The 574,866-nt window shown below is 35.9% G+C and overlaps 2 protein-coding genes across 3 annotated transcripts; both read left to right on the plus strand.

Moving 5' to 3' along the window:
• The first annotated feature begins 86,566 nt into the window (after nt 1–86,566).
• Nucleotides 86,567–487,376, plus strand: LOC141401520 (G-protein coupled receptor dmsr-1-like). The gene is made up of 8 exons (XM_073981806.1): nt 86,567–87,252; nt 141,160–141,361; nt 184,496–184,606; nt 322,070–322,221; nt 333,145–333,245; nt 444,170–444,300; nt 461,401–462,629; nt 486,981–487,376. Exons 6-8 carry the CDS (start codon nt 444,239–444,241, stop codon nt 487,280–487,282), a joined length of 1,593 nt encoding a protein of 530 aa, XP_073837907.1. The 5' UTR covers nt 86,567–87,252; nt 141,160–141,361; nt 184,496–184,606; nt 322,070–322,221; nt 333,145–333,245; nt 444,170–444,238; the 3' UTR covers nt 487,283–487,376.
• A 34,854-nt stretch (nt 487,377–522,230) lies between these two features.
• Nucleotides 522,231–540,406, plus strand: LOC141402254 (uncharacterized). Of its 2 annotated transcripts, none has more exons than XM_073983147.1 (2): nt 522,231–525,485; nt 539,946–540,406. In XM_073983147.1, exon 1 carries the CDS (start codon nt 522,484–522,486, stop codon nt 525,463–525,465), a length of 2,982 nt encoding a protein of 993 aa, XP_073839248.1. In that variant the 5' UTR covers nt 522,231–522,483; the 3' UTR covers nt 525,466–525,485; nt 539,946–540,406. The 2 variants fall into 2 exon arrangements, with proteins under 2 accessions (XP_073839248.1, XP_073839249.1); XM_073983148.1 differs by having other exon boundaries at nt 522,231–525,481.
• Nucleotides 540,407–574,866: the final 34,460 nt, after the last annotated feature.

Consider the following 574,866-nt stretch of genomic DNA (forward strand, 5'->3'; position numbering starts at 1 on the left):
CCGACTACAAATCCAAGGGTTGTGTGTTCAATGCTCACCGTCGCACACTGGTCGAAACCACGGATCTTGCGGCGCGAAAGTCCAAAAATCAAACTATAAAATTGCGAAATATTTTCCATTGTATCGATTACAGACACTTTGCTGACAAAAATGTTGTTTTTTCGTTTTCGTTGTTGTAAATATTCACTCAGTTATTCACTATCAAATACAATAAATGTTGTTGCATCAGATTTAATAAAAAAGTTGATAAAATTAACTTCATATTTGTTTAAATGATAAATGAATTCGTAATAAAACTGAACAACATTTATTTTTAATTGATAGCGGAGGGTGTGACTTAAAGTATAAAAATAGTTTTGTGTCAGGGGGTACATAGATACGAGTATATAGCAATAAATTTTCGAAAAATTTATTTTTTATACGGTTTTTACTTTTTCCATAGAGTGCATCTTGTAAACTTGGCCGAACTTGGGTTCGACTATATTTTTGGGAATTAAATTGGTTTCTTTGGATACGGAATGAACACATTAGGGCTGCAAATATTTGCAAATTGAAAATGTTTTGTGGAAGATTTTACACTCAGTGACAACACGGGTGACGTAGGGGATGGAAGATACCAAGGAACGGTCCTGACCGGTTTTAACATGGCAAAGCCCAGGATTTATCTTGGTCCCTCTTTCATCTCAAGTGGACACTGACCTCCCCGTGGTGTCACCTGGGGAACGTTAAAAACTTGGGTTTGGGCGTCGGGTTAGTAACGCTCCCTTAGAAAAAACAGCCTACTATGAAAAAACGAAAGAAAAGAAAAACAAACCCCTCTAAAGTTGACGAACCCCGCAAACGTTTTAAGGACCATGATCTGCGAATCTGCACCTGGAATGTTCGCACTTTCTATAGAGAAGGTGCAGTCTTCGCATTGGCAGACGTACTTGAAAAGTACAAGGCCGATATTACTGCCATACAGGAAATACGATGGAACGGAAAAGGCGTCACGACAACACCTAAAGGTGACTCACTGTATTATAGCTGTCATGACGTAAAGCATGAGTTTGGTTGCGGATTTTTAGTTAGTCGGAGACTAAAACATCTGCCATCCAGCTTCACCCCAGTGAATGAAAGACTTGCTGCAATTCGAATAAAAGCTAAATTCTTCAACATCAGCTTTATTTGCGCTCATGCTCCCATTGAAGACAAGGACGAACAGACCAAAGATATATTTTACGAGCGCTTAGAAGAAACTTATGACCGTTGCCCTGCCCATGACATTAAAATTATACTAGGCGATTTTAATGCCAAAATTGGAAAGGAGAATATCTTTGGCCCAACAGTCGGGAAATTCAGTCTCCACAGTGAAACATCTGACAATGGTATGAGGCTGATAGACTTTGCAGCTGCAAAAAACATGGTAGTTAGCAGTACCAGATTTAATCATCTCGATATTCATAAGGGCACCTGGCTGTCTCCAGATCAAAGAGCAAGTAATCAAATTGATCATGTTGTGATAGATGGAAGACATGCATCTAGCGTGTTGGATGTACGATCGTTCCGAGGCGCAAACATTGATTCGGACCACTATCTTGTTGCAGCAAAGGTACGTACCCGTCTAAACGTTGCAAATAAAGAACGAACAGACACAACGCGGAAGTTGGACATCGATAGGCTGCAAACATAACAGATAGCCACAGCATATTCCACTTCACTAGCCCAATTGCTTAACGCGAGCACTCCTTGTCCCGATAACATAACAACACAATGGCAAAATATTGCCCACTCCATGCAAACAGCCGCAAAATCCATACTTGGATTCCAGAGACCTCCAAAAGGAATTCATGGTATGACCAGGAGTGTCGTGCTGCTACCGAAGAGAAAAATGCGGCATATAGAGCTACTTTACAATCAGTAGCAACGCGTAGCGCGCGAGAGAGATATCGGGAGAAAAGAAGAGAAGAGAAACGTCTTTTCCGCAAGAAAAAGAGAGAAATGGAAAAGCGGGAGTGTGAAAAAATCGAGATGTACAGGAGCCAGAATGAAGTCCGAAAATTCTACCAAAGAGTAAAACATCAAACAGAGGGCTTTGTACAGGCACATCCTCCTGTAGAGACCAGCAAGGTAATCTGGTAAGAGATACAGATAGCGTGCTCAGGATATGGAAGGAACATTTCTCCAATCTGCTGGTACCCAATAGTAGCGAAGCCGATGATACCACATATCCAATCCCAGAAGATGGTATAGAATGTATACCGCCCGGCCAAGATGAGGTAAAAACAGCAATCAACCGGCTGAAGAATAATAAGGCAGCAGGAGCCGATGGCTTACCAGCCGAGCTGTTTAAAACCGGATGCGACGCGCTGATAAGGTGTATTCATCAGCTAGTTATCACCATCTGGCAGGAAGAACGCGTACCCGACGATTAGAACCTGAGCATCCTTTGTCCCGTCCACAAGAAAGGAGATAAGACTGTATGCTCCAACTATAGGGGCATAAGTCTTCTCCCTATTGCCTATAAGATAGTGTCAGGGATATTGTGCGAACGACTAAAGCCAATGGTCAACGAAATAATTGGACCATACCAATGTGGCTTTAGACCTGGCAAGTCCACCATTGACCAGATATTTACCCTGCGGCAAATCCTAGAGAAGACCCAGGAGATGCATATCGACACTTTTCACCTTTTTGTCGATTATAAAGCAGCATTCGACAGTCCCCTCCGATCAAAGGTATTCCATGCAATGTCTGAATTTGGTATCCCCGCAAAGCTCATCCGGCTTTGTAAGATGACTTTAACTTATACTACTCCGAAGAGTTTTGTACCAAAAGAGGTTTCAGACAAGGAGACAGGCTTTCGTGTGACCTATTCAACATTTTGCTGGAAAAGGTAATACGAGATGCAAATGTCAAAAGAAATGGCACAATTTACACCAATAGCCACATGTTACTTGCCTATGCTGATGACATAGACATCATGGGACGATCAGAAGAGGAAGTAACTGATACCTTTAGGAAGGTCGAAGCAGAATCTGCGAAAGTGGGTCTGGCGGTAAATGGCGAAAAGACCAAATTGATGGTGTCGACGCGCAAAGCGTCCATAGAGCTCGGACCAACTGTGGAAGTTGGTACCTACAATTTTGAGGTAGTTAAAGACTTCGTCTACCTCGGCACTGCCATAAACACAACAAACAACATCAGTAGTGAAATAAGAAGAAGAATTGTATTTGCCAACAGATGCTACTATGGTTTAAGTAAGCAAACAAAAATAACACTATAGAAAACACTGATACTACCCGTGCTAATGTATGGCTCCGAAGCATGGGTACTTGCGCAAGCAGATAAAGCTGTGCTTGGTGTGTTTGAGAGGAAAATTCTTCGAAAGATCTACGGGCCGATTTGAGTTGACGGTGAATATCGACGTCGTATGAACCACGAGCTATATCAACTATACAAAGACATGAATATAGTTAAACGTATCGAGATGCAACGATTGCGTTGGCTAGGCCATATCATGAGAATGAGCGATGATGAACCCGCTAAAAAGGCGTATGAATACATGCCACATGGCGGCGCAGAATCGGCAGGCCTAAGCTTCGATGGAGCATACAAGTGGATGAAGAAATGAAAAGGCGCGGTATTCCAAAAAGTCAAGCGAAAAACAGAGAGGAATGGAAATCTTTTCTTAGTTCGGTCTATGGAACAAATGTTCTGTAATGGGCCAACAAAGTAAGTAAGTAAGACAACACGGAATGCAAAATAACAGCCAAGTCAGTTGAAAAATGTGGTCATGATATTCAAATTACCTTAAATCGGGAGGTACGGATACATGGGGACTATATCAAAACGTGCACCTATGTCCATAATTTTTGGTGGAAATGTTTTGTGACCACTAAGAATTAACCGTCCTTTGTTTCTCCAGCCGTATAGTCGCCACACGGTCAGTTTTCCTGAAGAAACAGGCAACCTTTTGCTTGCAAGTGCTTTTTCATGAAAAAATTTCGTTTGATTTGGCTCTCTTTTGAAGACCCAAAAGACCGTTTCCTGCTTTGTTTCAGGCTCCTAAGCATAGATCCTAGATGCGTCATTTGTGACGATCTTATGAACGTCGTTGGAAGCACCGCGCTCGATTTTGTGCACAATTTCTTTGAACCATTCCACAGGAGCCTTTTTTTGAGCGATTGTCCAATTTTGCTGGATCTAACGAGAAAAATCCATATTTGCGGTCAGGTGCTTATGCAATATCAAGTGTTAGTTGGTGGAAGAAATGTCCAAGGATGACTGCAACTCACGGTATTTAACCTGGCGATCACGCGTTATACGTTGATGCACGGCATATATTGTTTTTTCTGGCACAACCACCTATATTTGGCAACCCTCACGACATTCGTGTGCCGACCACGGTTGAATTCATTAAACCAGTTTTTCATAGTCTTATAGGATGCTCCATAATCGACATACAAATATTTAACTTGATCGATACACTCTTGTGGTGATTATCGACGTCGAAATTTGTAAAAAAAATCTTGGACGAAAATGTTCACAAGTAAATTCCATTTTTGTTTTGCAATGTGATTTTTTCAAGCCACTGTAAACAACACATAACAAGGTCGTACTACAAACTGTCCTGAGTAAGAATAGGCTAAAAACAGTCAAACTTCAAAAAAATGTCAAATGGCGCCTGGCAATACGCGGTGTAGCATAGGGCAGGTAGTTTTCGTGCATCCCTCGTATGATATCTTTTATTGTCATATTTCAAAATTCTACCTTCAGCGGTTTCGAAACAAGTTGATGTTTACTTTGTGGTGTTTAGTCCCAATTTTGCATTACTGAGAATGAGTTAATAGCTTCCAGTTCAGCGTTCTTTACATTAAACGTCTCGTCAATTTAATAAACAAATCAAACAAAATGAAATTAAAAGTCAATAAAGTCTTACGAAGAATTATAATATTAATTGAAAATATCAATAAAACACGGCAAACAAGAGAAATTATCCAAAGTCAGCGTGACAACCATTGGACGCAGACAAAACACGTACTTGTAAGCGTTATGTGACCAAGCCATACATGTACGTCTTTATTAAGCAAATAGATTGATGTCACTAAGCTTATCATTAACATTTTTATTGCTATTTATTCCGTATAACTGGAAGATGCAGCAATAATGGTGTGGGCCTTTATTTGACTCAAATTAAGTGATTTTCTAAAGCAATAGCTTAAATTTTTTGACAAAATTAAATCTTTACCATAATAAAACACATTTAACATAAATTTTCATGAGATTTAAAAACCACAAACTGAATGATAATTGATTACATACAAAATTATGACAATATCCGGCAACAATTTAAACTTTTATTTTATTTTTAAACGACAATCCTATTTACAATCTGGTCAAATCATCCTTTTGTTAAAATTTACTTACGACCATGGCATTAATTTAATAGCAGATTACCATCAATCTGGTAAGACCCTGAAATGATTTGTATTCAACAACATACAAAAGAAAACAGAAACAGCAAATTTATATTTTCACCAAAGCCTGGATAAAAAGATGTTGAAATATTTAGATTTAGTAGCAGAAAACGGGAAGGAAGATAGACAAATAAACAAAAATAGTCCTTGAATCATCTTGATGTAAGTCATCCTATACAAATATGCAGTGAAATTATAAAACAGAAGGAAACGCTACTCAGCTCAACGGTCCTTAATAGAAGATGTTGTCTTAAAGAAAAAAGAGTTTTATGTAAAACATTATCAAAATCCTTGGCACTGTCTTTGGAGGAAAAACTAAAAAGTGCTCCAGGTCATTTGTGTACATTTTTAACCTAAATAACCTGCAGCACTACTCACTGTCATAATAACAAAATGTCTTTTAGAAAGAACATAGCAAAGTCACTTCGTGAGTTACATGGAAACCAGACTGTATAGAGGAAGCAAAATAATGGGTTACACACCATTTGTCACTTCCGAAAAAAAGAATAGTTTATTTTAATAGTTTAAAATTTAATAGTTTATTTTATTTAATAGTTTATTAAGTAGTACAGAATACGTGGTAAAAAATTCAAACCGGTCCACAGGGAATCCACTTGTATGGAGAAATTGGCCAAAAATATTTCCAGTGTAAATATCAAACTAATGCGCAGGTAAGAGTTTTGTGCTGCTGTGAAGATTGTTTTAAGGGACCATGAGCATTCTCCTCTCTTTCCCTCTGGTGGGAGTATACGGTGTGAATTGTTTTATGCTGTTACTAGCAAAGTGCCCGCTACTTCGTATGCGGAAAGGATATAAAAACATATAAACGATATATAATATGGAAAGGACGAATTTTAATCAATATTTTTTTTTATTTTAGTACTATTTGTCCCCCGTTATATCCGATTTTCAAAAAGATCAGCCGTAACTCGCCCTTAAACATTACCAGCGAGACCAACATTGCACACCAATACTCACCCTAACTCCAAAACATACAGATTCCAGCACATTCCCTACACACAATAACAAATTGAGTGTCATTAAGTACTTTTCATATACTTATGGAACGTTTTTCGACGACATATCTCAACCCTAGACTGACTTTAATACAAAAAAAAACACTAATCGTAATTCCAAACCCCAAGATTCCAGGTGTATCCGTTCATACAATTCCAAACTTTACCAAACTTAGTACCATTTGGTACTCTTCGTACCAATAAGTACGATTTTCGAAAACTACCTCAATCCTTCACTTTAACAGTGATCTTAATTCCACATTTCAGGATTCCAGCTCTATCCGTTCATCCAAAACCAAATTGTACCAAATTTTGTACTTTTCGTAACCATAAGTACGAATTTCCACAAGTTCCTCACTCTTACACTCGAACGGTAACCTTAATTCAAAATTTCAGAATTCCAGCTCTATCCGTTCACTCAAATCTAAATTTTCCCAAATTTAGTGCTTCCCGTACCCAAAAATACGAGTTTCCAAAACTACCTCAATTAAACAATCCGAAAGTAATCCAAATTGTACCAAATTTAGTACTTTTAGTTCCCATAAATACGAATCTTCAAAACTACCTCAATCCTACACCCCTACAGTAATCTTAATTCAAAACATCGGGAATCCGGCTTTATTCGCTCACCCAAATCCAAGTTGTACCAAATTTAGTACCATTTAGTGCTTTCCGTACCTATAAGTACGAATTACCAACACTACCACAATTCAAAGGAATCCTAATTCCGAATTTCAGGATTTCAGCTCTATCCGTTCCCCCAAATCATTTATTGTATCAAATTTAGTACCATTTAGTACTTTTCGTGCACATAAGTACGAATTTCCAAAACTACCACAATCCTACACTCCAAAAGCAAAATCAATTCCAAATTTAGGTATTCCAACTGTATCCGTTCATCTAAATCCCCATTGTACCAAATTTAGTACTTTTCGTACACATAAGTACAAATTTCCAAAACTACCTCCATATCTCAATCTTATACTACAACAGTAATCTTAAATCGAACTTTTACGATTTCATTGTTATCCTTTTACCCAAATCCAAGTTGTGCAAAATTTAGTACCATTTAGAACATTTCGTACACATAAGTACGAATTTCCAAAACTACATCCATATCCCAATTCTACACTTCAATAGGAATCTTAGTTTCAAATTGCAGGTTTCCAGCTCTATCCGTTTACCAAAATCACAAAATCACATTGTACCAAATTTAGTACTACTTAGTACTCTTCGTACACATATGTACGAATTTTCAAAACTGCTTTCGTATCTCAATCTTACACTCCAACAGCAATATTAAATTCACGTTTCAGGTTTGTAGCTCTATCCGTTCATCCGAATGAAAATTGTACCAAATTTAGTACCATTTAGTACGTTTAGTACACATAAGTAAGCATTTAAAAACCAGTTCCTTATATCAGCACCACTTTTCGACCTTGATTCACATACCAAATTGCAAGATCCTTGCTATAGCCGTTCAAAATATAGAATTGGTACTAAATTTAGTAACTTGTGTACTTTTCGTACACTTATAGGTCGAATTTTCAAAAACCTTTTGGTATACCTTTCTAACTCTCCATCAGTGACCGTCATTCCGAATTTCACAATTCTAGCTCTACCGGTTCGCCAAATACAAATGGTACCATATTTAGTACCTTTTAGTACTTTTCGTACCCTTCCAGTTCGAATTTCCAAAAACCCAGCCTTATCTGACCTATTCGGACCAAGAGTGACCCTCACCCAAATTTTCAAGATTCTAACTACAGCCGTTTAGCCTGGGCGTTGATTATCAGCCAGTCAGTGAATCAGTGAGTCATCATTACTCAACTCTTTTATAAGTAAATATGCAAGTAAATATGCATGGGGAAACAATCCAAAACAATATAAAAACCAATGAATTTAGCTGGTTAAAAAAGCCAACTTTTGTCTGAAAATTGGTAATGTTTTTAATATAGACCGTTATTACTTGTAGACGCGTACCGCCCTCGTAAGTCAAATTTGGAAGAAGAATTCTTGGTCAGGTAACAGATCTATACACTAATATATCCATAGAAACCATATTCTAGGGCAGCTTTAGTGTGCGACGAGGATAAAACGGGAAATGTTTTTCGTGCTCATAGGATATTAGCTTATGTTACACATTTTTTAATTTTCGAGTAAAATTTTAAACTGATTTAAATTTTTCAAGAAATTTTTAAAGTATTTGGAGGAAGTATTACAGAGAATCTTCTTCTTCTAATATATAAAAGGCAATGTGTGTATGTTAGTATGTTTGTATGTTCCGAATAGACTCAAAAACGGCTGAATAGATTTTCTTGAAAATTTCAGATAATGTACTGGGAACACCGGTGGTGAAAAAAGGCCATATATTTTTTTGAATGGTCGTTGCGGAAGTGAAATATCGCAGTCATCCCAATTTATTCAAAAATGTATTATTTCAGATAATATACCTAATTTTAGTAAGCGTGACTACAAAACCGCTATAACACTGGCTTCAATATGTGGGATAACGCGGTCAACGCCATAGTTTGGAATACAGTAAAATCCCGATAACATGAGATGTCACTATATAGAAATTCCGAAAAATCGATTGGGAAATCTTATGAAATTTTGTATGTGGAGTTTTTAGGTCTGAGAATAGGTCGTAATCTATTTTTTTCTCCCGCTAAGTGTAGTGACCGATGGTCCTCCCCACAAATTGTTTAAGAAAACCGCGAAATTCAAGATACTTTTTAATATACTGTTTACAAATTGTTTGCCTTGCTATGGTAATACTGTCTTGACCCTGAATGGTCGTTGCGGAAGTGAAATATCGCGTTCATCCCAAAATGTTGAAAAATGTATTATTTCAATTAATTAGAACGGTCGTAAGCTGTTTTTTACTGCTAAGAATAGTGACCGGTGGTCCTCCCCACAATGTTTTTAAGAAAATCAGAAATCTTTGATATTTTTGAACGTATTGTTTACAGATTGTTTTCCCTGAATGATCGCGGTCATCACAAAGTTTTCAAAAATGTATTATTTCAATTAATATACATAATTTTAGTAAGCGTGACACAAAAATGATATGAACACTAGCTTGAACAAGTGGGATAGCGCAGTCGTGAGCTATTTTAATATGGCTAAGTGTAGTGACCGGAGGTTCTTCTTCAATTTTTTTAAAGTCCATGATATTTTTGAAGGTATTGTTTACAGATTGTTTGCAATACTACTGTAATTACCCTGAATGGTCTTCGCGGAAGTGAAATATCGCGGTCATCAAAAAATGTTCAAACATTTATTATTTCAGATAGTATACATAATTTTGCGTGCCTGAAAAATGCGATGAACGCTGAACACTAAACAATAAGTGGGATAGCGCGATCAACTCCACATTTTGGAATACAGTAAAATCCCGATAACTTGAGATGTCACTAGCCAGAGGTTAAATCCACCAAAAATAGCGAAAATCAGGCGCCACCCTTCTATGTGGAGCTATATCAAAACGAGTACTGAAAATTCTCTGCAAGACTGTTTACGACCCCCAAAAGTGACTATATCTGCAAACTATCGAAAATCGGAAGGTACTGCTTTATGGGAGCTATATCAAAACGTCAACCTATAGCTGTGGCATACCGAGCGCAAATAAAAAGGCGTGTCTTTCGGTCGATACGAATATGTAAGCCATTTCGGTGTGATAATGATGTTAAATCTTCAAAAATAGCGAAAATCAGCCGGTACCGTTCTATGGGAGCTATATCAAAACGTGGAACTATACTGACAATTCTCTGCAGTAATAATTACGACCCCAACCGAGACCAACAATCCAATATATAGCAATGTTAATTGACGTGCACCGATCATTATATGTGGGTCACAAAGTGCTTTAAACTGTCAATTTATGGTGAAGGGCATAATAAAAGAGATTTTATATTTTAAATTTGGGGGATACCATTACATGGAATTTATGTCAAAACATTGATTTATATTATGAAGTTTCTAGAGGGATGCCTAATTATGGCTGTATCAATGCTGGATAGATAACTAAAGTTTGCACGGAGAACCCAAACAACGGGCCAGCAACGCGGACCGGGTCAGCTAGTTATTTTATAAAATTGGTATACTTATTGTCCAACATATTTGAAAATATAAAAATAATGAACAAGTTAGACTTTTTGAGCCATTTTCTGCATAGTTGTTGCTAGGATTGAAGGCGTTTTTAAGCGTTTGATCGTAATTTAGGCTGACGGTAAGTGTTACTGAGTTCAGTAGCATAATATAATAATAATATAATTGTTCCACAACATCCCATAGGGACAAGGGAGACTTCTCTCATATCAATGAGTGCCGAGTCCGAACGGCGTGTCTAAGACACCGACGTAGACAGGGGGGGGGGGGGCGGGGGGCCCGGCCCCCCCCCCCCCCCCCCGATATGATTTTAGTTCCCATAGAATATTAGCTTATGTTACACATTTTTTAATTTTTGAGTAAAATTTTAAACAGTTTTAAATTGTTCAAGAAATATGTTAGTTCTTGTTAAGTTTTAAGGTGTTGTTTAAGCGTTTAATCGGAATTTTAGGCTGACGGTGTTACTGAGTTCAGAACAATACGTTTATTTGTATTTATTGAACGTTTGCTTGTAGGTTCAATACCTTGGCTTGGCAACATCCAGAAAAGAATTTTTTGCGACATTTTCTTTTTGAAGTTTTTTATAAGAGCAATTCAACAATAAAATGTAAAACTGTTGCTTAATATTTGTGGTTTTAATTGTTTGTATATTTTCTCTAACACGTTTTTATAATGAACTATTTTGAAATTCATAACAATTACAAGTTCTTTACTATGTTTGAAATTTGCAATATGATATAATTTCTGTTCCACCGCAGTGTCGTAAGTGTCTATTGGACAAAAGGATTTTTCTGTCGAATTTTTATGTTTTGTTCGACCTTTCGAATAATAATAAAATCAAGATTATTAAGCTTGAGCTCAATGTTTATATTTTATTAGCTGACCCTGGTAAAATATATTTTGACAAATTTATTTGTAGGCCAATTTTCGTCACTCTTTGCAACTTTCATTAAAATCGGGTATATAAAGCGTGTTTGGTGCATCAAATACACGAAATCGGAGGAAAATATATATGGGAGCTATATCCAAATCTGAACCGATTTCAATATAATTTGAAAAATTTATTTCTAGACCCAAGTCAGACCCGTCACACATTCCAAATTTCATTGAAATTGGACATACATAGCGTGTTTAATGCATAAAATACATGAAATCGACCGAAAATATATATAGGCACTATATCCAAATCTGAACCGATTTCAATTCTAGACCATTTTAGACCGATTTACTCTTTGAATAAAACCAGAAGAAATCGTCATAGAAACCTGAAAGCCTGTGTGAATTGAAACTTTCATCTATAGACAGATCGAATAGCCGCTACACAGCCGAAATCCTTAAACCCAAAAACTATGCATTAGGAGCTTTTCAGAAATTTGTAGCCATTTCGGGCGTATGAACTTGCAAACAAAATAGGGATTTGTATTATTGATCACAAGTGTTGCGGAGGAGGTATGGAGAAATGGACCGGATCGACATAGTTCATTTTAGGAGTAGATCTTATTTTGGGAGTCATTCCTTTTAAAAGATATAGCGCCCACCAGTCATGTCAGTTCGCCACAGTATAATTTTCCACTTTTGACTCTTAGTCAGGAAATATGGACTTGCCCACGAAAAACTTAATACCGCTCTAAACTGCACTTAAACAACTATTTTGAAGGTTTGTGAGGGAGGTACCCCAGTATGGTCCATTTTCGAGCAAAAACTAAGTTTGGAAAAAATATTACTAAATCCAAAGTTTGGACCAAATCTGTTGCTCCGTTCAAGAAAACTCGCGCATACCACTTTAGCTAAAATTCTTGAAATTTGGGGGGAAAATACCAGAAGAAGTAGACCGAAAAGCACCATCTTCGAATTTTGTATATATAAGGCTCGCTGAAATATTGCGATAAACAAAGTTTGGACCAACGCAGTATCCGGTTCGAAAGTTGTCGTGTACACTAGCCACTACACATGATTGCCTTAGGTGTTCTTTACAGCTTTTGGGTCATTTTCCCTGGAAGTATAGACTTGCCTCTGAAAAACTTGTACGGTAGTAATAGGAGCCCCGAGAACACTTGTTGCAAAAAAGCAAAGCGTTTCCAGAGAGTTTTTTATTTATTAATTTATTTTATATTTACTTATAACTAATTATTAGCATAAGGGTAGTGAAGCCATGACCATTGAGGTCTTAAGCTTACACAGCTTATCCATAGAGGTCTTAAACTGCACTTCACTGAAAATTTTTGAAATACTCTGCGGAAGTTTGACGAAAGAGTAGATAGATCAAAATATCACAAAGGCCAAATTATTGACCGAATCGGGCGATCTGTTTGAGAATTATCGTGATCTCCAGGCAGCTATGCAGACGAACAGACATAGCTAAGTCGACTCCAAGTTTTCTAAAACAGATTTCTTCCAAACACACTTTGGCCCTAAAGCCATTATTTCGATGAGGCACATTATGGCTAAAGGCTGAGAGTTTAAAAAAATTTATATTGGGAAAAATTGTGTTTATGGATATTGGCTAAAAGAATGTATACATGTATAGACCTTGGATTGAGCGACATAATTTCATTTTAAGAGAATTTAAGACTGGATACCAGAGTTTCCCTTGTTCCTGATCAATTTATGAGAATATCCAGGATAGGAAACCAGAATTTCTATAAGTGAAGTCCGATGATTGGACGTCAAAATAAGTCTATTGACAGATGCTCGATTTGGCGAGAGGATTTGTCATTTATATAACCGCGATTAGGTGCTAGAATTTCTTGATGGATAGACTAACTATTGCTCAGCATTAGTTGTCGGCCTTCAGAAATTCTTTGCGATATGTACATAGGAATTTTGCATATTTTTGAAAATTGTAATGTTAAGATATTTGAAAATTAAATGTTATGATATTTCTAAAGTTTTCCATTGTATTCGCTTTCTTTTGGCCTTACCGAAGTGATATCACTGAATTTCATAACATTCACTGTAGTTGTGAATTATTTGATAAATGATCCACCGAAAAATATATGGCATTATTAATATATTCATTGTTTTGACCATATATTAACTGTGACATATTGTCAAAAAAATTCTAAAAGATAAAATTGGGCAAGAAGTCTTGCGCCATATGAACTAAAAAATAGTATTGAAAATTATTTCATCAGTAGAATAAGTCTAAAATAAGGTTTGCATCTTTGCTAAATATGACATTTTCGCTAACATGAACATTCAAAATTTTGGTCAGGTGGGCCCCCCCCCGAAATGAAATCCTGGCTACGTCCCTGGTCTAAGACACCACTTTTGCAGAGAAGTTTTGCATGGCTGAAATACTCAGGAAATGTCGCCAACATTACTGAGGTGTTGCCTGTCCGGGGAATCGAACCCACGACCTTATGTGTGCAAGGCGGGTGTGCATACCATTGCACCACGGTGGCACCCAGTAGCATATTACGTCCAATACTTTGGCTTATAAACGACATCTAGAAAAAGCATTAAACATTTAAAAGCTATTCAACAATAAAAGTTAAAATCGTTGTTTAATCTTTGTGGTTTTAAATTTTTGTATATTTTGTATAACACGTTTTTGTAATGAACTATTTTGAACATCATAACAATTATGTACAAATTTATTATGCTTGCAATTTGAAACACCAAAAAAAAAACTATATCAACCATTTTTTATGATATAATTTGTGTTCCACCGCAGTGTCGTCCGTTGAGATTATTTGAAACTGATCTCTTGATACAAATTAGTAAATATCTATTGGACAAAAAAAATTCTGTCTTATTTTATATTCGAACGTTAATAAAATCAAGATTATTGAGCTTGCATATTATTTCCAACATTTCGAAAGTACATTAAACTTCATCTTAAGGCATTTCTCTGTCGATTACTCTTTGAATAAAACCAGAAGAAAACGTCATAGAAACCCACAACAAATGTATTTTGGGAAGTGCTTTTAATGGATGCACATTTCTAGGAATATTCCGTTTTTCTTCTTTAGCAAAGGACTTTGTGACGGCAAACGAAATCAGAACACTGGTCGGAAACAGATTCTTCTTCGTCAAAATCCCAACAATTTTAATCCTTTAACCCAAAAACTAGGTTTATGAGTTTTTTAGAATTTTGTAGCCATTTTCGGACGTATGAACTTGCCAACCAAATATGGATTTGTATCATTGATATGGCCCAAAATTTGGACAAAATACCACCAAAGCCAAATTTTAGACCGAATCGGTTGATCTGTCCGAGAGCTACGGTGCTTCCAGGCAGCCAACCGGACGAACGGACATAGCTTAGTCGACCCCGAGTTTTCTGAAAGAGATTTCTTCCATGAGGCACATTTTGGCTAAAAGCTGAGAGTATACTAAATGTAGATTGGGAAAAATTGTGTCTATGGATTTTTGCTAAAAAAATGCGTACATGTATAGACCTTGTATTGGACGCCAGACTTTCATTTTAAAAGAATTCAATAATGGTTGTCAGTTTTTTCCTTGTTCCTGAAACCAGATTTTCTATAAGAAAAGTCCGGCGATTGGAAGCCAAAATTAGTCTATTGACAGATGCACTATTGGGCGACAGAATTTGTCATTTACATACCCGCCATGATCAGCATTATTTCTCTATGAAGAAAACCACTATCGGCCTTCAGAAATTCTTTGTGATAAGATCTATGATTGGGCACCAAAATATATTCAGGGAAATAACTACAATTGGTTTCTTTATGACAATAACAGCGATTGGCCACCTGAATTTCCGGAAATTAAATATTGACCATTTTCTGACAGCGCAGCGTGATAAAAGACAAAGAAAACACGTGTCTCGCCATTTCTTTATTTATAAAACTCCTAAATTCTACCAGTAAATATAAAAAATACTAGTGGATAACGCCACGATATCCTAACGTTCATTCTGCATAAATCAATTTTCTTTCCATAAATTACTCAATAAAATCAGAGTGATTTTAAAGCCGTGATTTTAAAATTTTGTGAAGTAGGAAACAAAGGAAAGGATCTCAACATTGCACGTAAACAATAAATGTTAAGATATTTCTAAGTTTTTCCGGTTGTATTCTCTTTCTTTTGATCTTACCCAAGTGATATCACTGAATTACATAACATTCACTGTAGTTGTGAGTTATCTAATAAATGTTACGTCCAAAAATATATGCGATTATTAATATATCCATTGTTTTGCACTATATTAAATCTAATATTAAAATTTTGGTAAGATGGGCCCCCCGAAATGAAATCCTGGCTACGTCCCTGTATTGAAGTAAAATGAACAATTAGTTTCCTTTCGTTTATGACGAAGACTAAATACCTAATTTCAGCAAGTTCGGTAAAACAATGTGGTTACCGGCCAAAATACAGAAATTCGGGAAGTACCGTTCCATGGGGGCTGTATCTAATAGGCGATATATACCTACAAGTTTCTGGCGGAAAGTTTTTAGACTCAAAGAAGGCTAAACACCAAATTTCCGACATTTGGGTAAAACCTTCAAAATACCGGGATATAGGAACCCGCGGACCTATACTGGTAATTCTCTTCAGGAATATTTTATAACCACATGGAAAACTATCAGCACGGGTAGTATCAGTGTTTTGTGAAGCGTTATTTTTGTTTGACGAGTTGTGGCTTTTTTTGTAAAGTGCTTACTTAAGCCAAATTAGCATCTGTTGGCCAATACTTCTTTTTATTTCACAACTGATGTCGTTTGTTGTGTTTACGGCTGTGCCGAGGTATATGAAGTCTTTTACTACCTCAAAATTAAAGGAACCAACTTCAATGGATGCAATGCGCGTCTACACCATCAACTTGGTCTTCTCGCCGTTTACCGCCAGACCCACTGTAGCAGATTCTCATTCGACCTTCATAAAGGTATCGGTTACTTCTTTTACTGATCGTCCCATGATGTCTATATCATCAGCATAAGCAAGTAACATGTGGCTATTGGTGTAGATTGTGCCACTTCTTTTGACGTTTGCCTCTCGTATAACCTTTTCTAGCAGGATGTTGAAAAGATCACACGGGAGGCTGTCTCCTTGCCTGTAACCTCTTTTGGTACAAAAACTCTTCGGAGGGGTTCTTTTCTATTTTAACTGAAGATCTTGTGTCAGTTAGAGTCATTTTACAAAGCCGAATGAGGTTTGCGTGGATACCAATTCAGACATGGCTTGGAATACCTTTGAACGCAGCGGGCTGTCGAAGGCTGCTTTATAATCGACAAAAAGGTGGTAGGTGTCGATCTGCATTTCTTGGGTCTTCTCCAGGATTTGCCAAAGGGTAAATATCTGGTCGATGGTGGACTTGCCAGGTCTAAAGCCGCATTGGTACGCGTTCTTCGTGCCAGATGGAGCTAACTAGCTGATGCATACACCTTATCAGTGTGTCGCCTCCGGTTTTAAACAGCTCGGCTGGTAGGCCATCAGCTCCAGCTGTCTTATTATTCTTCAGCCGGTTTATTGCTGTCTTTACCTCACCTTGGCCGGGTGGTATACATTTAATACCATCTTCTGGGATTGGATCTGTGGTACCTTCGTCGACTTCACTACTATTGGATACCAACAGTTTGGAAAAATGCTCTTTCCATATCCTTAGCACACTATCTGTATCAGTTACCAGATTACCTTGCTGGTCTCTACAGGAGGATGTGCCAGTTCCAAAGCCATCAGTTTGATGTTTCATTCTTTGGTAGAATTTTCAGACTTCATTCTGTCTCCTGTACATCTCGTTTTTTACACACTCCCGCTTTTCCATCTCTATCTTTTTCCTGCGTAAAAGCCTTTCTCCTCTCTCCTTTTCTCCCGATACCTCTCTTGTGCGCTCTCTGTTGCTACTGGTTGCCGCATTTTTCTCTTCGGTAGCAGCACGACACTCCTGGTCATAACATAGATTCCTTGTTGGAGGTCTCTGGTATCCAAGTACTGATTTTGCGGCTGTTTGCATGGAGTGGGCAATGTTTTGCCATTGTCCTGATAAGTTATCGGGACGAGGAATGCTTTGATTAAGCAATTGGCCCAGTTGAGTGGAATAAGCTGTGGCTATCTGTTGTGATTGCAGCTTACCGATGTCCAACTTCCGTGTTGTGTCTGTTCGCACTTTGTTTGCAACGTTTAATCTGGTACGTACCTTCTCTGCAACAAGGTAATGGTCCGAGTCTATGTTTGCACTTCGAAACGATCGTACATCCAACACGCTCGATGCATGTCTTCCATCTATCACAACGTGATCAATTTGATTACTTGTTCTTTGATCTGGCGACAGCCAGGTTCCTTAAGAATATCGAGATGCTAAAATCTGGTACAGCTAACTACCATGTTTCTTGCAGCTGCAAAGTCTATCAGCCTCATACCATTGTCAGATGTTTCACTGTGGAGACTGAATTTCCCGACTGTTGGGCCAAAGATATTCTCCTTTCCAATTTTGGCATTAAAATCGCCTAGTATAATTTTAATGTCATGGGCAGGGCAACGGTCATAAGTTTATTCTAAGCGCTCGTAAAATATATCTTTGGTCTGTTAGTCCTTGTCTTCAGTGGGAGCATGAGCGCAAATAAAGCTGATGTTGAAGAATTTTGCTTTTAATCGAATTACAGCGAGTCTTTCATTCACTGGGGTGAAGCTGGAGACCAGATGTTTTAACCTCCGATCAACAACAAATCCACAACCAAACTCATGCTTTGTGTCATGGCAGCTATAATACAGTGCGTCACCTTTTGCTGTTGTTGTGACGCCTTTCCCTTTCCATCATATTTCCTGTATGGCAGTAATGTCGGCCTTGTACTTGTAAAGTACATCAGACGAATATTTCGCGGTGTTACATGCATGTTTACCAAAACAAACTTATAATACCCTTTTCCACATTGTGGTATAGGGTATAACAAGTAAGCAAAGGTTATAGTCGGACGGGGCCGACCATGTGATACCCTACACCACGGCCCCTGGGAATTAGCTTTCAGCAAATAAAAATTCCTTTATGGAACAAATAAGCTTATTGTAAGAAATAACTTTGTCGATTCTGCCACCTTATCACTAGACAGCTAAATTTTATGCAACCCCTATTTTTGATACGATTAATGCCAATTTTTGGGGCTGAGCATTTTTTTGGCTTCTGATTAAATTACAATCCAAACATATCACATATGAAAATATTATTTTTTGCATATGCAAAATTTATGAATTTTACATATTTTCGTATGCAACAAATATTTCAATAATATCTTCAAAAATGTTTAAGTGTAAATTTTTTGTGTTTAAAATTCTCCTTAGGCAAGTTAATAAAATAGAGAAATGCATAACTACATCTACGACCTTCAAAATACCGAAAATTGGGAGGTATCGTTCTATGGGAGCTATATGAAGACTTGGACCTCTTCCGACAAATTTCAGGTTTATGGTGTTATACCCCCCAAAGAAGACTAAATACCAAATTTCAGTAATTTCGGTGGGATAATGAGACTATATGAAGACGTGGAGCTATACCGACAAATTTCAGGTTGAAAGTTTTATACCCTCAGCGAAGATTGAATACCAAATTTCAGTAATTTCAAAACAAAATAAATAAGACACCACTTTTAGAGAAGTTTTATATGACTGAAATACTCAGAAAATTTCGCCAACATTACTGAGGTGTTAATTATACCCTCAGCCTTTAGGCTAAAGAGGGTATATACACTTTGAAACGATGAAAATGTGCCTCATGGAAATAATAGTTTTAGACCCTAAGTATGTTTGGACGAAATGTGTTTCAGACAATTTAGAGTCGATCTAGCCATGTCCGTCCATCTGTCTGTCTGTCCTGCTGGCTGGAGCGCACCATAACTCTCGAACGGATGAACCGATTCGGTTCAAATTTTGGCTTTCGTAATATTTTGCCCAAACTTAGTTTAAGTTCGAAGATGAGCTACATCGGTCCACTCCTTCCGGTACCTCCCCCACAAAAGTTCGAAAATGTTCGGAAAATTTGTGCTCACGATAACTCTTGAAGGAAATCACCCATTTGGTCCATACTTAGCACATCGTGAAATTTCTATCAGACTTAGATTAGGTTCCAATATGGACTCAATCGGTCCACTGCTTCGGGTACCTCCCACACCAATGCTTGGTTTACATTTACGAAATCCACTCGATTTCAACTGTCAATTCCATAGGTTAAACGTCAAATGAAATCCAGATGAGATTTCATTTGACGTTTGAGCTATGGAATTGACAGTTGAAATCGGGTGGATTTCGTAAATGTAAACTTAGCACAAATTTCGGAAAAGTTCAGTTTAGGACCTGTTCACGAATCGCTTTGATGTTTTTTGTAGTAACATCTATTCACTGTCCTCTATACGACAGTAAAACTTTCATCAGGGGCAAGTCCATACTTCCTGAGAAAATAGCCTGAAAGTTACGAAGAACCCCTATGACACCGTGACAGATCTGCCGATTTGGTCCAAAATTTGGTCTTCGTAAAATTTTGTCCAAACTTAGTTTAAGTTCGAAGATAAGCCATATCAGTCTACTCCTTCAGGTACCTCCCCCCCCAAGAGTTCAAAAATGTTCGGAAAAATTCTGCGCATGATAACTCTTGATGGTAGTGACCGATTTGGTCCATGCTTTACCCATCCCAGTATATCTACCAAATATATATCAGGTTCGAATATGGACTACATTTGTCCACTCCTTCGGGTACCTCGCACACAAAATTTTGGATAAGTTCACTTTAAGAACTGCTCTGGAATCAATTTGATTTTTGTTGTAGCAACTTTCATTCACTGCCTCAGTTACGACGGTAAAAGTCTTTTCAGGGGCAAGTCCATACTTCTTGAGAAAACAACCATAAAAATGTAAAAACCCTCTATGGCACCATGTAGTGGCTGGAGAGCACGACAATTCGAAGGTGGTGCTTGTAGGTCCCCCACTAAAGTTCGATAATATTAGCTAAAATAGTACACGAGATACTAGTATTTGTCGGTTCATACGCTTAAAATTTTCAAAACCCCTTATATATACGTTTTTGGAAAAAAAGTGTTTCACTTCACACAGGCTGAGGGTATATCTCTGTCGGCAAAGCCGACTGATAACTTTTTACTTGTTTTCTCGTTAAGAGTTAAGCTTGATGTTCGAAAATTCGTTGTAAGTGAAAAAGGAAAGGCAAGGACTCGAACCCACACAGTCACCAAATTACGTGACCTGGTTTCGCTATTAGTTGAGTAGCTCTTCAGACGTATCGACTGTGGGATGGCTTCTCTGTCCTAGAACTTTTGGTTTTTCAAATTTTTCAAATGCAAACTGTGTTTTTTTATACATTCACGGATATTTGGCCGTAGAATTGTATTTCTTCATAACAAACGCTTTTTTGCGATGCCTTTGAAGTTATGAGTTTGGCTTTGAACGCTAACACGCCGTGACAACATTTTTTCATATGTTTTCAAGGACGCGGGTTCAAATCCCAGCCGGGCTCAGCCTGTTTTTTATTTTTTGAAATTTTGCCTGTTCGGGAGAAGATCATTTTTACAGTGTTTTATTTAATGATTTTTATTAATTTTCTCGTTTAGAGTTAAGCTTGATGATCGAAAATTCGAGGTGTATTTGGCAACCGTTGAAAGTTTGATGTTACCTCGCCGAGGAATCGAACCCACGACATTCTTCGTACAAGGGATATGTGAAATTGAAATATAGCTCCACTCTATGGAAAAATATAAAAGATACGTAATGATAATGTAAAATTTTCTGGTTTTGACATATCTAATAGGGTGACACCGTAATACAATGGTATGCACATCCGCCTTTCACGCTGAATTCCAGGGTTCGGTTGCAAGGACAGGCCACATGAAATTTTTAACGGTGGCAAAATACCCCTCAGTAACGTTGGTGACATTTTCTGGTGATATTTCAGCCATGAAAAAAATTCTACATGCGGTGTCTTACGACGCGTCGTTCGTAGGTCCTTTAGCTCAATGGCTAGTATGAATCGGGGTGCACTCATTCATATGAGAGAAGCCACCCTTGTCCCTACTGGGATGTTTGTGGAACAATTATATATGTCATTATACATTTCTAATAAAAGTTCCAAAATTGGAAAATTGACATTGGTAGCCCCTTCTGATACATCTATAAATTTTCTTTGAATCCAATTTTATTGAACACTACAAATGCTATGTACAAATTTTCAAAGGGAACATTGTGAGTTTATTGAAGATCTATCGTCCAAAAAAAGTTCACTTCTACCATACATATGCTTGGAAATGCATCCGATTTTGTGCTTTTTAGGGTATTTCGAAAATTGTTCATTGTGGATATATTTTGTGATATTAAAAATATATTTTAAACGGTAAAAAACCACCAAATACATATGGTAATATTCAAAAATGTTTTACAATCGTTGAAGTTGAGGTTCACCATTTAATAAGTCGCGAACTGTCAATATATTTTATACAATATGAATATATTTATATTAATTGAAGTGTTTTAGCCGGGGTCGCATAAAATGAACTTTAACAAATAATTTATGTGGAAGCTGTGTTGGTGGTAATATTAAAAAATGGGTAAAAATGTGTTGAAGTTTACAAGTTTTTTTGTGTTCTTTCCTGATTTCTGGTCAAACCACGGAAAATTCAGACCTGAGCTCAAAGAAATAATTGAAGAGTACCCCTTGGGCAACATGGTTCTAATGTATGACTTTTCGATATATACACTGCATCCCCCTAAAATCGAAGCTGACATTTTGAAGTTTTGAAATCTGGGTTTTTTGAATTTTTCTTATAATTGGAGGGCGCAACCAGATTATTACCCAAACTATTTATTGGATTGTAGAACTCGTGATTCCACGTCGTTTGATGTATATCTCATGAGTGTGCTTCATACAGCTTCCTAGAAATAGCAGTCCAAAGTCGAATTTTTGGTGCGTAAATTTTCATTAAAAACCTATTTTTTGGCTTCAAAATTTACAACTGTGACTCAGGTACCCTTGAACCCCTCGTGATTTTAGTTTTTTTACGCGCCGGATCTAATGAACCCTTCCGCTTTCAAATCCATCCACAAAAACGGCGGTTATATATACGTTGAAAGTAGGAAATTCTGCAAAATTATATTTTGATGATTCCGCGCATTGAACCGCGATTTTCTTTGGTTATTTTTACATAAATTGAGTCATTTATACGCGATTATATTATTTTCCAAAACCGTGTGGCATAAATTACCGAGATTCTGGAGTAATATTTGTATTTCGTATAAAATAGAATTTGGTAGCACATCCGCGGTTCTTGACGAATTTGTTTAAAATTTGTTATAATGACGTATTTTTTATAGGCGGTCACTGAAATCGGATGCGCCTTATAATTTTATGTACATCGCGTCATTTTTACCCACATAAAGGTTTTCTGAACAGTAAGATGCAGCTGACGGCACACTTTGGCCGCTGAATGAAAAGTGGAAAAATCGCTACATATTGATAGAGATGCACTCGCTGTACCTGAAAAGCGCATGCGCCTTAACTGATTTTAACGAATTCGCGAATTATACGTTTTTTAACTTTTATGTTTTTTCTTTGGTTATAATTTCAATTATACTTTCTATTTCATAGACCTATTGTTTATCAAAGTAAGCAAATACACTTTCGGGTTTGTCATCGCATTTTCCCTGAAGAAGTTTCAGCGAAGTCCGTCAGTCCTTTCATAGAAATTTAGCGAAATAGTAGAATAACTCCCAAAAATGTTTTTTATATTTTTCGTATTAAACAAAAAAATATATTTTTGAAATAATATTCCAACAATAAGTTTTCGTCTTTTGTTGTTGCTGTAACATGGCAGTTATAAATCCTATCGTTAAAAGTTTGGTCTCATATTTTTCTACGCGTTGTCTAGAATCTGTACGTATTTTTAGTTTATTTTTTTCGAGTTTTATTTGGACTCTAAATTAGAATAAATGAAATTCACTCCAAGATTTTTTCAGTATTTCTTGATTTTCCGCGAAAATAAAAATACATTTAGTAAATATTTAGGCGTCTACGGATAGATATTAAATGCTGTTAACGCTTTATATATACATTTTCTTATTACAGCAAAAATTGAATTTTTAAATATTTTTTCTTTATAAGGGAATAAAACCCCCCATAACTTTGGAGCGCAGCATCCAATTTTGTGAACGCGAACAGATTTGAAACCACGATTTTTTTCTTAATCTATGTTCCAAAAATTGCGGATGTGCTCGCAAAAATTTTTTTAACATTGCTTCCAATGTAATTGCAAAAGAAATTTGAAATTTACCATATGTATAAAAAATTGTATAATTAATTTGCTAGGGCTCCACGTAATTTGCAATAAGGCTGGGAATTTCTCTATCATGATAGAGACAAATTGTAGCATGGGAGGAAAATGTTGTATTCTACACACCCGTTAGTTACCCAGGAGACACATTATTGCAATATGCATCAGGGGAAAGGTCAGTAGTTCTTTTTCCATATGTAGGCTACTTTGCTGGTATGTATATGCCCTCCAGGAAGTAAAATATGGACCAAATTTTAAATTTTTATATTTTTCATGCAAAAGTAATGGTCCATTTAACCCACTAGATAATATGAGACCATCATCCACAATTTTAGGCATGTTCTTCGACCTAAACTCTTACATCGTGCAAAATCTCGTGATTATTGATCTATAATTGCAACCTCTAGCGTGCTTCTGATTACACTACAAACAAATAACTGGATATATTAGGCTGTAACTTTGTTATTTGAGCACGTAAATCAATATAATTGGCATCAATGGAAAGGTCAAGAAATGGCCTTCCAAAATGGAATGTATCCTTCAGGAATGCATATATAAGCCGTATATTAAAAATTTTCACAATTTTCACACAAAATTTGTGGTCCATTTAACCGTCTAAATATTATCTGACCACTATCTGAAATTACAAGCTTTTTCTTTGTCATATACTCTTACTTTAGTTAAAATTTCGAGGCGATCGGACTATTATTGCGACTTACAGAGCAGCTACAAAATCGGATAAGAATTATGTTATTGGTCCATTTCACCCGCTAAATATTTCACGATCATCACCAATAACAATAGGTGTCTATTCTGTTCTAAGCCCGACCTCCATGCACATTCGTGACGATCGGTCCATAATTGCGGCCTGTAGTTTGATTACAATTTATAATGGATAGACGGACGGACGGACACACATCTCAAAATCGCTTTATCTCGTCGAGATATGAAGATTGATATACCACATTGGGTCTACGACCGATATTTTGCGGTGTTACATGAATTTTTCCCAAACAAAACTTATAATTTTTGTTAATTTTCTCGTTTAGAGTTAAGCTTGATGATCTGAAATTATTTGCAAGTGAAAAAGGAAAGCCAAGGACTCGAACCCACATAGTCACCAAATTACGTTACCTGGTTTCATTGGTGGTAAAGCAAATCTTCGGACGTATCGACTATGTAATGGCTTCTCTGTCCTAGAACTTATCGTTTTTCAAATGCAAATGTGTTTTTGTACGTTAACGCGGATACTTGGCCACAGAAATGTATTTTCTTCATATCAAACGCTTTTTGCGCTGACTTTGAAGTTATGAATTTTGGCTCATAAATAAATATTTGGGTGTTTTGTAGGCAAATTTGATGTATATATTTGCTTGATATACTCTTATATTGCAAATACATATTTCATTTATTCGGCGACTTATATTGACATTTGATGGAGATTATTTTTGTCTTTGACGTCTTCTATCTAGAATGAAGTTTTGTGGGACAAAACTTAATAAACTCAGATAAAGTACAACATTAACCCTAAAACGTGATTTTACTTTTGGCAGATTCCTGGCGTTTAGGTACGATTTAGAGTTTTGGTGTTTTCGGGGACCTATAGTAACATTTTATGACAAATAATTTTGTAGAATATTTTGATCTGAAACCATCAAATTTTATAGGAGTTTTTAAACGTTTTTGAAAAAGGGGACCAAAAAGACCCCTTTAGTAACTCGCATGAGGGTTAATTTTTTTCATATAAAGATACCCCGCATTGTTGTCAGTAATATTGGCAAGACACTTTATACCTAAAATGCAAGGATTCCAAGGAATCTGATGTCGAATATTTCAAAACCAAATGGGTGGAACTTGCCACGCCTATTTAGGTTACTTCCCGACGTAAACTTTCAAAAAGGCCGATACACTTGTCTTCTTTTTTCGGTCCTCTTTCATAATCTGGTCGAATTATCTTTTAATTATTTTTTGTGTTGTACAGCTGTTTTTGTCATTGTTTACATTTATTGCTGAGTTACAAATTTGCGCAAATTTTTAATTTTGGTTGAAGGAAAATGAATATCTAGCATGTTTGATGTGGTAGAATAGGTTTTTGGGGTTATAGAGGCATTCATGTTTTGCCACAAAGCAATAATTTCCAACACTGCTCCTTTCGACCAATCGATCTAAAAATAACATTACACGCAAAAAAAAATCGGCCTCTCTAACATATGTCCCAAACATATTTTGCAGCAAACATATATATGTTTGCAACAGTCCCAAACATAATATATGTTTGGCTCTGCAAACAAATATATGTTTGGGTGGAAACAAATATATGTTTGGGTGCAAACATATATATGTTTGGGTGCAAACATATATATGTTTGGGTGCAAAGATATTTATGTTTGGGTGCAAAGATATTTATGTTTGGGTGCAAACAATTTTATGTTTGGGTGGAAACAATTTTATGTTTGGGTGCAAACATTTTATATGTTTGGGTGCAAAAAATACAAACCCAAAAGGCACAAAAAAAAAACAAACACATGCACCAGTGAGCGCTTACTAAGAGCAAGGGAGCGTAAAATTCAATGTAAAACACTTTAAAATGTGTGCTCACTTGCTCTCAGTAAGAACTCACTGGCTATCTCCATAGTATACACACAAATGTTGAGGTTGTTTATTGGAAGGCAAAAGAACAACAAACACATAGGTACATACAAAATTCCAAAGAAATACATAACACAATTTAATAAAAGAAAAACTGATTGAAATAATTTGTAAATAGTCACACTTTTAAAAAGAAAAAATATATAGAAACGTAGTTGAACGCTTCTCCTTTGTTGTGAAATAAAACAAATTGTCCTCATAGTTGAAATCATCAGCGGGGAATCGGCATCTAGAATCAAATGATTATGTAATGTTATAAATAAATATGGATATGCCATATTTCAAATATACATACATAAGTATGTATGTAATTACCAATATTAAATGCGATTTCTTCCTTGTCCAATAAAATAATTCCATTCATATTTCCGATTCAATTATAAAATGTATTGGGCATTTAATTTACTAAAAAGCACAATTTCTTTATGAAAACACAAAACACTGATTTATTCACTCACTTTACCGTCTTGACTCTACAAAGGCATCTAAAACACTGAAGAAAGAAAAAAATATAATTCATATCATTTCTTCTTTTCTTCTTCTCCTCCTAAGTTGGTTAACAACAACAAAACAAGAAACACACGAGTTTGTCGCATACACGCCACCAAAGCCCCCTTCTTCGCTTCTACGTCTTCTTTTATACAATACACACAACTCTTCATTATAAAACAGCAATCCACAGCCGCGAGAGCACTGTAATTACTCTCGTTGACAAACATCCTCTCTCCACCAATGAAAAAAATGTTCTAACTTAAAAAATATGTTGGTACCCAAACATATCAAATTGAGATATGTTACAAAATGTTGCAAACATATATTTGTTTGGGCCCAAACATATTATGTTTGGATCCAAACATTAATTTGTTTGCAATCGGTCCCAAACATATATTTGTTTGGATCCAAACATATTTCTAACATAAATTTTTCTGCGTGTATAAACACCCTTTATTTACTTTTCTAAATACTTAAATATACATAACTTTCCATTTTCTTTTTTAAAAGATTTTGTTTTTCAATTTTTTTTGAGAATGCCAGAAAACAGCTGATAAATTTATGTTTACATACGAGAATGCCGTATCAAATAGAGCGCTCCCTAAATGAAAAATTTACATATGAATTGCCAAATCATTTTGATAGATGAAAATTTTCATAGTGGTCACACTATGTGTACAACATTCGCAGGTAGAAAATTTGACATCTTAAACGACATTGATAGATGGTGTAAACAACCCTTAAGTAAAGATAATGTGAAAATTGTATCTTAAAGTCCTCCAAATAAGTTTATTTTCCAATTTCAAATCCGTCCAATTACAAAAGAGCATATGTATAATAATGGACCATTTTACAATTAACTTTTCTCTTTGCTTTCTTCTCGGCCTTTAATCGATATATTATACACGATGTAGAAAAACTACTCTGGTAAAGAAGACAAAAAAACGAAAAGAAAACAACTACCACCATTGATGAATGTTTCATGTTACAATATTAGCTGTATTTCTTTTTGTCTGTCACATCATCAAGTTAATGGTAATATGTATAATCGGGACTTCGTGAACAACATTTCCTAGAACATTCTACTTATGAATTTTTTGTTTTTTATTGTTTTTATTTTACACAGTCACGTTGATTTTCTACTTTCCTATCAAGCAGACAATCAATATCCGTTTTAGGTTTAGACCCCCCCCAACACCTAGGTCTTAGCATAGTTTGTCCTCTATTTTTTCGTATTTTTGTTTACATAGTCTAGCTTCTACTTTCATGCTTCTGTTTATACTCATAATGTTGTTTTTCTTCCCTTTGAAGTTATTTTTCTCGTTTCCTTTATTATTCAACTCCATAATGAAACGTTCAGTGCTGTTGCTTTTTTTGTTTTATTTATTTTTGTGTCACAAGTCGACAAAACATAATAAAATACAATAGTTTATGTTTTCAATGTTGTTTTTGCTGTTTTTGTATTTGGTTCTGTCTCCTTTGTGGTGGCAGTTTTTATACAAGCTTCCATGACAGAGGACAATGTTGGTGATATGACGACAAAGGGCCAAAAACAACAAAAGCTGGAATGAAAAATAAATAAAATGCGTTCCCGGCAAACATTTACTTTGGATAAACCGTTCTCAAAGGAAACCGAGCAACAGAGTAAATATGTACAAGAGATGTCCAACACAAAGCATAGCTAACTTGATGGATAATAAACTCCTGTTTGTGTTTGTTAACAAAAACATACAAGCACACCAAATACTAGAGTCCTTCTGAAAATTAATGTTTCCGGTTTAAAAAATGTGAATTTCACTTTAATATGAAGAAAATCGGTTTTAAAAATGTCGATGTTAGCTACTATTAAGAGCAAAACACAGTTAGATCCTTGCTTAGTTCGTTGCTTTACGTAGCTGATTATTAGAAGTACCACATTCAAAAGCATCATAGCCACAACTAATCAAGTGAATGCATTTAAATTAAATCATTAAAGTTCACTAACATTGTGATTAATTTTTTGAGTAATGGAAAATTAACAGTATTTTGACACCGCAGCTGAATAGAAGATAGAACAAAGGAAGATACATGTCTCAGTGTTTTTCCCATCAAAATGAATAAAATATGAACAACTTTTAAATATGTTTGCTATAAGTAGGTTTTTTGATAAGATGTTCCTTGAAAAGGACATGTGTTGAGAGGTAATACCAAATTACAAATGAATCGAAACATTCATCTACAGAATTTTGTGGCTCTTTTTGGACATTTGAAGTTGCCGACAAAAATTTGGATTAGGATTAAAGTTCAAAATGTTGCGGAGGATGTACTTGAAGAAATGGAAGTTGATCTTATTTTGGGGATCATATCTTTTCGATTGATATAGCGCCCACTAGTCGCTTTAGTGAGTCGTAGTATAACTTTTGGATCAGTATGCCAGGAAGCATGGACTTGTCCACGGAAAACATAATGCCGCTGTAAACGGGAACACAACGAATAGCATCGGTATACATTTCCCAAGGATCTTCGAACAGACCCTAAACTGCACTTAGACATAAATGTTGAACTTTTGTGAGGGAGGTACCCTAAGAGAGGACCGATATGGACCATTTTAGAAGTTAAATTAAGTTTGGACAAAATATTAGGAGATTAAAAGTTTGGACCAAATTGGTTGCCCCGTTCAAGATATGTATATCGAGCATACTATGTATTTTAGTAACAATTTTCTAAATATTGGGCGAAGTACCGATGTTGCCCATCTTCGAACTGAAGCTAAGTTTGAACAAAATATGACGAAGACCAAATTTCTGCAACTTTCAGGCTATTTTCTCAGGAAGTGTGGACTTGCCCCAGATGAAACTTGTTCCGTCGTATTTGGAGTGGTGAATACACGTTGTTGCAACCAAAATCAAAGCGATTCGAGAGCAGGTCCTAAAATGAACATTTCCGAAATTTTGTTTAGGAGGTATCCAAAGTAGTGGACCAATTGAGTCCATATCATCTAAGTCTGGTAGACATTTCACAAAATTTCAAGAGTTATCGTGCTCACATATTTTTCGAACATTTTCGAATTTTTGTGGGGGATGTACCGGAAGGAGTGGACTGGTGTAACACATCTTCGAACTTAAACTATATGTGGACAGACTATGGCAGACAGATAGAGTAACGGACATGGCTAACACAACTCCAAATAGTCTAAAACGGATTTCGTCCAAACACACTTGGGGTCTAAAACCATGAAAGTGTACGAGTATATACCCTCATTAGCATAAATGCTGAGGGGATAAAAAAATATATTTCGCATTGTTTCTGCTGTACTCATACACTGTGCAACACTGAAAATGCAAACAACTTCTAGTATGGATTTTTTGAAAGTACATATTTAGACTACCAAAACCCTAGTTGGGTTTTGTCCTGTCAGATCCAGTTCGGATTTTATGGCCTCATCTAAACCGGGCTAAATCTACAATTCTTTGCATTTATCAGGCATTTATCTCAGAAACGAATAGGAATTTGGCCTTGCTGTCTTTAGCAACATTGTAGCCCTAAACTAGTAGAAATTATCTTTTGAAGAAACCACATAAAAAAACTCCATCTAGGGCTTGAAAATCTATAAAATATAGAAAATTTTACATAACTGCTGAAATTCTGGTCAGTATCGGCTAAACTATTGGGAGTTGAACCAAGTAACCTTTTGCAAAAATCTTCCAAATAAAGTTCTCAACAATTCTTTAGAACATTCTGAAACTCTAAAATGCTTACTTCATGTTGTTTCAGCGGTATTTTGCATCATATCTTTTACAACACTTTCAAACACAGTTCACACCAACAGTTTATTCTCGCATTTCGGATTTCACTACATTATTGACATGTTTATTAAATCGTCGTTTAAAAATGTACTGAAAACAACGGGATAGAGACATTTTACAACAATGACATATTCTGAAGAGTTGTGTATTACATTCCAGGGAATATTTTTCCTAAAGAAAATCTTCAGAAAAAATTAACGGTTTTGGAGATACGATGCGAAATGTATAAAAATTGTGGTATTTTTGCATATATTTTTAAATTGGAGGCAATAAATGTAGTTTTTCGAGTTCAATATTTCTCCAAATATTTTATTCTTGTCCTTATCTATAAATTTGCTTCAGAGGTCAGAAGAAGATTCGCATTGGTTTCAGAGATATAACCCCGAATTTCTTTAAAAACTCAATATTTAACCATGTTTAGATGGGGCCATAAAATCCGAGCTGGATCTGACACAACAAAACCCAACTAGGGTTTCTTGTCATTTGGGTCTGTACTTTCAAAAAATCCTCAGTTCGAATTGTTTGCACAAGAGCACCTTAAAAATGTTGCACAGTGATATCTCACAGCCAAAAGTAGTTTTCTTTTGGATAATCTGTAGAGTATCTGTTAGAGGTGCAAAAGATCTTGCAAAGGAGTGCAATTGGTCCTTTTATATAAAACAAGAACGACTTCTTATTTGAAGAAATGAATTAATTTTCACAATTTGCTGTAGAACATTTTTGCGCTCTGGGAATACAAAATACCTAATTTTAGCTAATTCGGCCATCGTAAAACAGACGCTATGCCACGATAAGGGCCTATATCCACAATTTATTATAGATAAGTTTTTGACCACTGAGAACAATAAATGCCAAAGGACATCCAATCTTGGCCGAAAATATAGATAACAAGTAAGAAGGGTGTTAAGTTCGGCCGGGCGGAAATTTTTATACACCCAACCACGAAGTGTATTGAAGTAAATAGCAACAATTAGTTTCCTTTCTTTTATGAATATCATAAAATCTTTACTGATAATAAATACTAGTCTAAAAAATTCACCATGGGGCGCCATCGTTGTTCTTTCCTAAACATGGACCAATATTTACAATTTTCCAAATTGAGCTCTTGCATACTCTAGCAACACACAATATTAGTAGAAAATTTGACAAAAACCCCTCAAAATACATAATATTGGACAATACCGGCTAGACTTTAACTTGAATACATATGGAATTTTTTTTGCGATTAAGTTTTCTATCTTCTTTTGATTGTTTTTAAGTCTGGAGTATTACCCCCAATGGCTTAACCTTCATCATTACTCTCTATTACAGAGAGTTATGTTTTTCAAAACGAACTGACAACGTTGCAAAATTTTACTGATCGCTACCAATACCATGATTTCATCACGGCGAAGGGAATTATCAATTGGCTTCTCAGTTCTTGAAATGATGCCTTTTTAACGAAAAACCGAACTCTTTAAGTGTCTAGTATTCTCATACGAATGAGAATCACACTTCTATCTTCTGTGAACACAAAATGCCAATCAACAACCAATTCGATAGAAAAATGTGACCAAAATCTTCAAAAAATCTTAAATGGGGACATAACAAAATGTGGACTTGTCTATACATTCTAATATCACCGTGAACACAAATTTTGGGACAGAGATAATTCCTTTTGGAGATGAAAGCCCTTGGTGAGTATATTAAGAATCCTAAAGGACAGATCCGCCGTGAGTCGAACTCCCGCGTGATGGAGTGATGAAGTTTTTGCTCGAGACCCTGTAAGGCATCAGGAATTAGCGTTGTATCTTTGTTCACTGTTGTTTTAGCTTATTTTTGAGATGACATGTCTTCAGTCAAATCGAATGAGAATTATTTTCGTAGAGCACTCCTTTATTTTAAGAGCCGCTATAAATGTACCACAAGATGACGTTTTTCAGCTTCGAAATGTTCTGCAAAAATGTCGCTCAGAAAACGAATACTAAGTGCCATATTCTAGCCATTTCGGTGGGATATTGAGGTCACAGCCTTCAAAATACCGAAACTAAGGAGGGACCGTTCTATGGGTGCTACGAGTATTGCAGACACGGACCTATACCGAAAAATTTTAGGTGAATAGTTTTATACCCCCAAAGAAGACGAAATACAAAATGTCAGCAATTTCGGAGGGATATTGAGGCCACAACCTTCAAAATACGAAAAATCGGGAGGTACCATTCTAAGGAGGCTATATGAAGACTTGGACCGATACCGACAAATTCCAGGTGGAAAGTTTCATACCACCAACGAAGACGAAATTTCAGCCATTTCTGCGTGATAAACACGCTAAAACTTTCGAAATACCCAAAATCGGGAGGTATCGTTCTGTGGATTAATGTTATGACCATTTGGAGTTAGAAATCTAAGAAAACCTCTTTTTTCTCCACATTGAGGGGGTGACCCACAATTGTAAAGGCCCAAAACGTAATTTTTCATGATTTTTTTTTTTTGCAAGAAAACTGCCAAATTTTGTTGTTGTTTTTTTTTCATTTGAAACAGAATATCTTAATCTAGTGTATACTTTTTTGTGCTGTTGGCCGTCCACGAAACAATTTTTTTATAAAAGCGTTTTGCTGTGCCAGCTCTAGCTCGAAAACTATTCAATCGCTTGTTTCCCTTCCAAATTTCATGTATCGTGCAATTTTATTCCGATCGACGTGAACACTTTACCACATATCTTATGCAACTTCTACATTAAAATGTTTTAATAAAATATTAAAACAAATATTTTGAAAAGCAAAATAGAAGTCGTCATCCCAAATAAAAAACGCCAACCCTCCTAATTGTGAGACCGGGCACCGTCAAATGTGTGGTTTATTGCTGTTAATAAGCGACACTTGGGTATAAAAAGTTTCTTGTTGAAAAACAAGAAACAAGGGAACTGATGTAGATCTGTGGCGAGATCTGAAACTATAGTCTTCCCTGCCTTACCCCTTAGTAAACATCGCCATTTTTTTCCCACTAATAAATTAATGTTGTTTTAATAAAATATTAAAACAACGACTATGGGATTAAGCCTCACTATTTTGAAAAGCCAATAAAAAAAATTCGATTTTCTGAAATTTACAAGTGGGGTTGGTCACCCCTTAATTGAATTGATGCATTAGCACCCCTTCATAATTTTGGTGTAGAACAGTGGTATGAACGGCATGCTCCCATCATCGTTGTGTTGTCTTTCCTGTCGTATGAAAATATAATTTTGTATGTTTTGAACCTGATATCTATATCAGATTGATCTCCTCATCTACAGCTATGGAGGTGATTTCCTCCACGTTATTCCGCAGACTTTTAGGTCTAAATGATTTAGGAGTGGATGAGGTTGATGTAGATGTTGAGAGAAGATTTTCTGGTCTAGTGTGGCTATCGAGGGGTCTGCGAGAATGTTGAAGCGGAGAACCCTAAGCAAGATGTTGAGAGAGATGGATGTCCTGTAGACATGCACATAGTGTGCTGTGATTAAAAACATTTTGCAGGCTTTGTGTATACAGTACACGCCATGATGAATATGTCATAAAATAAATCCCTTCAGCGAGAAAGAGGAAAAGAAGTGGAATGTGGTGTCCGAGTATTACAATGGAAAAAGGAAAAGAAGATAGAATATAGCAGCTACATCCATCCTCAGCGTATTGGATAGCATAAAGCATAAAGCGTATCCCCTCAAACTCGTAAGGCTCTGTATGTGCATAAAACTTTGATTAAGGGTCTAAGTTCTCAATTGTAAATATCGTGAGGACGATATACCAAATATTTTTAAGTCTGCCAACAACAATTTTTTGTGAATTAAATTTTGGCAAAGGTTGGGTTTGTTACCTTTGCTTTTTCATTTTTACTTTGAAACAACAATAAGAAAAAAAACGAATCGATTAATTAAATCTCACAAATAATGGCCTTCGCCCCTAAAAAGGCAAAAACTTAAAAATAGAATGAAAAAGTAATTTGTACAATTAATTTTTATTTTACAGCACAGGTATTTGTTTTTTTTTTTTTTTATTTTTTTTTTGAGAAGGTGTCCTGCGTGGCATGAAACAAACCACACAAATGTCACATAACGGTATACGATTTCAAAGCTTTTCAATATGCCGCAAAAGTAAGAAGTTGCCAAAACAATAACCACATAAGTAACACTTCAATAGCAAATTAAAGAAATGCATCAACATGATCTTTCATGGGTTCAGAATGCCAAGTGTCATACGTGTTATATACGTTATTTGATGTTTCAGACATTTATATCTTTTTCGACACCTACGAACATTAAAGTTGTAAATGTCAACTGTCTCCGTACAAGGATTATGAAGTATGCAATGTTAAGGTTTCACAAATGTACTGCAGAAGGTGTGCTTTTATATTACCCATACTTAGTAGGTTAAAAAAAAAAGATTTTAGAACATTTTTTAATTCTTAACAAGACCAAGGCCGGCCGAGCTTTTTGTGAATGACATTTTTTTTTATTAATGAGATATTCTGAAATAACATGGTATAATTAGTTTTCTTTCTATTACGAAAGTACCAATGCTTACAACTTTAGGTGGAGAAGTTTCTTAACAACTGGGAACTAAAAATGCCTAATTATACCCTACACCACTATGTGGAAAGGGTATTATAAGTTGGTTTTGGAAAAAATTCATGTAACACCGCGTAATATTCGTCGTACCAATCTTCATATCTCGACGAGATAAAACGATTTTGAGATGTGTGTCCGTCCGTCCCTCCGTCCATTATAAATTTTAATAAAACTCCAGGCCGCAATTATGGACTGATCGTCACGAAATTTTGCATGGAGGTCGGGTTCAGACCCGAATAGGCACCTTATGTTATTGGCGAAGATCGTGAAATATTTAGTGGGTGAAATGGACAAAAATTCAATTTTTAAACGATTTTTCCTTTCGTATTTTCCATAGGGACAATACAAATCGAATCATAACCCACGTTAACCGAACTCTTAATCCAGTGGAAAACTAGTGTCCAGAAGAAGTGGTTTAGGGTATGACATGGTCCGCTTCGTCCTACTATAGCCCTCTCTTACTTGTTTTAGCTAATTCGTTCAGCTTAAAAACTTATCAAGTAAGAGAGTGCTATATTCGGACCTGGCCGACCATGTGATATCCTGCCCCAGAATTGGTTTTCAAGTTTCGTTTTCGTAATTTGTTGTAACAAGTCCCACAGAATGGACCAAAAAATAAAACAGTTTTTTTTCTCCCAAAAGATATGGTCAATTTCACCTGCTAATTATTATCCGATCATTATCCAAAATTAATGACATCTTCCTTGACCAACAATTCTTACATCATGCAACAATTTTGCAATATTGCATTATAACTGCGATCTCTATCGTGATTATGGTTACACTACACACAACAGTGTGGGATTCCTGTATATAGTAGGGTATAACTCTGTTATCTGACTACGTACATCAACATAATTGACTTCAATGGAAAAGTCAAGAGATCGTCTTCGAACTATATCTCACGTAAGCGAAATGTGAATTTCAGGAACAAACATATAGTCATTACACAACAAATTTTACCAATTTTCACACAAACGTTTTGGTCCATTCCACCCGCTAAATACTATGTTAAATTGCATGCTTATTTTTTGTCGTACACTCAAACTTCACTTAAAATTTCAAGCCGACCTACAGAGCAGCTACAATATCGGATAAAATGTTTATTTTTGGTCCATTTCACCCCCTACCGTTTTATGGAGCTATACAACAACGTTGGCATGCAAATATCTTAAATCGGGCCTGAACCTTTGTCCACTACGAGGGCTGCACAAAAACTATTTGGACTAGGCAACACCGTGTGTTGCCAGACGCCATTTGAAAATTTGTGTGGACAGTTTTTAGCCAATACGTACTCAGGACTGTTTGTCATACGACCTTGTGTTACGTTGTTTACAGAGACTTGAAAAAATCACGTCCCAAAAAAAAATGGAATTTACTTGTGAACATTTTCGTCCGATCATTTTCCACAAATTTCGACGTGGATAATCACGGCAAGAGAGCATCGATCAAATTAAATCTAAAGGGCTATCCTATAGCACTATGAAAAACTGGTTTAATGACTTCAATCGTTGCTAACATTAGCCAAAGACGAAGGTCGTGATATATATTTCCTTTATTTATAAAAAGTTACAGAGTTTAAAATAAACTTGTAAATTATATAAAAGTCTACAAATTCCTTTCCATCTTTGTCGATCCTTAGCTAGAAGTTTTGCTTGGTTCAGGGAAGATTGCAAGAGAGACATTCCTTCTTTACAACACGGGTCCATGTATTTCGAGGCCTGCCACGATTTCGAAGGCCTTGTGGGTTCCAATCTAGAGATTGTCTTGAGATTTCACTAGGAGGTTTCCTCAAAATGTGCCCAATCCATGTCCATTTGCGTCTGCGGATTTCATGTTCTATTGGATTGCAGTTCGCCATCACGTAAAGCTGCTCATTAGTTACCCAGTTAGGCCAAAAATTCGCAGGATTTGTTTCAGGCATCTATTGTAAAAGGCTTGAATCTTCCTAAGAGAGACCTGTGTTGTACTCCAGGTACTGCAACTATACAAAAGAACAGACCTTACACAGCTATTGAAAATGTTGAGCTTTGTTTTTGTTGATATGTTGTTTGCTCTCCAGATTTTGTGTAGAGAGTGGAAAGCTGCCCGGACTTTGCAGATTGTGCTTCCTAGGTAAGAGAAGCGGTCGACATCTTCGATGAGCTGAGCTGTGTTATTAGACCGATTCGCATTAGTTTGGTTTCTTCGCATTTATCTTCAGGCCAACATAATTCGCAATAGCTGAAAGTCGCTCTAACTTTTGTTCGATATCGGAGAAGCGATGTGCAAGAAGGCAGATGTCGTCAGCGTAGTCGAGCCAGTGGAGCCTCGATGTTGGTTTGTTGGAGTACACAATCCAGTAGTAGGAGAAACAGTGTGGGCGAAAGGGCGCATCCTTTGCTTCACCCCTGAGTGTAGTTCGATGGTACACTGGATTTCGCATCTGTATATAATTCGCGAATAAGGCTTATAATTTTATCTGGGATTCCCTTGGAGCTCAGTGCATTCCATAGTGCTGGTCTGAATACAGTGTCGAAGGCTCGCTCAAAGTCCACAAAAGAAGGTATAAACTGCTGTTAAATTCGATAGACTGCTCGATGATTATGCGTACTGTGTTGATGTGGTCAGTACAAGATCTCCCTGATCTGAAGCCTGCTTGCTTTTTCCTTTGGTATCTTATCCAAGGCAGGGAAATGCGTTGTAGAATTATCGACGCAAGAATTTTATTGACCGCATTTAATAAGGTGATGCCTCTCCAATTACTGCATAGTCTCAGATCTCCCTTTTTTGGCATTGTTACGACTACTCCCTCCTTCCAGCAACTTGGAATAGTCGCATGCTCCCAGATACTTTTAATTATCGGCGTGAGAGCTTCTGCGATGGATTCCCCACCGTATTTCAGTAATTCTGCAGGTATGCCATCTGGGCCCGGCGCTTAAGAGTGCTGCAGTTTGGATAATGTTTGAAGTACTTCTGCAAAATTAGGTGTGGCAGTGGAGATTTCTCTTCTAGGCATGCGTCTATTTTCATTCCAGGCGTAACCCTGCGCATCGGTGGAGACTACGAGAGAGCTCGGTGCGGAGAAAAGTCACGCCAGCGTAGCAGTTGCTCCTTGTGTTGGTGAGATCATTGCCATTTCCATTTTTGAGTATGTCTGTGGTACGTGATTGTTTGGCCACTCAGCTGTTGAATAGCAGCATGTACATCTCTTATATTGCCCATTGATGATGCGATTTCTGCTGATTCTGCGATGCTACTATAATAAGCTTCTCCATCTCTCCTTGCCACATATGTAACTTTGGCAGCCCGACTGGCGGTATAAGGTTCGGCCATTTATTTTATCAGTAGCAGATTTACTTCAGTTGATCTTGTTTTTAAAGCCTTCTGCAGTTCGCGATTTCTCGGAGGGTTTCATCAGATAACCATGGCTGTGGCTGCGCTTATGGGTGTCAAGTATTTGGTTCGCACTATGGCAGCACGCATCTTGTATATTTGACCAAGTGTGCTCTCTGCGAGGGGAATTTAAGTATTGTGCTACTGCATTTTTGTATTGCCCAGCTGTTTGTGGATTTTGCAGTTTCTTTATGTTGTATATGGGTTTTTTCTTGGTGGTGTGGATGGCGGCGGGACGTAGTTTGAAACTGCCTACAAGAAGATGGTGATCGCTATCAATATCAGCACCACGGCGTGTTTTTACGTCCAGCAAACAACGAAGGCTCACAATTATGTGGTCGATCTGGTTGCGTGTGCGGTTGTCAGGGGACTCCCAGTGAATTTGTGTATATTTTATATGGAAACTTAGTTCCGCCGATGAATAGGTGGTGTCTGGCACATAGGTCTATTTGCCTGTCTCCATTGTCGTTTCTGGTTGGTCCAAGACCGTGGTTGTCCATTACATTTTTGAGGTTGCAGTTGTTATTACCCACTTTCGCGTTGAAGTCGCCAATAAGAATTTTTATGTCACCTCCAGGGATTGATGATAAATTGTTCTCAAGTTGGTCGTAGAACATTCTTTTGTTTTCCTCATCATCAGGGTCGGTGGGAGCATAGACCTGTAGGACAGTGATGTTCGGAATTTTGTACGAAACCGGGCAGAAATTAGGCGGTCAGAAATCGCGATACGTTTAATGAGAGCTTTTCTGGCATTTGGAGATAGTAGTAGTCCCACGCCGTTAATTCGAAGATTATTATGACCCGAGTGCAGGAATTGGTGACCCGAGGCCGTATTTGTTACGTCGCTCTCCTCGCTCAGGGATGCTGGATGTTGGAATTTGTCATCTCATTTCGTACTTGATTTAGTCTGGATGTTTCGGAAAGAGTACGAACGTTCCATGTTTCAATCATTATCCGTTGTTTAAAGCCGTAAGTCGTCGTCGTATGGGGGGATATTCTAATTTCATTTGTTGACGTTTCATTGATAGAGTATTTTTTACGAGACTGGGTTATTAACTCAAAGCCAACCTACATGGGGTGATGGCGAGGGACCATGTATGAGGTCGATCTTTCAGAGGACATATGTACGTAATCCTCCTACTTGCCAAGACGCTCAGTTTTCTGAAGCCAGTTGGGATTGATCGACTTTTCCTACTCTGTTATCCGGGCGTGGGACCGGCTAGAATACGTGAAGCACCTAGGCGGACGATGGTCGTGAGGGTCGGCCAAAATCGGTCGTTGTGCCAGAAAAGAATTAAGCCTTGCGTGAACTGATGTGCAAGATCACCATGTTATATACCCTAAGATAAAAGCGTACTTGGGCATTTCTTCCACCAACTAACATTTAATATTGCATGGACCCCTGGCCGCAAAAATGGATTTTTCTCGTCAGATCCAGCGAAATTGGCCAATCACTCAAAAAGAGGATCTTGTGGATTGGTGCAAAGAAATTGTGAACAAATACGAGCCCGATGCTTCAAACAACGTATATAAGATCGTCACAGACCAATCTTCTATCTATGCTTAGGAGCCCGAAACAAAACAGGAATCGACCGTTTAGGTCTTCGAAAGCGATCCAAACCCAACGAAAGTTGTTCATGTAAGAAGCACTTCGAAGCAAATGGTCACCTGTTTTGTGGGAAATCTGACCGTGTGGCGACTATACAGCTTCAGAAATATAGGAGGTTTATTCTGAGTGGTACACTACAATTTGTTTGCCAGAAGTATCCTGAGAAATTCGAAAAAACGAATAAAAGATGACGAATCATTCTGCATCATGACAATGCGAGTTCTCGTACATTTAAACCAGCGCCTGTGTGACTGGACAAAACTTGGGTCATCCACCGTACAGCCCTGACGGGGAATCCAGTGACTTTATTTGATTTCAGTATATCAAGAAAAAAAAGCGTGGTCAACGATTTTCGTAGCCAGAAAATGCTGTAAAAGCGTTCAAAACCATGTTTTGGAGGTGTCTAAATCGGAGTTGAAAAAGGGATTCAACAATTGGTTTGAGCGCATGAAAAATCGTATAAATCATGCTGGAGCCTACTTAAGAAAACAATAAAACTATTTTTGATGGTAAATATTCGCGTTATCATTGTTAGGCCAGATAGTTATCGTTCAGCCCTCGTACTTTTGGCGGAGACGTTTCTCGATCACTACCAACCCTTAATTTAAAATTCAACCCAATTTAAAACGAAAATGTAGATAAACACTTAAAAATACTCGGGCTGTACCGGTCTAGGTGGGGCTATACCAAAACGTAGAACTATTTCCACAATTATAAAGTAGTAGTAGTAGTTTTTTGACCTCTGAGAACTGGGAGACCACAAAAAATACGGTACGGAAAAACTACTAAAGACGTCTGAAATCAGGTGGAACTGTTATATGGGGGCTATTCCAAACCGTGGACCTATGTCCACTATTTTTGATGGAGAAGTTTATGGACCTCTTCGGACCTTAAATGTGTAATTATGATAATTCGGTCTGATGATTTAGTTAAAAACATTAAAATGCCAGAAATCAGGTGACATTATTATATGGGGGCTATATCAAAACATGGACCAATGTCCATAGTTGTTTGTAAAGAAGTTTCTTAGTCGCTGGGAACCTTAAATGCCATGTTATAGCTAATTCGGAAGGACAGTGTTGCTAAAAACATCAAAATACCTTAAATCGGGCTGTCCCGTTATATGGAGGCTATATCAAAACAATGATCTATTTCCATAAATTTTCCTGTAGCCCATCTGCTGTGCAAAATGTTTGCGCCTACCTCAATTCCTTACGATGCTAAAGTGATTATCCACGGTGGTCGGTTCTATGCACCTGACTGACTCGGAGGAATCTTCGACCAGGGTCCGTCACTGCAACGATTATGTGTTTGTGTTCGTATATTTTTTCACAATGGGAGCGGTAATATATCCCGGAATGTCTGCTCCCAGCTCATTTGGTCCAGGCCGGGATTGAGGCTGCTCAGATCTTAGTTATCCCTGGACTACCGCGGTAAGAGTTATGTTCCTGCTTGCTGTACCAGAGCATCTTCCAGCGTATCACCAACTTCATCCTCTTCGGAATACGAGACTGCTCTGCAGTCTTTCCAATAACAACAAAAAAATCATCTAACACCACATGTTGTTGTTCATAATGCACCATTCCTGCACTTCAATTGCAATTATCTCCGTAACAAAGTCAGCAAAATCGTAGGCTTTATGAGTCGATGGAAAATCATGATCGCTGCGTTCCAGAGAACAAAACTACCGTCACCTGTAGCTTGCAACGTCCCGATGTTTACAATGTTCTGCGAATGCATCGTACAAGAAGCGGAGGAGGAGGACTTGCCATCATAATACACAAGTCTTTCCAGTACATACCAATCTCGTCTGAGGTTGGCCCTAGTGACCCATACATGGAATGTATGGTGGTAGCAGTAAAGTGTGTTACTGCCGAGGTATAGCTATTTAATGTGTACATAAGGGTTATGACTTTTTTACAATCTCGTATCCCTGTATCATATCTTCATGAGCTTTTACCTAAGATTAGATAACAATTTAATTATAAGGCGATTCGCAAAGATCACGCGCAAAGAGCTTTTAAAATTTGTATATATGAGTTTTTTTGAAAATTTTTTGGAGTCATTTCAAGCACATTTATAACTCAAAACAAGCTTTAAAGCCACGCGACATAACCAAAATTACATAAACTTTTTTTCTCGCCAATTTCGTCGCCATATCATTACATATATCAAGCTTTTTGTAGAAAATAACTTATGTTGAAACTGAGGTATGAGGTATTGTAACTCGCGATCAGTTTTACTATACCATAACTTTTGACCGCATTTCGTTAAAATAAACTGTTTTAGCCCGATTCACCGAGGGGTTTCTTAAAATAATATTTTGAGCGGAAGCTGTGGTCGTACTAATGTAAAAAAATCGGAAAAATCGTTGAAAAAAACGGGTTTCATTATGTTATTTTCCAATTAGTGGTTTTACAACACAATGTAGAGCTTAACTCTGAAAGGAGAAGTTAAAGAGCACACTTCAGAGTTGAAGTTTCTAAAGTATGATTTTTTAATATATCCACTGTATCTACCTCAAACGGATGCTGACATTTTGAAACCAGAAAAATGGGGTTTTTTGAATTTTTGTTCTAATCGGGACGCGCAGCTGGATTTCACTAAAAGCTTATTATTTGATTATAGTACTCACGATTTCGCATTTTTTAATGTATAACATGAGGGTGTAGCACAGGATCACAGTAATCTGCGCCCAAACACGAAATTTTTGTGCGTAAATTTTTCTCAAAAACCTATTTTTTTTGTTTAAAATTTACAAACGTCAATCGATTTCCGTGGAAACCCGCGTAAATTTAGTTTTTTGCGTTCTGAATCTAACAAGCCACGACGCGTTAAGATCCACCCACTAGATCGGCGGATATGATACCCCTCAAATTTTGAAAATTTGCAAAAAATTATTTTGAAAATATCGCATATTAAAACGCGTTTTGGATGTGTCATTTCTACTCAAATAAATGGATCGATACGCGTGTTTAAACTGCGCGAAAACAGATATTTAAAAACTCTCGTAAAATCCAGAGATATAATAGATTTTATCTAAAAATTGAGTGCGATGCTACATCCACGGTTCTTGATGGATCACATTGAAACGGCATAGAATGATGTATTTTTTAATGGTGATTATTGAAATCGGATGCGCATAAAATGTAAATGAACTTCGCGGAAATTATGACCATTTTACTATGTTTTGCACCCTAATATGCAGCAGATGCTACATCGTGGTCGCTGTGTTGGAAAATCGGATGCGCATCATGTCATTTTCACAATTGCGCGGTTTATATGCATCTCAAATGTTGTAATATTGAATATAACATTATTTTAACGTTATGCCACCATTGGAATTCCTTGTGATTTGATATAAGGTTCTAATAATATTATCCAATAGGAAAACTATAAGCGAAAAATTTGTTACAACGAAATATCATCATTATTGCGTGAAATTTTGACGAAAATGCCGAAGAACTCAAACATTTTTTCTCCGACTTTTCATAGAAAACCATAAAAAAATAAAATTAGAATAATATGATTTTAATTTTTTCGTAATATTTTCTTCGTATTTTTGCAAATAACTTGAATACTATAGCTCCAACCTTCACAACTTAGGTTTCATTTTACTCCTCAAAATGTCTGGATGCTGTTATAATTTTTTGTATATATTTTTCGTAAGTATGAGCGCTATTGTTTCAAAAATATGTTTGTAAATTCGTGAAATTATTTAACAAATTTGATTTTTCGCGAATCCATTGAGACTTTGCGATTATTTTTTTGCATCATCGCAAAGGTTACGAATTCAGTTCAGGATAATAGGATATAACAGCTAAAAATATTAAGCCGCGATTTTTTTAGAATTTTTTCTAATTATCATAATTAAAACAGTCATATCTTTTGCGCGCAACGATCAAAGTTAGTAACGAAAACAGATTTGGAATGCTGATTTTTTTCTTAATCTATGTGCCAAAAATCATTGATGTAGTATCAAAATTTTTTTTTGATTTTTTTGAAATGAAAAAGACAATTTTAGACATTTTTCCTGATATATCATTTTATATCATATATAATATTATTTTATATCGTGCAATAGGAAATATAGCTGAGAAAATTTTCCGGGACATCATCAGTACCAGTCTGTCAACTACAGACCTCTCTCGTTTGATCTTGACTCTTCTGACTAATACATGAAATGTATGGAACTTCCGAGGTAGAGTTGCTTAACGTGTACGCACCGCCGATGAATAGCTGCGCCTTGATATATATTCGCGACATTAGTTCTCTTTTGAAGGACAATAACCGTCTGGTGCTATTGGACTTGGATGATTGTGATGAGCTTTGGAGTTCCGACTTAGGCAATGACAACTGGGATAGAGCGCTGACCGATTAAATTGACCATTATTTAGTACAGTCGAAGACAGAGCAGGCCGCGCGGCCGAACAGTTGTGGTAGCTCGACCTATCGAAGGCTTTCGATACCGCCAACCATGTTTGAAAAGAGAGAGAAGACTTATCTCCAGTCGTGTTTGAAACGTTGCATAATCAACTATAAGTGTGGACGCCAGTCTTTGTATAATTATATAAGAAAATAACTATCAGTCAGTTGGCTTTGCTGACAGAGATATACATAGCCTCAGCCTGTGTAAATTGAAACTTTAATCTATTGAACTTGCCGACAAAAATATATTTGGTTGGAAGCTCAAAAGTGTTGCGGAGGACGTACTTGAAGTAATGGACCGGCATAGTCCACTTAGAAGTGGATCTTATTTTGGAAGCAATTAATTTTTATAGATTTTGTGCCCACCAGTCATTTCAGTTGGTCAAGGTATAACTTACAGCTTTTGGACCACTATGTCGGGAAGCATGGACTTGCCCACGAAAAACATAACATCGCTTAAACAGATCAACAAAGAGTAGCATCGCACAGTGGTGGCACTTACATGGGAAGATGTGACAAAAATACTTCAAGATGATATATCGAACTGAAATTTTTATCAACTGGTCCTCGGGGGCTAAAAACACTCTAACAAAACTATTGGAGACCTAGGTCCAAAATTTCGCGTGGTTCCTATGTAACGAATTATTCTGAACTGAAATATTTTTCTGTTGCCAACATATTGTTTACCGAATTCGCTGTAATCCCGTACTAGGAGTTGTTAGAGCACAGTAATCCTCCCCGCGAGAAACTGTCAATATTGGTCCATGATTTGCATACATGCATCATTTCTATCTCTATTTAATGTATTTTACGGATATTTAACAAATTCTAAACGGATTAGACTTTAATAGAGTTTAGAACAGGATTTTATAAATAAATGTGACATTGGTCAACTTTTGGTCACAGTCTCCATAGGGTTACCGTATATTTTTCTGTACTTTATAAGATTTAATCACCTTTTTTCTGCAGAATTGCCTGTAATAACGTATTTTTGGTTCTCAGTGCGGGGAAAATATCCACGTTTTGACGTGTTGCAACATTAGGGTGTTCCAAACAAGGAAAAATATTTATTAAAGTGTATACCCCCAAAACCTTTTATTTTTCAATCGCGAGTTTTCCATCGGCTCCAAGTTACCATGATAATGAAATCCTAATAGCACAAAAAAATTATATTGAACATAAATGTAAGAAAGGATAATAAAAATAATTTTAAAAATTCAAAAAATATTATTTCAGCAACTAAAAAAGGGAGTTAAACTTTTGGTCATAACTGCCAAAACCGTAAATTTCCACAAAAAGTCTATACAGTTTTTAAATCTACAGGCACTAGGCTTCAATCTGGTACTAGTGGTTATTCTTTGCGAATTTTTTGAAAGTGACTAAAACTTCAAGGAAATTCATACATCTTTATTAAATAATTTCATTTTTACCAATATTATAACTAAAATATTTCGAAACCCTTGCATTTTAGAGAAATTTTCATAACTAGAAAAATGAAGCTTATGTAATTTACTAAATGATTCAATTTAAGTTAAGGCGTTAAAATAGTCCTTTGTTTCATAAATTCGCTTAGAATATAACTATTTTTTCTCATTTTTAAAAACATTTTTTTCTTCAAAATTAGTCATGTTTGTGAGGCTTTTTCTCCTTAAGAACCGCGATAAATAGAAAAAATAAGTTAAGTTTCGAAAAATGTAGAAAGTTTTGAAGCAATTTGCATCTTTAAATTTTTAAAATGACTACATTATTTTTTTATTTTTGTCGTTGGGCGCATCCACTGTGCATCGGTATTATTTTCCAAAGGATCTTCGGACAGATCCTAAACTGCAATTAAACAAAAACGCTGAACTTTTGTGGGGGATGTACCATAATGAGAGCCACTACACATGGTGTCATAGGGGTTTTTACAGCTACTCGAACCTGTAACGACCAAATAGGTAAGTGCATTGGAAAGTTATCGTCCGCACCATTTAAGTGAAAACTTTTGTGGGCGATGTACCTAAAGGAGTGCACCAATATGGCTTATCTTCGAACTTAAACTAAGTTCGGAAAAAATATTACGTTGTGCCATATTGTTATTTTACACCTTTCGGGATATTTTCTCATTATGTATTTACTTGCCTCTGATAAAATTTGTGCCATCGTAATGGGGGCAGCAAACACAATTATTTACCACTAAAATCAACGCGATTCGAGAGCAGGCCCTGTTTAACCTTTAGCTTCGGTTCCTATCGTCGATGATACTCGTGATAGGTTCAATGTCTACTTATTGAATTATTGCAGTTCTTCCATCGAAGGAATATGAAAATATCCGACGCTGAATCCACCTCCACACTGTTCACCACTTGAAAGGCGGACGGCTTCTCCTGAACATATTGTTCGATGGTGACCTGAATTCGGCCGCTAACTATCCAGCAAAAAAATTCTTACTAAATTGTGTGTTTATACCCTCAGCCTTTAGGCTAAAGAGGGTATTTACACTTTGTTACGACCAAAAATGTGCCTCATCAAAATAATGGTTTTATACCCGAAGTATGTTTGTACGATATCCGTTTCAGGTAATTTTGAGTAGATCTAGCAATGCCCGTCCGTCTGTCTGTCTGGCAGGCTGGTGTACACGATAACTCTCGAACGGATCAATCGATTCGGTTCAAATTTTGGGTATCGAAATATTTTGTCCAGATTCGATTTAAGTTCGAAGATGGGGCATATATGTCCACTCCTTCAGGTACCTCCCCCACAAATGTTCAAAAATTGTCCCAAAACTTGTGCGCACGATAACTCTTGTAGGGAATAACTGATTTGGTCCATACTTTGCACATCGTGTAATTTCTACCAAGCTTAGATGAGGTTCCAATATGGACACAATCGGTCCACTCCTTCGGGTACCTCCCACACAAAATCTCGGAAAAGTTCAGTTTAGGACCTGATCTCGAATCGCTTTGATTTTTGTTTACGCAAGTTGTATTCGCTGTCCTCTATACGACGCTGTAAGTTTCATTAGTGGCAAGTCCATACCTCCTGGGAAAATAGCCTGAAAGTTACAAAAAACCCTATGACACCGTGTGTAGTGGTTGGAGCGCAAGATAACTCTCGAACGGATCTGCCGATTCGGTCCAAAATTTGGCTTTCGTAATATTCTGTCCAAACTTAGTTCAAGTTCAAAGATGGATTATATCGGTCCACTCCTTCCGGTACCTCCCCCACAAAAGGGAGTAACCGATTTGGTCCATACTTTGCACATTATGAAATTTCTACCAGACTTAGATGAGGTTCCAATATGAACCAAATCGGTAAACTCCTTCGAGTACCTCCCACACAAAATTTCGGAAAAGTTCACTTTAGGACCTGCTCTCTAATCGCCTTGGTTTTTGTTGTAACATCTTGTATTCACTGTCCCCTATACGAAGGTACAAGTTTCCTCAGGGGCAAGTCAATACTTCCTGAAAAAATAGCCTGAAAGTTGAAAAACAAACCCTATGACACGGAAATGCCGATTCAGGCCAAAATTTGGCCTTCGTAATATTGTTTCCAATCTTACTTTAAGTTCGTAGATAAGCCATATCGGTCCACTCCTTCAGGTACCTACCCCACAAAAGTTCAAAAATATTCGGAAAAATTGTGCGCACGATAACTATTGATGGGAGTGACCGATTTGGTCCATACTTTACACATTCTTATAGTATCTACCAGATATAGATCAGGTTCGAATATGGACCACTCCATCCCGTACCTCCCACACAAAATTTTGGGTAAGTTCACTTTAAGACCTGCTATTGAATCACTTTGATTTTTGTTGAAGCAACTTACATTTCCTGCCTCAATTACGATGGTAAAAGTTGTTTCAGGGGCAAGTCCATACTTCTTGAGAAAACAGCCCGAAGGGCGTAAAAACCCCCTATGGCACCCCCATGGTCTATGTCGGTCCATTCCTTTAAGTACCTTTTCAGCAAAATTTTTGAAGTTTAATCCTAATCAACATTTTTGTCGGTTCATACGACCAAAATTTTGAAACCCCCTAATTACATAAGTTTGTTGTGAAAAAAGTGATTCAATTTGCACAGGCTGAGGGTATATCTCTGTCGGCAAAGCCGACTGATACTTTTTTACTTGTTTTATAATACATTTTGGTTGTAGTAACTACTTACTCAACTCCTTACTAGCCTATTATTTTAACAAGGGCATGTCGCACTGATAACTTAGTAAGGAGTAATATAAATAGCTATAGTTTACATTAATGTATTAGCGACAGAAGTAATAACAAGGTTCTCAAGTAATTTGGGAGCTGACAACGAAACCTTGTTTTGGCCTCTTACAACTACTTATGTTTTACATTTTTAAATTTTTAAACTTCCAAAATCAATGTAAACAATTAAAAAACGCATTAAGTTCAACCGGGCCTCAGTAAACAACTGTCACAATTTTTCTCTCATTTTACTCTCTTTTACTGAATTTTTGTGGAAAAAGACTGCATTTAGTAACATTTCGTAATAACTATTACAAATTATCGCATAAAAAACACAGCTATTGCCAATTTGTAGTTTATTCCCTTTCCGCACATGAAGTACTGGGCACTTTGTAAGTCATTTGTTTGTTTGTAAGTCTTGTTTAAAAACATGTTAACTTTAAAAATCTTTAATTTTGAAATCAATCATATTTTTACCATCAAAATTATTATGAACATTTGAGAAGAATAACAAATAACATAAATCAAATCAATATCTAATACCAATTCAATTCAAATGAAAAATATTATTCTTTTACAATTCACAGACATCATCATCATCAACACCATCAAAATAATATGTTTGCGACCCATTTTTTCTTCCGACAGATGCGTTCACAATTCATTGCCAATGGCTTTTGTTATATTCTGTGTATTTGGTGTGCCAAATTCAATAAATTGTTATGGCCGACATAAATAAATGGGTATGCGGGACATTTCATACAAAACTATCTCATAGTTTTTTATACCCTCCACCATAGTATGGAGGGTATATTAAGTTTGTTTTTCCGTTTGTAACGCATTGAAATACTCATTTGCGACCCTATAAAGTATATATATTCTTGATCAGGGTAAAATTCTGAGTCGATCTGTGCTCGTCCGTCCGTCCGTCCGTCTGTGGTTATCACTCTAGCATCCACCAAAATGGAGATAGGACGCTGAAATTTTGGGAAAATGCGTCTTTTGTTTGCAGGCAGGCCCCCATATAACGGTACCCCCCGATTTACGGTATTTTGATGTTTTTAGCTAAATTTTCAGACCGATTTAGCTAAAATTTGACATTAAGGGTTCTTAGGTGTCAATAAACTTATATAACAAAACTTGTGGACATAGGTCCCATATAACGGTACCCCCCGATTTACGGTATTTTGACGTTTTTAGCTACATTTTCAGACCGATTTAGCAATAATTTGACATTTAGGGTTCTTAGGTGCCAGAAAACTTATATAAGAAAACTTGTGGACATAGGACCACGGTTTGGAATAGCCCCCATATAACGGTGCACCCCCGATTTAGGTTACTTTGACGTTTTTAGCTACATTTTCAGACCGATTTAGCTATAATTTGGCATTTAGAGTTCTTAAGTGTCAATTAACTTATATAACAAAAGTTGTGGACATAGGTCCACGTTTTGGTATAGCTCCCATATAACGGTACCCCCGATTTACGGTATTTTGACGTTTTTAGCTAAATTTTCAGACCGATTTAGCAATTAATTGACATTTAGGGTTCTTAAGTGTCAATAAACTTATACAACAAAACTAGTGGATATAGGTCCATGTTTTGGAATAGCCCCCATATAACGTTACCGACCGATTTCAAGTATTTTGACGTTTTAAGTCACATTTCTAGACCGAATTAGCTATAATTTGATATTTAGAGTTCTTAGTGACCCAAAAACTTATATTCGAAAAAAAATATGAACATAGGTCCACGTTTTGGTATAGCCCCATATAACGGTACCGACCGATTTTCGGTATTTTGAGAATTTTACCTACAAGTTTAAACCGAATTATCTGTAATTTGAACATTTGACATTTGAAATTCCTAGTGGTCACCACACCTCTCCACCAAAAATTGTCGAGAAAGGTCGATGTATTGATAAAGCCCCCATATAACGGTACCTCCCTATTTTCAGTAATTTGATGATTTTAGCTACAATATTAAACCGAACTAGCAGTAACTTGGCATTTGAAGTTCTTAGTGGTCACAACACGTCTCCATCAAAAATTGTCAACATAGGTCCATGTTCGGATATAGCTCCCATATAACGGTACCTCCCAATTTTCAGTAATTTTGCAATTTTAGCTACAATTTTTAACCGAACTAACTGTAATTTGACATTTGAAGGTTGTAGTGGTCACCACACATCTGCATCAACAATTATCACCATAGCCCCAATATAACGATACTTTCCGATTTTCGGTACTTTGAGGATTTTACTTAAAATGTTTAACCAACGTAGGTCCATGTTTTGGTATAGCCCCAAAACAAACCTCCCGATTTTCCATACCTTAGCTTTATTTTTTGGATGAACTTTCTGTAATTTGCAATTTAAAAGCCAACAAAAATTTTTCATTTAATTTCATATTTTCGTATAGCCCACATACCTCCGAATTAGCTGTTAATGACATTTGAAGTTCCCACGATATGTACCGATTTTCGGTATTTTGAGGATTCTAGTTGCAATTTTTAACCGAATTAGGAGTTATTTGACATTAAAGGCTCCCATCAAAAACTGTCAACATAGGTCCATGTTTTATTATAACCCCTATATAACGGTACCTCCCAATTTCTAGCCCACCAAAAATTGTCAACATACCTAGTTAAATATAGACACCATAAAAAAGGGCCTCCCGAATGAAGCATTTCACGTACATTATCTGAAATTTTAACGTACCCACTTAAAATTGGGGACAGGAATGAAAACTAATTATTCCATTTTAGTTCAGAATATTTTATGGTGGAGGGTATGAAAAGTTCGGCCCGGCCGAACTTAACGCTTTTTTACTTGTTTTTTTTTTTTTTTTTTTTTTTTTTTGAAAAAAATACAACTTTTTATACACTCAGCATTTATAGCCCAGTCACAATAGACATCCGTAAAAGGGGGAAATAGCAAAAATTCCCACAGAGCTGAATTTTGGTGGAGAGCTACGGTTTACCATTATAAGCAACGCCCTAAAAGTCCCCATCGATCCCATGTGTGCAAAACAAGTCATTCGGGTTCAAAGGTCATTTTTGGAGGCATTATTCAGTTTTTTTTTTTTTTAATTTTTGTCAAAAACGGTAAGACATAGCAAAAGCCGGCTAAAGTAAAAGTTGAAGATTTAATAATTGTCTACAAAAGAGGTCTTTAAGACTTTTAAAAAAGAATTACCATTTTCGAGATATCGCGATCTAAAGGTCCAATAAAAAATTAGCCGCGTAAGTACATTATGAGGCGAACCGGTTAAAGTAACGATACTAAAGTCAATCGGTTCAGTAGAACAGAGTCTAACCCGGTTTAAAAATTTGGCCTTTCGGGTCGAATAACCGGTGAACCAGATCCGCAACCCTTGAAAATTATAAATTTCCGTAATCAGCGCAAAAAAACCTACTTTCGGACAAAACTTGAAAAAACAAATCGGAGAGTTATCGTTGGGGCCGTCCCGTTGGGCTTTCGATTTCACATCTGGGTTAAATGGGCTATTCACGCATAAAATGACTCTACCACTAAATAACTCTACTAAAAACGCTCCGATTTTGTTGGATTTTTTTTTTTTTTTTCAAGATGGGTATAATTTCGCTCTTCAAGAAAATATATACATTTTTTGGGGGACAGACCCAGTTACTTCGCTTATTTTAGCCGGTTCGTCTGAATATGTGCATATTTGCCTTATAAATGCATAAAAATCATGTGTTTTTTAGAACAGCTATAATCTCAACTTGTAGATAATTTTTCTGTCTACAATATTTACTTTAATCACTTTTTGATTAGATCAACCCTTTTTCAAAAAATAAATCCGAAAGCCTGAAAACCCTTAAAATTTGACCTTTGACCACGAATAACTTTTTTTGCAAGCATGGGATCGATGGGGACTTTTAGGGCGTTGCTTCTAATGGCAAACCCTAGCTCTCCACCAAATTCAGCTCTCGCTCAGAACTCGCGAACTATATAGTATGACTGAAATTTTTTAAAATGAAGTGTTTTAAGAAGGTTCCCATAATGTCGGCCAATAAAATTAATTTTCGTGGAAGCTGTGTTGGCATCAATGTCGAAAAATGGGTCGAAATGGGTTGAAGCCAACAAGTTTTTTATGTTCCCTTCCGATTTCTGGCTTAACCTTACATTTTATAGACCTATGCCAAAAGAAGAATCACAGAATACTCCATGGGCTACATGAGTGTATGATTTTTCGATATATCACCTGCATCCACCTAAAATTGATGCTGACATTTTGAAGTCGGAATTTCGGGGTTTTTTGAATTTTCTTAAAAATCCGGACGCGCAACACGATAATATTCCATACACATAATAGGATTGTAGAACTCGTTGTTTAATGCATATCTCATGAGTGTGCTCCTTACAGTATCCTAGTAATTGGAGTATAAAGGTAAAAATTTTATGGGTGAATTTTCTTAAAAAACCTATTTTTGCGAGTAAAATTTACAAGTATCACTAAATTTTCTTCGAACCCCGCATGAATTTAGTTTTTTTACGCTACGGATCTAATGAGCCCTTCCGCGAATGAATCCATCCACTAAAACCGCGGATATAGATACCTTGAAAATAGCAAAATCAGCAAAAATATGTTTTGACAAATCCGCCTACTAAACCGCGGTTTTCTTTAACAATTTTTACATAAATTAAATCTTTTATATGCGATTATAATATTTGCGAAAACACATGTTATAAACAAGTAAGAAAAGGCTATAGTCTGACGGGGCCGACCATGTGATACCCTACACCACAACCTCTAGGAATTTGTATGTGCAACCGCCTTGCACGCTGAATGTCCGGATTTGAATCCCAGGCCTGGCCACATCAAATTTTCAACGGTGGCAAAATACCCGTTAGTAATCTTGGCGATATTTCCAAATTTATAAATTATGCATTTCTACAAAATATTGGAAAATTGGAAAATTCACATTAATTAGCCCCTCCTGCTACATCTTCAAATTGTTTTCGAATATCAGATTCCTTTTTGGAATACAGCTAAAATAAATATATATACAATGCAATTCGCTATATCTCTGATATTTGCTATTTGGGAAAATTGTGAGTTTATTGAAGATCTATCGTCCTAAAGTTGTGCACTTGTACCTCAAATATGCTTGATAATGCAGTTTTGTGCTTTTCAGGGTATTTCGAAAATAGTTAATTTTATACTTATAGAAATAACTAATAATGAATAGAAATTCAAATAATTTGCATGCAAACAAATTTATAAATCCCAAAATTATTCATATTCAATTACACACCAAAGAATCTATATATATAAAAGAGCTTAGTGAGTGAGTGACTGAGTTACTGAGTGACTGACATATCATCGCCCAGACGAAACCGCTGAAGCTAGAAAGCTGAAATTTTGACTGTGGGTTGCTGTCGGTGTGTAGGGGTGAGATAAGGCTGGGTTTTTGGAAATTCGACCTAGAAGGGTACGAAAAGTACTAAAAGGTACTAAATATGGTACCCTTTGTATTAGGCAAACGGGAAGAGCTAGAATTCTGAAATTTGGAATGAGGGTAACTGATGGAGAGTAAGAAAGATGTACCAAAGGGTTTTTGGAAATTCGACCTATAAGTGTACGAAAAGTTACTAAATTTGGTACCAATTGTATATTTTGAGCGGATATAGCTACAATCTTCTTATTTGGTATGGGAATCAAGGTTGGGAAGTGGTGTTTATATAAGGAAATGATTTTGGAAGTTCGTACTTATGTGTACGAGTAGTACTAAATTTGGTACAATTTGGATTTGGGTGAACGGATAGAGCTGAAAACCTGAAATTTGGAATTTAGATTACCATTGAAGCGTACGATTGAGATATGGGTGTACTTTTGGAAATTCATACTTATGTGTACGAAAAGTACTAAATGGTACCAAATTTGGTACAATTTGGATTTAGATAGACATGGAAACCTGAAATTTGGAATTAAGATTACTGATGGAGTGAGGTAGTTTTGGAAATTCGTACTTATGGGTACGGAAAGTACTAAATGGTACTAAATTTGGTACAATTTAAATATAGTTGAACGGATAGAGTTGGATCCCTGAAATTTCGAATTAAGGTTACTGATGGAGTTTAGGATTGGGGTAGTTTTGGAAATTCATACTTATGTGTAAGGAACGTACAAAATGTACTAAATTTGGTACAATTTATATTTGGGTGAACGGATAGAGTTGGAATCCTGAAATTTCGAATTAAGGTTACTGTTGGAGTGTAGGATTGAGGAAGTTTTGGAAATTCGTACTTATGGGTACGGAAAGTACTAAATGTACTAAATTTGGTACAATTTGGATTTGGGTGAACGGATAGAGCTGGAATCCTGAAATTTGGAATTTAATTACTTTTGGAGTGTAGGATTGAGTTAGACTTGGAAATTCGTACTTATGGGTACGGAAAGTACTAAATTTGGTACAATTTAAATTAAGTTGAACGGATAGAGTTGGAATCCTGAAATTTAGAATTTAATTACTTTTGGAGTGTAGGATTGAGTTAGTCTTGGAAATTCGTACTTATGGGTACGGAAAGTACTAAATTTGGTACAATTTAAATTTAGTTGAACGGATAGAGTTAGAATCCTGAAATTTGGAATTTAATTACTTTTGGAGTGTAGGATTGAGGAAGTTTTGGAAATTCGTACTTATATGTACGGAAAGTACTAAATGTACTAAATTTGGTACAATTTATATTTGGGTGAACGGATAGAGTTGGGATCCTGAAATTTGGAATTAAGATTACTGATGGAGTTTAGGATTGGGGTAGTTTTGGAAATTCATACTTATGTGTAAGGAACGTACAAAATGTACTAAATTTGGTACAATTTGGATTTGGGTGAACGGATAGAGCTGGAATCCTGAAATTTGGAATTTAATTACTTTTGGAGTGTAGGATTGAGGAAGTTTTGGAAATTCGTACTTATATGTACGGAAAGTACTAAATGTACTAAATTTGGTACAATTTATATTTGGGTGAACGGATAGAGTTGGATCCCTGAAATTTCGAATTAAGGTTACTGATGGAGTTTAGGATTGGGGTAGTTTTGGAAATTCATACTTATGTGTAAGGAACGTACAAAATGTACTAAATTTGGTACAATTTGGATTTGGGTGAACGGATAGAGCTGGAATCCTGAAATTTGGAATTTAATTACTTTTGGAGTGTAGGATTGAGGAAGTTTTGGAAATTCGTACTTATATGTACGGAAAGTACTAAATGTACTAAATTTGGTACAATTTATATTTGGGTGAACGGATAGAGTTGGGATCCTGAAATTTGGAATTAAGATTACTGTTGGAGTGTAGGATTGAGGAAGTTTTTTGAAATTCGTACTTATGGGTACGAAAAGTACTAAATTTTGTACAATTTGGATTTGGGGGAACGAATAGAGCTGGGATCCTGAAATTTGGAATTAAGATTACTGTTGGACTGTAGGATTGACGTAGACTTGGAAATTCGTACTTATGGGTACGCAAAGTACTAAATGGTACTAAATATGGTACAATTTAAATTTAGGTGGACGGATAGAGCTGGAATCCTGAAATTTGGAATTATGATTACTTATGGAGTGTAGGATTGAGGTAGTTACGGAAATTCGTAGTTTTGGGTACGGAAAGTACTAAATGGTACTAAGTTTGGTACATTTTGGATTTGGGTGTACAGATAGAGCTGGAATCCTGAAATTTATAATTAAGATTGCTTATGGAGTGTAGCATTGACGTAGCTTTGGAAATTCGTACTTATGGGTACGAAAATTAATAAATGGTACTAAATTTGTAAAAGTTAGATTTGGGTGGACGGATAGAGGTGGTATCCTGAAATTCGCAAATACTGTTGTAGATAGTTATTGAAATTCGTACTTTCATACGAAAAGTATTAATGGTATTATGAATAGAAGTGGAATTCGGAAATTTGGTATTATAGCCGCTGTTGGTGTGTATGGAGATATGGATGTTGCTGTGGATATATGTACGTACAATAAGTGTACGAAAATTACTAAATGGTCAAACGTACCTTTTCAACAAAATTGTTTTTATCTTTGTTGTCTATTCTAAACGTTATTGCAAGTTCATTTAAAAAGGCAGATCTATGCGGCTAATGTTTTACAAGAAGGTTTTTACATCCTGAGAAAAAAAGCCTAAAATAAAATGTCTCAAAAACTAACTGTTATATAGGGTAACATCTTCTGAATAATGGTTTTCTACATTTTGATATCACAAATTCCAAAATTCGGTTGGAAAATGTGGGTAAAATTTTCAAAATACCCATACCGTTCTAATAAAACATGGACTAGAATTTAAAATGTAGGCCGCTGTTGAAGTGTATAGGTTTTTTTTGAAATTCGAACAAAACGTATACGAGCAGTACTTGAAAGAAATTAAACATGAAATCAAATAGGTATTAGTACATCAAAATTGTCAGTGTTCTCCATATTAAATATTGTTTATTTGTATATTATTCCTTTTCCGTTACGAAGTAGCGGGCATTTTGCTAGTATAGTATAATATAAGTCAGCTGCGCTAACGGTGATATACTCTCAGCCTCTGACAAAAAAAAATAAACAAACACAATAATTATGCCGTTTAAAAATATATTGATTTTCTATCACGAGTTTTCTTCAAAATACGCAGAATTTTTAGATATCGTAATGTGGGGCTATACCAAATCAATGTTAGTGAACTATATTCTGATTTTTTAAAAAAAATTGAAACATATTTTGTGTGAGAATACTCGAAGTAGGGGTCCACATTCCAACCTGATAAATGACTGGATCAAATAACAGGATGTGCAAAGTTTGGACCAATCAGAAAATCACCTTGAGAGCTATCTTGCGGATTTGCCATTTTCGGTCATAATCCCAGGAAGTATGGACTTGCCATTGCAATTGTACCATCGTAGAGGTGGCCGCAAGGACAGTCTGTTGAAAAGAAATGCAAAACTGTTCTTAAATTTCACAATTTCTGTGTGGGAGGTACCCGAATGTGTGGACAGATATAGTCTTACCCGATCTATATCTGGAAGGAATAATAATATGTATATGGAAAGTATGTACCAAATCGATTGCTCACTTCGCCATTTATCGTTCGCACAATTTTTCGAAAAATATTTGAACTTTTGTGGGGGAGGTGTGGACCGTTATATATAGCCTATATTCGAACTAAAACTAAGTTTGGGTAAAATATTACGAAGTATAAAATTTGGTTCGAATGCGTAGATCAGTTCGAGAGTTATTGTGCGCACTAGCCAGCTAGACAGTAAGAGAGACGGGTGAACCGACAGGGCTAAATCGACTACAAATTGTCTTAAACGAATTTCGTCCAAACATACTTGGGGTCTAAAACCATTATTTCGATGAGACACATCTTTGGTCGTATTTAGTATGTATCCAATTTACCCAAAATCCTGAGGTATAAAATAGGAGAAGCCCATGCTGCAATATTTGTATAAAAAATCCAATTGGACAATTGAACTGAAAATTTCTCTGTCATGATAGAGACAATTTGTATCATGTGAGGAAATTGTGGTTATCTACACAAAACCCATTATATATTAGGCAGTAGGCCCATTATATAGCAGACACATTATTGCAATTTGCATCAGGGGGAAAGTCAGTAGTTATTTTTCCATATGTGGGCTACTTTGACCAAAAATAAAATTTCTTACAAAAGTAATGGTTTATTTCGCCCGTTAAATAATATCAGATCATCATTCAAAATTATAGGCATTTTCTTCAACCTAAACTCTTACCTCGTGCAAAATTTCGTGACTATTGAGCTATAATTGCGACCAATTGAGCTATAATAGCGTGTTTATGATTACACTACAAACAAAAAACTGGATATATTAGGCTCTAACTCTGTTATCTGATCACGTACTTCAACATTATTGACATCAATGGAAAAGTGAAGAGATCGTCTTCCAAATATAACCCACGAGGAACGAATGTTCCTTTCAGTTACAAAGATATAAACTGTATATTAAAAATTTTCACAATTTTTACACAAAAGTTGTGGTCCATTTAACCCTCTAAATATAATCTGATCGCGATCAAATTGCAAGCTTCTTCTTTGTCATATACTCTTACCTTATTTAAAATTTCGCTTTAATCGGGCTATTATTGCGACATACAGAGCCGCTACAAAATCGGATAAAAATTATGTTTTTGGTCCATTCACCCGCTAATTATTTCACGATCATCAACAATTAAAATAGTTATCTATTCTGATGTGAAACCGACCTCCATACCAAATTTCGTGACGATCGGTCCATAATTGCGTCCTGGAGTTTCATTACAATTTATAATGGACAGACGGACGGACACACACCTCAAAATCGCTTTATCTCGCCGAGATATGAAGATTGGTATGCCACATTGGGGGTCTCCGACGAATATTTCGCGGTGTTACATGAATTTTTACCAAAACAAACTTATAATACCCTTTCCACATAGTGGTGTAGGGTATTATAACACATTAATTATTGTATGGGATTTTAGCGAAATAGCTGGAGAACTCCCAAATATTTTTTTCTAATTTTTCGAATCAAACCAAAAAATATATTTGCAACAATATTTTCCAACAAAAAGTTGTTCTCTTTGTTGTTGCTATAATATGCAATTTATGTACCCAATCTCAATAAATTTGGTATCATATTTTTCTACGCATTGTCTAGATTCCGCATATACTTTTTAATTTATTTTTGAGGGTTTGTACGGACTCTGGGACAGTATAATTCGGATTTATTTCAAAATTTTTTATTATTTGTTGATTTTCCGCGAAAATAATAATAAATTTAATAAATATTTAAACATCTATGAATAGATATGGAATGCTGTTAACGATTTATGCATACATTTTCTCTCAACAACAAATAAGATATTTTTAAATATTTTTTTTTATATGAGAATAAAAACCGCTATAACTTTTGCGCGCATCGTCCAATTTTGTGAACGCGAACAGATTTGAAACCAGATTTTTTTTTCTTAACCTCTATGACAAAAATTGTAGATGTGGTCACAAAATTTTTTTTTAATTTTTTTCAAATGGAATTGCAAAGGATTTTTTTTGCCATATACCCTCGTTAGCATAAATGTTGAGGGTATAAAAAATAATAACCGCAGTGCTTTAAAAGACGTTTATAATATGGTCCCAGGTGACGAATCATAGAGCTATGCGTATCAGCACGAACAATAGGTCACGTTTTGGTATGGCTGTCATATGACATTTATGGCTCCCAGTGGTTAAAAACTTCTACATCAAAAAATGTGGAAATAGATTGAGCGAATTACCTAAATTTAAGTATTTGGTTTCCCAGTGATCAGTGAATTTTATACCTTAACATATAAACAGTTGTACTTTCATAATTCTCCACAGCTGTGCGTTTAATTTCTGCCCTAAATTTTAAATTTTTTTATTTTTCCTTAAAAGTTTTGACTTTGACTTCGAATTATACAGAGAATTTTGAACATTTTTGAAAACAAATTGCATATCCCTATACTTTGACATGTTCTTTCTTCAAATGAAATTATAAAACTCGCGTTATTAAAAGTGCAAAAAACGACTTTTTGCCTAAAAACCTGTCCAAATTACCTATTGTGCACAGATTTGGTCTTAGCTCTGTTTCCTAGAATGAAGCATTCTTGTTCCAAAAGATACATCATTTATATGCACATATTAGGAGAGTATACACCTATTTAATCGAACCGGCTAAAGTAACGGAGGTAGCAGGCCCTGTACCCCCTCATCCCCAAAACAAAAAATGTTTTCCCGTAAAGAGCACAATTATACCTGAGTTAAAAAAATCCAACAAAATCGTCGAGTAGAATTATTTAATGTAAGAATCATTTTATACCAGATAGTCCAATTTAAGTCACTTGTGTAAACGAAAGCCCAACTGGAACGAGTTCAACGAAACTCTTTGATTTTTTAATTAGTTGTCCAAAGCCAGGGTTAATTGTTTGACTCGAAAGTTCAGATGAAATGGGGGGATTAAATGGGGGCTACCCTTATATTGGGCTATACCGAAACTTGGTGGTGGTGTGGCTAAAAATATCAACATTAGGAAAACCGGGAGTACCGATCTATGCAGGCTGTATCAAAAATGGACTTTTACCGAGCAATTTTTGGAGAAAAGTTTTGTATACAAATTTCTGGTGGAAAGTTTTATAACCCCAACCAATAATAAAAATCAGATTTCAGCCTTTCAAATGGGGATATACATATATACTATGCTGATAATTCTCTTCTGCAATATTTTATATCCCCAATACCAAATTTCAGCCATTTCCGTGCGATATTGTGGCCACAGAATCCAAAATACAAAAATCGGGAGGTACCGTTCTATGGGGGCTATATGAAAACGACGACATATACCAACAAATTTCAGGAGGAAAATTTAAAACCACCACCAAAGACTAAATACCAAATTTATATACCGAAATTTGGACTGTTCCTAAAAATGCCAACAAAAGGAAAATTGGGAATACCGATCTGTGCAGGATGTATTAAAAATTGACTTGTACCGTAGAATTTTTGTAGAAGAGTTTTACATACAGAAATTTGTATGGGAAGTATTATACCCCCAACCAAAACTGAAAATTAAATTTCAGCCGTTTCGGTGGAATATTGAGGACACAACTTTTAAAATCGAGATGTACCCTTCTATGGGGGCTATAAGAAGACGTAATTCTATACTGATAAGTCTCTTCTGCAATATTTTATATCCTCATGGACCTATACCAAAAAATTTCAGGCGGAAAATTTAACACCCCCAACGAAGATTAAATAACAAATTTCAGAAATGTCAGTTGGATATTGTAACTACCACCTTCAAAATACCGAAAATCGAGGGGTAGCTTTATTTTGACGGACATATATCGACTTAGAATTTTGTGCTGATCAAGAATATACTTATATACTTTATAGGATCTCCGAGGAATATTGGATGTGTTGCTAACGGAATGACAAATGTAATTATACCCTCTGTATTATCGTGGAGGGTATAATGATTAAAGAAAAAATTCTAGTTTAAAATCTGTTCGCGTTCACACAATTGGTCAATGCCCGCAAAAGTTATGGCGGTTTTTATACTCAAAAAAGAAAAATATTTAAAAATGTCTTATTTGTTGTTATGAGAAAATCTCATTATATAAAAGAGCTTAGTGATAAGTGAGTGAGTGACTGACAGATCATCGCCCAGACGGCGGAAGCTAGAAGGTTGAAATTTTGAGTATGGGTTGATGTTGGTGTGTAGGGGTGAGATAAGGCTGGGTTTTTCGAAATTCGAAACGGAAGGGTACGAAATGTACTAAAAGGTACTAAATATGGTACCCTTTGTAAACGGGAAGAGGTAGAGTTCTGAAATTTGGAACGAGAGTCACCAATGGAGAGTTAAAAAGATGAACCAAAGGGTTTTTTGGAAATTCGAACTACAAGTGTACGAAAAGTACTAACAGTTACTAAATTTTCTATCAATTGTGTATTTTTAAGGGATATAGCTAGAATCTTGATATTTGGTGTGGAAATCAACGTTGGGAAGTGGGTATGATATGCGGGGAAATGGCTTTGGAAATTCGTACTTATATGTAGGAAAAGTACTAAATGGTACTTAATTTAGTACAACTTTGATTTGGGTGAACGGATAGAGCTGGAACCCTGAAATTTGGAATTAAGATTGCTGTTGAAGTGTAGGATTCAGATATGGAGGTAGTTTGGAAATTCGTACTCATGTGTAGGAAAAGTACTAAATGGTACATAATTTAATTTTGGGTACTAAATACTACTAAATTTAGTACAATTTGGATTTGTTTGAACGGATAGAGCTCGAATCCTAAAATTTGGTATTAAGATTGCTGTTGGACTGTAGGATTGAAGAAGTTTTGAAAATTCGTACTTATGGGTACGGAAAGCACTAAATGGTACTAAATTTGGAACAATTCGGATTTGGGTGAACAGATAGAGCTGGAACCATGAAATTTGAAACTAAGATTGCTATTAGGGTGTAGGACTGAGGTAGTTTTGGAAATTCGTAATTATGTGTACGAAAAGTACTAAATGGTACTAAATTTACACCAACTTGGATTTGGGTAAACTGAACTAAGATTAATGTTGGAGCATAGGATTGAAGTAGTTTTAGAAATTAGCATTTATGAGTATTAAATGGTACTAAATTTGGTACAATTTGAATTTGGGTGAACGGATAGAGCTGGAATCCTGAAATCTGGAATTGTGTAATTCGTATTTATGGGTACAAAACGTACAAAATGGTACTGAATTTGGTACAATTTGGATTTGAGCGAAGGGATAGAGTTGGTATCCTGAAATTTGAAATTGTAGGATTGAGATAGTTTGTGAAATTAAGATCACTGTGGGAGTGTAGGATTGAGGATGTTTTGGAAATTCGTAATAATGGGTACAAAGCCTACTAACGGGTACAATTTGGATTTCAGTGAACGGTTAGAGCAGAAATTCTGAAATCTGAAATTAATATTACTGTTGGACCATAGGATTTAGGAAGTTTTGAAAACACATACTTGTTGCCAGGAAACGTACTGAATGGTACTAAATTCAGTACAATTTCGATTTGGTTGAACTGGTAAAGCTGGAACCCTGAAATTTGGAACTAAGGTTACTGTTGGAGTGTACGATTGACGAAGTTTTGGAAATTGGTACTTATGGTACGCAAAGTACTAAATTTGGTACAATTTGGATTTGTGTGAACGGATAGAGCTGCAATCCTAGAATAAGGGAGTTAAGATTAGTGTTGGAGTGTAAGATCGAGGAAGGTTTTGGAAATTCGAACTTATGGGTACGAAAAGTACAAAAAGGTACTTAATTTGTTACAATTTGAATTAGGTTGCTAAATTCTTCTAAGTTTCGTACAATTTGGTATTGGATGAACGCATATAGCTGAAATCCTGAGATTTGGAATTAAGATTACTGTTATTTTGTATTAATGGCAGTGTAAGGTTGAGATATGCGGTTGTCGAAATACGTACCATAATTATTCGAAAATTACTAAATGGTACTCAATTTGCTACATGCCAAATTGTAGCTAGTTCTGTCAAAAAATTACCACGCATTTTATTTACATTTATATGTAAACATTGTTGGTCATTAGTAAAAACATATTTACTACACATTTAAAATCAATCCTTTTTTAAGTGCAATTGCCCATATATGTATGTGTACATCGGTTTCAACGCATAAACCACCACTTGAATTACGTATCAACAGCTGTGACAATTTTCTACAGATTACTTTGATTTTGTTCCCTAGGTTTTAGATTCCTTCATTGTTTGATGTGACACAATTTCAAAGCGGATGGTCAACAACATTTGCAACCATTCGAGCAAAATGATAAAATCATACAAAAAGTCCAACAACCAAGGAACGGTTAAATTAGCTGTCAACAGATGCTTTTTAACCAATGTGAGCAGTTTTTCATAGCAATCTTTTGTTAATTTTTCATATTCAGGGCTAGTGTGGAAGATTTATGTTTCAATCTATTAAAATTATATGTATATAGATAGGTTAAATATTGAATGGTTGTTTGTTTAGGGATATACTATTTAATAGAATGAGATGTTCGGAATGTTACCTTGTTATTGGGGGGGATTCATTGTAATTCATGCTAAGATATGTCTGGTGGAATGTCTGTTGTTATGTATTGCCGCAATGTCTGTGGAAAATGTTTGGGAATTTACGAAAGTTGTTCAATGTAGCCGTTATGCATTCCATACATTTCTATTTGGCAAGAACCATCGTTTGTTCGTAAGAAATCGAGAAATGTAATACATTTTTATATAACGGTAGGAATTTCTGTCCGAGGCGTTTAATTAGAAACATTTAAAAATTGTCTGAAAATAAATAATTGGAATTAGCGTGGAAACATTTACATTACAAATGATAAGTAATTTCCGAAAAGGTAACACACAGATTTAACAAACATACATACATAAATGTGTAAGAGCATATTACATGAAGTCAATTTATCCTAAATGTAATAGAATTAACCTCGGAATAGAATAGGAAGAGCGTTAAATTCGGCCGGGCCGAAATTTTCATGCCCTTCACCATGAAATATTCTCAACAAAACAAGTAAAAAAGTTACAATTGGCTTTGCCGACAGAGATATACCCTTAGCCAATGTGAATTGAAACTTTCATCTGTGGACAGATCGAATGCATTTAGGGTATTTTCAGAATTTTGTGGCACTTTTCGGAAATTTGAACGTGCCAACAAAAATGTGGACCAGCATTAAAGTTCAGATGTGTTGCTGAGGAGGAACTTGAAGGAATGGACCGATATAGTCCATTACGGAAGTGGATCTTATTTAGGGAGTCTAGTCTTTTCGATAGATATCGCGCCCACTAGTCATTTCAATGGGTTATCGTATAACTTTTGGACCTGTATGCCAGGAAGCTTGGACTTGTCCACGGAAGACACAATATTGCTGTAAACAGGACACACCGAACAGCATCGGTATATATTTCTACAGGATTTTCGATCAGATCCTACCCTGCACTTGAAATAGTGAACTTTTGTAGAGCAGGGTCGTTAAGGAGTGGACCGTAATGGGCCATTTTAGAAGTTAAAATAAATTTGGAAATCCAAAGTTTGGACCAACTTGGTTGCCCCGTTCAAGGCATATTGTGCATACTTTTTTTAAATATTGGTGGGAAGTACCGGAAGTTGCGGACCGGTATTGCCAATTTGTATACCCTCAGCGTTTAGACTAGAAAGGGTATATACACTTTGATGCGTCCAAATATGTTCCTCATCGAAATAACTGTTTTATAGCCTAGACAGACGGCAGTCTTAATTTGCATTAACAGCCTTAATTCAAATTAATTTGAACATTATCCCCTTTCTTAATGCACAAAATCAAAGGAAATTTAAACTGAATTAAGCAATTTCAATATGGCAATGCTGTTGAAAATCAATTGTCTTTTGTCAAATTTCCATGTTTAATAAAATAAAAAGGGAAAGCAAATCAGCAATTTTCGCGTTTCTTCAAAATAAGTAGTGGTCTTTCGCGAGTAGAATAGCAGCTAATCGTTTTTCACGCCTTTTAACAAATCTCTTTTTCAAATTTTTATTTTCACAAAAAATACCATTACCCACCATACCAATTCTATCGAAAATTATATCTTCCTCAAATGTTTTTTAAAGTTTTGCAATATTTTTATAATATTAAAAAGACTCAAAAATATCGCGAATAAATTAAATTCATTTTAGCTTCATCGTGGTGAAAAGATCAAAGGTAGAAAGTGTATTTGTTTCGCATATTTTGGCGAACTTTAGTAAAGCTTTATGAAATGGTCTGCTGGGTACAAAGAAACAACACAAACAGCTGTTTCATAAATGCAGATACTATCGTCTGTCAGGGTGAAAAATTTATTCAAATTAGGACATTTTTAATGCAAATTAACTCTGCCGTCTGTCTAGGGTATTAGACTAAATTTGGACAAAATATAAGAAGATCCAAAGTTTGGACCAAATTGGTTGCCCCGTTCAAGGCATATTGTGCATACCATTTTAGTAACATTTTTTAAATATTGGGGGGAAGTACCGGAAGTTGCGGACCGGTATTGCCCATTTTTATACCCTCAGCTTTTAGGCTAGAAAGGGTATACATATACACTTTGATACGACCAAAAATGTGCCTCATCAAAATAACGGTTTTTGACCTCAAGTATATTTGGGCGAACGATAACTCTCGAACGGATCAACCGATTCAAACCAAATTTTGGGTATCGTAATATTTTCGAGTACCTCACACACAAAATTCGAATAATTAAGCACCTCGCGGATAGTTTTGATATTTTTTTTCAGCAGGCAAATCCGCAAGATAATTCTCTCAGGGAGTTTTTGATTGGTGCCGACTTTGCACATCTTTACTTCTACCAGTCATGTATCAGGTTGGAATATGGACTATATCGGTCCACTCCTTCGGGTACCTTCCGCACAAAATTCGGGAAAAGTGAAGTTAAAGGTCCTCTTGGATCGTTTTGATTCCTTTTTCAGTAGGTTGTCCTAGTGACCCCATTTACAACGGTACAATATTTTCTGGAATAAGTCCATACTTACTGAGATACTGGCCCAAAAGCTTCAAAAACCCTGGCAGCACGTAAAAAATTGTTTACTGAGCAAGATAACTCTAAAACTTTTTCAAAAATTTCTTCCAGACTCTTTTACAACGTCGTATCCCGTAGTCTTCTATATATATAAAAGAGCTTAGTGATGAGTGAGTGAGTGAGTGAGTGACTGACATATCATCGCCCAGACGAAACGGCTGAAGCTAGAAAGCTAAAATTTTTACTGAAGGTTGCTGTTGGTGCGTAGGGGTGAGATAAGGCTGGGTTTTTGGAAATTCGACCTAGAAGGGTACGAAAAGTACTAAAAGGTACTAAATACGGTACCCTTTGTATTAGGAAAACGGGAAGAGCTTAAATTCTGAAATTTGGAATGAGGGTAACTAATGGAGGGTTAGAAAGATGTACTAAAGGGTTTTTGGAAATTCAAGCTCTAAGTATATGAAAAGTACTAAAATTTTCAAAATTTAGTACCTAATTATCTATTTTGAACGGAATAGTTAGAATCATGGAATTTGTTATGGAAATCAAGGTTGGGAAGTGGTGCTTCTAAAAGGAAATGGTTTGGAAAATTCGTAATCATGTGTAAGAAAAGTACTAAATGTTACTAAATTTAGTACAATTTGGATTTGGGTGAACGTATAGAGCTGGAATCTCGAAATTTAGAATTGAGATTACTGGTGGAGTGTAGGATTGAGGTAGTTTTGAAAGTTTATACTTATGGGTACGAAAAGTACTAATGGTACTAAATTTAGTACAGTTTGGATTTGGGTTAACGTACTGAGCTGGAATCCTGAAATTTGGAATTGAGATTACTCTTGGAGTGTAGGATTGAGATATGGGGAAGTTTTGGAAATTCGTACTTTTTTGTACGAAAAGTACTAAATGGTACTAAATTTGGTACAATAGGGATTTGGGTGAACGGACAGAGCTGGAATCCTGAAATTTGGAATTGAGATTACTGTTGGAGTGTAGGATTGGGGAAGTTTTGGAATGTCGTACTTATGTGTATGAAAAGTACTACATTTTGTAAAATGGGGATTTGGGTGAACGGATAGAGCTGGAATCTCGAAATGTGGAATTGAAATTACTGGTGGAGTTTAGGATTGTGAATGTTTTGGAAATTCATACTTATGGGTACCAAAAGTACTAAATAGTACTAAATTTAGTACAGTTAGTATTTGGGTGAACGGACAGAGCTTGATTCCTCAAATTTGGACTGAGGGTCACTGATGAAGAGTAAGAAAACTGTAACAAAGGAGTTTTGGAAACTCATAGTACGAAAGTACTAAATTGTACTAAATTTAGTACAATTTGGATTTGGGTGGACGGATAGAGCTGGAATCCTGAAATTAGGAATTGATATTACTATTGGAGTGTAAGACTAAGATAGTTTTGGAAATTCATACTTATGGATATGAAAAGTACTAAATGTGATACAATTTGGATTTGGGCGACGGATAGCGCTTGAGTCCTGAAATTTGAAATTAGGATTACTGTTGGAGTGTAGGACTGAGGTAGTTTTGGAAATTCGTAGTTATGTGTACGAAAAGTACTAAGTGGTACTACCTTTGGCACAATTTGAAGGTGAGGTAGTTTTTGAAATTCGTACTTATGGGTACGATATGTACCAAATTGTACTAAATGGTACAATTTAGATTTGAGTGCACGGATAGCGCTGGATTCCTGTTATTTGGAATTACGGTTACTGTTGAAGTGAAGGGTACGAAGATTACTTAATTGTACTAAGTTTGGTAAATTTTTTATTGGACGAACGGAAATTAATATTACTGTTATTATTTGGTATTAATGTCAGTTTAGGTTTGATGTATGTGGTTGTCGAAATACGTACCATATGTATACGAAAATTACGAAATGACACTCAATTTGTTATTGGAGTCAGGGAGAGTGTTGGTGTGTAGCGTTGGTATATGGAGGTGGTTTAAGAAATACGTGTATACCATAAATATACGAAAAGTACTAAATCGTTATAATTTTGAGCTGGAATTCTACAATTTGTTCTTAGAGCCACTGTTTGTGTGTGGGGTTAATATATGCAGATAGATGACTTTGGAAATACGTACTATGAAAAGTACTAAATGGTACAGAATTTGATACAATTTGTTTTTGTGTAAAGGGGTTTTTGCAAATTCGTTCTAGAAAGGTACGAAAAGTACTAAAGGATGCTAAATTCTGAAATTTTGAACGAGGGGTCACTGATGGAGAGTTATAGAGATGTACCAAAGGGTTTTTTGAACTTCGACCGATAAATGTACGAAAAGTACTAAAAGTTTCTAAATTTGGTACTAATTGTACGTTTTAAACGGATATGGCTACAATCTTTTGAGGTAGATTTGGGTACGGAAAGCACTAAATTTGGTACAATTTGGATTTTAGTAAACGGATAGAGTTGGAATTAGGAATTAAGATTACAGTTGTAGTGAAGGATTGAGGAAAAGTCGTACGTATGGATACGAGAAGTTCTAAGTGTTACTAAATATGGTACAATATGGATTTGGGTGAACGGATAGGGCTGGAATCCTGAAATATGGAATTAATATTACTATATAAGTGTAGGATTCAGGTAGTATCGGAAATTATGGGTACGAAAAGTACTGAATGGTACTAAATTTTGTGCAATTTGGATTTGGATGAATTACTGGAGCTGGAATCCTGTCGAAGAGTAGGATTCCGGTAGTTTTGAAAAATCATACTTATAGGTACGAAAAGTACTAAATGATACTAAATTTAGTACAATTTGGATCTAGGTGAACGGATAGCGGTGGAATCCTGCAATATGAAAATATGATTATTGTAGCTCTGTTGCATTAAGGAAGTTTTGAAAATTCGTATTTACGGGTACGAAAGTTCTAAATTGTTCTAAATTTGCTACAATTTGGATTTGGTTCTGTCCGTTAGATAGAGCTGGAATCCTGAAATTTCGAATTAAAATTGCTGTTAAAGTGAAGGATTGAGGTAGTTTTGGAAAATATTACTTATGGGTACGAAGAGTACGAAATGATACAGCTGGAATCTTGAGATTTGAAATTACGATTACTGTAATTATTTTGTATTAATGTCAGTGTATGGTTGAGATATGTCGTCGAATATGTAAGTATACGAAAAGTACTTAATGGTACTCACTTTGTTTTTGGGTATAGGGACAGTGTTGGAATCTGTATTTTTTGGAGTTAGGATGAGTATTGGTGTGCAACGTTGATCTCGCTGCTAATGTGTAAGAGTGAGATAAATATTGATTAAAATTGGTATTAGTGCAATAAAATGTTCAGTGATTGTCATTTCTATATTATATATTGATTATTGTTTTTTTAAAGTAGCGGGCATTTTGCTAGTGATTTTATATAGAAAAAAAAAACACAAGCGCTAAATGATTTTTAAATATTTACGTAAACCCTTCGCCAGATATGTCCTGCCAGAAAGTGTGGCGTATATGACATACGTTTCGAAATACGTCGAAAACGTCTTATACCTATCCAAAACCGTTAAGTTTCTGACAAAATGAAATGAGAGAGGATTAGGTGGTTTTAGACGAAGCGACAATATTTTATTACTATATGGCCAGTGGTGTTTATCCATTAGAGTAATCCAGCAAAGATTCCAAAATCCCCACACCTCCACCTCTGACCGACAAAAATAAACAAGTAAAAAAATATCAGACGGTTTTGCATACAGATATATGTATACCCTTAGTCTGTGACATAATCAAACGAAGCTAACCCAGTTTGATTTTTTTCGTTCGGTCCTACGCCACTCACATCCGCCTCACCCGACGGAGGGGGTCACCTCCCCATAACGTAGGGAACGCGTACACCCCACAGACCGGACTATGGAGGGTTAGTAGCATGATGGGATGACCGGCTACCTATTATATCAGTCGGCAAGCTAAATTGGTACACAAATAAATAAATAAAATATGGATACATGAGGGAGTAAGAAAATACGAAACATGCAATAATGTCTGGCACTCACTACACACGCATAATGACATTTTTTAACAAATGTAGAAGATCAGTTAACGATATACTACCATATATACCCAGCAAAAAGTTTGCCTCCAAAGAGGCAGTTAAATGATATGTACAAGTGATCTGGAAGTGCATCAAATTATGCATTTTCACTCATGATTTTTACAAGAGCGTGACTACTGAAAGAGGCACTCCATTGCACTGCATTTTAACTGACCCTCTGGCACTGAATTTTAACTGAGCCTTTGGCACTGCATTTTAACTAGCCCTTTGGCACTGCATTTTAACTAACCCTTTGGGGTAGAATAGGAGGCAGTCCAAAGCACGTGATTTGATACAGGCATTCTGCGGAAATTGTGCAAGCCATTACAAAATATGCCAGAACAAATAAAATGCATTTATTATTTGTGTAAAACAAAAATATTAAGAACTTTATTACATTAACACAAATTATGAAAATTCTCCATTGAATTCAATCGCAAACATGCGTGTTTCCTCCGCTCTCCATTTGTTCCAAGCTGAACTGTTTTTACTTCATTTGCTAAATGGGTTGTCTTCTCATCACCAGTTAAGATTTCGACATGTACTCCAACAGCACTCCATTCGGAAATTTTCTTCTCGTGAGTTACCGGAAAAATATTCACAAATTAAATATTATTTAGTTTGTATTAACAAATGTTTGGAAATGTTAACACGCTTATCTCTTTTTGGAAAATTTATGCCGCTGCCTGTAGAGATGTACAAACTGATTTATGTACATGTAGGGATCTCTAACAACTGCTAATAAAATGTAGCGAACGGAGTGCCTTTTTCACGACTCCGTTTGGACTGCATCCGGATGCTGTTAAATTGTGAGGAATTGGAGTGCCTTTTTCACGACTCCGCTGAACTGCATCCGGATATTGTTAAAATGTGACAAGTGGATGTGATTCTTTGGATTGCATCCAAATGCGGTTAAAATGTGAGGACTGGAGTGCCTTTTTCACGACTCCGGTTGAACTGCATCAAAACATGCCGTGACAGAACTAGTCCACATTGCACTACTTCCAATTTATTTTGCTGGGTATTATTGAAAACTACACACAAACCATGCATGGGATTACTAGGTTCAACCTAGAAATCACCTATATCCCAAAAAGTCAAAAATGGTGTATGGAAGCATGACCAGCGTTGCCGACAATTTTTGATGGGAAATCGTCAATAAAATTTGGAAAATCGTCAAAAATCGTCGACATAGTCCAAAATTAGGTTTGGTTACCGCTAAATGTGAACTTTTCGCTTATAGTTATGACAATGAGACTAGCTACATAAGATATACAACCCATAGCAGTAAAGCTAACTTAATCTCAATTAAATACCCCCTTGATAAAGCTTTCACCAGCTGATAGTTTCCCACTATGGCTATCGAGTTTGCAACTATGCAGCAAGGCAAATACACTGCCAATTTTGAATGACAGCTTTGCTTATATATCACCTGATTGACTGTATGACCGGCAACTGACCTCTTAAAGAGCGCAGAAAACTGGACTCCTACATTTTTCACAACGAGATAGACGATTTTCATCCATTAACAATCCTAAACGAAAATTTTCAACTGATGTAATTTGAATGTGAGGCAGAAAAGCTCAAACCACCTGTATTCCAGATATGTACCTAAATTGCTAAGAACGGTAAAAAAGATCATAAAATCGAGATTGCAACATTGTTTTCTTTAAATTCTATACTGTTTTATTTCATGCAATTTTGGCTAACGTGAAAAATCGTAATTTCCGGGCATAAAATTGTCAAATCGTCCAATTTTGGGTCAAAAAGTCGTCAAGATGACGATAAATCGTCAAATTCGGCAACACTGAGCATGACACCTACATGTCCCTAAACTGTTTCGAAAATGCACACTTCATTTATGTGCTAGAAACTCATGAGCAAAGTGGGTCCAATGTCTATCGGACCGATTCTCTGGGTATCGTGTCCATCAGGCACTTTATTTGGTCACCGTAAATTTTTTTGAGAGTTTGCAACATTATGTCAGGAAGCATGGACTAGGGATAGGTAATAAAAAGTTATACTTGATTTTTGTCTAAAACTAAAAATCAAATTTTTTGTTCTGGCGATTATTTCAGTTGTTCTAAAAGTCGACTTTCGACTTTTTCATAAACGCAGAAAATCGATTATAATTGATTATTCGTTGATTTTCTAGTTTTCTTTTCATCCTTTGCACAGATGATTTTGTAGCTATCAAAAAACTGCCAAAATAAAAATTGATCACAAGTTAATCGATTATGCGATTTCCCTTCCAGTCAAAACTCGACTTTGACTGCAAAAATTCAATTAATTGAAAGTCGACTTACCTATCCACATCATTGACTTGCCCACGAAAAATATTATATCGCTGTAAACAGGACCTCAAGAAGTACTTTCGTTAAAAACGGTCCTTGAACAGCAAAAATGTTGAGCTTATGTGAGTGAGGTACTCGAAGACGTTTTCCAATATAAACCTTCGTGAAACTTGGAAGAAATTTTACGATATGCGTAGTTTTGGTCAAATCGGCCATTTGATTTGGAGCCGACATGGTTATTAAGAGCTATTAGGACATTATCTCAGGAAGTATGGACATGTCCCAGAAAAAATTGTATTGTTGCGAAAGGGGCCGCAAATACAACCTGATGCATAAAAATTCATTCCGATCTGACAAGAGTGTCTAAACTGAACTTGTGCCAAAAATTTTGAAAATTTGTGTGGGAGATATTCGAAGCAATGGACCGATAAAGTTAATATTTAAATGTGATCTATGTCTGTATATTTTGGACCCGTTCTGTTACTTCCTTCAAGAGTAAACTTGCGCACCATTTTAGCGAACATTTAAAAACTTTTGTGGGGAAGGAGTGGACCGATATGGCCCATCTTCAAACTTGAACTAAATTTGGACAACATATTACGAAGGTTAAATTGTGGACCGACAGACGTACAAATTCTCTGAAACGGATTTCGATGAGGCATATTTTTTATCGCATCAGATACTATATATCTCCTTTAGCCTGAAGGCTATATTTGAGTTTCCCCCAGTGTTCAGAAATTTTCTCCACCCAAAATTTTAAAAATAGGGCCACGTTTAGGTTCTGGCCTCATACAAGGTTACTTCCTGATTTTACGCATTTTGATTTTAGCTACATTTGATATTTGTGTTTCCCAGTTGTCAAAACATAAAATCGTACTACCGATTTCTGGGTTTTTAGTTTAATCGGGAAAGATTAAATTTCCTTTGGTATTTAAAACCTTCTCCATTAAACACTGTGGACAAAGGCCCCCATATGGTGCCGTGACATAACTCCCAAAACGATTTTGAGTGTTATGTCCGACCCTCCTAGCGTTGTCCGGTTTTAACATTTAACTGTTTTTTAATATAATTTTTATTTCAAATGTATAAGAATTTCAATTATTGTTTGCCTGCCAGAAGGGTATATGGTAAAAACCAAAAAAGTTTTACAATCGATGAATCCGAGTTTCGCTCTTTCAGAATTCGCGAACCGTTAACATATTCTATATAATATGACTAAAATTCTTTAAAATGGAGTGGTTTATAAACGGATAAACCGATTTGGCCAAACTTAGTTTAAGTTCGAAGATGGGTTATATCGGTCCACTCCCTCCGGTACCTCCCGCACAAAAGTTCGAAAATGTTCGGAAAAGTTGTATGCACGATTACTCTTAAAGGGAGTAACTGAAATTTCTACCAGATTTAGATGAGGTTCCTATATGGACTCAATCGGTTCACTTCTTCGGGTACCTCCCACACAAAAGTTAGGAAAAGTTCAGTTTAGGACCTGCTCTTGAATCGTTTTGATTTCTGTTGAAACAACTTGTATTCACCGCACCCATACGACGGGGCAAGTTTCATCTGGGGCAAGTCTATGCTTCCTGAGCAAATAGCCTGAAAAGTACAAAAAACCCTATGACACCGTGTTTAGTGGTTGGAGCGCTAGACAACTCATGATCGGATCTGCAGTTCGGTTCAAAATTTGGCCTTCGTAATATTTTGTCCAAACTTAGTATAAGTTCGAAGAAAAGCCATATCGGTACACACCTTCAGGTACCTCCCGCAAAAAAGTTGAAAAATGTTCGGAAAAATTGTGGGCAAGTCCATACATCTTGAGAAAACAGCCCAAAAGGTCTCAAAACTTAGTTTCAGTTCGAAGATTGGCAACAACTTCCTGTACTTCCCTTTAATATCCCTTGAACGGGGCAACCAAATTTATCCAAATGTTGGATCTCCTAATATTTTGTCCAAATTTACTTTAACTTCTTAAATTGCCGATATCGATTTTCTCTTTATATTACCACAAAAGTTCAACAATTGTGTCGATCTGTCCTTAGATGAAAGTTTTAATTCACATAGGCTGAGTTTATATCTCTGTCGGCAAAGCCGACTGATACTTTTTTACTTGTTTTATGTTCCTTTCCGATTTCTGGCTTAACCCTAAATTTCATACATCTATGTTCATAGAAAAAATTAAAGAATATTCCATGGGCCACATGAAACTAATGTATGATTTTTCAATATATCCACTGCATCCACATAAAATTGATGATGATGTTTTGAAGCCTGAACTTCGTGGTTCTTTGATTTTTTAATAATCCGGACTTGCAAAAACATAATATTCAAGACTGATAATAGGATAACAGATCTCGTGATTTGTATTTATATAAACTTGACGATTAAACTTAAAAATAACAGAAATGTTGTTTATTTAACAGCAGGAGAAATTGTTGTGAATGAAAATTTTCCCCTATTTTAATAGCTACAACTATGTTAACTGTACGATAATAGCTGTGTCTTTTTAGGATAACCTGCCGTATTTCAGACAATTTATATGAAACTACGATTTGTATAAAGTTGGCGATTAAACTTAAAAATCTACATATAAAGCATTGAAATTGGTGAACAATCAAATATCAATCAGAAATTTTATTTATTTAACAGCAGGAGAAATTTTTATGAATGAAAATATTCCCTAATTTTAATAGCTAAAACTATGTTAACTGTACGATAATAGATGTGTCCTTTTACGTGATAATTTGTAATAATTGTTACGAAATGTTACTGAATTTTGTCTTTTTAGACATTTTTGACAGATGTATCATTGACAACTTGCTAAAAGTTACGAGAGTAATTTGATCAGTAAAAATTAGTAAGCAAAAAGACACCCCTATTGCATGTATGTACATAACATACAAATTAACATTTAAAAATCTGTCTGATAAGTATGAATCTTTACATTGTTCATCAATATATGTACATATAAACAAACTTTCTATTACGCTATTATGTTATTTTCAAATGTTTACAAATGGCAAACAAACAAAACAGTATTCGTACATACGTACATGTAATGAAATGCGGTCGTGCCTATAAGGAGGAAATAAGAAACAAAAAATCTTATATTGTTACCAAATTTGACATTCAATGTGAAATCGGCTACATTCATTCTCGTATTTTATGTGTGGAAAATTTTATTTTGTTTTTATGGACACCAATGTGGGGATGAAAAGCACTTGAATTTCGTCACCAATAAACATGCATGTCATGCAAACATTATTCGTATTCCCACATCCATTTAAGACGCCATAGAGAATATTGCATGCAATTTATTTAACTAAGTGCTAAGACGAATTTAATAAAACAAAACAATAAGATTTCTTGTTGTTTGGATGCACACTTGGGAGGTAAATATGATGATGAAAATATTTGTTTAATGGCAATGCAATCCAGAAAACGTTAAATTGGCTCCGTTACTATGGCGAAGACCAAAACAAAATTGTCTTAATAAAAACGGTTGATGATTATAACTCAAGTGAAAGTAATTACTTTTTAAGTGTTTTCCAAGAGATTCTACAGAAATTGGTAGAATATTATGTTTTTGTGTTAGTCATAAATTATTATCTTGCTTATGTTGTTTTTATTTTAGTTATAGCAACGGAAATATGTTCGTTCGTGTATGTGTCTGCTTAGTATCCTGCCTATTATTGCTTTTGTTGGAATTGGAATAAACACATTTAGTAATGTGGTGGATTGAAGGATTAAACATTATAATAGCTGAAGACCTCATCCGGAGTTAATAAATCCAGCATTAATCTAGCATCATTTACATATACGATTGAGAAAATTAAAGTAACAGTCCGTTATAATAATATTTATTAATTTACCGACAGAAGTTTATGAAAAATGCCAATTCTTTACACATTTATATACCCTCAGTCTTTAACTTTGGCCTTGAATTCCTCTGCAAGTACTAGAAAGTGTTATTTGTTGAACATAAAGAATTATGAAAACATCTCTATCCGTTCAAAAAATACAGAGTTTTGACCAGGAAAAAACCATTCTGCACCATTGTGCAGCCTATCTTATAAAACCACTTGTAGTGAAGTTTTTCTTGACTGTAATACTCAGGAAATGTTAGCCAACATTGCTCGGGGCACCTGCACTATGGTCCCATAACCAAATTTTCTGGCCAAAATTATTTCAACGTCCATTTTGTATTGAATGAATTGATCAGTATTTATAATATATGTGTAAAAACAGTATTTATAAGGAGTTTTTGGCCAAAATGACGAAAAAACTCCGAAATTTATTGAACAGGGTGGCCCGGGTGTATGGGGTCTAAATCAAAACATTGTCATATGTGAAAAATTTGTTGTACGAAGGATTCTTATCTTCCTAGAAGTCGAAGTATCACGGAAAATCGGTTGAAAAATTTAGTTATGACCGATCAATTTCAATTGGATACTACATACAGTCATAAAAGGTATTTATACAAAAATTCTCCCATTTTAATATACTAAAACGCCATTTTTAAACAAGTAAGAACGGCTTTAAGTTCGGCCGGGCCGAAATTATTATACCCTCCACCAATACCGGTTATATCGACTTAAAATTTTACCCTAATCAAGAATATATATACTTTATAGGGTCTCCGATGAATATTTAGATGCGTTACAAACGGAATGACAAATTTAGTTTGCCCTCCATATTATGGTGGACGTTATAAAAAGAGCCAAAAAGTGGCAAGAAATGCCTACTAAATTTTTTAGTACAGACCCCTTGCTAGCTTCCAAAGTCGATTTGGCGGAAGTCATATTTGATCATTATACCCTCAGCATTTATGCTAACGAGGGTATATACACTATCATACGGGCAAAATTTGCCTCATCGAAATAATGGTTTTAGACCCCAAGTATGTTTGAACAAATGCTTTTCAGACAATTTGGAATTGATTTAGCCATGTCTGTCTGTCTGGCTGGCTGGAGCGCTCGATAACCTTCAAACGAATCAATCGATTAGGTCCTAAATTTGGCTTTTCTAATATTTTGTCCAAACATAGTTTAAGTTCGAAGATGGGTTATATCGGTCCACTCCGCATGATAACTCTTGAAGGAATTAACCGATTTGGTCCATACTTTGCACATAGTAAAATTTTAACCATACTTAGATGAGTTTCTAATGCTTGCTCAATCGGTCCACTCCTTCAGGTACCTCCCACACAAAATTTCGGAAAAGTTCAGTTTAGGACCTGTTCACGAATCGCTTTAATTTTAGTTGTAGCAACTTGTATTCACTGCCTGCCATATAACGGTATAAGTTTCATCAGGGGCAAGTCCATACATCCTGAGAAAATAACCTGAATGTTACAAAAAAAACCCTATGGCACCACGTGTAGTGGTTGGAGCGCAAGATAACTCTCGCAATATTTTGTGCAAACGTAGTTTAAGTATATCGGTCCACTCCTTCAGGTACCTCCCCAACAAAAGTTCAAAAATGTTCGGAAAAATTGTGCGACCATACTTTACACATCCTAATATATCTACCAGATATAGATGAAGTTCGAATATGGACTATATTTGCCCACTCCTTCGGGTACTTCCCACACAAGATTTTGGATAAGTTCTTTTTAAGCCCTGCTCTCGAATCTCTTTAATTTTTGTTGAAGTAACTTGCATTCGCTACCTCAATTACAACGGGTAAAGTTTTCTCAGGGGCAAGTTCATACTTCTTGAGAATACAGCCCGGAAGTTGCAAAAAACCCTGGCTGGAGAGCACGATAAAACTCGAAGTGATCAAATGATTTGGTCCAAACTTCGGCTTTCGAGTTAATAATTTGTCCAAACTTACTTTCAGTTCGAAGATGGGCAATACCGGTCCACAACTTCTGGTACTTACCACAATATTTAAAAAATGTCACTAAAATAATATATAATTGTTTCACAAACAACGCAGGCTGGACAAGGGAGACTTCTCTCATATCAATGAGTGCACCCCGATTCATATTAGCTCTGTGATACGGGTCCTACTGTGTATCGCCGAGTGTTTGTCTTAAAACACCACTTGTAGAGAAGTTTTACATGTTTTACTCAGTTTTACTCAGTAAATGTCGCCAGCATTACTGAGGGGTATTTTGCCACCGTTGAAAAGTGTTTTGATGTTGCCTGACCGGGGAATCGAACCCACGATCCACAGAGAGGGTTTGCATACCACTGCACCGCGGTCACGAAAATGGTTTGCACAATATCTCTTGAACTGAGCAACCAAGTTGGTCCAAACTTTTGATCTCCTAATATTTTGTCCAAATTTAGTTTAGGTTCTAAAATGGCCCCTATCGGTCCTCTCTTTAGGCTACCTCCCTCACAAAAGTTTAACATTTCTGTCTAAGTGCAGTTTAGGGTCTGTTCGAAGATCCTATTCTCAGCGATATTGTGTTTTCCGTGGACATGTTCATGCTTCCTGGCATGCTTATCGGCAACTTCAAATGACCCTAAATACATTCGATCTATCTGGAGTTAAATGTTTCAATTCAGTTTTTTACTTGTTTTTTGAAATTCGAACCAAATGTAGCTGATTGCAACGATATAATTTTTTGGCATACAAGTCCATACTTCCAAGGGTTTAAAAAAAATCATTGAGTGACCAATTTAAATGGCTGGTTGTCACTGTAACTATAGAAAGGAATGACTATAAAAATGTATTTAGCCAATTCATTACTTCAGCTACCTATTAAATCAACATGTTTGGGCTCCGAATTATTCGAAGCGTCCACAATAGGAAATAATTTTTGTGAAAAAAGTTAAAAAAAAATCATAACCATAGTCCACACTTGTTATGATAAATACTTTATAATTTATTTTCGACAAGTTCATATACATACATACAGCTGTGTTCAAAATAATAGGAGTGCTCATGCACAAAATGGAATGGTCCAAAAAACATGTTTAAACTTCGCCATTTTCGTCAATTCTGCATTTGTTTAACATTGTTGACATCCCAACTGTTAATTCGTTAACAGAAATGTGGCAATATGTTTTAAATTATTTACTGTTTACACCAACATTATAAATCGTCTTACAAATTTTTGTTCAAATAAATAGGAGTGTGGGAGAGAAAGGAGAATAAAACAATTTTTATTTGAGTTTGGGACCAGAATTGACAATATTTTAGTTATTAGTAATGAATTTAATAGATTTGAAGGCTGTTTGAAAACAAAAATGGCTTTTGGATGTGGCCGCAATCAGGATATTGTCCTTGCAGCTATTTTCCTATAAATTGAGCATTTATTGGCAAATCGATGGATTTTATAAACAAAACCTTTGTTGATTAGAGTTGTTTAACACTCTAGCTGTTACCTCGAACAATACATAATGATTGGTTCCCTATAAATTTGTGTATTTTGATCCTTGAGCCAAGCTTTAGCCAGTTTCCATTAGACTATATGTAAGTACTGACCAAAAAAGCGTATCTATAAGGCATTAATTCCTCGACCAAATAATGTTTTAAGGCCCTTAGAATGTTAACTATACACAGAACAATTATTTTGTTTATATTTCAAAAATTGGATGATTAGCAGATATGAGCCATTTTTCTACACACTTTGTTAAAAAAGCTAATTTTAAGGAAACACTTCTGAAGTTGCCCTGCGAATATGTTTATTAGGTTTTCCATCGAATAAAACCCAATTTTTTATGAGAACTGATCTAAATGAAGTACTTTTGAATGAAAAACGTGAATTTATGTAGAAAAATATACTCGTAGTACGGTGTATACCAACCATAGAGTAGTCAAAGCCGGATTATCACAAAATGGTGTAAAACTAAATTCAACCGTTCTCGCTTTAAAATATTTTTGGAATATAAGTGAAATTGATTGTGTACATAATGCTAACGTCCTGAGGACCTCATAATTTTATTTGGTCGAGCAATAAATGACTTATAAATGCGCTGTTTTGGCCAATCCTTTCATAAAGGATTAATGGAAACTGGCTGAAATTTGGTTCATGGTTCAAAATACACCAATTTATGGGATACCAATCATTATTTTTTATTTAAGGTAACAGTCAGAGTGTTGGGTGCCACCGTGGTGCAATGGTATGCACGCCCGCCTTGCACGGAGAAGGTCGGGGGTTCGATTCCTCGGCCAGGCAACATCAAACATTTTTCAACGGTGGCAAAATACCCCTCAGTAATGTTGGCGACATTTCCTGAGTATTTCAGCCTTGAAAAACTTCTCCATAAGTGGTGTCTTAAGACACGCCGTTCGGACTCGGCGATAAACAGTAGGTCCCATATCATTGAGCTAAATATGAATCGGGGTGCACTCATTGATATGAGAGAAGTCTCCCTTGTCCCGTATGGGATGTTGTGGAACAATGTTTTTTTTTTTTTGTTTAACAGTCAGAGTGTTAAACAAGTCTAATCAATAAAGATTTTGTGTATAAAATCCACTGAATTCCCCAATAAGAGCTTAATTTATTGGAAAAGTCGCCACAGGGACAATAGCCTGTTTTTAGATACTACCAAAGGACTTTTGTTTTCAAAAAAAAAAAAATCAAATATATTGTATTTAGTACTATCAACTTAAATATTTACAGTTTTGGTCGTAAATTCAACTAAAAATATTTTTTAATTAATTTCTCGTTAGAGACGAGCTTACTGACCAAGATGCTTTTGAAAAAGGAAAGCCGACGATACGAACCCACACAATCACCACGTGTGAAATGCATGTTTCGCCTTTGGTTTAGGACGGCTCCTCAGACACATCGACTGTGGGGCGGCTTCGCTATCCTCTAACTTATTTCCTCTTTCAAATGCAAGTTGTTTTTTTACAAAGTTGAATTTTTTGTTCAAATCTTTGTATGGCTTTCATGACAAACGCTTAGCGTAGCCTTTGAAAGTTATGAGTTTGGTTCTGAACACTAACACGCCGTGACAACACTTTTTTCCATGTGTTTTTCAAGGACGTGGGTTCGACCTTTTTTAAATATTTAAGAATTTTCGTTTAAACGCATTGAAATAATCAATCGCGACTCTGCGAAGTATATATATTATTGTTCAGCGTAACCAGGTCCGTCTTCTGCTCCAAGGAAGTTTGGTATGGAATATGGACAATATCGTTCCACGTCTTCATCTACCGATCATAAACTCCCGATTTTCGTTATTTTAAAGAATGTGGCCTCAATATTCCACCGAAACGTATGAAATTTAGCGTTTGGTCTACCTCAACATATCGCACCCATAAAAGGGTACCTCCCGATTTGACACTAAGTCTTAGTTGGGGGTATAAAAATGTTCACCTGAAATTTGTTGGTATAGTTCCCCTTCTTTATATAGCTATCAAAGGAGGGTTCTACCCGATTTTCGGTATTTTGAAAGTTTGAGCGTCAATACCAAACCAAAATGACTGAAATTTACTGTTAAGACTTAAGACTTACTGTTCGACATTTGTACCTATAGGTCTACGTTTCGATATAGACCCTAAAGAACTGTTCCGCCCAATTTTCGGCGTTTTCACGGTTTTAGCCTCATTATGCTGTAGGTCCACGTTTTGATATATCCCCCATAGTGCGATATATCCCGATCTTCGGCATTTTCAAAGTTTAAGACTAATTATCTCGCCGAAATGGCTGAAATTTTCATTTATAATTCGCTGGGAGTTCAGAAAGAACATTTCCCTCGAAATTTGTCTTTATATGTCCAAGTTTTGATGTGGCCCCCATAGAACGATAAATCCCGACATTTGATATTTTAAAGGTTTAAGCCATATTATCATACCTAAACGGCTGAAATTTGGCAATTTTCCTTCGCGGGGAGTATGAGACATTCCTACTGAGAATTGTTGGAATAGATCCATGATTTGATATAGCCCCCATGTAACTAGCTGTGCCGTTCGATTGGCGGTATTTCGGTTCGGCCGAACTTATCGCGTTTTGTTACTTATTTTATTTTATTGTTTTTCTTTGCTGCAAAATAATTATTTTCTGTATGGTGCCAATTCAAATTTGAAAATGTAACGATATAATAATATTCCGATATTAAATTCGATTTTTCAAACGGATTTTATTATACATACTTTCCACCATAACATGGAGGGTATAACTAAATTTGTCATTCAGTTTCTAACACATCGTAATAGTCATGGGAGACACTGTAAATATCAATATCCCACCAAATGGCTGAAAATTGGAAGCATGTTCATATAGCCCCCCACAGAACTTTACTTCCCGATTTTCAGTATTTAGAAATGCTTACGCCTCTACAACGTTTACAAATCGTTCAACTTTATTAAGAAAATTCGCGTTATGTGGAGAGTGTGTTTTGAGCCTAATTTTGTTCAGTAATGAGGCACATTTCTGGCTTTATAGGTATGTAAAGAAGCACAAGAAAGAAGAAGGAACAACTTAAAGAGATTCAAGAGCTGCCACTTCATCCAGAAAAAATAACGGTTTGTGAGTCGGTGGAATCGTCTGACCCTATTTCTTCAAAATGATGCCGATTACGACTTAATCGTCAATGGCGACCGTTATTGCGCCTTGATAACGGACTATTTGATGTCTGAATTTGAAGCTTGTAATCTCGGCGACATTTGGTTTCAACAAAACGGCGCCGCTTCCCACACATCACATCAATCAATGGATTTATTAAAAGAACACTTCGGTGAGCACGTTTTGGACCAGTCAATTGGCCACAAAGATCGTCTCATATCACTCCGTTAGACTTTTTCCTGTGGGAATATGTAAAGTCAAAATTGTTGCGGATAAAGCCGCTTCGATTCCGGTGTTGGGGGAAAAAATGAGGCGTGTCATTCGCCAGTTACCAGTCAAACGTGCTATTGAAAATTGGACTCAACGGATGGGCCTTCTGAGACGTATCCTCGGCCAATATTTGATTTTTCTGTGTGTGTGTGTTTTTTAAGAATGTAGGAACCTCTAAATGGATCACCCTTTATTTCCCCCATAGAACGATTCCTCCAGATTTTCGGTATTTTGAAAGTTTTAGCCATATTATCTTACCGAAATGACTGAAATTTGGCATTTATTCTGCCTTGGTGCTACCAAACTTTCCCCTAGAAATTTGTCAGTATATTCGATTTTCGGTATTTTGAAGTTTTTAGCCACATTATCTTTCAGGAGTGGCAGAAATTTAGCATTTAATTCTCATTGGCGGATTCCAAACTTTTCCCCAGAAATTTGTCAGTATAGGTTCACGTTTTGATATAGCCCCCATGTTGAGATGTTCAGTATTTTGGGGCTACAAAACTTCCCCCAAAAGTTTGTCAGTATGAGTCAACATTTTGATATAGCACACATAGAACGGTACCTCCAGATGTTTGGTATTGAAATTAAATTCGCTGATTAAAACGCCATTCGCCCTGTATGCTCGGGTTCGATTCCCAGTCCAGGCAACATCAAAATCAAGGGTGGCAAAATACCCCTCAGTAATGTTTGCGAGTATTTCAGCCATGTAAAACTTATTTCCAAGTGGTTTTAAGGCACAGCGATCGGCCTCGGCGATAAACAGGAGGTCCCATATCATTAGCTAATATGTATGATTCGGGGAGCACTCATTGATATGAGAGAAGTCTCTTTTGATCTTACTGGGGTGTTTGTGGAACAATTATTACTATTAAAATCTTGCCAGTTCCCTTAATAGACAAACAGTGCGGTTTTTGCCAAATTATCACTGTCGGAAAATATGAAGATGAATATTTGGGAATTTATTTTGGGCAATTTATTCGTCCCGATTGCTACTAAAGAGCATAGCAGAGAGCACACATAGTCGTATTTCTTTATTGTTGTCCTACATCTTGTTTGACTTACCAATCCACTACTTCATTTTACAATCATACATTTAATGCAATATATTCACATTTTTATCGGTTCTCTACTTGGTTGATTAAGCTCCAGAGGATTATTACTAGCAATACTATTTTTCTTAAACTGGAAAAATTTCTCCAAATGTGTTTTGCCGGTTCACTATATTTGTACCAGTTAATGAGAACAGTTTTTATTCTTAACAGTATTTCCCCTGCTGGTCGAACATGGGTCAGCTATGGAACCGTAACTGCTGATTTTCGATATTTTGAAGTTTGTAGCCACATTATCTTTCAGAAGTGGCTGAAATTTAGCATTTAATATTCATTGGGAGATTCCAAACTTTTCTCCAGAAATGTGTCAGTATAGGTTCACGTTTTGATATAGCCCCCATATAACACTACCTCCTGATGTTCAGTATTTTGGGGCTACAAAATTTCCCCCAAAAGTTTGTCAGTATGTGTCCACATTTTGATATAGCACCCACAGAACGGCATCTCCCAATGTTTGGTATTTTGAGGATTTTAGGCATTTGATATTTTGTCCTTTTTGCGGCTACACAACTTTTGGCCTGAAATTTGACGTTTTGATGTAGAGAACGGTATCGGCGATTCTCGATATATTCAAGGTTTATTCTAGAGGAATAGGTAAAATTCGTTATATAATCTTCGTTGGGGATACGAGATATTCCTGCTGAGAATTGTCGGTATAGGTCTAAGTTTTGATCTTACCCCCCATTTAACCTTATACAAAATTAAATTCGCTGATTAAAACTTTGCCACCGTGGTGCAATGGTATGCACACCCGTCTTTGACCCTGAATGCTCGGGTTCGATTCCCTAGCCAGGCAAAATCAAATTTTCAACGGTGGCAAAATAGTAATGTTGGCGACATTTCCTGAGTAAAACTTCTCTTCAATTAAAGTCTTAGGACACGCCATTCGGCCTCGTCGATAAACAGTAGGTCCCATATCATTAGCTAATATGAATCGGGGTGCACTCATTGATGTGAGAAAAGTCTCCCTTGTCCCTCCTGGGATGTTTGTGGAACAATTATTACTTTCAAAATTTTACTAGCAATATTATTTTACATAAACTGCAAAAATTTCGCCAAATGTGTTTTGCCGGTTCGACTAAATATGTTGGAGTTAATGTGAACAGTTTTTGTTCTTAACAGTATTTCCCCTGCTGGTCGAACATGAGGGTAGGTCTCTTGTACATCCATTATGTCCTTTAGCATATTTCCAATAACAGCAAGTAAATGTAACATGTTGCTTGGTTTTTTGTGTAACGATTAACAGAATGTTAAAGAAAACAATAACAACAAAATCTGCTGCTGTAAGACAACAAGACAAAACAGAACAGAACATTCATTCAAAAATATGGTTGGCGCACATTTTTGTGGGGGCATCAAATGTTGGCGTTTCTGTTAACGACTTGGCCGATGAGGTTCCTTTTAGCAATGTAGTAGATTCATATTGGCCTGCTGTCGCATGGCCAAAAGCAGTTTACCATAGGTCTTGGCGCTGTGTACACGTTTCAAGCGGAAGAGAATTCGAATCGCAAATTTTTAATATAACACAAAATAATTTTAATTTTCGAGTATTTTCGCCTTTCAACTTGGATAAAAAGAAAACGAAATACATGTGAATTGCATTTTATTTATTTGGAAACTTCGGTTGTGACTGTTTGTGGGTGAGTTGTGGTTCTGTTGCCTTTTGTTGTGGGAAATGCAGAAAAGAAAAAAGAAATAACAACAATACGAAAAGTGTTAAAACCGACAAAGAAGAAATGTAACAGAAAGTTAAATTTATGAGAAATTAAATTGAAAAGTTAAAAATAAAATAATGCAAATTAGCAAAAATAAGCTTGATTTAAGTTTTCAAAATTTTAAAATTCAATTAAGAAATTTAAATCGACGTCTTAAATGTAAATATTGATTTCATATAAAAGTTGTCATTAAGTTTAAAACCCTAAATTGTAAAGTGAATAAAAAGTAAAATAAAAACCGTTAAAAGTAATCAAAGATTTTCCTGTCGAAACCACTAAATATTTTATGGTTTCCATCCGAGTTCATTGTTATTGTGGTTCTTCCTTGCATTGCGTGGGTAAGTGCGGCAATGCCAAAATAAGTCATTAATTATTTTCATAGCTTGTGGTCTTCACAAAACGTTCAGTGTGGTTTAATAATTTGCCACTGGCAATTGTGATAAATTATTGAGATTATCAGCGTTGAGTTTGAGTGTTACATATTTTTAATTAAATTAAATTGAAAGTTGTGGTTGTCCTTAATAAATTGATAAGTTTTGTTAATTCCAATCAACATTAATCATTAAAATGTGTTTAATACTCTTTTTGGAAATGGTTTTAAATTCAAAAGACATAGCATTGTGCAAGAGGAAAAAATAAGTAAACAAAAGAAGTAAGAACGGCGTTAATTTTTGTTAACCCCCACGAGTTCTATTGAAGTAAAGTGGAAAGTAAGTAAAAAGAGAGAGAAGTTGAATATGCTACATAAAAAATATATCTTTTATAAAAGGTTTAGTTCGAATGAGACATGGAAGTTTTATACCCATTCAAAATTCGAAATATTGGCCAAGATACAGTCATTCCAATTGGACGATCCGTGCACAACCTTTAAAAAACGTAAAACCGGGATGCGTCCTTCTATGGGCTATATAATAAAATATGAAGCTATCCTGATCCGCTACAGTCACTTCACATTGCACAGTTATTTTTACCTTCCAATTTGAGAACCCTCTAAACGAAATTACGGTAACATCGATCGGGAAGAACCATTATATGTGGACCTATGTATGTCTAAAATTTGTGTAGATGCCTTTTTTAATCACATGCAATCTTAAATTGCAAATTAGTGCTATTTTGGTTTGGTAACGTAGCTAAAGGTGCTAAAGTCGTGAGATCCCGTGTTTTGGACCTATTGTACCAATTTTTCTTAGAGAAATTTTCTGACCTCTTGGAACCTTAAATGATGAATTACTGATATTTTGTACGCAAAATAATAGTAAAAATCCACTTTAGTGTGATGGCTGTAGCTTTGGGAAACCTTGAAAATACCGAGAAAATTGAAAATTGAAAATTCGAGAGGCACCATTCTATGGCAGAAATTTAAAAATGTGGATCTGTACCGACAATTTTCTGGTGAAAAGTTTTATGGCGCCCAAGAAATCTAAATACCAATTTTCACTCATTTCGGTGTGATAATGTGGATAAAAACCTTTAAGATACCTAAAATCGGGAGGTACCGTTCTGTGGGGGCTATACCTATACTCTGAGGTACCGTATTTTGGACTTATTACACCAATTTTTGGTAGAGACATTTTCTGGAGCCCTTAAAAAACTTTCAATGAAGAATTATTGGAAATTTTGTATGAAAAATAATATGAACAAGTAAAAAAGTATCAGTCGACATTGCCGACAGAGATATACCCTCGGCCTGCGTGGATTGAAATACGTTTTTTTCCAAAAAAAATTGCGGGGATGTCGACAGATAGGGCTTTTTTAAACTGAGTTTCGACAATATTTAGAGTACCATTTTAGCGAATATTTTCGAACTTTTGTGGGGGAGGTATCGGAAGGTCCACTCCTTCTACCTTCGAATGTCATCTAATATTCGAAGAAATATTACGATATCCAAAGTGTGGACGAACGCAGTATTCGGTTCGAGCTCTCCAATCACTACATATGGTGTCATAAAACATACATATGACACACTTTCGGGCTTTTTTCTCGAGAAGTATGGATTTGCCCTTAAAAAAACGTTTACTCTCGTTATTGAGGCAACGAATGAGAGTTGCTTCAACAAAAACAAAGTGATCCGAGAGCAGGTCTTGAAGTGAATTTATCCAAAAATCTGTGTGGGAGGTATCCGACGGAGTGGACAAATATAGTCCATATTCGAACCTGACCTATACCTGGTAGATATATTAGGATGTGTAAAGTATGGACCAAGTCTATCACCCCCATCAAGAGTTATCGTATACACAATTTTTCCGATCATTTTGTGTCATAGGGGCTTTTTGCAACTTTCAGGCTATTTTCTCAGGAAGTATGGACTTGCCCCCTGATGAAACTTGTACCGTCGTATGGGGGACAGTGAATATAAGTTGCTACAACAAAAATCAAAGCGATTCGAGAGCAGGGCCTAAACTGAACTTTTCCGAAATTTTGTGTGGGAACTTTTTCGAACATTTTCGAACTTTTGTGGGGGAGTAGACCGATATGGCCCATCTTCGAACTTAAACTAAGATTGGACAAAATATTGCGATAGCCAATTTTTTTTAGTGCGCACCAGCCGGCCAGACAGACAGACAGACGGACGGACGGACATTGCTAAATCGACTCCAAATTGTCTGAAACACATTTCGTCCAAACATACTTGGGGTCTAAAACCAATATTTCGATGAGGCACATTTTGCCTGTATCAAAGTGTATATGGCGAAAAACAACAATTTTTTACAATCGATGAATCCTAGTTTCACCCTTTCAGAATTCGCGAACTGTTAACATATTCTATATAGTATGATATACATTCTTTAAACTGAAGTGTTTTAGGAGGAATCCCATAAGGTCGACCATTAAAATTAATTTACGTGGAAGCTGTGTTGGCATCAATGTAGAAAAATAGGTAAAAATGGGTTGAAGCCAACAAGTTTTTTTATGCTCCCTTCCGATTTTAGGCTTTACCTTACATTTTATAGACATATGCCCAAAGAAAGACTCAAAGAATACTTCATGGGCAATATCATAGTAGTGTACCATTTTTCGATACATCCACTGCATCCACCTAAAATTGATGCTGACATTTTGAAGCCGAAATTTCGGGGTTTTTTGAATTGTTTTAATAATTCGGATGCGCAACAAGATAATATTCAAAACTCACATTAGGATTATAAAACTCGTGATTCTACGTCGTTTAATGCATATCTCATGAGTGTGCTCCTTACAGCATCCTAGTAATTGGAGTCTAAAGGCCAATATTTGATGCGTGATTTTTTTTTAAAAAACCTATTTTTTGCGTTTAAAATTTACAAGTGCCATTCAATTTCCTTTGTACCCCGCGTGAATTTAGTTTTTTTACGCGACGGATCTAATGAGACCTTCCGCGATCGAATCCATCCACTAAAACCGCGGATATAGATACCCTGAAAATAGGAAAAGCAGCAAAAAATTATTTCGACAAATCCGCGTACTAAACCGCGATTTTCTTGAAATTTTTTTACGTAAATGGAATCCTTTATACGCGATTATAATATTTGCGAAAACGCGTGTCATAAATTACAGAGATTCGCGTGTAATATGGGGTTTTCACCAAAAATAGAATGTGGAGGCACATCCGCGGTTCTTGAAGAATCTAATTAAAATTGGTATATTTGGACGTATTTTTGATAGGCGCTGACGAAACCGGATGCGCATCAAAATCGTATGCACATTGCGCGACTTTTACCAACATTAAGGTTTTTTGCAGTGTATGATGCAACTGGTGGCACACAATGGCCCCTGAGTGAAACATCGAAATATGCATAACTTTTGACAGAGATTGATTCGCTGTATCCAAAAACGGATGCGCATCAACCGACTTTAACTAATTCGCGAATCACAGGTTTTTTAATTATAATATTAATTTAATGATTGTAATTTCAATATTACTCTTAATTTCCCACCCTTATAAGTTATCACAGTAATCAGTTAAACTCTCGCGATGGTAAACCATATGTTTTGATGAAGTTTTAACTGTATACATTCATTATTCTATGGGATTTTAGCAAAATAGTTGGAGAACTCCCAAATATTTTTTTCTAATTTTTAGAATCAAACCAAAAAAATATTTGCAACAATATTTTCCAACAATAAGTTTTTCTCTTTTGTTGTTGCTATAATATGCAATTTATGTACCCAATCTCTATAAATTTGGTATCATATTTTTCTACGCAATGTCTAGATTCCGCATATATTCTTTAATTTATTTTTTGAGGGTTTGTACGGATTCTGGGACAGGATAATTTGGATTTACTTCAAAAATGTTTTATTATTTGTTGTCTTTCCGCGAAAATAATAATAAATTTAATAACTATTTAAACATCTACGAATAGATATGGACCGCTGTTAACGATTTATGCATATATTTTCTCATAACAACAAAAAAGATATTTTTAAATATTTTTTCTTTATATGAGAATAAAAACCGCTATAACTTTTGCGCGCATTGGCCAATTTCGTGAACGCGAGCAGATTTGAAACCGGATTTTTTTCCTTTACCTCTGTACCAAAAATCGTAGATGTGCTCGTAAAAAAAATTTTTAATTTTTTTCAAATGGAATTGTAAAGGAATTTTGTTATTTCTAGCCTAAAGGCTGAGGGTATAAAAATCCTAGAAAAAAATACAGAAAATCGTGTCTTACATTGGGCTATATTAAAAATTGCATCTTTACCCGAAATTCTGTATGGGAATTTTCTATTCTTATATTAAAGACTAAGGAACTACTAAATTTCAGTTATTTCAGTGAGATGGCTGTAACATTGGGAAACCATGAAAATACCGAAAATCGTTCTAAGGCAGGAATTTTAAAACGTGGATCTGTACTGACCAATTTCTGGAAAAAAGAAAAGTTCTATGGCGCCAAAGAACAATTTTCAGTCCTTTCGTTATGATAATGTATAAAAACCCCTTAAAATACCGGAATTCGGGAGGTACCGTTCTGTGGGGGATATTTCAAATTTTGAACCTGATTTGACATATTTCTGGGGGAAAACTGATACTAAATACGTTCTAATACCCTAGGATAATGCCTTTTGAACCTTTGAAAATACCGAAAATCGGCAGGTAGCATTCAAGTGGACTTGTGCTGGCAAATTTCTGAGGGAATGGACCGACATAGTGCATTACGGAAGTGAATCTTATTTTGAGAGTCATATCTTTTCGATATATATAGCGCCCATTAGTCATTTCAGTGGGTTATCGTACACCTGTTGGAGCAGTATGTCAGGAAGCATGTACTTGTCCTCGGAAAACATAATATTGCTGTACATCATCGGTATAAATTTCCAAAGGATCTCCGAACAGACCTTAAACTGCACTTGGAGACAAATTTTGAACTTTTGTGGGGAAGGTATGCTAAGGAGAGGACCGATATGGGCCACTTTAGAAGTTAAACTAAGTTTGGACAAAATATGACGAAGGCCAAATTTTGGACCAAATCGGTCTTTCAGTTCGAGAGTTATTGTGCTCTCCAACTACTATACATGGTGCCATAGGGAATTTTTACAACTTTCGGGCTGTTTTCCCAAGAAGTATGGACATGCCACTGAAAAAACTTTTACCGTTGTAATTGAGACAGCGATTACAAGTTCCTTCAACAGAAATCAAAGTTAGTCAAGAGCAGGTTTAAAGTGAACTTATCCAAAATTTTGTGTGGGAGGTACCCGAAGGAATGGGCAAATAAAGTCCATATTTAAACCTTATCTATAACAGGTAGATATATTTGGATGCGTAAAGTATGGACCAAATCGGTCCGACCCTTGAAGAATTTTCGTGCGCACAATTTTTCCGAACATTTTTGAACTTTTGTGGGGGAGGTACCTGAAGGAGTGAACCGATATGGCTTATCTTTGAACTTAAATTAAGTTTGGACAAAATATTAGGAAGGCAAAATTTTGGATCGAATCGGCAGATCCGTTCGAGAGTTATTGTGCGCTCCAAACACCACATAGGGGGTTTTTAACCTTTCAGGCTTCTTACTCAGGAAGTAGGGTTTTGCCCCTGATGAAACTTATACAGCCGTATGGGAGGTCGTGAATACAAGATGCTGCAATAAAATATAAAACGATTCAAGAGCTGGTCCTACACTGAATCTTTCCGAAATTTTGTGTGGGCAGTAGGCGTAGACCTATTGATTCCATTTTGAAACCTCATCTAAGTTTGGTAGAAATTTCGCGATGTGCAAACTTTGGACCAAATCGGTTACACCCTGCAAGAGTTTTCGTGTGCACAAATTTTCCGAACATTTACGAACATATGTGGGGAAGGTACCCGAAGGAGTGGGCCGATATAACCCATCTTCGAACATAAACTAAGTTTGGACAAAATATTACGAAAGCCAAATTTTGGACCAAATAGGTTCATCGGTTTGTTAGCATTTATGCTAACGAGGGTATATACACTTTCATACGGGCAAAATGTGCCTCATCGAAATAATGGTTTTAGACCCCAAGTACGTTTGGACGAAATACGTTTTAGACAATTTGAAGTTGATTTAGCACTGTCCGTCCGTCTGTCTGTCTGGCTGGCTAGAGCGCACGATAACTCTCGAACGGATATACCGATTCAGTTAAAAAAGTATTTTTTCCAAGTTCGAAGATGGGTCCACTCCTTCCAGTACCTCCCCCACAAAAGTTCGAAAATATTCAGAAAATTTGTGTGCACGATAACTCTTGAAGGGAGTTCCCGATGTGGCCCATACTTCGCACATCGTAAAATTTCTACCAGACTTAGATGAGGTTCAAATATGGACTCAATCGGTTCACTCCTTCGGGTAACTCCCACACAAAAGTTGGAAAAAGTTCAGTTTACGAATCGCTTTGATTTTTGTTATAACAGCTTGTATTCACCGCCCCCATACGACTGTACAAGTTTCATCTGGGGCAAATCCATACTTCCTGAGCAAATAGCCTGAAAAATGTTTGCATTTGCAAACCCCTATGACACCGTGTTTAGTGTTTGGAGCGCAAGATAACTCTTGAACGGATCAGCAGACTCAGTTCAAAATTTGGCCTTCGTAATATTTTGTCCAAACTTAGTACAAATTCTAAGATAAGCCATATCGGTACACACCTTCACGGACCTCCCCCACAAAAGTTCAAAAATTTTCGGAAAAATTGTGCGCACGATAACTCTTGAAGGGAGTGACCGATTTGATCCATACTTTACAAATCCTAATACATCTGCCAGGTTTGAATATGTACTATATTTGTCCACTTTTTCATGGGTAAATCCATACTTCTTGAGAAAACAGTCCAAAAGGTGTCCAAACTTAGTTTCAGTTCGAAGATTGGCAACAACTTCCTGTACTTCCCTCCAATATTTAAAAAATGTCACTTAAATGGTATGCACGATATCCCTTGAACGGGGCAACCAAATTTATCCAAACGTTGGATCTCCTAATATTTTGTCCAAATTTAGTTTAACTTCAAAAATGACGATATCGATCATCTCTTTATGTTACCTCCCCCACAAAAGTTCAACAATTGTGTCGATCTGTCCGTAGATGAAAGTATAGTTTACATACTATTCAGGAATAACTGACAGAGAATTAATAAAATATTTCGCACAAATTTATTGGTCCATTTAACATACTAAATGTTTTCTGATTGACATCTAAAATTGCAAGCTACTTCTTTGTGATGAACTCAAATCTTCTTTTAAATCAATGGTGGGCAAATTGCGAGAGACTCATGTATTTTTAAAAACTTTTGTGTATGAGGCCGAGTATTTCTGCCCAACAGTGTTTTAAATTATAGCAGTCTACGATGCAGCTGCGAAATTGGAAACAGAGATTGATGGAAGGAAGGACACACATAGCTTGAACGTTTTATCTTGTAGGGACATGGTCGAATACCTCGAAAAATCATTTAAACAAGAACACAATACATTTGTTTGTCTGTAATATAATGTATGTATGTTCAATTGACTATGTTGTAGATCCTTTTACTTATACGTATCGGTGTTGTTATATCTGTTTATATCTCCTAATCTAAGTCAAACAAATGTTTAAAAAAACTTTTCGTGGCACGATTATGTTTTTAATTCGACTATATGCATATCTGCCTCATAACCTATAATTATGACTAAAAGTGTTTGCGTGTATTAATTGGAGTTATTCAACATTCCTACATAAATGTTTTATGCATACATGCCAGAATTGAACAAAACTCCAATTTATAATTGACATGAAAAACACTTATGACAATTGGTTTAAATCACATGTAGATGTATGTTTGTATATCTGTGGGTCACCTAAATGTTGTAATCTAACATCAGTTAAGTTTTTATGTGGTTTATTATTTTTATACCCGAAAGGGAGTATGTATATGCATTTTTTAAATTAAAATTTAAATAATTGGGTTTTAAATCGCACATACCGAATTGCTACATGAGAATCCATGCATTTTTGTGTAGCACAGTGTTATTTTACTGTGCGAACTTTTTTTTGATATATAAAAACCACTCCGAATAACTAAGACTAATTGATTCCAAACATACACTCCACGTCAGTAGAATAGAACACCTAAGTTTTTGTTGATGATAGCTTCTTTATCTCAAAATGATTGAATCTACATTTTTAGTCTTGTAGGGATTTAAAGTCTATGATGTTCCGTATCAAACACAGAAAAAAATATGTTTCTAGTCCTTCGCGAAATGTTTTTATGATCAATTTTCTGAGATTACGATGAAAAATAGGCATTTATTTTTGGTCATCAGGATAGAACATTCATTTCATTTTCGCGAATTTTTGGCATATTAATGCCGAATTTTCTTTCAGTCTATAAATCAAGGCTTTCTGATCATTTTTCACCAAAGAAAACCTATAAATTATTCCGCGGGCACCGAAATAAGAGAGTAAAAGAGTATAAATTGACAGATAATTGAAACATCTCGGAATATCAATATGAGCCGCGAAGCTATATCCTATTTCTTCACAATAAGATAGAATATGACAAAGACAATCTCGACGGATACAATCGTGTGCTTCGGCTGCTGATATCATGGAACATTTTCAAAATAATTATGAAAAACGTCAAAATTTTTTAGAAAACCTAGATGTTTTGTTCAACAAACTGATTTTTCCGCGAACAAGTCTGCCGTTTAAAGATTTGGAAATACGCTGCATATTTAGAGGAAGATAATCTGATATGAAAACAACCGCTATTTTAATACACCGAGGGAAATTTTAGTAATTTTTAAAAGCAACATACGAAACTTAAAACCTCAATTTCAATGACTGTGTTTTCCCGCGATAACGGGGCTTTTACATATGCGAGTTCAGTTAAAAGAATAGTAAATCGTAAAATCCGGTATGTAGGGCATAACCTGCTCGATTTATATTGGAACATAACACTATTGAGAACAGTCGCGAACACCGAAATAAGAAAGCATATAAAATTCAAAATCCAAAGGGTGTGTTCAATTTGAAAAATGTGCTAAAATTTCCTTCAGTGTATTAAATAGCGTATGTTTTAAAATCAGATTATCTTCCTCTAAATGTGGAGCATATTTCCAAACCTTTAAACGTCTGACTTGTTCGCGGAAAAATCATTTTATTGAACAAAACATCTAGGTTTTTATAAGAAATTTTGAAGGTTTTCATAATTATTTTGAAAATGTTCCATGTTATCAGCATCCGAAGCACTCGATTGTATCCGTCCAGGTTGTCTGTGTCATATTCTATCTTATTGTGAAGAAATAGGATATAGCTTCGCGACTCATATTGATATTCCGAGATTTTTCAATTATCTGTCACTTTAAACCCTTTTACGCTATTATTTCGGTGTTCGCGGAATTATTTATAGGTTTTCTTTGGTGAAAAATGATAAGAAATCCTTGTTTATCGACTCAAAGAAAATTCGGCGTTAATATCTCAAAAATTCGCGAAAATAAAATGACTGTTCTATCCTGATGACCAAAAATAAATACCTATTTTTCATAACACTCTCAGAAAATTGATCATAAAAACATTTCGCGAAGGGCTAGAAACATATTTTTTTCTGTGTTTGATACGGAACATCATAGACTTTAAATCCCTACAAGACTAAAAACGTAGATTCATTCGTTTTGGGATAAATAAGCTATCATTAACAAAAATTTAGGTGTTCTATTCTACTGACGTGGAGTGTATGTTTGGAATCAATTAGTCTTAGTTATTTGGAGTGGTTTTTATATATCAAAAAAAAGTTCGCACAGTAAAATAACACTGTGCTACACAAAAATGCATGGATTCTCATGTAGCAATTCGGTTTTGTTGAAGTCTATAGAAGACGAAAATAACTTTTGGTTTGTTTAAAGTTGAAAATCAAAGAAAGTAGTTTTTCTCTATTTTTATCGTTGTACAATCACTTTACGAAGTGTTCTGCAAAAAATCAAAGGTATTTTTGTCTTCCTTCCATGGACTCCAACAAAAGCGTATTGGCACATGAGAAGTCCTGCATTTTTCCCAAGTTTTGTATTACAGTGTAATGATACAAAATAGTGGACATGGTCGCTCCCCAAAACATAGACCCCATAAAACGCATTTTTCTATGACAACGAATATTTGCGTGTTCATAAAATTTCTCGGCCGAATGCCCATTTTGTGTTCTCAAGAGACAATTAATCATTCTACAAAAAAAGCTATGAAAAAGGAATTATATTGAAGAAACATTTTATGACCGTATTTTAATAGATTTTGCTGTAATTTAAGGTTTCTGTTTATTGCGGTAAAAAACAAGCTTGCAAAAAAATGTAGTCATAGGACAACTTCTTTCTAAAACCCAATAGAAATTTACTGTCCAGATTAACGTTTATAGTCTACACTACAACAAAAACATAAACTTGTAAAGACTATATAAACTGCATTTAAAAAGTAGTTTAGTAGTAGTTTAAAAGTATTGCGTTTGTTATATAAAATTTGTTCAAAAATTAAAAAGAGTAGTTCTTGGGTTTTCATAACAGCTAATATATTTAAATAATGTCCTTTTGTGTATAAACCTGTAATCAATACGGGAAACGGTATGAAAAAAACACACACATTTTACACAAAAAAAAAAAAAATAAATAAAAAAAAAAAGCAAAAAAATTCAATATAGCTCTAATTTTAGATATAGCCCCCATTGAACGGTACCCCTGAGATCTGGCATTTTGGGGGTCTTGACCACATCTTTCAATTATATTGGCAGAAATTTGGCTATCGGTATTCCCTAGTGTTAGAAAACCTTCTTGCAAATTTTTTTTGAATTGTGCCCACGCTTCGATGGTGTCCCCACATAATGGTACCGTTCGATTTTTGGAATTTTGAAGGTTTTATATAAATTACACTGTACAACTCTAAAAATAAATGCAAGATAATTCGGCCAGATTATGAACGAGGACGAAAAAAGAAGATAAGTGTATCGGCGTTTTGAAAGTTTACGTCGGGAAGTAACCTAAATAGGCGTGGCAAATTCCACCCATTTCTACAGGTTTCGAAATATTCGCCATCAGATTCCTTGGAAACCTTGCATTTTAGGTATAACGTGTCTTTGGCAATATTACTGACAACAATGCGGGGTATCTTTTTATGGAAAAAATAATTGACCGTCATGCGAGTCACTAAACGGTTCTTTTTGATCCTTTTTTTTTCAAAAACGTTTAAAAACTCTTTTAAAATGTGATCGTATCAGATCAAAATATTCCACAAAATTATTTGCCATAAAATTTTACTATAGGTTCCCGAATACACCAAAACTCTAAATCGTACCTAAACGCCAGGAATCTGCCAAAAGTAAAAACATGTTTTAGGGTTAATGTTGTTCTTTATCTGAGTTTATTAAGTTTTGTCCCACAAAACTTCATTCTAGATAGAAGACGTCAAAGACAAAAATTTTCTTCATCAAAATTCAATATAAATCGCCGAAGAAATGAAATATGTATTTACAATATATATCAAGAAAATATATGGTAATATTCAAAAATGTTTTACTATCGTTGAAGTTGAGGTTCAGCAATTAATAAGTAGCGAACTGTCAATATATTTTATATAATATGAATATATTTATATTAATTGAAGTGTTTTAGCCGGGGTCTCATAATATGGACCATAATAAATAAATTACGTGGAAGCTGTGTTGGTGGTAATATTAAAAAATGGGTAAAAATGTGTTGAAGTTAGCAAGTTTTTTTTGCGTTTTTCTTGATTTCTGGTCAAACCAGGGAAAATTCGGACCTGAGCTCAAAGAAAGAATTGAAGGATACCCCTTGGGCAGCATGTATGACTTCTCGATATATACAGTGCATCCCCCTTAAATCGATGCTGACATATTAAAATTTTGAAATCGGGTTTTTTGAATTTTTCTTATAATTGGAGGGCGCAACCAGATAATGACCTAAACTATTTATTTGATTGTAGAACTCGTGATTCCACGTCGTTTGATGTATATCTTATGAGTGTGCTCCGTACAGCTCCCTAGTAATAGAAGTCCAAATTCGAATTTTTGGTGCGTAAATTTTCTTTAAAACCCTATTTTGCGGCATCACAATTTACAACTGTGACTCGGGTACCCTTGAACCCCGCGTGATTTTAGTTTTTTTTCCGCGCCGGATTTAATGAGCCCTACCGCGATCGAATCCCTCCACTAAAACCGATGATATAGATACCCTGAAAATAGGAAAATAAGCAAAATTTTATTTTGACTAATCCGCATACTAAACCGCGATTTCCCTTAAATTTTTTACATAAATGGAATCCTTTATACGCGATTATAATATTTGTCAAAAAGGTGTATCATAAATTACAGAGATTCGGGAGTAGTATTCGTATTTAACCAAAAATAGAATCATGTAGCACATCCGCGGTTCTTGACGAATCTGTATAAAATTTGTCTTATTGACGTATTTTTAACAGGGGGTCACTGAAATCGGATGCGCCTTATAATCATATGAACATCGCGTTATTTTTACCCACATGAAGCATTTTGGTGTAGTAAGATGCAACTGATGGCATACTTTGGTCGATGAATGGAACATGGAAAAATGCAAACATATTGACAGAGATGCACTCGCTCTAAGCGAAAAGCACATGCGCCTCACCTGATTTTAACTATTTCGCGCGTTATACGGTTTTTAACTTCTATTTTTTTCTTTGATTGTAATATCAATATCACTCTTTATTTCCTAATTCTATTGCTTATCACACTAAGCAAATATACTTTCACGATTATAAACTATTTTCCTTGAAGAGCTTTTAGCAAAATAATTCAGGTTTTGTTTGGAAATTTAGCGAAATAGTAGAATAACTCCCAAAAAATTTTCTCAAATTTTTCGTATTAAACCAAAAAATATATTCTTGAAATAATGTTCCAACAATAAACTTTTGTCTTTTGTTGTAGCTGCAATATACAATTTATAATCCTAATCTATAAAATTTTGGCCCTACATTTTTCTGGACATTGCACATAGGTTTCAATCAGGAAATTTTTGGCCAAAACCCTATTTTTGAAGTTTCGAAATTTTATTTTTTTGCACAGAATAATAAAAAACACATCAAGTCATCTGAAAATATTAAGTTTTTGTAAATAACGTTAGTATTCGTTGATTGGCGCAGTACCAAAGTTGACACTTTTTTATGTAAAAATAAAACAGACTTTGTGCTGTAAAATATACAATTTTTGTTGTATTGCGTCGCTGCATAAATATACAGAAGTGAGACCAAAGTTATTCAGCCCAATCATGAACATCATCTCACCGTGAGTTTTCTCACTCTCGCCTCCTCCCTTATTATAAACAGCATAAGGGAGAACAAAACTCACGTTCGTGAGAAAAGTAGCTATAATAAATGTCAAAAAAGTGAGAATGTGAGGCAATTTTCTCTCACCACAGAAATCAAGGTGAGTTGAACAAAAAAATGTAACTATGGACATTTTTTATAGAAAAAATCGACAAGAAACGAATCTTTTGCAATGATTATCAATTGTATTTATTTGTGTTTTACGTTAAAGGTAACAAATAAAAAACAATTAGAAATTCTTTTGGCAACTATACATGTTTATCCGTGTATCAATGAAGCAAGGAAGACCTCAATCGAGTTTGGCGTAATTTGGAGGTGGAGTTGAAGTTGGCCAAAATTTTTCAGATATGGGAAGCGGTTCAGAATCATATGATGAAAACAGGAATGGAAGAGGATCCTATCAGGAGCAACACCTTTCTAAAAATTTTTTTGTAGGTACTTCGCTAAGGTTCCCAGCAAAATATTCGATGCCAAAGATTCTATTCAAGCATGAGTGCAAGTTATATGTCACCTTTTTACCACCTTCGCCCATTCTTTTTACAAGACTGTGACCCCTAAAAGATCCAAATCATTTTGGATGGCATCTTCAATAACCCAGTGGAATGGTATCTTAACAACCACCTTGGCATGGCATATTCCACGAACAAGCCACAATAGGAAGGATTAAATTAATAAAAAAGAGCATGTTTATATTATATAGCCTTTTGCAGGGATAACCTTCTTGAAAATTGAGAAATTGTATTTAAAATCCATGAAATTGGTTCAAATGTTGAATAGGATCCGAATTTCACGAATTGTACTTAGCATTCATATGATTGGTCCTATTGCTGGAGAAGAGATCGGATGTTTCACGTATTGTATTTATTTACAATTCTTGAAATTCCTTCCAAATGCTGAAAATGGGATCTTTCACAACTTAATTTGAACTAATACAAAAGATCCAGTGAGATATTGGCATCGCATGGAACGACTTCCACAAAATTTTGCTTGGTTTTCTTTGTATTCCTCAGCGTTTGTCGTTTCGCACATCATTCAAAATACAATAGTAAACATTTTCATTTCTTTTTGCCATTTAATGACCTTTAAACGGTTTTTGTTCACTTTTTTGCAAATTGCGGAAATTCTTCGGGCGTAAATAAACAATTTTTACATATGTATGTATGTATCTGTCAAAACAAAACAAAAACAGCTGTTACAGATGTTGCCACATATCAAACATTTAATATTTTTATCAATTACCAAGTATTTTTAAAGTGGATTGTTGATAAAAATTATTTTTCGTTTTAGAAATATTAATTTAATTTAAAATAAATTAATGTTTTATAAAAAAATTACGAATTTAGTTATTGCAAAATTATTTGTAAATAAAATAACGATATGGCAACGCAAATTATATTTTCAAGGGTTCACAAAATGCGGCACTATTTTCAATTTTCAAACTTGTGAAACCCTCTTCACTTTTTTCGCTCCTCCCTTGTCATTTGTGATAGGTCGAGACGTGAGAAGTGAGCTGCAACTCACTCGTGAGAAGCTCCCTACGTGAGTATTCATGATCGCTATGATTATGAATCGGGAAGCTGTTAATGAGTACTTTCATAGCATTTTCAAAAGGAACGATGAAATTTGTAAAATTAGCGTAATAAAATCAATTGTTTTATATATATTAAAAATAATTTTTTACAAATACTTTTTAAATATTCTTAAACTTTTAAAAAAATGTCCAAGTTTGTCCACCTCCAAATTGATTTCGGAAGATAGCTGGGAGACTTAACTAATAAATTGAGAAATAAATTCTTGCTCAAATTTGCCACAGTTAAAATAAAGTGGATTTTTCTATTTCAAGATGGGAGAATTTTTTGTAAATACCTGTTGTGATTGTACGTAGTATCCAATTGAAATAGAACGGTAATACCCGCATCTATCAACCGATTTTCCTTAAAATTCATATTTAAGGGTTTCAGAGTGTAGAAAACAAGTATGTATAATTTTTTTGAAAATACGCTATATACGTCCAATTTTGATGAAATTTTTAATGTGTGACTGAATTCGGTCTACAAATAAATGTGCCAAATTTTATAGAAATCGGGTCAGATTTGGATATAGCTCCCATATATATGTTCGCCCGATTTCACGTATGTGCTGCACCAATCACGCTATATACGTCCGATTTTAATGAAATTTGGAATGTTTGACTAAATTTGGTCTAGAAATAAGTGTGCCAAATTATCGGTTCAGATTTGGATATAGCTCCCATATATATTTTCGGCCGATTTCACGTATTTTGTGTACCAAACACGCTATATATTTCCGATTTCGATGACATTTGGAATGTGTGACTGAATTTGGTCTAGAAATAAGTGTGCCAAATTATATAGAAATCGGTTCAGATTTGGATATAGCTCCCATATATATTTTCGGCCGATTTCACGTATTTTTTGTACCAAACACGCTATATATTTCCGATTTCGATGAAATTTGGAATGTGTGACTGAATTCAGTCTAGAAATAAATGTGCCAAATTATATCGAAATCGGTTCAGATTTGGATATAGCACCCATATATATTTTCGGCCGATTTCGCGTATTTGCTGCTCCAAACACGATATATAAGTCCGATTTCAATGATATTTGTAATGTGTGACTGAATTCGGCCTGGAAATAAATGTGCCAAATTATATCAAAATCGGTATAGATCTGGATATAGCTCCGATTTATATTTTACATATTCACAGTGGTGTAGGGTATCATATAGTCGGCACCGCCCGACTTTGATCCTTTTCTTACTGGTTTTTCGATGGAATTGTAAAGGAAATTTGAAATTTACCATATACATCAACTTTGCCAAGAAAACACCCAAATATTTTTTGAATAAATTTGTTTTGTCCTTTTTTCGAGTTGATGCATGAAAGTAACATGAAATTTAGATTTAGACGAAAGGTGTTAAAAGAGGAAATATTCTACACAAAATTTCATTGTAAGTCCCAGAACAAACTAGATATCAAAGTAAAATACTTTGTTAGGAAAATGACGTTACAAAATATTATAGGTAGAAATTATTTGTAAAACTTTTAGACTCTTAGTTAAAATTTATTCCATACTGAGTTAAAATCTCCTAAAATACTTCACTTTTTGGTGATTGTGTGAAAAGAAGAAATGTTCGATATCAAATTTCATTATGAATCTCTGAACAAAAGAAATTTGTAGTTATAATATTTAACATCTCCAGAAGCTTTCGCTTTTTATATGTGATTTAGGTCTATATTCTACCTTTTTTTTACATTTTCGTTATCTGCGGTCACAAAATATATTTTATTGATGTTTTTTCATAATAAATTCTTTCAGAAGATTATGTGTGCCCGATCTAAACTGTTTTTGGAATATAGGGAAAATATATATAGGGAAAATAATGATAACCCAAATCTTTTAAAGTTACGTATTTTAGTGCTATAACTAAAATAACGTCATCAGGATAGGTCATAGGTTCCTCATATTGTATGTGAAAATGTGGGGAGAGTCTACGCCTATTGTCCACTGAATATATATCTGACATACGAGTCCTAACATCCATGATTTTGTCATGGTCTTAAATACTATAATGATGGCAGCTACTCCTGCTCTGATAAAATTGATGCAGTTGATATTTTGGAAATTGAATCTAATTTTTTAACAAAGAGAAAAAGGCTTAAAAAACACTTCTTATCTGCAAATTTGCAATAATAGGGTAAATAGAAGTTATCAAACTCAGCCTTTGTCTTGTAGACATTCACAGCCGATATACCTGATGAACTGAATTAAACCACCAGCGAAACAATCGTAGCATATTGGTTGGGTGTGTGGGACTTCGCCACAATTCGCTTTTTCAACACAAACTCCCTACATCATGTTAGCTCGATTAATTCAATTGATTAAAAATATGCCTCGCATTCTAGTCGGTAAAATTTACAAAAAATACCGTGTACCTAAACTGCAAAGATTCCAAGGAATCTTAAAACAAAAATTTCCAAAATGGTGGATATCTGCCACCAAATTTTAGTCTCGCTGTTTTTGGCAAAATTGATATTGATATTTCTTTGGTAGGACTTTCTTTGTGCAGAAAGAAAAAATTATACTCAGCTGGTAGCTCTGTCATACCTTCTTGTTATACCATGGTTGTAACCTTTTCATCACTGTGACATTTAGTTGACAATTTTTAACCCATCAATAATAAACCAACATTTCGTCATAGCCCAAATCTTGGTATTACCCGTTTTTAGATATTTCAAGTGACAACATAAATTTTATTTACATTGTAAATGTAAGTTATTCATCAAGTAACTAAATTTTCATTTTTGTAACAGTGTTGTTGGTTTTACTATGATGGACTTCTCTTATTATACCCTCAGCATTTATGCTAACGAGGGTATATACACTTTCATACGGGCAAATCATCGAAATAATGGTTTTAGACCCCAAGTATGTTTGGACGAAATGTGTTTCAGACAATTTGGAGTCGATTGAGCAATTTCCGTCCGTCTGTCTGTTTGTCTGTCTGGCTGGAGCGCACGATAACTCTAGAAGGGATGAACTGATTCGGTTCAAATTTTGGCTTTCGTAATATTTTGCCCAAACTTAGTTTAAGTTCGAAGATGGGCAATGTCGGCCCACTCCTTCCGGTACCTCCCACACAAAAGTTCGAAAATGTTCGGAAAATTTGTGCGCAAGATAACTCTTGAAGGGAGTTACCGATTTGGTCCATACTTTGCACATCGTGAAATATGTACCAGACTTAGATAAGGTTTCAATGTGGCCTCAATCGGTGCACTCCTTCGGGTACCAAACACACAAAATTTCGGAAAAGTTCAGTTAAGGGCCATCTCTCGAATCGCTTTGATTTCTATTTTAGCAACTTGTATTCACTGCCCCTCATACGACGGTACAAGTTTCATAAGGGGCAAGTCCACGCTTCCTGAGAAAATAGCCTGAAAGTTGCAAAAAACCCCTATGACACCGTGTGTAGTGGTTTGCGCTCCGGATCTGCCGATTCGGTCTTAAATTTGGCCTTAGTAATATTTTGTCCAAACATAGTTTAAGTTCGAAGATAAGCCATATCGGTCCACTCCTTTAGGCATCTCCCCCACAAAAGCTCAAAAATGTTCGGAAAAATTGTTCGTACGGTAACTCTTGAAGGGAGTGGCCGAATTGGTCCATACTTTATACATCCTAAGATATCTACCAGATTTAGATCAGATTCAAATATGGACTATATTTGTCCACTCCATCCGGCACCTCCCACACAAAATTTTGGATAAGTTCACTTTAATACCTGATATCGAATCGCTTTGATTTTTGTTGGCACCATATAGTGGCTGGAGATCCACTTCCATAATGGTCAATGTCGATCCATTCCTTTTAGTATCTCCTCCGCAAAACTTTTGATCTTTTATCCTAATCAACATTTTTGTCGGTTCAAACGCCCAACATTTTTAAAACCCCGTAAATACATACGTTTTTTGGGAAAAAATTGTTTCAATATACGCAGGCTGAGGGTATATCTCTGTCGGCAAAGCCGACTGATACTTTTTTACTTGTTATAAGAACATTTTCATAATGTAGACATTTGGTAAAATATCTAAGAATTTCTAACTAACGGCCTTTTATACGTTTTGCGTTAATGTAGGCAGGATATGAGGAACAAATTACTTTGTCATTTTCATTTGTATTTGGATATTAATTGAAAAAAACCACACACACACAATAAAAAACACAAACATGCTCCCATCATCAAACTTCTTTCATTGTTCCCCATGCTATTGAAATGTTACGAACATACATATAACAACAGAGTGTTTATTTGTTATGCTTCGTTCTTGCCAAAATTTGCTATTGTGCTTTCTTACTATTTTTTCATTAGTTGAAAGCATATTCTGAGCTTTATACATAATCTATAAGAAACATGCATGTAATATATCCTTATAATACAATTGATTTGCCTTGAGCAGAATCATTTAAATACAACAAATCATATGGTATGATATAAATATATACACACATAAGCACATACATACTTACATACATATATTATTTTAATTTACGGTATTCATTTCAAGAAATGAAGAGGGATAACACTGCACCAAACACATGACCACATCAACAAATACATACATATGTACATACATACATTTGTTGATATTTACTTTTACTTTGTTTGACGTATCAATCAGGAAGTATTGTTTTCTATTATCGAATTTAAGGATGTTAACAACATTGTATGGTCAGTAGTTTTTAGACGACATGCCAAATTGGTCATTTAACCATAACCTTGTACTGACCCAAATGTTATGGTTTGAATATCAATTTAAGACAACGTCATTGTGGTCAATTTAAGACAACGTCATTGTGGTATGTTATCAGAATGGTAATGAATGACATGTGTAGAACTTTTTTTGTCATTTCCCAAAAGTTGTGAGATATTGGTGTCATTGACACATTATTAAGCTGTGGGACTGCTGGAACTGAGAGTAGTTGGAAGTTTCAACAGTGGCATTGTTTTCCATAGGTTCTATTATAATTATTTCAGATTGGGAGTATTAGACATGTGCGTTATGGCTAATAACCGCAACCTGCAATAATAATAATAATAACAATATGATCTATGCAAAATAATACCGTTTGTTCGATTTTCTTTGGAGAAAAATCACGTTCAAACAGTTGATGCAAAGAGTGTACAGAGACGGGATTCTTTATTTGTTGGCGGCCAAATTTGATTGCATTCATAAACAGGCATTGGCAAAGTACCAGTGGTTCCCTAACAAAACCAACCGACCAACCGTACTCTTAAAGATTACCATACTCTCTACAGTGACACTAGTTCCGTTATATACGATATATTATTGTTATTTACATCACAAGGAATATTAATAGTTATTTTTTCATACACAACCTACATTGCCAAGTAAGTTAAAATATGTACCCATAGTTTAATTTTTTTATTTTTCACACAAAAGATATGGCCAATTTCACCTACCGTTGGAGTTTTTCTTGACATAAACTATGACTGCGACAATTAACGTCTTCATGATTATTACACTACAAACAATTAAATCTCAAATCTTCATAACTGGTGACGAATCATGGGTGTATGGCTATGTTATTGAAATCAAAGCCCAGTCATCCCAATGGAAACGTCCAAGACCGAAAAAAACACGTCAAGTTCGGTCAAATGTGAAGGTTTTGCTCACTTTTTTTTCGATTGCAATGGTGTGGTGCATCATGAATTCTTACCACAAGGTCGTTCGGCCAATAAGGAATACTACTACCTCAGACACGCACACAATTGTGGAGAAACCAATTATGGATTTTGCACCATGATAACGCACCAGCTCTCTGACATCGGTGCTTGTGCGTGAGCTTTTTGGGAAAAACAAAACCATTATTATGCCTCTACCACCGTACAAGGCCCCCGCTGCGTTTTCCCTCTTCCCAAAACTGAAGACACCAATGAAGTAACGCGTTTTGCAACGATTGAGAATATAAAAGAAAAATCGAAACATAAGCTGTTGGCTATACCAAAAACCGCATTTCAGAAGTGTTTCGAGGATTGAAGAAAAAGCTGGCATAAGTGTAATATATCTGAGTGGGATAACTTTGAAAGGATCAGGATAGTTATTGATGAATAAATAAATACTTAACAAGTAAAAAGTCGTTAAATTCGGCCGGGTCGAACTTTTTATACCCTCCACCATAAAATATTCTTCTATATATTTCCTTTCCAGTCCACAAATTTAGGTGCAAACCTTTTTTGACCACGAATACCCCAAACGCCTAAATTATCTAATCTAAAAATGCGTTCAACCAGGTGAAAGGTACTGCTTATGGGGATGTACCATAATGTGGACATATCATTAAAATTTTGGGTGGAAAAATTTAGTAACTACAGGGAACCTCAAACGTCAAATTACTGGAAGTTCCGTCAAAAAATGTTGCTAAGACCCAAAAAATACCAAAAATCGGGAGGTAACGTTATAAGGGGCTAAAACAAAACATGGACTTATGTTGACGATTTTTAGTGAAGAAGTTGCTTGACCACTGAGAACGCAAAATGAAAAATTACAGCTAGTTCGATTTAAAATTTTAGCTAAAATTCTCAAAATACCGAAAATAGGGAGATACCGTTATATGGGGAACATACCAACACATGGAGAACTTTCGTGACCACTGAGAACCTCAAATGTCAAATTACAGCAAAAATCCAGCCCCTACATTCTACAATGCTAAATTGACGTTATTCACACAGGACTTCATTTCTCTTCTTATCTTTAGTAAGCACACAAATACGGGGTAGTAGGAGTGGTTACAATGAATGACGTCACAATGAAACAAGTAAAAAAGTATCAGTCAGCTTTGCCAGCAGAGATACCCTCAGTCCATGTGACTATAAACTTTCATCTATGGGCAGATCGAATATTTTCAGAATTTTGTGCCCGATTTTGGACATTTGAACTTGCCGACAAAAATGTGGATTAGGATTAAAGATCAAAAGTGTTGCGGAGGAGGTACTTAAAAGAATGGACTGACATATTCCATTATGGGAGTGGATCTTATTTTGGGAGTCATATGTTTGCGATAGATATCGCGCCCAATAGTCTTTTCAGTGGGCCATCGTATAACTTTTAAACAGTAAACAGGACCACAACGAGCAGCATCGGTATACATTTCCAAAGGATCTTCGAACAGACCCTAAACTTCACTAAGACACAAATGTTGAACTTTTGTGGGGGAGGTACCTAAGGAGAGGACCGATATGGGCCATTTTAGAAGTTAATCTAAAGTTGTACAAAATATTAGGAGATCCAAAGTTTGCACCAAATTTGTTGCCCCGTTCAAGAGATATCGTGCATACAATTTTAGTGACATTTTTTTAAATATTGGGGGGGGGGGGAAGTACCAGTATTGCCATCTTCGAACTGAAACTAAGTTTGGACAAAATATGACGAAGGACACATTTTGGAACAAATCGGTTGCTCTCCAGCCACTACTTATGGGGTTTTTACACATTTCAGGCTGTTTTCTCAAGGAGAATGGACTTTCCCCCGAAAAAAAACTTTTAACTTCGTAATTGAGACAGAGAATGCAAGTTGCTTCAACAAAAATCAAAGTGACTCGGTAGATATATTAGGATGTGTAAAGTATGGACAAAATCGGTCACTAGCCAAATTTTGGACGGAATAGGCAGATCCCCTCGAGATTTATCTTGAGCTCCAACCACTACACACGGTGTCATAAAGGTTTTTTTTTTGCACATTTCAGGCAATTTTCTCAGGAAGTATGGACTTGTCCAAGATGATGGGGGCAGTGTATACCAGTTGCTACAACAAAAATCAAAGCGATTCGAGAACAGGTCTTAAACTGAACTTTCTCGAAATTTTGTATGAGAGGTACCCGAAGAAGTGGAGCGAATATTGGAACATAATCTATGTCAGGTAGAAATTTCGCGATGTGCGAAGTATGGAACAATTCGGTTACTCTCTTCAAGAGTTATCTTGCGCAACAATTTTTCGAACAATTTCGAACTTTCGTGGGGGAGGTACCGGAAGGAGTGGAGTGATTTATACTATCAGCGAACTTAAACTAAGTTTGGACGAAGCCAGCACTCGACTTGTGATATTTTTGGATAAAATGAAATGTTTTTGGACGTCTCAAAAAATATTGACCTTAAAAGATAATTTGCATGGAAGCTGTGGCTATATTTACGTTAAAAAAATTTTAAAAGTGGGTTGAAGCCAACATGTCTTGTTTTGTCTTCACTCGATTTGTGAGTAAACCACACTTCTCTCGATTTTCCTGCAAAAGTAAAAGTAAAAGCAAACTAAATAAGGATAATCTCACTAATGTATTACTTTTCAAAATTTGAACTGCTTCTACCATTAAATGATGCTGACATTTTGAAGCAAACAGGTTTTTCAAAAAATCATATATAGGATTGCAGTACTTGTGATTCTGAGTTATTTGATACGTATATTGTGAATCGGCAGGAGCGAACGTATCGCAAGGTCGATGGCTGATGTAGTCTTCGGTTCAATCTAATAGGACTGCGGACAATGCCACACGTCTTCTCTTTCACGTCGGTTAACGCCAGCATTCGACCCATTCAGCGACGAAAACTAAACATCTTATCCATCTGGGTTTACGGAGTGAATGAGAATTATTTGTAAGGCGAGACAACCAGGAAATACACTGAAGTTTAAATAATGTATGAATGTAGTTGTAATTATGTGGTTGCTGGACAGTTTGACATTCATCTATATTCCGAAAAATCGACAGTCAAAACTGATCGTGTGTACCCCGCTTAAAGCATCCCCCAATTCGAGGTACAACAAAAACTATTGAAACCAATATTTTCTTGCGTATCCTTTATTCTGGATGACACAAGTACATCTTCTAGGCTTAGAGGATATTAAGTTATTAATTATTATAGACGATATTGTTTCCAAGGCTAATTTTGCGGCTTCAAATAAATTTCGTTTGGTTTTGCAATTTATTTTAGATTGATTTTTGAGTTAACGTTCTCCCACAAGCCTTAGTCCAAATCAATTCAGTCATTCAGAGTTATACCCCCAGTGTTATTTCACAGACAAACGACTAATCTACCGGTCGTTTCACTATTTTCAGTTAAGCTTTCCCAAACGTGGAAATTAACTGTTGTACACCATGAAAAATATGCGAACAGACTAATCAATTTTGAAGCAGCACACATGGCATCTTAACAATTCGTTGATACTCTACATTAAAACGCGGAAAATTTTGTCGCGGAAAATTTTGTTTAAAAAATTAGAAAACAGCACAATTAAGTTTTTGCAATACACACATATTTTGCATGCACACGCATTCAATTCGATACAAGACTAACGACGATAGTCTCGACATGATAGTCTCCGGAGACAATTTATGCTTTTCATATGAAAGTTAGGTATTTTCTTGCAAATTTCATTTTCGTTCCATGTTTTTGCTTAATTTCCCAATAGAAATTATATTGTTCGCACTCACATTATTTTCTTTTTGAACAAAAAAAAAACTTTTTAAGTTGAAAATAAACTTGTAGAACCAAGAATAAACATAATAAAATTAAATGGATTTTAAACTGCTTTCAAACTTTTTTATTCAAGTGAATTTTACATACACATGTATGTACGAAAATTTTGACTAAATACTCCCATGTGAAAACACAGAAATCACTTTGGTTAAATTTTTTTCTTCATTATAAATCACATGACGACAAACAAACGAAAAATAATTTCGATGATTGTTGAGAAAGGGGGGTTCTTTCATTTTTCTGCACACCTTAAGCAATAAATATTTTATGCTTTCAAAATGTTAAGCGGAAAATAATTTTAGAGACATGCTATTAGTAAACGGAAGACACATTAAAAAAAACACATTGACTAATGAATTTGATTTGTTTTAAGCAGTTCTGCAGATGGGTTTGGTGAGTTTAATTTACTTTATTTAGACGACAGAATAACAAGAAGAACAAGGCACAAATGTTAACAGTTTCTCATGAATTTTACAAAATCGTCTAAATGAACATTTGGTGCTCTATATTAAATTTTTCTGGTAAAATGCCTATTGGAAAAATTAATTTTTATACCATCCACCATTGTATGGATCAATGATGTGTAGTCGGAGTCTAGCATATTTTGGTGGAGTCGGAGTCGTGAAAAAGAAGAATTTTTATTTTATAAAAATTAGTACAAAACATTCCTACAAAGAATTGTCGGTATAGATCCACGATTTGTCATATTTTCGTACAGAAATGTGGATACAAAAGCTTTATTTGGTAAATTGAGCTTAATACTTTTATGAACAAATAAAAATTAATTATTTCAATTTGTCTCAATGCAACTCATGGTGAAGGGAAAAAAGTTAGGGACAGCCGAATTTAACGCTTTTTATACCCCCCACCATAAAATGAATACCCTCCATTTAAATTTGTCATTCCGTTTGTAACACATCGAAATATTCATCGGGGACCCTGTGAAGAATATATATACTCTTGATCAGGGTAAAATTCTAAATCGATATAACCATGTCCGTCTGTCCGTCATTCCCTCCGTCCATCCATCTGTTGAAATCAAAATACATCTAGCAATTTTTAAGATAGAGGTTTGCACTTTGGTAATTAAGCCTCTATTACTCCCAGAATTGTTGGTACTGTAAATGGGCTATACCGGTCCACGTTTTGATATAGCCTCCATAGAACGACAGCACCTTTTAGGTATTTTGAATGCTTTAATCTCATTATCACACCAAATGGCTGAAATTTGGTACTTAGTCTTGGGGGTATACAACTTTCCCCCAGAAATTTGTCGCTTTAGGTCCACACCTTAATATAACTCCCATAGAACGGTATCTCCCGATTTTCGGTATTTTGAAGGTTGTGGGCACAATAATCCCACGAAATGACTGAATGTTTGTATTTGGTCTTCATTTGGGGTAATAAACGTTCCATATAACATTTGTATGTACTAGTCCACGTTTTCGTACAGCCCACATAGAACATACCTCAGATTTTCGGTGTTATGAAGGTTGTGGCCTGTGAAGGCTTTAGCTTCATTATCACCGAAATGGCTGAAATTTTTTACTTAGTATTCTCTCAGAAATTTGTCTTTATATAACCCCCACAGAAATTTGTCGGTATAGGTCGAAGCCTTTATATAACCCCCACAGAAATTTGTCGGTATAGGTCCACGCCTTTATATTACCCCCACAGAAATTTTTCGGTATAGGTCCACGCCTTTATATTACCCCTCAGAAATTTGTCGGTATAGGTTCACGCCTTTATATAACTCCCACAGAAATTTGTCGGTATAGGTCCACGCCTTTATATAACCCCCACAGAAATTTGTCGGTATAGGTCCAAGCCTTTATATAACCCCCACAGAAATTTGTCGGTATACGTCCACGCCTTTATATAACCCCCACAGAAATTTGTCTGTATAGGTCCAAGCCTTTATATAACCCCCACACAAATTTGTCGGTATAGGTCCAAGCCTTTATATAACCCCCATAGAAATTTGTCGGTATAGGTCCACGCCTTTATAGAACTCCCACAGAAATTTGTCGGTATAGGTCCACGCCTTTATATAACCCCCACAGAATGGTACCTCCCAATTTTCGGTACTTTGAAGGTTGTGGTCACAGCAACCGAGCGAAATTGCTGAAATTTGGTATTTAGTCTTTGTTGGAGGAAAAGCCTTTCTGACTGAAGTTCGTTGGTATAGGTCCACGTTTCGATATAGCCCCCCATAGAGCGGTACCTCCCAATTTTCGTAATTCTGAAGATTGCGACGTCAATATCCCACTGAAAGACTGAACTTTGTTATTTAGCCTTTAATGGGGTTATAAAATATTCCAGAAGGGAATTATCAGCATAGGTCCGCTGGTTCATATATCCCCATAGAAGCGTAACTCTTGATTTTCGATATTTTGAAGATTTAACCGAAATATCGGAAATTTGGTATTTAGTCTTCTTTGAGTCTAAAAACTTACCGCCAGAAATATGTAGGTATAGATCGACGTTTTGATATAGCCCCCGTGAAACGGTAACTCCCGAATTTCGTTATGTTGAAGGTTAGCCACATTGTTTTACTGAACTTGCTGAAATTTGGTATTTAGTCTTCTTCATAAACGAAAGAAAACTAATTGTTCCATTTTTTCAATTTAACTCGTGGTGAAGGGTATATCAAGTTCGGCCTGGCCGAACTTAACGCCGTTCTCACTTGTTGACATTTAATATTTCATATTTTACATTTAAGATTTGCAGAAGTTCCAAACCGCTCCAATAACAATTTTCAACATAGGTCCATGTTTTAGTATAGGATAACGGTACTTCCGGATTTTGGATTTTTTTTAGCTACATTTTTGGCCGAAATAGCAGTAATTTTAGATTTAAAGTTTAAAAATTGTCAACATAGGTCTATGTTTTGGTATAGCCTCAATATAATGGTACCGGTACCCGATTGAAAAAGAATGTTATCCTTTATATACACTTTGATACAACAAAATAATGGTTTTATACTCCTTGTTTGTATACGATTGGAATATTGACTATATCGGTCTCGCCTTTCCGGTAACTTTTACACAAAATATGGAAAAGTTGAGTTTAACAGAACATCTCGGGTCGTTTTGAAAGTTTTCCCAAAAAGTTCTCCTTGCATGCTCTGTTACTACGGTGTCATTTTTTCTGGGGGAAGTCCATACTTCCTGAGATAAGGCTCCAAAAAGCCTGCAGGCGCCAACTGGGTAGTATGTAATATAACCCTCGAAGGGAGAAACCGATTTGGTCCAAACTTTGTACATCGTTTAAATCCCTACAGTCTCAAATTATGTCCAAATATCGACTACATCGGACACACACAGTTTAGAAATAATGCAGTTTAAGGACTCGTCTGGGATAATTTTTAGTTAAAACGTTGCAAACAAAATTGGCCTAAAAATAAAAAACCCCTATGGACGTCAGTAGTATTTTGTTTCATGTCTTTAGGTTCGAAGCTGAGGGTATATCTCTGTCGTCACAGATGACTAATACTTTCTTACTTGTTTAATTTAAAAAAACCAAAATGATTTTGGGGTTTATGTCCGTCAATGAATTTGGATATAGCTACCAAAAATTAGTTGGGATTACGCTGACATAACTCCCAAAAATTGAGTACATAAACTCAAGACATTTCGAATTAGTTTCCTTTCCTCTCCAAAATTATAAGCGCAACAAATTTTCGACCAAAGATGACCCAAATCTTAAATTACACTGTGCAACATTTTTAAGGTGATCTTGTGTAAACAATTTGAACTGAGGATTTTTTGAAAGTACAGACCCAAATGACAAGAAAACCTAGTTGGGTTTTGTTGTGTCAGATCCAACTCGGATTTTATTGCCCCATCTAAACAAACTTGTAGATAAGGACAAGAATAAAATATTTCAAATTTCAAAATATGTGCAAAAATTCCACAATTTTTATACATTTCGCACCGTATCTCCAAAACCGTTAATTTTTTCTTAATATTTTCTTTTGGAAAAATATTTCCTGGAATGTAATACACAACTCTTCAGAATATCTCATTGTTGTAAAATGCCTCTTTCCCATTATTTTCAGTACATTTGTCAACGACGATTTAATAAAAATTTCAATAATGTAGTGAAATCCGAAATGCGAGAATAAACTGTTGGTGTGAACTGTGTTTGAAATACGCGCAGTAAAAGATATGATGCAAAAACCGCTGAAACAACATGAAGTAAGCATTTTAGAGGTTCGGAATGTTATAAAGAATTGTTGAAAACTTTATTTGAAAGATTTTTGCAAAAGGTTACTTGGTTCAACTCCCAATAGTTTAGCCGATACTGACCAGAATTTCAGCAATATTGCTAAAAACAGTAAGGCCAAATTCCTATTCGTTTCTAAGATAAAGCCCTGATAAATGCAAAAAAGTGTAGACTTAGCCCGGTTTATATGAGGCCATAGAATCCGAACTGGATCTGACAGGACAAAACTCTACTAGGGATTTTGTAGTCTAAATATGTACTTTCAAAAAATGCATTCTAGAAGTTGTTTGCATTTTCAGTGTTGCATAGAGTTATCTATTCTAGTCTAAAAAATGTGTTCAGTCAGGTGGTATCTTATATGGGGGTTATATCGAGTGTGAACCTTAATTGACAATTTTTGGTGGAAAAAATTTTGTGGCTGCAGGGCAATTCCGGCAAAAAAATGTTGCCAAAACCCTGAAAATACCTGAAATGTACAACTTTTGTTGGAAAAATTTTATGCTCAATAGAAGTTTCGGTTAAGAAATAAATCTAATTTTCTCAAAATACAGAAAATCGGAAGGTACGCTTAATGGGGCCTATACCAAAAAGTGGAAATATGTTAACAGTTTTTAATCCTGTGACTACTGTGAATCTCAAATGTGGCTAAGATACTGAAATTACATACATTTGGGAGATACCGTTATATGGGTGCTATACCAAAACATGGAACTATGTAGAAAAATTTTAGTGGAGGAGTTTCGGGACTGCAGGGAAGCTCAAATGTCAACTTCAGTGAGCAAGTTGAAAGTAGTTGAAACACTCAAAATACTGAAAATCTTGAGGTACTGTTATATGGGGGATATTCTAAAACATTGGCCTATTCTGACAATTTTTGGTGGAAGGGAATCTGAAATGTTAATTTTCGGATAGTTCAGTATCTCCCTTATATGGGGATATAACTAAGAACCTCAAATGTAAAATTTTAGTAAGTTCGGTTAAAAAATTTTAGCTAATATCATCAACATACCGAAAATCTAGAGGTACCGTTATATGGGGAATATACCTCAACGTGGACCTATTTTGACAGTTTTTGGTGGAGTAGTTTTGTAACCTCTAAGAACATTAAATGTCAAATTACAGCTATTTCGCCTAAAACTTGTAGCTTAAAACCTCAAAATATCGAAAATTGGGGTGTACCGTTATATGGGGGCTATACCTAAACATGGACCTATGTTCACAGTGGAGTAGTGTTGTGACCCCTAAGAACCTTAAATGTCAAATTACGGCTAGTTCGGTTACAAATTTTATCTAAAACCCTTAAATACCGAAAATCTGGAGGTACCGTTATATGGGGACTACACCTAATCATGGACCTATATTAACAGTTTTTGATGGAGTAGTTTTGTGACCCATAAGAACTTTAAATGTCAAGTTACAGCTAGTTCGGTTAAGAGTTGTAGCAAAAACCCTCAAAATACAGAAACTCGGGAAGTAGTGTTATATGTGGGTTATACATAAACATGGACGGATATAGCCCATCTTCGAACTTGACCTGCCAATGGAAAATAGATACTAGGGTCCAAAGATTTAGCTTTCTAGCACAACTTTCGCGGACACTAGAGTGTTTACAACAGAGGGACAGTCGGGCAGGTATAGATCGACTCAGAACTTTATCTTGATCAAGAATATATATATACTTTAATCTACCCTCCATACTATGGTGGAGGGTATAAAAAAATATTAAAATTAACAAAAAAATAATTAAAAAATTTAAAACAAGCATTTTATTTGAGAGATCGCGTCATGACGAACAATATACATATTGAGGCTAAGAGAAAAATAATTTTCTAGTTTTTGTGCATTTAAAAATAAAACATTGTAACTTAATTTTTAGTAAATAGATTTTAATATTCCGAACAGCCTCCTACGACTTCCGGATAACCTCGTCCGAATCTCCGAACTTCCAAACAACATCCACCGAACCTCCGAACAACCTTTCCGAATTTCCGAACAACTTTCTCCGAACTTCTGAACAACCTCCACTGAACTGCGGAACAAACTCCTCTGATCATCGCCCTCCCAACTTGCCCTTTCCAGCTTCAACGAAACCCCATAGCCAATTACAACAAATTTAAATACCAGAAATCGTGTGGAACCGCTATATGGGGCTATATAAAAACCTGGACCTATGTCCGTATTTTTTGATGGAGAAGTTTCTGGTCGATTTCATATTCATTGTCATCCAAATCTGAAAAGTGCGAAAGTTTTAGTTCGAGTTACTAGATTTGAACTAAACAGAAATCAAAGCAAGTTAAATAAACGGCTGTACAAATGGCATTGCTGCCATTGTAAAATATTAGAAACACTTAGAAACAAGCTCTTTTCAACTGTACCTACATTCAAATACTAGAAACAAGCTCTTTTCAACTGTACCTACATTCAAATACTACAATTAGGCACAGAAGAAGGTGATAAATGCCAACATTCGTAAAAACCCGATTGTCAGGATATGGTTAACACAATAAAGTTTTTATACCCTACACCACTATGTGGGGAGGGTATTATTATACCCTACACCACTATGTGGGGAGGGTATTATTATACCCTACACCACTATGTGGGGAGGGTATTATAAGTTGGTTTTGGCCAAAAAGTTTGTAACGCATCGAAATAATGGTCGTAGACCCATACTTATATATACCAAAATGAATGTCTCGACGAGCTGAGTCGATCTGATCTATGTGTGTCCGTCCGTCCGTCCGTCCGTCTGTCCATCTAAACCTTGTAATCACGCTACAGGTCGCAATTTTGATCGGATCGTCACCAAATTTTGGACGTTGATGAGGGGAAGAAGCCTATTGATTTTGGTGATGGTCGGATAATATTCAGGGGTCGGAATGGGCAAAAAACTTATTTGCGGAAAAAGTCAACGTTTTATTTCAAAGCGAATATCTCCGTATCTATAAGGGGTATATTAAAGGCAAAGCCTGCTAATGAAAGCAGAAAATATCACCTTTACAGCGATGTATGATAGGTTATCGTAGGTGGTCAAGCAACGAAGATATCGCAAAAGTTGCTTTTAGAACCCAACTTTTAATTTATTCGATTTTAATTCTAATGACGAATAACACAGCTTTTGTTGGATACTTTCCAAAAACAAAACCTGGCTATGAAAGTAGAAAATCCTGTCTTTACAATGATGCAAAGCAGGTTAGCGTAGGTGGCCAAATAACGGAGATATCACAATAGTCGGTAATACATCCCATTTTTCCACTTTTAAAGAAATCACGCAACACGTCGTAATTTTGATCGGATCGTCACCATATTTTGGGTGTTGATGGGGGTCTCGCAGGGGAAAAAGCCTATTTATTTTGGTGATGGTCGGATAATATTTAGGGGTCGGAATGGGCAAAAAACTTTTTTGGAGAAAAAGGCAATGTTTTTTCCAAACCGAATATCTCAGCTTCTATAGGGGGTATGCCAAAAGCAAAACCTACTAATGAAAGTAGAAAATATCGCCTTTGCAACGATGTAAAGTAGGTTGTTGTAGGTGGTCAAACAACGAAGATATCGCAATAGCCGCTAATAGAACACAACTTTTCATTTTTGCGATTTTAATAATAATGACGAATATGACAGCTTTGGTTGGGGACCTTCCAAAAACAAAGTCTGACGATGAAAGTAGAAAATCCCATCATTACAATGATGCAAAGTAGGTTGGTGTAGGTGGCCAAATAACGGAGATATCGCAATAGTCGTTAATACATCCCATTTTTCCATTTCTTTGTAATCACGCTACACGTCGTAATTTTGATTGGATCGTCACGAAATTTTGAGTGTTAATGGGGGTCCCACAGAGGAATAAACCTATTGATTTTGGTAGTGGTCGGATATTATTCAGGGGTCGGAATGTGATGGTTGATGGTTAGCATACATCCCACTTTTCCATTTTTTATTTGAGTTATTCTGACGATGCACTTAAACGCGTTTCAATAAAATTGACCTGTATTAATGAAGACATTCAGAGCAAAGGCGCTACGCTATCCCAATTTTAATACTTTGAATTTTACCAGTCAAAAGCTTATGCACAGGGGAAGTGGTGTAGGGTATCACATAGTCGGCCCCGACCCGACTATAGCCTTGGCTCACTTTTTTTAGAATGCGGACCATAGGCCGGAACTAAATTTTTTTATCGGCTGCCGGTCCGCAGTTTCTATAAAACCAAGTATTTCCTACACATTAAAGTTCATATAAGAATTTTCTACATCGATTTTTTTTTTTTTTTTTTGAAAACTAATCTTAATAAATCATGCACATATAATAAATTGAATAAGTCCACATTATGCCATTCCATTGATATAATAATCTTTTAAATTGCAAAACTTTAAGCTAAACGATAAAACAAATGCATGGCAGAAAAAATATCAACTTTAACTTATGTCTGTGACAAATAGTCCGGTCAAAATAGACATGCGTATAAGGGGGAAATAGCAAAAATTCCCACAAAGCTGAATTTTGGTGGAGAGCTAGGGTTAGCCATTAGAAGCAACGTCCTAAAAGTCCCCATCGATCCCATGTGTGCAAAACAAGTTATTCGGGGTCAAAGGTCATTTTTGGAGGCATTATTCAGTTTTTTTAATTTTTCTCAAAAACGGTAGGACTTAGCAAAAACCGGCTAAAGTAAAAGTTGTAGATTCAATAATTGTCCTACAAGAGTGGTCATTATGATACTTAAAAAATACTTACCATTTTCGAGATATCGCGATCTAAAGGTCAAATAAAAAATTAGCCGCGTAAGTACATTATGAGGCGAACCGGTTAAAGTAACGACACTATGTGGTAGATACTGCCGTAAGCTTTCAGACGATATCCACTTTGCAGGAATCGGTTCAACAGATCCGGGTCTAACCCGGTTTTAACATTTGGCCTTTCGGGTCGAATAACCGGCGAACCGGATCCGCAACCGTTGAAAATTATACATTTCCGTAATCAGCGCAACAAACCTTACCTTTGGACAAAACTTGAAAAAAAATCGGAGAGTTTTCGTTGGGGTCGTTCCCTTTGGGCTTTCGATTACACATGTGGGTTAAAATGGCTATTTTTACATAAAATGACTCTAACATTGAATAACTCTACTAAACAAGCTCCGATTTTGTTGGAATTTTTTTTAGAAGATAGCTATAATCTCGCTCTTCAAGAAAATATATATATTTTAGGGGGACAGACCCGATTACTTCGCTTATTTTAGCCGGTTCGTCTGAATATGTGCATATTTCCCTTATAAGTGCATAAAAATCATGTGTTTTTTAGAACAGCTATATCTCAAGAATGGTTCCTTCTAAAAAAAAATTATAAAGGTCAAACTTGTAGATAATTTTTCTGTCTACAATATTTACTTTAGTCACTTTTTGATTAGATCAACCGTTATCAAAAAATAAATCCGAAAACCAAAAAACCCTTAAAATTTGACCTTTGACCCCGATTAATTTTTTTTGCACACATGGGATCGATGGGGACTTTTAGGACGTTGCTTCTAATGGCAAACTCTAGCTCTCCACCAAAATTCAGCTTTGTGGGAATTTTTGCTATTTCAATGTCTATTTTGACCGGACTAAAAACAAAATCCATAACTTTACGGCTAAATTCATGTTCGAATACTTGTACATTATTCACAGGACCATAAATGTCATGGAAATGGAATAATAAAAATGGAAAACAGAACCTGCATAAGGACCGACCAGCAGCATGGTGGCCTTTTACACATTTCTTCATTTCCATGCAATGCTCTGACGAGTATATGTACATACATATATTTTTTACAGAACTTCAGTTAATGTGTCTTTATCATGAAAGAACAAGAAGAAATAAAGTAAACTTATGACTTAACTTAACGACTTGTCATTACAATGTGAGTAGATTTTCCTTAAACCGATTATAGAATTTATTCCAACCAAAGTTGTTGTTGCTGGTGGACGACTAGACAGACAAGTGCGTGTGTGGCAAAATCGTTTTCACACATACTGTCATTACCAACCTGTTTGGCAGACAAAAATAAAGGTGTCGAAAAATACGTGCATTTTTGGCAAATAAATAACATTCATAATTTATGTTCACACTCTTATCAAACTCATTTTATTTGCCGAAATAGTATGATGATTCTAATTTTGGACGTAACGCAAGGAATTTATGTACATGCGTACGTAGGTATGTACGAGTATGTGAACGGTGTTGAGCTGTACAAATCATCACAACTTTATGGCCGGTAGTTTTTTTATGTAAGTTATTGTCATTGTGAATGGGGACACCTGCTTTAACATATCGTCGTTTATAAAAACGCAAGAGACATACTTACAAATAATTTGTTGTACATATGTATCACAGTTCAATGTGTCATTCGTTAAGGTAGTCATCTTCAGTTGTCGATTTATTATAGTATATAAATACGATATGACATTTATGACATATTCCCATAAAAACATCATTAAAACACTAATATGTTTGTCGAGCAAAAGGTTGGTATGAAATAAAATGGGAAGATAAATGTTATTTTGTTGTTTTAATGGGTAATGGAAAATTCCGTGAAGAATGTTCAAATATACATATATACATGTGTACATATACCCAGCAAAATTTAAAGGAAGGGCTTCTTTGCGATGACGTGATTTCATGTCATCTTTTGCATTGGTTCAAAGGAAGTCGTGAAAGATCCGATCTTTTCATTAGGATTTGAACCAATGCAAAGGAAGTCGCGAAAGATCCGATCTTTTCATCAGCATTTGTACCCATTCCATCGTTCCAAAAGAGATGATGTTTGTGTTTTTATTTACACACCTGTTTATTTTCATTTTGGTATGTTCCAGTACTGCAAAAATCTACTAATTTTTATTATTTTTTCCGATAACATAAAGGAAAAATAGTTATCGTAGTAAAAATTAGTAGATTCTTGCAGGTTCTGGAACAGACCAAAGTTGTTAGAACTCGTCGTCGTGATGTTGTCTTACATTTCCTGCATATCAGACAACTAAAACTTCTAAACAATTGGTATTGTATGAAGCTCGAAATGTCTGCAATAAAAATGAAGTCCCAATCATCGAGCTAAAAATAGACTCGGACTGCACACATTGCTATTTTAAAAGTTCCCTTGTCTGTTCTATATCTGACATAGAACAAAATCAATCAAATCTCGCTTTTTGGAATTTGAAAAAAGTCCGAAACGAAAAGGAACAAGAATCTGAAAATAAAGAAGAATCGACTTTTGGAAAGAAACAATTAAAAATAAATCAATTAAGCATAAATGGTATTTTTCAGAAAAAGTCTCTCCTCCCCGTTCGTTACATTTTGTTCCTAGAGATCCCTAAAGCAAGCCGGGTTGTAGATCCCTACATACATAATTTCGTCACTAAACAAAAGAGTATAAAATAACAAAATTATAAAATAAAAGTAATTAACGAAATAAAACTACTTAAAGGAGTGCATTTGGAGTCCATGTCGAAATCTGAACTGGTGATGGGAAGATATGTAATAGAAAAAAACCTGATCAATTAATTGTAGTTATTTCGTGATTTCGTTTGAATTAATAAAGAGTTTTGTTTGTCCATATTTCAATAGAGCATTTCCATTTTCCTAACAAGACATGAAAATGTCATGTCAAGGGGTTGGTGAAAATGACATGTCATTGCATTGGTTAAAATGACATGCTTAGGATCCAAAAAAGAACTTCAATTTTTTGGGGGTCACGCTCATATAAAATTCATGAGTGAAAATGACAAAAAGATGACATTCCAAATCACTTGCACCCATGATTCAACTCATGATTTTTCGTCGAAGATTTTACTGGGATATATAACATTGGTTGAAAGAAAGCAGCAAACACGGGTGTTCAATGTTCAATATTGTTGTAATAGAAGTAAACACATGTATAATTTGTCAAGTTATTTAATCGTTGGATACCCCGTCTACGACGTACTACTTACTTAGCTTGTGGTTAACATTTTGTTGAAGAAACTATATCAAGATTTCAATGTATTACTACGTTATTAATTTTTAGCAATGTACATACACACACAGAAAAATATATGTTAGAAATAAGTTTGGATCCAAACAAATATTTGTTTGGGACTGATTGCAAACAAATCTATGTTTGGATCCAAACATAATTTGTTTGTGTCCAAACAAATATATGTTTGCAACATGTTGTAACATATCTAAATTTTATATGTTTGGGTACCAACATATTTTTTATGTTAGAACATATTTTTTATGGGTGGAGATGATTTTTGTCGAAGAGACCCAGTAAAATCTTCTATGAAAAATCATGAGTTGAATCATGGGTGCAAGTGATCTGGCATGTCATCTTTTTGTCATTTTCACTCATGAATTTTATGTGAGCATGACCCCTAAAAGATGACGTTCTTTTTTGGATCCTAAGCATGTCATTTTAACCAATGCTTTGGCATGTCATTTTAACCAATGCATTGACACTTCATTTTCACCCATTCTTTGACATGTCATTTTAACCAATGCTTTGACATGTCATTTTCACCAACCCCTTGGCATGACATTTTCATGTCTTGTTTGGAAAATGGAAATGCTCTACTGAAATATGGACAAACAAAACTCTTTATTAATTCAAACGAATTCACGAAATAACTACAATTAATTGATCAGCAAAAAGTTTACATCCAAAATTGCAATGTAATCACCACCGCTGTAACGCAAAAGATTACTTCCTCCGTTCTCCGCAACTGATATTCTTTCATCTTACAAACGAATTTTTCTATTATCTTCCCATCACCAGTTCAGATTTCGACATGGACTCCAAATGCACTCCTTTAAGTATTTTTATTTCGTAAATTACTTTTATTTTATTAGTTTGTTATTTTATAACAACATTTTGGTAATTTATACTCTTTTGTTTAGTGACGGAAATATGTAGGGATCTACAACCCGGCTTGCTTTAGGGATCTCCAAGAACAAAATATAATTGTTTCTTTCCAAAAGTCGTTTCTTCTTTATTTTCAGATTCTTGTTCCTTTTCGTTTCGGACTTTTTTTCAAATTCCAAGAAGCGAGATTTGATTGATTTCTTTCTATGTCAGATATAGAACAGACAAGGGAACTTTTAAAATAGCAATGTGTGCAGTCCGATTCTATTTTTAGCTGGATGATTGGGACTTCATTTTTATTGCAGACATTTCGAGCTTCATACAATACCAATTGTTTAAAAGTTTTAGTTGTCTGATATGCAGGAAATGTAAGACAACATTACGACGACAGTTCTAACAACTTTGGTCTGTTCCAGAAACTGCAAGAATCTACTTATTTTTACTACGATAACAATTTTTCCTTTATGTTATCGGAAAAAATAGTAAAAATTAGTAGATTTTTGCAGTACTGGAACATACTAAATGAAAATAAACAGGTGTGTAAATAAAAACACAAACATCATCTATATTGGAACAATGGAATGGGTACAAATGCTGATGAAAAGATCGGATCTTTCACGGCTTCCTTTGCATTGGTTCAAATCCTACTGAAAAGATCGGATCTTTCACGACTTCATTTGAACCAATGCAAAAGATGACATGAAATCTCGTAACAACAGGGCTCTCGCAGCTGCGGAATGTTGTTTTATAATAAAGAGCTGTGTATAGCTTTGTATGCGTAAAACACGTGTGTTCCGTGCTTTGTTGTTGTTAACCATAGTAAGCGAAGAGGAAAAGGAAAAAATGGTATTAATTATGTTGGTCTTTTTTCTTCGGTGTTCTAGAGACAATCGTTGAGTAAAGACGGCAAAGTGAGTGAATTGTTTGTGTTTTGTCTTTTCTTAAAGAAATTGTGCTTTTTAGTAAATTAAATGTCCAATACATTTTATAATTGAATCAAAAAGGTGAATGGAAATATTTTATTGGACAAGGAAGGAAGAAATCGCATTTAATATTTGTAATTACATCAATACGTTTTTCATATACATACATACATACATATGTATATTAGAAATATGGATGTACCTATTTATTACATTATATAATCTTTTGATTCCAGATGCCGATTTCCCGTTGATGATTTGAAGAAAATGTGTTTTATTTCACAACTAGGTAGAAGCGTTCAACGATGTTTCTACATAATTTTGTCTTTTTAAAAGTGTGACTTTCCATAAGTTTTTCCATTCAGTTTTTATACCCTCAGCCCTTAGGCTAAAGAGGGTATTTACACTTTGATACGGCCAAAAATGTGCCTCATCGAAATAATGGTTTTAGACCCCAAGTATGTTTGTACGATATCCGTTTCAGACAATTTTGAGTCGATCTAGCAATGTCCGTACGTCTTTCTGTCTGTCCGTCTGTCTGGCTGGCTGGTGCGCACGATAACTCTCGAACGGATCAATCGATTCGGTTCAAATTTTGGGTATCGAAATAGTTTGTCCAGATTTGATTTAAGTTCGAAGATGGGCCATATCGGTCCAATCCTTCAGGTACCTCCCCCACAAAAGTTCAAAAATGTTCGGAAAAATTGACCGCACGATAACTCTTGAAGGGAGTAACCGAATTAGTCCATACTTTGCACATCGTGACATTTCTACCAGACATAGATGAGGTTCCAATATGGACCCTATTGGTTCACTCTTTCGGGTACCTCCCACACAAAATTTTGCTTAAGTGCAGTTTAAGGCCTGCTCTCGAATAGCTTTGATTTTTGTTGCAGCCACTTGTATTCACTACCCCCATTACGACGATATAATTTTTTTCAGGAGCAAGTCCAAATATCCTCAGGAATCAGCACGGAAACTGCAAACAACCCATATAATACCTTGTGTCGTAGTTGGAGTGCACGATAACTCTCGAACGGATCAACATATTTGGTTAAAATTTTGGGTCTTTCAATATTTTGTCCAAACTTAGTTTAAATTCGAAGATAGACCATATCGATCCACTCCTTCCGGTACCTCCCCCACAAAGGTTCAAAATTTTTCGCCAAGATTGTGGGCATGATAACTCTAGGAGGGAATAAATGAATTGAGCCAAACTTTGCTATTGGTAATATTACTTTCAGGCATAGATCGAGTTCTAATATGGACTAATCGGTCCACTCATTTGAGTACCTCGCACACAACATTTGGAAAAAGTATAGTTTAACAACTCCTCTCTGATCTTATTAATTTGTGACGCAGCAGGCTGCACTTGCGGCGCCTGTTACGACGTTGTAATTTTTTTTTCGTGGGAAAGTCCATACTTCCTGAGATAATGATCCAAAAAGGTCCAGAAAATCCTACCGGCACCACCTAAACTGGATAATGTGTAAAATAACCCTTTAAGAGAGAAATCGATTTAGCTCAAACTTTGTAAATTGAAAAGTAAAATTGTAATATATTTAAATTCAGAAAATTAAGTACAACATATTTAATTATATAGTCTGTAAGGAAAATATCCATAGACTAATAAAGAAAAAATATTTCCTACAGATTTGTATTAGGTCCGAATATGTACTACATCGGATCACTCCTATGGGTACACCCTACCCAAAGTTTAGAAAAAATGCACTCGTCTTGGATCATTCTGAATTTTGTTGCAACATGTAGTTTTTTGCGTCCCTTTCCATCCTCGAAAATTTTCCCAACAGCTAAAAAACCTACAGAAGTATTGTGTCAACTTTTTTCTTCGGGTACGTGGCTGAGGGTATATCTCTGTCGGCTCAGCTGACTGATACTTTCTTACTTGTTTTCTTTTATTAAAGTCCGTTTTGTCTTTCTTTGGAATTTTTTATGTACCTATGTATGTGTCTGTTGTGCTTTTGCTTTTTATACCCTCAGCCTTTAGGCTAAAGAGGGTATTTACACTTTGATACGACCAAAAATGTGCCTCATCGAAATAATGGTTTTAGACCCCAAGTATGTTTGTACGATATCCGTTTCAGACAATTTTGAGTAGATCTAGCAATGTCCGTCCGTCTGTCTGTCTGTCTGGCTGGCTGGTGCGCACGAAAACTCTCGAACGGATCAATCGATTCGGTTCAAATTTTGGGTATCGAAATATTTTGTCCAGATTTGATTTAAGTTCGAAGATGGGTTATATCGGTCCACTCCTTCCGGTACCTCCCCCACAAATGTTCAAAAATTGTCGCAAAACTTGTGCGCACCATAACTCTTGAAAGGAATAACCGATTTGGTCCATACTTTGCACATCGTATAATTTCTACCAAACTTAGATGAGGTTCCAATATGGACTCAATCGGTTCACTCCTTCGGGTACCTCCCACACAAAATTTCGGAAAAGTTCAGTTTAGGACCTGGTCTCGAATCGCTTTGATTTTTGTTAACGCAAGTTGTATTCACTGTGTTCTATACGACGCTGTAAGTTTCATTAGGGGCAAGTCCATACTTCCTGAGAAAATAGCCTGAAAGTTACAAAAAACCCTATGACACCGTGTGTAGTGGTTGGAGTGCAAGATAACTTTCGAACGGATCTGCCGATTCGGTCCAACATTTGGCTTTCGTAATATTGATTTCAAACTTAGTTTAAGTCCGTGGATAAGCCATATCGGTCCACTACTTCAGGTACCTACCCCACAAATGTTCGGAAAAATTGTGCACACGATAACTCTTGATGGGAGTGACCGATTTGGTCCATACTTTACACATTCTCATAATATCTACCAGATACAGATCAGGTTCGAATATGGACTATATTTGTCCACTCCATCCGGTACCTCCCATACGACCAAAATTTTGAAACCCCCTAAATACATACGTTTTTTGTGAAAAAAGTGTCTCCGGCAAAGCCGACTGATAATTTTTTACTTGTGTCTATGCCTTTCAATAAAACCCCACCATTTATAAATGTGTGTATATGTTAGAGATAGCCAGTGAGCGCTTGCTGAGAGCAAGTGAGCATACATTTCAATGTGTTTCATATTGACATTTACGATCCCTTGCTCTCAGAAAGCGCCCACTGCAAGTGTTTGTTTTTTTGTTTTTTGTAGCTTTTGGAATTGTATTTGTTTGCACCCAAACATATAATTTGTTTGCACCCAAACATATAATTTGTTTGCACCCAAACATATATTTGTTTGCAGGACCCAAACATATGTTATGTTTGGGACTGTTTGCATATGCTAAAGTATATATGGGGTTTCTTTGTGACATCGGACACTTAAGCAGGTGGTTTTTGATTTCCTTTATTTTCTGTCTGTTGATGCTGCTCATCAGCAAAATATCGCGCCTTGAATAAGACGAATTCTTTAAAAACTATACGAGTATGCAAAGAAATACTCATAACTTCTTTATTTATTGTTTTTTATCAACTATCTAAGTAAAAAATAAAAAAAAATTGCAAAGTAAAATCAATTTTTTCAATGATTGTACTCTTCTACTTTCTAGAAATATTTTTGTATTAATCTACGATTATAACAAAAATCGTAAGAACTTTCTGGTCCTTATTTTTTTAAAATTTGTGAATAAAGTTTTTCCTTTAAAATATACAGAAAAAATAATAAAATAAAAAGCTACACTTTTTAACATTTATTTTATTGCTTTATTTGGGAATTTATCTTAAAGTTCACATTTGAGGTTCCCAGTGATCCCAAAACATCTCAACAAAAATTGTCAACATAGGCCCATGTTTAGGTACATATATCCCCATATAACGGTACCTCCCTATATTCGGTATTTATAGGATTTTCGCTACATTTTTGGACCGAACTATCTGTAATTTAACATTTGAACTTCCCACTGGTCGCAAAACATTATCATTAAATTTGTCAACATATGTAGGTCCCTGTTTTGGTATAGCCCCAATATAACGGTTTTCCCCATTTTCAGTATTTTACGGATTATAGATACATTTTCTGACCGAACCATCTTAAATTTAACATTTGAGGTTTCCACTAAAAATTTGTCAGCATAAGTCCATGCTTTGTATAACTCCCATATAACGGTACCTCCCGATTTTCAGTATTTTGCGGATTGTACCTACATTTTTGGATCGAACTACCTGTAATTTTACATTTGAGGTTACCAATGGTCACAAAACATCTCCACCAAAAATTGTCAACATAGGTTCATGTTTTGGTATAGCCCGCACATGACGGTACCTCCCGATTTTCGGCATTTTAAGGATTTTAGCTCACTCTTTAGACCGAACTACCTGTAATTTAACATTGAGATTCCCAGTGCTCGCAAAACATCTCAACCAAAAATTTTCAACATATGCTTATGTTTTGGAATAGCCCCATATAACGGTACCTTCCCATTTCGGTATTTTGAGGATTTTAGCTACAATTTTTAATCGAACTAGCCTTAATTCGCCATTTGAAGTTCCTAGTGGTAACAACCACTGAAATGATTTGTAACAGCCACCATATAACGATACCTCCCAATTTTAGGTATTTTGAGGATTTTAACTACTTTTTGACCGAACTACTTGTTATGTGACATATGTGGTTCCCAGTGGTCACAACACCTCTCTACTTAGAATTGTCAACATAGTTCAATGGTTTGGTATAGGTCCCATATAACGGTACCTCCCTATTTTCGTTGTTCTGATGATTTTAGATACAATTTTTAATGGATTTATCGGCAATTTGTAATTTCACTCCACTGAAATTTGCCAAAAGAGGTCCATGTTTTGGTATAGCCCAATCGGAAAAACGTGGCTAAAACCTTCAAAATACTCGAAGCTTTGCTGGCGCCGTTATATGATGGCTATATTCAAATATTGGCCTATGTCAGCAATTTTTGTTAGGGCTCATAAATGTCAAATTTCGGCTAATATGGAATGAAAATGTGGAAAAACATTCAAATTGGTTTTCACCTATCGAATCTAAAGGTACCGTTATATGGGAGCTATCCCAAAACGTGGATCGATAAATCAATTACTCCCTTCGAGTGTTTCGTGTTATTCACAAATATGGAGGCTAAAACCATTTTTTTGATTAGGTGCCGTTTTTATCGTATCAAAGTGTTAGACATATCTTAATAAAGATGAATAATACTGGCCAACAGTTGCTACTTTGGTTTAAAAATAGCAAGTGCTTTGGCAAAAAAACAACATGACAGTCCTGCCTTGACTTCCACCAGAGTCCTTGACAAATAAATCAAAAAAAGTTAAACAGTTATCCCCGCTTTGCAATTTGTCAATATACATTTTCCACACGGACATACAGGAAACAGTGAACGGTGCCAACAATATACGAATACAAAATCCCAGAATTGCGAAAGAATTGGAAAGCAAAAAAAAACAATTCAACACTCTCTACCTAAAAATGCAAATAATGTCCGCAGCGTTTCTAAACATTCGCTTATACATATTAATGACAATGCTTGTAGGTCTCATCTAAGCTCGACGGCATGAAGCATAACAATAGACTTTTCGACAAACAATTGCTGTTGGCAATGAATGATCGAAACATATTTCTGACGTTTTGCTTAGAAAAGGAAATAAAAATGAATCTAACAAACAGACACGAATATGGACGGGGAACAAGGAAAATCGTTTCCAAACGACACACAAAAGTATGCTGTGGAAAAATTGTTTTCTCCCAAAGCCAAATTAAAGTAACATTGAATGCATACAAAATATTTACCATATGGATCCATACTGCTGCTTTTTATAGAATTTATGAAGAGAGATGAAAACAAAGAATGCCATTAATTCACTAAAAATGTTGTGCGGCACGTCGAATATTGAAGGAACAAAAAAACTTGACACACACAAGCATACCTCTTAGTATGCTTGGCATTTTATGACGCCTTTATTATTTAAATTGTTTCAATATGTTGCTTTTAGTGTTAGATTTCTTAAAATCAAACCCATTTTATGATGGGAGTCAGCAAGCATTAAAGACTTGGTGTTAGCAAGGCAAAATACAATATATTATTTTAAGTTAATGTATTTTTGAAAATGTTTTTTTTTCTTTCGGTGTTTATTTTCATTATTAATTGAAATGTGAGAAAATAAATACAAACAAACATATGTATGTGCCATGTCTAAAGAAATGTTGAGGCCAATGTCAATAAAGCAGAAAATTGCTTTAGACCCCACCATATTAATTACACGCTGGCGCCACAGAATTTGCTTATGGTGTTTTAGAAAGAATTGTCTACAGTTGGGACGGGATGAGTTATAATGGCAGGAATACTTAAAAAATGTATATTTTGTCCTAATTAACAGAAGAAATTAAAATCAACGCTCTCACAGTTTACCAATGTCTCAACAAATATTCCCTTTAATGCGTATTTTTATTACAATTGCTCAAATAAATTTTAAATAACATTATTATATTATGTTTGTCATTCCGTTTATAACACATCGACATATTCGTCGGATAATAAATAATCTTGATCAGCATCAGCATCGATATTTTTGGATTTTTATCACCTATGAACAGTGTTGTTTAAAAATCCGCAAAAACCTCCCAGGTGTAAGCGGTTTTCACTTAAAGCTAGTTAAGGCGCACCATGTACGACATTGTTTTATAAGGTAGCGATACAGTCAATGCATTGACCCAATTTGAACTTCTATATCTCAATAACGGTAAAACCTACGAAATTATCATGAACGTCAATCTTGTAGAGAATTTCCATAGCTACAACATTTCTTTTAATCTTATTCCAATGGGACTTGCGGTTTCCAAGCAAAATCGTAAAAAATCTAAAAAAACCCTAAAAATGTTAACTTGAGTCGCCATTTTTTCAAAAAGCGCTTCGGTGTTTCTTTTTTTTTGTTTTTTCGGTTTTGCTCATCTATGAACATTATAGTTTCAGAATCCGCAAAAACTTCCCAGGTCTAAGCACCTTCCATTTTAAGTTGCTTTAAGAGCAGAACGGTACCTCCCGATATTCGGTAGTTTGAAGTTTTTAGCCACACTATCTTACTGAAATGGGGGAGATTGGCAGCCTCAAAGAAGACTAAATGTTCTTTGAGGCTGCCAATCGGCCCCCCTGAAATCTTTCGGTATAAGTCCACGTTTTATGGCACCCATAGAACAGTACCTCCCGATATTGGGTATTTGAAAGGTTTTAGACACTCTATCTAACTGAAATGACTGAAATATGACATTCACTCTTCGCATGGACTTCCAAACATTCCCCCAGAAATTTGTCAGTATAGGATGGCGTTTTGCTATATCCCGCATAGAACGGGTCCTCTCGATTTTCGGCATTTTGAAGGTTTTAGCCACATTATCCTACAGGAATGGGTAAAATTTGATATATAGTCTTCATTGGGGATATACAACATTCCTTCGGACAATTGTTGGAGTAGGTCTATATTTTGGTATAGCCTCCATAGAAGGTACAGTGGTGGCACTTACATGGGAAGGTGTGACAAAAATACTTCTAAATAATATATCGAACTGAAATTGTTATCAATGGGTCATAGTGGCGTAAAAACACTCTATGTAAAATATTGGGGTCCTAGGTCCAAAATTTCGCGTGGTTGCCATGAAATGAATCATTCTGAATTGAAGTATTTTTCTGTTACCAACACATTTTTCAACCGAATTTGCTGTAATCCTCTACTAAGAGTTTGAAATACATAGTAAAAGTCACTGCGAAAAATTGTCAGTGTTGATCCATTATTTGGTATACCCCTATATGATTTTTATATCGAATTATTTAGGCAGATATCAACCAAATATTCTAAGCGAATATGTTCTTATAATGAACTCAGACTTCAGAACACCATCTTATAAAGAAATGTCATATCGGTCCACTTTTGACCACAGCATCCATATAGGGTTACCATCTTTTTTGGTACTTTATAAGATTTAACCACATTTGTCTACAGAATTACTTGTAATAGTGTATTTTTGGTTCTCAGTGCTGGGAAAATCTCCACTTTTTAGCGTGGTCCAACATTAGGATGTCCCAAAAATAAAATAAGTTATTTGTTAAAGTGAATACCCCCAAATATTATTTTTTTCTTTCGCGAGTTTTCATTACAGCTCTATTATCATGACCATAGAAATCGCTAATAGCACAAAAACCATTATATTGAAACTTAATGAAAGAAAGGATAATAAAATTACTTAACAATATTCCAAAAAATATAAATTCAGTAACTAAAAAGGAAGCCAGGGCTATAGTCGGACGGGGCCGACCATGTGATACCCTACACCTTTCCCACTGGGAATTAGCTTTTCACAAATCAAAATTTCGTTATGGAACAAATAAACCAATTGTAAGAAATAACTTTGTGGGTTCTGGTACAGTATCACACCAAGCTTAAATAATAATATAATAATTGTTTCACAAACATTTCAGAAGGGACAAGGACTTATCTCATATCAATGAGTGAGTGTACCCCGATTCATATTCGCTCAAAGATATGGGACCGCTTATCTCCGAGTTTTTTTTGTTTATTTTTTTTTTCACACAAAAGTAATTGATCCATTTCACCCGCTAAATAATATCAGATCATCATACAAAATTTTAGGCATCTTCTTCTACCTAAACTTTTACCTCGTGCAAAATTTCGTGATTATTGAGCTATAATTGCGAACTCTAGCGTGATTATGATAACACTACAAACAAATAACTGGGTATATCAGGCTGTAACTCTGTTATCTTATCATGTACACCAACACAATTAACATCAATAGAAAGGTCAAGCGTTCTCTTCCAAGTATAGCTTACTTGCCCGGAATGTCTCTTCCAGGAAAAACGATATAAGCTGTATATTAAAAATTTGCACACTAAAGTTGTGGTCCATTTAAATCTCTAAATATTATCTGATCGCGATCTCAAATTGCAAGCTTCTTCTTTGCCATATACTTTTACCTTAGTTTTGGTCCATTTCACCCCCTAAATATTTCACGATCATCACTAATTAAAAAAGCGATATATTCTGATGTGAAACCTACCTCCATACCAAATTTCGTGACGATCGGTCCACAATTGCGGCCTGGACGGACACACATCTCAAAATCGCTTTATCTCGCCGAGAGTCTCCGACGAATATTTCGCGGTGACTTACTTACATACTTTTACCTTTCCACATGGTGCTGTAGGGTATGAAAACAGGAGTTAAACTTTTGGTCATAACTGCCAAAACCGCAAATTTCGGCAAAAAGTCTATACAGTTTTGAAATCTACAGGCGCTAGGCTTCAATTTGGTACTAGTGACCATTCTTGCGAATTTTTGGAAAGTAACTTAAACTTTAAGGAATTCCATACATCTATATTAAATATTTTCATTTTTACCGATATTATAACCAAAATATATGGCAACCCTTGCAATTTAGAGGAATTTTGATAACAAGAAAAATGAAGCTAAGGCAATTTACTAAATGATTCAACTTAAGTTAAGGCGTTAATAATAGTCCTTTGTTTCATAAATTCGCTTAGAATATAACCATTTTGTCTCATTTGTAAATACATTTTTTTTTTTCAAAATTAGTCATGTTAGTGAGGCTTTTTCGAAAAATTTGGAATGTTTTGAAGTGATTAGCAATTTAATCTTTTTAAAATGATATCATGAATTTTTTGATTTTTGTCGTTGGGCGCATGGACTTCTCAGTGGTCAAAAAATGTATTTACTAAAAAGTTAAAAATAAAAAATAATTAAAAGAATTAAGATTCTGTGTTTTATTTACAAATTCACTTAAAACTAGAAAATAATTTGTCGCTTAGCCTCAATAAATATATTCTTCCTCATGATGGAATCTCTCAATTTTTAATTTAAATGCAAGTGTTTTATTTTAGAGATTCCATTATGAGGAAGAATATACTTATTGAGGCTAAGCGACAAATTATTTTCTAGTTTTAAGTGCATTTATAAATAAAACACTGAATCTTTATTTTTTTAATTATTTTTTATTTTTAACTTTTTAGTAAATACATTTTTTGACCACTGAGAAGTTCATTACCAAACTTCAGTCAATTTAGGCTGAAAATGTAGATAAAATCTTTAAATTGCCTGAAATCGAGTGGTACCGTTATATGGGGGCTACACCAAAATCTGACACAAGTTCACAATTTTTGGTGGGGGAGGTTCTGTACAATTGGTAACTCCAAATGCCAAATTACAGCCTATTCGGACAAAAAATGAAGACAAAATCCTCAAAACACCTGAAATCGGGTGGTACCGCTATATGGGGGCTATAGGAAAAAATGCACCCATATTGGTTTTGGTTTCATATTCATGTATTGTCATCTAAATCTGAAAAGTGTGCAAAGTTTCAATTCGATTAGTCAACTGCAACTGTGTTAAAAATGAGTTAATACATTTGAACTAAACGGACACCAAAGCAAGTTAAATAAAACTCTGTAAAAAGTCACGATCAAACCACTTTTAATTTTTATGAATATGAAATAAAGTGATATATAATATAAAATTTTAAATATATACGATAATAAAGTTACTGAGAAACAAACGGTTGTGTCATTTGCTTTCAGTTAAGTATCTGCTTACAGTGACTTCAAAAAATTGTCAATTGTCGAATAACATTATAATTAAGATTTTATGTTATCTTAGGTAAAAACTCATCATAATATCATACAGGGATACGAGGTTGCAAAAGGATCAGAACCTTAATGTACACAAAATCTCCGTTATTATGTCTCTGATTTATTGGTTCACAAAAAAAAAAACACCAAGTATATTGAATGGATACCACCTGTCGGTAATATTGTTCTTTTAAGTGTAAACTAATTGCCAGTAAACAATTATAAATAAACAATCAATCTGCCAACAGCAGAAACCGGCAACAAAACTGAAACCACCCTTTAAATGCCATCAAAAGATATAAACGTTAATGTTTCAATAAAAGGAAACTTTAAAAACTTACAGCTGTTGCTTCCGAAACCGAAACGAACCATCCATCTATTTTGCTTCTCAATGAAATCATCCACCAACACAGTACACGAAATAAACAATCAACTAACAGCCAGATGTTGTGTTTTACTCATCTACACTAAAAACGGAAAAGAGAAAAGTCAATAAAAAATAATAAAAAGAAAAAACTTCATCAAATTTAATGAAACCTCCTCATTATTGAATCAATTTCAGAAAGTTTTCTAAATATTTTGATTAATCGATAAAACAATTTAGTGAATAAAGTCAATATTATGTCCATGCAAGGTCAATTTGCCAGGCAGGCGGTGGTTTGGGCAGTTAATTGGCCTTCATTGTAAACATATTTGGAAAACTGCTAAGTAAATAATGAAAAAAAAAGGCGAGTGACTTCATTTAATGGTCTACAACAAGGGGCGTATGTACTTTAGTCGTTGTTAAAATCAGTGGAAAATAAATACCATGATATTGTCTACAACCGAATAGGGGGAAGTGCCACCAATTTTGTAATTTAAATGGAAATAAAAATGTATATAGCACAGATTGTATAGGGGAGAACATTTTAACATGATGTCGATGCTAAACATGAGACTGCCATAATTTAAAAACAGTGTTTTGCTAATGATTTCCTGTAATTATTGGGTAAAGCTAAGAGCCCTCTAAAAATTTGGACGAATTATCGAACGTACGTTTTAATTTAGATATGTTGAAATTAATTATTATATGTTTGACAATGCTTATGATTCGTTCCTTTTTCATGAATTTGTAGAAGTGAAGTCCACGTTTATCGATATCGAATTACTGTGATTCGTTATTTTTAACCAAGGCAAACATGCAGTGCTTCTATTTGCTCCTATACGAATCTTTACTCAACAAAAGCGCCATTTATCCTTAAGTGAATATATGTGTTAACGTATGAAAAAGAGTTAAGATCGTTCGGGCAGAACTTTTTATACACTCCACCATGAAATATTCTGACAGTGGAATAATTAATTTTCTTTATAATGCGAAGTCATAAATATCCACAATTTAGGTGGCAAAGGTTCTTGACTACTAGGAACACCAAATAGCAAATTAGATCAGTCAAAAAAATTAAAATATCAGAAACATCAGTATATCCACAATTTTTGGCCATGATATAGATAATTCGACCAGAAAATGTAGCTTAAAAACGTCAAAATACATGAAATTGGGCGGTAACATAAGGTGGGGGGTATATTAAGTTTGTCATTCCGTTTGTAACTACTCGAAATAATAATTTTAGACCCTAAAAACTATATATGGGGATTTCTGAGCGAAATCGGGCACTTTTTCAAGATGAGGTTTTTGATTTCCTTTATTTTTGCTGTGGTGATGCTGCTCATCAGCAAAACATTTTAGTATATTTTCAGATTTTTTTTTTGGAATAGCGGTTCCTTAGGTATCTCGCAATGAAAAGTCAAATTCTGTAAAAACTATGTGCCAGAAATACTCATAACTTCTTTAATATTGGTCTCACTATAGAAAAACTTTTCTTTGCACTTTTTGGTGTTTTATCAGCTATCTAAGAAAAACAATTTACACATTGAGCTTGGATGCAATTTTCAGGATTTAAAATTTAAAATAAATTTTCAACAAAGATTGACCCCTTCGATTTTCTTGAATTTTTTTGTATTAAACTACGATCAATTATAAAAATTTTAAGTCCTATTTGGTAGTGGGATTCGAAAGGTTGCTATTTTTTCTTAATTTTTTAAAATTTGTCAAGACAATTTTTCCTTTATACGAGTGCACTATAGGTAATTTGGCCTGTTTTTGAGGCAAAAATTAATAGCGGTGGACTTATGGGTTATTTATAGATTTTTAATGCTTTATATGCAAAAGTAAGATAAAACAAAGAATTACACAGTAAAATTCGGATATAGCGAACATCGGTTATAAGGAACTAAGTTTATAGCGAACAAAGTTTTGTGTTTCCAAAGAATTTTTCTTAATATTTGTACACACATTAAACTTCTTAAAACGACCACGATTGTAACGAACATAAATGGTTACCCCGCGAGTAGAATTTTTTACAATTTGTTAGGATTTACAGGCCCGGTTTAAAGCACAAGCGGATAGCGACGAATTTAAGCACTGTTTCAAATATTTTAACATATGATTAAAAAAATAAGTGTTAATAAGAATTTTACAGATAAACGAACGCCGGATATAACGAACAAATTTTCTTTTTCCTACCCACTATTCTCATTTTACCTATTTTATTCGTTCCAACCCAATGAACGCTGTTAAAACAAAAGAAAAACGATTATAATGAACTAAAATATGATCCGCCCAAAGATTTTTATAAACATTGATATGTTTAAAATATTGATTCGCCAAGAGATCTTTATAAATAGTATTTCTTTTAGAAGGACCAAATTAATCACGCAATCTTGATCCGTAGTTAGAAAGTATTACGGCTATAATTAACAAAAATGTTAACGTATGTACATTTTTACAACACATGGTGAATATTTCTTTAAAGAAGATGACTTTTTAGTTCAAATCGGATGTTTTTTGTGCTTAATATTTCCTTCACCAAACAAAGATCGCACCTTGGTAATTATGTATTTGATTCAGGACCCCTTGCTGAAGATATTCCCGGTGGCAGAATTTCAGACAAAGTTTGACAATTTTGTAAAAGTCTATAATATAAAACTATAATTTTGTAAAAAAAGATGTTTTGGTTGTGTCCTATATGACGATTTTTTTCTGCTGTAGCAAACATTTTAAAGAAAAATATTTCTTAAAACAGAATGTAAACACCGCCATCATTTTACTGAATATCATATCAATGTATTTGATTATTACCAAACGGCGCACAGTGCGAAATATGGGAAGTTAAGTTGAACTTTAAGGAATTTTGAAGTACATAAAATTAATTATATTTTTATTGAACTCGTTAGCTAAGTACTCCACTGCAAATGATCCATACTCAGTTTGGCGATTTACTCCGCTAAACGACTTAAAAATTCACTTAAAGTTGCACTTTTGTTTCATAATTTTTTTTTGTAAGACCTATGTTGACAGATTTTATGTGAGGAGGATGTTTATTTGCTAATATCTTAAAATTTTTATTTGCATCAAAATCGGTTGCAATTTTTGTCTTCAACATTTAAAATACCTAACATGAAGAAAACCATCATATGGGGGCTATACTGTCATATGGAAGCTATATACGCATATCTACGACGCTAATATTTCGCACAGAGGTTTTCTATTTACGAAGAACATAAAATTCCAAAATACAACCAAATACATTGGAAAATGTGTCTGTAACATTAAAAATAGTTTTCATCTACAGGTACCATTCAATGGGGGCTATACCTAAACGCTTGTGTTTGTTTTCTATCCGCTGAAAACTCAATATATACCAATTTGCAGCAAAATCGATTGAAAAATGAATGTAAAACGTAAAATCGGCAGTCTGCGTTACATGAACGCTACGGGAAACCGCGGGCCTATGTGGCCCAATTTGAGCCCCACACTATCCACTAATATAAGAGACATTTTTGCAAAATTTTATGAATCTACGCCCTTTCCTTTAAAAGTTATTAGTAAAGTTCCGCTAAAGTGTTCATATTTCGCATTGTGCGGCGGTGGGATTTTCTTTATTTTTTGGACCTACAGATGTCCACAGCTAACGAAACTGGGTGGAACCCATCGATTTGCATTCACTTTCCTGAGATAAAATATCACTTTTTGGATTGGAAAGTTTGAAATTTGAGTTATCTATACCATATTTCCTCTGTTTCGGACTTATAAACCTATCAAATGTGACCTTTTTGTAATTTTATTGTAGTCTTGAAAATGTTGAACATAATTAACAGCGTGTTTTTGATTTAAAGTATTTTAAGGATTCTGTTTAAATTTTTAGGCCGAATAGACTATAACTTGGCATTTAGGGTTCCCAATGGTACAGAAACTTACTCACTAAAAATGTTGGACTCAGGTCAAGGTTTTGGTATAGCCCCTATATAACGGTACAACACGATTTCAGGTATTTTAAAGTTTTATCTACATTTTCGGCCTAAATTGGCTATAATTTTGTTATGAGGTTCCCAGTGGTCAAAAAATTAAATGCTGAAAAGTAAAAAATAAAAAAAGTTACAGTGTTTTATTTACAAATGCACTTAAAACTAGAAAATAATTTTTAATTATTAAATCTCTAAAATAAAAAGCTTGCATTTGAATTAAAAATTGTGGCAATAGTAAACGGCAAGCGTTTTATTTGGGAGAATCCATCATTAAAAATTATGTTTAGTTTTAAGTGCTTTTATAAATAAAACATTGTAACTTAATTTTTTAAATTATTTTTTATTTCTTCCCATATTATCAATTTTTGGGAATAAAAACAAATGTCTTTAACATTTTGTTTATATTTAAATTTATTCTAGGGACTGACATAATGTGATTTTGGAGACATCTGGGTAAAGATGACTACGTGGTGATGAACTCGACTCCTTGCTCTGCTATGCCGTTCACAACTTTCAAGTTGTTTAACATCCTTTACCCTTCCTGGTAATTAATTTTCTGCGGTCAAGTTACTGGATCTTTTTCAAGAAATTCTGAGTTAATGCTTAGTCTCTTTAACAACAAGTAAGTATACCCTGTAATTACGCCTGGTAGACTTTTTCTGGAAATTGCGGCAGTTGTTCTTTTGTTATACCCCGGTTACACTTAGCCGGATTAACCCAGTGAGTTTGGATTTCAAATGTCAATTCCATAGCGCAAACGTCAAATAAATCCTCTCGAAGTGGGTAAACCCGGCAAAAAAAAAAACTCTAGTGTAACCGTACTATTAGTTTGGTTTTTCCATCTTCTTCTGCTTGTTTTGTTAAGATTTTTGACGCGTTTGGCTCTTTACGGTGGTTTGAACTATCAGATCAGGCCAACAAGTTCAGGACTAAGATACCACAGATGATTTATCATTTTGTTATTTCCTTTTTCTGATATTTGTTTCGTATTTCAATAAAGCTTCAATGCGGTTTAGGTCTTTTTTTGGACCTAAAAAATATTTCTGAATTTCGTTTTCACTATTTGTTGTATTAAACTCAATCTATTGTCTCTAATTCTTTCCAACCTATTGATTATGTTTACCCAATCCATCCAATATTATATCTACATAACCATTATCTTGTTCATTATGCGTTTTGTAAAATCAATAACCCACACTCTCATTAATAACACTCAGTTGTTGTCGTTTGATACAAAATACATAAACAAAATAAGAAACGTTCTGGGCGCGTTAAACCAGGCTCGAAAGATGAAAACACAAAGTGCTTCTACGACCTCTTGTTCTTGTGAAGTCAGCTGGGAAGTAGTTTTAAAACATTCTCGCCTACATCGAAATTGGATTTGTCAATCGCAGACTATTCCTATAGAAATCGCGTGAATATGTTTGGTTGATGTCCGGATGTGATGCCAAATTTGCAGTCAAAAATTCCTTTCAACAATACTTCTTATAAGTCTGTACGCAGGTACAGAAGCTCTCGACTTAACATCTCCTCAAGCTGGTAAGACCCCATTATTCTAGGCATTCGTACACTGCTAAGTTTTGTTTCTCCGCTGAGCTACTGTCAGTTTCAGGAACGCCAAGGAGTTGTTCTTTACCCCCATATCAGATGATACCAGAACAGCAACCCGTTCTTTCTGCACTGTTTTGGGAATACCTGGTAATAGTTTTCCATGCCAGTGCACGCAAATAGCCTTGTTTTGGGGTATCTTCCTTCAAGTTGTTGCGAGTATTTTTCACTGTTTATTCTCCGGAATAAACGGATAAAGCTTCTAAAGATCATATATTTGTTGTGGTCCTCTCCGAGAGCTTCTACTGTAGATAAAATGATACGACTAACGTTCCTATAGGACACTTTACAGGGATCCAGCAGCAATGACAATTTCATGGTTAGGAGTTTTTGTTGAAGCTGCGCTTGATTATTTTCGGGACCTCACTGAAAATCTATTGAAATACGAAAACATAGACAGAAACAGGAAATAAAAAAAAATGATAAATCACCAGTGGTATCTTAGTCCTGAAGTTGTTGGCTTGGCATTGTTTGATCCGACAGTGCAAAACACCGTAAAGAGTCAAATGGTGACAAAAATCTTAACAAAGCGAAGATGGAAACTTCTAGGGAAATATTCGACCCAAATTTACAAAAGAACAACTGTTCGAAATGCATAAAAAAAGTTACATTAACTCCGAGTCGAGCTCACCACAGATTACAACCAATTAATTACAAAGGACGAACAATTAAAACAATGCGTTCTCCAAGTAGTCGGATATACCCAGATAGGCTCAATTTTCGCCCTAAGGCGTACGTAGTCACGTTAATCAGGACACTGGTCTTCTATCTCGAATTCAGTAATACTTACGCATTTTGTTTTTGAATATAAAATAAACAGAATGGCCTTTAATTTAATGCATAATACGGGCAAATAGCTTTAACCGTTCCTCAGTTATGGGTCTCCGAGAGAGACGAGATTTTCATAACTTCGAGGCTCCAGTAGCATGTGTTAACTTATTCCAATGGTGCTCAATTGGCAATCTTAATCTTAAATCTATCTAAAATCTAATCTAAGTAAACAGTTTAGGCGGCACCCCCGCCTAAAAAATCCGACATCGATTTCTTCCCTTTGAGTTAAAACCAGCCTAAAGATACAAATTAAGACAAAGAAAATATTGAATTTGCATAAAATGATTGATATTTTATCAAATTTTATAGTTTTGCATAGTTTAACAATAAAATAGTATTACAATACCATATACCCTACACAACACTGTCGTAAGAGGTATCAATAATATAATAATCTGCTAAAAAATCGACGTTAAATGACCAACAGTCTTAATTTAGGACACTTTAAAGTTTTTTTGATGATTTTTTCCAACTTTAATTGTAAATTTTACGACTTTTATGACGATTTTCGCCCAAAAACTGTTTGCATATTTTGCATATTCTGCATATTTTTTTGCATGTTTTGCATATTTTTTGCATAATTTGCATATTTTTTTGGCATATTTTTTGCATATATTTTGCATATTTTTGATATGACCCCAAATATCGAAAAATTGACCCTTAAAACGCCTAGATCCAAAATTTGAGTCCAATCGGAAGAGAAATAAAAAACATGCAAAAATCCGATGTCTACTGATCTATAACCACAATTCTCTGTAGGCATATTTTATACTCTTATCAAATAATAATCAGATTTCATTCATTTCAAAATAACGAAAATTGGGAGGTAATTTTCTATAGGGGCTACATCAAAACGGGGACCTATACTAACAATTCTCTGAATCTTTATCTATTTCTATAGGATAATGTGACTAAAACTTAAAATATATCGAAAATTGGGAGGTACCATTCAATTGGGGCAATATCGAAATGTGGTTCTATACCGACATTTCTTTACAGGAATGCTCTATACCCCAACGAAGACTATATACCGAATTTTGCCCATTCCTGTAGGATAATGTATTTAAAACCTGGAAAATACCGGAAATCAGCGTTTCCGTTCCATGGGGTCTGTGTCAAAACATGGACCGCCAAATTTCTGGGAGAATGTTTTGTAGTCTCAAAAAGATCAAATACCAAACTTTAGCCATTTCGGTAAGATAATTTGGTCAAAACCTTCAAAACATTACCGATAGTTTATCCGACAACTACTCCCGAAAGCAACTGTCGAAATTGGAGGCTTAATCCCATAATCGTTGTTTTAATATTTTATTAAAACAACTTTAATTTATTAGTGGGAAAAATTGGATATATTAACCAAGTGGAGAGGCAGGGAAGAATATAGTTTCGGATCGAAGATGCTCGAGTTTAGATAGTGCCAAAGAAATTCTCAATCAGAGTGTTTCTTTGGACACGTATCTATTTAAGCGAGCAATTGACACTTGGGTATAAAAAGTATAAAAAGTTTCTTGTTGAAAAACAAGAAACAAGGGAACTGATGAGGATCTGTGGCGAGATCCGAAACTATAGTCTTCCCTGCCTTATCCCTTGGTACACATAGCCAACTTTTCCCACTAATAAATTAAAGTTGTTGTAATAAAATATTAAAACAACGACTATGGGATTATGCCTGACTATTTGGAAAGCAAAACAGAAGCCGTCATCCCAAATAAAAAAACGCCATCCCTCCTAATTTTAGAGAAAACTTTAGACAATAATATGGCGAAGGGAAGTATGAATAAGTCCAATTCCATGATTTATTGTTTTGTCTTTCATCTTTGGAGAGACATGAGCGGTCTACCTCCTACATCGCCAAAAATGAGCCATGAGACTGAAAATAAACTTGAGTTGAGGCGTCAGGTTAGTAATCCTTTAATAACCTACTATGAAAGCACAAAAAATCGAATTAGCCCTCGAGGTGGTGACGGCAATTTCCCAGAAACATCCTTGTTATGGCTGCAAAATGTAGTGTTGTCCATCCTGAGAATCAAGGTTAAATTGTTTGCCTATTTAAAGTGCGTAATTCCAATATTTTTTATGTTGTTGTTGAAGTCAATTATCTGCAGTTAACAGATTCATTAACAACACCGGACGCAATATAATTGGATGTGGTTGAAAGTATTAAAAACTATTCAGAAAACTATGGATCAATTAAAAATCGAAATAGCCGCAATATAAATGAACAAAATCTCCATTGAACTGTGTACTTTTATCAGATCTGCAAAAATTGTAATTTGCCTAGCTTTTATACATACTCACACCCATACATACATACCCAGCAAACCAAATGTCGGATGTCCGACACGTCTGAACAATTTCGGAAGCAATGTCGTTCAGATTTCGTTCCGATTTCTAAACGATTTTTCGGAGCGGAAATAGTTCAGATTTTGTACCGATTTCGGAACGAATGTCGGAAAGAAATTTCCTTTCCGAATTTCCCAAGGATTTTCTTCAGATTTCGTTACGAAATCGGACCGAAATCGATACGATGTCGCTCCGACATTTCGTTCCGAAATTATTTCAACCACTTCATACAACTTTCGTTAAGATATCGTTACGATTGCGGATCAGTAGTGCGATTCTCTAACACATTTTTTGAGTTACCGACAAAAATCGGTAAAATTAAAACGCAAAATTCTGAATGAAAAGTTCAATAAAAGTTGACAACACTCTTGCTATCGGTAAAATTTTACGACTACTTTTTATTCGTCGCTAACTTACCGAAAAACATCGGTAATTACAGAAATTATAAGCATTTTAATTTTACCGACAAGTGTCGGTAACTCAAAAAATGAGTTAGAGAATCGCACTACAGATATCGGACGTATCGTCCGAATTTCGTTCCGATTTCGTTACGATGTCGGTACGATTGGTTTGCTGGGTACACACATTCATTTCACGAAAAACTTGAGTTTTTTCTTTTCATGAATGCAAATTCAAAATAATTGCATTCGATTTATTTTTAAACCAAACTGTAGTCATTTAAATGCAAATTGAGTTATGGCCCGTAAATATATAATAAATCAGTTAGTTATAGGCCTGTGTGCTGCTGTTTGTTGATGAAGCGCCATCAAAATATTGGTGGAACCACAAACTCTTTCATTTATTTTCATACGCTATGGGATTGATTGCATTAAATTTGTGGTCGTGTGCAGCATAAATTAAAGGGTGTTTGTTTGATTTGTATTTTGTAAACAATGTTGATGGGCTGGCTGTACCTAAGCTGATGTTTTACTTATTAAAGATTCTGATTGGATAGAGCTTCAGTAGCAGTCATAAAATATGGAAGCTAAAGAATATATTTTATTGATTTGTTGATTTTATAAAAGGATTACGGGAACAAATTGAATACTCTACCAACTGACGGAAAAAATTTGAAATTTTTTTTAAATTGTAAGTTTTTCCTAATAAGCCGGCCTTCGGCCGGGGATTTAAGACTATCTCCTATGGACAGGAATCAGTTTAGGGCACGAAAACAGCATTTTTTTATTTAAATTTTTTTCTTACTTTAACAAGGGAATTTAAAAGGGAACTTAAGAGGGCCATATCTCGGGAAGTATGGACTTCCCCCCGGAAAAGTTTATATATGTGTGATCAGGACAACAAGATCTACCTGTGGTAATTTTTCCAGATTTTTCCGCCAGGTGGGAGAGTATTCTATTTATGCCGGATTACGTTTTTTTCTACATATTTACATTTTATTACAAATATACATAAGACGCGAATTGTAATGTTATGCAAGTTTAATATTATTCGGGCAAATTAACAGTTTTTGCAAACTTACCAAAACATTGGCCTTAGAAGATAATTTCGATGGATGTTGTGGCTATATTCATTTTGAAGCAAACCAGTTTTTCCATGTTTTCCACATTTTTGTTGTTTTCGTATAATGGTAAAAACTTATTGTGCGAACGTAATAATTAACACAAAATTTGGCCTTGGATGAAAGGATAGAATTCTGAAATTTGGTATTTTGGGTCACTGTTGGTGTGTAGGACTGAGATAAGGAGAGTGCTTCTTTTAAATTGCGTACCATAAGTTTACCAAAAGTGATAAACTGAATAAAATATAATAAAAAAATATGAAGTGTGTTGAAATTGAAAACAAATTCCACCTCAAATATTCAAAAAATAGAACATATGTTTTTTATTTTGTTTTCCAAAATAGTCAGGCTTAATCCCATAGTCGTTGTTTATTAGTGGGAAAAAATGCCGATGTTTACCAAGGGGTAAGGCAAGGAAGACTATAGTTCCAGATCTCGTCACAGATCTTCATCAGTTCCCTTGTTTCTTGTTTTTCAACAAGAAACTTTTTATATGTCAATTGCTCGCTCAAATAGATTCGTGCGCAAAGACACTTGGGTATAAAAAGTTTCTTGTTGAAAAACAAGAAACAAGGGAACTGATGAAGATCGGTGGCGAGATCTGAAACTATAGTCTTCCCTGCTTTAGCCCTTGGTATATGGGAGCTATACCAAAACGAGGACCAATATAGCCCATCATAGAACTCGGCCTACCTGCGAACAAAATTTCATAGTTTATCTTTAATTTTGTGGATGCTAGAGTGTTTACAACGGACGAACGGACATGCATTGTTCGACTTAGAATTTTACCCTGATCAAGAATATATACTTTATATGGTCGCAAATGATTATTTTAAAGCGTTACAAACGAAAGAAAAACTTACTATAACGGAGGGTATAAAAATATTAAAAAAATATTAACTAAAAATATTAAAACAAAATAAAAAGAATCCAAATGTTTTGTTTTTATACCCTCAGCATTTATGCTAACGACCTCATTTTTTTGATTTCCTTAGTTTCAATATCGTGAGCCGTATGGAAATAAAAAATCGTTGACGACAAAAATGTGGTTTTTGGCCAGGAAATTCGATTTCTGAAATTTAAAATAATAAAAAAGTTCGGCCGGGCCGAACTTTTTATTCCCTCCTTTTGTTGGCACAGATACCTAAATAAGGTAAAAAACATAAATAAAAGTATTTAACCGGTAGGGAACCTTATATGGGGCTATATCAAACTGAAAATCGGGAGGTACAGTTATATAGGGGGCTATACCTATACCGTGTGTAATGGTATGTACACCCGCCTTGCACGCTGAAGGTCGTGGAATCGATTCCCCGGCCAAGCAACATCAAAACAATTTTCAACGGTGGCAAAATACCCCTCAGCAATTTTTGGCGACATTTCCTGAGTATTTCAGCCATGTAAAACTTCTCTACAAATGGTGTCTTAAGACACGCCGTTCGGACTCGGCGATAAACAGTAGGTCCCATATCATTGAGCTAATATGAATCGGGGTGCACTCATTGATATGAGAGAAGTCTCCCCTGTCCCATCTGGGATGTTTGTGGAACAATTATTATTATTATATCTAAACTAGGTCCATGTTGACGGTTTTTAGTGGAGATATTTTGTGACCACTGGAAACCCCAAATTTGAAATTACAGGTAGTTCGATAAAAAAATGTAGTTAATATCCACAAAATACCGAAAATAGGGAGGTACCGTTTATGGGGGCTATGCCTAAACATGGACATATGTTGACAGTTTTTGGCGGAAATGTTTTGTGAGTACTAGGAACCTCAACTGTCAAATTACAGGTAGTTCGATCAGAAATTTATCTAAAATCCTCAATATACCGAAAATCGGGAGGTACCGCTATATGGGCGCTATACCAATGTTGACGGTTTTTAGTAGATGTACTTTGTGACCACTGCACAGTGGTCCCACATGTATGGGAAGGTGCGACAAAAATATTTATAATCGTCGGATCAATCTGATTTTTTTCAGTATATGCTAAAAATAAGTAAAAAATACTTTAGCCAAAAAATCATCAATATGGGTCCAGTTTTACCTATAGCCCCCATGTAGCGGTACCACCCGATTTCAGGTATTTTGAAGCTTTTATCTACATGTTCGGCCCTAATTGGCTGTACTTTGGTATTTGGGGTTTCCAATGGTCAAAAACCTCCTGCGCCAAAAATTGTGGTCTTAGGTCCAGGTTTCGATACTGAATTGTCGCAGAGATTTTCTGATATCGATTTTTCGATTTTTGTCGCAGGTTTAGACCAGTGTGCACTGGGAACACCAAACCTGAAATTACAAATAGTTCGGTCAAAAATGCAGTTAAAATCCACCAAATACCGAAAATCGGGAGGTACCGTTATATAGGGGCTCTACCAAAAATTCACCTATGTTGACAGTGTTTAGGTGGAGATATTGTGTGATTACTAAGAACCTCAACCGTCAAATTACTGGTAGTTCGGTCAAAAATTTTAGCTAATATCCTCAAAATACCGATAATCGGTAGGTACCGTTATATGGGGCTATACCAAGAAGTGTTCCTATACTTCGAACTTGACCTGCCTATGGAAAAAAGACGCTCGGGTGCAAAAATATAGCGCTCTAGCTCAATTATTGCGAACGCTAGAGTGATTACAACAGACGGACAGACAGACAGACGAACATGGCTAGATCGTTTTAGAATTTTATCCCGATCAACAATATATATATATACTTTATATGGTCGCAAAAGATTAGTTCGATGTGTTACAAACAGAAAAACAAACTTAATATACTCTTCATACTATGGTGGAGGGTATAAAAATAGTGATTAGAAGAACTGGAAAATGTTGGCATGTCAACTTGTCTCACCACCAGAGACACGGGAGAGTTTGTTGATATCAAGAAAAAATTATATAACCATGGAAAGGTTCTGGTCGCTTCTTGATTGCAAGATAATTAATTTATTTAATATCCTGTAGTGAGCAAATACATTATGGATTAAGTTTCAGGTAGCTAACAGTGTCTGTGTAGTTCTAAATATAACGAAATGTGTGCTAATTTAATACTCCATGATTCACCAAACACCAACCACACCATTGAAATCAAAACATCAGCCTGGCACGATGGTAAATGTAATGCTTTGATTCATTCTTTCCACTTGGTGATTGATTGTTAAATAGTATGTCAATGCAATGTCTCCTATAGAACTATCAACAGAAATCCTTGCCATTATCTGCGTAGATCGTTAAATGAATTATAAGAAAGGCAAAATAAATGTTCTTGTTATTGTCGTCGGGTAATAGAAGTAGACGCGTAACCATGACATTGTTCAAAACAATCAATAATTTATTATGCCTGGCTTTAGTAATGACCTTTTCAAATATTAATGTTTCCTGTCATTGCCTTCTCTCGGCCAGACATTCTAGTGGATGTATGAAACAAACCTACTCCATAATATTGACTTATTACATGTATGTATCCTGCTACGAATCTAATTCCTGACTCCATTGATTTTGATTGGATTCCCACATTGAGGAATAAATTCAATAATAAGAAGATTGATTTATGTACCATTTTCATTAATAACTTATGCAAAGGCTTGGTATAATAAAAACGCCCAAATAATAATAATCATACGTTATAATGGATTCGTAAAGTAATCTGCATGTTCATATTTATTATCGGTTTGTACGTGGCTTAAAAGAGTATTATAGCTTATTTTTGCATGTTAACTTTTTAGCCAAACACGAGCAACATGTGAAATTATTTATTCTTATTACAAGCAAACAGTAATATGCGTTTACAATGGAGTAATCACTTATGCATAGCCTCGCAGAGCATGTGTGGAATATTATTTGTAGCATGATGTTGGTGGCGTTGTTAATTATCATGGCCATAGTTTTCTTGATGTTAATCTGAAGTCGAACATTGTGAGGCAGTCTTTCCTGGTCTTTTAATTTTGACTACATATTGGATATCTTGGAACCAAACACCCAAATTCTGCTCGATTTTGATGAAATTTGGAAGTTAAAAAATTCTTGAAATATAATTCCTCTGCAACTGGATAACAGGCTATTATGCGGAAGTAACGCCTTTAAATTTGCTACTGGCCGCAGACGTGAAATCGGTCGGTATGATTTACTTTTGGTGGCATCCTTGCCAGGTTTCAGCAACGGTTCAAGCGTTTTGGAAGATTTTGCGCCTAGGATAACATCTGCAACATCGCCCATCTAAATTATGGTGGTTCCTCCAGTTTTTCCCGAATTTGGGGGGGTTCTACGGTATCTCCATCTTTCAATTTATGATTTTTCGCTATTAGCCTACCATTACGGTTTTTTACAGCTCGGTACCAGATACGGCTTAACTTGGTAACTTTTCGCTTATTGCAGTGGCTAAGGTTTTTCTAGTTAGTTGTTTGGGTGTTGTTGTAAGCGTAGACTCACCTTAGAGTTGGGCAATCTCGTTCAATTGAATGATCCGTATCACTATTTCGTTCAATGGACACCGGTAATTTCTTTGACAAAACTGCGTATACTTAATTTCACACGTTGGTTTTTATGATGTTACTCATTCGTTTTTGAACGAGAACAGTGATCCGGATCGTTCAATTGAACGAGATTGCCCACCTCTAACATTTATACAACAATGTTCCATAATGTTCCAATGGAAGTGAGTTTCGCACTCCCTCGCCTAAGAGGTCACTCCGGAGACACGCCGAGGAAGATCGTTGGTGAATTACACAAACAATTTCTATAGCCTTATTGTGATTACGTTTAATCGCGTATGCCGACACTTCGGAGTGTCTTCTGAGTGACTTCCAAGGCGACTGTTTACATTTATTTAATGATTCAACACATTTGAACAAATATAGAACATTTTTTATCTGATGATTATATGAGGCGGTGTTGCATTGGTAATCATACTCGCTTTGCACTCTGGAGGTCCGGGTACGCTTTCCAAGTCAGGCAACAAAACATCACATTTTTAAAATGACAAAATTAATGTAGGCGGAAATTGCAATGAATAATTTCTCTAAAACTGAAGAAAAATAAAAACAAGTAAGTAAGTATCAGTCAGCTGAGCTGACGGAGAAATATCCTCAGCCACTGACCAAAAAAAACAACAAAACCAAACACAATAATTATGCCGTATATAAAATATATGAATATATTATCACGAGTTTGCTTTAAAATCTGTAGGTACCGTAACGTGGGCTTATACCAAATCATTGACATATACCAAACATTTTTGGCAACCAAACTTCCTCAAAAAGGACTCAAAATGTTAAATTATATTAAAATAAGTTTGAAAGAATTTTTCGAAAAAGTTTAAGAGTTATCTTGTACTATATCCGACCGGGTTTTGAAGCTTTTGGGCCATTATCTTAGGAAGTATTGGCTTACCCCGGAACAAAATGTACCATTGTAAATGAGGCAGCTCCAACAATCTACTGAAAAAGAGTCAAAACGATGCGAGAGGAGCTCCTAAACTTCACTTTATCCGAATTTTGTGTGGGAGGTACACGGACCGGACTGGATGAAATAATACGATGTGCAAAGCCTGCATCAATCAAAAACTCCCTGCGAGGATTATTTTGCGGACTTGCCATTTTGGTTGGTGCCGTCAGTGTTTCTCGGAGCTTTTAGGCCAATATCCCAGGAAGTATGGACTTACGTAAGAAAAAAATTGTACCGTCATAAAGGGAGCTGCAAGGAAAACTTACTGAAAAAAAATTGCAAAACCATCCGAGAGGAGCCCTTAAACTTCACTTTATCCGAATTTTTTGTGGGAGGTACCCGAAAGAGTGGAAAGGTATAGTTCATATTCGAACCAGATTTATATCTGGAAGGAATAATACGATGTGCAAAGTTTTGACCAAACCCCTTAGAGAGTTATCGTTCAGACCATTTTACAGAAAATTTTTGAACTTTTGTGGGGGAGGTACCAGAATGGGTGGACCAATATGGCCCATCTTCGAACTTAAACTAAGTTTGGACAAAATATTACGATACCCAAAATTTGGTTCGAATCGGTTGAACTGTTCGAGAGTTATCGTGCGCACAAGCCAGAGAGACATACATTTTTCGTATCAAAATGTATATTCCCTTCTAGCCTAAAGGCTGAGGGTATAAAAATTAAAAAATTAAATAAAAATAAAAATACAAAAATAAGAAAAAATAAAAATTAGAAAATTTAAATAAATAGAAAAAAATATTTTTTTTAATTTCTAGAACTATCGCGGAAATGATCTTCTAGAAGTGTCGCGGGAGTGACTTCCAAGACGACACGCCGGCGTGGTTCATTTCGTCACAACGGAGGGCACTTCAGGGTGACTATCGCCGCGACTGTTGTCATCACCCTGGGCGACACGCCTAAGTCACTTCCGCGATAGTTTTTGATTGCAGGTAAATGAGAAATAAAAACAAAATCCACATATAAATATAAACATTGGAATATGTGTGTTTTGTTTTGTTTGAGAAAATAAAATGTGTCGGTATTTTGAATTATTTTATTTCATTGCCCAGCAAACCAAAATCGGAAGAAACATCAGAGTTCGGACCTAATTCGGGCCGAAAGTCGGATGAAACGTCCGAGTTCGTATCCGAATTCGGTCCAAACTCTGACCGAAAGTCATATGGAGTGGTTGACGTGTTCTCTGACCGAAATTCGGATGAAAATCGTATAAATTTCTGATTTATTTACCGACTTTCGGACAGATATCGGTCCGAATTCGGAAGTAAAATCTTATGAAATTCGAAAGTGTTTGCCGACTTTCGGACCGAATTTGGTCCGGAGTCAGATGAAGTATCGTATGAACTTCTGATTTATTTACCAGCATTCGACCAGAATTTGTTTGGTGGAAAGACAAACTGTGGAGAACAACAAATTCGTCAACACGATCTGTGAAATATGTAAAACAATTGTTATTAATATATGAAAAAATACATGTCTTCATATGCAAAAATGTTGATACACATAAAAGTGTTAAGAAACTTAACTTTGGCCATATTCCACGGAATTCTGTTGAAGTTTGACGAAGAAAATCTTTACTTTCATTAACTTCATAAAAATAAAGAAATATGTATGCAACCGATCACTATGAATAACATTTAAACACTAACATGCATCAACACGCATAACAAAAATAAACCAAATTTGTTCTCCGATACAGAAATTAAAACCCGAGCACTCAATTTTTCGTTCGTACTGCATCAACGACGGCACATCAACAATTAGACATTTACAATGTGCGGGCGAAACATGTACAATTCTTTTCTCTCTGCTTAATTTTGCCAAAGCAGCACAAGAGAAAATAGAAAAATTCCCTTCAGAGAGAGAGAGAGAGAGAGGACGGGAAAAAGTTCGTTAGTCTAGTCGGACAGAGTTCGGACCCAAGTCGGTCAGACGCGTCAGAAAAAACTTCCGACTTTGAGCAGACGCGTCGGACGTCCGACATTGTGTTTGCTGAGTGATTTCTTCAAAATAATGAATGAAACGACCTTTAAAACGTGTCTGTAAAATTGTTATTCTGTTTCAAGAAAAAGAACGAAGTATATTGCGTTTCGTAGGCTTGGGAATTTTGACAGTTTCCAGTCCAGGCTTATGAACTGCAGCTAACTTCGGATATTGCAAAGCAATCAAGTGCGGTTGTAATGCAATGGAATATTCAATTGCTGTAATTATTGAATGGCGTAACGCAGTCATTCATATTTTATAGATGTCTAAAATCTATTCAAAAAAATTCAGATTTTTCGTTTGCCCTTAATAACTAAGAACCAGTGTTAGAAATTTCGAACAGTCAACTTTGCACATATATTAAGTCGCACTTGCGCATGTAAATCATGTTCTTTATATTTTGTGAAACGCTTACATACATATATTGGCAATAATTCCCCATGATTACTTTTAAAATTTCATTTTTATAATTTTTTAACCCTCCGTTGGACACCAGAGTCTGGCCAGGCCTTTTTCATTTTATTTTGCATTTTAAACTGGGTTACGATAAAGCTATGAACCTGAGATTCCAGGTAGCTTCATGAAATTTTCTTACCTTTCAAATGAAGGAAACGTGAAGTCAAAAGGATCGCCAGAAAAGGAGCTACAAGGATTTTTTGACATACATATCACATTCGTAACACATGAGTCTGGCCAGACCATAACCATTTTTTATTGAAAATTTTCCGAAATTTTTCTTAAAATTTGATCTTTCCTACATTACTTGACAAAATGAATGCCATTTTATGAAACTTGTCACATTTCACCCTACCATGTCTTCAAAATTGCACATAAAAAGGTCCCAAAGGCAGGATATGGGTTTGAAATCAGTGAATGTACCACAACTTAAAAAAATCTCTGGCAAATAGGGTTACACTTGTATTCTAGACAATTAAACACATAACTGGACTAATAAAACTCATTACTTAGCTTGTCCGCTCTTTTTGTAGGGTGGATTGGTCCAAATATAGGATTCTCCACATGAATTATAAGAAAATCCGTAGGATATATGCCTTTATTTACCTCTTGATATCATCGTTATTTCACTGCAATAAGCTGTAAAGTTATAAAATAGACACTCTTCATTCTGAATAATAGGCCAAAACTAAAATATAGTGCTTCAAAATGAAATATACATAGGATTTTTGAGCATAGAGACAAGAAAACTACGAATTTGTTACTTCGTAGGCATACGTCCTGTTTTACCAACTTGATAATATCATTTAAATTTATAGTTTTTCGGCATGTTTTTTGACAAATAAGGATTACTCATTAAAGATTAGGGTCCTTTAAACATATTTTACAACTTTTAATATGAAAATGTTAATTAAGTTTACTACAAACAAGTAAGAACAGACTATAGTCGGACGGGGCCGACCATGTGATACCCTATACCACTATCCCTGTGCACTAGCTTTCCGGGCTAGCTGTTATAAGATGTGCATTAGAAATTTTACCAATTTTCACACAAAAGTTTTGATCAATTTAACCCGCTAAATATTATCCGATCATACCGTTGACTTGCACGCTACTTCTTCATCTCAAACCAAAACTACGTTTAAAATTTCGCGCCGATCGGACTATTATTGCGACCTACAGAGCGGCTACAAAATCGAGCAAAAATTTTGTTTTTGGTCCATTTCATCCCTTTAACATTTCACGATCATCGCCAAAAACTAATCAGTTCTATTCTGGTCCAAACCCGACCTCCATACTAAATTTCGTGACAATCGGTCCATAATTGCGGCCTCTAGCTTGATTACAATTTTTAATGGACGGACAGACGGACGGACGGACGGACGGACACACATCGCTAAATCGCTTTATCTCGTCGAGATATGAAGTTTGGTATACCACATGAGGGGTCTACGACGAATATTTCGCGGCGTTACATGAATTTTTGTGAAAACAAACTTATTATACCCTTTTCCACATTGTGGTATAGGGTATAAATATAAATAATTGTATGGGCCTGGCCAGACTCATGTGTTACGAATATGACAAACAATATTGGTGTTCAACGAAGGGTTAAAATTAATTTAAAAATTATCCAAATATATAGGTTTCAAAAATGTACCCCTATCATAGAGGAGGAGGGGGAGTTTCCAGGGGAAGATTTTGGTTATTTGCTTGCAGATGAGACTTAATACATATACCAAAACTTGTTTAAAAATTTACCTTTTTCATTCATAAATATATATATATATATTTTTTTTTTTTTAAAAAAAGAGATTTTACTGTTCAAAAAATATAACACCATGTACGAAGTGGGTTAAATCCGAGGTGCGCCTTTGTGTCTATTAAATACAAAATACTCATTTGCTTCTTAACGAGGGATATTATATTTTATCACCAATACATTACAGGTCCAGGTGTGCATAATTACATTTGCGATAGACTGTATGTTTGTAGTTATGTGCACACATGCTAATTAGAACGAACTTGAAAAAAATATATATTATTTAATAATAAGCACGATAATTGTTTTTAATATGGCACAAGACACACTAATTCAACAGCGAATTTGAAATGGCTTATATAGGGATTTACAATAATTTAAATTTAAATTTTTACGTTTAATTGTATGACGTGACATTTACATAGTAATTAAAATAAATACCCAGCAAACATTCGGGAGTCGATAAGGCGAATGGTAGTTTATTAAAAAAATACATATTATGTTTTCTTATAAAGATGTCCATATAGATGAGATTCTACCTGATATTTACCCAAAACTTGTGTAAATACCTGGTAAATACCCAGTAAATACCTTTTTTGGGTGTTTATTTTGGTATTTAAAAATGTATTTTGAAATGAATATTTTGTTTTCCTGTCATATAGTCGGTTAAAATTCGCGGTTTCAATATTTTATATGTTTCACATCTATTGTTAACGTCAGGTGTGGGCTGCAGGCTGCAAAAAGTACATTTTTTTTCCTTACTTACTTAGTTGGCCATTACATAACATTTGTTCCATAGACCGAACTAAAAAAAGATCTCCATTCCTCTCTGTTTTTTGCTTGACTTTTTGGAATACCACGCCTTTTCATTTCTTTATCCACTTGTATGCTCCATCAAAGCTACGGCCTGTCGATTCTACGTGCACCGCCATGTGGCATGTATTCATACGCTTTTTAGCGGGTTCATCATTGCTCATTTTCATGATATGGCATAGCCAAAGCAATCGTTGCATCTCGATACGTTTAACTATATTCATGTCTTTGTATAGCTGATCTAGCTCGTGGTTCTTACGACGTCGATATTCAACGTCAACGCAAATCGGCCCGTAGATCTTTCGAAGAATTTTCCTCTCAAACAAACCAAACACTGCCTTATCTGCTTGCGCAAGTACCCATGCTTCGGAGCCATACATTAGAAAGGGTAGTATCAGCGTTTTGTATAGTGTTATTTTTGTTTGACGAGATGTGGCTATGTTTTTAAATTGCTTACTTAAACCATAGTAGCATCTGTTGGCCAATACAATTCTTCTTCTTATTTCACAACTGATGTTGTTTGTTGTGTTTATGGCAGTGCCGAGGTAGACGAACTACCTCAAAATTGTAGGTACCAACTTCCACAGTTGGTCCTAGCTCTATGGACGCTTTGCGCGTCTACACCATCAATTTGGTCTTTTCGCCGTTTACCGCCAGACCCACTTTCGCAGATTCTGCTTTGACCTTCCTAAAGGTATCAGTTACTTCCTTTACTGATCGTCCCATGATGTGTATGTCATCAGCATAAGCAAGTACATGTGGCTATTTGTGTAAATTGTGCCATTTCTTTTGACATTTGCATCTCGTATTACCTTTTCCAGCAAAATGTTGAATAGGTCACACGAAAGGCTGTCTCCTTGTCTGAAACCTCTTTTTGTACAAAATTCTTCGAAGAGGTTCTTTCCAATTTTAACTGACGATCTAGTATCAGTTAAAGTCATCATACAAAGCCGTATGAGCTTTGCGGGAATATCAAATTCAGACATTGCATGGAATACCTTTGATCGGAGGGGACTTTCGAATGCTGCTTTATAATCGACAAAAAGGTGATATGTGTCGATCTGCATCTCTTGGGTCTTCTCTAGGATTTGCTGCAGGGTAAATATCTGGTCAATGGTGGACTTGCCAGGTCTAAAGCCACATTGGTATGGCCCAATTATTTCGTTGACCATTGGCTTTAGTCGTTCACACAATATTCCTGACACTATCTTATAGGCAATAGGGAGAAGACTTATGCCCCTATAGTTGGAGCATACAGTCTTATCTCCTTTCATGTGGACGGGACATAGGATGCTCAGGTTCCAATCGTCGGGTAGGCGTTCTTCCTGCCTGATGGTGCTAACTAGCTGATGCATCGCCTGCGGTTTTAAACAGCTCGGCTGGTAAGCCATCGGCTCCTGCTGCTATCTGTATCTGTTACCAGATTACCTTGCTGGTCTCTACAGGAGGATGTGCCTGTACCAAAGCCATCTGTTTGATGTTTCACTCTTTGGTAAAATTTTCGGACTTCATTCTGGCTCCTGTACATCTCGATTTTTTCACACTCCCGCTTTTCCAATTCTCTATTTTTCTTGCAGAAAATACGTTTCTCTTCTCTCCTTTTCTCCCGATATCTCTCTCCCGGTCATACCATGAATTCCTTTGTGGAGGTCTCTGGAATCCAAGTATGGATTTTGCAGCTGTTTGCATGGAGTGGGCAATATGTTGCCATTGTGTTGTTATGTGCTCGCGTTAAGCAATTGGGCTAGTTGAGTGGAATATGCTGTGGCTATTTGTTGTGTTTGCAGCCTATCGATGTCCAACTTCCGCGTTTTATCTGTTCATGCTTTATTTACAGCGCTTAGACGGGTACGTAACTTTGCTGCAACGATGTAGTGGTCCGAATCTATGTTTGCTCCTCGGTGAATGTGTTCCATCTATCACAATATGATCAATTTGATTACTTGTTCTTTGATATGGAGACAACCAGGTGCCCTTATGAATATCGAGATGATTAAATCTGGTACTGCTAACTACCATGTTTTTTGCAGCTGCCAAGTCTATCAGCCTCATACCATTGTCAGATGTTTCACTGTGGAGACTGAATTTCCCGACTGTTGGGCCAATTTTGGCATTAAAATCGCCTAGAATGATTTTAATGTCATGGGCAGGGCAACGGTCATATGTTTCTTCTAAGCACTCGTAAAATATATCTTTGGTCTGTTCGTCCTTTTCTTCAGTGGGAGCATGAGCGCAAATAAAGCTGATGTTAAAGAATTTAGCTTTTAGTCGAATTGCAGCAAGTCTTTCATTCACTGGGGTGAAGGTGGATACCAGATGTTTTAGTCTCCGACTAACTATGAATCCGCAACCAAACTCATGCTTTACGTCATGGCAGCTATAATACAGTGCGTCACCTTTAGGTGTTGTTGTGACGCCTTTCCCAATCCATCGTATTTCCTGTATGGCAGTAATATCGGCCTTGTACTTTTCAAGTACGTCTGCCAATGCGAAGACTGCACCTCCTCTATAAAGAGTGCGAACATTCCAGGTGCATATTCGCAGATCATGGTCCTTAAAACGTTTACGGGGTTCGTCAACTTTAGAGGGGTTTGTTTTTCTTTTCTTTCGTTTTTTCATAGTAGGCTGTTTTTTCTAGGGGAGGGTTACTAGCCCGACGCCCAAACCCAAGTTTTTAATTTTCTTATGGGTGAACGCGCGGCACATGTTAGCTCACTACCTTTAACGGGTGTTAAAGGCAGTTCCCCAGGTGACACCACGGGGAGGTCAGTGCCCACTTGAGATGAAAGAGGAACCAAGATAAATCCTGGGCTTTGCCATGTTAAAACCGGTCAGGACCGTTCCTTGGTATCTTCCACCCCCCTACGTCACCCATTTTGTCCAGAGAGTACCAAATCTCAAGATAATCGACGAAAATTGAGGATATTGTCACAATGGGATACCATGCGACGTGGGCCATCAATGGCGTTTTCCTGCAAGGCGCAGTTCAATCAACCGCTCTAAATGCTCTAAAATACCAGAAAGGATGCTGTTACAATTTTTAGGAAGTTTATCAAAATATAGACCAAAATATGTCTAACTTAAGCTGTTTTCATATGTGAAATAAATAATTTTATTTATATTGAATCTAAGTTTTGTTTTTGAGCATTTGCATGTTACATAGTTTCTACCTACATTTTCGGTAAATTTCCAGGTATTTACCCATTTTTACCCATTTTAATGGGTATTTACCCATTTTCCATCTCTAGATACCCAGGGCAAACTATTTTATTCAGACCGACTTCAAAACTAAGGATTGTATGTTCTAGGCCAGTGTTAATCACCACTGGGCTCGCGAGCCATGTCTGTGTGAACACACACAATCTCAATTGTGGTGAGTTTGAACGTTACTCTCACCACCGACCATCTTCTTTGTTTTAGCAATGATTTAACGCACACGATGTTTATCTAGAGAGGGATAAATAATCTCGTGTGTGTGTCCAACACAAACGGAGCGGTTGCATTTGTAGTTGTTGGGGAACACTGTTCTAGAGTCTAGAATCTAGACTCTAGAGTCTAGAGTCTAGACCAATGGTGGGCAAATTGCGAGAGACTCAAGTATTTTTTACACTTTTGTGTATGAGGCCGAGCATTTCTGCCCAACAGTGGTCTAGACCAGCGACGACCACAGAAATACAACCAAAGCGAAGACATGTATGAACGTATGAGTGAAAAAAGCAACAACCACATTATGTTTTTGATTGCTTTCATTCATTTACACTGTACGTGAGAGAGAGAGAAGCAAATGCAAAAACAACTCAGTGGGCGCCCTCACTATACGATCTAAGCAAATAAGCTCGTCCCTGGTCTAGACCCATCTGGGTAAAGAAACATAAAATATATAAATACGATGAGTTGCTGATGGCCCGCATGAATGCCTATTAGCAGATAATACTATTACGTTATTTTGTCAAGGGTATATTGCATGACATAAGTAGTTATAAAGAGAAGACCAAAAGTTAAAAAATTATTAAAAAACATTTATTATATATTTGGAATATTGCGGAGAGTTTATACAAGAGTATATTCAACAAACTCCACATTTTTTTTATTTTTCCCATTGCTGGGATTAAACATGTAATTTTCCGATTTGTAATTTAGATACATTAAACACTTCCGCACTGTTTGGAAGACTAAGGGTTAAATATTTAAGCTTTCATCAACAGCTCATGGCGATAGCTTGGTTTCTAAACTGTTATGGCTACATAAGATTTCCACACAAAACCATTATTTGGAAATTGTTCTTTTTTCTGGGTACATACAACATATGTATGCTCAACATTGCTATGTACTGCATTTAATACAACATGTGGCAGATAGCCAAAAAAAATCAGAATAGTCATACAATTTTTAATTAATTTTTAATTATATGGCAGGCTTGGTGACAACTATCATATGGATATTATCTGTTTTCGTTTGGCAAATGTTCAATTTTGTCCCTCACAAGAATGTAAGTCAAGAGAGTCTAAAATTGTTCAAACAAAACACTTAAATTTTGCTTCACAAAAATATCCTCATGATGTTGTATTTTTGTCCATTAAGGAAGCCTTTAAAGAGGACATGGTCTTGACAGCAGTATTGAATGCCAGTGCATGTAGTAATGGAAAAGAAATTCCTTTAAAAGAAAATTACAAAAAAATGTATCTGCCGATAAAATAACGCCCCAGTAACTTCGACAAGAACAATGATAGCACGCATGTAACATGTGGGAAACAGCTAATAAGAAAAAAGAAAAAAGCGATCAATTCAGTAGTTTTTGGAAATAGGGTTTAAAGCAGTGCCGACCAAGAAGAGCGAAGCCACAAATGTGAATGTATTCAGTGTGTTAGTAAGATCGAATGCACGCAAGCTATAAAACAAAACAACACAAGTAAAAAAGTGTCAGTCGGCTTTGCCGACAGATATATACCCTCAGCCAATATGAAGCGTAACTTTCACCTCCGGAGAGATCGAATGTATTTAAGGTCTCTTCAGAATTTTGTGGCCCTTTTTGGATATTTGAACTTGCCGACAAAAATGTGGACTAGGAATTAACTGCACTAAGACACAAATGTAGAACTTTTGTAGGGCAGGTACCCTTAGGGGGGACCGATATGGGTCATTTTAGAAGTTAAACTAAACTTTGATAAAATATTAGGAGATCCAAAGTTTGGACCAAATTGGTTGCCCCATTCAAGTGATATCGTCCTAGCATTGTAGTGACATTTTTTAAATATTGGGGAGAAGTACCGAAATTTGTGGACCGGTATTGCCCATGAAACTAAGTTTGGATATAATATGACGAAGACCAAATGTTGGACCAAATCGGTTGAACAGTTCGAGAGTTATCGTGCTCTCTGACCGCCACATCTGGTGACATAGGGGTTTTTACACCTTTCGGGCTGTTTTCCCAAGAAATATCGACTTGCCCCTGAAAAAGCTTTTACCATCGTAATGGAGGTAGCGAATGCAAATCGCTTCAACAAAAAACAAAGTGATTCGAAAGCAGGTCTTAAAGTGAACTTATCAGAAATTTTGTGTGAGAGGTACCAGAAGGAGTAGCAAATATAGTCCATATTTGAACCTGATCTATATCTGGTAGATATATTAGGATGTGTAAAGTATGGATTACATCGGTCACTCCCTTCAAGAGTTATGGTGACCTAAATTTCGAACATTTTTGAAGTTTTGTGGGGGAGGTACCTGAAGGAGTGGACCGATATAGCCCATTTTCAAAATTAAACTATGTTTTGATAAAATATTAAGAAGGCCAACTTTTGGACCGAATCGACAGATCCGTTCGATAGTTATCTTGCACTCCAACCACTACTCAAGGTGTCATAGGGGCTTTTTGCACCTTTCCGGCCATTTTCTCAGGAAGTATGGATTTGCGCCAGATGAAACTTGTACAGTCGTATGGGGGGAAGTGAATACAAGTTGTTGCAAGAAAAATCAAAGCGATTCGAGAGCAAGTCCTAAACTAAACTTATCCGAAATTTTGTTTCGGAGGTACCCGAAGGAGTTGGCCGATTGAGTCCATATTGGAACCTCATCTAAGTCTGGTAGAAATTTCACGATGTGCAAAGTATGAACCAAATCGGTTTCCGAACATTTTGGAACTTTTGTGGGGGAGGTACCGGAAGGAGTGGACCGATATAGCTCATCTTCGAACTTAAAATAAGTTTGGACAAAATATTACGAAAGCTAAAAGCCATTATTTCGAAGAGGCACATTTTGCCCGTATGAAAGTGTATATACCCTTTCTAGCCTAAAGGCTGAGGGTATAAAAACCCACAAAAATATTCATAAAACCAACCATTTTTTGTGGCATTTAAACGACCAGTGGCTTTATGTGGGTTAATGGTGCCAAAGTTTTAGCACAATCGGAGTATGTTAACACGTGCCACCGCACTGCAATTCCGCCCATTGACAAAAAATCTAAACTTTTATGGCATCAAATGTGATTGCGATTGAAATGAATATTCTCTAAACCAGTGTCAGGCGAGAGAGCGCCCAAGTGCGCTCATTTAACGTTGCTCTCTCCACACACACACAATTCAACCCATTGAAAAAGCATGCACTCACACAATGACACCCCGTAAAGTAGGCAATAGAAAAGTATGGCGCCTGACGCTGCTCTAAACACATCAAATTGGTAATGTCTAGTATTATTTTTGCCAATTTACAGCGGTAATATGTCAAGTTAAGCCGAAGAATTTGACATTTTTATGTGGTGCCATAAAGACGTTAAATACATCCGCAAAGCATTCGCAGCTTATGAGTGTGATTATAAAAAATTAAAGAGTTAAATGTACAATTTCCAGAATGAAACTTATAGTTGATGGTATTCACAATATTTTTACCAAGGCATATCGACCAGGTAGTGGCATCGGCATATTTGTAATATGTTATTTCAAAATTTTCTTTTAGTTGTTGGGGAAATTACAACAAAAATATTTTTTTTATAAAGGGATTTGACACTTCATATTCGATCAGTTGGTGTGATACCACTACCTTGGTAATTGTGCCATGGTTTTTAGTCCATATTTACATTAGGCAATTTTCCTTGCGGCATCGGTCAGTTTGATGGAGAGAGGGGTGAGAAATATGGTAACCCTTTGCCTCTTAACACCCTCTCTCAGCGACAAACTGACAATTGCCGCAAGAAAAATTGCTAATTTAAATATGGACTTACGAACAAAAAAAAATTATAAATCGTTTTCTAACTTCCTTAAAAATAAATTCTTTGTAAATGACTTTTTGTGCTATTTTTAATATCAATACTATAAATTTATGTTGAGTTTTACTAATGTTGCAAGAAGGAAGGTGATACAATAATGTTTTGCTGTCAAAACATATTTTTAATCAAAAATAAATAACAAATATTGCGCTTTTATAAAGAAAATATGTCTACAAAATCTTTATTTTAACTTTGCGAAGAATATTTTACCGGTTTGTTCTAACTTTTGTGGATATTTCCTGCAAAAAATTTTGACAGAAAATGAAGACTACGGCCTGAATTCACCTTTTGGTTAACCTTGTTAAATTCGCCTTAGTATTTGCGAAACTCCATATTTTTTTTTAAATACGATTAAAAAAATCCTGCTACCCCGCGGTAAGTTATTCGCCTTATACCACGCCTCTAAAATCAAAATTCCGAAACTCGTGAGGTACATTTTATATGGGAACTATACCTAAAATTCAGTGGGAAGTTCCCACAGACACTATCAGAACTCTTGCAAGGAGCTCTAGTCAAATTATCTAGATGGGCACTTAACAACGGACTCGGAGTGAACCCATCGAAAACAGAGCTAGTATTGTTCACAAATAAAAGGAAGGTCAGACCATTCACCCTACCAGTGCTGGATGGAGTTAGGCTTGAACTCTCTTCGGAAGCCAAATACCTCGGCATCATTCTTGACCACCAACTCACGTGGAAAAGGAACGTCGAGGAGCGCACCAAGAGAGGTCTAATAGCTCTATATTCCTGCAAGAACTCCATTGGTAAGAGTTGGGGTCTGAGACCAAAGGTCGTTCATTGGATCTATACGACCATTGTCCGCCCAATTCTTACTTATGGCTCTCTGGTGTGGTGGAATGCTCTGAACAAAACGACATATCTAAACAAACTGAACAGCGTCCAAAGAGCGGCATCACTTCTAATAACTGGTGCCATGAGGATCACTCCACAAGCTGCCTTAAATGTGCTACTAGATCTACACCCACTGGACCTAGTACACCCCCTTCGGCTGAAGGAGCTAGGTTCATGGCGCAGTTCCGAACACGGACGAACTGCAATCCTACGTCGATTCGGACTACCAACGGCCTTGGGGAACATTAGTGACTATATGTCACCACAAATGTCGTTCGAGGCAGCGAAGGTGCATATACCCCATAGGGATGATTGGACACTTAGTAGCCCACCTCTAGACGGTATAGAGATTTATACTGACGGGTCTAAGATGGAAACAGGCACAGGAGCAGGTGTCTATAGCAATTCCCTGGATCTACGTATTTCATACAAGCTAAACGAATATTGCAGTGTCTTCCAAGCTGAAATCTTTGCGATCAGGAAGGCCGCGGAACTGATTAACAACATGAGAGGGGATATATCTGGACCGGTGACTATCTTTGTTGATAGTCAAGCGGCCCTAAAATCTCTCAGGTCCCTATATATCAAGTCCGCGGCAGTTCTGGATTGCAAACACGCTTTGGAGCCACTAAAATCAATCGTCACCTTGTGTTGGGTCCTAGGGCATTGCAACATCGAGGGAAACGAGGCAGCCGACGAACTGGCACGCTGCGGATCGGAGTCACAAAATATTGAAATCGACAACTCCATCAAGCCACCATTGTGCCACTTCAGGAGAGAGATAATACAAAAAGGTCGAGAAAAATTCTGCCCACACTGGCAAAACTTGCCCAGCTGCAGCACATCAAGGGCAATCTGGCCAGTCCCGTCGAAGACAAGAACCGCCTCACTGCTCTCAATGAGGAAACCAGACCTGAAACTAGCAGTGGGGATCATCACGGGTCATTGCAGAACGAGATCCATGACGAGTAAATGGGAAGAAGACTTGGCCGACTACTGTAGGCTTTGCGAGGATGAGGAAGAAATAGAGACGATTGAGCACCTTTTATGCCGCTGTCCTATGCTCATTTCCAGAAGACTGTGTACCATGGGGGTTCATACCATCCAATCACTAACAGCATTTAGCCAAGCAGAGCCGTCCGATCTACTTCACCTTGCTAAAGGCCTGAAATGGCTCCAACGTACTGGGATTGCGACAAACACCACCTCTACACAGTAGCATTGTCTAACGCATCCCAGCTACATTTCACCCAATTTCACCACCTCAATACTAACAATATTCACCACATATTTCCATATCTAGTCAACAACATCACCACAACTATAGTCTCAACAACCTCTTCTTACCTTTACAGACGTACCGCTAATTGCTTCTCATCCACAGGCAACACCTTCACACCACATCACCACACCTATGGTCTCATTTAAATCACATCCATAACTATAAATCCATCAACAATCACCACCACTAACTAAGATGCCGAACAGTCATACACACACCAGCTCAGAACCCCCAGAACCTACATCCACAACCACATCACCTACAATCTTCATCTATACACAACCACAGTCACACATACGTATCCACATCACACCAGAATATCTTCAACCAGTTTTTTTCAATATCCAGGATGAACACAATGGACCTCAAGGTCTCCGAGTGGAATGGCTGCCCATACAGCAGCTGCGCATCCTATAACCTAACCTAACCTAACCTAACCATACCTAAAGTTGGACACATTTTCAATTTTTTTTTTTTTGCAATGAGGTATTTTATCTACTGACAGCTGAAAATCCAAAATTACAGCCAAATCGGCTGGAAAATTTGTCAAAAATAGTTCAAAATTCCGAAAATCGGGCGGTACCTTCATACAAGGGCTATACCTAAATGTGGATCTACATCCACTAAAATTTTTTCTATCTCTTTGCCTCGTTTTAAACCTGTGTTTAAAATTACGAGGCGGTAGCTCGATTAGAACTTTATTTGGCACTCCTTTTCATACAAGTGGTACCACTGTGCACTATGGCCTCAAAGTTTCCATAGTAATGTGTGTGGGGCCAAGGAAAATTTCCACGAAATTGGCTTAAAGGCCAAATCTATTGTCCAATCGGTGAAAATTTTTTACCAGTTCATTACTGTGGCTAGAAAACAAATCCTATAAAAATTTATGAAATTTGTCGGTATAGATCCACGTCTTCATATAGCTCCCATAGAACGGTACCTCCCAATTTTCGGTATTTTGAAGGTTGTGGTCGCAATATCCCACCGAAATGGCTGAATTTTGGTATTTGGTATTCGTTGGTTGTATAAAACTGTCCACCTGAAATTTGTCGGTACGGATCTTCACATAGCCTCCATTGAACGCAACTAGGGATACAAAACATTTAAGCAGGTACAAATCATCCCTTGCAAAAAATCAGACAGCTTACTTCCACGTTTAGCCATGTTAGGGTACCATCAGGTTCTCAGAAGATAGGTTTTAGCCCAAACCTGTATTTGATTAATTTTAGAACCGAATTTGCTGTAATGTCGTATTGTGTTTAGTCAGAGGATAGAAAAACCAACGATGACCTATTTGAAAGAGTGTTGCTACATTTTCCTTCTGCAGTGCATGCAAATTGGTACTTTGGAATCTCAATGGATAGAAAACTCTCGCTAGAAAATTATTAGTATAAAGTGTAGAAATTATACTTAACGTAGAGAAAGAGCTTAGCAGTTACTAATTATTCATAATTACTTCAATATAGAGTTGGAGGATGATATAAAAAGTTTAACCGGGCAGAACTTATCTCCGTGTTTACTTGTTTTCCTTCTTATACACTCAGCATTTCATACGGGCAAAATGTGCCTCAACGTAATCATGTTTATAGACCCCAAGTATGTTTGGACGAAATCCGTTTCAGACAATTTGGAGTTGATTTAGACATGTCCGTCCGTCTGTCTGTCTGGCTGGAGCGCAGGATAACTCTCGAATGGATCAACCGATTCGGTTCAAAATTTGGCTTTCGTAATTTTTTTTTTTAAATTAGTTTAAGTTCGAAGATGATCCATACTTTGCAAATCGTGGAATTTCTACCATACTTAGATGAGGTTCCAATATGGACTCAATCGGTCCACTCCTTCGGGTACCTCCCACACAAAATATCGGTCGGTTTAGGGCCAGCTCTCGAATCGCTTTGATTTTTGTTGCAGCAACTCGAATTCACTGCCCCCATACGACGGTACAAGTTCCATCAGGGGCAAGTCCATACTTCCGGAGAAAATGGCCTGCAAATTGCAAAAAAAAACCTATAACACGGTGTGTAGTGGTTGGAGCGCAAGATAACTCTCGAACGGATCTGCCGATTCGATCCAAAATTTGGCCTTCTTAATATTTTGTCTAAACATAGTTTAAATTCGAATATAAGCCATATTGGTCCACTCCTTCAGGTACCTCTTGAAGGGAGTGACCGATGTGATCCATACTTTGCACATCCTAATATATCTACCAGATATAGATCAGGTTCGAATATGGACTATTTTTGTCTACTCCTTCTGGTACCTCTCACACTAAATTTCGGAAGCGATTTCCATTCGCTACCTGCATTACGACGGTAGAAGTTTTTCAGGGGCAAGTCCATATTTCTTGGAAGAACAACCCAAAAGGTGTAAAAAACCCCTATGTCACCATATTTGGCGCTCGGAGAGCACAATAACTTTTGAACTGTTCAACCGATTTGGTCCAACATTTGGTCTTCGTCATATTATAACCAAACTTAGTTTCATGGTGCAATGCCGGTCCACAACTTCCGATAATCCTCCTTCTAAAAAAATTTCATCCAAACTTAGTTTCATGGGGCAATACCGGTTCACAACTTCCGATAATTCTCCTTCTAAAAAAATTTCATTAAAATGCTAGGACGATATCACTTGAATGGGGCAACCAATTTGGTCCAAACTTTGGATCTCCTAATATTTTGTCAAAATTTAGTTTAATTTCTAAAATGGCCAATATCGGCCCTCCCTAAGGGTAACTCCCCCACAAAAGTTCAACATTTGTGTCTTAGTGCAGTTAATTCCTCATCCACATTATGAAGAGACCTTAAATACATTCGATCCGTCCGTAGGTGAAAGTTTCACTTCACATTGCCTGAGGGTATGTATCTGTCGGCAAAGCCGACTGACACTTTTTTACATGTTTCTGATTTAGTTTAATAATTTAGGACTTTGTTCTTAAAGTCATATACCAATGATGTCTTGATCATAGCACACGACTACATTTTAATAAGTTTACATTGCCAAAATACCTGTGGTATGTCGTTTAATTTCTTTTCTCCTTTTCACATCTTCGTACTAAAATATGCATAGGTTTTTGCCATAAAACCCAACTTAACCGCATAAATACGTACATATATTACACAGTTTATTGAAACTTTATTGTGTTTTCTATTTCGCTTTATTATTATCAAGTATAAATTATGTCAATGTCATGTCAACATATCAAAATATATAAATACGTGTAAAATCTGTTGCTGGGTGATGACTGACAATGCCTTTCAATTTCCAACTATAATGTTATTAAATCGATAAACATTTACCATTGACATTATTTTATACATTTTATGGGTAAACTTTTGTATATAACTCCATTAAAATTGAATACTTTATGAGGTGTGTAAATATTTTATAGATATAACAAGGGTATTTATTTGGCCTAAAAGGAATGGCGAATAGGAAGAAAATTTCTGTGGAGTGGAAAATGCACAAATATAATATTTGAATTATAACAAAAAAAAACTCATAGGTGATAACTAAGAACTGGATATAGTTGAGTGTAAAATTGTTTTGTTTGGTGGATTTTCGTTAGGATGCTGTGTCCAAAATTTTTGCACAGGGAATACCCGGGAAATTTAAATGTTTTTAAAACTTAGCGCTTTAGGAAAATTCTGTATTAGAATATTGAAAGGGGCCTTGGCCAGTTCTCTAAACTGTTATTTTCTCGCCTAGGACTTGAAGAAAACGAAATGCAGCTTATACATATGTATATGTACATATATAACCTACATATGTAAATGTCAGTTATCTACAATGAAATAAATAGGGTGATTAGAGTAAATATCACTTTAACATTCCTAATACTGAATTTAATTTTACGTTGGCTCTTTAATTTACATTTATAACTATATACATATACATACGAGTATGTGACGTCTTTGAATGTTTTTGATACATAGATACACGTGTGCATTTACCGTTTATATGCATAGTCATAAAATCTTGGGATAAAGTAAAATTGCCATAAAAAGTTTTAATTGTTTAATAGTTGAGATGAATCCTCTTATTTATTGCCGAGTCTCTCAGATTGTATAAAGTGTTTTGGGACAAGAAAACTAATAACACTTCCAACATACAAGCTAAGTAAAAAAACACATATTATTCCTAGAAGAACAGCTATCGCTGGCACACCAATACAATAAACATGTATGTATGTATATTTATTTTGTCTAACAAATAAACAAAAAACGGTGGAACTTTTTATATTATCAACCACCAACTATATAGTGAAGTAAAGAGGAATACTAGGGAGGCTTTTCCCATATCAATATTATTTAATATTTTCATATTATTAAAATTTCGGGACCTATTTTAATCGTCCGAACGATGTGTCTATAAGACACGGTCTAACCACATCACCTGTACAAAAAGATTTACATGACTGAAAAGTACTAAGGAAATCACAGTTTGTCTGGCCTGGGAATCGAATCTTGGCATTCAGAATGGATGAAGCCTGGATACCATTGCTCCACGGTTGTGGAAAAACTTTGCTGCCGGTTCGAACTTTTTATACCATCCAACACAAGTAGTATTGAAATACTAAGCTCTTCCGGAATATGCTAAATGAAAAAATATCACTTTCTTTTAAACAAGGTTAAATACCCAGCAGACATACATGTTTTCTACCCATTCAGAATCCGAAATACCATATTACAGTCATCCCAGTCACGATATGTATACAAACTTCAAACTACGGAAAACCTGTAGGTACCTTTATATTGGAAATATAATAAACGATAAACCTATATTGATCATTTTCTGCGTGGAGTTGTTCTACCAATTGCGAATCAGAAATACAAAGTAACGAGCGATATTGTTGTATCTTCAAATCTGAGAACCCACAATACGTCTTCTATGGGGGCTATATTAAAACGTGGAAATATATGGATCATTCTCAGCGGGAAAGTTTTGTGCCCCTAATAAAAACTGAAAACAAAATTTCAGCCATTTTAGTTAGATAATGTGACTTAAACCTTTACTTACTTACTTAGTTAGCTGGCCCATTACAGAATATTTGTTCCATAGACCGAACTAAGAAAAGATCTACAATTCTCTCTGTTTTTCGCTCCGCTTTTTGGAATACCACCCCTTTTCATTTCTTCATCCACTTGTATGCTCCATCGAAGCTCAAGCTCATCGTTCATTCTTATGATATGGCCTAGCCAAGGCAATCGTTGCATCTCGATCCGTTTAACTATATTCATGTCTTTGTATAGCTGATATATCTCGTGGTTCATACGACGTCGATATTTACCGTCAACGCAAATCGGCCCGTAGATCTTTCGAAGAATTTTCCTCTCAAACACACCAAGCACTGCCATGTCTGCTTGCCCAAGTACCCAGGCTTCGGAGCCATGTACGGGTAGTATCAGTGTTTTGTAGAGCGTTATTTTTGTTTGACGAGATGTGGCTTTGTTTTTAAATGGCTTATTTAAACCATAGTAGCATCTGTTGGCCAATACAATTCTTCTTTTTATTTCACAACTGATGTTGTTTGTTGTGTTTATGGCAATGCCGAGGTAGATAAAGTCCTTAACTACCTCAAAATTATTGGTACCAACTTCCACAGTTGGTCCGAGCTCTATGGACGCTTTGCGCGTCGACACCATCAATTTGGTCTTTTCGCCGTTTACCGCCAGACCCACTTTCGCAGATTCTGCTTCGACCTTCCTAAAGGTATCAGTTACTTCCTTTACTGATCGTCCCATGATGTCTATGTCATCAGCATAAGCAAGTACATGTGGCTATTGGTGTAAATTGTGCCATTTCTTTTGACATTTGCATCTCGTATTACCTTTTCCAGCAAAATGTTGAATAGGTCACACGAAAGGCTGTCTCCTTGTCTGAAACCTCTTTTGATAGTGAACTGTTCGGAGAGGTTCTTTCCAATTTTAACTGTGGACCTAGTATTAGTTAAAGTCATCTTACAAAGCCGGATGAGCTTTGAGGGGATACCAAATTCAGACATTGCATGGAATACCTTTGATCGGAGGGGACTGTCGAATGCTGTTTTATAATCGACAAAAAGGTGATATGTGTCGATCTGCATATCTTGGGTCTTCTCCAGGATTTGCCGCAGGGTAAATATCTGGTCAATGGTGGACTTTCCAGGTCTAAAGCCACATTGTTTTGGTCCAATGATTTCGTTGACCATTGGCTTTAGTCGTTCGCACAATATCTCTGACACTATCTTATAGGCAATAGGGAGAAGACTTATGCCCCTATAGTTGGAGCATACGATCTTATCTCTTTTCTTGTGGACGGGACACAGGATGCTCATGTCCAATCGTCGGGTACGCGTTCTTCCTGCCAGATGGTGCTAACTAGCTGATGCATACACCTTATCAGCGCGTCGCCTCCGGTTTTAAACAGCTCGGCTGGTAAGCCATCGGCTCCTGCTGCTTTATTATTCTTCAGCCGGTTGATTGCTGTTTTTACCTCATCTTGGCCGGGTGGTATACATTCTATACCATCTTCTGGGATTGGATCTGTGGTATCATCGTCTTCGCTACTATTGGATACCAGCAGATTAGAGACATGTTCCTTCCATATCCTGAGCACGCTATCTGTATCTGTTACTATATTACCTTGCTGGTCTCTACAGGAGGATGTGCCTGTACCAAAGCCATCTGTTTGATGTACATCAATTTGTTCACACTCCCGCTTTTCCATGTCTCTCTTTTTCTTGCGGAAAAGACGTTTCTCTTCTCTCCCGATATCTCTCTCGTGCGCTACGCGTTGCTACTGATTGTAAAGTAGCTCTATATGCCGCATTTTTTCTTCGGTATCAGCACGACACTTCTGGTCATATCATGAATTCCTTTGTGGAGGTCTCTTGAATCCAAGTAAATGTATTTGTGAATAAAACACTGTAAAAAGGTTTGTATTTTTGCTATTTACTTGCCAATACTGGCATTTGTAAACGCAGGGTAATGAATATCGAGATGATTAAATCTGGTACTGCTAACTACCATGGTTTTTGCAGCTGCAAAGTCTATCAGCCTCATACCATTGTCAGATGTTTGACTGTGGAGACTGAATTTCCCGACTGTTGGGCCAAAGATATTCTCCTTTCCAATTTTGGCATTAAAATCGCCTAGAATGATTTTAATGTCATGGGCAGGGCAACAGTCATAAGTTTCTTCTAAGCGCTCGTAAAATATATCTTTGGTCTGTTCGTCCTTGTCTTCAGTGGGAGCGTGAGCGCAAATAAAACTGATGTTGAAGAATTTTGATTTTAATTGAATTACAGCGAGTCTTTCATTCACTGGGGTGAAGCTGGAGACCAGATGTTTTAACCTCCGACCAACAACAAATCCACAACCAAACTCATGATTTGTGTCATGGCAGCTATAATACGGTGTGTCACCTTTAGGTGTTGTTGTGACACCTTTCCCAATACATTATATTTCCTGTATGGCAGTAATATCGGCCTTGTACTTTTCAAGTACGTCTGCCAATGCGAAGACTGCACCTTCTCTTTAAAGGGTGCGAACATTCCAGGTGCAGATTCGCACCCCGTTTGAGGGGTTCGTCAACTTTAGAGGGGTTTGTTTTTCTTTTCTTTCGTTTTTTCATAGTAGGCTGTTTTTTCTAGGGTACGGTAACTCACCCGACGCCCAAACCCAAGTTTTTAACGTTCTTATGGGTGAACGCGCGGCACATGTTAGCTCACTACCTTTAACGGGTGTTAAGGGCAGTTCCCCAGGTGACACCACGGGGAGGTCAGTGTCCACTTGAAATGAAAGAGGGACCAAGATAAATCCTGGGCTTTGCCATGTTAAAACTGGTCTGGGCCGTTCCTTGGTATCTTCCATCCCCTACGTTACCCTTAAACCTTTAAGTACTGAAAATCGGGAGATTTTCTATATATAGCAACGTAGACTTATACCGACAATTATACGCAGGAATGCTGTATATACCCAATGAAGACTTTGTACAGAATTGCGGATAATGTGGCTATACCTCGAAAATACCTAAAATTGGCGGTATCGTTCTATGGGGCTTTATTAAAACTACACATTTCTGGGGGGAAAGTTCTGCCATTTCCGTAAGATAATGTGGCTAAAACATAAAAATACCGAACATCCGGAGGTACCGATTTGTAGGTGCTACATTAAGACGTGGACATATACTGACACATCTTTGGGGGAAAGTTTTGCACCTCAAAATGCACTAAAATCGGAAAGAAGCTTTATATGTGGGCTATGTCAAAACTGACAAATTTGGAATTTCCAATGAATACTAAGTGCCAAATTTCAGCCATTTCTGTATGATAATGTGACTTAAACCTTCACAATACCGAAAATAGGGAGGTATAACGAAGAGTGTACCTATAATGACAAGTTTCCAGGGGAATTTTTTGTAGACCCAAGGAAGACTAAATGCCAAATTTCAGACATTTTGCTAAGATAATATGGCTAAAACCGAAAGTCGGGAGGTATAGTTCTATGGGGACTATATGCTGACAAATTTAGTGGGGGCAATTTTGGAAGCCCCCAATGAATACTAAATTCCAAATTTTAGCCATGTCGGTTGGATACTGAGAACACAATCTTTTAAATAACCAAATTCGGGAAGTACCCTTTAACGGGGCTGTATGAAAATGTGGACCCATCGGACCAAATTTCGCCCACTTCGGTTTGATAATGAGGTTGAAACTTTAAAAATCTGGAGGGACCATCTTATGGGGACTTTATGAAGACGTCGACCTATACCCATATTTTTCTGGTATAACGAAGACTATATACAAAATTTCAACCATTTCGGTGCGATATAGAGGCCACAACCTACAAAATATCGAAAACCGGAACATACCGTTCTATGAGGGTTATATCAAAACCTGGACCCAATGTCTTAAAAGCTTAGGGGATTAATTGAACCATGGGCGTAGCCAGCTATGGGCAGGGGGGGCAGCTGCCCCCCCTAGATCCTTCAAAAAGTTTCGAAAAATTATATTGTTATACAAAAGTTGAAAAAAATGCAGATGTTCTGATGTACTATTTTTTATCTTATAACGGCAAATGCGTGACTATTATCTTTCGAATGAGCTTTATTTTTTTAAAACTGGTTAACCTAACTATTTGTTAACCACCTTTAAAAAATATAGCTTATGGTTATATAGTTATGGTGATTGAAGTGTAAAAAACGCATAAAAACAGGAATATGTTTTTCCTCGATATATAATTTATAATTTATTTCTTATTTTATAATATTTAATTTATTATTTGCAAGTAAGCTTTCGAAAATTGGAAAAACCAATGAATTCGGTTGAAAAATAGATGAGATATGTAATTTTTATACACACCACCATAGTATGGAGGGTATATAAAGTTGGGTTTTCCGTTTGTGACCCATTGAAATACTTATTTGCAACCCTTTATTCTGATCAAGAATATGTGTACTTTATATTTTTGATAAGAATAAAATTCAGTCTGTAGAAATTAAAACGGTTTTATTTAAGAAAGCGTAGATGAAATTCTTTAAAGTATGTTTGGACGATCAATGTCTCGTAGAAATATTATGATGTGCGAAGTATGGACCAGAGGTGCCGTGCGAGGATTTTATCGTAAAGTTTTGAATGTTTATGGGGGAGGTACCTGAAGAAGTGGACCGATATGGCTTATCTTCGAACTTAAACTAAGTTTGGTTAAAATATTACGAAGGCCAAAACGGCCAAACCCACATGTCCACAAAAATCAAATAGACTATAAAGTCCTAACCAGAACCTTTTGAAATTGCATTGATTAACACTAGGTAATACTACCTTCTAAAATAATACAACATGGCATTTTTTAGAATTTGTTTCAAAGGTTTCAGTTAAATCTTTACAGTCTGTTTGATTTTTTTGGGCATGTCGGTTATTCTGTTTTGACGCTGAGGGGCTCATTGGGGTCTAAAATAATTATGTCGATAAGACACATTTTGATCGTATGAAAGTTTATATAACCTCATTAGCCTAAAAAGGCTGAGGGCATAAAATTGCCATACAAAAGCGTGGACCTATATACATATGTATGTTAGCAACTTTGAGGAGGATATTGTCTTTTCGGTGGATAATTTTTTTGAGAACCTTGAACTTAAAAAGCAAAATTTCAGCCAATTTAATAACTTCCAAATACCTAAACCCTAAATTCAAAATTAAAGCAAATATATTTGTAGATAAAATCTTGAAAATAACTGAAATCGGGCGCTACCGTTAAAAGGGGGGCTATACCTATGTCCATAATTTTTGGTGCAGATTTGGTCACCCTAAATACCAAATAATAGCTAATTCCGTCTTTCCAAAACTTCAGTATCCTTTCTCAATTTTTGTGGATGATCAATTTTACCATAGTAAAATGGAAGTTGGTGTTCGAAATTGGCGTGAACACTATATGCGTAAAAGTAAAAAAATTGACTTCTGTATATGCTGTTTTATTGATTTATTTTATCATTTTACGGTGCTCTTGAATCAAATTTAAATGGAAGGAGCTTACACCTGGGAAGTTTTTGTGGATTCTGAAACTACAATATTCATAGATGAGAAAAATCAAAAAAAAAAAAAAACTAAAAAAATCGCCGGAGCGATAAATCGCGATTCTAGTTGAATTTTTTATTGAAATGGGACTAAAGAAAATGTTGTAGCTATGAAAATTCTCTACAAAATTGATGCTTATGATATCTTCGTAGTTTTTACCGTTATTGAGATATAGAAGTTCAAATTAGGACAATGGATTGACTGTAACGCCTCCTTATAAAACAATATCATAACTGCAATTTCCCAACTTAAACTTATATATCTCAAAAACGGTACAACCTAGGAAAAATTACGAAAGCCAATATTGTAGGGATTTTTTACAGCAACAATATATTTGTAAGACCCATTTCGAAAGGATTTGCAGTTTTCAAGCTAAATCCTGAAGACCTACGAAAAAAATTTGAACGTTTGATTTGAACGTTTGATAGGAAAATACCAATCTTGTACAGAATTTTTACTGCTACAATATTTTCTTTTGACCCATTTCGATAGGACTTGTGGTTTCCAAGCAAAGTCATGAAAACCTAAAAACCCCTTTTTTATTTTTCTCATCTATGAACATTGTAGTTTCAGAATCTGCAAACACTTCCCAGGCATAAGTATCTTCCATTTAAATTTGATTCAAGAGCACCTTGTATTTTTGAACGAACAAGTTATTAAAGAGTGGTAGAGTATTCTTTTGGCCTACAAAACTTTTCCCCGGAAATGTGTCAGCACTGGTCCACGTTTTTTTTACCCACCATAGAACGGTACCGCCCGACTTTCGAGGGTTTTCAAGGATTTACATGTATTATCCTATAGAAATGGTTGTAATTTAATACATATTTAGCCCTTTCGGCCCCGAACTTTTTTCCTCGCACTGGTAGTTACTTTAAAAACATAGAATTAAAGCATATGTCAAAACTAAGACATAACATAAATTGGAAGATACAGTACATTTTATCTAAAATTTATTTGCTCATTATTTTGTGCAATTATGTAAATATAAATGTTATAATCGTATAGAAGTATGTATACCTCTGGCCTTACTTTTGAAGAATCAAAACTAAAGTTTAACATAAAGCTCATACATTTTGATTTAGAAACGGTTTAAATAATTTGGACTGTACACATCGATTTTTGACATGCCGTGATTTTCCAGACTTCACACTGAATAATGCATCGTAGTTCTGTTGATCGAGATACAACTGGCACTTTTTTATAATTTTTGCATTCTTAGGACTACAATTAGCCAAAGCAATGTGTTCTTTGAGTAAAAAATTCCGTTAGTTTTAAATAAAACGACGTTAAAATCGAAGTTGCTTTTAAGCAACGTTGGGGCCGAAAGGGTTAGTCTTCTTTGGGGCTACCGCACTTCCCTTCAGAAATTTGTCAGCACTGGTCCATGTTTTATATAGGATTTTAGCCCTACTCTCCTACAGAAATAGCTGAAATTTAGTATTTAGTCTTCTATGGGGCTATAATAACTTTTCCCCCTAATTTGTCAGTACATTTCCACGTTGTGATATAGCCATTGACATTTATGATAAGTACCAGTGTTCGAAATTTCGATCAGTCAACTTTTCACATATGTAAAGTCGTGCTTGAGCATCTAAATCATCTTCTTTATATTTTGTGAAACGGTTCCATATATTGGCAATAATTCATGATTACTTTTTAAATTGCATTCTTTTAATTTTTTAAATTAATTTAAAAAGTATCCAAAAATATAGTTTTCAAAAATGTACCCCTACCATCTAGGAGGAGGGGGAGTTTTCAAGGGAAGAATTTTTATATTTGTTTACAGATGACACTTATGAAATACATACCAAAACTTGTTTAAAATTTGTTTACTGTTCAAAAATCGAACACCAAGTACGAAATGGGTTAAACAGGTAAACAGATACATACATATATTAAAATTATCTAGGTATGCTATATGTATCTGTTAAGAAATTACTATTATTACTATTACTCGAACCACATGAGAATGTGCATCCAATGTCATTAGGTGTATATTTCGCTTGTTTCGGAATATATTTTGTAAAATGGTGTGAACGATAACTCTCGATGGGAGCAATCGATCTGGTCCAAAATGTGCACATCGTATTATTTCATCCAGTCATGTATCAAGTTGGATATAGTCCATATTAATCCCGTTCTTCGAGTACCTCCATTCAAAATTTTTGTTTTTATTTACATTTTTCTCTATAAGTTGGGTGCAATTTAGCATTAAGGGTCCATAGTGATCAAAATACTTCTCCGCCAATAGTTGTGGACATAGGTCCACGTTTTGGTATGGCCCCTAAACAACAATACCGCCCAATTTCAAGTATTGTACAAAATTTTAGCTGACCAGCTAGGTTAGGTGGTAGGTAATTGGTTTACGAAGTGGTCAAAGAAATTCGCCTAAAATTGTGGGCAATGGTACTTTCGTAACGGAAAGAAACTTATCTATTCCATATTAGTTCAGAATACTTCATGGTGGACGTTTTTTACGTGTTTTTCATTAGGTAAGTACCTTAATAGAGGTTTTAAAATTGTGTATGTAAAAATTATACACATCACCAAAAAAAAAAAAAACGTTGCCCCCCCTAGATTGGATCCTGGCTACGCCCTTGAATTGAACCCAAAAAGTTATCGAGATTAATTTTTTGATAAATGTAGAAAAATTGTGGGCAGGAGTCGAGTTATTTTTTCGAATCAGACTTCGACTTCGAAACCCTTGTTTGTATATTAATAAATAAATAAATATATTCAAAAACAGCTGAACCGATTGTCCAATATTTTTCAGAAAATTTTTAATTTTATATTTGCAGAATTTACGAACGCATCGGTTAAAAATTAATTTGCAAGAAAATATGTTGTCCACCATTGCAAAGGTGGTTGTGTCTCCGACCATATGTACTTATTTGAGCCCCAAAAGACACGACCTCCAAAACTAGTGAACAGATTTTTATGAAATTTGCAGAAAATGTTCAAGGTGTTCCCGTGGTGAAAAATAATTTTAGATATTGGTTAATATCGCACGGTACGGGCTACCTCCTATACGTCAATTTTTATACCCTCAGCCTTTAGGCTAAAGAGGGTATTTACACTTTGATATGGCCAAAAATGTGCCTCATCGAAATTATGGTTTTAGACCCCAAGTATGTTTGTACGATATCCGTTTCAGACAATTTTGAGCCGAATTAGCAATGTCCGTTCGTCTGTCTGTCTGTCTGGCTGGCTGGTGCGCACGATAACTCTCGAACGGATCAATCGGTTCAAATTTTGGGTATCGAAATATTTTGTCCAGATTTGATTTAAGTTCGAAGCTGGACCATATCGGTCCACTCCTTCAGGTACCTCCCCCACAAAAGTTCAAACATATTCGGAAAAATTGTCCTTGCAAGGAGTAACCGAATTAGTCCATACTTTGCACATCGTGACATTTCTACCAGACATAGATGAGGTTCCAATATGGACCCTATTGGTTCACTCTTTCGGGTACCTCCCACACAAAATTTAGCTTAAGTGCAGTTTGAGGCCTGCTCTCAAATCGCTTTGATTTTTGTTGCAGCCACTTGTATTCACTACCCCCATTACGACGATATAATTTTTTTCAGGAGCAAGTCCATATATCCTCAGAATTCAGCACGAAAACTGCAAACAACCCATATAATACCATGTGTCGTAGTTGGAGTGCACGATAACTCTCGAACGGATCGACATATTTGGTTAAAATTTTGGGTCTTTCAATATTTTGTCCAAACTTAGTTTAAATTCGAAGATAGACCATATCGGTCCACTCCTTCCGGTACCTCCCCCACAAAGGTTCAAAATTTTTCGCCAAGATTGTGGGCATGATAACTCTAGGAGGGAATAACCGAATTGAGCCAAACTTTGCTATTGGTAATATTACTTTCAGGCATAGATCGAGTTCTAAAATGGACTATATCGGTCCACTCATTTGAGTACCTCCCACACAAAATTTGGAAAAAGTATAGCTTAAAAACTCCTCTCTGATCTTATTAATTTGTGATGCAGCAGGTTGCACTTGCGGCCCCTGTTACGACGTTGTAATTTTTTTCGTGGGAAAGTCCATACTTCCTGAGGTAATGACCCAAAAATGTCCAGAAAATCCTACCGGCACCACCTAAACTGGCTAATGTGTAAAATAACCCTTTAAGAGAGAAATCGATTTAGCTCAAACTTTGTAAATTGAAAAGTAAAATTGTAATACATTTAAATTCAGAAAATTAAGTACAACATATTTAATTATATAGTCTGTAAGGAAAATATCCATAGACTAATAAAGAAAAAAAATATTACCTACAGATTTGTATTAGGTCCGAATATGTACTACATCGGATCACTCCTATGGGTACACCCTACCCAAAGTTTGGAAAAAATGCACTCGTCTTGGATCATTCTGAATTTTGTTGCAACATGTAGTTTTTTGCGGCCCTTTTATCCTGGAAAATTTTCCCAACAGCTAAAAAATCTACAGAAGTATTGTGTTAACTTTTTTCCTTCGGGTACGTGGCTGAGGGTATATCTCTGTCAGCTCAGCTGACTGATACTTTCTTACTTGTTTATACCCTACACCACACTGTGGTAAGAGGTATTATGTCTTTGTGCATTTGTATGTAACATACAAAAGGAGACGAAATAGACCCATAGTTACTTTTGGGGATACACTTTCTGAGTCGATTTATGCATGTCCGTCCGTCGGTCTTTCCATGTATTTTTGTTCGCAACCTACAGGTCGCATTTTTTGTCCGTTTCAGCTGAAAATTGGGGACTATAATTTTTTAAGCCATGGGGAGAACGCTATTGCTTTTTGTGAAAATCGGTTCAGATTTGGATATAGCTCCAATACATATTTTGGGCCGATTTGACGTATTTGCTGCACCAAACACTCTATATACGTCCGATTTTTATGACATTTGGAATGTGTGACGAAATTCGGTCTAGAAATAAGTGTGCCAAATTATTTCGAAATCGATTTGGATTTGGATATAACTCCAATATATATTTTCTTCCGATTTCACATATTTTCTGTATTAAACACGCTATATATGATGTCCGATTTCAATGAAATTTGGAATGTGTGACTGAATTCAGTCTAGAAATAAATGTACCAAATAATATCGAAATCAGTTCAGATTTGGATATAGCCCCATATATATTTTCGGTCGATTTCACGTATTTGCTGCACCAAACACGCTATAAATATCCGATTTCGATGAAATTGGGATTGTGTGACTGAATTCGGTCTGGAAATAAATGTGCCAAATTATATCGAAATCGGTTAAGATTTGGATATACCACCCATATATATTTTACATATTCTCAGTGGTATAGGTTATCATATAGTCGGCCCGACCGACTTTGATCCTTTCCTTACTGGTTTTAATTTATATTTAGAAAAAATAGGAATATATTGCATTGAAAATTAATTTGCTAGACAATGAGACGCGAGCAATTTTTTTGTTTTTTTTTTCAGAAACCATGTCTGTTTCCTAGTGAAAATTGAACGTATATATTAATGACTTTCGGAGGTAATGGGACACTTATAATATCTTATGCTTACACATTTTGTTGAATTTCAATGAAAGAGCAGTACCTCCCCGATGCCGTGTTAAAAAAAAAAACAAGTAAGAGAGGACTATAGTCGGACGAGACGGCCGACCAAGTGATACCCTACACCACTTCCTCCCGTCACTGTTTTCCACGGAATTTATATTATATGATTGCGATAAGTTATGTTATTGATATAATTAATTGATATTTATGCATCATTTATTGTTGATATAATTTGCATCAAAGGAAAGGCCAAGAGTTGGTTTTCAAGTTTCGTGCTCATAATTTGCGGGAATATGGCACCAGTACTAAAATTTTGACCAAAAATTAAATTTGGATATTTTTACCACAATGGTCAATGCTCAATTTCACCCGCTAATACTATTTGATGATTTTTCAAAATTATTGGATTTTTCTTTAACCCTTCCTCTTACTTCGTGATTATGGTTACACTACACAGAATTCATACCGTGCCACTGTGGTCGAACTTGTAAGGGAAGAGCGGCCAAAAATACTTCCTGTGCAGATATCAATACGAAATTTTCCGTAAAGGCTAGTTTAGCAGCACAAATAAAAAGGAGCAAAAAAAATTCAACGTAGGTCCAAATATAGGTATAGCCCCCATAGAAAGGTACTCCCTGATTTCTGGCATTTGGGGGTCTTGACCACATCTTTCAATGAATTTGGTTGAAATTTGGCTATCGGTATTGCCCAGTCTTACAAAATCTTCTTGCAAAAAATTTTTGAATTGTGTCCACGTTTTGATAGGATACACATATAATGGTACCGCCCGATTTTTGGAATTTTGAAGGTTTTTTATAAATTATTAATTCGAAATTGCCGAAATGCCACTAAATCTTACCTGGAGGTAGGCTACCCCCAGAAAATTGTCGACTAATGTAGGTCGAACCTTTGATGTTGTCCCCATAAATCGGTACCGACCAATATTCGGTAATTTCAGGGTTCGAGCCGTAATAAACAAACAAAATGGCTGAATTTTCGAAATTTTACATTGAGGACCCCATTTTGACGTATCCTTCATATAACTGAACCGCACAGTATCCAAAGTTGCGCACAGTATCCAAACAAGTTCCAAAGTTGCGGAAAGTTATAGCTGATATTTTGAAAATAGAATATATAGACTACTAATTATCTTCTAAAAAAATTCGTTGGGTGGAAAGAGGGGGAAATTTTATTATACTGAAGAAATGGCAAACCTACATCCTAGTTAAAATTTTGCGTCGGTCAGACGAAACTTCCCAGGTGTAAGCACCTTTCATTTAAAGTTAGTTAGACAGTGAATTGCCAGTACGGGTTACGTTTTGTTATACATAGCTCCATAGATCGGTGCCGCTCGATTTTTTTCGTTTGTAAGTTTCAGCCTCACCATTCATCCGAAACTACTGAAATTTGACATCTGTCAAATCATCAAATTGAAATTTTGACAATAAGAAAATCTAATACTAATTACATTATATTATTCTTCTTTCATTTCAGGGTTGTTTACTGGAATGGTTCGTTTGCTTAACAAAGTACATTCTTCAAATTTTGCCCACACATTTCAATCCTTTGAATTTGAAAAAAATATAATGCTATATCTTAATTGAGGTATGTATATAAAAATATATGGTTCTATGGTCTGCTCTCTAGAAGCATTCGAACCAGATTTGTTCGAATTACTACCAACTTCTAGTTTCTGAAAAATATTTTATTTTTTTTGACATTTTTTTTCTACAGTAACAGAAGTATATTCGAACGAATTTGGTCCCGAACCGTCTTAGTTCAACTGGCCAATAATGAAAAATTAAATGTTAAAATACTGTTAAAAAGGTGAACTTTGACCGCGATTCTTTAAAAATTTCTCCAGCGATCTTTTCGTATTTTTATACCCTACACCACAATGTGGAAAGGGTATTAAACGTTTGTTTTTCGAAAAATGCATATAACACTGTGAAATATTCGTCGTACACCCCCCATGTGGTATACCAAAATGCATATCTCGATGCGATGTGTCCCTCCGTCCGTGCATTAAAAATTGTAATCACGCTACAGGCCGCAATTGTGGACCAATCATTACGAAATTTTTAATGGAGGTCGGGTTCTGATCACAATAGACCCCTATATTTATTGGTGATGATCGCAAAATATTTAGGGGGTGAAATGGACCAAAAACAAAAATTTTATCCTATTTTGTAGCGGCTCTGTAAGTCGCATTTATAGTCCGATCGGCGCGAAATTTTGTGTAATGTTTGAGTTTACGACGAAGAAGGCACTTACAATATTTTGCCGGTTAAATGTTCAATATGTGTCTTATATTTTTATTTCTGGAATACACAGTCCGCCAACGTGGATTATACTTAGAAGAATGTTGATGTACGTGATCAGATAACAGAGTTACGGCGACCTGACTTAACGCCCAACGGACATAACGCCCAAAATCAATTTTGGGCGTTATGTCCGCCCTGACCCCAGACTTAACGCCCAAAGTGAAATTAGGCGTTAAGTCCTCCCCCATAGCGGACATAAGGTCCATTGGGCGTTGTGTACGTTTTCCGAAATTAAAGATTTTCCCCGTTCATAATTAAAAATCAGATTTATTTAAAAATAAAAATGAATTATTTATGTATGTAATAAATAAATTAACTTACTGAAATCATATAAAAATGTGTACGGGTTTTCCAACAATTTGTGGACAAAAAGGGCACAACATTACAGTATCGTTATGTTTTGTGTTGACTTTCCTTAAAACAAGGTATAAAAGAATACACAATTTTGCAAACCTGCAATTTTATTTTTAAAACATATTTCGTATAACAGATTTTTCTGACGAATAGATTGGCTTTCATCTCCGGATTCACTATATATTGCATGTGTTTCGTCTAAAACCACTGTTGATAGATTGATTGTTGATCTTATTGGTTCTCATTTGTAGAAACATTTTGGATGTTACTTGTTTATTTGAAAGATATTGTGTTGTTCTTGTGTGCTTGCGATACTTCTACAACGCCATACACAATTGTAAATAAAACATTGAGCCGTAGGTTTGTTCTATAACACTGTGCAACACGAAAATTATTAACTATATTCTGAAACCGCAGCGTGATAGAAGACCAAAAAATAGAGGACACGTGTCTCGCCGTTTTTTCGCATCTCATAAACTTTCGCGGTTATAGGCCTCCAAAGGTTTAGTCAGGACTATATCTTCAAAACCGTTAGGAAATTTGAATTCATCTCAGAGGCAAAGTTGTAGCTCCTGTCTTAAAGAACAAACTTCATCTGCAAGGTCAAAATCGCCATAGTCAAATTTCTTTTAAAATTTTTTCTCAATTTTTGTTATGCAGCTATCAAACCGATCAAATTTGAAGCAAACAACCAACTACAAAAATATATCTCAGATCTCAATAAACATCTTTCTAGAATATACGAACTCTGTAGAAACGGATCTTAATGGTCAAAATAGCAAAACAATTTCGATTTTTATCCTCTTTTCTGCTCCATAGATACTAAACCGTTCAAAATTCAAGAAAACAATCAACCACAATATTGTAGCAAAGGCATCAATAAACAACTTTCTGGAACATACGAAGTGTCTATGAACGGTTCTTAATGGTAAAAAAAACACTGTAAATAGCAAAAATCTTTTGAAAATATCCAATGTTTATACTTTTTTCTCCGACTCTAGTCCAAAGATACGCAACCGCCCAAAAATTAAGGATACAGTCAACTATAAAAATGTACCTAAGATTTCAGTAAACATTCAAATTTGATCGAAGCTGTATAACAAAACTTGAGACAAAATTTTAAAAGAAATTTGACCATGGCGATTTTGACCTTGCAGATGAAGTTTGATGGATTATATGTGTTCACAGTTTTTGTTTTTTAATACAAGAGCTACAACTTTGCCTCTGAGATAAATTCAAATTTCCTAGCGGTTTGGAAGATATAGCCCTCACAAAATGACCGTTTTTACATCAAAGCCTCAAACCTTTGGAGGCCTATAACCGCGAAAGTTGATGAGATAGGGAAAAACGGCGAGACACGTGTCTTCTCGTTTTTTGTGTTCTATCACACTGTGGAGTCCGAATTTGGTTAATAAAACATGACTCAAAAAATGTCACACAGTGTGACTCAATTTATTTACAATAAAGAAACAATTGTAAGTACATATTAACATTTATCGCGCGCGCGATTTTTTATAAAATATACCGTTTCGACTTTTGCTCGATCGCTTTCAACATCTTTAGGTTTTTCTGTGACTCAATTTTTAATTCTCAATAAGAAATAAATCACTCAACACGCTGTCAAACATTCCGTTTTGTCAGTGTCCGTTATTTGGAAATGTGTTAATAAATTCCCGAGGGAGATTTCGACATACATAGCTTATGCGTTCAACTGGTTTAAAATCAACTGAATGATGTTTATTTTGTTGGGGATCAATCAAATCATTTTTAAAATCAACTTAACCACTATAAAACCTGAAAGAGTATACCATTTCGAAAATTTTAAACATTTTTTCTTTAAAATAAAGTTTGACAGAAATTACATCTTTGTGTTTATTTCAGCTTTAGTCCATATTTTGTTGTAATTCAATTGTTTGAAAAACAACAAAATATTTTAAAGTGGATATGAAATTGATTAGTTGCGGGCGAAGGGTAGGGAATACTATAGTTTCAGTTGTCACCAAACAACTTCATCAGTTCCCTTTTTCGCCGACTCTGTATCGATAAACAGGTCAATAAAGCCATCTAGCCATCTAGAAAACAATAAAAAAACGCCAACAACAGCATCAGCACGGCCTTGTTGACCAATGCGTAATGCAAAAACAACTTTCTTGTTGTTTTTACCCCCGCTTATTGAAGCAACACTCCTATGTTCGTATTCTTTGCGAAGCAAAGACGACATAAAAACAGTGGTGGATATGAAATTCTTTAGTTCGACTCAAATTGTAGGGTAAACAGCTTTAGGGCCATACAGCAAATTTCTCATTTTATTTCATTTGCTAGATGGCTTTATTGACCTGTTTATCGATACAGAGTCGGCGAAAAAGGGAACTGATGAAGTTGTTTGGTGACAACTGAAACTATAGTATTCCCTACCCTTCGCCCGCAACTAATCAATTTCATATCCACTTTAAAATATTTGGTTGTTATTCAAACAATTGAATTACAACAAAATATGGACTAAAGCTGAAATAAACACAAAGATGTAAAATTCTGCAGTCCGACAATAAAAAAACATTTGACAGAAATTTCAAAAAATAATAGTTTATTGTAGGTTTTGGAATACAGCAATTGAATCCGGCGCTGCATTACAAATATTAATTTTAAATCATTAAAATATGAAAAAAAAAACATAACATTTTTTGGCGTTGTGTCCGATTTTTTTGGGCCTTATGTCCGGAGTTAGGGCGGACATAACAGCCAATTTTATTTTGAGCGTTATGTCCGGGGTCAAGGCAGACATAACGCCCAGCATTAATTTTAGGCGTTATGTCCTTGGGCGTTAAGTCAGGTCGCCCAGAGTTACAGCCTAGAATATGCAGGGATTCCATAGTTTTAATTGTGTGTAGTGTCACTATAATCACGCTATGGGTCGCAGGTATAGTTCAATATTGACAAAATTTTGCACGATGTAAGACAAATTTTTGTGGGAAAAATATCCAAATTTTATAATTTGGTCCACATTATAATTTCTGGGCGCACATGCTGACAAATTACCGAAACGAAACTTGAAAACCAACTGTTTACCTTCGGTTAAAATACGAAACTACTTTCTAACATATATTTTGTTTTTAAGGAACTACATTCAACTTCCATGCTACAAAATGTCGGTATCATGACAGAAGAAGTTTCAAATAATGATAGAGAATTCCAAGATTTTTTAAGATGATGTAAATTACAACGCCGTACTTAGTCTTGTGGTTTTTGTGTTACCTTTGCACATTGGTCGCAAATGTGAATTGTTTGGCCAAAAGTAAATTTTTTGACATTCTTGTTTCGTGTTTTTTTTCTTCGCAATATTGAAATAAACACTCCAAAAAACAAAAACAAAGATTGTTTATTCAAAGTAGAAATTTGTTTACTGTGTTATTAATCGAGTTGAGTGCGCAGTATTTTGTGATAATTTGTGGGTTATAAAATCGCAATAAGTAAAAATGTAAAGGTAGAACTCAAATATGGAAAAGAAAGACGAATGTAAATAGAGATTCATTTTTCAAAAAGAACAGAAGAAAAGTTCGATCTAAGAACAAAGTTATCAACATATTTCTGGAACACTCTTAAATTCTTACATATTGTTTCAATGGTAAAATTGTTCTGGACGGAAATAATTTTGATCGCTAGTGGTCGATGTTAGAAAAAAATCAAAATTACGTTGATGTGTATACTTTAATTAAAAAATCATTTCAAGGTGCGATTCGTTGCTATAAATGATGCACAATTTTCTCAAGCTACATCAAATTCCAAAATATTTAACATTCGACTGGTACAAATTTAATTCTAAGAAACACAATTTTGAACCGATGTTCTTGAAAACTTGGTATTTTTATTTTGACAGTCCAGAAAATATTTCAACCAAGAAATGTCGACATATGTCCACGTTGGGGTATAGCCCCCATATAAGGGTAGCTCCAAATTAAGATAATTTAACGATTGTAGCCATATTATTAAGCCGATTTAGCTGTAATTTTGCATTTTGATTTCTTAGAAGATATGAACCCTTGGCACCAAAAATTATAAACATATGTCGAAGTTTTAGTTTAGACCCCATACAATGGGATCACCCTGTTTAATATATTTTAACGGTTTTTTGGAAATTCAGGGTGAAAATAATTAGTTAACTAACTAACTTTTCCAGTAATGCCGGTGTATGTATGTGCTATATTTGTTTGTTTTTGTACTGCCATGTATCTCAAAATTCCGCAAATATTTTATTTGATATATGCCTAAAAACGACTCGACATAGTAGAATAACAAGTATCCAAGTGTACATTAGATTCGTTACGGCCCAAGGGCACCCGGAAATACCGTCAGAATTTTACGCAAAAGGTTTCCAGAAAAGCCACAAACGAAGACTTGGTCCATCGACTTTCGACTCTGATCAATTTATTTGTAGTTTAAGATAGAACTTAAAAACTAAAGAAACATAATTTTAACAGCGAAATATTAATATATTACCACTAAGTAAATATTCATCTATGAATTTCATTTGTTCTATTTTTCTTATATTATATATATTAATTGAATTATTTTATGTTGTTAAAACACAAGTCTGTATTTGAGAATATAACGTTTTATGTTTCTATACCTCCAAAACGTATTTAAAATAACTTTAGGAAATTACCAATTCTTTTCGAAATGTATCTATATTACACAAACTTTAAAATTTCGGAAAACCTTTTTTATTCAATAAAATTCTATAGAAGACGTTGACCGAAAAGCTCGTAACTACATGGAATAAAATATCTATGTCTGATAAATGTCTCCTCCAAATTGCCGTTCTCAGTACATTATATACGATTAGTATTGTTTCCTTTCTTGTGCACATGACATGGCAGATCGGGGATTTGCTTTCCTCCACCTAATTTTCGCTTAGCAGTTAATGAATATTTCGGCTACCAACATTCCAACTACTTATTCTTATGCCTATTAGTTGTTGCTCTGGTTTGTTTTGACCCCATTTTAGAATTGCATTGAACTGATTTATATATAAATTCCTCTTTTTTTCGTACACAATACCGTCCATTAACAAACACATTTTCCACCCCTTTTTCAATTTGTTATCATGTTTCCTATTGTAGTTGTATTTCCTTTTTCCCCGAAAATTCGTTTTAAGAAATTGCAATAGTGTCGAAATTTACACATCACTGCTCTCTTATATTGCCAAAAGTTCCTTGAAATTGTGTTTGTAGTCGTCTGCAGTCGAAGAAGAAAATCCATTCGAGATAGTATGTAGTTGCTAAATTTTATTGTTCAAACAAACGTCATTTACACAATTCTTAGAAATGCCATTCACAGATATACTCGTAACTTTACGAGACTTAATGGTCTTAAAGCTAATCAAAAATCTAAATTTGTAACATCAACAATAAATTTTGTTTCCCTTCCAACCCAATTACTCTGAAATGGCAACAATTTAAAATTTCTTGGTTTTTTGTCTTCATGAATTTTGTTTCCCTTTTCTTTAAAGCCAATCCCAGTATCTTAACAATGATGTTGACAGTTGACACTTGGCGAAAAAATGCTTTGTCAGCTTGATGTTCATATTTCGGTTGCGAGAAAATAACAAAGTGGTCAAAATGAAAGTATGTACTTGGATTTCTGGCAGAGGAATGCTGTAGATTGTCCTTCAAGCATTTACATACATATGCACAAATGTATGTAAATTTAGGGTGAAATACTTTAAAGCGAAAATGCAACAAGGGGGATAAAGACCTTTTTGGCAAAATATGTATGGGTGTGCTTTTAAATTTAAAATAGCTTTAAAATTTGTACACAGGAAATTCAAATGCATCGAATTCGTCGTGGGGCATTTTAGGGTGAAAATAAGCCAATTACTCAATTTGCTGCTGATATACTCATGATATTGTGACTGAACAATGTGTCATGCTCATGGACAATTTAGGATAGACTTTTTATACCCTTAGCATTTATGCTAACAAGGGTGTATACACTTTCATAGGGCAAAATGTGCCTCATCGAAATAATGGTTTTAGACCCCAAGTATGTTTGGACGAAATGTGTTTCAGACGATTGAGCAATGTCCGTCCGTCTGTCTGTTTGGCTGGCTGGAGCGCACGATAACTCTTGAACGGATGAACCGATTCGGTTCAAATTTCGTAATATTTTGCCCAAACTTAGTTTAAGTTCGAAGATGGGCTATATCGGTCCACTTCTTCCGGTATCTCCCACACAAAAGTTCGAAATTGTTCGGAAAATGTTTGCGCACGATAACTCTTGAAGGGAGTAACTGATTTGATCCATACTTTGTCCATCGGGAAATGTGTACCAGACTTAGATATGGTTTCAATATGGACTCAATCGGTCCACTACTTCGGGTACCTCCCACACAAATTTTCGGAAAAGTTCAGTTTAGGACCATCTCTCGAATCGCTTTGATTTTTGCTTTAGTAACTTGTATTCACTGCCCCCATACGACGGTATAAGTTTCATCAGGGGCAAGTCCATACTTCCTGAGAAAATAGCCTGAAAGTTGCAAAAAACTCCTATGAGGTGGTTGGAGCGCAAGACAACTCTCGAACGGGTCTGCCGATTCGGTCCAAAATTTGGCCTTAGTAATATTTTGTCCAAACATAGTTTAAGTTTGAAGGTAAGCCATATCGGCCCACTCCTTCAGGTACCTCCCCCACAAAAGTTCAAAAATGTTCTGTAAATTGTTCGTACGGTTGAAGGGAGTGGCCGAATTTGTCCATACTTTACACATCCTAATATATCTACCAGATAAAGATCAGGTTCAAATATGGACTATATTTGTCGACTCCATCCGGCACCTCAAAAACATCATCTGCAAGGTCAAAATCGGCAATGTCAAATTTCATTTAATTTTTTTTTCAGGTTGTGGTCTTTTGATATCAAACCGATCAAAATTGAAGCAAACAACCAACAACAAAATTGTACCTTAGATCTCAATAAACAACTTCTTAGAGAATACGAAATCTGTATAAACGGTTCTTAAAGGTTAAAATAGTAAAACAAATGGGAGTTTTATCCTTAAGAATAGAGTCTTCTACAAAAATGCACCTAAGATCTCAGTAAACTACTTTCTGGAATATATGAACATTGTAAGAACAGTTCTTCAAGCTCAAAGTTCCATTATATTGACCCATTCTTTCCTGTTCCTGGTGTGCTTTCCTATTTTGACCTTTAAGGATTTTTCGAGAACAGTTCGTATTTTCCAGAAATTTGTCTACTGATATCTTTGCTTCATTAGTTGTAGTTGATTGTTGTTTTTAATATTGAACGGTTTAGTGTCTGTTGACCAGAACTAGAGAAAACAGGATAAAAATCCCATTTGCTTTCCTTCTTTGATTTTACACGAACGGTTCTTAAAAGTCAAAGTAAAAATATGTTTATTGAGATCTAAGATACATTTTTGTCGTTGATTGTTTGCTTCAAATTTGATAGGTTTCATATCTGAAGACCAAAACCCGAGAATAAATGTAAAAATTAATTACATCTGGTCGATTATGATCTAGAAGATGAAGTTTGATGGAGCTTATGCGTTCACAATTGTTGGTTTTTTTTTTTTTATTTTTTGTTTTTTTTTTTGAGATGTGATACAACTTTGCTTCTGAGATGAATTCTAATTTCCTAACGGTTCCTTTCCTTGTGACATCAAAGCCACAAACTTTCGGAAGGCTATAAACGCGAAAGTTGTTAAGATAGCAAAAAACGGCGAGACACGTGTCTTCCCTTTTTTGGTCTTCCATCACGCTGCGGTTAGAGTTGAGCTATCTCTATATCTTTCGGAGGGCTATAAACGCGAAAGTTGTTAAGATAGCAAAAAACGGCAAGACACGTGTCTTCTCTTTTTTGGTCTTCTATCACGCTGCGGTTAGAGTTGAGCAATCTCGTTCAATTCAACGATCCGGATCACTATCTCGTTCAATGGACACAGGCTATTTCTTTGACAAAACTGCGTATACTTAATTTCAAACGTTTGTTTTTATGATGTTACTCATTCGTCTTTGAATGAGGGCAGTGATCCGGATCGTTCAATTGAACGAAATTGCCCAACTCTAACTGCGGTATCACAATATGATTAATAATGTTCGTGTTGCACAGTGTTATCAATTTTTGGGAATGAAAACAAATGTCTTTTAATTTATTTGAAAATGTTGCCTATTAGGGCGAAGATTTTTTTTAATATTAATTCGACTGACTGATGATTTTTGCAAGTGAAAAAGAAAAACCGAAAATTCGAACCCACACAGTCACCAATATGTGACACGTTTTGCTTTTGGTAGAGGCTCAAGACATATCGGCTGTGAAATGGCTTCGATATCATCAAACTTTTCCTCTTTAAAATGCAATTTTGTTTTTACGAAGATGGATATTTGTCTATTCATTGTATGGCTTCTAGGAATTTCGGCAGTTGTTCTTTTGCTACTTTGGTTTGAATATTTGTAGAGAAATGTCCATATTCTTCTGCTTGCTTTGTTAAGATTGACAAACAAATATCAGAAAAAGGAAATAACAAACTGATAAATAATCTGTGGTATCTTGGCCCAAAAACTTGTTGACCTGGCATTGTTTGATCCGGCGACAAAAATCTTAATAAAACAAAAATGGAAATTTCTCCTAAAATATTCGATCCAAACTTACAAAAGAGCAACTGCCGAAATTCCTAGAAAAAGGTCTACCTGGCGTAATTAAAAGCGGTCAAGAGATTAAACATTAACACCGAATTTTCAGGAGGAGCGAGGGGTTGAGGTCATCAGAGATTACAAACCCACTTAATTACAAAGGACGAATAACTAAAACAATGCGTTTTCCAAGTAGTCAGCTGTACCCAGATGGCTCCAAAACCACATGATGTCGACGCTTGAAGAAATTTAAATTAAAATAAAATGTAAAAGACATTTGTTTTCATTTCAAAAACTTGTAATAAAGGAAAAAATATTTTTTTAAATATACAGTGTAGTCTCGATAGTCCGGACAATCGTTAATGCGGACTACGCGGTAATCCGGACACTAGAATTTTTTAGATTGTAGACTCTGTAATCCGGACATCACATATTTTTCTTACCTCGATAATCCGGACACCATTAGTTTTTTCCTATCTTATGAATTAGATTCTTATGTATTTGATTGACGTTTTCGTTGTTAGCAATAACAATTGGTGTATAAATTAGAAAATTTAAGTTTTTCAAATTTTCGGTTCAAAACTCAACATTCTAGATAGCCATTGTTAACTCAGTCAATATGTGATTAACTATCTGAGTCTGACAAATGATCTTGCCATCGTTCAACCATTGATGATGTCTATTATAAGCAAAAGCATTTAAAAACAAGTAAAAAAGTATCAGTCGGCTTTGCCGACAGAGATATACCCTCAGCCTGTATATATTGAAACAATTTTTTCCCAAAAAAACGTATATATTTAAGGGTTTTTAAACATGTTGGGAATTTGAACCGACAAAAATGTTCATTAGGATTGAAGATCAAAAGTTTTGCGGAGGAGATACTAAAAGGAGTGGATCTACATTGACCATTATGGAAGTGGATCTCCAGCCACTACATATGGTGCCATATGTGGTTTTTACACACTTCGGGATGTTTACTCAAGAAGTATGGACTTGCCCTTGAAAAAACGTTTACCATCGTAATTGAGAGAGAGAATGCAAGTTGCTTCAACAAAAATTGATTCGATAGCAGGTCTTAAAGTGAACTTATCCGAAATTTTGTGTGGGAGGTACCGGATGGATTGGACAAATATAGTCCATATTTGAACCTGTAATATATCTAGTAGATATATTAGGATGTGTAAAGTATAGACCAATTCGGCCACTCCCTTTAAGAGTTACCGTATGAACAAATTTTCCGAACATTTTTGAACTTTTGTGGGGGAGGTACATGAAGAAGTGGACCGATATGGCTTATCTTCAAACTTAGACTATGTTTGGACAAAATATTACTAAGGCCAAGTTTTGGACCGAATCGGCAGATCCGTTCTAGAGTTATTTTGCGCTCCAACCACCTCACACGGTGTCATAGGGGTTTTTTTACAACTTTCAGGCTATTTTCTCAGGAAGTATGGACTTGCCCCTAATGAAACTTGTACCGTCGTATGGAGGGCAGTGAATACAAGTTGCTAAAACAAAAATCATAGTGATTCGAGAGATGGCCCTAAACTGAACTTTTCCGAAATTTTGTGTGGGAGGTACTCGAAGGAGTGGACCGATTGAGGCCATATTGGAACCTCATCTTCCTCTTGTAGAATGTTTACGATATACAAAGTATGGACCAAATCGGTTACTCCCTTCAAGAGTTATCGTGCGGACAATTTTTCCGAACATTTTTGAACTTTTGTGGGGGAGGTACCTGAAGGAGTGGACCGATATGGCCCATCTTCGAACTTAAATCAAATCTGGACAAAATATTTCGATACCCAAAATTTGAACCGAATCTATTGATCCGTTCGAGAGTTATCGTGCGCACCAGCCAGCCAGACAGACAGACGGACAGACAGACAGACGGACGGACATTGCTAGATTTACTCAAAATTGTCTGAAACGGATATCGTACAAACATACTTGGGGTCTAAAACCATTATTTCGATGAGGCACATTTTTGGCCGTATCAAAGTGTAAATACCCTCGTTAGCCTAAAGGCTGAGGGTATAACTAGTGTTGGGTAGCGCTGTTCTCTGAATATTTGATGCTGTGTGTTCCTTTCCTGTAAAGGGATTGGTTCATTAGCCCTCAGATCAGTGAGAATGTCCCTTAACGGCATGTTATGTATCCCAAGGGTATTTTACCTAGAAATATTTAAATCATTTAAAGCGTTGCGATTAACAGCGTAGTTTCTATTTGGATTTACTCTCAACGAGGAAACGAGTAGAGACATAATGTAGGAATTTCAATAAATTAAAAATAGATCGTATGGACCCTTTTATTTTCTTTCTTAGACATAAGAATTCTAATTCAATTAATTCTATTTTTATTTTCACATTAATACTATGAAAAATATTAAAAGTAATTTTACAAAACTCAATGAAACCTCTTCATTAATATAATGAAGTCTTACGTTGGTTGAAAATCACAGTTTTGGGGATTTTAGCTAGCTTTAATTTTACATTTGGGGTTCCCAGTGACCACAAAACTGCAGTTGTGTATACACGACCGAAAATTGTCAACATATATTCATAATTTTTTGTATTTTTATATGCACATTTTACCTTATTAAGGTAAAATAAAAATATAACCGCCAAAAATTGTGGACAGAAGAGAAAATAAATATTCCGTTTTAGTTCAGAATACTTTACGGTGGAGGGTGTAAAAAGTTTAGCCCAGACCAGGGTTTCGGAGTCGAGGTATTTTTTGCTCGACTCCGACTCCGACTCCAGATGAGTTTTTTTCACGACTCCGGCTCCGACTCCGAGAGTAAAATCCTATACCACTAAAAATGAATAAAATTTGCACAAATTGTTAACTTTTTCCTATATTTTGGCCTATATAGGCTAATGTGTTAGTTTTCCTTACATATTCACTGGAAAGGACATTCGTTCGAATACATTCGAACATATTAATACGAGTATTGTTTCTGCCGAATCTTACATTGAAAAATATCAAAGTTAGAACGTTTTTGTCGGTTTTCCTTTTTTGCACGAGTATATTCTGGACGGAATTCTTCCGCGTGAGAAAATCGTTAAGCTTTCAAAATAAGTGAAAATGAAGGAGCAATACAAATCATAAGGGCTACATGCAAAACAATTATAGGCAATTCATAAACAAGTTTTAAACTGGATGTAAGCCTACATTTTAGTGTGTTTAGCCTCAAAAGGAGACCCCCAGTTGTAAAGCTCAATAACAGCCATTTTTCTTGATTTTTTTCCGAGAAAACTACGTAACTTTTTGGCAGTTTTGTTTTCTTCATCTGAAAGAGAAAAAATATTACTAAGTTTTGAGGCCGTCTACGAAACCCTGTTTTTATTAAAGCATTGTGGGGTGACAACTTTAGCTCGAAAACTAATAAACCAATTGTCGTATATTTTTGTGGCCGATTTCGAGAAGAACACAGTTTATGCTGCAAACAAAATAAAATAAATTGTTCCAATCCAACGCTCACACTAAGGCAATATTGTTCCGATCGACTTAAAAATTTGACTACCTATTCTATGATATTTATACATTCTACTTTTTTCTGAAATTTATACACATTTTGAACATTGGTGTAGAAATATTTGAGATATAGTGTGTATTCTACCCAGCACGTAGGCAGATGGAAGTTTTCGGGAACTGAAAAATTAGCACACGATGAGATTTCGTGCATGAAAATATTCTACAAAAATGTTGCTAGGAAAATTTTATGTAGGGTCGGTCCACTAGGACAAGAAGTCGATATTGTCATGTTTTCACTTCTTTATCACATTGAATTTCGTATGTGATTGTGTAGAAAACTCGGACTATATCTGCTCCTGGCGAACAGATCCGGTTATTTGAATGTATACATCTAAAACCCTCATCGAGTATATAGAAATAAAGTTTCCTCACTGAAAACATGTCATCTAAAAATGATGAAACAATGTCTCCAAACTGAGATATAACGCTATTTTCTCAATGATGGATGGGGGTCTATGAAAAAATTCATTATGTCATAAGTCAGAAATTTCAGCTATGGGATCCTTTGGGGTTCTCAATTGGGGCTTTCATTCCGAAAAGGAATTTTTCCACCCCTAGATCTTGAATTCCATTTTGTGTCACAGGGTATTCAGTAAGATTTCCCATAGAGACCACACTGTCTTTAATAGAAGACAAGGATGACTTCTCATAAAAAACTGGATGAGAATACCAATAGACCTTTGTGAGAGGAGCAGTAAGATTTCTGACGAAAGAGGTTACAGGTCCAATCTTAATTCGATTGTCATAGAGCATTACTTTTGTTTGCAAACGGTAAAGAATCAATTGGATCAACAAAATAGGGATGAATAGACTACACTTCAGAGGATAGTAAATATCCTGTGAATCGTCCCTTAACTTAGTATAATATACCGTTTGCATACTTGTTTTCTTATACATTTCTTTTAAAATAAAAAATGATTTTAAAAAAAAATGTTCTTGTTCCAAATTTTATGTTATACTTCTATAACGTGGAAAAAATTTTGCCCGGAGTCGGAGTCGAGTTATTTTTTTCGACTCAGACTCCGACTCCAGCAAAATTGCTCGACTCCGACTCGTAGACTCCGACTCCGAAACCCTGGCCCAGACGAACTAGTTTTTCTCTCGATTTGTGATTAAACCACGATTTTCGTGTCAAAATAAAAGTAGAAGCATACTACGAGTATATGAGAACCTTCTCGCTAATGTATAACTTTTCAAAATTTGATCTGCGTCTACCAGCATTTAATGACTGACTAATTTATGTGTTTTTTTTTTTATATATATTATTCTAGTCGCGTTTCGCTAACAGGTTTTTCAAAAAATCATTTATAGGATTGTAGTACTCGCGATTCGCGAGTTTTTTGATTTGTACATACATACATATATCGTGAGGGTAGCCACCAGCTTCACAGAAATTTGCATCCAAAGGCGAAAATTTTTGTGCGAAATTTTTTTTAAAAATCATATTTTTCGGGCCTAATTTTGACTATTGTCATTCGATTTCCTTGTACTACATTACAAGTTTTATATTTTTATGCTTTGGATCTAATAAATTATTCCCCGTGAAAATTTGTCTACTAAAACGCGAAATATAAGAAATTCCAAAGTAGTAAAATCACCTGAAATTAAAACAGACATTTAAAAAATTTACTAATGAGGGAGCTACATTCAATTTATCCCTTATAAGGTGTGTGATGCTAATTCCTCAATGGGAAACCTTTTTGGAGAGTTGATCTGCCAAAGATGTCTCAATTCACACAGTCTGAGGGTATATCCCTATCAGCGAAGTCGACTGATACATTTTAACTTTAAAAAACAAAAACGCTTCAAAATATATAGATGATCGTGGCAGTTCAATATCCAATTGAATTCTTTGCACTGTCTCCTTGGAATTTTCCAATCCAATTTGTTGTTATTTAGAAATAGTAACATTCTCAAAATATATTTGATACATTATACTGCAATTTTTTATTTAAACTGTTTATTTTTTGTAAAACATAAACACTTAAACTTTTCTTAAAACTATGGTTGAAAATTGATCATTCACACTAAACTATGTATTTATGTATATAATTCGAATGAAAGTTGTTTCGAAACAATTGCTTAAAACACTGTATGTCCCAATTTACATTGGGCGAGTTTACTTGCGGCAATTGTCATTTTGTAAGAGAGAGAGGTGAGGCATATGGTAACTCTTTGCCTCTCAGCACCCTCTCTCACCTACAAACTGACAATTGCCGCAAGTAAACTCGCCTAATGTAAATTGGGACTTACCATGTTAAACAAAACAAAATATTACCATCACAATGTGTGACAGACACAATGACATATCAAGCATTACGGTTAACAGAAAAGAAAACAGAACTGTTGGGGCTCACATGTTTAGTTTGCATTTTTTTTATACTTTTTTCTTTGGAATGAAAACATGAGTTGATAATAAATACACCGCCTGCATATGAGAGAAGTCTGCATGGAAAGATTGTGATTCATTTTTATGGGCGTTAAGATATATGTTTTCTTTTTTTTAATGTTTACTTTCACTTTTTTTACAACTTAACCGAAACAAGTTCTCAGACTGATTGTCTGAGTGACAAAAACAAAAACCATACATGTTAAGATACTTTTTTTCTCCCTTGAAGTGTTAGTAATGCATACATTTTATTATGATATCTTAACGAAGATTTTCCCACATCTCTTACATAAAGTTGCTTCATGTACAACAGTACTGAAATGGAATGTATTTTATCTTCCCAAAGTAATTTAATCTTAATTTAATACATTGCACAAACTGGCTGCAGGTTTTGGTGTATTCTTCGGTTTGAATTTATAATAATTTCATAATATTGTCAGTGTTGTTCGTGATATAGTATGCGCCTCAAATGACGTTGCCATATAACCGTTTGTCACTCGACTATTTAGGGGGTATGCAATATATCTATCCATTCTACAAAACAACCATCAAAAACAAAGACTTTATGTAACGTTACACAGATAAACATCTGTTGTTTTATAACCTCAGCCAATAGGCTAAAGTGGATACATGGGAAATGTTGCCAATTCTTTCATTTTCCATTTTCAAAAAAATTAAATTTTTCTTTTCGCGCTACATCAACGATTTTTTGTGTACATAGATTAAGAAAGAATTCCCCAGTACAAATCCGCTCGCGAGCAAATTTTTGGTTGTTGCGGACAAAAGTTAAAGCGGTTTTACTTCTGCCTTTAAGAAAAAATTCTTATTAAAACGCTAATAATTTTAATGAGCACAATTGTCACTAGAAAGTTATCACGAATTGACGTCAGTGAGTAGATTGCATAATATTTTTTAAATGTTGCTCAGTATTCGCGGAATTTAAAACATTTTAAATGTAATCAGACTTTCTTTTTCAAAATATAGGTCCATTTAAAAATTACAAAAAAATTAGTTTTCAATAAAAAAAAACTTCACGGCGAATCAAATGGGCCAACATTATATGGATCGGGGGTAATACTAGTTTGTATGTTATAGGCAAAATAAGCACATATGTATTAGGGTAACAAAAAATAAATTTTGGTTTGACAAATAGTTTTCACATGCATTCTTGAGTCCAAAATATTTGAAAAAATCTATAGGAGTATTTCTTTTATTTTTCTTGAAACTCCCAACAAAATGGACATATTTTGCTTTATCTATATTCACACAGAAGCTTTCCCATTGAAGAAAGTTATCGGGTTGTTGAGACAAATAACAAGTGAGACTATAGCCTTTAGTCGGGACGGAGCCGACCATGTGATACCCTACACCACTACCCCTGTTCATAAGCTATTCACTGGTAAACATTACTTTTAGAGAATATAATTCGACTACCACCAAACATATTATGCCTCTTCCTCTCTGGGACCCCCATAAACAACCAAAATTTCGTGACCACCTATCAAAATTGCGACCTGTAGCGTGATTGCAAAAAATGGAAGAATTGGATGTATTACCGACTATTGTTGTATCTCCCTTGTTTGACCAACTTCGCCAACCTAATTTACACCAATGTAAAGGAAATATTTAGTTCTTCCATTGACAGGCTTTGTCGTTGGAATACCCCTAATAGAAGCCTAAATATTCACAAAGAAAAAACTTTGAATTTTTCTCCACATGAGTTCTTCCCCATTCCGACCCCTAAATATTATCCGATTATCACCAAAATCAATAGGCATCTTCCTCTGTGGGTCCCCCATCAACTATCCGATAAAAATTCCAACCGGTAGCGTGATTACAAAAAATGGAAAATTGGATATATTATTGACTTTTGGGATATCTCGGTAGTTTGTCCCACTTACGCCAACATACTTTGCATCAATATAAAGGAGATCTTTTCTTCTTCCATTGACGGGCTTTGCTTTTGGAATACTCCTACCAGAAGCGGAGATATTTGCATAAGAAAATAACGTTGACTTTTTCCACATAAGCTTTTTCGTTATTCCGACTCTGACCATCACCAAACTTCATAGGCTTCTTTCACTGTGGATCAACTCCCAAAAATTCGTGACGATCGGATCAAAATTGCGACCTGTAGCGTGATTACAAAAAATTGGTATCTCTGTTGTTTGACCACCTACGACAACCTACTTTACATTGTTGTAAAGGTGATATTTTCTACTTTTCTTGCCAGGTTTTGCTTCTGATATACCTCTTAAATAAACAGAGATATTGGCTTTGAAATACAACTTTGACCTTTTCTCCAAATAAGTTTATGCCCATTCCGACCCCTGAATATTGTCCGATCATCATCAAAATCAATTGGCTTCTTCCTCTCCGGGACCCTCATCAACACCCAAAATGTGGGACGATCCGATCAAAATTGTGAGGTTTAGATGGACGGACGGACACACATAGCCAGATCGTCTCAGCTCGTCGAGACATTCATTTTGGTATACATAAGTATGGGTCTACGACCATTATTTCGATGCGTTACAAACTTTTTGGCCAAAACCAATTTATAATACCCTCCCCACATAGTGGTGTAGGGTATAAATAGACTTTTTTTTGGTGACCCATAGTGATATTCGACGAAGATTATGTTTGTCTTTGACGTCATCTCTCTAAAATTATGTTTTGTGGGACAGTTTTGAATAAAGTCAAATGAAGTACGACTTTAACCCTAAAAGGTTTTTTCATTTTTTAGAGATTTCTGACGATTAAATAAGATTTACATATTTCGTGTATTCTGAGAACTATAGTAAAATTTTCTGACGAAAAATTTTGTAGAATACTTTGGATTTGATATGATCACTTTTGAAAGGAGTTTTTGAAAAAAGGACCAAAAAGGTCCCTTTGATGAACCGCATGAGTGTTAAAATGTTTAACAAAAATATTCCTCACATCCTCCGTAGTAAAGTTGCCAATGACACTACCCAGCAAAATTTGAAGGGAGGGGTTCCATGCGATGACGTGATTTCATGGCATCTTTTGCATTGGTTCAAACGAAGTCCTGAAAAATCCGATCTTTTCATTATCATTTGAACCAATGCAAAGGAATTCGTGAAACATACGATCTTTTCATCAGCATTTGAACCCATGCAAAGGAAGTCGTGAAAGATCCGATCTTTTCATTAGCATTTGAACCCATTCCATGGATCCAATAGAGATGAATTTTGTGCTTTTATTTATAAACATTTTTCTAAATATATAAGATTAATTATTTACAATAGGCTTAATGTTGTCGGAGACTGGAAATCACAACCAACGTTGTTAAAACTCTCGTCGTAATGATAATGTCATAGCAAAGGGTTGGTAACAATTACGAGTACATGCCAAAGTATTGGCATGTTAAAGCATTGGTGTAAATGACATGCTTTGGATCCAAAAATGAATAGCATCTTTTTGGGGTCCACGCTTATATAAAACTCATCGATGAAGATGCTAAAAAGATGACATGCCAGATCAATTGCACCCATGATTGAACGACATTTTTGGCATCGAACATTTTGCTGGGTATATACATAAAATGCAAGGATTCCAAGATATTTTAACTCAAAAAAAAAAAAAAACACCAGAAATGGGCGAAACTTGTCCCGCCTACTTTGGTTACATTTCGATGCAAACTTTAAAAACGCCGATACACGTGTCTCATATTTTTAGCTCCCCAGCAAAATTTGAAGGAAGGGGTTCCAAGCGATGCATCGCGATCACTTGCACCCATGATTGAATGGCATCTTTGGCGTCAAACATTTTGCTGGGTCTACTTTCATAATATACCCTGTTTGTACCATCATTTAAAAAAATTAATTTTATTGCACAGTGCTATTTTGAAAGCGGACTCAATTGGGTCTAACAAATTTAACTGAAGTCGTAGTGGAGTAGTCGGTCCCGCCCGACTTTGCCCAGCAAAATACAAAGTAATGTATACAAAAATAACTACTTATATTACCCTTACTAAGTAATGAGTATGGTGTGTATCCGACTACAAATCCGAGGGTTGTGTGTTCAACGCTGCCCGTCGTCCGGGTACTTTTTTTTAAAACACAAAGAACAGTTGCTTTTGACCATGTACGTATTCAAACCCAGCAAAAATCCTCACTACAGACCTCCTTTCCCACCCATTATTTTAACAGGGGCATGTCGCGCGAAATATCTGGTTATTTTGTAACCACTGAAATAAGTAGATACTGAGTAGATTCTGACTACTTATTTCAGTGGTTACAAAATAACCAGATATTTCGCGCGACATGCCCTTGTTAAAATAATGGGTGGGAAAGGAGTTTGTAATGAGGATTTTTGCTGGGAACAACCCTTAAAGTTTGTACGCGTGGCCGAGTGTGTAGTGTGTTAGACTACAAAGCAGAAGTTCGCGTGTTTAAATACAGCAGAGGAAGAAAAAAAATAAAATAAAAAATATGAAGTGTGTTGAAATTGAAAACAAATTCCACCTCAACTGTTCTAGAAATAGAAAATATCATTTTTTAACTTATAGTTTATTTTTCAACTTCCAGTGGCCATGAAATATCTAGTTATTCAGTGCGACATGCCCTTGTTAAAATAATGGGTTAGTAGGGGGTTTTGTAAGTAGTTACGAATACCAAAAAGTACCATAACAAGTAAAAAGTGCCAGTCGGCTTTGCCGATAGATATATACCCACAGCCAATGTGAAGCGAAACTTTCACCTCCGGACAGATCGAATGTATTTAAGGTGTCTTTAGAATTTTGTGGCCCTTTTTGGGCATTTGAACTTGCCGACAAAAATGTGGAATAGGAATTAACTGCACTAAGACACAAATGTTGAACTTTTGTAGGGCAGGTTCCCTTAGGGGGGACCGATATGGGCCATTTTAAAAGTTAAACTAAATTTTGATAAAATATTAGGAGATCCGAAGATTGGACCAAATTGGTTGCCCCATTCAAGTGATATAGTCCTAGCATTTCAGTGACATTTTTTAAATATTGGGGAGAAGTACCGAAAGTTGTGGACCGGTATTGCCCATAAAACTAAGTTTGGATATAATATGACGAAGACAATATTCTTGACCAAATCGGTTGAATAGTTCGAGAGTTATCATACTCTCCGATCGCCACATATGGTGACATAGGGTTTTTTTACACATTTCGGGCTGTTTTCCCAAGAAATAAATCTAATGGAGGTAGCGAATGCAAATCGCTTCAACAAAAATCAAAGTAATTCGAGAGCAGGTCTTAAAGTGAACTTAACCGAAATTTTCTGTGGGAGGTACCCGAAGCAGTGGACAAATATAGTCCATATTGCAACCTGATCTATATCTGGTAGATATATTAGGATGTGCAAGGTATGGATTACATCGGTCACTCCCTTCAAGAGTTATTGTCCGTACAATTTTTCCGAACATTTTTGAAATTTTATGGGGAAGGTACCTGAAGGAGTGGACCGATATGGCTTATCTTCGAACTTAAACTATGTTTGGACAAAATATTACGAAGGCCAAATTTTGGACCGAATCGGCAGATCCGTTCGAGAGTTATCTTGCGCTCCAACCACTACACACGGTGTCATAGGGGCTTTTTGCATCTTTTAGGTTATTTTCTCAGGAAGTATGGACTTGCCCCTGATGAAACTGGTACCGTCGTATGGGGGGCAGTGAACAAAAGTTGCTGCAAATTCAAAGCGATTTGAGAGCAGGTCCTAATCTGATTTTATCCGAAATTTTGTGTGGGAGGTACCCGAAGGAGTGGACCGGTTGAGTCCATATTGGAACCTCATCTAAGTCTGATAGAAATTTCACGATGTGCAAAGTATGGATCAAATCGGTTACTTCCTTCAAGAGTTATCGTGCGCACAAATTTTCCGAACATTTTCGAACTTTTATGGTGGAGGTACCGGAAGGAGTGGACCTATATAGCCCATCTTCGAACTTAAACTAAGTTTGGGCAAAATATTACGAAAGCCAAATTTTGGACCGAATCGGTTGATCCATTCAAGAGTTATCGTGCGCACCAGCCAGCCAGACAGACAGACGGACGGACATTGCTCAATCGACTCCAAATTGTCTAAAACACATTTCGTCCAAACATACTTGGGGTCTAAAAGCATTGAGGCACATTTTGCCCGTATGAAAGTGAATATAGATAGCCTCGTTAGCATAAATGCTGAGGGTATAAACAGTATCGAAAGAATCAAAGTCGGGAGGGACCGATATGATACCCTACACCACTACGACTTCAGTTAAACTTTTTTGGACCCAATTGAGTCACATTTTCCATATTTCAGGCGGGGTAAGTTTCGCCCATTTCTAATTTTTATATACAACACCACTATGTGGAAAGGGTATTATAAGTTTGTTTTGGGAAAAATCCATGTAACACCGCGAAATATCGGTCCTAGACCCCCAATGTGGTATACCGTCTGGCCATTATAAATTGTAATCAAACTCCAGGCCGCAATTATGGACCGATCGTCACGAAATTTTGCGTGGAGGTCGGGTTCAGACCAGAATAGACACCTATTGTTATTGGTGAAATATTTAGCGGGTGAAGTGGACCAAAAAAATAATTTCTATTCGATTTTGTAGCTGCTCTGTAGGTCGCAATAATAGTCCGATCGCCTCGAAATTTTAACTAAGGTAAGAGTGCATGTCAAAGAAGAAGCTTGCAATTTGAGATAGTGATCAGATAATATTTAGAGGGTTAAATGGACCACAACTTTTGTGTGAAAATTGTGAAAATATTTAATATACGGGCCACCGTGGTGCAATGGTTAGCACGTCCGCCTTGCACTCAGAAGGTCTGCGGTTCGAATCCCAGGCCAAGCAACGGTGGCAAAATTCCCCCTCAGTAATGCTGGCGACATTTCCTGAGTATTTAAGCCATGAAAAACTTCTCTACAAGTGGTGTCGTAAGACACGCCGTTCGGATTCGACAATAAGAAGTAGGTGCCATATCATTGATCCAATATGAATCGGCGTGCACTCATTGATATGAGAGAAGTCTCCCTTGTCCCATCTGGGATGTTTGTGGAACAATTATATATTTAATATACAGCTTATATATGTATTCCTGGAAGATACATTCCGCCCACGTAAATATCATTTGGAAGGTCATTTCTTGACATTTTCATTGATATTGGTTTACGTGCTCAGATAACATTGTTACAGCCTAATATATCCAATTATTTGCACGTAGTGTAAACAGAAGCACGCTAGAGGCTACAATTATAGATCAATAGTCTCGACATTTTGCAGTTCCCAGCATTATTGCAAATTACGTGGAGCATATTAATTGTCCAATTGAATTTTTATACCTTCAGCCTTTAGGCTAGAAAGGGTATGTACACTAGGGCTATAACCAAAAAAATACCACCACATAGCCGTGTAGAGCATGAAAAACTATTATGAAATAAGGTGTAATTTTTTCTCTATCGCGAAAAAAGTTTCCGCACCAAATGCACTGAAGTTCAGTAATGCATTTTATAATTTTATCTGTTTTAACAACATATTTGCTTTTCATTAAAATTTTTATTTTTTTGTAATCTAATTTAAAATCATTACCAAACCGTTCTGGACCAATTTGTTCTCAAATCGCGCCATTTCGGAGCATATTAGGAACTTTTGACACTATTGCAATTTTTGGTTTTTCTTTATAAACTCGTGCATTTTATGTTTATATTTATTGTACCTATCGGACAAGAGATTATGGGGTCATTTGCAAGGAATTCGCAAAAGTTACAGGTTGTTTTTGTTTGATTTTTTTGACTTTGCCTGTGAGAATCGTATTTGTTTTCTACAAAAATACAACATCTGTACCATGTGGGGAATTTTGTCCTAATAATGAAAACGCGTTTCTAAGATCGATTCGGTGAAAAATGTTTCCACACCGACTGTGATTACTAAAACCCTTTTGATATTTTTTCTACTTAAAATGTTGCTTGTTTGAATAAATTTGTTTTGTTTGAATAAATATTATAGAAAAAAAATTCAATTCTCACAGGCAAAGTCATTAAAAACGGTCTGTAACTTTCGCGAATTTGTTGCAAATGACACCATATTCTCTTGTCCGATAGGTACAATAAATATAAACATAAAATTCACGAGTTTATAAAGAAAAACCAAAAATTGCAATAGTGTCAAAAATTCCTAATATGCTCCAAAATGGCGCGAATTGAGAACAAATTGGTCCAGAACGGTTTGATAATGATTTTAAATTAGATTACAAAAAAATAAAAATTTTAATGAAAAGCAAATATGTTGTTATAACAACTAAAATTAAAAAATGCATTACTAAACTTCAATGCATTTGGTGCGGAAACTTTTTTCGCGATAGAGAAAAAATTACACCTTATTTCATAAGAGTTTTTCATGCTCTACACGGATATGTGGTGGTATTTTTGATATTTGCAAAAAAGTGAAAAAAGTTATATCCCTAATGTACACTTTCATACGGGCAAAATGTGCCTCATCGAAACAATGGTTTTAGACCCCAAGTATGTTTGGACGAAATGTGTTTTAGACAATTTGGAGTCGATTGAGCAATGTCCGTCCGTCTGTCTGTCTGTCTGGCTGGCTGGTGCGCACGATAACTCTTGAATGGATCAACCGATTCGGTCCAAAATTTGGCTTTCGTAATATTTTGCCCAAACTTAGTTTAAGTTCGAAGATGGGCTATATAGGTCCACTCCTTCCGGTACCTCCACCATAAAAGTTCGAAAATGTTCGGAAAATTTGTGCGCACGATAACTCTTGAAGGAAGTTACCGATTTGATCCATACTTTGCACATCGTGAAATTTCTATCAGACTTAGATGAGGTTCCAATATGGACTCAACCGGTCCACTCCTTCGGGTACCTCCCACACAAAATTTCGGATAAGTTCAGATTAGGACCTTCTCTCGAATCGCGTCGATTTTTGTTGCAACAACATGTATTCACTGCCCCCCATATGACGGTACAAGTTACATCAGGGGCAAGTCCATACTTCCTGAGAAAATAGCCTAAAAGATGCAAAAAGCCCTTATGACACCGTGTGTAATTATTGGAGCGCATATCGAACGGATATGCCGATTCGGTCTAATATTTGGCCTTCGTATTATTTTGTCCAGACATAGTTTAAATTCGAAGATAAGCCATATCGGTCCACTCCTTCAGGTACCTCCCCAACAAACGTTCAAATTTTTTCGGAAAAATTGTGCGCACGATAACTGTTGAAGGGAGTGACCGATGTAATCCATACTTTGCACATCCTAATATATCTACCAGATATAGATCAGTTTGGAATATGGACTATATTTGTCTACTCCCTCTGGTACCTCTCACACAAAATTTCGGATAAGTTCACTTTAAGACCTGCACTCGAATCAATTTGATTTTTGCTGAAGCGATTTGCATTCGCTACATCCATTACGACGGTAAAAGTTTTTTCAGGGGCAAGTCCATATTTCATGGGAAAACAGCCCGAAAGGTGTAAAAAACCCCTATGTCACCATATGTGGCTGTCGAAATTTGTCAAAATTTAGTTTAACTTCTAATATGGTCCATATCGGTCCTCTCTAAGGGTACCTCCACACAAAAGTTCAACATTTGTGTCTTAGCGCAGTTAATTCCAAATCCACATTTATGTCGGCAAGTTCAAATGTCCAAAAAAAAGGCCACAAAATGCTGAAGGGACCTTAAATACATTCGATCTGTCCGTAGGTGAAAGTTTCACTTCACATTGGCTGAGGGTATATGGCAAATAAAAAAATTCCTTTGCAATTCCATTTGAAAAAAAAATAAAAAAAAATTTCGCGAGCACATCTACGATTTTTGGTATAGAGTTAAAGGAAAAAAATCTGGTTTCAAATCTGCTCGCGTTCACGAAGTTGGCCCATGCGCGTAAAAGTTATAGCGGTTTTTATCCTCTTATGAAGAAAAATATTTTAAAATTTCTTTTTTTTGTATTGAGAAAATGTAAGCATATATCAGTAACAGCATTTGATATCCATCCGTAGATGCACGACAATTTCCAAGATGTGTTTTAATTTTCGCGGAAAATCAAAAAAATTAAAAAAAATCTGGGAGCAAATCTAAATGATATTACCTCAGAGCCCGTATAAACCTCTAAAAAATAAATTAAAAATACGTACAGAATCTAGACAATGCACTATAGGTCAAACGGGCCATTTTATTGGCCAAAAGTCTTAAAGTTAAAACAAGTATTTGGTTTAAGTTAATATAACGTTTTTAGATTCAGGGAGCAAAATGGAACAACGTGGCCCAAAAAATTAACCCTTTATGGACCAAATACACAACTGGTACCTTAACCCTTTGGGGGCAAAAACTGGAAGGTCTGTTATTTGTCTACAGAATTGAAGGCATCGACATCCGATAAGTTCAGAAGCTTTTTTGTAGTGTTTCGTTTTAGTTTTAATGTGAATATGTCTTAAAATTATTACCTTGAAAATCCCACAATATGATGTGATATATTTTGACTATAACTGTATATATTTATAAAAGATTTGTAAATAATTTGACTTTAGAACACAGCAGAATGCTGTAGACTTCAATTTGGCTAACATTATTTGGTAAGAGGTTTAACCCTGACTTCAAAAAAATCAATATTATGAAAAATATGGTAACATAAAAAAGTTGTATAATTCTTGTCGAGCAAATTTACGCAAAATCACATAAAATTTTCTGCATTCGGCACGAGTTAATGAACCAATTTCAATTTTCACTTTCATTGCCGAACGTTGCCGAGACTTTAAAAGCGTACATAACCTCAAAGTGTTCTACTTTCTTCGAAATGTCAAAGTTAACACCCATTTAATAACTATTTATACACATAAATGGTGATAGGAGGGCATTTTTGATAAATAGATATCGAATACTTTCTAATCAAATCGTTACTTATGATAATATTGTTATTTTGTTTCACCCTGAACGTATACAAGTAAACATATTTCGTTAACAAGTTTTTAAAGATATTTGAATAATACATATTTGGCAGCCTGCCATGTAACGGTATAATTTCTCATACAAAAACAATATTTATTTTTATTATATTTGAAGTATTTCTTACAAGAAAGTAACACAAAATAAGTGAAAATACAAAGTGCGAAATCTGACTTTTGGCCAGTAAAATGGGCTGTTTGACCTATAGTGCAATGCGTAGAAAAATATGAAACAAAATTTATAGAGATTTTATATATAAACTGCATATTATAGCAAAAACAAAAGAGAAAAACTTATTATTGAAAAATATTGTTGCAAATTTATTTTTTGGTTTGATTCGAAAAATTTGAAAAAATATTTGGGAGTTGTCCAACTATTTCGCTAAAATTCCATACAATAATTAATGTGTACTGCTAAAACATCATCAAGAAATATGGGTTACCATCGCGAAAGGTTAGTTGCTTGCTGCGATAACTTATTAGGATAGGAAATTAAGAGTAATATTGAAATTACAACCATTCAAAAAATATGAAAATTAAAAAGCCTGTATTTCGCGAATTAGTTAAAATCTGTTGATGCGCATCCGGCTTTGGGTAGAGCGAATCAATCACTTTCAATATTTATGCATATTTCGATGTTTCACTCAGCGACCATTGTGTGCCGTCAGTTGCATCGCATGATGCAAAAAACCTTAAATTGGGTAAAAGTCGCGCAATGTGCATACGATTTTGATGCGCATCAGGTTTCAGTTGAACCCATCAAAAATACGTCAAAATACACCTATTTCAAAAAGATTCTTAAAAAACCGCGGATATGCCTCCACATTCAATTTTTGGTAAAAGACCCATATTACTCGCGTATCTCCGTAATTTATGAGACCCGTTTTCGCAAAATATTATAATCGCGTATAAAGGGTTCCATTTTTGTAAAAAATTTTAAAATAAATCGCGATTTAGTACGCGGATTTTTAATGTATCGGAACACTGAATATGCTATTTTTATCCATTCAAAAGTTACAGAGATTTGACTTGAACCACTGTGGGCTGTAACTACAGCTCGCATCGGCCAATTTTGTGAAACTAGATTCTTCCTTAACATCTATACCAAAAATCGTAGATGTCCATGAAAAAACTGAAAATTTTTTAAAACTTGAATACACGACAAAAGCTTTGGGTTTTAGCCAGGAAAATCGATTGCAGCACCATTGTGCTTCAATATTATATAGTTATACGAGTATGTAAATCTAAGTTCGTATTCGTTTATGTTTCGTGAATGTTTCTTTTGATAATAGTTTAATGAGACACTCTTGTCCTTCATTGAACAAAATACACAATACTTTTTAATTAAAAACTTGTTTGCGTTTTCCATGGATTTGGTATTTCTGCAAAGTTTCAAACTGAAAACGCCTTACCTGTCCTAACTTGGCAGCATCTTTACTTATTATCGTCACTTACGATAGAAAAGTATTTCGAAGCAATATCTTATATTAAATTCTATTTATAAACGCTCATACTTGTGTAAATAATATTCTTGTTTAGTTTGCCAAGTTTAAATTGTTGATATTTATTTTTTCGATGACGGAATGGGAATTTGCATTGCAAATAATACCATTTATCCAGTTGATTATAGCTAAGACAAAGTAAATTAAAGGGGCGTTTACAAGGACTGGATGTTGCCAACTTTTTATTGTTGTAGTTGTTGTTTTATTGCTAAAGTTTTAATGTTAGTGTTGCTGCTTTTGTGTGAAGCCCATCTGTCATTGCTGTGATAGTCTTGCGCTAATTGTGTCATTCGTTGTGTATAAGTTTCTGTTCATAATCATGTCATTGTCGAGAACAGACAGAAGGGCATTCATCCAACAGACTGGGTTGTATAATGTGCAGTAGGGTTATACGTTTTTCCAATATAAAAGGAAATTTGAGAAATGTAAGGGCCATTTTTCTCTATTGTGAAAAAATATTTCCACACCACGTGCATTAAACTTTTGATATGCACTTATTTATATATTGCTCAGATATGACAAACTTATGTTATTAAATAATATAAATATTTATACCCTTTAGCCTTTAGGCAACAGAAGGTACCTCATCCAACCACAATGTGCCTCATCGAAATAATGCTTTTGTGTTTTCTTACAGAAAATGTGCTTTAACATTATATAATTGAATCAAAAAGGTGAATGGAGATATTTTATTGCACGCGGAAAACTATATATTAGAAATATGTTTGAATTCCAAACAAATATTTGTTTGGGACTGGTTGCAAAAAATATATGTTTGGATCAAAACATAATTTATATGGGTCCCACAAATATATATTTGCAAAATTTTTGTAAACATATCTCAATTTTATTTGTTTGGGTACCAACATATTTTTATGTTAGAACATATTTTTGATGGGTGGAGAGAGGATTTGTGTCAACGAGCGTAACAACAGGGACCTCACTTGTATTATAAGAAAGAGCTGTTTGTATGGTGCAATTGAAGACGCAGAAGCGACAACGAGAGGGTGAAAAAACTGTTTTTGTTTTGGCGGTGTGTATGCGGCCAAACGCTAGTGTTTCGTTCTGTGTTGTTGGTGTTGCGATTTATTCGTCAGGCATTTTTTTTTTTGTAATTCACAGACAAAACTAGGAGAAAAAGAAAATATGGTTATTATTTGTTGCTCTGTTTGGTCGTTTTTGCGAGAAGGGCAGTTTTGATTTATTTTGGTAGTTTCTTCTGGACTATCTTTTAGTGTGGGTGGCTCTAGTCGGTAAAGTGAATAAATAAGTCAGTGTTTTGCGGTTTCTTAAAGTAATAGTGCTTTTTAGAAAATTAAAACCCAATACATTTTATAGTTGGAAATTTTGTAATAAAATCCAAAAAGGTGAATGGAAATATGCTATGAGACAAAGAGGAAATCGCATTTAATATTGGTAAAAACATCAATACATTTTTATACCCTCAGAATTTATGCTAACGAGGGTACACACAGAAAAAAATGGCCTCTCTAACATATGTCCCAAACATATTTTCAGCAAAGCAGTCCCAAATATAACAACTCCTTTCATAAAGCAAAAAAACTGGTTTTTCTAAGAGATTTATTTTTTATTTTTTAATTATTATACCCTATACCACAATGTGGAAAAGGGTATTATAAGTTTGTTTTGGTAAAAATTCATGTAACACCGCGAAATATTCGTCGGAGACCCCCAATGTGGTATACCAATCTTCATATCTCGACGAGATAAAGCGATTTTGAGATGTGTGTCCGTCCGTCCGTCCGTCTGTCCATTATAAATTGTAAACACGCTACAGGCCGCAATTATGGATCGATCGTCACGAAATTTTGTATGGAGGTCGGGTTCAGATCAGAATAGATCCCTATTCTTATTGGTGATGATCGTGAAATATTTAGCGGGTGAAATGGACCAAAAACAGAATATTTATCCAATTTTCTAGCGGCTCTGTAGGTCTCAATAATAGTCCGATCAACGCGTAATTGTAAATAAGGTAAGAGTATATCACAAAGGAGAAGCCTGCAATTTGAGATGGCGATCGGATAATATTTAGAGGGTTAAATGGACCAAAACTTTTGTGTGAAAATTGTGAACATTTTTAATAAACAGCTTATATCTTAATTTCTGGAAGTTACATTCCGGACAAGTGAGATATACTTGAAAGTGGAACGCTTGACCTTTCAATTGATGCCAATTATGTTGGTGTGCATGATCAGATAACAGAGTTACAGCCTAATATATCCCGTTATTTGTTTGTAGTGTAATAATAAACTCGCTTGAAGTCGCAATTATACATCAATAGTCACTAAATTTTGCACCGGGTAAGAGTATAGTTCGAAAAAGATGCCTACAATTTTGAATGATGATCTGATATTCTTTAGCGGCTGAAATTGACCATTACCTTTGTATGAAAAATATAAAAATTTTATTTTTGGTCGATATTTTAATTCCTTGAGGACATATATATTTCGCCTACATATGAAAAAAAAACTACTGACCTTTCCTCTGATGTAAATTGCAATAAAGTGTTTGCTAGATAACGGGCCTACTGCCTAATGTATAATGGGTTCTGTGTAGAGAACCACATTTTTATCCCATGCTACATATTGTCTCTCCAAAAGTTTATGTAACACCACGAAATATTCGTCCTGGATGCCAAAATTCATATCTCGACAAGATAAAGCGATTTAGCGATGTGTGTCCGTCCATTAAAAATTTTAAACAATCTTAAGGCCGCAATTATGGACCGATTGTAACAAATTTTTTAAGGAGATTGGGGATGCAATGGAAATGATCAGGGGATGCAATGGACCAAAAACAAAATTTAAACCAATTTTTAGCGGCTCTATAGGTCAAAATAATAGCCCGCAAATTTTGAGTTTATGATTAAGATGAAGCGTACAAACCAACGTGAAGATCAGATAATACTTAGCGGGTTAAATGGACTGAAACTTTTGTGTGAAATTGGTAAAAATTTCAATAACGTAGCGGTTAAACAACGGAAGTAGTAGTTCTACATAAGTGGGTTTCATTACATTTTAGTTTGTGTGAACTAAATTTTCCTTTCCTGCTACAAAAATGTCTTTGTCATGCTAGATAACTTTTTGGTTTTGGTCATAAGTATTATACATTAATTTTTTATTTTATAGTGATATTTAATTAATTATCTTTCGAGTTGAGCTTATTAGACCTAAATTACCGAAGTCCCACGCATTCAACCATTACGCTACGTTTCACGGGTGGTTAAGCCGATCTTCAGGCGTATTGAATGTTGTTACCGAAGTCCCACGCATTCAACCATTACGCTACGTTTCACGGGTGGTTAAGCCGATCTTCAGGCGTATTGAATGTTGTTTTTGTGGCAGACGAAGGCAAAGCTTGGGAACTAGTATATATATCACACTTCATTAGATAAATGCATATGCACAAATACTATGGTAAGTTTTATTCCTACGTCATTAGTAATTGCTCTCCTATATAAGAAGATTTTTTTTTTTTGATCATCAATTATTGTCTACTAAAGTTTTGACAAGTTGATGGTGGCTCAGAAGCCTGGCCTGGCTCATGCTGAAATTATTTTTTATTTTTGCCTTATTAAGGCGAAGGTCATTTATAGTGATATTTAATTAATCCTCTTTCGAGTTGAGCTTATTAGACCTATTATATACATTGAAAAATTACCGAAGTCCCACGCATTCAACCATTACGCTACGTTTCACGGGTGGTTAAGCATTTATCTAATGAAGTGCGATATATATTTGCCTTCGTCTGCCACAAAAACAACTTCGGTAGACTCCTAATTTTTCAATGTATATAATAGGTCTAATAAGCTCAACTCGAAAGAGAATTAATTAAATATTATACATTACATCTCTGATATTTGATAATTAAATGTTCACAATCATTGAAAAGAAGTTCCGTGGAGAGCGATTGTCCAGGGATAGTGGTATAGGGTATCCCATGGTCGGCTCCGTCCGACTATAGACTTTTCTTACTTGTCTTTTATTTATTAATTCTTTTTATCTATTAAGTCTTTTTATTTATTAATTCTTTTTATCTATTAAGTCTTTTTATTTATTAATTCTTTTATTTTGTAATATTGTAACTTACCGTTTCTTCTAAAGATTTTCACTGTAGTTGTTATCGTCTTGTAAGCATAGCAGAACAAGATGAATTATATGTACATACATGTTGAGTCAATCAGCGCTAGGTTTAGATATTAGATGTTGCCTTTATATTAAAGAAATTACAAACTTGTAGTTGCGACGTATTTGAATATACGAACTTTGTTTTTTCGACACCAAACCCACCGTATTTGTTTGGTTTGTCGGTTTGTCAGTTAACTAACAACAATTGTTGCGACATCGGTAGTTGTTGTGTGTGTGTGGTTTGTTAATAAGGCATTCCGCAGCTGCGAGAGGCCTGTTGTTACTCTTTTTGACCAAAATCCTCGCCACCCATAAACAATATGTTCTAACATAAAAAATATGTTGGTACCCAAATATATTAAATTGAGATATGTTACAAAATGTTGCAAACATATATTTGTTTGGACACAAACAAATGATGTTAGGATCCAAACATATATTTGTTTGCAATCAGTCCCAAACAAATATTTGTTTGGATCCAAACATATTTCTAACATATATTTTTCTGCGTGTATATACACTTTCTTGCGGGAAAAATGTGCCTCATCGAAATAATGGTTTTAGACCCCAAGTATGTTTGGACGAAATGTGTTTCAGACAATTTGGAGTTGATTTAGCCATGTTCGTCCGTCTGTCTGTCTGGAGCAAACAACAACTCTCGAACGGATCAACCGATTCGGTCCAAAATTTGGCTTTCGTAATATTTTGTCCAAACTTAGTTTAAGTTCGAAGATGGGTTATATCGGTCCACTCCTTCCGGTACCTCCCCCACAAAAGTTCGGAAATTTTGTGCGCACGATAACTCTTAAAGGAAGTAACCGATTTGGTCCATACTTTGCACAACGTGCAATTTCTACCAGTCTTAGATGAGGTTCCAATATGGACTCAATTGATCCAATCCTTCGGGTATCTCCCACACAAAATTTCGGAAAAGTTTATTTTAGGACCTGTTCTCGAATCAATTTGATTTTTGATGTAGCAACTTGTATTCTCTGCCCCGCATACGACGCTAGAAGCTTCATCAGGGTCAAGTCCATACTTCCTGAGAAAAAAGCCTGAAAGGTACAAAAAACATCTGTGACACCGTGAGTAGTAGTTGGAGCTCAAGATAACTCTCGAACGGATCTGCCGACTCGGTCCAAAATATGACCTTCGTAATATTTTGTGCAAACTTAGTTAAAGCTCGAAGATAAGCCATATCGGTCCATTCCTTCAGGTAATTCCCCCCACAAAAGCTTAAAAATGTTCGGAAAAATTGTGTTCACGATAACTCTTGATGAGAGTGACCGATTTCGTCCATACTTTGCACATCCTAGTAAATCTACCAGGCATAGATCAGGTTCGAATATGGACAATATTTGTCCACTCCTTCGGGTACCTCCCACACAAAATTTTGGATAAATTAACTTAAAGACCTGCTCTCGAATCACTTTGATTTTTGTTTAAGCAACTTGTATTCGTTGCCTCAACTACGACAGTAAAAGTTTTTTTCAGGGGCAAGTCCATACTTCTTAAGAAAACAGCCCGAAAGTTGTTAAAAACCCCTATGGTACCATATCGCTCATTTACTCAAAGAGTGACGCATTTCAAAAAATACAGTTTCGAGAAAAACGCATTTTAAGTTGACGATTCAAATTTGGCTTCTCAACTTTAAAATATTATTACACAAAAAATAGAACAACCACTTGGACCATATTTGGCAAACAGCTAGCCCGATATCAGTGTTAAATTTCTGTGCATGATCAAGCATGATTTGAAGTGCTTCATAAACTCAAAAATCTGTTTTGTTGAATTATGCCAAACTCGTAGTATATGAGCTGTAACTCGATGAGTTACAGAGATATCAGCATGAAATTTTGAGGCAAGATAAAGGAGAAGTCGTAGCAAAAATAGAAACTGCTAACTCAGAAAAAGCATTTTTTGAGTTATGTCGTCGGTGTCATGCTTAAGTGTTCCATACGCCATTTGCCCGTTTTGAGATAATCGCATTTTAATGTTTTGCGTCACAACTGTGTGGAGCTGACTAAAGCAAATATTTATATTTTTGACTTGAAATATTAATAATAGTATATAGAACATATTTGCAAAAATTTAGAGGAATATGTATTGGAATATAAAAGTTATAGAGATTTAAAAAAAAAAATTTCGTCGATTTGTTCCATATCCGCACGTATGACACAAATGTGAAATATTGTAAATTACATGGAACAAAGTGACAACAAATTTTCCATATTTGCCTCAATAAATTAAATACTTCTAAATCGAAAATTAAAATTCTGATTTTTGAAATGTGTTTTTAAACTTCTATGTTTTTAAAATATTAATTTCATAACTGAAAAAAGTTTATGCTTTTCCGTCGAGGCATGGATATCTCGGAAACTAGAGCAGATAGGAGAAAGCCGACTAGAAATTCAGAAAGAGCATACCGGAAAACCCTTGAAACCACCTGTATCTCAAAAAGTCAAAAATGGCGTATGGAACACTTAAGCATGACACCGACGATATGTAGTGGCTATAGAGCTGGAACCGAATTCTGCGTTCGTCCAAACTTAGGATATTATAATATTTCTTCGAATATTAAATGAAATGGGTGCCACCGTGGTGCAATGGTATGCACACCCGCCTTGCACGCAGAAGGTCGTGGGCTCGATTCCCCGGCTAGGCAACATCAAATTTTCAACGGTGGCAAAATACCCCTCAGTAATGTTGGCGACGTTTCCTGAGTATTTCAGCCATGTAAAACTTCTCTACAAGTGGTGTCTAAGGACACGCCGTTAGGACTCGGCGATAAATTGTAGGTCCTATATCATTGAGCTAATATGAATCGGGGTGCACTCATTGATATGAGAGAAGTCTCCTCTGTCGTGCCTTGGATGTTTGTGGAACAATTATATATATTATATTAGATGAAATTCAAAGGTGATGCTTTTATGTCCACTCCTTCCGATGTCTCACCAACAAAAGTTCGAAAATATTCTCTAAAATGGTACGCGCGATTTCTCATAGACGTAGCAAAAGATTTGGTCGAAACTTTGGATCTCTAAATATTGTCGAAACTTAGTTTATGTTCAAATTTGGGCACTATCTGTCCAATCCGTGTGGTACCACCCACACAAATGTTCAACATTTTTGTATGGTTAAGGGTCTGTTCGAGGATCCTTTGGACATTTTTACCGAAGGTTTTCCTAGTGGCCCTGTTTACAGCGATATTATGTTTTTCGTAAGCAAGTGTGATTAAAAACCCTATCTATTGTTATCCCCGCAATTTTTTGAGCTTTAATCCTATCCATACTTTTGTCGGTTCATACGCCCAACATTTTTAAAACCCTCCTAAATACATAAGTTTTTTTTGGGAAAAAAGTATTTCAATCCACACATGCTGAGGGTATATCTCTGTCGGCAAAGCCGACTGATACTTTTCTACTTGTTCATATACATACATATACGTATTTGAATGTATCAGGTTATGATTTTAAATATGGATGTACCTATTATTACATTATATAATAATTTGATCGATTTCCCGTTGATGATTTCAATTTTGAGGAGAATGTGTTGTGACAACGTGTTTTCACTTTGAGGCTGGGGTATGTTCAGCGGTGGCCAGGGTCGTCAAAATAATTTATTTTTTATTTATGAACATGAGAGAGAGAGAGAGAGAGAGAGAGAGAGAGAGAGAGAACATGGTGCTTGATGAGTATCGCCGAATAATAGTGGTAGCGACAGCGGCTTGACAAAATGGCGGCCTGATGAGTATGCACTTTCAATGTAGTATTCCGTGCACACAGCTAGGAAATAGTGTATATTGCTATACACCCACCCGTTGCCGTAGTACAGTAGTGTCCTCTAAAATACTCGCTCGAATTCTACTCCCGAGTGAAATTCGAGCGGTAGTACTCGCGCGAGTAGAAAAAATAAATCGAGTATAGTCTATTTTTACTCGTCACTCGCGAAACATATTTCAGACTTGCTCGTTTTTACTCGCGAGTGAACAGTGTTTGCGAGTACAAGTACTTGAAGAGTACGAGTTTTGCAAGAAAAACGAGTGGGAGTGAAAATGCTCGAAATTGAGTATGACGAAGAGTAAAAACGAGTAAGTTGCGTGTGTAGTAGCGAACAGGCGTTGATGTTCCTGTGGACTGAATATGGAAAGAGCAAGTTGTTCGGAGGTCCAGAGGAGGTTTTGTTCCGAAGTTCGGAGGAGGGTGGTCGGAGGTCCAGAAGAGGTTGTTCCGAAGTTCAGAAGAGGGTGGTCGGATGTCCAGAGGAGGTTGTTCCGAAGATCGAAGGAGGGTGGTCGGAGGTCCAGAGGATGGAGTTGGGAGTTCCGAACAACCTCCGACCACCCTCTTCCGAACTTCGGAACAACCTCCTTGTAACGTGACCGTTACAAACGATCTATCTACCTATACGCCTGCTTTTATTTTCTTACATTCCCACCAAAACCAACCAACCAACCAACTTATTAACAAAATAAAACCACAACACAACCCATCCTAATATTCGTTTAACTCGTGCTACTGCAGACAAAACGACACACAACACACCACACTTGTGCCAGCAACAACAAACATAAAGCAGTTGCCCTTTTGTCAACACCCCAGCATACGTTTGGCACCAAAGGTAAACATACATACGCACACCACACATCACTCTTGTTCACAACGCATTTTAATTTCTCACCACCATTCATACTGCAGCCACTATGTAAACATTGATTCTGGTGCATTTCTTTACAACTCGCGTCACTAGTGCTTCGCATTCACTTTGCAAACGCATATATAAGATGTTCAGAATTTCTCCATTGAGTTGGTCGAGAACCAGAGTTAGTACAAGTGACGTGATGTATGGCTTGACCGCAGTCGTAGTAACGTGTAAGTAACGAGTGTACTTGACCTAATCGTAGCCGGCTACCTGCTCTTTGCCAGCTCCCCCGCTCTTTGCCAGCTCAACCGCTCTTTGCCAGCTCACTCGCTCTTTGCCAGCTCAACCGCGCTTGTAGCTAGCTACCCGCTACCTGCTCTTTGCCAGCGCCCCCGCTCTTTGCCAGCTCAACCGCTCTTTGCCAGCTCAACCGCGCTTGTAGTTAGCTACCCGCTTCGCCCCGTGATCACTTGCAGTCAGCTACCCGCTCTCCACTCTCCACTCGCCCGCACCCGGCACAGTCCTCGCTTGTAACCCGCTACTGATCCGAAACCTGTTTATCGTAACCGAACCCTCATTTTATCCCCGAACTAAGTCAAAATATCTGAATTTCCACTAAAACTACTATTCATTTTACTAACACCCAAGAGTCGAATAAAAAATTGAACTTTAACAAGTAAGAAAAGTGTTAAGTTCGGTCGGGCCGAACTTTTTATACCCTCCACCATAATTTTCAGTCATTTCGGTGGATTAATGTGGCCACAACCTTCAAAATACCGAAAATCGGAAGGTACCGTTCTATGAGGGCTATATGATTGCGTGGACCTATACCTAAAAATTTCTGGGGGAAAGTTTCATACCCCCAACGAACACTAAATACCAAATTTCAGCCATCTCGGTGTGATAATGAGGCCAAAACCTTCAAAATACCGAAAATCGGGAGATATCGTCCTATGGGGCTATATCAAAATGTGGACCTATATAAACGTTTTATGGTAGAAATGTTTCTTAGCCTCTGGAAACACAAAATACAAAGTTACAACCGATTCTGTTGTCAAATGGGACTAATACATTCAAAATATATTAAAATGACGCGTACTTTGTATGGGGCGTTATATGGGGGCTATACCAAAACGTGGACCTATATAAACCAACTTTGGTAGGAATGTTTTTTTGGTCTCTGGAGGCACAAAATACCAAATTACAACAAATTCGGTGGTTAAATGGGACAAATATCTTAAAAATTCCTTAAAACGACAACGCGTCATTTTGTATGGGGGCTATGCGAAAGCGTGGACCTACATAGCCCGCTTTCAATACCTTTCAATAAGTCCTACGTACATATAATAGATTTTCCCAAAATTTCATCCACCTACGTCAATCCGTTCGGACGCTAGAGTGATTTCCACAGACGGACAGACAGACAGACGGACGGACATGGCTATATCGATGTAGAATTGCACGCTGATCAAGAATATATATAGTTTGTGGGGTCTACAATGATTATTTCGAGTAGTTACAAACGTAGTGACAAACTTAATATACCCTCATCCTATGGTGGAGGGTATAAAAAGAAACTCGTGTTATCACTTAAGGTTTGTGGGTCCTTGAGTTGACCCTATAGACGACTGAGCTTACCTCAGCCTTAGATAAAACCACTCGTTATATCCTCTGGACCTCCGACCACCATCCTTCGAACCTCCGACCACCATCCTCTGAACCTCCGATCACCCTCCTCATAACATCCGACCACCCTTCTCCGAACCTCCTACCACCATCCTCCGAACTTCGGACCACCCTCCTCCGAACCTCGTTCCACCATCCTCCGGACTTACGACCACCCTCCTCCGAACAACTTGCCCTTTCTACCTTCAGTCCGCAACAATATCAAAAACTGTTCCCTACCGCACACACGAACACACAAACGGTAAAAAATAAATAAATTTTTCATACTCTGTTTCGAGTATTTCCACTCACTTACTCACGAGTGGTACTCCTGGTTTAAATAAAACAATAGAGTGGAGAGTAAACTTCTTTTAAAACTCGTACTCCTCGAGTACTCCCACTCGCAGTTACTTTTCACTGGCGAGTAAAAACGAGCATATCGGACTTTTTGCTCGCACTCTTCGAGTACTCCCACTCGCGAGTACTTTTCACTCGCGAGTAAAAACCAGCAAATCGGAGCTCTGGTAGCGTCAGCAAAGCTAGAGAATAGTGTATATTGCTACACACAACCCGTCGGCGTGGCTCAGTCCCCACTATGAGCCAAGAAATATTGTTTAGAATACTTCGACTCTATTCAATCAAGGTTGCGCGACGTTTCTTCTAACCAACCACGTTACCTCGACAATCGTCAACAGACGACTGTCCCGAGTATGTGAAATGCACCTCCTTTTATATGATTTCGCCCTGTCAACTGTCAATCGACGGTGATCACTTTAACCGTCAGCGCATGACAGGAACATGCAAACGTCAGTCCAGTAACAATGTGTAGCGCTAGGGGCTCTGCTTAATTTACATGCATACTTAATTTATCACTTTCCCACTAGGGGGTTTTGTTTCGACCGTTAAACTTAAATGTAATTAAATCATTCATATACGAAAGCATGATAATTTAAGATTCATGATAATTTTATGCAATGGATAATACGATGAATAATGTAGATTATGATGAAGATTAAATAATGAACCCCAAAAACGAACTATCAGACTTTTGGGCGTTACAGTGTTTTATTTTACAACTAACGAGAAGAGTTTAACGACGTTTCTATATTTTATAATTAATAGTTTTAAGTATTTTGTGTGTATCTACGCGTCTGTTGTTGCTTTTGTGTTTGGCATTTCTATGTATTTCAATAAAATAAAAACCACCACCATTTATAAATGTGTGTTTGTATTTATGTATTTTGTTGTGTTTGTATTTATATTTCATCTAAACAAATATTTGATTGCACCCAAACATGTATTTGTTTGCACCCAAACATGTATTTGTTTGCAGGACTCAAGGATTGTTGCAAACATATATATGTTTGCTGCAGAATATGTTTTGAAATATGTCAGAGAGGCCTTTTTTCCTCCGTGTACCGGGAACCTGGATATACAATTTTTAGGCCTATGACTAACCATATCTTGTTTCGTGCCTGCTACAGTAACTGTAGGTTTTGGAGCAGACACGCAGATTAAGGCGTATGATGGGATTTTGAATATTAAGATGTTCATTAATCTGTTCTTCGTTCTTTTACGGAAATGTATTTTATATTAATTTGAGTTACTAACCCAACGCCTAAACATGCCTTTTTATGTGTGGGACGCCAAAGATTCGGTCCATTGTTACGGGGATCATAGACCCGTACATTTTCTCCGAAGGCCATTATGTTCGTAGGATTTTTCTTTCGTTTTTGCTATACAACAGGTATTAAGTAATTTAATTCCCATTATTTTTGCCATTTTACTATCAGGACATAATTACAACAATACTTGCCACCTTGCAGTGGTTTCCATGGAATATCCTTTTGCACATGTTCTGGGCAGAACTATATTTACACGTGATCCAAATTGGTTTGTTTGTGTCATAAATTCCGGAACAAGGAAAGAACTTGTTAACACGAAATCCGAGATGACAGCAACAACAGCAGCAGTTATTACAACCTACAAAACCTATGCTGTAGGAGGAGTATTGCCGATGTCATTCAATTTCTAATGGGAGGGCGTTTGTTCTGTATGTTTTGCTCAATTACAGGCCAGTTGATGTCTATGCTATGTAGATGGAAACAAAAAACAGAAAAAAATCAACTGACAAACCATGCGTCAAGGTAGGATGACTGTGACTGCGTGACGTTGTTAGGAATTTAAGTCTGACTAATGCCACAACATTTTTTCTCGTTACGAATGTGTCAGCTTTAATACTGCCCATGTTAGCTCTGACACTGAAAATTGGGGAGAAATTGCGTGGTGGCGGGAATGCTTTCTATTGCTAATTAGAAATAGACAGGGAATTTGTTGCTACCGAAATCGTCTTTACATCCTCCCCTTCTTACATTCATACATACATCATCAATGTATTTTACTAGCAATAATTCGTGATAGCCCATAAGATGGCCTAAGGGCCAGAATTCATAAAATAATTTCGAAATTAATTTTTAAAGGTTAAGAGGGTAAATATGCCAAGCTGTATTGGGTTTTGGACAATTTGATGGAGGTTTGAAAGCAATTATGAAAATGTAAAAAAAAATATTTTTGTTTTAAGATAAGCATTTTATGGTATTAAAAGGAAATAACATTCCCCTTACGGATAAGGAACTAGTATGTTATTAAATTCCATGACGCAGTACGGTTCGATTTGCCATATATCTTTGCCTTACACGTTAGAACAGCGGCAAAATATTACTCATCCGAAATCCGATAAAGTACACGTGGGAAGGAGTCATAAAACATTGTTAAAAAAAATTATTGATTGAATTATTTTTACATAGATTTTCAATGAATAATGAGGAAACTAGGGAAAATTTCCCCTAGATTTGGCTGAATGATTGTAGAGTTAACAAGTAAAAAACCTCCACCATGAAATACTCCGGAATAACATGGAATGATTAATTTAATTCGTGTATGTTTGCCTCGGCACTGATGTATTCGAGTGCTGTCGGCTGGGTTGAAATCGGGTTTTGAGTTCGGTGTTTTTCTATCCGGGCAGGTGTCAGCTCGGCAGTTGTAGGGTGTATGGCTCGGCCGGTTATTCCAACCTGACCACTAACCCGAGCAGATTACAACAACCCGTTTGTCCTGATATTCCTCTCACATGTTGTTCGTATATACATGGATATATACAAGAGTTTTATAATAAATATTGAAATTGTAAACAGTCGTGTTTTTAAGTAAGGTATGTGGGTCCTTAGGTCAACCCTGGCAGGTATTAAGCTTACCTCAGACAAAACCACTCGTTATAAACGGTGAGATAAAAATGGACCTATGTCCACAACTTTTGGCTCAGAAGTTTGTTGACCACTCGTAGAAGTCTGTAGACCAAATTAAAAAAAAAAATAATAATGTAGATAATATATTCCAAGTAACTGAAATCGGGTAGTACCGTTTTATTAGGGCTATAACATAGCCACAACCATTGGGAAAAACGCCTTTGATCACTAGGAAATTTGTATACCCTTTATGCATTTATGCATACAGGCAAAATGTGCCTCATCGAAATAATGGTTTTAGACCCCAATTATGTTTGAACGAAATCCGTTTCAGACAATTTTCAGTTGATTTAGCCATTTGTCATTCTGTCTGGCTGGCTGGAACGCACGATAACTCTCGAACGGATCAACCGATTTGGTCCAAAATTTGGCTTTCGATATATTTTGTCCAAATTTAGTTTAAGTTCGAAGATGGGTAATATCGGTCCACTCCTTCCGGTACCTCCCACACAAGAGTTCGAAAATGTCCAAAAACGTTGTGAGCATGATTACTCTTGAAGGGAGTAACCGATTTGGTCCATACTTTGCCGTAAAATTTCTACCAGACTCCACTCCTTCGGGTACCTCCCACACAAAATGTCGGAAGGGTTCAGTTTAGGACCTGCTCTCAAATCGCTTCGATTTTTGTTGTACTAATTTGTATTCACTGCCCCCATTCGACGGTATAAGTTTCATCAGGGGGAAGTCCAATATCGGTCCACTCCTTCAGTTACCTCCCCCAAAAAAGTTAAAACATGTTCGGAAAAATTGTGCGCACTATTACTCTTGAAGGGATAATCCATACTTTGCACGACCTAATATATTTACCAGATATAGATCAGGTTCGAATATGGACTATATTTGTCTACGCCTTCTGGTACCTCTCTTTCAAAAATTCGGATAAGTTACTTTAAGGCCTGCTTTCGAATTACCTTGATTTTTTTTGAAGCGATTTGCATTCGCTACCTCCAAGACGACCATAAAATTTTTTTCATGTCCATGTTTCTTGGGAAAACAGCCCGAAAGGTGTAAAAAACCTATATGCCAGCATATGTGGCGGTCGGAGAGCACAATAACTCTCGAACAGTTCAACCGATTTGGTCCAACATTTGGTCTTCGTCATATTATATTTAAACTTAGTTTCATGGGGTAATACCGGTCCACAACTTCCGGTTCTTCTCCCCAATATTTAAAAAATGCTAGGAAGATATCACTTGAATGGAGCAACCAATTTGGTCCAAACTTTGGATCTCCTAATATTTTGTCAAAATTTAGTTTAACTTCTAAAATGGCCCATATCGGTCCTCCCTAAGGGTACCTCCCCAAAAAAGTTCAATATTTGTGTCTTAGTGCAGTTAATTCATAATCCACACTTTTGTGGGCAAGTTCAAATGTCCAAAGAGGGCTACAAAATTCTGAAGAGACCTTAAATACATTCGATCAGTCCGTAGGTGAAAGTTTCACTTCGCATTGGCTGAGGGTATCTGTCGGCAAAGCCGACTGACACTTTTTACTTGTTTCTGTAGATGTCACACCCACCAGTCATTTCAGTTGGTTACCGTACGTAAGAAAGCCACTATGTCAGAAAGCATGGTCTTACCCACGAAAACATAATATAGGTATATGCTTTAAAGAGAACCACAAACGAGTAGATTCGGTATACATTTCCAAAGGATCTCCTGCACTTAAACAAAAATGTTGAACTTTTGTGGGGGAGGTACCCTAAGGAGAAGATTAAATAAGTTTAGGAAAAAATACGAAGGTAAAATTTTGGACCAAATCGGCTGATTCAGTCCAGTCGAGGGTCCAGAGGGTGATCTAGTCCAACCACTACACATGCTGTCGTAGATATTTTTACAGCTTTCGGGTCTGGACCTACTCTACCCCTGGAAACTCAAAAACCTAGGTAATGGCTAAAGAAAAAATCAAAGCAGTTCGGGAGAAGATCTTAAACAAAACTTTTCCGAAATTGGAACCTCAAACATGTTTGGTAGAAATTATATGCTGTACAAAGTATGGACCATCTCGGTTACTGCCTTCGAGAGTTATGGTGCGCACAATTTTAGCGAAAAGTTTTGAACTTTTATGGTGTAGGTAACCGAAGAGCTGGAACGATATAACCCGTCTTTAAAATTAAAATAAGTTTGAGAAAAATATGACGGAGGTCAAATTTGTAACCCAATCGGCTGAACCAATCGAGATTTACAGTGCTCTCTAACAAGACATACAGACAGACGGACATGGCTAAATCGATTCCAAATTGTCTTGGACCTAAACCCATTATTGATGAGGCCCATTTTGCCCGTATGAAAGTGTATTTACCCCTGTTACCTTAAAGGTATTTGCAAATACCTCAAATGGGGCCGTACGATTATATATGGGCTATACCAAAAAATGGACCGCTGTCTATAATTTTTGGTAGGTATGTTTCGTGGGCACTAGGAACCCTTACTGCCAAATTATGGCTAATTCGGTCTGAAGATGTGGATAAAAACGTCAAAATACATCAATACGGACAGTACCGTTATATGGGGGCTATACAAAAAGTGGACCGATGTAGCACATCATCGAACTTTATTAATTTAATACATTTTATGGATGCTAGAGTGATTACGGACTGCATTTATCCTGATCAATAATATACAGTGCCGCTCACTTGAATGGAACCCCCTACCAAAATTTTGCCATCCTCCATTTTTTTCCGATTTAAACAAGATAGAAGTATTGAAGTTTTTTAATATTTTGTTTTATGTGTTTTGACTAAACCTAGTCGTTCACTTGCACTCAAATCCGATTTATATAAGAATTATACAAAATTCAAGTAAAAATTTTGGCTCATTTGAATAGAACCAGTATAGAACAGAAAGAATATATTCAATCTATATTGAAAACGAAGAGCTTTCAGTAATATTCAATATAAGTAAATCCCTACTGATTATGAAAACACCCGTATATCCTGCTTTGGCAAGGATTCTTTTATAAATAAGAGTAATGCCTAACAAGGCTTACATTATTGCTTCAACAAGTTAATTTTTGGAAGGGTACTCTCTACTAGTCCACCGTGGTGCAATGGTTAGCACGTCCGCCTTGCACTCAGAAGGTCTGCGGTTCGAATCCCAGGCCAAGCAACATCAAATTTTCAACGGTGGCAAAATTCCCCCTCAGTAATGCTGGCGACATTTCCTGAGTATTTAAGCCATGAAAAACTTCTCTACAAGTGGTGTCATAAGACACGCCATTCGGACTCGGCAATAAAAAGTAGGTCCCATATCATTGAGCCAATATGAATCGACGTGCACTGATTGATATGAGAGAAGTCTCCCTTGTCCCATCTGGGATGTTTGTGGAACAATTATATATATATATACTCTCTACTAGTGTCGTTTACGCATAAGCCATTCCCATACGTTTTAGAGAATATTTACCAATGTAGAATATGACGGCCCCTGTAGGATATCCGAATTTCTTCTAAAAATTTTAAGTTTAGATGCCTCGAAGTGTATAAAAGTTTACAAAATGTCTGTTTTAGAACTACATTGTAATTTGTCGTTGTTGTTGTAATAGTGTTTGTTATTATGTTTGTATGTTCGTTCTTCTGTTCAATCTGGCTCTGGCTGCTTCTATGGGATGTAACCACAGATCCACTGGAGTTAGATGAGTAGGTTTGGCTGGGCAGTTGAAAAGGTGTTTTGTGTCGTGCGGGCCCATGCCACATATGTCCTGTACGGCGCGGTCGATTTCCCCCTCATAAAAATTTAGGCGACTGCAATATCCCGAGCGTAGTTGAGCCAAAACTACTCTAGTTTGCCGTGGCAGCTAACGCTCCTCAGCTGCAATAGATGGGGGATGTATTTCGAAGACTTTATTCACACTATAATTGCTTAAGGCCTTGGCAACGGCATCTGTGTGAATACTATTTAAACCTGCTTGATATGCTTGTTGATCTAGGGGTTCTCTCCTGTATCGTTAGACCTCTCCCTCTAGAGCATCCTTCCTGATCTGCCTGAATGTGTCGGGCCTACCCACAAAATGGTGATTGGCATGGTCACACGGTAACATCCAAGCAGGTACTGCAACGAAAGCATCTCATTGTGTTGCTTTACTGGAAGAATCATGGTCATGTAGATGGTCCACTGAAGATTTGAGGAGGCACCCTGCTGCTGTTCTCAGTGGGACATTTTGGCAGGTTTGAATCTTTTTCCAATTCGTATCACATAATCTCGGGACCAGACTGGCGCCGCATAGCTTACCACAGACCCACCTATCGCGTTATATGTGGTCAACAAGGTTTCTTTATCTGCACCCCAAGTGCTGCCGGGTAGGGACTTGAGGGCCTTGTACCTACTTTTCAGTTTGTCACAGATAGCTGCTACCGTCGACCACGACATTCAATTCTCTTCCAAACTGCGCTGTCCATGTGGTGAACAGAGTGGCTGTTGATTTTGTGGGGGAATCTGCATATTCCTCGAATGGAATAAGGTGGTAAGATCGGTTAAATAGTTTTTAAGTCTCTCTCAGATGTCATCAGGATAGGTACCCGACGCCAGGATCGTGTAATCATCCGCATACGTTACGATCTCGATGCCGCCTGGAGGGGCGGAATACTGGAGAGGTAGAGGTTAAACAGTTCCGGAGATAATACCCCACCTTGGGGAACTTCCTGTTTCACTCTACGGGGTTTGGACTTCTTGTTCCTGAATTCCACGTACGACTGGCGTCCACACATATAATTGATTATCCAACGTTTCAAGCTTGGCCGGAGGGTTGTCTGCTCAATGTCCTCAAACAGCGTGGAGTGCCTGACTGTATCAAAGGCTTTTGATAAGTCAAGCGCCACCATCACTGTTCTATCGCACGGCCGTCTCTGGTTGAGTCCTTGACAAATATATGTGGTAATGGCGTGCAGCGCAGTTGTCGTGCTGTGCTGCTTACGGAATCCATGCTGATGATCGGCAATTTGATAGCTATTTCTGATACTGGGGAGGACTAAGGCCTCAAGGGTCTTTGCTACGGGCGACAAAAGCGAAATCGGCCTGTACGATTCACTTTTGCTGGCATCCTTGCCGGGCTTCCGTAGTGGGACCTCCCTGCCCATTTTCCAGAACAATGAGGGTGGATAGCGACAAGTTGAGAACTTTGGTGAGATACTCCACTCCCGGCTCATCCAGCTGCTTCAGCATTACCATCGAGATTCCATCAGGGCCTAACGTTCCTGATGGCATTGTCAACATCATCCATTGTAATCTGTGGTGGTTCCTCCTCAGCAGGAAGAGATCTGATGCGATGTAATACTCTACTCTTCGCCCTGTCACTCACGGGGTGCTCGACAAACTGTCGATTAAAATAACTTGCGCACCTCTTCGGGTCAGTCAACGTAACGTCGCCAAACGTAACTGAGGTCCTATCTTCCTTTCTTCCAGGGTTCGAGAGTGACTTCACCGTTGCCCACAATTCACCTATACCGCCTCCAATGTTGCAACTCTTCAGATGATTTAACCACTTGTTCCGCTTATGCTCGCCGACCAGCCTGTTAACTTCCAGTGTCAGCTCCCTGACTCTGGGGTCATTGGGGTTGGTTTGGCGAAGCTCATCACGCTCATTTGTTAATCCCGTCGCCTCTGCTGGGAAGTTTGGTCTTACTTCGGGTATTAGACCAGCAGGGACATGGCGAGCGGCTGCAGCAGTGATGATGTCTCTGAAGCGGTGATTGGTGAACTCTCTGAAACCCGGCCAATCAGCTTTCTTATGATTGACGAATGTGCGGCGTTCAGAGGTAATGAAATCGGTTGGTCTGCTAATGGAGACAATTATGGGGAAATTGTTCTGATCCAAGGGAAAGGTAATTTGTCGTGCACATTTAGGGTGAACGAAATTACAAAGGACTTAGGAAAAAAATGGAGGTTTGAAAAAAATTTGGTAGAGGATTCTATTCAAGTGAGCTGCAGTGTATATACTTTAAGTACTATATAATATACTTTAAAACAAACTTACTGCACCCTCCATATTATGGTGGAGGGTATAAAAACATAAGTTCTACTTTAAAATAAGTAGTTTTTCCTTGCAAAAAATTGCTTGTTAATATGGCTTTTCTAAATATTACGTTTTGTTCCATAAGCAGAACTAAGAACTTATCTCCAATTCTTCCATTCTTCCATTTTACTTCGTTTTATACCCTACTCCACAATGTGGGAAGGGTATTATAAGTTTGTTTTGCTAAAAATTCATGTAACACCGCGAAATATTCGCCGTTAACCCCCAAAGTAATATACCATTTTTCATATCGCGTCGAGATAAAGCTATATAGCGATGTGTATACGTCCGTCCGCCCGTCCGTGTGTTCGTCTGTCCATTATAAATTGTAATCAAACTCCAGGCCGCAATTATGGACCGATCGTCACGAAATTTGGTATGGAGGTCGGTTTCACATCAGAATAGATCGCTATTGTTATTGGTGTTGATCGTTAAATATTTAGAGGACCAAAAACAAAATTTTTATCCGAATTTGTATCTGTTCTGTAGGTCGCAATCATAGTCCGATCAGCGCAAAATTTTAAATAAGGTGTAAGCTTATGACAAAAAATAAGCTTGTAATTTTACTGATGATCAGCTAGTTTTTAACGGGTGAAATGGACCCAAACTTTTGTGTGAAAATTAGAAAAACTTTTAATATATATCTTACACATTCCGCCCACGTAAGTTATTTTTGAAAGACGATCTATCGACTTTTCCATAGTGTTCAATTATGTTGTTGTACGTGCTCAGATAACAGAGCTACAGCTTAGTATATACAGAAATTTCACGGTTTTAATTGTGTGTATAGTAACCATAACCATAACCATAACCATAATACTGACAAATTTTTACACGAAGTAAGCCGTAAGATGCCAACAATTTTGGATAATGAGCGGATAGTTCTTAGCGGGTGAACTTTTGTGGGAAAAATTTCCAAACTAAATTTTTGGTCTATATTTTATTTCTGGGAGACATATTTAGGCAATCTAGGAAAACAAACTTGAAAACCAACATGAATATAGCGGGTAGATAACTGAACTACTGCCTTACATATAAGTGGTTTTTTATTGTTGTGATTTTCTTGCATGGAACTACATTTACATTCCATGTTACAAAATGTCGCAATCATGATAGAAAAGTTGTTTAATCATGAAAAAAGGATTCCCATGTTTTTAAATTGTTACAAATTACATTTCTGTATGGGGTCTTTAAGTTTTTGTGATACCTGTAATAGTACCTCGAAATATTGGTCTTTTTTTCATTGATCGATTCGAAAAACCCTCAACATTTAGGCCAACGAGATTATCGAAATAATGATTGTAGTACGTTTGGACGATATCCATTTCAGACAATTTAGAGTCGATTTACCCTTGACCGTCCGTCTCTCTGGCTGGCTGGTGCGCACGATAACTCTCGAAAAATCAAGCTATTTGGTTCAAATTTTAGGTCTCGTAAGTTTTGTGCAAACTTAGTTTATGTTTGCAGATGGACCATATCGGTCTACCCCATCCGTTATTTACCCCCAGAAAAGTTCAAAAATGTTCGCTAAGATTATTCGCGCGATAGTTCCAGAAGGGTCTAACCGAATTGTTCCAAACTAGGGATGCGGAAATATTACTTCCATACATATATCAGGTTCGAATAGGGACTATATCGGCCTACTCCTTTGGGAAAACTATAGTTTAACAGCTCTTCTCGAACCGTTTTGAATTTGTTTGAAACATGTTCGCCTTTCGGCCCCTTTTCGGACAGTGCAATTTTTTTTTTTGGAGTCAAAGTCCATTCTTCTTGGGAAATTGGTCCAAAAATTAAAAAAAACCATAGAGACGTTGTAAGTATTGAGTTTATTTATTTTCTTTTTTTCCGAGGCTGAGGGTGTATCTTCGTCGGCACAGCTGACTGATACTTTCTAAATTGTTTTAATAATATGTGGCGAAAAAGGCCCGATTGGTGATTATAAAATACCGAAAATAATACCTTACGTTTCCAGTAATGACGGCGTATATATGTATGTATGTTCCATATCTCTGGTATGCTACCATGTATATCAACTGATGACCAGACGGCTAAAATATTTCGAAATCATATAAAAGAAATTCCTTGGGAGGTAGTGCCCAGGTGTAGTGGAGTAGGGTACCACATGATCGGCCCAGTCCGACTTTAACCCTCTCTTACTTGTTTTCTTCTCCAATCGTGAATGTAGTGTTTTGTGATGTTATCTTCAACTTGGTATTTTCATCGGAGTGTTGTCCTTTTCTTGGGGAGAAGAGATGGGATAGTGCGGCTAGGAATTTAAAAATACAAAATGTGTACCTAAATACACGACGTTTATCAATCAAGCCAGGAAAGATATACTCTCGGTCTACGCACTATGTATGTATGTACATATGTATATTAAGGTGATTTTAAATCAAAAACGAAAATATCGATGTCGGATTTTTTAGGCGGCACCCCCTTATGTCATTAGTTTTGTTAGATTTTAAGATTGCCATAGTTTGCGAACAATCGGAATATGTTAACACGTGCCACTGGGACCTCGAAGTTTCCATAGCAATTTGTATGGGGCCAAAGGGGAACTTTCACGAAGTCGGTCTATGGACCATATTTATTGTCCAATCGATGAAAAAAAATTTTACCAGTTCTTTGTTGTGACTAAAATACTAATCCTACAAAAAATGCGAAAATCGGCTCCGATTTTAATATTATGTATGTACCTATAGGTCCCATGGAAACTTTGAGGCCCCAGTGTTACGTGTTAACATATTCCGATTGTGCTCAAACTTTGGCAATCTTAAAATCTAATAAAACTTACTTACTTATTTAGTTGGCCCATTACAGAACATTTGTTCCATAGACCGAACTAAGAAAAGATCTCCATTCCTCTCTGTTTTTTGCTTGACTTTTTGGAATACCGCTCCTTTCCATTTCTTCATCCACTTGTATGCTCCATCTAAGCTTAGGCCTGCCGATCCTGCGTGCACCGCCATGTGGCAAGTATTCATACGCCTTTTTAGCGGGTTCATCATCGCTCATTCTCATGATATGGCCTAGCCAACGCAATCGTTGCATCTCGATACGTTTTACTATATTCATGTCTTTGTATAGCAGATACAGCTCGTGGTTCATACGACGTCGATATTCACCGTCAACGCAAATCGGCCAGCAGATCTTTCGAAGAATTTTCCTCTCACACACCAAGCACTGCCTTATCTGCTTGCGCAAGTACCCATGCTTCGGAGCCATACATTAGCACGGGTAGTATCAGCGTTTTGTATAGTGTTATTTTTGTTTGACGAGATGTGGCTTTGTTTTTAAATTGCTTGCTTAGACCATAGTAGCATCTGTTGGTCAATACAATTCTTCTTCTTATTTCACAACTGATGTTGTTTGTTGTGTTTATGGCAGTGCCGAGGTAGACGAAGTTTTTAACTACCTCAAAATTGTAGGTACCAACTTCCACAGTTGGTCCGAGCTCTATGGACGCTTTGCGCGTCTACACCATCAATTTGGTCTTTTCGCCGTTTACCGCCAGACCCACTTTCGCAGATTCTGCTTCGACCTTCCTAAAGGTATCAGTTACTTCCTTTACTGATCGTCCCATGATGTCTAGTCATCAGCATAAGCAAGTACATGTGGCTATTGGTGTAAATTGTGCCATTTCTTTTGACATTTGCATCTCGTATTACCTTTTCCAGCAAAATGTTGAATAGGTCACACGAAAGGCTGTCTCCTTGTCTGAAACCTCTTTTGGTACAAAATTCTTCGGAGAGGTTCTTTCCAATTTTAACTGAGGACCTAGTATCAGTTAAAGTCATCTTACAAAGCCGGATGAGCTTTGCGGGGATACCAAATTCAGACATTGCGTGGAATACCTTTGATCAGAGGGGACTGTCGAATGCTGCCTTATAATCGACAAAAATGTGAAATGTGTCGATCTGCATCTCTTGGGTCTTCTCTAGGATTTGCCGCAGGGTAAATATCTGGTCAATGGTGGACTTGCCAGGTCTAAAGCCACATTGGTATGGTCCAATTATTTCGTTGACCATTGGCTTTAGTCGTTCGCACAATATCCCTGACACTATCTTATAGGCAATAGGGAGAAGACTTATGCCCCTATAGTTGGAGCATACAGTCTTATCTCCTTTCTTGTGGACGGGACATAGGATGCTCAGGTTCCAATCGTCGGGTACGCGTTCTTCCTGCCAGATGGTGATAACTAACTGATGCATTCACCTTATCAGCGCTTCGCCTCCGGTTTTAAACAGCTCGGCTGGTAAGCCATCGGCTCCTGCTGCTTTATTATTCTTCAGCCGGTTGATTGCTGTTTTTACCTCATCTTGGCCGGGCGGTATACATTCTATACCATCTTCTGGGATTGGATCTGTGGTATCATCGTCTTCGCTACTATTGGATACCAGTAGATTGGAGAAATGTTCCTTCCATATCCTGATCACGCTATCTGTATCTGTTACCAGATTACCTTGCTGGTCTCTACAGGAAGATGTGCCTGTACCAAAGCCAGCGTTTGATGTTTCACTCTTTGGTAGAATTTTCGGACTTCATTCTGTCTCCTGTACATCTCGATTTTTTCACACTCCCGCTTTTCCATTTCTCTCTTTTTCTTGCGGAAAAGACGTTTCTTTTCTCTCCTTTTCTCCCGATATCTCGTGCGCTACGAGTTGCTATTGATTGTAAAGTAGCTCTATATGCCGCATTTTTCTCTTCGGTAGCAGCAGTGGAGGTCTCTGGAATCCAAGTATGGATTTTGCGGCTGTTTGCATGGAGTGGGCAATATGTTGCCATTGTGCTGTTATCTTATCGGGATGAGGAGTGCTTTGATTAAGCAATTGGGCTAGTTGAGTGGAATATGCTGTGGCTATCTGTTGTGTTTGCAGCCTATCGATGTCCAACTGCCGCGTTGTGTCTGTTCGTGCTTTATTTGCAACGTTTAGACGGGTACGTACCTTTGCTGCAACAAGATAGTGGTCCGAATCAATGTTTGAGCCTCGGAACGATCGTACATCCAACACGCTTGATGAATGTCTTCAATCTATTACAACATGATCAATTTGATTACTTGTTCTTTGATCTGGAGACAGCCAGGTGCCCTTATGAATATCGAGATGATTAAATCTGGTACTGCTAACTACCATGTTTTTTGCAGCTGCAGAGTCTATCAGCCTCATACCATTGTCAGATGTTTCACTGTGGAGACTGAATTTCCCGACTGTTGGGCCAAAGATATTCTCCTTTCCAATTTTGGCATTAAAATCGCCTAGTATAATTTTAATGTCATGGGCAGGGCAACGGTCATATGTTTCTTCTAAGCGCTCGTAAAATATATCTTCGTCCTTTTCTTCAGTGGGAGCATGAGCGCAAATAAAGCTGATGTTAAAGAATTTAGCAACTTTAGAGGGGTTTGTTTTTTTTTTCTTTCGTTTTTTTCATAGTAGGATGTTTTTTCTAGGGGAGGGTTACTGGGCTTTGCCATGTCAAAGCCGGTCAAGACCGTTGCTTGGTATCATTCATCCCCTACGTCACCCAAACAAAACAATCTAACAAAACTAAAAACTTTAAAACCATACCAATGTGTATACATAGTTAAATATTCTGGTAAATTGTCTCTAGAGATTCTGCTACCAATGCAATACTCTTAATCTCATGTTAGAGCGGCTCGTCTATATTAGCAAATACTCTATTTTTTCCATTGATAATGTTTATATTTTCCTCGTTTCATTAAAAATAAATGTATATTTGCACAGCGGATGTTATTAAATACAAAATATGTTTGATTATTGTCCTAATATTTAGCGCATTAGTTTGTTTATTGGAAACCTCTGCTGACACCAACTGAGTGATGGATGTGTAAATAAATAATGAATATATTTATCGCATATTGATAATAATTTAAATATACATAGATGTCAGCAGCAGCTGGAATCTATGTGCTGGTAGTACAACGAGGCTGCAATGTGCGAGTAACAACAACTACGTATCATCAATAAGCTGTAATAGCCAACTATATTTTTGCTAGGGAGCAAGAAATTTCAATTGATATACATACCTTAATAGAATGGGGGAGATGAATGCTAACAAAACCTTATGTTTGGCTTTATAGTTTTAATAAAACATATTTATTATTTGTCATAAACCGCAGGATGCCTTATTGAGAAATTGAGTGGGATGGGGGAGGTAAAATTTTGGTTGATATAAGTGTGTGATACATCGAAAAATTAATCGTAGACCCAAATACATACTTACATATACAAACATATGTATACTTACATATACATATGTATACATACATATATATATGTATAGTCGACGAGCTGAGTCTATCGTCCATCTTAACCTAATCTAAACTGGACGCTGACCTTTTCGTGGTGTCACCTGGAGAGCTGCCTTTTAACACCCGTTAAAGGTAGTGAGCTAACATGTGCCGCGTGTTCATAGAAGTCTTAATACAAAATTCCGATATTTCGGTAAAACCTTAAAAATACCAATAGCAACCCGCGGACCTATACTGATAATTCTCTTCTGGAATATTTTATAAACACATGGAAGACTAAATAACAAAATTTAATATTTCGGTGGGATATTGAAGTCACAACCTTCAGAATTACGAAAATCGGGTGGCACCGTTCTATGGCGGCTATATATCGAGACGTGGACCTATACCGACGAATTTCAATCAAAAAGGCCTTTACCTCCAACAAAGACCAAATACCAAATTTCACCCATTTCGGTGGGTTGCTGTGGCCACAACCTTCAAACTACCTAAAATCGGGAGGTACCGTTCTATGGGGGCTATATGAAGGCGTGGACCTGTACCGTCAAATTGCATATGTAATGTTTAATACCCCCAAATGAAGACCAAACAAATTTCAACCATTTCGGTAGAATATTAAGGCCAGATCCTTCAAAATACCGGAAATAGGGAGGTACCGTTCTATGAAGGCGTTCTCCTACACCGAAAATTTTCTGGAGAAAAGTTCGGTACACCCAACGAAGACAAAGTACCAAATTTCAGCCATTTCGGTGTGATAATGAGGCTAAAACCTTCAAAATACCGCATTTTTTGCATTTTTTTTTGAAATTTGAGGGGTATCGTATCCGCCGAACTAGTGGGTAAATTTAGACCCTCAATGACTTGTTAGATTCAGAACGTAAAAAAAAACTAAATTTTACGCGGGTTCCCACTAAAATCGAATGAAATTTTTAAATTTTTAATACAAAAAACAGGTAGAAAAATTTACACACACAAATTTCGATTTTGAACGCAGATTGCCGCGATCCTTTGAAGGTTACACGCCCATGTTATACATTAAAAAATGCGAAATTTCGAGTACTACAATCACATAATATACACTTAGGTAAATCCGACTGCGCGTCCCGATTGCAGCAAAAATGCAAAAAAAAAAACATTTTTTAGTCTTCAAAATGTCAGCATCCATTTCAGGTATTTACAGTGGATATATTAATAAATAATCCGTTTCAGACAATTTGGAGTTAATTTAGCCATGTCCGTCCGTCTGGCTGGTTGGATCTTACGATAACTCTCGAACGGATCAACTGATTCGGTCCAATGTTTGGCTTTGGTAATATTTTATTTAAACTTAATATAGATTGGAAGATGTATTAAATCGGTTCACTCCAATCGATACCTTCCCCACAAAAGTTCGAAAATGTTCGAAAATTTGTTCTCAAGTTCTAATGTCCAAAAAGCGACACAAATTTCTGAAAAGACCCTAGATACATTCAATCTGTCCGTAGATGAAAGTTTCAATTAACATAGGCTGAGAGTATATCTCTGTCGGCAAAGCCGATTTGATACTTTTTAACTTGTTAGGATTTAAGTTACATTTGTTGACGAAGCTTCTTGTAATTTAAAATTTGAGGTGCCCAATGGTCACGAATGTTCCCCACTAAAATTTGTTAACATAGGTCCATGTTTTTCTATAGCGCCCATATAACTGTACCTCCCAGTTTTCGATACTTTGATGATTTTATCTACATTTGTTGACTATACGTAATTTGACATTTGAGGTTCAAAGTTCGGCCCAGCCCGACCCTTAATATTTTTTACTTGTTTGTTACTTAGGTACACTTGCACTTGCCATTGATTAAACTGATTTACTGATATCAACGTCTTTGTTCATCAGTGTTGAAATTCACATGATTTCATTGCGATGTATTGGAAATGCAATTAAATAGAGAAACGGAATGAAATATTATCATTTATTTATTTTTACTTCGCTTCCGTTGCATATATTAGAAAAACCTTATAATAATTTTGAGAATATACACTGTTCAAGTCAACGCGTTTTACTCCTTCTTATTTCATATTTATATAATGGGTCGATGTGTAACTGTAACTACTTTTTTATTTTTTTATTGTATATACCATGTAACTTTACAAGTGCTATAATCCCTATACTCCTTAAGAAAATACATCTCATCAGCCTATACTTTTTCCACTCTCGCTCTCTCTTTGACAAAATTCAATTGGCACTACTTAAACAAAAGTATTGCTGACGTTCGGAATAAATTAAATGCAAATATTTATATAAATGCAAATATTTATATAAAAAAGTTTTGCATGCTCACATTAAATAAATTATTTTGTACCTACAATTTGATACATTTGGTGGCAGAGTCAATTGTAACGACAATGTAGTCGTCAGTCATTCGATGGATATTAAGCAATACTCTTGAATATGAATGAATTATGAAGGTTGTCACGAAATAGTAAAACGAATATAAAGAAAAGTGTTATAAATTATTATTCACTGGAATATTAATTGTAACCAAGTACCATGATAAAAAAAAAACAAAACAAAACAAAAATGTTATTTATTAATTTGTGATAATTACATATTGACTTTCGGTGACACGACAACTATAGCGCAGTCTATAATTTACACAATTTTGTATGCAGGATTAAACCTAGCTATTTAGGATAAATTAAGTAATTTTGAATTTTGTATTTAAATAAGCATATTCGTAATATATTTTATTTTGCATAAATAATTTAATGCAAATATTACATTTTGGCTGTCACTGGATAGAAAACTTCTGCTCAGAATCATATTTTAATATTGACATATCGTCTGCTTCGCACGATAAGGTCGTAAGTACATTTGTAAAAAAATTCAGGAGGAAGAAAAACATTCCACCTCTTACTGTATTAAAGATTTTATTATGGTGGTAAAATCAGTATTCTTCGTTCCTTTATTTCGCTTTAACATCTTTACTTGGTTTGATCGAATTCCATCGCGTTTGGGAGATAACTGAATGTCATTGGACTACCGACGCATTGCACAGATTTGTTTTTTTTTTTGACCATTTCCTTCAAATTACGGACTTTTTTTAATAAAAATATTTGGGGATTTCTGAGTGAAATCTGATACTTTTTATACCCTACACTACTATGTAGAAAGGGTATTATAAGTTTGTTTTGGGAAAAATTCATGTAACACCGCGAAATATTCGTCGGAGACCCCCAATGTGGTATACCAATCTTCATATCTCGGCGAGATAAAGCGATTTTGAGATGTGTGTCCGTCCGTCCGTCCGTCCGTGTGTCCGTCTGTCCATTATAAATTGTAATCAAACTCCAGGCCGCAATTATGGACCGATCGTCACGAAATTTGGTATGGAGGTCGGTTTCACATCAGAATAGATCGCTATTTTAATTGGAGATGATCGTGATATATTTAGCGGGTAAATTGGACCAAATACATAATTTTTATCCGATTTTGTAGTTGCTCTGTAGGTCGCAATAATAGTCCGATAGCCTCGAAATTTTAAATAAGATAAGAGTATATGACAAAGAAGAAGCTTGCGATTTGAGATGGCGATCAGATGATATTTAGAGGGTTAAATGGACCACAACTTTTGTGTGAAAATTGTGAAATTTTTTTTATAAACGGCTTATATCTTTATTCCTGAAAGACACATTCCCCACTCGTGAGTTACATTTGGAAGACGATCTCTTGACCTTTCAATTGATGTCAATTATGTTGATGTACCTGATCAGATAACAGAGTTACAGCCTAATATGTCCAGTTTCTTGTTTGTAGTGTAATTATAAACCCGCTAGAGGTCGCAATTATAGTTCAATAGTCACGAAATTTTGCACGTGGTAAAAGTTTAGGTAGAAGAAAATGCCTATAATTTTGAATGATGATCTTTATTTAGCGGGTGACATTGATCATTAATTTTGTATGAAAAATATTCAAATTTTATTTTGGGTCCATGTTTTAATTTCTGGAGGGCATATACCGGCAAAGTAGCCTACAAATGGAATAATAACTACTGACCTTTCCCCTGATGCAAATTGCAATAATGTGTCTGCCAGATAACGGGCCTACTGCCTAATATGTAATGGGGTTTCTGTAGAGAACCATAATTTCCTCCCATGCTACCAATTGTCTTATATCATGGCAGAGAAATTTTCAGTTCCGTTCATCTGTCTCTCTTACTGTCTAGCTGGCTGGTGCGCACGATAACCCCCGAACAGATCTACCGATTGGAACCAAATTTTGCACTTTGTAATTTTTGCCCAAACTTTAATATGGGCCAAATCGAATATGGGCCAAATCGGTTCACTCCTTCAACACCTCCCCCACAAAAGTTCAAAATTTTTCTGAAAAATTGTGTGAACGATAGTTGTCGAAGTGCGAAATCGATTTGGTCCAAACTTTCCATATATTAGTATTCCTTCCAGATATAGATCCGGTAAGACTATATCATTCCATACCTCCAGAGATTATGGCCGAAAAGGTCCAAGAAACCCTGAAAAACAAGCAAGAAACCTAACTAAAATGGCAAATCCGGAAGATAACTCTCAAGGGGATTTTCTGATTGGTCCAAACTTTGCACATCCTATTATTTCATGCAGTCATGTATCAGGTTGGAATATGGACTATATCGGTCCCGTTCATCGAGTACCTCCTACACAAAATTTGGGAAATGTGCAGTTTAAGGACTAGTTTCGGATCTATTTGATTTTTTTGAAGAAGGTTCTTTTCACGGTACCTATTGCAGTGGTAAAAATTTCCCGAGTAAGTCCATACTTTCTGAGATATTGGTCCAACATTTCCAAAAAATAATTCTCAAACTTTTTCAAAAATCAGAAGTTAGATTTGGTAAAGCCTTACATTACGATACCTACAAAATATATATTTTTTATACGGCATAATTATTGTGTTTGTTTCTTTTTTGGTCAGATGCTGAGGGTATATCACCGTTAGCGGAGCTGACTTACTTAGTGTGTAATTGAATATGAATACCCAGCAAAATGTTTGTAGCCAAAGAAGTAGTTAAATCATGAGTGCAAGTGATTTCGGACTACATCTTTTTTACGTGAAAGAAGTCATGATTTTTACAAGGGCATGGTGCAGTGAGGATACTGTCTAATTTACTTCTTAAGCACACATTTTGCATAAGTTCTTTGTAGTGAATAAATCACAACAACATATGATTCAACTACTTCTTTGGCTACAAACAAAGATGTAGTTCGAAATCACTTTTATTATTTTTTATATACAAATTACTTTTTATGGATGCAAACATATTGCTGTTATTATAATTAACAAGAAACAAATTATGTTCTTTGTCTTTTTAAGTTTTTTTTTGCAAAATTTTGAAATTTCTACAATGTGAAAAATTTATGAAATGGATTCAAATCGGACATTGTCAAAATGTAAAGAACGGACTGCATTTTTCATGACTCTGCGTGGACTGCTTCAAAAAAAGCTATTCAATCACTACTTCACAAGGAACAACTTCAAATAAATTTTGCTGGGTAATTTTGGGATTTATAAACTTGTTTGCATTCAAATTATTTGAATTTTTATTCATTATTATTAGTTATTTCTATCGGTATTATTTTCGAAATGCCCTGAAAATCACAAAACTGCGTGCATTACCAAGCATATGTGAAGACAATAGATCTTCAATAAACCCACAATCAATGTGAATTTTCCAATTTTGGCATATTGTTTAGAAATGTATAATTTAAAAAATTGTTCCACAAAATCCCAGTAGGGACAAGGGAGGCTTATCATATACCAATGAATTCATGTTATGTAATTGATATGTGACGTATTTTTATCGCCGAATCCGAAAGGCGTGTACAAGTTGCCACTTGTAGAGAAGTTTTTCATGGCTGAAATAATCAGGAAATATCGGCAGCATTACAAAGGGGTATTATGCCACCGTTGAAAATTTGATATGGCCAGGCCTGGGAATCATACCCGGACATTCAGCGTGCAATGCGGTTGCACATAGCTAATTCCTACAGGTTGTGGTGTAGGGTATCACATGGTCGGCTCCGTCCGACTATAGCCTTTGCTTACTTGTTCAAAATGAATTTTTTGACTTCCTTTATTTTTTGCTTTGGCGATGCTCATCAGCAAAAATTTCAGTATATTTTCATATTTGTTTTGTCCAACGGCTCCAGAGATAAAGCAACTTGAAATAGTCGAATTCTTTAAAAACTATATGCAAAGAAATACTCATAATTTCTTTAATATTGGTCCAATTTGAAAAAGATATTGTTTGTATGTTTAGATTTCCAAAGGATCTCCAAACAGACCCTAAACTTCACTTAGACAAAACTATTGAACTTTATTGATGGAGGTACCCTAAGGAGAGGACCGATATGGGCCATTTTAGAATTTAAATTAAATTTGGACAAAATATTAGGAGATCCAAAGTTAGAACCAAATAGGTTGATACGTGCAAGAGATATCCAAAATAGGACGAAGTCCACATTTTGGACCAAATCGACCAAATCTCCAGGTACTACATATGGTGCAATAGGGGCTTTTTACACCTTTCGGGGTGTTTTCTCAAGTATGGAGTATGGACTTGTCCCTGACAATATTTTAGCGTCGTAATGGAGGCAGAGAAAGCACGTTGCTCCAAAAAAAAAAAAAATCAAAGTGATTCGAGAGTAGGTCCTAAAGTGAACTTTTTTTCGAAATTTTGTATGGGAGGTACCCGAAGGAGTGAAATGATAGAGTCCATATTGCAACCTCATCTATGTCTGGTTGAAATTTTACGATGTGTAAAGTATTGACCAAATCGGTTACTACCTTTAAAAGTTATCGTTCGCACAATTGTTACGAACATTTTCGAACTTTTGTGGGGGCGGTACCTGAAGGAGTGGACCGATATGGCCCATCTTCGAACTTAAACTAAGTTTGGGCAAAATATTACGAAGACCAAGTTTTGAACCAAATCGGTTATGCCGTTAGAGAGTTATATCGGGCACCAGCCAGACAGACAGACAGGCGCATCAGATTTTCCTAAATCGACTCCAAATTGTCTGAAACGGATTTCGTCCAAACATACTTAGGGACTAAAACCATTATTTATATGAGGCACAATTTGTCCTCGTTAGCACAAATGCTGAGTGTAAATAAAAATACGGTTTTATGTTAAACATACATTGCAATGTTTAAGATAAATGTACTAAAAACCAAAAAATAATAAAATAGATACAGTCGTGGGAATTATAAACATATGCATAGACTAGACTAAAATAAAACCGTGGGGCACGTCAATTGTCTACAATCGTTGATTAAAATGTTTGTTTTGTAATGTTACACTAAAATTAGACGGTTGTTCAACCGACAACGATGGACGTGTGATAAGTAGGGCTAGAATGTGGAAACAAGCTAGCAAGCACGATTATAAGCGAATTTTAGGGTTTCATAGTGGTGAGCGAGTAGTACTTTTTCGATTAAAAACAAACTACGAGCAGTGAAACGATTCCTCGCCAGCCAGCAGCGTGAATGTCCAACGATAAACTAGTTGAAACATCTCTTTTATTTACATGGAGTGTATAACTATTGGAATTTCCATGAGCAAGAAAATAGTAAGTAATTTCCTCACCGTCTGCGGGCCAACTGCCTAACGACGAATTAAACGATTCTTCTAAGTCGATAATTTTTAGACAATTGACGTGCCCCACGGTTTTATTTTAGTCTAGTCTATGCATATGTTTATAATTCCCACGACTGTATCTATTTTATAATTTTTTGGTTTTTAGTACATTTATCTTAAACATTGCAATGTATGTTTAACATAAAACCGTTTAACTTAAAAAGTTTTTTTACATATTTTTATTTTCTAGTTTTTAGTTTTTATTTCGCATTCTGTTTAATTCATTTAGTGCTTCATTATTGCAAGGTTTCTTGCCCGTTAGTTTATTGCAGTACAACTCCTCTATACGTAGTCCCTGCAAAGATCTTACTCTACTGAGAGCCACGTAGGCTTGACCTTCTTCAAACAGTTTCGCACCTAAGTATACGACTGCGTGATCCACAGTGCTGGCCTGCATTTTATGTATTGTAGAAGCCCATGATAGTATTAAAGGCAACACACATCTGTGTGTATCGCTCCCGTTGTTTTGTTAACCTGGCTTCATATTCTTCAGGCGTTTCTGACGCCGTCATTTGTGTATATCGCTGGCGCTGCTTTTTTAACCTGGCCTCATATTGCTCAGGTGTTTTTGACGCTAATTGTTCCCGTCGTTTCTGTAATCGACTATTTCTATCACCTTCACTTTCTTTAGCTCGTTTTGCTTTATACTTTTCTTTCGCTTTTTGAAGCCTTCGTTTACGTTGTGTTGCAGTTTCTGTTTTGTTTGTGTTTGTATTTTTTATATTTTTTTTACCATTTTGTTCCCACGAGTAATGGACATTTAAACGGTCGACCCCCCAGAGGTCCAATAAAGGGGCAAGGCTATGTACAACAAGATGCGCCTGAGTCTTGAGGGGAAAACGCTAACTACATGTCATTTTTATCCACCCTAATGCCATACAGTTCTCGGCGCGTTTTAACCTTTCACCTTAACATGGGTGGTGTACCGCTAACGACGTATCATTTTTAGCCACCCTAACGCCACACAGTCCTCAACACGATAAAAAATCTTGACTTGGGTGGTGGATTCAGGCTGGAGTAATCAGATACCTAAATTACAGATTCAATTTCTAAATTTAAATCTTAATTATACGCCATTTATTGGCTGCGCCCATCTTAAATATTGAGGTTGTATTCTTCTTGTCAAGCCCTTTTATTTGATACCCATATTGGTGGGATTGATAAAAAATTGTTATCAGCCATTTGGTAGCGGCGGCCATCTTAGATTTCAATTTTGCATAGTAAATTGTATTCTACTTGTTGAAACCTTTCATTTGATACCAATTTTGAGGGGATTGATAAAACCTAAGTTATCCGCCATTTTGTAGAGGCTGCCATCTTAGATTTTAATTTTATATAGTACATTGTATTCTACTGGTTGAGCACTTTCATTTGACACCCATATTGATGGGATTGATAAAACCTACGTTATCCGCCATTTTGTAGCGGCTGCCATCTTGGATTTAAATTTTTTATAGTATATTGTATTCTGCTTGTTGAGCCCTTTCATTTGGTACCCATATTGATGGGATTGATAAAACCTACGTTATCTGCCATTTTGTAGCGGCCGCCATCTTGGATTTAATTTTTTTTGCTTGTTGAGCCCTTTCATTTGATACCCATATTGATGGGATTGATAAAACCTACGTTATCCGCCATTTTGTAGCGGCCGCCATCTTGAATTTATAATGATAATGAATAAATATAATTGTATTGTCACCAAAATCCAAAGTGTATACAAAATTTCAGATTAATCGGTTGACAGGAAGAGGGTGAAATTTGAATTACTAAATTTGACCCAAGAATAAATAATAAATATAAAACAAACGGGGTGAGCTAAATAAAACCATTTAAAAAATACAAAATTACATTTTCAGCATTTTTTGTTGTTTTATTTAGGAATTTATTTTAAAGATATGTTTACATTTTGAAAATAGTTTAGCAATTATTGTACCAACATTAGTGGGTATTACTGAATGACGTTTTTTGTTGTGCCCGCGATAGGTTTAGACACTTCTTATCTCAAATTCAACTCCTCTTTCATTTTTAAATAATCATCTTCTTGTGTGGAGAAGGTTTGGCATTGTTCGCCAAGGGGTAAGGCAGGAAGACTAGTTTCGATCCTCGCCACAGGCTCTCATCAGTTCCCTTGTTTCTTGTTTGTGGATATTCACCACCGAAGTTATATGTCAATACCTTCTTCAACAAAAAACTTTTTTTAAAACAACCATCTATCGTCAGTTCGAAGATTTTTTTTGTTTGACAACCTCAAACAACCCCGATGAAAGACTTTGGAAAAACAAGACAAACAAACGACAAATCAAATGTTAAAAAATGTGATTTTGTATTTTTTTTTGTAAAGTAACAACTGTTTCACACTGTTATAAAGCAAAAATTGTATTGCAAATTTTTAAAAAATTAAGAAAAAATAGTAATCATTTGAGTACCACTACAAAATAGGACTTAACATTTTTGTAACTAATCGTAGTTTAATACAAAAAAATTCAAGAAAATCGAAGGGGTCAATCATTGTTAAAAATTTATTTTAAATATCGAATCGCGAAAATTGCATCCAAGCCCACTGTGCAAATTTTTAAATTTTTTATTAAATAACTGATAAAACAACAAAAAATACAAAACAAAATTCTCAACTTAGACCAATATTATATAAGTTATGAGTATTTCTTTGCATATAGATTTTACAGAATTCGAATTTTTCATGTCCGTTCGCAAAAAAAAAAATTCTGAAAATGTACTGAAATGTTTTGCTGATGAGCAAATTGTTATTCATATAAGTGGAAAAATTATTCATGTAACATCCCTTCCCATTTCTCATATTTCGTACGTCGGTTCATTAAAAATTGTAATAAAACTCCTGGCCTCAATTATGGACCGATGGTCCCAAAATTTTGTGGATAGGTCGTGTTCCGACCAGATGGATTAGATGTTGGTGATAGTCTAAGGGGTGAACTGGGCCAAGAACAAAATTCTTATCCTATTTTGTAGTACTCCTGTAGGTCGCAAATATAGTCTGATCGAATTTTAGGAAATGTTTGAGTTTTAGACAAAGAAGAGGCATGAAATTCAACATGATGCTCTGATAGTAATTAGGGGGTTTAATGGACCATCACTTTTGGGTGAAAATTGGTAATTTTTCTAATATGATGACTAAATCTTTATTACTGGAAGACACGATCCACCCACATATGTTATATTTGAAAGAGGAATTCTTGGTCTTTCATTGATGTCAATTATGTTGAGGTACATGATCAGATGAGTTCAAGCCTAACATATAGTTTAACCATAATCACGCTAGAAAATGAATTTATAGTTCAATATCGATAACATTTCCCGCTAAGATGCTAATAATTGTGGAAGATGAGTGTATAATACTTGGCGGGTGAAAATGACCATATGGTGTTAAAAATAGGCAATCTAACTTTGAGTGTATATTTTAATTTATCCAGGACATATTTCGGTAGAGTAGCTTAAAAATATATAATATAGAACGAAAAAATGTTGCGGTTAAATAACGGAACAGCCAAATATACACATGGGTGTGAACTCCAATGCTGCTTCCCTATAATTATTTTTTTGATGTAAACTCTTCCACTTCCACAATTTTTCAATACAAAACAAGTAAGAGAGGGCTATAGTCGGACGGGGCCGATTATGTATACCCTACACCACATCCTCTGGCTACTGTTTTTAACGGAATTTATTCTATATGATTGCGACACGATATGTTATTGATATAATTATAAATTGATATGTTTGTATCATTTATTATTGATATAATTTGCGTCAGAGGAGAGGTCAAGAGTTGGATTTCAAATTTAGTGTTCCTAATTTGTCGGAATGTGGCCCCAGAATTAAAAGTTTGGACCAAAAATAAAATTTGTATATTTCACAACCATTACCAATAACAATAGGTATCTATTCTGGTCTGTAATCGACCTTTATACAAAACTGCGTGACGATTGGTTCATAATTGCGGTCTGTAGATTGATTACAAATTTTTATGGACGGACGGACGGACACACATCTCAAAATCGCTTTTTTACGACGAATATTTCGTGGTGCTACATAAATTTTCGGAAAACAAACTTATTATACTCTTTCCACATTGTGGTGTAGGGTATAAAAACTGGGCTAGGTGGGGTCGAACATAATTCCCAAAAATTTTGGGAGGTATGTCCGAAACTCGGCTTGGAAACATTCGGCTATAGCAATCGGCGGTTGTTACACGTTGCCACGTGTCAAAAAGTTGGGCATCACCAAGCCGAAAATAATTAAGCCGAATACACCATCGAGTTCACTTGCCTAGTACTACAGCCGAGAACCTTTAACCCAACGTTGTTGGGTATACGTTGTTGTGTGGATGATTATTGGTTTGTGGTACTTAGCTGTAGTAGTCAACTCTATGATACTGGGTTATAGTAGTCAGCTGTAGCCGCCTCGGTGATAGTCGGCTGTAGAAGTTGCCTCGATGATGCCAGTCTGTAAAATTGAATGATTCGACGAGCTGACTTTATTTTTGGTATAATTTGTTGATTTTGACGATAGTCAAATAATAGCTTAGCTTAGGTGTTCAAACAACGCAACATTCCCCAGTCTCTCCCAAATAGCCGCTTTTTTAAACACAAGGAAAAATATTTTTTTAACTGCAATAAAAAAAACCTCAAATTCTATGTCTGCATTAAAACGCGAAAACAGGACTTTTGCGACGAGTTCAGTTTATTCGTGGACAGCGATATAAAAAACAAATACAAAATAAAAAGTCCAAGGGATGTGTTCATAAAATGTGGATCATATTTCCAAACCAATAAAAGGCAGACTTGTTTGCGAAAAGTGATTTTATTGATGCAAACATCGGGTTTTTTACCCTACACCACTATGTGAAAGTTTGTTTTGTTAAAAATTCATGTAACACCGCGAAATATTCATTGTTGTGGTATACCAATATTCATATCTCGACAAGATAAAGCGATTTTTAGATGTGTGTCCGTCCGTCTGTCCATTATAAATTGTAATCAAACTCCAGGCCGCAATTATGGACCGATCGTCACGAAATTTTGTATGGAGGTCGGGTTCAGAGCAGAATAGATCCCAATTTTTTTTTTTTTTTTTTTTTGGTGATGATCGTGAAATATTTAGCGGGTGAAATGGACCAAAAACATATTGTTTATCCAATTTTGTAGCGGCTCTTTAGGTCGCAATAATAGTTCGATTAAAGGGAAATTTTAAATAAGGTAAGAGTATATGACAAAGAAGAAGCTTGCAGTTTGAGATGGCGATCAGATAATATTTAGAGGGTTAAATGAACCACAACTTTTGTGTGAAAATTGTGAAAATTTTTAATAAACAACTTATATCTTTGTTTCTGAAAGACACATTCCTCCCTCGTGAGTAATATTTGGAAGACGATCTCTAGACCTTTCCATTGATGTCAATTCTGTTGATGTACTTGATCAGATAACAGAGTTACAGCCTTACATATCCAGTTCTTTGTTGGTAGTGTAATCATAAACACGCTAGAGGTCGCAATTATAGCTCAATAGTCACGAAATTACGCACTAGGTAAGAGTTTAGGTTGAAGAAAATGACTATAATTTTACATGTTGATCTGATATTATTTAGCGGGTGACAGAGACCATTACTTTTTTATGAAAAATATACAATTTTTATTTTGGGTACATGTTTTAATTCCTGGAGGGCATATACCGGCAAAGTAGCCCACATATGGATAAATAACTACTTTGCAATAATGTGTCTGCTAGATAACGGGCCTACTGCCTAGTATATAAAGGGTTTTGTGCAGAGAACCACAATTTCCTTCCATACTACAAATTGTCTCTATCACGACAGAGAAATTTTCAGTTCAGTTGTCCAATTGGACTTTTTATACAAATATTGCAGCATGTGGTCGCGCCGCCACCTATTTTATACCCTCCGCCTTTAGGTTTGAAAAAGTATAAATTTGATGCCGCAGCATCCAAAAGACAGCCGCAGCTCGTCTGTAAAAAATAAAAAAAACGCAGACATCTTAGCACAATGAGTGATTGTAAGCCACTGATTTATTTCAATAATATTTTGCTTAACTGTATCAATACAAAATATTTCTTAGGCTACTCTTACAATTCTTATCACTAAACTCTATTTTATAAAAATACAAACATTTTATAATTAAAGAATTTTCTCACAATGCATGTACCATAATCTTAAGTGCATAGCGCACACACAAACAATAGCGATACCAGCTACCACTGCATGTGGGATCTTCAACTCTTATCTTAAAACACTTCCATTATCGAATCAATGGAAAATGTTAAAATCTGTTCAAAGTACTTTGAACATGCTGCCCACTCGCAAAGAGATGGCAACAACAAAATTCTGTTCAAAGTATTTTGAACATGTTGACCACTCGCCAAGGGATGACAAATACAATTTTTATTTAACCTTAAAAAAGGTCTATCCCTTACGAAGCATTCTAAAACACTCTTACATTCTTATCCAAATCTAAGCAAAGTGAGGGCTATATAAGGCATTATGTTAATAATAAACTAAAATTAACCAGTAGTCAAATACATACGAATACAAAATATTCTAAAATTTAAAATATGAATAAAGAATAAATGTGACATCTTTGCAGCAACCTCTATGTGATGGCACCCAGCACTTTTTGGAGCCATTCAACCATTGGGCCTCTCTTCCATCTATGTTTAATGTTCTTTAAGCTGCTAACATGTTGTTGCTCTTGATTTTTTACTATTGGAAATTCTTCCGCCATTGTAGTTTCCATTCTCTCTATAGTATCAGGTTTAACCCATTTCGTACTTGGTGTTCGATTTTTCGAACAGTAAAATCACATTTTTTAAAAAAAATATTTATGGATGAAAAAGTTTAAATTTTAATCAAGTTTTGGTATATGTATAAAGTCTAATCTGTCAGCAAATAAAAAAAAATTGTTCCCTTGAAAATCCCACCTCCCCCTCGATGTTAAGGGTAGATTTTTAAAACCTATATTTTTGGATCTTTTTTAATTAATTTTAAAAAATTATAAAAAAAAAGAAATTAAAAAAGTAATCATGGGGAATTATTGCCAATATATGTAGCCGTTTCACAAAATATAGAGAACTTGATTTACATGCGCAAGCGCGACTTTACAGATGTGCAAAGTTGACTGTTCGAAATTTCGAACGCTGGTACTTAACCTACATATCGATGGGTATATCAAAACGTGAAAATTTACTGACAAATTGCGGGGAAAAGTTATTATAGCACCATATAAGACTAAATACTAAATTTCAGCCATTTCTAAAGTATAGTGCGGCTAAAAGCCTGAAATACCCTAAAATCGTTAGGTACAATTCAACGGAGGCTATATAAAACGTGGACCTATGCTGGCAAATTTCTGAAGGAAAGTTAAGTAACCTCAAAAAAGATTAAATATGTATCAATTTACAGTCATTTCTGTAGGATAATGCAGCTAAACCCTTGAGATCTCCCGAAAATCGGGCGGTACCGTTCTATGGGGGGTAGTCCAAAACGTGGACCAGTGCTGACACATTTCGGGGAAAAATTTTGTAGGTCCAAAAAAGTCTCAATACCAATCTTCAACCATATTTTTATACAAAAACTGTGAAATAAATCAATAAAACGGCAAATAAATCAATTTTATTTTACTTCTAAACATATAGCTTAAGTACCAGTGTTCGAAATTTCGAACACCACTTTCCGGGAAAATCGAAAAATCGGAAAAATTTTTGGAGTTGATTTTTGACATCAGTGAGTCCTAATTACCCTAAAAAGTGCTTTGTTTTTAAAAAAATAAATAAAAAAATTTTCTCGGTACGATATGGGTTAATATCAGCAGAAGCCACGATACCACCGCGTATCTTTGCAGTAGGATATGGGTCTTCTCTTTGCGTACCAGCTGTCTTCGATATCAAGTTCCAATAGGTATGAGGACGCTCGATATTCCCTCTAAAATAAAACAATTTTTGAAATAATACGGGTTTTATTTTCCTAAGCTGCTCCTTTTAGCAGCAGTTCGCCTTGGATCATTCTTTGCAGCTTTTACACTCTTCACGGACCGAATGTGCTTAGCATCCCAGTTCTGCTGTATTTTCCTGTTGCACGTATCCCTTCTCTGTTCCATAAGTGCCTTTTTCTTGGCCTTTTCGCACTGTTTTCTATGCGGCACCTCTCTGCTGCATATATATCCTATTTGTTTTAGTGGACTGCATTTATTGGTTACATTAAACTCTTCCTGGCATTCTAACTCAATAAAGCTGTCAGCCTCCAACTGTTTTTGCACTTGTCCAGGTTTTCGTCCAGCCTTAACATCTTCTTCAAAAGGCATTTTGGCTATTTGTTCAACGTTGATTTCCCCAAATTTCTGAAGACTTCCTGCTTTATCTACTAGAATGACTTTCAAACTATGCTGTTCTACCGTTTCTACTTTTTCTCCATCAATGGGGTAGCCATAATGATTTTCTTCATTTGCTTTAACCTCAGGCAGTTGTAAGTCAGCCAAGCTCTGACGTTCTACCTCAGTTTCTTCTTCAACTTCACTATTTCTGGAGTAACCACAATTTTCTTCAATATTTGACAGCGGCGTAGCTTCTTCTTTGTATTGCTCAGCTAAACCATCGTCTTCGTCTGAAAGCTGTTTTTCTCTTTCGATGATATAGTTTGCTTTGCCTATGTCACCATTTTCCAGCGAACTGTCCATCGAGGAATTCTCTCCGCAGTGAGAGCTTGCCGGGGCCAACAAAAATATAGAGGACGATGTAAGCATATCGAATACGCTCATCAGTGTTTTCTTATACACCGCCTCAACACGGTTCATTTTGAAAGCCAAATCTTCCGCCTCGTGGATATCACCTTTTTCTGGGAGCCACTGTTTGAGCTTGTCATATATCTCCCTCACTGTTGTAATCCAGCCTCCGGCTACAGCTGCGTCCATGTTGTCCAATTTATTTCCAACAGAGTCACATCTATGCATTAAATTGTCCGCTTCCCCGAAAAACTTCTTATAGTTGGTATTCTTTTCTTTTGCAGATTCATCGAAAACCCACTTTCCACACTCTTTGTCGAAGTAAGGAAAATCAAATCGTAGAGAACGCACTATGATCTTATAAATTTTTTCAATAAGTGGTTCGCATTTTTCCTTTACCTTTTCCATTTTAGGCTTAAAATCCTCAGCACCAATCTTGGTCTCGAACTGATGTAGGTTCTCCAAACAACCCTCTAGAATGTCCCTCCATTCCTTAAGTTGGGGTACCTTCCGACAGGACACTCTTTCCGATAAATATTCACAAGTTGCGACGAGCTCCTCGACTTTTCGAGCAAATCGCCAACATTGTTCTTTAAACTCAATCTCCTGGAGCTTCCTCTTAAAACCTTCAACACTAAAATCCAGTTTCGATGTCATTTTTTATATTTTCACCCTATGTCGTTGTCCAAGCCACGACAAACGCTTTACCGATCCAATTTATTGGTTTATAAAAAAACGCCCACTTTTATTCGGACAGAAAATATTTAACAATTCTTCAAAATTGCTAAAGTATTTTTTTTTAATGCAAAATACTTCCATTCGCCAGTTCTATCGAGTCTCTTACCGCGGGTGGGGGAAAACTCTATATTGCGAAGGACCAAAATGAATAAATATAAATTTGATTCCGCAGCATCCAACAGACAGCCGAAACTCGTCTGTAAAAAAAAATAAGGATAGACCCGCGAGTCTTAACACAAAGAGTGGTCGTAAGTCACTGATTTATTTCAATAATATTTTGCTTAACTGTATCAATACAAAATATTTCTTAGGCTACTCTTACAATTCTTATCACTAAACTCTATTTATAAAAATACAAACATTTTATAATTAAAGAATTTTCCCACAATGCATGTACCATAAAATCTTAAGTGCATAGCGCACACACAAACAACTAGCGATACCAGCTACCACTGCATGTGTCTTATCGAAAAAATGGTTTTGGAGTCGATTTAGCCCTGCACGTTCATCTGTCTCACTTACTGTCTAGCTGGCTGGTGCGCACGATAACACCCGAACGGATCTACCGATTCGAACCAAATTTTACACTACACTGAATATGGGCACGTCCCTTCACAAAGGTTCAAAATTTTTCTGAAAATTTGTGTGAACGATAACTGTCGAAGTGAGCAATTTATTTGGTACAAGCTTTCCATATATTATTATTCCTCCCAGATATAAATCGGGTAAGACTATATCGGTCCACACCTTCGAGTACGTCCCACACAAAATTCGGAAAAGTGAAATTTAAGAGTCCTCTCGAATCGTTTTGAATTTTTTCAGCAGATTGTCCTTGCGGCACCCATTACGATGGTACAATTGCAATGGCAAGTCCATACTTCCGGACATTATGGCCGAAAAGCTCCAAGAAACTCTGAAAAACAAACAAGAAATCTAACTAAAATGGCAAATCGGCAAGATAACTCTCAAGGGGATTTTCTGATTTGTCCGAACTTTGCTCATCCTATTATTTCATCCAGTCATGTATCAGTTTTGAATATGGACTATATCGGTTCCGTACTTCGAGTACCTCCCACACAAAATTTGGGAAAAGTGCAGTTGAAGGACCCGTCTCGGATCTATTTGATTTTTTTTGAAGAAGGTTCATTTCACGTTCCCTATTGCAACGGTACAATTTTTCCGGAGTAAATCCATACTTCCAAGAAATAATTCTCAAAAATCAGAAGTTAGCTTACTAAAATTGATTTGGTATAGCCTTACATTACCATGCCTACAGATTTCACGTATTTTGAAACAAACTCGTGATACAAAATCAATATATTTTTTATACGGCATAATTATTGTGTTTGTTTCTTTTTTTGGTCAGAAGCTTAGGGTATATCACCGTTAGCGCAGCTGACTTATACTATCTTACTTGATGTGTAATTAAATATGAATAATTTTAGGATTTATAAATTTGTTTGCATGCAAATTATTTGAATTTCTATTTATTATTAGTTATTTCTACCGGTATAAAATATAGTATGTTTGATATCACAATATGAACACAATGAACTATTTTCGAAATGCCCTGAAAATCACAAAACTGCGTGCATTGTCAAACATATGTGAGGTAGAAGTGCACAATTTTTGGACGATATATCTTCAATAAACTCACAATTTTCCCAAATATCCATTTTCAGAGATATGGCAAATTGCATTGTATATATATATGTACTTATATTAGGTGTATTCCAAAAAGGAACCTGATATTTAAAGACAATTTAAAGATGTAGCAGGATATGCTAATCATATCCTAATACTCAGGAAATATCGCCAATATTACTAAGGGGTATTTTTCACCGTTGAAAATTTAATATCGAAGCCGGAAATTCAGCGTGCAAGGCGGTTGCACATAGCTAATTCCTAGAGATTGTGGTGTAGGGTATCGCATGGTTGGCCCCGTCCGACTATAGCCTTTGCTTACTTGTTTTGTAATACGTTGTGGTTTGGGTAAAAGTTTAAATGCATTTATTAGGGAAGTTTCCAATAATTGCATTTAAACTTGCACCCAAAACCTGACGTATCAAAATACTATCGCTTTTATCTCCCCTTATAAATTTTAATTTAAGATACGAGGGCATCGATATGTAACAAGGCTAATTATATCCTCCATATTAAGAAATTACAAAATAAATATACATACGTCCTATTGTTGCAATTCTCAATACATGCAATTTTATACTTATTTAGCTTTCCGTGGATACCATTGATATATGTACAAGTATAAATATATATTTACATGGAAAATAAAATTTTACAATGTACAATGTACATACATTAAATAACAAGTAAACACAAGAGGAAATAGAGAATATCTGTAATGGGAGCAGTAGTGGGTGATTTATTTACTGATGCGATGCTTCCGTTTGACTTTTTCATGTATAAACACACAATTGTTTATACCCTGCAAGCAAAAACGATCGCAGAAGTGGCTTAGGCGTGTCGCCCAGGGCGATGAAAACAGTCGCGGCGATAATCGCGGAAATCACCCTGAAGTGATCTTCGTTATAAAGAAATGAACCTCGCCGGCTTGACGTCTTGGAGAGTTCTTGGAATTAAAAAAAAAAATATTTTTTTATTTTTTTTTCTATTTTTATTTAAATTTTTTATTTTTATTTTTTAAGTACGTTCTTTTAGTGAATTAATTCTTTGGAATTTCCGACCACATTAATTTTGTCATTTTAAAGATGTGATGTTGTTTTGTTGCCTGACTTGGGAAGCGGACCCGGACTTTCAAAGTGCAAAGCGAGTATGCTTACCACTACACCACCGTCTCATATAATAATCAGCCAGAAAAATCCTCCATGTTTATTAAAATGTGTTGAATTACACTGTGCAACATTTTTAAGGTGATCTTGTGCAAACAATTCGAACTGAGGATTTTTTGAAAGTACAGACCAAAACGACAAGAAACCCTAGTTGGGTTTTGTTGTGTCAGATCCAGCTCGGATTTTATGGCCCCATCTAAACATGGTTAAATATTGAGTTTTTAAAGAAATTCGGTGCTATATCTCTGAAACCAATGCGAATCTTCTTCTGACCTCCGAAGCAAATTTGTAGATAAGGACAAGAATACAATATATGGAGAAATAATGAACTCGAAAAACTACATTTATTGCCTTAAATTTCGAAATATATGCAAAAATACCACAATTTTTATACATTTCGCACCGTATCTCCAAAACCGTTAACTTTTTCTGAATATTTTCTTTTGGAAAAATATTCCCTGGAATGTAAAATGCCTCTATCCCATTGTTTTCAGTACATTTCTCAACGACGATTTAATAAAAATGTCAATAATGTAGTGAAATCCCAAGTGCGTGAATAAACTGTTGGTGTGAACTGTGTTTGAAATACGTGTTGTAAAAGATATGATGCAAAATACCGCTGAAACAACATGAAGTAAGCATTTTAGAGTTTCAGAATGTTTCAGAAGAATTGTTGAGAACCTTATTTCGAAAATTTTTGCAAAAGGTTACTTGGTTCAACTCCCAATAGTTTAGCCGATACAGGCCAGAATTTCAGCAATTATGTAAAAATTTCTATATTTTATAGATTTTGATGCCCTTGATGGAGTTTTTATTACGTTATTTCTTCAAAAGATAAGTTCTACTAGTTTAGGGCTACAATATTGCTAAAGACAGCAAGGCCAAATTCCTATTCGTTTCTGAGATAAAGGCCTGATAAATGCTAAAAAGTGTAGATTTAGCCCGGTTTAAATGAGGCCATAAAATCCGAAGTGGATCCGACAGGACAAAACCCAACTAGGGTTTTTGTAGTCTAAATATGTACTTTCAAAAAATCCATACTAGAAGTTGTTTGCATTTTCAGTGTTGCATAGTGTTATTAAATAAATGTAAACAATCGTCTTGAAAGTCACTCAGAAGGCACTCCGAAGTGTCGGCATACGCCATAAAAGGTAATCATAATAATGCTATAGGAATTGTTTATGTAAATCACCAACGATCTTCCGTGGCGTGTCTCCGGAGTGACGTCTTAGGCGAGGGAGTAAGAAACTCACTTTCAAATGCTGGCAGGGTATGCGTACATGACCTAACAAATTTTCGTACATTTATGTATATGTATAGAATATTTACTATACGAACATGCATACCAAGACAAATGTGTAACTATTCAATAAATGTATACACGTATCAATTTCAAAGAGCATTTAAATTTAATTTATTAATTGAACTCTGTTTATAGAGGATAAAACGAGTAATTTAAAAATATTATATATATTTATTTAACTAAAGTATTTAAAAAGTATACCTGTGTTGTCTGACTTAAACAAGTAGGAGTATTAAGTTTTAAATTACTTTTCATAGAATAAAAAGAAGTATTACAACTTTGATTAAATGTAAACTATATATGCTCAACATAAGTGCGTCATCATGGTAATGTAAATCAAGTTCTTGCTGATAATTTACTAGAAAATAAATTATAAATTTTTATTTATTTATGTTTACACAATTGCATGGTCAGCAAATTTTGTGGCCTTCAAAGTATCCAAAAAAGTTTTGGAAATATTTTAACAGGCTTCCAAAGGTTTCTTTACAATTTGGGTTTTAGTGCGAATTTAATACAATGAATTTATTAGTTCCACTAGAACAGTTAAATATACTGGATACTTTTTTAGTAAACAGCTTGTCTATTACGATTTTTTATTTTTTTACTTTACATAAATACAGATAACTAAATTTAAATTTGTTTTTTATGATGACGGTCAATGACGCTGGTAGTTAGCAGAGTTTATTACACTGGAAGTAATGATGATTTAGATATTGATGATAACACAATCCCAGCTTATCATTTCATTGCTAAATAAATAGTAATAAACTTTTGGTTAGGAAACAAAAACAAACAAAAAATATGGCAAAAACCAAAAATGTTTTACAATCGATGAATCCGAGTTTCACCCATTCAGAATTCGCGAACTGTTAACACATTCTATGTAGTATGATTGAAATTCTTTAAAATGAAGTGTTTTAGGAGGAATCCCATAAGGTCGACCATTAAAATTAATTTACGTGGAAGTTGTGTTGGCATCAATGTAGAAAAATAGGTAAAAAAAATTAGATGATAGCGAAGCCGCCCCACAATCGATGTGTCTGAGGAGCCTTCCTAAACCAAAGGCGAAACATGTCATGTCACACAGTAGTGGTTGTGTGGGTTCGTATCGTCAGCTTTCCCTTTTCAAAAAAGCAACTTGGTCAGTAAAGCTCGTCTCTAACGAGAAATTAATTAAAAATGGGTTGAAGCCAACAAGTTTTTTTATGCTTCCTTCCGATTTCTGGCTTAACCTTACATTTTATGGACATATGTCCAAAGAGAGATTCAAAGAATACTTCATGGGCAATATGACACTAGTGTATCATTTTTCGATACATCCACTGCGTCCACCTAAAATTGATGCTGAAATTTTGAAGCCGGAATTTCGGGGTTTTTTGAATTTTTTAAATAAATCGGACGCGCAACAAGATAATATTCAAAACTCATAATAGGATTATAGAACTCTTGATTTTACGTCGTTTAATGCATATCTCATGAGTGTGCTCCTTACAGCATCCTAGTAATTGGAGTCTAAAGGTCAATATTTGATGCGTGAATTTTTTTAAAAAACCTATTTTTTGCGTTTAAAATTTACAATCGCCATTCAATTTCCTTTGTACCCCGCGTGAATTTAGGTTTTTTACGCGACGGATCTAATGAGACCTTCCGCGATCGAATCCATCCACTAAAACCGCGGATATAGATACCTTGGAAATACGAAAATCGGCAAAAATGTATTTTGACAAATCGGCGTATTAAACGTCGATTTTCTTTAACATTTTTTACATAAATAGAATCCTTTATATAATAGAATCCGATTATAATATATGCGAAAACGCGTGTCATAAATTATAGAGATTCGCGAGTAATATGGGTTTTTTACCAAAAATAGAATGTGGAGGCACATCCGCGGTTCTTGAAGAATCTATTTGAAATATGTGTATATAGACGTATTTTTTATGGGTGCTACTGAAAACGGATGCGCATCAAAATCGCAAATTGAGCGATTTTTACCTACTTTAAGGTTTTTTGCAATGTGTGATGCAACTGGCAGCACACTTTGACCGCTGAGTGAAACATCGATATATGCATAGATATTGAAAGAGATTGATTCGCTATATCCAAAAACGGATGCGCATCAACTTATTTTAACTAATTCGCGAATAATAGGCTTTTTAATTTCCACATTTTTTGAATGATTGTAATTTCAATATTACTCTTAATTTCCTATCCTTATAAGTTATCACAGTAAGCAAATAAGCTTTCACGATGGTAAACCATATTTCTTGATGAAGTACACACATTAATTACACTGTACAACACAAAAAATAATTACAAGATAATTCGGCCAGATTATGAAAGAGGACCGAAAAAAAGAAGGCACGTGTACCGGCGTTTTGAAAGTTTACGTCGAGAAGTAACCTAAATAGGCGTGGCAAGTTCCGCCAATTTCTACAGATTTTGAAATATTCGACATCAGATTACTTGGAATCCTTGCATTTTAGGTATAAAGTGTCTTTTGCAATATTACTGACAACAATATGGGGTATCTTTTTATGTAAAAAATTAACCCTCATGCGAGTCACTAAAGGGGTCTTTTTGGTCCATTTTTTCAAAAAAGTTTAAAAACTCCTTTAAAATGAGATCTTATCAAATCAAAATATTCCACAAAATTATTTGTCATAAAATTTTTTATATGTCCCCGAATACATCAAAACTCTAAATCGTACCTAAACTCCCTGAATCAGCCAAAAGTAAAATCACGTTTTAGGGTTAATGTTGTACTTTATCTGAGTTTATTACGTTTTGTCCTACAAAGCTTCATTCTAGATAGAAGACATCAAAGACAAAAATATTCTATATCAAATTTCAATATAAGTCGCCAAATAAATGAAATATGTATTTGCAATCTATATCAAGAAAATATATACATCAAATTTGCCAACAAAACAACCAACTATTTTTTTTAATAAATTTTTTGAATAAATTTGTTTTGTTCCTTTTTCGGGTTGATGCATGAAAGTAACATGAAATTTAGTTTTAGGCGAATGTTGTTAAAAAAAGAAATATTTTACACAAAATTTAACTCTAAGTCCCAGAACAAACTATACATCTAAGTAAAATACTTTGTTAAGAAAATTACGTTACAAAATTAGATATTATAGGTATAAATTATTTGCTAACCTTTAAGAATCTTAATTAAAATTTATTCCATTCATAGTCAAAATCTCCTAAAGAACTTCACTTTTTGGGGATTGTGTCAAAAGAAGAAATGATCCAAATCAAATTTCATTATGAGTCTCTGAACAAAAGAAAGTAGTAGTAGGTATAATATTTAACATCTCCAGAAGTTTTCGCTTTTCATATATGATTTAGGACTATATTCTACCGTTTTATTCACATTTTCGTTATCTGCGGTCACAAAATATATTTTATTGATTTTTTTCATAATAAATTCTTTCAGAAGATTATGTGTGCTCGATCCAAACTGTTTTTGAAATGTCTATGGTGAATATATATAGGGAAAATATTGACAACCCAGATCGGACTTTGTGAAATTTTGTGTAAAATATTTCTTCTTTTAACAACTTTCGTCTAAAACTAAATTTCATGTCACTTTCATGCATCAACCCGAAAAACGAACAAAGCAAATTTATTCAAAAAATAGTTGGTTGTTTTGTTGGCAAATTTGATGTATATATTTTCGTGATATATATTGCAAATACATATTTCATTTATTTGGCGACTTATATTGAAATTTGATATAGAATATTTTTGTCTTTGACGTCTTTTATCTAGAATGAAGCTTTGTAGGGCAAAACGTAATAAACTCAGATAAAGTACAACATTAACGCTAAAACCTGATTTTACTTTTGGCAGATTCCTGGAGTTTAGGTACGATTTAGAGTTTTGGTGTATTCGGGAACCTATAGTAAAATTTTATGACATATAATTTTGTGGAATATTTTGATTTGATAAGATCTCATATTAAAGAAGTTTTTAAACTTCTTTGAAAAAATGGACCAATGGACCATGGTGACTCGCATGAGGGTTAATTTTTACACAAAAAGATACCCCGTATTGTTGTCAGTAATATTGCCAAAGACACTTTATACCTAAAATTCAAGGAATCTGATGTCGAATATTTCAAAACCTGTAGAAATGGGCGGAACTTGCCACGCCTATTCAGGTTACTTTCCGACGTAAACTTTCAAAACGCCGATAAACGTGTCTTCTTTTTTTCGGTCCTCTTTCATAATCTGTGCGGGGTTTCTTGTAATTTTAAAAAAAGTTAAATTTTGTTGTACAGTGTTATTGTATGGGATTTTAGCGAAATAGTTGGAGAACTCACAAATATTTTTTAAATGGTTTTATTTAGCTCACCCCGTTTGTTTTATTATTTATTCTTGGATCAAATTTAGTAATTCAAATTTCACCCTCTTCCTGTCAACCGATTAATCTGAAATTTTGTATACACTTTGGATTTTGGTGACAATACAATTATGTTTATTCATTATCATTATAAATTCAATATGGCCACCGCTACAAAATGGCGAATAACGTAGGTTTTATCAATCCCATCAATATGGGTATCAAATGAAAGGGCTCAACAAGCAGAATACAATACACTATAAAAAATTGAAATCCAAGATGGCGGCCGCTACAAAATGGCGGATAACGTAGGTTTTATCAATCCCATCAATATGGGTATCAAATGATAACTTAGGTTTTATCAATCCCATCAACATGGGTATCAAATGAAAGGTCTCTACAAGTAGAATACAATTTACTATGCAAAATTGAAATCTAAGATGGCCGCCGCTACCAAATGGCTGATAACAATTTTTTATCAATCCCACCAATATGGGTATCAAATAAAAGGGCTTGACAAGAAGAATACAGTGCACTATACAACCTCAATATTTAAGATGGGCGCAACCACTAAATGGCGTATAATTAAGATTTAAATTTAGAAATTGAATCTGTTATTTAAGGTATCTGATTAATCCAGCTGAATCCACCACCCAAGTCAAGATTTTTTATCGTGTTGAGGACTGTGTGGCGTTAGGGTGGCTAAAAATGATACGTCGTTAGCGGTACACCACCCAAGTTAAGGTGAAAGGTTAAAACGCGCCGAGAACTGTATGGCATTAAGGTGGATAAAAATGATATGTCGTTAGCGTTTTCCCCTCAAGACTCAGGCTCATCTTGTTGTACATAGCCTTGCCCCTTTATTGGACCTCTGGGGGGGGTCGACCGTTTAAATGTCCATTACTCGTGGGAACAAAATGGTAAAAAAATATATAAAAAATACAAACACAAATAAAACAGAAACTGCAACACAACGTAAACGAAGGCTTCAAAAAGCGAAAGAAAAGTATAAAGCAAAACGAGCTAAAGAAAGTGAAGGTGATAGAAATAGTCGGTTACAGAAACGACGGGAACAATTAGCGTCAAAAACACCTGAGCAATATGAGGCCAGGTTAAAAAAGCAACGTCAGCGATATACACAAATGACGGCGTCAGAAACGCCTGAAGAATATGACGCCAGGTTAACAAAGCAACGTGAGCGATACACACAGATGATAGCGTCAGAAACGCCTGAAGAATATGAAGCCAGGTTAACAAAAAAACGGGAGCGATACACACAGATGTGTGTTGCCTTTAATACTATCATGGGCTTCTACAATACATAAAATGCAGGCCAGCACTGTGGATCACGCAGTCGTATACATAGGTGCGAAACTGTTTGAGGAAGGTCAAGCCTACGTGGCTCTTACTAGAGTAAGATCTTTGCAGGGACTACGTATAGAGGAGTTGGACTGCAATAAACTAACGGGCAAGAAACCTTGCAATAATGAAGCACTAAATGAATTAAACAGAATGCGAAATAAAAACTAAAAACTAGAAAATAAAAATAGGTAAAAAAACTTTTTAAGTTAAACGGTTTTATGTTAAACATACATTGCAATGTTTAAGATAAATGTACTAAAACCAAAAAATAATAAAATAGATACAGTCGAGGGAATTATAAACATATGCATAGACTAGACTAAAATAAAACCGTGGGGCACGTCAATTGTCTACAAATTATCGACTTAATGTGCGATAGAAGAATCGTTTAATTCGTCGTTAGGCAGTTGGCCCGCAGACGGTGAGGAAATTACTTACTATTTTCTTGCTCATGGAAATTCCAATAGTTATACACTCCATGTAAATTAAAGAGATGTTTCAACTAGTTTATCGTTGGACATTCACACTGCTGGCTGGCGAGGAATCGTTTCACTGCTCGTAGTTTGTCTTTAATCGCTCACCACTATGAAACCCTAAAACTCGCTTATAGTCGAGCTTGCTAGCTTGTTTCCACATTCTAGCCCTACTTATCACTCGTCCATCGTTGTCGGTTGAACAACTGCCTAATTATAGTGTAACATTACAAAACAAACATTTTAATCAACGATTGTAGACAATTGGCGTGCCCCACTGTTTTATTTTAGTCTAGTCTATGCATATGTTTATAATTCCCACGACTGTATCTATTTTATTATTTTTTGGTTTTAGTACATTTATCTTAAACATTGCAATGTATGTTTAACATAAAACCGTTTAACTTAAAAAGTTTTTTTACCTATTTTTATTTTCTAATATTTCGAATCAAACCAAAAAATATATTTGCAACAATATTTTCTAACAATAAGTTTTTCTCTTTTGTTGTTGCTATAATATGCAATTTATGTACCAAAACTCATTGCCTAGATTCCGCATATATTTTTTAATTTATTTTTTGAGGGTTTGTACGGACTCTGGGACAGGATTGGATTTATTTCAATTTTTTTTTTTATTATTTGTTAATTTTCCGCTAAAATAATAATACATTTAATAACTATTTAAACATCTACGAATAGATATGGAATGCTGTTAACAATTTATGCATACATTTTCTCATAACAACATATAAGATATTTTTTTTTCTTTATATGAGAATAAAAACCGCTATAACTTTTGCGCGCATCGTCCAATTTTGTGAACGCGAACAGATTTGAAACCAGAATTTTTTTCTTAACATCTATGCCAAAAATTGTATATGTGCTCGCAATTTTTTTTTTAATTTTTTTCAAATGGAATTGCAAAGGATTTTTGATTTTTGATTTTTGCCATATACATATATTTTTGGATGCAAAGAAATACATGTTTGAGTGCAAAAAATGTATGCTTGATTCCAAACAAATATATATTTAGATGTAATATATTGATATGCATAAAATATCATACATAAAACTTCGAAATCGTAAAAGAATTACATAACAGACTTTAATTAAAGAACAAGTAAGAACGGCGTCAAGTTCGGCCCGGCCGAACTTGTATTGAAGTTAAACTGAACACCTAGTTTTCTTTCGTTTATGAAACGATTAAATACCAAATTCCAGCAATTTCGGTAAAACATGTGGCTAACTTTCATAATACTGATATTCGGGAGGTGCCGTACTATGGGGGCAATATGAAGGCCTGGACTGTACCGACAAATTTAGAGGGGAAAGTTGAATATCCCCAATAAAGTCTACGTACCAAATTTAAGTCATTCTTGTTATTCCGGAGGAATATTGATGTGACAACCCTCAAAATACCGAAAATCGGTAGGCACCGTTCTATGGGGCTGTATGAAGACGTCGACCTATACCGACAAATTTCATATGGAAAGTTTTATGTGGAAAAATAAATCGCAACAGCAACGAAAAAGAAAGAAACAGAAGCGTCTGCCCGCATACCGCACCACCAAAACAGAGAATAAAACACCATACCAACTAAGATGACCCATATACTTTAACGTGCCTACAAAAACAACATATGTTCTCTTAATTATCATCTGTCGTGATTTAGCAATGGAAAGACACGCTAGGAGAGACCTAAGCACAAAAAATTTGAGCACCACCGCACAATACAAACAACCCTTTATTATAAAATAAGCGAGAACCTGTTGTTACGCTCTTTCACAAAAAATCCTCTTATCCTTATAAAAACTAGTAAGGAAAGGATCATAGTCGGTCGGGGCCGACTATATGATACCCTACACCACATGCATATGTAAAATATAGGAGATATATATCAATTTGAACTGACTTCTATTTAATTTGGTACACTTATTACTAGACAAAATTCCGTCACACATTTCAAATTTCATAAAAATTGGACCGATATAGGGTGTTTGGTGCAGCAAATACGTGAAATCGGCAGACAATTTTTAACTGAACGGATTTCGATATAATTTGGCGCATTTATATCTAAACCGAATTCAGTCACACATTCCAAATTCCATCAAAACCGGACGTACATAGCGTGTTTGGTGCAGAAAATGCTTCAAATCGGCCCAAAATATATATGGGAGCTATATACAAATCTGAACCGATTTCGATATAATTTGGCACACTTGTTTATATACCGAATTCAGTCTCACATTCGTTATTTCATCGAAATCAAACATATATAGCGTGTTTGGTGCAGCAAATACGTCAAATCAGCCGAAAATTCATATGGGTGCTATATCCTAATATGAACCGATTTCGATGTAATGTGACACATTTATTTTTACACCGAATTCAGTCACACATTCCAATTTTCATCAAATTCGGTCGTATATAGCGTGTTTGGTGCAGCAAATACGTCAAATTGGCCGAAAATTTATATGGGAGCTATATCCAAATCTGAACCGATTTCGATGTTATTTGGCACAATTATTTTAAGACCGAATTCAGCCACACATTCCAAATTTCATCAAAATCGGACGTACATAGCGTGTTTGGTGTAGTAAACACCTCAAATCGGCCGAAAATATATATGGGAGCTATATACAAATCTGAACCGATTTCGATATCATTTGGCGTGTTTGGTGTAGTAAATACCTCAAATCGGTCGAAAATATATATGGGAGCTATATACAAATCTGAACCGATTTCGATATAATTTAGTACACTTATTTCTATACCGAATTCAGTCACACATTCCAAATTTCATCAAAATCGGACGAACATAGCGTGTTTGGTGCAGCAAATACGTCAAGTCGGCGGAACATTTTTATGGGAGCTATATCCAAATCTGAACCGAATTCGATGTTATATGGCACATTTATTTTTACACCGAATTCAGTCACACATTCCAAATTTCATCAAATTCGGTCGTATATAGCGTGTTTGGTGCAGCAAATACGTCAAATTGGCCGAAAATTTATATGGGAGCTATATCCAAATCTGAACCGATTTCGATGTTATATGGCACATATATTTTTAGACCGAATTCAGTCACACATTCGATATCTCATCGATAACAAATATATATAGCGTGTTAGGTGCAGCAAATACGTCAATTCGTTATTTGACACAATTATTTTAAGACCGAATTCAGCCACACATTCCAAATTTCATCAAAATCGGACGTACATGGCGTGTTTGGTACAGTAAATACCTCAAATCGGCCGAAAATATATATGGGACCTATATACAAATCTGAACCGATTTCGATATAATTTGGTACACTTATTTCCATACAGAATTCAGTCACACATTCCAAACTTCATCAAAATCGGACGAACATAGCGTGTTTGGTGCAGCAAAAACGTCAAGTCGGCGGAACATTTTTATGGGAGCTATATCCAAATCTGAACCGATTTTGATGTTATATGGCACATCTATTTTTAGACCGAATTCAGTCACACATTCGATATCTCTTCGAAATCAAATATATATAGCGTGTTTGGTGCACCAAATACGTCAATTCGGTCAAAAATATATATGGGAGCTATATCTAAATCTGAACCGATTTCGATATAATTTGGCACACTTTTTTCTAAACCGAATTCAGTCACACATTCCAAATTTCATTAAAATCGGACATACATAGCGTTTTTGGTGCAGCAAAAACATCAAATCGGCCGAAAATGTATATGGGAGCTATATCCAAATCTGTACCGATTTCAATGTTATTTAGCGCATTTATTTTTAGACCGGATTCAGTCACGCATTCCATATTTCATCGAAATCGAACATATATAGAGTGTTTGGTGCAGCAATTGTATTTTTTATTTATTTTTTATTCTCGAATTTTGGACGAAAATAGCTAATATCTGTCTTTCTGCTACAATATTCATGGTTTCATATGAAAATAAATGTTGACAACGTTTGGAAATGCAACGTAACGTAAACCCGCCTAAGGTAACGTAAACACATTTTTGGTTTGTGCGTGGTAACCATATCTGTCAAGTACCTCCCCCAAAAAGTTAAAATATTCTACTAAAATTGTGCACGGAGCAACCGATTTAGTCCAAACTTTTGACCTTGAAATATTTGTTCATATGTTGTTTTACATCGAAAATGGTCCATATCGGTCTTCCACTTGGTGTATATCCCCCACAAAAGTTCAACACTCTTCTTTATGTGCACTTTAGGATCTGTTCGATCTGGAAATGTATACCGAAGCTACTGTGGTCCTGTTTACAGCGATATTATGATTTTCGTAGGCAAGTAAATGCTTCCTGACGTAGTAGTCTAAAAGCTCTTATGTATACGGTTACCAACTGAAATGACGGGTGTATGCGATATCTATCGAAAAGAAATGTCTTCCAAAATAACATCAACTTCCACAATGGACTATGTCCATCCATTCCCTTAGGTACTTCCACCACAACACTTCGTCAAAAAGGGCCAAACAAATCTGAAACCACTCTAATACATAATTTAAATTCGCACAGGCTGAGGGTATATCTCTGTCGGCAAAACCGACTGATACTTTTTAACTTGTTAATTTATGCTTTATTTTAGATTAATATTGCAATATTTGTTTAGATACGTATTGCTTAGTGTTTGTAATGTAATTCAGGTTTACCTCAGATATAGTTATATATCTTGGTAATTCAAGAAATTACACCTACTTTACTTCAACGTTGGCAACAATCCACAAACAAGTTTTTTTTTTTTGAATTTTACGGATCGTTTTGAGTCTTTGAGTTTTGAGACTTTGATTTTTCTTAGCCTCAAAAATGAAACTGAACACATATTATAACATGTTTGTTATTGTAATTTATGTGAAAACCACTTTATACACTTACTAGCAAAGTGCCCGCTACTTCGTATGCGGAAAGAATATAAAAAACAAATAAACAATATTTAATATGGAATTGGCGAACACTTTAAATTTTGTTGCACTAATACCAATTTCAATCAATATTAAATTTAATTTAAGTACTGTCCGTACCAAATAAGTTCGATTTTCAAAAAAAAAAAAAAAAAAACAAAACAAAACAAAAAAAAATCAGCCGTATCTCATTCTTACACATCAACATCGAGCCACATATTTTGAGGCATTTTCATTAAGGTTTTTTGTCTTCAGAAGGTATAACATTCTTGTAACCAAATAAACCCAATACCAATTTTAACACCATTTAGTACTTTTTGTAGCATTACACTGTGCAACACGAAAATTATTAACCATATTCTGACACCACAGCGTGATAGAAGATCAAAAAAGAGAGGACACGTGTCTCGCCGTTTTTTCGTATCTCATCAACTTTCGCGGTTATAGGCCTCCAAAGGTTTGAGGCTTTGATGTAAAAAGGGTCATTTAGTCAGGACTATATCTTCCAAACCGTTGGGAAATTTGAATTTATCTCAGAGGCAAAGTTGTAGCTCTTGTCTTAAATAACAAAAATTGTGAACACATATAATCCATCAAACTTCATCTGTAGGGTCAAAATCGCTATAGTCAAATTTCTTTTAAAATTTTTTGTCAAGTTTTGTTATACAGCCATCAAACCGATCCAATTTGAAGCAAACAACTAACTACAAAAATATACCTCAGATCTCAATAAACATCTTTCTAGAATTTTGAACGGTTTAGTATCTATTGAGCAGAAGCGGAAAAGAGAGCATACAAATCTAAATTGTTTTGCTATTTTGACCATTAAGATCCGTTTCTACAAAGTTCGTATATTCTAGAAAGATGTTTATTGAGATTTATGGTATATTTTTGTAGTTGGTTGCTTGCTTCAAATATGATCGGTTTGATAGATGTATAACAAAACTTGAGAACAAATTTTAAAAGAAATTTGACCATGGCGATTTTGACCTTACAGATGAAGTTTGATGGATTATATGTGTTCAAAATTTTTGTTTTTTAAGACAAGAGCTACAACTTTGCCTCTAAGATAAATTAAAATTTCCTAACGCTTTGGAAGATATAGTCCAGACTAAATGACCCTTTTTACATCAAAGCCTCAAACCTTTGGAGGCCTATAACCGCGAAAGTTGATGAGATACGAAAAAACGGCGAGACACGTGTCTTCTCGTTTTTTTGTGTTCTATAACACTGTGAAGTCAGAATATGGTTAATAAAACATGACTCAAAAAATTACACACAGTGTTATAGTAGGTCTTTCTAATGCCAGCGACCCTTATTGTACAAATAACCCCTTTAAGTAATAACAAATTATATCAAATTATGAACCATTTAGTACTTTTAGTTCTACACTGACATTAATACAAAATAATAACAGTAATATAATAATTGTTCCACCAACATCCCATACGGGACAAGGGAGACTTCTCTCATATCAATGAGTGCACCCCGATTCTTATTAGCTCAATGATATGGGACCTACTGTTTATCGCCGAGTCCGAACAACGTGTCTTAAGACACCACTTCGTAGAAAAGTTTTACATGGCTGAAATACTCAGAAAATGTCGCCAACATTACTGAGGGGTATTTTGCCACCGTTGAAAGTTTTGATGTTCAGCGTGCAAGGCGGGTGTGCATACCATAGCACCACGGTGGCACCCATAATAACAGTAATATTCAATCCAAATCTCAGGATTTCAGCTGTATGCATTCATCCAATACCAAAATGTACAAAACTTAGAACCATTTAGTACCTTTAGTACCCATAAGTAAGATTTTTCCAAAACTAACTCAATCCTTTACTTTAACAGTAATCTTATTTCCAAATTTCAGGATTCCAGCTCTATCCGTTCGCACAGATCCAATTTCAAAAACTTCGTCAATCCTACACTCCAACAGTACTCTGAATTGCAAATTTAAGGTTTCCACCTCTATTCGTTCACCCAAATCCAAATTATACCAAACTAGCGGACCCGGCGAACTTCGCCTCGCTATTAAGGAAAAAATTTCATAGAAAAACTCAATTTTCGATTTTTCCAATTTTCCGACTTTTCCAGAGAGAGTTTCCAAAATTTTCTTCCGTAAAGACCTTCTCCTCGAAAATACGAATAACTGACAAAAAATTTTACAGAAATCGGCCTAGCCATTCTCATTTTATGAATTACTATACATTTTTTACACCATTTTTATATATAGATAAGATTTATTACCATTTAGTACTTTTCGTACCCATAACAACGATTTTCCAATACTTCCTCAATTCTACGGCCCAGCAGTAATCTTAATTCCAAATTTCAGGATTCTAGCACTATCCGTTCGCTCTGATCCAAATTGTACCAAATTGAGTACTTTCCGTATCCATAAGTACAAATTTCTTAAACTACCCCAAGCCTACACTCCAACCGTAATCTTTATTCCAAATTTCAAGATTCCAGCTCTATTGATTCACCCAAATTGTACTTTTTCGTACCCATAAGTACGAATTAATTCCAAATTTCAGGATTACAGCTCTATCCGTTCACCCATATCCAAATTGTAACGTTTTTAGTACCATTTAGTACCTTTCGTACACATAAATACGAATTTTCAAAATTTCCTCAATCCATTACTCCAAAAGTAATCTTAATTCCAAATATCAAGATTCCAGCTCTATCCGTTTACCCAAATTTAACTGTACCAAATTCAGTATTTTCCAACACTTGGTCAATCATACACTCCAACAGTAATCTTAATTACAAATTCCAGAGTTCCAGCTTTATCCGTTCAACCAATTCAAAATTGTACCAAATTTAATACCATTTAGTACTTTTCTTAGCCATAAGTACGAATTTTCAAAACCACATCAATACTACACCCCAATAGCAATCTTAATTCCAATTTCGGGATTCCAGCTCTATCCGTTCACCCAAATACAAATTGTACCGTACTCATAAGAACGAGTTTCCTAAACTTCATCAATCCTACAGTCCAACAACAATCTTAATTCCAAATTTCAGGATTCATCAGTTCGCCCAAATAAATGTTTTACTAAATTTAGTACCATTTAGTACTTTTCGTACACATAAACATGAATTTCCAAAACCTTTTTCTTATACCAATCCTCTTCCCAACCTTGATTCCCATACCAAATATTAAGTTTCTAGCTATATCCGTTAAAAATAGGCAATTGATACAAAATGTAGTAACTTTTAGTAGTTTTCGTACACGTGTGGTTCGAATTTCCAAAAACCCTTTGGCACATCTTTCTAACTCTCCGTTAGTGACCCTCATTCCAAATTACAGAATTCTAGGTCTTCCCGTTTGCCTAATATAAAGGGTACCATATTTAGTACTTTTCGAATTTCCAAAACCCTAGCCAGATCTACCCAGCCTACACACCAACAGCAACCTACAGTCAAAATATCAATTTCCTAGCTTCAGCGGTTTCGTCTGGGCGATGCTATACATATACAATATACATACTAAGCTCTTTTATATATACATATATACATGGGTAAATGCAATCAAAGTGTCTGATGAAAATATACAATGTGTGTTGAAGTATCAAAATCTCCTACAAATATGTATTTGTAATATTTTTTGTTCATTGTCACATTTTTTACTAAGTATTTTCTTACATACATACATATACGAGTATGTATGTTCATGAATTGTGATTCTAAAATTCTTTAGTATATTTTCACATTTCATTACCTTCACTTTTTGAGGTCACAATGTGTGAAAAATTTGCATAGCATTTCAAAATAACAAAAAATATGAAATACAATACAATGTTCATCTGTTTGAATTAACATACATACTCGTACATACATACATTCTAAGTGCACCCATTCTTTTCAATATTCACTTACATAGTTACGGAAGTTTGCGCTTGAACGATATTTGATATTGTAGCATAAATATGGGATTTTCCAAGGGGAAAAAAAGAAGAGAGCATTTCATTGACTGCTGTCACAGAATATGCATCACATTCGTCTTGCACAGTGAACGAAGAAAATATTTCCTACGACGATTGTATTTTTAGGTCAATGATGCCACTGTAAAACTACATTTAACCTCTTCAATTCCAATTCATCTGATAATCAAAAGGAAGACAAAATGCCAAATTTCAATTATTTCGGTCGGAAAATTTGACTAGAACCTTCAAAATGCCCAAAGGGACTACCGTTCTACAGTTAAAATATCCAACGAAGATCAAATACTACCCAGCAAAAAAAAAACCTTCCAAAATAATGGGTTTTGTAAGGGATTTTTGGCAGCCGTAACTACTTACAATTCCCACTACTAACTCATTATTTTAAAAAGGCCATTTCGCACTGACTGACTAGTTATTCTATGACCACTAGAATAACTAGTTATTATACGGCCACTGGAAGTTGAAAAATAAGCAATATAATAAAAAATATTTTTTTTTTATTTTTGGAACAGTTGAGGTAAAATTTGTTTTCAATTTCAACACACTTCATATTTTTATTTTATTTCGCCCATTACTGGATTTGAACACACGAACTTCTGCTTTGTAACCGAACACACTACATACTAGGCCACGCACACGAACATCGAGGGTTGTTTCAATGTTTACATGTGCACCACCAAGTGTTCATTGTTTTTAACAAAAAGTACCCGGCCCGCGGTGAGCGTTGAACACACAACACTCTGATTTGTAGTCGAACACACCAGCTCTGAGCCACCGTAGTCATAACTTAGTAAGGAGTCATTTAAGTAGTTATTTTTGTTTACATTACTTTGTAATGGGTTACATAATGACTAACGGATCCGAAATTTTGCTGGGAAGATTTTTGGCCATTACAGTACGACAATGCGGCTAAAACTTTGAAATAATCAAAAATCGGGACCTACCATTCAATTGGGGATAAATCAGAACGTGGACAGTTAAAACATATTTTCAATACCAAACATCCAAGAAGTAATAGAATCTTCTGTACCAAATATTAAAGGTCTGTTTAAAAAAAAAAAAAAAAAAAAAAAAAAAACAAAAACAGAAGCGTACAACAGTCCATCTTGGAAATGGATTTTATTTTGGGGGTCATTCCATAACATAGTTATCGTGCCAAACAACCACTTTGGTGGTCACTGTATTTGTCTGAGTTTCGCCGCGAAAAAATATAAATCTTTATTAAAAAAATGCATATAAGTGACAATTGTTAATTTTTGTGAGGAATCTACTTGACGGTGTTGTCCAAAATAGACCTTCTTGGAACTCGTACGTTTGAGAGAATTTTTATGATTTGCAAAGATTGGACTAGGGTGACGTAGGGGATGGAAGATACCAAGCAACGGTCCTGACCGGCTTTAACATGGCAAAGCCCAGGATTTATCTTGGTCCCTCTTTCATCTCAAGTAGACACTGACCTCCCCGTGGTGTCACCTGGGGAACTGCCTTTAACACCCGTTAAAGGTAGTGAGCTAACATGTGCCGCGCGTTCACCCATAAGAACGTTAAAAACTTGGGTTTGGGCGTCGGGTTAGTAACCCTCCCCTAGAAAAACAGCCTACTATGAAAAAACAAAAGAAAAGAAAAACAAATCCCTCAAAAGTTGACGACCCCCGCAAACGTTTTAAGGACCATGATCTGCGAATCTGCACCTGGAATGTTCGCACTCTTTATAGAGAAGGTGCAGTTTACGCATTGGCAGATGAACTTGAAAAGTACAAGGCCGATATTACTGCCATACAGGAAATACGATGGAATTGGAAAGGCGTCACAACAACACCTAAAGGTGACGCACTGTATTATAGCTGCCATGATACAAAGCATGAGTTTGGTTGCGGATTTGTAGTTGGTCGGAGGTTAAAACATCTGGTCTCCAGCTTCACCCCAGTGAATGAAAGACTCGCTGCAATTCGATTAAAGGCAAAATTCTTCAACATCAGCTTTATTTGCGCTCATGCTCCCACTGAAGACAAGGACGAACAGGCCAAAGATATTTTTTACGAGCGCTTAGAAGAAACTTATGACCGTTGCCCTGCCCATGACATTAAAATTATACTAGGCGATTTTAATGCCAAAATTGGAAAGGAGAATATCTTTGGCCCAACAGTCGGGAAATTCAGTCTCCACAGTGAAACATCTGACAATGGTATGAGGCTGATAGACTTTGCAGCTGCAAGAAACATGGTAGTTAGCAGTACCAGATTTAAGCATCTCGATATTCATAAGGGCACCTGGCTGTCGCCAGATCAAAGAACAAGAAATCAAATTGATCACGTTGTGATAGATGGAAAACATGCATCAAGTGTGTTGGATGTACGATCGTTCCGAGGTGCAAACATAGACTCGGACCACTACCTTGTTGCGGCAAAGGTACGTACCAGATTAAACGTAGCAAACAAAGTGCGAACAGACACAACACAGAAGTTTGACATGGGTAAGCTGCAACAGATAGCCACAGCATATTCCACTCAACTGGCCCAACTGCTTAATCAAAGCACTCCTCGTCCCGATAACATGTTAGGACAATGGCAAAACATTGCCCACTCCATGCAAATAGCCGCAAAATCAGTACTTGGATACCAGAGACCTTCACCAAGGAATCCATGGTATGACCAGGAGTGTCGTGCTGCTACCGAAGAGAAAAATGCGGCATATAGGGCTACTTTACAATCAGTAGCAACGCGTAGCGCACGAGAGAGGTATCGGGAGAAAAGGAGAGAGGAGAAACGTCTTTTCCGCAGGAAAAAGAGAGAGATGGAAAAGCGGGAGTGTGAACAAATCGAGATGTACAGGAGACAGAATGAAGTCCGAAAACTCTACCAAAGAGTGAAACATCAAACTGATGGCTTTGAAACTGGCGCATCCTCCTGTAGAGACCAGCAAGGTAATCTGGTAACTGATACAGATAGTGTGCTAAGGATATGGAAAGAGCATTTTTCCAAACTGTTGGGACCCAATAGTAGCGGAGTCGACGAAGATACCACAGATCCAATCCAAGAAGACGGTATTGAATGTATACCACCCGGCCAAGATGAGGTAAAGACAACAATAAACCGGCTGAAGAATAATAAGGCAGCAGGAGCTGATGGCCTACCAGCCGAGCTGTTTAAAACCGGAGACAATACCCTGATAAGGTGTATGCATCAGCTAGTTAGCTCCATCTGGCAGGAAGAGCGCGTACCCGACGATTGGAATCTGAGCATTCTGTGTCCCGTCCATAAGAAAGGAGATAAGACTTTATGCTCCAACTACAGGGGCATAAGTCTTCTCCCTATCGCATACAAGATAGTGTCAGGGATATTGTGCGAACGACTAAAGCCCATGGTCAACAAAATAATTGGACCATACCAATGCGGCTTTAGACCTGGCAAGTCCACCATTGACCAGATATTTACCCTGCGCCAAATCCTGGAGAAGACCCAAGAGATGCAGATCGACACCTACCACCTTTTTGTCGATTATAAAGCAGCTTTCGACAGCCCGCTACGTTCAAAGGTATTCCAAGCAATGTCTGAATTTGGTATCCCCGCAAACTCATTCGGCTTTGTAAAATGACTCTAACTGACACAAGATCTTCAGTTAAAATAGGAAAGAACCTCTCCGATGAGTTTTGTACCAAAAGAGGTTTCAGGCAAGGAGACAGCCTTTCGTGTGACCTTTTCAACATCCTGCTAGAAAAGGCAAACGTCAAAAGAAGTGGCACAATCTACACCAATAGCCACATGTTACTTGATTATGCTGATGATATTGACATCATGGGACGATCAGTAAAAGAAGTAACCGATACCTTTATGAAGGTCGAAGAAGAATCTGCTAAAGTGGGTCTGGCGGTAAACGGCGAGAAGACCAAGCTGATGGTGTCGACTCGCAATGCGTCCGTTGAGATCGGACCAACTGCTGAAGTTGGTTCCTATAATTTTGAGGTAGTAAAAGACTTTGTATACCTCGACACCGCCGTAAACACAACAAACGACATCAGTTCTGAAATAACAAGAAGAATTGTATTGGCCAACAGATGGTTCCGAAGCCTGGGTACATGCGCAAGCAGATAAGGCAGTGCTTGGCGTGTTTGAGAGAAAAATTCTTCGAAAGATCTACGGACCGATCTGCGTTGACGGTGAATATCGACGTCGTATGAACCACGAGCTGTATCTGCTATACAAGGACATCAATATAGTTAAACGTATCGAGATGCAGCGATTGCGTTGGCTAGGCCATATAATAAGAATGAGCGATGATGAACCCGCTAAAAAGGCGTATAAATTCGAGCCACATGGCGGTGCACGCAGAATTGGCAGGCCAAAGAATAGATGGCGCAAACAAGTGGATGATGAGATGACAAGGCGCGGTATTCCAGAGTGCGAAGCAACAAATAGAGAGAATTGGAGATCTTTTCTTAGTTCGGTCTATGGAACAAATGTTCTGTAATGGGCCAGCTAAGTAAGTAAGTAAAGATTGGACTAAATGTCAGTCACTATTTTCGATTATATGTTGGTTACTGTAGAGCTTTTGGACAATTATGTCTAGAAGCATGGACTTGCCCACGAAAAACATTACACCGCTGTAAGCCGGACAGCAATAGCTAAATATGCTAATGATTTCAAATTTATCCCCGACCTGCCCTTGAACAGCACATAAGCGAAAATTTTAACCTTTGTAAGGGACGTACCCGTTCTTGTTGTCCGATATGGGATATCGTTGGAAATTTATGTACAACTAAAATAATTTTACTATTTGCACATATTTGGCCAAATCGGAGACTTAATTCGTAAGTAATCGTGCTCATAATTCAGTTTAGTTGGTATTGGCAGAGCTTTTCAGAGCTTTTGGGAGATTACCTCTGAAGATATGGATTTACCATAGACAAATTGTAACGCTGTTATCGAGGCCATGAGGAAACTATTGAAAGTGGACTGATCTCTATGTCCAAACTTATTTTGGACAAAATATTATGAGGGCCAAATTTTAGACCAAGTTAGTTGATCCGTTCGAGAGTTACCGTGCGTTCCAGCTAGACGGATAGACAGGCATTGCCAAACGGCAATATGCATTTGGGGTCTAAAAACCTTATTTCGATGATGAACTGAAATTGAATAATTTGTTCTATTTCCTGTTCACAATTCTTAAGAGGAGATATTTTCTGACCACTTACCAACCAAATGCATAAATTAGGTTAAAAAAGTATCAGTCGGCTTTACCGACAGAGTTATGCCTGTTCACAATTCTTAAGAGGAGATATTTTCTGACCACTTACCAACCAAATGCATAAATTAGGTTAAAAAAGTATCAGTCGGCTTTACCGACAGAGTTATGCCCTCAGCCTGTGTGGGATGTACCCGAAGTAGTGGACCGATTGAGTCCATATTGGAAACTTATTTAAGTCTGATAGACATTTCACGATTTGCAAAGTATTGGTTATTCCTTTCAAGAGTTATCGTATGCACAAATTTTCTGAACATTTTCAAAGGTCGTAAGCTGCATTTTTTCGAAATTTTGTGTGGGAGGTATCCGAAGGAGTTGACATATGTAGTCCATATTCGAACCTGATCTATGTCTTGTACAAATATTGCGATGTTCAAAGTACGGACCAAATCGGAGACTCTCTTCCAGAGTTATCGTGCGCATCATTTTTGCGAACATATTTGAACTTTTGTAGGGGAGGTACTTGAAGGAGTGGAAACTAAGTTTGAACAAAATATTACGAAGGCCAAATATTGGACCAAATCGACAGATCCGTTCGAGAGTTATCTTGCGCTCCACCCGTTACGCACGGTGTCAAAGGGATTTTTGCAACTTTCAGGTTATTTTTTCAGGAAGTATGGACTTGCCCCTGATGAAACTTGTATCGTCGTATGGGGGCAGTGAATACAAATTGTTACAACAAAAATCAAAGTGATTCGAGAGCAGGACCTAAACTGAACTTATCCGAAATTTTGTGTGGGGTGTACCCGAAGTAGTGGACCGATTGAGTCCATATTGGAAACTTATTTAAGTCTGGTAGACATTTCACGATTTGCAAAGTATAGACTAAATCGGTTACTCCCTTCAAGAGTTATCGTATGCACAAATTTTCCGCACATTTAGGAACTTCTGTGGGGGAGGTACCGGATGGAGTGGATCGATGTAACCCATCTTCGAACTTAAACTAAGTTTGGACAAAATATTACGAAAGCCAAATTTTGGACCAAATCCGCTCATCCGTTCGAGAGTTATTGTGCGCACCAGCCAGCCAGACAGACAGACGGACGGACATTGCTAAATCGACTCCAAATCAATGAACATAAACAAACAAAACGATTCCCGTAACAATCACACAGAGCCACAAACTTTTCAGCTTCTCTGAATCGCTTCATTCTCATAACCAAAACAAAAGCACAAACTTTTCAATGTAAAAAGATGGAAACCGTACGATTGCTGAAAAGTAACTTCGGCTATGCTTTGCGAGTTGTTTCATTCACCACCGAAACAAAACGAATTTTTGGGAAACGTTTGCCGTGCGTTATGGCCAATGACACACATGTGATTGCTTAACAACTCTATACACTAACATCAACATACCACAGTGAATATTTTATCAATCACCAAACGTATTTTATTTATTCACATGTGTTTAGTACTATTTAGTTTTCTATCTGCTCTTGTGGAGTTGAGTACTTTTCGCTTTTCGTTTTGTTCGCACTCACGAATGTAAACAAAACCAAACTAAACAGCGAACTCCGCCAGCGTGGGTTATGTTTCGTTTTGTATTGTTCCTATGGAAAATACGAAACGATTGGAAATGTTTTTTAAAGTATTTTTACGTACGCTGCTCCAAATTGTCTGAAACACTTTTCTTTCAAACATACTTGGGGTCTAAAACCGGTATTTCGATGAGGCACATTTTGCCCGTATGAAAGTGTATATACCCTCGTTAGCATAAATGCTGAGGGTATAAAAAAAGGAACCTACAAATGTCTTCAATCGGGCGGCACCTATATCAAAGGCTGGTGAAAATTTTTCGTTGAGAAGTTTGTGATTACTGAGAACCTCAAATGTCAAATTAGAGAAAGTGCTGTCAACAAATAAAGTTTGTTATACTCATAAAAAATTAAATCGGGAGGTACCGTTATATGGGCGCTATACCAAAACATAGACCTACGTATTTTTTGATGGAGATATTTCTTGATCAGTGGAAACCTTGTTTCGGTTAAAAAAATTGCAGCTAAATTCCTCTAAGTACTGAAAATCGGGAGGTACCGTTATATGGGGGCTATACCAAAACGTTATCCGATAAAGCCCATCTTCGAACTTTGCGTACCACGGGTTCAAAAATGTAGTAACTAAATTATTATGTACGCTAGAGTGATAACAACAGACGGACATGGTCATATCGACTCAGAATTTTATCCTGATCAAGAATATATGGGGATTTTTTCAGTGAAATCGGACACTTTTTAAAATTAGATTTTTGATGTCCTTTATTTTCTGCTGCGGTGATGCTACTCATCAGCAAAACATTTCAGTATATTTCAGATTTTTTTACCATCGAATTCTGTAAATTTAGTTTTTAATAATACTCATAACTTCCGTTTGTAAATACTCGAAATAATCATTGTAGACCCCACAAACTATATATATTCTTGATCGGCGTGCAATTCTACATCGATGTAGCGATGTCCGTGCGTATGTCTGTCTGTGGAAATAACTCTATCGTCCGAACGGATTGAAGTAGGTGGATGAAATTTTGGTAAAATCTATTATATGTACGTAGGACTTTTGGTATTCAAAGCGGGCTATGTAGGTCCACGTTTTCGTATAGCCCCCATACAAAGTGACGCGTCGTCGTTTTAAGGAATTTTTAAGATATTTGTCCCATTTGACCACCGAATCGGTTGTAATTTGGTATTATGTGTTTTCAGAGGCTAAAATATATTTCTACCAAAGTTTGTTTATATAGGTCCACGTTTTGGTATAGCCCCCATATAACACCCCGTATATGATATTATGATATTTTGAATGTATTAGTCCCATTTGACCACAGAATCGGTTCTTACTTTGTATTTTGTGTTTCCAGAGGCTAAGAAACATTTCTACCATAAAATGGCTCCATAGGTCCACGTTTTGATATAGTCCCCATAGGACGATACCTCCCGATTTTCGGTATTTTGAAGGTTTTAGCCTCATTATCACACCGAAATGGCTGAAATTTGGTAGTTAGTCTTCGTTGGGGGTACAAAACTTTTCCCCAGAAATTTGTAGGTATAGGTACACGCCCTCATATAGCCCCCCATTGAACGGCTCCTCCAGATTTTCAGTATTTTGAAGTTTGTGGCCACATTAATCCACCGAAATGGCTGAAATTTGGTATTTGGTCTTAATTTGGCGTATTAAACTTTCCATAAGAAATTTGTTGGTATAGGTCGACGCCTTTATATAGCCCCATAGAAGTTACCTCCCGATTTTCGGTGTTTTGAAGCTTGGGACCTCAATATTCCCAGAAATGGCTGATATTTGGTATTTAGTCTTCGTTGGGGGTATAAAACTTTCTCCCAGAAACTTGTCGGTACAGGTCCACGCCTTAGTATAGCCCCAATAGAACGGTATCCCTAATTTTCGGTATTTTGAAGCTTGTGACCTCAATATCCCACCGAAGTTACTGAAATTTGGTAGTAAGTCTTCGTCATATATATCGTATAGGTCTGCGTCTTCATACAGCCCCATAGAAAGGTACCTCATGATTGAAGGTTGTGGTAGTTAGTCTACATTAAGGGTATACAACTTTCCACCTGAAATTTGTCGGTATAGGTCAACGCCCTCATATATCCCCCATAGGACGATATCTCCCAATTTTCGGAATTTTTGGAATTCACTTGAATACAGTTCGTGGTGGTACTCGTATACCCAATCATATAATTTCCGAGCTGTATTTATTTGATCATCAATTTAGTTAGTTTATTGTTCGGCTGGTACAATAATTGCTAATCAAAATCGAAAAATGAAGTAGTTTTTAAGATGTTTAAGATAAATTCCTAACTAAAACAAAAAAAAAAACATATGTTAAAAACTTAATTTAATTTTTTTTGGTAAAATAAGCAGGATTATAGGAAAAAGTTTGGAGTTTCAATTAAATTACATAATTTCACATATGCATTTATCTAATGAAGTGCGATATATACATACTAGTACCCAAGCTTTGCCTTCGTCTGTCACAAAAACAACATTCAATACGCCTGAAGATCGGCTTAACCACCAGTGAAACGTAGCGTAGTGGTTGAATGCGTGGGACTTCGGTAGACTCCTAATTTTTTAATGTATATAATAGGTCTAATAAGCTCAACTCGAAAGAGAATTAATTAAATATCACTATAAATGACCTTCGCCTTAATAAAGCAAAAATAAAAAATAATTTCAGCATGAGCCAGGCTGGGATTCGAAGCTGGTTCTCCGACAACTGAGTGTCAAGGTTGCCGGCGTCTTAGCGTTCTGAGCCACCATCAACTTGTCAAAAACTTTAGTAAACAATAATTGATGATCAAAAATCTTCTGATATAGGAGAACAATTACTAATGACGTAGGAATAAAACTTACCATAGTATTTGTGAACATTGAAAAATGGGATTACCAAGCAGGACTATAGGAAAAAGTTTAGAGTTTCAATTAACAGACATAATTTCGCATATGCATTTATCTAATGAAGTGCGATATATATACTAGTTCCCAAGCTTTGCCTTCGTCTGCCACAGAAACAACATTCAATATGACTGATGATCGGCTTAACCACCAGTGAAACGTAGCATAATGGTTGAATGCGTGGGACTTCGGTATACTCCTAATTTTTCAATGTATATAATAGGTCTAATAAGCTCAATTCGAAAGAGAATTAATTAAAAAATGTTTTTTCGCTGGTGAAAATGAAAAGTAAAGTTTGGACGAAATCGATTACTTCCTTTGAGAGTTATTGTTCACACCATTTTACAGAAAATTTTTGAACTTTTGTGGGCGAGGTAATTGAAGGAGTGGACCGATATGGCCCATCTTCGAACTAAATTTGGTCAAAATTTTACGATTCCAAAATTTGGTTCGAATCGGTTGATCCGTTCGAGAGTTAACATGCGCACCAGCAGACAGCAGGTCAGACATGGCTAAATCGACGAATTTCGTCCAAAATACTTGGGGTCTAAAATAGTTATTTCGATGAAGCACATTTTTGGTCGTACCAAAGTGCATATACACTTGTTAGCCTAAAGACTGAGGATATAATAAAGTCACATAAAAAGAAAACTTAACAAAACCCTGTGAATATCGACATCGTATGAGCCACGAGCTGTAACGGCGACATAAGAACATCAGCACAGTTAAACGCATCGAGTTACAACGATTGTGTTGGCTATATATGAAATAAGAATGAGCATGGACCTGAAGAATAAAGAAATCGTAGTAATATGACTCACAGTATAACCTTCAAACAGATCCTATAATTGTTCCACAAACATCCCAGATGGGACAAAGGATACTCCTCTCATATGAATGAGTGCACCACGATTCATATTAGCTCAATTATATGGAACGGCGTGTCTTAAGACAACACTTGTAGAGAAGTTTTACATGGCTGAAATACTCAGGAAATGTCGCCAACATTACTGAGGGGTATTCTGCCACCGTTGAAAATTGTTTGATGTTGCTTGGCCGGAGAATCGAACCCACGACCTTCAACGTGCAAGGCGGGTGTGCATACCATTGCTCCACGGTGGCAAACAGATCCTACAACAATTAAATTAAATGTTTTCAACTTCTTGTATAGACTGTAAAATTTTGAAGTAATCTGCGAATTTGTCTAACTTTGTGCCACCAGTTCAACGGCCTATATCAATAACAAATATCCAAGGAATCAATCAGTCTCCTCCCTTTGCACTACTAAAAGACTCTACTGTCTGTCGCACAGTCGCTAATGTAATTCACATGTTTTATTTATTATTCATTAAACGTGATTTAATTATAATTAAATTTTGTATTTCGATATCAATGGTGCGTTAGTTACTTTTCACTGTTTGTTACAATTGTTTGATACATGGAACAGATTGTCTGTATTTTCTATTCTGTTTGTTTTCTTTTTCTCTTTCCCCCAAACATGATTATAATACAATAAATCAACAGAATACGAAAATGTCTGTGGGCGGTTGTGAAAACAAAACACGCTGTTCCTGTTTATTAAATTACAAAATGGCAACACTCGACCTCTCCTTCTTTTATTTAACGCACAGTGAAGGAAAGATTTGAAATTGATATTTTTATTCATAATAAATAAGAAGTATTTATTTAAGTTTATTCAGGAAAGGGAATCGAAAATTTTAATATGGCTATAATACAGAACAAGTAAGAAGGCGTTAAGTTCGGCCGGGCCGAACTTGTTATACCCTCCACCACGAGTTGTATTTAAGTAAAATGGAACAATTAGTTTCCTTTCGTTTATGAAGAAGACTGAATACCAACTTTCAGCAATTTCAGTAAAATAATGTGGCTAACCTTCAAATAACCGAAATTCGGCAGGTACCGTTCTACTATATCAAAAAGTCGATCTATACCGAAAAATTTCTGACGGAAAATTTTAAGACTCAAAGACTAAACCCCATATTTTCCATATTTCGGAAAGATAATGTGGCTAAAACCTAAAAAAAAGGTACGCTTCTATGGGGGATATAGGAAGACGTCGCACAGTGGGAAATATGGGAACTTTAGTGGAACTTTACTCAAAAATTAAAGTACATAAAATGAATGAGATTCTTGTTGAGATCTATTCCTAAGTATCCCATGACTAATGCCTCATATTCAGTTTTGCGATTTACCCCGCGAAACAACTAGAAATGCACTTAAAAATTGCAAGTTTGTTTTACAATATTTATTTTTTTTTTTAAATTTGCTTCTAGCTTTGCTTAAGTAATATAGTGATACAAACAAATTGTACGTTAGTTGACTATAGATTTTGTTGCTGTTATAATTCTCGACAATTTTTTGGTTATTTGGCGTTTATAGATTTGTAAGATCTAATTTAGTTTGGTTGCTATTCGTTCCCCAAAAATGTATTTTTTTAAAAGTCTACTAAATTATTTTTTTTTTTTTTAAGTTTTGGAGGTTTTTTAATGTACTGTGGTGAATTGCGGAATAAATCGCACATTTTCTGAGATGTAGGATACTTTTCTATAGACAAAACAAAAATTAGCAGCAGGTTCGCGCAGGTTTGCGAGATATGCGACTTTTTCAGAAAGTCATTCGAATATTCATATATCTATATTTTTGAAAATTTGATAGAAGAACCGGCATTAGACGTCAATGTTGGTTTCGTTTAACCCAAAATTGGTTCACCAATACTAAGAAATGTTGTTTTTATACCCTCAGCATTTATGCTAACGAGGGTATATACACTTTCATACGGACAAAATGTGCCTCATCGAAATAATGGTTTTAGACCCCAAGTATGTTTGGACGAAATGTGTTTCAGACAATTTGGAGTCGATTGGGCAATGTCCGTCTGTCTGTCGGGCTGGCTGGAGCGCACGATAACTTTCGAACGGATAAACCGATTCGTTTCAAATTTTGGCTTTCGTAATATTTTACCCAAACTTAGTTTATGTTCGAAGATGGGCTATATCGGTCCACCCCTTCCGATACCTCTCTCACAAAATTCGAAAATGTTCGGAAAATTTGTGCGCACGATAACTCTTGAAGGGAGTAATCGATTTGGTCCATACTTTGCCCATCGTGAAATGTGTACCAGACTTAAATAAGGTTTCAATATGGACTCAATCGGTCCACTCCTTAGGGTACCTCCCACACAAAATTTCGGAAAAGTTCAGTTTAGGGCCGTCTCTCGAATCGCTTTGATTTTTGTTTTAGCAACTTGTATTCACTGCCCTCCATACGACGGTACAAGTTTCATCAGGAGTCCATACTTTCTGAGAAAATAGCCTGAAAGTTGCAAAACACACCTATGAAACCGTGTGAGGTGGTTCGAGCCCAAGATAACTCTCGAACGGATCTGCCGATTCTGTCCAAAATTTGACTTTAGTAGTAAAGTGTTTCGTCCAAATATAGTTTAAGTTTAAAGATAAGCCATATCGGTCCACTCCTTCAGGTACCTCCCCCCCCCCCCCAAAAGTTTAAAAATGTTCCGAAAAATTGTTCGTACGGTAACTCTTGAAGGGAGTGGCCGAATTGGTCTATACTTTACACATCCTAATATACCAGATATAGATCAGGTTCAAATATGGACTATATTTGTCGTCTCCATCCGGTACCTCCCACAAAAAATTTCGGATAAGTTCACTTTAAGACCTCATATCGAATCACTTTGATTTTTATTGAAGCAACTTGCATTCGCTGCCTCAATTACAATGGTAAACGTTTTTTTAGGGGTAAGTCCATACTTTTTGAACAAACAGCCCGACGATTGTAAAAAACCCCTATGGTACCATATGTTGTGGCTGGAGATCCACTTCCATAACAGTCATTGCCGATCCATTCCTTTTAGTATCTCCACCGCAAAACTTTTGATATTTAATTCTAATCAAAAGTTTTGTAGGTTCAAACGCCCAAAATTTTTAAAACCCCCTAAATACATACGTATTTTGTGAAAATATGTTTCAATATACACTGGCTGAGGGTATATCTCTGTCGGCAAAGCCGACTGATACTTTTTTACTTGTTAATAGTTTTATGACTATTCTTGCGAATTTAATTCATATTTTATAGAAAAAATTGAGCAGTTTTTTCAGGACATCGTTAAGTACCTAAAACGAAACAGATGCTTTTAGGTGACATATCCATTTGCAGAACCGTGTAATAAGATAAACATATCCTCAGTCGAAACAAATGGATTGGTAAATGTGCTTGGAATCTTTAAAATATGTTATATTGGCCGGTAACGCTCAATGGGGGCTATACCTATACGCGAACAGATATTGACAATATTTTGTACATATGTTCTCCATCCACCGAAACCCCAATATACCAATTTACAGCAAAATCGGTTGAACAATAAACCTAATACGTAAAAACGGTCACCACCGATATGTGGGGGCTATAGGAAACCGCAGGTGTATGTGGCCCATATTTATCCACATACGATTCTCAACTACAAGAAATATTTTTGGAAAATTTTAGTAACCTACGTTCTTCACATTAAAAGTTATGAGTAAAGTTCCACTAAAGCGCCCATATTTCGCACTGTGCGTCGACCTATTCTGATAATTCTCGTCTGGAATATTGTATAACCCCATGGAAGATTAAACAAAAAATTTCAGTCATTTCGGTGAGATATTGACGTTGAGAATTACGAAAATCGGGAGGTACCGATCTATGGGGGCTATACCGAAGAATTTCAACGGGAAAGGTTTTAACCTCCAACGTAGACAAAATACCAAATTTCAGCCATTTCGGTGAGTTGCTGTGGCCGCAACCATCAAAATACCCAAAATCGGGAGGTATCGTTCCATGGGGGCTATATGAAGTCATGGACATGTACGGACAAATTTCTGGGGGAAAATTTTATACCACTAACGAAGACTAAATACCGAACTTCATCCATTTTGGTGGAATATTGAAGCCACAACCTTCAAAATAGCGAAAACTGGTATGTACCGTTTTATGGGGGCTATATGAAGGCGTAAACCCAAATTAAGAAGGGAAGTTGAAAACCCCCCAACGAAGACTAAATACACAATTTCAACCATTTCGATGGATTATTGTGGCCATAGCCTTCAAAATACCGAAAGTCGGGAGGTACCGTTCTATGGGGGCCATATTAAGGCGTAGACCTCTACCGACAAATTTCTGGGGAAAAGCTTTATACCTCCGACGAAGACTAAATACCAAATTTCAGCCATTTTCGGGGGAATGTTGGGGCTACAACTTTCAAAATACAGAAAATCGGGAGGTACCGTTTTATGGGGGCTATATGAAGGCGTTGACCTATACCGAAAATTCCATATGGAAAGTTTTGTACCCCCAGTGAAGACTTAATACCAAATTTCAGCTATTCCGGTGGAGTATTGAGGCCACACGTTAAAAATATCGAAAATTGGGATGTACCGTTCTGTAAGGGCTAAATGAAGGCGTAGAGCCATACCGACAAATTTAGAGGGAATACCGAAAATCGATAGCTACCGTTCTATGGGAGCTATATTAAGGCGTGGACCTGTACCGAAAAATTTCTGGGGGAAAGTTTTATACCCCCAATGGAGACTAAGTGCCAAATTTCGGTTTAATATTACGGCCACAGCCCTCAAAATACCGAAAATCGGGAGGTACCATTCTATGGGCGTAGACCCATACCGACAACTTAATAGGGACAAGTTGGAAACACCAATGAAGACTAAATACCAAATTTCATGCATTTCGATTGATGATTGTGGTTATAACCTTCAAAATACCGAAAATCGGGAGTTACCGTTCTATGGGGGCTATATGAAGGCGTGGACCTATACCGACAAAATTCTGGGGGAAAGTTTTCTACCCTCAACGAAGACTAAGAACCCAATTTTAGCCATTTCAGTGTGATAATGAAACTAAAACCTTCAAATACCAAAAATCGGGTGGTACCGTTCTATGGGGGCTATATCAAAACGTGGACCGATATAGCCCATTTGCAATAGCAAACATCCTAGGAGTAATAGAAACTTCTTTACCAAATAACAAAGCTCTATCTTTAAAATTGTGGCCTGTATCTTGATTTCAACAGACGGGCGGACAGACGGACATGGTTATATCGACTTAGAATTTTACCCTGATCAAAAATATACATATACTTTATAGGGTCTGCGACGAATATTTCGATGTGTTACATACGGAATGACAAAATTAACAAGTAAAAAAGTATCAGTCGGCTTTGCCGACAGAGATATACCCTCAGCCTGTGTATATTGAAAAAAATTTTTCCCAAAATACGTATGTATTTAGGGGGTTTTAAATATTTTGGGCGTTTGAACTGACAAAAATTTTGATTAAGATTAAAGATAAAAAGTTTTGCGGAGGAGATACTATAAGGAATGGATCGACATTGACCGTTATGTAAGTGGATCTCCAGCCACAACATATAGTGCCATAGGGGGTTTTTACACTCTTCGGACTGTTTGCTCAAGAAGTATGGACTTGCCCCTAAAAAACTTTTACCATCGAAATTGAGGCAGCGAATGCAAGTTGCTTCAACAAAAAATAAGGTGATTCGATAGCAGCTCTTAAAGTGAACTTATCCGAAATTTTGTGTGGGAGGTACCGGATGGAGTGGACAAATATAGTCCACATTTGAACCAGATCTATATCTGGTAGATATATTAGGATGTGTAAAGTATAGACAAATTCGGCCACTCCCTTCAAGAGTTACCGTACGAACAATTTTTCCGAACATTTTTTATCTTTTGTGGGGGAGGTACCTGAAGGAGTGGACCGATATGGCTTATCTTCAAACTTAAACTATGTTTGGACAAAATATTACTAAGGCCATATTTTGGACCGAATCGGCAGATCCGTTCGAGAGTTATCTTGCGCTCCAACCACCTCACACGGTGTCATAGGTGTTTTTTGCAACTTTCCTGCTATTTTCTCAGGAAGTATGGACTTGCCCCTGATGATACTTGTACCGTCGTATGGAGGGCAGTGAATACAAGTTGATAAAACAAAAATCAAAGCGATTCGAGAGATGGTCCTAAACTGAACTTTTTTTAAATTTTGTGTGGGAGGTACCCGAAGTAGTGGACCTATTAAGACCATATTGGAACCTCATATTACTCTGGTAGAAAGCTTACGCTATACAATGTATGAACCAAATCGGTTACTCCCTTCAAGAGTTATCGTGCGCACAATTTTTCCGAACATTTTCGAACTTTTGTGGGGGAGGTACCGGAAGGATTGGACCGATGTAGCTCATCTTCGAACTTAAACTAAGTTTGGGCAAAATATTACGAAAGCCAAAATTTGAACCGAATCGGTTCATCCGTTCGAGAGTTATCGTGCGCTCCAGCCAGCAGGACAGACAGACAGACAGACAGACAGACGGACGGACATGGCTAGATCGACTCCAAATTGTCTGAAACACATTTCGTCCAAACATACTTGGGGTCTAAAACCATTATTTCGATGAGGCACATTTTCATCGTATCAAAGTGTATATGGGCAATATTATTGAAAATTTAACATCGTTGAAGCCAAGGTTTACCCCTTTATAACTCGCGAATAGTGGTTGTATATTGTACAATTTAAATGCTTTTGGATAAAATGAAATGTTTTTAGACTTGGCAAAAAATATTGGGTTTCAAAGTTGATTTGCGTGGAAGCTGTGGCTATATTTATGTTAAAAAATGGTTAAAAATGGGTTGAAGCCAACGTGTCTTTTTTTGTTTTCTCTCGATTTGTGATTAAACCACACTTTTCACGATTTTCCTGTTAAAGTAAAAGTAGAAGGCAACTAAATAAGGATCATCTCACTAGTGTATAACTTTTCAAAATTTGATCTGCGTCTACCATTAAATGATGCTGACATTTTGAAGCCAGATTTTAAGTGTTTTTTGAAATTTTCTTATAATTTCGTTCCGCAAACAGGTTTTTCAAAAAATCGTATATAGGAATGAAGAACTCACGATTCTGATTTATTTGATATATGTGTCGTGAATGTAGCCTACACAGTTTCAGAGAAATCTGTATCCAAATACGAAAATTTTGTGCGAACAAATTTCTAAAAATCATATTTTTCGGGCCTAATTTTTACAATTGTCATTCGATTTACTCGTACTTGATTGCAAATTTTTGAGTTTTACGTTGCGGATCTAATAAATCTATACTCGTGAAATTCCATCTACTAAAACGCGAGATACGAGAAATTCCAAGGTAGGAAAATCACCTAATATTGTTTTTGAAAATATCGCGCATTTTATCGCGTATTCTGTCGGCCGCTTGCACTGCTATGAAAAAACTAGTGCAGCATCTTCCTTTTTGCGGAAACAGAGATTTAAAAACTTCACTGATAAGGGAACCACATTCATTTTATCCCAAAAATAGTGTGTGATGCTACATCCACGGTTCTTGACTGATTGCCTTGAAATAGGTATATATCGATGCAGATTTTCATGGTGACACTAAAACCGGATGCGGAACGAAATTGTATGAACTTTGGGAAAATTAGCGATGTTTTATAGGTTTTTTAATGCTAAGATGCAGCCGATGCTACATCTTAGCGTCCAAATTATATTTCGAAAAATATATACAAATTAAAAGATATGGTCTTGCTGTACATGAAAATCACATGCGGACAAAACGGTTTTGATAATTACGCGATTTACACATATTTTAATAATGCATATAAGTTAAAGCGGTTTATTTGAACTCTGTTTCCGTTTAAGAAGTCTAATGATTTATTTCAACAACCCGATAACTTTCCTCAATGGGAAACCTTCTATGTGAATGTAGATAAAGCAAAATCCACCCATTTTCTTGGGAGTTTCAAGAAAAATAAAAGAAGTACTCTTATAGAATTTTTCCAATATTTTCGACTCTAGAATGCGTGTGAAAACTATTATTCCAAACCAAAATTAGTTTTTTGTAACACAAATATGTGCTTATTTTGGCTATAATATCCTAACTACTATCCCGATGATTATAAGTTTGGTCTCATTTGATTCCCCGTGAAGTCTTTATTTAAAACTGTTACTTTTCTGTAATTTTTGACGGGTATATGGAGCTATATTTTCAAAAAATTCGGATTACATTTAAAATGTTGTCAATTTTTTGTAAATTCCGCGAATGCTGAGAAACATTTTACAAATATTATGCAATCTACTTAATGACGTCACTTCGTGATAACTTTTTAGTGACAATTGTGCTCAATAAAATAATTAGCGTGTTTATAATAATTTTTTCTTAAAAGCAGAAGTAAAACCGCGATAACATTTGTCCGCAACAACCAAAAATTTGCTCGCGAACGGATTTGTACTGGGGAATTTTTTCTTAACCTATGTACCAAAAATCGTTCATGTAGCGCGAAAAGAAAAAATTCAATTTTTTGGAAATGGAATATGAAATAATTGGCAGTTTTGCCCATATACCCTTCATAGCCTAAAGGCTGAGGGTATAATTATACGCTCCATATTATGGTGGAGGAAATAAACAGGAGGTATTATATATTGACTGAGTCGATGTCAAAGTATGTCTGTTAATGACACTTAATATTAAATTTTTAGATTCCTTTGGTTAAAGGAAAACACAAAACGCATTTACACACTATACACACGGTGTTGATAGTTGTATTGTACACACACATACAAATATACATTTTATTTTTCTCTATGGTGCATTATAATTCCATCATTGTCCTCTGTAATCGGAAATGACACATGCTGTTCAATTTGTATGAAATAAGTTTTTTTTTAATGTTTTAGTTGTTCCTTCTTGAGAGGAGAATTTCCTTTCTATGAATTTATTATTCTACAATTTAATATTCTCAAAGAAAACATGATAAAACAGGATTTTACAATCTAAGTGACTTTCATTGTGATAATGATAAAGAAGCATACATGGAGAAGTGAAAAATTGAGGTTCTTTCATTAAACTAAATAAAAACGATTGTAAAATGTTGCTAAAGTGTCAAAGAGTTTAAAAGTTACATACGGCTATATAGTGTAGCCATAATGTAAATAAGCTGAAATAGCTTAGATAATAGCTGTGTCTTTTTACGTGATAATTAGTAATAATTACTACTAATGTTGCAGATTTTGGCAGTTGTATAAAGGAAAAGTTGCTGAAAAAATGTTTCAGCAACATTTAGTTAGTAAAAAGACACCCCTATTATGTGTGTTCGTGTACTCGATAATTTGTAATTATTACAAATGTTTCGAATTTTGATAGTTGTATAATGGAAAAGTTGAAAAAAAATGTATTTTAACAACATTTAGTAAAAATTATCAAGTAAAAGGACAAACCCAATGTGTAACGATGTAATTATTCATGTGTCAACATTGTCAGCATTGAATAAACGAACGAATTTTTTTTTCCTAAAAATTTATTAAGTATATTTACTCTCCTAGAGTATCAGTCAACTGTGTTGACGGAGATATCAACCCTTTTGTAGAAAATTAAAATTCCTTTTGAAGATGAAAGCCCTTGGTGAGTTTATTAAGGGGTTATGGCTACACATTGAGCACGAAAAATAACATGTTTGATGAATTTTTTACAAGAAATCTACCAAAATTTTATTTTGTTTTTATCTGATAAATCACACCTTGAGCTACTTTCGGATTTTTTTTTGTTGAAAAATATGGCACAGTTTTCTGACAAATGGCCGCCTACGAAAGCAGTTTGCGGTGCCTACTGTAGCTTGAAAATTAATAAACCGATCAGCATATCAAGCTTATTGTAGAAAATTAACTTATGTTGAAACTGAGGTATCGGGTATTGTAACTCGCGATCAGGTATAGTAAACCATAATTTTGACCGCATTTAAGTAAAATAAACTGTTTTAGCCCGATTCACTGAGGGGTTTTTTAAAATAATAATTTGAGCGGAAGCTGTGGTCGTACTAATGTAAAAAAATCGGAAAAAATCGTTGAAATAAACGAGTTTCATTATGTTATTTTCCAATTAGTGGTTTTACAACACAATGTAGAGCTTAATGCTCAAAGGAGAAGTTAAAGAGCATACTTCAGAGTTGAAGTTTCTAGTGTTCGATTTTTTAATATATCCACTGTATCTGCCTCAAACGGATGCTGACATTTTGAAACCTGAAAAATGGGGTTTATTGAATTTTTGCTCTAATCGGGACGCGCAGCAGGATTTCCCTAAAAGCTTACTATTCGATTGTAGTACTCGCGATTTCGCATTTTTTAATGTATAACATGAGAGTGTAGCCCTCACAGGATCACAATAATCTGCACCCAAACACGATATTTTTGTGCGTAATTTTTTTTCAAAAACCTATTTTTTTGGTTTAAATTTTACAAACGTCTTTCGATTTCCGTGGAAACTCGCGTAAATTTAGTTTTTTTACGTTCTGAATCTAACAAGCCACGACGCGTAAAAATCCATTTTTTCTAAAAATTGAGTGCGATGCTACATCCACGGTTCTTGATGGATCGCATTGAAACGACATAGAATGATGTATTTTTTAATGGTGATTATTGAAATCGGATGCGCATAAAATGTAAATGAACTTCGCGGAAATTATGACCATTTTACAGTATTTTGCACCCTAATATGCAGCAGATGCTACATCGTGGCCGCCAAATAGAATTTGACAAACTGTACATCAAATAAGAGGGATTGATTCGCTGTGTTGGAAAATCGGATGCGCATCATATCATTTTCATAATTACGCGGTTTATATGCGTCTCAAATGTTATAATATTCAATATAACATTATTTTAACGTTATGCCACAATTGGAATTTCTTGTGATTTAATATAAGGTTCTAATAATATTATCCAATAGGAAAACTATAAGCGAAAAATTTGTTACAACGGAATATCATCATTATTGCGTGAAATTTTCACGAAAATGCCGAAGAACTCAAACATTTTTTCTCCAACTTTTCCTATAAAACCATAAAAAAATAAAATTAGAATAATATGATTTTAATTTTTTCCAAATATTTTCTTCATATTTTTGCAAATAACATAAATACTACAGCTCCAACCTTCACAACTTATGTCTGGATGCTGTTATAATTTTTTTATATATTTTTCGTAAGTATGAGCGCTATTGTTTCAAAAATATGTTTGTAAATACGTGAAATTATTTAACTAATCTTATTTGTCGCGAATCCATTGAGACTTTGCGATTATTTTTTGCATCATCGCAAAGGTTTCGAATTCAGTTAACGATAATAGGATATAACAGCTAATTATATCAAGCCGCGATTTTTTTAGAATTTTTTCTAATTATCATAATTAAAACGGTCATATCTTTTGCGCGCAACGATCAAAGTTAGTAACGAAAACAGATTTGGAATGCAGATTTTTTTTTCTTAATCTATGTACCAAAAATCATTGATGTAGTAACAAACAATTTTTTTGATTTTTTTGAAATGGAAAAGACAATTTTAGACATTTTTCCTGATATGCTTTTGTGGGATCAATAAGAACCTAATAATCTTGCACTTAAACGAAAAGGAATTGAAAAATATAATTTTTTAAAAAAAATTATGTACTGTCAAACTCAAAATTCCGATTTTTGCAACATATTCTACTCTACCTGTACTTTCTATTCTACCTGTACACATTGGTCCCATTCGTGTGGAAAGGAGTGCCAAAAGTAAATGTTCAATATTGGTCCATTTATAGGTATAGCTCCCATTTTCGGAATTTTGGCGATTTTACAGGCGTATTGTCAATACCATCAACTATAAGTTTCATTTTGGAAATTGAACATTTATCTCTTCAATTTTTTATAATTTAACTCATAAGCTACGAATGCTTTGCGGATCTATTTTTCGTTTTTAAAGCAGCACATACAAATCTCAACTTCTTCCACTTAACTTGACTTATTACCACTGTAAATTGGCAAAAAATACTGGATATTAAAAATTTAATGCGTTTATTGAATATTTATTTGAATCGCAATCAAATTTGTCGCTATAAATTTTTCGATTTTTGTCCAAGGGCGGAACGACAAAAATTTCCAATAAAAAAATTTTCAATTTTTGTTGGCGTTTTTTATTGTTGGACTGCAGAATTTTACATCTTTGTGTTTATTTCAGCTTTAGTCCATATTTTGTTGTATTCAAGTATTTGAATAACAACAAAATGTTTTACAGTGGATATGAAATTGATTAGTTGCGGGCGGAGGGTCGGGAATACTATAGTTTCAGTTGTCACCAAACAACTTCATCAGTTCCCTTTTCCGCCGACTCTGTATCGATAAACAGGTCAATAAGCCCATCCAGCAAATTAAACAAAATGAGAAATTTGCTATATGGCCCTAAAACTGATTACCCTACAATTTGAGTCGAACTAAAGAATTTTATATCCACCACTGTTTTTATGTCGTCTTTGCTTTGCAAAGAATACGAACATAGTGTGTTGCTTCAATAAGCGGGGGTAAAACAACGAGAAAGTTGTTGTTTTTGCATTACGCATTGATCAACAAGGCCGTGCTGATGCCTATTATTGTTGTTGGCGTTTTTTATTGTTGGACTGCAGAATTTTACATCTTTGTGTTTATTTCAGCTTTAGTCCATATTTTGTTGTATTCAAGTATTTGAATAACAACAAAATGTTTTACAGTGGATATGAAATTGATTAGTTGCGGGCGGAGGGTCGGGAATACTATAGTTTCAGTTGTCACCAAACAACTTCATCAGTTCCCTTTTCCGCCGACTCTGTATCGATAAACAGGTCAATAAGCCCATCCAGCAAATTAAACAAAATGAGAAATTTGCTATATGGCCCTAAAACTGATTACCCTACAATTTGAGTCGAACTAAAGAATTTTATATCCACCACTGTTTTTATGTCGTCTTTGCTTTGCAAAGAATACGAACATAGTGTGTTGCTTCAATAAGCGGGGGTAAAACAACGAGAAAGTTGTTGTTTTTGCATTACGCATTGATCAACAAGGCCGTGCTGATGCCTATTATTGTTGTTGGCGTTTTTTATTGTTGGACTGCAGAATTTTACATCTTTGTGTTTATTTCAGCTTTAGTCCATATTTTGTTGTATTCAAGTATTTGAATAACAACAAAATGTTTTACAGTGGATATGAAATTGATTAGTTGCGGGCGGAGGGTCGGGAATACTATAGTTTCAGTTGTCACCAAACAACTTCATCAGTTCCCTTTTCCGCCGACTCTGTATCGATAAACAGGTCAATAAGCCCATCCAGCAAATTAAACAAAATGAGAAATTTGCTATATGGCCCTAAAACTGATTACCCTACAATTTGAGTCGAACTAAAGAATTTTATATCCACCACTGTTTTTATGTCGTCTTTGCTTTGCAAAGAATACGAACATAGTGTGTTGCTTCAATAAGCGGGGGTAAAACAACGAGAAAGTTGTTGTTTTTGCATTACGCATTGATCAACAAGGCCGTGCTGATGCCTATTATTGTTGTTGGCGTTTTTTATTGTTGGACTGCAGAATTTTACATCTTTGTGTTTATTTCAGCTTTAGTCCATATTTTGTTGTATTCAAGTATTTGAATAACAACAAAATGTTTTACAGTGGATATGAAATTGATTAGTTGCGGGCGGAGGGTCGGGAATACTATAGTTTCAGTTGTCACCAAACAACTTCATCAGTTCCCTTTTCCGCCGACTCTGTATCGATAAACAGGTCAATAAGCCCATCCAGCAAATTAAACAAAATGAGAAATTTGCTATATGGCCCTAAAACTGATTACCCTACAATTTGAGTCGAACTAAAGAATTTTATATCCACCACTGTTTTTATGTCGTCTTTGCTTTGCAAAGAATACGAACATAGTGTGTTGCTTCAATAAGCGGGGGTAAAACAACGAGAAAGTTGTTGTTTTTGCATTACGCATTGATCAACAAGGCCGTGCTGATGCCTATTATTGTTGTTGGCGTTTTTAATTCTGCAGTCCAACAATAAAAAACGCCAACAACAATAATAGGCATCAGCACGGCCTTGTTGATCAATGCGTAATGCAAAAACAACAACTTTCTCGTTGTTTTACCCCCGCTTATTGAAGCAACACACTATGTTCGTATTCTTTGCAAAGCAAAGACGACATAAAAACAGTGGTGGATATAAAATTCTTTAGTTCGACTCAAATTGTAGGGTAATCAGTTTTAGGGCCATATAGCAAATTTCTCATTTTGTTTAATTTGCTGGATGGGCTTATTGACCTGTTTATCGATACAGAGTCGGCGGAAAAGGGAACTGATGAAGTTGTTTGGTGACAACTGAAACTATAGTATTCCCGACCCTCCGCCCGCAACTAATCAATTTCATATCCACTGTAAAACATTTTGTTGTTATTCAAATACTTGAATACAACAAAATATGGACTAAAGCTGAAATAAACACAAAGATGTAAAATTCTGCAGTCCAACAATAAAAAACGCCAACAACAATAATAGGCATCAGCACGGCCTTGTTGATCAATGCGTAATGCAAAAACAACAACTTTCTCGTTGTTTTACCCCCGCTTATTGAAGCAACACACTATGTTCGTATTCTTTGCAAAGCAAAGACGACATAAAAACAGTGGTGGATATAAAATTCTTTAGTTCGACTCAAATTGTAGGGTAATCAGTTTTAGGGCCATATAGCAAATTTCTCATTTTGTTTAATTTGCTGGATGGGCTTATTGACCTGTTTATCGATACAGAGTCGGCGGAAAAGGGAACTGATGAAGTTGTTTGGTGACAACTGAAACTATAGTATTCCCGACCCTCCGCCCGCAACTAATCAATTTCATATCCACTGTAAAACATTTTGTTGTTATTCAAATACTTGAATACAACAAAATATGGACTAAAGCTGAAATAAACACAAAGATGTAATTTTCAATTTTGTAAAATTTTATTTTTTAAGGAAGTTAGAGAGCGAATTATAAATTTGTTTTTTCATAAGAATATTGCAATATCATCAACTATACGTTTAATTTTGGAAATTTAACATTTATCTCTTCAATTTTTTTTTATAATTTAACTCATAAGCTACGAATGCTTTTTAAAGCAGCACATACAAATCTCAACTTCTTCGACTTAACTTGACTTATTGGCAAAAATAATACTGGATATTAAAAATTTAATGCGTTTATAGAATATTTATTTGAATCGCAATCAAATTTGTCGCTATAAATTTTTCGATTTTTGTCCACAGGCGGAACAACAGTGCTTTACTTTAAAATTAGCCAATAAAAAGTTTTCGATATTGTAAAATTTGTAAGTGGCCGTAACCCCTTAAGAACCCAAAAGGAAATTTTCGCCATAGGTCAAGTTTCTGAGATATCGCGTGATGAACTTTGTCATTTCCCCCTTATAATGCCTGAGAAAATAGCTCAATATCTCTGTTTGGCGTTATTGTAGCGTTGTTCTGAGTTTACATGTCTTCAGTCAAATCGAATGGCGAATCTTTTCGTAGAATATTTCATCCAAGTAACTCAATTCTTTTCATGTCCTTTTGGTCCTCAAGATAATGAAAACGGAAAAAATATTGATTAGACGCCAATGAGAACCGTATCTAAAATCTTCAGAGCAACATTTTTGTAGAATATTTGGATGCTGAAAAATCTCATCTTGTGGTACTTTTACTACGGTTCAAAAAATAAGCAAACAACGCTACAGTAACGCCAAAGAAAAATATTAAGCTACTTTCTCATGCATTATAAGGGGAAATCAAAAATTCATCTCAGAAACTTGACTTATGGCCAAAATGTTTTTGGGTTCTTACAAATTCTCACCAAAGACTTTCATCTCCAAAAGGAATTTTCCACCACCCAGACTTTGAATTCCATTTTGTATCACAGTGTAAGTTATCTAAAAATGAATACTTTTAGACACTCGCGTATGCTTTGCCAAGTAGTTTTGTGTACTCAATTACATTAATTGTTACATAAGCGTTTTCAATCCTTATCAACCAACCGATTGTCTCATGCTCACTGAGAGAGTGAGAGCAAAGATCACAAAAAATATGTACAAGACACTTAAAACACTTGCCAATTGTTCACGACGCTTGCTAAGTGTTTAAGACACCTGTTATTATTTTTGCATTTTTGTGATCTTTGAAAATGATTTAAGTTTATGCAAGATGTACCTATTTTGTTATGTGTTTTTTTATAATTTGTAATTTCGTTTGTAACACATCGAAATATTCGTCGGATACCCTATAAAGTATATATATTATTGATCAGCATAAAATTCTATGTCGATTTGACCATGTCCGTCCGTACGTCCGTCAGTCCGTCTGTCTGTTGAAATCAAGATACAACTGGAAATTTTAAAGATAGAGGGCCAAAATTTGGTACAGAAGTTTTTATTACTTGCAGGATGGTTGGTATTGAAAATGGGATATATCGGTCCACGTTTTGATATAGCCCCCATAGAACGGTACCTTCCGATTTTCGGTATTTTTAAGGTTTTAGCTTCATTATCCTACCAAAATGGTTGAAATTTGGTACGTAGTCTTCTTTAGGGGTATAAAACTTTCTCCCAGAATTTTGTCGGTATCGGTCAATGCCTTCATGTAGCCCCCATAGAACGGTACCTCCCGATTTTCGGTATTTTTAAGGTTTTAGCTTCATTATCCTACCAAAATGGCTGAAATTTGGTACGTAGTCTTCTTTAGGGTTATAAAACTTTCCCCCAGAATTTTGTCTGTATTGGTCCACACCTACATATAGCCCCCATAGAACGGTACCTCCCGATTTTCGGTATTTTGAAGGTTTTAGCTTCATTATCCTACCAAAATGGCTGAAATTTGTTAAGTAGTCTTCTTTAGGGGTACAAAACTTTCTCCCAGAATTTTGTCGGTATCGGTCCACACCTTCCAATAGCCCCCATAGAACGGTACCTCCCGATTTTCGATATTTTGAAGGTTTTCGCTTCATTAGCACACCGAAATGGCTGAAATTTGGTACTTAGTCTACGTTGGTGGTATAAAACTTTCCCCCAGAACTTTGTCGGTATCGGTCCATGCCTTCATATAGCCCCCATAGAACGGTACCTCCCTATTTTCGGTATTTTGAACGTTGTGGCCTCAATATTCCACCCAAATGGCTGAAATTTGGTATTTAGACTTCGTTGGGAGTACTCAAACTTCCCCTTTAAATTTGTCGGTATAGGTTCACGCCTTCATATAGCCCCCATGGAAAGGTACCTCCCGATTTTTCGTATTTTGAAGGTTGTGTCTTCAATATTCCACCAAAATGGCTGAAATTTGGTATGTAGTCATCAATGTGATATAAAACTGTTCGCCAGAAATATGTCTGTACAGGTCCACGCTTTCATATTGCCCCATTTCTGACTAACATTCGTCGGTATAGGTTTCGATATAGCCCCCATAGAACGGTACCTGCCAATTTTCGTAATACTGAAGATAGCGACGTCAATATCCAACCGAAATGGCTGAAATTCGTTATTTCGTCTTCCAAGAGTTTTAAAATATTCCAGAAGAGTAGTATCAGTATAGGTCCACGTCTTCCTATACAACTTGTGGTGGAGGGTATAATAAGTTCGGCCCGGCCGAACTTAACGCCGTTCTTACTTGTTTTTAAATAAAATTTAACATTTTTATAATTTGTTCCTATATGTATGTATGTAACTCTAAAATTAAATTAAAAATTGAATTTTAATTATAAAAAAATAATTACTTTTCATTTTCTAGTAATGGTTAGGATTTTTAAATGTTAGAAGAATGTCCTAATGCAAGGAATATGCAAAAGTACACATAACATTACAAACATAGAACATGACGATCTTTGTACTGTTTGTGGTGTTGTGTATGCTTCCATTTGTTCAGCCACTTGGCAAATTATCTACGATTAGATAGCACTTGCGAGTTTTGTATACAATACAAAATACGATGTATACTTATTTTACTCTGTTCGCACAATCAACGGTCGAGAAGCGTCTTAAGTGTTTTTTGTGGTGTTGGTAAGAATACTCGAGTACAATAAAACACTTGTATTAAAAGGCATAAGACCCAAAAACATTTGTGTGTGTGCTCAAGTGGCTTATAGAGCAAACCCGTTCGTAGGTATTGATATGGTTACGAAGTTTTTCGGCAAATCACACACACGCGACCCGAACGCAAAGTAAGAGAGCAAATGTTTTGATTTTTTACTTCAGTCTTGTACTGAATGTCATGCAAGCAGGTTGATGCCGCTTTATTTGTTTTTTTTTTGGTACACTGAAAAGATTTTGCAGTTGTACAGCAAATATGTGGAGGGAAGAATTTGAAAATGATTTTTTGTTTTGTATTAATATTTTTAATGACGCAGAATGCCTCGTCTGCAATGCAACAATAAAAAATGTATATAAACAAAGGAGAGGATTCGAAATGCGGTATATGTATCTGTTTGCTTTGATGAAAGCACTGATATAAGGGACACAAGTCAAATGCTAATTTATATTAGAACCGTAGACAATTTGTTCAATGTATTTGAAGAAATTTTAAAGTTGAAATCGCTATCATTAATTAACTCTTAGCAATCGCAGTTTTAATAAAAGAAACTGAAGTGGATACTTTTGACTGTGATTCACTGTATATTATTTTTAATTTTAGTCATACAAAGCGAAAATTTTGCCTTTTTAGGCGAAGATCATTTCTAGTATTATTTTTTTTTCTTAATTTATTAATCGAGCTTTTTTATGATCTATAATGCAAATGAAAAAGGAAAGCCGACGATTCGAACCCACACACCCACCACTATGTTTGGCTCTGAACGCTAACACGCCGTGACAACTTTTTTCCTGTGTTTTTCATTTCATACTCAATATGAAAATCATCACCCTGTTCTGTTCTGTCAGTGTAATTTTACCCACACATAAACAATTTAAGCGCTCGCTCTTCTTGGTCGGCTATGTTATAGAGGCAAGTGGTTTGGTGATGATCTCGGGTCTGCAGGTCCGTGTGTGTGGATCGTCTGTCTGTCTACAAAAGTGCCAACCAAGAAGAGGGCAGACAAAACTGTGAAGGTATTAAGAACGTAGGCAATTAATGGCAGTGAGTTGGTAGTTTGTATGCACGCAAGCTACAAAGCAGAAACCAATCAAAACATTTCCTCTCTCTTGTACGCTCTTTCATTGCGTTCGGGTCGTGTGTGTGTGAATTGCCAAAAAACTTCGTAACCTGCGAAACCCGTACATAGATCCAATATACACTTTCATCCGATTTCAATTATATAATGCACCAAATACTTTGTGGGCAAACGTTTCAATAAAGTTAAGAACACAGTAGTAAATTTAGTAGAATTTCTGAGCAATTCGGTGTGAGTATATACATTCGATATGATTATAAAGCCTAAAAATGCCGATGGTTCCAGCAATTTCACAAACCATATTTCTTTAACTCCAGGCCCTCTTTTGTCTCACAGAAAAATTTCGAAGCTACTTTCGATTTTAAAATTTTGTAGTGAAATTTTACAACACATCAACAATTTTTGCTTGAGTCTTATACGATACTGCAACTGACAGCAACTTCTCAGGTGTTCCCATTCACTTCACCTTTATATAGACATTTTGGCCTTCCCCACTCTCCACACTACAAGTACAATTCAATTCAATTCAACGCACTTTTAGATGAGGCACCATTATCTCATTCTCACAATAACATCCAGCCAACGCAACTTTTGTAATGTTATACAGCTCACTGTTGAATATTTACCTGTCTGTTTGGTCTGTTGTTCTGTAAAAATCATCATCACTAGAATGCTCTTCGTTCGGCAATTTACACATAATGTAAAATGCGTCTTGTATCACTCATTCCCCTACAAAATAAGCGTATATCCTTTAACAACGCTTAACCTTGAAATGCAAACTTATTGTCCTAACATAATGCCTATTGTTGAATTTATTCTCGGCATCAGCGAAAGAATGCAGAATAGAAATGTTATACTTTTTTAATTTGTTTCTTGCCAGTGAATTCTTTAAGTGAAGGAAACAAGAAAACAGACTAGACATTGGCATATAATTTGAAACCTATTCAGCACAGGCCTAGTGGCTACTTCAGGCTATGAAAAAGTTCATAATTGCATTTGTTGCATTCTTGAAACCATGTTTTGTTAGTGCTTTCATTGAATCTTAATGAAGGTAGATACATACATATATTTGTGCTTGTTGCCACAGAGAGAGATATTATACCACAGTCCGCTGTAATGAGTCTCTAATTACGTTCTAAGAATTTTTTAATAAAACCTCAACGCAACACATAAAATAAAATTTTGCTTCAAATAATTTCAAAGAGGAATTTTATTATACCCTAGTAGTCCAGTTAAAATAGACATTGAAACAGCAAAAATTTCCACAAAGCTGAATTTTGGTGGAGAGGGTTTGTCATAGGAAGCAATGTTCTAAAAGTCCAAAGCAGTTATTCGGGGTCAAAGGACAAAAATTATGGATTTTTTAGGGTTTCGGATTTTTTCTTGAAAACCGTGACTAAAGCATATATTGTAGACAAGAAAATTATCTACAAGTTTAGTATTTAAAATGTATAGAATAAAATCAGACATTAGCGTCAGCATACGTGCGATATTTGGAAGTAGTGGGAAAAGAAGATAATCTCACAGAAAATTATGATTTTTATAAAATTTGTTACTACATTGTGAGAAGTGGGAACATTTCAAGAATAGCACCAAAAAAGGTTAACATAAAGAAGAGTGTACAGTTTTGTAGGTAGTGTAGGGATTCACCAGGAAGTTGTTGGGATCTTGAAACATACGGAAACTGAGAATGAAAACGTTCGCGATAGTTCGAAAGTGAAATAGGTCTACTGCGGAAAGAGAAGGAGCAATTGAAGGTCAAATTGGAGCAAAAACCCAATGCTTGCTCAATTGCTGAAGAGAGGCTCAATATGAAAAAACGGAGTCTGTTGAGTTGGAAAACAACGTTCTAGTCTACGGAAAGAACTTACGTGCAAGGAGCAAAAGTATTTTCAAGAAATTAATGGAATACTCTCTCGTCGTGAAGTTGAAATCAGTGAGATTAAAAGTCGCCTCTCCAAACAGTATGACGACAAATTGCAGCTGTCGTTACAAGAGTTGCGTCAACACCACGAAGGATAAATGCGCGTTAGTCGTGATGAAACTGAAATCAGATATAAGCAAGAGATTGAGAGTCTTCAAGCCGCAGTCAGTCGTGAGTCCTGTGCTGCTTCAAGTGTTATCGAAGAATTACGCGCCACTCACTCGTACACGTATTGATGACTTGAATAGTTACATTCGAGAATTGGAATCTAGAAATGCTGCATTGAATGGCCGCAACAGTGATTTGGAAAAATTCTCGCCAATGAACGAAGACTTCATGCTTCTGATATTACCAAAGTGAAAGCTGAATTACAGCGGTGCCATGATGAAATGGCACAACAACTGCACGAATATCAAGATTTAATGGATATCAAGGATTCATTGGATTTCGAAGTTGCTGGCTAAGAGAAACTAGTGTGTGACAGTGAAAAGGATGACATCGGCATTTTTGAATGTGAAGCGAAGGCTAAATTTTTGAAGGTGCCCAATAAAGGTACCAATGAAGTGCAAATCGATGTATTGCCAATATTGCTATGAAGTCTCAAAGCTGGTACAATGGAGGAAGTATAAATACATCGCTGTTAAATGCCGATGCTGAAGAAGCTGTCGGTGACGAACGCCTCAAGTGTACAGATATACGTTATGGGTTAAGTCATACTACTACCTCAACTGGTACATACCGCTGTTGTCAAGGTGTTTCCGTTTATGATGATATGGGAAATGCAGCAATGACTATTAGAATGCAGAATCTTACAAAAAGAAATGGGATATACAAACTCTTTCATCGATGGAAGAGAGATCCACGTCCTAGTTGCTTACTGAAGGCGTTGGGTGCCATCGCATAGAATTAAGTTATCATAATTCTTTATATTTCTAGTATTAGTTTAGAATTTAAGTAAAGCACTCTGCAATTTCAAAATGGCAAGAATGATGTAATGATATCATAATATTTAGTTTACAAAAAGAGAACATACTTACATTATTTTTAAAAGATTAGAATACTTTAAGACCAGAAGAGTATTTAGTTCTGTATCTAAACTATTTTATGCAAATTGAGTCAGATTAATAGCAAACAAGAAAATGTTCAATGACGGTCCTGCCCTAACTGTTAAAAGATTCGGATCTTTTAAGGCGGGGAGTATGGAGAATTTGGTAGAAAACTATTTCTCTGCAAATGGAGTCAGGTAGATTTCTTTTTAATGCATGTGTGCTAAGAATTTATTTTTAAACAACTGTCGGTCATAAAGTAATGTAACAAATGTCGTGTCCAAAATAGTAATGATAAAACAGGGTCCATATATGAAGATAAAAAGACAGAAGGCCATAATTTATGTATTTTTATTACCCACAAAACTTATGCCTGCTGTGTGGGTGATGCACTTTAGAGATAGCGCTTCTGTGTACATCTTGCATTTTTAATGCGCGTCGAATTATTTTTATGTTCTATTTAAGGTCTAGTGGTAAATATTTTGTAGTGAATAAAATGAGTCTCTCTGAAACAAGGAACAGAACAACATCGCTCTCGCGTGTTTTCATTTCATTTAGGTTTACCATAGGTTTCTTAGGTTACACTTAGTGATGAGACGACGAGTCAGTATTATACGTCCCCCCAGAAAATATATGCTTCGTTGATGAACGAAATTATACCCATATACCTATCTTTAACAAAAAAACATCCAGCATAATCGGAGAGTGTTTAGTAGAGTTATTACATGTTAGAGTCATTTTATGCAAAAATAGTCTGTTTAACGCACATGTGTAATGGAAAGGCTAACGGGAACGACCCCTACGAAAACTCTCGTTTTTTGAAATTTTGGCAAAAGGTAGGGCTTGTTGCTTTGTTTACGGAAATGTATAATTTTTATGGGTGGCGGATCCAGTTCGCCGGTCATTTGACCGGAAAGGCCAGATTTAAAACCGCGTTAGACCCGGTTCTACTGCACCGATTACCATAGAGTGGGCATCATTTGAAAGCTTATGGAAATACCTAACATGGCATTGTTATTTTAAATGGTGATGATCATGATCGGTCATGATGTTCTTAAGCGGCTTACTTCTTCACATGTGTAATTTGACGCTTATATCACGATATCTCAAGAATAGTGACTCCTATCAAAAAGGCATAAGGATCATTCTTGTAGACAATTTGCAATAGGTCTTACCGTTTTTGAAAAAATAAAAAAAAAAAATGAATAAGGCCACCAAAAAATTACCCTTGACCCTGAATAACTTCATTTGTACACATGGGATCGATTGGGACTTTTAAGACGTTACTTCTGATTAACAAAAAAACATTGTTCCACAACATCCCATGCGGGACAAGGGAGACTTCTCTCATATCAATGAGTGCACTCCGATTCATATTTAGCTCAATGATATGGTACCTACTGTTTATCGCCGAGTCCGAACGGCGTGTCTTAAGACACCACTTATGGAGAAGTTTTTCAAGGCTGAAATACTCAGGAAATGTCGCCAACAGTACTGAGGGGTATTTTGCCACCGTTGAAAAATGTTTGATGTTGCTTGGCCGGGGAATCGAACCCCCGACCTTCTGCGTGCAAGGCGGGCGTGCATACCATTGCACCACGGTGGTTACTTCTCATTGCAAACCAAAATTTCAGATTTGTGGATTTTTTTTGCTATTTCCCGCTATTTTGACTAGACTATAGACCACACCATACTGTTGGGAGGGAATTATAAGTTTGTTTTTCCGAAAATTAATTTAACACCGCAAAATATTCGTCGCAGATCCTCCATGTGGTATACCAAAATTTATATCTCGACGAGATAAAGCCACTTTGAGACGTGTGTCCATTCGTCCGTACAAGTCGCAAATGTGCACCAATCTTCTCGGAGCTTTGTCTGGAGATCGGATTCGGATCAGAATAGACACGATTAGTTGTGGTGATAATCGTAAAATATTAAGGTGACATTGGCCAAAAACAAAATTTTTATCTGGTTTTGTTGCGGTCTGTAGGTCGCAGTGATAGTGTAATCGGAAAGAAATTTTTAATAAGGTTTGGGATTACGATAGAGAAAAAGCTTAAAATTTATCATGATGGTCGGATCATATCTAGAGGGTAAAATGGACCAATATTTTGTGTGAAAATTGGTAAATTTTTTAATTTAATGACTTTATCGTTGTTCCTGGAAGATATATTCCACACACGTAACTCTCAAACTTTCATTGATGTCATTAATGTTGATCTACGTGGTCAGATAACAGGGTAACAGTGTGTATTTATATGAATCTCATAGTTTAAATTGTGTATATTGTAACCATAATCACTGTAGAGGTCGCAGTTATAGTTCAATACCGGCAACATTTTACACAAATATTTTTGGTCGAGAAAGAACCAACAAGTAAAAAAGTATCAGTCGAGATATATACCCTCAGCCTATGGGAATTGAAACTTTATCTACGGACAAATCGAAAGTATTTAGGGTATTTTTAGAATTTGTTGGCCCTTTTTCGACATTTGAATTTGCCGACAAAAATCGGGATGAACTTTTGTAGGGGAGGTACCCTAAGGAGAAGATCGATATCGGATCGATTTGGAAGTTAAACTAAATTTGGACAAAATATTAGGAGATCCAAAATTTAGACCAAATTGGTTGTCCCGTTCAAAAGATATCGTCCATACCCGTTTAGTGAATTTTTTTAAATATTGGGGGGAATTTGTGGACCGGTAGTACCCATCTTCGAACTGAAACTAAGTTTAGACAAAATATGACGATGGCCAAATTTTGGACCAAATCGGTTGATCAGTTCGAGAGTTATAGTGCTCTTCAGCCACTACATATAGTGCCATAGGATTTTTTACATCTTTCGGACTGTTTTCTCAAGAAGTATGGACTTCCCCTGAAAAAACTTTTAGAGTCGTAATTGTGACAGCGAATGCAAGTTTCTTCAACAGAATTCAAAGTGATTCGAGAGCAGGTCTTAAAGTGAACTTACTCGAAATTTTGGGTGGGAGGTGCCCGAAGGAGTGGACAAATATTCATACCTGATATACATGTGGTAGATATATTAGGATGTGTAAAGTATGGACCAAATCGGTCACTCCCTTCAAGAGTTATCGTGCGCATAAACATTCCGAACATTTTTGAACTTTTGTGGGGGAGGAACCGGAAGGAGTGGACCGATATAACCCATCTACGAACTAAGCTATTGTTGGACGAAATATTACGAAAGCTAAATTTTGGACCCAATCGGTTGATCCGTTCTAGAGTTATCGTGCGCTCCAGCCAGACAGACAGACGGACGGACATGGCTAAATCAGCTCCAAATTGTCTGAAACGGATTTCGTTCAAATATACTTGGGGTCTTACTTACTTACTTAGCTGGCCCATTACAGAACATTTGAAAATATCTCCATTTCTCTCTGTATATTGCTTCTCTTTCTGGAATACTGCGCCTTGCCATCTTTTCATCCACTTGTTTGCGCCATCTATTCTTTGGCCTGCCAATTCTGCGTGCACCGACAAGCGGCTCATATTTATACGCCTTTTAGCGGGTTCATCATGCCTCATTCTTATGATATGGCCTAGCCAACGCAATCGTGGCATCTCAATACGTTTAACTATATTGATGTCGTTGTATAAGTTATCGTGAGAAACAAACAACATTCCACAATCCCACAGTTTGGCTGCAAATATGCAACCAAACACACCACGAGCTGCCAAGTCAGCAAGCAAGCCAGGCAAGAGAAACAAACGACATTCCACATTCCCACAGGTTGGTTCCAAATATGCAACCAAACACCACACGAGCTGCCAAGTCAGCAGGTAAGCCAGGCAAAACAGGAGCAGCGCAGCAGAATAGCGGCGACGCAGCAAAGCGATGTGTGTTTAGATATTAAGAGCTTAAAAAATATGTTTTAGTTTGTAACTCACCATTAAGTAAACAACTTGAATTTAAATAAAATTAAATAAAGTTTACTACAATAAAAGAATAAGAAATTCTTCTAATTGGCGCCCAACGTCATAAGAACTAAACAAAATAAAAAAAAAAAACAACAAAAAAAAAGGGAAAAAACCCAACAACAAAGAAAATAAAATAACAACATAAAAAAACACTAACAACAAACAAAACAACAAAAAAGGGAATAAGCCCGAGCAACAAATTTGTTTAACTACAACAAAATAACCAACGAATATAAAATAAAAAACTCTTAAAAGCTGAAATAGAAGAGATAGCAACAAGAACACCAACCGGAGGAAAACGAAGATAGGAATATCGTCTAAATAATAAAATAAAAAATAGAATGTTAAGGTAAGTGGAGTGTTCAAATTAATGAGTGATAAACACGAAGACGTTTGTGAATTAGAAAAATTATTAAATAACCTTTCGATAAAAACAAATCAATCAATAAAAATGAATGCAGAACAGGTTAGTGAACTTATTAGGGCAGAAGTGAGTAAAGCTTTGTTAGCTCAAAAATTAGAATTTAACAAAAAAATAGCAGAACTTCAAAACCAAGTGACACTTACAAAACCTAAAATTGAAACCTATCAGAAGGTCTCAATAAATCCTTTAGTAACATGTGACATAACGCTGGACGCGATAAAATCGCTCCCAGAATTCTCCGGGAATCCAGGCACGTACGTATCATGGCGTGAGGCTGCTCACAACGCGTATGAATTATTTAAAAGATATGATGGTAGTGAACGACACTACCAGGCGGTAATTATACTAAGAAATAAAGTGCGAGGTGCTGCCGATGCGGTACTATCGTCTTTTAATACTGTCTTAAATTTTAATGCAATAATTGCGCGATTAGATTTTACATATGCGGACAAACGTCCGATATACCTTATTGAACAAGAGATGTCCACACTTAGACAGGGCTCAATGTCCTGCTTAGAGTTCTACGACGAAGTAGAAAAGAAATTAACATTTCTCACTAATAAAACTATTATGTCTTATGATGTTAGCATCGCTAACAAAATGAATGAAAAATACAGGGCCGACGCGCTTAGAGTTTTCATTTCTGGGTTAAGAAAGCCTTTGTGCGATATTCTGTTCGCATCTAGGCCTTCAGATTTACCAACCGCCTTAGCCTTGGCCCAGGAAGTGGATGCCAACAACGAGCGGTATGCTTTTGCAAAAAATTTCGCGAACAGGTCAAGTGACCAAAACAAAAAAGCATATTCACCTCAAAATGAGAATAACGTTGGTCAGAAGAACCCGCATTATTCAAATAACCCGAATAACAGGCAAAAACAGCCTAATAACCCACACAATTTTCAGAAAGTGAAATCTGGTAACAATAACTTCATTCAAGGGCAGATCGAACCTATGGAGGTAGACCCATCATTATCACACTTTAAACATCCAACAAATTATCAAACAACTTATCAAAATCAAGGAAACGCTCAAAAACGTTTTGCAAATTCGGGACGATACACAGGACCTAAAATACATCGCGTAAATCATTTAAATGAAGACCAGGACTTACCTGACACAACGGAATACGATGAGGATGCAGAACAATCAGTAGATGATATTGAGTGCGATGAAATTAATTTTTTAGGGGAAGGTCCCTCCTGCCTTGGATTTCAAGGTCAATAGGGGGGAGGGAGATTAAACTCCTTATCGACACAGGGGCGTCAAGGAGTTATATCAAGCCCCTTCCCGAATTAAAAGGAATTAAAATATTAAAAAATAATTTTTCAGTTAAGTCAATTCATGGGTATACCCCTATCAAACATAAATGTAGAATCAATATTTTTGGTGTAGTAACAGATTTTTTTATCCTACCCGATTTGACGTCTTTTGATGGCGTGATCGGGTTGGACGTGCTGAATAAAATACACGCTTCTATTGACTTAAAAACAAACACCATTACCCACGATAAGGGAAAGGAAATTATTCTATTCATAAGCAATAATGACTTAAATAATTTGCAACTTCAGACTAAGTCTGTACCGGAACAGTTACAAAAAGCATTCTTAAATGTAATTTGCAATGTGAACGGGGTATTTGCAGATCCCAATGAGGCTCTGCCATATAACACAAATGTAGTGGCAACAATCCGCACAGAAGACAAAGATCCCGTATATTCTAGATTATACCCGTATCCACTAGCTTATTCAGATTTTGTTAATAAGGAAATACAAGACTTGTTGGCAAATGGTATCATTAGGAAATCGAGATCACCATACAATAACCCTATATGGGTGGTTAAAAAAAAGGGGTTTGATGAAACGGGACAGGAAAAAAAGCGCTTGGTAATAGATTTTCGTAAGCTTAACGAAAAAACTATTAGCGACAAATATCCGATTCCGGATATAACCGAAACTTTATCCAATCTGGGTGGTAGTAAATATTTTTCCACGCTCGATTTAAAATCGGGTTTTCACCAAATTCAACTATCAGAGTCCGATAGGGAGAAAACAGCATTTTCGGTAAAAAATGGGAAGTATGAATTTTGTAGATTACCCTTCGGATTAAAAAACGCCCCGAGTATCTTCCAGAGGGCAATAGATGACGTGTTAAGGGATCATATTGGGAAGAGATGTTTCGTCTATGTTGACGATGTCATCATATTCTCAGATAACGAACAACAACACCTGCACGACATCGAAGTGGTATTGAGAAGTCTTTTTGACGCTAATATGAGGGTCTCTTCAGAGAAATCAAAATTTTTTCAAACCGAAGTGGAATACTTGGGTTTCGTGGTTTCCCAGGCTGGAATTAAAACAAGCGCTGAGAAAGTCGAAACAATAAGAAATTTCCCCGAGCCCTCCACTTTGAGAGGACTCAGATCTTTTTTAGGCTTGGCGGGATACTATCGCTGCTTTATTAAAGATTTTGCGAAAATAACGAAGCCACTATCAACCATATTGAGGGGGGAATATGGCCGAGTCACGGCATCACAATCAAAGAAAATTAAAATTGAATTTAACGAAGAGCAGCAAAATGCCTTCAATAGAGTAAAGGAAATACTGTCATCTGAGGACGTAACATTAACATACCCTGACTTTCAAAAACCCTTCGACTTAACTACGGACGCTTCTTCATATGCAATAGGCGCTGTCCTCTCACAGGAAGGAAAACCTATTACTATGATCTCTCGTACCTTATCAGGAGAGGAAGAGCATTATGCTACTAACGAACGAGAGCTACTAGCAATAGTTTGGGCACTAAAAACGCTCAGAAACTACCTTTACGGTGTTTCAAAATTGAATGTCTTTACAGACCATCAACCGCTAACCTTTGCGGTTTCAAATAAAAACCCCAACTCGAAAATAAAAAGGTGGAAAGCGTTTATTGATGAGTTTAATGCAAAACTAATCTATAAACCAGGCAAAGAAAATATAGTTGCTGATGCATTATCTAGACAGTACTTAAACAACATAGATGATGCCAGTATTGAGACAGTACACAGTGAAGAGTCGTCAACCAACACCATTGAAAGAACCGCTAAACCAGTAAATTGCTTTCGTAACCAAATTCTTATAGAGGAGGGCGTAGAACCTCAAAGGAGAACTTTCATTATTTTCGGAAAAAAGACCAGACATTTAATTACATTTCAAACTAATGACGATCTGATTCAGCTCTTACAAGAGGCTGTAAAGGTGGATGTAGTGAATGCCATCAAATGTGATTTACACACATTAGCACGGTTTCAGCATACTCTAGTGGAACTTTTTCCAACTGTTAAGTTTAGGCACACAGAAAAACTGGTAATCGATGTAACTGACCCGAGCGAGCAACAGGAGATCATTGCACTGGAACATAACAGGGCACACCGGGCCGCTCAGGAAAATGTTAAACAAATTCTCGAGGATTACTTTTTTCCGAAAATGGAAAAGAAGGCAAAGCAACTAGTGGCAAATTGTCGTGTTTGCTCTCAGGCGAAATACGACCGCCACCCAAAAAAACAACTCATTGCTGAGACGCCCATTCCAACGTATTGCGGAGAAGTCCTCCACATTGACATTTTCTCTACTGGGTCAAAATACTTTCTGACCTGCATCGACAAATTCTCCAAGTTTGCAATTGTGCAAACTTTAAAATCTAGAACAATAGTGGATGTTAAGCCTCAACTTCTGCAGTTACTAAATATGTTTTCTGGTACGAAGACTATTTATTGTGACAACGAGAAGTCGCTGAACTCTCATACTGTCAAATCGACACTAAAAAATCATTTCGATATAGAGATAGCAAACGCTCCGCCTCTACATAGTACGTCTAATGGTCAGGTGGAACGTTTCCACAGCACCCTTACGGAAATATCGCGGTGCCTCAAAATTGACAAGGAGTTAGACGATGTAGAAGAAATTATCCTTTTGGCGACTATAGAATATAATAAATCAATCCACACAGTAACTGGGAGGAAACCAATTAGTGTATTTCATTCTACAAGCGACGATGGCCAAATAATATCGCGCTTAAAAACCGCCCAGGACAAAGAATTGACAGCCCACAATAGGGATAGAAGGGATAGAGAATTCTCCGTAGGAGAAAAGGTTCTCGTTAAGAACAATAGGAGGTTAGGCAACAAGCTTACACCACTATATAAAGAAGCGGAAATAGAACAAGACCTAGGCACAACCGTTCTCATAGGAGGTAGGAGGGTCCATAAGGACAACCTTCGCTAAATATGTTCAACACGAACTAAGTATATCATTTGTTTTGTTTTAGGATGGACTTGTTTTTTCTTGTCGCTGTATTTTTATCAACAACAAAGGGACGATTAATAGATTACTCAAATGCGAAGTACATTCCGGTGGCTAGCGGTGAACTTGTTATTTGGGAAACTTACGGGCACATTAAGCATGTTACAAACTTGACCTTGTACGAATTGATAAGGGATGAGACGGCCAACGCTACAAACTTCTTTCCCCAATCACACATGAGGAAATTGCTGGATGCGGATATTATTCATATAAATAGGTTACTACAAACAGTCAACACCCACCATAGACATGCTAGAAGTATTAATGCTATAGGTACAGTCCTAAAATATATCGCAGGTACTCCGGACTACGACGACTTTGAAAGAATTAGTAATACTGCAGAGCAACTAATAAATTCACAAGATAGGCAGTTTACAATTAATACCAAAGTACAAAGGGAAATCGATAGCCTTACCACCATGGTAAACAAAATCTTGAAATCTGAAAAACGGAGGGAAATAGACACAGGAAATTTATATGATATTCTTCTTGCCAGGAACAGGGCGGTAATAATGGAATTAGAAAGTCTTATTACTTCAATTACCTTTGGAAAGATAGGCGTTCTGCATTCTGTTCTCTTAAATAGCAATGAAGTAAAATTTATATTAGAAAATGAACACTCCACTAACCTATCCATAGCTGATATTATGTCCGTAGCTAATATTAAAATTTTACAATACAATAATATAATATATTTTTTGATAAGATACCCAGTCCCAAAATTTAAATGTAGAAAAGTTATCATATTTCCAGTAGCACAGGGCCATAAAATCCTCCACTTACCAGACTCTACCATAGCTATCTGCGCAAACCACACTTTAGCCGTTAGAAACTGCAGCAACACGATACCAGCATTCTGCCTGTCGTCTTCCGTCACATCATGTGCTCTACAACTAATGACACGTAACACCGCCAACTGTAATACGACGTTTAATGATCTTGAACCGATTACATCAATGGGCGATGGAATGGTTGTCATCAATGATCAAGTAGCTATTATAGAAGAAAGCAATGATGCTCCCATCACAGTCAACGGCACCTACCTGATCGTCTTCAAAGATCATGTGAAAATCAATGGCACTACATATTACAACGAAAATTCAACCATACCACTGCAGCCGGAAATTCCAAGGGCTTCTACTATCAATTTAACACAACATATTGAGATATTAAGCGCATCCTACCTCCACCATATAAATCTTCAAAATCTCCGACACATCAACCATTTGCAGAGTGCTGTCCATCAAGGTCACATAGTAGGGTTTTCATTTATTGTCGTCTTATCGATTGTGGGATCATTGGTCTACCTACTTCGACGCAGGGCAATGATAAAGAAGAAAATTTTCATAACTAAGTCCGTGGAGGTTGCTATTAAAAACGCAGCCACGAGGACCGAGGACGGCCCCCACTTAGAGGGGGAGGAGTTATCGTGAGAAACAAACAACATTCCACAATCCCACAGTTTGGCTGCAAATATGCAACCAAACACACCACGAGCTGCCAAGTCAGCAAGCAAGCCAGGCAAGAGAAACAAACGACATTCCACATTCCCACAGGTTGGTTCCAAATATGCAACCAAACACCACACGAGCTGCCAAGTCAGCAGGTAAGCCAGGCAAAACAGGAGCAGCGCAGCAGAATAGCGGCGACGCAGCAAAGCGATGTGTGTTTAGATATTAAGAGCTTAAAAAATATGTTTTAGTTTGTAACTCACCATTAAGTAAACAACTTGAATTTAAATAAAATTAAATAAAGTTTACTACAATAAAAGAATAAGAAATTCTTCTAATTTATAGCAGATACAGCTCGTGGTTCATGCGACGTCGATATTCACCGTCAAAGCAGATTGGTCCGTAGATCTTTCGAAGAATTTTTCTCTCAAACACACCAAGCACTGCCTTATCTGCTTGCGCAAGTACCCAAGCTTCGGAACCATACATCAGCACGGGTAGTATCAGTGTTTTCTAAAGCGTTATTTTTGTTTGACGAGATGTGGCTTTGTTTTTTAACTGCTTACTTAGGCCAAAGTAGCATCTGTTCTTTTCTGTCCTTATCAGTGTGTCGCCTCTGGCTTTGAACAGCTCGGCTGGTAAGCCATCGGCTCCTGCTGCCTTTTTTTCTTCAGTCGGTTTATTGCTGTCTTTACCTCATCTTGGCTGGGCGGTATACATTCAATACCATCTTCTGGGATTGGACCTGTGGTATCTTCGTCATCTTCGCTGCATACCTACAGATCTAAAAAATGCTCCTTCCATATCCTGAGCACACTATCTGTATCAGTTACCAAATTACCTTGCTGGTCTCTACAGGAGGAGGTGCCTGTACCAAAGCCATCAGTTTGATGCTTTACTCCTTGGTAGAATTTTCGGACTTCATTCTGGCTCTTGTACATCTCGATTTTTTCACACTCCCATCTTTCTCTTTTTCCTGCGGAAAAGACGTTTCTCCTCTCTCCTTTTCTCCCGATATCTCTCTCGTGCGCTACGCGTTGCTACGGATTGTAGTGTAGCTCTATATTCATCATTTTTCTTTTCGGTAGCAGCACGACACTCCTGATCATACCATGGATTTCTTGGTGGAGGTCTCTGGTATCCAAGTATGGATTTTGCGGCTGTTTGCAATACTTTGCCATTGCGCTGATATATTATCGGGATGAGGAGTGCTTTGATTAAGCAATCGGGCTGGTTGAGTGGAATATGCTGTGGCTATCTGTTGTGATTGCAGTTTACCGATGTCTAACTTTCGTGTTGTGTCTGTTCGTACTTTGTTTGCTACCTTTAACTGGGTGCGAACCTTTGCTGCAATTAGGTAGTGGTCCGAGTCTATGTTTGCTCCTCGGAGCAAACCTTGGGGGCTAAAACCATTATTTCGTTGAGACACATTTTGTCCGTATGAAAGTGTATATACCGTCGTTAGCATAAATGCTGAGGGTATACACATTTTGGACAATGATCGGAAAGGGTTTAGCGGCTAAAATTGACCACAACTTTGGAGGGAAATCTTCTAAATTTAATTTATTTTAATTTTTGTCCATATTTTAGTTTCTGGGAGACATATTCCCGCAAATTAAGAAAATCAAACTCTTGACCTCTCCCTTTATGAAAAATACATTAATGTAGGAGTATGATAACGCAACTGCTGTCTTACATATAAATGGGTTCCTTTACAACGGTGCGCCTGAACCAACTTCAAATGGAAGGTACTTCCACTTGGGAAGTTTTTGTGGATTCTGAAACTACAATCTTCAGAATTGAAAAAAAAAATCAAATCAGCCCGTTTTAAATAATTTTTAGGTTTTCACGATTTTGATTGGAAACCGCAAGGGATTAGAGCAAATGTTGTAGAAGTGAAAATGTTCGTAGGTTTCACCATTTTTGTGATATAGAAGTTCAAATTGGACAATGCACTTTCTGTATCGCCTCCTTATAAAACAATATCATGCACGGTGCGCCTTAACAAACATTAAATGAAAACCGCTTACACCTGGGAAGTTTTTGCGGATTTTGAAACTGCAATTTTCTTAGATGAATAAAAACCAGGAAAATTCGATAGAGGGATTTTTAAATAAATCGCGGTCAAAGTTCACATTTTTAGAGTTTTGCGATTTTGCTTGGAAACCGCAAGCCTTATCGAAATGGAGGTAAAAAATGGTGTAGGTGTGGAAATTATTTAGAGGATTGATCTTTATGATTTTTGCCTAGGTTTTACCATTTTTGAGATATAGGAGTTTAGGTCACATTTTTAGGTATTTTTGTTGGGTTTTCGCGATTTTGCTTGGCTTTTGTAAGTTTTTTGTAAGACATTGTAACATTGAAACTTTCCAGGTGTAAACACCTTCCATTTAATTGGTACAGGCGCACCGTGTTAGTGCTTATCGGTCCACTCCTTACGGTACATCTCCCACAATAGTTCGAAAATGTTCGGAAAATTGAAGAGAGTAGCCGATTTGGTCCATACTTTGCACATCGTGAAAGTGCGACCAGACTTAAGTGAGGTACCAATATGGGCTCAATCGTTCTACTACCCACACAAAATTTCGGAAAAGTTCAATTCGGTCCAAAATTTGGCTTTCAAAATATTTTGTCCAAATTTAGTTTAAAAATGTTAGGAAAAATTGTGCGCACGATAACTCTTGAAGGGAGAGACCGATTTGGCCCATACCTTATACATCCTAATATGTCTACCAGATATAGATCAGGTCCAAAATTTGGCCTTAGTCATATTTTGTCCAAACTTAGTTTCAGTTCGAAGATGGGCAATACCGGTACACGACTTCCGATACTTTCGTCCAATATTTAAAAAAATGTCACTTAAATTGTATGAGATATCGCTTGAAGCGGGCAACCAATTTGGTCCAAACTTTGGATCTCCTAAATTTTTTTTCGGTTACCGCCCCGCAAAAGTTCAACATTTGTGTCTAAGTGCAGTTTAGGGAGTGTTCAAAGGTCCTTTTGAAATGTATAACGATACGGATCGTTGTGTTCCTGTTTAAAGCGATATTATGTTTTCCGTAGACAAGTCCACGCTTCCTGGCATACTGGTCCAACAGTTATACGATGACCCACTGAAATGACTAATAGTTGCGATATATTTCGAAATGTTGTTACTCCCAACCACCGTGGTGCAATGGTATGCACATCCGCCTTGCACACAAAAGGTCGTGGGTTCGATTCCCCGGCCAGGCAACATCAAAACACTTTTCAACGGTGGCAAAATACTCCTGAATATTTCAGCCATGTAAAACTTCTCTACAAGTGGCGTCTTAAGACACGCCGTTCGGACTCGGCGATAAACTGCAGGTCCCATATCATTGAGCTAATATGAATCGGGGTCCACTCATTGATATGAGAGAAGACTCCCTTGTCCCTTATGGGATGTTTGTGGAACAATAATTATATATTACTCCCAAAATAATATCCACTTCCATAGAGGAGTACGTCGGTCCATTCCTTTACGCACCTCCTCGGCAACACTTTTGAACTTTAATCCTAATCCACATTTTTGTCGGTAATTCTGAAAATTCCTTAAACACATTCGATCTGTCCGTAGATGAAAGTTTCAATTCACATAGACTGGGGATATATCTGTGTCGGCAAAGCCGTCTGATATTTTTTACTTGTTTGCAAATAAATACGTTTACCTTCCATGCTATAAAATGTCGCAATCATGATAGAGAATTTTTTAATCATGATTCGGAAATACCCTAATATAATACCGTCTGTTCATTATAAAATATGGAAAAAAGTCTTACGTTTCCGGTATTGACGGTGTATATTTTACCTGACGGTTAAAATATGTCGCAATCATGTGAGAGAAATTTTGTGAAAAATGGAGCGCAGGTGGTGTAGGGTATCACATGGTCGGCCCCGTCCGGCTATAGCCCTCTCTTACTTTTTTTTATTTGATTAAATTTCTGAATTGTGATTACTCTGAAAATAACCTTGATTTCAATTTGAATGCTTAAAAGGTTCATTTCAGTGGTCAGCCGACATTTGAATAAACAGTCAAATTTTATTTGTATTGAACTTGTAAAAAAAGTAACAAAAATACAATAAGCATACATAGTTAAACATATCTCTGATTGTTAACTTTCATTTTAGGTTCCATTATAAACAACTGGATACCATAACAAAGCAGAGAAGCGCACAAAAGCATATTTACACATGTCCCCCCAAAGCAAACTGTAATCAATCAACTTGGAAAAGTTACTCAACAAATCAAACAACGTTGTCCCCCCCCCCACAAAAATAACGTAAGTACGAGTATTATCCTATAGATAGATGTTTCTTCTTTTTTCGGGAATAATTGGGTCGATACATTCAGTTGCATTTCCATGGAAAAGAGGTCAACTTAAATATAAAACAATACACAGAATAATGAAATAACATCAATGGTTTCATCGTAAGAGAAAAAATTTAGCTAATGAACACCTTTTGTTATTTAATATCCAAAAGAAAAATAATATGTTGGCGTATAAAAAGAAAGCTTTTTTTCTTTAATTAAATTTATTGCTAAAAATAATGATTGGGTACGTATCATCTTAAGAGCATAGAAATGTATACATTGACGTGGTATAACATGGAAAAATTTGTAAAGAAACGAAACAAAAATGTTCTAAGGTTACAATTTTTTGCATAAATCAATTAAAGGCTAATCCTAAAAGATAGTATTATAGGTTAATATTAAACTATGTATAGTCACACCCAGACATTGTGGCTATCAGCATCAAATGTCTGTTGACCTTTAGACATTATTGAAACCGAAATAAAGTCTCACAAAAAGGTGTATTTTCGTCTATTTTAAAATATGTATTTTCAGGTTAAAAGCTTTTGAACATTAGCTTTGTTAATTAAAGCCATTGCCGTTCCTGCACTTATCATTACTTTACACATTCAATGTTGAGTGATAGAAATCGATGGAGTGAACTGGAAAAAGGTATTTCAAATTTACAAATCAACCTTAAATATTACTAGCTGAAATGCATTTCTGGATCTGGGGTGATCAAACAAGCATCAAAATACCAATTGGCCTCGAATAGTGCACTATCACCCCAAAATATTTGTTTTTTTTTTTTTGATAATATTTCAGATATATTACGTTAATGTAGGATATAGGGTTTCCCAAACATATTCTTTGCTTGTAACATCTTCAGATTTTCTACAGCTAAAAACGCCTCCGGCACTAACGGTTTGCGACAACGCGCTTTTAATGATTTTATTACACGTTGGTCCATAGGTAGTAAAGCAGATGTGTTGTATTGGGTGGCAAAAATTCAACTTAATTGACATAATATAATTTCACCTTGGGACCGCCTATACATGAGTCGTAATTCAGCTGTCCAATCCCACATTCGAGCAAGTTGTGCATATGTTTAGTATTTTCTTGTTGTTTGAGTTTGAAAATAAAAATAAGAAAATATTCAGAGAAAATTATTTTCTTTGTATGGTTCGATGTTATAACCGATAGCGAAATTCAAATATTTCACAAAAATTCAAATATTTATTTGTGTGGAATATAAAAGGCAGAAACTCGGGACTTTCGAATTTCGTCGTTATAAGCAATATGACGTTATAAACGACGACTTTATAAGCGATTTCGAGTGTATATTCCTTAAATGGAGTAAAGGTTTCTTAAATGGCCGGCATTCGGCAGCGTATGTCCAAACACCGATAACGTGATACAATTTTGGGTTGTACCCTTACATTCCAGCAAACATACACATTACAAAACCCCCTACTAACCCATTATTTTTAGGATTTTTTATTATTTTTTAGGACATGTCGCGGCAATCAAGCAGTTATAATACCTTCAGCATTAATGCTAACGAGTGTATATGAAGGAAAGTCAAAAAAATTTATCATTGATGAAGCCAAGGTTTGCACTATTATAATACGCGAACTATTCAAGTGTACCACAAAATTTGACCATAGTTGGACCAAATTAAGTGTTTTTAATCGAAGCTCAAAAATGTGGCTAAAAAAGTTAATATGCGCGGAAATGAATAAAAATAGGTAAAAACACGTTGAAGCAAACCAGTTTTTTACGTTGTTATTCGATTGCCTATCAAACCGTTTAAAGTACGGATATCTGCCAAAGTAAAAGTAGAAGAATACCAAATGAAGATCACACTTCTAATGCATCACTTTTTAAAATTTCGACTGCATCCACCTTTTATGGATACTGACATTTTGAAGCCAGATTTTGGGTGTTTTTTTTTTGTATTTTTTATTTAACAGGGATGCGCATTCTGCTCTTTCAAAGAACCAATAATAGGATTAAAGTACTCGCGATTACGCATAATTTGATATGTTGTATATTGACTATGTAGCCCACACAGCATCCCATTAATCTACTGCCGAAGGCCAAAATTTAGTGCGATATTTTTATACCCTCAGCCTTTAGGCTATGAAGGGTATATATGTACACTTTCATACGGGCAAAATGTGCCTCATCGAAATAATGGTTTTAGACCCCAAGTATGTTTGGACGAAATGTGTTTCAGACAATTTGGAGTCGATTGAGCAATGTCCGTCCGTCTGTCTGTCTGTCTGTCTGTCTGGCTGGCTGGAGCGCACGATAACTCTCGAAGGGATGAACCGATTCGGCTCAAATTTAGGCTTTCGTAATATTTTGTCCAAACTTAGTTTAAGTTCGAAGATGAGCTATATCGGTCCACTCCTTCCGGTACCTCCCCCACAAAAGTTCGAAAATGTTCGGAAAATTTGTACGCACGATAACTCTTGAAGGGTGTAACCGATTTGGTCCATACTTTGCCCATTGCGGAGCGTGTACCAGACTTAGATCAGGTTTTAATATGGACTCAATCGGTCCACACCGTCGTGTACCTTCCACACAAAATTTTGGAAAAGTTCAGTTTAGGAACATCTCTCGAATCGCTTTGATTTTTGCTTTAGCAACTTGTATTCACTGCCCTCCATACGACGGTATAAGTTTCATCAGGGGCAAGTCCATACTTCCTGAGAAAATAGCCTGAAAGTTGCAAAAAACCCCTATGACACCGTGTGAGGAGGTTGGAGGGCAAAATAACTCTCGAACAGGTCTGCCGATTCGGTCCAAAGTTTGGCCTTAGTAATATTTTGTCCAAACATAGTTTAAGTTCGAAGATAAACCATATCGGTCCACTCCTTCAGGTACCTCCCCCACAAAAGTTCAAAAATGTTCGGAAAAATTGTGCGTAGGATAACTCTTGAAGAGAGTGGCCGAATTGGTCCATACTTTACACATCCTAATATATCTACGAGATATAGATCAGGTTCAAATATGGACTATATTTGTCCACTCCATCCGGTACCTCCCACTCAAAATTTCGGATACATGTTCACTTTAAGACCTGCTTTCGAATCACTTTGATTATTGTTGAAGCAACTTGCATTCGCTGCATCAATTGCGATGGTAAAAGTTGTTTCAGGGGCAAGTTCATACTTCTTGAGCAAACATCCCTGAAGTTCTAAAAAACCCCTATGGTACCATATATAGTGGCTGGAGATCCATTCTTTTTAGCATCTCCTCCGCAAAACTTTTGATGTTAAATCCTAATCAACATTTTTGTCAGTTCAAACGCCCAAAATTCTTAAAACTCCCTAAATACATGCGTTTTGTGAAAAAAAATTGTTTCAATATACACAGGCTGAGGGTATATCTCTGTCGGCAAAGCCGACTGATACTTTTTTACTTGTTTCGAAAAACCTTATATATTGGGTACAGTATTTACAATATCCTTTTGATTGTGCGGCGAAATCCGTGAAAATCCAGCGGCGAAAACAGCAACTGAAAAAACCGAAAAATGTGCGAAAAATGTCGTTTCCTTTTCAATGAAGAAACTGACACATCAATCGCGGTTTTGCAAAAACAGCGGTTTAAAAAATTTAGTGGCAAATAGTGTGTGTTGCTACATACACGGTTCTTGATGCATTTGATCGAAATAGGATTAGATCGATGTATTCTTCCACGGTTGATAGTGAAATCGGATGCGCATAAAAAGTGTATGCACTTTGTGCAAATTATAAGCGTTATACCGTTTTTTGCACACAACGCTGTAGGCGATGCTACATCTTAGCAGCCAAAGTAAATCCTGGAAAATTTTTACAAATTAAAAGAGAAGAATTCGCCGTATTGATAAACCGCATGCGCATCAAGTGATTTTGAGGATTTCGCGATTTACACGCATTTCAAAATGAACATTAACAGATACAGTTTTATTTGAAGATTATACCCCATTCTAAGGAACCCAACATTTATTTGAACGTTACCCATATCTTCCGCTAGATGTTAGCGTGTACTCAAGAAGTGATTAGAATAAAAAATGTGATTTTTTGCGTGAAATTTAACTGAAATAAAAGAATAACTCCGAACCAGTTTTCTTACATTTTCTTCAAAATAAATTTGAAAATTTGGCTTTAGGTCAGAATAATTAAAAAACAATGGGTTTTGCTTTTTACAAACTTTTTATTTTCCAATATTTTGACAAAGTCATCATCAGGGATTTTTAATTTTTAAAATATAATTACATTTATTTGTCTTCTGCTAAACAACTATCGGACACATCCTCTTTCTCACTCGAGTATTTTCCAACTAATCAATGCTTTTTATTGTATTTTTCTATAGTGTTTCGGTAAATTTGTGCACAGTGTTCTGTTTCCATCTTGTAGTTGATTCTTTTTTCTATTGGTACATTAATTATATGTAGCATTTCAAGCATGTTTCTGCGTTTGTAGTTTGTTTCTTGGGTTAGAATTTCCACATCATTGAAATTCGGAGTGTGCCCCGTGGTTGCACAATGTGCTGCAAGAGCAGTTTTCTGCTCCAAAGGCTTGTTTCTGGCTTTTTGTTCAGACTTATGACCACTTATTCTAGTTTTCAACTTTGTCTTTGTTGTGCCCACGTGTACCTTGGGGCATAGGTTAGACGAGTCACCATTACATTTAATTTTGTATACTATATTAGATCTGTCTTCGATGGGAACTTTCGTTTTTGTTTCGATGCTTCGAATAATAATTCATTAATCTTCCCGACGCTGTTGGTTTCTGATACCAATCCAGTAAATAATAATATTAATAATAATATTAATTTCTTTTGATGTGGTGTCCTTATTCCCCAGTGTTCCAGTAAATCTGGCACTGAATACAATAAAAGAAAAATGGGATATATTAAAAGAACACACAAAAATACCCCAAAACCTTTTTATAGACTTGCTGACCCTCTGCATTAAGAATGCACGGTATTTCCTCTACGAGGGAAAGATTTTCGAACAACAGAAAGGAATGCCGATGGGTTCACCCATATCTCCCATAATTTCAGACATCATTGTGGAAAAACTTTTGGATGAAACCTGGAAAAACTGTCAGTAAAGCCAAGAAACTTAACAAAATATGTCGATGACATATTCTGTATAGTAAACCAAAACTATGTTGATAAAACACTAGAATCCTTGAACGCATTTAATAAACAAATACAGTGTGAGTGTGAAACTGACAATTGTTTGCCTTATCTTGACTCCAAGACACATAGAAAAGGGAACGTGCTTTTACTGGATTGGTATCAGAAACCAACAGCGTCGGGAAGATTAATGAATTATTATTCGGAGCATCCACGAAACATCAAGATAAACACAGCAATAAATTTTATTAAAAGAGTCTTAAATATCAGTGATAAGCAATTTCACACAAAAAACAAAAAGAAAATCAGGGAAATACTGAAAATTAATGACTTTCCCAAAAGAACCATCAACGAATTGATTAAGCATGCAACCACCCCGCAAATTGACAACACAGACCAAAAAGTTGAAAAGATTTATAAACGGTTTACGTATGTCCCAGGCTTCTCCGAAAGATTTTCTCGTTCAAATCTCTATAATAACAACCAATACCGATTGGCCACAAAAAGCAGTAACTCGAACAATATTTTCTTCAGTCGCACAAAAACGAAAGTTCCCATCGAAGACAGATCTAATATAGTATACAAAATTTAATGTAATGGTGACTTGTCTAACGTGTGCCCCAAGGTATACGTGGGCACAACAAAGACAAAGTTGAAAACTAGAATAAGTGGTCATAAGTCTGACCAAAGAGCCAGAAGCAAGCCTTTGGAGCAGAGAACTGCTCTTGCAGCACATTGTGCAACCACGGGACACACTCCGAATTTCAATGATGTGGAAATTCTAACCCAAGAAACAAACTACAAACGCAGATAGATGCTTGAAATGCTACGTATAATTAATGCACCAATAGAAAAAAGAATCAACTACAAAATGGACAAATTTACCGAAACACTATAGAAAAATACAATAAAATGCATTGATTAGTTGGAAAAGTGAAAAGAGGATGTGTCCGATAGTTGTTTAGCAGAAGAAAAATAAATGTAATTATCTTTTAACATTTATATTTAGTGTTTATATTTTTGTATCAAAAACTTTGTTATTTGTTTCTTTTAAAATATGAAAAATCCTTGATGATGACTATCAAAGAAAGTCGAAATATTGGAAAATAAAAATTATGTAAAAAACAAAACCCATTGTTTTTTAATTATTCTGACCTAAAGCCAAACAAAAAAAAAATACATGTTTAAAACAGTCCAAAGGTCAACTATAAAAATAACAATAAAATATATTTTCACTTACAAAAATTTTATAACTTCCCTCAATATAGTTTTTGTTTTTGCTATAATATGGAAACCGCTAAACAGATTTGTATATTTATACCCTCAGCCTTTAGGCTAGAAGGGGTGTATACACTTTGATACGACCAAAAATGTGCCTCATCGAAATAACGGTTTTAAACCCCAAGTATGTTTGGACGAAATTCGTTTCAGACTATTTGGAGTCGATTTAGCCATGTCCGTCCGTCTGTCTGGTTGGTGAGCACGATATCTCTCGAACGGATCAACTGATTCGAACCAAATTTTGGGTATCCTAATATTTTGTCCAAACTAAGTTTAAGTTCGAAGATGGGCCATATCGGTCCACTCCTTCAAGTAGCTTCCCCACAAAAGTTAAAAAATTTTGACTGTAAAATGGTGTGAACGATAACTCTCGAAGGGAGCAATCGATTTGGTCCAAACTTTGCACAGCGTATTATTTCTTCTAGATATAGATCGGGTTCGAAATTCGTTTCAGACTATTTGGAGTCGATTTAGCCATGTCCGTTCGTCCGTCTGTCCGTCTGTCTGGTTGGTGAGCACGATATCTCTCGAACGGATCAACTTATTCGAACCAAATTTTGGGTATCCTAATATTTTGTCCAAACTAAGTTTAAGTTCGAAGACGGTCCGTATTGGTCCACTCCTTCGGGTACCTCCCACACAAAATTCGGTTAAAGTAAAGTTTATGAGCTCCTCTCGGATCATTTTGAAATTTGTTTAAGTAAGTTTTCCTTGCGACTCCCTTTAGGACGGTAAAATTTTTTTCTTGCGCAAGTCCATACTTCCCTGATATATTGGCTTAAAATTACCAAGAAACTCTGACGGCAGCAACCAAAATGGCAAATCCGCAAGTAATTCTCGCAGGGAGTTTCTGATTGGTGTAGACTTTGCACATCATATTATTTCATCCCGTCATGTATCAGGTTGGAATATGGACTATATCGGTCCACTTTTTTGGGTACCTCCCACACAAAATACTGATAAAGCGAAGTTTAAGAGCTCCTCTCGCATTGATTTGATTCGTTTTTCAGTAGGTTGTTCTAGCGGCCTCATTTTCAACGGTACAATCTTTTCCGGACTAATTCAATACTTCCTGAGATAATGGTCCAAGCACCAAACCCTCCCGGCACCTATTAAAATGGCTATTGTGCAAGACAACTCTAAAACTTTTTCAAAAATTTCTTTCAAACTTAGTTTAACGTAATTTAATATTTCGAGTCCTTTATGTAGAAGTGTGGTTACTAAAAATGTTTGGTATATTTCAATGATTCGGTATAGCCCACATTACGGTATATACAGGTATTAAAGCAAACTCTGATACAAAATCAATATATTTTATATACAGCATAATTATTGTGTTTGGTTTTGTCTTTTTTTGTAAGTGGCTGTGGATATATCTCCGTCAGCACAGCTGACTGATACTTTCTTACTTGTTTTGATTTCCTTTGAATTGTCGTATGCTTAGACTACGTACATATTTTTAAAATATTTTTCCGATGCATAAACACCTAAAATTTCAGTAAAACAAGTTGCAAGCAAACAATTTTTTGAATTCTTTCTTAATTTCCGCGAAAATTATTTTTTCAGAGGCAAGTCCATACCTTTTTAGAAAACAGATCGAAAGGTGTAAAAAACCCCTATGACACCAAATGTAGAGCGCGATAACTCTCGAATTTGTCCTTCGTCGTATTTTGTCCAAACTTAGTTTCAGTACGAATATGGGCAATACCGGTGCACAACTTCCAGAACTTACCCCCACAAAATTTAAAGAATTTCACTAAAATGGTACGAGTATGTACAATATCTCTTGAACGGGCAACCAATTTGTTCCAAACTTTGGATCTCCTAATATTTTGTCCTAATTTAGTTTAACTTCTAAAATGGGCCATATCGGTCCTCGCCTTAGGGTAAATTTTTGTCCAAGTGCAGTTTAGGGTCTGTTCGAAGATCCATTGGAAATGTTTACCGATGCTGTTCGTTGTGGTCGTGTTTACAGCGACATTATATTTTCCGTGGACTAGTCCATGCTTCCTGGCATACCGGTCTAAAATGTATACGATGACCCTCTGAAATGACTAGTGGGCGCGATATCTATCAAAAAGATATTAATCCCAAAATAAGTTCCATATCCATAATGGACTATAGATTTCAAGTACCTTATCCGCAACACTTTTGAAGTTTAATCGTAATCTACATTTTTGTCGACAAGTTTAAATGTCCAAAAATGGTCACAAAATGCTGAAAAGACCCTATGTAGATTCGATCTGTCCGTAGATGAAAGGTTCAATTCAGATAGGCTGAGGGTATATCTATGTCGGCAAAGGCGACTGATAATTTTTTACTTGTTATCTACGTGAGATGAAGCGGGATAAACTTCATTGCTTTGATTCACAGGTGAGATTTCTATAAACATACGTGGGTAACTGGAAAACCTTCTGGCATAGGCAACACGCAGTTTTGCCAAGTGTCATTTGACATTTTTTGGAAAGTTTGACAGTCTTTAGCCTAGGCGAACTCAGGACAGTTTGACATACAACCATGTGTTGGGTTCTTTACATTGGCTTGATTGTGAAACCTCCAAAACATGGTTTTTGAAAGCTTTTGCAGCATCTTCTGGCGATTGCTGCTATTTTTGGGGTTCGCACGCATAGTTCCATGATTCATCACCTGGATATATCTTATAAATGATTTCGAAGTACCGCGATCGTATTTTTTCGAAATTTTTTGCACCGATGCCCTCTTGTCGTGATTATCCACGTCGAAATTTATGAAAAATTATCGGACGAAAATGTTCCCAAGTAAATTCAATTTTTTTGGCAAGTGATTTTTTCATGTCACTGTAAACAACCCAACACATGGTCATATGTTAAACTGACCTGAGTACACTTAGGCTAACAACATTCAAACTTTCCAAAAAAAAAGTCAAATGACACCTGGCGACACTGCAAGTTGCCTAGGCCAGAAGATTTTCCAGTTACCCTCGTATGTGGATCGAGGTATTTTTAGTATTTTATATATGTATGTTAAGGTGGTGCCACCTTGATGCAATGGTATGCACACTCGCCTTGTACGGTCAAGGTCGTGGGTTCGATTCCACGGCCAGGTAGCATCAAATTTTCAACGGTGGTAAAATACCGCTCAGTAATGTTGGCGACATTTCCTTAGTATTTCAGCCATGTAAAACTTCTCTACAAGTGGTGCCTTAAGACACGCCGTACGGACTCGGCGATAAACAGTAGGTCACGCATCATTGAGCTAATATGGATCGGGGTGCGCTAATCGATATGTCCCGTCTGGGATGTTTATGGAACAATTATTATATGTTAAGAGAATGTGCATAGTTTTAAAGGGCGGGATACTAACCTAATGCTTCAGATTAAGTTTATTATGAAAGCAGTTGGATACTAGCTGAAAGCTTTCGAACTTATGCGGATGTTAAAGTTAACTCCTAAGATAATACCACGAGCAGCTACGTGCCTAATTGGGATGAATGAGTGACAAAAATTAATTTCTGGCTATACTGTTTAAAGGTCAAGCAGAACCGATTCTTTATTCGCTAATCGGATTGAATATCAGGCAAAACCAGTCTACTTTCTGCAAACAAATAACAAATAACAAAAAAAAAAAAAAATTCTGGTACTATTGGCCCATATATACAATATAAGCAATTTGAAATTACGTTTACATTTTAGTGGACTTAGTGAAACCAGTGGATTTTATTTGTCAATATCATTTCATATACATACCTCAAATAAATCCTCACAAAAGAGATTTGTCCAGCAAAAAAACTTCAATGTAAACATTCTATTATTCTATGGATTATCGAGATTATATACTGTATAACAATAAAATAATTCAACATTCTTACAGCTCATATCTTCTAACATCTCAATTTTGTTTATTCCTTGGAATTGTGGCAAATCTTTTGTTTGTTTGTAATTCTACTTTGTTGAGTTTATTATTAAATTTCACTAATAAAATAAACACATAATAGAATTACCGTCACATTCAAAGGAAATGGAAAATTAAGTCTATAAAAATTAATGCAAACATTATGGAACAATGGGGACACCACGCACGTTGTTTTGTGGTGACAATTTGTAGTCCCCACCCGCCATTATGAAGGTGGATACTCATAAAGAAGGATTTCTCATTCATGTGTCGTTGCCACAGACAATGGCAGATACTTTTGTGTATTTGTATGTAGAGAGACATCATCAAGGAACGTATGTACGTGCAGTGTCAATTACCATATCACGCAGTATATTAAGATGTCCATTGTCTGTGAATTCATATCACAAAATAGATGACAAGTTCATGATGGCATCTGTAAGGACGCAAGGACGATAACTGACAGAACTTACTACTGTGTTAAAGAAAATGGAATTTTTAAGGAAAAAGTGTTGTTGAATTTTATTCGAAAATTTTAGGAATTTTGGTCGGGCCGAACTTTTTATACCCTCCACCATAAAATTGTCTTAATTAAAATGGAATAATTTGCTCCCTTTTACAATTTCAGGTGAAAAACTTTTTCGACCATGAATGCCGCAAATGCCTAAATTACACTGTGAACACACATTTTAGGGCAGAGATAATTCCTTTTGGAGATAAAAGCCCTTGGTGAGTATATTAAGAACCCCGATAGACAGATCCGCCGAGAGTCGAAATTCCGCGTTATGGCGTGATGAAATTTTTTAGAGACCCTGTTATATCTTTTTTCACTGTTGATTTAGCTTATTTTTGACATGACACGTCTTCGGTCAAAGCGAATGAGGATTATTTTCGTAGAGCACTTCGACCTTCTAACTCGCTTCCTTCAATGTCCTTTTCGTCCTTTATTTTAAGGGCCTATATAAAATCACCACGAAATGACGTTTTTCAGCTGCGAAATGTTCTGCAAGATATCGCTCAGAAACTGTTAGGTACGGCTCTCATTGACAACTAATTGATTTTGTCTAGTTTTCGTGGTCGTTTGGTGCATTTAACCTGTTTTTGTTAAAGAAAAAGACTATATTTTATTTTTTGTATATTCGTTACAGCCCAGCAAAAATTTGGTAGGCACATGTCATTACTTTCTGCATTACCAGGTAATGAGTACTCATTACCCTCCGCATTATCACAAAGTACATATATAACAGTTAACACATAACTAGTTACATCCTTACTTACTACTTACTTACTAAGTAATGAGTATGGTGGCACAGAGCTAGTGTGTCCGACTACAAATTCTAGAGTTGTGTGTTCAAAGCTCAGCGTCGGCATGTGTGTTTTTTGTTTACAAAATTACAAAAACATGTTGATGTACATGGATGAGTTTAACCAACCCTTGCTGTTCGAGCGTGTGGCCTAGTGTGTAGTGTGTTTGACTACAAATCAGAAGTTCGTGTGTTCAAAACTAGCAAGTATCGAATGAAAAAGAAAAAACAAAAAATGTGTAGTGTTGAATTTGAATATAATTTCACCTCAATTTTTTCTAAAAATAGAACTATGCTTTTTAGCTTCTTTTCGACTGCCGGTATGTGGTTAAGTATGTACTTAAAAAACATATTTAAGGAAGTACTTCCGCCCTATGACATCCCCATGTAAAAATAATGACTTTTACGGTATATTTGTAAGTAGTTACTACTGCCAAATTTTACTGAATAAAGTCATTACTTAGTAATGACTTTTTTTGCTGGGAGAACACATAAGCACACAAAACACAGTTTTTTCTAAGCAAACAGGGGAAAATGTCAAAAATTACCATGAAAACGCGACAAAATCGATTAGTTGTCAATGAGAGTCGTACTTAAAATTTTCTGAGTGATGTTTTTTCTGGACATTTCGAAGCTGAGAAACGTGATCTTGTGGTACTTTTATAGCGGTTCGAGCAATTTTGCTGGGGTCGGAGTCGGTGTCGAAAAATAAAACTCGACTCCGATTCCGGGCAAAATTTTTTCCACGTTATAGAAATATAACATTAAAAGAAAGGTATAAGAAAATATATATGCAAATTATATATTATACTAAGTTAAAGGACAATTCACAGTATATTTACTATCCTCTGAAGTGTAGTCTATTCATCCCTATTTTGTTGATCCAATTGATTCGTTACATTTTTGCAAACAAAAGTAAAATTCTATGACAATAGAATTAAGATTGGACCTTTAAGCTCTTTCGTCAGAAGTCTTACTGGTCTTCTCACAAAGTTTATTGGTATTCTCATCTTGTTTAAAGACATTGTGGTCTCTATGGGAAATCTTACTGAATACCTTGTGACACAAAATGGAAGTTAAGATCTGGTGGAGGAAAATTCCTTTTGGGAATGAAAGCCCCAATTGAGAACCCCAAAGAATCCCATAGCTGAAATTTCTGAGTCATGACATAATGATTTTTTTGATTGACCCCCATCAATCATTGAGAAAATAGCTTTATATCTCTGTTTGGAGATATTGTTTCATAATTTTTAGATGAAATGTTGTCAGTTTCAGCTGACATGTTTCAGCTCAGTTTCTTCCATGTCTTTTTTGTACTTGAACTCAAAAGGTAAAACAAAATGCAATTTTCCAAATCCAAGAAATCAATATTGTCACGTTTTCATTGTCCTTTATTAGTTTTACCAGTTACTTTCTCAAAAAATTTATGTATGTATTTCGTATGTTTATGAATTTCGGTAAATTTCGCATAATCTATTAAGTATATATCAAATTCGGATGGACACGCTTCTGAATTAGGCATTATAAATTCGTTGTTGGTTAACGACAGATTCATCCCGCAATAACTCAGAAGTCTGACAAACGGCGAATCTTTTTTCTAGGATTCATTTAGATGTAGACAATAACCGGATCTGTCCACCAGGAACAGATATAGTTCATGTGTATCCGAGTTTTCTACACAATCAATTGCATATACAAAATTCAATAAAATACATAATCATATAGTTTTCATGAGAACGGATCGGGTAAAAGTGATAAAGGACAATGAAAACATGAGAATGTCGATTTCTTGTCCTAGTGGACCGACCCTCCATAAAATTTTCCTAGCATCATTGTTGTAGAATATTTTCATGCACGAAATCTCATCGTTTGCTAATTTTACAGTTCCAAAAAACATCCATCTGCCTTCGTGATGAGTGATGTACACAATATACCTCAAATATTTCAATAAAATTGTCCACTCCACACCAAAGTTCAAAATGTGAGCCCTGAATTTTATTTTAGGGGGTTATTCCTATTTATAAATTTCAGAAAAAAGTAGAAAGTAAAAATAGCATAGGATATGTATCAAATTTTTAAGTCGATCAGAACAATATTGCCTCAGTATGAGCGTTGGATAGGACAAATTTATTTTATTTTGTATGCAGCATAAAAACAGTTTTTTTTCTTGAAATCGGCAACAAAAATATATGACAATTGGTTTATTAGTCTTTAATAAAAACAGGATTTCGTAGACGGCCTCTAACTTCGTAATATTTTTCTCTTTCAGATGAAGAAAAAAATCTGCCAAAAAGTTACGTAGTTTTCTCGGAAAAAAATAATGAAAATGGCTTTTATTGAGCTTTACAATTGGGGGCTCCTTTTAAGGCTAAGCACCCTAAAATGTTGGCTTACACCCAGTTTGAAACTTGGTCGTGAATTGCTTATAGTTTTTATTGCATTTAGTCCTTACGATTTGTATTACCCCATCATTTTCACATATTTTGAAAGCTTAAAGCTTTTCTCACGCGGAAGAATTCAGTCAATGTAAGATTCGGCAGAAACGGTATTGATATGTTCGAATGTATTCGAACGAATGCCCTTTCTAATGAATATGTAAGGAAAAACTAACACATTACATGGTGTGCCTTAACCAAATTTAAATGGGAGGTGCTTACACCTGGGAAGTTTTTGCAGATTCTGAAACTACAATGCTCATAGATGAGAAATTTGAAGAAACAAAAAAATCGCCGGAGGGATTTTCAAATAAATCGCGATTTTAGTTCATATTTTTAGGGGTTCTTTAGGTTTTCTCGATATTGCTTGGAAACCGCGAGTCCTATGTAAATGGGCCTAAAAAAGATTTTGTAGCTGTGAAAATTCTCCACAAGATTGACCTTTATGATATTTTCGTAGGTTTTACCGTTTTTGAGATATAGAAGTTCAAATTGAGACAATGCACTGACTCCTTATAAAACAATATCATGCTCAGTGCGCCTTAACTAACTTTTGATGAAAACCGCTTACACACGAGAAGATTTCACTGATTCTGAAACGCAATGTTCATAGAAAAGAAAAATAAAAAAATCAGAAAAAATCGCCGGAGTGATTTTTAAATAAATCGCGATAAAAATTCACAATTTTAGGGTTTTTTTTTAGGTTTTCACGATTTTGTTAGGAAACCGCAAGTCGTATCGAAATGAGTTTAAAGAAAATGTTGTGGCTGTGAAAATTCTCTACAAGACTGACCTTTAGGCTTTTTCGAAGGTTTTACCATTTTTGAGATATAGAGGTTCAGTTCGAATTTTTAGGTTTTTATCTTAAGTCTTCAAGATTTTGCTTGGAATCAAAATGGGACCAAAGAAAATGTTGAAGCTCTGAAAATTCTCTACAAGACTGGATTATTTATTTTTTCCTAGGTTTTACCTTTTCAAGATATATAAGTTTAATTTGAGAAATTGCAGTAATTACATTGTTTAAAAAAGAGGCGATACAGTCAGTGCATTGTCTCAATTTGAACTTCTATATGCCAAAAACGGTAAACCTACGAAAATATCATGCAGGTCAATCTTGTGGAGAATTTTCACAGATACAACATTTTCCTTAGGTCCATTTACATAGGGCTCGCGGTTTCCAAGCAAAATCGTGAAAACCTAAAGGACCCCTTAAAATGTGAACTTAAATCGCGATTTATTTGAAAATCCCTCCGGCGATTTTTTTGTTTCTTGATATTTCTCATCTATGAGCATTCTAGTTTCAGAATCTACAAAAACATCCCAGGTGTAAGCACCTTCCATTTAAAATTAGTTAAGGCGCACTGTGATTAGCCTATATAGGCCAAAATATAGGAAAAAGTTAAAAATTTGTGCACATTTTATTCATTTTTAGTGGAATAGGAATTCACTCTCGGAGTCGACCCGGAGTCGGAGTCGTGAAAAAAACTCGCCTGGAGTCAGAGTCGAGCCAAATATACCTCGACTCCGAAACCCTGCTGAGAACCCCATAGCCAAATTAAATATACAAAAACTTTAAAGTGCCTACCGGTACCGTTATACGCGTTACAAACGGAAAAACAAACTTAATTTTCCCTCTTTACTACGCACAGTGGATGCGCCCAACGACAAAAATCAAAAAATGCATGTAAATAGCTTCAAACCATTCCAAATTTTTCGAAACTCACTTATTTTTTTTTCATTTTTCGCGGTTCTTAAGGAGAAAACGCCTCACAAACATGACTATTTTTGAAGAAAAAAATTTATTTAAAAATGAGAAAAAATAGTTATATTCTAAGCAATAAACACTATTTTGAAAAACAAAATAGAAGTCGTCATCCCAAACAAAAAACGCCAACCCTCCTAATTGTGAGACCGGGCACCGTCAAAATGTTGTTTATTGCTGTAGTCTGCAATTCCAACAAATTAGTTATGTGTTTTTTCGTCGAAAATCGACGAACGCATAGCAGTGGGAAAGATTTGGTTTTGTTTACAAGTGAAGTTGCTAGAGTTTAGGTCATGGTTTTTGCTAACAAAATTTGGAATGGAATTAGACGATGGTGTCATCAGCCTAGTTCCCTATGGGTTTCACAGTGATTCTGAAAGCTCTGATGATAAACTTCCTAAACGCAGGAAGACATTACATGCTGAAGATTCTACATGGTTTGCAGACAAAAACAAAAGATGCAGCGAGTTGGGGCAGAAATACTTGGGAAGACAAAAAAGGACACTATTTGGGATAACAATGTCGCTAAGAAACCACGTACATTAACGGAATTAATCAGAAATTTAATTGAAGTAAAAGCTCGTAAGGCAGAAATACAAGGTCGTAAGTACAACGTGTTATATTTTATATTAAATATGAGCCGAACCGGTCCACGTTGCTGGGCCTTGAAACGGTTTATGTTACCTTTTCTTATGCCAATTATATTTTTTTGCATCGCAAATTAGTTGGGATATGCAAGTGACTATCAATAACAAGTAAGAACGTCGTTAAATTCAGCCAGGCTGAACTTGTTATACCCTCCACCATGAGTTGTATTGAATTTTACTTCAATTAGTTTCCTTTCGTTTATGAAGTAGACTAAATACCAATTTTCAGCAATTTCGGTAAAACAATGTGGCTAACCTTAAAATACCGAAATTCGGGAGGCACCGTTCTATGGGGCTTATGAAGTCGTGGTCCTATATAGACAAATTTATGGGAGAAAGTTTTATACCCCAAACGAAGAATATATACCAAATTTCAGACATTTCGGAGGAATATTGATGCCACACCTTCAAAATACCGGAAATCGGGAGGCATCGTTCTATGGGGGCTGTATGAAGGCGTCAATACCAAACATCCTAAGTAATAATAACTTCTAAACCAAATCACGAAGATCTATCTTAAAATTGGGAGCTGTATCTTAATTTCAAAAGACGGACAGACGGTCATGGTTATACCGACTTAGAATTTTACTCTGATCAAGAATATGTATAATTTATAAGATCTCCGCTGAATATATCGAGATGTTAAAAACTGAATGACAAATTTAATCATGGTGGAGGGTATACAAATCTTCAGAAATGTTGGTGTATGTTGCCAAATAGCTGATGATTATAATGTATCTTATATACCTGATGAAACTATAGCTATCGACATCTGGTATTTCCATTGATTTGTGGCATATTTAAGTGGGAGTGGTCGGGTCTTATGGCTAAAATATGTACCCAGGATTGGGGAAACGGAATCGTTCGTAAGTTTTATATATATAGCGCATTTAAAAAATAGGGCACAGGTGTAACCCGCTCATCCGAAATTCAACAAAATATATAGCCTACTTCCACCAGGTGACATCCTGAAATTCAAAAAAATATAAAGCATATTTTCACCTCGGTTGTTCCTTGTATATTCTCTGAAATTTTAAAAAAAATCGGTTCAGCCGTTTTTGAATCTATGCGGAACATACAAACATACACACATTGTCTTTTATATAGAAGATTTCACCCAAAAGTTTTGGTCCATTAAACCCGCTAATAATTATCTCATCACCATGTTAAATTGCAAGCTTATGCTTTGTCTTAAACTCAAATCATTTTTAAAATTTCGCTCCGATCGGAATATTACTGCGATTATTTAAATTCTGGTCCCATATTCGGACAGCCTACTTTTCGTACTTGAAAACCAACTCCCAGGTGTAAGCACCTACTATTTAAAGTTATTAAGTTACACCGTACAAGACATTGTTTTGTAAGGATGCGATACAGTCATTGTCTCAATTTCAACTCCTATATCTCACAAATGGCAATCTTGTTGAATTTCCACAGCTACAACATTTGCTCTAATCCCATTTCAATAGTACTAGTGGTTTCCAAGCAAAATCGACCAACCCTAAAAATGTGAACTTTGATCGCTATTGGTTTAAAAAGCGCTCCGGTGATTTTTATGCCCTACACCACTATGTAGGGAGGGTATTATAGACCCATACATATATATACCAAAATGAATGTCTCGACGAGCTGAGTCGATCTGGCTATGTTTGTCCGTCTGTCCATCTAAACCTTGTAATCACGCTACAGGTCGCAATTTTAATACGATCGTCATCAAATTTTGGGTGTTGATGAAGGTCCCTGAGGGGAAGAAGCCTATTGATTTTAGTTATGGTCGGATAATATTCAAGGGTCGGAATGGGAAAAAAACTTATTCGAATGTCTCCGCTTCTATATAGGGCATATCAATAACAAAACCTAATGAAAGTAGAAAATATAACCTTTGCAACGATGTAACTTAGGTTGTCGTAGGTGGTCAAACAACGAAGATATCGCAATAGCCGCTAATTGAACTAGAGGTGGGCGCGTGTCGTGCCGTGAGTAGTGCGTGTTCGTGCCTTCCCGAAAATCGCCGTGTTTGTGCGTGTCGTGCCGGAATAAATTTTTGGCCGTGCGTGATCGTGTTTTTTTGTTCGACACGATTTTGCACGACACGACTAAACACGACCTGCACTATGTGTCACGATCGTGCTAATTTTTTGGGCTTCCTTTAGAAGTCGTGCGAGAGACCATACTAAACACGAAATCAAACAAGAATGTAAAACCGACCAAAATATTCATAGTATATATTCACATGGCTGATATCGAGGGCCAAAAAATTTCATTCGTTATTTCGGCTCTTAAAAGATTTAAACGTATATCTTGCGCTTGTCACAATTTGATGATGTTATTGTAAAACACCCTCTTCCCGAATTGGGAATCGTATATCTGACCTAAAGTTTTCATTGTTAGAACCTCTTTTGGCTTTTTTCAAAATTTTCAAAGAGTGTTCCGAAAAATTAAGCTCGGAAAAATACCCTACTATGCACATTTTTACCCTTTGGTCTGAAAAGCTATTGAAAGTTTGCTCAATTGATGCCATTGACTCTCAATTCATGAAAGATTTGAAAGCTAAAACTAAACAATCATTGCTTAAACGCTTTGTGACAACAATGGCACATCTTATAGGGACGTTCTTATTTCCGCCGTTTAACGAGATGAATTTTTTATTAGAAGATAAAAGAAATGACGTAATATACAGGGTGAGAACATAGAGTGTTCTAATGATGAGGAGGAAATTACAATGCCACATTTACACGAATTTTCAGAGTTTTTGGATCAAAATTTGGCAAAAAGACGAAAAATTGAAAAGTCTCCAATTGATACAGAAATTGACACATAGCGAGTGCCGTATCTAGCCAGACTGATGTTTTAAACTTTTGGAAACAGTCGAACCTAAAATATTTAAAACAATTAGCCAGGAAAATTTTGGCTATACCCGTCAGCTCAGCAACGAGCGAGAGATTTTTTTCCACATCTGGAAATATTCTCAACGAAAGACGAACTAGACTTTTGAGCTCTAACTTGGACAAAATAATGTTTTTAAATAAGAATATGTTTGTTTATAAGTAATTTTGCAATATGTATATTTTAGAACATATGACTTTTTTGAACAAATAAATGTACAACTATATCGATATATCTTTTCTTGAAAAAATTCCATCTTTACAATGATGCAAAGTAGGTTGGCGTAGGTGGCCAAATAACGGAGATATCGCAATAGTCGGTTTTTAATTTTTTTGTAATCGCGCTACACGTCGAAATTTTGGTTGGATCGTCACGAAATTTTGGGTGTTAATGGAGGCCCCACAGATTAAAAAACCTATTGATTTTGGTAATGGTCGGGTATTATTCAGGGGTCAGAATGTGAAAAAAAAACTTATTTGGAGAAAAGGCCATCGTTTTATTTCAAAGCAAATATCACTCGTTTGTAAGAGGTATATCGAAAGCAAAACCTGGCAAGGAAAGTAGAAAATATCACCTTTACAACGAGGTGAAGTAGGTTGTCATTGGCGGTCAAACAACAGAGATATCGCAATAGTCGATAATGCATCCCTTTTTCCATTTTTTGTGCAATCACACTACAGGAATTTTGATCGGATCCTCACGAAAGTTTGGGGGTTAATAGGAGTCTCACAGAGAAAGAATCCTATTGATGGTTGCCGTACCAAATGGCCAATTTTGATATTTTGAGTTTTACCAGTCAAAAGCATATGGACAGGGGTAGTGGTGTAGGGTATCACATAGTCGGCCCGACCCGACTATTGCCTTGGCTCACTTGTTTTAATTTACACTACAAAGTGTATTATTTACTTAAAATATATATTAGCTAAAATGTACATTATGCAATTGACAATTGCATAAATTAATATTACCAAATGTAAATCTGAACTTAGTGGTTCAATGATTCTAAATCACGTGCTTGCTTAAATCAAGTGTATTACCCAATCAGCTGAATTTAGTGCAGGCATTGAAGGTACGCACCACTCCACCTCGAACCACTACCATTTGACCTGTAAGAGCTATATTCAAGTTCATGGCATTATGTACCACAAATATTCTTTGTAATAAAATTAATTTCCTCCATGTTTCATTTTAACAAGTGCAAACAGTTGAATTATATACAGGAAACATGCTCAAATGTACTCGTAGTTTGTAAAGATAATTTCAGATTTCTACCGGTGTATATATGTATGTTTGTCGGCACACAGTGTATGAGTATGTATGTATACCTCATTTACAACGGAACATTAAAACGACATTGCATCCAGACATACCATTAACGTATTCAGCATCTTCTTATATTTCCGTATACAATGGGAAAGAAATCATAGAGTGTAATGACAAAGCCCATTTTATCAGCTGTTGTACCTACAGCTTATCCTCTTACTTGCACAAGTATGCCTCTAACTATCATCAAGTTGTAAATAATTAACGACACAAATATAACCATTATCGTCATTACCAACGTCATTATCATCAGTAGCAGCAGCAGATGTGGAATAACATGAACGTCACTATCATGCCAGTGCCAACAGCAGCTATGGACGGCCTGATGGCAGTGAACATGAAAATCTATGTAAATGGGCTGGATACGTTTCGACGTTAAATACATTAAAAAAATATTTCTTCGTTGTCATTGTGTGTGTCATTAATGGAAATACTCTTGACAAATCATTTCGGGACATGGCGTTGGAGGAGAAATCACGAATCATTGACGTTATTATGAACACACATTCATAGATATTTATGTGTGTATATCCTGTATATTGTGCAATCACTTAGAACGAAATCAACGACATTACGGAACATTTATATCTGAGTGACATTTAGGAAAATGAAGGGGTTATTTGTCGATAATTGATTTGAAATATTTGCAAGTCCTTTAGCAAATTAACCAGAAAATTGCTAAAAAGTAATGGCGCTATCATTGTCATAATATGTCTTTGCAAAGCGTAATCCTTGTAACTCGATAAGTTGAACAATGTCGATGTCGGTGTAGAAATGTGTAGTACAGCACGTTGTTCATTCGACTGTATAAGTAATCAAGCCTTATGATGGCTGTAGGGAAGACCATAATTTCTACGAACATTAGTAATCGTAATTTCCATTATATATGTTAAATTAAAAAGATTTGCGGGAATACAATCACATTTTTGCTTGAAGGATAAGACTCAGTAAAATTTTAATGAATGGAATTTGGTGCCTTTTATTTATTTATTAACCTATTGAATCCTTTTACAAAAATATTTCTAGATAATATATCGAAGACGTATTTTTATCAGTAGTCTTCAAAAGTCTTCTTCCAAAACCTCTGAAAAAAATTGCAGTCCTAGGTTTTAACATTTCAAATAGATTTTCAATCGATTAGGCTGTGACCCGGTACAAGGAGTTCTCATTACATAGAATACCACTCCTATATAGGCTTATCTCTCTATATAATGTACTTGCTGAATCCGGCCCGCTTTGCAAGCTCGACTAAAATGAATTGTTTAAGAATGGACTTTAATTACACTAAATTTGGTTTGGTCCGACAAATTTTTTTGATCTATGTACTTTAACAAATTATTAGGTTTTTTTCTCTAAAATATTTTTTGTTTTTGGAAATTTTAAATAAAAACATATGGGGATTTCTGAGTGAAATCGGACACTTTTTCAAAATGAGCTTTTTGATTTCCTTTATGTTTTATTTATCGCGCCTTGAAAAAGTAGAATTCGGTAAAAACTATGTGCAAAGAAATACTCATAACTTCTTTAATATTGGCCCAAATAGAAAAAAATTTTTTTGTATATTTTGTTGTTTTATCAGCTATCTAATAAAAAATAGAAAAGATTTTGCACAGTGGGCTTGGATGCAATTTTCGCGATTTAAAATTTAAATCAATTTTTATCAATGATTGTACTCTTCGATTTTCTTGAAATTGTTTTGTATTAAACTACGATTAATTACTAAAATTTTAAGACCTATTTGGTAGTGGGATTTGAATGATTACTTTTTTCTTAATTTTTTAAAATTTATCACTACAATTTTCATTTATAACAGAGTGAAACCTTTGTTATTTTACCAACAAAATAAATAGATTCATTAGATTCTGAAAATATACTAAAATGTTTTGCTGATGAGCAGCATCACCACAGCAAAAAATAAAGGAAATCAAAAACCTCATCTTGAAAAAGAGTCCAATTTCACTCAGAAATCCCCATATATTGTTCTGAAGGTTCTGTACTTAAAATGTTCTTTATTAACAAGTTGTCTAAGAAATATTTAATTTTTTTGTTTGAATACTTCTTATGCCATGAATTACTTCTTTATGCCATGTAATTTTTGTTTTCTTATTTTTGAAGATTCAGTCATATGATTGCTTTAAGTCTGGAGTATTCTCCATTGGCTTAACTGCATCACTACTATCTATTATAGAGAGTAAATACCCGAAATTTCAGATTTGAGGTTCCCTGCAGTTATGGAATTTATCCACCAAATATTGTTAACACAGGTCCATGTTTTTGTATAGTCCACATGTAACATTACCTCCCTATTTTCGGTATTTTACGGATTTTATCCACATTTGTTGACAGAACTACCAGTAGTTTGGCAATCGAGGTTGCCTGCAAACATCAGACTTTTCCACCAAAAATTTCTCAATATTTTTTTGTTTTATAAGCTATTTAAAAAAATTGAAAAAAAAAATTGTACAGTGAGTGGTCTTGGATGCAATTTCGCGATTCAATATTCTGTTCAAAGATCCTTTGGATATGTAGGGCGATGCTGTTCGTTGTTGTCGTGCTTACAACGGTATTATGTTTTCCGTGGACAAGTCCATGCTTCCTGACATACTGGTCCATAAGTTATACGATGACCCACTGAAATGACTAGTGGGCGCGATATCTATCGAAAAGATATGACTCCCAAAATAAGATCCAATTCCATAATAGACTATGTCGGTCCATTCCTTTAAGTACCTCCTCTGCAACACTTTTGAACTTTAATCCTAATCCATATTTTCATTGGCAAGTTCAAATGTCCAAAAAAGGCCAGAAAATAATAAAAAAACCATAAATACATTCTATCTAACCGTAGATGAACGTTTCAATTCACATAGGCTGAGGCTGAGGCTCTGTCGGCAAAGCCGACTGATACTTTTTTACTTGTTTTAATTTACACAATAAAATATGTTATTTACTAAAAATGTATTAGCCAAAATGTATTGCCTGAATTAATATTGCACAATATAAATCTGAACTTAGTGTTCAAGGATTCTAAATCACGTGATTGCTTAACTCTGGAGCATTACCCCAACAATACGCTCTATTACATAGATTGATGTTTACAAAGCAAACTGATAGCCTTTCAATAGTTGCTGGTTTCTACCAATTCACTTTAGGTCATTTGCCCTGTTTTTGAGGCCAAAAGTCGATTTTGCAACTTTTAGTAATAATAATTTTTTAGTTGGCATTGAAAAAAGAACATGTCAAAATTTATTAATATGAACTAAAAATTAACTAAAAAAAAATATATTGTAAGGCATATTTCAATGTACTTAAGCCGCGGAAAAATAAACCAAATATAAATATATGTAAAATGGAATAGATTGGCAATTGCAAAAGGAATTTATTTCATATATAATAGCGACCAAAAAAACACAAAAAGTCAGAAATAAATATTTATTTGTCTTAAAATCACTTCATATAGACTTATACTAAATTGGCCGTGTTTGACCGTGATTTTGCCACCTAGAACACAATACTGAAAGTCTTCTGCATTGGTATTACTAGGTTTCAAAACCCGATTTTGATATTTATGAGATTTTATTATAAAAAGTCTTAAAATTGTGGAAGTTTGGTTTGAGGAAATAAATAATAGATGTAAAAAATATTGTTGTTTACAATTTCATTGCAAGTAAAATAAGTAATGGCGACAAATTGTTCGGTATATCCGTGGTTTTCTATAAACAGTGCGGCAGTAGTAAGCTTTATTTTATCTCACTATTACATATTAATCATTGATACGGTTTAAAGGAGTACTAAACTCGTCTTTATTAGCGTATATTCAAACAAGTAAGAAAGGTCTATAGTCGGACGGAGCCGACCATGGGATACCCTATACCACTATCCCTGGACAATCGCTTTCCGCGGAACTTATTTTCAATGATTGTGAAAATTTAATTATCAAATATCAGAGATGTAATGTATAATACTTATGACCAAAACCAAAAAGTTATCTAGAATGACAAAGACATTTTTATAGCAGGGAAGGAAAATTTAGTTCACACAAACTAAAATACAATAAAACTAACTTATGCAGTACTACTACTTACTACATAAGTGTGTCTCATTATTTTCCGTTGTTTAACCGCTACGTTATTGACATTTTTACCAATTTTCAAACAAAAGTTTCAGTCTATTTAACCCGCTAAGTATTATCAGATCTTCACGTTGGTTTGCACGCTTCTTCATCATAAACTCAAGCTTTGTTCAAAATTTTACGGGTTATTATTTTGACCTACAGAGCAGCTACAAAATTGTGTTAAATTTAGTTTTTGGTCATTTCTGGACATTTCGCGATCATCACCAAAAACTAACCATTTCTATTCTGGTCCGAACCCAACCTTCATAAAAATTTCTTTACAATCGGTCCATAATTGCGTCCTGAAGCTTGTTTACAATTTTAAATGGACGGACACACATCGCTGAATCGCTTTTTCTCGTCGAGATATGAATTGTGGCATACCAAATGAGGGGTCTAGGACGAATATTTAGCGGTGCTACATGAATTTTTGGAGAGGCAATTTGTAGCGTGGGATAAAAATGTGGTTCTCTACACAGAATTATTGCAATTTACATCAGAGGAAATATCAGTAGGGTTTTTTCCATGTGTAGGCAACATTGCCGATATATGTCCTCAAGGAATAAAAATATCGACCAAAAATAAAATTTTATATTTTCATACAAAGGTAATAGTCCATTTCACCCGCTAAATAATATCAGATCATCATTCAGAATTGTAGGCATCTTCTTCGACCTATTCTCTTACCCGATGCAAAATTCCGTGACTATTGAGGTATAATTGGGACCTCTAGCGAGTTTATGATTACACTACAAACAAATAACTGAATATATTAGGCTGTAACTCTGTTATCTGATCATGCACACCAACATAATTGGCATCAATTGAAAGGTCAAGCGCTCCACTTCCAAGTATAGCTTACTTGTCCGGAATGTCACTTCCTGAAATGAAGATATAAGCTGTATATTAAAAAATTTTCACAATTTTCACACAAAAGTTGTGGTCCATTTAACCCTCTAAATACTATCTGATCGCCATCTCAAATTTCAAGCTTCTTCTTCGTCATAAACTCGGAGCGGAATTTTATGCAACCCCTATTTTTAGTCCGATTCATGTCCAAATTTTGAGACTGGGCATATTTTTTGGCTTCTGATTACATTGCAATCGAAACATATGACATATGCAAAATTATGCAAAATGCATAAATTTTTGCATATGCAAAATTTATGCATTTTACATATTTTCTTATGCAACAAATATTTCAATAATAGTACAAAAATGTTTGTGTGTAAAATTTTTCTGTTTAAAATTCTCTTCAGACAAGTCAATAAAATAGAGAAATGTATAACCACAGCAACATCCTTCAAAATACCTGCACACAAACTGACAAATTTTAGGTGGAAAGATTTTTACCCCCAGGAAGACTTAATACCAAATTTCAGCCATTTCGGAGGGATATTGAGGCCACAACCTTCAAAATACCGAAAATCGGGAGGTACCGTTCTATGGGGGCTATATGAAGACGTGGACCTATACCGACAAATTTCAGGTGGAAAGTTTATACCCACATCGAAGATTTAATACCAAATTTCAGCCATTTCGGAGGGGATATTGAGGGCACAACCTTCAAAATACCGAATATCGGTAGGTACCGTTCTATGGGGGCTATATGAAGACGTGAACCTATACCGACAAATTTCAGGTGGGAAAGTTTTATACCCACAGCGAAGACAAAATGCCAAATTTCAGTCATTTCGGTGGGATATTGAGGCCACAACCTTCAAAATACGGAAAATCGGGAGGTACCGTTCTATGGGGGCTATATGAAGACATAGACCTATATCGAGAAAGTTCAGGTGGAAAGTTTTATACCTCCAAGGAAGACTTAATACCAAATTTCAGCCATTTCGGAGGAATATTGAGGCCACAACCTTCAAAATACCAGAAATCCGGTGGTACCGTTCTATGGGGGCTATATGAAGGCGTGAACCTATGCCGAGAAATTTCAATTGGGAAGTTTTTTACTCCCAACGAAAACTAAATACCAAATTTTAGTCATTTCGGTGGAATATTGAGGCCACAACCTTCAAAATTTCGGGAATTTGGGAGGTACCGTTCTATGGGGGCTATATGAAGACGTGGACCTATACCGACAAATTTCAGGTGGAAAGTTTTTATACCCACATCGAAGATTTAATACCAAATTTCAGCCATTTCGGAGGGATATTGAGGGCACAACCTTCAAAATACCGAATATCGGTAGGTACCGTCTATGGGGGCTATGTGAAGACGTGGACCTATGCGGACAGATTTCAGTTGTAAAGTTGCATACCCCTAACGAAGACTTAATACCAAATTTCAGCCATTTCGGTGGGATATTTTAGACCACAAACCCTTGAATATATTTTTGCATATGGTTTTGCATATGCTCATTTTATGCAGATATGTACAAATATGTCAAAATATGCACGATATGCAGAATATGCAAAAATTTCTGGGCATAATTCGTTTTATTATACCCTATACCACAATGTGGAAAAGGGTATTATAAGTTTGTTTTGGTAAAAATTCATGTAACACCGCGAAATATTTGTCGGAGACCCCCAATGTGGTATACCAATCTTCATATCTCGACGAGATAAAGCGATTTTGAGATGTGTGTCTGTCCGTCCGTCCGTCCGTCCGTCCGCCCGTCTGTCCATTATAAATTGTAAACACGGTCCAGGCCGCAATTATGGACCGATCGTCACGAAATTTGTATGGAGGTCGGGTTCAGATCAGAATAGATACCTATTATTATTGGTGATGATCGTCAAATATTTAGCGGGTGAAATGGACCAAAACATAATATTTATCCAATTTTCTAGCGGCTCTGTAGGTCTCAATAATAGTCCGATTCAACGCGTAATTTTAAATAAGGTAAGAGTATATCACAAAGGAGAAGCTTGCAATTTGAGATGGCGATCGGATAATATATAGAGGGTTAAATTGACCAAAACTTTTGTGTGAAAATTGTGAAAATTTTTAATATACAGCTTATATCATAATTCCTGAAGTGACATTCCGGACAAGTAAGATAATACTTGAAAGTGGAACGCTTGACCTTTCAAATGATGCCATTTATGTTGGTGTGCATGATCAGATAACAGAGTTACAGCCTAATATATTCCGTTATTTGTTTGTAGTGTAATAATAAACTCGCTAGAAGTCGCAATTATACATCAATAGTCACGAAATTTTGCACCGGGTAAGAGTATAGGTCGAAAAAGATGCCTACAATTTTGAATGATGATCTGATATTTTTTAGCGGGTGAAATGGACCATTACTTTTGTATGAAAAATATAAACATTTATTTTTGGTCGATATTTTAATTCCTTGAGGACATATTCGCAAAGTAGCCTACATATGGAAAAAAAACTACTGACCTTTCCTCTGATGTAAATTGCAATAAAGTGTTTGCTAGATAACGGGCCTACTGCCTAATATATAATGGGTTCTGTGTAGAGAACCACATTTTTATCCCATGCTTCATATTGTCTCTCCAAAAGTTTATGTAACACCACGAAATATTCGTCCTAGACCCCTAATTTGGTATGCCAAAATTCATATCTCGACGAGATAAAGCGATTTAGCGATGTGTGTCCGTCCACTAAAAATTGCAAACAAGCTTAAGGCCGCAATTATGGACCGATTGTAACGAATTTTTTATGAAGGTTGGGTTCGGGCCAGAATAGAAGTGATTAGTTCAGGGAATGAAATGGACCAAAAACAAAATTTTAACCAATTTTGTAGCGGCTCTGTAGGTGAAAATAATAAATAACCAGCAAAATTTTAAACAATGTTTGAGTTTATGATGAAGAAGAAGGGTACAAACGAACGTGAAGATCAGATAATACTTAGCTGGTTAAATGGACTGAAACTTTTGTGTGAAATTGGTAAAAATTTCAGTAACGTAGAGGTTAAACAACTGAAGTAGTAGTACTAGTAGTAGTACTAGATTGTGTGAACTAAATTGTCCTATCCTGCTACAAAATGTCTTTGTCATGCTAGATAACTTTTTGGTTTTGGTCATAAGTATTATACATTACATCTCTGATATTTGATAATTTAATTTTCAAAATCTATGGAAAGAAGTTCCGTGGAGAGCGATTGTCCAGGGATAGTGGTATAGGGTATCCCATGGTCGGCTCCGCCCGACTATAGACTTTTCTACTTGTTTTGTAATAAAACGAGTTTCTGTTTAATCAGATTTTCTCTACGATCATCCTAACCATATATGCATTTGAATAGGATTCCGCAGTCTAACTTATTTAATATTTCGCGTTAATCGGACTATTTTGCGACCTACAGAGCCGCTAGAAAATTGCATAAATATTATGTTTTTGGTCCATTTTACCCGCTAAATATTTCACGATCATCGCCGATAAGAATAGAGATCTATTCTGGTCTGCACCCGACCTCCATACAAATTTCGTGACGATCGGTCCATAATTGCGGCCTGTAGCGTGTTTACAATTTATAATGGACAGACGGACACACATCTCAAAGTCGCTTTATCTCGTCGAGATATGAAGATTGGTATACCACATTGGGGGTCTCCGACGAATATTTCGCGGTGTTACATGAATTTTTACCAAAACAAACTTATAATGCCCTTTTCCACATTGTGGTATAGGGTATAAAAATATACAAAATTGTAGTAACAATTCGTTGGAAAATCTACTCGCGAGGACAACATTTTTGTTACCTACTACCGTGATCGTTTCATCAGTTTGTTGTGTATAAGATAACTAATGAAAATGGCATTGGAAAAATAGCTTTGTCCTTTATATGCGTAGTTGCTTATAACCGTTGTTCCTTATATCCGAATTTATCTGTAAAAATATTTGTTTTATCTCACTTTTACACATAAATAATTTAAAAAGTTAAAAAAATGCTTTAATTCCGCTGTTATTAATTTTTGTCTCATAAACAGGGCAACTTACCCTGCAATGTAGTGATTTTATCCAGGCGAAGGGACTTTTATAATTAGCTTTTTTCAGATTTTTTGATATTATATTTTGGTGAAAAGGGATCGCTTTTTTAAGTGTCGAGGTATACAAAAAAAAAAAAAAGATTTTAACTCTCCGTTGGACACCTGAATCTGGCTAGGCCTTTTTTCATTTATTTTAAAGCTATGGATCTGAGATTTCAGGTAGCTTCATGAAATTTGCCTACCTTTCCAATGAAAGAAACATGAAGTCAAAGGGATCAACAGAAAAGTAGCTACAAGGATTTTTGATATAGATATCACATTCGTAACAAATGAGTCTGGTCTTTAAAATCTGAAAAGGTCGCAAAAGTAGGAGATGGGCGTGAAATCAGTGAATGTACCACAACCTAAAAAAACCCTCGCAAATAGGGTTACACTTTTATTTTAAACAATTATAAATATAACTGGACAAATAAAATCCATTACATAGACTTTATGCTCTTTTTGTGGGTGAATTGGTTCAAATATAGGATTCTCCATATGAATTCATTACCTCTTGATATCATCGTTATCGCTTTGCAATAAGCCTACAGTTATCAAATAGACACTATTCATTCTGAATAATACCCCAAAACAACTTGATAACATTAACTAAATTTGTAGTTTTTGGCATGTTTTTTACAAATAAGGATTATTTATTTTTAGGATTCTATAAACATATTCTACAACTTTTTGTACGAAAATGTTAAATAAGTTTACTTAGAAATAACAAGTAAAAAAGTATTAGTCGGCTTTGCCGGCAGAGATATACCCTCAGCCTGTGTGGAGTAAAACACTTTTTTCCAAAAAAAAAAACATGAATTTATTGGGGTTTCCAAAATTTTGGGCGTATGAACCGGACAAAAATAGGGATTGGATTCAAGCTTAAAATTTGCTGGGGATATCGATAGATAGGGCTACTTGCCTACGAAAAACATAATACCGCTGTAAACAGGGCCACTAAAAATCCCTCTCAGCAAAAAATTTCCAAAGGATCCTCGAACAGACCTTTAACCACACAAAAATGTTGAACATTTGTGTGGGTGGTACACCAAGGAGTGGACCGAAAGGGTCCACATTTGAGCATGAACTAAGTTTGGACAAAATATTTAGAGATCCAAAGTTTCGACCAAATCGGTTGCTGCGTATATGAGATATCGCGCGTACCATTTTATCGAATATTTTCGAACTTTTGTGGGGGAGGTACCATAAGGGAGTGGATCTATAAGCACCTCTTTCGAATTTCATTTAATATTCGAAGAAATATTGCGATGTCCAAAGTGTGGACGAATGCAGTATTCGGTTCGAGCTCTCCAGCCACTACATATGGTGTCATAGGTGTTTTTTTACACCTTTCGGACTGTTACTCAAGAAGTATGGACTTGCCCCTAAAAAAACTTTTGCTGTCGTAATTGAGGCAGCGAATGCAATTTGCTTCAACAGAAATCAAATTGATTCAAGAGCAGGTCTAAATGTGAATTATCCGAAATTTTGTGTGGGAGGTACCCGAAGCAGTGAACAAATATATCCCATATTCGAACCTGATATATATCTTGTAGATATAAGAGGATGTGCACAGTATAGACCAAATCGGTCACTCTCTTCAAGAGTTATCGTGCGCACAATTTTTCAGAACATTTTTTAACTTTTGTGGGGGTGGTACCTGGAGGAGAGGACTGATATGGCTCATCTTCGAACTTAAACTAAGTTTGAACAAAATATTACGAAGGCCAAATTTTGGAGCGAATCGGCAGATGCGTTCTAGAATTATCTTGCGTTCCAACCACTACACACGGTGTCATAGGAGTGTTTTGCACCTTTAAGACTATTTGTTCAGGAAGTATGGACTTGCCCCTGATGAAACTTGTACCGTCGTATGGGGGCATTGAATACAAGTTGCTACAACAAAAATCAAAGTGATACACGAACTGGTCCTAAACTTAACTTATCCGAAATTTTGTATTGGAACCTCATATAAGTCTGGTAGACATATCACGATGTGCAAAGTATGGACCAAATCGGTTACTCCCTTAAAGAGCTATCTTACGCCCAAATGTTCCGAATATTTCGAACTTTTGTGGGGGAAGTATCGAAAGGAGTGGACCGATATAACCCATCTTCGAACTTAAACTAATTTTGGACAAAATATTACGAAAACCAAATTTTGGACCTAATCGTTTGATCCGTTCGAGAGTTATCGTGCGCTCCAGCTAGTCAGACAGACAGACGGACGGACATGGCTAAATCAACTCCAAATTGTCTGAAACACATTTCGTCTAAACATACATGGAGTCTAATACCATTATTTCGATGAGGCACATTTTGCCCGTATGAAAGTGTATATACCCTCGTTAGCATAAATCCAGGTCAGGCACCATACATTTCTATTGCATACATTACGGGGCGTCATTGTGTGAGTGCATGCTTTTTCAATGGGTTGAATTGTGTGTGTGGAGAGAGCACACGGGCGCCTAATTGCCTGACCTGGGCATAAATGCTGAGGGTATAAAAATAATTATATGGGTCTAGCCAGACTCAAGTGTTACGAATGTGACAAACAATATGGGTGTACAACGGAGGGTTAAATCTCCATAAACAAGTTCGAACCAAAAAATTATTTCCCATTGACCACGGGTATACTACATAGTGATAATAATTGTTCAACGCCTAACAGACTGCGAGACGAAGTTCGCCGGGCCCAATAGTAATAAAATAAAATGAACGGAAGTAACGATTATTTTATAATGCAAAAATATGCATGGGGAAGCTTAATAGGCCAACATTTTTGTCTGAAAATTGGTAAAATGAAGATCTTACAGCGTTCATCCTGTAAGACTCGTACCGCCTACGTAAGTCATATATTGAAGCAGAATTCTTAACGTTTCCATTGGTACAAAAAATGTTATTGTACGTGGTCAGATAACAGAGTTATACCCTAAAATATCCATAGAAACCATATTCTGGGGCAGCTTTATTCTGCGTCCCAGCTTTTAAAGTCGGGCACTAGATGGCAGCTCATAATAATACTGGATAATCTTAACCACATTCCCGAGGTGGGCACTGGTGGGCATCATGACTAAAACCTATTACAAATAGACTAAGAAAACACACAGCTAAGTGGAATTCCACAACACGTTAAAACACTATCTGATAAAAAATAAGTTATTACCTCCTTCTTCAAAATCCATGATCATATTCTGCAATTCGTATTAGCTTCGCGATATTTTGAATATATTTACTTGTACGTAATTTGTATGTTGTACTCACAACAAAAATATTAGTCAAATGCTCCGACTTTTAGATCGCGTTCGAATGGAACAAAATCTAATATATTTTAAAAAAGGTCCATGTCAGAGTTGCCGGATGTTTTACCAAAAATTTAACATTAAGTTTTTTTATTGTTGGCCAATGGGTGGAACCACTGTGCAGCCGAACTTAACTTTTATAACTTATTTTTTGCTGAAGGTTAAGTCCTCCACATCACACACATCTCTTCTTCAGTAGTCACAATTCAAATTCCGCGTTTAAAATAAATATATCAATAAAATATTGCATTCGAGTGTATCAAAGTAAAATATATTTCTATATTATTCTAATAATGAACTTTAATTTCCCAGAATTCCACAGGAAAACAACGGAAATTTTAAGCGAAAAAATATTGTCATCCTTTTTACTTTCGTCCTTCATTCTTCGTCTTTGGGAATAAACAACATTTTCAACGTTTTTTCATTGTTGTAATATAATTCTGTTCTAATGCAAGGAGAAGAAATACAAGGTGCGGCTAAAGTAACTATATGATTTGTTTTTTAAATAACTATTGAATGGAATGAAAAAAACAAAAAAATTGATGATAAAAAGAAAGTATATTTTACAAGCGGACCCGGCGAACTTCGTCTCGCTATTAAGGAATAAAATTTCATACAAAAACTCAATTTTCGATTTTTCCAATTTTCCGACTTTTCCAGAGAGATTTTCCAAAATTTTCTTCCGCAAAGACCTTCTCCTCGAAAATGCGAATAACTGACAAAAAATTTTACAGAAATCGGCCTAGCCGTTCTCATTTTATGAATTACTATACATTTTTTACACCATTTTTATATATATAGATGTTATTTTTTTACATTAATTATGAAAAATAATATCAGTTAAATGAGAACCGTTTTCTCTATCGCAAAAATGTGCTCTTTTTATGACATTTTCCATTACTTTGTTGAGTGTTTCTTGCGTGTAAAGATTTCTGATGAAGATTTTTGGGATTTTGGGATCCCCAAAATCTGTTATTTTGTTTATTTACGAAACCGTTCAAGTGGAAATGCGCTTCGTCGGTCATCATTAAATTTGACAAAAAATTTTCATTTTGATCAACGAGATTTAAAACTGCTCTAGCATATTGCAAGCGCAGTACGAAGTCCTCAGGATTTAGTTTTTGGACTAGTTGGATTTTGTAACGGAAGAGGTGCAAATCGTGTTTTAAAATTCGCCGAAGAGTGCGGTCAGAAAGCTGCAACTGGGAAGATCGTCTTCTCGTTGATGTCTCCGGATTTTCTTCGACACTCTGTCGCACAGCATCAATATTTTCGGCCGATCTGCCAGTTCGAGGTCTGTCCGTACGTCCGACAGTCCCATATTCAGCAAAATTATTCACAAACGAACGAATGGTTGGACCCGTTGGAGCAGTTTTTACACCATAAAATCTTCTGTATGCACGTTGAGTATTAATTATCGAACGATGATTTTCAATGAATAGAAAAACAATCTTAGTTCTTTGCGCAATTGTATAGCGTTCCATTTTTAAATATTCTCCCAAGTTTAATTTCTGTAATAGGAAAAACGAAAAAAGTTAAATACTCGCAAGCAAAGAAGTTACAATTGTTTTACATCATATAGTAACTTTAGCCGCACCCTGTACATACATAAACATATTTCCCCCTATAGTATAGTAAATTACCAAGAAGAAAGCTATTGTTAGTAGCTGTGATAGAAGCTGTATTTTTCTTTTTCAAGAAAATCCATCATTGTCAATGAATTTTTCATAATGATATAAATAACACTCAAAGAAAAAAAATGGAGATGAAGAAACGTATTGACATGGATATTGCTCATAGTTTTTTTCCGAATTAAAATAGTTACTGTTATTAAAAGAAATCTGCATGTTACATGTAAATTAAAATACTCTTGTTAAAAAAATAGTCAAACCAAATAAAAGTAAATGTTTCAATTTCAGTCCGAAATTTTAAGGAGTTCTTGCGAACTTCTGTTTTGTAATATCACAATATATTCGATAAGCTTCATGTACATTTTTGTGAATCAATTAATACATTTTTATTGGAAGCCTTCACTTATTTATATGTTATTATTATTATTAATTATTTTTATTGCACATTTGTTAACTTTCCTCAAAGACTTAGAATTGTAAAGACTGGAAAAGATGCATAATGCACAAATGTTTATGAAACAAAGTATATAAACATTTTACCAAAAACAGGGATATGTTAATGATAAAATCCCATTAAAGCGCAATTCGGCTTATACAAATTGTAGGAAAGCAAAAAGTTGGACTCAGGATTGTATTCCATAGCAGTTTCCAGTTCATTGAATATGAACTTGGCTGTTAAAAACGCCTGAAATGGTTAACTACTTAACAGAATGTTGATATGATATCGTAACGACAGAGCTTAACTCCATCTATTGACAAATGTTAACAATTGAGTTTTCCAATCTTTATGTATTTAAATCTTTGCTTTCCTAACATGTTCACCTGATGTTGCCGATTGATGTCGTACGTATCTTTTGTCCGTATAATGAAATTCATGCTATGAGGCTCAATTAATTTTATTTCACATTTTCAGTTGCGAAAATAACTTTAGGTTATCTTTGGATGTTCAGTAAAAAATATATAAAATTACACCGTGATTGCCGATGGCAAACTACATAATAAAGATTTCAATCTGTTTAACGTACTATCAGCCGCATGGTTATATTCTTGTTTACATTTCACGTTCGTTGTTAAACACAATGTCACTGAATTTCAAACACTGTATGGACCCTTAAGCACAGCATTATGCATTTTTGAAAATATCTCATATCTTTAGGGCCGTTCTCTTTAAAAAAAGACAACGAAAATAAACAAAATATCAGTTTATGTCTATAAACGCGGTAAAGCACATTAAAAAATAATTTATTTTTCGCTCATTACTTTAAGAAGGAAAGACAAAGGGTTATCTTAAGGTATGGTGGTAATAGTCTTTAGGATTTTAAAGGTAAATACACTTTGAGGCTTCTGAAAGACTGCCTATCGAAATTATGGTTTGAGACCCCAAATATGTACACCACGGTGCGCCTGAACTAACTTTAAATGAAAGCTGCTTACAACTAGGAAGTTTTTGCGGATTCTGATACTGCAATATTCATAGATGAGAAAAATAAAAAAATCGCCAAAGGGCTTATCGGGGAAAAGAATTAAAACACTGCCGATCCCCTGCATAAACCATAGAGACGGATTTTCTCTCCAAAATCGAGGAATTTGTATGGCATGTTGCATTGAACTAACAGATGCGATTGCATTCTGCTGAGATACACCAGTCGCTGTTCCGGATTTGTTTGTCATTGTTGAGATTTGAGGCACAAATTAGGCTGCTTGAGAACTATTCAGCCTCGAGGGTCACCAATCTATCAGGGAGGAGAATTAAAACAAAACCGATAATTTCTAAAATAAATTCTGGCCAAAGTTCATATTTTTAGTGTTTTTTTTTTTAGGTTTTCACGATTTTGCTTGTAAACCGCAAGTCCTGTGGAAATGGGACTTAAAAATGTTGTACCAATGGAAATTCTTTACAAGATTTTGAGATATACATAGAAGATCAAATTGGGACAATGCACTGACTGTATCGCCTCCTTATAAAACAATGTCATGCACGGTGCGACTTAACAAACTTTAAATGAAAACCGCTTACCCCTGGGAAGTTTTAGAACATTCTGAAAGAGCAAAAAATCCAAAAACCAGAAAAAATCACTGGTGTGATTTGTAAATAAATTGCGGTCAAAGTTCACAGTTCAAATCCTGAAAACCTAGGATTTTGCTTGGAAACGGCAAGTCCTCTCGAAATGGGACTAAAGAAAATGTTGCAGCAGTGAAAATTCTAAAAAATGTTAACTTTGATAGCGATTTATTTTAAAAGCCCTACGGCGATTCATTTTTCAATATTACATCATGTTACAATCGATAGCTTTTTTATATGGTAGATTATAGTAGGTAGGTCTTTCATATCGAACGATTTTTATTTTAAGTGAATTTTTATTTTTATGTTTTTACCTATTTAGGACGAGGGCCATTATTTGTGAGATTTTTAATTAATGTAATTATTAATCTTTTTGTTTTTGAGTTTTCTCAACTATGAACATTGCAGTTTCAGAATCCGCAAAAATTCCCAAGTGTAAGCACACTTCATCGTGATATACGAGTATATTCTTGATCAGCGTGCAATTCTACATCGATAGAGTCCGAACGGATTGATGTAGTGGATAAAATGTTGGTCCCTCGAATTGTTGGTGTTGAAAAGGGTATTGAATGTCCGCGTATTGAACGTACTCTCCAAAACTTAAGGGATTTTGAAAGTATTGGCCCAATTTGCATTTGAAAAACGAAAAGTTCTAGGACAGAGAAGCCATTACATAGTCAATACGTCTGAAGATCTGCCACGGCGCGCCTTAACTAATTTTAAATGGAAGGTGCTTACACCTGAGAAGTTTTTGCAGATTCTGAAACTATAATGCTCATAGATGAGAAATATCAAGAAACAAAAAAATCGCCGGAGAGATTTTCAAATAAATCGCGATTTAAGTTCACATTTTTAGGGGTTCTTTAGGTTTTCACTATTTTGCTTGAAAACCGCTAGTCCTATGTAAATGGGCCTAAAGAAAATGTGTAGCTGTGAAAATTCTCCACAAGATTGACCTTTATGATATTTTCGTAGGTTTTACCGTTTTTGAGATATAGAAGTTCAAATTGGGACAAGTCTCCTTATAAAACAATGTTATGACTGCAATTTTCCAACTTAAATGTATATATCTCAAAAACGATACAACCTAAGAAAAAATAAGCCAATCTTGTAGAGAATTTTCACAGCTACACAATTAGTCGCATTCCGATAGGACTTGCATTTCCAAGCAAAATCGTGAAAACATAAAAAACACCTAAAAATGTGAATTTTGACCGCGATTTATTTAAAAATCCCTACAGCAATTTTTTCTACTTTTGGGATTTTTCTCATCTATGAACATTGCTGTTTCAGAATTCACAAAAACGCCCCTGTATAAGCGTTTTTCATTAAAAGTTACTTAAGGCGCACCCTTCGTGACATTGTTTTATAAAGGGGCGATACAGTCAGTGCATTGTCTCAATTTGAACTTCTATATCTCAAAAACGGTAAAACCTACGAAAATATCAGGAAGGTCAATCTGGTGAAGAATTTTCACAGCTATAACATTTTCTTTAGGCCCATTTACATATGACTTGCGGTTTCCAAGCAAAATCGTGAAAACCTAAAGAACCCCTAAAATTGTGAATTTAAATCGCGATTTATTTGAAAATCCCGCCGGCGATTTTTTTTGTTTCTTGATATTTCTCATCTATGAGCATTGTAGTTTCAGAATCTGCAAAAACTTCCCAGGTGTAAGCACCTTTCATTTAAAATTGGTTAGGGCGCACCGTGCTGCTTTACCACCAGTGAAACCAGGTAACGTAATTTGGTGATTATGTGGGTTCGAGTCCTTGGCTTTCCTTTTTCACTTGCAAATAATTTCCGATCATCAAGCTTAACTCTAAACGAGAAAATTAATAATAAAAAACAAGTAAGAAAGGCGTTAAGTTCGGCCGGGCCGAACTTGTTATACCCTCCACCACAAGTTGTATTGAAGTAAAATGGAATAATTTGTTTCCTTTCGTGTATGAAGAAGACTTAATACTAAATTTCAGCAATTTCGGTTAAACAATGTGAGGCACCATTCTATGGGGGCTATTTCAAAACGTCGATCTATACCGACAAATTTCTGACGGAAAGTTTTTAGGCTCAAAGAAGACAAAATACCAAATTTCCTATAGTTTGGTAAGAGAATGTGGCTAAAACTTAAAAAATACCGAAAATCAAGAAGTACGCTTCTATGGGGATTTAGGAAGACGTGGACCTATACTGATAATACTCTTCTGGAATATTTTATAACTCTTGGAAGACGAAATGACGAATTTCAGATATTTCGGTTGGATATTGACGTCGCAATCTTCAGTATTACGAAAATCGGGAGGTACCGTTCTATAAGGGCTTTATCGAAACCTGGACCTATACCGACGAATTTTAGTCACAAATGGGGCAATATGAAAGCGTGGACCTGTACAGATATATTTCTGGCGAACAGCTTTACATCACATTGAAGACTAAATACCAAATTTCAGCCATTTTGGTGGAATATTGAGGCCACGACGTTCAAAATACCGAATATCGGGAGGTACCGTTCTATGAGGGCTATATGAAGGCATGGACCGATACCGACAAAGTTCTGGGGGAAAGTTGTATACCACCAACGTAGACTAAGTACCAAATTTCAGCCATTTCGGTGTGATAATGAAGCGAAAACCTTCAAAATACCGAAAATCGGGAGGTACCGTTCTATAGGGGCTATATGAAGGTGTGGACCGATACCGACAAAATTCTGGGATAAAGTTTTGTACCCCTAAAGAAGACTACGTACCAAATTTCAGCCGTTTTGGTAGGATAATGAATCTAAAACCTTCAAAATACCAAAAATCGGGAGGTACCGTTCTATGGGGGCTATGTGATGGTGTGGACCGATACCGAAAAAAATCTGGGGGAAATTTGTATATCCCTAAAGAAGACTACGTACCAAATTTCAGCCATTTTGATAGGATAATGAAGCTAAAACCTTAAAAATATCGAAAATCGGGAGGTACCGTTCTATGGGGGCTATATCAAAACGTGTACCGATGTATCCCATTTTCAATACCAACCATCCTGCAAGTAATAAAAACTTCTGTACCAAATTTTGACTCTCTATCTTTAAAATTGCGAGCTGTATCTTGATTTCAACAGACAGACAGACGGACATGGTCAAATCGACATAGAGTTTTATGCTGATCAATAATATATATACTGTATAGGGTCTCCGACGAATATTTCGATGTGTTACAAACGGAATGACAAATTTAATTATACCCTCCATATGGTGGAGGGTATAATCATTAAAAATGATCTTCGCCCTAACAGGCAAAATTTCAAAAGATAGTAAATTAATATTTTGTGTTTCCAAAGGCTAAAAACATTTCTACCAAAAATTGTTTATATAATTCCTCCTTTTGATATATCACCCAAACATAACTCAGAGTCACTTTAAAGAAGTCCGCTTCGCCACCGAATTGGTTAAAATTTAAGGTTTTTTGTGCTCTTGAGGTAAGAAAAAAATAAAAAAACAAGTAAGCAAAGACTATAGTCGGACGGGGCCGACCATGTGATACCCTACACCACTACCCCTGGAAATTAGCTTTCAGCAAATCAAAATGCATTTATGGAACAAATAAACTTATTGTAAGAAATAACTTTGTGGATTCTGCCACCTTTTCACATCAAGCTTGAATAATAATATAATAATTGGTCCACAAACATCCCATAAGGGACAAAGGAGACTTCTCTCATATCAATGAATACACCCCCATTCATATTTCCTGATATGGGGACCTACAGTTTATCGCCGAGCCCGAACGGCGTGCCCTAAGCCGCCACTTGTAGAGAAGTTTTACATGACTGAAATACTCAGAAAACCTATGTTGCAATAAATCGCAACCCCATGCTGCAATATATCGCACCTGTTCAACAAAAAGGTAGTAACTCAAACTTTTCTATTTTTCAGTAGAGACCAAAACTGTTGATACATAAGTAGTAGTATGAAAAATGAAATACCGGTACTTTTGACGAAAGAATAGACAAAGAAATGCCAGATTTGTACAGTGGGTAGGGTAGTTACGAGTACTACCCTTCTGTAGTTACTACCCTACAGGTGTGATACGTATAAAAAATCCAATTGGACAATTAATACGCCTGGGCTCCACGTAATTCGCAATAATGCATAAACTGGGAATTTCTCTGTCATGATAGACACAATTATAGCATGGCAGGAAAATTTGGTTGTCTACAGAAACCCCACTTTATATTAGGCAGTAACCCCGTTATCTACCAAACTCATTATTGCAATTTGTATCAGTGGAAAGGGCAGTCGTTCCTTTTTCATATGTAGGCTACTTTGGCGGTATATGCCCTACAGAAATTGAAAAATGAACCAAATATAAAATGTTTATATTTTTCATACAAAAGTAATGGTCCCGCTAAATAATATCAGATCATCATCCAAAATTGTAGACACCTTCTTCAACCTAAAGTCTTACCTCGTGCAAAATTTCGTGACTATTGAGTTATAACTGCGACCTCTAGTGTGTTTATTATTACACCACAAACAAATAATTGGATAATAAGGCTGTAACTCCGTTATCTTATCATGTACAACAACAGAATTGGCATCAATAGAAAGGTCAAAAGTTTATTTTCCAAGTATATCTTACTTACCCGGAATATGTCTTCCAAGAATAAAGATATAAGCTGTATATTAATAATTTTCACAATTTTCACACAAAAGTTGTGGTTCATTTAACCCTCTAAATATTATCTGATCATCATCTCAAATTGCACGCTTCTTCTTCGTCATATTCCCTTATCTTATTTCAAATTTCGCTTTGATCGGATTATTATTGCGACCTACAAGCCGCAACAAAATTGGATACATTTTATGTTTTTGGTCCATTTCACCCGCTAAATATTTCACGATCATCACCAATAAAAATAGGGTTCTATTCTGGTCTGAACCCGACCTCCAAATAAAATTTCGTGATGATCGGTCCATAATTGCGGCCTGGAGTTTGATTACAATTTATAATAGGCGGACGGACGGACGAACGGACGGAAGGACGGACGGACACACATCTCAAAATCGCTTTATCTAGTCGAGATATGAAGATTGGTATACAACATTGGGGTCTCCGACGAATATTTCGCAGTGTTACCTGAATTTTTACCAAAACAAACTTATAATACCCTTTCCACATTGTGGTGTAGGGTATAAATAGTGTCTACATCCATGTGTGGGCATTGCACAGTGGTGGGACTTACATGGGAAGGTGTTACAAAAATACTTCTAGATGATATGTCGAACTGAAATTTCTATCAATTGGTCCTTGGCACGGTGGTCCCACTTGTATGGAAAAGAGTGCCAAAAATAGTTCTAATAGAGCTACCGCCTCCAAATTTTAAACGTAGGCGTATAGCAAGCCAAAAAGATAGAAAACCATTTTTAGAGGATGTAGGTCCATATTTGGGTATAGCTCCCATAGAAAGGTACCGCCCGATTTCTGGAATTTTGGCGATTTTGGCCATATTAACCAACCGATTTGGATATTATTTTGCATTTTTAATTCTGAGTGAATAAACAACCTCCTTGCAAAAAATATTCAATATAGGTCCACGTTTAGGTATAGCCGCCATATAAATGTTCCCTCAGATTTTCGGTATTTTGACAATTTTAGCGAAATTTTCCTACTGATTTGGCATTTTGAGTTCTGAGTAAACCAAATACCTCCACCCAAAAAATGGTCAATATCGGTCTACGTTTAGGTATAGTCCCCATATAAACGTACCTCCCGATTTTCGAAATTTGGACGATTTTACCCACATTTTCCAACCGATTTGGCTGTAATTTTGCATTTTGAGTTCTGAGGGAGAAAAATTCCTTTTTGCCAAAAGTGTTTAGTATAGGTCCAAGTTTAGGTACAGCTCCCATATAAACGTACCTCCCGATTTTCCGAATTTTGACGAATTTTGGCGTGGTGTAAGAGGAATAACTTTGCGGGTGGCAGATGGGGGCAGTTGGACTTTTTTAATCGTAAACTAGAGACCTTTCCCTGCATTCTAAAAAAATGTTTGAGACTCACAAATGCTCACAAAATCAGTAATACTCAACATAAATTAATAGTAATTATATTAAAAAAAGCAGAAAAAGTCATTTATTAAGAATTTATTTTTAATGCAGTTAGAAAACGAATTATGAATTTGTTTTTTTCGTAAAAACATTGCCAATGCCATCACCTATAAGTTTCATTTTGAAAATTGCACATCTACCTCTCCAATTTTTTATAATTTTACACATAACTTACGAATGCTTTGCGTATGTATTTTTCATTTTTAAGGCATTAGATACAAATCACAACTTCTTCGACATAACTTGGCGTATAACCGCTGTAAATTTACAAAAATAAGGCTGGATGTTAAAAATTTGATATGTTTAGAGAATATTTATTTCAATCGCAATGAAATTTGTCGCCATCAATTTTTCGATTTTTGTCCACGGGCGGAACCACTGTGCTCGGGGGCTAAAAACACGCTTACAAAAATATTGATGTCCTGTCATTCAAAATTGTACTAGGAGTTGTTATTGCATAGTAAACCTCCCCGCTAGAAACTGTCAATATTGATACATGATTTGCTATACCCACATATGTGATTTCTATCTCGATTTAATGTTTTTTAGAGATATTTTACAAATTCTATACAGATTAGGCTTCAATAGTGAACTCAGAGTTTAGAACAGGATTTTATAAATAAATGTGACATTGGTCCACTTTTGGCCACAACCTCCGTAGGGTTACCATATATTTTTCTCTACTTTATAAGATTTAATCACCTTTTTCTGCAGAATTGCCTGTAATAACGTACTTTTGGTTCTCAGTGCGGGGAAAATTTCCACGTTTTGATTTTATTAAAGTGTATACCCCCAAAACATTTTATTTTTAACCGCGAGTTTTCAGTGAGGCTCCAATTTACCATGTTAAAAGAAATCACTAATAGCACAAAAAGATTATATTGAACATAAATGTCAGAAAGGATAATAAAAATGATTTTAAAATTTTAAAAAAATATCAATTCAGCAACTAAAAAGGCAGTTAAACTTTTGGTCATAACTGCCAAAACCGCAAATTTCCGCAAAAAGTCTATACAGTTTTGAAATCTACAGGCGCTACGCTTCAATTTGGTACTAGTGACCATTCTTGCGTATTTGTGGAAAGTGGCTAAAACTTTAAGGAAATCCGTACATCTATATTAAATAATTTCATTTTTACCAATATTATAACCAAATTATTTGGCAACCCTTGCAATTTAGAGGAATTATTATAACAAGAAAAATAAAGCATAGGCAATTTACTAAATGATTGAACTTAAGTTTGTTTCATAAATTCGCTTAGAATATAACTATTTTTCTCATTTTTAAAAACATTTTTTCTTCAAAATTAGTCATGTTTGTGAGGCTTTTTCTCCTTAAGAACCGCAAAAAATGGAAAACATAAGTTGAGTTTCGAAAAATTTGGAGTGCTTTGAAGCGGTTTGCATCTTTAAATTTTTAAAATGACGACATGAATTTTTTGATTTTTCTCGTTGGGCGCATCCACTGTGAATTGCTTATACACGGAGGAAAAAAAGCCTCTCTAACATGTGTCCCAAACATAACATATGTTTGGGCCCTGCAAACAAATCTATGTTAAGGCGCATACAAAACTATGTTTGGGTGCAAACAAATATATGTTTGGGTGCAAACACATATTTTTTTAGAAGAAATATAAAAACAAACGCAAAATCCACGAAAACATACACATTTATAAATGGTGGTGTTTTTTATTGAAATGCATAGAAATACCAAACACAACAGCAACAGCAGACGCGTCGATACATATAAAATTCCAAACCAAGAAATAGTGTCACGCTTTTGGAAAGAGAAACAAATAAAAACTATTAATTTTAAAATATAGAAACATTGTTAAACGCTTTTCGTTAGTTTTGAAATAAGACACATTCTCACCAAAATTGAAATCACCAACGGAAAACCGGCATCTGCAATCAAATGATTATGTGATGTAATAAAAAGGTACATCCATATTTCAAATATATGCATGTACACTAGGGATATAACTTTTTGCACTTTTTTGCAAATATCAAAATTACCACCACATAGCCGCGTAGAGCATGAAAAACTATTATGAAATAAGGTGTAATTTTTTCTCTATCGCGAAAAAAAGTTTCCGCACCAAATGCATTGAAGTTCAGTAATGAATTTTTTAATTTTATCTGTTATAACAACATATTTGCTTTTCATTCAAATTTTTATTTTTTGTAATCTAATTTAAAATCACTTTCAAACTATTCTGGACCAATTTGTTCTCAAATCGCGCCATTTCGGAGTATACTAGGAACTTTTGACACTATTGCAATTTTTGGTTTTTCTTTATGAACTCGTGAATTTTATGTTTATATTTTTTGTACCTATCAAACAAGAGAATATGGTGTCATTTTCAACAAATTCGCGAAAGTTACAGCCCGTTTTTAATGACTGCCAGTGAGAATTGTATTTATTTTCTATAAATATTTATTCGAACAAAGCAAATTTAAAATTTTTAGTAGAAAAAATATCAAAAGGGTTTTAATAATCACAGTCGGTGCGGAAACTTTTTTCACCGAATTGATCTTAGAAACGCGTTTTCATTATTAGGACAAAATTCCCCACATGGTACTGGTGTTGTATTTTTGTAGAAATCAAACACGATTCTCACAGGCAAAGTCAACAAAAACAGCCTGTAACTTTCGCGAATTCGTTGCAAATGACCCCATATTGTCTTGTCCGATAGGTACAAAAAATATAAACATAAAATTCACGAGTTTATAAAGAAAAACCAAAAATTGCAATAGTGTCAAAAATTCTTAGTATGCTCCGAAATGGCGCGGTTTGAGATAAAATTGGTCCAGAACGCTTTGATAATGATTTTAAATTAGATTACAAAAAAATAAAAATTTTAATTAAAAGCAAATATGTTGTCATAACAGCTAAAATTAAAAAATGCATTACTGAACTTCAATGCATTTGGTGCGGAAACTTTTTTCGCGATAGAGAAAAATTAACACCGTATTTCATAATAGTTTTCCATGGTGGTATTTTTTTGGTTATAGCCCTAATGTACACTCCACGTCAGTAGAATAGAACACCTACATTTTTGTTAATGTTAGCGTATTTATCCCGAAACGACTGAATCTATGATTTTAATCTTGTAGGGATTTAAAGCCTATGATGTTCCGTATCAATTACAGAAAGAATTATGTTTCTAGCTCTTCGCGAAATGATTTTCTGATTAATTTTCCGAGAGTACTATGAAAAATACTTTTTCATTTATTTTTCTATTATCTGTCAATTTAAACCCGTTTACGCTGTTATTTCGGCGTCCGCGGAATTATTTATATGGTTTTATTGGTGAAAATGATTAGAAAGCCCCGCTTTATTGACTGAAAGAAAATTCGGCGTTAATAGCTCCACAATTCACGAAAATAAAATGACTGTTCTATCCTGATGACCAAAATAAATGCCTATTTTTCATAGTACTCTTGGAAAATTGATCAGAAAATCATTTCGCGAAGAGCTAGAAACATAATTCTTTCTGTGATTGATACGGAACATCATAGGCTTTAAATCCCTACAAGATTAAAATCGTAGATTCATTCGTTTTGGGATAAATACGCTAACATTAACAAAAATTTAGGAGTTCTATTCTACTGACGTGGAGTGTATATGAAAATGTTTTAATGTTATTACCAATATTAAATTCGTTTTCTTCCTTGTCCAATAAAATATTTCCGTTCACCTTTTTTGATTCAATTATAAAATGTATTAGGCATATAATTTACTCAAAATCACCATTTCTTTCATAAAACACAAAACACTGATTTATTCACTCACTTAACCGTCTTCACTCAACGACTGCCTTGGGGAAACTGAAGAAAAAATACTGTCTGTCTTTTTCGCAAAAATAACAAAAATAATTCATACAAGTTTTTGTTTTCCTTTTCGCTTGCTATGTTGGTTAACTGTTGCTGAAAAAATGTAGATGAATAAATCGCAACAACAACAAATAAGGGAACACACGTGTTTGTCCGCATATTGCATACACACCACCAAACCAAAAACAAACTTCTTCACTCTCCCGTCGCCGGTTCTACGTTTTCTATTGCACCACACACACATCACTTTATTATGAAATAAGCTAGAGCCCTCTTGTTACGCTCTTTCACCAAAATCCTCTCTCCACCCATAAAAAATATTTTCTAACATAAAAAATATGTTGGTATCCAAACAAATAAAATTGAGATATGTTACAAAATGTTGCAAACATATATTTGTTTGGACCCAAACATAATCCAAACATATACTTGTTTGAAATCAGTCCAAAACTATATGGATGGATATGGATCCAAAGATATTTCTAAAATATATTTTTCTGCGTTTATATGTATGTATTTCTAAATTTATATACAAAGCATAAAATTGTATCTACATTTCGGTCTTTCTTGACTGTTAGTTGCCACTTATTGTTCCTTTTATAGTTGTGCTAATCTACTTCAATTTAGTGATCGAGTTCACTACGCAGTTCCAGTCGTACACATCGTTTGTAAGAAAGACATGGGTGTACGTAATTCCACGCGTTAGTTTGTATTACATTACGCATACTATTTTGGAACTAGAATATACATTGCCCAACTCTAGTTCCAAGTTGACTTTTATTGTTCTCAGTGGTTTAAACCATTTTCACCAAAAAATTTTGACATAGGTCCACGTTTTGCTATGATCCCCTCAGAATGGCACATCCCGATTTGCCCAATGAAATGGCTGATTTGTTTTTAGTCTTCGGTTGGGCAAAGATGGGTTGGTACAGGTCCATGTTTTGATATACCCACATCGATACCTCATGATTTTCGCTATTTTAAGGTTTTAGCCATATTATTCTCATACACACTATTTAGACTCCATTGGAGCAATAACCTATTTCCGCACAGAATTGTCGATATAGGTCCACTTTTTAGTATATGCCCTGTAGAAGTGAAATCTGGTACCAATTAGGTGGAGGGTGTACAAAGTTCGACCCGGCCGAACTTAACGCCTTTTTCATTTGTTGTTGTTAAAACGCATATCGCTGTTTATTTGAGTTCCACCTACCCAATAAATCTATTAAGCATTCCAATATCCCGAGACGTGCCAGTAGTGAGATTCTCTAACTAATTTTTTGAGTTACCGACAAAAATCGGTATCTTTAAAACGCAAAATTATGAAAGAACGGCGTGTCTTAAGACACCACTTTGTGGAGAAGTTTTACATGGCTGAAATACTCAGGAAATGTCGCCAACTGCCACGGTTGAAAATTTTTTGATGTTGACAGGCCGGGAAATCGAACCCACGACCTTCAGCGTTCAAGGCGGGTGTGCACCATTGCACCACCGTGGCACCCATATTTCCTTTACAAAAAACTGATTTTAATAAAATTTTTTAAGAAAATACATTTATCTATACATTAATATCACTCTGACTCCTGAACTTTTCATAACAAATACAATCTTGTTTCACTAATTGTTTATTGGTAATTCAATTGACACTCGCAATAACTGATAATGTATACAGCAAATAACACATGTATGCCACATTTTGTAGATAATTACATGACATAATCTAATTTATTACATGATTGGGTTGAAATCAATATAGTGATTTAATAAAAGCCATTTAATTCAATATAAATTAGCAATAAACAATTAGCCATTAGTTCTTAATGAATATAATTGTTATTGGTAATTTGTACTAAATTACACATTGTATAAGTACCAGTGCGGCGCCATAATTCTCAATTTATTTCTGGCTTCATTTGAATTATGTGGTTTCCTAACAGATGAAGAGTGTTGTAAAGCTTCATGCTAGATTCTGGGTTATTTATTCTCAAGGCGGAGACACGTCAAAGGATGTCACTTTGGCTTAAGAATTTCAGTTGAAATAATAAAAGACAAATGTTAACCTAACTCGAATTTAGATCTGCAGTTCTTTTTCATTTAAACAGAAATGACTTGAACCTGCATGCCACTCCCTTATGTACACGCAGAGAAAAAAATATGTTTGATCCAACAATATTCCAAGAGCAAAATATGTATTGTTAACATATTGTTGGATTCCTCATGTAGTATTGTAAATCCAAAAATAGTTTGTGTCAACTGAACAATATTTCTCTCTTTTCTTCGAAAATTTGTTTCTCTTCTCTCGCTATTCGATGCCGTGTTGAAAAAACAATTTTGGTGAGTTGTGGTGTGTTTGTATGACATGCTGCCTTTACCTTTGTTTTTGTGTGTATGTACTTGTGAGACTCTTGTTTTTATTTGTTTCTGTTTTGTTTCATTCTTCTTTCCTTTTCATGTTTGTTATGGTGTTTAACTATTCCTTATGTTGTGGTGGGTTCTTGTGGCTTTTTGTTTGTCTTTGTTGTCAGCCAATGCAGCAAACCATGTATTGTGTTCATCAATGATTGCAATATTATACGCGACATTTATATCCAAGTTATGCGAAAAGTGTATATGAGAATTATATGCACTCAAATCAAAAATTTCTGGGCTGGTTTTCTGTATTGACAATACTTTTTGTAAACAAAATTAGATTATGATAGTTCCTACAATCGGTATTGTTAACGATTTTAACAATATTGCGGAAATTCGAAAGTTGTTTTTGTTTTCTATGTTTGGAACAAAAGATGGTATTTTTGGATTTGGATTACAATGTTTGAACAAAACAAATACATTTTTGGAACCAAAACATATATTTTTGTTCCAACAAAAGCGAAAAATATTTTTTCTCTGCGTGTATTTCCGTCTTTACTGCTTTAGAAGTGAATCGAATGAGAGGCCCACTTAAGGAATCAATAAACATTTTAAACATACACATATTATATTGGACACGTATTTCTGAACTCTCCAGTTAACTTGACTTTAAATTTCAGATATATCGCTCATTGGAAAACCAGAAACCCTCTAAATGTATACTATATAAATGAAACCTTTCATTATATCCTCTGCCTTTAGGCTAATATATTTGAGCTTAATCCATTTCCAGTTGATTAAGCAATGTCCGTCTGTCACAGACAGACGTCTGTGCGACTGGATTGACTCTAGCAGATTAAGTCTCGAAAGGATCTTTCGAATTGGTTCTCGTTATATTTTGCCGAAACTTAGATCCAGTTCGAAGTTGGACCATATCCATCCAATCCTTCGTGTTCCTACCCCACATAAGTTCAAAATGTTTCGCTAAAACGATGCTCCAGATAACTTTCGAAGGGAGAATCGTAATATTTATTCCAGACATGGATCGGCTTGGAATATCGATTCACTCCTTTGGGTAGCTCACAAACAGAGTTTTAGGTATAAACACTAGGAAGATCATGGTAAAAATGTATGTTTTGTGTTTCGGGGGTAATCTTCTGTCCATCGAAAATCCTTAAGTAATCTCCTGTCGGTATGGGACATCCTGTGCATGGAAGACTTTTAGAAGACGTTCTGCCCATGAAATGTCACGGTGCTCTTGAACCGATGAAAGCAGTTTACACCTAGAAAGTTTTTGCGGATCCTGAAACTACAATGTTCATAGATGAGAAACGTCAAAAAACAAAAAAATCCCCGGATTATAAATATTGTAACAGTGAAAATTCTCTACAAGATGGTCCTTTATGATATTTTCGTAGTTTTTACCATTTTTGAGATATAGAAGTTCAAATTGGGACAATTCACTGACTGTATCGTCTCCTTATAAAACAATGTCATGACTGCAATTTTCCAACATAAACATATATATCTCAAAAATGGCACAACCTGGGAAAAATACGAAAGCCAATCTTGTTTAGAATTTTCACAGCTATAAGATTTTCTCTAGCATAACACTTACCGTTTTCAAGCAAATCGTGAAAAACTAAGAAAAAAAAATCAAAATGTAACCTGAACTTCTATATCTCAAAAATTTTAAAACCTAGGAACAAATCATAACGTTCAATCCTCTAGAGAATTTCCACCGCTACAACATTTTTTTATTCCCACTTCGATAGGACTTGCGGTTTTCAAGCAAAATCGCGAAAACCTAAAATAAACCTAAAAATGTGAACTTTGATCGCGATTTATTTAAAAATCCCACCAGCGATTGTTTCTGGTTTTTGGATTTTTCTTATCTATGAACATTGCTGTTTAAAAATCCATAAAAACTTCCCAGGTGTAAGCGGTTTTTATTTAAAGTTATTTAAGGCGCACCGTACATGACATTGTTTAATAAGGAGGCGATACAGTCAGTGCATTGCCCCAATTTGAACTTCTATATATCAAAAATGGTTAAACCTAGGAAACTATCATAACGGTCAATCTTGTAGAGAATTTTCACTGCTACGACATTTTCCTTAGTTCCATTTTGAAAGGGGTTGTGGTTTCCCAGCCAAATCGTGAAAACCTAAAAAAACCCTAAAAATGTGAACTTTGACCGCGTTTTTTTTTTTAAAAAGCGCTTCGGCGATTTATTTCTGTTTTGATTTTTCTCATTTAAAGTTGGTTCAAGAGCACTGTGATGTCTGTAAAAGTGGCATATTTCTGTAGATAAAATTTAATGACTGACCGATTTGGTGAAATCTTTGTGAGAAATCTAAAAAGTTTTCCTCCCATATGTCATAACAAGAATTTCGGAAAATTCGTGTCTAGAAGTAATGGAGGGTATATTATGTTTATTCGGTCAACTAATAACGTAAAAAGACCTGAAATTGGTACCATTATATGGAGGCTATACCAAACCAAGGAACTATGTTGTCAAGTTGTGCAGGAGAACTTTTGTGGGCTCTGCGAACCCCAAATGTAAAATTACTTAAATCCGGAGATGACGTGTTATACCAACAAATGGACCCATATAGCCATCTTCTAAGTTGACCTGCCTGTGGAAAAAAACTAAAATACACCCTGGTGCAAAAATATAGCGTTCCTGTTCAATTATCAAGCTATATGGGGATTGTTGAGTGAAATCGGACACTTTTTTTGATTTCCTTTATTTTTTTCTGTGTTGATTGATGCTGCTTCTCAGCAAAAAATTTCAGTATAAGTATTTTCATTTATTATAATATTTTTTAACTAACGGTTGCAGAGGTACCGCGCCTTGAAGAGGTCTTTAATATTGGTCCAAAAATATTTTATTTGTTATTTTTATGTTTTTATCAGCTTTCTAATAAAAAATAAAACAATTTTTGAACAGTAGGCTTGGATGAAATTTTCTCGATTTAATATTTAATATAATTTTTATAAATGATTTTACTTTTCAATTGTCTTGATTTTTTTTTTTTTGGTATTAAACTACGATTAATTACTACTATTGCTACTATTTTTTTCTACATCACGGTGCTCCTGAACCAACTTTAAATGGAAGGTGCTTACACCAGGAAAGTTTTTGCGGATTCTGAAATTAAAATTTCGTAGATGAGCAAAATAATAAAAAAAAACAAAAAGTCGCCTGAGCGATTTTTAAATAAATCTCGGTCAAAGTTCATATATTTAGGATTATTTAGGTTTTCGCGATTTTGTGTGTAAACCGAAAGTCCTATCGAAATGGGGCTAAATAAAATATGAAAAATATGATTTGTTTTTAGGTTTTACCATTTTTGAGATATAGAAGTTCAGGTCACATTTTTGATTTTTTGTTAGGGTTCACGGCAATCCTTATCGAAATGGGGCTAGAGAAAATCGTATAGCTTTGAAGATTGTCTACGAGTTTGACTTTAGTATTTTTTCTTAGGTTGTACAGTTTTTGAGATATATAAGATTAAGTTGGTAAATTCCATTGTCCACATTTGAACTTCTATATCACTATGCGACACGAAAATTAAAACCATATTTTAACACCGCAGCGTGATAGAAGACCAAAAGAGAAAAAACGGTAATGGAAATGGGTCCTTGACGATTTTCACCTTGAAGATGAAGTTGAATGGATTTTATGTGTTCACAATTATTATTATTTAGGACAAGAGCTACAACTTTACCTACACGAGTAATCACAATCTCCGGTTCAGCGGTTCAGAAGATATGTGCCTGACAAAATTATCCCTTTTGACATCAAAGCCGCAGTTCTCTGTGGCCCATAACGCATAACCGCGAAAGTTGAAGTGATAGCGAAAAACGCCGGGACATGTGTCTTCTTATTTTTGGTCAATTTTGATCGGTTTGATATCTACAGACTAAAATCCGAGAATAAAACCATAATGGAAATTAATCCTTGACGGTTTTCAAAAATATCATGCAGGTCAATCCTGTAGAGGATTTTCACTGCAACAACATTTTGTCTAATCCCATTTCCAAGCTAAATCGTTTTTTTTTTTTTGATTTTTCTTATTAATAAGTATTGCAGTTTCAGAATCCCCAAAAACTTCCCAGGTGTAAGCACCTTCCATTTAAAGTTGGTTCAGGTTCAGGATGATGTAGAAAAAATAATAGCAGTTCAAATCTCATTACCAAATAGGACTTACAAGTTTTGTAATTAATCTTAGTTTAGTACAAAAAATCAAAAAAATCGAAGAGTACAATCTTTTAAAAAAAATTATAAGAAAAATTAAAGCGAGACAATTGCATCCCAGCCCACTGTGCACAACACAAACATACAAGAAAAGATTTTTTCTTTTTGGATCAATATTAAAGAAGTTTTCAACGGTGGCGAAATACCCCTCAGTTCACTAATGTTCCTGAGTATTTCAGTCACGTAAAACTCATCTACAAGTGGTATCTTAAAACCCGCCGTTCGGACTCGGCGTTACACATTGGGTACAATCTTCTACACGGCTTGCCGTTTCCAAACAAAATGTGAACTTTGACCGCAATTTATTTAAAAACTCTTCCTGCGGTTTTTCTTTGGATTTTTCTCATCTATGAACATTGCGGTTTCAGAATCCCCGAAAATATCCCAGATGTAAACGGTTTTCACTTAAAGTTAGTTAAGGCGCACCTTACATGACATTGTTTTATAAGGAGGCGATACAGTCAGTGCATTGTCCCAATTTGAGCTTCAAAATCTCAAAAATGGTAAATCCTAGGAAAAAGTCATAAAGTAGAGAATTTTCACTACTACAACATTCTGCTTTGTCCCATTCCGATACGGGTTGCCGTTTCCAAGCAAAATATTTGGACGCGATTTATTTGAAAAGCCTTCCAGCGATTTTTTGTTTTTTGATTTTTCGCATCTACGAACATTGTAGTTTCAGAATCCGCAGAAACTTCTCAGGTGTAAGCACCTTTCATTTAAAGTTAGTTAAGGCGCACCGTGCCTATATTGACGATTTTTGGTGGAGAAGTTTCGCGGCCACCGAGAACCTTAAATGCCAAATTACAGATAGTTCAGTTAAAATTTTTAGCTAAAATCCTCAAAATAGCGAAAAACAGGAGGAACCGTTATATGGGGGCTATACCAAAACATGGACCTATATTGACAATTTTTGGTGGAGAGGCGTGGTGACCACTGACAACATCAATTGTCAAATTGCAGCTAGTACGGTTAACATTGTAGCTAACATTCAAAAAATACCGAAACTCGAGAGGTACCGTTATATGGGGGCTATACCAAAACATGGGCCTCTGTTGACGATTTCTGATGAAGTTTTGTGACCACTGAGAACCTCAAATGTTAAATTACAGCTAGTTCGGTTAAAAATTATAGCTAAAATTCGCAAAACACCGAAACTTGGGAGGTACCTTTATATTGGGGATATACCAAAACGTAAACCTAGGGTGACAATTATCGGAGGAGACGTTTTGTGACCACTCGGAACCTCAACTCTCAAATTACAGGTAGTTCGGTTAAAAATTGTAGCTAAAATTCTCAAAATACCAAAAATCGGGAGGTACCGTTATATGGGGGCTATACCAAAACATGGACCTATATTGACGGTTTTTGGTGGAGATGTTTTGTGACCACTGTGAATATTAAATATTAAAATACAGGTAGTTTGGTCATAAAATTTAGCTAAAATCCTCAAAGTGCCGAAAATCGGGAGGCACCGTCCTATGGCACTTTTCCAAAACCTAGACCTATCGTTAAAATTTTTAGTGAAGTAGTTTTTTGACCGCTGGGAACCCAAACGTCAAATTACAGGTAGTTCCGTCATGTGAAATGCATATTTCAATGCGTTACAAACAGAAAAACAAGCGTAATATACCCACCATACTATGGTGGAGGGTATAAAATCGTAATCAGCTGTTTGCTATACCCAACCTTATAATGATTGTACGATGAATTATACCCACTGGTAACTCGAAATGCGGAAAAAATTAAGATTACATTTTAAACGTGTGATATTAATTCTTCTGAAAGCTAATGCCAAGGACAGACGGGACAGACTCATCTACGGACAGACGTATGTAGTCAAACATGACTTAAAAGAGGCATCAACAATTATTTTTGTCAACGAATTACTAAAATGTTCCAACTTGAAATTTAATTTAAGCTTTTCAAGAAACTTTAATACCATAAGCTATTTAGTGGGAGAATATGGACATACATGTTTTTCATTTCATACACATGTACGTACATACGTATACATATATGAAAGCGAAAACATTTATTTGGTGGTTTCTTTTACCTCTATTTTCTGCCCCTCTGCCTTGACAATGTGGAATTTTGTTCAAATATTTGCTAACATTGACTTAAATGCTATGCGCCACAAGGCAAACGTATACCATTCGTAACATTGCTCGCATAAGCTTAAATTCCTTTTTAAAACATTACACAGCTGTTGATAACAGAACAACAGCAAGCAAAATGTGAGTGAAAGGTGTACGCGGCATGATGATATTTTATTGGCCACGCTACCATGAAACGTACGTACACCATCATTACTTGCGGAACCATATTCCTCAAACGGTTTCAAAATAGAACTCAACATCAATGCTTACGGTAGCAGCAAGTAAGTGTCATTTTATTGTGGGTATTCTTTTGAAAACCACATATAACCTAAGAAGAATGTCAATTTTAATTAAAAGCGTAATAGTAGGTGTATCTCGCTCATCATTTGATGTGGTTTCTTCCAGGTAGATGAACATTTACATCAAGTGGGTGTTCAACGAGAAATTGTAATGTGCAATTAAGGGTAATTTTAACGATGATGTTTCATTGCAATTTATGTCCAATGCAATTATATTTCATTCATAATTCCGTACAAAAACACAAATCGATGAATCAAAATAATTTATTCATTGTACAGATCCAATATAGTAGGCATGAAGTGATGAACACTATGTCGTTACAACCACAAACCTCCATCTATGGTGGACACTATAAGAAACCCACCAGCACCATCAATTTGAAAGAGGAGTGAATGATATTGGTCCAAATATTGTACACCGCAAATATTGTACACACATATACATACAGTATCGGACAAAATATTTGCAACTGACAAATACAATTTAGTTTTAGCGCTATAATATTTCAAAAAACAAACTTTTTGTTAAGTTTTTCAGCATTAAAATGTTCTTCATACTCCGAAGAAAACAGATTGTTATTAGTTAAGAGACCGTTAAGACTGAATACATCATTTTATAAACCTAGAAAAGTTACATAATGAAGAGGATTTTTTTAATCTAATTTCAATTTGGCACTTGTTAAGTTTGGAAAAGGCCTAGGAAATTGTATGACAGGAGGATATAATCTAGAATCATTCTTAAACAAGTAAAAAAGGATCAGTCGGCTTTGCCGACAGAGATATACCCTCAGCCTGTGTGGATTGAAATACTTTTTTTCCAAAACAAAAAAAAAACTTATGTATTTAGGGGGTTTTCAAAATTTTGGGCTTATGCACCGACAAAAGTATGGATAAGCTCAAAGCTCAAAAATTTGGGGGGATATCGATAGATAAAGCATTTTTCTCCCACTAGATTACGAAAAACATAATTGGTCTGTTCCTTTACTTAAGAAAATTGCAAAAGTGGCAAAAGTAGTAAAAGTTGTAAACTGCTACTATTTGAATTGTATGGTGCCTGAAGTAAAGGAACGCTTTTCGAGTAAAAATTGGTAAAACTTGAAGATTCTTGCAAAGAAAGGAACAGAGCTAATATTGCTGTAAACAGGGCCACTAGGAAACCCTTCGGTAAAATGTCCAAAGGATCCTCGAACCACACAAAAATGTTAAACATTTGTGTGGGTGATGCCACAAGGATTGGACAGATATGGCCCAAATTTAGACATAAACTAAGTTTCGACAATATTTAGATATCCAAAGTTTGGACCAAATCGGTTGCTACGTCTATGAGAAATCTCGCGTACAATTTCAGCGAATATTTTTGAATTTTTGTGGGGTAGGTACCGGAAGGAGTGGTATTTCGAATTTCATCTAATATTCGAAGAAATATTACAATATCTAAAGTGTGGACGAACGCAGCATTCGGTTCGAGAACTCCAACCACTACATACAAGTATGGTGCCACAGGGGTTTTTTACAACTTTCTGGCTGTTTTCTCAAGAAGTATGGACTTGCCCCTGAAAAAAAATTTTACTGCCGTAAATGCAAGTTACTTCAACAAAAATCAAAGTGATTCGAGAGCAGGTCTTAAAGTGAATTTATCCACAATTTTGTGTGGGAGGTACCCGAAATAGTGGACAAATATCGTCAATATTCGAACCTGATCTATATCTGGTAGATATTTTAGGACATGTAAAGTATGGACCCAATCGGTCACTCCCATCAAGAGTTATCGTGCGCACAATTTTTCCGAACATTTTGGAGCTTTTGTGGGGAAGGTACCTGAAGGAGTGGACCGATATGGCTTATCTTCGAACTTAAACTAAATTTGCAAAAAATATTACGAAGACCAAATTGTGGACTGAATCGGCAGATCCGTTCGAGAGTTATCTTGCGCTCCAACCACTACACACGGTGCCATAGGGGAGTTTTTGTACCTTTCAGGCTATTTTCTCAGGAAGTATGGACTTGACCCTGATGAAACTTGTACTGTTGTTTTGTGGGCAGTGAATACAAGTTGTTACAACAAAAATCAAAGCGATTTTAGAGTAGGTCCTAAACTGAACATATCCCAAATTTTGTGTGGGAGGTACCCGAAGGAGTGGGCCGATTAAGTCCATATTGGAACATCATCTAGGTCTGGTAGAAATTTCACGATGTGCAAAGTATGGACCAAATCGGTTAATTCCTTCAAGGGTTATCGTGCGCAGAAATTTTCCGAACATTTCCGAACTTTTGTGGGGGAGGTACCGGAAGGAGTGGACCGATATAGCTCATCTTCGAAGTTAAACTTAGTTTGGACAAAATATTACGAAAGCCAAAATTTGAACCGAATCGGTTCATCCCTTCGAGAGTTATTGTGCGCTCCAGTCAGCCAGACAGACAGACGGACGGACATTGCTCAATCGACTCCAAATTGTCTGAAACACATTTCGTCCAAACATACTTGGGGTCTAAACCATTATTTCGATGAGGCACATTTTGCCCGTATGAAAGTGTATATACCCTTCATAGCCTAAAGGCTGAGGGTATAAAAACTGTACAAACTAAGAAAAAATTACAAAAGTCAAACTCGTAGAGAATCTTCAAAGCTATAAGATTTTCTGTAGTCTCATTTCGATTAGGCTTGCCGTGAACCCTAACGAAAAATGTAAAAATGTGACCTGAACTTCTATATCTCAAAAATGGTAAAACCTAACAACAAATCATATTTGTTCATATTTTATTTAGCCCCATTTCGATAGGACATGCGGTTTCCACACAAAATCGCGAAAACCTAAATAGTCCTAAATATATGAACTTTGACCGAGATTTATTTAAAAATCGCTCAGGTGACTTTTTGTTATAATTTCAGAAACCGCAAAACCTTCCCAGATGTAATCACCTTCTATTTAAAGTTGGCTCAAGAGCACCGTGATGTAGAAAAACCATTAAGGAAAGAATCAAAATTGTATATATATATATATATATATATATATATATATATATATATATATATATATATATATATATATTATATATATATATATATATATACCCTCGTTAGCATAAATGATGAGGGTATACAAATTCATGAAAAATTTAATTTTTCGTGCTCAATAAATGGCCATAACCCTTTAATTCTCTTTCGAGTGGAGCTCTTATGACATAAGAGGTACATTGAACAATTAGGAATCTACCGTAGTCCCACACATTCAATCATTATGCTTCGTTTCACGGTTGGTTAAGTCAGATCACCAGGTATATTAGGACGTTGTTTTTATGGCAGACGAAGGATAAGCTTGGTACCTATAATATATGGTAACGTGGGGCGCCTTCGCCATGTTTTTGTTCAAAAATTCTCATATCGATACCGTAAAAGTTTTGTTTCAAATATATATACCCTCAGCCTTTAGGCTAAAGAGGGTATTTACACTTTGATACGACCAAAAATGTGCCTAATCGAAATAATGGTTTTAGACCCCAAGTATGTTTGTACGATATCCGTTTCAGACAAATTTGAGTAGATCTAGCAATGTCCGTCCGTCTGTCTGTCCGTCTGTCTGGCTGGCTGGTGCGCACGATAACTCTCGAACGGCTCAATCGATTCGGTTCAAATTGTGGGTATCGAAATATTTTGTCCAGATTCGATTTAAGTTCGAAGATGGGCCATATAGGTCCACTCCTTCAGGTACCTCCCCCAAAAATGTTCAAAAATTGTCGCAAAACTTGTGCGCACGATAACTCTTGTAGGGAATAACCGATTTAGTCCATACTTTCCACATCGTGTAATTTCTACCAAACTTAGATGAGGTTCCAATATGAACTCAATCGGTCCACTCCTTCGGGTACCTTCCACACAAAATTTCGGAAAAGTTCAGTTTAGGACCTGGTCTCGAATCGCTTTGATTTTTGTTCACGCAAGTTGTATTCGCTGTCCTCTATACGACACTGTAAGTTTCATTAGGGGCAAGTCCATACTTCCTGAGTAAATAGCCTGAAAGTTACAAAAAAACCCTATGACACCGTGTGTAGTGGTTGGAGCGCAAGATAACTCTCGAACGGATCTGTCGATTCGGTCCAAAATGTGACTTTCGTAATATTTTGTCCAAACTTAGTTTAAGTTCGAAGATGGGTTATATCGGTCCACTCCTTCCGGTACTTCCCCCACAAAATTTCGGAAATGTTCGGAAAAATTATGCGCACGATATCTCTTGAAGGGAGTAACCGATTTGGTCCATACTTTGCACATTGTAAAATTCGCCAGACTTCGATGAGGTTCCAATATGGACTCAATCGGTCCACTCCTTCGGGTACCTCCCACACTAAATTTCGGAAAAGTTCAGTTTAGGACCTGCTCTCAGTTTAGGACCTTGGTTTTTGTTCTAACATCTTGTATTCACTGTCCCCTCTACGAAGGTACAAGTTTCCTCAGGGGCAAGTCCATACTTCCTGAAAAAATAGCCTGAAAGTTGAAAAACAAACCCTATGACACCATGTTTATGGGTGGAAGCGCAACATAATTCTCGAACGGATATGCCGATTCCGGCCAAAATTTTGCCTTCGTAATATTGTTTCCAAACTTAGTTTAAGTTCGTAGATAAGCAATATCGGTCCGCTCCTTCAGGTACCTACCCCACAAATGTTCAAAAATATTCAGAAAAATTGTGCGCACGATAACTCTTGATGGGAGTGACCGATTTGGTCCATATTTTACACATTCTCATAATATCTACCAGATATAGATCAGGTTCGAATATGGACTATATTTCTCCACTCCATCCCATACCTCCCACACAAAATTTTGGATAAGTTCACTTTGAGACCTGCTATTGAATCACTTTGATTTTTGTTGAAGCAATTTACATTCGCTGCCTCAATTACGATGGTAAAATTTGTTTCAGGAGCAAGTCCATACTTCTTGAGAAAACAGCCCGAAGGGTGTAAAAACCCCCATATGGCACCATATGTACTGGCTGGAGATCCACTTCCATAATGGTTAATGTCGATTCATTCCTTTCATACGCCCAACATTTTTAAAACCCTCTAAATTTTTGGGAAAAATTGTTTCAATATACACAGGCTGAGGGTATATCTCTGTCGGCCGACTGATACTTTTTTACTTGTTTTTTTAATATTAGCATATCTTGACTATACATTTTGATATATAAATTGTTACAATTTGGTTTTTAAAAATTACTTTTGAGAATTTACAAAATGTCTAAAACGTGGCGAAGCCGCCAATGTAATTTACCATACTTCTACCGTACATATAAACGTTATGTACAAAAAGATCATGTTTTCTATTGAATAATCAAAAATGTTTCTAAAATACACAAAAAGAAACAGATTCTAGCATTTAAATGAAGTAGGTACCTTGAATTTAGGTACAAAAATTATAATATTTCTAAAATAAGATACGTTTAGCATAATATTCCATTTTAACTGCACGTTATAGTGTGTTATATCTATGGCATAAAGAATTTAAGTTGAACATGACAAATTTCTGATATTAACCCACTATACCCCTATTATGACGTAGGCGCCCCACCACCTACATTTTTCAAAATATGAATATGTTGACATTTGCAATTGCCTGGTTGTCTTCCAACGGTATAAAATATGTTTTCGATATCACAAAAGGCAATGAAGATAACACAAAACATATCTAACATAATAATTTTTCTACATACCCTGAAGACACAAAACCGCGTGCGTCCGTTATCATTCCTATGACACAACTGTTAACTTTTGGGAGATGATAGAACTTCATTAAATTCACAATTTCACTTATAGCTTGCGAGATAATCGGCGATGGCTCAAGAAACAGTAAAAGGTTGTTTTTAAAATATGGGATACATTAAGCAGAATTAATTATTTCACTTTTTATTCTCTTAAGGCACACCGAGTGTTGAGATGCTGTCCATAAAAATTCACCAATTTTGACCGTATACATATTTGAAAATATTAATGGATGTTGTTTAGTTTAAAGAGTCTTACAATGTATTCGTTTTATAAAAATTATTGTTCCACAAACTTCCTAGAAGGGAAAGGGGAACTTCCCTCATATCACTGAGTTCACCCCGATTCATATTATCTCAATGATAATGGACCGACTGTTTTTCGCAGATTTCGAACGGCATGTCTAAAGACACTACTTGTAGAGAAATTTTACGGTGCCCGGACATAACTCCCACGGACATAACTCCCAAAATGATTTTGGGCGTTATGTCCGCTGCCCTTTGCGGACATAACTCCGTCCGGAGTTATGTCTGTGAAGCAAAGCGGACATAACACCCATAAAATGGTGGACATAACTCCCAAAGATTTTTTCTTAATTTACAAATTATTTCTTTGCTTAATTTTGAAATTTATAGTTATAAATTTTAGAGTAGAAGTTAGAATGTAAGCGGAATTATACATTTGAGAAGGCCTAAGTGCCAACCACTACCGAAGTATCCACAAAATCCTCCTGATTTCATAAAATTATTTAAAAACGAAATTATGCCCGAAATTATGTAAGTAGCAGTTAGGAGAAGTTTTAAATTGTAAAAACATTTGTTAAGAAAATCGCGCTATTTTTTCAAAAATATTTTCGTTTTTCAGAAAGTATTTAAATATTTGTAAAAAATCTCGAGATTTTTGTTTTCAAAAATATTTTCGACTTTTTATCTCCTTTAATTGTGAACATATTTTTGAACACTTTTACAAAAACTTTTTATTTTCTTAAATTGTGAGAATATTTTTGTAAAAAATCGCGAATACTTTTTAAAAAACTTTTTATCTTCTTAAATTTTAAAAATAATCGTGTAAAAAAATCGCGCGATTTTTTCAAGAATATTTTCGCCTGCGGCGCTTTTCGTTTTTCAGAAAGTATTTGAATATTTTTACAAAAACTTTTTATTTTCTTAAATTGTAAAAAGATATTTTCGCCTGCGGCTCTTTTCGTTTTTCAGAAAGTATTTGAATATTTTTACAATTTTTTTATCTTCTTAAATTGTGAAAATATTTTTTGTAAAAAATTGCGCGATTTTTTTCAAAAATATTTTCGCCAGCGTCGCTTTTCGTTTTTCAGAAATTATTTGAATATTTGTTATATTTTTTACAAAAACTTTTTATATTCTTAAATTGTGAAAATATTTTTGTAAAAAATCGCGCGATTTTTTCAAAAATATTTTCGACTGCGGCGCTTTTAGTTTTTCAGAACGTATTTGAATATTTTTATAAAAACTTTTTATCTTCTCAAATTGTGAAAATATTTTTTTAAAAAATCGCGCGATTTTTTTTTTTGAAAATATTTTCGCCTGCGGCGCTTTTGGTTTTTCAGAAAGTGTTTGAATATTTTTACAAAAACTTTTTATTTTCTTAAATTGTAAAAGATTTTCGTAAAAAATCGCGCGATTTTTTCAAAAATATTTTCGCCTGCGGCTCTTTTCGTTTTTCAGAAAGTATTTGAATATTTTTACAAAAACTTTTTATCTTCTTAAATTTTAAAAATATTCGTGTAAAAAAATCGCGCGATTTTTTTCAAAAATATTTTCGCCTGCGGCGCTTTTCGTTTTTAGAAAGTATTTGATTATTTTTACAAAAACTTTTTATTTTCTTAAATTTGAAAATATTTTTGTAAAAAATCGCGCGATTTTTATATTCTTAAATTGTGAAAATATTTTTGTAAAAAATCGCGTTTTTTTTAAAAAATATTTTCGACTGCGGCATTTTTAGTTTTTCAGAATGTATTTGAATATTTTTATAAAAACTTTTTATCTTCTAAAATTGTGAAAATATTTTTTTTTAAATCGCGCGATTTTTTCTAGAATATTTTCGCCTGCGGCGCTTTTCCTTTTTCAGAAAGTATTTGAATATTTTTACAAAAACTTTTTATTTTCTTAAATTGTAAAAAGATATTTTCGCCTGCGGCTCTTTTCGTTTTTCAGAAAGTATTTGAATATTTTTACAATTTTTTTTATCTTCTTAAATTGTGAAAATATTTTTTGTAAAAAATTGCGCGATTTTTTTCAAAAATATTTTCGCCAGCGTCGCTTTTCGTTTTTCAGAAATTATTTGAATATTTGTTATATTTTTTACAAAAACTTTTTATATTCTTAAATTGTGAAAATATTTTTGTAAAAAATCGCGCGATTTTTCGTAAAAAATCTCGCGATTTTTTTCAAAAATATTTTCGACTGCCGCTCTTTTCGTTTTTCAGAAAGTATTTGAATATTTTTACAATTTTTTTATCTTCTTAAATTGTGAAAATATTTTTTGTAAAAAATTGCGCGATTTTTTTCAAAAATATTTTCGCCAGCGTCGCTTTACGTTTTTCAGAAATTATTTGAATATTTGTTATATTTTTTACAAAAACTTGTTATATTCTTAAATTGTGAAAATATTTTTGTAAAAAATCGCGCGATTTTTTCAAAAATATTTTCGACTGCGGCGCTTTTAGTTTTTCAGAATATATTTGAATATTTTTATAAAAACTTTTTATCTTCTCAAATTGTGAAAATATTTTTTTAAAAAATCGCCCGATTTTTTTTTTTTGAAAATATTTTCGCCTGCGGCGCTTTTCGTTTTTCAGAAAGTGTTTGAATATTTTTACAAAAACTTTTTATTTTCTTAAATGGTAAAAGATTTTTCTCTTCTTAATATTTTTGTTCGGCTTGAGGTCATCAAAAAATAAAAAACAGCTTGTAGTTAGTTTTTTTATTTTATCACTTTTATTTTTCCGATATTTCGATAGTCGTCGACTATCATCATCAGGGTTGTTAACTTTAAAAATAAGAAAACAATAACACTTGGTTATATAAAATTGTTAAAACAAAAATTAAAAATTAATTAACAATAATTACATTTGTTAGTTTTTGTTAATAAATTGACGAAAATTCTCTTCCACTCATGCTCAAACGTGTTTTCCTACTGAAGTGTTTTTGTGCTTTTCTATTGTGCTTCTATAGATTTGAGCACAATGTTCTGTATCTGTCTTGTAGTTGATGCGGTGTTGTGTTGGTACATTTATGATGTGTAGCATTTCCAGCATGTATCGTCGTCGGTAGTTGTTTTCTTGCGACAGTATTTGTACTTCTTTTAGATCAGGTGTATGTCCTGTAGCTGCACAGTGGGCTGCTAGTGCAGTTTTTTGTTCTATTGGCTTGTTTTTTATTCTTTGGTCAGATTTATGACCACTGAGCCTTGTTTTTAATTTTGTTTTTGTGGTACCAACATATACTTTTTCGCACTTGTTTGAAGCATCACCGTTGCAGTAGGAAAACACGTTTGAGCATGAGTGGAAGAGAATTTTCGTCAATTTATTAACAAAAACTAACAAATGTAATTATTGTTAATTAATTTTTAATTTTTGTTTTAACAATTTTATATAACCAAGTGTTATTGTTTTCTTATTTTTAAAGTTAACAACCCTGATGATGATAGTCGATGACTATCGAAATATCGGAAAAATAAAAGTGATAAAATAAAAAAACTAACTACAAGCTGTTTTTTATTTTTTGATGACCTCAAGCCGAACAAAAATATTAAGAAGAGTAAGTCCAAAGGTCAACTATAATACAAAATAAAATAAAAGATTTTTTGTAAAACATCGTGCGATTTTTTCCAGAAAGTATTTGTGAATTTTAACAAAAACTTTTTATTTTCCTGTAGGCAGCATTTTTCGTTTAAAATAGGTTTAAAGGCAAATTTTGAATATAGTTCGATTTGAGATGGCTACTACTTATTTTGTAGTTAATTTTCTTAAAAATTTTAAATCAATTATACATTTTTTATGAAATGAAAAAATGCATATGAACTTAGAGTTAATTTTTAATTTTTTTCTTATACATTTGAAAAAAAATTGTATTTAAATAAAAATCACTTAAATTTTAAAAACGGACATAACTCCCATTGGGACTTATGTCCGCTAAGGGGGTCGGATATAGCTCCCAAAAAATTTGGGAGTTATGTCCGCAAACCAAGGCGGACATAACTTCCAAAATCGCTTTGGGAGTTATGTCCGTTGGGAGTTATGCCACGGCACCAAATTTTACATTGCTCAAATACTCAGGAAATTTTGCCAACGTTACTGTTGGCAATTTTATGCTGCTTGGCCAGGGAATCGAAACCGAGCATTCACCGTACAAAGCAAGTGTGCATACCATTGCACCATGGAGGCAACAAGGTATTTATTTTGCTTAATTGAAATAAACATCTGCCAAATTATACCAGAAATTGCATTTCTGTTTCCTGTTCTTGGCTGTCTCTCGATGAGGAGTATGAAAAAAATCCGTTGACATTTCTCAACTGACATACGTATTATATACACATACACTCACTCTCATATAAATAGCGGTTGCTCGAAATTGTTGGCTCATCATAATAGGTTCGAATTAAAGAATATTGGTAAATAACGACCATCTATTTTTCTTAAATTTCGTTAAATGGAACATTTCTGCGAATAATACTAATATTTAAGCCCATCTTAGTTCGTACATTGGTTCAAATCCCAATGTAAAGATTTTAGAAAGGAAAAAAATATTTTCGCATAACCAATTTAAAAAATGCAACGACGTATGTCGCTTTTCTTGTTCTAAGATCTCTTCTGAGTATTCAAATAAACATACGGATTATATACTTAAGTTGAAGAAGGTAACCATTGCATTATTTAGGAAATCTAATGTTTTTGTTATTGTACAAACACGAATGCTGTAAACACAAGTACTTTTGCACATGTGTCAAGGTTAAGAGATTTATGGCTTATATATGTATATGTAAGTATGTACAGTAATGTTACAAATTTCTATTTACTTGTACTTGAATATGACATTATTTATGTAGTCATAATTTAGGTTATGACACCGGCGAACATTTATGATATATAGAGATGCGGAAGTTGGCGAATATCAAACACAGATTTGTTTTTATTTCAAATACGCGATGTACTTTGTAATCTATGTATGCATATGTATATGCATGTATGGAGGAAAGTTGTTCCAATTATAATTGCATTGAAAGGCACACGGCAACGGATTTTAATTTATTATGTACATAATCTCATAAAGGGGAGATATATTTTAATTCGTTTGAAGAACAAACTTACATACCTAGGTAAATGCATACATATATCCCTTCTGTGAGCTACGTACGGGAAATACTAACCAATGCTCCGTCAACGAATGTTCAGACAGAAATAAATAAAGGACAACTTTCAATGTTCCGCTTAGCCTTATAATGAGAAAATCAAAATAATTTTTTAAGCGACTGAGTAACCAACTCATAACATGAAAGCTTCATATTTTGTACCCTACATTACTTTGTGTGTAAAAACCAGGTATTAGTATTCCTTTTACTCTCGAAAAAAAGAGAGTTTCCTTCCCTCTCAACTCATTTACACAATGACGCCCCCCGAAATATATAACTATGGTGCCGATACCTGTTTTAGACAACACTACGTCTGCCAGACGCCATTTGATTAAGTCTTTTTTGGTCAACAAATTTTTTACCCAGAAATATGACAGTACTTGTTTTGATATAACGCCCGGCTTCGGTATCTCAAGAAATGGCAGAAATTTAGAATTTTGTTTTCTTTAAGGCTACAAAACTTTGTCCCAGAAATTTATCAATTTAGATTCACGTTTAGATATAGCCCCCATAGAAAAGTAGCTCCCGATTTTCGCTATTTTCAAGGTCTCAGCCATATTATTTTACCAAAATGGCTCAATTTGGCTGTTTCGTAACAAATTTGTTTTAAATTTTTTTTTATAAAAAATTGAAAACATTCTTCTGATTCAGAAAACCTTTCATTTTAGTATTTGCAATAATTTCATTTAAAATTTTTTGAATTGTTCGCATTGAAAATTGTGTTATTTGTGGAAATCACAAAAATGTTCAACTCGAAAAACAATTTTCAAAAAATGCCAAAAAACATTTTGGGAAGATGCTGATATTTGTCCCGTACGACGCGATTTTATATGTACGACTATCTGTTTGTGTGTTTTCAGCCAAATTCGGTTCAAAACGATGCACTGTGGGCGAAATCCAAATCTAGAGGGGAAAATTAATAACTCCTAAACTAGTTGAGGTAAGAGGCTATAATTTGGTACAAATGCTACTTATAGGTAGGTATTATTCATGGCGAAAATAGCTCAAGGTTACACAATATCGTTCTCGTAACGGTAGCTCCGCATATAAGGTATTTTGGGTATATGGAACACATTTCACTGTTAATTTTGCTGTATTTTGGCATTTAGGGTCTCCAGGTATTTTGCGTCTTATGGGGCCATAGGTCTACGTTTTGATGTAGCACCGAGATTTTTGTTATTTTGGAGGTATTCTTCACATTTTCTAAACAAATTGGCTGTAATTTGGTATTTCGGGTTCTAAGTAAAAACAAAATCTCCGTACCAAAAATGTTCCTCGTACATCCACGTTTTGATATAGTGCCCATATATAGGTATCATCCGATTTTTAGAATTAAGAAGGTTTTAGCAACATTTTCCAACGGAAATGGATGTAAATTTAATTTTCGCCATTTTAATAGACACTTATGTTCACGTTTTGGTATATCCCCCATACAAATTCCCTACTTTAAATTATGCATTTTCATGAAAAAAAGGAATTATAAAATTGTTGATAAAAAAGGCAGACGAAATTTTTGGAGTATGTAATTTAATACTAAAAAGTCCGATAGTGTTTCCGTGTGTTTCCCATAAGTTGCACTTTACTCAAAATGCCCTAAGTAGAAAAAATTTCATATAAATGTTTAAAAATTTTTCAGAATATTGACAACACCAAATAATGCTACAATATTTTTTTAATAAACACTAACTACTCTGAAAAAATTAAATTATGGCCATCTATAAGTGTTTTCTTGTTAGTCTTTCAATGTCTGCCACAAGAGTTATGAAAACCAAAAATATGAGGAAAATATGTTTTTTTTTTGTCACACACACACACACACACACACAAAAGATTTGATACAACCCACCATACCACTGCTATCGATCACGATATCATTTTCGAATGTTTCTCGATAGTTTTGCGGATATTTTGTTCGACAAGACGACACACGAGAATGAATTGAAAACGGATTCATTCGCCGCTCAGTTTGTGGCAGGAAAACCTTTGATTTCGAATATCGGCAATAATATTATTAGCGAATGAATTGACAATAGTTTTCCGGTATGATCTTTCTAAATATTAGGTCGGCTTTCTGGTTTCTGCTCTAGTTTCCGATATATCCACGCCTCGGCGCGAAAGCTTAAACTTTTTTCAGTTATGAAATTAATATTTTAAAAACTTGCAAGTTTAAAAAACATTTCAAAAATCAGAACTTTTATTTTCGATTTAGAAATTTTTAATTTATTGATTTATGATGTACAATATTTAACATTTGTGTCATAAGTGTGGATATGGAACAAATCGACAAAAATTCTCTATAACTTCTATATTCCAAACATATTCCTCTATATTTTTGCAAACATGTTCTATATACTTTTATTAATAATTCTAGTCAAAAATATAAATATTTTCCAAAGTCAGCTCCACGCAGTTATGATGCATGGCGTATGGAACACTTATGCATGACACCGACGATATGTTGTCTTTATCAACATTTATTGTCTATATTATACGTATCATTTATCTCGAAATTATTTGAAAAATGCAAATGTAAATTTTATACAAACAACATAAACTTATTTTTTGAAACAGAAAAATTTCCAAAGTAAAAAATGTTTCTCGAAACAATTTTTCTTGTGAAGAAAAAATATTCACCAAATGTTCGAAAATGATATATTTTTCGACCTTTTGGTGAACAAAAGAAAAACATTTGCCAAACGTTCGAAAATGATACCGTTTTCGAAACTTGTGGCAAATGTTCGAAAAATATTAGCTACTGGTACGTAGGGAAAAATCAAAATCTGTTTTTGTTTGTGAAATAAACGAACTAATCGGAAAAAGTTTTTGTAGCAAAAACAAACTGTTAGTCTTCTTTGGGGGCTTCCAAAAACATAATATTTATCCAATTTTCTAGCAGCTCTGTAGGTCTCAATAATAGTCCGATAAACGCGTAATTTTAAATAAGGTAAGAGTATATCACAAAGGAGAAGCTTGCAATTTGAGATGGCGATCGGATAATATTTAGAGGGTTAAATGGACCAAAACTTTTGTGTGAAAATTGTGAAAATTTTTAATATACAGCTTATATCTTAATTCCTGGAAAAGACATTCCGGACAAGTGAGATATACTTGAAAGTGGAACGCTTGACCTTTCAATTGATGCCAATTATGTTGGTGTGCATGATCAGATAACAGAGTTACAGCCTAATATATTCCGTTATTTGTTTGTAGTGTAATAATAAACTCGCTAGAAGTCGCAATTATACATCAATAGTCACGAAATTTTGCACCGGGTTAGAGTATAGGTCGAAAAAGATGCCTACAATTTTAAATGATGATCTGATATTCTTTAGCGGGTGAAATGGACCATTACTTTTGTATGAAAAATATAAAACATTTATTTTTGGTCGATATTTTAATTCCTTGAGGACATATATATTTCGCAAAATAGCCTACATATGGAAAAAAAACTACTGACCTTTCCTCTGATGTAAATTGCAATAAAGTGTTTGCTAGATAACGGGCCTACTGCCTAATATATAATGGGTTCTGTGTAGAGAACCACATTTTTATCCCATGCTACATATTGTCTCTCCAAAAGTTTATGTAACACCACGAAATATTCGTCCTAGACCCCTTATTTGGTATGCCAAAATTCATATCTCGACGAGATAAAGCGATTTAGCGATTAAAAATTGTAAGCAAGCTTAAGGCCGCAATTACGGACCGATTGTAACAAATTTTTTAAGGAGATTGGGTTCGGGCTATATTAGAAATGATTAGTTTTTGGAGTGGATGAAATGGACCAAAAACAAAATTTTAACCAATTTTGTAGCGGCACTGTAGGTCAAAATAATAACCCGCAAAATTTTAAACAAAGTTTGAGTTTATGATGAAGAAGAAGCGTACAAACCAACGTGAAGATCAGATAATACTTAGCGGGTTAAATGGACTAAAATTTTGTGTGAAATTGGTAAAAATTTCAATAACGTAGAGGTTAAACAACGGAAGTAGTAGTACTACATAAGTGGGTTTCATTACATTTTAGTTTGTGTGAACTAAATTTTCCTTTCCTGCTACAAAAATGTCTTTGCCATGCTAGATAACTTTTTGGTTTTGGTCATAAGTATTATACATTACATCTCTGATATTTGATAATTTAATTTTCACAATTATTAAAAAGAAGTTCCGTGGAGATCGATTGTCCAGGGTTAGTGGTATAGGGTATCCCATGGTCGGCTCCGTCCGACTATAGACTGTTCTTACTTGTTTTTAAATACGAAAAGAGCCGCAGGCGAAAATATTTTTTGAAAGGAAATATAATGTTTTTCTAAACAATTGCAAATACTTTTATAAAACCGAAAAGAGCGGCAGGCGAAAATATTTTTGAAAAAATCGCGCGATTTTATACAAAATATTTTCACTATTTTAGAAAAAACAAAGTTTTTCTAAAAGATTGCAAATACTTTATAAAAACAAAAAGCGCCGCAAACAATTTTTTTTTTGAAAAAAAATTGTGTGTTCGTCGAATACCGTATTCTGGTAAAATTTCTCCGAACTGCTACTGAAAAATTCACATATAATTTCATTTTTAAATAATATTATGAAATGTAGAAGATTTTGTGGAGACTTCGCTATTGTTTGCCACATAAGCCTCCCCAAATGTACAATTCCGTTTATATTCTAACCTCTTCACTAAAATTTATAACAGTTCTTTGATCAATTAAAAAGTAATGACAAATTTCGAAAATAAAAAAAAAATAACTTTGAAACTAAGAACAAAATCGTTGGGAGTTATGTTCGCGTTTTTTTTGTAGTTATGTCCTCTTTGCTTCACGGACAAAACTCCCAACGAATTTTGGGAGTTATGTCCGTGGGTGTTAGGTCCGGGCACCGTTTTTAATTGTTTGTTCTTAATAAAATTTATGAAATTACTCCCTAATTTTTCTTCGTTTCCTTAATAAGGACTTTCGAAAATTTACCCCAATTTGTTGTTTCTGTTAAACACTGGATTGCATTTGGGCTCTAAACATGTGCAAACAGGCCCCAATGAAAACTGCAATTAGAACCCAATATTATTTAGACCCCAATTTGATGTTCAAATGTTCGATTTACTGGTTGTGAAGACAAATTGGCCCCAACAGCTGAATGAAAAAAGGTTCCAGAGAGACGAAAATAGGCCCCAAAACTTTGTTGTTGTTTTCCATATACCTCTTTGGGGCGTATTTTCATTTTCAATTTGGGATGTTATTTCATGGGCCTTATTTCTGTACGCCGTTTTAGCTATTACATTTGATGTTCTCTGCGGTCACGAAAATTCTTCACTAAAAATCGTCAACATAGGTCTATTTTTTTGGTATAGTTCCCATATGAAGGTACTTCTCGATTTTTGGTATTTTGAGGGTTTTAGCTATTATATTTGATGTTCTCTGTGGTCACGAAAATTCTTCACTAAAAATCGTCAACATAGGTCCATTTTTTGGTTTATAAAGGTACTTCCCGATTTTTGTTATTTTGAGGGTTTTAGCTATTACATTTGAAGTTTTCCGTGGTCACGAAAATTCTTCACTAAAATCGTCAACATAGGTCCATTTTTTGGTATAGTTCCCAAAAAACGGTACCCTTGATTTTCGGAATTTTGAGGGTTTTGCTATTACATTTGATGTTCTCTGTGGTCACGAAAATTCTTCACTAAAAATCGTCAACATATGTCCATTTTTTGGTATAGTTCTCGTATGAAGGTACTTCCCGATTTTTGGTATTTTGAGGGTTTTAGCTATTACATTTGATGTTCTCTGTGGTCACTAAAAATCGTCAACATAGGTCCATTTTTTTGGTGTAGTTTCCAAAAAACGGTACCCCCGATTTTCGGTATTTTGTGGGTTTTAGCTACAATTTTTAACCGAACTAGCTTTGATATGACACTTGAGGTTCTCTGTGGTCACGACATTTTTTCACTAAAAATCTTCAACATAGGTCCATGTTTTGGTATAGCTCCCATATAACCGTACCTTCCGATTTTCGGTATTTTGAGTTTTGAGCACTTATATGACCTTTCCACCATAAGTTGTAAAGATAGATCCACACTTCGATATAGCCCCGTAGGTGGTACCTTTTACCTGTCTGAAAATATTTTTTTGATTAGCTTAGATGATTAAGGCATTTGGAATATCCGTTGTCAAAATTTTGTTCCACCTAATATCGTGAAAGGAAGGTAATTATTTCATTTTAATTTAGACTTTTTTATGGTGAAGGGTATAAAAAGTTCGGCCCGGCCGAACCTAACGACTTTTTACTTGTTCTATTTTTATTAGATATCTGATAAAAATTCAAAAGATTTTTCTATTTGAACAAATATGAAAGAAGTTATGAGTATTTCTTTGAATATAGTTTGGGTGACGTAGGGGATGGAAGATACCAAGCAACGGTCCTGACCGGTTTTAACATGGCAAATCCCAGGATTTATCTTGGTCCCTCTTTCATCCCAAGTGGACACTGACCTCCCCGTGGTGTCACCTGGGGAACTGCCTTTAACACCCGTTAAAGGTAGTGAGCTAACATGTGCCGCGTTCACCCATAAGAACGTTAAAAACTTGGGTTTGGGCGTCGGGCTAGTAACCCCCCCCCCCCTAGAAAAAAGCATCCTATTATGAAAAAACGAAAGAAAAGAAAAACAAACCCCTCTAAAGTTGACGACCCCCGCAAACGTTTTACGGACCATGATCTGCGAATCTGCACCTGGAATGTTCGCACTCTTTATAGAGAAGGTGCAGTTTACGCGCTGGCAGATGTACTTGAAAAGTACAAGGCTGACATTACTGCCATACAGGAAATACGATGGACTGGGAAAGATGTCACAACAACACCTAAAGGTGACGCACTGTATTATAGCTGCCATGACACAAAGCATGAGTTTGGTTGCGGTTTTGTAGTTGGTCAGAGGTTAAAACATCTGGTCTCCAGCTTCACCCCAGTGAATGAAAGACTTGCTACAATTCGATTAAAAGCAAAATTCTTCAACATCAGCTTTATTTGCGCTCATGCTCCCACTGGAGACAAGGACGAACAGACCAAAGATACATTCTACGAGCGCTTAGAAGAAACATATGACCGTTGTCCTGCCCATGACATTAAAATTGTTCTAGGCGATTTTAATGCCAAAATTGGAAAGGAGAATATCTTTGGACAAACAGTCGTGAAATTCAGTCTGCATAGTGAAACATCAGACAATGGAATGAGGCTGATAGACTTCGCAGCGGCAAAAAACATGGTAGTTAGCAGTACCAGATTTAAGCATCTCGATATTCATAAGGGCTGTCTCCAGACCAAAGAACAATAAATCAAATTGATCACGTTGTGATAGATGGAAGACATTCATCGAGCGTGTTGGATGTACGATCGTTCCGAGGAGCAAACATAGAATCGGACCATTACCTCGTTGCAGCAAAGGTACGTATCCGTCTTAACGTTGCAAATAAAGCACGGACAGACACAACACGAAAGTTGGACATCGCTAAGCTGCAAACACAACAGATAGCCACAACATATTCCACTCAACTGACCCAATTGCTTAATGAAAGCGCTTCTCGTCCCGATTACATAACAGCACATTGGCAAAATATTGCCCACTCCATGCAAACTGCCGCAAAATCAGTACTTGGATACCAGAGACCTCCATCAAAGAATCCATGGTATGACCAGGAGTGCCGTGCTGCTTACTTACTTACTTAGCTGGCCCATTACAGAACATTTGTTCTATAGGCCGAACTAAGAAGAGATCTCCATTCCTCTCTATTTGTTGCTTTGCACTCTGGAATACCGCGCCTTTTCATCTCATCATCCACTTGCTTGCGCCATCTATTGCCGTGCTGCTACCGAAAAAAAAATGCGGCATATATGGCTACTTTACAATCAGTAGCAACCCGTAGCGCACGAGAGAGGTATCGGGAAAAAAGGTGAGAGGAGAAACGTCTTTTCCGCAGGAAAAAGAGAGAGATGGAAAAGAGGGAGTGTGAACAAATAGAGATGTACAGGAGACAGAACGAAGTCCGAAAATTCTACCAAAGAGTGAAGCATCAAACTGATGGCTTTGGTACAGGCACATCCTCCTGTAGAGACCAGCAAGGTAATTTGGTAACTGATACAGATAGTGTGCTCAGGATATGGAAAGAACATTTTTCCAAACTGTTGGTATCCGATAGCAGTGAAGACGGCGAAGATACCACAGATCCAATCACAGAAGATGGTATTGAATGTATACCGCCCAGCCAAGATGAGGTAAGGACAGCAATAAACCGGCTAAAGAATAATAAGGCGGCAGGAGCAGATGGCCTACCAGCCGAGCTGTTCAAAACCGGAGGCGACACGCTGATAAGGTGTATGCATCAGCTAGTTAGCACCATCTGGCAGGAAGAACGCGTACCCGACGATTGGAACGTGAGCATCCTATGTCCAGTCCACAAGAAGGGTGATAAGACTGTATGCTCCAATTACAGGGGCATAAGTCTGCTCCCTATTGCATATAAGATAGTATCTGGCATATTGTGTGAGAGACTAAAGCCTATGGTCAATGAAATTATTGGACCCTATCAGTGCGGCTTTAGACCTGGCAAATCCACCATTGACCAGATATTTACCTTGAGACAAATCCTGGAAAAGACCCAAGAAATGCAGATCGACACCTTCCATCTTTTCGTCGATTATAAAGCAGCATTCGACAGTCCTATACGTTCAAAGGTGTTCCAAGCCATGTCTGATTTTGGTATTCCTGCAAAGCTCATTCGGCTTTGTAGAATGACATTAACTGAGACGAGATCCTCAGTTATAGGAAAGAACCTCTCCGAAGAGTTTATTACCAAAAGAGGTTTCAGACAAGGAGACGGCCTGTCGTGTGATCTATTCAACATCCTGCTGGAAAATGTCATACGAGACGCGAAGGTCAAAAGAAATGGAACGATATACACGAACAGCCATATGTTACTGGCTTATGGGTCGATCGGTAAAGGAAGTAACTGACACCTTTACAAAAGTCGAAAGAGAATCTGCTAAAGTTGGTCTGGCAGTAAACGGCGAAAAAACCAAGTTGATGGTATCGACGCGTAATATTACCACAAACCCCGCACCATTTGTGAATGTTGGTACCTACAATTTTGAGGTAGTAAAGGACTTCGTCTACCTCGGCACCGCCATAAACACAACAAATAACATCAGTTGTGAAATACGAAGGAGAATAGTGTTGGCTAACAGATGCTACTTTGGGTCGAGTAAGCAGTTTAGGAATAAAGCCACCTCTCGTCAAACAAAAGTAACACTTTACAAAACACTGATACTACCCGTGCTAATGTATGGTTCCGAAGCATGGGTACTTGCTCAAGCAGATAAGGCAGTGCTTGGTGTGTTCGAGAGAAAAATTCTTCGAAAGATCTACGGGCCAATCTGTGTTGACGGCGAATATCGGCGTCGTATGAACAACGAGCTGTACCAACTATACAATGACATCAATGTAGTTGAACAAATCGAGATACAACGATTGCGATGGCTAGGCCATGTTATAAGAATGAGTGATGATGAACCCGCTAAAAAGGCGTATAAATACGGGCCGCATGGAGGTTCTCGCAGATCTGGAAGGCTAAAGCTTCGTTGGAGCGAACAAGTGAAACGACATATCAGTAAGCTACATATCCCAGATTGGGAAAATACAGCAGCAAACAGAGAGGATTGGAGATTTTTTCTTAGTTCGGCTTATGGAACAAATGTTCTGTGAAAGGCCAGCTAAGTAAGTAAGTAAGTAGTTTTTACAGAATTCGACTTTTTCAATGCGCGATATCTCTGGAACCGTTTGTATGGCCTATGTCACTGTTCGTATAGATCCATATTAAAAACAGTTAAAAATTTGGTTACATAAATTGCGTTGCTACAAAAATGGTAATCTGCAATTCCAACCGCTTACATCTATACTAATAAAATAGTTAAGTAGTGATGAGTAAAGATGTCCAAAATGAACATCATTGACTTTGGCCGATGTTTCCATATGTTATAATTTTCTTTTTCCAATTGCCAATAATTTGAAACCCAAATAGAACACATACGCATGCATGTGAAAGAAAATCCTTATTGTTTTTCATGTAAAACGTATTTCTAAAAATAAAAATAAACTACAATTGTGCACCTGCAAACTGTAAACACTTAATTCCTATTTTCTTGAAAGCATATTCATGTTAGTGTGTTTCTCAAGTAAATCTTTTGTTCTAAGCTTTTAATCTCGACCATATGCATGACACATCGTACAGCTGAAACAAACTACACACAGATTTTTTTTCTCACGGAGATATACGATATTTGACATGGCCTTAAAGTTTTGTAAAATGTATCTACAACTAGGGTTCATATACTCCATTATCTGTCCTCTGTCATTCTTGTATATTTTCTTACATTTTTTTCGTTTACTAAAGTTTGTCATTTTCATGAAATACAGAGAAGCCTCTAGCATATCCTGTTTCCCATATTGTAGTTTAAAAATGATAAGAATACTAAATAAATCATTGTGTTTGTTCCATTCGACGGGAATAGTTAAAGGGACTGTTTATTGTCAACAAGGAAGCGAAAAAAAATTTGTAACCAACATCTTTTTATAACATCTACTATAATAGGGGGTATAATAATATTTGTCATTACGTTTGGTGACTCTATAAGGTATATATGGCTATTCAGAGTGAAATCATACACAAAAAGTGGTTTTTGATTTCCTTTATTTTTTGCTGTGGCGATGCTGCTCATCAGCAAAACTTTTCTGTGTTTTCAGATATTTTTTTACTAACGATTCCAGAGATATTGCGTCTTGAAAAAGTCGAATTCTGTAAAAACAACAGGCAAAGAAATACTCATATCTTCTTTAATATTGCTCCAATTTAAAAAACAAAATCTTTTTTGTATTTTTTGGTTTTTTGTTTTTATCAGCTCTCTAACAATATGCCATAGTGGGCTTGGGAGAAATTGCGATTTAATATTAAAAATCAATTTTTATCAATGATTGTACTCTTTGATTTTTTTTTTTTTTAATTTTTTGTGTTAAAATACGATTAATTGCAACAATTTTAATTTCTTTGGTAGTGAAATTCGATTATTTACAATTAATTCTTAATTTTTTACATTTGTCAATATTATTATACCCTATACCAAATGTGGAAAGGGTATTATAAGTTTGTTTTGGTAAAAATTCATGTAACACCGCGAAATATTCGTCGGAGACCCCTAATGTGGTATACCAATCTTCATATCTCGACGAGATAAAGCGATTTTAAGATGTGTGTCCGTCCGTCCGTCTGTCCATTATAAATTGTAAACACGCTCCAGGCCGCAATTATGGACCGATCGTCACGAAATTTTGTATGGAGGTCGGATTCAGATCAGAATAGATCCCTATTCTTATTGGTGATGATCGTGAAATATTTAGCGGGTGAAATGGACCAAAAACATAATATTTATCCAATTTTCTAGCGGATCTGTAGGTCTCAGTAATAGTCCGATCAACGCGTAATTTTAAATAAGGTAAGAGTATATCACAATTTGAGATGGCGATCGGATAATATTTAGAGGGTTAAATGGACCAAAACTTTGTGTGAAAATTGTGAAAATTTTTAATATACAGCTTATATCTTAATTCCTGGAAATGACATTCCGGACAAGTGATATATACTTGAATGTGGAACGCTTGACCTTTCAATTGATGCCAATTATGTTGGTGTGCATGATCAGATAACAGAGTTACAGTCTAATATATTCCGTTATTTGTTTGTAGTGTAATAATAAACTCGCTAGAAGTCGCAATTATACATCAATAGTTACGAAATTTTGCACCGGGTAAGAGTATAGGTCGAAAAAGATGCCTACAATTTTGAATGATGATCTGATCTTCTTTAGCGGGTGAAATGGACCATTACTTTTGTATGAAAAATATAACAATTTTATTTTTGGTCGATATTTTAATTCCTTGAGGACATATCGACGCCTCCAAACAATAGTATGCTAAGTCGACTTAGCATGTTTTCAAGTTCTTTGCATTTTTATATTTAACGTCCTTTAACTAAAATTCTGTCAAATTTTGGTAATGATCGGACAATCCGAACAGAAGTTATAAACAAATATTTACTTAGCATAGTACTGAAGGTCAAAGAAAATTCCAAACTTTTAGAGCTTGTCCTGCAAAACTCGCTTTTCAGAATTAGCAAACTGTTATTTGGAGGTGTCGAACGTCCTTTAACTTAAATTCTGTCTAATTTTGGTAATGATCGGTCAATCCGAACAGAAGTTATAAACAAATATTGACTTAGCATAGTACTGAAGTTCAAAAAAATTTCCAAACTTTGAGAGCTTCTCCTGCAAAACTCACTTTTTAGACTTAGCATACTATTATTTGGAGGTGTCGATATATATTTCGCAAAGTAGCCTACATATGAAAAAAAAACTACTGACCTTTCCTCTGATGTAAGTTGCAATAAAGTGTTTGCTAGATAACGGGCCTACTGCCTAATATATAATGGGTTCTGTGTAGAGAACCACAATTTTATGCTACATATTGTCTCTCCAAAAGTTTATGTCACACCACGATATATTCGTCCTAGACCCCTTATTTGGTATGCCAAAATTCATATCTCGACGAGATAAAGCGATTTAGCAATGTATGTCCGTCCATTAAAAATTGTAAACAAGCTTAAAGCCGCAATTATGGACCGATTGTAACGAATTTTTTAGGGAGTTTGGGTTCGGGCCAGAATAGAAATGATTAGTTTTTGGTGATGATCGTGAAATGTTCAAGGGATGAAATGGACCAAAAACAAAATTTTAACCAATTTTGTAGCGGCTCTGTAGGTCAAAATAATAACCCGCAAAAATTTAAACAAAGTTTGAGTTTATGATGAAGAAGAAGCATACAAACCAAGGTGAAGATCAGATAATACTTAGCAGGTTAAATGGACTGAAACTTTTGTGTGAAATTGGTAACAATTTCAATAACGTAGCGGTTAAACAACGGAAGTAGTAGTACTACATAAGTGAGTTTCATAACATTTTAGTTTGTGTGAACTAAATTTTCCTTTCCTGCTACAAAAATGTCTTTGTCATGCTAGATAACTTTTTGGTTTTGGGTATAAGTATTATACATTACATCTCTGATATTTGATAATTAAATTTTCACAATCATTGAAAAGAAGTTCCGTGGAGAGCGATTGTCCAGGATAGTGGCTCCGTCCGACTATAGACTTTTCTTACTTGTTTTTCCTTTATACTAAGGTGAAACATTTTTTATATTGAAAAAAAAATAAACAATTTTTTTTAACATTTGTTTTTTTTTTTATTTAGGAAATAGCAGACCCGTTCCGCGTTGCTGGCTCATTGTAATTAATTTTAATGACAACTTTTTATGGACTTTATGCTTCTTCTTCGGTCCATTGTCAAACCGAGGAGAATTTTAAATTTATCAACAGATTTGTATGTTACCTTTCTTTTCTCTTACGGACTTTGTCGGATTTTTCGCCCATTGAAGCTGTTTAGGATTTATTATCGCCCATGTCCCCTTTCATTATCCTAAAGCGATCTAATTATTAAGGGTTAAGTCGAATTCTTCCTCTTATTGAGACTTATATGTTTTAGTTTTTGATGGCTGATGGACCGTTGACACCACCATGTAAGGAAATTTGTAAATATGTCGTTTTTCTTGATCGTGGGTGCAATCACTGTTGTCTCGAAAATTAATTTGCAAGCCAATGCAGTCATAAATTTAGCAAATTTAGCGATTATAAAACAATAGTCGCCCGAAATTTGTCTTCCTAAACATTTTCTGAAAATTGAATGAAATTAGATTCTGTAGTTTTGTCATCAATTTTCAAGATATAACTTACACTGTGCAACACGAAAATTATTAACCATATTAGGACACCGCAGCGTGATAGAAGACCAAAAAAGATGGGACACGTGTCTCGCCGTTTTTTCGATCTCATCAACATTCGCGGTTTTAGGACTTAAAAGGTTTGAGGCTTTGATGTAAAAGGGTCATTTAGTCAGGACTATATCTTCCAAACCGTTAGGAAATTTGAATTTTTCTCAGAGGAAAAGTTGTAGCTCTTGTCTTAAAGAAAGAAAAATTGTGAACACATTTAATCCATCAAACTTCATCTCCAAGGTCAAAATGGCCAAGGTAAAATTTCTTTTAAAATTTTTTCTCTGGTTTTGGTCTACAGCTGTCAAACCGATCAAATTTGAAGCAAACAAGCAACTACAAAAATTACCTCAGATCTCAATAAGCATCTTTCTAGAATATACGAACTCTGTATAGACGGTTCGTTAAGGTCAAAATAGCAAAGCAAATGGGATTTTTATCCTGTTTTCTCTGGTTCTGGTCCACAGATACTAAACCGTTCAATATTCAAGAAAACAACAAACTACAATAAACAACTTTCTGGAACATGCAAAATGTCTTAGAACGGTTCTTAATGGTAACAAGTAAAAAGTCGTTAAAACCCCGAAGAACAGATGCTCCGTGAATCGAACTTCCGCGTTATGGCGCGAGGAAATTTTTGCAAGAGACCCTGTAAGCCATCATGAATTAGCATTATATCTTTGTTTGTTGTTTTTGTAGAGCACTTAAGCAACAGTGAACAAAGATATAACGCTAATTCCTGATGGCCCACAGGGTCTCTAACAAAAATTTCATCACGCCATAACGCGGAAGTTCGACTCACGGCGGATCTGTCCTTCGGGGTTCATAATGTACTCACCAAGACCTTTCTTCCCCAAGAGGAATTTTCCGTGCCCCAGACTTTCACCTCCATTTTGTTGCACAGTGTTATCTGATCTAATCTAAAAAAATGTGTTCAGCTAGGTGAAAGGTACCACTTACGGGGCTATATCAAAGAGTCAACCTATCTTTAAATTTTTTGGCGGAAAAGTTTTATAGCTGCAGGGAACTTCAAGAGTCAAATTGAGGGTAGTTTCATCAAAACAATGTAGACCCTCAAAAATGGACCCATGTTGACGAATTTTAGTGAAGAAATTTCGTGACCACTGAAAATTCCCGAAAATCGGGAGGTACAGGTATATGGGGGGATATACCAAAACATGGACCTATATTGACGATTATTTTTGAATAGACAAAATTGTAGCTAAAATTCTCAAAATACCGATCATTACAGCTAGTTCGGTTAAAAATTGCAGCTTAAATTCTCAAAATACCGAAAATCGGGAGATACCGTTATATGGGGGCTATACCAAAACATGGACCTATGTTGACGATGTTTCGTTGGAGATGTTTTATGACCACTGAGAACTTCAAATGTCAAATTACAGCTATTTCGGTTAAAAACTGTAGCTAAAATTCTCAAAATACGGAAATTGGGAGGTACCGTTATATGGGGGCTATACCAAAACATGGACCTATGTTGACGATGTTTGGTGGAGATGTTTCATGACCACTGTGATCTTTAAATGTCAAATTGCAGAAATTTCGGTTACAAATTGTGGCTAAAATTCTCCAAATGCCGAAAATCGGGAGGTACCGTTATATGGGGGCTATACCAAAACATGGACCTACATATGTTGACGATGCTTGGTGGAGATATTTCATGACCACTGAGAACCTCAAATGGCAAATTACAGCTAGTTCGGTTAAAAATTGTAGCTAAAATTCTCAAAATACCGAAAATCGGGAGGTACCGTTATATTGGGGGCTATACCAAAACATGGACCTATGTTGACGATGTTTTGTGGAGATATTTCATGACCACTGAGAACCTCAAATGTCAAATTGCAGATAGTTTGGTTAAAAATTGTGGCTAAAATTCTCAAAATACCGAAAATCGGGAGGTACCGTTATATGGGACTATACCACAGACTACGAATCGTCCAAAAATTAAGGATACCGTCAACCACAAAAATGTAATGTAGATTTCAATAAACCACTTTTTAGATTCTAGGAATGATTCTTAGGGCTGAAATTCACGAACAATTAAATTATTTTTAACATTCCCCCTGCTCAGGTTTGGAAATAACAAATTGTTAAAAAGTCAAGGAAATTTGAAAGGTTTGTTATTTACGGACATGAACAGGAAAGAATGATCCAACATAATCAATTTTGCGCTTGAAGAATAGTTCCTAGAATCTTCGTTTGTTCTAGAAACTTGTTTGTGGAAATCTATGGTACATTTTTGTAGTTGACAATATCCTTAATTTTTGGGCGGTTGCGTATCTTTGGAGCAGAGTCGGAGAAAAAAGTATAAAAATTGGATATTGTCAAATGATTTTTGCTATTTTTACCATTAAGAACCGTTCATAGACATATCGCATGTTCCAAAAAGTTGTTTACTGATGCCTTTGCTACATTATTGTAGTTGGTTGTTTTCTTTAATATTGAAGGGTTAGGATCTGTGGACCAGAACTAGAGTAAACAGGATACAAATCACATTTGCTTTGCTCTTTTGACCTTTACGAACCGTATATACAGAGTTCGTATATTCTAGAAAGATGTTTATTGAGATCTGAGGTACATTTTTGTAGTTGGTAGTTTGCTTCAAATTTGATCGGTTTGATAGCTGTATAACAAAACTTGAGAAAAAATTTTAAAAGGAATTGGACCATGGCGATTTGTCCTTGCAGATGAAGTTTGTTGGATTATATGTGTTCAAAATTTTTGTTCTTTAAGACAAGATGTACAACTTTGTATCTGAGATGAATTCAAATTTCCTAACGGTTTGGAAGATATAGTCCTGGCTAAATGACCCTTTTTACATCAAAGCGTCAAACCTTTGGAGGTCTATAACCGCGAAAGTTGATGAGATAGGGAAAAACGGCGAGACTCGTGTCTTCTCATTTTTGGTGTTCTATCACACTGTGGAGTCAGAATATAACCATATTCTAAAACCTGACTCAAAAAATTACACACAGTGTTATTAAAAAAAGTGGGCGAAGTCCGGAATTTTGGCTCCAAATATGTATCTAGGGTACACACAACACCATTGCTTCCCAAAATTTAGGCTGCAACCGATATATCGATACCTCCAAATAATAGTATGCTAAGTCTAAAAAGTGAGTTTTGCAGGAGAAGCTCTCAAAGTTTGGAAATTTTTTTGAACTTCAGTACTATGCTAAGTCAATATTTGTTTATAACTTCTGTTCGGATTGACCGATCATTACCAAAATTAGACAGAATTTAAGTTAAAGGACGTTCGACACCTCCAAATAATAGTTTGCTCATTCTGAAAAGCGAGTTTTGCAGGACAAGCTCTAAAAGTTTGGAAATTTCTTTGACATTCCGTATTATGCTAAGTAAATATTTGTTTATAACTTCTGTTCGGATTGTCCGATCATTACCAAAATTTGACAGAATTTAAGTTAAAGGACTTTAAATATAAAAATGTAAAGAACTTAAAAACATGCTAAGTCGACTTAGCATACTATTGTTTGGAGGCGTCGATTCAGTAGCATTGGAGATATAACATATTTAAAAAAAAAACAGGCGTGGTTGGGTCTTTTGGCCCCAAAGAAGTACCTAGATTTTAGATTAACCCATAAATTTGTATACCGATACATGCGCAATTTTTGCAAATATAGCGTTTTTCAGAAATATCGTACAGGGGCGGTACACCGCCGCTCTAGAATTCAATAAAATGTGTAGCTTGTTTTCGGGGGCCATTCCTGTACTTTCCCTGACAATTTCAGAAAAATCGGTTCAGTAGTTTTTGCAAAAAAAACTTAAATTGAAAATTAAAAAAAGTGGGCGTGGTAAAATGTTCTTTCCATAAAAGCCTAAGGTAGGTTATGACGGCATTTGATTTTCATACCTAAAGATATGGGGTTTCTTTAAATATGGCAAAAACAAGTACCCTGCCCTCTTCGAAATTCATGAAAATATGGATCCCATTTTTATCGGCGGCCATGCCTGTACATGCCCTGAAAATTTTAGGAAAATCGGTTCAGTAGTTTTGTTGATGTAGATGGGCGTGTTCAAGCTTTTGGATCCTAAAAAAGTAGGTAGGGTCGGAGACACAACCACAATTGTCTGGCAAATTAATTTCCATACCGATACAATCGTAATTATTCTAAATATAACATTTGTTTAAATAATAGGGTATAGGGGAAGTACCCGCACCCTCCGAAACTAAATGTGTAGCCTATTTTTACAGAGGGCCATCGCGTGAAAAAAGTGGGCTTGGTCAAATGTTCTTTTCATAAGAACCTAAGTTGGGCTATGACAAACATTTCAAAAAAAGAATTATCCAAATCGGCCCAGCCGTTCTTAACTGTTGCCATTACCAACGAACGCCATTTGATTTTTATTTATTAAGATTTATCTTAAGCATCTTAAAAACTGCTTGATCTTTTTATTTTGAAATGGTTCAGATATTACTGGAACAGCATTATTGGGTATTACTGAATAAAGTTTTTTGTGCCTGCGATAGGTTTGGCCATTTATTATCTCAAATTCTCCTTCGTATTTAAATAATCATATTGTGGTGGAATGGCGGTGCCCATAATTTTTGTGGTGCAATTTTTTGGGTTGGTCGTGGGGCAATTTTATTTGGGGTTGGTGTAACCTATTGTTTGCTCCAATACGAACAGAGTTTCGCTAGCGAGTGAAATTCGAGCGAATCTAAGCGAGTATTCGGAGCTCTGATTTATTGTACAATAACAGCTAAACCATTTTCAAAATCTATAAACAATTGTTAAAAATGTATTTTTGGTAGAATAACAAATGTTTCGCAATAGTGTAAATGAAAAATTGTATTGACAAATCAAGAAAAAAAGGAAAAATAGTAAATATTCGAATAACACTCGTAGTTTTAATACAGAACAAATTCAAGAAAATTTAGCATTTCAATCATTGATAAAACTTGCAAAATTGTTTTTATTGGTCCACGTTTTTATAGAAGCCCCATAAAATCGCACGCCAGATTTTCCGTAATAAAGTTTTACACTCATTATCCAACTGAAAAGGATTAATTTTGGTATTTAGTCATCTTTCATCAAAAAATTTGTCGGCGCAGGTCGATGATTTGATTTAGCTCAAATAAAACGGTATCGCCCGATTTTCGCTTTTTCAAATTTTTCATTCCATTTTCCGACAGAAATGTTTTATACCCTTAACGAAATCTATATCGTTGGGGTTATCGAACATTTTTACCCCCGTAGAACGACAACGTCCGATTTTCGGTATTTTGAAAATTTTAGCCACATTATCCAACTGAAATGGCTCTAATCTGGTTTCAATATAATTTATTATGGAAGGTGTAAAAAGTTCTACCCGGCCGAACTTAATGCCGTTTTTAATAGTTATTTTTTAACGTTTGTTGTTTATATTTAACAAAGGCTATGCAGAGGGAAGTCGTCGTTACGCAAAAGAAAATGTCAACTTTAGTTTCCGTACCATAACATAATTCGGTTTTGGTAACAAACAAAATACAAATTTGAGGGGATTGAATACAGGTGAATACACATCCGGACGACATTGCTTTCAAAATACATATTTTTACATTAAAGAGGTCATTATTTTTACAAAGGTACGGTTAGGATACAGTCTAATTCGTAGTTGTTTTAATTCTGTATTATTTACGTAGATAAGCGCCTCTGATAGCAGATAGTGGTGTTGACAACCAAAAACATATTCTTAACAAATCCTGTTACGTATATAATATAACAAACTTTTATAAAATGTAAATTAAAACAAGAAAAAAACGTTCAGTTCTGCAAGGCAATGAAATACTCTGAAATAAAATATAATAATTAGTTTTCTCCCATCTCATTTTTTAAGGAAGTTTTCTGATCCTAAATTTCAAACTACTGTCAATTTGGTATGAAAATATAGATAAAAACTTCAAAAATACCAGAAATGGGTGGTACAATTTTAGGTGCAGAATCTGTTTAACCACTAGGGACTTTTCGGAGGCTACTAGAAAATTATCTTACGTGATAATAACTAGTAAAAAATATTAAGTTCGTCAGGGCATAACTTTTTACGTGTTTTGAACTAAAATGAAATAATAAGTTTACTGTTAAGTGCAAAAATTGTTCGACCACGGATACCCCAATTGCCTAAGTTTGGTAAAAAAATTATCTAAAAATTTCTTCAATCTGTTTGTATCTTTATGGGTGAAAGTGATGTGGCATGTCATCTTTTTAGCATCTTCATCGATGAATTTTATATGAGCGTGGACCCCAAGAGATGCTATTCATTTTTGAATCCAAAGCATGCCATTTACACCATTGCTTTGACATGTCATTTCCACCAACCCTTTGCAATGGCATTATCATTACGACAAGAGTTTTAAGAACGATGGTTGTGATTTCGAGTCTCCGATAACATCAAGCCTATTGTAAATAATTAATCTTATATATTTAGAAAAATGTGTATAAATAAAAACACAAAATTAATCTCCATTGGATCGATGAAATGCTGATGAAAAGATCGGATCTTTCACGACTTCTTTTGCATGGGTTCAAATGCTGATGAAAAGATCGGATCTTTAACGACTTCCTTTGCATTGGTTCAAATGCTAATGAAAAGATCGGATCTTTCACGACATGAAATCACGTCATCACATGGAACCAATGTTGTTGATTATTGGTGGAGGAGTTTCGGGACCTTCAAATGTCAAATTACAGGTAGTTCGGTTAAAAATTGTTGCTAAAATCTTCAAAATACCGAAATTGTGAGGTATGCTCTATAGGGGATATACCAAAAAATTGGCCGGACGATTCTTGGTAGAGGAGTTTGGGGACCACTTAGAACCTCACGTATCAAATAACTGCTAGTTCGGATGCAAATTGTAGCTAAAATTCTCAAAATACCGGAAGTTGGGGGCCGTTATTAGGGTCCTATGTTAACAATAATTTTTGGTGGAGTTGTTTAGCCTATACCAAAACGTAGAACTATCTTGGCAATTTTAAGTGTTTGCTGGTCATTGCGATCCTTAAATTTCAGCTAAATCGGTTAAAAAATTTAGCTAAGATCCTCAAAATACCTTAAATCGGGAGGTACCGTTAGATGGGGGCTATAACAAAACGTGGACATTAGCGTGGGTTTAAAAATCGATGTTTTAAGATTGCCAAATTTGAGCACAATTAGAATATGTTAACACGGGCTACTGGGGCCTTATAGTACAGTATAGTCTCGATAATCCGGACAGTCGTTAATCCGGACAACGCTGTAATCCGGACACTGAAAATATTTACACTGTAGACTCTGTAATCCGGAAACACGGCAATTTTTTTTACCTCGATAATCCGGAACCTCATTCGTTTTCTTCTACATTGAGTCATTTAAGTTACTTATTTTATTGCTTAGAGTAGTAATTTCCCAGCAAAATTCGGATCCAGTAGTCACTACGTAACCCATTACAAAGTAATGTAAACAAGCTTCTTTTCCCATTACAAGTAATCTAAAAAGTGATGGGATACTTCTTAAAACAATTACAAGGCAAACCTACTTACTTTGCTCCTCACTAAGTAATGAGGACGGTGGCACAATGAGTGTGTGTCCGACTATAAAACCTAGGGTTGTGTGTTCAACGCTCACTGTCGGCACGCGAGTTTTTTTAATTAAAAAATAACAGTTCGTGGGGCACATGTGCACTGCACATTTAAGTTCTTAAGCAACCCTTAATGTTCGTGTGCGTGGCATAGTATGTAGTGTCTTTGGCTAGAAATCACAGGGTTCGTGTGTTCAACTCGCACAGCGAGCGAAATAAAATAAAGTAAAATAAAAGTAAGAAGTGTGATGAAATATAAAAAATACTCTACATTAACTGTTCTAAAAATAAAATTTTTTTCAACTTACTTTTCAACTTCTAGTGGCCATAGAATAACTAGTTATTCTAGTGGTCATAAAATAACTACAAACTGAGTGCGACATGCCCTTGTAAAAATAATGGGGAAGAAATGGGGTTTGCGAGTAGTTACGGCTGCCACAAATCCCTTACAAAACCCATAATTTGGGAGGACTATTTTTGCTGGGTAGGTGTATTGGACTTCGGTAGAATTCACTTACACTTACAGTACAAACTCTTTAGGAAAATAATTTTGTTCTGAGTTTTTGGGTTGCAAGTGCAATATAGGGTTGGGCAATAGAAAAGCGTCCGAATGGTTCTTCTGTCCAACCACTTATCCTAAAATTTCAAAAAGTGTGACAGATCAGAATATTATATCACTGTGCAACACGAAAATTATTAACCATATTCTGACACCGCAGCGGGATAGAAAACCAAAAATAAGAAGACACGTGTCCCGGCGTTTTTCCTTATCACTTCAACTTTCGCGGTAATGGCCCCAAAGACCTGAGTCCTTGATGTCAAAAGGGATAATTTTGTCAGGCACATATCTTCTAAACCGCAAAGAATTTGGGTTTACTCGTAGAAGAAAAGTTGTAGCTCTCGTCTTAAAGAATAATATTGTGAACACATAAAATCCATTCAACCTCACTTTCAAGGTCAAAGTCGTCAAGGCCGAATTTCCCTTTTAATTTATTCTCGGATTTTAGTCTACAGATATCAAACCGATCAAAAGTGAAGCAAACAATTAACCAGAAAAATGTATCTTAGATCTTAGTAAACAACTTTTTAGAACATACGAAGTCTGTAGAAACGGTTCTTTGTGGTAAAAATAGCAAATCAAATGTGATTATACCCTCAGCCTTTAGGCTAAAGAGGGTATTTACACTTTGATACGACCAAAAATGTGCCTCATCGAAATAATGGTTTTAGACCCCAAGTATGTTTGTACGATATCCGTTTCAGACAATTTTGAGTAGATCTAGCAATGTCCGTCCGTCTGTCTGTCTGTCTGTCTGTCCGTCTGTCTGGCTGGCTGGTGCGCACGATAACTCTCGAACGGATCAGTCGATTCGGTTCAAATTTTGGGTATCGAAATATTTTGTCCAGATTCGATTTAAGTTCGAAGATGGGCCATATAGGTCCACTCCTTCAGGTACCTCCCCCACAAATGTTCAAAAATTGTCGCAAAACTTGTGCGCACGATAACTCTTGTAGGGAATAACCGATTTGGTCCATACTTTGCACATCGTGTAATTCGTGTAATTTCTACCAAACTTAGATGAGGTTCCAATACGGACTCAATCGATCCACTGCTTCGGGTACCTCCCACACAAAATTTCGGATAAGTTCAGTTTAGGACCTAGTCCCGAATCGCTTTGATTTTTGTTTACGCAAGTTGTATTCGCTGTCCTCTATACGACGCTGTAAGTTTCATTAGGGGCAAGTTCATACTTCTTGAGAAAATAGCCTGAAAGTTACAAAAAACCCTATGACACCGTGTGTAGTGGTTGGAGCGCAATATAACTCTCGAACGGATCTTCCGATTCGGTCCAAAATTTGGCTTTCGTAATATTTTGTCCAAACTTAGTTCAAGTTCAAAGATGGATTATATCGGTCTACTCCTTCCGGTACCTCCCCCACAAAAGTTCGAAAATGTTCGGAAAATTTGTGCGCACGATTACTCTTGAAGGAAGTAGCCGATTTGATCCATACTTTGCACATCGTAAAATTTCTACCAGTCTTAGATGAGGTTCCAATATGGACTCAATCGATCCACTTCTTCGCGTACCTCCCACACAAAATTTCGGATAAGTTGAGATTAGGACCTGCTCTCGAATCGCTTTGATTTTTGTTGCAACAACTTGTATTCACTGCCCTCCATACGACGGTACAAGTTTCATCAGGGGCAAGTCCATACTTCCTGAGAAAATAGCCTCAAAGATGCAAAAAGCCCCTATAACACCATATGTAGTGGATGGAGCGCAAGATAACTATCGAACGGACCCGCCGATTCGGTCCAAAATTTGGCCTTCGTAATATTTTGTCCAAACATAATTTAAATTCGAAAATAAGCCATATCGGTCCACTCCTTCAGGTACCTCCCCCACAAAAGTTCAAAAATCTTCGGAAAAGTTGTGCGTAAGATAACTCTTGAAGGTAGTGACCGATGTAATCCATACTTTGCACATAATAGTATATATACCTGATATAGATCAGATTCGAATATGGACTATATTTGTCTACTCCTTCTGGTACCTCTCACACACAATTTTGGATAAGTTCACTTTAAGACCTGCTCTCGAATCACTTTAATTTTTGTTGAAGCGATTTGCATTCACTACCTCCAGTACGACGGCAAAAGTTTTTTTCACGGCCAAGTCCATACTTCTTAGGAAAACAGCCCGAAAGGTGTAAAAAAATCCCTATGTCACCATATGTAGCTTTCGGAGAGCACGATAACTATCGAACTGTTCAACCGATTTGGTCCAACATTTGGTCTTCGTCATATTATATTTAACCTTAGTTTTATGGTCAATAAGGGTCCACAACTTCCGGTACTTCTTCTTTAAAAAATTTCACTTAAATACTAGGAGGATATCACCTGAATGAGGCAAACAATTTGGTCCAAACTTTGGATCTCCTAATATTTTGTCAAAATTTAGTTTAACTTCTAAAATGGCCCACATCGGTCCTCTCTAAGGGTACCTCCCCCACAAAAGTTCAACATTAGTGCAGTTAATTCTAAATCCACATTTTTGTCGGTTCAAATGTCCAAAAACGGCCACAAAATTCTGAAGAGACCTTAAATACATTCGAATTGTCCGTAGGTGAAAGTTTCACTTCACATTGGCTGAGGGTATATATATATGTCGGCAAAGCCGACTGACACTTTTTTACTTGTTTTTATCCTGTTTTATCGGTCCCTGCTCCATGAAATCAAACCGGGGTATAAAGTGTGCAAGGCGGGATGCTTACCATTGTACTACGGTTGCATGGTGTTATATTTTCCCTGCAGATCACTTCGCACTTATCCAGAGAAAGTAACTTTTTCACCTTATTGTCAATATAAATAAATGATTCCCATGATGTCATTGTTCTTAGGCTTCAAATAGTCAAAATCTTAATATACTGCATATATTTTCAAATTATATTTTTTGATAACTTATGCATTTAATTTATGTACGAACTCCTTTATGTTAAATAAAATGTTTTTATTGAATAATTTTTAAATTAATTTATAATTTCGGACACTGCCGAAACATGTGGTGTCCGGATTATAGAGATTATACTGTAATTTGTATGGGGACAAAGGCGATTTTTTTTTAAATTTTACCAGTTCTTTGTGATGGCTAAAAAAATAATACTACAAAAAATTTGGAAAATCAGCTAGGATTTTAATATTAGACTAGCATACCCCGGTCCGCGTTGCTGGCCCATCGTAATGAGTTTTAATGACAACTTTTTATCGACTTTATGCTTCAAAATTAAAAATAGGTATTTTCTACCTCACTTCTTCGGTCTATTGTCAAACCGAGAAGGATTTTTTGTCTGTAACTTTTCTTTTCTCTTACGGACTTTGTCGGATTTTTTCGCCAATTTATGCTTTTTAGGATTTATTATCGTCCATGTCCCTGTCTTTATCCTAAAGCGATCTAATTTTAAAGGTTAAGAAGTGGTTAAATCGAATTCTCCGGCTTATTGAGACTTATATGTTTTAGCTTTTCATGGCTGATGGACCGTTGAACCTCACCATAATTTGTAAATATATAGTTTTTCTTGATCGGGGGCGCAACCACCGTTGTCTCGAAAACTAATTTGCAACCCGATGCACTCATAAGTTTAGCAAATATAGCGATTATAAAATAATAGGCCCCGAAATTCGTCTACTAATATATAGCATTTTGGACCACGGAACATTCCTGAACATTTTCAGAATATTAGGTTCAGTAGTTTTGGAAAAATAATGTTTTGAAAAGAGTGGATGTGGTCATCAGTTTTCAAGATATAACATATTGAAAAAAAGAAGGCCTGGTCCGGTATCTTGGCTCCAAATATGCACCTAGGGTGCACACAACTTCATTGCCTACCAAAATGTATGCTGAAACCTATATAATCATACATTTGGCTTATACATAGCGTCTAACAGAAAGGCATGGGGAAGGTACCCCTCCTCTTCCGAAATTCATAATATATACATAACAACGGCAAACATTAAGCATTTGTCGCAAATTTTATGGAAATCCCTTCAGTAGTATTGGAGTTACGACATATTAAAATAAACAGTCGTGGTCGGGCCTAGAGGCCCTAAAGAAGTACCTAGATTGTAGAATAATCCGTAAATTGTTAATCCGATACATCCATAATTTTTGCAAATATAACGTTTTTTAAAAATATCACATAGGGGAGGTACCCCGTTCCCTCTGGAATTCAATGAAATATGTAACCTGTTTTCAGGGGGCGTGGTAAACTTTTCCTTCCAAAAAACCTAAGTTGGGTTATGACAGCATTTGATTTTTATTCATAAAGGTAAGTCGTTTTTTTTTTCAAATATGCCCCCTTCAAAATTCAAGAAAATATGTCCGTACATTCCCTGACATTTTCAGGAAAATCGGTTCAGTAGTTTTGTAGATGTAACATATTTTAAAAAGTGGGTGTGGTCAAGTCATTGGATCCTAAAAAAGTGGGTAAGGTCTTCCGAAATAGATACATTCGTAATTATTGTAAATATAACATTTTTAAAAAAGTAGGGTATAGGGGAAGTACCCCGCCCTTCCAACTGAATGTGTAGTCTATTTTAAGCGGGGGCCATCCTTGTACATTCCCTGGCAATTTCAGGAAAATCGGTTCAGTAGTTTTTGTAGAAATGATAAAAATTGAAAATTGAAAAAAGTGGGCGTACATTTTCTTTGCATAAAAAAATATCGAAATCGGTCCAGCCGTTCTCAACTGATGCCATGACCAACGAACGACATTTGATTTTTATTTTTAAAGATTTAGAAGTTTAGACCAACAGCGATTACCTTGAAAATCCCTTCAGTAGTTTTGTAGATATAACCTAATTAGAAAGTGAGCGTGGTCGAATCTTAAGTCCCAAAATAAGTACGTAAGTTTGGAGACACAATCGCCATCGACTCGTAAATAAATTCCGAAACCGATACATTCGTATTTGTTGCAAATATTGAATTTTTACAAAAATAGGGCATAGGGGAAGTACCCGCTCGATCCGAAAGTCAAAAAATATGTAGCCTATTTTTAACGGGGACCAACCCTGTACATTCGCTGAAAGTTTCAGGAAAATCGATTCAGTAGTTTCGTAGATATAACATATTTAAAAAAGTGGGCGTTGTCCAGTCTTAATGCCCCAAATAAGCACGTAAGGTCGGAGACACAATCGCCATTGACTCGGAAATTAATTTTCAAAGCGATACATTTGTAATTGTTGCAAATATTGCATTTTTACAAAAATAGGGCATAGGGGAGGTACCCCGCCCGATCCGAATTTCAGCCAAATGTGTAGCCTATTTCAACAGGGGGCCATCACTCTACGTTCCCTGAAAATTGCAGGAAAATCTGTTAAGTAGTTTCGTAGATAAATATGTTATTTATAAAAGTGGGCGGAAAAGTGGGCGTGGCCAATTTTTCTTTGCATAAAAACCTAAACTGGACTATGACTAACATTTCCACAAAAATTATCCAAATCGCTCCAGCCGTTTTCAACTGATTCAACAATTACCAACAAACGACAATTGAGTTTTATATATAAAGATTTTAATACTGAATGGCACATGTTAATTCATTCCGATTTTGCTCAAACTTTGGCAATTTTAAAATCTCATTGGCAACCTCAATTGTCAAATTTCAGCTAGTTCGATCAAAAATTGTTTTAATCTATCCTCAAAATACATTAATCGGGTGGTACATGGGAGCATACCAAAACGTGGACCTTTAAAGTCCATCTTCGTACTTTAGCTTCCTATAAAAAGGACACTCGGGTGCAAAATTTTAGCGTTTTATCACAATTATTGCGGACGCTAGAGTGATTACAACAGGCGGACACTGCTAGATTGTCTTCGAATTTTATCCTGATCAAAAATATATGAGTAAAGGACAAAAAAGTAGGTTCCATGAAGCCAAGGTTATAATACGCCAACTACTGTAGTTTACCAGTAACTATGACTACTTCTAACTAAAATAAAGTGTTTTTGAACAAAGCTCAAAAATTTAGCAAAAAAATTAATTTGCGTGGTGTGACCGCGTAAATCAATAAACATAGCCAAAAACACGTTGAAGCTATCGAGGTTTTTTACATTGCTATTCGATTGCTGGTTAAACCATTCAAATGACGGACATCTTTCCAAAGTAAAAATAGAAGAAGTCAACCTGAAGATTATACTTCTAATGTATCCCTTTTCAAAATTTCAACTGCATCCACCTTTTATGGATGCTGACATGTTGTACTCGCGATTACGCATAGTTTGATATGTATATTGACTATGTAGCCCACTGGAGTTGGGTAATCTAGCTCCTAGATCCTTGTACTAGTTCCAAAACGTATGAGTAACATCATAAAATATAACGTGTCTTATTAAGTATACGCAGTTTGTTCCTAGAAAAAATGTGGGCTATTGGAACTGCGAAGTGAACTAGATAGGTCCATATAGTTCCTTTGGAACAACTCTATAGCGCACACAGCATCACAGTAATCTACCGCCAAAGGCCAAAATTTAGTGCGATTTTTTTTTCTAAAAAACCTATTTTTTGGGTGCAGTATTTACAATATACTTTTGGGTGCTACTGTATAAATTGAAAATTTTGGGAAAAATGTTTTTGAAAATATCGCGGATTAATTCTCGTTTTCTGTGGATCGTTTCTTTTTCAGTTAAGAAACCGCCACATCACTCGCGTTTTTGTGGCAACAGAGGTTTAAAAAGTTAAGCGGTATGGAAGCTGTATCAGATTTATCCCAAATATACTGTGTGATGCTACATCCACGGTTCTTGATGGACTTTATTGAAATAAGTTTAGATCCATGTATTTTTTCACGGTTGATAGTGAAATCGGATGCTCATAAAAAGTGTGTGCACTTTGTGCAAATTATTAGCGTTCTACATCGCCGCCGCCACAGTAAATCTTGGCAAATGTTTACAAATGAAAAGAAAACAATTCGTTGTACAGGGAAACGGCATGCGCATCAATTCATTTTGAGGATTTCGCGATTTACACGCATTTCAAACTGTTTTCCTTCAAAATTATTCCCCATTGAAAGGTACCCAAAATTTATATGAACATTTTCCCCATCTTCCTCAAGATCTAAGCGTGTATTCGGGAAGTGATTACAATGATAAATGTGCGTTTTCGCGTGAATTTTACCTAAAATATATGAATAACTCCGACCTAGTTTTCCTACATTTTCTTCAACTAACTCACAAAATAAATTTGAAAAAATATTTTTTTCTTACAAACGTTTTTTAAATTTGCTCAATATATTTTTTTGTTTTTGCTATAATATGCGAACGGCTAAACCGATTTGTAAAGGTTTCATTTGAATCTTTGCGATGTTTAGATTACGTACATATTTTTTTCAATATATATAATATGTATAAACAGCTTGAATTTTATTAAAAAGTGTTGCAAACTATCAAATTTTTTAATTCTTTCTTAGTTTCCGCGAAAATGTATATATTTTTCACTAAAGTTATGGGACCTCAGTAATCATATAGTATGTAGGAAGCGCTGGTTGAATCAATGTGTGAGAGCTCGTATTATCACGATGCACAATAATATGTCTTGTTCGTTTTTCGAATTTCTCCGAAGTCTTCAGGCAAGCAGATGGTGATGGACCACTCAGTATTGACCGTCCTACGTTGCTCATGCGTAATAGTTGCCAAATGACCAGTTTTGTCGAAGAAACAAGCAATCATTTGATTCGATCATGAACAAATTTCGTTGGATTTGGCTCGTCTTCGAAGACCCACACTGTCGATTGCTTTTTGTTTCGGGCTCATACGCATAGATCCATAATTCGTCATCTGTGACGATCTTGTAAAAGTTTTTTAAAGCATCGCGAACGTATTTTTTCCAAATTTCTTTGCATCCATCGACTTATCATTTTTTGCTGTGTTGGATGTAACGAGAACAAATCTTCTTTACGGACAGATGCTCATGCAATATCTAGTGTATGCTAGTGAAAGGAATGTCCAATGATGTCTGTATCTCACGGTATGTATTACTGTTTTCTGGCACAACGGCCGTTTTTCTTTTCATCGTCTCTTCGTACATTATTTGCTACGTTACATTGGGTACGTATCTTTTCTGCAGCAATCTAGTGATCCCATTCAACGTTTGTGCCTTGAATCGATCGTAAGTCCAGCTCGTTCGATGACTGTCTTCCATCTGTCAGGTAACAGCCACGAATACCCGTATTATTGTCATGTCCCATTATGTTAGCATGTGTATATTGTTGAGCCCTGATTGTTGGACCAAAGATATTCTCCTTCCTGAATTTGGCATTAAAGTCGCCTAAAATAATTTCAATATCATGGCCATGTGTTTTCTATGCGTTCGTTAAATATATATTTGGTCTGCTCATCCTTATCATCGGCCTTGTTATGCTTTCAGATAAGACTGATGTTGAAGAATTTGGAGACTAGAGGTTTTTTTAACTTCCAGTTATTTGGAAGTCAGCAACCAAATTCGAGATTTATATTATGTTAGCTATAATGCCGTGAGTCAACTTTAGTTATTGTCGTGACGTGTCCATGGCAGTATATCAGCCTTCTACTTTGCGTAAAGTACACCTTCTTTGTAATGAAACTGAAGGAAAATAGACCACGATTTGTTGTACCCGCATATAAATGTTCTGGTAAAATTGTCGACTGTACAACAAATTCGGCCATACTTTTTGATATGTATGTAATTAATGCAAATTCACGTTTAAAGTGATTGCAGTGTACCCCACCGTATATGGTATATTCTATTCTACTTGACTAACCATTAGTGCAACCATTTACAGTTTACTTACAGCAACTTAACACTACATCCCAAACTGTTCGAATCGTGTTCGTTCTTTGATTTTATAGCTTAAGGCCCGTTATTTATTTAAGCAAAGTTTGTGCTTAACACTGCGCTACTCTAGGCATGCCTCCTTTTGCTTGTTGTTATTACTTTTGTTGTATTGTTACACTTTGAAATCCATGTATAAACTAAAGAAATGCAACGAAAGGCTATGACAGCAACAAAAACAAACACCTGCAGCTGAATAGTAACACCAACAACTGCAACAGGGACTTGCTAACTTTATTATAACCTACAGCGTTCATAAGAATATAAGCAAGAACTTTTATACTTAAAGTTTAAACTTGACAGTAAGTACAGGCGAAAGCGAAAATCTTGGCATATGTTTGTAGTTCATTTCTTTCGCTTTAATCCTTTGTTATTTTCCTCAAAGTTTTATTATAAAGATTTATAATCGGAAGTTGTAAAGTTGTTCAATAACACTTGTTTCTTTTGCAGTTCGTTAGCGTGTTAAACATTTTTAATTAACAGTGAATTTAATTAGCAAATTTAATTTAGGTCATTGATTTATGTGAAGTAGAGAAAGATCGTAAATGGTCCAACGTTATTAAGAACTGTAACAGTTATTTTATGAATTGCTTACATTAGACATCATGAAAGTAACTTCTTTCTTTTGTCTCACATCTGTCCTCAAATATACACTCAACATTTATCCTAACGATAACTAATACGAAATGCAAAATGTGTCTCATCGAAATAATGGTTTTAGACCCCAAGAATGGTTGGACGAAATCCGTTTCAGACAATTTAGAATCGATTTAACCACGTCCGTCCGTATGATTGTCTGGCTAACTGGCTGGAACGCACGATAACTCTAGAACGGATCAAGTGATTGGGTCCAAAATATGCCCAATCTTAGTTTAAGTTCAATGATAAGCCGTAAAGGTCTACATCCACGGGTAACTCTCCCATTTTTGAAGGCAGTAACCGAGTTGGTCCATACTTTGCACATCGTAAAATTTCTACCAGACATAGATGAGATTCCAATGTCTACTCTAATAGTCCACTCCTTCAGGTACCTCCCACACAAAAATTTCGAAAAAATATACTTTTTAGGCCTGCTCTCGATTTCTTCTTTTGTAACTACTTGCATTCGCTGCCCCCATTACAAGCTTTTCAGGGTCAAGTCCATATTTCCTGTGAAAATGGCCAGAAATCTATAAAAAACCATGTTTGGTGGCTGGCGTGCAAGAAAACTCTCGAACAGATCAGTCGTGTCTGTCCAAAATTTCACCTGCGCAATATGTCGTCTAAACTTAGTTTAAATTTGAAGATGAGCCATATCGGCCCACACCTTACGATATCTCCCCCTTAAAAGTGCAAACAATTTCATTAAAATGTTACGCAGTATTAGATCTCCTAATATCTTGTCCAAATTTCGTTTAACTTTGAAAATGGTCCATATCGGTCTTCTCCTTAGGGTACCTTTCCTACAAAAGTTCAAGATGTTTGTTTAAGTGGAGTTAAGGATCTGGTCGAAGATCTTTTGGAAATGTACACCGAAGCTTCTGCTTGTAGTCCTGTTTCGTGTCAAGTCCAAAAGCTAAAAGTTATATGATGACCAACTTGAATGACTGAAGGGCGCGCTATCTATCGCAAACAAACGACTCCCAAAATAAGGCCCGCTTCCAAAATAAACCATGCCGATGCAAAAATTTCATTAAAATAGAAGGCGGTTTTTTCTTGAACGGGGCAACCGATTTGACCCAAACTTTGGATTTTCTAATACATATTTATTCCAAATTTGGTTTAAATTCGAAAAGGGTCCATACCGGTGTTTTCCTTAAAGTAACTCCTCCAAAAAAGTCCAAAATATTTGTTTAAGTAGAGTTTAGGATCTGTTCGCAATTTAGCTTCGGTACTCCTTGTTGTCCGGTTTAGAGCGATGTTATGTTTTTCATGGCAAGCCCTTGCTTCTCGACATAGTGGTCCAAAACCACTAAGTTATACGGTGATCAGCTGAAATGACTGGAGGGAGTTCTATCTATCGACAGGAAATGACTTCCAAAATAAAATCCACTTCCAAAATGGACCATGCGGATGCATTACTTCAGGTACCCCCTTCGCAGCACTTTTGAACTTTAATCCAAATATATACTATTATCGGAAAGTTCGTACGTCCAAAACGTTCCACAAAATCTGAAAACTTTCCAAATACACAATTATTGGGGAAAACGATTTTTTTTGTACTGCCAATCGATGTAAATTTCAATTCGCACAGGCTGAGGGTATACTACTTCTATCGGCAAAGACGATTGATACTTTTTTATGTGTTTCACGTCCGAATTCGGTGACATTTTCCAAATCGAGCGAACATATATATGGAAGCTATGTCAAAATCTGAACCGATGTCAATATAATTTAGCAAACTTTTTTCTTGAGCAAATATCGTTCCACATTTCAAATTTCAGAAAAATTGGACAAATATACTGCGTAATTGATGCACCAAATACCGAAAATCGGGCAAAAATATATATGAGAGCGATATCCAAATATGAACCTTTTTCAATACAATTGGCACACTTATTTTTGGTCCGAAGTCTGCGATATTTCTCAAATTGCATCGGTAAGTTCATACTTCCAAAGAGGAACACATAATCTAAAAACCTCTAATAAATAATTATTGGGGAAAAAATATTTTGATTACCTAGCCGGTATTCGAGTCTAGGTTACCATGGATGAATGTTTCAATTCACAAAGGCTCTTCAATTCTCTTTCAGTAAAGCCGACGGAAACTCTTTTACGTGGTGTTTTCTTAAAATCGGCCGTTTCGTGTTTAACACTTTTTGCAAAGATTTGCCCAATGTGATCGTACCTTTGATCAATTTTATAAAGTCATGCGAAACGCATGATGTCGATAGATTAGATAGATTTTATCCTACCCGCACCAGTAGCAGTAATGCTGATGATTCATAATTTCTTGGCACAAAACATTTGCTGCATAGCTATTTCCTTTGCGAATACACACTTGGTTATTCAGGGCGTATGCGTATTATGTACTATAACTCATACGCATACATGTTAACGTGGCGTTCTGCATAATGGATAATGAGATTCTAAATATCCAACCAAAAAAAGAAAAATAAGAAAGTTATTCCATCATGAGCTGTATCAAAAAAATCGCCGGAGGGATTTTCTAATAAATCGCCTTTTTAAGTTCACATTTTTATGGGTTCTTTAGGTTTTCACGATTTTGCTTGGAAACCGCGAGTCTTAAGTAAATCGGCCTAAAAAAATTTTGTAACTGAGAAAATTCTCCACAAGATTGGCCTTTGTGATATTTCCATAGGCTTTACCATTTTTGAGATATAGAAGTTCAAATTGAGACACTGCACTGACTGTATCGCCTCCTTATAAAACAATGTCATTACTGCAATTTCCCAAATTAAACTTATATATCTTGAAAATGGTATAACCTAGGAAAAACTAAATCAACCAATCTTGTAGAGAATTTTCACAGCTTCAAAATTTTCTTTTGTCCCATTTTGATATAGCTTGCGATTTCCAAGCAAAATCGTGAAAATGTAAAAAAACCCAAAATTGTGAATTTTGATGGCGATTTATTTAAAAATCCATTCGGTGATTTTTCTGTTTTTTTTTTTTTTTAATTTTCTTATCTACGAACATTGCTGTTTCAAAACTCGCAAAATCTTCCCATGTGTAAGCGGTTTTCATCAAAAGTTAGTTAAAGCCCACTGAGTGCAGTGCATTGTCTGAAGTTAAACTTCTATATCTCAAAACGGTAAAACCTATGAAAATATCATAAAAAACAGTCTTGTGGAGAATTTTCTCAGCTACAATATTTTCTTTACGCCCATTTACGTAGGAATTGCGGTTTCTAAGCAAAATCGTGAAAACCTAAAGAACCCCTATAATGTGAACTTAAATCGCTATTTATTTGAAAATCCCTCCGGCGATTTTTTTGTTTCTTGATATTTCTCATCTATGAGCATTGTAGTTTTAGAATCTGCGGAAACTTCCCATTTAAATTTGGTTAAGGCACAACGTGCTCATATATTTTGATTTAAAAATGATTTAAATAATTTGAACTGCGCACAATGATTTTTAACGTTCACCGATTTTCTGGACTCCATATAAATAATACATCGTATTTATATTGATCGCGACACAACTGATAATTTTTCGTAGTTGTTATATTCTCAGAACTGCAATTAACCAAACCCATGTGTGCTTTGTGAAAAATATGCAATAGTTTTAAATGAAACGATGTTAAAATCGAAGCTTATAAGCAACGTTGGGACCGAACAGATTAAAAAAACAAGTAAGAACGACGTTAAGTTCGGCCGGGCCGAACTTGTTATACCCTCCGCCACAAGTTGTATTGAAGTAAAATGGAATAATTAGTTTCCTTTCGTGTATGAAGAAGACTTAATACTAAATTTCAGCAATTTCGGTAAAACAATGTGAGGCACCATTCTATGGGGGCTATTTCAAAGCGTCGATCTATACCGACAAATTTCTGACGGAAAGTTTTTAGGCTCAAAGAAGACAAAATACCAAATTTCCTATATTTCGGTAACAGAATGTGGCTAAAACTAAAAAAATACCGAAAATCAAGAAGTAAGCTTCTATGGGGATATAGGAAGACGTGGACCTATACTGATAATACTCTTCTGGAATATTTTATAACTCTTGGAAGACGAAATAACGAATTTCAGCCATTTCGGTTGGATATTGACGTCACAATTTTCAGTATTACGAAAATCCGGAGGTACCGTTCTATGGGGCTATATTGAAACGTGGACCTATACCGACGAATTTTAGTCAGAAATGGAGCAATATGAAAGCGTGGACCTGTACAGACACATTTCTGGCGAACAGTTTTATATCACATTGAAGACTAAATACCAAATTTCAGCCATTTTGGTGGAATATTGAAGACACAACCTTCAAAATACGAAAAATCGGGAGGTACTTTTCCATGGGGGCTATATGAAGGCGTGGACCTATACCGACAAATTTAAAGGGGAAGTTTGAGTACCCCCAACGAAGTCTAAATACCAAATTTCAGCCATTTCGATGGAATATTGAGGCCACAGCGCTCAAAATACCGAAAATCGGGAGGTACCGTTCTATGGGGGCTATATGAAGGCATGTACCGATACCGACAAAGTTCTGGGGGAAAGTTTTATACCACCAACGTAGACTAAGTACCAAATTTCAGACATTTTGGTGTGATAATGTAGCTAAAAACTTCAAAATACCGAAAATCGGGAGGTACCGTTCTATGGGGGCCATATGAAGGTGTGGACCGATAGCGACAACATTCTGGGGGAAAGTTTTGTACCCCTGAAGAAGACTACATACCAAATTTCAGCCATTTTGGTAGGACAATGAAGCTAAAACCTTCAAAATACCGAAAATCGGGAGGTACCGTTATATGGGGGCTATATGAAGGTGTGGACCGATACCGACAACATTCTGGGGGAAAGTTGTGTACCCCTGAAGAAGACTACGTACCAAATTTCAGCCATTTTGGTAGGATAATGAAGCTAAAACCTTAAAAATACCGAAAATCGGGAGGTACCGTTATATGGGGGCTATATGAAGGTGTGGACCGATACCGACAACATTCTGGGGGAAAGTTTTGTAACCCTGAAGAAGACTACGTACCAAATTTCAGCCATTTTGGTAGGATAATGAAGCTAAAACCTTAAAAATACCGAAAATCGGGAGGTACCGTTCTATGGGGGCTATATCAAAACGTGGACCGATATATCCCATTTTCAATACCAACCATCCTGCAAGTAATGAAAACTTCTGTACCAAATTTTGACTCTCTATCTTTAAAATTGCGAGCTGTATCTTCATTTCAACAGACAGACGGACGGACGGACAGACGGACATGGTCAAATCGACATAGAATTTTATGCTGATCAATAGTATATATACTTTATAGGGTCTCCGACTAATATTTCGATGTGTTACAAACGGAATGACAAATTTAATTATACCCTCCATATGGTGGAGGGTATAAAAAAATATTTTTTTCAAAAATGTTTATTATTTTTTAATTTAGAAATTGTTCACAAATTAAAATTAAAATACTCCTTGGACTTTCATAAAACTCACATAAAAACTCATACGTTTAAAATAATATCAATATGGTTAAAAACGCTTTACTTTATATGGGAAATTATATCGAAAAAACACTAAAATTACAGGGGTAAATTTCAATAAATTTAAAAAAGTTTTAAACGGACGGAACTTGACGAATACAAAAGTATTTGTATACCCTCAGCCTTTAGACTTTGATACAACCAAAATTGTACCTCTTCGAAATAACGGCCTAAGACCCCAAGTATGTTTGAAAGAAATCCGTGTTAGAGAATTTGGAGTTGATTTAGCCATGTCCGTCCATATGTCTGTCTGGCTGGCTGGGGCGCACGATAACTCTTGAACGGATCAACCGATTTGATTTAAATGTTGGGTATATTCTGTGCAAACTTAGATTGAATTCGAAGATAGGTCATATCGGTCTACACCTTCGGGTAACTCCCCACAAAAGTTCAAAAAATTTCGCTAAAATACTGTGCACCATAACTCTTGGTCCATACTTTCCACATCGTAATATTTCTACGAGACATAGAACTACATATGTCAACTACTTAGGGTACCACCCACACAAAATTTCGGAAATGTGCAGTATAAGACCTGCTCTCGAATCGGTTTGTTCGCTGCTCTCATTACGACGGTACAAATTTTGTCAGGGGCAAGTCCATACTTACTCAGAAAATAGCTCGAAAGCAAAAATCGAGAAAAATTATCAATTTACACTAAAAAGGGATATTGTTCATAGGATCACAGTGTAATAATAACACAATTCCTTTACAATTCCATTTGAAAAAAATTAAAATTTTTTTTTACGAGCACATCTACGATTTTTGGTATAGAGGTAAAGGAAAACAATCCGGTTTCAAATCTGCTCGCGTTCACGAAATTGGTTAATGCGCGCAAAAGTTATAGCGGTTTTTATTCTCATATAAAAAAAAATACTTAAAAATATCTTTTTTGTTGTTATGAGAAAATGTATGCATAAATCGTTAACAGCATTCCATATCTATTCGTAGATGTTTAAATAGTTATTAAATTTATTATTATTTTCGCGGAAAATCAACAAATAATAAAAAAATTTTGAAGTAAATCCAAATTATCCTGTCCCAGAATCCGTACAAACCCTCAAAAAATAAATTAAAGAATATATGCGGAATCTAGACAATGTGTAGAAAAATTTATAGAGATTGGGTACATAAATTGCATATTACAGCAACAACAAAAGAGAAAAACTTATTGTTGGAAAATATTGTTGTAAATATTTTTTTGGTTTGATTCTAAAAATTATAAAAAAATATTTGGTAGTTCTCCAACTATTTTGCTAAAATCCCATAGAATAATGAATGTATACTGTCAAAACTTCATCAAAAAATATGGTTTACCATCGCGAGTGTTTAACTGATTACTGTAATAACTTATAAGGGTAGGAAATTAAGAGTAATATTGAAATTACAATCATTCAATTAATATTAAAATTAAAAAGCTTGTTATTCGCGAATTAGTTAAAGTCGGTTGATGCGCATCCGTTTTTGGATACAGCGAATCAATCTCTTTCAAAATTTATGCATATTTCGATGTTTCACTCAGGGGCCATAGTGTGCCGCCACTTGCATCATACACTGCAAAAAACCTTAAAGTTGGTAAAAGTCGCGCAATGTGCATACGATTTTGATGCGCATCCAGTTTCATCAGCGCCTATCAAAAATACGTCAAAATATACCAATTTTAATTAAATTCTTCAAGAACCGCGGATGTGCCTCCACATTCAATTTTTTGTGAAAGACCCATATTACTCGCGTATCTTTTTTCTTTTATGACACGCGTTTTCGCAAATATTTTAATCGCCAGTAAAGGATTCCATTTATGTAAAAAAATTTAAAGAAAATCGCGGTATAGTACGCGGATTTGTCAAAATATATTTTTGCTGATTTTCCGATTTTCAAGGTATCTATATCCGCGGTTATAGTAGATGGATTCGATCGCGGAAGGCTTCATTAGAACAGTCGCGTAAAAAAACTAAATTCACGCGGGTTTCAAAGGAAATGGAATGACAGTTGTAAATTTTACACGCAAAAAATAGGTTTTGTAAGAAAATTCACGCAACAAATTTTGGCCTTTCGACTCCAATTACTGGGATGCTGTAAGGAGCACACTCATGAGATATGCATCAAACGACGTAAAATCACGAGTTCTATAATCGTGTTAAGAGTTTGGAATATTATCTTCGTGCGCGTCCGGATTATTAAAAAAATTCAAAAAACCCCGAAATTCCGGCTTCAAAATGTCAGCATCAATTTTAGGTGGGTGCAGTGGATATATCGAAAAATCATACACTGCTATCTTATTGCCCATGGAGTATTCTGTGATTCATTCTTTGGGAATAGATCTATAAAATGTTAGGTTAAGCCAGAAATCGCATGGGAACATAAAAAAACTTGTTGGCTTTAACCCATTTTTACCCATTTTTCTACATTGATGCCAACACAGCTTCCACGAAAATTAATTTTAATGGTCGACATTATGGGATCCCTCTTAAAACACTTCATTTTAAAGAATTGTAGTCATACTTTATAGAATATGTTAACAGTTCGCGATTTCTGAAAAGGTGAAACTCGGATTCATCGATTGCAAAATAGTTTTGTTATTTACCATATACATTTCTTGTTTAATAAGTGGGTATAAAAGCAGGTCGAAGTGACCCTATTTGGAATTTTATTTTTCTTTTTAATATTTAAGTTGTTTATAAATCTATGATAATATGCAAAATAAACAACGGTTATTAAATATTTTCTTTTTGTAATTGTAAAGAAAGGTATTTGAAACATATTTAAAGATTTGTGGAAAAAGGGACCAAAAGGACCCCTTTTATGACTCGCACGAGGGTTAATTTTTTTAAGACAAATATTCCTTGCATTCTTGTCAGTAATGTTGCCAAAGACATTATACACCTAAAGTGCAAGGATTCCAAGTAATCTTAACTCAAATATTTCCAAAACTGTAGAAATTGTGGAAGTTTGCACCCCTATTTTAGTTTCTTGGTTTTTTGGCAAAATTGATACTGATATTTCCTAGGTATCTAATGAAATAGAGATTTTATTTCTTTGGTGACTTATAGTGAAATTTAGCTGAGAACATTTTTGTCTTTGACGCCATTCTTCTAAAATGATGCTTTGTATGACAATTTTGCCAAAACGTTGATGAAGTACGACATTAACCCTAAAATGTTTTTCTAATTTGCATATTTCTGGAGTTAAGGTAAGATATAGAGTTTTGGTGTATTCTAGGACCTATAGTAAAAATTGATGGCGAAGAAATTTGTAGATTATTTTGATCCGATAAGATCACAGGGACCAAAAAGACCCTTAAATGACCGCCTGAGTGTTAAATAATATCAAAAATGTAATCAGCGGCCCGAAAAACATAAGAACCAAAGGTTAGGTCAAAATCCATTCATTTTTAGAGTTTTGGCCAGGTTTTTCGGAAAATCGGACACTGTGCACTGCTTCAGGTACCTCCCCCCCAAAAATGTTCAAAATGTTTTGCTAAGATGGTGCGCACAATAACTCTTAAAGGCTGCTCTCGAATTCGATGCATTCCTTCAAGTTCATCCTCCGCAATACTTTTGAGCTTTAATTATAATATATATTTTTGTCGCCAAGTTCATCCGTCCAAACAAAATCACCCTAATTTATTGCGGAATAGGTTTTTGGCTGCGTAACCGGTTTTTGATTCTATATTGTCCATAGATAAAAGTTTAAACTCACACAGGCATGCCCTCAGCCACTGTTGGCGAGGCTTTTATTTTAAATTATTTCTGTTAATGTTATATAATGTTATCAGTATCCTAAAACAGTAAAAAAGTAATTAAAAAATTCATAGTGAACAGGATGGGTAAAGGCAACAACCCAACCACACTAATAAAAAAGTTGATACAATATCTATTATAGTTTCCGAGAAATAGCAATTACTTTTCCCAGAAATTTGCAAAAAATACATATTTTCCAAAACTGTGCGTCTTTAGGAGCACACCGTGCCCACAACATCCAATATTCAAATATGTTTAGTTTCAAATTCCATATAGAAATTAACATTAGCATCTGTAACCAAACCCTTATCTGTCACTCTCATCTTTTTTACTACAATTTTTCTGCAACCAGAAACAGTGTCACAAAATTCAAAATGCCATATGGAACCCTTAAGTATGCCGCCAACGTTATGTATAACGAATATAAAAATTAAATTTATTGTCTGCCAATGTCTCATAACAATGCTGTAAATACATATGTATTGATGCTTATGTTTACTTAAAAATTCTTACAATTTCTTATACAAATAACCCCCTTCTAGGTGTCTTAAAATATCCCTGTTTGTTTTTCAGTCCCTAAGCTATGTCAGTGTTTGTCTTGCTTATAAACTTTAAAGTGTCATGTCTAACTTATCCATGAACTATGACATGTAACGTAAAACGTGTTACGAATAAAGAAAACATTTTCGTGGTTTTCATTGATAACAACGTAAGTCTAAAATTTGAAAATGATCAATTTCATTTTATTTTAATTTCGTGTAATATTTAATAAATTGGTTATCAATTGAGTAATGGTTATCATAGCCGCCTTGCATACAAAAGAATGTGTGTTCGAGTCTCAGAGAAAACAATATCACAATTTCAACAGTGATTTAAGCTCAGAACATAATGCTGTGGCTATATCTCTGTAGTATTTTATACGAAGTCTAAATTCAAAGGTTCCATACCACAAACCGTTAAATACCCTTTCGCGGAATATAATAATTTTTTGACTTAAACGCATATCTCTGAAACCCATAGAATTTGTAACATAATACGTGGTGCTGGCGTAGCCAAAACAAAATATTTAAGTTCATATATACATACATGTACATATATCGAATGCACATTCAATACTTTAATGACATATAAAGGCCAATGACTTGATTTAATGGTAGTCAAACTTTACTGGGTTTTTATTAACATCAATTTGGTTGGTAATAAATGAATTGCTCACATTTTAAGTTTGATTTATTTCTTTAAGAAATTCACTTGGCTACGACAATGTGAAAGCTCAATATTAATTAAAAAGTTTTTAGAGTTGTGGTCTTATCGGCTTACAGAACTTTAGTTTGTACGCGAAAGAGAAAACTATGACAAACGTTTTAATTTGTAAAAGTTTTGCCGAAATGTGAAAGAAATCCATGATTGTTGTTTACTCAGAAATGGGAAACCGGAGACCTCCGTTTGGTATACAAAATTTAATGGAATTTTGAACAAAAGAGATCAAATTGAATGAAAATGAAACTTTAATAAAATTATAATAAAAATTAAATTAATTTCACTGTGACACAAAATGGAGGTGGAAATCTGGGGAAGAGATAATTCCTTTTGGGGATGAAAGCCCTTGATGAGTATATAAAGAATAACGAAGAACAGATCCGCCGTGAGTCGAACTTTCGAGTTATGGCGTGATGAAGTTTCTGCTGAAACCCCTGTAAGGCATCTGAAATTAGCATTATATCTTTGTTAACTGTTGTTTTAGCTTATTTATGAGATGACATACCTTCTGTCAAAACGAATGAGGATTATTTTTGTAGAGCATTTCGACCTTCTAACTCGCTTTCTTCAATATATTTTTCGTCCCTTATTTTAAGAACCGCTATAAAAGTTCCACAATATGACGTTTTTCAGCTTCGAAATGTTTTGCAAAAAAGTCGTTCAGAAAATTTTAGGTATGACTCTCACTGACAACTTATCGATTTTGTATAATATCCGACCATTACCAAAATCAATAAGTTTTTTTCTCTGTTGGACCCCCATTAACACCCAAAATTTCGTGACGATCCAATCAGAATTGGGACGTGGAGCGTGATTACAAAAAATTAAAAAATGTGATGTATTACCGACTATTGCGATACCTCCGTTATTTGGTCACCTACGCCAACCTGCTTTACATCATTGTAAAGATAGGGTTTTCTACTTTCACAGTCAGACTTTGATTTTGGAAGGTTCCTAACCAAAGCTGTGATATTCGTCATTATTATTAAAATCGCAAAAATGAAAAGTTGGGTTCTATTAGCGGCTATTGCGATATCTTCGTTGTTTGACCACCTACGACAACCTAGGTTACATCGTTGCAAAAGTGATATTTTCTACTTTCATTAGAAGGCCTTGCTTTTGACATACCCCATATAGCAGCGGAGATATTCGCTTTGAAATAAAACGTTGACTTTTTCTCCAAATAAGTTTTTTGCCAATTCCGACCCCTGAATATTATTCGACCATCACCAAAATCAATAGGCTTCTTCCCCTCCGGCACCTTCATGAACAACAAAAATTTGGAGGCGATCGGATTAAAATTGCGACCTGTAGCGTGGTTACTAGGTTGAGATGGACAGACGGACGGACGGACACACATAGCCAGATCGACTCAGCTCGTCGAGACATATATGTATGTATGGGTCTACGACCATTATTTCAATGCGTTACATACTTTTTTGTCAAAATCAACTTATAATACCCTCCCCACATAATGGCGTAGGGTATAACAAAGATATAATGCTAATTTCAAATGCCTTAGTTGTTTCAGCAGAAACTTCATCACGCCATAACTTGGAAGTTCGACTCACGGCGGATCTGTCCTTCGGGATTATTTATACTCTCACCAAGGGCTTTCATTCTCAAAAGGAATTATCTCTGCCCCAAAACTTCGGTTCACAGTGTATTTTAAAAGAAAATAACTCTCACACAACGGTAAATTATGGTGTTTGAGAAAAACTAAACCTGTATATAATTTTCAGTTGCTCATACAAACTTGGTGCTTAGAAAATTTCCTTTACCCCGAAATAAATATATTAACAAGTAAGAACGGCGGGCCGAAATTGTTATACCCTCCACCACGAGTTATATTGAAGTAAAATGGAACAATTAGTTTCTTTTCGTTTAGGAAAAAATAATAATTACCAAATTTCAGTAACTTTCGTCGATCTATACCGACAAATTCCTGCGGAAAGTTTTTACACTCAAAGAAGACAAATTACAAAATGTCCGATATTTCGGTAAGATAATGTGGCTAAAACAATAAATATACAAAAATCAAGAGGTATGCATCTATGGGGGATAAAGGAAGACGTGGACCTATACTATAATGCTTTTCAGGAAACTTCAGTCATTTGGTGGAATATTGAATATAAAGTTGTATAACCTAAATGAAAACTAGACACCAAATTTCAGCCAATTCGGTGGAATATTGAGGCAACAACCTTCAAAATACCGAAAATCGAGAGGTACCGTTCAACGGACCACTTCGATGGTTCTATGGGGGCTATATGAAGGCGTGGACCTATACCAACAAAATTCTTGGAGAAATACCAAATTTCAGCCATTTCGGTGGAATATTGATGCCATAATCTTCGAAATACCGAAAATCTGGTGGTACCGTTCTATGGGGGGCTAAATACCAAATGTTAGCCATTTCGAGAGGAATTTGAGGCCACAACCTTCAAAACACCGAAAATCGGGAGGTACGTTCTATGGGGGCTATATGAAGACGTGGAGCTATACCGACAAATTTCATATGGAAAGTTTAATAACCAAATTTCTGCCATTTCGGTGGATTATGGTCGCCACAACCTTAAAAAATACCGAAAATCGGGAGGTACCGTCCTATGGGGGCTATATGAAGGCGTAGACCTATACCAAAAAAATTTATGGGGGAAAGTTTAATACCTACAACGAAGACTAAATACCACATTTCTGAGGAATATTGAGGCCACATCCTTCAAAACACCGAAAATCGGGAGGTACGTTCTATGGGGGCTATATGAAGACGTGGACCTATACCAACACATTTCTGGGGGAAAGTTTTATATCCCCAAGGAAGACTAAGTACCAAATTTCAGCAACTTCTGTGTGATAATGAGGCTAAAACCTTCAAAATACCGAAAATCGGGCGGTTCCGTTTTATGGGGGCTATATCAAAACGTGGGCCGTATAGCCCATTTGCAATACCAAACATCCTAGGAATAATAGAAACTTCAAATTTACTTATACCCTCCATATTATAGTGGAGGGTATAAAAATGAGCTGTAAAAGTCGAAATTTCGATTTTATAGAAAAAATGGACCGTTCTTTGTCCAAAATCTGTCAAAAATTGTCTCGCTTTAAGACAAGATTTTTGTGTACCAAAATATAAGAAGATCGGTCCCAGCCGTTTTGGAGCTATCGGAGGCATCAACAATGCCATTTCGAGAAAAAACTTTGAAACTGCGCTACACAACAAACAACGGTTTCTTCACTTTAAACGGTCATGTCTCAGTCAATCTTGCGGCATATTCCATACTACCTTTACTGCAAAATAAGACAATAAATTTTTTCGAATTTTTGAAAGTGATAACTAGGGGTAACGCCTTAAATGTAAATTCAATAAAATAAAAAAATAAAGCTATATATGGCGAAAAACAAAAATGTTTTACTTTTGATTGTTATGACCGTATATTATATTTTCATTTAATAAAAAGTGTTTCCACCGGGCTGATTCGGTCAGTTATTTTTATGGAATAAATAAAACTAATTTATTTCATATTTAACTCAACGTTTCGTTGGTCTTTTTCTAACTTCTTCAGGAGTTTTTTTGTTAGAAAATCCTACGACAAAATTACATTGTTGTTCAAATACATTTTTCAGATTATCGTTGTTTGTTTACTTACAATTAGTTTTCAATACCATTGTTAGAATTATTTCTTAAATTATATAAAAAACTGGACATCACAACACAGAAATTTGTATAATTTTAAAAATAATTACTAAAAATATATAAAAAATATTGCAGCAAAAAAATCCTTAATCTATATCACAGAGCCGTCGTTGTTTAAATAATCGCAACTGAATATTGAAGTTTGGTGTTGTCTTTATCTTCTTTAGTGTTTATTGATTTGTATAATCTCTCTTGGATCCTCAAACTCTCAAGAGTGTATCTTTTATTCTCTTTGTTTTCCTTGTCTAATATTTTTATATTCGTAAAATCTGCATTGTGTCCGAATTCTTTAATGTGTTGAGCTAGAGCTGTATTTTCTTTGCCTTTCTTTACATCGGCTTCATGCTCGTTTATTCTTATGCTCAGCATCCTTTTTGTTGTTCCGACGTACACCTTATTGCACGTCTCCACTTGCTTCCCCTTGCAAGTTATTTCATATACGACGTCACATTGTTTGAGTTTTTCGGTTTTTCTTTTCTTAGTAAATACTCTCTGCAATGTGTGGTTGGATTTGTATGCTATTGCTACTTTGTTCTGTTGTGTTGTTGCTATTGTTCTAATGGTATTGTTGTCAGTAAGCTTTGGTATGTATGGTATACTCAGAAAGAGTTTCTCTTCTGTATCTTTGCGTTTTACTTGTTTGATTTTCATCCGTTCAAAATGTTTTTTTATTAGATTGTTAATCATGGGTAATGGATAATTGTTTTTTAGCAATATTGTTTTGATTTTATTTGTGTTTTCTTTTGTATTTTCCATATCACTGAGACAAAATATTTTTTGTATTAGATTGTTAGCCGTGTTAATTTCATAGATTTGGGTTGATTAGAATAATAATTTATCATTCTTCCCGAAGAAGTTGGTTTTGTATACCAGTTTGTTTTTATGATGGAGTTTTCTCTTGAAATGGTCATGTCAAGATATGGTATTTTTTTGTCCTGTTCGAATTCCACCGTAAATTGTAACCTTTTGTGATAAGCATTTAGAAGTGTAAGGGTTGTGTCTACGTGTTGCTTGTCTATGATGGCAAATATGTCATCTACATATTTAGACATTAGTTTGATTTTTATATTATTAGTTTCTAGTTCTTGGATCACGTCATCTAAAAGGGCGTCCAAAACAATATCGGCGATTGTTGGTGACAATGGATTGCCCATAGGCATGCCGTATGTTTGTGTGTAAATTTTCTCGTCGTATTTGAAATAGTTGTTGTCAATGAGACAAAATTGCAATAGACCCAGGAATCTTCTTTTTGGAATCGTCGTAAATTGTTGCAAGGTTTCCCATTTGTCAAGAATGTTTTTTATTGCTAAGTGTATAGGTATATTGGTAAACAATGATACCACGTCAAAAGAGACAAATATGTCGTTTTTATCCAAACTTAATGTGGTTTAATTTATCCTTAAGTTCCATCGAGTTTTTTATATTGTATTTCTCGGAGATAATGTTTTTTAGAATTTTACCTATGTATTGCGATAAGTTGTAGCAAGGAACTTTATTTGAGGACGATATGGGTCTGAGGGGTACACTTTCCTTGTGTATTTTTGGTAGTCCGTATAATGAAGGGGCTTCAGCAGAGTAACATGTCATTCGAAATTTTTCGTTTTGGTTATGTAATTGCACTTTTGTAAATCTGTTATTATATTATTGTTTGCCTTTTGTAGTTTTTCTGTTGGATTCGTTCGAATTGTTTTATATGTAACTCTGTCGTTTAGTAATGATTGCATTTTTTCCGAATATTCATTTTTATATAGTATCACTGTTTTATTTCCTTTATCGGCTGTAGTGATGACAATGTCGTTATATTGTTTTAAGAACTTTTTGGTCTGTTTCATATACCCCAACTATGATTTTTCCACTTCGTTATTGTTCATTTTTCTTTTGTGATTCGATATACGACCAGCTATTTTTGCTCTGATTATGTCTTTTTTCTCGGTCATCATTTATTGTTTGTATCCACTGTTCTAGATCGGCGATCAGTGGTATTGGATCAAAGCTTCTTTTTGTAATTGGGAGAGCAAATTTTTTTGCCCATGGATAAAATCCACTTACTCTCTGTTGGAAATTGTATGTTAGTATAGTTGATGAACCAATCCTCATTATACTGAAAGCCTATTTTGTTGAATTTATCTTTTTTCAATTTCAAGAAAAACCGAAAAACTCAAACAATGTGACGTCGTATATGAAATAACTTGCAAGGGGAAGCAAGGGGAGACGTGCAATAGGTGTACGTCGGAACAACAAAAAGGATGCTGAGCATAAGAATAAACGAGCATGAAGCCGATATAAAGAAAGGCAAAGAAAATACAGCTCTAGCTCAACACATTAAAGAATTCGGACACAATGCAGATTTTACGAATATAAAAATATTAGACAAGGAAAACAAAGAGAATAAAAGATACACTCTTGAGAGTTTGAGGATCCAAGAGAGATTATACAAATCAATAAACACTAAAGAAGATAAAGACAACACCAAACTTCAATATTCAGTTGCGATTATTTAAACAACGAAGGATTTTTTTGCTGCAATATTTTTTATATATTTTTAGTAATTATTTTTAAAATTATACAAATTTCTGTGTTGTGATGTCCAGTTTTTTATATAATTTAAGAAATAATTCTAACAATGGTATTGAAAACTAATTGTAAGTAAACAAAAAACGATAATCTGAAAAATGTATTTGAACAACAATGTAATTTTGTCGTAGGATTTCTAACAAAAAAACTCCTGAAGAAGTTAGAAAAAGACCAACGAAACGTTGAGTTAAATATGAAATAAATTAGTTTTATTTATTCCATAAATATAACTGACCGAATCAGCCCGGTGGAAACACTTTTTATTAAATAAAAATGTTTTACAATCGATGAATCCGAGTTTCATCCATTCAGAATTCGCGAACTGTTAACATATTCTATATAGTATGATATACATTCTTTAAAATGAAGTGTTTTAGGAGGGATCCCATAATATCGACCATTAAAATTAATTTACGTGGAAGCTGTGTTGGCATCAATGTAGAAAAATGGATAAAAATGGGTTAAAGCCAACAAGTTTTTTATGCTCCCTTCCGTTTTCTGGCTTAACCTTACATTTAATAGACATATGCCCAAAGAAAGACGCAAACAATGCTTCATGGGCAATATGATACTAGTGTATCATTTTTCGATATATCCACAGCATCCACCTAAAATTGATGCTGACATTTTGAAGCCGGAATTTCTGGGTTTTTTTTTAATTGTTTTTATAATTCGGACGCTCAATAAGATAATATTCAAAACTCATAATAGGATTATAAAACTCGTGATTTTACGTCGTTTTAATGCATATCTCATGAGTGTGCTCTTTACAACATCCCAGTAATTGGAGTCTAAAGGCCAATATTTGATGCGTGATTTTTTTTAAAAACCTATTTTTTGGGTTAAAAATTTACAAGTGTCATTCAATTCCTTTGTAACCCGCGTGAATTTAGTTTTTTTACGCGACGGATCTAATGAGCCCATCCGCGATCAAATACATCCACTAAAACCGCGGATATAGATACCCTGAAAATAGAAAAATCAGCAAAAATGTATTTTGGCAAATCCGCGTACTAAACTGCGATTTTCTTTTTTAGATAAATGGAATCCTTTATACGCGATTATAATATTTCCGAAAACGCGTGTCATAAATAACAGAGATTCGCGAGTAATATGGGTTTTTTTTACCAAAAATAGAATGTGGAGGCACATCCGCGGTTCTTGAAGAATCTGTTTGAAATAGGTGTATATAGACGTATTTTTGATGGGTGCTACTGAAACCGGATGCGCATCAAAATCGTATGCAAATTGCGCGATTTTTACCCACTTTAATGTGTTTTGCATTGTGGTGATGCAACTGGCGGCACACTTTGACCGCTGAGTGAAACATCGAAATACGAGTATGCATAGATATTGAAAGAGATTGATTCGCTGTATCCAAAAACGCATGCCCATCAACTGATTTTAACTAATTCGCGTATAATAGGTTTTTTAATTTCAACATTTTGTGAATGATTGTAATTTCAATATTGCTCCTAATTTCCTACCCTTATAAGTTACCACAGTAACCACATAAGCTTTCACGATGGTAAACCATATTTCTTGATGAAGTTTTAGCAGTACACATTAATTATTGTATGGGATTTAGCGAAATAGTTGGAGAACTCCCAAATATTTTGTCTAATATTTCGAATCAAACCAAAAAATATATTTGCAACAATATTTTCCAACAATAAGTTTTTCTCTTTTGTTGTTGCCATAATATGCAATTTATCTACCCAATCTCTATAAATTTGGTATAATATTTTTCTACGCATTGTCTAGATTCCGCATATATTTTTATACCCTCCACCATAGTATGGAGGGTATATTAAGTTTGTTTTTTCGTTTGTAACGCATTTAAATACTCATTTGCGACCCTATAAAGTATATATGGTAATATTCAAAAATGTTTTACAATCGTTGAAGTTGAGGTTTACCATTTAATAAGTCGCGAACTGTTAATATATTTTATAAAATATGAATATATTTACATGAACTGAAGTGTTTTAGCCACGATCTTATAATATGGACCATAACAAATAATTTTCGTGGAAGCTGCGTTGGTGGTAATATAAAAAAATGGGTAAAAATGTGTTGAAGTTAGCAAGCTTTTTTGTGTTTTTTTCTTGATTTCTGGTCAAACGAGGGAAAATTCAGACCTGAGCTCAAAGAAAGGATTGAAGAATACCCCTTGGGCAACATGATGCTAATGTGTGACTTCTCGATATATACAGTGCATCCCTCTTAAATCGATGCTGACATTTTGAAGTTTTGAAATCGGGGTTTTTTGAATTTTTCTTATAATTGGAGGGCGCAACCAGATAATGACCTAATCTATTTATTGGATTGTAGAACTCGTGATTCCACGTCGTTTGATGTATATCTCATGAGTGTGCTCCGTACAGCTCCCTAGTAATAGGAGTCCAAAGTCGAATTTTTGGTGCGTAAATTTTCTCTAAAAACCTATTTTTTTGCTTCAAAATTTACAACTATGACTCAGGTACCCTTGAACCCCGCGTGATTTTAGTTTTTTTCCGCGCCGGATTCACTGAGCCCTACCGCGATCGAATCCATTCACTAAAACCGCTGATATAGATACCCTGAAAATAGGAAAATAAGCAAAATTTTATTTTGACTAATCCGCATACTTAACCGCGATTGCCCTTAATTTTTTTACATAAATGGAATCCTTTATACACGATTATAATATTTGTCAAAAAGGTGTGTCATGAATTTCAGAGATTCGGGAGTAGTATTCGTATTTAACCAAAAATAGAATCAGGTAGCACATCCGCGGTTCTTGACGAATCTGTATAAAATTTGTCTTATTGACGTATTTTTACCAGGGGGTCACTGAAATCGGATGCGCCTTATAATCATATGAACATCGCGTTATTTTTACCCACATGAAGCATTTTGGTGTAGTAAGATGCAACTGATGGCACACTTTTGCGGTTAAATGAAACATGGAAAAATGCAAACATATTGACAGAGATGCACTCGCTCTATGCGAAAAGCACATGCGCCTCAACTGATTTTAACTATTTCGCGCGTTATACGGTTTTTAACTTTTATGTTTTTTCTTTGATTGTAATATCAATATCACTCTTTATTTCCTAATTCTATTGCTTATCACACTATGCAAATATACTTTCACGATGATAAACTATTTTCCTTGAAGAAGTTTTAGCAAAATAATTCAGGTTTTGTTTTAGCGAAATAGTAGAATAACTCCAAAAAAATTTTCTCAAATTTTTCGTATTAAACCAAAAAATATATTCTTGAAATAATGTTCCAACAATAAACTTTTGTCTTTTGTTGTAGCTGCAATATGCAATTTAAAATCCTAATCAATAAAATTTTGGTCTCAAATTTTTCTGGACATTGTCAAGATTCTGTACGTATTTTTAGTTTATTTTTTAGAGATTTTTATGGACTCTGAGTAAGAATAAATAAAATTTACTCCAAGATTCCTTCATTATTTTTTGATTTTCCGCGAAAATGAAAATAAATTTAGCTAATATTTAGGCGTCTACGGATAGATATTAAATGTTGTTACCGATTTATATATACATTTTGGTATTGCAACACAAAGGGAATTTTTAAATATTTTTTCTTTATAAGGGAATAAAACCCCCCATAACTTTTGGGCGCAGCATCCAATTTTGTGAACGCGAACATATTTGAAACCACGATTTTTTTCTTAACCCATGTAACAAAAATCGTGAATGTGCTTGTCAAAATTTTTTTAATTTTTTTCTCGATGGAATTGTAAAGGAAATTTGAATTTTACCATATATTCTTGATCAGGATAAAATTCTGAGTCGATCTGTGCAAGTCCGTCTGTGGTAATCACTCTAGCATCCACAAAAATGGAGATAGGACGCTGAAATTTTGGGAAAATGCGTCTTTTGTTTGCAGGCAGGTAAAGTTCGATGATGGGCTATATCGGTCCACGTTTTGGTATAGCCCCCATATAACGGTACCCCCGATTTACGGTATTTTGACGTTTTTAGCTACATTTTCAGACCGATTTAGATATAATTTGACATTTAGGGTTCTTAAGTGTCAATAAACTTATATAACAAAAGTTGTGGACATAGGTCCACGTTTTGGTATAGCCCCCATATAACGGTACCCCCGATTTACGGTATTTTGACGTTTTTAGCTACATTTTCAGACCGATTTAGCTATAATTTGACATTTAGGGTTCCTAAGTGCCAATAAACTTATATAAGAAAACTTGTGGACATAGGTCCACGTTTTGGTATAGCCCCCATATAACGGTACCCCCGATTTACGGTATTTTGACGTTTTAGCTACATTTTCAGACCGATGTAGCTATAATTTGACATATAGGGTTCTTAAGTGTCACTAAACTTATATAACAAAACTTGTGGACATAGGTCCACGTTTTGGTATAGCCCCATATAACGGTACCCTCCGATTTACGGTATTTTGACGTTTTTAGCTACATTTTCAGACCGATTTATCTATAATGCGACATTTAGGGTTATTAAGTGTCAAAAAAATTATATAACAAAAGTTGTGGACATAGGTCCACGTTTTGGAATAGCCCCCATATAACGTTACCGCCCGATTTCAGGTATTTTGACGTTTAAATTCACATTTCTAGACCGAATTAGCTATAATTTGATATTTAGGGTTCTTAGTGACCAAAAAAAAATATTCGAAATAATTATGAACGTACGTCCATGTTTTGGTATAGCTCCATATAACGGTACCCCGGTATAACGGATTTCGGTATCCCCATATAACGGATTTTCGGTATTTTGAGAATTTTACCTACAAGTTTTAACCGAATTATCTGTAATTTAAACATTTGACATTTGAAATTCTTAGTAGTCACCACACCTCTTCACCAAAAATTTTCAAGAACGGTCGATGTATTGATAAAGCTCCCATATAAAAGTACCTCCCGATTTTCAGTAATTTGATGATTTTAACTACAATATTAAACCGAACTAGCAGTAATTTTACATTTGAAGTTCTTAGTGGTCACAACACCTCTCCAAAAAAATTGTCAACATAGGTTCATGTTCGGATATAGCTCCCATATAACGGTACCTCCCAGTTTTCAGTAATTGGAAATTTTAGCTAAAATTTTTAACCGAACTAACTGTAATTTAACATTTGAAGGTTGTAGTGGTCACCACACATCTGCATCAACAATTTTCAACATAGCCCCAATATAACGATACTTCCCGATTTTCGGTACTTTGAGGATTTTACTTAAAATGTTTAACCGAACGTAGGTCCATGTTTTGGTATAGCCCCAAAACAAACCTCCCGATTTTCCGTACCTTAGCCTTATTTTTTGGACGAACTTTCTGTAATTTGAAATTTAAAAGCCAATAAAAATTGTTCATTTAAGTTCATATTTTCGTATAGCCCACATACCTCCGAACTAGCTGTTAAAGACATTTGAAGTTCCCACGTTATGTACCGATTTTCGGTATTTTGAGGATTCTAGATACAATTTTTAACCGAATTAGGAGTTATTTGACATTAAAGGCTACCATCAAAAACTGTCAACATAGATCCATGTTTTATTATAACCCCTATATAACGGTACCTCCCAATTTCTAGCCCACCAAAAATTGTCAACATACATAGTTAGATATAGGCAACATAAAAAAGGGCCTACCGAATGAAACATTTTATGTACATTATCTGACATTTTAACGTACCCACTTAAAGTTGGGGACAGGAATGAAAACTAATTATTCCATTTTAGTTCAGAATATTTTATGGTGGAGGGTATGAAAAGTTCGGCCCGGCCGAACTTAAAGCTTTTTTACTTGTTTTTTATTTCAGTTGTACTGACGATGCAGTTAAATGAGTTTCAACAAAACTGACCTGTATTAATGAAGACATTCAGAGCAAAAGCGCTAAGCTATCCCAATTTTAATATTTTGAATTTTACCGGTCAAGAGCTTATGTACAGAGATAGTGGTGTAGGATATCACATAGTCTGCTCACTTGCTCTTTAATACAAATCATAACGCGGAATAAAACAATCGTCTTACACGGTATTATGAGTTGACATAGCAAGGTCCGTCTGCTGTAATCACTCTAGAGTCTACAATAATTGAGCTATAACACTATATTTTTGCACTTCAGTCTATTTTTCCCAAGGCAGGTCATGTTCTAAACCGCTTGGAATTTGGGATTTCTCGTGGAGGCAAAGTTGCATCTCTCGTCCTAATAAATAATAATTGTGACCACATAAAATCCATTCGACATCATCTTCAAGGTCAAAATCGTCAAGGTCCAATTTCCATTATGTTTTTGCTCGGATATTAGTCTGTAAATATCAAACCGATCAAAATTGAAGCAAACAGCCAACTAGAAAAATGTTCGTTAGATCTCAATAAACAACCGGGGGCCCATAACCGCAAAAGTTAAAGTGATAGGTAAAACCGCCGGGACATGTGTCTTCTTATTTTTGGTCTTCTATCACGCTGTGGTGTCAGAATTTGGTTAATAAAACAGGACTCAAAAAATTACACACAGTGTTATATAAATAGTGTTATTAGTTTTCCTGAATTTCTAATCATATCACTTTCGAGGGAAAGGAAAAAAATTTAATTAAACATTTTAATGGAACTTATGTATTAGAAGACATACTGAGTTGCACAGTTATTAAATATCAACTTTGGAGGAAAAACAACAACAACATTCCGGATATGTTTCCTGATGATGAAAAAATCTTGTGGGTGGTATTGTTTTTCAACGAAACTGAATATATGTACACATGCTTATCTAATTAAATTTATCTTCTTCCTATGCACCTTATTTATATATCGCCCGGAAAGTATATCCTTTTAATGTCTAATTCCTTGTTTTAATTATTTCCCTTACAGACTTCAATTAAATTCTATGCTGAATATCAATTAAAAATTTCCAACGATTTCCTTGTTCGGTAAACAATAATGGCGGTTAATGAAACTACACCGCATTATTGCGGCGAAGATTTAAATAACTTTCATACAAGGTAAGTACAGATTCAAGTGGCACAACATCAGTGCCTTCTTTACGGTTTAGATTTAATTTATTTGCTATATATTATAAGAAAGATGTTATCTATTAAGATTGTGGAATACTCATTCAAATGCAACGGGTTGCCAGATATTATTTTTAATCATGGTATAACATTTCATTGAATTTGAAAATCCAGAGAAGAAACAGAAAATATCTACTCAAAAAATATAACAATAAAACCAAGGCGAATTTAAGAAGGTGATCCGAAAGGCGAATTCGGGCTAATTGAGGCCGTAGTCTTCATTTGCTATCAAATTGTTTTGCGACGAAATATCCCATGAAAGTAAAAGTAACGGTAAATGTTCTTTACGAAGCTTAAATGAAGATGTTGTACCCAGATATTCTTTATAGAAGATAAATATTTGTTATTTATTTTTGATAAAAAATATGTTTTGACAGAAAATGAAGACATCAGTTGGTATTATTCATGGCACAATTACACCAACTGTTCGAATTTGAAGTGTCAAATCCCTTTATAAAAAAATATTTTTGTTGTAATTTCTCCAACAACATAAAGGAAATTTTGACATATCATATTCAAAATTTAACGATACCACTACCTGAGTAATTGTGCCATCGTATAATTGTAACACTTTTTTCTTGCACCATGAATAAAACTTTTCGAAATTTTGCATGTTTAAGCGAGGATCATTTAATGTTAATTTTTATTAATTTTCTTAATGATCGAATATTTTCTTGCCAGTGAAAAAGGAAAGCCGAAGTTTCGAACCCACACAACCAACAAATTATGTGATCGGTTTCGCATTTAATTACGCAGCTCATCAGACATATCGATTGTGGAAGTGGCTTCTCTGGCAATGCATCGAAACTTATACTTAAACCGAAGTTATTGCCTTTAAGAAACTAAGCTTACAATCGAACTTTTATTTCTCTGATGCAATTTGCATTTTTTCTATGATGAGCTTTTTTTCCACTAAACTGCAATTCTTCCACTCGCTTTTTAGCGCAGCCTTTGGAATTTATGAGTTTGGCTTTGAACGCCTATATGTCGTGATAACACTTTTATATGTTTTCGAGGGCGTGTTTTCCTTTATATAATGACAGCTATAGTAAAATGCATCACCCTTAGGCGTTGTTTGTTTTTTGTTTCATTCTACATCAATACAGTCCATGATGAGGGTATATATAGTTCGGACAGGTCGATCTTGCAGCCCTTCATGGATGAACGCGCGGCACATGTTAGCTCACTACCTTAAGGGGGCGTTAAAGACAGCTCTCTGACAGCTTTTACGTGGGAGGTATCCGAAGGAGTGGACCGATTGAGTTCATATTGGAACCTAATCTAAGTGTAGAAATTTCATGATGTTCCAAATCGGTTACTCCTTTCTAGAGTTATCGTGCGCACGAATTTTCGAATATTTTCGAACTTTTGTGGGGTATGTACCGGAACTTTTGTGGGGGATGTACCGGAAGGAATGGACCGGTATAATTCATCTTCGAACTTAAATTAAGTTAGAAAAAATATTACGAAAGCCACATTTTGGACCGAATCGGTTTATCCGATCGAGATTTATCGTGCCAGCCAGTCAGCCAGACGGACATGGCTAAATCAACTCCATATTGCCTGAAACGGATTTCGTCCAAACATACTTGGGGTCTAAAACCATTATTTCGATGAGGCACATTTTGCCCGTATGAAAGTGTATATTAGGGCTATAACCAAAAAAATACCACCACATAGCCGTGTAGAGCATGGAAATCTATTATGAAATACAGCGTCAATTTTTCTCTATCGCGAAAAAAGTTTCCGCACCAAATGCATTGAAGTTCAGTAATGCATTTTTTAATTTTAGCTGTCATGACAACATATTTGCTTTTAATTAAAATTTTTATTTTTTTGTAATCTAGTTTAAAATCATTATCAAAGCGTTCTGGACCAATTTGTTCTCAAATCGCGCCATTTCGGAGCATTTTATGAATTTTTGACACTATTGCAGTTTTTGCTTTTTCTTTATAAACTCGTGAATTTTATATTTATATTTTTTGTACCTACCGGACAAAAGAAAATGGGGTCATTTGCAACGAAGTCGCGAAAGTTATAGGCTGTTTTTGTTGACTTTGCCTGTGAGAATCGTATATGTTTTTTACAAAAATACAACACCAGTACCACGTGGGGAATTTTGTCCTAATAATGAAGACGCGTTTCTAAGATCGATTCGGTGAAAAAAGTTTCCGCGCCGACTGAAATTACTAAAACCCTTTTGATATTTTTTCTACTTATAATTTTAAATTTGCTTTGTTTGAATAAATATTCATAGAAAAAAATACAATTCTCACAGCCAAAGTCATTAAAAACTGTCTGTAACTTTCGCGAATTTGTTGCAAATGACACCATATTCTCTTGTCCGATAGGTACAATAAATATAAATATAAAATTCACGAGTTTATAAAGAAAAAAACAAAAATTGCAATAGTGTCAAAAATTCATATAATGCTCCGAAATGGCGCGATTTGAGAACAAATTGGTCCAGAACGCTTTGGTAATGATTTTAAATTAGATTACAAAAAAATAAAAAATTTAATTAAAAGCAAATATGTTGTCATAACAGCTAAAATTAAAAAATGCATTACTGAACTTCAATGCATTTGGTGCGGAAACTTTTTTCGCGATAGAGAAAAAATTACACCTTTTTTCATAATAGTTTTTCATGCTCTACACGGCTATGTGGTGGTATTTTTGATATTTGCAAAAAAGTGCAAAAAGTTATATCGCTAGTGTATATACCCTCGTTAGCATAAATGCTGAGGGTATAATAAAATTAAAGATATTATACATTATTTTCAAAGTGTTATACCATGACATATCTGGCAACACTGCAAATTCATTACAACTTCGTCTTTCCGTATTCCCATCTATCTGTGTACCTTGATAAAACATCTAACTTCCTTCATCTTATTACCATCACCAGAGCACTCATGTTTAAGAGTGGTTTTCACTTATTTTCTAGTGTTTTTTATTATTTGTACAATGTTCAGTTTACGTACATGAAAGGAAAACGGGGAGCTATGTATACGAACAGTGGTACTTCAATTATGTTTGCTTGAAATGTACTGGTAATTTTATATTTCTAATAACACTGCTTAGTTAAAATTTTCACAATTTTAATTTTGGTTAATTAATACAACTTAATAAATATGCTACTACTGCTATTCGGTTAGTCAAAGGAAGAACAAAACTTTGGTGCTTATATTCAGTTATTTAACTTATAATAAATATAATAACTACAAAAAACTGTCGGTACATTTCTTTTCAGTGATTAGAATTTTAATAGGAAAAATAGTACTTTGTTTTTCAAAATAGTCAGGCTTAATCCCATAGTCGTTGTTTTAATATTTTATTAAAACAACTTTAATTTATTAGTGGGAAAAATTGGCGATGTTTACCAAGGGGTAAGGCAGGGAAGACTATAGTTTCAGATCTCGCCACAGATCTTCATCAGTTCCCTTTTTTCTTGTTTCAGGTAGAGCCAAAGAAATTCTCTATCAGAGTGTTTCTTTGCACACGTATCTATTTGAGCGAGCAATTGACACTTGGGTATAAAAAGTTTCTTGTTGAAAAACAAGGATCAATATAACAAAAAAATGGAACTTTTATTAGAAGATCGAACAACTTACAAAATTACTAGAGTAGATCCGACAATAAAACTACAGAAAACAAATAATAATATAGTCACAGATCTCTATAAGAATAAATATATTTCAAAGGCGGAAAAATACAAGTTAACAAGCATCGCTGCCGAAGCCCCAGAACTTTACGGATTACCGAAAATACACAAGGTAAACTTACCGCTACGACCGATATCTTCTTCCATGAAAGTACCTTGCTATAATTTATCCAAGTACATTGGAAACATACTAAAATACATAATCTCACCACAATATAACATAAAAAACTCGACAGAACTCAAAGAAAAACTAAATGAAATCATATTGGATGAAGATGATATTCTAGTTTCCTTTGACGTGGTATCATTGTTTACCAATATACCGATTCATTTAGCAATAAAAAATACTCTGGACAAATGGGACACATTAAAACAACATACGACGATTCCAAAGAGAAGATTCCTGGAACTGATGCAATTTTGTCTTATAGACAACAATTATTTCAAATATGACGAAAAAGTTTACCATCAAACATATGGTATGCCAATGGGCAACCCCCCTTTCCCCAACAATCGCAGACATTGTCTTAGATACACTTCTTGACAACGTACTCGGAGAACTCAAAGACAATGGTATTGAATTAAAACTTATATCGAAATATGTAGACGACATATTTGCTATTCTAAACAAAAATCATGTGGAACTCACCCTCAAACTGCTTAATTCGTATCACAATAAACTTAAATTTACAGTCGAAATGGAAGACAATACCAAAATCCCGTACTTAGACATGGAAATAATAAGAAGAAACCAACAGATAAAAACCGACTGGTACACAAAACCAACAGCTTCAGGACGCATGATTAATTATCATTCCACGCAACCAAAGAACATGAAAATAAATACAGCAAACAACCTGATAAACAAAATATTTCATCTTAGCGATCCAGAATATATTCCAAAAAACATACCCAAAATAACACAAATTCTTTTAAAAAACAATTTCCCAACAACAATTATAAAAAACCTAATCAACAAAAAAATTCAGAATTTTGATAATAAGATAAAGAAACCACAAGACAAAGAAAAGACAAGTTTTTACAGTGTACTATATGTGCCGAATTTAACTGACAACAACAAATTGGCAACTATCATGAATGACAACAACAGTACAATAGCATACAAATCATTAGAAACATTGCAAACAGTATTCTCTCGAAAAAGAAAAACAGACAGACAACAACAAAACAACGTCGTTTATGAAATCAAATGCAGAGGCAAGGAAGGAGAGACGTGTAACAGAGTGTATGTGGGCACCACAAAAAGAATGTTGAGTGTGCGTCTGAGCGAACATGAAACAGATATAAAGAAAGGCAAAGAAAATACAGCCTTATCCCAACACATGAAGCAATGGGAACATAATGCAGATTTTGAGTCTGTAAAAATACTTGACAAAGAACGAAATGAAAACAAGAGATACACTCTTGAGAGTTTAAGAATCCAAGAGAGAATGCAAAAATCCATGAACACCAAAGAAGATAAAGACAACACGAAATATCAATACTCTGTTGCAATAGTTTGATAAATACAGTACTGTGATATAGTTTAAGTTTGCTGCAATATTAGTTTACATTTTATTTATTTTAGTAATTATTATTTTATTTATACAAAATTCGTGTCGTGATGTCCCGTTTTTATTATAAAAGGATAAATTTACTAAAACATGTAAAAATAAACTAATTGTAAGTAAAGACTTATACAATATTCAAATGAAAAAATTCTAATTGGAAATTGTTTATTGTTCTTAGAATTTTCAAATAAAAAGCTCCTGATGATGTTGGAATAAAGCCAACGAAACGTTGAGCAAAATATGAAATAAATTAGTTTTATTTAATTCATACAACACTTGACCGACAAAGCCCAGTAATAAATACAAAATAAAAGTAAAGATATACATAATTGTTCCACAAACATCCCAGTAGGGACAAGGGAAGCTTCTCTCATATGAATGAGTGCACCCCGATTCATACTAGCTCAATGATAAGGGAGCTACTGTTTATAGCCGAGTCTGAACTACGTATCCTCAGACACCGCATATGGAGAAGTTTTCATGGCTGAAATACTCAGAATATGTCACCATCATTACTGAGGGGTATTTTGCCACCCAAGCTTGATGTGATAAGGTGGCAGAATTGACAAAGTTATTTCTTACAATAGCTTATTTGTTCTATAGAGGAATTTTGAATTGCTGAAAGCTAATTCCCAGGGGCAGTGTTGTAGGGTATCACAGGGTCGGCCCCGTCCGACTATAACCTTTGCTTACTTGTTTTTAGTTTATATCCTTTAACATATGAAAACATGTAAGAGAGGGTTATTGTCGGACAGGGCTGACCATGTGATACCCTACTGCACTACACCTGGACACAATTTTCCAAGGAATTTCTTTTATATGATTGTGACATATTTTAGCCGTCCGGTCGTACATACATAACTTGATATACATACATGGTAACATACCAGAGATATAGAACATACATATAGATGTATATACGCCGTATTATATATGTACGTAAAATATATATTTTTATACCCTCCACCATATGGAGGGTATAATTAAATTTGTCATTCCGTTTGTAACACATCGAAATATTCGTCGGAGACCCTATAAAGTATATATATTATTGATCAGCATACAATTCTATGTCGATTTGACCATGTCCGTCTGTCTGTCTGTTGAAATCAAGATACCGCTCGCAATTTTAAAGATAGAGAGTCAAAATTTGGTATAGAAGTTTTTCTTACTTGCAGGATGGTTGGTATTGAAAATGGGATATATCGGTCCATGTTTTGATATAGCCCCCATAGAACGGTACCTCCCGATTTCCGGTATTTTTAAGGTTTTAGCTTCATTATCCTACCAAAATGGCTGAAATTTGGTACGTAGTCTTCTTTATGGGTATAAAATTTTCCCCAGAATTTTGTCGGTATCGGTCCACACCTTCATATAGCCCCCATATAACGGTACCTCCCGATTTTCGGTATTTTTAAGGTTTTAGCTTCATTATCCTACCAAAATGGCTGAAATTTGGTACGTAGTCTTCTTTAGGGGTATAAAACTTTCCCCCAGAATTTTGTCGGTATCGGTCCACACCTTCATATAGCCCCCATAGAACGGTACCTCCCGATTTTCGGTATTTTGAAGGTTTTAGCTTCATTATCACACCGAAATGGCTGAAATTTGGTACTTAGTCTACGTTGGTGGTAAAACTTTCCCTCAGAACTTTGTCGGTATCGGTCCACGCCTTCATATAGCCCCCATGGAAAGTTACCTCCCGATTTTTCGTATTTTGAAGGTTTTGTCTTCAATATTCCACCAAAATGGCTGAAATTTGGTATTTAGTCTTCAATGTGATAAAAAACTGTTCGCCAGAAATATGTCTGTACAGGTCCACGCTTTCATATTGCCCCATTTCTGACTAAAATTCGTCGGTACAGGTCCACGTTTCGATATAGCCCCCATAGAACGGTACCTCGGGATTTTCGTAATAATGAAGATTGTGACGTCAATATCCAACCGAAATGGCTGAAATTCGTTATTTCGTCTTCCAAGAGTTATAAAATATTCCAGAAGAGTATTATCAGTATAGGTCCACGTCTTCCTATATCCCCATAGAAGCTTACTTCTTGATTTTCGGTATTTTTTTAGTTTTAGCCACATTCTCTTACCGAAATACAGGAAATTTGGTATTTAGTCTTCTTTGAGCCTAAAAACTTTCCGTCAGAAATTTGTCGGTATAGATCGACGTTTTGAAATAGCCCCCATAGAATGGTGCCTCACATTGTTTTACCGAAATTGCTGAAATTTAATATTAAGTCTTCTTCATACACGAAAGGAAACTAATTATTATTTTACTTCAATACAACTTGTGGTGGATGGTATAACAAGTTCGGCCCGGCCGAACTTAACGCCGTTCTTACTTGTATAATGACAAATCGGGGATCTTTCGCCACAGATTATTAAAACAAGTTGGTGTCAGCCTCGGACACAAAGAAAATAAGTAAACCCAATACTTACAACGTCTCTATGGTCTTTTTTTAAAGTTTGGGCCAATTTCCCAAGAAAAATGGACTTTGACCCCCCAAAAAATTGTACCGTCGTTACAAGGGCCACAAAGACAAAAAATGCAAACAAATTTGAAACAATCCGAGACGAGTCCTTAAACGGCACTCTTTCCAAAATTTGAGTGGAGGAGTGATACGATGTATTCCATATTCGGACGTAATCCAAGTCTCTAAGAAATAATACGATGTACAAAATTAAGGCCAAACCGGTTTCTCCCTTCGAGGATTATCTTAGGCACTAGGCAGTTTAGATGGCGTCGTCTAAGGAAGTATAGACTTGCCCCAAAAACAAAAAAATTGCACCGTCGAAAAAGGGGCCGCAAGGCGAACATGTTTCAAGCAAATTCGAAACGGTTCGAGAAGAGCTGTTAAACTACGCTTTTCTTAAAAGAGTGGGACAAAATAGTCTATATTCGAACCTGATATATGCATGGAAGTAATATTTCCACATCCCCAGTTTGAAACAATTCGGTTAGTCCCTTCTGGAACTATCGTGCGAATAATCTTAGCGAACATTTTTGAACTTTTGTGGGGGTAATTAACGGAAGGGGTAGACCGATATGTTCCATCTTCGAACTTAACTAAGTTTGGACAAAATTTACGAGACCTAAAGTTTGAGCCAAATAGGTTGATCCTTCGAGAGTTACCATGCGCACCAGCCCGCCAGACAGACGAACGAACATGGGTAAATCGACTCCAAATTGTCTGAAATGGATTTCGTCCAAACATACTTGGGGTCTAAAGTCATTATTTCGATAATCCCGTTGGCCTAAATGTTGAGGGTATAAACAAATATAAAAAGAATTTTAGAAATAGTTTTCGATGGATTTTATCGAATAGATCAATGAAGAAAGACCAATATTTCGAGGTAATATTACATTACTTTTTACCAAAGGTATCACAAAAACTTCAAAACCCCTTACAGCATTGTAAGTTGTAACAATTTAAAAACCTGGGAATACTTCTTTCATGATTTGAAAACTTTTCCATCATGATTGCGACATTTTGTAACATGGAATATAAATGTAGTTCTATGCAAGAAAATCACAACAATAAAAAACTACTTATATTTAGTATCTAACCCTTATATTCATATTGGTTTTCAAGTTTATTTTCGTATATTGCCGAAATATGTCTCCTAGAAATAAAATATTGACCAAAAATGAAATTTGGATATTTTTCCCACAAAAGTTCACCCACTAAGAACTATCCGCTCTTTATCCAAAATTGTTGACATCTTCCTTGACCAAAATTCTTATCTCGAACTCTAGCGTGGTTATGGTTACTAGGGACACAATCAAAACTGTGGAATTTCTGTATGTACTAGGCTGTAACTCTGTTACTTGAGCACGTACGTCAACATAATTGGCATCTATGGAAAAGTCGACAAATCTTCTTTCAAATATAACTATAAGATAAATATTAATTTCTTCCAATTTTCATACAAACGTTTCGGTCTATTTAACCTGCTAAACACTATTTGATTACCATATAAAATTGCAAGTTTCTTTTCTGTCACACCTTATTTAAAATTTCGCGCTGATCGGACTATGATTGCGACCTACAGAGCAGATATAAATTCGTATAAAAATGTTGTTTTATTCTACTTCTCCAAAGAATGAGCCATGACGGAAAAGCTTAGTTCATTTATAAACGATAGGAAACTATTTTTGTTTCATTCTACATCAATACAGTTCGTGATGGAGGTTATAAATAGTTCAGCCCGCCGAACGTTAAGACGTTTTTAATTATTACCTCTCTCATGGATGTTAGCTCACTACCTTAAGCGGGTGTCAACAGCTCCCCTGTAGACAACACGGAGAATTCTGTATCCACTTGAGAGGAAAGAGGGATCCACATAAGTTCTGGCTTTGCCTGGGCTGATCTGTTAGCTTTAATATGTTAGCTTCTGAATTTAAAAAAAATATGTACACAGTCGCTTTCTCTTGGATTTTTGTGGGAAATTGTGTTTGTGTTGCCTAGTCTATAAGTCTATTACTAAAATTTAATAATATTATACAACATTATTTTTAAAATCGTACACCATGAAATATTTGGCAACACTGCAAATTCATTACAACTTCGTCTTTCCGTATCCCCATCTATCTATGTATGCATGTTCCTACACCAAGCATCTAACTTCCTTCATCTTATTATCATTACCAGAGCACTCATGTTTAAGAATTGCTTTCACTTATTTTCTCGTATTTTTTACTACTTGTACGCCATGCAGTTTAGGTAGATAAAGGGAAAACGAGGAGCTATACGAACAGTGGTACTTCAATTTTGTTTCCTTGAAATGTACTGGGAACTTTATCTTTCTAATAACATTGCTTGGCTGAAAATTTCACAATTTTAATTTTGGTTAATTAATACAAATTGATAACTATGCTACTACGGCTATTCGGTTAATTAAAGGAAGAACAAAACTTTGGTGATTATATTCAATTACACTATGCAACACTGAAAATGCAAACAACTCCTAATATGCATTTTTTGAAAATACATATAGAGACTACAAAAACCCTAGTAGGGTTTTGTCCTGTTAGATCCAGTTCGGATTTTATGGCCTCATTTAAACCGGGCTAAAACTACAGTTTTTTCATTTTTTTTTTCATTGTAGCTCTAAACTAGTAAAATGTATCTTTTGAATAGACCACGTAAGAAGAACTACATCTAGGGCATCAAAATTGATAAAATATAAAAAATTGTACATAATTGCTGTGGTGTCTTAGGACACGCCGTTCGGACTCGGCGATAAACAGTAGGTCCCATATCATTGAGCTAAATATGAATCGGGGTGCACTCATTGATATGAGAGAAGTCTCCCTTGTCCCGTATGGGATGTTGTGGAAAAATGTTTTTTTTGTTTTGTACATAATTGCTGAAATTCTGGTCAGTATCAGCTAAACTATTGGGAGTTGAACCAAGTAACCTTTTATCAAAATCTTCCAAATTAAGTTCTCAGCAATTCTTCGGAATATTCCGAAACTCTAAAATGCTTACTTCATGTTGTTTCAGCATTACTTTGCGTCATAGCTTTTACATCACGTATTTCAAACACAGTTCACACCATCAGTTTATTCTCGCATTTCGGATTTCAACACATGATTGATTTATTTATTAAATCGTCGTTGAAAAACATACTGAAAACAACGTGATAGAGGCATTTTGCAACAATGAAATGTTCTGAAGATTTGTGTATTACATTACAGCGAATATTTTTCCCAAAGAAAATTTAAGAAAAAACAAGTAAGAACGGCGTTAAGTTCGGCCGGGCCGAACTTGTTATACCCTCCACCACAAGTTGTATTGAAGTAAAATGGAATAATTAGTTTCCTTTCGTGTATGAAGAAGACTTAATACTAAATTTCAGCAATTTCGGTAAAACAGTGTGAGACACCATTCTATGGGGGCTATTTCAAAACGTCGATCTATACAGAAACATTTCTGACGAAAAGTTTTTAGGCTCAACGAAGACTAAATACCAAATTTCCTATATTTCGGTAAGAGAATGTGGCTAAAACTAAAAAAAATACCGAAAATCAAGAAGTAAGCTTCTATGGGGATATAGGAAGACGTGGACCTATACTGATAATACTCTTCTGGAATATTTTATAACCCTTGGAAGACAAAATAACGAATTTCAGCCATTTCGGTTGGATATTGACGTCACAATCTTCAGTATTACGAAAATCCGGAGGTACCGTTCTATGGGGGCTATATCGAAACGTGGACCTATACCGACGAATTTTAGTCAGAAATGGGCCAATATGAAAGCGTGGACCTGTACAGACATATTTCTGGCGAACAGTTTTATATCACATTGAAGACTAAATACCAAATTTCATTAATTTTGGTGGAATATTGAAGACACAACCTTCAAAATACGAAAAATCGGGAGGTACCTTTCCATGGGGGCTATATGAAGGCGTGAACCTATACCGACAAATTTAAAAGGGAAGTTTGAGTACCCCCAACGAAGTCTAAATACCAAATTTCAGCCATTTCGGTGGAATATTGAGGCCACAACGTTCAAAATACCGAAAATCGGGAGGTACCGTTCTATGGGGGCTATATGAAGGCATGGACCGATACCGACAAAGTTCTGGGGGAAAGTTTTATACCACCAACGTAGACTAAGTACCTAATTTCAGCCATTTCGGTGTGATAATGAAGCTAAAACCTTCAAAATACCGAAAATCGGGAGGTACCGTTATATGGGGGCTATATGAAGGCATGGACCGATACCGACAAAATTTTGGGGGAAAGTCTTATACCCCTAAAGAAGACTACGTACCAAATTTCAGCCATTTTGGTAGGATAATAAAGCTAAAACCTTAAAAATACCGAAAATCGGGAGGTACCGTTCTATGGGGGCTATATGAAGGTGTGGACCGATACCGACAAAATTCTGGGGTAAAGTTTTATACCCCTAAAGAAGACTACGTACCAAATTTCAGCCATTTTGGTAGGATAATGAAGCTAAAACCTTCACAATACCGAAAATCGGGAGGTACCGTTCTATGGGGGCTATATCAAAACGTGGACCGATATATCCCATTTTCAATACCAACCATCCTGCAAGTAATAAAAACTTCTGTACCAAATTTTGACTCTCTATCTTTAAAATTGCGAGCTGTATCTTGATTTCAACAGACAGACAGACGGACGGACGGACGGACGGACAGACGGACATGGTCAAATCGACATAGAATTTTATGCTGATCAATAATATATATACTTTATAGGGTCTCTGACGAATATTTCGATGTGTTACAAACGGAATGACAAATTTAATTATACCCTCCATATGGTGGAGGGTATAATAACGGTTTTGGACACACGGTGCGAAATGCATACAAATTAAAGAAATTTTCGATATTTTATAAAATTTGAGGCAATAAATGTAGTTTTTCGAGTTCATTATTTCTCCAAATATTTTATTCTTGTCCTTATCTACAAATTTGCTTCAGAGGTCAGATAAAGATTCACATAGGTTTCAGAGATATAACCCCGAATAACTTTAAAAAGTCAATATTTAATAATAAGCTGGATCTGACACAATAAAACCCAACTAGGGTTTTTGTCGTTTGGGACTGTACTTTCAAAAAATACTCAGCTTAAATTGTTTGCACAAGATTACCTTAAAAATGTTGCACAGTGTTATTTAACTTCTAATAAATATAATAACTAAAAAATTATCAGAACATTTCTTTTCAGTGATTAGAATTTTAGTAGGAAATATAGCACATTTAATCCACTTGGATGGGTATACATTTTGTTAGGTTTGATATGCAGCAAATTTTGAGGGATTTTGGTAGCAATTGTAAATTGGTAGAAAGGAAAAGACTCCTAAAATTAGATCGATTCCAAGATGAACTACGCCATTGCAAACGGTCATGTTGTTCTTCCTTAAAAATTTAACAGTTTTGCGATTCTTTTATGCCATTCACCTATTCTGGAAAGCTTATTTATATAAGAGCTTAGTGATGAGTAAGTCAGTAAGAGGAAACGGCTGAAGCTAGAAGCTTGAAATTTTGAGTGTGGGTTGTTGTTGGTGTGTAGGGGTGAGATAAGGCTGGGTTTTCGAAATTCGAACTAGAAGGGTACGAAAAGTACTAAAAGGTACTAAATATGGTAGGCAGACGGGAAGAGCTAGAATTCTGAAATTTGGAATGAGAGTCACAGATGGAGAGCTAGAAAGATGTACCAAAGGGTTTTTTGAAACTCGACCGATAAGTGTACAAAAAGTACTAAAAGTTACTAAATTTAGAACCAATTGTACATTTTGAACGGATATACATAGCTAAAATCTTGGAATTTGGTATGGAAATCAAGGTTGGGAAGTGGTGTTTATAAAAGGAAACGGTTTGGTAAATTCGTACTCATGTGTACGAAAAGTACTAAATTGTACTAAATTTAGAACAATTTGGATTTGGGTGAACGGATAGAGCTGGAGACCTGAATTTTGGAATTAAGATTACTGTTGAAGTGTAGGATTGAGATATGAGGGTGGTCTTGGAAATTCGTACTTATGTGTACGAAAAGTACTAAATTGTACAAAGTGGTACTAAATTTGGTACAATTTGGATTTGGGTGAACGGATAGAGCTAGGAACCTGAAATTTGGGATAATGATTACTGTTGAAGTTTTTGGTTGAGGTATGGAGGTGGTTATGGAATTCGAACTTATATGTACGAAAACTACTAAATGGTACTAAATTTGGTACTATTTTTATTTTAGAGAACGGATGGAGTTGGAATCCTCACATTTTGAATTAAGATTACTGTTGAAGTGTAGGATTGAGATATAGAGATATTTTTGGAAATTAATTAATTTTAGTACCTTAATTTGTACTATTTGGATTTGATTGAACGGATAGAAATGAAATTCTGAAATTTGGAAATAAGATTACTGTTCGAAATAATATTACTGTTCGAGTAGTTTTGGAAATTCGTACTTATTGCGTGCGAAAAGTACTAAATCGTACTAAATTTAGTACAATTTGAAATTTGGAATTAATATTACTGTTTTAGTGTAGGATTGAGATATGGAGGTAGCTTTGGAAATTCATACTTATGTGTACGAAAAGTACTAAATTTAGTACAATGGATTTGGGTGAATAGATAGTGGTGGAATCCTGAAATTTGGAACTAAAATTACTGTTGAAGTGTAGGAATGAGATAGTTTTCTGAATTTCATACTTACATATGTGTACGAAAAGTACTAAATGGTACTAAATTTGGTACAATTTGGTTTTGGGTAGATTAATAAAAGTGGAATCCTGAAGTCTGGAATTAAGATTATTCTTGGAGTGGAGGAGTGTGTTATGGAGATAGTTTTGGAAATTCGTACTTATGTGTACGAAAAGTACTAAATGGTACTGAAATTGGTACACTTTAGATTTGGCTGAACGAAGAAAACTAGAATCCTGAAATTGGGAATCAAGATTACGGTTTGAGTGTAGGATTTAGATATGGAGGTAGTTTTGGAAATTCGTACTTATTTGTACGAAAAGTACTAAATTTGGTACAATTTGGAGTAAGTAAACGGATAGAGGTGGAATCCTGAAATTTGGAATTAAGATTACTGTTGGAGTGAAAAATGGAGATATGGACTTGGTTTTGGATTATCGTACTTATGTGTACGAAAACTACTAAGTGGTACTAAATTTGGTACAATTTGGACTTGGGTGAACGGATAGAGCTGGGAACCTGAAATTTGGAATAATGATTACTGTTGAAGTTTATGGTTGAGGTATGGAGATGGTTATGGAAATCGTACGAAAACTACTAAATGATACTAAATTTGGTACAATTTTGATTTTAGAGCTGAAAACTTGAAATTTGGAATTAATATTACTGTTTAGTGTAGGACTGAGATATGGAGGTAGCTTTGGAAATTCGTACTTATGTGTACGAAAAGTGCTAAATTTAGTACAATTGATTTGGGTGAATATTCAGAGGTGGAATCCTGAAATTTGGAATTAAAATTACTGCTGAAGTGTAGGATTTAGATAGTTTTCTGAATTTTATACTTATGTGTACGAAAAGTACTAAATGGTACTAAATTTGGTACAATTTGGTTTTGGGGGAATGGATAGAAGTGGAATCCTGAAATTAGGAATTAAGATTATTGTTGGAATGGAGGAATAACACATGGAGGTAGTTTTGGAACTTTGTACTTAAGTGTACGAAAAGTACTAAATGGTACTAAATTTGGTACAATTTTGATTTGGGGGAACGGATAGAGGCGGAATCCTGAAAAAGTGGGATAAGGAGGAGTACGAAATACTGCTATAATTGGTTTTGGGAGAACAGATAGAGCTGTAAATGAGTATCGCGGTTGGGATATACCCAGCAAAAAGTTTGCCTCCAAAGAGGCAGTTAAATCATATGTACAAGTGATTTGGCAGTGCATCAAATTATGCATTTTCACTCATGATTTTTACAAGAGCGTGACTACTGAAAGATGCACTCCATTGCACTCCATTTTAACTGACCCTTTGGCACTGCATTTTAACTGACCCTCTGGCACTGCATTTTAACTGACCCTTTGGCATTGCATTTTAACTGACCCCCTGGCACTGTATTTTAACTAATCCTTTGGGGGTAGAATAGGATGCAGTCCAAAGCACGTGTTTTGATACATTCTGCGGAATGTATGCAAGCCATTACAAAATATCCCAGAACAAATAAAATGCATTTATTATTTGTGTAAAACAAAAATATTAAGAACTTTATTACATTAGGTCTGTTCTGTTAGGTAACCAAAAAGTTTGTACAAATTTGTACAAACTTTTACAAAATGCTGTTCGATAACAAGCTTGTTCAATAAAAGAGATATGAGAGGTAGTTGCAAGAAGTTGCAAATGCTTTTTACTTGCGAAGTTATCGAACAGGACTATTAACACAAATTATGAAAATTCTCCATTAAATTCAATCGCAACCATGCGTGTTTTCTCCGCTCTCCTTTTAATCCAAGCTGAACTGTTCTTGCTTCATCTGCTAACTGAGTTTGATATTGTCTTCCCATCACCAGTTAAGATTTCGGCATGTTCTCCAGCAGCACTCCATTGGGAAATTTTCTTACCGAAAAAATGTTCGCAAATTAAATATTTTTAATTTTAGGAGGGTTGGCGTTTTTTATTTGGGATGACGACTTCTATTTTGTTTTTAAAAATAGTCAGGCTTAATCCCTTTATCCCTTGTTTCTTGTTTTTCAACAAGAAACTTTTTATACCCAATATCTCAAAAAAATGAACTGTTATATAGAGGCCAGATCAAAGCGTGCGCATTAATTAACATTTTTTAAATAAAGGTTTCCTACATTTTGATATCAAAAATTCCGAAATTACAGCTACTTCGGTTAGAAAATGTGTTTGAATCTTCAAAACACCCATACCGTTCTAATAAAACGTGGACTGAAATTTAAACTGTGGGTTGCTGTTGATGTATATAAGGTATTTTTTGGAAATTCGAACTAAAGGTATTCGAACCGTATTTAAATGAAATTTCATATCAATTAAAATAGGTATAAGTACATCCAAATTTTCAGTATCCACCATTTTCATATTAAATATTGTTTATGTGTATATTATTCCCTTTCCGCATATGAAATAGCGGGCATTTTACACATCTACAAAATGTAAAAGAACTCTAAAACGTTTTCAGAATATTCATGTTTCAATTAAAAATGTTTTCTACAACAAAAATACTAAAATTGTTTCATTGTTTTTTGTAATAAACTTACTCTGTCATTCACTTATGACATTTTCCTTTGTTTTCTAATTTAATTGCAGTTACAAAAATGTCCATGGCTATATGTCGTTGATAGTCTGCATACTGGGCACGACAGCAAACACACTGAACATCATGGTGTTGTCACGAAGAGAAATGCGTTCGCCCACAAATGCCATACTAACTGGTCTGGCTGTGGCAGATTTGGCAGTAATGCTCGAATACATACCGTATACTATGCATGAATTCATACTCTGGGAACACTTGTCGCACGAACAGAAACTGAGCTATTCATGGGCCTGCTTCATTAAGTTCCATTCGATATTCACTCAAGTGCTGCATACCATCTCCATATGGTTGACCGTGACATTGGCCGTGTGGCGTTACATAGCAGTTGGATATCCCCAAAAAAATCGCCAATGGTGTGGCATGCGGACAACAATCATAACGATAACTTCGGCCTATGTTGTGTGTGTACTGGTCGTATCTCCCTCAATGTATTTAGTTACCTCCATAGTTGAATTTCGAGACACCATAAATGCCAAGGGCAAGGTTATAAGTTATGCACCACTGACACAGTACGTGATTGATTACCATCAAATGGATGCAACGTCATTTAAAAAACCCGATGATGCAGCAACAATGGACAATGGCCAACAGTATCAACAGAACGAAATGCAATTTAACAATAGCTCAGCTGTCGATATTCTACTCAGTATGATGAATTCTTCTTATTCGGCAACAACAGATGTAACCACCAGCAGCAGCAGAACCTCCACCACAACAACCTTCCCACCACCCTATAATATAACAAATATACCAATTGGAAATGAAGGCTCCCGTGACGTAATCGCTTACCGGCTGTACCACAGTGAATTGGCATTGCACAACAAATCTCTTCAGTACACTACCTTTCTTATTTACAGTGTTTTAATTAAACTGATACCCAGTATTGCCCTTACCATTCTGTCGATACGTTTGATTATGGCCTTGTTGGAAGCCAAAAGACGTCGCAAGATGCTTACCAGTAATGCTGCCAATGGCATGAAACCTACAATCAATGGCAAATTGGCTGGAGGTGGTGGTGATGGCGCAACACAACAGACTCCCCAACAGAAACCACGTAAAAATAGCAAAACATTGGAAAAAGAAAAACAAACGGATCGAACGACACGCATGCTTTTGGCTGTCCTTTTACTTTTTCTAATTACCGAATTTCCCCAGGGTATTTTGGGATTGTTGAACACCATACTGGGCAACGACTTCTATTTGCAGTGTTATTTGAAACTGAGTAAGTAGACATTATGTAGAGTGTAGGAGACAGAGAGGGAGAAAATGTTGTTAAAATGTACATTCAATTTAATTATAAGAAGAAACATTTATAAATATAATTAAGCATATATACGATTCAGATAATGACCCTTAAGCAGTTGTGTATACTGAGGAAATCTTCGCAGCAATCATTAATTTAGATTATGGGCCACATCGCTGTCATCAAAAGAATGAAAACGACTTATGGTAAAGATCCTCGAATAAATTTGCAAAGTTTAAAGCCGTACCGATATCGGCTGTAGTTATTCTCATAGTGCATTGGATAAGGCGCGCCGCAGCGGCTTTTGGCGGGAACTTTTATCGCTGTAATTAGAACAAACATACTTGCCTCCTTTTTCTGGTATAGGATGAAATTTCTGGAATCACATTCTTACAGATAATTCTCAGTATAGGTCCACGTATTCCAATAGCACCCATTGAACGGTACCACCCGGTTTACGGTAGTTTGAACATATTGGCCCAATTAACCAAACAAAATAGCAACAATTTGGTATTAAGTCCTCGTTAGGGATAAAACATTCAGGCAGAGAATGGTCGGTACAACATTGTAACTTGACATAAATGTAAATCCCAGTATTTTGAGGATTTTTTTTAACCACACTAGCTGCAATTTTCCATTTATGGTTTGTAACGACGGGTTTTCCCCCTATGGCTAGAGTAGCTAGTCGGGGTCCAAGGATCCTTACAGACAATTTACTTGAGACAGAAAGGAAAAGACAGTTGTTATCGCTTGACGCACTTTTATTGTTCTCGTAAATAGAGCGTTCCTCTTTAAAGTTCACTTAATCTACTTAATATAAAGAAACTGATAGCTCGGTCCTCCGTCCGCACAGAAATTCTAAGCCACCAGGTTCATCACTTCGAGACCTGAATAAGTACTCGATAAGCCAGGAGAGTCGGGGATTAATAGACCAGAGACCTGGATAAGTACTCTGGATCCCCAGGATATGGGATGGATCTTCTAAGGCTACAGGATCAGCTGGACCTAAAAGGATTTTCAAGGCTACGGTTGCGAGAGACCTTAATAAGTACTCAAGCACTACAGGGATATTCAAGGCTACGATTGCAAGAGACCTTAATAAGTATTCAAGCACTACAAAGATATTCAAGCACTACAAGGATATTCAAGGATCAAAGGATATTCAAGGATCAAAGGATACGTAAGGATCAACAGATAGCCAGAATGCAAGGATTCCTGACATAGAGACCTGGATAAGTACTCTAAGGATGTCCAAGGCTAATCTTCTGAATGGGTTACTTACCGTCGAATGATGTGCTCGTTTTCCTGGTCTTGCACTGACTGTCCCAATTCTAGTTTTGGTCGCCCCTTTTATACTAGCTCCCACCACGTGTTTTCTTATTGGAGTAACGGGAACTTGTTTACTCCAATTTGTCATCACAACAACATAGCAAGTGTTAATCTCCACCAATGGCAGTGATGAGCTGATGTTGTTGTGGTGATGCTGCGGGATCTGGCGATGGAGTAACGGTAACTTGTTTACCAAAATTTGTTACTACAACAACAACGCTACAGGTAGTGACGTTTCAGGATTCCCAAGTAATTTGTGAATTGTAACCCAAAAAAACAAGAGCCGAAGTTTTCGTATTATAGTTTTATTGAAATATTTACAGAATGTGTAGCAAAAATGAGTGCATTGATTTTTCGCCGTCACAAGTTCCTATCGGTCATAAGACTTATCCACTAAACACTGTCAATAGGTCCATGTCTTGGTATAGTCCCTTATCGATTTTCAGTATTAAAGGATTTTACCTAAAGTTTTTGACCTAACTACCTGTTATTTAACATTTGAGATTCCCTGTGTCTACAAATGTTTTGGTGCAGACCTACAAAAAGATAAAAGATATAACGCTAATTCCTGATGGCCCACAGGGTCTCTAACAAAAATTTCATCACGCCATAACGCGGAAGTTAGACTCACGGCGCATCTGTCCTTCGGGGTTTATAATATACTCACCAAGGCCTTTCTTCCCAGGAGGAATTTTCCGTGCCCCAGACTTTCACCTCCATTTTGTTGCACAGTGTTATCTAATCTAATCTAATCTAAAAAAATGGGTTCAGCTAGGTGAAAGGAACCACCTACTGGGCTATATCAAAGAGTCAACCGATCTTTAAATTTTTTGGCTTCAAGAACCAAATTGAGGGTAGTTTCATAAAAACAATGTAGACCCTCAAAAATGGACCCATGTTGACGAATTTTAGTGAAGAAATTTCGTGACCACTGAAAATTCCCGAAAATCGGGAGGTGCAGTTATATGGGGGGATATACCAAAACATGGACTTATGTATATTGACGATTATTTTTGAATAGACAAAATTGTAGCTAAAATTCACAAAATACCGATCATTACAGCTAGTTCGGTTAAAAATTGCAGCTAAAATTCTCAAAATAACGAAAATCGGGAGATACCGTTATATGGGGGCTATACCAAAACATGGACCTATGTTGACGATGTTTGGTGGAGATATTTCATGACCACTGAGAACCTCAAAGGCAAATTACAGCTAGCTCGGTTAAAAATTGTAGCTAAAATTTTCAAAATACCGAAAATCGGGAGGTACCGATATATGGGGGCTATACCAAAACATGGACCTATGTTGACGATGTTTGGTGGAGATATTTCATGACCACTGAGAATCTCAAATGTCAAATTGCAGATAGTTCGGTTAAAATTTGTAGCTAAAATTCTCAAAATACCGAAAATCGGGAGGTACCGTTATATGGGGACCATATAACGGTATCTACCAAAACATAAACCTATGCCCATATCCTTTGGGATATAAGTTTGTTGATCACTAGAAACCCTAAGTGCCAAATTATAGCTAATTCGGTCTGCAAATGTGGCGAATAACGTCAAAATACCTCAAATCCGGTGGTACCGTTATATGGGGGCTATACCAAAGATTGGACCGATATAGCCCATCTTCGAACTTGACCTGCCTATGGAAAAAAGACCCTCGGGTGCAAAATTTCAGCACTCTATCTCAATTATTGCGGACGCTAGAGTGATTACAACAGACGGACAGACGGACATGGCTAGATCGTCTTAGAATTTTATCCTGATCAAGAATATATGGGGAATTCCAAGTGAAATCTGACAGTTCGGAGAAAAGTAATTTTTGATTTCAATTGTTTTTGTTTCAATTTATGCTCCTAGCCAACAGAACATTTTAGTATATTTTAAAATTATTTTTTGACCAAAGGTACAGAAATATCGCCTATTGAAATTATCGCATGTTTAAAGAACTATGTTCAAATAAATACTCATAACTTCTTTAATATTGGTCCAAATGGGACCATCTTTTTTTTGATTTGTTTGTTTTTTTATCAGCTATCGAAAGAAATATTTAAAGGAAAAATGCACAGTGGGTTTCAATGCAATTTTCGTTAAACTACGTTCAGTTACAAAAATTGTAAGCCCTATATCGTAATGGGATTCGAATAAATACTATTTTTTGATTTTTTTAAAATTTTCGTTGTACAAAATTTGTTAGTTTACCCAAAAAGTAAAAGGTACATTTAGTAAATTTTTGTTTTGGTTTTTATTTACGAATTTGTTTTAAACATTTTAAAAACTTTTTCAGTAGTTGAACTTGAAAATTGTTTACCAATTATTGTACCAGCATTGGTGTGTATTACAGCATGGAGTTTTTGTGTGCCTGAGATAGATTTAGCCATTCCATATCGTAAATTTAATTATCACAACAGTTTTTGATGATTTATTTCACTTTTTTAAAATCAAACAGAATTGACAACTTTTCCAAATTAGTAAACAATACGTCAGATAGAACTTAGAACTGAATTATCATCAAAGAAATTATAATTATGAACACTTTGATCCGAAGCAAATACAATTTTTCACAGTACAATGTAGTAAACTAACAAATATTGTACAACAAAAATTTTAAAAAATTCGAAAAAATTAGTATTTATTCGAATCCCAGTACGATATAGGGCTTACAATTTTTGTAATTGAACTTAGTTTAACATAAAATTTTTTTGAAAAAATCGAAGGGTGCAATCAGTTTTAAAAATTTATTTTAAATATTAAATCGCGAAAATAGCATCCAAGCCCACTGTGCAATTTGTTTTGCTATTTTTTCTTTAATGGCTGATAAAACAACAAAACAAACAAAAAAAGATTTTTTCAATTTGGACCAATATTAAAGATGTTATGAGTGTTTCTTTGCATGTAGTTTTTACCGAATTTGACTTTTTCAATGCGCGATATCTCTGGAACCGTTAGTCAAAAAAATCTGAAAATATACTAAAATGTTTTGTTAATCAGCAGCATCACCACAACAAAAAATAAAGGAAATCAAAAACCTCATCTTGAAAAAGTGTCCGATTTCACTCAGAAATCCCCATATATACTTTATAGGGTCGCAAATGATTAGTTCGATGTGTTACAAACGGAATGACAAACTTAATATACCCTCCATACTATGGTGGAGGGTATAAAAATGGGTTCAGCTAGGTGAAAGGTACCACCTACGGGGCTATATCAAAGAGTTAACCGATCTTTAAATTTTTTGGCGGAAAAGTTTTATAGCTGCAGGAAACTTCAAGAGTCAAATTGAGGGTAGTTTCATCAAAACAATGTAAAGCCTCAAAAATGGACCCATGTTGACGAATTTTAGTGACAATTTTAGACAAAATTGTAGCTAAAATTCTCAAAATACCGATCATTACAGCTATTTCGGTTAAAAATTGCAGCTAACGTTCTCAAAATACCGAAAATCGGGAGATACCGTTATATGGGGGCTACACCAAAACAAAGACCTATATTGACCATGTTTCGTTGGAGATGTTTTATGACCACTGAGAACTTCAAATGTCAAATTACAGCTATTTCGGTTAAAATTTGTAACTAAAATGCTCAAAATACCGATAATCGGGAGGTACGGTTATAAGGGGGCCATACCAAAACATGGACCTATGTTGACGATGTTTGGTAGAGATGTTTCATGACCACTGAGAACCTCAAATGTCAACTTGTAGATAGTTCTTTGTAACCGAACTATCTACAAGTTGACATTTGAGGTTCTCAGTGGTCATGATTCTCAAAATACCGAAAATCGGGAGGTACCGTTATATGGGGGCTATACCAAAACATGGACCTATGTTGACGATGTTTGGTGGAGATATTTCATGACCACTGAGAACCTCAAATGTCAAATTGCTATATGGGGGCTATACCAAAACATGGACCTATGCCCATATCCTTTGGGATATAAGTTTGTTGATCACTAGGAACCCTAAGTGACAAATTATAGCTAGTTCGGTCTGCAAATGTGGCGAATAACGTCAAAATACCTCAAATCCGGAGGAACCGTTATATGGGGGCTATACCAAAGAGTGGACCGATATAGCCCATCTTCGAACTTGACCTGCCTATGAAAAAAATACCCTCGGGTGCAAAATTTCAGCACTTTATCTCAATTATTGCGGACGCTCGAGTGATTACAACAGACGGACAGACGGACATGGCTAGATCGTCTTAGAAGTTTATCCTGATCAGGAATATATATACTTTATAGGGTCGCCAATGATTGGTTCGATGTGTTACAAACGGAATGACAAACTTAATATACCCTCCATACTATGGTGGAGGGTATAAAAATGGGGCTGCATTTGCATGGAGTAGTACCGCATCCATATACCCAAGATAAGGCTCCATCGGAAAGTAAGTCTACAAAAAAATTAAAGCCAACAACAACTCTTCTACCGCCCCTTTAACAAACATATAAACCACCTATTTGTACCTTGAAAAGTCCACAAAAACTATTGCAGAGTCACACCCCTCACACATAAAGACATGGATATCCCCCAGGCAGCCCACACATTTATAGGGCTTCTCATACAATATAATGAAAGCAGATATACTCAACAATTTTTGGCCGAGCTCCTGTGTCACTCTCATTTAGTGTCTGATGTTCAGCTTGGCCTCAAAGCCACCTACATCGGACTTTCAATGGACATTTGATAGAATAAGGACGTCCAAAATAGGCCGAAGCCTCCAAAATGACGACGCACATCGGCCTGAACACTAGAATTATGTATTCTTTGATCAAAGCTGATGCATCGATAACAGTAGGGAACAAGCTCCTGCGTACGATTAATGAACCTTTGCCCGAATACATAATTGCTGTCAGAACAGAATATATGTGCCACACGCTCAGTGCACTCCAGCACAACAATAATCGCTTCTGTTTTTGGTTCATGTATCCACGGAACAGACACAATGCAAACGCTTTTCCTAAAAGGATCAAGAGACATAGTAGCCTTAAGGTTTAACGAGTACCTTTCCTCCGTGAACTCATTGATGCACAGTGGATCCAGCCATTGGCCAAAAATAAAAAAATTAACGTCAAAATTTTGTTACAACATCTGGCAAATCTGACAGCTATGACATGGACCTTTTTAAAATTATATTAGTTTTTGTTTCATTCGAACTTGATCTTCTTAAGAATAATATTTTTTGTTGTGAGTACAACCTATATTTTAAGTGCAAGTAAATATATTCAAAATATCGCGAAACTAATACGTATAGCAAAATATTATAGTGGATTTTGAAAGAGGAGGTAATAGCTAAATTTTCATTAAAAATAGTGTTTTAGCGTGTTTTAGAATTCTAGTTAGCTGCATATTTTTTAGTGTCTTTCCTAATGCCAATTCGATCATATACTTAAATTTTACCTAAGGTTTTAGTCATGATGCCCACCAGTGCCCACCTCGGGAATAATTCCCAAAGTAGGTCTTGGATTTAAGATTATTCAGTATTAAAATCAGCTGCCATCTAGTGCCAGACTATAAGTGGTGGGTCACTGACTAAAGCTGCCGTAGAATAAGGTTTCTATGGATATATTAGCGTATAACTTTGTTATCTGACCACGTACATTAACATAATTGGCATCAGTGGTAAGATGAAGAAATCTTCTTCCAAACTTGTCTTACGTTGGCGGTACGTGCCTTCCAGGAAGAACGCTATAAGATCTATATTAAAAATTTTTACCAATTTTCAGACAAAAATGTTGATTTTTTCAATCCGCTAAATTGGTTAGATTTTATGATGTTTGGCGATAGTTTTGTTTCCCCAAGCCTATTTTTGCATCATAGGATAATCGGGGCCTTTGTTCATGTAATTTTATATTAACAGCATACAACAATCCCTACCGTATACCCCCTCCAGAGGGGAAAGGGGGGAGAATGTTACGCTCGTGGATTCTTAAAACACTCTTCGCAGCAGCACAAAGCTGTAACCGGCGCATTGGCTTGACTTTTACACTCTAAATATTTTTGGCCACTTTCTGCATACAAGTGGATCCACTGTGTGATGGTGAGGCTGATATGTACATAACTTGAACTCCAGTTTCTCATTCATCGTCACTTCGAACTTCTCGTTGTCACTATTTCCCCCTTTCGGCTACAGACTGCACCATCATCATTGATGGGCCTCACGTCATCCACCCTCACCTACAACGTTGGTTCAACCTCTTCCATCACCTTCTTCACAACGCTCCCTTCTGTTTCGGTCTTACTTCCACCGATCAAGTTTCCACTGGCTTGGTGCACGGTGCTGGTGCTGTCCACTTGCCAGCCTTCCCTTCAACTTATCATTTTCAAACATTGCTCTCATGAGCATCTCCTCATATCTTCTCTCGTAGACTCTACACTGCATTACGACTCGGAAATCAAGTATAAGAGACTATCGGTCACATTGTAACGTGGTTTTCTCGTCTGCTGGGGTAAGTCCAGTCGCGTCCAGGGTCTCCATAAGGACCCACTAAACCTTACGAAATAAAAGACTAGTTTTTTCCCTTCTAGAGGTTCATTCGGATATTTATTGATCTAAATACTAGTATGTTCTACTTCAATGAAATGCGATATTATTACTTTGGCCCTTCTTCCGAGGGGAGGATGCTGATAGGACAGATTCTGACGATTTATAGGTGATCGGGAACTTTATCAACTCTATGTGTTGGTATTCGGCAACTAGGCAAAAGCTGTTCGGGGACGACGATGGTTGATGAAGCTCGGTGATGTTCGGGAACGGAAATGGTTGACAAAGATCGGTGACGACGATTCGGCAACTCGGCTCAAGTTGTTCGGCAACGACGACGGTTGACGAAGCTCGGTGACGACGATTCGGTGATGTTCGGTAACTCGTCCGAAGCTGTTCGGGAACGACGACGACGCTCGGTGAAGACGTTTCGGGTGATTTCGGGAACGCCGATGGTTGGTGGGGATCGGTGATGACGATGCTGGCTGATAACGATACTTGTCGATGATCGGAAGCGACGATCCTGGTTGCTGAGTAGTTTCAGTAGTGATCGGGAACGTGTTGATTGATGTCGGACGGGTTTTCGACGATCTGCTGTTCTGTTCGGAACGATTACTATACAACACTAATTACATCTACGAACTCATACAGACTGCTGCGTATATCTAGGAACAAAGAACCAAAGCCTCCTTGTGGGACGGGAAACCGAAGTCTCCGTGTGGGACGGGAAACCGAAGCGTCCGTGTGGGACAGATAACCGAAGTCTCTGTGTAGAACAGGAAACCGAAGTCTCTGTGGGGGACAGTAAACAGAATTCACTGTGTGCAATTTATTAATGGGACAGCCACAATGGGTAGTCCCTTCCAAAATTTGCCAACGCAACAAGCCACCCAGGAATGCCTTGGTGGATAGCAAGCCCCCAGCAGTAGCAAGCTGACTTCAACGGCGAAAACTGGAATACTAAAGTATAAACTGGAATGAAGTAAATGCGAATTATTGTGTATTGAGTACAGCAAGCAAATGGCTTCAATGCATGGCTGGCGTAGATGGAGGTGCTGTTGAGTGCATATCGACTCATTGCTACTATGGTGGTAAGTGAAGACCGTAGGTGTTGTTGTATCTATGTGACACTTGTCACGTTACAACGTTTTTCAACTCTCCCACCGTGATGCCACATACGGTCTTAAGTCTCCTTACACGAGATCGACTGTCACACAGACCTCACCACCTGTAGCGCACGGCGAAATTTCGTTATCGCCTCCAATACCACTGACACTTGACTTGCTCTCCGACGCCAATGAACTCACACCTTCACCACTTTCATTGGAGATTTCTTTGTTGGCGTCCCCATTTAGCCATATTTCCTGCAAAACATCCGTCACCAGAATTCTCCTCAGTCTTAGTGCGACGCAACCTGCAGGTTCCAGGAGGAGGAACCAACAACCCACCGTAGTCACAAATGGGCGCTCACTGATCCATCGACATTCACAGGTGCCTGCTCGACATTTTCGTCATTTTCTTAGGGGCAATCCGCTTCGCCACCAAGGAGTAATTCCAATCAGTGAGACACTCGATAAACCAAAGCCGCGCACTTGCCACCACCAAGTTTCACAATGTTCACAAAGGATTCTCCAACAACACTTTTTGTACAACTGACAGAGTCAGAAAGTTCTGCTTGATTTCCAGTGTTTTTTGTGATCTACAGCGGGACACCAAGCTCTAGACAGCTCTGCGCTGGAATTTTTGGTAATTGCTAAAATAACAAAAAAGTTATAACCCTAATCCTAATCCTTGTATTAGCACATTGGAACAAGCAGTAGTCAGTTTTTGGTTCGATAGAAATACATTGTTCCCTAAGTTAGTTTACCTCTCAATTTTTTATGCAATCGGGGTGTGTACTTTGTGGCAGGACAATTTCTTCAGCTCATGCATATGTTCTCTATCTTGACCTGAAATTATTTTCACAATATTCACATTAGATGAATTCGTATATCACTTAAGCGCTTAACCGACGGCTTTTTATTGTTTTATTTTCAACTTATTATAAACCACATCCTCATAAACCACGTTCCCATATTATTCAAAATAGAAATCACAACTCCCTCATTATATCCCCATCTATTTATTTATGTTTGCCTGCAAACTTAAAGGAGAAAAAAAAGAAAAATAAGTTGTCATTTATTAAGTCTTGCCCACAAAAGTGCACCTGAGAAAAAGAAAATGTTAAATCACATCAATCAGGTCTGTTTTGTTACCACAATCAGCCGACATTAACTTTAACCAGAACAAATGATGGGTTATTCATCTGACGTCGGTCGGTCGGTATCGACCATAAGTTCAACATAGTTAATTACATTCTATTTTCAAGGTCACAATTACGAGACGACCGCGGGGTTCTTCAATAAACAAATATATTCAGTTCACAAGTAAGTGGCCAAGTTCGAGGCCTGGGTAAACGGTCAAGCCATGACAATTTGTTGTTTGCTTATACCTTGAACAGGGCCAAAGGACATTAACGTCTATTGAAATAAATTGACATGACGCATCGCTTTTACTTAGTATAATCAGTGGTAGTAGTGTTAGTGTTGTTGTTATCCAGGTAAGGAAAGGAAAATTGTTATTTTATAGGGTGTACTTAATGAACCGAAGAAATTTTCTAAATCGTTTAATTTGATTTGTAGTTGCCATTAAATTATTTTGCCATTTTTATTTACATAGAAGTCATTTAGTTTATACCAAATTTTAATTTATTTTCTCCCGATAAATTAGCGTGTAATGAATACCTGGCATAGGTTAATGAATAAGGAATTTTATTTGCATGGTACAAGTTTTACCATGTCTTATTAGAGAAAATAAAAAAAAAATAAAATAAAATAACATGTGAACAAAGGCTATAGTCGAGGCGGGGCCGATACTCTACACCGCTTCCCCTGTGTATAAGCTTTTTAATGTTTGAGTACTGTCGACATCTACTTGGTACTGATTAAAAGCTTTGCTGGTATTTTTGATTAGCATTTTACATGTCTTTATTACACCAAATGGAAGCATATATATTTGCCATTCAAGTAAAAACTTCAAATTATTAAAATTGTGATAGTTTTGCGGTTTTTGCAATAACTCTGATATTTTACCATAAATGCCGCATTTTGTATTAATTTAAAGATCAAATGGTTTAGTTTCTCTCCTTGAAATATGCCCAACAGAAACAGAAATATCTGACATGGAAATAAAATTCCATAAATTGGAAATTGGAAATCTCTTTCAACATCACAAGCATTTGACCAATTTTAGTAACTCAATTGGGAACAGTTTAAAGCTCAGAATGTCTTCATTGTTGAAACGCACAATTCAAATTAAAACTGGGAAAGTGATATGTGCGCCAACCTATTTTGCATCACAATAAACGTGATATTTTCCTAATCCTCAGCATACATTTTTGCCCATTCCGATTCTTGAATATTATCCGACTATCACCAAACTCAATATGCTTCTTTCTCTCTGGGAGACCTATCGTGACGATTCTATCAAAATTGCGCCCTGTAGCGTGATTACAAAAAATGGGAAAATTGAATGCATTAAAGATTTTTGCGATATCTCCGTTATGTGAGCAATTACGTCAACCTATTTTGCAATAATGTAAAGAAAATCTTATCTTCTTCCATTGGCACTTACGCCAACCTACTCTGCTTCATTATACCGTACACCACTATGTGGAAAGGGTATTATAAGTTTGTTTTGGTAACAATTCATGTAACACCGCGAAATGTTCGTCGGAGACCCCAATTTGGAATACAAATCTTCATACCTCGACTAGATAAAGCGATTTTGAGATGTGTTCCTTCCGTCTGTCCATTATAAATTGTAATCAAACTCCAGGCCGCAATTATGGACCGATCGTCACGAAATTTTGTATGGAGGACGGGTTCAGGCCAGAATAGGTCCCTATTTTTATTGGCGATGATCCGTAGTCCCTTCTGGGATGTTTTTGAAACAATTATTATATTATTACTAGCGGACCCGGCGAACTTCGTCTCCCTATTAAGGAATAAAATTTCATACAAAAACTCAATTTTCGATTTTTCCAATTTTCCGACTTTTCCAGAGAGATTTTTTAAAATTTTCTTCCGCAAAGACCTTCTCCTCGAAAATACGAATAACTGACAAAAAATTTTACAGAAATCGGCCTAGCCGTTCTCATTTTATGAATTACTATACATTTTTTACACCATTTATATATATATAGATTTCAGCTTGGTGTGATACTGTGCCTGAATCCACAAAGTTATTTCTTACAATAGGTTTATTTGTTCCATAAAGAGAGTTTGATTTGTGGAAAGCTAATTCCCAGGGATAGTGGTGTAGGGTATCATATGGTCGGCCCCGTCCGACTATAGCCGTGGCTTACTTGTCTGATATTTAAATTTTGGGCTCTCTTTGTAATTATTTTGGTTAAAAACCATGGTGGCTGATAACTTTAGTATAGACATGTTTACAGCGAAAATCTTATGCAACTCTGTGTAGGGAATGCATAGTCGGCCTCGTCCCGACTTCTAAATGTTGGTTGGTTGGTTTACGTGGTGGCTATAATCTTCATTGCCTCAATTAGTATGTTAAAATATACCGTTTTGAAAACCACACCACTCGGGTAGAGATTGTTATTCCGTTATAGTATGTTGGTAAATTATATCCAGCCTGATAAATTGAGAAATCTCAGAAGGTCCCCTAGACCTAGTTCGGTTGTCTCAGCAAGATCGTGTAGGAACGGTCGTCCAAGAGTTTTAAATCTTCTTTGCAATTGTGCAGGGCAGGAGCAGAGGAGGTGTTCAACCGTTTCTTCCTCTTCTTCGTTTCCGCAGCTGCGACAGTAGTCATTGTGTGGAATATGTAAGCGCTTTGCATGGTTACCAATGGCCCAATGACCGGTTAGCACCGCAATTAGTCTTGCCAGGTTCCGTCGATTTTGGCTAATCAGGAAATTTGTAAGTTTGATGTTGTAGTGTGGCCATGTAGATTTTGATATTTTGCAGGTTTCAGTCTTGTCCCATCTGATCTCTGCTTGTGGAAGATAGTATTTGAAGATATCCCCTTTAACTACTCCCATTGGTGTTGCGACTGACGCCCTTGGAAGTTCGTTAGAGGCAGATCCCGCTCTAGCTAGTTCGTCTGCTTTTTCGTTTCCAACAAGACCCTTATGACCTGGGATCCAAGTAAGAACTACTCTGGTCAGAAGCCCTAGCTTAGCAAGTTCTTCTTTACATTCCTTCACCAGCTTTGATGTGACAATGTTTGACTTCAATGCTAGGAGCGCCGCTTGACTGTCGACAAAAATTCCTATTGAGTTTGGTGAGGGGTGCTGTAGAAGTATATTACAAGCTTCCTTTATAGCCAGTATCTCCGCCTGAAAAACACTGCAATCTTCAGGTAGCTTTGTGAATTTAGATATGTTTGCTTCTTCTGAGTAGACACCAGAGCCGACTCCACAATTCATCTTAGAGCCGTCCGTGTATACAGTGATGTCGTACCCCGTCAGTGGAGTTCTATTTTTCCATTCTTTCCTGCTTGGAAATTTAACTTTAAAAGGCTGATCAAAAGTTATTGCAGGTGTGCAGTAATCAGCATTAGTTGCTATTTTTTTTTGGTAGTTTGAGAAGCACACAGGCATGTCCGTAAGCACTGTCTCTCCACGTTCCTAGAGCACGTAGCCTTGCAGCATTGCAGGCCGCAGTTGCTTTGATGTGTAGATCTATCGGCAGTATATGCATCATTGTATTGAGGGCTTCAGCCGGACAAGTTCTCATTGCCCCTGTCACCCCGATGCATGCCGATCTTTGTATGCTGTATAGTTTTCTTTCCCAGTGTTGGCCACCAAACTAGTGTTCCATATGTGAGTATTGGTCTTATTATGCTGGTGTACATCCATAACACCATTTTGGGTTTGAGACCCCAGCGGCTCCCAAACATTTTGTGACATGTGTAGTATGCAACGGTTACTTTATGAGCACGATGTTCCATGTTACGTTTCCATGACAGTTTTGAATCTAGGATAACGCCTAGGTATTTGGCGTGATCTGATAGTGGTATTGCTTGACCTCGTAGTCGAGGAAGATTGGTGATTGCATATTTGGTTTTTGTAGTAAATAGCACCATCTCAGTCTTCCCTGGATTCACCCCAGACCACTACTTGTGGCCCAAGTATCCAGTGATTTCAGGGCTCCGCTCATGATGTCACTCAGCACGGACGGAAATAAACCAGAGACGAGCATTACCACATCGTCCGCGTAAGCAACCACCTTAATCCCCATATGGTCAAGTTTGCTTAGGATTTCATTAATCACAAGGAGCCAAAGCAGTGGCGAGATCACCCCTCCCTGTGGGGTTCCTCGATTTACGTGCTTCGACAGCATGCTATTTCCCAGTGTGGCATAAATGACTCTACTCTGCAGCATGGTGGTAATCCAACCACTGATGAATGGTTCCACGCCGAAGTTATATAGAGCTTGTTCTATTGCTGAGGTGCTAACGTTGTTGAAAGAGCCTTCTATATCCAAGAAAGCGGCTAAGGTGTATTGTTTGTGCTCAAAGGACATCTCAATAGTCCTAACGACTTCATGTAGGGCTGTGTCTGTCGAGCGTCCTTTAAGGTAAGCGTGTTGACTTGTTATTGTATATGTTATTTGAGTTCTCCATCTTTTCTCGAATATACACGTCGATGAGCCTTTCGAGTGTTTTAAGCAGAAATGATGAGAGACTTATGGGTCTAAAGTCTTTAGCATTTTCGTGACTACGTTTTCCAGCTTTGGGTATGAAAACAACCTTTATCTGTCTCCAACTCGTAGCGACGTAGTTTAGGGATAGACATCTACTGTAGATGTGTACTAACCAAGGGTTAATTATGCTCTCCGCGCTTTGAAGCATTTTTGGTATAATGCCATCTGGCCCCGGAGATTTGTAGGGAGAGAAGCTGTTAGCCCATGTGACTTTACTCGGACTTATTATCTTTTCGGCTTCAATGTTGTCTTTATTTATAGCTGTATTGGTTTGCTCTTCGATGGTTCTATCCGTGCAACCGGGGAAGTGCGTCGTAAGAAGGATTTCAAGAGATTCGGCCGAGTTTTCTGACCAGGTACCGTTATTTCTCTTTATGTAGGTGGGATTTGAGTGACCCTTTGCCATAACTTTGCTTAATCTGGCTGTATCTTTGGTGCTATCTAGAGATCCATTGAATTCAATCCAGGATTGTTTTTTTGCCTTGGCTATTGCTTTTTTGTATTCCTTAAGCTTATTCTTATATGGCTGCCAGGATCCGCTTTGGTAGCTGACGTTGAATGCTTTTCGTGATTGTTTTCTTAGCCTTGATAGCTCGGACGTCCACCATGGTGGATAATGTTTCTTTAACGCGTCAATGGGAATGAGACTTTAAAAGCTGTATCTAAGGATTTCTCTAGAATGGATACAGCCTTTTCTATATCTGCTGTGGTTTCATCTGCATGTGGAATATTTGGAAGTTTGTCTTTCAGAACCCTTTTGAACTTTTCCCAGTTCGTTCTTTTAGGATTGCGAAAACATTTAGTGGCCGTTGCCTTTTCAGATATGTTGAATAGTATCCAATTGTGATCTGAAAAGGACCTCTTATCGGATACTATCCAGTTATCTATTTCAATTTGTCGTCTGTCTGATACTAGCGTGAGATCGATGACATCCTGCCACCCCCTAAAGTTCTCCGAGCTTGGAAATACAAAAGTTGGGTTAGTACCTCTGTTGCATATTGTGAGGTTGTTAGTATTTATGAAATCTAAAACTGACTCACCTCTGTCGTTTGTTTCAGTGCTGCCCCAAAGGGTATGTCTTGCGTTAGCGTCGCAGCCAATGATTATAGTGTCGTGTGGTAGAATGGCCCCCATGAAGCTCGAGACCTCGCTTGGTGGAGCTTCCCTTGAGTGGGCCATGTACCAAGAGGCAATAAGGAACTGCTTACCGTTTTCCAGTTCCACTCTTGCAACGGTGAAGTCCGCTGTGCTAAACTGGGGACATAAGAAAGCGTTTGTGGTGTTTTTAACAATTATACATTATCTAGGCTTACCATTATCCTTCATGTATATGGTGTTGTAACCTCTGTTATCCAAGCCTTTTACTACGTTATCGTAAACGTAGGGCTCCTGGATGATGCCTATGTCTAGATCCTCCTCAACCAGAAGGATCCACAGGTTATCTGAAGCGAATCTCGAGTGCTTCAGATTGATCTGCACGACCTTAAACATCATTTTTTATTGGGTGAAGATGTGGATGGCCCCTCTAGCTGCATGTTGTCAAGCAGCTTACCGGCATCGTCAATGTCAACCTCATCGTCTTCGCCATTCGGGCCATGTGGGCGTAGTATTTTGACTTTGGCTTCCCTTATGCCAAAGAACAACTTGTTCCCCAATCTTTCGAGAGCCTCTACTCCGGCCTCAGTAATTGAGAGAACTAAGCTCATGCTGTTATATTGGCGATTACGGACCACTCGTCAATCGGAACATCTTTGTTCATTTTCGCCAGACATTTCAGCAGCTTGGTTCCGTCGCACTCTATCTTGGGCAACCAAACTCTGGCACGAGGTCTCATCGGGATTTCTTGGGCCGGGATCAGCCTCAGGCCGATGCCGTCCCAAGCATCGCTAAGCTTAGCTATGTTTTTTTTCTAGAAATTCCTTCGAGTACTCATCCATACTTCTAAATGTAGTTGAATTATATTCGAATTAATTTTCCATATTCGAGAAGTACTATTTTGGAAAAATTATTACGATGGGTAACATTTGGAAAAAATCGGAAAATCCCTTGTCAAGTTATATTGCACACTAGCTATTTTAGATTAGGACCGTAGTAAGGTTTTTCCAGCATTAGGATAATTATCTTAAGAAGTATGGACTTGCCACGAAAAAAAAACTTATTGTGGGAGTCAATAAAGCGATTCCATTCCCTGAATTAGTTCAATTTTAACGTTTTTTTTTTTTCATTTGTGTGTATGTATTTTTGTCTATAAAGTTAAGTGGAAAATAATCATTGACCAAGGAAAAAACACAACACATCAAAAACTTTTATTGGAATAATGTGTAAAGAAAAGTTGAATCACTCCATGGCGGCAAAGTCTATTCAGTAGAAGTTTCAAGTTTTCTTTGTAAAACATCATGCTTTTTTTTCTTTCGAAGAAATCGATCTACCAAAAAACCACCTGTATTTGTGTGACTTTGATTAATACGTTTAGATAAAGATTGCCAAAATAAAGATAATAAATTGGCAAATATACAACTTCTCACTGCGACTATGGTGGACAGTAGAAACACTTTGATTTAAATTAAATTCTTGTTTGTAAGAAGATCAAGTAAGAACGGCGTTAAGTTCGGTCGAAGTTTTTGTACCCTCCACCACGAACTGTGTTGAAGTGAATAAGAAAAAAGTTATAGCAGGAGTAGTATATAAGAATTGATAACATTCCCATCAAAATAGCTTATATTTACAAATTTTCCATATTGATCGGTAAACTGGGGCAATACCGGATAGATTTAAGTTTTCCAACTTCTAGGAACACAAAAATTCACAGCTACGACATATTCTTTAGTCCCATTTTGAAAGGATTTGCGGTTTTCAAGCTAAATCCTGAGAAAAAACCTGAATGCTTAATCTGAACCTCTACATCTCAAAAATGGTAAAACCTAGGAAAATATCAGTCAGCCAATCTTGTACAGAATTTTCGCTGCTGCTACATTTTCTTTAGTCCCATTTGGATAGGACTTGCGGTTTCCAAGCAAAATCGTGAAAACCTAAAAAAACCCTTAAAAATTTCAATTTAAATCGCGCTCCAGCGATTTTTTTGTTTTTCGATTTTTCTTATCTATGAATATTGTAGTTTCAGAATCCGCAAAAACTTCCCAGGTGTAAGCACCTTCCATTTTAATTTGTTTCAAGAGCACCTTGGGAAACTTTTATACCCACAACAAAGACTAAATACCAAAACTTGGGCAATACCGGATAGATTTAAAACTTCCATTTAAATTTGTTCCAAGTGGTTTTGTGATTTTGAGGATTTTAGTTGCATTTTTGTCCGAACTGTCTATAATTCGATATTTGAGGTTTCCAGTGATCACAAAACATTTCCATCAAAAATTGTCAACATAGGTAAACGTTTTGTTGTAGCTCACATTTAGCGGTAACTCCTAATCTTAGGAATTTTCAGGATTTTAGCTGCAGGTTTGTCCGGATTTGAAATTTGAGGTTGCTAGTGATAACAAAACTTCTCCATCAAAAATTGTCAACATAGGTCAGGTTTTAGGTATTTTGAGAACTATAGCTGCATTTCTGCAGGGCAGTGGTCACAAAAATTCTGCACTAAAACTTGTCAACATAGGTCCTTATTTTGATATATCCCCCATATAACGTTGCCTGCGTTTTAAAGATATTTTGCGGATTTTGGAGGTTCCCAGTGGTCACAAAATTTCTGCGCCAAAACTTGTCAATGTAGGTCCATGTTTTGGTCAGGCCAATATCTCAGTGGAGGAATATAAGAAGTAAATTTGGTAGCCAGGGAGCTGCACCCGGTCTTAAAGTGGTCGAAACCCTTAATATAAATTCGATTATTTTTTGTATCAGTTTATTACCTAGTAAAAGTCCGTTATTATTGATTTAAACGTACAAAATTATATGTTTTTATTACTTACTTAGCTGGCCCATTACAGAACATTTGTTCCATAGACCGAACTAAGAAAAGATCTCCAATTCTCTCTGTTTCGTGCTTCGCTTTCTGGAATACCGCGCCTTTTCATCTATTCATCCACTTTTTTCGTCATCTATTCCTGGCCAATTCTGCATGCACCGCCAAGCGGCCCATATTTATACGCCTTTTTAGCGGGTTCATCATCGCTCATTCTTATGATATGGCCTAGCCAACGCAATCGCTGCATCTTGATACGTTTAACTATATTCTGATACATATAGAGCTGATACAGCTCGTGGTTCATGCGTCATCGATATTCACCGTCAACGCATATCGGTCCGTAGATCTTTCGAACATTTTTTCTCTCAAACACGCCAAGCACTGCCATGTCTGTTTGCGCAAGTACCCAGGCTTCGGAACCATACATCAGCACGGGTAGTACCAGTGTTTTGTAAAGCGTTATTTTTGTTTGACGAGATGTGGCATTGTTTTTAAACTGCTTACTTAACCCAAAGTAGCATCTGTTGGCTACTGTCTTTACCAGTGCGATATACATTAATAGTATTCTTCGCTGCTATTTTATACCAACAGATTTGAAAAATGTTCTTTCCATATCCTGAGCACACTATCTGTATCAGTTACCAAATTACCTTGCTGGTCTTTACAGGAGGAGGTGCCTGTACAAAAGCCATCAGTTTGATGCGCCACTCTTTGGTAGAATTTTCGGACTTCATTCTGGCTCCTGTACTTCTCGATTTTTTCACACTCCCGCTTTACCACATTTTTCTTTTTCTTGAGGAAAAGACGTTTCTCCTCTCTTTTTTCTGCCGATACCTATCTCGTGCGCTTCGCGTTGCTACGGATTTTAATGTTGCCCTATATGCCGCATTTTTCTCTTCAGTAGCAGCACGACACTCCTGATTAAACCATAGATTCCTTGGTGGAGGTCTCTGGTATCCAAGTATGGATTTTGCGGTTGTTTGCATGGAGTGGGCAATGCTTTGCCATTGCGCTGATATGTTATCGGGATGAAGAGTGCTTTGATTAAGCAATTGGGTTAATTGAGTGGAATATGCTGTGGCTATCTGTTGTGATTGCAGCTTACCGATGTCAAACTTTCGTGTTGTGTCTGTTCGTACTTTGTTTGCTACGTTTAACAGGGTGCGTTTCTTTGCTGCAACAAGGTAGTGGTCTGAGTCTATGTTCGCTCCTCGGATCAATTTGATTTCTTGTTTTCTGATCTGGAGACAGCCAGGTGCACTTATGGAAGCCGCTTGGTATTAAAAGTTGCAAAATACTAATTATTTGAAATTTAGGGCAAATTAATGAAAATTAATTTAAACAAGTAAGAAAAGCGTTAAGTTCGGTCGGGCCGAACTTTTTATACCCTCCACCACAAATTTCAGCCATTTCGGTGGATTAAATTGGCCACAAACTTCAAAATACCGAAAATCGGAAGGTACCGTTCTACACGCAGAGAAAAAATATTTTTCGCTTTTGTTGGAACAAAAATATCTGATTTGGTTCCAAAAATGTATTTGTTTTGTTCAAACATTGTAATCCAAATCCAAAAATACCATCTTTTGTTCCAAACATAGAAAACAAAAACAACTTTCGAATTTCCGCAATATTGTAAAAATCGTTAACAATACCGATTGTAGGAACTATCATAATCTAATTTTGTTTACAAAAAGTATTGTCAACCCAGAAAACCAGCCCAGAAATTTTTGATTTGAGTGTATATACTTCTCATATACACTTTTCGCATAACTTGGATATAAATGTCGCGTATAATATTGCAATCATTGATGAACACAATACATGGTTTGCTGACTGACAACAAAGACAAACAAAAAGCCACAAGCACCCACCACAACATAAGGAATAATTAAACACCATAACAAACTCCGGTATAACCCATACCTCAAAGCACAATGAAGATAGAAGAATGAAACAAAACAGAGACAAATAAAAACAAGAGTCTCATTGTTGGTATACATACACACAAAAACAAAGATAAAGGCATCATGTCATACAAACAAAACTCACCATAATTGTTTTTGTCAACACGGCATCGAATAGCGAGAGAAGAGAAAAAATTGTTGAAGAAAAGAGAGAACTATTGTCCAGTTGACAAAAACTATTTTTGGATTTAACAAAACCCAATTGTTGGAATCACAATACTACATTTGAATTTTAACAATATCTTTGCAATACATATTTTGCTCTTTGAATATTGTTGGATTAATCATATTTTTTCTCTGCGTGTATGGGGCCTATATGATGGCGTGGACCTATACCTACAAATTTCTAGGGGACAGTTTTATACCCCCAACGAAGACTTAATACCAAATTTCAGCCCTTTCGGTGTGATAATGAGGCTAAAACCTTCAAAATACAGAAAATCGGGAGATATCGTCCCATGGGGGCTATATCAAAACGTGGACCTATGTAAACATTTTATAGTAGAAATGTTTCTTAGCCTCTGGAAACACAAAATACAAAGTTACAACCGATTCTGTTGCCAAATGGGACTACTACATTCAAAATATATTAAAATGACGCGTACTTTATATGGGGCGTTATATGGGGGCTACACCAAAACGTGGACCTATATAAACCAAATTTGGTAGGAATGTTTTTTGGCCTCTGGAGAAAATTGCAACCAATTCGGTGGTAAAATGGGACAAATATCTTAAAAATTCCTAAAAACGACGACGCGTCACGCGTCATTTTGTATGGGGGCTATACAAAAGCGTGGACCTACATAGCCCGCTTTCAATACCAAAAGTCCTAGATTTTCCCAAAATTTCATCCACCTAAGTCAATCCGTTCGGACGCTAGAGTGATTTCCACAGACGGACGGACGGACATGGCTATATCGATGTAGAATCGCACGCTGATCAAGACTATATATAGTTTTTGGGGTCTACAATGATTATTTCGAGTAGTTAGAAACGGAATGACAAACTTAATATACCCCCATCCTATGGTGGAGGGTATAATAAAAATAATAAAATATTAAATATTTGACTTTATGTAAATTATGAAATAATAAAGAATAGAATTAAGGAAAGTGAACCAAATAATAAATTATAATTATTGTTTGTAAAAGTTGTAGTTGCTTTATTGAAGGTGATGTTTGTTGTAGGCAATAACCCAGCAAAATGTTCGATGCCATAGATGCCATTCAATCATGGGTGCAAGTGATCTGGCATGTCATCTTTTTAGCATCTTCATCGATGAATTTTGTATGAGCGTGGACCCCAAAAGATGCTATTCATTTTTTGGTTTCAAAGCATGTCATTTACACCAATGCTTTGACATGTAATTTTCACCAATGCTTTGGCATGTCATTTTCACCAACCCTTTGCAATGACATTATCATTACGACGAAAGTTTTAACAACGTTGGTTGTGATTTCGAGTCTGCGACAACAGGAAGCCTATTGTTAATAATTAATCTTATATATTTAGAAAAATGTGTATATATAAAAACACAAAATTCATCTCTATTGGATCGATGGAATGGGTTCAAATGCTGATGAAAAGATCGGATCTTTCACGACTTCCTTTGCATGGCTTCAAATGCTGATGAAAATATCGGATCTTTCACGACTTCCTTTGAACTAATGCAAAAGATGCCATGAAATCACGTCATCACATGGAACCCCTTCCTTCAAATTTTGCTGGGAAGGTATTGGCGGCAGTTATGATGAGACTAGCTATGATGATGATGACGTCATGTTGATTGACCTTGATGAAGTTGTTGATAATGATGTTTTAGTTGATGAGGTAGAATTTAGTGATGATAATTATGATTAGTGGGTATGAAATGTTGTGAAGAGGGGTTTAGGTGATAAGAACCAGATGAAGATTTTGGGTTGATCATAAATTGATATTTTCATCAACAGTAACCTTAATTTCTGGCTCTTCTCGAAGTTGTTGATAGAACATTTTATTTCAAAATTCCAATTATTTTGAATCCGCTTGGCATTAAAAGTATTTCAGTAAAATTATTCATGACTACATTGCAATTTTAGTCCTCAAAATGACTTTCTTTTACTTCGATTAGCATTCACCTAACGCTGCTGTATTGAATATATATTTTAAAAGTTTTCTTCATGCAGGATGGTCTAACAGGTTTGGATGGGGGTTTCATGTAACAAATTTAAACTGATTGTGGTGGTTTCCTAATTCCGTCACACAGTGTCAAATCCATCCATCCCTTATCCGGTCAACATGAAAATAGATACTAACGAAGGTTGTTTCATGTCAACTACACATTTTAATGCAAAGTTCTTGTCGCTGTTGTTGTTGCTGTTCAACTTGTTATCTACAAATTGAAAAAATAATGAAATGAAAAAGAGAAAGAAACAACGACAACAACACAGAAACGATGCCTTCATAAGCCCAGAGGATATGTTTGTTGACATTTTACGCAAATTTGAAAAACATCGTTATTTTTATGGACAATTTGTAGACCGCAAAAAGGCATCTTACGTGTTCGTCCACTTGTGCTGTTTTCTTTGGAGAAGTGTCTCCAAGTAAACAAAAAACTTAAAGACCATCAGATGGCCATTGTTTTTTTAATGTTGTCCTTGTTTTGACCATTTCGTTGTTTTTTTGTTTCTCTTTCTGGACAATATTTGCAAATTGGGAATTTCTTGGGAGATTTGCATTAAGCAACAGTTCATGAAGAATTTGTCAAGTGCTCCGCTATGGAGTAAAGGTGCAGACATATTTTTGTAGACAATAATTGAAAAAAAATACACTACAAGTTATCAGAAAATCCAATCTAAATTATCGTTAATTTGAGGTTATTTATACTAGAATAGAATGGATCTTGAATTTTGTTGATAATTAAAGTCTCTGATGTCCAATTTATTAATATTTTAAATGCAATAATATTTTATACATTAGTTTCGGGTCTTCAGAGAAACCCAATAATGTTATTTTTTGAATTGTCAAGACATTTTCGCCTCTAAATATTTCCGCTCACACCGAAAAAATCGTAAAAGAGCTTTAGTTAATTAATATATTATTAAAACAGTTTAACCCAGCAAAAATACTCATTACAAAACGTCCTACTAGTCAATTATATTAACAAGGGCATGTCGCTCGAAATTGGTAGTTATTTTTTGGGTCACTTATAAAAGTTGTTACTAAAAGTCGTGACTGCTTACATAACCACTTATTCAAGTGACCAAAAAATAACAATCTAATTCGCATGGCCAAAAAATAACCACTTATTCCTTAATATTTTGTTCAAACTTAGGGGGTTTTGTAATGAGTATTTTTGCTGAAAAAAGATCGTATTCAATTTCCATTGGGGATATACAATATTCTTGCAAAGAATTGTCTGTAGGGTCTATGTTTTATATAGCCGCCATAGAATGGTACCGCCCGATTTTCGGTACTCTTAATCTGGCTGAAATTTGGTTTCAGAAAGTTTCTTCGAACTTAAATTATGTTCGGACAAAATAGTGAATACCCCCTAAATACATACGTTTTTTTGGGAAATTTCAATTCACACAGGTTGAGGGTATACCTCTGTCGGCAAATCCAACTGATACTGTTTTAGTGCTGAAACTACATCCTGGATTTTGTTAGATTAAAGCCGACCAGAAGTGTCCACCCCATTAAAGTAGAATTTTATTTATCAAAATATTTTAGTTAACTTTTTACACGAAATTCTTTTTGAATATCGAAAAGAAAATATGCAATCACATTGATAGATTATAAAGACATTGATTTTAATTTAAATCTATTGCCCTATACTAACATATTCCACCTGCATATACTTTGTTTTCCATTTCTAGGCGACATCATGGACATTATGGCGCTCATCAACTCCAGCATTAATTTCATTCTCTACTGTTCAATGAGTCGACAATTTCGCACAACATTTACTCTACTATTTCGCCCGAAATTTCTCGACAGATGGTTACCTGTAGCGCAAGATGATGAGACAATGGCTGGTGGCATAAATCGTCCTGGTCGTCAGAGTAATCGAGGCTGCGGTCAAGGACTTGCAACAAATGGCATTCGACGTGATGAAGTTAGCAAAAGCTGTGTGATAGAACAAAATCAAATGACAACAACGCAGGTAACAAATGTGTAGCATAAAGCCAAACAACTGCTACTTAGGTCATCGTGGAAAACTACTATGACCCAAAAGGCGACACAACAAAGCCATATTGCAGTAGGCGATAATACAGCAGCTAATGTAGATTTAGTTATATGTCCTATACAAGATAAGGTTAGTAGTAATAAGAATCTAGTTGATAATACAATGTGTCAAACACAGAAGCAAGGGGAAATCCCAATAAGAGGAAAGGAAGAAGAACCAGTATGTGACAGCGAAAAAAATTATCCCATTGAGGATAATGACAATGACTACGAAGTAAAAGTCAAGCGAACACATAGAACGCACAGAAAATGGCTGGGTAAGAAATCATCTTCATCGTCTGCACTCTTAAGCTGTATAATATGTAATCTTAAACGACATCATAGTTTAAAACACCAGCAAGGGCAAAATTTGTTGGCTTCTAATGTGACAACGAATACCACAAACACCACCAACAGTAATCCTTTAACACAACCCGTCGCTGCAGCTGCTGTTGTTGTGTCTATGGCAAAGGACTCATCTATGGATCATCAAGTTTATGTGACACATTTAGTGTCTCAATGTGTTGTTGAAAATGATGTAAGAACGGCAACAAAGGTCATGGTACAAGCATAACTGTAATGTGCCCACAGCAACCATAAAAAATGACAACACCCCTTACCAATCTCCTCCAGTTTTTGTAGCTATCAAAGTTTAAAATTTATCTCTTTGAATATGTTATTCTGTCAAATGAAACATTTCGGTCATACCGTTGATACAAAGATTTTGTAAAAAATAATCTTTTTGGGTTTCTAATGTCATAAATAGCACTTTCTGAAAATCCTTGTCCATGAAAACTCTTGTTAACGTTTGTGGAAAGTGAGTCATTAATAGCATTTCGATTGTGCTGGCTCAAAAATATTAATATTTTCCATAATTATAGGTTTTTAAATTCATTTTTTTTTTAAAGTTTGTTTTTTTTTCATTATTTGCAAATATTTGATGCACATTTGTTTTCTAATATTTTCCCAAACAAGTGAGAATTTCATACAGAGTTGATTTGTGTGCACATTACGCTCATTCCGAATGCGCATTGGTCAAGTGTTTGATGTCATACGATTTTGTTTTCCTAAAATTAGTAAAATAACATGTAAACAAATTATGAGCCGGCTTTGCCGGCTGAGATGTACCCTTTAGTTACTGAGATACATAATTGTCCTAAAGCCCTACATCCCAACAATTTCAAAACATACATAATATTGAAAGATGTACAATATCGGTATACTTTTTAAGAAAACGCTTGCCTGCTATGATGGAAAATAAATGTATGACTCTAAATTATAAAATTGGATAATATTTAGCGGAAAAGATTGATTCCGGCAAAGTCGCAAAAAGGTATATTAGGGTGATTACTTTTTTATAACCTCGTATCCCTGTATCATATCTTGATGAGTTATTATTTATGATTAGATAAAATTAATTATTTTTATACCCTCACCATTTATGCTAACGAGGGTATATAAACTTTCATACGGGCAAAATGTGCCTTATCCAAATAATGGTTTTAGATCCCAAGTATGCCAATTTGGAGTTGATTTAGCCATGTCCGTCCGTCTATATGTCTTTCTGCCTGGCTGGCTGTAATTCCAACATTTGGCTTTCGTAATATTTTGTCCAAACTTAGTTTAAGTTCGAAGATGGGCTATATCGATCCACTCCTTCCGGTACCTCATCAGGGGCGAGTCCATACTTCCTGAGAAAATAGCCTGAAAGGTGCAAAAACCCCTGTGATACAGTGTGTAGTGGTAGTGGCGCAAGATAAATCTCGAACGGATCTGCCGAATCGGAGCAAAATTTGGCGTTCGTAATATTTTGTCCAAACATCGTTTAAGTTCGATGGTAAGCCGTATCGGTCCACTCCTTCAGGTAACTCCCCCACAAATGTCCGGAAATATTGTGCGCACAATAACTCTTGAAGGGAGTGACCGATTTGGTCCTTACTTTACACATCCAAATATATATACCAAATAAAGATCAGATTCGAAAAAATTTCGGATAAGTTCACGTTAAGACCCGCTTCCGCTTTGATTTTTGTTGAAGCAACTTGCATTTGCTGCCTCAATTACGACGGTATAAGTTTTTTGAGGGGCAAGTTCATACTTTTTGAGAAAACAGCCCGAAAGTTGTAAAAACCCCTATGGCACCATATGCAGTGGTTGGAGAGCACGATAACTCTCGAACTGATCAAGCGATTTGGTCCAAAATTTGGCCTTCGTCATATTTTGTCAAAACTTCAGTGTCAGTTGGATGATGGGCAATACCGCTCCACAGCTTCCGGAACTTCCCCCAATATTTTAAAAAATGTCACTAAAATGATATGCACTATGTCTCTTGAACGGGTCAACCAATTCAGTCCAAACATTGGTTCTCCTAACATTTTGTCCAAATTTAGTTAAACTTCTAAAATGGCCCATATGGGTACTCTCCTTAGAATACCTCTCCAACAAAAATTTAACATTTGTGTCCAAGTCCAGTTTAGGGTCTGTTCGAAAATCCTTTGGAAATGCATACCGATGCTGTTCGACATGGTCCTGTTTACAACGAAATTATGTTTTCCGTGGACAAGTCCATGCTTCCTGGCATATATGAATTCCAAAATAATTCCTTTAAGTACCTCCTCCGCAACACTTTTGAACTTTAATCCTAATCCAAAGGTTGTATAAATGTCATCATTAGGTTTGTAAAATTAATGCAAAAGTCGTGTAACACTGTCACCATACACATATAATGCCAATACTACTTATAGTAGGCCTGTGGTAAATACCAAATATACCAACACTGCACAGTTGGCGGTTTTACAAAAAATCTGGCCAAAACTCTAAAAATGTATGAACTTAAACCTAACCTTGGGTTCTTCTTATGTTTTTGGGGTCGCCGAGAGCAAATTAAAGTTTTTAGCGCTTTAGAAAATATGAGCCTGACAAAATGATCCCTTTTGACAACAAAGCCTCAATTCTTTGGGGCCCATAACAGCGAAAGTAGAAGGGATGGGGAAAAACGCCGGGACACGTGTCTTTTTATTTTTAGTCTTCTATGATGCTGCGGTGTCAGAATATGGTTTGTTTGTATTTTTTTTGTAATTCTTTTCGTGTCGCATAACGATATAGAATAAAATGTTTTGTTTTCTTCGAAGAAATTCATGAAAATATTTATTAAAAAATAACTAAGAAAGCTAAAATATTTAAACTTCGGGAAGTGTTGCACTACATGAAGGACATTAACATATATTTTTTTGAAAAAAATTGCAGGATGGTTTCAAAGGATTTTTATGATTTAGTTTTTCAAGGACATTTTTGATGTCCTTGTTATCGTGGAATGGAATGATTTATAATTATTATATAAAGCCTATACTCTCCCCTTTAATACGACACCAACATCAGCATCGTACCACGAGTACAAGTATTTAAAATATTTTTTTGAAAAATGTTGACCCTTGAAATTTGATTGTCTTCTGAAGGGTCAAAACGATGAGAAAACGAAAAATTAAAAATACCATTTTACTCCATTTTGCCTATAGTTTCAAACGTATATAGTCTTGTTCAAGTGTAACAAAATTTGAAATATATGAAATATGTATATGAATATGAAAATTGTCGGATGGTGTTATATATCCCCCATAGAGCGGCACTCATGGATTTTCGATATGTATAGTGAAAGATTTAACCAGGGGTTCAACATTATAACAGGTACAAAACATTCCTTTGCAAAAAATCAGACAGCATACGTCCACGTTTTGCCAAATGCCTCATGTAAGGGTACCACACCATTTAAGATTTTTTTGAAGATTTTAATTACATTTTCTTACCGAATTAGTTGTTATTTGGAATTTCGTGTTCCCAGAAGGTAGAAAACTTACTCGCAAAAACTATCCATATACATATATGTAATACATATTATGTATGTAGGTTTTAGTCTACCCCCCATTACCGGTATAGCCAAATGTTATGTATTTCGAGAGTTTTTTGTCAAATTTTCGAACTGCTGTAATTTGGTATTGTGTTTAGTCAGAGGATAAAAAGAACAACGATAAGCTCTTTTAAAGAGCGTTGCTACATTTTCCTTCTGAAGTGGATATAACTTGGTATTTGGAATCTCAATGGGTAGAAAACCTCCACACGGAAAATGATCAATATTAAGTTATTATCATCAGTTGAGATATTATTCTCTTCAAAGGAATTATACTTAACGTAGAAAAAGAGCTTAGTAGTTACAAATTATTCATATTTTCTTCAAGGCAGTGGTGGTGGAGGGTATTAAAAGTTCGGCTTGGCAGAACTTAACGCCGTTCTTACTTGTTTTATTTATATTGTTGGCTTAATTGGCATATATTTGGTATATATTTTTCGTACAACTCAACAAATTTCTCCGCTAAAAACTGCAGACCAAGGCCCACGTTTCGGTACAGCCCTCATATAACGGTGACACTCGATTTCTGGTACTATAACGTTTTTATCTACATTTTCAGCCTAATTGACTGCAATTTGACATTTATGGATCTCAGTGGTTATACACTTTTCGACCACCTTCTGATATACCTTCATTGAACGGTACGTAGATCAACGTTCTGATATAGCGTCAATAGAACGATACTCTCCGATTTTGGGAATTTTTAAGGTTTTAACTCCATTATAACTCTGAAATAGCTGATAACTGGTATTTAGTCTTCGTTTGTTCTACGAAACTTTTCTCTAGAATTTCTCGTTGCAGATCAACGTTTCGATACAGCCCCCATAAAACGGTATCTCCCAATTTTGGGAATTTGTAAGGTCTCAGCCACATTATTCAACGGAAATAGCTGACATTTTGTATAAGGCGTCATTGGGAAATTAAAGCATTTCCTCTGATAGTGGTCGAAAAATGCCCTCGTTATGATATACATATAAAATGGTACCTCCCGATTTTCGACTTTTGAAGGTGTTACCCACATTATTCACACACACATGATTTAATCTTATTCACAATTGAAATATTTGATTTGATTTTCAGCATAATATTTTAACTCATGACCTTCCATATTTGCACCTATTTTCAACAAACGTCAATATTATTAACAAGCAAGTTTATTAATTGTTGCAGGTACTTGCAAAGCCCCTACAATTTGACAATCAGCAAATTATAATTGCACTTAAGACCTTTAACTCATTACCGTTAATGTATATATTTACATGAAATAAGTCTACTTCAAATACACAAAAAGGTCATACAACTGTAAAATGCAATACGAGAGTCATACATTTAGATACACATATATTTATATACATAAGTAAATGTTCGTATGAAGCAGTTTTGGTATACACCTGTATGTGAATGATTATTTATTTATTGTCTACCTTTCCCTCATAAATTTATTGTCAATATTTACTATGTAACTAATTAACATTTACATTAAGTAGTCATTCACATAAGTACAACCCAGCAATAGCTTCCATTTCCAAATAACGGATGTACACGCAGAGAAGAGATATTGTAGGAGCAATCATATTCTAAGAACAAAATTTTATATTTTAAAAATCTCAAAATATATATTGTTGGTGCAACAATATATTTTGTCTCATTATGGTGCCTGACACAAAATATATGGTTGAAACAACAATATATATTTTCAGATTTTTAAAATACACTATTTTGTTCTTAGAATATGATTGCCCCTACAATATCTCTTCTCTGCATGTACATATATAATATTTGATAGTAGCCGTAACTGCTACTGCTCATTGTTTTAACAGAACATGCCGTTCAAATAAGATGTTAAGATGTTAAAAAATGTGTATGTGCTCAATTTCACCAAACTCCACATATAAATGTTGATCTGCTGGATTGAACATGCGAATTACACTACAAACTGAGTAAAACTAAAGAACATTATACTTTGTTAAACGCTGACATGTGCATCAATATAGCAAAAGATAAGTAATGAGTAAAATAAGTGGTTTTTACATTTTAATTTGTTCTGCCTGCTGGTAATGCAGAAGGTAGTTTTTTTAGATGTCTTTCTAATGGAGTATTCGGCTAATGTGGCTTCCAACTTTTTGCTGGGAAGTACGAATAATATTTTACTGGGAAGTATCACTATTATTTTCCATATGAGGTGCTCAACGCCAAAACGGCCTAACCCATATGCCCAAAAAAATCAAACTGGCTATAAAGATCTAACCGGAGCCTTTAGAAATAAATACTAAAAAAACTCCATATTGCATTGTATAACACTACCTGTTATAATACCTGTTATAATAGTGCAATATGGAGTTTTTTTTGGATTTATTTCAAAAGGTTCTGGTTAAATCTTTATAGTCAGTTTGATTTTTTATGTGGCATGTGGGTTAGGCCGTTTTGGTGCTGAGCGCTTCATATGTATGTGCATACATACGAAGGTTAGATGTTGACTATGCTTTTATAATTTAAATTAATAATTATGTACATACATTATTATCATTATCTTCAAAATATTATACGAGTATTACGCGTTCCAAAATGCTTAAAAGGGCTAGGTAAGAGCAACAAGAACATTAAGTTTTATTATTAGGATATATATGGTAAAAACCAGGGCTTCGGAGTCGAGCCATTTTTGGTCAGACTCCGACTCCAGTCAAATATTTTTCACGACTCCAACTCCGGAGTCGACTCAGAAAATAAATTTCAACTAAATATTAACTAATTAGTTAAGTTTAAACCGCTTTTATCTACCCAATGATAATACAAAATCCAAATCGGGAGATATACCAAAACATGGATATACACTCCGTTTCATTTCTATAGAACATTTCAAATTTTTATTTGTTACTTCATTTTAGTTGACATTAGTCGAATATCTTGGGATATATTTGTATATCTTGTTCTGTACACTTATGAAGTATCTTTCAACAAAAAGTGTATAGATCCAAGTCCAAATATATCCCCCATAGAACGGTACCTCCCGATTTTAGGTATTTTGATGGTTCCAGCGTCATTTTCAAAGCGAAATGAATGAAATGTTGCATTGAGTCTACATTGGTGGTACAAAAGTGTCTACCAGAAATTTGTCAGCAGGCCCACGCCTTCATATAGCCCTCATAGAACGGTACCTCCGATTTTCGGTATTTTGAAAGTTTTAGAAATATTGTTCAACCGAAATGCCTGGAATTTGGAGTTGGAGTTACAAAACTTTCCTCCAGAAATGTCTCATACAGTTCGACGTTTTAAGACAACCCATACCGTAGAACCGTAATCCCGATTTCAAGTCAGCGTAACACATGTCTCTGTAAAAAAAACTCCTACAAATATACAAAAATTTCCCTAATTCTAATAACTAATATTTTATCATAAACACTAATCTTTACTTAATTTCTCACATTTAATTTGTACTAATTAATAATTCTCTAAATTTTATGAGTTTTAAATGAAAAAAACGAGATCCTAATTTGGTCAAAGGCGTACATTTTAATTTTCAAATTGCTACATTATATTCCATTTCGTTGGTGGACCATTTCAGAAAAGATTCGCATAACTAATGAAAATTTGTATAAAAAATGCATTTAAGCGTTGATTTTCAAAAGGGCTGATTTTCAAATGAAACAAAAGCTACAAAACAACCACTCAATGTCACGACCAGCATGGACTTCTGTTAATGTTATGCTTTGATAGCTTTAATTTCCTTAATGTTCCACCATTAACAGGCCACAGACAAAAGGGAAAAACAATGCAAAATAAACCAAGTAATAGGATATTATTCGGCTTTGGCGACTGAAAATTACCACAAATGAAAAAAGTAGCAAATGGGGCCACAAGGACAACCTTCTGAAAATTTTAAATTTCAAAACGATACGAAAGAAGCTCTTAAACTTCACTTTATCCGAATATTATAAGGGATGTACCCGAAGAAATGGACTGATATAGTCCATATTCGAACCCCATCTATATCTGGAATGAATAAAATGTGAAAAGTTTTTTATAACAGGCAGACGGATCTACTTCGATTCAGTTTGGTATCAAGCAGATCATTAAACAATAGCCCATTACAATATAGGGTGCATAAAGAATACAAAAAACTCATTCAAAAGAAAACAAAAAGCAAAGAAAAAATCACAAAAAAGAAAGAAAGAGAATTAAACATAAAATTCGTTCCATTTTGTGTGTGTGTGTGGGTTTGGTTGGGTCAGAAACAAATAATGAATTAGCAAAAGGCAAATTTATTTAAATTTCACAAAAGCACCATTAAAAGATTCTATAAAATGCTCTCACACTGGCAATGCCATTGAAAAACAAGAATATCTTCATTTCCACAAGTAATGGGTAACAAGTTGATACTTTGTAGCTGTAGACAAATTTATTCAATTTTGTTAATTCCCATAGGATTTGTGTACTTTTATTAGGGATTGAGATTTATTTGCCCATTTAAAAGAATAAATAACATTTGAATCAATCTAAAAGGGGTTTTAATTCTGACGAAATCGCAATAAAGTTTATTGTTCTGTAATAATGAAGACAATTGCCTTAAATTGATTGGTTGTAATTTTTAATTCAACTGCCAATAAATGGTATTTAATGGACACAATAAAGTGGCCAAAACAAAATGAAACGAATCTTTGAATTTTGATTTTCCAGTTTTTAAGCGCTAAATTAACAAATTAATTTAAAGGTGTTGATGTTAAGGTAAATACTTTTTATATATGTATTTTTTCATTCAAGTACGAATTAAATCTAAACAATAGAGATCTTGATTTAAATTTGTACTAATTGACTGTAATCACGGTGCTCTTGAAACAATTTTAAATGGAAGGTGCTTACACCTTAGAAGTTTTTGCGGATTCTGAAACTACAATGTTCGTAGATGAGAAAAATCAAAAAACAAAAAAATCGCCGGAGCGCTTTTTTAATAAATCGCGATTTAAGTTGACATTTTTAGGGGTTGTTTAGGTTATCACGATTTTGCTTAGAAACCGCAAGTCCTATCAAAATGGGACTAAAGAAAATATTGTAGCTATGAAAATTCTCTACAAGATCGACCTATACGGTGTTTTCGTAGTTTTTACCATTTTTGAGATATAGAAGTTTAAATTGGGACAATGCACTGACTGTATCGCCCCCTTAGAAAACAATGTCATGAAGCGTGCGCCTTAACTAACTTTTGATGAAAACCTCTTACACAGGGAAAGTTTTTGTGAATTCTGAAAGAGCTGTGTTCATAGATGAGAAAAATTCAAAAACAAGAAAAAATCGCTGTTGGGATTTTTAGGTGTTTTTTAGGTTTTCACGATTTTGCTTGGAAACCGCAAGTCCAATGGAAATGGAGCTAAAGAAAATGTTGTAGCTGTGAAAATTTTCTAGAGGATTGATGTTTATCATTTGTTCCCAGCCTGTACCATTTTTGAGATAAAGAAGCTCAGTTTACATTTTTAGGTTTTTTTGTTAGGGTTTCGCGATTTTACTTGAATACGGTAAGTCTTATCGATATGGGACCTGAGAAAAGTTGTGAAAATTCTCTACAAGACTGGCTTAAGTATCTTATCCTAAGTTGTAACAGTTTTTTAGATATATAAGTTTAAGTTGGGAATTTGCAGTCATGACATTGTTTTATAAGGGGGCGATACAGAATTGAATTGAATTTGAATTGTCCCAATTTGAACTTCTATATCTCAATAACGGTAAAACCGACGAAAATGCCATAAAGGTCAATCTTGTAGAGAATTTTAATAGCTACAACATTTGTTTTAGTCCCATTTTGATAGAACTTGCGGTTTCTAAGCAAAATAGCGAAAACCTAAACAACCACTAAAAATTTCAACTTAAATCGCGATTTATTTAAAAAGCGCTCCGGCGATTTTTTTTTTGTTTTTTGATTTTTCTCATCTATAAACATTGTAGTTTCAGAATCCGCAAAAACTTCCGAGGTGTAAGCACTTTCCATTTAAAATTGTTTCAAGAGCACCGTGTAATGTAAAACAATTAGTTTTAAATTAATCGGAAAAGAGGTTAAAGGTTGTTTTCCGAAAAGAAACGAAAAATGAACACATTTAATAGTAACATTTTGGAAGTGCTATGTACATCCGCTTTATAGTCAGGAGGTCTACGGTTCAATTCCTGGCCAGAACATCAAAATTTTCGGCGATGTCAAGTTCCCTCAGAGTAATGTTGTCTTGTATTTCCTGAGATTTTCAGCTATGAAAAACTCCTCTACATGTGGTGTCGTAAGACACGACCTTCGGACTCGGCCATAAAAAGAAGATCCCATATTATTCAGCTAAAATGAATGGGCGTTCACTCATTGATATGAGAATATTCTCCCTTGTCCCTTCGAGATTGTTTGTATTGTCGGCATAGCTCCACGTATTGATACTCGTATACCACATATTTCCTATTTTCAGTATTTTTAAAATTTTTGCCACATTATCCAACCGAAATATATTTGCGTAACTGGTAGATATAAGTAAACTTAGATGCATTTCTGTTAATTTAAGAATTTGAATTGTAACGTAAATTTTTATTAAGCATTCTATCTATCAACAGCAACTACTGCATGGAGTTTGCTGCAGTCATGAAATGATCGCCTAGTCTTTGCACTGTTTACATAGTTAATTGTTTATCTTGCTCTCTCTCTCTCTCTCTCTCTCTCATTTATTTTGACTATTTAGTTATGCTTCTACATTGTGTCGTAATTCATTGTAATTCCTCCTACTCACTCGTATCTATAACCTCTGCCCCATTAGTTGTTTACATGCATTCGTCTCTTTGTATACGAGTATGTACATCTGGATCTTGTTCGAACATTGGAGAATCTCCCAGATAAAGGATGCAAGAACAGTATATGCATACTCAAGCGAGTATAAATACGGGGGCGTAGCGGGTTGGCGATTGAATAGTAATTCAGACATTCACTTAAAACCGCCAGTGTATTCTTAAGAGTAAAGAAGAGTAAAGCTTTGTGCTTACTAGAGTTCAGCTGTGTGCTTAGTAACGAAATAAAGTCTTGTGTGAATAACTGAAGTGAATAACGTCAATAAAGCATTGTGTCACCAAATTATATAAGGATCGGTCCATTCGTTTTCGAGCTATCGTTGGCACCGATTTCAAAAATGTCATTTCGAGAAAAACGTTTTTTAAGTTACGCTTCTAAACACACAAAACGCACAGGTCATATCTCAGCCAATTTTTTCCTATCGACTTGAAATTTTTTTTGGCATACTTTTTACTACCCGCACTTTAAAACAAGCCAATACAATTTGTTTCGATTTATGAAAGTGATGAGTAGACGTAACCCTTTACATCACAGAAAGTCTTCTTCACTCTTGCTCACTTTTGTTGATATACTTTCATGGTCCAGTCAAAATAGACATTGAAATAACAAAAAATCCCACAAAAAAAATCCCCAGTTATTCGGGTCCAAAGGTTCAAAATTTAGGGATTTTTTTGGTTTGCGGATGGTTTCTTGAAAACAGTGGGTCTAATCAAAAAATGGATCGATTAAATATTGTAGACAGAAAAATTCTCTACAAGTTTGGTCATTACAATTGTTTTCCTAGAAGGAACCATTCTTGATATATAGCGATTGTAACAAACACATCATTTATATGCACATATAAGGGAAATACGAATATATTCAGGTGAAACGACTAAAATAACCGGATTAAGACCCGGTTATTCCGACCCGGACCCGATGTTATACCTATCTTTAAAGCAACAAAATCGAAACGTGTTTAGTAGATTTATGTTATGTTAGAGTCAATTTATGCAAAAATAGATCATTTATTTCACATGTGTAATCGAAAGCCCAACGAAAACTTTCCGATTTTTTGTCAAAAGGTAGGGTTTGTTACGGAAATGTATAATTTTCATGGGCGGCGGATCCGGTCCGCCGATTAATTAATATCGCGTTAGACCCGGTTCTAGTGAACCGATTACTACAAAGTGGGTATCCCTTAAAAGCTTATGGAAACCTAAAATACGGCATTGTTATTTTAACAGGTCTACCTCATGATGTTCTTACGCGGCTTACTTCTTCACATGTGTAATTTGACACTTATATCAGGATATCTCAAGAATGGTGGTCAATGATTTCGACAACTGTGCGTCCGCCCGTCTGTTGAAATCAAAATACAGCTAGTAATTTTTAAGATAGATGTTTTTAATTTGGTGAAGAAGCTTCTATTACTCCTAGAATTCTTGGTATTGCAGATGGGTTATATCGGTCCACGTTTTGATATAACCCCCATAGAACGGTAGCACCCGATTTCGGGTTTTTTGAAAGTTTTAGCCTCAATATTCCTCAGAAATGGCTGAAATTTGGTATTTAGTCTTGGTTAGTGGTATAAAACTTTCCTCCAGAAACTTGTCGGTACAGGTCCACGCCTTAATATAGCCCCCATAGAACGGTACCTCCCTATTTCCGGTATTTTGAAGATTGTGGCCACAATATTCCACCGAAATGGCTGACATGTGGTATTTAGTCTTCGTTGGTGGTATAAAACAATCCTCCAGAATTTTGTTGGTATAGATCCACGCCTTCACATAGTCCCCATAGAACGGTACTTCCTGTTTTCAGTATTTTAAGCGTTTTGGCCTCAACAACCCACCGAAATGACTGAAATTTGGTATTTAAAGAAAGTCGTCGGTATAGGTCCACGTTTCGATATAGCCCCCTCCCGATTTTCGTAGTTGTTGAAGCGAGTTCAACCCATTAGCGCTTAAGATAGCCTTAAGAACAAAAATCATGAATTTCTAATGAATCCCTTAAAGTAACCAAATGAATTATAAAATCTCTCTCATCTGGTAACCTTGTACGCAAAGAGCTTTCACTCAATGCACAATAATTACCACTTTCAAATATGTCTCAAAAAAAAATATACTTCACTTGCTTCAGAGAAAAGAACACGACAAGAAGTCAAACCAATAAAGTCTGCCACATTTTTTTGTATTTTTTTAATAAGAAAACCAAAGTCTTTTTTTTCTTGGTTACCGCTAACCATACTTGCAGTTGAGGAAGTTGCCACCGCTACTCCACAAAAGAATCTACAGTCCACTTTCGGCTAACAACCACAATTGTACATGGTCCTTCCTGAGCCGTTAAGGAATTAGAGGAAGATTTATTGGATAACGTCCGCCGCTAAAAGAAAAATCATCTAAAGTCTAAATTCTTATTAACATGGAAAAAAGGTATGTAAAATGTGTTTCATATGTGAGCATTTAGGGGTCTTCTTCTTGCATATGTTTGTTTGAATTTTAGCAAAAAGAAATTCAAACATTTCCGTGTCTCCATAAACACAAAACTCTGGTCCAAGTCACCGCAAAGAAAAAAATTACACACACCGCTATTTTTTTACTACAAGTTGAAGACATCTTCTACCCGCAATAAATTTTTGGTTTGCAAGCAAAGTTCAATTTGCAAGCGAAATCCATTCGCAACGACATTAAAAGACAATCCATATAAATTGGTTTGCTGCATACGTTTTATCTACCGGCATCATCTCGTTCTTTATCAAATTTGTTACAAGAGAAGTTTGGTTATTTCAAATTACAGAGTATTAGGTAGCCAATGACCTTTTAGTCTATCTACTCTTATGGTGCTTCGTCTATTATTACGTGTCCGCTCTATGATAGAAATGGTCGACCACAGTAAAATAGGGAATAAATTTCTCCTACAAACAAACTAAAATATTACTGAAGTTTTTTTTTAAAAAACCCAAAACTCTCACAAAAAGGAATACACACAACTGTGTGGTTCTCTTTAAAACGACACGGAAATATTGCCTATGCACAGTGTGACCTTTGAAAATTTTCAAAAGTGTGATTTCTGGGAAAAGTGCCACATTGATTTAATTAAAAAAAAAAAAAAAACATCGAAGGGCATAATTACAATTTGTCGATTTCTTCCTTTTGCAACCAACCAATTAGTTGTTTGCGTCATTAGAGCCTGCAGGTTATTTGTGCGCCACCAAATTGTAAAGGTTTGATTTGCGGCAATTGTGTTGTTTTCATATTTATATAGGTGATCCTCTTTTGCGCTGCAACCCTTTCTTTGCTTTCGGCTACGAAAAAAAAATAATAAAAAAGAGTAGCGAAAACAATATCAGCTATACACGCAAAGGTCGAGGAAAGCAATTAAGCAAGAACGACGAAACAGCCAAATTCCCAAATTAAAAAACACTTTTGCCTGCCTAGAAGTATACCCACACACCTCCAATGGACACTCTTTAATTTATCGTTAAGAGAAATGATATTACCAGCTGTTAAAAAATATAATTTACATCGGCTCTCTTACAGAAGGTCGGTATAAAGCAAAAACCTCAGAAACAGTTTCCAATTTCTGTACAGCTATCAACCGACATACTTACCAACTCTACTCTCTACGTTGGTTAGTCTGTATGCTGCTCCATGTCTACGTTCTCACGTCACAGTATAAAATAGTTGGGCTCTTACCCATTCGCAAACATACATTATTCTCTCTGCCGGCCACAGAGTGGTTCGCTAAAAAACACCACGCCATAAACAGTACCATACAACTAACATAGAATACTCTTTACCATCGATAACAGAGGACATGACATTCTATTAGGGTTGACAACAGGTGTACTCTTCATGTAAAGTTCTCTTCCTGATCTAACAACAACAACAATTGAATTATTTTGAGGAAGAACAGAGGAGATAAGTAACGCACAATCCTCAGTTGGAAATTAATGTTGTGGTGAATGCATCGGGCATAAAAGAAACGAAAAAAAATTAAAACAGGAAAATCGAAGTAAAACGTTTCTGTAATTAAATACTGCAGTTATCTTTTTAAAATTGTATAAACATTGTATGGTAGTTGTGCTGCCTGCAATTTATAAATAAATTCTTGGTGAAATTAAAGAAAAAGGCGTGCGCCAGAAAATACAAAAATAACCGAGATTGATTGTTAAAGCAAGACAAAATTAGAACGTGATTGCCAAATTATAGGAAGAAAGAAAAGAACAGAATAGCCTGTTGTTTCTATAAGAAAGGAAGAAATCCATCATTTTTGCCAAACATTTCTTCAGCACGCCAACCTTAAAAAATAATTGGCAAGTGTAAATATTGACGTCCAGCAACACGTCTGTGTGCAAACACGTCAGGAAATGCAGAAGATTTAAAGCTTGTACAGTTCATCAAGTTAACTTTGTCAAACCAGCAAAACGAGAAAGATTTATGACAAGTTCAACCAATCGAAAAAAAAGAATCGGGAATAGGGCGTAACCAGTCTTAGAAGGAAGGTTCCACATAGTTTCCGATATAGTTTATCGTGTATGCATTCCGTCCATATCACCGGAAAAATAAACAGGTATTGGTGACAAAGTAAATAGAAACAAATTCTGCCTTCTTATTGTTTGTTTCAGTCTCTACGATAAATATCACTACATGGAAAATCGGTCTATAAAAATTAGCGAGCACCAGAACAAAACATCAAAATTTTAACATATCATCGTCATCCACAACAAATTAGCTTAGGGACTGTTTGTTATATTTGAGTGCTATTACTTTTCAACGGTATCCCAAAGGCTAAACCGAAAAGAAGAAGTTGGGGGAAGTGATAGCGCAAAGTCACATACAGCTGATAACGAAAATAAGAACGAAGGAGGAAATAGCAAACAGACGTCAATAAACACGGTTGTGTACAGTCCATTTCTAACTACAGTGAATAATTTGAAGAAGTTACTAAAGGTTTAAGAATCGCTGTGACATATTTTCAAAAACCACAAGCATAAATTCTCAAAATTTCCCCACTGGTAGCCATCAGAAGTCGTGGATTTGGTAGTACAATTGACAAATGCAGCTGACAATTGGTGAAAAAATTGGTAATTAGAATTCGCTGTAAGTAATCGAAATCTATTCTATTATGATTCCCTTATTATGCATATGAATCACCTTGCAAACAACTGAATTTAGAACAGAATTTGAGGATTGAGTAATACGATTTATTTTTTTTTTTGCTGTCAAGAGTTTTAAATCTCTTTCTAACTCTATACTTTCAAAACCTCGTGAGGAACATTAACACTTATATAATCCACGTTAATATACGTCGTCTTCTAGTTATGGAAATAGAACAACAACGTACATATTACCAATAAACTTAACATACATTATCTCTCACTATATTCGTCATTCGTCTATGCTGTTAAGGTGACATATTTAGCAAGTACCACCGCAAAATAAAAGAATTTCCTACAGTTGCTCTAAACAAAAATCTATACGCATTTCATCTGTAAGCTACCTCTTCAGCATTGAACATGCTTGTTCTCCAAGAACATTGCCTAAATCAGCGTACAGAGAGAGATTGGTGACTTTCTATTGAACCATAAATACGCACCAACTCATAACGCTTGCTTAACCTGTAGTTGAGTTTAATAGTTATTTTCTTTGGTAAACATTCGGAAGTATAAGTCTCATACAATCGAAAGAGAAAAACACATTTCCAGATTCTTTTCATTGATTTGTTATACTCATTCGCTCGATACTAATTAAACCAGGACTGCTCACAATTGTATGTAAGAGAAACTTTTTTTCGTATTTTTCTTGGGTTTTCACTAAAGATTCTACATCTTTTTTTAAAATAAAATTGTAATTCTAACAATTCTTCATGAAGAATTAATTCAAAGATTACAACAAACTTCGGTGTATTGCTGGACTACAAACACTTAAGAGCATGTTGCATTTACGGTAGCGTAAATTAAACCAACCACCTACCGACCTTAGATTTACACTCTCTCCGTGTTCATCTCCGAATTAAACGTAAAATCAAACAACAAAACAACAAGGAAGAGCGCAAAATATCAGTCACAAGTTGACGGAAAAACAGAGTTTTATTCGACATTTCAATGGGTTGCAGTATATCTGTTGACTGAGGTTTAGTTTTGTATGCAACAAAGACTGGTCGATTTCTAATGGTTAGCAACCTCATAAACTCTCCCTTTTTCTAACTTCATAGTAGAAAAATTTTTGCTGACGAAATCTGAGGTGAAACATCTTATTATTACTCTCAAAAGCACTCTACTGGGGACTAGTTGTTTCAAATTTTATTCATAAACACTCTAACAAAGAATAGGAACTCGGCATTAAAAAGTACGTCATTGTGATATTTATGATTGTTATTTTGGTAAGCCATTTCCAATACTGTGGACTTTTCATCACTACGCTTTGAACAATTGAATCCAACACACAGAATTTACAATTACCGAAATTGTACGGAATCTACTTAAAGGAATTTTGATATTTGGGATGGTTGTACGTGAGTAAACCAACTGTTTAGTTTTACCGAAGTAGCTCATGATATCTTGAGATATACCTTATTATTTTGGCTCCTGGTCGAATCCATCGAGTATAAACTACGCATTACAAAAAAAAAAAAAAAAAAAAAAAAACAACGAATATTCCGATTCAATGGTTTTGAAATCGAAATTCTCAGTATAAAATTTGTGAAAACGGTTTAATTTGTTGGCAAATAAGGGGTTTACAGTGCAGTTTTCAACCACAAAAATTGAGGGTTGAATGCATTTTGGTTTACTTTAGTTGTGTTTGATATTCCTTCACATCATTTATTGCCTTTTAGGACTTTCGCTTCAATTTGTTTCCTCTGCAAAGGATAAATAGTTGTCGAAAGTGCCAAAGGTTTTACTGTCGCTACGTTCTATTTAAAGGTTGAGTACTTGGTCAATTTGGATTATTCTGAGCAGAATAAGCTCCTTTTATTGGCAGATTCAACTCGTAGAACATAAATTTAATTGTGATTTATTGGATATCTATCTGACCGTTTCCCACCATGTCTACAAATAGTGCAACCAATTCAAACAATAGTGGAAAGCATCCACATAAATTCATATTTTTTTCTGACCAGGTGGTAACCTTCTGCGCTAATTTCCAACAAGCTCCCATAGAGGATCACACTGCCTCTAGTTTGCAAGTAGAGTTGGACGATCTCGAAAGGCGATGGCGTCAACTCGTCCAAATACATGAAAATGAAATGACTTCTGAAACCTCTGAGTTATCCGATGAAATGAGGGACTCAATTCATGGAAAATTTATCGAATCGTGCAAATCCTACAAAAATTGTAAAGCGTCAATTCTTGATCTTCTGCAAATTGAAAAGCAAAAATCCGAAAAGTCCGATTCACCTACCAATGTCAGCCAAAGTATTCAAAATGATACTGATTTTTCCTTAAAATTAATACCTTGCGACACCGAGATATTTAGCGGAGGTTACGATAAGTGGCCCAGCTTTAGGGATATGTTCACTGCTATCTACTCTAAGCATAAAAAATTATCTCCAGCACAAAAATTGTTTTATTTGCGAGCCAAAACAAGAGGCGAAGCAAACCAAATTGTGAAAAGGTTCCCCTTAACTGATAACAACTTCGACTTAGCATGGGAGGCCTTACGTCAACGATATGAAAACAAGCGAATCCTCATTAATCATCAGCTGAGGAAAATTTTCGAGATGAATCAGGTGTCAAGTGAAAGAGGGAATGCATTACGAAATCTGCAATACACTATAAATAATTGTCTCTCGGTCCTGCGAACTTATAACATATCTGTCATATCTTGGGATCCGATTCTGGTTTACTGGGTGTCCTCAAAGTTGCCAGAGGAAACTCTCACTGCATGGGAAAATTCCCTATCTAACCACAAAGAAATGCCATCTTGGGATCAGTTGGACGAATTCATATCCAAACGCCTTAATATGATTGAGTCCATTTACGATATGAAAAAACCTACCAATAATTCCTCTGCAAACAGAGTTCACACGTACAATGCATATACTGACACTTCCCATAAATCCTGTAAGGTATGTCGACAAGACCATTCTGTACGAACTTGCTCAGTATTTCGCTCATGGTCACTTTCCGAAAAAAAGAAGCTCATTTCCGAAAATAAGATCTGTGAGAATTGCTTGTCGTATGGACATCTCGTAAAGAAGTGCAAGAGCAAACATGTATGCCAAACATGTAAGCAACCGCATCACACAATGTTACACCCTGATGAGGGTGTCTCATATACCAAGCCCGCGGGTCAACGACCCAAACCAACCTGGCAAATGCCTAAATCCGCTTCTCAGTCTTACCATGTCGAAACTTTTAATGACGAACAGCCATCCACATCAGCTGCCGCTTACTCCAATTCCATCCAGGTTCAAAACCATTTTTCACAATCGGGTGAAAGAACCGTTCTGCCTACAGCTTTGTTGGATCTTGAACACCATGGAATATTGTTTCCTATTAGAGCGTTCATTGATCAAGGTTCACAAGAGTCCTTTATTTCGCATCGTATCGTCAACCGATTACAAATTCCCACAAAAAAAACTTGTACAATGATTTCTGGTCTGGGTGGTACAATTCTCGAAAATGCATCAAAAATCTGTCTACTTACATTAAAATCGAAGAAGTCGGACTTCAAAATTAGGACAAATGCCATAGTCATTTCAAACCTTAACCATTTAATGCCCACCGCTCCTACCGCAATACATGACTTCTCCTACTTGAAGAACTTAGACCTAGCAGATCCAAGCTTCTTTAACCCGGCGCCCATCGACTTGCTAATCGGCAGTGATATTCTACCAACAATAATAAAGCCAGGATTGCACAAGCAGATATGCGGGGATCTTATGGCTCAAGATACAGAATTGGGCTGGATCATTAGTGGTAAACCCACACCAAATTGTGTACTATCATTCGCCTCTTGGACGGTCACTGTTGACCCACTAAACGAAGATTTGAAAAGGTTCTGGGAAATAGAAAACGTACCCGATCAAAAGTCCATGTCTGTGACTGACATTTGGTGTGAGGAACACTACAAAAGAAATGTAAAACGAAGTTCAGATGGCAGATATATAGTTAAGTTGCCTTTTCGCCAGGATTTAACTCCCGATCAGTATCTTGGGGCTTCCAGACGAGCCGCCATGGGTCAATTTCTGAACCTGGAAAAAACCCTAGAAAAGAATTACGAACTGGCTTCTGAGTATAACAAAGTATTGTCCGAATATTTGCTTCTGGATCACATGAAACCAACATCCAGTTTAGAAATTGTTCAAGATTCCCATTTTGGGTCATTCTACCTTCCTCATCACGCTGTCGTCAAGCCAGGAAGAACTACCACCAAAGTGAGAGTCGTTTTTAACGCATCAAAGAAAACATCAAGTGGATTCTCATTAAACGATATGCTTCACACTGGCCCAACTTTGCAAAACGATCTTATGAACGTGATACTACGATGGAGATTATTTAAATACGTTTTCAGTGGCGATATTCAAAAAATGTATCGCCAGATTCTTGTCTGCGAAGAAGACCAACAATTCCAAAGAATTCTGTTTCGCACTTCTTCAGTAGAAAAAATTCAGGATTACTGTTTACAAACGGTTACCTTTGGGGTAAATTGTGCGCCCTATCTTGCAATCCGAACTTTGTTGCAATTAAGCGAAGATAACAAACTGTCACATCCATCCGCTTCCAAAATCCTTCAAACCCAAATATACGTTGATGACATTTTGTCCGGTGCACATTCCCTTATCGAGGCAAAGTCATACCTTCATGAACTGATTGAGTTATTGAACTCAGCAGGATTTCCATTAAAGAAATTGACATCTAATCACTCTCAAATTTTACGAGATTTACCAACCGAAGACCTTCTCTCTGAAGACTTCCTAAAACTAGAAGATGCCAGCGAAACAAAAACACTAGGTGTACGTTGGAACGCAATGATGGATTATTTCTTTTACAATGTTGAATACGTCAATCTACCCGCTATTTCCATTACAAAACGCATGGTTTTATCAATTGTTGCTAAACTGTTCGATCCCGCAGGGTGGCTGGCACCAATTATTGTTGTGGCGAAAATATTAATGCAACAGCTTTGGATCGACGGTACTAACTGGGACGAAGAAATAAAACCACATTCACTCGAAAGATGGAATTTTTTCATTTCAAATTTCTCCGACATACAGAACATACAAATACCTCGCTGGATTCATTACTCCCCGGACAATAAAGTTCAAATTCACGGATTCTGTGATGCATCGGAGAAAGCTTATTGTGCTTGTTTATACATTCGATCTGTTTCAAAAGAAAATGTTCCGTCTACTCATTTGCTCGTTTCCAAAAGTAAGGTTGCCCCATTAAAAACTGTAAGTCTGCCTAGGCTGGAGTTATGTGGTGCAGCAATGTTATCGAAATTACTTAAATCTGTACTCAGAAATTTAGAAATCACTACACCTGACATATTCTTATGGACTGATTCCACAATTGCTCTATCGTGGATCAGTAAACCACCCTATCATTGGAAAACCTTTGTCGCAAACAAAGTTTCTGAAATCTTGGAAAATGTAGAAAACGCAACCTGGGGACATGTACCCTCTGGAGATAATCCCGCTGATTTAGGAACTAGGGGATGTACGGCAAACGAATTACAATCGAATGAACTCTGGTGGCATGGCCCAAGATGGTTGAACGAAGAACCAGAACAATGGCCTAAGAAATTTATACCAAAAGAACCCGAATTAGAGAGAAAGGTTATTGCACTCTTTACTCAAACTGGCAGTGATGAATTTCTTGAAAGATATTCCTCCTTAAACCGGGCTTTAAGAATTTTCGCGTACGTTCTTCGATTCATACATGGATGTAGAAAAATGACGACAGTTGCTTTACAAAAAGATCATCTATTGGGTCAAGAAATAACATTTGCAAAATATCATCTCATCCGCTTAGCTCAAAAACACTATTATCCCTGGGAATATCACGCACTTGAATCAAATTTACCTATACCGAAAAAAAGCCGACTCTTAACTCTGAATCCGTTCCTTGATGAAAATAAGTTACTTCGTGTAAACGGCCGTCTAGCAAATACAGATATGAGCTATCATGAAAGACACCCTATAATTTTGCCAGAAAAATCTCGCTTTTGCAAACTCTTCATTAATTTCACACATACAATTCTACTGCATGCTGAACATCAAGTCATGCTAAGAGCCATCCGACAAGAATTTTTTGTTACGCGTCTTAAGAACGCAGTTCGTTCATGCATCCGTATGTGCAACACATGCACTATTTACAAACATAGATTTCAAACTCAAATAATGTCTGCTTTACCTCCTGAACGTTGTACTTTCTCATTGCCCTTTACAAACACTGGTCTTGACTTCGCTGGTCCCTTTGACCTCAAAACCTCCCGCTTGCGAAATGCTAAACTGCAGAAGGGCTACGCCGCCATTTTTGTTTGTTTCTCAACCCGAGCAGTACATTTAGAAGTCTGCTCTGACTTATCATCCGAAGCTTTTCTCGGCACTTTCAGCAGGTTTGTAGGTCGAAGAGGGCTTCCTAGTCAAGTTTTCTCGGACAATGGAACTAATTTCATAGGAGCCAATCGTTTACTTGCCCATGATTATAAACAATTCTTGCGTTCTGCCGAACAACATCTTGCATCGAAATACAGCTTGCATGGGTTCACATGGCACTTCATTCCGCCACATGCTCCACATATGGGTGGCCTATGGGAGGCTGCTGTAAAGAGCATGAAAACTCACCTTCAGAAAGTGGCCGGGAACTATAAATACACGTACGAGGAATTTTCAACATTATTAATCAGAATAGAAAGTATTTTGAATTCCCGACCACTATCTCCGCTCACTGACGAACCTAACGAACTTGTCCCTCTCACTCCCGGCCACCTCTTACGAGGAGCTCCTTTAATTGCAATACCTGAGAAATACTCAGACAATTTAACATTGATGAGTCGTTGGCAAAGACTAAAAAGCATCCAATTAAACTTTGCTAAGCGTTGGAAAAACGAGTATATCTCCGAACTCCAGCGAAGATACAAATGGAAGAGAGCCCAACGTGACTTAGCACCAGAAGACTTCGTTGTAATTAAAGAAGACAATCTTCCTCCAACTGAATGGCGTCTTGGACGAGTCATAAAAGTGTTTATGGGAAAAGATGCCAGAGTTCGCGTTGCACAAATTCGCACGCAAAATGGTATAATTGTTCGTCCGCTGGTAAAGCTTTGTGTTCTACCCAATTGTTAATTCCAAACCCCGCTCACATATTTAATAACATTTTACATCTCGCGATATTTCCAGCTTACCTAAATGCCGCATTTGCCAGGAAAGACATTTCATACAGTCTTGTCCTAAATTTTCAAAAATGGATGTTACCACTAGACGTACCGAGGCCCGCATGAAAGGATTCTGCTTTAACTGTCTTTGCACAGCACACAAGCGAGATTTTTGTCCAAGCAGGAGAACATGCATGGTATGTGACAAAGATCACCACACGATGTTGCATGTCGATGTTGCACCCACTTCCAACTACAAGCTCAAAACGGCACGTTCTAAAAGATCGCCCTCCAGAAGTTGCAGTCCAGAAGGTCGCAATAACGTTCGTAGAAGTCAAGCCACCAAACGAGACACGCGAAGCGTATCAGGGAAACAGAAGCCGTCGACTTCCACAACAGCACAACGCCAACGTTCTAGCGTGAGTGATCGACTAAGCTGCCGCCCGAGAAGACACATTTTCTTACCAACCGCACTAGCCAAACTCGTAACTGCTGAAGGATGTGATAAGGTACGGCTACTGTTGAACTCAGGAATGGCACAAACTCAGATTTCCGTAAACCTGGTGGAGAGGCTAAAACTTCCAATTACTCAAAGGGCTGGGAAGACGTTCGCCGCCATGAACCTACAATCATTCCACGATCATACCGTGAAGATACAAATACATGGGGAAGTTCGAAAAAACATCAACACAGCGTGTGCGGAATCCACGAAAGAAAAAGGACTACATTCAATCTATAGCCATCTCTCCGATTTAGCAGATCCACATTTCTTCAATCCCATTAATATTGAAATAATCTTAGCGAATGACCAAATCCAAAAAATTTTAAGAGCTGGACTTATTCAATCAGCAGCGAACATGCCCATCGCCCAAAGCTCGGTCTTCGGTTGGATCATATCCGGAGGCTGCGATTACTAAGTTGCATTCAAGCAAGAGGGCCCGGCATGTTGAAGCGAGTTCAACCCATTAGCGCTTAAGATAGCCTTAAGAACAAAAATCATGAATTTCTAATGAATCCCTTAAAGTAACCAAATGAATTATAAAATCTCTCTCATCTGGTAACCTTGTACGCAAAGAGCTTTCACTCAATGCACAATAATTACCACTTTCAAATATGTCTCAAAAAAAAATATACTTCACTTGCTTCAGAGAAAAGAACACGACAAGAAGTCAAACCAATAAAGTCTGCCACATTTTTTTGTATTTTTTTAATAAGAAAACCAAAGTCTTTTTTTTCTTGGTTACCGCTAACCATACTTGCAGTTGAGGAAGTTGCCACCGCTACTCCACAAAAGAATCTACAGTCCACTTTCGGCTAACAACCACAATTGTACAGTAGTTCTGTAAGTTGTGACGTCAACATCCCACTGGAGTTTGTTTATTAGTCTTCCATGGGGTTATAAAATATTCCAGAAGAGAATTAGTCAGCATAGAGAAGCGAAACTCTTGATTTTCAATATTTTGAAGATTTTAGCCACACTATCTACCGAAATATCGGAAATTTGATATTATAGTTTTCTTTGGTGTCTAAAAACTGGTGCCTTGGACACGTCGTTCGGACTCGGCGATAAACTGTAGATCTCATATCATTGAGCTAATATGAATCGGGGTGCACTTCTCCTCCCTTTTGTAAAGTTTGTGTAATTTTATTATTTTATCATTATAACTCCAAGAGGTTGTACACTTTGATACGAGGCGATTTTGTCCTATCCGTCCGTCCGTCTTTCAGTCTGGCTGGAACGAACGATAACTCTCGAACCAGTCAATTGCTGTGGTCCAATTTTTGTACAATCTCTAATATTTTGTCAAAGTTTGTTTAATCCTTCGTTGGGCACATATACTGTTTGTCGCATTCGTAATACATGAGTCTGACCAGAACTAGATAATTATTAATTTTTTTGAAATAAATTGGTTTAACATTTTTATACAAAAAGTCATGGAATATGTTTAAAGGATTCTATTTGTATAGTGTATTAATATAAATAATATAATTGAGTTGCTAAAAACGGTCATGTGCCATGAATTAAAAATTAGGATTTTTCTTGTGTCTAATCTTGAAAAAAACCTCTTTATATTTCAATTATTCAGAAAGAATTGTGTCTATTATATAACTTCATGGCTGTCAACAATGAAATCAAGAGGTGAATGAAGGAAAACATCATAAGGATTATCTTCTCAATTTTATGGAGAATCCTATATTTGAATCAATACACCCCACAAAAAGAGAAGAAATTCTCAGTAATGGGATTTATTTGTCAAGTTAGGTGTAAAATTGTCCGACGTAAAAAAATATCGCTATTACCAATGGATTATTTAGACTATATCCGTCCCGTCGCATAGTCCCACCACACATTACAGTACCTACTGACTCCACGTATTTTAAGGTAAACTCGTGATACAAAATAAATATATTTTATATACGGGATAATTAGTATGATTGCTTCTCTTTTTGTTCGGAGGCTGAGGGTATATCTCCGTCAGCACAGCTGACTGATACTTTCTTACTTGTTAAAGCTGTTTATACCCTATACCACAATGTGGAAAAGGGTATTATAAGTTTGTTTTGGTAAAAATTCATGTAACACCGCGAAATATTCGTCGGAGACCCCCAATGTGGTATACCAATCTTCCTATCTCGACGAGATAAAGCGATTTTGAGATGTGTGTCCGTCCGTCCGTCTGTCCATTATAAATTGTAAACACGTTCCAGGCCGCAAATATGGACCAATCGTCACGAAATTTTGTATGGAGGTCGGGTTCAATCAGAATAGATCCCTATTCTTATTGGTGATGATCGTGAAATATTTAGCGGGTGAAATGGACCAAAAACATAATATTTATCCAATTTTCTAGAGGCTCTGTAGGTCTCAATAATAGTCCGATCAACGCGTAATTTTAAATAAGGTAAGAGTATATCACAAAGGAGAAGCTTGCAATTTGAGATGGCGATCGGATAATATTTAGAGGATTAAATGGACCAAAACTTTTGTGTGAAAATTGTGAAAATTTTTAATATACAGCTTATATACAGCTTATTATATAAAAATTAAATTTTTGGTCGATATTTTAATTCCTTGAGGACATATATATTTCGCAAAGTAGCCTACGTATGGAAAAAAACTACTGACCTTTCCTCTGATGTAAATTGCTATAAAGTGTTTGCTAGATAACGGGCCTACTGCCTTATATATAATGAGTTCTGTGTAGAGAACCACATTTTTTATCCCATGGTACATATTGTCTCTCCAAAAGTTTATGTAATACCACGAAATATTCGTCCTAGACCCCTTATTTGGTATGCCGAAATTCATATCTCGACGAGATAAAGCGATTTAGCGATGTGTGTCCGTCCATTAACAATTGTAAACAAGCTTAAGGCCGCAATTATGGACCGATTGTAACGAATTTTTTAAGGAGGTTGGGTTCGGGCCAGAATAGAAATGATTAGTTTTTGGTGATGATCGTGAAATGTTTAGAGGATGAAATGGACCAAAAACAAAATTTTAACCAATTTTGTAGCGGCTCTGTAGGTCAAAATAATAACCCGCAAAATTTTAAACAAAGTTTGAGTTTATGATGAAGAAGAAGCGTACAAACCAACGTGAAGATCAGATAATACTTAGCGGGTTAAATGGACTGATATTTTTGTGTGAAATTGGTAAAAATTTCAATAACGTAGCGGTTAAACAACGGAAGTAGTAGTACTACATAAGTGGGTTTCATTACATTTTAGTTTGTGTGAACTAAATTTTCCTTTCCTGCTACAAAAATGTCTTTGTCATGCTATATAAATTTTTGGTTTTGGTCATAAGTATTACACTGTGCAGCAGCATTTTTGGGGGGTGGAAAATTCCTTTTGGAAATGATAGCCCTTGGTGAGTATATAAATAACCCAAAAGGAAATTTTCACCATAGGTCAAGTTTCTGAGATATCGCGCGATGAATTTTTTGATTTCCCCCCATTATGCCTGAGAAAATAGCTCCATATCTCTGTTTGGCGTTATTGTAGCTTCGTTTTGAGGTGACATGTTTTCAGTCAAATCGATTGGCGAATCTTTTTGTAGAACATTTCATTCTTCTAACTCAATGCCTTTCATGTCCTTTTCGTCCTTTATTTCTTGAACCGTAGTGAAAGTACCACAAGATGAGATTTTTCAGCATCCAAATATTCTACAAAAATGTTGCTCAGATGATTTTAGGTACGGTTCTCATTAACAACTAATCGATATTGCCCCGTTTTCATGGTCCTTTTTGTCATTTACCCGGTCTTGCTTCAGAATAAAACTGTTTTGTTTTTTCGGAATATTCGTTATTAGATATTTACTGGTATGTAGACATACAAATTTGTTATTGCTTATGTAGAGATCTGGGGTGCTTCTGAAATATTTACCACAAAAAGCTCTTATAATGACGATCACGTTAGTTACAAATTTTCATGGAGAACAGATCCGGTTATCTAAATTTTTGAACCGGATATTCCGACATTAAACCCGATTTTTGAACCGGTTTTAAGTAACCGATTAAGTTTATATGTATACTATTACACTTTTGACACAGTACAACATGATAAATTGATAGAAGTTCTAACGTCCATTGGTATTGGACAGAATGAAATTCGATGCATAAAAAGCTTGTATTGGCACCAGACTGCACATGTGGATGTAAATGGAGAATGTACAGAAGACATAGTAATATCTAAAGGTGTGAGACAAGGATGCATATTATCCCCCCTATTGTTCAATGTCTACTCCGAAAGAATATTCCAAGAATCAATCAACGATATCAAAAAAGGAATTCTTATAAATGGTACTTTTCTCAACAATATTAGATATGCAGACGACACAACCATACTAGCTGATAGCTTTGCAGGACTCCAATACCTACTACATAGACTGGCAGCACACAGTGAAAGCTATGGTTTAAAGATAAACATTAGAAAGACTAAGTATATGGTTATTTCCAAAGAGAGTATGGGCAATCAAACGCCTTTAAAAATAAAAAATACCGACGTGGAAAGAGTACATAGTTTTAAATACCTTGGTGCCACAATAAATGACAAGTGGAGCATTTCAAACGAAATAAGAAGCAGAATTGAAATGGCGAGAGAAGCTTTCATAAAATACAAGAAAATTTTTGTGAGTCATGATATCAATATAAAGTCAAAATTAAGATATCTGAAAACATATGTATGGTCAGTTTTGCTATATGGAGTCGAAATGTGGACCCTGAAGGCAGCCGACATGAAGAAGCTTGAAGCTTTCGAGTTTTGGACCTACAGACGAATTCTAAAAATACCATGGACCAAGTTTGTAACGAACAATGAAGTGCTGCAAAGAATACATCAAGAAAAAGAGCTTATACGTACAATAAAGAAACGAAAAACTGCATATCTTGGACACATCATGCGAAACAACAAATACAAACTACTCCAAAACATTATCCGATGCAAAATAGAGGGAAGACAGTCCAGGGGAAGAAAAGAGAAATCTTGGATAAATAATATTCAGGAATGGACCGGTATAAATGATGTTGCAACTCTACTCAGCGAGTGCAGAAATCGACAATCTTTTGCTGAAATAATCAACAACTTATAAACACATATATGTACCGAATATACTGTAATACATTTTATGTAACTGCATTGATCACCATAAATTCGTAAAACGAATAGGCAAATAAAGAAGAAGAATACTATTACAAAGCTTATAGAGTAGTCAATCAAATGAAAGCAACTCGTTGATTGAAAGTTTTCTAGTTGCAGTGTTAGAACAAAAAACCCGTTTTATTGAACCGATTTTAAGGGAAAATATCGCCACGAGCAAATATGAAGGTCAAAGGCTGGGGGGCGAAACATTCCTTTTGGCGATGAAAGTCGATGAAGATAATATTTCGAAGCCGGAAGGACAGTTATGCCGTAGGTCAAACTTCTGAGTTGTGGCGTGATCAAATTTTTGTTAGGTTCTTTTTTGTCATGCATGTAAAGTTCGACAAGAAAGAATTCATTTCGCTATAACTCAGGAGTTTGACCTACGGCATAACTGTCCTTCCGGCTTCGAAATATTATCTTCATCGACTTTCATCGCCAAAAGGAATGTTTCGCCCCCCAGCCTTTGATCTTCATATTTGCTCGTGGCGATATTTTCCCTTAAAATCGGTTCAATAAAACGGGTTTTTTGTTCTAACACTGCAACTAGAAAACTTTCAATCAACGAGTTGCTTTCATTTGATTGACTACTCTATAAGCTTTGTAATAGTATACATATAAACTTAATCGGTTACTTAAAACCGGTTCAAAAATCGGGTTTAATGTCGGAACATCCGGTTCAAAAATTTAGATAACCGGATCTGTTCTCCATGAAAATTTGTTACTAACGTGATCGTCATTATAAGAGCTTTTTGTGGTAAATATTTCAGAAGCACCCCAGATCTCTACATAAGCAATAACAAATTTGTATGTCTACATACCAGTAAATATCTAATAACGAATATTCCGAAAAAACAAAACAGTTTTATTCTGAAGCAAGACCGGGTAAATGACAAAAAGGACCATGAAAACGGGGCAATATCGATTAGTTGTCAATGAGAACCGTACCTAAAATCATCTGAGCAACATTTTTGTAGGATATTTGGATTTTGAAAAATCTCATCTTGTGGTACTTTTACTACGGTTCAAGAAATGAAGGACGAAAAGGACATGAAAGGAATTGAGTTAGAAGAATGAAATGTTCCACAAAAAGATTCGTCAATCAATTTGACTGAAGACATGTCATCTCAAAACAGCGATAATATGACGCCAGACAGAGATATAGAGCTATTTTCTCAGGCATTATTGGGGGAAAATCAAAAAATTCATCGCGTGATATCTCAGAAAGTTGACCTATGGCGAAAATTTCCTTTTGGGTTATTTATATACTCACCAAGGACTATCATTTCCAAAAGGAATTTTCCACCCCCCAGACATTAAGTTCCAATTTGTGTCACAGTGTTATACACTACATCTCTGATATTTGATAATTAAATTTTCACAATCATTGAAAAGAAGTTCCGTGGAGAGCGATTGTCCAGGGATAGTGGTATAGGGTATCCCATGGTCGGTCCCGTCCGACTATAGACTTTTCTTACTTGTTTTCTTCTATCAAGTCTAGGGTCTTGTTTTTGTTAGAAAAAAACATCGCATATTGGATTTACTTATTTCGTTTATGATACATATATATTTGTTTGCCTATATTTATTATTTATTTTATTAATTGCAAATTAAGTTGCGTTATACTGTTTTAATAGATTCACTTGTTGAACGTTTTAAAACCCCTAAATAGATCTCAGATGCCTACTATGAATTATAACTTTCATTAAACACATATAAACTTGATGAGCCCTGTTTTAAACTTTTATTTGGTTGTACGGCAGCAGCATACGAAAACCCAGCACGGAATGCGGCTATGTATTTGAATATAATGGGTAACTAGTTGTGGCTTCCAATAAGTGGTTTGTTTACCCATTATTTGCCAACAAAATTTACCCTTTCAAAACATACCCGAATTGGTGGAAATAAAAACATTGTCATTTTCGAATTTAATTGACAAGTTTAAACTATTTTGTTTTTTCACTAAAAAGTGAATAAAGGTACATTAGTAATAAAAAGATCATATTTTTTAGATTTTATATATGATAGTGTATAATGGTTTCAATTCCACTCTATGTTAAAAATTTAAACAAACAATTTTCACACACAAAATTCTAAACTTAAAGAACTTCGATATATTATTTATTAAATTACAAATTAAACTATATGTATGTTTGTGTATTAATATTAAAATAAATATATTATAAAGTTATATTAAATTCAATGTATTTCAACTAAATTGTTATTGCAACGAAGAAAAATTATAAAAGAACATATATTTTTAATAAAAATTCGAAAAAGCCTTTAATATTTTTTAGAATTAAGAAAACTATTATTACTATAATTTAATAGATTAAATACACAAATACACATTGACAAAAAATCAAAATTATTGACATCAATTAAAATTGGTTTATTTTGTAAATTTCATTAAATTTCTTAAATTAGGTTTCCAAACATAGAATATAATGCACAAACTATGGAAACATGTTTGTTTGAGCCCCACAAATATGTTTCTAAAAAAATAATTATCGCCCATTAGCAAAAAAAAAATTGTAAATATATGTTTTTTAATTAATATTGTATTAATTTTTTTAATAACAGCTAAATATATATTTACTAAATTAAATAATACTGTTGACATATTTTTTTATAATAATATAACAATATTTTAAGTACTTACTTACATACAGCATTATTTATTATACAGTTTCTTTCCTTAAAATGAAAAAAATGTACAATTATTTTTTTGTGTAAATTAAACGAACATAATAAAGAATTTATAATAATTACATATGAATTTATGTATGTAAGTTATAAATTATGTATAACAAATATGTAACAATGATTGAAATTGAAAATAAAATAAGCTGTGATTAAAACTGTAAAGTTGTTAAATGTATGAAAACATGTTTTTTTTTTTGTATTTTCATTATACTCAATTATCGTATAATTATTTTGTTTTGCAAGCATTTTCCATTAATGTACACTATCCAACAATACCCATATGTGGGGTATCACAAACAGTTGGTGCAAACCAGGGTTTAATATAAGTGGGAATTCCTTAAAGGACATATTTCAGTTGAAGATTAAACTGTGGGATATCACAAATAGTTGGATGGTGTAAACCAGGAAATAAAAAAGGTTTGTATAATATAAGTGTGGGGGGGGGGGATTCTTTAAAGGACATATTTCAGTTGAAGATTAAACCCAATATTACAACAACGTTACATCCGAGGATATTTACATAAACCCCAAATACAAAGTAACAGGAAATTCGGTCGGAAAATTTCTCAATACTTGAAATCGCGAGGTACGTTTATACCTAGGCATCCCCAATTTTTGGTGCAGAAATTTTTGGAACACTAGAAATCCTAACTGACGACTTAAAGCCAATATTCAAACAAACACAATTAGCTCCGGAGAAGTTTTTTGGACCCAGGCGATCCAAAAATCCGTCAACTAAAAAGTAAATAATAACAAAATCCCTCAAGTCGGGCGGAATCGTTATACGGCGCCAGAAACGTACGCAATGGGGGGCATGGGGAAACCGCCCACCCCCAAAATGACAATTTCTCATAAATTTTTTTAACATTTTTTGGTGGAGAAGATTTCTGATTGCAGGGAGCTTCATATATCAAATTACAGGTCGCTCAGGTAAAAAATGTAGCTAAAGCCCTCAAAATACCGAAATTTGGGAGGTACCGGTATATGGTTACAGCTAGTACGGTTAAAAAAATTAACTGAAATCCTCATAATAGCTTCAATCGGGAGGTACCGTTATAAGGGGATTATACTAAATGTGTTGTGACCACTTTAACCCAGATAAAGCCACTGGTCGTTTAAAAACCACACAAAATGGTAGCAAGAATTGAAGTATGTTAACGACGGGCAAAATGTGCCTCTTCGAAATAATGGTTTTAGACCCCAAGTATGTTTGGACGAAATGTGTTTCCGACAATTTGGAGTTGATTTAGCCATGTCGAATCGCTTTGATTTTTGTTGTAACTACTTGTATTCACTACTCTCCATACGGCGGTACAAGTTTCATTAGGGGCATGTCCATACTTCCTGAGAAAATATCCTGAAAGGTGCAAAAATATTCCTATGACGCCGTGTGTAGTGGTGGGAGCAAAAATCGCTATGACAGCGTGTGTTGTGGTTGGAGCGCAAGATAACTCTCGAACGGATCTACCGATTCGGTCCAAAAAGCGGCCTTCGTAATATTTTGTGCAAACTTAGTGTAAGTTCGAAGATAAGCCATATTGGTCCAATCCTTCAGGTAATTCCCCCAAAAAATTTCAAAAATGTTCGGAAAAGTTGTGCGCACGATAACTCTGGATGGAAGTGACCGATTTGGTCCATACTTTACACTTCCTAATATATTTACCAGATATAGATCAGGTTCGAATATGGACTAAATTTGTTTTGTTCACTACTTCGGGTACCTCCCACACAAAACTTTGGATAAATTCACTTTAAGTCCTGCTCTCGAATCACTTTGATTTTTGTTGAAGTATCTTGCATTCTATGCCTCAATTACGACAGTAAAAGTTTTTTCAGGGGCAAGTCCATACTTCTTGAGAAAACAGCCCGAAAAGAGTAAAAAAAACCTATGGCACCATATGTTGTGGCTGTAGAACTCGAACCGACTACTGCGTTTGTCCAAACTTTGGATATCGTAATATTTCTTCGAATATTATATGAAACTAGCTGAACCCGGCGCGCTTTGCTGCCCCGACTACGATAAAATATAATGGAATGCCATAATTATATTAACGTTTTTAATATGTTAACGAATAAATATAGGAGATATGAAGGAGTTATATACCTATTCAGGGTTGTTATGGAGCTACTATGGTATTTTTTTAAGTTTCAGGAGGTAACACTCCTTCGAAAGCCTTTCCGCCTATAAGTATTCCTAATGATTTAGATATATCATAATAAAACATAAATCTTAAGAAGTCTTTCAAAGATATGATACCAAGGCTGTTGGTCAATTCCAACTATAAGTACTTCTGTAAATAATGATGACTTTTACTGACTGCTAAGTCTTAAAAATTTCATTGAAATTGAACATACGTAACAAAAACATTAAATCGACCGAAAATATATATGGGTAGCTATATTCCTATATGAACCGCTCTCGATATAATTTGTCATATTAATTTTTAGACCAAATCCCGTCTTACATTCACATTTTGTGCATAAAATACGGAAAATCAGCCGAAAATATATATGGGAGCTATATTCTAATCTGAACCGATTTCGGTATAATTTGTCCCATTTATTTCTAGAACGAATTGCGTCACGCTTTCCAAATTTCAGTGAAATTGAACATATGTAGTGTGTCCAAATCTGAACCGGTCTCGATAGAATTTGGCACATTTATATTTAGAACAAATTCCGCCAGACATCCCAAATTTCAGCCACATTGGACACATATAGCGTGTTTAGAGCATCAAATACAGAAAATCGGCCTAAAATATAGATATGAGCAATATCCAAATCTGAACCAATATCTATATAATTTAGCACGTTTATTTCTAGAACAAATTCCGTCAGACCCTCCAAATTTCAGCGAAATTGGACATATATAGCGTGTTTGGTGCATAAAATAAGGAAATCGGCCGAAAATATATGTATGTGGGAGCTATATCCAAATCTGAACCGATTTGAATATTATTTGGTAAATTTATTTCTTCATCAAATTCCGTCACACATACAAAATTTGGAGATTGTATCTGTAATACTTCTAAAGATATTTGCATACAAAATCTAAATTTTTTGGAGGTACATCCGGTTTTGATGCTATGTCTCCAGATCAACGCGAAATTTCAAAAAATGATATAGCCTATTTTCATTCCAGGCCATGTACCAATGTACCCTAAACATTTCAGTAAGATCTGTTAAGCGGTTTTCGAGTCTATAAGGCACAAACAAACAAACAGACAAACAAATTTCTATTTTATATATATAGATTCGAAGGTAGTGCTTATAGGTCCACTGCTTCCGGTACCTCTCCCACTGCTTCCGGTACCTCTCGAAAATATTCCCTAAAATGGTAAGAGCACAATCTCACAAGCGTAGCAACCGATTTGGTCCAAATTGTCGATCTCGAAATATTTTGTCCGAGCTTAGTTTATGTTAAAATTTGGACCCTATCGGTCCAATCCTTGGGGTACTACACAAATGTTGAACATAGTTGTGTAGTTTTCCTACTGGCCCGATATTATGTTTTTCGTAGGCTAGTATGTTACATGGGTGACGTAGGGGATGGAAGATACCAAGGAACGGTCCTGACCGGTTTTAACATGGCAAAGCCCAGGATTTATCTTGGTCCCTCTTTCATCCCAAGTGGACACTGACCTCCCCGTGGTGTCACCTGGGGAACTGCCTTTAACACCCGTTAAAGGTAGTGAGCTAACATGTGCCGCGCGTTCACCCATAAGAACGTTAAAAACTTGGGTTTGGGCGTCGGGTTAGTAACCCTCCCCTAGAAAAAACAGCCTACTATGAAAAAACGAAAGAAAAGAAAAACAAACCCCTCTAAAGTTGACGAACCCCGCAAACGTTTTAAGGACCATGATCTGCGAATCTGCACCTGGAATGTTCGCACTCTTTATAGAGAAGGTGCAGTCTTCGCATTGGCAGACGTACTTGAAAAGTACAAGACCGATATTACTGCCATACAGGAAATACGATGGATTGGGAAAGGCGTCACAACAACACCTAAAGGTGACGCACTGTATTATAGCTGCCATGACGTAAAGCATGAGTTTGGTTGTGGATTCGTAGTTAGTCGGAGACTAAAACATCTTGTATCCAGCTTCACTCCAGTGAATGAAAGACTTGCTGCAATTCGAATAAAAGCTAAATTCTTCAACATCAGCTTTATTTGCGCTCATGCTCCCACTGAAGAAAAGGATGAACAGACCAAAGATATATTTTACGAGCGCTTAGAAGAAACATATGACCGTTGCCCTGCCCATGACATTAAAATCATTCTAGGCGATTTTAATGCCAAAATTGGAAAGGAGAATATCTTTGGCCCAACAGTCGGGAAATTCAGCCTCCACAGTGAAACATCTGACAATGGTATGAGACTGATAGACTTTGCAGCTGCAAAAAACATGGTAGTTAGCAGTACCAGATTTAATCATCTCGATATTCATAAGGGCACCTGGCTGTCTCCAGATCAGAAAACAAGAAACCAAATTGATCATGTTGTGATAGATGGAAGACATTCATCGAGCGTGTTGGATGTACGATCGTTCCGAGGCGCAAACATTGATTCGGACCACTACCTTGTTGCAGCAAAGGTACGCACCCGCTTAAACGTAGCAAACAAAGTACGAACAGACACAACACGAAAGTTAGACATCGGTAAGCTGCAATCACAACAGATAGCCACAGCATATTCCACTCAACTAGCCCAATTGCTTAATCAAAGCCCTCCTCATCCCGATAACATATCAGCGCAATGGCAAAGCATTGCCCACTCCATGCAAACAGCCGCAAAATCCATACTTGGATACCAGAGACCTCCACCAAGGAATCCATGGTATGATGAGGAGTGTCGTGCTGCCACCGAAGAGAAAAATGCGGCATATAAGGCTACTTTACAATCCGTAGCAACGCGTAGCGCACGAGAGAGATACAGGGAGAAAAGGAGAGAGGAGAAACGTCTTTTCCGCAGGAAAAAGAGAGAGATGGAAAAGCGGGAGTGTGAAAAAATCGAGATGTACAGGAGCCAGAATGAAGTCCGAAAATTCTACCAAAGAGTCAAGCATCAAACTGATGGCTTTGGTACAGGCACATCCTCCTGTAGAGACCAGCAAGGTAATTTGGTAACTGATACAGATAGTGTACTCAGGATATGGAAAGAACATTTTTCAAAACTGTTGGTATCCAATAGCAGCGAAGACGACGAAGATGCCACAGTCCCAATCCCAGAAGATGGTATTGAATGTATACCGCCCAGCCAAGATGAGGTAAAGACAGCAATAAATCGGCTGAAGAATAATAAGGCAGCAGGGGCCGATGGCTTACCAGCCGAGCTGTTCAAAACCGGAGGCGACACGCTGATAAGGTGTATTCATCAGCTAGTTAGCACCATCTGGCAGGAAGAACGAGTACCCGACGATTGGAACCTGAGTATCCTGTGCCCCGTCCACAAGAAGGGAGATAAGACTGTATGCTCTAACTATAGGGGCATAAGTCTACTCCCTATTGCCTACAAGATCGTGTCAGGGATATTGTGCGAACGACTAAAGCCAATGGTCAACGAGATTATTGGACCATACCAATGCGGCTTTAGACCTGGCAAGTCCACCATTGACCAGATATTTACCCTGCGGCAAATCCTGGAGAAGACCCAAGAGATGCAGATCGACACCTACCACCTTTTTGTCGATTATAAAGCAGCCTTCGACAGTCCGCTGCGCTCAAAGGTATTCCAAGCCATGTCTGAATTTGGTATTCCCACAAAGCTCATCCGGCTTTGTAAAATGACTTTAACTGACACGAGGTCCTCAGTTAAAATAGGAAAGAACCTCTCCGAAGAGTTTGGTACCAAAAGAGGTTTCAGACAAGGAGACAGCCTTTCGTGTGACCTCTTCAACATCCTGCTAGAAAAGGTTATACGAGAGGCAAACGTCAAAAGAAGTGGCACAATCTACACCAATAGTCACATGTTACTTGCTTATGCTGATGATATAGACATCATGGGTCGATCAGTAAAAGAAGTAACTGATACCTTTATAAAAGTCGAAGGAGAATCTGCTAAAGTGGGTCTGGCGGTAAACGGTGAGAAGACCAAGTTGATGGTGTCGACGCGCAATGCGTCCATTGAGCTCGGACCGACTGTGGAAGTTGGTTCCTATAATATTGAGGTAGTAAAAGACTTCGTCTACCTCGGCACCTCCGTCAACACAACAAACGACATCAGTTGTGAAATAAAAAGAAGAATTGTATTGGCCAACAGATGCTACTTTGGATTAAGTAAGCAGTTTAAAAACAAAGCCACATCTCGTCAAACAAAAATAACGCTCTACAAAACACTGATACTACCCGTGCTGATGTATGGCTCCGAAGCCTGGGTACTTGCGCAAGCAGACATGGCAGTGCTTGGTGTGTTTGAGAGAAAAATTCTTCGAAAGATCTACGGACCAATCTGCGTTGACGGTGAATATCGACGTCGCATGAACCACGAGCTGTATCTGCTATACAACGACATCAATATTGTTAAACGTATCGAGAAGCAGCGATTGCGTTGGCTAGGCCATATCAAAAGAATGAGCGATGATGAACCCACTAAAAAGGCGTATGAATACATGCCACATGGCGGTGCACGCAGAATTGGCAGGCCAAGGAATAGATGGCGCAAACAAGTGGATGATGAGATGACAAGGCGCGGTATTCCAGAGAGCAAAGCAACAAATAGAGAGGAATGGAGATCTCTTCTTAGTTCGGCCTATAGAACAAATGTTCTGTAATGGGCCAGCTAAGTAAGTAAGTAAGTATGTTACAAAAGCCCCATCTACCGATATCCCCCGCAAATTTTTGAGCTTTAATCCAATCCATATTTCTGTCCGTTCATACGCCCCTACATTTTTTTAAAAAAAAAAGTATTTCAATCCTTACAGGCGGAGGGTATATCTCTGTCGGCAAAGCCGACTGATACTTTTTTACTTGTTGTTGAAGCAAGTTGCATTTGCTGCCTCAATTACGACAGTAAAAGTTTTGTCAGGACAAGTCTATACTTCTTGAGAAAACAGCCCGAAAGTTGTAATAGACCCCTATGCCACCATATGTAGTAGCTGGAGAGCTCGAACCGAATACTGCGTTCGTCTACACTTTGGATATCGTAATATTTCTTTGAATATTAGATGAAATTCGAAGATGGTGCTTATAGGTCGACCCCTTCCGGTACCTCCCTATCTATCGGTAATCCCGCAAATTTTTGAGCTTTAATCCTATCCATATTTTTATCTGTTCACACGCCCAACATTTTGAAAACCCACTAAATACATACGTTTTTTTTTTTTTTTTGAAAAAAAATGTGTTTCAATCCACACAGGCTGGGGGTATATCTCTGTCGGCAAAGCCGACTGATACTTTTTTACTTGTTTTTTTTTTAATAATTTTGTGGCTTTTTTGCATTTTGTTATAGTATTGTCTGCTATATGTCATTTTACGATTATAAAGCTTCATTTGACCTATGTATTCCCTTGCTATTGGCCTAAAACCCAAGATATTAAAAAAATCGACTTTTTTGTAATTTTGGAATTTTGATGAAAAATTTGAATATGCGATAGAAGTTTAATAATAAATGTTAGAATTGTATAAAGTCAGGGATTTGTTAGGAATATATTAAAAATACTTTCTCAATCAACAAGTAAAAAAGTATCAGTCGACTTTGCCGACAGAGATATACCCTCAGCCTATGTGAATTGGTAATTTCATCTACGGACAGATCGAATGTATTTAGGGTCTTTTCAGAATTTTGTGGCACCTTTTGGACATTTGAACTTGCCGACAAAAATGTGGATTAGGATTAAAGTTCAAAAGTTTTGCGGAGGAGGGAATGGACCGACATAGTGCAGTACGGAAGTGGATCTTATTTAGAGAGTCATATCTTTTCGATAGATATTGCGCCCACTAGTCATTTCAGTGGGTTGGACCAGTATGCCAGGAAGCATGGACTTGCCCACGAAAAACATAATATGGCTGTTAACAGGATCATAAAGAACATCATCGGTATAAATTTCCAAAGGACCTTCGAACAGACCCTAAACTGCACTTTGACACAAATGTTGAACTTTTGTGGGGAAGGTATCCTAAGGAGAGGACCGATATGGGCTATTTTAGGAGTTAAACTTAGTTTGGCCAAAATATGACGAAGGCCAAATTTTGGATCAAATCGGTTTATCAGTTCGAGAGTTATTGTGCTCTCCAGTTACTACATATGGTGCCTTTGGGGTTTTTTACAATTTCCGGGCTGTTTTATCAAGAAGTATGAACTTTTCCCTGAAAATATTTTTACTGTCGTAATTGAGGCAGCGAATACAAGTGGTTTCAACAAAAATCAAAGTGATTAGAGAGCGGGTCTTAAAGTGAATTTATCCAAAAATTTGTATGGGAGGTACCCGAAGGAGTGGACAAATATAGTCCATATTCGAACCTGACCTATATCTGGTAGATATATTAGGATGTGTAAAGTATGGACCAAATCGGTCTCTGCCATCAAGAGGTATCGTGCGCACAATTTTTGAACTTTTGTGGGGGAGGTACCTGAAGTAGTGGACCGGTATGGCTTATCTTTGAATTTAAACTAAGGTTCCACAAAAGGCCACATTTTGGACAGAATCGGCAGATCCGTTCGAGTGTTATCTTGCGCTCCAACCGCTACACACGGTGTCATAGAAGTTTTTTGCATCTTTCAGGCTATTTTCTGAGGAAGTATGAACTTGCCCCTGATGAAACTTGTACCGTCGTATGGGGGGCAGTAAATATAAGTTGCTACAACAAAAATCAAAGCGATTCGAGAGCAGGCCCTAAACTGAACTTTTCCGAAATTTTGTGTGGGAGGTACTCGAAGGAGTGGACCGATTGAGTCCATATTGAAACCTTATCTGAGTCTGGTACACATTTCCGAACATTTTTGAACTTTTGTGGGGGAGGTACCTGAAGGAGTGGACCGATATGGCTTATCTTCGAACTGAAACTTAGGTTGGACAAAATATTACAGAGGCAATATTTTGGACCGAATCGGCAGATCCGTTCGAGAGTCATTTTACGCTTCAAACACTACACACGGTGTCACGGTTTTGCACCTTTCAGGCTATTTTCCCAGGAAGTATGGACTCGCCCCTGATGAAACTTATACCGTCGTACAGGTTGTTTAAACAGGTACAGGTTGTTTAAACAGAACAGCTCCTAAAGGGAACTTTACCGAAATTTTATGTAGAGTGGAGTGGACCATATTGAAAACTCATCTGGTAGAAATTTCACGATGTGCAAAGTAATCGGTCACTCCCATCAACAGTTATCGTGCGGACTAATTTTCCGAACATTTTAAAACTTTTTGTGTTTCGAGGATTGGAAAAAAACCCTGAAATAAGTGTATTATATCAGAGGGGCCGAAATATTTATTGATGAATAAATAAATACTTTTAGAAAAAAATTAAAATAAAGGTTTTTTATTAGATCTCGTATATCCAAAGGAAATATTACGACATGCAATGCTTAAGCCCAATCGGGGTTTCCCTCCATAGTTATCGTGTAGCGAACAATTTTAAACTTTTTTGTGAAGGTACCCGAAGGAGTGAACCGAGTTGACCCATCTTTGGACTTGATCACTTGTATCGGCGTTTTGAAAGTTTACGTCGGGAAGTAAACTAAAAAGGCTTGGCAAGTTCCGCCCATATCAACAGGTTTTGAAATATTTGACATCAGATTCCTTGGAATCCTTCCATTTTAGGTATAAAGTGTCTTTGACAATATTACTGACAACAATGCTGTGTATTTTTCTATGACCCCTTTAAATGTGATCGTATCAAATCAAAATATTCTACAAAACTATTTGTCATTAAATTTTACTATAGGTTTCCAAATACACCAAAACTCTAAGTCGTACCTAAACGCCAGGAATCTGCCAAAAGTAAAATCACGTTTTAGGGTTAATGTTGTACATTATCTGAGTTTATTAAGTATTGTCCCACAAAACTTCATTCTATTCTCCATCAAATTTCAATATAAGTCGCCGAATAAATGAAATATGTATTTACAATATATATCAAGAAAATATATACATCAAATTTGCCAACAAAACACCAAAATATTTTTTTTATCCCTCAGCATTTATGCTAACGAGGGTATATACACTTTCATACGGGCAAAATGTGCCTCATCGAATTAATGGTTTTAGACCCCAAGTATGTTTGGACGAAATGTGTTTCAGACAATTTGGAGTTGATTTAGCCATGTCCGTCCGTCCGTCTGTCTGGCTGGCTGGTGTGCACGATAACTCTCGAACCGAGCAACCGATTCGGTTTAAAATTTGGCTTTCGTAACATTTTGCCTAAACTTAGTTTAAGTTCAAAGATGGATTATATCGGTCCACTCCTTCCGATACCTCCCCCACAAAAGTTCGAAAATGTTCGGAAAATTTGTGCGCACGATAACTCTTGAAGGGAGTAACCGATTCCGTCCATATTTTGCCCATCGTAAAATGTGTACTAGACTTAGATAATGTTTCAATATAGACTAAATCGGTCTTCTCCTTCGGGTACCTCCCACACAAAATTTCGGAAAAGTTCAGTTTAGGGCTAACTCTCGAATCACTGTGATTTTTGTTTTAGCAACTTGCAATCATTGCCCTCCATACGACGGTACAAGTTTCATTAAGGGCAAGTCAATACTTCCTGAGAAAATAGCCTGAAAGTTGCAAAAAACCCCAATGACACCGTGTGAGGTGGTTGGAGCGCAAGATAACTCTAGAACGGATCTGCCGATTCGGTCCAAAATTTGGCCTTAGTAATATTTTGTCCAAACATAAGTTTGAAGATAAGCCATATCGGTCCATTCCTTCAGGTACCTCCCCCACAAAAGTTCGATACGGTAACTCTTGAAGCGAGTGGCCGAATTGGTCCATACTTTACACATCCTAATATACATATCTACTAGATATAGATCAGGTTCAAATATGGACTATATTTGTGCAATCCATCCGGTATCTCCCACACAAAATGTCGGATAAGTTCACTTTAAGACCTGCTATCGAATCACTTTGATTTTTGTTGAAGCAACTTGCATTCGCTGCCTCAATTACGATGGTAAACGTTTTTTCAGGGGCAAGTCCATACTTCTTGAGCAAACATCCCGAAGGGTGTAAAAACCCCCTATGGCAACATATGTAGTGGCTGAAGATCCACTTCCATAATGGTCAATGTAGATCCATTCCTTTTAGTATCTCCTCCGCAGAACTTTTGATCTCTAATCCTAATGAACATTTTTGTCGGATCAAATTCCCAAAATTTTTAAAAACCCCTAAATACATACGTTTTTTTGTAAAATTTTTTTCTATATATGGTTGAGGCTATATCTCTGTCGGCAAAGCCGACTGATACTTTTTTACTTGTTTTTAATAAATTTGTTTTGTTCTTTTTTCGAGTTGATGCATATACATACATATGTAAGTAACATGAAATTTTGTTTTAGACGAAAGGTGTTAAAAGGAGAAATATTTCACACAAAATTTCACTATAAGTCCCAGAACAAACTAGATATCTAAGTAAAATACTTTGTTAAGAAAATGACGTTACAAAATTGGATATTAAAGGTAGAAATGATTTGTTAACCTTTTTGGACTCTTAATAAAAATGTATTCCATACTGAATCAAAATCCTAATATACTTCACTGTTTGGGGATTGTGTCAAACGAACAAAAGAAATTTGTAGCTATAATATTAATATTTCAAGAAGCTTTCGCTTTTTATATATGATTTATGACTACATTCTACCGTTTTCGTCATCTGCGGTCACAAAATATATTTTATTGATGGCTTTTCATAATAAAATCTTTCAGAAGATTATGTGTGCTCGTGCTTGTTTTTTCGAAATATTCATAATTATACCCAGATTGTAACTCATCGAAATAATGGTCGTAAACCCATACATATACGATACCAAAATTAATGTCTCGACGAGCTGAGTCAACCTGGCTATGTGTGTCCGCCCGTCCGTCCGTCTGTCCATCTAAACTTTGTAATCACGCTACAGGTCGCAATTTTAATCCGATCGTCACCAAATTTTGAGTGTTGAAGAAGGTCCCGGAGGGGAAGAAGCCTATTAATTTTGGTGATGGTCCGATAATATCAAGGGGTCGGAATGGGCCAAAAACTTATTTGGAGAAAAAGTCAATGTTTTATTTCAAAGCGAATATCTCCACTTCTATTAGGGGTATATCAAAAGCAAAACCTGCTAATGAAAGTAGAAAATATCACCTTTGCAACAATGTGATTTTAATAATAATGACGAATATCACAGCTTAGGTTGGTGTAGGTGGCCAAATAACGGAGATATCGCAATAGTCGGCAATACTTCCCATTTTTTAATTTTTTGTAATCACGCTACACGTCGCAATTTTGATTGGATCGTGACGAAATTGTGGGTATTAATGGGGGTCCCACAGAGGAAAAACCCTATTGATTTTGGTAATGGTCGGATATTATTCAGGGGTCGGAATGTGAAAAAAAACTTATTTGGAGAAAAGGCCAACGTTTTATTTCAAAGTGAATATCTCTCTTCTGTAAGAGGTATATCGGAAGCAAAAGCTGGCAAGGAAAGTAGAAAATATCACCTTTACATCGATGTGAAGTAGGTTGTAATAAGTGGTCAAACAACAGAGATATCGCAATAGTGGGTAATGCATCCCTTTTTCAATTTTTTGAGCAATCACCCTACAGATCGAAATTTTGATCGGATCCTCACGAATTTTTGGGGATTGATGGGGGTCTCACAGAGAAAGAAGCCTATTGATGGTTGGCGTACATCCCACTTTTCCATTTTTATACCCCACACCACTATGTGGAAAGGGTATTATAAGTTTGTTTTGGTACAAATTCATGTAACACCGCGAAATATTCGTCGGAGACCCCCCAAGGGGGAATACCAATCTTCATATCTCGGGGAGATAAAGCGATTTTGAGATGTGTGTCCGTCCGTCCGTGTGTCCGTCTGTCCATTATAAATTGTAATCAAACTCCAGGCCGCAATTATGGACCGATCGTCACGATATTTGGTATGGAGGTCCGTTTCACATCAGAGTAGATCGCTATTTTAATTGGTGATGATCGTAAAATATTTAGCGGGTGAAATGGACCAAAAATATAATTTCTATTCGATTTTGTAGCTGCTCTGTAGGTCGCAATAATAGTCCGATCGCCTTGAAATTTTAAATAAGGTAAGAGTATATGACAAAGAAGAAGCTTGCAATTTGAGATGGCGATCAGATAATATTTAGAGGGTTGAATGGATCACAACTTTTGTGTAAAAGTTGTGAATTTTTTTAATTTACAGCTTATATATTTTTTTCCTGGAAAAGGCATTACTTTGAAGAGGAACGCTTGACATTTCTATTGATTTCAATTGTGTCGGTGTACATGATAAAATAACAGAGTTACAGCCTAATATACCCAGCTATTTGTTTGTAGTGTTATCATAAGCACGCTAGAGTTCGCAATTATAGCTCAATAATCGCGAAATTTTGCACGAGGGAAGAGTTTAGGTAGAAGATGATGCTTACAATTTTGGATGATGATCTGATATTATTTAGCGGGTGAAATGGACCATTACTTTTGTATGAAAAATTCAAAAAAATATTTTTGGTCTATATTTTATTTCTTGGCGGCAAAGTAGACTACATCACGTGTCTGGTAGATAACGGACCTACTGCTTAATATTTAATGTGTTTTGTGTACTGAACCATATTTTCCTATTCCCAGTTTTTGCATTATTGGATTTTTATACATACATACATTGCAGCATGGGTCGCTTTGCCACCTTTTCGCAAAACGATTCCCCAGCCAGGCAAAATCAAATTTTCAACGGTGGCAAAATATCCTTCAGTAAGGTTTGCGACATTTTCTGAGTATTTCTGCCTTATAAAACTTCTCTACAAGTGGTGTCTTAGGGTACGCCGTTCGGACTCGGAGATAAGCTGTGGGTCCCTTATCATTGAGCGAATATGAATCGGGGTACACTCACTCATTGATATGAGAGAAGTCTCCCTTGTCCCTTCTGGGCTGTTTGTGAAACAATTATTATATTATTATTTCTTACAATAAGTTTATTTGTTCCATAAAGAAATTTTGATTAGTGAAAAGCCAATTCCCAGTGGTAAAGGTGTAGGGTATCACAAGATCCCGTCCGACTATAGCCTTGGCTTACTTGTTTTATTTGAGATGTACTGACAATGCACTTAAATGTGTTTCAATAAAATTGACCTGTATTAAAGGCGCTAAGCTATCCTAATTTTAATATTTTGAATTTTACCAGGCAAAAGCTTATGCACAGGAGTAGTGGTGTAGGGTATCACATAGTCGGCCTCGGCCCGACTAAAGCCTTGCACAGGAGTAGTGGTGTAGGGTATCACATAGTCGGCCTCGGCCCGACTATAGCCTTGCACAGGAGTAGTGGTGTAGGGTATCACATAGTCGGCCTCGGCCCGATTATAGCCTTGGCTCACTTGTTTTTACATATGAACTGTTTTGTTGGGGGCAGCTGCCCCTCCCTAGCTATTCCTGGCTACGCCCATGATGAGTTTGGTATGGTCCTAAATACTATAATGATGACAGCTACTCCTGCTCTGATAAAATTGACTGAATTAACCCTACACGCAAAAAAAACGGCCTCTCTAACATATGTCCCAAACATATTTTGCAGCAAACATATGTATGTTTGCAACAGTCCCAAACATAATATATGTTTGGGTCTGCAAACAAGTATATGTTTGGGTGGAAACATATATATGTTTGGGTGCAAACATATTAATGTTTGGGTGCAAAGATATATATGTTTGGGTGGAAACAATTTTATGTTTGGATGCAAACATTTTATATGTTTGGGTGCAAACAAATACAAACCCAAAAGGCACAAAAAAAAAAAACAAACACATGCACCAGTGGGCGCCTACTGAGAGCAAGGGAGCGTAAAATTCAATGTAAAACACTTTAAAATGTGTGCTCACTTGCTCTCAGTAAGAACTCGCTGGCTATATCTATAGTATACACACAAATGTGGTTTTTTATTGAAAGCCAAAAGAACAACAAACACATAGGTACATACAAAATTCCAAAGAAATACATAACACACTTTAATAAAAGAAAAACTGATAGAAATAATTTGTAAATAGTCACACTTTTAAAAAGCAAAAATATATAGAAACGTAGTTGAACGCTTCTCCTTAGTTGTGAAATAAAACAAATTGTCCTCATAGTTGAAATCATCAGCGGGGAATCGGCATCTAGAATCAAATGATTATGTAATGTAATAAATAAATATGGATAAGCCATATTTCAAATATACATAAGTATGTATGTAATTACTAATATAAAATGCGATTTCTTCCTTGTCCAATAAAATAATTCCATTCAACTTTCCGATTCAATTATAAAATGTATTGGGCATTTAATTTACTAAACAGCACAATTTCTTTAAGAAAACACACTGATTTATTCACTCACTTTACCGTCTTGACTCTACAAAGGCAACTAAAACACTGAAGAAAGAAAAAAATATAATTCATATCATTTCTTCTTCGTCTGCTGCTAAGTTGGTTAACAACAACAAAACAAGAAACACACGAGTTTGACGCATACATGCCACCAATGCCCCCTTCTTCGCTTCTACGTCTTCTATTATACCACTGTTGGGTAGAAATGCTCGGGCTCATACACAAAAGTGTAAAAAATACATGAGTCTCTCGCAATTTGCCATCCATTGTATTATACAATACACACTACTCTTTATTATAAAACAGTATTCCACAGCCGCGAGAGCACTGTTATTACTCTCGTTGACAAACATCCTCTCTCCACCCATGAAAAAAATGTTCTAACATAAAAAATATGTTTTACCCAAACATATCAAATTGAGATATGTTACAAAATGTTGCAAACATATATTTGTTTGGACCCAAACATATTATGTTTGGATCCAAACATATATTTGTTTGCAACCGGTCCCAAACATATATTTGTTTGGATCCAAACATATTTCTAACATAAATTTTTCTGCGTGTAGTAATTGACATACATGTGTGTATCATGAATGATCATAACAAATTTAGTTAGGATATGGCTAATTACTTCGGTTTCAAGGGTTCAATTTTCAATTCAATTCAATTAAATATTTGTCAGAGAAGGAGTAGCTGTAATCATTATACGAGTAGTATTTAGGACCATTCCAAAATCATGGATGTTAGGACTCGTATGTCAGATATATATTCACTTTACAATAGCCGTAGATTATCCCCGCATTTTCATATACAAAATCAGGAACCTATGACTTATCCTGATGAAGTTATTTTAGTTTGTACTAAAATACGTAATTTTACAAATTCCGATCTGGGTTATCAATATTTTCCCTTTTCAACAGCATTTGATCCCATTCCATCGATCCAATAGAGATGAATTTTGTGTTTTTATTTATACACATTTTTCTAAATGTATAAGATTAATTATTAACAATAGGCTTGATGTTGTCGGAGACTCGAAATCACAAACATCGTCGTAATGATAATGTCATTGCAAAGGATTGGTGAAAATGACATGCCAAAGCATTGGTGTAAATGACACGTCAAAGCATTGGCATAAATGACATGCTTTGGATGCAAAAATGAATCATCTTTTGGGTCCACACTCAGGGTCGTACGCAGGGGGGGGGGGGGGGGCACGGGGGGCCCGGGCCCCCCCCCCGAAATGGTTTGGTCGAACAAAATTTATTAAGCTACTGTAACCAATTATTAAATTTTTTCTTTGTCATAAACATTTTTTATGTTAGGAGATTTCAAATGAAAACTTATAAATCTATCTTATATATATAGCATTTCCAAATTAAATGAAACCTTTTCCAAATTGAATGAAACTTTTTCCAAATTGAATGAAACCTTTTCCAAATTAAATTAAACCTTTTCCAAATTAAATGAAACCTTTTCCAAATTAAATGAAACCTTTTCCAAATCAAATGAAACCTTTTCCAAATCAAATGAAACCTTTTCCAAAACAAATGAAACCTTTTCCAAATTGAATGAAACCTTTATTTTTATTGAAAGAAAATAGCCAGAATATTTTGAAAAAAGAAAGAAATAAAAAATTATATGGGGTTTCAACAATTTTTTACTTAAATTCTAATCATATGTAATGACCTAAAAGTGCAACTCGCTGCATGTTTTGCTTCCTTGAACTTACACTTTTTATAATTTTTGGGCATCAATTAAGGTTATAGCGTAATAATGCTAAAGAGAGAATTGAGGTTTAAAAAATTGATAATATATAATAACAGGGACTAATTGTATTACCTAATGAAGTGGTTCACGATTTGCTGCTTGTGGAATTTTCTCATTACATAATTGGAGCAGTCCTGTTTATTGAGATGTTGGTTGCTATGCTCAATCACGTCAACGATATTACGATCTATTGTCTGATCGCTTAGTACCACTCTGGTACACAATTTTATTTTTGAAAATGCCTTTACTATTGGGTTCAACATTGCTGAATATGGCATTAAAAATTTAAAATTACACCGGTTTAATTCTATCGTTATGTGTATTCGTTTACTTATTAAGTTATTGCATAAAAATTATCCTAAAAAAAACTTTCAAAAATAAAATTGTGTGCCAGAGTCGTACTACGCGATCGGATAATAGATCGTGATACCGTTGACGTGATTGAGCATTGTATCGAACAGCTCAAACAACAGTCCATGATTACAAAATCGATTAGTTGTCAATCAGGGTTATACCTAAAATTTTTGAAGAACATTTCGAAGCTAATAACGTCATCATGTGGTACTTTTATAGGGGTTCATAAAATAAGTGACGAAAAGGACATTGAAGGAAGCGAGTTAGAAGGTCGAAATGCTCTACGAAAATAATCCTCATTCGATCTGACTGAAGACAAGTCATTTCATAAATAAGCTAAAACAACTGTTAACAAAGATATAACGTTAATTTCAGATGCCTTATATGGGCTTCAGCAGAAACTTAATCACGCGATAACTCGGAATTTCGACTCACGGCGGATCTATCCTTCAGGATTCTTAATATACTCACCTAGGGCTTTCATCCCCAAAGGAATTATCTCTGCCCCAGATTTTCACCTCCATTTAGTGCCACAGTGTTATTAAGAATTTTTTAAACCTAAATTCTCTCTTTAGGATTATTTCGCTATAACCTTAATTGATGCCCAAAAATTATGAAATGTTTATGTTCAAGGAAGCAGAACATGCAGCGAGTTACATTTTTATGTCATTACTTAAGATTAGAATTTAAGTAAAAAATCGTTGAAAATCCATATAATTTTTATTTCATAATTTTTTCAAAATATTCTGGCTTTTTTCTTTCAATAAAAATAAAGGTTTCATTCAATTTGGAAAAGGTTTCATTTGATTTGGAAAAGGTTTCATTTGATTTGGAAAAGGTTTCATTTGATTTGGAAAAGGTTTCATTTGATTTGGAAAAGGTTTCATTTAATTTGGAAAAGGTTTCATTTAATTTGGAAAAGGTTTCATTTAATTTGGAAAAGGTTTCATTCAATTTGGAAAAGGTTTCATTTAATTTGGAAATGCTATATATGAAGTTTCTGTGCAGAAAATGTACATCAAGTCAAGTTATGTAAGATTTTTTTTTAAATTTTTTGTTTGTATACTCCTTTTAGGAGAAACTTCCAATGAAATCTGAATTACGTCTTCATACCACATCATTCCACTATTAAATACGAATTCCGTAATGAATATACTCCATATTTGTTATGTCTTATTCAAGCTATATTGAGGTCTCGAGGCTTTACACTCATCCTGAATCCAAAATAATTCAGTATTGTGGGAATGGAAGTGCATGAAAAATGTCTATTGGACAAAATGTATGAACTGTTCCTCGTGGACTATATATTGAAAGCCAATTATAAATTTGTTTCGCTGCCTTCACCAACATTTTTTTACTTGTTGCTAAACAAGAGGAGAAAATTATGAAGAAAAATTAATTTTTGTTCGTCAAAAACTCCTAAAATCTGCTATATGTATGTGGCATACTCACTTGCATTTTTCCCTATAATTGCACATATCGCTTATTTATATTTCAAAAAATCAAGTTTCGAGAAAAACTCGTTTTGACCAACTTAAAAAGGTTAATACACAAAAAATAAAATAACTATTGGGATCATCTTTTGTACATATCTTGCCAGATATTCGTGCTACATTTCTGTGCAAATCAAGCATGATTCGAATTGTTTTAGTGCTTTATAACCTCAAAAAAACCTTTTTGTTGATTTATGCCAAACTCCTAGAAAACAAGCTGTAACTCGTTGATTTTTAGAGATATCAACATGAAAATTTGACACAAGATAAATTAGAAGTCGTAGAAAAAATAGAAATTGCTAACCTTTTTTTGAGTTATGCCACCCTTTGAGTAAATGAGCGATATGTTTGGACGGACAGCCCGTCCGTCTGTATCTCAGTTGTCTGGCAGGCTGGAGCGCATGATAACTTTCGAACGGATCAACCGATTTGGTCAAAGTTTTGGATCTCGTAAAGAAAAAAATTTCTCTAAAATGGTAGTAGTCGATTCGATCTGAACTTTGCACATCGCAGTATTTCTTCCAGAAATATATCGAACCCAAAATTGATTATATCGGTCCAGTTCTTCAAATAACATTTTTTCCAAATGTACAACAAGATCCAAGAGAATATGTGTGGCCAACATCTTCATGTACGTCCCTCTCAAAATTCAACATAAGTGCAGCTTAAGACTGATCCTTTGGACTTTTTTGACATTTGTAGTCTTGTTTACTGCGATATCAAATTTTGAGAAGGAAAGTCCATGCTTCAAAGCTCTAAATACTAAGGAAACCAACTAAAATGGCTTGTGGGTGCAGTAACTATTCATAGATTAGAAAAAAAGAAAACAAAAAAAAATCGCCGGTGGAATTTTCAAATAAATCGCGATCAAAGTTCACATTTTTTGGGTTATTTTAGGTTTTCACGATTTTGCGTGGGAACGACAAGTCCTATCGAAATGGGACTAAAGAAAATGTTAAAGAGGATTTTCACTGCTACAACATTTTCCTTAGTTGCCTTTCGATAGGACTTGCCGCTTCCAGCAAATCTAAAATGAACCTAAAAATGTGAACTTTGACCGCGATTTATTTAAAAATCCCTCCATCTATTTTCCCAGGTGTAAGCTGTTTTCAACTAAAGTTAGTTAAGGACACCATACATGACGTTATTTTATAAGGAGGCGATACAGTCAGTGCATTGTCCCAATTTGAACTTCTATAACTCAAAAATGGTAAAACTTAGGAAAAAGAAGTAAAGGCCAATCTTGTAGAGAATTTTTACAGCTACAACTTGTTTAGTCCCGTGAAAACCTAAGAGACACCTAAAGATGTGAACTTTGACCGCGATTTATTTAAAAATCCATCCAGCGATTTTTTTTCTTGTTTTTGGATTTTTCTCATCTATGAACATTGTAGTTTCAGAAACTACAAAAACTTCCCCAGTGTAAGCACCTTTCAATTAAAGTTAGTTAAGGCGTGCAGCCGGAACAACAATCATGCAAATTTTCGACTTATATTATTTTGTCACGACTTAGCTAGAGTTTGTAACGTGACCGTTTCATATATGTATTTCTACATGCATCCATTACCATCAACCACCACTTCACAGTCAGTATAGTGGACAAATTTAACTTGGGGGTAAATAACGATAACCACCGTTTATAATAATTCTCATTCACTTCGTGTAACTACCCGAATATGTATTCTGGGTTTATTCACCGAAGTCGTCGATCACCAGCCGACAAAGTACGACAAGACGTGTGGCTCGTCCGCAGTCTCGTTACTCGTTAGCTACGATTCGAACAGTCTCTAAGCAAGCTCCAAGTCTCTTAGCAAGCTCCAGTCTCTTAGCAAGCTCCAAGCTCTTAGCAAGCTCCAAGCTCTTAGTAAGCTCCAAGCTCTTAGCAAGCTCTAGACTCATAGCAAGCTCCAAGCTCTTAGTAAGCTCCAAGCTCTTAGCAAGCTCCAGACTCTTAGCAAGCTCCAAGCTCTTAGCAAGCTCAACGCTCTTAGCAAGCTCCAAGCTCTTAGCAAGCTCAACGCTCATAGCCAGCTCGACGCTCATAGCCAGCTCAACGCTCATAGCCAGCTCAATGCTCATAGCCAGCTCCTAAATATTTACCGACCTCTTTCCCCCACAGCAACCCGAATGCTATCGAGTCGAGTCATACACCCGACGACCGCCGAGCCGACAACCACCCGAAAGCATTACCGAACCACAACCGACAACTGCCGAGCTGACAGCCGCCCGATTGCCCAGAGCCGAGTCCACCATTGCCGAGCCGAACGGTACCGATTGCCCCGAGCCGACAGCAACCCGAGTCTTGTAGAGCCGAGTCCACCACTGCCAAGCCGAAAGTTACCGATTGCCCAGAGCCGACAGCAACCCGAGTCTTGTAGAGCCGAGCCACATCCGACAACTGCCGAGCCGAAAGCCACCCGCTTGCCCCGAGCCGACAGCAACCCGAGTCTTGTAGAGCCGAGCCGAACGATTACCGAGCCACTGCCGATAATAATAACTAATATTGCATCCACTCTCCACACACATATATTATTCGTTCATCAAACACCAAGAGTTCACAATAAAGATTAAACTTGTAAACACTCGTGTTTTACTTAAGGTTTGTGGGACCTTAGGCCGACCCTGGCAGCGACTGAGCCTACCTCAGCCCTAGATAAAACCACCCGTTGTAAGTTTGCCAATTGGTTTCTGAGATATTTGATCGACCATGCTGTGGCTTAGTCCAAACATGAGTTTTGTAGTCTCAAACAGTACTCTGAGAAGGATTTGGAGTCTATGAATCGTAGTCTGTATCGTCCGTTTTTAAATTTCTAAAGTTTTTTAATTAATCAAATTTGGCGTTTTTATTGCATTAAAGAATAGTTTTTTCTTAGGTTATCGACACAATAGCTAGATATAGAAGTCCAATCTGTGCTCGCAGATTCGTGTTATTCTTATTTTTAAAGGTAATTAATTTATAGAAGTCGTATGGGTATTTCGATATGTAATTAAAAAAATGAGGCGTTATGTTCGGGTCGAACTATACCCCTATACCCTATAACTCCGGTATAACTCAATTCGTCCTACTCGCGAATATAGTTAAGTAGGGATTGGATTAAAACGTGGATATATTTTAACCACTTTCTGCATGGAGGCTCTTCAACAAAAAGGAATCCCAAAATCTGTATTACAGCTGATATTCTAAAAATTAGATTAAGAGCTTTGAAATACTGAAAATCTTGCGAAAGTAGAAATAATGGCAATTATCTGTACTTTTAAAATTCTGGGATATACCATAACGTTGACCTATATTTTTTAATCATATAGGTCCAAAATACTGAAAACGGGGCGCAACTTTTATATTGCGAATATACCAAACGTGGTTTCAATTTCAATTCTAAATATCTTATATTTAACTTATATTTAATACTCTGTAAAAAGTTAAAATTGTATCCTAAATATTGTGATCTTTCTCTACTGAATTTTTATACTTTAAAAACTTAAAAAAGCTTTACGTAACCCTACACACCATTTTCAATTTTCATGATTTTTGGTCAAGTTGGGCCCCCCCCCCCCCCCGAAATGAAATCCTGGGTACGTCCCTGTCCACGCTCATATAAAAATCATCGATGAAGACGCTAAAAAGATGACATGCCAGATCACTTGCACCCATGATTGAATCTTTGGCATCGAACATTTTGCTGGGATATATATTCACCATAGATATTTGAACTTTCATGATTTTTGTTCGAAGTGTAAAGAAGTATTATGTATCAAATAAACATATTATCACATACACATGTATAATAGACCACCCAGAATACTACGATTAGATATTTAGTAGTGCCACACAATTGATCCATCAACAAGGCATATTCGCTTCGTTTACAGGCATATTCTCCAATCAGAGAAGTGATGATTTGTCTGTGACTTTTTATTCAGTGGCAGTCTGCCAATATAACTTCTGGACGAGTCCGGTAGGACCGACCCAGCTGAACAATAATACGCAACAATTTGCCACATTTATTTTACGGCAAATATTTTTATATGGTATTTGATTTACGACATTATTGTGACGGGTAATTTTCTAAAGATTTTCCCCAACTAACTATAAAATTTGTCAACCTAATTGTCCTGATGATATTCGTGTGCGACACTTACTGTGCAATACAGCAGTCATTGTTGCCATCAAATTATTTCCAACAACATTTCGCAATTCAAGACACGTTTTGCGCCACATATACTGATCCAACACTTAAGCACAAAATTATTTGAATACTCGTATATGGCGGCAGACTTTATGACCCATAATTCACAAGACAATTTTCTGTTTACAACTTGGGGACCACCTGGATTGCACATTCATATGTTGTAGTTATTTAGCCTTAAATGGCGAATAAAATGTAAGGATGACAATGTTCTGTTTTTTTGTCAGTACATAACACAGGTAAAGCTTATTTTTGTGACATTTATGGTTCCAAAAAATTATATTCATGTTATGACGGGGTAAAGGATCCTTCGCTTTCGTTTTATGATATGTCAAAACAATTGTAAAACCTATAAAATGGACAGCTTAACGTTTTGAAGGCGGTTTTTCAGAGAATATAGAATATCATGAAGGACAACATGAAAATATAAAATACTTAAATACAAAATATTAGCGATCCGGTCCGCGTTGCTGGCCCTTGAAACTGTTTTATTTTACCTTTTCTTAAGTCAATTATATTTTTCTTGCATCGCTAATAAGTCGGTATCTACATGTGACTATAAGTAAAAAATCTTCAGAAATGTTGGTGTCGATATGCAATTTTAACATACCGCCAAGGAACTGATGACTTGAGGCATGTATTTATTTCATCTGCTGGAATAGTATAACTGAAAGTGTTTGCCTGAAATCTAAACGTTAATTGCTTCTTAAATCCTTCAGGAATCGATCTAAAGCTTCTAGGGAATTTTTATGTGCCATCGTGCATTCGTCCCGTAGAGATATTACGATATGAAATGTATTGTTACGAATGTAACTGATAGGTTTAAGTTAATTTAGTTTAATTTCTGTTAATTTAAAAATTTGAATTGTAACGTAAAGTTTTATTACGCAGCTACTTTATTTAAGCAACAACAACTACCATGTAGAATTCTCTTCAGCATTCTAGTTTTTACTTTACCTTTTATTAATGTTATTTTGTTTGTTTTGCCATAATCATGTAATTATCGTTTAGTTTGCTACACTTTTATTTCTTGCATTTGTTTTTTGTTGTAATTACGTCATTAGTGTGCTTGTCCACTTGTATTGATCTTCGCCCATGTATGTGAGTCGGGTTGTTCGCTTAGTGCGAATGTGCCTCTGTGTGTTCGTTACACAGATTCGAGGTGTTAGAAGATGTTCTGGATAACTCTCGAACAGGGAGATTTTGGGATAAATACAGGTGGAATCAGCAACGGCGAGTTAGTTGTGTTTTAAGCGTTGAACTGAACAGATCGGTTAAAGAATAGACAAGCTGTGTGCTTAGTAATTAAAGTCGGCTCCGAATAAGTGTAATAAAGTAAATAAAGCATTGTAGAAACGTAATCTGAAACGAACCCTGTTTTATTTGGTACACATCGTATCGGGGAATAAAACACCGTCTACACGCCAACACAGTATAAATAAAACCGGTTACTGCCTTTCAGAGTTGTCGTGCGCACCATTTAAGCGGAAAGTTTTAAACTTTTGTGTGGGATGTACCAGAAGGAGTGGACCGATATAGACTATTTTCGAACTTATACTAAGATTGGCCACAATTTTATGAACGCCAAATATTGCACCGTATCGCCTGATCCGCTCGAGAGTTATCGAGCGCTAGAACCACTACACATGGTGCCGTAAGGATTTTTTAAAACTTTCGGACTCTTTTCTTAGGAAGTATGGAATTGCCCCCGATTGAACTTGTTTTGCCGTAATGGGGGCAGCGAATACAAGCTGCTACAACAAAAATCAAAACGATCCGAGATCAGGTACTAAACATAACTTTTCCGAAATTTTGTGTGGGAGGTACCCGAAGGATTGAACCGTTATAGTCCACATTGGAACCTCATCTATGACTGGTAGAAATTTCACTATATGCAGAGTATGGACCACATCCGTTGCTTTTTTGGGGGAGGTATCTGAAGAAGTGGACCGATAAAACCCATCTTCGAACTTAAACTAAGTTTGGACAAAATATTACGAAAGCCAAATTTTGGACCAAATCGGCTCATCCGTTCGAGAGATATCGTGCGCACCAGCCAGACAAACAGACGGACGGACATCGCTAAATCGACTCCAAATTGTCTAAAACGGATTTCGTCCAAACATACTTGGGGTCTAAAATCATTATTTCGATGAGGCACATTTTGCCCGTATGAAAGTATATACCCTCATTATCATAAATGCTGAGGGTATAAAAATTTTGAAAATATATTTTTCTTTTGCAAAAATATTTATGGGGATTTCTGAGTGAAATCGGACACTTTTCAAAAAGTGGTTTAAGACTTCCTCTATTTTTTGCTGCGGTGATGTTGCTTATCAGGAAAACATTTTTGTATAGTTTCAGATTTGTTTTTTGACTAAAAGTTCCAGATATATATATATATATATGCAAAGACATGCTCACAACTCCTTTAATATTGTTCCAAATAGAAAAAAAATATTTTATTTTGTATTTCTAATTTTTATACCCTCAGCATTTATGCTAACGATGGTATATACACTTTCATACGGGCAAAATGTGCCTTATCGAAATAATGGTTTTAGACCCCAAGTATGTTTGGACGAAATCCGTTTCAGACAATTTGGAGTTGATTTAGCCATGTCCGTCCGTCTGTCTGTCTGGTTGGAGCGCACGATAACTCTCGAACGGATCAACCGATTCAAACCAAAATTTGGCTTTCGTAATATTTTGTCTAAACTTAGTTTAGGTTCGAAGATGGGTTATATCGCTCCACTCCTTTCGGTACCTCCCCCACAAAAGTTCGAAAATGTTCGGAAAATTTGTGTGCACGATAACTCTTAAAGGGAGTAATGGATTTGGTCCATACTTTGGACATCTTGAAATTGCTACCAGACTTAGATGAGGTTCCAATATGGACTCAAACGGTTCACTCCTTCGGGTACCTCCCACACAAAATTTCGGAAAAGTTCAGTTTAGGACCAGCTCGCGAATCACGTCGGTTTTTGTTGTAACAAGTTGTATTCACTCCCCCCCCCTTACGTCGAAACATTTTTAATCAGGGGCAAGTCCACACTTCCTGAGAAAATATCCTCTACACCGTGTGTAGTGGTTGGAGCGCAAGATAACTCCCGAACGGATCTGCCGATTTGGTCCAAAATTTGGCCTTCGTAATGTCCAAACTTAGTTTAAGCTCGAAGATAAGCCATATCGGTCCACTCCTCCAGGTACCTCCCCCACAAAAATTTAAAATGCTCGGAAAAATTGTTCGCACGATAGCTCTTGAAGGGTATAACCGATTTGGTTCGTACTTTACACATCCTAATATATCAACCAGATATAGATCAGGTTCGAACATGGACTATGTTTGTCCACTTCTTCGGGTACCCCCACACAAAATTTCTGATAAGATCATTTTAAGACCTGCTCTCGAATCACTTTGATTTTTGTTGAATTACGACGGTAAACGTTTTTTTTTTAGGGCAAGTCTATACTTCTTGAGAAAACAGACCGAAAGATGTAAAATCCCCTATGGCGCCATATGTAGTGGCTGGAGAGCACGATAACTCTCGAACTGATCAACTGATTTGGGCGTCATATTTGGCCATACTTAGTTTCCGTTCGAAGATGGGCAATACCGGTCCCCAACTTCCGGTACTTCCCCCCAATGTCACTAAAATGGTATGCCAATATCTCTTGAACGGGCAACCAATTTGGTCAAAACTTTGGATCTCCTAATATTTTGTCAAATTTAGTTTAACTTCTAAAATAGTCCATATTGGTCCTCTCCTTAGGTTACCTCCCCCACAAAAGTTCAACATTTGCGTCTAAGTGCAGTTTGGAGTCTGTTAAAAAAAATAAAAAATAAAAAAGTTGCATTTATTAACATTTGTTTTGTTGTTTCATTTAGAAAATTATCTTAAACATCTAAAAAACTTCTTCATTTTGCGATTTTAAGAATGGTTTAGCAATTAGTGTACCAGCATTAGTCGGTATAACTGATTGAAGCTTTTTTGTACCCGCGATAGGTCTAGCCATTGCATATTTCAAATTCCCCTTATATAGTTTCCTAAATGATGATAGACAAACTATAATTGAATATGAACAATCTGTCCCTATCTAAAAAATGCGTGCTCGCAAATTGACTTTTGACTTTTATGAACTGTATTTATTATTATGAATTTACCATACAAATAATAAAAATAAACACAGTATTCATCAACACGAACACGAGTAAATAATATAACATTGTTTTGATATTTTCTTACTTTCGACATTTATTAATGATGATTTGTTAAAATCACATAATAACAACACGTGTTGGCAAATACGAAAATCGTTTTACTCAAGAGGCCCACATACTTAGACATGGGCGTCTCAAAACACACACGTGGGCGATAGCAATAAGAACAAACAAATTAATTCAATTGTACAAATTTAATAAGAAATTTAGGATTTTTTTTTTTTTTTGAAATAACAATTGTTCAATTGATTTAAATCTAACTACCAAAGAAATATAGACAAATAAGTCAACATTGATGAATTGATATATCAAAAAGTACAAAAGCGTTATGTACCCTCCAACATTAAAAAATCTGAAATTAAATGAAAAATTCGTTTTATTTCTGTTTCTATGTATGTTCATAATTTGTAGTGGGGAAGTTTCATGTTCAATTTGGGCCGAAAATGTCGATGAAAACTTCGAAATATCTCAAATCGGGTACCGTTATATGGGGGGCTATTACAAAACATGGACCTACGCGTAGAATTATTGGTGGTAACGTTGTTTGACCATCTTGAACTCTAAATGCCAAATTACATTACAAGAGCCGACAAAACCTTTGGAATACTTGAACTCGAGTGGTTCCCTTATATGGGACCTATTCCAAAACATGGACATATATCCTGATTTCTATACCCACAGCTTTTAAGTTTAAGAGGGTATAAACACTTTTGAAAATGTGCCTCATCAAAATAATAGTTTTATAACCCAAGTATGTTTGGGCGAAATCCTTTTGATAAAATTTGGATTCGCTTTGCTATGTTCGTCCATCTGTACGGTTGGCTGAAGTGCTCGTACGGATCAACCGATTTGGTATACCATTTGATTCTCTCAATATTTTGTTCAAACTTAGATCAAGTTGGAAGATGTGGCATATAGGACCACTCCTTTGAGTACCTTCCCCACAGAAATTACAAATTTCATCGAAAGTTTGGACCCAATCGGTTAAACCCTTGGCGAGTTATCGTAAATGGTGTAACCAATGTGGTCCAAAGTTTGGACGTCGTAGTGTTTCCTCCAAACATAGATCAGCTTCGAATATGGACTGTGTCGGTGCACTCTTTCAAGTTCCTCCCACACATTTTTTTACATTTTTGGCAGTGCAGTCGGATCGGCATGAAATTTTTTGCAGCCCCTTTCAAGACCTACATTTTTTCGGGGGAAAGTCCATACTTCCTGAGATAATGTCCCAAAAGCGCTTGCATACAGATTTCTTTAAAGCTATGTAGGCTAAATTCACGACACATACATATATGAAATGACTCAGAATCGCGAGCTCTACAATCCTATGTATGATTTTTTTGAAAAATGTGTTTGCGGAACGAAATTAGAAAAAATATTCAAAAAACACTTAAAATCTGAATTCAAAATGTAAGCATCATTTAGTGGTAGACGCAGATCAAATTTTGAAAAGTTATACATTGGTGAGATGATACTTATTTAGTTGGCTGTTATTTTTGCTTTGACAGGAATATTGTGGAAAGTGTGGTTTAATCACAAACCCAGAGAAAACAAAAAATTACACGTTGGCTTGAACCCATTTTTTAACATAAATATAGCCAAAGATTCCACGCAAATTAACTTTTAGGGCCAATATTTTTTGCCAAGTCTAAAAACATTTCATTTTTTCTAAAAGCATTTAATTTTTTTAATATACAACCATAATTCGCGAGATATAAAAGGGTAAACCTTGGCTTTAAATATGTTAAATTTTCAAAACTATTGCCCATATACGCTCGATCTCATTTGGATTTCATTTGACGTTTAACCTATGGAATTGACAGTTGAAATCGAGTGGATTTCGTAAATGTAAACCAAGCATTAGTCTTCGCTGAGGGTACAAAACTTTTTCGGTATAAGTCCACGCAAACACTTCTTAAATAAAAAGAATCTCCGAATATTTCGTGCAAATTTTGCGCATTATTTCGTTTTGTCAACGACCCCACATTTAATAATTAATAGATATCGTATGCAAGTGATCGAAATAACAAACAAAAGAATATATGTATGTTAGGCCGGGGCGATTTGAAAACCTTAATGGGCTCTTCGCGTTTCTGGTTCCTGGGATTGAACTGAGCAAAAAAGTCTACTGGACCATATTTCTACGATGAAAATCAAGCCTCCCGATTTTGACTTTAAGTTTTTTATCTACGTTTTTTTTTTGACATCTTCGCATATAAAAGCCAAACCATTAAGATTTTCGAGCCAACACAAAGACAAAAATTGTAGCCAAGACAGTAATTAAGAACTCTCTAATACATCGTAAAAGCATTGGAACGCTTTTTCAGGCAGTTTTGGTCTTGAGAAGGTGCAAACTTTTCGGAAAATATCGATAAATGGCACTGTGCTACAAAAGTTGAGCAGAAAAATATTTATGCGTTCTGATGCAAAATTCCATCGGGTTGGGATCCATGGAGAACGAAAATGCCTTTAGTTCGTTTGGGTCACTTCATTTTATTTTTTTATAACGGTAAAAGTAGTGAAAATCTGGGTTTCCTATATTTTCAAATTTATACGGGCATATCTTATTTTTTCCACAGCGGATTTTCTTTGATCCTTCTTCCTTTTAAAGGGATGAATAATATATTTTGAATAATCTATTATTGTTTTAAGTCTGTTAACAAATGGCTATGTTATAGTGGTTTAAGTCTGAAAAACCCCACACAAAACCTATAACCGAATTTCTCACAATTTTCAAAATAAATATTAAACAAAACAAAATACATTATAATTTTGAAAATTATGAGAAATTCAGTTTTAGGTTTTTTGTGGGGGTTTTCAGACATAAACCACTATAACTGAGCCATTTGTTAACGGATTTAACACAATAATAGTTTATTAAAAAAGATATTATTCACCCCTTTAAAAGGAAGAAGGATCAAAAGAAATCCGTTGTGGAAAAAATAAGATATGCCCGTTTAAATTTGAAAATATAGGAAACCCAGAAAAGTTTCGCCTGCTACCACAACATTATAAAATATTTAAAAAATTTTATTATTACAATATGATAGAGGTATAATATATATTTATCTTACAAAATATGGTGGCATGAATCAAATTTTTTTCTCTGCGTGTACCACATAATTTAAGATTTTTTGAAGAATTCAAATTTTTTGACGAACTGTTTTATTACAAATACTAAGGCAGCTTTTTCAGCCTTTTTTGTATTTGTCCTTCTGTATCAGAAGATTTTATCTTCAATGTTTGTCAACGGAAGCTTTGGCAAGTTGATGGTGGCTTAGAACGCTGATACTGTCGTACCCATAAAGTCATACCATGAAATCATCAAATATAATTGTAGGCTTATCTTACTACCCAATCTCTAATCTTTTTTGAAATGTCGTGCTTATTAGACTATAATTATGATTTGTAGAGTGACACCAAAATCAGACCATATTTCTTTTTGATCCACTGTATCCCTTAAACATTTTATCAACATAACCAATAACTATCCAATGCGATTCTGATTTGAACAAGAACTCAACTCAAAATTTCGTGACGATTGATCCATTATTGCGGGTACGAGTGTGATCACATTTTATAATGGACATAAAATACTACTAAATAGTATATACCAAAATAAATATCTAACAAGCATAAGCATATGGCTAAGCATATTAACAATATACCACGGATAAACATTTCCAAACGGTAGATATGATAAAACCACATTTAATGGATCCTGTTTGCGGCAAGGGTAATAAAAACAAAATATGTATCATAATAAAGAAATACAATAGCGAAATCCTTTAGAATTGAACAATTGTTGTTGTTTCGTGGACGTAAATCCACAAAGATGTTCGGTTGGCGAAAATCAAATGATAAGTTATTTATATTAACAAGGGAGAATGAATAACAATAAATGTTACAATGTAGGCTATTTATTATTAGTACTACATTCTCGTTAGATTTTGAAAAAAAAAATGTTAACTTTAAATTCTTTAAAGTCACATAAAATGGTAAAATAAAGTTATACCTATTTGTAGGATGAGGTGTTATTATTCCATCTACGTATATTTTATTATACCCTAGTGTATCTAGGTAATATAATTTTGAAATATTTTATTGTTTTGTACAATTGACTTTATTTCGAAGAAAACACGAAACGCTAAAAAGCAATGATTTTCATTGCCACGAAAAAGAAAGCTGTCTCCAAAATAAACGATTCAAACTTTATGCACAAACAATAAACATTACACAAAGAGGCACCCTGCCAAGTTTAAAAGAAGTGTACAACGAATTTATGACCAAAAGTCACTTTGTTGTCTTTGTTCCAAATATAAAAACGAAAGTTTTGACAAAGAACAGGTAACACAAATCCATTTGCTTGTTGATTTTTCCTTCAAACTAAACGATAGCAATTAAAAACTTTTTATCGTTGTAAACTGTTTTGCGGTTGACATAGGATGTAGAGATTATCCAAGTTGTGGTGTAAATGACCTTATTGCTCATAAAAATGCTAATGTTTAAATAAATGGACACAATCGCAAAGATTTATGGAAACAATTAAGCATTTAAAAAATATAGTCTATGGGCTATGTTTGCAGAAAATTATCAATGAAGGACCGCGTTTTGATGTAGCATGCATACAGCTGTATTAAATATAAGCTTGCTACGAGGAGGTTTTGCAAACAAAAAAAAAATAATTTTTTCCATGATTTTTTTTTAAAGTTTCCTATATTTTTAAGAAGATTTTTCTTCCATCTGAAAGAGCACATCTTAAGCTACTTCAGGAATTTTTGTTGTCGAAAAATATTGCATAGTTTACTTGTAAATGGCTACCTGTGAAACCCAACGATAGCTCGAAAATGAGAGGGCCGATCTTATTATGTCTTGTCTTTAGGGGCTACCGAATCTAAAAAAAAACAAGTAAGAAAAGTCTATAGTCGGAAGGAGCCGACCATGGGATACCCTATACCTCTATCCCTGGACAATCGCTCTCCACGGAACTTCTTTTCAATGATTTTGAAAATTTAATTATCAAATATCAGAGATGTAATGTATAATACTTATGACCAAAACCAAAAAGTTATCTACCATGACAAAGACATTTTTGTAGCAGGAATGGAAAATTTAGTTCACACAAACAAACTAAAATGTAATGAAACCCACTTATGTAGTACTACTACTTCCGTTGTTTAACCGCTACGTTCTTGAAATTTTTACCAGTTTCACACAAAAGTTTTAGTCCATTTAACCCGCTAAGTATTATCTGATCTTCACGTTGGTTTGTACGCTTCTTCTTCATCATAAACTCAAACTTTGTTTACAATTTTGCGGGTTATTATTTTGACCTACAGAGCCGCTACAAAACTGGTTAAAATTTGGTTTTTGGTCCATTTCATTCCCTGAACATTTCACGATCATCAGCAAAAACTAATCATTTCTATTCTGGCCCGAACCCAACCTCCTTAAAAAATTCGTTACAATCGGTCCATAATTGCGGCCTTAAGCTTGTTTACAATTTTCAATGGACGGACACACATCGCTAAATCGCTTTATCTCGTCGAGATATGAATTTTGGCACACCAAATAAGGGTCTAGGACGAATATTTCGTGGTGTTGCATAAACTTTTGGAGAGACAATATGTAGCATGGGATAAAAATGTGGTTCTCTACACAGAACCCATTATATATTAGGCAGTAGGCCCGTTATCTAGCAAACACTTTATTGCAATTTACATCAGAGGAAAGGTCAGTAGTTTTTTTCCATATATAGGCTACTTTGCGAAATATATATGTCCTCAAGGAATTAAAATATCGACCAAAAATAAAATTTTTATATTTTTCATTATTTCGGTTCCACCCGCTAAAGAATATCAGATCATCATTCAAAATTGTAGGCATATTTTTCGACCTATACTCTTACCCGGTGCAAAATTTCGTGACTATTGATGAATACTCGTAATTGCGACTTCTAGCGAGTTTATTATTACACTACAAACAAATAACGGAATATATTAGGCTGTAACTCTGTTAGTTGATCATGCACACCAACATAATTGGCATCAATTGAAAGGTCAAGCGTTCCACTTTCAAGTATATCTCACTTGTCCGATATGTCACTTCCAGAAATTAAGATATAAGCTGTATATTAAAAATTTTCACAATTTTCACACAAAAGTTTTGGTCCATTTAACCCTCTATATATTATCCGATCGCCATCTCAAATTGCAAGCTTCTCCTTTGTGATATACTCTTACCTTATTTAAAATTACGCGTTGATCGGACTATTATTGAGACCTTCAGAGCCGCTAGAAAATTGGATAAATATTATTTTTCTGGTCCATTTCACCCGCTAAATATTTCACGATCATCACCAATAAGAATAGGGATCTATTCTGATCTGAACCCGACCTCCATACAAAATTTCGTGACGATCGGTCCATAATTGCGGCCTGGAGCGTGTTTACAATTTATAATGGACAGACGGACGGACGGACAGACACACATCTCAAAATCGCTTTATCTCGTCGAGATATGAAGATTGGTATACCACGACGAATGTTTCGCTATTTCATGAATTTTTACTAAAAACAAACTTATAATACCCATTTCCACATTGTGGTATAGGGTATAATAATTTTACAGAACGTGTTGAAATGTAAATGTCAATATAACGATTTTAACAAAAAACAAGCAATCCAAGGCTGTAGTCGGACGGGGCCGACCATGTGATACCATACACCTTTACCACTGGGAATTAGCTTTTCACAAATCAAAATTTCTTTATGGAACAAATAAACTTATTGTAAGAAATAACTTTGTAGATTCTGGTACCGTATCACACCAAGCCTTAATAATAATATAATAATTGTTTCACAAACATCCCAGAAGGGACAAGGGAGACTTCTCTCATATCAATGAGTGAGTGTACCCCGATTCATATTCGCTCAATGATATGGGACCCACAGCTTATATCCGAGCCCGAGCGGCGTGCCCTAAGACACCACTTGTAGAGAAGGTTTATATGCCTGAAATATTCAGAAAATGTCTCAAACCTTACTGAAGGATATTTTGCCACCGTTGAAAATTTGATTTTGTCTGGCTGGGGAATCGTTTTGCAAAAAGGTGGCAAAGGTGCCCTAAGACACCACTTGTAGAGAAGGTTTATATGCCTGAAATATTCAGAAAATGTCTCAAACCTTACTGAAGGATATTTTGCCACCGTTGAAAATTTGATTTTGTCTGGCTGGGGAATCGTTTTGCAAAAAGGTGGCAAAGCGACCCATGCTGCAATGTATGTATAAATGTGGACAATTAAAACGTTAGGGCACCATGTAATTTGCAATAATGCAAAAAGTGGGAAAAGGAAAATGTGGTTCTCTACACAAAACACATTATATATTAAGCAGTAGGCACGTTATCTAGCAGACATGTGATTGCAATTTGCATCAGGGGGAAGATCAGTAGTTCTATTTCCGGCATATGACCCCCAGGATTTGTGTTTTTCATACAAAAGTAATTGTCCATTTCATAATATCAGATCATCATCCAAAATTGTAAGCATCTTCTTCTACCTAAACTTTTACCTCGTGCAAAATTTCGTGATTATTGAGCTATAATTGCGAACTCTAGCGTGGTTATATAACTCTGTTATGTTATCATGTACACCAACACAATTGACATCAATAGAAAGGTAAATCATTCCTTTTCCAAATATAGCTTACTTTCCCGGAATGTCTCTTTCAGAAATAAAGATATAAGCTGTATATGGAAATTTTTACAAGTATCACACAAAAGTTGCGACCCATTTAACCAATTAATTAACATTAGGGCATTTTTATATACCTCTATGTTTTTATTTTTATTGTGGCTACCACTAGTTCGTGGTCGCTGTCCATTTCTGCTCCTCTTTTGGAGCGTACGTCTTCAAATCTATTTCTCCATTTACCGAGAAAATTACTTTTTACATATGTGATCCATTTGGTTTTTAGTAGTTCCATTAGGCGAGGGAATATTGAGCCTACTATTACAAGATTGAACGTTTGACATAGCTCAACAAACCTTTCACCGTTAGAGTTCATCGTACCAATTGCATGTGTTCCCATAATCTCACTCAATCCAGCGTTGTTGCTTCCTATTTTGGCGTTGAAGTCTCCAGTGAGCATTTTTATTCTGGTGTAGGGTGGTTGTGAGCTGGTTATAAAAGCCATAGCATTGGATTATAGCAATGCACTTCTTTGCTTAGGTATAAAATCGAGCTGTAATGATGCAGCCTGAGAGAGGGTCCCAAGATTTGAGAGGTTGACCAAGTTACATTGCTATCAAGAATCCTACCCCGCTTTCATGCTTCTAGTCTTTACCACTATACAAGACGACATTACCATTTTTGTCGCTCTTGAGCCATCTGATCGTACCTATTACCAGAATGGCAATGTTATATTTGCTAAATTTGGAGTAGTACATTACTTTTATAAACAGACCAGGAACGTAGCCAGGATTTCATTTCGGGGGGGGGGGGGGGCCATCTGACCAAAATTTTGAAAGTTCATGTTAGCGAAAATTTCTTATTTAGCAATGATATAAACCTTATTTTTGACTTAAATATAATAATAATTTTCATTACTAATTGGCCAAGAACAATGGCCCCCTTGTTTTTAAAACTGTTTTGACAATATATCAGAGTTAATATATGTTCAAAACAATGGATATATTAATAATCGCATATATTTTTGGGTGTATCATTTATCAAATTACTCACAACTAAAGTGAATGTTATGTAATTCAGTGATATTACTTCGGAAAGACCAAAGGAAGAGTATACAATGGGAAAACCTTAGAAATATCTTAACAATTATTTTTTTTTCCTGTTTACTTGGAATGTTCAGGACCTTTCATTTGTTTCCTACTTCACAAAAGTTCAAAATCACGGCTTCAATTTTTGACTCAAATGTTATTGAGTAATTTATGGTAGGAAAATGGGAATAATAGAGAATTGATTTATGCAGAGAGAACGTTTCGATGAAAAGGCGTTATCCACTAGTATTTTTTATATTTACAGGTAGAATTTAGGAGTTATATAAATAAAGGAAAAAACGCCGAGACACGTGTCTTCTTTTTTTTTCTTTTATCACGTTGCGGTGTCAGAATATGGTCAAATAGTCGGAAATTCAGGTGTCCAATCGTTGTTATTGTCATACAAAAACCAATTATAGTTATTTCTCTAAAGATATTTTGGTGTCCAATCGTAGATCTTATCACAAAGAATTTCTGAAGGCCGATAGTGGTTTTCTTGATAGAGAACTAATGCTGAGCAATAGTGAGTCTATCCATGATAAAATTCTATCACCCAATCGCGGGTATGTTAATGACACTTTCTGTCGTCCAATCGTGCATCTGCCAATAGACTAATTTTGGCGACCAATCGTCGGATTTCTCTTGTAGACATTATGGTTTCCTATCGTGGAACTTCTAATAAATTTATCAGGAACTAGGAAAACACTGGCAACCAGTCTTGAGTTCTTATAAAATAAAATGCTGGCGCCCAATCCAATCAGGAACTAGGAAAACACTGGCAACCAGTCTTGAGTTCTTATAAAATAAAATGCTGGCGCCCAATCCAAGGTCTATAAATGCATACATTCTTTTAACAAAAATCCATAAACTCAATTTTTCCCAATCGATATTTTTTATACTCTCAGCCTTTAGTCAAAATGTGTCTCATCAAAATAATGGTTTTAGGGCCAAAGCGTGTTTGGAAGAAATCTGTTTCAGGAAATATGGAGCCGACTTAGCTATGTTCGTCCGTCTGGGTGGCTGTCTGGAGAACACGATAATACTCGAACAGATCAACCGATTCGATCCACTTTTTCGATAACCCTCCACAGAGCATTTGAAAAATTTTCAGCGAAGTACAGTTTAAGACCTCTCTGGATAATTAGTAAATATACATGTGTGAGATTACGATCTAAGTAGTCATGGCTTCACCTCCTTTATGCTAATAATTAGTTATAAGTAAAAATAAGAAATAAATAATTTAATTTAATTAATCGAGCTATGTGCCCTAAGGAGATTACATTGAAAAACTGATATCTAGCGAAATCCTACACACACATCAACCGCTATTCGACGATTGTTTCGTTAACTGGTTAGGTTAACATCCTCAGGCATATTAGATGTTGTTGTTGCTAGAGAATTTTCGCCATTTGGAGCCCCTATTTATACGTCCAAGAATGCAAATTTTCATTTGTGAATTTCAAATTGAAGCTTTTTATTTCCGAAGACGAGTCATTTGTCCCCCTTCTATTCTAGAAATCAATTTTTCAATATTACATTATATAACAATCATATACAATACTACATATATAAAAAACAAATAAATAAATTAATAAATGAAAAGAACTCTCTAGAAACGCTTTGATATTTTGCAACAAGTGTTCCCGGGGCCCCTATTACCACAGTACAAGTTTTTTCAGGGGCAAGTCCATACTTCCAGAGAAAATGGCCCGAAAGCTACGGCCATCATGCGTAGTGGCTGGTACGCACGACAACTTTCGAACAGGGTACTGCGTTGATGGGCAAGTCCATATTTCATGAAAAAATGAAAATTATACTTTGACGAACTGAAATGACTGCTGGGCGCAATATCTTTTGAAAGGAATGACTCCCAAACAAGATCTACTTCCAAAATGAACTATGTCGGTCCGATCCATTTTTTCAGGTATCTCCTCCGCAACACTTTTGATCAATGATAAAATCCATATTTTATGGGCAAGTTCATACGTCCGAAAATGGCTACACAATTCTGAAAATCTCTTTAAGGATTTTGGTTGTGTTGCCGCTATTCGATCTGTCCATAGTTTCAGTTCACACAGTCTCAGGGTATATTCCTGTCCGCAAAGCCGACTGATACTTCTTGAAATTTTGACGAAGAAGAATCTGTTTCCGATCAGTTTCTTTTTTATTTCGTTTGTCGTCACAAAGTCCTTTGCCGAGGAAGGAAAAAGGAACATTTCTAGAAATGTGCATCCATTGAAAGCACGTCCCAAAATACAATTCAAAGAGTAATTGACAGAAAAATCCCTGAAGATTAAATTCAATGTTATTTCGAAATATTGGAAATAATATGCAATAAGTAAAATATAAATCCCAATAAACTTGATTTTATTAACCCTCGAAAGTTCTAACAAAAGATAAAAAATAATCTTTTTTGTAAAATAGACATTTACTAATTTGTAGTTTCAAACAATCTCAACGGACGACACTGCGGTGGAACAGAAATTATATCATAAAAAATGGTTGATATATATTTTTTTGCAAATTTTATACATAGTAAAGAATTTGTTATTCTTATGATGTACCAAAAGGTGGTAGAGACTATATACAAAAATTTAAAACCACAAAGATTGAGCAACGATTTTATATTTTATTGTTGAATTGCTATTATCAAAAATTTCACAAACAAAAGATCGCACGAATGTTGTCTAGATGTTGTTTATAAGCCAAAGTATTGGACGTAATATCCTAAAAACGTTCAATAAATACAAACAAACGTTTTGTTCTGAACTCAGTAACTCTTACAGCCATCCTAAAATTACGATTAAACGATTAAACAACACCTTAAAACTTAACAACAACTATGTATAAAATTTCTCAAAAAGCCTAATGTGTTCATTATTTTTATACTTTCAAATATGTTGGACAACAATATACCCTATAATGCATTCTCCAAATAATTTATATATTTCTTGAAAATATTAAAACTGTTTAAAATTTTACTCAAAAACAAGTAAAAAAGTATCAGTCGGCTATGCCGACAGATGTATACCCTCAGCATGTGTGGAGTGAAACACTTTTGGGCGTATGAACCGACAAAAAAATGGAGTGGATTAAAGATCAAAAATTTGCGGAAATATCGATAGATAGGACTTTTGTACCATACTTGCCTAAAAAACATAATATCGCTGTAAACAGGGCCACTATTAAGCCTTCGGTAAAAATTTCCACAGAATCCTCGAACAGACTCTTAACCCCTCTCAGACTCTTTGCCCCTGAAAAAGCATATACTATCGTATTTGGAGCAGCGAATGCAAGTTGCTTCAACAAAAAACTAATTGATTCTGGAGCAGGTCTCAAAAAGAATTTATCCGAAATGTTGTGTGGGAGTTACCCGAAAGAGTGGACAAATATAGTCCATATTCGAACCTGATCTATATCTGGCAGATATATTAAGATGTACAAAGTATGGACCAAATCGATCACTCCCTTCAAGAGTTATCGTGCGCACAATTTTTCAGAACATTTTTGAACTTTTGCGGGGGAGGTATCAGAAGGAGTGAACCGATATGGCTTTTCTTGGAACTTAAACGAAGTTTAAACAAAATATTACGAAGGTCAAGTTTTGGAGCAAATCGGCAGATCCGTTCGAGAATTATCTTGCCCTCCAACCACTACACACGCTGTTATAGGGCTTTTTACACCGTTCAGGCTATTTTCTCCGGAAGTATGGACTTGCCCCTGATGAAACTTATACCGCCGTATAGAGGGGAGTGAATACAAGATGTTACAACAAAAACCAAGGCGATTCGAGAGCAGGTCCTAAACTGAACTTTTCCGAAATTTTGTGTGGGAGGTACCCGAAGGAGTTTGCAGATTGAGTTCATATTGTATCCTCATCTTAGTCTGGTAGAAATTTCATAATGTGCAAAGTATGAACCAAATCGGTTATTCCCTTCAAAAGTTATCGTACGCACAAATTTTCCGAACATTTTCGAACTTTTGTGGGGGAGGTACCGGAAGGAGTGGACCGATATAATCCATCTTTGAACTTGAACTAAGTTTGGACAAAATATTGCGAAAGCCAAATTTTGGACCGAATCGGCATATCCGTTCGAGAGTTATCTTGCGCTCTAACCACTACACACGGTGTCATAGGGTTTTTTGTAACTTTCAGGCTATTTTCTCAGGAAGTATGGACTTGCCCCTAATGAAACTTACAGCGTCGTATAGAGGACAGCAAATACAACTTGCGTAAACAAAAATCAAAGCGATTCGAGACCAGGTCCTAAACTGAACTTTTCCGAAATTTTGTGTGAGAGGCACCCGAAGGAGTGGACAGATTGAGTCCATATTGGAACCTAATCTAAGTTTGGTAGAAATTACACGATGTGCAAAGTATGGACCAAATCGGTTATTCCCTACAAGAGTTATCGTACGCACAAATTTTCCGAACATTTTCGAACTTTTGTGGGGGAGGTACCTGAAGGAGTGGACCTATATGGCCCATCTTCGAACTTAAATCGAATCTGGACAAAATATTTCGATACCCAAAATTTGAAACGAATCGATTTATCCGTTCGAGAGTTATCGTGCGCACCAGCCTGCCAGACAGACAGACAGACAGACAGACAGACGGACGGACATTGCTAGATCTACTCAAAATTGTCTGAAACGGATATCGTACAAACATACTTGGGGTCTAAAACCATTATTTCGATGAGGCACATTTTTGGTCGTATCAAAGTGTAAATACCCTCTTTAGCCTAAAGGCTGAGGGTATAATTAAAAGAATGTATAACATAAGCTAATATCCTATGGGAAGGAAAATCATTTTGGGCCCCCCTCTGGCTACGTCGGTGAAACAGACTATATGTATATGGCAAATAACAAAATTCCTTTGCAATTCCATTTGAAAAAAATTAAAAAAATTTTTCGCGAGCACATCTACGATTTTTGTTATAGAGTTAAGGGAAAAAAATCTGGTTTCAAATCTGCTCGCGTTCACGAAATTGGCCGATGCGCGCAAAAGTTATAGCGGTAATATTTTAAAATTTCTTATTTTTTGTATTGAGAAAATGTAAGCATATATCAGTAACAGCATTTGATATCCATCCGTAGATGCACCAATATTTCCAAAATGTGTTTTTATTTTCGCGGAAAATCAAAAAAAAATTAAAAAAATCTGGCAATAAATTTAAATTATACTAACTCAGAGTCCGTATAAACCTCTAAAAACTAAATTAAAAATACGTACAGAAACTAGACAACGCGTAAAAAAATGTGAAACCAAAATTATAAACATTGGCTTTATAAATTGCATATTATAACAACAACAAAAGAGAAACAACTCATTGTTGGAAAATATTGTTACAAATATAAAGGGTGTTTTTTTAAGCTAGATAGAACTTTAAATTGTAAAAAGTAACACAAAAAATTAAATTTTGATGAAACTTTTTTTTATTTGTTTCAGTATACTCTGACAAATCATCATGAATAGACTCACGCTTGAACAACGCTACGAAATTATCCAAATTTACTTTGAAATCAGTCGTCGATCCGACCCGTTGTTTTATCGCAAAATTGTGTTCAGCGATGAGGCGCATTTTTGGCTTAACGGGTTTGTTAATAAGCAAAATTGCCGAATATGGAGTGAGACCAATCCACAAGACTCCATTACATCCAGAAAAATGCACCGTATGGTGCGGTTTTCACGCTGGTGGCATCATCGGACCTTATTTCTTCAAAAATGAGGCCGGAGCTCGCGTTACGGTCAATGGAGATCGTTACCGCACCATGATCAATGATTTTTTGTTTGAAAATATGGATGACATTGATCCGGAGGAGATGTGGTTTCAACAGGATGGCGCTACGTGCCATATGGCGAACACCATCGACTTATTGAAATCAAAATTTGGCGATAAGTTGATTTCGAGAAGTGGACCTGTCAATTGGCCTCCAAGGTCGTGCGATTTGACACCTCTCGATTATTTCCTGTGGGGCTACGTGAAGTCACTGGTTTATGCTGATAAACCAGCAACAATTGATGCCTTGGAGGCCAGCATTGTTCGTGTTATTCGTGACATACGGCCAGCAGTGCTCGAAAAAGTGGCCAAAATTTGGACGTCCAGAATGCACTTCGTCAAGAACAGCCGCGGTGCCCATATGCCCGAAATCATTTTCAAGTGTTAATGTCAAGTATTGATCTTTCGAATAAAAAAAAAATTGATTACAATTTAATTTTTTGTGTTATTTTTTACAATTTCAAGTTCTATTGGTCTTAAAAAACACCCTATACATATTTTTTGGTTTGTTTAGAAAAATTAAAAAAAAATATTTGAGAGTTATCCAAGTATTTCGCTAAAATCTAATACATAAATTAAAGTATTCTGCTAAAACTTAATCAAAATATATGGTTTACCATCGTGAAAGCTTAACTGCTTACTGTGATTACTTATAAGGATAGGAAATTAAGAGTAATATTGAAATTACTATCATTTAAAAGATATGATAATTAAGAAGCCTGTAAATCGCGAATTAGTTAAAGTCGGTTGATGCGCATCCGATTTTTGGATAAAGCGAATCAATCTCTTTCAATATTTATGCATATTTCGATGTTTCACTCAGCGGCCATTGTGTGCCGCCAGTTGCATCATGCACTGCAAAAAACCTTAAAGTTGGTAAAAGTCGCGCAATGTGCATACGATTTTGATGCGGATCCGGTTTCATCAGCGCCCATCAAAAATACGTCAATATACACCTATTTCAAATAGATTCTTCGAAAACCGCGGATGTGCCTCCACATTAAATTTTTGGCGAAATACCCATATTACTCGCGTATCTCTGTTTTTTGATGACGCGTGTTTTCACAAATATTATAATCGCGAGTAAAGGATTCCATTTATGTAAAAAATTTAAAGAAAATCGCGGTTTAGTACGCGGATTTGTCAAAATATATTTTTGCTGATTTTCCGATTTTCAAGGTATCTATATCCGCGGTTTTAGTAGATGAATTCGATCGCGGAAGGCTTCATTAGAACCGTCGCGTAAAAAAACTAAATTCACGCGGGTTTCAAAGGAAATTGAATGACAGTTGTAAATTTTACACGCAAAAAATAGGTTTTGTAAGAAAATTCACGCATCAAATTTTGGCCTTTCGACTCCAATTACTAAGATGCTGTAAGGAGCACACTCATGAGATATGCACCAAACGACGTAAAATCAGGAGTTCTATAATCGTGTTATGAGTTTGGAATATTATCTTCTTGCGCGTCCGGATTATTAAGAAAAATCAAAAAACCCCGAAATTCCGGCTTCAAAATGTCAGCATCAATTTTAGGTGGATGCAGTGGATATATCGAAAAATCATACACTGCTATCTTATTGCCCATGGAGTATTCTGTGATTCATTCTTTGGGAATAGGTCTATAAAATGTAAGGTTAAGCCAGAAATCGCAAGGGAACATAAAAAAACTTGTTGGCTTCAACCCATTTTACCCATTTTTCTACATTGATGCCAACACAGCTTCCACGAAAATTAATTTTAATGGTCGACCTTATGGGATCCCTCCTAAACACTTCATTTTAAAGAATTGTAGTCATACTTTATAGAATATGTTAACAGTTCGCGAATTCGGAAAGGGTGAAACTCGGATTCATCGATTGCAAAACATTTTTGTTATTTACCATATATAAGTTTTAACATTTAAGATATATGAATTGTAATTACCATATAGTAGCGCTTGAACTTTAATCGGCCTATAGGCTTATATTGCACAAAATGAAATAAATTAATAAAAAAATAAAAATAATTGTTTCTCAAGCTGCGTTAGTCTGGATAGCTTTCTTACGCTTCATTGTCCTATTCGTATTTTCCGGGGGCAGCTATTGACTCACGTCATTATTCATTTGCGTTTATTTCTGTAAAAGTTTCTGTAATCCTTGTGTATTTTGGATTAGTGGGCGATTTGGCCTGCTGAATTCTATGATCCCTCGGTGGAATGGCTGCCAGATTAAAGATGCCATCCCACCGAGGTTATTCACATTTATAATGTCAACCGTTTATTTCAAGACCGACGTCCGCATTTCGCTGTACAAGTACCGCTGGCACGGATTCCGTTACGCCAGCCGTTAACCAAAGGTAGCCATACCAGTCGCTTCGACTTCTGCTCATCGTTTTTACTAAGGGACCAGCTGCAGTCCCTTAGTCTAGATTTTGTTCACCCTCCGGTATTTTATTTCCCCGATGTCCATCTTCCGTTAGCTACAAGTAGAACGTCTCCAATTCGCCAATAGGAGAGTCCCAATGGAGGATCTGGCAAACCCCACATGTAAAAAATGCTACTGTGGCCTGCTGAAATGGCAGGTGGTCACGACAATTGAATGGAATGACTGACATTGATTCAACCTTGCACATCGTTACAACTTGGGATCTCTTCTTAGCACACTTATGTTTTTATTATTTGTACAGTCAGAAGCTGAATGTATTTCTCTGTCGACAAAGCTGACTGATACTTTTTACTTTTTTAACTAATATATAATTATAGTTTTAAGTTTAAACCGTTATTTCAAAATCTTAAGTTACACTAAAATTGAAAACATTAAATAATATTGCAAAGCTTCCAATTTTGTTTGTTGTTGCTTAGAGTAAAGTTTTTTTGTAAACACACAAAAGGGCACAAAAAATGCGTTAGTAATGAGGAAAAGAAAAAACATTATAAAGTGAACATTCACTTTTTTGCATTGCTATTTATTCAACATCAAAGAAGATAGTTGGAAATAGTTATAAAAGTGATAATGATACAGGCAAACACGTGTACATTAATTTACTCTTTGACAAAAGGCAACGCAGAAAGGAACTGTTTATATTCAGTTGAATTTCCACAGGATGCAAATGAACAAAAAGTGCCAGCAAAGTATTATGTAAAAATATATTAACAAGTCAGAAAGTTACTTTGGGCACAGGGAGAGAATGTCAACCATGGTAGACAAAAACAACTATGCAAAGGCTATAGTAGGGACCGGCCCGACAATGTGATAGCCTACGGCACACCGAAATAGTCAGAAATAAAAACAAACACAAACTGTCTAAAAAATTGCTTTTTTTGGTGGGTCAGTATTTCTTTTAGGGAGATACTAAAGTTAATCGCCTTCGGGTAATTGAGCCAAAATAATGAGAGTCACACACTCAAAGCTCTTGCAACTGAGGTGTCTATTTCACATTTAATATGTGTTTAGGAAAATTTTGAGTTTTAATATCAGTGCAATCATGAATAAAAATTCCATGCGGAATTTGTTCCCTTTCACCAATTTCACAATTTTTTATTTCCATATTTATGAGCAAAAAGGGAATATTTTTCTAGATTCCATAAATAAGCGAATGTTGTAGTTTTCAACGTTTTGCAAATATTGATTTTTAAAAGAATTTCACTTTTTAAAATTATTTTCCGTGCGTTAATTTTCGAGAGAAATATTCATGATTGCCCTGTATGTATTTATTTTTGCAATCTGATTCTTTAAGGTCAATAAAAGGTCGAACTGTAACATGGTAGAACAGTATTAAGGTCGGCCACGCCGAACTTTTTATACCTTCCACCAAGAACTATAATGAGGTAAATAAGAACTACATATGTATAAGTTTCCTTTGGTTTATGAAAATACTAAGCTCTTCCTCCACGCTGACTTATTCCTTGGAGGAGCAGAACACCCCAAACTGATGATAATCAATTTACATCTATATATGGGGAATATTACCAATTCTTGTATATTCCATGTCCAAAAAAATGAAGTTTTCTTTTCGTGCTACATCAACGATTTTTGGTACATAGGTTAAGAGGGTGACGTAGGGGATGGAAGATACCAAGCAACGGTCCTGACCGGTTTTAACATGGCAAAGCCCAGGATTTATCTTGGTCCCTCTTTCATCTCAAGTGGAAACTGACCTCCCCGTGGTGTCACCTGGGGAACTGCCTTTAACACCCGTTAAAGGTAGTGAGCTAACATGTGCCGCGCGTTCTCCCATAAGAACGTTAAAAACTTGGGTTTGGGCGTCGGGTTAGTAACCCTCCCCTAGAAAAAACAGCATACTATGAAAAAACGAAAGAAAAGAAAAACAACCCCCTCTAAAGTTGACGAACCCCGCAAACGTTTTAAGGACCATGATCTGCGAATCTGCACCTGGAATGTTCGCACTCTTTATAGAGAAGGTGCAGTCTTCGCATTGGCAGACGTACTTGAAAGGCCGATATTACTGCCATACAGGAAATACTATGGATTGGGAAAGGCGTCACAACAACACCTAAAGGTGACGCACTGTACTATAGCTGCCATGACGTAAAGCATGAGTTTGGTTGCGGATTTGTAGTTAGTCGGAGACTAAAACATCTGGTATCCAGCTTCACTCCAGTGAATGAAAGACCTGCTGCAATTCGAATAAAAGCTAAATTCTTCAACATCAGCTTTATTTGCGCTCATGCTCCCACTGAAGAAAAGGACGAACAGACAAAAGATATATTTTACGAGCGCTTAGAAGAAACATATGACAGTTGCATTACATTAAAATCATTGTAGGCGATTTTAATGCCAAAATTGGAAAGGAGAATATCTTTGGCCCAACAGTCGGGAAATTCGGCCTCCACAGTGAAACGTCTGACAATGGTATGAGGCTGATAGACTTTGCAGCTGCTAAAAACATGGTAGTTAGCAGTACCAGATTTAATCATCTCGATATTCATAAGGGCACCTGGCTGTCTCCAGATCAGAAAACAAGAAATCAAATTGATCATGTTGTGATAGATGGAAGACATTCATCGAGCGTGTTGGAATGTACGATCGTTCTGAGGCGCAAACATTGATTCGGACCACTACCTTGTTGCAGCAAAGGTACGCACCCGCTTAAACGTAGCAAACAAAGTACGAACAGACACAACACGAAAGTAAGACATCGATAAGCTGCATTCACAACAGATAGCCACAGCATATTCCACTCAACTAGCCCAATTGCTTAATCAAAGCACTCCTCATCCCGATAACATATCAGCGCAATGGCAAAGCATTGCCCACTCCATGCAAACAGTCGCAAAATCCATACTTGGATACCAGACGCCTCCACCAAGGAATCCATGGTATGATCAGGAGTGTCGTGCTGCCACCGAAGAGAAAAATGCGCCATATAGGGCTACTTTACAATCCGTAGCAACGCGTAGCGCACGAGAGAGATACAGGGAGAAAAGGAGATAGGAGAAACGTCTTTTCCGCAGGAAAAAGAGAGAGATGGAAAAGCGGGAGGGTGAAAAAATCGAGATGTACAGGAGCCAGAATGAAGTCCGAAAATCCTACCAAAGAGTCAAGCATCAAACTGATGGCTTTGGTACAGGCACATCCTCCTGTAGAGACCAGCAAGGTAATTTGGTAACTGATACAGATAGTGTACTCAGGATATGGAAAGAACATTTTTCAAAACTGTTGGTATCCAATAGGAGCGAAGACGACGAAGATACCACAGTCCCAATCCCAGAAGATGGTATTGAATGTATACCGCCCAGCCAAGATGAGGTAAAGACAGCAATAAATCGGCTGAAGAATAATAAGGCAGCAGGGGCCGATGGCTTACCAGCCGAGCTGTTCAAAACCGGAGGCGACACGCTGATAAGGTGTATTCATCAGCCAGTTAGCACCACCTGGCAAGAAGAACGAGTACCCGACGATTCGAACCTGAGTATCCTGTGCCCCGTCCACAAAAAGGGAGATAAGACTGTATGCTCTAACTATAGGGGCATAAGTCTACTACCTATTGCCTACAAGATCTTGTCAGGGATATTGTGCGTACGACTAAAGCCTATGGTCAACGAGATAATTGGACCATACCAATGCGGCTTTAGACCTGGCAAGTCCACCATTGACCAGATATTTACCCTGCGGCAAATCCTGGAGAAGACCCAAGAGATGCAGATCGACACCTACGACCTTTTTGTCGATTATAAAGCAGCCTTCGACAGCCCGCTGCGTTCAAAGGTATTCCAAGCCATGTCTGAATTTGGTATCCCCGCAAAGCTCATCCGGCTTTGTAAAATGACTTTAACTGACACTAGGTCCTCAGTTAAAATAGGAAAGAACCTCTCCAAAGAGTTTGGTACCAAAAGAGGTTTCAGACAAGGAGACAGCCTTTCGTGTGATCTCTTTAACATCCTGCTGGAAAAGGTTATATGAGAGGCAAACGTCAAAAGAAGTGGCACAATCTACACCAATAGTCACATGTTACTTGCTTATGCTGATGATATAGACATCATAGGCCGATCAGTAAAAGAAGTAACTGATACCTTTATGAAGGTCGAAGGAGAATCTGCTAAAGTGGGTCTGGCGGTAAACGGTGAGAAGACCAAGTTGATGGTGTCGACGCGCAATGCGTCCATTGAGCTCGGACCGACTGTGGAAGTTGGTTCCTATAATATTGAGGTAGTAAAAGACTTCGTCTACCTCGGCACCTCCGTAAACACAACAAACGACATCAGTTGTGAAATAAAAATAAGAATTATATTGGCCAACAGATGCTACTTTGGTTTAAGTAAGCAGTTTAAAAACAAAGCCACATCTCGTCAAACAAAAATAACGCTCTACAAAACACTGATACTACCCGTGCTGATGTATGGCTCCGAAGCCGGGGTACTTGCGCAAGCAGACATGGCAGTGCTTGGTGTGTTTGAGAGAAAAATTCTTCGAAAGATCTACGGACCAATCTGCGTTGACGGTGAATATCGACGTCGCATGAACCACGAGCTGTATCTGATATACAACGACATCAATATTGTATCGAGATGCAGCGATTGCGTTGGCTAGGCCATATCATAAGAATGAGCGATGATGACCCCGCTAAAAAGGTGTATAAACACGGACCGCTTGGCGGTGCACGCAGAATTGGCAGGCCAAGGAATAGATGGCGCAAACAAGTGGATGATGAGATGAAAAGGCGCGGTATTCCAGAAAGCGAAACAACAAATATAGAGAATTGGAGATCTTTTCTTAGTTCGGTCTATAGAACAAATGTTCTGTAATTGGCCAGGTAAGTAAGTAAGTAAGGTTAAGAAAAAATTCCCAAGTTCAAGTCCGCTCGAAACACCAATTATTTTAATGAACACAATTGTCACTAAAAAGTTATCACGAAGGGACGTCAGTAAGTTATCAATTAACCGTCAAAAATTACAAAAAAATTAGTTCTAATTTAGAGAGATCTGATTTGGGGTCCCCAACGAAGACTAAATACCAAATATCAGCAATTTAGATGGGAACTGGAAGTGCCATTCTGTGGGGGTTATATAAAATCTTGGATCTATACCTACAAATATCAGGTGGAATATTAAGTACCCCCAACGACTCAAAGACTAAATACCAAAGTTCTCCATTTCGGTGGTGAACTGAGGGCCACCCTTCTAAATACCCGACAAATTTCAGTTAGAAAGTTTTATCCAACCAATGGACATCACTCTATGAAGGCTACATAAAGGCTTGGACCCTTAGCGACAAATTTCAGGTGGAAAATTCAGTTCCCCAAACAAATACCAAATTGCAGCCATTTCAGTGGGGAACTTAAGCCTCAACCTTCAAAATAACAAAAATCGGGATGTACCACTCTATTGGGACTATAACGACAAATTTCAGGTGGAAAGTTTTATAGCTCCAATGAAGACTTAATACCAAATTTCAGCCATTTCGGTGGGGAACTAAGGCCACAACCTTCAAAATGCCGAAAATCGTTAGGTACCACTCTATGGGGGCTATATAAACGATTGGACCTTTAGCGACAAATTCCAGGTCGAAAATTTTGCAACCGAAACGAAGACGAAATACCAACCATTTCGGAGGAAAACTGAGATCACAACCCTAAAAAATACCGAAAAACGTGGCCGATATAGCCCATTTTAAATATTATACGTGGTAGGAGTAATAGAACTTGCACCAAATTATAAAGCTCTATCTTAAACATTGCGAGATGTATCTTGACGGACGGACATACGGTTATATAGACAAATACAATTATAGCCTCCATATTATGGTAGAGGGTATAAAAATGTTACGAATGTTAAAAAAACGTTTATTTTGTGATCCGACCTCGTATTACTGTTGAGTTTAATGAACGCCGTACGAAGACCCCCAGAGAGTGTTAGATATTATACACGATATAGGCACATGTTTAAAAGTTATACTAATATATCTTCGCAGTCGACTACGGCGTCAGAGCCGTGAGAAAAAAATAGGAGGGAACCGAATTCGAGCCAAAAAATGACTCGACTTTGTGGGTATTACCACTGATTTTATCTCAGGCTGTCAGCGAGCTAGCTACTGCACCACAATAGAACTCAAAAACATAAAGTATAAAGTTTTATTTTCACAATTTTTACATCTTTCATTTTACTAAAATTGAAAACATTAAGTAATATTTTAAAGCTTTCTGTCCTATCCAAATTCCATAGTTACATTAGATTATAATGGAAGAAATAATTACTAATGAGTTTCTGAACAACGCAAAATATGTTACAACAAAAAAACGAGTAAGTTGTGGAAAAAGAATTTGCATTTTATTGTGAACATTCACATTTAATTGCATTGCTATTTTTCACCATGGAAGAGGATACTTTGAAATATGTAGTTATAGAAGTGATAATGATACCGGCAAACATGGGTACATTTTTTGCACATTTGACAAAGGCAAATGTAGGTTTATAATAACATTGAATTTACATTGTGTGTTCTTTTAAGGCGCATCGACTTGCAAGTAGAAGACTTGGAATTTAAAAATTTGGTTTAGGCAAATGGTAAATGTAGTTAAAAACCACACGGTGCTCTTGAACCAACTTTAAAGTTGCTTACACCTGGGAAGTTTTACCGGATTCTAAAACTACAATGTTCAGAGATGAGAAAAATAAAAAACAAAAAAAAATCGCCGGAGCGCTTTTTAAACAAATCGCGATTCAAGTAGAGAATTTTCATAGCTACCACATTTTCTTTAGTCCCATTTCGATAGGACTTGCGGTTTCCAAGCAAAATCGTGAAAACCTGGAAAACCCTTGAAAATGTCAACTTGAATCGCGATCTATTTAAAAAGCGGTCCGGCGATACAAAGTTACAACCGATTCTGTTGTCAAATGGGACTAATACATTCAAAATATATTAAAACAAGTAAGAAAAGTCTATAGTCGGACGGAGCCGACCATGGGATACCCTATACCACTATCGCTGAACAATCGCCCTCCACGGAACTTCTTTTCCAATGATTGTGAAAATTTCATTATCAAATATCAGAGATGTAATGGATAATATTTATGACCAAAACCAAAAATTATCTAGCATGACAAAGACATTTTTGTAGCAGGAAAGGAACATTTAGTTCACGTAAATGTAATGAAACCCACTTACCCCCCGTTTACACATGCAAGTGGCAGTTCGAAAAACACAAATACACTCACACATATTCATTGCCACACCAACTAACAACCTCACTGCCGACAAAATTTTCCTCTCAGTAATCAATGTAAGTGCTTTGAAAGTAACTTCAATTTTTTTCCGAACGTCTACACATGCAAGTGTCAGTTCGAAAAAATTGAAGTTTCGACTATAATATGTATACACAACTGTCTCTAAGTTACTTGCATGTGTAATCATTGGGTTATGTAGTACTACTACTTCCGTTGTTTTACCGCTACGTTATTGAAATTTTTACCAATTTCACACAAAAGTTTCATTCCATTTAACCCGCTAAGTATTATCTGATCTTCACGTTGGTTTGTACGCTTCTTCTTCATCATAAACTCAAACCTATACTCTTACCCGGTGCATATATATTTCGCGATCATCACCAATAAGAATAGGGATCTATTCTGATCTGAACCCGACCTCCATACAAAATTTCGTAACGATCGGCCCATAATTGCGGCCTGGAGCGTGTTTACAATTTATAATGGACAGACGGACGGACGGACAGACACACAATCCAAAATCGCTTTATCTCGTCGAGATATGAAGATTGGTATACCACATTGGGGGTCTCCGACGAATATTCGCGGTGTTACATGAATTTTTACCAAAACAAACTTATAATACCCTTTTCCACATTGTGGTATAGGGTATAATGACGTGTACTTTATATGGGGGCGTTATATGGGGGTAATACCAAAACGTGGACATGTATACACCTACATGTATAAACAAACTTTGGTAGAAATGTTTTTTGGCCTCTGGAGACACAAAATACCAAATTACAACCAATTCGGTGGTAAAATGGGACAAATATCTTAAAAATTCCTTAAAAGGACGACGCGTCACGCGTCATTTTGTATGGGGGCTATACGAAAGCGTTGGAACTAAATAGCCCGCTTTCAATACCAAAAAAAAAAACGCTAGAGTGATTTCCACAGACGGACGGACATGGCTATATCGATGTAGAATTGCACGCTGATCATTTGTGGGGTCTATAATGATTATTTCGAGTAGTTACAAACGTAGTGACAAACTTAATATACCCCCATCCTATGGTGGAGGGTATAAAAATAGAGGAAATGGTAAAAAGTCCAATATTTTTTCTATCACGGGGGTTCCCGGATAATCGATTCACGGATAATCGAGGTTCAACTGTATATTTTTCATTTTCTGCTGAAGGCATTATTTAGTTTCTAAATTAATAATTAAAAATATAAAAAATGGCACCCAGCACCTTCAGCAACCAGAATTTTTCGAAGGAAAACTAAAAACTTTGTTTTTCCTTATATTTTTTTAACAGCATAACATTCTAAGTCGATTTAACCACGTCCGTCGGTCTGTTTGTCCACGGTATATCGATCCACGTTTTGATATAACACCCATAAAATAGTACCTCCCGTTTTTCGATATTTTGAATGTTGTGGCCTTAGTTCCCTCCCCACCGTAATGGCTGAAATTTAGTATTAAGTTTCGTTGGGGGGGTACTAAAGATTACACCTGATATTTGTCGGTACAGGCTGAAATTTAGTATTAAGTTTCGTTGTGGGGGTACTAAAGATTACACCTGATATTTGTCGGTACAGGCCCACGTCTTCATACAGCCCCCATAGAACGGTTCCTCCCGATTTTAGGTATTTTGATGGTTGTGGCCTTTATATACCACCGAAATTCCTGAAATTTGATATTTAGTCTTTGGTCTTCATATAGCCCACATAGAACGGTATGTCCCGATTTTCGGTATTTTGATGGTTGTGGCATAATTCCCTCAACGAAATCGCTGAAATTTGGTATTTCATTGGGGCTATACAAATTTCCAATTGATATTTGTCGGTAAGGTCTAAGCCATCATATAGCCCACATAGAACAAAACCTCCCGTTTTTCGGTATTTGGTATTTAGTCTTCGTTCGGGGTATACAAATTTTCAACTGAAATTTGTCGGTATAGGTGTAAGCCTTCATATAACCCCATAGAAACGCTACCTCCCGATTTTCGGTATTTTGAGGGTTGTGGACTTAACTTCCCACAGAAATTGCTGAAATTTGGCATTTAGTCTTCGTGGGGGGCATAAAAATTTCCAACTGAAATTTGTATATAAAACCCCATAGAACGGTACCTCCCGATTTTCAGTATTTTGAAGGTTGTTTCCATAATATACCACCGAAAATGCTGAAATTTGATAATTAGTTTACGTAGCGGGTGCTAAAGATTACACCTAAAATTTGTCGGCATAGGTCTAAGCCTTCATATAGCCCCCATAGAACGTTATCTCCCGATTTTCGGTACTTTGAGGGTTGTAGCCTATATTTCTCACCGATATTGCTGAAATTTGGTATTTAATTTTTGTTGGGGGTATGAAAATTTCTAACGGAAATTTGTCTTTGGAATCCAGACAAGTTTTTTTCACGACTCCGGAGTCGACTCCGAGGGTAATTTCCTATATCACTGAAAATGAATAAAACTCGCACCATTTTTAACTTTTTCCTATATTTAGACCATATTTTGCTTATATGTGGTTTTCCCTAAGGTATTTTGTAATGCATGTTCGATATAGCAAGAGAAACAATTGATTTCATAGACAGAGGGACATGACATTGAAATTAATATATCATCCTTGTCACGGTGGACGTCGAATGAAGGCAATGCCGATAATTTAACATGCAAGTAGAGATTACCATGATGTGCAAGCATTTCTCTGCATACATATTTCACCAAAATTTAACGGTTGTATAGGTTGTGAAGTAGGCAGGCTTTGTTCGGGAGTATGAGATATATGAGAACAAAATCTTCTTTGGATAGTTTAATGAAAATACCAAAACTTGTAAATTTAAGTGTAATACGGATCATAACTTTTGCATGAGGTAAGCAATTCAAGACTAGGTCTTAAACTGGATCCAATTCAAAAGTTTGTAGTACTTAACATAAGGCCACATATTTTAAACTCTTATGTAATTATACCCTAAAGAGTGGAATGGAAAATGTTATTAAAATATTCCAGTTTTATCGCGAACACCAGCCACCACATAGGCAGACCAATGGAACTTTTCATAGAAATTGTTCTTATTTCTTCATTGAAGTCCAGTACGTTTCCTCATAGAAGATCTTAGGTCTTATGTAGAAAACATGTTGGTCTTCATGTTGAGTAAGATTTCTCATAGAAGACCACAAGTTCGTTCTTAGTAGTTCAATAGGCTCTCTCATAGAAGATAAGATCAGTAGGACTTCTAGCAAATTACTTATATGACTTCTATAAAGAAATATATAAGTCAATACAAGTAAGAGCAATAGTAGGAAAGGGCCGACCATAAGATATCCTACACCACTACTCCTGGACACTAGCTTTCCACAAAATGTTTTAAATTAAAATTATATGAAAAAGTATATTTTAAATGCTAAGTTGGGACTACACTTGGATCCCAATATATTGCCCACATAATGACATTGTTATATAGGAAGTTACATAACGAAATGTAATAAAGGACATACTAATAATATCTACACTTTAATAATATCTACTATTTAATTTAGTACTATTAATCATTCGACAGGAATACATTAGGTTAGAAAAATTTGTTTTTTTTTTTTGAAGTTAATTTTTGGAACTTCAATAAGGTACCTAAAAACCTTTCAAAAAATTTTAAGCACATGCCCTAGCATTGCTGACAGGTACTTTTCGTTGTGAGTGGGAGTGTGAAAAAATCGAGATGTACAGGAGCCAGAATGAAGTCCGAAAATTCTACCAAAGAGGAAACATCAAACAGATGGCTTTGGTACAGGCACATCCTCCTGTAGAGACCAGCAAGGTAATCTGGTAACGGGTACAGATAGCGTGCTCAGGATATGGAACATTTCTCCAATCTGCTGGTATACAATAGTAGCGAATACGATGATACCACAGATCCAATCCCAGAAGATGGTATAGAATGTATACCGCCCGGCCAAGATGAGGTAAAAACAGCAATCAACCGGCTGAAGAATAATAGAGCAGCAGGAGCCGATGGCTTACCAGCCGAGCTGTTTAAACCGGAGGCGACGCGCTGATAAGGTGTATGCATCAGCTAGTTAGCACCATCTGGCAGGAAGAACGCGTACCCGACGATTGGAACCTGAGCATTCTATGTCCCGTCCACAAGAAAGGAGATAAGACTGTATGCTCAAACTATAGGGGCATAAGTCTTCTCCCCATTGCCTATAAGATAGTGTCAGGGATATTGTGCGAACGACTAAAGCCAATGGTCAACGAAATAATTGGACCATACCAATGTGAACCACGAGCTATAGACCTGGCAAGGTCCACCATTGACCAGATATTTACCCTGCGGCAAATCCTAGAGAAGACCCAAGAGATGCAGATCGACATATTTCACCTTTTTGTCGATTATAAAGCAGCATTCGACAGTCCCCTCCG

Source organism: Musca autumnalis, unplaced genomic scaffold, assembly GCF_047663935.1.
Source record: "Musca autumnalis isolate F117 unplaced genomic scaffold, ASM4766393v1 scaffold_4, whole genome shotgun sequence".
NCBI classification, from domain to species: Eukaryota; Metazoa; Arthropoda; class Insecta; order Diptera; family Muscidae; genus Musca; species Musca autumnalis.

Excerpts from the sequence above, each read along its gene's own strand:
- LOC141402254 (XM_073983147.1), top strand. The coding sequence starts at position 522,484 with ATGAAAAAACGAAAGAAAAGAAAAACAAACCCCTCTAAAGTTGACGAA.
- LOC141401520 (XM_073981806.1), top strand. The coding sequence starts at position 444,239 with ATGGCGGTTAATGAAACTACACCGCATTATTGCGGCGAAGATTTAAAT. Across the intron at positions 444,301-461,400 it reads TTAAATAACTTTCATACAAG|TTACAAAAATGTCCATGGCT; the intron begins GTAAGTACAGAT and ends ATTTAATTGCAG. Across the intron at positions 462,630-486,980 it reads GCAGTGTTATTTGAAACTGA|GCGACATCATGGACATTATG; the intron begins GTAAGTAGACAT and ends TTCCATTTCTAG.